The sequence below is a fragment of the Homo sapiens genome, chromosome 19 (assembly GCF_000001405.40).
Source record: "Homo sapiens chromosome 19, GRCh38.p14 Primary Assembly".
NCBI classification, from domain to species: Eukaryota; Metazoa; Chordata; class Mammalia; order Primates; family Hominidae; genus Homo; species Homo sapiens.
This window is the reverse complement of record NC_000019.10, coordinates 50,167,248-50,709,766: the sequence shown is the minus strand read 5'-3', so window position 1 is coordinate 50,709,766 and position 542,519 is coordinate 50,167,248. Positions and strand designations below refer to the sequence as shown.

The window sequence follows — 542,519 nt, the reverse complement described above, 5'->3', positions numbered from 1 at the left end:
CCAGCCTGGGCAACGTGGGAAAACCTGGTCTCTATGAAAAAATACAAAAATTAGCTGGGCACAGTGGCATGCACCTGAAGTCCCAGCTGCTCGGGCAGCTGAGGCAGAAGGATTGCTTGAGCCTGGGAGGTGGAGGCTGCAGTGAGCTATGATCATGCCACTGCACTCCAGCCTGGGTGACAGAGTGAGACCCTGCCTTAAAAAAAAAAATTAGAATTAGACAGCAGGCAGAGTTTTCTTAGTGGGACAGTTGCACAAGTCATTTTCCCCTCCTTGATCTCCTTTCTCAGCTGTGAAATGGGTCAATAATTAATATCTACCATGCAGGCCGGGCGCAGTGGCTCACGCCTGTAATTCCAGCACTTTGGGAGGCCGAGGCGGGCGGATCACTAGGTCAGGAGATTGAGACCATCCTGGCTAACACGCTGAAATCCCGTCTCTACTAAAAATGCAAAAAAAAGTTAGCCAGGCGTGGTGGCGGGCGCCTGTAGTCCCAGCTACTCGGGAGGCTGAGACAGGAGAATGGCGTGAACCCGGGAGGCGGAGTTTGCAGTGAGCCAAGATCATGCCACTGCACTCCAGCCTGGGTGATAGAGCGAGACTCCGTCTCAAAAAAATAAATAAATAAATATCTACCATGCAAAAGGATCAAGTGGGTTAATAGGTTTGCTTGCCTTTGCCATGGGCTTAACAAACCGATGCATAACACATACGAACTTGATTCCTCCATTTCCCCCCTTGTCTTCCTCCCAGGCTTTAAGCTTTCCAAGAGCCAGGGCTGAGTCTGACAGTTTTTCCTCAGCCTCTGCCGCCTTGGCCTCCTGATATGCCCGTCTAGCATTTGGTGGTGAATGTCAGATCCGTGTCTAGGCTGTGAGCACCTCAAGGGTGGGGGTTGAGTCTGATTACTTGCTCTGTTCCAGGACCCCAGCAAACAGCAGGCCTAGTTCCATCTTTGTTGAGTGAGTGAATGAATGAATGAAAATGAGTGAATGAATGATGGGGTCAGCCCTCTTGGATTTCCACCAAGACTGTGCACAGTGCCTGGCTCAGAGCATTCAACAGGTGTTTGCTTGTTTCAACAGACTGAATGACTCAACCAATGAATGAATGACTCGAACAAATGAATTTTGACTGACTCAACCCCACATCCTCCATCCTCATCCTTTCCATGCACGTTCCTTGAGCACCTACTATGTGCACAGCACCAGGCCTTGGGGATGTGAGATGAATCAGACACAGCATCTGGCCTGGGGAGGGCGAGGGCGGGGTTGGGGGGGGTGGGAGTTCACAGTCTGGTGAGGAGGCAGACGTGTAAGCAAATCATGGCTACGACATGAGATAAGTGCTAGGATGCCGTTAAATGCGAGTTTCTCTTGGTGCCCAGGGGAGGGAGCCATCAACTCTGACTTGCACACCTTCTCAGCTTTGTAAGAGTAGGATGAGGAGCAGGTGACCTTAGGGGCTGTGCTCTGGCCCTGTGCCCCCAGTGTGGGTGTTGGGGCTGTGAAAACATGCAAAAAGCCAGGCGCGGTGCCTCACACCTGTAATCCCAGCACTTTGGGAGGCTGAAGCAGGCGGATCACGAGGTCAGGAGTTCAAGACAAGTCTGGCCAAGATGGTGAAACCCTGTCTCTACTAAAAAGACAAAAATTAGCCAGGCATGGTGGCGGGCACCTGTAATCCCAGCTACTTGGGAGGCTGAGGCAGAGAATTGCCTGAACTCAGGAAGCAGAGGTTGTAGTGAGCTGAGATCGCGCCATTGCACTCCAGCCTGGGTAACAGAGTGAGACTCCATCTCAAAAGAAAAGAAAAGAAAAGAAAAGAAAAGAAAAGAAAAGAAAAGAAAAGAAAAGAAAAGAAAAGAAAAGAAAAGAAAAGAAAAGAAAAACACGCAAAAGTACACATGGCAGGAGTTAACAGTCTAGTTGGCCAGCAGCACGGGCATACACAGACTCACATGCACACACACACTCCCAAACACACCCAGAACACACACTGGGCTAACTCTGCTGCCCGATGTGTGACTTTGGCAGTCAGAGTCGTCCATTCATAGGAGATAGGTGAACCATAGGATCAGAAGGCCAGGTGCACAGGAGGATTGCTTGAGCCCAAAAGGTGGAGGCTGCAGTGAGCCGAGATCACGCCACTGCACTCCAGCCTGGCAACAGAGCGAGACTCTGTCTCAAAAAAAAAAAAAAAGGAAGAAGAAGGCCAGGTTGTTGGAATCCTAACTGCTCCACTAACTGGTTGTGTGGCCCTGGGCGTAGCATCTGCCCTCTCTGAACCTGTCCTGTAACATAGGCCCATACAAACCCCTTGGTGGATTTGTCATGTGGAAGGGGTAAGATCAAGGAGGTGCTTGGGAAATGGTGGTTAAATTAGCATCAGAGGGCGCTGGGGTAGAGTTGAGCTGGAGGCCAAGTTGGGTTTGGCCAGGCCAAGATAAAAGGGAGAGGACACTCCTTCTACCGAATAGTCCCTGTGGGTCCAGCATTAATCCAGGTGGTGGGTGCCACAGGCAAAATCATGCCCCTGTACAACTTATGGTGTAGAGGAGAAGAGACACTACTGAGACAAATAACAGGAAATGGAATTTCAGTGAGACGGGGTTACGAAGAAAATGAGTTAACATTGGCTTAGAGTGCCTGGCACATACATCAGTGTGGTACTAAAAAATAAAGCAAAGGGTTGAGCACGGTGGCTCATGCCTGTTATCCCAGCACTTTGGGAAGCCAAGGCAGGCGGATCACCTGAGGTTGGGAGTTCGAGACCAGCCTGGACAACATGGGGAAACCCTGTCTCTACTAAAAATACAAAAATTAGCCAGACATGGTGGTGGGTGCCTGTAATCTCAGCTACTTGGGAGGCTGAGGCAGGAGAATCGCTTGAACCTGGGAGGCAGAGGTTGCAGTGAGCCGAGATCGTGTCACTGCACTCCAGCCTGGGTGACAAGAGCGAAACTCCATCTCAAAAAAATTTTAAAAATAAATAAATAAATAAAAATAAAGCAAGGAAGAGGACAAGGGTTTTTTTTTTAGACAGGATGGCCAGAGAAGACCTCTCTGAAGAGGCGGCATTTGTGCAAAAGCCTGAACGAAGTGAGGAAGCAAGCTATGCTGAGATCTAGCGGGAAAGGATTCCAAGCAGAGGGAGCAGCCGTGCAAAGGTCCTGGGGCATTAGTGTGCTGTCAGAGGAAGGAGGTGGCCAGTGTGGCTGCAGCCTGGGAGCAAGGGCAGGTGGTAGAAGATGAAGTTGGTGAGGGTCAGGGTGGGGAGTGGCAGGGCAGGCAGCTCAGGTTAGCTCAGCTAACCCTAACCCTCCTAGGCCGTGGCATGGACTTTGTGCTTAGCCCAAAAAGTGATGATGGGTGCCATGTGATTGACACCGGTGAGAAATTGATCTGAATGTAGAAGGCATCCCTGTCCCCACTGGCCCAGTCCTGCCCCCACCCTTTCCTCCACAATGTGTGTCCCCTTCCTTCTGGGCCTGGCAGAAAGTGTGATTAAGATAGAAGACTTTGGAGTCAGAGAGATCTGGGTTCGAATCCAAGGCTGATAATCACCAGCTGTGTGACCTTGAGCCCCCCCAACCCCCCCTTTTTTTTGAGACAGGGTCTCACTTTGTCACCCAGACTGGAGTGCAGTGGCATGAACAAGGATCTTTGCAGCCTCGACCTCTTGGGCTCAAGTGATCCTCTCACCTCAGCCCCACAAGTAGTTGGGACTACAGGCGTGTGCCACCAAGCCAGGCTAATTTTTTAAAATTTTCTGTACAGACGGGGTTTCGCCATGTTGCCCAGGCTGGTCTCAAACTCCTGGGCTCAAGCGATCCTCCCTCCTCGGCTTCCCAAAGTGCTGGGATTACAGGAGTGAGCCACCACCCCTGGCCCACCTTGGGCTCTTTTGAAAGCCTTAGTTTCCTCCTCTGTAAAATAGAGACAATTTCCATGTCCTGGAATTGTTGGGCAATTCAATGAGCTTCTGCCTCTAAAGTGCCAAGCGCCTGGCACGTAACATGGTAAGCCTCCGTAAGGTCTAGACCTGTGGTTCTCAACCTGGGAGCTTCTGTCTCCCAGGGGACACTTGGCAATGTCTAGAGACATTTTTGGTTGTCATGACTGGGGAGGGGAGTGCTACTGGCATCTAGTGGTAGAGACCGGGGATGCTACTCAACATCCCACAGGGCTCAGAACACCCTCCACAAACCAATGAATCACCAAAGGATTATCCGGCCCCAACATCCAGTGGAACATAGCATGAGCACATACCCTAAATGCCCTCAAATATCCTAGTGGCCATGTTAAAGAGAAGGGGAAAATAATTAGGTGACATTTATTTTAACAACATATTTTACTTATAACAGTGTATCTAAAACATTATCATTTCAACATAGAATCAATACAGAAATTATTATTTTTTTTTGAGACAGAGTCTCACTCTGTCACCCAGGCTGGAGTGCAGTGGCAGGATCTCGGCTCACTGCAACCTCCACCTCCTGGGTTCAAGTGATTCTCCCACCTCAGCCTCCTGAGTAGCTGGGATTACACACGCCCACCACCACGCCTGGCTAATTTTTGTATTTTCTGATAGAGACGGGGTTTCACCATGTTGGCCAGGCTGGGCTCAAATACCTGGCCTCAAGTGATCCACTCACCTCAGCCTTCCAAAGTGCTGGGATTACAGGTGTGTGTCACCACACCTGACATTTTTTTTTTCTGGGGGGGAGACAGGTCCCTGCTCTGTCACTCAGGCTTGATCTCAGCTCACTGCAGCCTCCAACTCCTGAGCTCAAGCGATCCTCCCACCTCAGCCTCCCAAGTATTCGGGACTCCAGGCACCCACCACCTGCCTGGCTAATTTCTGTTTATTTTTTTGTAGAGACGGGGGGCGTCTCACTATGTCACCCAGGCTGGTCTGGAACTCCTGCCTTGGCCTCCCACAGTCTTAGGATTACAGGCTTGAGCCACCACGCCTGGCTATAGACATTTAAATTCTTTCTTGTTTTCATATGGCATATCCTTGAAATCCAGTGTGTAGTTCGCATGCATGGTGCATCTCCGTTTGGGCCGGCCACGTTTAAACTAAAGTGCTCCTGGTCCGTACCTGGCAGGTGGCTGCTGTCCTCAGTGGTGCGGGTTTAGGGTGGAGTATTTATTCCTGAGGCTCTTAGCACAGAACCTGCATCCACTCATGGTGATCTTAATTTTTTCTCTCTCTCTTTGTCCTGTGCCACTGGCCATTACCCGCAGGAGACCTGTGCCAGGATCCTCCTGTATCGAGGTGCCGACAAGGATGTGAAGAACAACAACGGACAGACCCCCTTCCAGGTCTGGGGCTGCAGGGGATGTGCTGGAGTTTCCAGGGCTAAGGAAAGGGTGACAGTGACACCCAGTGGATAAGGAAGGGGACAATGAGGAAAGCAAGGAGACAGGCCGTGGAGGGGGAGCTGGAAGAAGACAGAGGGCGGCATTGTCGGAGTGGAAGGTTTGGGTCGGGCCAGGGACCTCGCCACGTTCCCTGCCCTCTCTCTGCTGCCTGGGCCCCCCTGGCCGACCTGCCTCTACCCCCTCCCTCCAGGTGGCAGTGATTGCTGGGAATTTTGAGCTGGGGGAGCTGATCCGAAACCACCGAGAACAGGATGTGGGTGAGTGACAGGGAGCTCGGACTGCACAGAGAACCTGGGGCGGTTGAGGTTTCATGGTGGGATGGGGGAGTTGGGGGACCTGACTTGGGGGCCAGGATAGGATGGAGAAAACCCTAGAGGACCAAAAATGTCTGGATGGTGGTGGGGGAGCAATTCCAGGCCCCCCTCCCTTTCTCATCTCTGTCTTTCTCCCTCATGCCTCTCTCCCACCATCTCTTGCCCCCGCATGGCCCCCTGCTTGCCTTTTCTCCCCTAACATCTGCCCCCCGCCGCCACTGTGCCCTCTCAGTGCCCTTCCAGGAGTCCCCCAAGTACGCGGCCCGGCGACGGGGGCCCCCAGGCACAGGGCTGACGGTGCCCCCGGCGCTGCTGCGGGCCAACAGTGACACCAGCATGGCGCTGCCCGACTGGATGGTGTTCTCCGCCCCGGGGGCCGCGTCCTCTGGGGCCCCTGGCCCTACCTCAGGGTCCCAGGGCCAGTCGCAGCCCTCGGCCCCCACCACCAAGCTCAGCAGCGGGACCCTCCGAAGTGCCAGCAGCCCCCGGGGTGCCAGGGCCCGCTCTCCATCCCGAGGGAGGCACCCTGAGGACGCCAAGAGGCAGCCCCGAGGCCGGCCCAGGTAGGGGAGGCAGCCCTGGCTCCACAGTCCCCAGCCCCGTCAAATCCCCTCTCCAGATCGGCGGCTTCCCCCGAGGCCAGCCCAGCTGCCTTCCTCTGTAGGCCCTCATCCAAGTCCCTAGTGTCACCTTGGGGTAAAGCAAGGCCTTGGGAGCTACTGTCCCGACTCCACCCCCGGTGCACCACATGTTAGCTGGATGTCTGCTCCAGGACAGGGGCCCCAGGCAGAGGGTACCCCAAAGAAACATGGGCCCCAGCCCCTGGGGACAGACAGAATGACAGGGTGAGGTGGAGGGAAGCTGAACAGGAAGAGGATGGGGGGGGTGGCAGGGACTTGAGGGGGACAGAGAGGTCACTCTGGAGGGAGGATGAGGAAGGGGCGGGGGACATTCCGGGGTCAGGAAGCCCACCTGGCTAGAGGAGGGTGAGAAGGAGGCGAAGGCCAGCCAGGCGTGTCCCGAGGAAGTGGGGGAGAGGCTGGCAACGGCGGGCAGAGGAGTTGGACCTGACCCAGGAGGAAGCTGGGAGTCGCGGAAGGCTCGTGAGCGGAGGGATGACACAGTCCCAGCTCAGCCTCAGGAAGCTGAATCAGGCGGTGCGCGCAGGACCGTGGGAGGGGGCAGAGCCGGAAGCCAGGAGGCAGGAGAGGGGGCTGGTTGGGGCAGCTGCGGGCAGGCAGAGGGAGCCCCCAAATGCCCTCTTCCTTGGAGGACGCCAGTGCTGGGAAACCCCCCCTCCCCCCTGATGCACCGTCCTCTTCCCCCACCCAAGGACCCCTGTCCTCCCAGAGGTGTCCCCTCCCTCCACCCTCCCCTCCTCTCATGCCCTCTGTGTACGCAGCTCCAGCGGGACACCCCGGGAAGGGCCAGCCGGGGGCACGGGGGGCTCAGGGGGCCCCGGGGGCTCCCTGGGCAGCCGCGGGAGGCGGAGGAAGCTCTACTCAGCGGTACCCGGACGCTCCTTCATGGCTGTGAAGTCCTACCAGGCCCAAGCCGAGGGGGAGATCTCCCTGAGCAAGGGCGAGAAGATCAAAGGTACCCAGGGTGGAAGCAGGGCCTGGGCTGGGCTGGGCTGTGGGGGCGATCAGGGAAAATGTGGAGCAGAGAGCAGACCATTCTCGGGCACCTGGAGTATCTCATGCACTCTGGAGACCTCAGAGAGCCCCAGGACACCCCTTGAGGCTTGGAGGACCATAGAGTGTAGCTCAGATGACCCTGTCAGGAGGCAGTGAAGTGAGCCGTGTCCCACTGCGGGACACTGATGCCGTGTGCAGGGCATGGCTGGAACTTCTCACCAAATCGTCTCATTAGACTCCTGATGGCCCTTTCTGGGGAGGGAGGTCATGGGCCCCATTGCATGGTTGAAGGAACAGAACCTCACACAGGTGAAGCCACTTGCCCAAGGTCCTCAGTCCAAGCCCACAGTCCTTCCTGCCACCTGGTGCAGAGCGTGAGGCCGAGCAGCCTTAACTTTGCCTCCTGCATCTGTCCAGGGGTCCTCAACTGAGAGACAGGCAGGGACCTACTTCTAGGGCCCCGACGAGCTGGCAGATATAAGATGTTTGGCCGTGGCGAGGGTTCCCAAAATGGTGGTGCTGTTATCAGGGTTCACCTCCCTTTGGTTTTTCCACCTTCATCTGGAAAGTGGAGCCAGTCTCCCCTGCTTATAGGCTTTGCAGGGCTGCTGACGTGTTCTTGGATAGAAGGATGCTTTAGAGACCACCACGTGCCGCAGGTGTGGCCGTTAATACGAGGCATTGGAACAATTCTTTGCCAGACTCTAGGCTGCCCAGGAGCTGAGCGGTATAGAGGTTGAGAGCCTGGCAGCCTGGGTTCAAATCCAGACCCCACCACTTCCTAGCAGGGTGACCTCAGCCAAGTGATTTCTCTGGGCCTCAGTTTCTTCATCTGTAAAATGGGACTTTGATGAGGATTGGAGGAGTCAGATCATGTAAAGTACTTAGACCAATGTTTCCTACATAACAAGTGCCATATAAGAGCCATCATTTGGCCGGACAAGGTGGCTCACACCTGTAATCCCAGCACTTTCGGAGGCCGAGGAGGGTGGATCACCTGAGATCAGGAGTTTGAGACCAGCCTGGCCAACATGGTGAATCCCCATCTCTACTAAAAATACAAAAAAAAAAAAAAAATTAGCCAGGTGTGGTGGCACGCACTTGTAATCCCAGCTACTTGAGAGGCCGAGGCAGGAAAATTGCTTGAACCCGGGAGGCGGAGGTTGCAGTGAGCCAAGATCACACCTGGCTGACAAGAGTGAAACTCCATCTCAAAAAAAAAAAAAAAAAAAGCCATCATTTTCCTAAGTGGCCCCTACTTCAGGCACTTAGAGGAGAGAGACCTGGGCCCCTGAATAAGCAGGGAGGATCCTACCATAGAAGGTCAACTTGAGTGAGGCCTTGAAGGGTATTCGGGGGTCAGAACATCAGGTGGGCTGTGTAACTGCATGTGTTTCCTAGTCTCTCTTCCCATAGCCTGAGTTCCTGTAGGTGAGGTCATAAGTCACTGGTCTCTGGGTCTCTAGGGCTCAGTTTAATGACCCAGCACACAGGAGGCTTTAATGCACATATGTTGAGTGAATGAATGATCAAATTCAGGAGCTACTGTGGGGGCCAGGTGCAGCTCCTTCAGGGCCAGCTGCCTGGGATGTAGGCACGTGGGGTTGGGGGAGATGGGAGAAAAGAAAGGTGAGCTGAGGCCAGAGGTAAAGGACCTTCCGGGCAGGCAGAGGACCATGGGCAGTATCTTGCTGAGCTACAAGCTCAATGCTTCTACGCAGGGAGAGAACACACTGCCTTCTGTTTTTATATCCTCGTCTTCCATTAAGAGGGACTTAATTGCCTCAAAGCACACCCACATCCACGATGTCACTGAGCTTCACACAGCCTGATGAGGGAGCTGACTCCTGCTACTCTCAGAATCACAGCCCAGAGTCTTCACCTGGCCTCCAAGCTGCCTCTCTGCCCACCTTGTCAACCTCATCTCATGCGACTCTTCCTTTCACCCACAAGGTTCCAGGGACCTCATCCTACTCTCCAGTCCTCCAATGCCCCAAGCCCTCCAATTCTCCAATGCCCCAAGTCCTCCAATCTCCCAATGCCCTGAGCTCTCCAATCCTCCTATGCCCCGAGCCCTCCAATCCTCCAATGCCCCGAGCCCTTCAATCCTCCAATGCCCCGAGCCCTCCAATCCTCCAATGCCCCGAGTCCTCCACTCTCCCAATGCCCCGAGCCCTCCAATTCTCCAATGCCCCAAACCCTCTAATCCTCCAATGCCCCGAGTCCTCCAATCTCCCAATGCCCCAAGCCCTCCAATCTTCCAGTGCCCGAGCCTTCCAACCCGAGCCTTCCAACCCTCCAATGCCCCGAGCCCTCCAATCCCCCAATGCCCCGATCCCTCCAATCCTCCAATGCCCTGAGCCTTCCAACCCTCCAATGCCCCGAGCCCTCCAATCCTCCAATGCCCCGAGCCTTCCAACCCTCCAATGCCCCGATCCCTCCAATCCTCCAATGCCCCGAGCCCTCCAATCCTCCAATGCCCCGAGCCCTCCAATCCTCCAATGCCCCGAGCCCTCCAATCCTCCAATGCCCCGAGCCCTCCAATCCTCCAATGCCCCGAGCCCTCCAATCCTCCAATGCCCCAAACCCTCTAATCCTCTAATGCCCCAATCCCTCCAATCTCCCAAAGCCCCAAGCCCTCCATTCCCCCAATGGCCCAAGCCATCCAATCCTCCCAGTGCCCAAGCCTTCCAGTTCCCCAGTGCTACCAACCCCTCCATTCCTCCAATGCCCCAAGCCTTCCAATCCCCCAATGCCCTGAGCCCTCCAATTCTCCAGTCCTCCGATATACCAACCCCTCCATTCCTCCAATGTCCCAAGCTTTCTTGTACACCAAACTCTTCAAACATGCTGGTCCTTCTGCCTGGAACTCTTCCATGCTCTCTTTGCCTCCCCAGCTCCTAGGATCCTTCAGGTCTCAACCTATGTGTCACACCTCAGGGACACCTCCCTGGACCCCTTTGCCATTATAAGTTATATACTCCCATCTGGCTTCTCTCCAAACACCCTCTTATTTTCCCTTGAGCTCTGACCCCAACTTCCAATCATACAGTCACTTGTATAGTTATGCCTCTATTGGCCACTGCTCTGGAAGCTCCTCAAAGGAAGGAACAACATTGATTATATTCAACAGTGTCTACCCTGGTACCTGACTCATGACTGGCACTAACTAAATATTTTTACAGTGAACAAATGATTGATTACAAGACCACCAAGCCAGGCATGGCAGTACCAGCCAAGAACCCAGTCCCCTTGACAACCCATCTCCTGCTCTCTTCCATGACTTTCAGCTTCCCCTCATTTGGTCTCCCCAGATGCTCTCAAGGGAGGCAGTTTGTGGAGGGGAATACATCTGATGGCCCCAACTCAACCCCTAGCATAGCTGGAGCCATCTCCAGGCAAGGGTTTTCTCCACATTCGCTTCAGCTTCTTTGTCTATAAAATGGAAAAACAGTTGTTACCTACCTGGGTAGGCACAAGGGTTGAACGAGGAAGGAAACTATGTGAAGGGCTGAATGGGGGCAGAGTCATGAAAAATGCCGGAGAAATGGAAGACCATGTGTTTGCCACTGGTGCCCTTGTCATGCACTGAAGCCGTTGCATGGAGAGGTAGCGCACATGAGTGACTGAAAGTATGCCCTCTGGAAGCAGACTGAGCTGTGTTCAAATCCAGATCTGTCAGTTACTAGCCTTGTAACCTTCAGCAAATGATCTTGGCTCTCCAAGCCTCAGTGTTCCTATCAGTAAAAGGGGGATAATGAAAGTGGCCCCTCTTAGGGTTCTGGCCCAGGTGAGAGTTGGATACGCATTAGCTGTTCTTGTCATATATCTCTGTTTTTCAGCAGCAGGCATGTAACAGGCAGTCTGTGATGTTTGCTAAATGGGGAAGCGGTGGGGCCTGGGAGGGTGGGCAGGGGGAAGCCGCTTCCATTAGGGGAGAGGGAGAGAAGGAAAGAGGTGATGCTAATCTCTTTTCCCTTCTAGAGCCAGGAGAGGCCGAGAGAGACAGAGACAGGGGTCTGGGGACAAAGGACTAAAGATTAAGTGGCAAGGAGACTTTGGGAGGTGGCAGGGACAGTGATGGGAGGGTGAGGTAGAACTTGTCGCCCCATCCGTGATCTAAGTCCACAGAGCCTAGGAGGGTGAAGGGGAATTACACAACTGAGCTGTGACCAGTTACCAGGGGAGACAAGGACCAATTGTGGACCTGCCTCTAACCTAGGAAGACCATGTTATGGAACAGTCGTCTTCCCCAATGCCTGTCATCCTTATTGGATCCAGAAACTAGAATGCAAGAGTGATATGATATGGGTCTCCCCCAAGCTCCTCGCCCCTTCCTCAGATGTTTATTAAGGATGGCCTTGGGCCAGGAGCTGGTAACTGTGGGAATGCTCTAAGTTGAGTGTGTTGGCAGTTGAGGGGCAGCACAGAAACACAGAAATGTCTCTATGTCCCCGTTCCCCATCCAGTACTTAGCATCGGGGAAGGAGGCTTCTGGGAAGGCCAGGTCAAAGGTCGTGTTGGCTGGTTCCCCTCTGACTGCCTGGAAGAAGTGGCGAATCGCTCTCAGGAGAGCAAGCAAGGTAATGCGGAACCCCCAGCAGTGTTCAATGGACCCTAGGATTCCCACGTCCACTCCTTTCCCTTCCTAATGGGGGTGGGGTACTGGGAGGTAGATGGGAAGACTTGGGCCAGGAGCTCTAGGGCTGGGATTGTGGTTTCCAAAACAAGAGTCCAAGGTTGTCTGTTGTCACCCTGCAGAAAGCCGCAGTGACAAGGCAAAGAGACTCTTCCGGCATTATACCGTGGGCTCCTACGACAGCTTTGATGCCCCAAGGTAAATGTCCTTACACCCTCGGGCAACCCCCCTCACCCCAAGTTCCCTTCACAATGTACACCTTTAAATATTTCCATCACCTCTAAGCCCCCTTTCTAATCTGTTCCTTCTCAAGTTTGATCCAGGGGTGGGATAAGCCAGAATTAGCTTCAGACAGTACAGCCCAACCCCAAACCATCTTCGGCAGCCACTAAGACTGCCCAGCTCTGGGGTAGCCAGAGACAACGGGGTGGTCAGGGCAGGGTGGGGATGCCTGGGGGGGCCGGGGCGCTCTTATGTCTGGCTGGCTGGAGGCCCTTGTCTCCTTCATGTGCCCCATCTCTGTGCAGTCATGTGCAGTGGGAATGTGTGTGTCCCATGCACCGGTGTGGGGAGGGTGCAGTCAGGGCTGGGTGGGATTGGGGTGAGGAGATGGGTGCACTGACACCTTTCCCCTCCCTGGCTGCTGGCTGACTTGCTTCGGAAGCTTAATGGATGGGATTGGCCCAGGGAGGTGAGAGGCGAGGGGCAGGGAGGGGATGGGGTCAGGAGGGGAAGGACGGGGTGCCTGGGGGGCGTGTGAACGTGTGTGCACGACCAGAGCTGAGGTTTCTTGGTGTGTGAACGTGTGTCTCTGTAGGTGTGCATGACACGCATCTGTGTGCATGTGTGGCCTGGATGTACCTGTACCTATGCCCGGGGCTGGAGGGTCTGCCCTGCTCTGTATATACTGGTGCCTTTGTGGCTATGATGACTGTGGGGCTGGCTCTGCACATCTGTGCTTCTCTGAATCCGTGGGCAAGCACCACAGGGCATGTCAGTGAGTCTGCTCACACACATGGACAGGTGGGTCTCTGCACACATCCGTCCCTCTCTGTGCATGTCACTGTGCGTGTGTACTCGCACATTAACGTGTGTGCATGCATGTGCGTCTGTCTGATTGATCTGAGATTCAGGACCTGGGATGTTGGGGGAGGGAAGGGCAGAGGAGGGGAGGATTCCAGGGCTTGGGCCTCCAGAAGGACAGGGCTGTGGGGGAGGGAGGGTCATAATTTGGTGTCTAAAATATGACACTCTCCTCCACTGCTCCCCCCAATCCAGGGAAGAGTCCCCTTGTGCGTAGCATCCTTCCATTAAATGTGTCCAAACCTACGTGTCTGTGTTCTGGCCAGTGGGGATGGGTCGGGGATGGGGGGGACAGAGAAATGGCAACATGGGGAGAGAGGGTGGGGCTGGGGTGCCACCCTGCGCCCCGAGTGTCTGAGGCGCTTGACCGTTGTGCGTGTTTGCCTGGCGCGTCTCCTGCTCTGGGCACCGGGTGAGTATTGGGGTACACCCCCCCACACCCCGAGCTTCTATGTCGGCCTCTGCTTCTTGTCTACCAGTGTCTCTCTGGGTCTCTCCTTGGCCTCCGTCTGTGGGGGTCACTTGTCCTACCAGCTGAATGCGGGTGGTCCCCGTCACCCTCAGCTTCCTCCTTCTACTCTGTCTTGTCAATGGGCTTCCTCCCCTACTCCTCCGTGCCTCTCGCTGGCTCCCACGTGCTGCTGTGTGTGTGGTGCGTCTCAGCTTCCCCTCCTCCTGCCTCCCCGCTCTTCCCGGACCCTGTCTGCGCTGGCCTGGCCTGTGCTGTGCCGTGCGCCCGGCAGCCAGGGCCCAACCCCAGCCTCCCTGCCGGAGCTGGGCGGTCCTTCCGTGTGTCTCCCCTCCTGGCGTGTGCCGCCCCCTCCCCGCGCTGGCTCGGGGTCCACGCTCTCTCGGGGAGCTGTGGTGGTGTGTTCGCCCCTCCGCCTGGGCTTCTCTGGTGGGGGAGGGGTGTTGCTCATGGCCTTGGGGCCCAGTCTGAATGTCCTGGCCTTTCTTGCCGACTGTGTCGAGGTGCGTTGCGTGTTGGTCTGTGGTGGTGGGCTGCGTGTCCCCGCCTGGGGCCTCTCTCACCCGCGGTGTCCCTGCCGGGGAAGCGGGGCTCCGTCCGCGCGTCCGTGCACGCGGCTGCGAGGCATCTTGTGTGATGTTGTGCCTCCCTCTCCCCGCGCTCTCTAGCTCTGCACCTGCGCGGGAGGGCTCTGGAGGGGGGAGGGGGATTAAGGGGGGGCCCAGACCGGAAGTGCCTCCCCTTCTCCTCCCCCCTCCAAGCCTCGCCCCTCCCCCTTCTCCCGCCAAGGGGGCCCCCGCGTTCCCCTCCCGGCCCCCTCCCCCCTGCCCGGCCCCCTCCGCCGCCCGGCGCAGGACGCCAAGGGGTTAAGCCTCGCGCCCGCCGCCCGCCTCCGGAGCTGTCCGCGGTGCTGAAGCCGGCGCCGTCCGCGGTCCTCGCGCTACCGCCGCGGCCCGACCCCGCGCCCCGCGCCCCCGCGCCCCCCGGCATGTGAGCCCCCGGCCCTGCCCTCCCTCCCGCGGGAGGGGGTGCGCGCCCCCTCCCCCTCCCCCCTCCCGGCGCGGGTCAGCATGAGGCGGGGCCTGGGGGCCCGGACACGGGGGTTCGGCCGAGCGGGTACGGGGACGCGGCGGCGGCGGCGGCGGCGGGGGCGGCCGGCACCGGGACCCGGGCCGGGGCTGGGGCCGCGGCGGCGATGGCTTTGTCTGCGGTCGGCGGCGGGGGTCTCGGGGGCGGCCCCGGTGGGAGCTCCCTGCCGCAGCCGCCCCCCGCGCTGTCCTCCAGCTGGCCAGCCCTGGGGCCCCGGCGGCGCAGCGTCTGGTACATCTACAGGTAACGGAGCGCGCCGCCTCCTGCTTTGCGGGCCGGCCGGCAGGCCCCGGCCCGCGGTGGCGACCCTCCCCCGCCGCTAAACCCCAGCCCCAGGGCCTTTCCCCTTCCCCCAACCCGCCCCTTCCCCTCCGCTCCTCTTCCCTAACCTTCTCTCAGCCCGAAATCCCTTTCGGGCCCCTGGTCTCAACCCTTCTCCTCTCCATCTTCCTCCCTGGAATCCTCTCCCCGACCCTCCCCCCTAATACGCACTCGTCAGCCCTGGGAATCTTTTCCTCCACCCCCTCACAGGCCCTTCCAGGCCCCCCTCTGCTCTTCCCCCAAGACCTTCCTCCCAGCAGGCCCCCTAAACCGACCCCCCTCCAGGATTTGGAGCCCACTCGCCTTTCTGCCGCCCTTAGCGCCCCCATTCCCCGGAGCCCTCCCTGTGGGGAGCCACCGTGGCTTACCCGCATCCGCCTACATCCCAGGCCCCTGTCCCTCTGATCCCCACATCCCCACACCTCTTCACGGTGTTGGCAAGTCCCCCCATTCATACCCCTCTCTCCCATTCACAGTCATCCCCCCTCCATCACACACGCATCCCGCCCCCGGCTTCCCCTCCCCTCCTCTTTTTCCGCTGCGTGTCACTGTGCGACGGTGCGTGTGTCAGTGTGGCTGTGTCGATGTGCGTGTGTGTGACTGCCTGCAGCCGCGTGCGTGTGTGTGCGTGTGTGTGTGAGAGAGAGAAATGGAGAGATGGTGGGCTCCCAGCCCACCCCCCAACTGTGTCCATCTGTGTGTCCCTGTGTGACAGCGTCTGTCTCTGTATGACTTGGAGCGACAGCGAGGCTGTCTGGGACTGTGTGTGTGTGTGTGTGTGTGTGTGTGTGTGTGTGTGTGTGTGGTGTGTGCTGGAGTGGGTCTGTCCCAGGGACTGCGGCTGTGCTTCCCAACACCCACCCTCCTGGGCCTGGCCTACCCCTCCCCCACAGGCCCCTACTTCAAGGGTCCATCCTGTGTCTCTGTCCCCATGTGCTCCTCTCCCCTGCCCCCTTGCCCCCGGGGGTCTGTGCATGTCAGGAGTACTTGAGTCACTGGCTCTGCCCTCTGCCCATGTGGGGCACGTGTGCTGAGCCCCGGCTGAGCTGCATGGGGAGCCGCATCCGCTTGTGTGTGCCACTTCTCAGCATGGGGAGGGGGGCTGGCGTCCCTCTGTGGTGGCCTCTGGGCAGGCCATGGACACGGGTACGTGGGAAGGGGCTGAGTGCGGGGTTGGGGGTGCGCCCGTGCACAGCAGCAGGCTCTGGGCTGGCGGACCCTGGGTGTGTGAGAGGGACGTTGGGGTGGGGAGGGGAGTGCAGGCCGCTGCAGTGCCCCTGTGTGTGGGATCCAGTGAACAAGAGCTGGCTGCTGAGCTCTGGAGGCCGCTCAGGGTCGCTTAGGGATGGCCTGGGGAAAAGCATTGTGTGGGCTCCTGCAGGGCAGGTAGTCAGCCAGAGGGAGCCTGAATGGGGTGCTGCAGGGGCAGCCAAGATGGGGGGCAAGGGGGAGGGACTAGAGGGGTCTGGGTAGGAGGTGCAGGGTTGAGAATGGAACAGGGGAGAGTGGGGACACTGAAGTGGGGGAGGGGTGGCGGCTGGAGCACCGAGGGTTCGGAGCAGAGAAATGGGGTGGGGAGGGAATTCAGGGAATGTGGGGGGGTATTTGGGGGTGGGGATTTGGGCAGTAGGGGGAGAATACCAAGAGGACACAGGGAATGTAAATGAAACGCAGCTGCCAGTAAATGCAGGCGGGAGGGCATGTGGTGAAGTGAGTCGAGGGGGCAGAAATAGGTGGAGGTTTCCACGGATGCAAAAGAGGGTACCCAGGAAGTATGAAAGGGACCAGAGGTACTTTAGGGGAGCCAGTGAGATTACTTACGGAGGTGCAGGAGGGTGTGGGAAGGGTGAGGCCAAAGGATGAGGGAGAGGTCGCAGGACAAGGGTGAGGAGGTCACAGAGGTCTGAGGAGGATGTTTAGGGGGAAAGGGGGGTAGGGTGTGTCAGGGGACACGGGAAATGGGGGGATGGCTCCATAGGGTGTGAGGAGGGCTTGTGGGAGTCAGGGATGAGGGGGGTGGGTTAGGGCGATGTGGAACCTCAACATGGCATGGAGGAGTAGGGAGTGAGGTGCAGAGAGGAGGGGTACACAGGAGTTGGGGAGAGGGAGTTTAGAGGTACATGGAGCTGTGGGAGCAAGAGAGCAGTTGGGAAGTTCAAGGAGACTGTGGTGGGATGAGGGCAACACCACGTATGTCCTAGCTGGGGATTGGGTGAGGGAGTCATGGAGCAGAGAGGGGAATGGAGCATGTGTAGGATAGGGGGTGGTTGAGAAGCAGAAGCAGGAACAGGGTGGGTCTGGATGTGGTTGGACCCCCCTCCCTGCCTCAGATCACCACTGGTGTGTGTGTGTATATATATATATATATCTGGTGAATTCAAATCTTGGCTTTGACATTTTTCTAGCTGGTGTCATCTTGAGCAAGTTATTTCTCTGTGCCTCGGTTTCCCCATTTATAAAATGGGAAGAATAACAGTCAACCCTTCCCTGGGTTGTTGTGAGGACTAACTGAATACATAAATGGAAATATATAAATGCAAAGTGCTTGGAATCATGGCTGGCATTCAGTAATAATTCGATAAGTGTTCCTCATTGTCATGGTGTTACTGCCACACCCTGGGATAAACTCCAGGTGCTGCAGGGCCGAGCTCAGGGTGGATTCCGAGCAGATGGATATATGTGCTCAAGGTATTTCGGTGCTGTGGAGTGGAGGGTATTACCACTGCAGTTACCCGAGTATTCTCTTGGGTATTGTTGAAGAATGATACTCACTGTGTGACCTTGGACAAGTTACTTAACCTTTCTGTGCCTCTGTTTCCTCACCTATAAAGTGAAACTAGGGCTGGGTGTGGCAACTCATGCCTGTAATCCCAACACTTTGGGAGGCTGAGGTGGGAGGCCTGCTTAAGTCTAGGAGTTCAAGACCAGCGTGGGAAAGATAGTGAGACCCCCATCTCTACCAAAAAAAAAGATTTTTTTAATTAGTTGGCCATGGTGGCAAGCACCTGTAGTCCTAGGTACTTGGGAAGCTGAAGTTGGAAGATCCTTTGAGCTCAGGAGTTTGAGGCTGCAGTGAGCTATAATTGTGCCACTGCACTCCAGCCTGGGCAAGAGAGTGAGATTCTGTCTCAAAAAATATGAATAAATACATAGATAAAGTAGAACTGGTACTTATCCCTGCCCCAGAGGCTGGTTATGAGAAGACAATTTAATGATCTATCTGTGAAGGGCTTCAGATACTGCCCAGCCAATGGCAAGTGCTCCTTCTTGGCATATTGATATGGGAGTTTTATTGACTATATTGGCTGACATTTGGGGAAGGCTTATGTATGGGGTATGAGGCTGATGAGGGGGCAAGAGAGATTCCAGAGGGGAGGGAGAAAGATGGAGGAAGGGAGGGGTTTGTGGCATGAGTGAAAGAAAGTGAGGTTGCCTCCAGTGAGGAAGGGTGCTGCTGGCTGCTGGGGGGCCTTGGAGACCTGGAAGAGATACAGGAGGAGGAGTAAGAAGGTGGGAATGGGGACATTACAGAATGCATGGTTAGAAACAGGCAGCTCTGACCTCTGAGCCAATTTCTGTGTCCAGTTTCCCCGTCCACTTGCTGTTCTGGCCTTCTCGGCCCCTTTCCTCCCTTCCCCTCTCCCTTTTCCTACCCTCATTCACCCCTTTCAGCCCCTTCCCTCCTTCTCTGCCAACACCTCTCTATCCAGGGGAGGAAGACATGGCGGGTATGGTGTGGATGAGTTTACTGGACTGTTACGAACTTTGAGCGAGGACTGTTGCTGGAGTATGTACATGTGAACATGCGTGGTGTTAGGTGCACTGAGGTGCCACAAGGAGGGTGGCAGCAGGAAGGGAGGACACGTGCACATCCAGAACCCTGTCGCCATGGTGCAAATGTATGGATTTTTACAAGGGGAGCCATGGGGGTCCTGGGAGCATACAGGGGTGCTTGTGGGGGTGGTACCTAAATACAGTGGAGCACAGTAAGTATTATTGGCATTTGCTGGGATGTATGTGTTCAGAGGGCGTGTTATGGGAATACACTGAGATCCGAGTGAGGGGGAGTTATTATTGGAACATACTGGGATGTGTGGGGGTTGCCGAAACATACTGGAGTATTCGAGGACGGCTGTTTTGCTGAATTTGTGGGGGCAGGTAATTGGGGAGCATGCTTGGCTATGATTGGAGTGTATTAGGGCCACATGGATGTTACTGGGATCTGGGTATTATTGGAATACACTGGGATTGTGAGGGTGGGAGGTGCTACAAGTGTGCCCTGGGACAGGCTTTAGACAGTGCTGAAGGAAGCTCAGCACAGCAGAGCACGCGTTCCAGTGACTCCTGGGTGTTCTTGGGTATTCTGAAGGCAGTGGGGTTGCAGCCAGGGTGTCTGAGTATTCCTGATGTAGACTGGGGTGTCGGATCCTCTGGGAATGGAATGGATGTATATTCCTGAGGTGTACAGTGGTCATGTCAGGAGTTTGGGGCTGTTTGAGTGAGCCTTGAGATCCATGAACTGTATCTGAGTTTCATTGACATTTCCTGGGTACGTGAGCCTTACCTAAATGTGCTGGTGGCATTTGATGGCTTTACTGGAAACTACCACCCATATTCATGGGTGCTTTGCATTTTACTATAATAGAATATGCTGACTGCATGCAGTAGCTCCATTTGAGATGCACCAGGGAATACAGAAGACAGTGCTGTCCACGGGGAGCTTTGCAGCAATGGAAATGTTCTATATCTGTACTGTCCAATGTGGTGGCCACCAGCCATGTGCAGCTTCTGCACACTTGGAAATATGGCCACTGTGACTGAGGAATTGAATTTTTCCATTTGATTTTGATTAGCTTTCATAAAAACAGCCACGTGCACCTAGTGGCCACCATATTGGGCAGTGCAGAATTAGCAATTTTACCCTGTGTGGGGTTCCTGGGAGGTGACATATGTATAAAGGAATTTTGAGGGGTATCATCAAAGTACATGAGTCCTCTTGACTTAACACTCTGACCTAAGGACATCGAGCAGATCATATTGAGCACCTACTATGTGCCAGGCACTGTGCGAAATACTAAATGTGTATTACCCCCACTGGATTCCCACTGCAACCCCATCAGGTAGGATCTGTGATAGCCCCCCATTATAGATGAGGGAACTGAGGCACAAAAGGTTAAAGTTGTGGGCTCAAGGTCATAGGCAGGAAGTGACTAGCAGGGACCCAAGCCTGGCTGTCTGGTAATCTGGAAGCTCTTCTCCCCATCCTCCCCACCGTGCCTGGTGCTGAATGGATGGGTGGATGGATGCATGGATGGATGAATGAGGAGAGAGGGAGTGAGAGAGAGAGCATGCCGGCTCTGAGGGGGAAGCCCATCAGGGCTAGCATACACACACAGAGTGGGTGACAGAGATCCTAGGAGATGCAATTAATGGCCCTGGAGCAGAGGTTTGGGTCTGGGTTGCCGGGTGGGGGACAGCCTCTGTGTCTCATGATGTCTTCTCCACTCCCCCCACCACCCCCCCATTTCTCCTGCCTCCCTGCCAGCGATTACATCATTAAGGAGAAGACAGTCTTGCTGCAGAAGAAGGACAGTGAGGGGTTTGGGTTCGTGCTCCGGGGGGCCAAGGGTGAGTGCCAGCCGGGGAGGGGATGGGAGAAGGGCTCTGTGACCCCAGAAGCAGGGCTGAAAATGGGGGCTGGAAAGGGGAAGGGACCCCAGCCCGCCCACCACCCCACCCCGGGGTGCTGGTCCCTCAGCTGCGGTGAGGCCTCCGTGACTTGGGTCTGAGCCCCATCCCCTGCTCGGCCTCTCCACCCCCTCCCCTCCGACCCCGCCGGCTCCTCCCTGTCTGCAGCGCAGACCCCCATCGAGGAGTTCACCCCCACCCCGGCCTTCCCGGCGCTGCAGTACCTGGAGTCGGTGGACGAGGGTGGCGTGGCATGGCGAGCTGGACTGCGAATGGGAGACTTCCTCATCGAGGTCAGTCCAGGCCCCCTCTCTTCCCTGGGACCCTGTGACAAGTTCCCAGACCCCCTCATGATTCACACCAGGATCTGGCTGCCCAGTTTTATTCTCCTTTGGCACCAGGATTCCCAGCCCCCTGCCCACCCCCCAGCCAGCCTCTGCTTTCCCCAGCGATTCCATCTAAAGGCCTCTGAGGCATCTCAAAAGAGTGACACAGAGCTGTCCCCAACACATACACAATACCGGGGGATGGCCAGGCACAGCGGCTCACGCCTGTGATCCCAGTGCTTTGGGAGGCTGAAGCAGGTGGATTGCTTGAACTCAAGAGTTTGAGACCAGCCTGGGCAACATAGCAAGATCCTGTCTCTTAAAAAAAAAATTAGCCGGTGCTGTGTGCCTGAGGTCCCAGCTATTCTGGAGGCTGAGGTGGGAGAATTGCTTGAGCCCAGGAAGTCGAGGGTGCAGTGAGCCATGATTGGGCCACTGCACCCCAACCTGGGTGACAGAGAGAGACCCTGTCTTTTAAAAATAAAAGTAAATAAATAAATAAATACTGGGGACAAGGAGGGAGGGGGAAGTGAATAGGGTAGGCTGAGCCTCTCCCCCAACCCTGGGGCCAGGGAGGGTGGGAAAGGGGGCTTGCCCAGGGAGGCGGTGGTATGAAGGGTCGGAGGGAGAGGAACATAGCCCAGAGGGCCATGGACAGGGCAGCGCAGGAGGCATCCTCCTTGGGGTCTCTGAAGCTGCAAGCACCCCTCCCCTCGTCTACTCTGTGTGATCTGGGGGTGTCTGTGCCACAGGTGAACGGGCAGAATGTGGTGAAGGTCGGCCACCGACAGGTGGTGAACATGATCCGCCAAGGGGGCAACACGCTGATGGTGAAGGTGGTGATGGTCACCAGGCACCCGGACATGGATGAGGCAGTGCACAAGAAAGGTGCTCCTGCGGCCACTCTCGCAGCCACCCCACTGCCACCAGGCTCAGCCCTGCGGGAGCCCCAGGGCTGGTTGCTGCTGCCCAAGGCCTTCCCTTCCCTAGCACTGCTTCTCCGTGACCCTTGTGGGGAGAAACTGAGGCAGGGAGGGCTCCGCACGCTGGCAATGGCTATTCTCTGAGCCCTGGGAGCCCTGTGGTGGTAGAGGGTGGTGGGGGCATCTCCCCCATGATACTGATGCCTCCCCTCATCACCTTTTCAGCACCCCAGCAGGCCAAGCGGCTGCCGCCCCCAACCATCTCCCTGCGTTCCAAATCTATGACCTCAGAGCTGGAGGAGATGGGTGAGCCTGCGGGGCTGCTGAGGCCAGGGGGCCGGGGGGAGAGGGGAAGGAGGGCTGGACCATCCCTTGAGTTCGTTAGTGTTGTTAGTGACCAGGGGTCCTTGTCCTCATCCTGTCCCCAGTCCATGGGTCGGACTCTGGCCTGTGTGTGTGTGTCTCTGGGAAGGGGTGTCTGAGAGACGACTTTCCTCTGTGCTCTTGTATCTGTTTCTCCGTTGGGGTCTCTCTCAGGGTCTGTATGTACCCTCTCTGCGGGTCTCTCTGTCTCCTTCCTTTTGTCCCACCTCACCCCCCAGCCCCATTCAACATCTCTCCCTCCACCAGCTCCCCCCAACCCCCAATAACAGAGGAAAGCGAGCCCCTCCCTCCAGACAAGGCCGAGTGGACCTGGGGGTCCCATTTCCCCTGACAGGGGGCTGGTCGGACAGCTGACCGCCCCCACCCCGGGGCCCCGAGGGAGGCGGGCTTCCAGACAGGGGGCCCCTCACCTTCCCCTGACGTCCTAACTCTTGGCTCCTCTACTGCCTCTCCCCCGGGCTAGTCTCCCCCTGGAAGAAGAAGAGTGGTGAGTGGGCACAGGACTGGCGGGAGGGCCCCCGTCTCCCGACCCCGCCGGCGGACTCGCCCCTCCCTGACCCCGGCCCCTCACTGCCCCTCTCGCGCCCGCCACGCCCACTGGCCCGCACCTGCTGGCCACGCCCACAGGCCGAGCCCGCTCCGCCCCGCCCCCGGGGGCTCCCTGGGCGTCATCCGTGTTCTTTGCCCACAGAGTACGAGCAGCAGCCGGCGCCGGTGCCCAGCATGGAGAAAAAGCGGACCGTGTATCAGATGGCTCTCAGTAAGACGGCCCAGCCCTGCTCCTCGGGATGCCGGGCCCCAGCCCCGGCACCCGCTGCATCCCTGTCCCACCATGAACCCCACGGCGCCCCTCACCTTCCTGCCCCAGAGAGGCTGCGATCCCACCTCCCCTCCCTCCGCCCGCCCTCTCCCGACGGCTGCCCCGTTCCCTGCCCGCACCCCTTCCCACCCTGGGTGCTGCCCACTGGGCTGGGAGATTGTGTCTCCAAGCGGGACTGCCCGTCCACCCGGACCCAGGCAGGGCTGCCCTTTCCTGGTTGATCCAGGTGCTGGATGAACTGCGGGCGGCAGCTCTGGTCTTTGCGGCCCGGGTCAAAGCAAACTTCATTTCATTGTCTTCCCACCTCTGTTCATTCATCTACCCCTAGACAAACTGGACGAAATCCTGGCCGCAGCTCAACAGACCATCAGTGCAAGCGAAAGCCCTGGTCCCGGTGGCCTCGCGTCCCTGGGCAAACACCGACCCAAAGGTTTCTTTGCCACTGAGGTAGGCGGCCTGGTGTGGGGAGGAACTGCCAGGGGGGAGGCGGTTCACACACCAACCTGGAGCCTTTCTCTTTCCAAAACCCTCCTGACGCCTCTGTGCTTTAGGCTGGTCCTGGAGGGGCGACACACATCCTAGGGTTTCCTCCTTTCTCCCAACTTTGGAGACCTCCTTTCCTCCTTATCCCCTTTCCCTCAAATCCCATCTCTGTCCTTTTCTCTCTCCACTTTCCACCCCTGCTATTATACTTGAGCTCTTGCCCCGCCTCTTTGTGTCCCTCTGCGTCCCATCTTAAGGGTCTCAAGGAAGGCAAAATGATGTCATGGATGGAGATTCCCCGGCATAATAATAGATACCCAACACGTAGTACTTATTAAAATATGAATGGTCATGTCTGTTGCCACTCTGTCTGCCTCTCCCCACAACCAGAGGCCAACCTGTAGGGGGTGTTGATAATTTGGGGGACACTGCATTTTATTTTATTTTTCAATTTTTATTTATTTATTTATTTATTTTGAGACTGAGTCTCACTCTGTCGCCCAGGCTGGAGTGCAGTGGGGCAAGCTTGGCTCACTGCAACCTCTGCCCCCCGGGTTCAAGCGATTCTCCTGCCTCAGCCTCCTGAGTAGCTGGGATTACAGGTGTGTGCCACCATGCCTGGCTAATTTTTGTATTTTTAATAGAGACAGGGTTTTGCCATCATGGCCAGGCTGGTCTCAAACTCCTGGCCTCAAGTGATCTGCCCGCCTCAGCCCTCCAAAGTGCCGGGATTACAGGCGTGAGCCACCAGCCAGACATCAAATTTTATATGGATTATCTCATTCATTCCTTAGATTCATCCTGGGAGGTACACGAGGTTGTTAGCCCATTTACAGAGGGGGAAACTGAGGCTCAAGGAAGGAGGGGGGATTTTAACCCAGGCAGGCAGCCCTCTGAACCCATGGTCCTGCCACAGCCCTGGCTATCCTGGTAGGGGCCTGCTGCTCCCTTCCTGGATGTTGCCCCTACTCCACTGGGCTGTGTGCCTTCCCTCCAACACATCCCCCACTAGGCTTGCCAGTGCCACCCCTTACCCTCCAACTGTCTCCTCCAGAGGCCACGCTCTGCCTTGCTCCTCCCTTCCCGCTTCCTTCTTCTCTGCCCAGTCCCCATCCTCTGGCCGCATCCACCACGTAGTGGTCAGGGGTCCATTTACTCTAAAACTGGGTCCTTTGGCTTTTAGGGGGTCATGGATCTCTTTGGCAGGCTGCCGTGGTCCTTCTCAGAATAATGCTTATAAATGCATAACATGAAATAACAAAAGAGGCCAGTTACACTAAAATGTAGTTTCTCAAAATATTTTTCAAAAGCAAAATTTGTGATATCATAATATCATCTTTTTTTGTCAACATGTTAGACATTGGCGGTGGATTTTAACAACTCTAATTTCAAAATCACGAGGCGCATAAACACTATTTTGGGAAATCTGCACCACTGTGATGGGATATGGAGATATCTGTGATTCCTACTGGGGATACAGGCATGGGTCTTGCTGAAACTAGCATGGTTTGCTGCTTACATATTTAATTGAGGAAAGGTTGAGTTTTTGTTGGAGGATGATGAAAATGAAGACATAGGATTTTTTTTCCTGTACAAGTGCACAGGCCCCTGAAGTCTATCCACAATCCCTCATGCTCTGGAGGGGCTCGTACTTTTATAAAAATCAAGAGTAGGAGGCTGGGCTTGGTGGCTCACGCCTGTAATCCTAGCACTTTGGGAGGCTGAAGTGGGCTGATCACCTGAGGTCAGGAGTTCGAGACCAGCCTGACCAACGTGGAGAAACCCCATCTCTACTAAAAATACAAAAATTGGCCGGATGTGGTGGCATGTGCCTGTAATCCCAGCTACTCAGGAGGCTGAGGCGAGAGAATCGCTTGAACCCGCGAGGCGGGGGTTGCAGTAAGCCGAGATCGCACCATTGCACTCCAGCCTGGGCGACAAAAGCGAAACTCTGTCTCAAAAAAAAAAAAACCTTCTTCCTTATATGGAGTCCAAATCTACCTCCCCTGGGCTCTTACCTTTTTTGACCCTGTTTCCTCCTCCTGTGATCTTCTTCTATCCTCAACTGCCCTGCAGCAAACTTCTCATAATTCCTCAACAAACTTCTTCACAACCAGCTTTAAGAAGGAAAGGGCGGTACAGAAACAGAAAGAAAGACAGAGCATGCACATTCCCATTTTACAGAAGATGAAACAGTCTTAGAGATTTGCATTCACTTGCCTGAGACCTTTCATCAAGTGTGTCTCTCATCAAGACAGAACCAAAGTCCAAGACCTCTTCCTGTCCGTCATAGTTTCTAACATCTGCGCTGTTGACACAGTTGGCCCTCATGATTCCCAGATTCTGTGTCTGCGAATTTGCCTACTCGCTGAAATTTATTAGAAGCCCAGAATCAATACGCGAAGGGCTTTTGTGGTTATTCTTGGACAGGCGCAAAGCAGAGAAAATCTTGAGTAGCCCTATGTGTGGGTTCCCAGACGAGGCTGAACGAGGGTGCCTTCTCATTTCGGCTCTTATACTGTGAACGAGTGTCTTTTCTCGGTCTGTTTAGTGCCACGTGCTTTGCATCTTTGGGCCTTTTAGTGGTGATATCAGCGTTTAAAAGGTCCCCCAAGCATGGTGCTGAAGAGCTGTCTAGCGTTCCTAAGTGCGAGAAGGCCGTGATGTGCCTTATGGAGAAAATACGTATGTTAGAGAAGCTTCATTCAGGCATGAGTTAGAGCACTGGTGGCCAGGAGTTGGATGTGAATGAATCAACAATGTATATTAAATAAGGCATCCTTCAACAGAAACATGCATAAAACAAGGTTATGTATTGATTGGTTGAGGGAAATGTGTGGCAACCCCATATAACACAACTACTGCATATAGCCACAATTGCCTGTATTTGGAGCTGCGTAATTCTTTGTTGTGGAAGCCTGTCCTGTGCATTGTAGGATTTCAGCAGCACCCCTGGCCTCTACCATCCGGATGCCAGCAGCAAATACTGCCCAACGTCCTCTGGGGGGCAAAACTACCTCTCATTGAGAACCACTGCCCTGTATCATTCTAAGGTTAAAAGATTTTCAGGGCCGGGCGCAGGGGCTCACACCTATAATCCCAGCACTTTGGAAGGCTGAGGCTGGCTGATCCCTGGAGCTTAGTAGTTCGAGACCAGAGTGGGCAACATGGCAAAAATCCCATCTCTACTAAAAATACAAAAAATTAGTTGGGCAGATGTGGTGGCATGCACCTGTAGTCCTAGCTACTCTGGGGGCTGAAGAGGGAGGATCACCTGAGCCTCCGAGGTTGAGGCTGCAGTAAGCCACGATTGTGCCACTGCACTCCCACCTGGGCAACAGAGAGAGACCACCCTGTCTCTAAAAAACAAACAAACGAAAAAGATTAAAAAGATTTTCAGCCCCAGGATTATCCTAAGTGGACTTAGATTCAGGATGCTACCATCCATATTCACTCACTAAATTATTCAGTATTTATTGGAAGTCTGGAATGTACTCCCACTAATCCCATTTCTTCATGCCTCCCCCCAGTCTGTATTTTACACTCTCCTCCCTCTGAATTTCCCTCTCTGGGTCTCTAACCATACCCCAGGTGTTTCTGTTTGTTCCTGATCCCCCAGAAACTCTATATTAACAGACAAATGGGGATGCAAATCCTGACTTCCTCTAACTTAATTTGCCACCTTGGACCATGTTACTTAATTTCTCTGCATCTCAGTTTTCTGTTCTTTAAAATGGGGCTAAAGTGAAACTTGCCCAGTTCTTATGAGGGTTCCATGAGGTTAACTGTAACACAGCAAACTCCCAACAGAAGGTAAACCCCTCAGGATAGAAAACAGGCCAGGCTGGGCCGGGCGCAGTGGCACACACCTATAATCCCAGCACTTTGGGAGGCCAAGGCAGGCAGATCACAAGGGCAACAGATCAAGACCATCCTGGCAAACATAGTGAAACCCCGTCTCTACTAAAAATACAAAAATTAGCTGGGCGTGGTGGTGTGCACCTGTGGTCCCAGCTACTTGGGAGGCTGAGGCAAGAGAATCACTTGAACCCAGGAGATGGAGGTTACAGTGAGCCGAGATCATGCCACTGCACTCCAGCCTGGCAGTAGAGCGAGACTCCGTCTAAAAAAAAAATAGAAAAAAGGAAAAGAAAATAGGCCAGGTACAGTGGTTCACACCTGTAATCCCAACACTTTGGGAGGCCAAGGCAGGAGGATCACTTGAGGCCAGGAGTTCGAGACCAGCCTGGGCAACATAGTGAGACCCTGTCTCTACAAAATATTTAAAAATTAGCCAGTCATGGTGTGTGCCGAGGTGGGAGGATCACTCGAGCAAGGGAGGTCAAAGCTGCAGTGAGCCATGCTTGCGCCACTGAGCTCCAGCCTGGGCAACAGAATGAGACCTGTCTCAATAAATACATAAATTAATTCACTGAAATAAAATAAACTAGAAAGTCCACCATGGCTCACCAGTGATCTCTGTGTATGCCTCCAGAGACCCCGCAACACCAGAGACCCCACAATAGCGTATCAGACTGAGTGTAAATCTCTGATAAACTAATTAGAGCAAGTCCTGTTTTCATTAATTCAACAAATGCGCAGAGCTCCTGTAAAGTGCCAGGCAGCCACAGTTCTAGGTCTACCCTGCACGAACCCAGTTACAGGACAGTCAAGAGCCTAACCCTCAGGGAACTCACCCTCTGAGCTCCAAAGACCTCCACCCCCAGAGGAGCCCAGACACCAGCCAGTAATAAAACCAGCTGCCCACCTGCCCCTGCCTCCTAGAAATGAAACTCACAAGCACTCACCTGAGTTCTGGGAGACCTCCTTTCCCTCTGTGTCCAGAGGACCCATAGTCATTTGCCCTGTACATCCCCCTCGCCTTTTCTTCTCTCACCTCTTGGATCTGTCCCTGGGCCTTCTCCAGGTCCCCCTCTCATGTCGGAGGCTCTCTCTGCCGCCTTCTCTGCTCCTTCCCACCTGCCATCTTTATCTTTCCCGCTCTCTGAGTCAATACAGATGCCCCTTCATGAGGTTTCTGCATCTTGGTGGCCTCTCTCGACGTCTGGTCTTGTTCTCGGTGTCTCGATTTCCCATTCATTTAGGCTCCTCTCCCCTCTTCACCCTGCATCTTCCCTCTGGTCTAGATGCAGTGGGGTGGGGGGTGCAGTACCCCCCGAGGCTTCTTGGATCAGGTCTGCACAAAAGTGAACAAGAGCAAAGCATTGTATAAGACGCCACTATCAGCCAGGCGTGGTGGCTCACGCCTGTAATCCCAGCACTTTGGGAGGCCAAGGCGGGTGGATCACCTGAGGTCAGGAGTTTGAGACCAGCCTGGCCAACAAGGTGAAACCCCGTCGCTACTAAAACTACAAAAATTTGCTGGGTGTGGTGGCGCACGCCTGTTATTCCAGCTACTCGGGAGCATGGGACAGGAGAATCGCTTGAACCTGGGAGGCAGAGGTTGCAGTGAGCCAAGATCGCGCCACTGCACTCCAGCCTGGGTGACAGGGTGCGATTCTGTCTCGGGGAAAAAAAAAAAAAGATGCCACTATCTAAGGACTTGGAAACTGGGAGATTTCAACCCTCTCCAAAGATGCACTTTTGCATATAACCTAGAGGAGGTAGGGACAGCAGGGGCGCGGAGCCCAGCAGATCCACCCTAGGTCAGGGCACCTCTTGGGCTGTCTCCTCCTAGGGCTCTGCTGTCCATCCGCCCCTCGGTATGGCTTTGGCTTTCTCTGGTACTGTCTTTGTCACCCGCCACTGATGCCCGAGGGCTCCCTCGTGCCCCCTCATCTCTCAGTCTGAGACGTCATTGCTCCCTCTCAGTTGCACTCCCCACTTCTGGGGTTCCCTCCTGGGGCTGCGCAGGCCCTCTCTGAGTCAGAGCTGCCCTCCCTCCTTCCTCTCTGGGCTCTTCCTGCTTCCCATGCTTCCCATCGCCCTCTCATTTCCCCTCTCATCTCTCAGTCCTTGTCTCTCCCCCTTCTAGGCCCCATCTCTGTCTGTCGCTCTTCGCCTCTCTCACTCTCCCTATCTTTCTCTTCCCATCCCTCCCTGTTTCCCCACCTCCCTCTCTCCCCCATCTGTCTTTGTCTCTTTGTCTCTGTCTCTCCATCTCTGTCTCTGTGTCTCCTTGTCTCCCTAGCTCTCTCCTTGTCTCTCTATCTCTGTCTCCTCATCTCTGCCATTGTCTCTCTGTCTCTCCATCTCTATCTCCCCATCTCTGCCTTTGTCTCTCTGTCTCTCTATCTCTGTCTCCCTATCTCTGCCTTTGTCTCTGTCTCTGTCTCTCCATCTCTGTCTCTCTCCCCATCTTTGCCTTTGTCTGTCTGTCTCTGTCTCTCTATCTCTGTCTCTCTTTTTCTGTCTCTCTACGTCTGTCTCTGTGTCTCCTTGTCTCCCTCTCTCTGTCTCTGTCTATCTCTGTCCCCCCATCTCTGTCTCTTCAGTTGTCTCCCCGTCCATTCTCTCCCCTATCCCCTCTCAGGGCTGCCTCCTTAGCAGGAGTTCCCCAGCCACTGGTCAGCGGCAGGACATGCGCTGCCACTGAGGCGCCAGACCACGAGGTGACGGAGAACTGGGCCTTTGGGCGGCGGACTGAAGGGGAGTCTGCCCGGCAGCCAGTGACGTCATGCAAGGCTGCGCACTCTGATTGGCTGTCCCTTCTGCGCGGGAGCGAATGCTCCCGTTGGTTGGTGGAGTTCAGGTGCTCCCTGGGGAGTCAGTGCGATGCCCCATCAGATTGTTATGGTTCCTCCGTCAGTCTGACATCTCTCCTGTCACCCTGACCCTTCTTATGTCAAGCTAACCCATTTTTGTCCCTTCTTCTTCCACATGGTGCTGAAGTGTCTTTTGTCAGCTTGCAAATCTGACGAGGCGTCTGTCACTCTGCACCCTCCTCTGTCGGGGACACCCCTCCCCCTCACTCTAACCAGTTCCCTGCCACTCTAAGCCCTCTCCCGTCACCCTGACCCCTTGCCTGTAACCCTGACCCCTCCCCGTCACACTGACACCCCCCCATCACCCTCACCCCTTACCTGTAATGCTTGTAACCCTGACCCCTCCCCATCACCCTGACCCCTCCCCACACCCTGACCCCTCCCCATCACCCTGACCCCTCCCCATCATCTTGACCCCTCCCCATCACCCTGACCCCTCCCCATCACCCTGACCCCTCCCCATCACCCTGACCCCTCCCCACACCCTGACCCCTCCCCACACCCTGACCCCTCCCCATCACCCTGACCCCTCCCCATCATCTTGACCCCTCCCCACACCCTGACCCCTCCCCACACCCTGACCCCTCCCCATCACCCTGACCCCTCCCCACACCCTGACCCCTCCCCATCATCCTGACCCCTCCCCACACCCTGACCCCTCCCCATCATCTTGACCCCTCCCCATCACCCTGACCCCTCCCCATCACCCTGACCTTTCCCCATCACCCTGACCCCTCCGTTTTCCCTTTGACTCCTCCACTGTCTCTCTTTTACCTCTTCTCTCACCCTGACCCCCACCCTGTCACCCTCACCCTTCCCCATCACTCTGACTCCTACTCTGTCACCTGACCCCTTCTCTGTCACATTGACCTCTCCACTGTCCCCCTGACCCTTCCCTGTCATCCTGACCTCTCCCCCATCACCCTGGTCCCTTCCCTGTCACTCTGACCCTTCCACTGTCACATCAACCCCTCCACTGTCACTCGGATCCCTGCCTCATCACCTTCACCCTCACCTGTCACCTGACCCTCGCCTCTCCCTCTGGCCCCCACCACCTGCCCCCGTGCCCCATGCAGGTGTTTCCCTTGCCTTCCTCCCCTCCTCCCAGCTGTCCTCTCCTGCCTGGACTCTGTTCTTGCTGTCCTCTCCAGCCCTGCCCCTCAGCAGTCCCCGTGTGCTTCCTGACTGGTCACACCCCCTTCTCCTGGCTCTTCGTACCCCTCCCATTTTATCTCAGGGTTTTTGAGCCACTCTGACCTCTTTTCTCCGATGCATCTTGAATCTCCTCCTTACTCGCTGGCTGGTCTAGGATAAGGACCTTTTCTCTCTGATCCACGGCCTCTTTCATTATCATCCAAATGGGTATAATCCACCCTAACTCACAGGTGTGAGGATCCAGTGAGGACACATACGAAAAATAGCAGGTAAAATGGCTCACACAAGAGTGTCTCCTTCCACTTGCCACTTCTCTACTGCCTTTATCTTTTGCAAGGTTCTGCTCTCTGATACCACACAGCTGCAGGACGGGACAGAAAGCCAAGCAGAGTATTGGTCTGTGGCTGAAGGAGGTGGGGGAGGGGGTCAGAAAAACATTCAGCAAAGTGGAGAAGGATTGAGCAGGCTGAGAAGCGCTTAGAGAAGAGCAGCATGGCAGGAAATCCGTCAAAGCAGGGATGCCTTCAGGCGACACCTCCTGAAGCCTGCTTGGAGCTGGCCCTGTGCTGTTTGATGGGGATGTTCAGAGGAACAGGCTGGGGTTTTGCCCTGGAGTTGCTCGCCACATCTTGTCAGGGTGTCTTGTATTGCTTCCAATGAGTTCTTCCTTCTACAAATATTTATTGAGCACCTACTATATCCTGGACCTGCTGCTGGGCTCTCAAGGTATAAGAGTGAATCAGTCAAACAAAGTAACTTCCTTTAGAGAATTTACATTTGAAAGAGGAGACTAGCAGAATTGGGTTCTGCTGCACCTGAGGGAGAAAAAGCAAATAATGGTGGCTTGACCAAGAAAAATGCTTTTATCTCTCTCTTGTTAAAGAAGTATGGGGGCCAGGCATGAGTGGCTCACACCTGTAATCCCAGCACTTTGGGAGGCCAAGGTGGGTGGGTCACCTGAGGTCAGGAGTTCAAGACAAGCCTGGGCAACATGGTGAACCCCTGTCTCTACTAAAAATACAAAAATTAGCTGGGTGTGGTGGTGGGAACCTATAGTCTCAGCTACTCAGGAGGCTGAGGCAAGAGAATCACTTGAACCCAGGAGGTGGAGGTTGCAGTGAGCCAAGATAGTGCCATTGCACTTCAGCCTGGGTGACACAGTGAGACTCCCATCTCAAAAAAAAAAAAAAAAAGTATGAGATAGGAAGTCTCAGGCAGGTTAGCAGCCTCCATGGTCTTAAAGACCCAGAATCCTTCTCAATTTCTGCTCCACCATCTTAGCCATGTTTCCAACTGCAGACTGGCCTCATAGTCCAAAATTGCTGCTGGAGCTCTAGCTATTGCACCAGCATTCCAGGTAGCAGGAACAAGGAAGGGCAGAAAGGCAGAAGGGCAAAAGAGGGCACCTTGCTGCCTCTTGAGTTACCTCCAAGACATCCCAGATGTAACACACAACACTCCCACTTGGGCATCCCGGTTGGCCTTCCTTAGTCATATGGCCACACCTAGCTGCAAAGGAAGCTGGGAAGTGTAGTCTCTCAAAAGGTGCCAAATAAGATTGGCATTTTCTTACCAAGGAAATAGAGTAGAAAGAGTATTGGGGTGGGCTGCATGCCTAGGGAGACAGACAGTAAACAAGCAAGCAAATAATGATGATGACTCCAAACTGTCATCAGTTAAAGGAGTTATGACAGAGTAACAGGAGGAAGCCTCTCCAGAGAGGAGACCTTGGAGCCGAAATCTGAAAGAAACCTGAAACTTGCAGGTCCTACCCACTCCCACCCTTCTATCACCTGTCTAACCTCAACTCCTACCCTTCAGCTCCTGGCCTCCTTCCTATTCCTCCTGAGCCTGCCTGGCTCACCTTCACCTCAGGGCCTTTGCACCTGCTGTTCCACCTGCCTGGAACACTGTTCCTCTACACATCATTATGCCCCCTCCTTCACCTCCTCCAGGAGTTTGCTCAAATAATACCTTCTCAGTGAGGCCTTCCTTGACCTCCTTATTTTATTTATTTTGAGACAAGGTCTTGTTCCGTTACCCAAGCAGGAGTGCAGTGGCACGATCATAGCTCACTGCAGCCTCAAACTCATGGGCTCAAGGGATCCTCCCACCTCAGCCTCCCAAGTAGCTGGGATAACAGGCACATGCCACCATGCACCACTAATTAAAAAAAAAAAATTGGGGGTGAGACAGGGTCTTGCTATGTTGCCCAGGCTAGTCTCGAACTCCTGGCATCAAGCAATCCTCCCACCTCCCAGAGTGCTGAGATTACAGACAGGAGCCACTGTGCCTGGCCAGCCCTTATTTTATTCTATTTTATTTTAGATGAAGTCTTGCTCTGTCACCCAGGCTGGAGTGCAGTGGCACGATCTTGACTAACTGCAACCTCTGCCTTCAGGTTCAAGTGATTCTCCTGCCTCAGCCTCCCTGGGACCGTAGGCATGCACCACCACGCCTAGCTAATTTTTTTGTATTTTTAGTAGAGATGGGGTTTCACCATGTTGGTCAGGCTGGTCTCAAACTCCTGACCTCAAATGATCCACCCACCTTGAACTCCCAAAATGTTGGGATTAAAGGTGTGAGCCACCGCGCCTGGCACCAGCCCATATTTTAAATTACATTCTCCCTCTCTCCTCCCTCTTACCTCCATCTGACCAATGTTATATTTTACGAATTTATGCTGTTTATGGCCTGCTTGCCCTTCCTGTGGGCTGGGACATTTGTCTAATTTGTCGTATCTGCAGTATCTGTCACAGTCCCTGGCATAAAGGAAGTCCTCAATAAATATTTCTGGAATGAATGAATCAATGAGACAAACATAGAAACAGACAGTCCCAATTCAGGAAGGGAAGTGTAGTGAGAGGCATGTAATACAGACCCCAGGAAACTCTGGACTAGAACCAATAGAGCTCTCTGTGATGATGAAATGTTCCATATCTATACTGTCCAATTTGGTAGCCACCAGCCACAGGTAACTGTTGAATACTTCAAATGTGGCCAGTGCAACAGAGAAATTGAATTTTACAAATTAATTTTAATTAATTGAAATTTACACTTGTCTTTTTGGTTGGTCTGTTTCTTTAATGACGCAGTCTCACTCTGTCATCCAGGCTGGAGTGCAGTGGCACAATCATAGCTCAATGAAGCCTTGAACTCTTGCACTCAGGTGATCCTCCCACCTCAGCCTCCCAAGTAACTAAGATGACAGGCATGTGCTACTATGCCTGGTTAATTTTTTTTTTTTTTTTTTTTTTTTGAGACCGAGTGTTGCTCTATCACCCAGGCTGGAGTGCAGTGGCACAATCTCGGCTCACTGCAACCTCCGCCTCCCGGGTTCAAGTGATTCTCCTGCCTCAGCCTCCTGTATAGCTGGGATGACAGGTACATGCCGCCACTCCCAGCTAATTTTTGTATTTTTAGTAGAGGTGGAATTTCACCATGTTGGCCAGGCTGGTTTCGAACTCCTGACCTCAGGTGATCTGCCCACCTTGGCCTCCCGAAGTGCTGGGATTACAGGCATGAGCCACCGTGCCCAGCAATTTTTGTAATTTTTATTTTTGTAGAGACAGAGTCTCCCTATGCTGCCCAGGCTGGTCTCAAATTCCTGGGGTCAAGCGATCCTCCCTAATGTTGAGATTTCAGGCATGAGCCACCACGTTGGCCTGAAATGTACAGTTGAATGGCTAGTGGCTGCTCTAGGGGGGCACTGCAGGCCTAAAGGAAGCGGGTAGCCGGGCCAGGGTGGAGGGCTAAGATAACAGAGCTTTCCCAAGCAGAGCCCAGAGCCCAGGGAAAGGATGCTCCATGCAGAGTCTCGGAAGTGAGAAGCGAGGGAACTGGGAATGGTTGTGAATGGCTGGAGGAAAGAGGCAGGAGGGGGTATAGTGGGAAGTGCAGGAAGTAAGGGTTCATCCCAAAGGTGCGAACTTCATTCCGAGAGGGCTCCCTTTCTCTGCACTTCTGGTCTCAAAGATGGAGAAGGGAGACACATGGGGTGACCTGGCAGAAGCTGGGGAGTCAGGGCCCCGAAGTGCCTGACCTTGGCTGATTCTCCCTGTTACTCATCTAACACTTGCTTGTAGAACAGCAGGCCCTATGCGGGGACCGGGGACTCAGTAGGAAAGGAGACTGATAAAGTCACTACCCTACCCTCAGGCAGGTTTCATAATGACTTCCATGAACCTTAGGCACTTTTGCCCTTCTGCATTAAAAAAAAAAAAAATAGGCCAACACGGTGGCTCATGCCTGTAATCTGAGAACTTTTGGGGAGGCCAAAGTGGGAGGATCGCTGGAGCCCAGGAATTTGAGATGAGCCTGGGCAACATAGCAAGAACTCGCCTCTGCAAAAAAATTTAAAAATTAACTGGATGTGATTGTGCCTGCCTATAGTCCCAGCTACTCAGAAGGTTGGGGTTGGGATCGCTTGGGCCCGGGAGGCCAAGGCTGCAGTGAGCCGTGTTAACGCCACTGCACTCCAGCCCTGTCTCAAAAAAAAAAAAAAAAGTTTAAATTTTATGACTTTGTTGCTGCAAAGACCGATATTATCCAGGGTACAATTTTCTCTTTTCTTTTTTTCTTTCACTTCTACTTTGAAAAGAAATGAAAACACTTCCCCTAAAAGCATCATGGGCCCTAGACACTGTAGGTGCGATGCCTGGGATACATCAGCCCCGCCTTCAGGGAGTTTCTAGGCTAGTGGAGGAAACAGACAGCAAGTAAACAAGATGGTTTCTGGGGAAGAGAGATGCTGTGAAGAAAATGGGACAGAGGGAAGTGCAGTCTGGGTAGGGGGCCGGGGAAGGTCTCGCCGAGGAGAACTTCGCGCTGAAAAGGAACTGTGACAATAAGAGGGAAAGCTGTTGCCGAGAGAACCAGGGCTCGCAGGTGTTCTCCAATGAGGGTAGACCTGGGGCTGACAGAGGAGAAGGAAGAGGTGGGGGTGGAGGTGGACCAAGGGAGCAAGTGGGAAATGGGGGCAGGGCTGGGTCCCGCCTGCAGGACCTGTCTTCGTGTGGGCTTCCCTAGAACGGGAGCCGGAGGTGGGGATTCCTGTACCAAGGGTTTGCTACGGGGGAACCTTCAGGGAGTGTGGGAGACTGGCTGGGGTTGTGGAAGGAAGTCAAGCAGACACGGTTCACGCTGGAGTGGGAACCCATGGGGTCAGGCTGGGCACCCCGGCTTTAGTGCTGCCTCGGGCCTCCGTATCCGTCCATCGTGGGCTGTGGGCTGCTCCAGGAAGCAGGGACACATAACGGACTGGGCGAGTCCAGGACTCTGAAGGAGGGTGATTCTTAAGGGCTGCAGGCAGGTGACCCTCCCAGCAGTGGGTGAGGGATGGGATGCTGCATCCAGGGGGAGGGCAGCTGCAGGGGCACCAGCAGTGCCTGCCATAGAGGGTCTTGTAGACCAGAGTTGGGAGTTTGGTCCCCTCTGATCTCCTCCTAACTGACATGGGATTTCAAGCAGGGGCAATAGCATGCTTTTTGAAAGATGCCTCTGACTCTTGTGTGGAAAACAGACTGGAACAGGGTGGGGGATCAAGGATGGCAGCAGGGAGATGAGGGAAGAGGCTGCTCCATCCCGGAGAACACTGGTGGGGACCTGGATGTGGGCAGTGGCTGGAGGAAGGAAGCAGATCAAGAGTCGATGGAAAATCTGCTTTCTTCTCCTTTCTTTCTCCTTCCTGCCCAGACTTGAGGCTTTTCATTCCCGCAGAATTCCCTTTCGCCTTCTTTTCTTTTTTTTTTTTTTTTTTTTTTTTTGAGACAGAGTCTGGCTCTGTCGCCCAGGCTGGAGTGCAGTGGTGTGATCTTGGCTCACTGTAGCCTCCACCTCTCCACCTCATGGGTTCAAGTGATTCTCAAGCCTCAGCCTCCCGAGTAGCTGGGATTACAGGCGCCTGCCACCATGCCTGGCTAATTTTTGTATTTTTAGTAGAGAGACGAGGTTTTGCCATGTTGGCCAGGCTGGTCTTGAACTCCTGACCTCAGGTGATCCTCCTGCCTCAGCCTCCCAAAGTGCTGGGATTACAGGCGTGAGCCACGTTGCCCGGCCTCCTTCCACCGTCTTCACACTGCTCTCCCTTACGGCAGGGGCTTAGGGAAGGAATGGGGGCAGCCGTATAGTGAAGCCACAAGCCTTTCTGCGCTGACTGATCTCTCTCTATCTTTTCTCTCTCTCCCCCTCTGACTGCCGCTCCAAAGTCGAGCTTCGATCCCCACCACCGTGCCCAGCCAAGTTACGAGCGTCCTTCTTTCCTGCCTCCAGGACCTGGGTTGATGCTCCGGCAAAAATCTATCGGTATGCCACCCAGAAGAAGAGATGTGGGGGCTGGGGGAGGCCAGGAACGTGACAGTTCAGGAAAAGCAAGCAGACTTGGAAATGTTCTGTGCTCCCAGAGAGACCATAGTTTCATCAAATTGGGTTAAGAGTTCAGGCTTTGGAAATGGGTGAACTTGGCCATGAATCCTGGCTCCCCTCCTTCCCAGCTGTGTGAACTGGGGCAGGTGGCTTGACTTCTCTGGGCCTCTGGCTCTACATCTGGAGAATGGGGATGCAGTGAGCTAAAGCCCCCGCTACAGCTTTCTGGTTGTTTCTCTTATACCCGATTCCATCCATTCATTCATTTTACAAGTGTTTACCAAGCGCTCCCCACATGCCAGGAATTGTTCTAGAATGGGGATACGTCAGCGAATAAAACAGACTAAAGGTTCCTGCCCTCATGGGCTTGCCTTATAGCAGGGGAAGACAGATAATGGATTATAAGGAAAATAAGCAAGAAAATTATCTAGTATGTTAGCAGTTGTACGTGCTATGGAAAACAAAAAAAAGAGTGGGCCGGGCGCAGCGGCTCACGCCTGTAATCCCAGCACTTTGGGAGGCCGAGGCAGGCAGATCACAAGGTCAGGAGATCGAGACCATCCTGGTTAACATGGTAAAATCCCATCTCTACTAAAAATACAAAAAATTAGCCGGGTGTGGTGGCGGGCACCTGTAGTCCCAGCTACTCAGGAGGCTGAGGCAGGAGAATGGCGTGAACCCGGAAGGCAGAGCTTGCAGTGAGCCGAGAACGTGCCACTGCACTCCAGCCTGGGCGACAGAGCAACCCTCTGTCTCAAAAAAAAAAAAAAAAAAAAAGAGTGAAAAAAAATAATGGAGTAAGGTAAGAGAGATAGGGAGTGCTGGGTAGGGGGCAGGGTGCAGGTTTGAGCTAAAACCTATAGATGGGCCAGGCACAGTGGCTCACACGTGTAATCCCAGCACTTTGGGAGGCCGAGGCAGGCGGATCACAAGGTCAGGAGTTCAAGACCAGCCTGACCAACATGATGAAACCCCATTTCTACTAAAAATACAAAAATTAGCCAAGCGTGGTGGCATGTGCCTGTAATCCCAGCTACTCAGGAGGCTGAGGCAGGAGAATAGCTTGAACCCGAGAGGCAGAGGTTGCAGTGAGCAAAGATCGCACCATTGCACTCCAGCCTGGGCGACAGAGCGAGACTCTGTCTCAAAAAAAAAGAAAAGAAAAAAAAACACCTAGAGATGAAGTGGGGAATCGTGAGGCTCCCTGGGGTTGAGGCATTCCAGGCAGAGCGAACTACCTCTGCAAAGGTCCTGAGGTCGGGCTGAGTCTGGTGCGTTTACAGAACAGGGAGGAGGCCTGTGTAGCAGGGGCCAAGTGAGCACTGGACATGAGGGCAGTGGGGGGACAGGGTCCCGATCCTGCAGGGTCTGGGGAGTCATGGTGAGGACTTGAACCTTTGCCCTGAGTGAGGTGAGTGAATGGCAGGGCTCTAAGCAGAGGAGGGACATGAGCTGACTTCGGTTTTAACAGAAACCCTCTGGCTGCTGTGAAGGGACTAGATTGAAGGGGATGAGCTGGGAAGCCGGGGGACCAAAGAGGAGGTGACAGCTATTGCTATCCAGATAGGAAATGATAGTGGCTGGCCCAGGGTGTTGACTCTGGAGGGGTGAGAAGGGATTGGATTCCGGATATGTTTTGAAACAACAGGATTTGCTGGTGGATTGGATGTGGGTGACTTGAGGAAGAAAGCTAAGAGTGGCTGCAAGGTTTTCAGTCTTAGCACCTGAAAGGACAGAGCTGCTGTTTGCTGCGGTGGTGGGGAGGGACCGTGGGCTGGGAGGAGTCTGTTGGTGAGGAGATCAGGAGCTTGGGTTGGAGCGTTTGGAGTCTGAGATGCCCGTGAGACAGCCAGCTGGGTGTGGGTATTTGAATATAGGGGCCCAGAGCTCAGGGCGGAGGATGGGGCCCCAGGCATAAACGTGGGCGTCGACAGCAGAAAGGCAGTGAATGAAGCTGGTCACTAGTTGAGAGGGAGTAGTCAGAGGTGAGAAGAGGTTCAAAGACCGAGCCTTGGCAGTGAAGTAAGCAAAGACTTAACTCCTGCACGCCTCCTGGAGTTGTTTTTCCCTGATTGGATTCAGCTTTCCCCAACTCCTGGCGTTCAAAGTCCACCAGTGTGAGTCTTACACTCCCACTGAGTGTGGGGTCCACCTGGCTCGCATCGTTTACCTGATTTTTTTTTTTATAGATCCAATCCCTTTTAAACTTTAGCCTCATCATAAGTGGTTCTCTCTGTAGAATCACAGCTTTGATGTGCTGGTTGCATTTCTTTCCCGCATATACGTGAAAAGAAACACGCATCTATGCATAAACACGAGGGGACTATCCCTTCCCAGCTCCAGCCACTTTTGCTGGCCCCAAACCGTTCACTGAGCCTTTGAACGGAATTAGAAAATGGCGCCCCCTCCTGGCGTGGGGAGGAAGTTCTGCTGAATTTCAGTTTCCTCACCTTCCTTGCGGTTTGCAGTTGTGCAGTGCACAACCTGTACCTCTGTATGAAGCAGATTTGGGTTTACCTCAAATAGGGAAGAGCTGGGCGAGTCCACGTGAAGTTCCTGGCATATACGGGGTGCCATTCTTGTCATTAGTATTGTTGCGGTTCTATGGGATAGTGGAGCAGGGAGACCCTCCCCGCCAGGGTCCCCCTCCTTGAGCCTCTGTATCTCCCCAGGTGCGGCAGAAGATGACAGACCTTACCTAGCACCCCCAGCCATGAAATTCAGCCGCAGCCTGTCTGTGCCTGGTTCGGAGGACATTCCCCCGCCACCCACCACGTCCCCACCGGAGCCTCCCTACAGCACACCTCCAGTCCCCTCCTCCTCAGGGCGCCTCACCCCCTCCCCTCGGGGAGGGCCCTTCAACCCTGGCTCTGGTGGCCCCCTCCCCGCCTCCTCCCCTGCATCCTTTGACGGGCCCTCCCCTCCCGACACTCGCGTGGGGAGCCGCGAGAAGAGCCTGTACCACAGTGGGCCCCTGCCCCCGGCCCACCACCACCCGCCCCACCACCACCACCACCACGCCCCGCCCCCTCAGCCCCACCACCACCACGCCCACCCCCCTCATCCTCCCGAGATGGAGACAGGCGGCTCTCCCGACGACCCTCCACCCCGCCTGGCTCTGGGGCCCCAGCCCAGCCTGCGAGGCTGGAGGGGCGGCGGGCCCAGCCCGACCCCGGGGGCCCCGTCCCCATCGCACCACGGCAGCGCGGGCGGGGGCGGCGGCTCCTCCCAGGGCCCGGCTCTACGCTATTTCCAGCTGCCCCCGCGGGCGGCCAGCGCAGCCATGTACGTGCCCGCCCGCTCGGGCCGCGGCCGCAAGGGCCCGCTGGTCAAGCAGACCAAGGTGGAAGGCGAGCCCCAGAAGGGCGGCGGCCTCCCGCCCGCGCCGTCGCCCACGTCCCCGGCCTCCCCGCAGCCGCCGCCCGCCGTGGCCGCGCCCTCGGAGAAGAACTCCATCCCCATCCCCACCATCATCATCAAGGCCCCGTCCACCAGTAGCAGCGGCCGCAGCAGCCAGGGCAGCAGCACCGAGGCGGAGCCCCCCACCCAGCCGGAGCCCACGGGAGGCGGCGGCGGCGGCGGCTCCTCGCCCAGCCCCGCCCCGGCCATGTCACCCGTGCCCCCGTCCCCCTCGCCCGTGCCCACCCCCGCCTCGCCCAGCGGCCCGGCCACGCTGGACTTCACGAGCCAGTTCGGGGCCGCCCTGGTGGGGGCGGCCCGGAGGGAGGGGGGCTGGCAGAATGAGGCGCGCCGGCGCTCCACGCTGTTCCTGTCCACCGACGCGGGGGACGAGGACGGCGGGGACGGCGGGCTGGGCACAGGGGCGGCCCCGGGCCCGCGGCTGCGCCACTCCAAATCCATCGACGAGGGCATGTTCTCCGCCGAGCCCTACCTCCGACTGGAGTCTGCGGGCAGCGGCGCGGGCTACGGCGGCTACGGGGCCGGTAGCCGAGCCTACGGGGGTGGCGGGGGCAGCAGCGCCTTCACCAGCTTCCTGCCCCCGCGACCCCTGGTGCACCCGCTGACCGGCAAGGCCCTGGATCCCGCCTCCCCGCTGGGGCTGGCCCTGGCCGCCCGCGAGCGAGCGCTGAAGGAGTCCTCGGAGGGCGGCGGGGCCCCCCAGCCGCCTCCCAGGCCCCCATCGCCCCGCTACGAGGCCCCGCCGCCCACCCCGCACCACCACTCGCCCCACGCCCACCACGAGCCAGTGCTGCGTCTCTGGGGGGCCTCCCCGCCGGACCCTGCGCGCCGGGAGCTGGGGTACAGGGCCGGGCTGGGCAGCCAGGAGAAGTCCCTTCCCGCCAGCCCGCCCGCCGCCCGGCGTTCCCTGCTACACCGCCTGCCGCCCACCGCTCCCGGGGTGGGGCCCCTCCTGCTGCAGCTGGGGACGGAGCCCCCGGCCCCGCACCCCGGAGTAAGCAAGCCCTGGAGGTCCGCAGCCCCCGAAGAACCCGAGCGGCTGCCGCTGCACGTGCGGTTCCTTGAAAACTGCCAGCCCCGGGCCCCTGTGACGAGCGGAAGGGGTCCCCCCTCGGAGGACGGGCCGGGGGTCCCGCCGCCCAGCCCACGCCGGTCCGTGCCCCCCTCCCCGACCTCCCCGAGGGCCAGCGAAGAGAACGGGCTGCCCCTGCTGGTCCTGCCGCCTCCCGCCCCCTCGGTGGATGTGGAAGATGGCGAATTCCTTTTCGTGGAACCGCTGCCTCCGCCTCTGGAATTCTCCAACAGCTTCGAAAAGCCAGAGTCGCCCCTCACGCCTGGGCCTCCCCACCCGCTGCCCGACACACCTGCCCCTGCCACCCCGTTACCCCCTGTGCCACCCCCGGCTGTGGCCGCAGCCCCTCCCACCCTGGACTCCACCGCATCCAGCCTGACATCCTATGACAGCGAGGTGGCCACCCTGACCCAGGGGGCCTCCGCCGCTCCTGGGGACCCCCATCCACCAGGCCCGCCTGCCCCAGCAGCACCGGCTCCCGCTGCCCCACAGCCTGGCCCGGACCCTCCGCCTGGCACGGATTCTGGCATCGAGGAGGTGGACAGTCGGAGCAGCAGTGACCACCCACTGGAGACCATCAGCAGCGCCTCCACGCTGAGCAGCCTATCTGCCGAAGGTGGTGGCAGCGCAGGGGGTGGGGGCGGGGCTGGGGCCGGTGTGGCCAGTGGGCCGGAGCTTCTGGACACCTATGTGGCCTACCTGGACGGCCAGGCCTTTGGGGGCAGCAGTACTCCCGGCCCGCCATACCCTCCTCAGCTCATGACTCCCTCTAAGCTCCGGGGCCGGGCGCTAGGAGCCAGCGGAGGCCTGCGGCCTGGCCCCAGCGGGGGACTCCGAGACCCTGTTACCCCCACCAGCCCCACCGTCTCGGTGACAGGGGCTGGAACCGATGGGCTGCTGGCCCTGCGTGCTTGTTCAGGACCCCCCACGGCAGGCGTGGCGGGGGGTCCGGTGGCTGTAGAGCCAGAAGTCCCACCGGTGCCCTTGCCGACGGCCTCCTCTCTGCCCCGGAAGCTGCTGCCCTGGGAGGAGGGCCCGGGCCCACCGCCACCACCTCTGCCCGGGCCCTTGGCCCAGCCTCAGGCCTCAGCCTTGGCCACAGTAAAAGCCAGCATCATCAGTGAACTCAGCTCCAAGCTTCAGCAGTTTGGGGGCTCCTCGGCAGCTGGCGGCGCTCTGCCCTGGGCCCGAGGAGGCAGTGGGGGAGGCGGAGACAGCCACCACGGGGGAGCCAGCTATGTCCCCGAGAGGACCTCCTCCCTGCAGCGGCAGAGGTAAGCGGGGGCTGGTGGCCAACAAGGGAGGCCAGAGGTGTTGATGGCATGGCTGTGTCCCTTTAGGGTCTCAGGGTGGCAGAAAGGAAACAGAAACCAGGTTGGCAGGAGTTTGCTGTCACAGAAGCATGCTTTCACAAATATTTTCTTTTTCTTTTTTTTTTTTTCTTTTCTTTTCTTGAGAGGGAGTTTCACTCTTGTTGCCCAGGCTGGAGTGCAATGGCGTGATCTCGGCTCACCACAACCTCTGCCTCCCGGGTTCAAGCGATTCTCCTGCCTCAGCCTCCCATGCCACCACACCCAGCTAATTTTGTATTTTTAGTAGAGATGGGGTTTCTCCATGTTGGTCAGGCTGGTCTCGAACTCCCAACCTCAGGTGATCCATCCGCCTTGGCCTCCCAAAGTGCTGGGATTACAGGCATGAGCCAACATGCCTGGCTTTTTTTTTTTTTTTAGAAACAGGGTCTCACTCTGTCACCCGGCTGGAGTGCAGTGGTGTAATCATAGCTCACTTGCAGCCTCAAACTCCTGGGCTCAAGCAATCCTCTGGGACTATAGGTGCACGCCACTATGCCTGGCCAATTTTTCTTTTCTTCTTCTTTTTTTTTTTTTTTTTTTTTTTTTTGAGACAGAGTCTCACTCTATTGCCCAGGCTGGAGTGCAGTGGTACAATCTCAGCTCACTGCAACTTCTGCCTCCCAGGTTCAAACGATTCTCCAGCCTCAGCCTCCTGAGTAGCTGCGATTACAGGTGCCCGCCACCATGCCCGGCAAATTTTTGTATTTTTAGTAGAGATGAGGGGTTTTGCCACGTGGGCCAGGCTGGTCTTGAACTCCTGACCTAAGGTGATTCATCCCACCTCGGTCTCCCAAAGTGCTGAGATTCCACACATGAGCCAGCATGCCTGGCCCTGGCCATTTTTTCTTTAACTTTTTGTAGAGACAAGCTACGTTGACCAGGCTAGTTTCAAACTCCTGGGCTTAAGTGATCCTCCTGCCTTGACCTCCCAAAGTGTGATTACAGGTGTAAGCCACTGGGTCCAGCCTTTAAATTTCCATTTATTTCAGTAGCTTCTGTTGTCTCTGCCCATCACCATCACAACCTACATCCCATGATGAACAAAAAGTTATTAACAGGCTGGGCGTGGTGGTTCACGCCTGTAATCCCAGCACTTTGGGAGGCTGAGGCGGGTGGATCATGAGGTCAGAAGATCGAGACCATCCTGGCTAACACGGTGAAACCCCATCTCTACTAAAAAAAATACAAAAAATTAGCCGGTCATGGTGGTGGGCACCTGTAGTCCTAGCTCCTCAGTAGGCTGAGGCAGGAGAATAACTTGAACCCGGGAGGCCGAGGTTGCAGTGAGCCAAGATTGCACCACTGTGCTCCAGCCTGGGTGACAGAGTGAGACTCCGTCTCAAAAAAAAAAAGTTATTAACAAAGGAGACTGGAGTGAGACCTGCTTATGTTTGTTTCCTTGGTGAGCTGCCACTTCTTTCTGACAGTCCCTGAAATCTGTGAGTCCCTTGAAGCCAGTGTGGTTCAAGACAGGATGCAGTTATAGGTGTGGTTCTAGAGCCCACCTTCTCAGCTTCCAGTCCCAACCCTGCACTTTCTACCTGGGTGATCTTAGGCAAATGAATCCACCTCTCTGTAGAAGTGGAATGGCCTAGTGCCAGCCCAAAGAGTTTTTGAGAGGATTTAGTGTGTGCCATTGTTGTAACATGGGATGGGGGAAGAGGGGGCCTCGAACAAGAGCCCAGCAACTTCTACGTGGGGAAATACGGGATGATGCAGATGCTTCCCAGAGCAGCCAGTCAGCTGCATCGTCGCAGAATTCGAGCCCATTCAAGACCTTCTAGTCCTAGAGAAAGTAGAGTTACATTTCTGCTTCAGATACACAGAGGGTTGGGAGCAGGTTTTAAATATCCTTGTCCATCTACAGAGTTCACTTGAATTCTGTTTGAAGGTCTGCTATCCAAATGTGTCTGACCTTCAAATGTGGGTTCAGGGAGTGTATATTTGGGGCAACTTAAATCTATGCTCCCAGGTTGAAAAAAAAAAAAAAAGAAAGAAAAGAAAAAGGAGGCTGGGCACAGTGGCCTGCCTCTGTAGTCCCAGCTACTCAGGAGGCTGAGGTGGGTGGATCACTTGAGCCTGGAAGGTTGAGGCTGCAGTGAGCTGATATGACACCAAGGCACTGCAGCCTGGGGAACAAAGTGAGACCCTGTCTTAAAAAAAAAAAAAAAAAGAGAGAGAGAGAGAGAAAGAAAAGAAAAAGGAAGTGTATATTATTAGAGCAACTTGAATCAATGCTCCTACGCTGTAAAAATAAACAAACAAATGTGGGTTTATTAGGCCTTTAAGAACTGAATGCAATTCCTTGACTATTCTTAAGTATTCTGGTTAGAGAAGAGGATTTTTTTTTTCTTTTCTTTTTTTTTTTTTCCACTGCTTGTAGCAGCAACAGGAAGGATGCTTAATTCAGTCAACAATTGCATTAATTATTGACTCATGACCTATGTGTGCAGAGTGCCCTTCTGGGTGATGGGATCCCCTGCTGGACAGGACAGGCAAAGACTGTGCAACTCCACAGGGCTCATAGTCTAGGGACATAGGAGTGGGGGCGGGGCAGTAAACAAAATAATTGCAACCATCCTACAAAAAAAGCTACCACAATGGGATGGGTGGAGAAGGTCTCTCATGTAACAGGCAAGGTGGGCAGAGTAATGAAAGTGGAGAGGGAGCAGCTGCCCAGGGCAAGAGTGAGCCAGGCAGGGGGAGCAGCCAGTTCAAAGGCCCTGAGGTGGGACAGTGCTGGAGGGGAGGGAACGAAAGGGATGAGGGGAACCTTTTTCTCCCCTTGTTTCTTCTCTCTTTCATCTCCCTCTCTTCATCTCTCTCTCTCTGTGTCCCCTGTCCCTTCCATCTCTCTCCCCTGGATGCTCACCCTCTTTTTGTCTCTCTCTCACTGTCTCCCCATCTTTCACTCTGCTACGACTGGCCATAACCTGAAAGGCAGTATAGAATAGTGGTGAAGAGCTCAGACTTTGGTGCCATATAACCGGGCTCTGCCACTTCCTGTGTGTCCTTAGGCAAGTTATTTAACCTCTCTGTGCTGATAATAATAGTAACCTGCATCAGGGCTGTCGTGGGGATTAAACTGAGATGCAATCATGTAAAGCACTTAGAACAATGCCTGGCACACGTGAGCATCAGTAAGCGGTGACGATTATTATTATTATCACTTAATGTCTCTTTTTCTTTCATCTCTCTTAACTGTCGCCCTCTCCCTGTCCTCTCATCTTTCTCTCCCTTCATTTCTTTCCTCGACGGCCGGCCGTCTTACCCCTTGCTCCCTCCATTTCTTCCCGTCTCTCCTCCGTCTCTCCCCCTACCCTTATGTCTCTCCTCCTCTCTCCCTATATCTTGACCTCTGCCTCTTTCTCACCCCTGCCCTTGCCCCCTAAATCCCTGTCCTCCCCCACTGCCCCCTTGTCACATTCCAGACTCTCCGACGACTCCCAGTCCTCACTCCTCTCCAAGCCTGTCAGCAGCCTGTTTCAGAACTGGCCCAAACCACCTCTGCCGCCACTCCCCACCGGAACAGGGGTCTCCCCTACAGCCGCTGCGGCCCCAGGGGCCACCTCACCCTCAGCCTCCTCCTCCTCCACGTCCACCCGCCACCTCCAGGGCGTGGAGTTCGAGATGCGGCCCCCTCTGCTCCGCCGGGCCCCCAGCCCCTCGCTGCTGCCCGCCTCGGAGCACAAGGTCAGCCCTGCGCCCAGGCCCTCGTCCCTGCCCATCCTGCCTTCCGGACCCCTCTACCCAGGCCTCTTTGACATCCGTGGCTCCCCAACTGGAGGGGCAGGAGGCTCGGCTGACCCCTTCGCCCCAGTCTTTGTGCCGCCACACCCGGGGATATCCGGGGGGCTCGGGGGAGCCTTGTCAGGGGCCTCGCGCTCCCTCTCACCGACCCGCCTGCTCTCGCTGCCCCCGGACAAGCCGTTTGGCGCTAAACCTCTGGGGTTCTGGACCAAGTTCGACGTGGCTGATTGGCTGGAGTGGCTGGGTTTGGCGGAGCACCGAGCCCAGTTCCTGGACCACGAGATCGATGGCTCCCACCTGCCCGCCTTGACCAAGGAGGACTACGTCGATCTAGGTGTGACCAGGGTGGGCCACCGCATGAACATCGACCGGGCTCTCAAATTCTTCCTGGAGAGGTGATGGCTGGCCTGGACGGACCAGCCCCGTCCACAGAACTCTTGAGCCTGCTGGCCTCTTGACCTCTGACCCCTGACTGTCATTCTCTCCCCGGGCCAGGGACTCTGTTCAAACTGCGCCCTGCCCTCATCTCCCAAGGCCAGAGGTCACCAGGTGGCCCAATCCAGGCCGGACATTTGCACCTCACTGAAGGGGGGCAGCTGACACAAGAGTGTGTGTGTGTGTGTGAAGCGGGGAGCGGAGGGGGGATAGGAGAAATTACAGAGGGGAATTGAGAAGGAGGGAAGGGCCTATTCTGGGGGGAGGGGATAGACAGAGCCATAGAGGGTCAGCCCTGAGCCCGATTGGATGGGGACTGTCCCCCAGGCCGCAGGGGAAGGGGGTGCCCTCGGATTCCACCACCTGCCACCCCTCTAACAACCCTTCCCACTCTCTCCAGGCCCCTCAGCTCTCCCCCCTTCCCCTCTCCCCAGCACACACAGCTGCCCCCCTCAGCCTCTTGCACGCTCCGTTGCACGCCTGCTCACCTCTCTCCCCTCCCGTCCCCGGGCTGCAATTTTGCACAAATTTGCCCTCTCGCTGTCTTGCACATTCTGCCTTTGCTTCTGGCTGGCGAGGCCCGCTCAAATACACTCTGCTCTCCTCGCACACGCTGCATTTCCTTTCTCACGCTCCATGCCTCCTTCTCTGCTTCTTGCTGCTTACACACTTTTCCCCTACCAGGGCCCTCCTTTACACACTCCATTTCACATCTCCTCCTCCCCGCTCGCTCTGGACCCTTGTTGCAGACACACTTGGGACACATTTTCCCTCCCCCTCACAGACTCCATGCACATCATTCATTCTCTGGAGTGCCCTGCTCTTTGCTCAGCCCTTGCACACTTGCTATCTTATGCACCCCTCCTGACACACTCTTACCTCCATTTTCTTACGTTGAAGCACTTTCCCTTCTTATTCTTAAAAACCCCAGATTCTTCCACTCCCCAACTCTCCCCTCTCACCATGACACTCCTAGCCCCCCACCCCCCGCCTTCCCTCTTGCCCCTTTTGCACCGTCACTTTTGGTCACGCCTTTTGCACACTTGCCTCCCAGAAACTGTTTCTCTCACACATGCTCATTCTCTTCTTCTTTGCCAGGCTCCCACTCCCTTGCCCCTTTCTGTTTGAAATCTTTGCCCTTCTGCATTTTTGATTCTTTTGTGAACCCTCTTGCACACTTGCTTTTGCACACGCGCCCCCCCCCCCAGCATTTTCAGTGCTCTCCGGAAGCCTTGTTTCTCCCCTTTAATAATGTTCTTGCGCACCATGACATGGCTGCACACCGCATCTTGTCTTTTCTACCTGGATGAGAGCTCTACCACTTCTTTCCTTTTGCACACTCATCTCATTCCATGCACTCTTGGGCTGTAACTGTCATTTCTTTTCCTGACACGCTTATTTTTTATTCCTGTTGACAAGCAGCTCTTGCGGCCATTCTCATTCGGATTCTCTTACCTCCTTAAGCTCTTTCTCTTCCTGGTGAGAGAAGACCCTATGCACACTGGCTTCCTGCTCACCATGCTTCCACACTCGAGCCTCTCCCTGCCTCCAGCCCTCACCCTTCCTCACATCCTCCCTCTTCTGTCTTTCCTGGGCCATCTGTCCATCCCTTTTGCACGAAGATTGCCCTCTCCTAACCTGTCCACTCCAAGAAGCTCCCTCTCCCTCCAGCATGGCTGTTCCTTCCCGCACGCTTCCTCTCTCCGCTTATTCCCGGGGCTTGGGAATGTTAAGCCACCCCTCCCCCTGAAAAGCCCCCTCCCCTGCTGTGGGTAAAGGGGGGAGGGCGTTGCCCTCAGGTCCCCCCCCCATGTTCAGCTGCCAAAGAAGGGAGCTCCCCCTCCTTCCCCAAGCCCATTCCCCCTCTGCTGCCCCCTACCCCCGAGAGGGGGGGGCGCTCCGTCCATGAGGGGAGGGGGCTGCAAGCCCCCTCCCCTCACCATGTCAGGGATCTGCGGGGAACCTCGTGGGAGGGTCGTGGGAGGGGGGAGGGGTGGTGAGAGAGGGGCAGAGGCCGCGCTGGACCCCTACCCGCCCCCTCCCCCTTGTCGGATGCCCCCAGTCCGCAGGGGGCCTGCGCGGCGCCCGTCTATCAAGGGCTCGTTCATTCTGGATGGGTGCCGCGGGGTTGGGGAGGGTGTAGGGGGTGGGGGGGGGAGGAGAGGTCGGGGTGGGGAGTGGGGAGGGACCGAATGCGGGGACAGCGCGGGGTGGAGAGGAGAGAAAAAGCAAAAAGAGGAACAATAACAAAAGAAGAAAATATAAAAAACAGAAAAAAAAAACACAAAACCCCTAGAACACACAAAAAAATCCAGAAAAAAAACCTGAAATAAAAGCCCGAGAATTGTCTTCCAAGGGGGGGTGGGAGGGGAAGAGGAGGGGGGCGGATGAGGACGTCTGATTCTCGCTGAGACAGGGCTCGGCACGCGCTGAAAGCCCCGGTGCCCAGGTCTTCCCTTTCGCGGGCTTCAGTTCATCCCTCAAGGGATTGGGACCCAGGCGTCCACGTACAGGGACTGGAGGAAGATTAGGGACGCGGGATTATAACATGGGGGTTCATTCCTACCCCCCATCACCTCCCTTCCCCTGACTCCCCACCAAGATTTTGCAGAGAGAAATGGCTTTTGTACCAGGTCATTCTTTATAATTAAACTCACAGTATCCACCCCCTCGAGCCGGCCCCGCCTCCTTCCTGGGAAGGCAACGCCCCCTGTCCTCCGGGGCTCCGGGTGGGTGGCCCCAGCCCGCGGGGCGGTGCGCAAGCGCTGCCGGGGCCCGCCCGGGCGTCAGGCCTCCTCGTTCGGCTCCGCCCCCAGGGCCTCGAGCATGCGCCGCCGGACCAGGGAGCGGCGCAGGTGCAGGCGGTAGTCGCCCAGCAGGAGGTCGTCGTGGCGCACGATCTGGTGCGCAAGCCCGCGGGGACTGAGCCCGGAGCGCAGCAAGCGCGAGCGCGTCTGGAAGTCCGTGACCGCGATGAGCCACCTGTAAGGGGGGTGGGGACGGAAAAGGAACTCGCAGGTCGTTTCAGCCCTGGCTTTGATCGTCGAAGAGTCCCTGCCTGGTCCCTGGAGTCGTTTACAGGCCCTGGTCCAGCGGACCATCGCTCCGTCCCTAAACTCCCCTCCAGCCCTGCCCTCTCGCCTGGGTCGCTCTAGGCTCCTTACGCTCTCTTAGCCTGGTTCTGCGTCCTAATCACTGTCTGTCGAGGCTCCATCTCAAACCGCCCAAAGGCCCGACCCTCCACTGGCGACTGCAGGCTGCGCTCTACCCTAGGCACTCCAGGCCTGTCCCCACCCTATCACCCCTGGCCCCACACCTACTATGTGCTCAGTCTCTTCCACCCCCTCACAGCTGCCTTTCCAGGCTCAGACCTCTATCCCGGTCACTACTGGGTCACTCAAACTCGGGCCCCTACTCACTCGAGATCCCTCCTTCTCTCTGATCTCACCGGACCTTACCTCCAACCGCGCTCACTCTTGGCCCCGCCCCTCAGTGGCTCTGCACCAATCTCGCTCTTATCTAGTCCCTCCTGGCCCCGCCCCCCCAAGCTGTCACTCCACTGTCGCCCCGCCTCACAACACCCTTACACCAACCACGCTCTTATCTAGTGGCTCCGGGGCCCGCCCCTCAGCACCCTTACACCAACCACGCTCTTATCTAGTCGCCCCGGGCCCCGCCCATTCATGCTTTCACTCTTGGCCACGTCCCTCAGCGCTCTAAAACCAACCACGCTCTTACCCGGTCGCCCCGGGCCCCGCCCCTCCCGCTCGCTCCAGGCCCCGCCCCCGCCGCTTACTCACCGGTTCCGGCGCCCAGCAGTCCCACAGATGACGTTCATGTTCTCAAAGCGGATGCTGCTCACGCGCCCGCTCTCCATGGCCCCTGGTAACTGGGCCTCCAGGGCTTGCAGCACCTCCAGGTGGGTAAAATCCTCCTCGGGCTGCGGGTGTCGGAGAGAGAACCTCAGCCCGTGGCCTCCTGGTTCATTTTGGGTTCAGAAGTCACCACCCTAGACCCCACCTGCAGAACCTGCCACAGAGTTCCAGGTGGCATTTGAGGGGCAAGGATCGCTCTTAATCCCAGGGTACTGTCGCTATGGTCAAAGGAGACGACAGATTATCTCTCAGATGGGAAAGCATCTACTATCACTCTAGGTCATTCTCCAAAAAAATCAATTCTCACCAAGCCAATTTGCCCCAAAGTCAATGAACAGTTGGCTGAATGATTCACCAACTTAGCCAACTTTACGAATCTACCAAAAACTTTCCCAGCAATTTGCAATGGATGCGCCTGAAAGTTCTTGAAAATTTCTGCCAGGATTTAAGTTACACACCTTTCCTTTTATATTCGTATTAGCATTTTAAGAATGTTCAGTAGTCAAAAGATAAGGGTCATAGGGGTTTTGATGTCTTGTCAATCTATTTAACATTCAGAAACGTGGACTGATCACTAAACACAGTTGCATCACGTGATTAGCATGTCAAGGGTGATAACAGTTGTCATAGCACATAAAATTGCTGAGGAACTAAAATGAAATGAAAATTTTCACGATTTCACTGAAAAATGATGTCACTTCCAGAAAGTCATTCCTTGACTGGGGTGAGAGGGGAGGCTGGAGAGTCCCTTGCTCAAAGCCACAAAGAAGTGGAGTGATGGGGTGGAGACTGATCCCTAAAACGAGGACAGCAATCCCTGTATGCAGGGTGGAGAGTTACACGGATTAGCTGAGAGGGTACCTTGGAGGCCTGTGCCTGGCACACAGTAAGCACCTATTGACATCAGCTCTTCTCAGTCAATTGTTGAGTGCCTGGGACTCTCATATATACCTCTTCTGATTGAAGGCAGGGAGGACCAGTTTACTGAATCTGTCAAAAACATGACCTCTTTCTTTCCCTCCCTCCCTTCCTTCCTTTCCTTTCCTTTCCCTCCCTCCCTTCCTTCCTTCCTTCTTTCTTTCTTTCTTCCTTCCTTTTTTTTTTGACAGAGTCTCACTTTGTCACCCAGGCTGGAGTGCAGTGGCACGATCTCGGCTCACTGCAACCTCCACCTCCCAGGTTCAAGCGATTCTCCTGCCTCAGCCTCCCCAGTAGCTGGGATTCCAGCCACCTGCCACCACGCCTGCCTAATGTTTGTATTTTTAATAGAGACGGGGTTTCACCATGTTAGCCAGGCTAGTCTCAAACTCCTGACCTCTAGTGATCCACCCACCTCAGCCTCCCAAAGTGCTGGGATTACAGGCGTGAGCCACCGCACCCGACACACATGGGCTTTTTCTTGAGTTTTTGTTATATTTGTAAACTTTACAGAAGTGGATTAGTAGGACTCCTTTTGTCCTCCCTCCCTGCCCCCCTCAGCCTCCCCTTTCTTTGCCCGTTGGTCTCCCCTCTGACATGAGCAGTAGATTTCATGACTGACCCTTTGACAAATTCACAATCAGTTTTCAGCAAACTGTCCTGGTGGCAAGCCCACAGCTTATAAGCCAAAAGCCTGAATTTAAACTCTGGCCACACTGCTTCTCAGCCTGTGCCCTTCCCATCACCCCACCAAAACTGTGCAGAAAATAAGGGCACAGGTCCACTCACCAAGGTCTCCATGCAGAGGCAGAGGGGCTGGGAAGCTGGTGGTGTGGGGAACTTCCGGATGCACGGGAGTTCTCGGTCCAGTGCCTCGTACTCTGCAATGACCTGCCGCAGGTACTGCTTTCTAGGGAGAGAGCGAACAGGCAGGGACCTCTGAGGTCAGGGTTCACTGCCATCACATTTGGGGAGGCGGAAGATAGAGGTCATGGGGGCCAGGGACAACTCACGAGGATTTGATGGGCCTGCCCAGGCTCCGAGCCTGCATCTCCTCTGGGGTCTCCAGGTCCATAAGGAGGGCTCCTGAGGACAGAGAACCCAGTGTCAGCTGCCCTGAGCCCTCCTCAGCCATGATTCTGCTTAAATGGCCATCACCAATTGCTTGCCCATGCCACACCCAGAATAGCTTGTATGCCAGATGTTGAGTTACTGTCTCTTAGCTCCAAACTCCACCCCATGACACCGGCTCTGTGATGCCTGGGTTGAGACTCTACTAACCACATTTCTCCTTCAACAGCTGGGTTCCTATTAGGCTCTGCCTAACAGGGGCGCCAGTGGGAGCCTGCAAGGCAGGAGGAAGCAGGAGGAACTTGCTCCTTTTTGCTTCCTCTTCTAGTCACCCCAGGCTTACTTCTTCACTGTGGCAGCATCACTTCAGTAACAACACTTGAATCCAGTTTTCAGGTTTTTTGTTTTTTTTTTTTGAGACAGAGTCTTGTTCTGTCGCCCAGGCTGGAGTGCAGTGGCGCAATCTCGGCTCACTGCAAGCTCTGCCTCCCGGGTTCACGCCATTCTCCTGCCTCAGCCTCCCGAGTAGCTGAGACTACAGGCACCCGCTACCACGCCCAGCTAATTTTTGTATTTTTAGTAGAGACGGGGTTTCACTGTGTTAGCCAGGATGATCTCAATCTCATGACCTTGTGATCCTCCTGCCTCGTCCTCCCAAAATGCTGGGATTACAGGCATAAGCCACTATGCCCAGCCCAGTTTTCAGTTTTTCCAACACTCTCAGAATCAGTCTCCTGATTGGAACTTCACAGATAACAGTTCTCAAATATGGACCCTTTTTGACCACCCCACCATCAGCTAACTGGTCTCTCTCTTATGGCCAAGTGCTAGTTGTTCCATGCACTCCATTTTCCCCTTCCCCTACAATCCTAGAGTTTTACCCAGCACATGGCTTCCCAGCTAGAGACAACAGTTCCCAGACTCCCTTGCAGGTAAGTGTGGCCATGTGACCATGCTCTCACCAATGAAGTGTTAGCTGGAGTGAGAGGTGTAACTTTGGAGTCATTTGCTTAAAAGATTACTGCTTTTCTTGGACTCTGCCCTTTCTCTTGGACTGGAATGTGGATTAGCAATAACCCAGCCTCCACCATGTTCAGATATGGCAAGCAACAGTATGGGAGGAACTCTTATCTCTAAATCTTCTCACCAAGCCAAGATGTCCCACAACCCTGCCTTTCATTACACAAGAGAGAAATACAATTCTGGTTCTTGACCAGCTGAGGCAGGTAACATAGCAACACCCTATCTCTACAAAAAAAAATTTTTAATTATCTGGGCATGATGTTGTGTGCCTGTAGTCCCAGCTACTGAGGAGGCTAGGGTGGGAGGATTGCTTGAGGCCAGGAGTTAGAGGTTGCAGTGAGCCATGATTGTACCAATGCACTTCAGCCTGGGTGACAGAGAAAGGGAGAAAGAGAGACAGAAAGAGAGAAGGAAGGAAGGAAGGAAGGGAGGGAGGGAGGGACGGAGCCTGGTGCAGTGGCTCACTCCTGTAATCCCAGCACTTTGGGAGGCTGAAGCGGGCAGATCACGAGGTCAGGAGTTCGAGACCATCCTGGCCAATATGGTGAAACCCCATCTACTAAAAATACAAAAAAGCCGGGTGTGTTGGTGTGTGCCTGTAGTCCCAGCTACTCGGGAGGCTGAGGCAGAAGAATCACTTGAACCCAGGAGGCAGAGGTTGCAGTGAGCCAAGATTGCGCCACTGCACTCCAGCCTGGGCGACAGAGTGAGACTCCATCTCAAAAACAAAAAGAGAGGGAGAGAAAGAAAAGAGAGAGATGGAGGGAGGGAAGAAGGAGAAAGAGAGGAAAGGAGCAAGGGAGAAAAGAAAAGAAATACACTTCTGTCTTCTTTATGATGTTGTGTTTTGGGGTGTCTTTGTTATAGCTGCTGAAAGGGAGGGAAGCAGACACTGACAGCCCGGCCCTGGTGCTCTCCTGCCGAACATAAAACATTTCCCGTAACACCAACATCAAGCAAGGCCACTCTGTGACCGTGATGGACTGAGACAAAAACAAGACCACCCCTGAATCATGTCTCAACACAACAAACATGAACATTGTCCAAACCACAAAAATGACCAAAATCCCCCCCTCCCAGCTCAGAGCCGACGGCTGCTTTTTCATTAACCCCAGCATTAGCTCCATCTACCCCTCCTGGTTCCCAATGAGATGAAGATTCCCAGTCATGGGCTTGCCTGTGCTTTCCATCAGTCTCCCATCCAGAGCAAAGCCCCACCCCCGTGAACCCTCCCCAAAGTCACCTGACACAGCCCGGCTCTAACAATAAGTCCTTGCTAACACCCTTCTACTGAGACAACGTGTGTGTGTGTGTGTGTGTGTGTGTGTGTGTGTGTGTGTGTGTGTGTGTGTGTGTGTGCTGTCTCTCATTACAATAAGTCAACACATTCAACTTGGTTTAACTATAGTCAGTGGTGTGCTGGTATATGTTTCACAACGGGCTCTCCTGCACACTCTCACACACACACGTGCGGTAGACACTTACTCCAGGGCCCACCCCCAGACCTACTGGATTCAAATCTACATTTTCACGGGATCCCCTTCCAGAAATACCTACCCTCATTATTTTCTTCCAGTCATACCGGCCTCCCTCCATCCCTCAAACACAGCCATCCCCTCCTCAAGTCTGTCCACTTAACAATATAACTATGTGCTTACTGTCCCTTTTATATGCCAAACACTTTAAAAAATACTTTCCACTGTGGCCGGGCACAGTAGCTCACGCCTGTAATCCCAGCACTTTGGGATGCCAAAGTGGGCAGATTGACTGAGCTCAGGAGTTCGAGACCAGCCTGGCCAACATGGTGAGATCCCATCTCTACTAAAAATACAAAAAATTAGGCGGGCATGGTAGCGCGCACCTGTAGTCTTAGGTACTCCGGAGGCTGAGGCAGGAGAATTGCTTGAACCCTGGAGGCAGAGATTGCAGTGAGCCGGGATCGTGCCACTGCACTGCATCCTGGGCGACAAAGCAAGACTCTAGTGCCAAAATAAAATAAAATAGAATAGAATAAAATACTTTCCATTGCATCCTCACAACAACCTTCCGAGGTAGTGTTGTTTAACACATGATGAAACAGAAGCACAGAGAGGTTAAGTGACTTGCCCAAAGTCACACAGCACAAAATGATAGAATAAGGATAAAAATGTAAGCATCTGGATCCAGTGTGCGTGTTCTCAATCTCCCCAGGTGCCTTCCTCTCACCTCACTCTCACCTGGTCTCCTAACTCCTCTCGCTCTCCAGTTACCCCAGCAAGGCAGGATTTTGACATGTAGACCTGACCCTATGGCCCCTTCCTCAAAACCCTCCCAGGACTTTTCATTGTCTGTGGGATGAATAAAGTCCAAAGTCCTTCCAGTGACCATAAGACCACACGTGATCAGACCGTGCTAGTGTCTTAAACCTGATCAAGCACAATCGTCCTTTTCACCTGCTGCAGTCCAAAAACGCTGTTTTTCTGCGACTTGGACTCTCTGACCCCTCCTGCTGCAGGATCTTGGCCAATGCTGTAACTCTGCGTGGATCTCTCTTCCCCCTCATTTGGCTAATCAAGTCTCCCTGAGGGTCCACTGATGCCATTCCTCATAGCACAGTATGTTTGTACTCATAGTATTGCAATTTTACCTTTATTTCTATGATTCCCTAATTACACTCTGTCTTCCCTACGTCTTCTGAGCAACGTAAGGGCAGGGACTTGTGTTTTCGTCCCCAGCATCTAGCAAAGTGCCAGGCTTATAGTTGTCCTTAGTATTTATTGAATAAAGCCTGAAATGTGTGCACTTTGTTTGGGCCCTAATTTAAACAAGCCAACTATAAAAAAATACAATTTTGAGATAATTAGGGAAATTTAAATATGTACTAGGTATGAGATGATATTCAAAAATAATTATAGGCCGGGCATGGTGGTTCACACCTATCATCCCGGCACTTTGGGAGGCTGAGGCAGGAGGATCGCTTGAGCCCAGGATTTTGAGGCTGCAGTGAGCTACAATGGTGTCAATTCATGCCAGCCTAGGTTACAAAGTGAGTCCCTGTCTCAACACAATAAATTAATTTTAAAAAATAGCCTTGTACAAGCGTTAAATGAATCAAAAAGTAACTCTAGCAGCATCAAAGATGCATGTGAAAAAATGTGAATACAATAGTTTCTCATGAAATATGACATTAGAAATAAGAACTATTTCTAGTTACAACAGTGATTTTAATATATGTAAATGTATTTAATACATTTAAATGTATATGTGTAATTAAATTAACATAAGCATAAACTTAAAAATAAGTACTTATTGAAAAATTGAGGAAATGCAACCATTTCAAGCTTTTTTTTTTTTCCTTTGGTGACAGAGTCTCACTGTGTTGCCCAGGTTGGAGGGTCATGGTGCAGTCATAGCTCACTGCAGCCAGGAACTCCTGGGCTTAAGGGATCTTCCTGTCTCAGCCTCCCAAGTAGCTGGTTAAATTTTTTTAACAGGCATCTCAGAGGGCCCCTGTGTGCCTTGGAGGATGCTGGGGACCAAGAGATGAATGAGACACACCTCTGCCCTTTCAGAACTCTCAGATAAAGGGCAATGTGTGTTTCAATGAAAGTGTTACAAGGTGGAGGGAAAGCCCAGTCTCCCGGTCTAGGGGCAATCAGGGAAGGCTCTCTAGAGGAGGTGTCCACAGTGAGACCTAAAGAATAAGAAGGTATTTACCAAATAAAGAGGTGACAGAGAGAAGGATGTTTCCCATGAAGGGCCTAGCATGGGCCAAGGTTTTTGAGCAAAAGAGAAGAGAGTCACCTGCAAGAACTTCCCAGAATTCCCTTGAGCCCCAAGACTAAAGAGCGCTTATTGCCATTGGAGGCTATGAATGATCTGTGAGATGGCGTGTTTCACGTCTCCTCTCCCAGCATGAGAACAAGCCAGGCCGTTTCATCCATTAGGCACTACAGGCAAAATGCTTGGGACCCAGGGGCTTTCTAATGGCCTATGCTGAAGTTTGCAACCTGATCAACTAAAAAATGTGATTGGTTCCACAACGCTGCAAAGAAAACAGCAAAATCGAAATGAACAAACGTCGATCAACAAAACTAGCCAACTGGTCGACTCAACTCCACTTGACTTTTCTGGAGCTACATATAAATTACATGTCACGTGGGTGCCTCAGTCTAGGCTAGAGATGGTGCATTGTGGGGTCTCCAAAAGAAAGATGCCTTCAAAAGCACTAAAAGAGACCTAAAGGCAGAGAAACAACGCCTGTTTTGCCATCAGGGCATTTGTTCGGCCTCGAAGGCTGAGGTGGGAGGATCACTTGAGCCAGGAGCTCAAGGCTGCAGTGAGTTTTGGTTTTGGGTGTTTTTGTTTGTTTGTTTGTTTGTTTTGTTTTTTGAGACAGAGTCTCCCTCCATCACCCAGGCTGGAGTGCAGTGGCACAATCTTGGCTCGCTGCAGCCTCTGCCTCCTGGGTTCAAGCGATTCTCCTGCCTCAGCCTCCCTAGTAACTGGGATTACAGGCACCCGGCACCACACCTGGCTAATTTTTGTATTTTTAGAGATGGGGTTTCACCATGTTGGCCAGGCTGGCTGGCCTTGAACTCCTGACCTCAGGTGATCCACTCACCTCGGCCTCCAAAGTGCTGGGATTATAGGCGTGAGCCACCACACCCAGTCCTGAGTTTGGTTTTCTATTACCTGCAGTTACATGCATCCTCACTGAGATACTACTCCATAAATGTTGAATGAGTGTAACTGCATGAGCTGTGCTACAGCACAGAGTGCTAGCAGGAAGTGCTGGGCTAGGAGCCTGAAGTTGTCAGCAGGGGTCAGACCACACAGGGCCTCAAAAGCCAGGCTGGAGCTTTGGGTCTCTGTCCTAGAGGTGACAGGAAGCTAGGAAGTGTTATGAGCAAGGGACAGCCAGGATCACTGCAGGAAGTCAGAGAGACCTCTCTGGAGCCATGGAGGGATAGGTAGGAGGAGAGAAACTGGGGACCAGGGAGGAGGTGAGGAGAGGGTCCACATGGAAGAGGATGAGACCTGGGACAGGGCTGCGGGGACAGAGAGGAAGGAATGGGGAAGGGAGAGTCAGAGGGCAGGAAGATAGGGCCTGATGGGCTGTGGGAGGGAATTGTGGGAGGTGGAAGGATGGCACCAGTGACTGGGTTGGCGGTGGGGCCATTTGAAAATGGAAACCAGGAAGGAGGAGAGCAGCTTTGGGGGAAGATGCTGAGCTCAGGGTGGGAGACAAGACAGTGAGGTTACCTAGGAGAAGAATGGCCTCAGAGGTGTTGCTTAGGCCCCAGAGGCTCATGGGAAATGTAGTTCTGAGTCCAGGGCATTGGCCAAGGAACTGCAGAGGCTCATGGGAAATGTAGTTTGAGGTCCAAGGGGGCCGCTCTCCAGGAATCTGGTGAATCCAGGAATGCTAGGGATGGCTTTCACTTTGGAGTGCCAGTGACTCGCTTAAGGCCACACTGTGAGCCCGGGCTACTACGCACTGCCTGGATGGAGGAAGTCCACCCCTTCCCCCAAAGACACAGCTCAGTACCTGCCTTCCTGTGCATGGTGGGGCTGCCCATGGCAGGGAAGCACACGGGCTCCACCTCTGGCTGCATCCTGGGAAGGTGGGTGAGGGATGTCTCAGGAAGGTGGCAAGAGAGGCTCTGCCTGGGCCACCCACCCCAGCTCCTTCTCCCCACCGCTGCCTCCTCTACCTCCTCTTTGAAGCCCCGGGGTAGAATTACAGAGGAACTGGAAGGCTGAGACCATGTGGAGATCTGGGTTCCCCTGACCTCAGGGACTCCCTGTGTGCCCCAATCCCTTCTTTCCCATTTCCCTGTTTTTCCTCCTATCTCTCTCTGTCTCCTAGAGTCCCTTTCCCCACCCCTCTCTCTCCACCTCCCTTCCTCATTCTCTCCCCATCTCTCTGCCCCCCTGCCTCCTCCCCTCTGTCCCCACGTCTCCACCACTCTTTTGCTTGATTTCTCTGCCCTCCTCCTCCCTCCTTCTCTCCTGGGCTCCATCTCTTCAGTCTCCATCAGTTTCCCCAGCATCTCCCCAGGCCCCCGTCCCTCCTTGTCTTCATCGTTTTCTGCCTCTCCCTAACCCCGTCACCCTCTCTCTGTCTTCCCACCTCTCACCAGTCTCCTTGCCCCATCTCTATCCTCTCCTAGCTGCCTCCACTGCCCCCTTGAGGCCCCCTCCCCTCTGTCATCCCCTTTCTGTTCCCACTTGCCCTCTGCTCATCCCTGCCCCAGCCAGGAACTGGTTAGAAACAGGCGAGATTCCAACGAAAGTGGGTTCTCTAGTGGGGAGGGGATGGTGGGCAGGGGGCCTGGTTGCCATGGTGCCTCCAGAGGGAGGGGGAGGGGTGGGGGCCTGGATTCCTGGGTCTGAGGGAGGAGGGCCTGGGGTCTGGACTCCTGGGTCTGAGGGAGGAGAGGATGGGGGCCTGGACTTCTGGGTCTGGGGTCTCACGGGGCCTCTCGTGCTAGAGAGAAGGGGTCTAGCCGTGTAGGTGCCTGTTCAGCATCCCTTTCTCTGGGTCTGCAGAGCTCTCTGCAGGAATTGTGGGAGAGGAAGCTGGACCTTCGCTTATTTGTTTTGTCTGTCCTTGCAGTCTTTGTCTCTGTTACTTGTATCTCTTTCTCTTCCTCTTTCTCCACATCCAGATGGTCTCTGGACTGTCTGTTGTTCCTGCTTACTAAGTATTCGTTCTAGGTGGTGGCACCTTGATTTCCTCAGTGATTTGTTCAGTGGCGAGCTTAAGAATCAATCTAGGCTACAAAGTCAACCTTTGGACTTTTGCTGGACCTGTTAGAAAACAGGGTTTTTCCCCTGTGGTTTTGGGGCTGGTCAGAGCCAGGGTTGGAGCTCTCGGTGCTACCACATCACCATGCAGGGAGATAACTTGCCTGAGAGCAAAGACAACACGAGGGAAGCATAGCCCAAAGATACAGACAGTTGGATTCCTGGAGATGATTGGAACACCTGGATCCAGCAATGCCTGAAGCCCTCATCCAATCAATAAACTTCCTTTTATGCTTAGGTCAATTTGATTTGCGTTTCCGTTATTAGCAATTAAAACAGTCCAGATTGAAATAGTCTTACTCAGTTCTGGGGGCCCTGACCCCCTCCTGGCATCTTCACATCTGCTTCTCTCCCATCAAGCTGTCTTCCATTTCCAGCTGGCAATTTTATCTCAGCGGGATGGAGGACATGATTGCCTTGACCACAGGCACACCTGACCCTCACAGCCTATCTGTCTCCAAGTTCTATTCCTTCTGCCTCTCCTTCCTCTCCTCTCTACTCCCATAGCTCTAGCAGCCACTCAGACCTCGTCCTCTCCTGCTGGGACCCTTGCCCCAGCCTCCTTTTTTGTTTGTTTGTTTTTGAGACAGGGTCTCACTGTGTCCCCCAGGCTGGAGTGCAGCGGTATAACAGCCTTGACCTCCCAGGCTCAAGCAATCCTCCCACCTCAGTCTCCCGAGTAATGGGGACCACAGGCCCACACCACTACGCCCAGCTATTTATTTTTTTTAAGATGGAGTCTCACCGTGTTGCCCAAGCTGGTCTCAAACTCTGGGGCTCAAGCAATCCTCCCACCTCAGCCTCCCAAAGTGCTGGGATTACAGGTGTGAGCCACCACACCTGGCCCAGCCTCCTGGCCGCCCCATCCTCCATTCTCTCGCCCTCATTCCTCTCCCCACAAGTGAGGCTCCAGAGTGGTCTTTCTGTGCCCGGAACTGACCTGCCCCTGCCCTGCTCACGGCCCTCCCAGGGCTCCCCAGTGCCTTAGACAAACTTTCAGCCCCTCACCTGGACTGAAAGAGCTGCATGATCTAACCTCACCTCCCTCTCCCAACCTCACCCCTCCAAACATTCTCCACCTACCCTTTATTAATTATTTTATATAAATAATCCCTCCCGCAGCCAGGCGCGGTGGCTCACACCTGTAATCCCAGCAGTTTGGGAGGCCGAGACGGGCGGATCACGAGGTCAGGAGATCAAGACCATCCTGGCTAACACGGTGAAACCCCGTCTCTACTGAAAATACAAAAAATTAGCCGGGTGTGGTGGCGGGCACCTGTAGTCCCAGCTACTTGGGAGGCTGAGGCAGGAGAATGGCGTGAGCCCGGGAAGCAGAGCTTGCAGTGAGCCGAGATCGCGCCACTGCACTCCAGCCTGGGCGACAAAGCAAGACTCTGTCTCAAACAAAATAATAAATAAATAAATAAATAAATAAATAATCCCTCCCACACATCCCACCTTATTTCTGTCTCCACTCTTTCCATATGCTGTGTCTTCTGCCTGGAATGCTCTTCCAACCTTTCCCCATGTCCCCAAATGCCCTCATCTTTTAATAAGAAGCTCAAGTGCCCTCTCCTCCAGGAAGCCCTCTCTGACTCATCCTCCTACCAGTTGTGTTTTCTGTCTCCTCCCTCCGACTGTTTTTTTATCTGCTCCTTCTCCAGACCTCTGAACACTGCCCTCCGCCCCATCTGTCTTGCTCAGAAATTTGTTTCCTGACTCATCTCTGGCTCTCTGGCATCACGCCACAAGGGCCAGGCTTCTGGGAAGTTCAGGACACATGAGTTGAATGAATACATGATTATTTCCCTCTATTTCTGTGACCCACACTCAGTAGCCCCCTAACCCCATCTGCCCTGTCCCTCCTGGTCTTCACGAGCCAACATAAGTTGAAGAAGAGAACATGGGCTCTGGCATCAAACAGACCAGCATCAAATGCTGCTCCCAGGCTGTGCAATGTCAGGCAAATGTCTTCCCCTCTCTGAGCCTCGTCTTCCTTATCTCTTGCCTTCCTCAATGCTACCTTCAAGGGCTGTTGGTGCTTAAGTGAAGCAAGGTACAGCAGCACCCCCAAATCGGAGCCAGGCACCAAGGAGGCACCCAAAAGGAGGTAATTTCCTTTCCAGTCCTCTGACTCTGCATCTAGCTTTGGCTGGATGTCACTGTCCCTCCTCCTCTGCATCTCTCTCTGCTCCTCTGTGTCTCTCTTCTTCCCTCTGGGATTTGGGACTCTATGTCTCCATCTATCTGTGCCTCCATTTGCTCTCTGTGTCTTTATCTTTCTTCCCTTCTCTCTACCTGTCTCTGGAACCCTACCTCATCTCTCTCTGTGTGTCTGCATTTGATTTTTGTGGGGGTTTGGGTTTCGTGGGGGGTTTTTTTGAGACAAGGGCCCAGGCTGGAATGCAGTGATACAATCATAGCTCACTGCAGCGTCAACCTTCTAGGCTCAAGCGATCTTCCCGCCTCAGCCTTCCAAGTAGGTGGAACTACAGGCGCACACACCACGCCTGGCTAATTTTTGTATTTTTTTGGTAAAGCTGAAATTTCACCATGTTGTCCAGGTTGGTCTTGAACTCTTGAGCTCAAGCTATCTGCCTGCCTCAGCCTCCCAAAGTGCTGGGACTACAGTGTGTGTCTGAATTTGAATTCCTGTATCACAGGTTTCTGTATTCCTGTATCTCTGTCTCTCACTGTCTGCATCTCTGTAGATTTCTGTATGTCTCTGTATCTCCATCTTTCTCTCCCTGTCTTTCTCTCTGTACATCTGTCTCTGTCTCCATCACTCTATTTCCCCATCTCTGTTTCTGTGTCTCCATCTCTCTTTCCTTCCCTTTCTCTCTATGTCTCTGTCTCTGCCTCCATGACTTTGCCTATTTCCCCATCTCTCTGCTTCTGTGTGTCTCCACCTCTCTGTCGCCTTGCCTGTCTCTCTGCCTTACTCCGACCGACTTCCCTCTGCCACTCAATCCATCTCTCTGGGCCATCCCTGTCCCACTTCCTGGCCTGGTGCCCAGTCTAAAACACACACCCCTGAATCAGCGTTTTCCTCCAATTCCAGAAATACTGTCAGCGCCGCAGTGGTGGCAGGGATGGCCATAGCCCTGGCCAAAAGGTGTGTCTCCCCACCTCCCCATTCTCAGTGTTTGCTCTCTCCAGGAGGAGCACCAGGAGAACAAGTGAATCTGTATTTACACACATGTGTGCATGCCTCTGAGTGTATCTGCATCTACCTCCAGGCACATATGTGTGTGAATCTGTAGGTATTTGTGAAAACTCATTCAATCAGTCACCCATCCATCCATCCCTTCATCTATTTCTCCAACATCCACCCAACCATCCTCTATCTAACTCTTCATCTATCTATCCAATCATCCAATCATCCATCCCTGCACCTAGCCATCCACTCATCCCTCCCTTCATCTATTTCTCCAAAATCCATCCATCCTTTATCTAATTCTCCATCTACCCATCCAATCATCCATCCATCCACCCAACCCTCCACTCATCCATCCCTTTATTTATTTCTGCAGCATCCATCCATCCTATCATCCACTCATCCATCCATTCCTTCATCTTTTTCTCCAACATCCATCCACCCATCCACAAATCCATCCATCTTCTATCCATTCAACCACTGACTCATTCATCCCTTCGTCTATTTCTGCAGCTTCCATCCATCCCATCCAACTATCCACTCATCCACTCATCCACTCATCCATCCCTTCATCTATTCCTCCAACATCCATCCATCTATCCACCAATCTATCCTCTATCCATCCAGCCATTCACTCATCCATCCCTTCATCTATTTCTGCAGTATCCATCTATCCATCCCCACTCTAACTCTTCATCTATCCATCCAATCATCCATGTATGCACCCAACCATCCACTCTTTCATCTATCCATTCCTTCATCTATTCCTCCAACATCCATCTTATCCATCCAGCCATTCACTCATCCACCTATCTGTCCATCCCTTCATCTATCCTTCCAGCATCTATCCAGTCATGCACCCATCCATCAATACATCATAGATTCACACATTCCTCCACTTATCCATTCACATGTTCATTCATTCATTCAACCAACCAATAAGTATTGAGTGCCTACCATGCGCCAGGTACTGTGCCAGGCAGCTGGGACACAGCTATGAACAAAACAAAGTGCTACTCCTACGGGGCTTGTGTGCTTGACAGCCCTCAAGGTGCCAAACTCCCTCCTGCCCCCAGGTCTTACATGAGCTGTTCCTTCTCCCTGGAGCATTTCCCCTCCCCTCCCTCATCTTCACCACCTGGCTTATGCCTACTCATCCTTCTGAGCTCAGCTGAAAAGTCACTTGCTCAGGAACTTCTCTGACCTCTCTCAAACACACAGCACAATGGATGTTCCTTCCTAGCATTGATCCTAGTATGAGGATCCTAGTATGTGTAGTTATTTGATTATTTTCTGTCTCTTCCACTAGACCATGAGCTCTTCCAACCCTGGAATTTTAGTCTATTTTGTTCCCAGATGAATCCCTGCTGTCTAAAAAAAAAAATGCCTGGCACACATTAGGTGCTCAGAAAGTATTTCTCAAATGACTGCATGAATCGAGTTGAATGAATATGGAAGATTCTATCTCTGTCTCCTGGCTCCCTGTCCGGTGTTCTTTATATTGTTCTATACTCCTAGCAGCAGTAGCATGCAAGTCCTCAAATGGGTCCTAGATGCAAACAGCATGGTGGCTAAAGGCAAGGGCTCTGGATTCAGATCCACTCCGTTTTTTGTTTTTTCTTTTTGTGTTTTGAGACAAGGTCTCACTCTGACATCCAGGCTGGAGTGCAGTGGCACGATCATGGCTCACTGCACTCCAGCCTGGATGTAAACGCACATCCATCCGGGGGGATGCAAGAAGGCACAAGGACGGGACTCTGGGCAGCCTCCATTTCCCCACAGCCTCGACTTCTGGGGCTCAAGCAATCCTCCCACCTCAGCCTCCCCCCAAGCAGGTGGGACTACAGGTGTGTGCCACCATGCCCGGCTAAATTTTGTATTTTTTGTAGAAATGAGGTCTCACTATGTTGTCCAGGCAAGTCTCAACTCCTGAGCTCAAAGGATCCTCTCACCTTTGGCCTCCCAAAGTGCTGGGATTACAGGTGTGAGCCACTGCACTTGGTCCAGACCCATACAGTTTTTAATCTCCACTCACACTTTCCAGATGTGTGATCTTGGGCAGAGCGCTTCCCTTGGTGAGCCTCAATTTCCTCACTTGTCAAGTCCAGCTAAAGTTTAAATGAGCAAATGCATTTAATTTTTATTTATGACAACACTAAACACTAGCCATTTTTCCTAAGCACCTTCCATGAATTTAATTTAACCCTCAAAATAACCCAGTGAGATACAATATGATTTTTTCTTTCTTTCTTTTTTTTGAGACAGAGTTTCACTCTTGTTGCCCAGGCTGGAGTGCAATGGCATGATCTTGGCTCACTGCAGCCTCTGCCTCCTGGGTTCAAGTGATTCTCCTGCTTCAGCCTCCCAAGTAGCTGAGATTACAGGCATGTGCCACCACGCCCGGCTAATTTTTGTATTTTTAGTAGAGACGGGGTTTCTCCATGTTGGTCAGGCTGGTCTCAAACTCCCGACCTCAGGTGATCTGCCAGCCTCGGCCTCCCAAAGTGCTGGGATTACAGGCATGTGCCACTGCACCCAGCCAGAGTATGATTTTTTAAAGTATTATTATCTGCACTTACAGAGAGGGAAACTGAGGCATGGAGAATCTAAGTAACCCCTCCAAGGTTGCATAGAGAGGGGAGCAGAGCTGGGATTTGAATCCCAGTGCTCTGCCCCCAAAGTCACACAGAAAACCAGTGCACTACGGCTGCCTCTCAATGCCTGGGCAGCCTCGGAATCCGAGCGTCTCTTTGGAAACGTGTCATGGCAGCGTGGCAAGCCCATCTGTGTGCCCATCTCTGAGTGTGTGCATCACTGCGTGTCTCTCCCTGTGGAACAGGGCTACCTGTGGACCCTGGGCAGGCCCAGCAGGGTTCAAGGGTCGGGCTGTTAGAGTTGGCATGGGGACCTGCACTCGTGGTCTGTAGGTTTACACCCGCACATGCTTCCCTGGATGTAAACACACATCCATCTGGGGGGATGCAAGAAGCCACAAGGAAGAGACTCGGCAAACCTGGGAGGCATTTCTGGGGGTTCTGTGGTAGTATAATGGCTGCAAAATGTACACATAGGCAGCAATAGGGGTAGGGTGTAATCTAATTAGAGGGAGGGCCCAGGATGCGTGCTTAAAGTTGTATTTGCAGAAGCAGCAAGCAATTTTTACTTTTATTTACTTACTTATTTTGACATTTTTATTTCTTGCTCTAAATATTTATTTATTTATTCATATTTATGTTTATTTTTGAGACAGGGTCTCACTCTGTCGCCCAGGCTGGAGCCCAGTGGCACAATCTTGGCTCACTGACTGCAACCTCCACCTTCTGGGTTCAAGTGATCCTTCTGCCTCAGCCCCCCAAGTAGCTAGGACTACAGGCATGCATCACCACACCCAGCTAATTTTTGTATTTTTTGTAGAGACAGGGTTTTGCCATGTTGCCCAGGCTGGTCTTGAACTCCTGAGCTCAAGTGATCCGCCCACTTGGCCTCCCAAAGTGCTAGGATTACAGGCATGAGCCACCGCACCTGGCTATTTATTCTTGAGATGGGGGTCTTGCTTTGTTGCCCAGGCTGGATGGAATGCAGTGGTGCAATCATAGCTCACTGCAGCCTCAAAATCCTGGGCTAGGCCGGGCGCGGTGGCTCACGTCTGTAATCCCAGCACTTTGGGAGGCCGAGGCGGGTGGATCACAAGGTCAGGAGATCGAGACCACGGTGAAACCCCGTCTTTACTAAAAATACAAAAAAAATTAGCCGGGCACGGTGGCAGGCGCCTGTAGTCCCAGCTACTCAGGAGGCTGAGGCAGGAGAATGGAGTGAACCCGGGAGGCGGAGCTTTCAGTGAGCCCAGATCGCGCCACTACACTCCAGCCTGGGCGACAGAGCAAGACTCTGTCTCACAAAAAAAAAAAAAAAAAAAAAAAAAAATTCCTGGGCTCCAGCAATCCTCCCACCTCAGCCTCCTGCGTAGGTGGGACTACAGGTGCACGCCACCACACCCACTAGTTTGGTTTTGTTTTGGTTTTTTGGTTTTTTTGTTTTGTAGAGATGGAGTCTCCTACGTTGTCCAGGATAGTCTCAAACTCCTGGCTTCAAGGGATCCTCCCACTTCAGCCTCCCAAAGTGTTGGGATTTACAGGTGTCAGCCCAGCCTTTGATTTTTACCTAGAGGTTGTATTTATTTGGATGTCACTGATTGAGAGCACTGAGGGGGCCTCCGAGCCACCTCTCCAGGCTATGTAGATCTAGATCAAGCTTGTCCAACCCATGGCCTGAGGCCCGCATGCAGCACAGGACAGCTTTGAATGCGGCACAACACAAATTTGTAAACTTTCTTAAAACATTATGAGATTTTTTTGTGATTTTTTTTTTCTCATCAGCTATTGTTACTGTTAGTGTATTTTATGTGTAGCCCAAGACAACAATGCAGTCCAGGGAAGCCAAAAGATTGGACACCCCTGATCTAGACCTTACCCAAGGGATTTAACCTCCATGGGCCTCAGTTGTCTCCTCTGTGAAATGGGAATGTCATAATTGCACCCAAGTGAAAATTAAATGAGAAAACGCTTTCAAAGCACTTAGCACTTCACCACTTATAGGAAATGACAATTGCCATTAACTGCTATTAATATACCAGAAACTGTTACTCACTACTTTTGAGAAATATTCATTAAGTACCTAGTTGGTACCAATGTTTTGTCTACACTGACCGGTTTTTCAAACTGTGGATCCCTTAGGAAATAAGTTTATGGTGTGTATTTTGCTGATGAGGAAACGGGGCCTCAGAGCAAGAGGCGCACACAGGCAGGAGTTGGCCCAGGTGGGATTCAAACCCAGGTCCCTGCTAGTACCTCTATCCTGGCTGTGGCACTGTACCTTTGAGTCTCAGCTTCCGCTCCTACCACCGGCCTTCAGAGCGGCTCAGGTTGGAGGGCCTGAAGTCCTGGGTTCCTGGGAAGAGGGGCCTGGGGTCCCCGGACTTCTACCTCTGTGAGATAGCGGGGCGGAGAACTGGGCCCCCGGACCCTGGAGAAGCAGCACGTCGTGATCCTAGATCTCTGGGTCCCCAGTGTGGAAACCCACTGGGTCTCTGCTGCCTTAGTCCCGGGCAATCTCCCTGCTTCCTTGCTGAGGCCAAGTGATTTCGGCTTTCTTGCCGCGGGTTCGGAGTGGGGGAAGGAGGGGGTGCAGGGGGAGGAGCCGCGGACCTGCGACAGTGGCGAGGGGAGGAGCCGAGCCGGCACCGCGGCTGGCGCGCGGGGCTGCGGCGGCGGCGGCGGCGGCAGCGGCGGCAGCGGCGGCTCCGGGTGAGTCCGCTCCTCCCCCTCCTCCTGCCACAGCCCCAGCCCCAGTCAAATCCCTGGGGTCGGCCCCGGCGCATGGGGGCGGGGTAGATGCAGAGGCGCGTGGATCTCGGGCCGGGGAGTGGGAGCGCTGCAGCGCTCTCTGGCCACCCCGGGGGAGGGGCACGTGGCCCTGGAAGGGGGTCCCGAAACACCTGGGTGTATCCCACCCCTCGCCCACCGATCCCCAGCGCGGGGGGATCGTTTCCTCATTCCGTGGCCCCTAAGGACTTAGGGCTCCGTGGCTTTTCGAAGTCCCGGACATCGTTCCCCTCCCCTGAAGCGTCTTGGGACCCCAGCATCTTAACCCCCCAAAACCTTAAAAAAAAAAAAAAAATCCCATCCTCTCTGCAGCCCGGAGGCATTAAGGACTTCAACTCCCAGCAGATCCTGCAGCGCCGGGTCTATGAAGCCGCAGCAGCGCGAGCGCGAGACCTGCCGGGAATTGTAGTCTCTAAGCCCTCAACGGGAGCTGGGGGCCCGGAGGTGGGAGGGGGTGGCCGGGCTCCCAGTGGGTCGCCTGGGGTCGGGCAGCTGGCTCGAGTAGGGCAAGATGTGACTGTTAAGCTGAGCTTTTTCTCCCGGCCTCAGCCCCTAGATCAGACATTCTCTCTCATTACCCGGCGCGTGGGAACGGGTCCACAGCCCCTTGTCCGCCCTAGAACCCCCATGGGCTGCCGCCCGCCGCCGCCTCGGCTGCCACCCAGGACACGGCAGAGATAAGCGCAGGTGAGTGTGGCCATGCCTGTCTTGGAGTCCTGGCCTTCTGCAGCACCCCCACGACACCTGTCCATCTGTGAGCCCTGGTCTGTCTGTTCCTAATTCCCCTGCATCCCCTTCAACCCATCTTGATGCCTGGCTCCGAGCCATGTGTCACTAATTCCCCCTCTCCCCACATCCACCTCTCCTTCCTAGCCTCCTCTCATTTATGTGCTCATTGAACCTTCCCTTATGAACCCATGTCTGTCTGCCCAGCCCTCCTGTCTCCTTTTGTCTATCTGCGATCTCTAGCCATCATCTGCTGTCCTTGCCCACCCATCCATCCTCCCGTTCGACCGTTTCTCTTTCAAAGATATTTCTGCCCACACTCCTGCCTGCCCCTCTTCACCGTCTCTCGTCCTCTCGTCTCTCAAGCCCCCGTGAATTAATTACATCTCGGTTCATTCCTTGTCACTGTCCATCCCAAGTCTCAATCCTTGACTTTCCTTCTGCCTGCCTGTTCACCTCTCCATCTCTTCGGAGCCTCAGTCTGCCCTTCACATTATCTCTGTCTCCCCTCCCTGTATCTCTCCCTCCCTCAACTTGGTCCCCATCTCTGCATCTCCACCTCTCCACCCCCAGCTCCCACCATACCTATCCACCTCCAATCTCTCTACCCACATCCATCCTTCTCTCCTGGCCCTCCCCGCGTCTACCCCAGTCTGGCCTCCTTGGTCCCTGGACCCTCCAACTGCTTTCCTACCCTAAGCCCCTGTCATCCTGCTCCTACTGTCTAAAATGCTTTTCTTTAAAATGCTTTTCCCATCCTGGCGCCACTGCCCCCCGCCTGTGGCTGGCTCCATGTCATCCTTCAGGTTTGGGAGAGCCCTCCCTGACCGCCCCCCTCTGAGTTCCTTTGTGACACATTCTCCAGCTGTGTCCTGTGGAGCGCTTCTCACAGACAGTCTGACAGTGACCGGTTTGTGTATGTGTTTTTGTTTGCTTGTTTACTCTATGTCTCCTCTCGTTGGATTGTGACACCGGGAGGTCAGGGAACTCCAGGACCTTGTTCTCTGCTGGATTCGCAGCAACCAGCACAGCACGTAGGGCGTAGTTGGTGCTGGATGGATGTTTGTTGAATGAATGAATGATGAATGGCTGGCACCTTGTCTGCTCATCCCTAACTCCTGTTCCTTCATCTGTGCAGCCCTAATCTTTGTTTCCTCATCTGTCCATCCCTTTATTTGTGCATCCTCATTCTTAGCCCCTTCACTGCCCTTCTCCATCTCTTCCTCCTTGTTCATTTGTCCCTGTTCTCTGTCCTCTACTCCACTCATGCCCATCTCTGTCCCCTTGACTTACCCAGTCCCTGCTACTATCTCCATCCCTAATTTCTGCCCTCTTGTCTGTCTACTCCTAATTCCTTTTCCTTGTCCATCCCTAATACCTGTCACCTTGTCCTTCTTCCTCGAATCTCCATCCCTAATCCATCTGCCCCTAATCTCTGTCCCCTTTGCCCATCCTTCCTTTTCTCGGTGTCTCTTTCCACCCTTATCTCCACACCTGCCCACCCTGCACTCCCATTCTGTTTCCCATCTGCACCCTTGCCCCATCCCTCCCACACACAGGACCAGACGGCCACCATGTCAGGAGACTACGAGGATGACCTCTGCCGGCGGGCACTCATCCTGGTCTCGGACCTCTGTGCGCGGGTCCGAGATGCTGACACCAACGACAGGTGCCAGGAGTTCAATGACCGAATCCGAGGCTATCCCCGGGGTCCAGATGCAGGTCAGCACCCCTGCCTGTCTTGGCCAGCCCCCTGCTTGCACTATGGCCAGGAGACTCGGAGCAGAACTGCTCAGCTTTCCATTGCTTGTGGGGTCAGTCCCTCGTAGCGTCTTGCCCCCATTCTGCCTGCTGCTGCCCTTCTCCCAAATCTCTGATCCAAGGGGAAGGAGCTGTGTGGTCTGCTTTTTGAGTTTTGCCCTGTGGGCCTCCCTCCGACTACCACCACCAAATGCCCCCTTCAGATATCTCTCTGCATCTTGTGCAAATGTCAGGCTCTTGAGTCAGACTGACTTGTTTGGGTTCAAGTCCCATCTCCCTCACTTTATTAATAACTGCATGGCTGTAGGTAAGTGACTCTTCTTCTGGGACTCAGTCTCCTCATCTGGAAAATGGGGATAATAAAAGGGATGCTTCATAGAGCAGATGAAAGACTTAAATGATATAACACCTACGAAGAACTTAGAACAATGCTGGGATTCACTTACTGAGCACCAACTGTGGTCCAGGCAGCATGCGAGGTCCTCTGCACATCTCAATGATTACTCACAGTGACCCTTTGTGGAACATATAATCCCCATTTTCAACAGAGGAAACTGAGGCTGAGAAGGGTGAAGTGACCTGTCCAAGGTCACACAGCTAGAAAGCAGCAGGGTTCTGGGAATGAGGAAACATTATGAGTGCCATTGTCCAGATGAGGAAACGGTGACCAGAGGAAGCATGTGCTGAGTGATTACAACCACAGTCACACTTGCTGAGCACCAGGGCAGGGTCTGGCACCTCATGTGCAGGATGTCCAGGTGACAGTCATGAGGGATAAGGCCGAGAGAGCAGCAGTCACTTGCCCAGAGGCTCAATGGTAGCAGAGGCAGAACTGAATCCTGCATAGTCTAGTACAGCACTGTAGTCTGGAGGTGCCCATGACCACCCTCAGGTTCAATGATTTGCTAGAATCATTGACTCACAGAACTCAGGAAACTGTTTTTGTTTGTCTGTCTGTTTGTTTTTGAGATGGAGTTTCACTCTTGTTGCCCAGGCTGGAGTGTAATTAATGGTGGGATCTCGGCTCACTGCATCCTCCACCTCCCAGGTTCAAGTGATTCTCCTGCCTCAGCCTCCAGAGTAGCTAGGATTACAGGCGTCTGCCACCACGCCCAGTTAATTTTTTGTATTTTCAGTAGAGACAGGGTTTCATCCTGTTCGCCAGGCTGGTCTCGAACTCCTGACCTCAAGTGATCCACCCGCCCCAGCCTCCCAAAGTGCTGGGATTACAGGCATGAGCCACCACGCCTGGCTGGAAACTGTTATACTCATGGTTATGGTTTATGACAGTGAAAGGATACAGACTGAAGTCAGCAAAGGGAAGAGGCACCCAGGGCAGAGTCCAGGACAGACCAGGTGTGAGCTTCCAGTCATCCTCTCCCAGTGGAGTCACATGGACAGTGCTTAATTTTCCCAGCAACGACATGTGACAGCATGCACAGTCTATTACGAACCAGGAAAGCTCACCTGAGCCTTGGTGGGCAGGGTTTTTATTGGGGGTCGGCCTCATATACGTGACTGATTGCTGGTGTGGCTGACTTTAGTCTCCAGCTCCTCCAGAGGCTGAGCTGGAGGCCTCCAGCATATATCACAGTGTTAACATAGACTATGCCACATGATCCAAGGCCCCAGGTAAACAAAGACACTCTAATCAGGCAGGACATTCCATGGGCTTAGAGGTTCCCTCCCGGGAGCTGATCAAGGGCCAAACCTTTCTCTGGGCAAGGTGAATCTTCTACTGCGCAACTACACCACCTCTCCACGCCCAAATAACTCCCCAGTCTGTGCAGACAGGAATGGGGAATCTGTCAGGGTTTGTGGGATTCATGTTTTGAGTTGGACAGGGTCTGAATCAGGCTGGCGGTAGGGGAAAGCATCTGTTTAATTTTTCTCCACAATGACCCTGTTTTCTCAACTCAACCTGTGTTCAGGAGGCTCATAAAGTCCTTGCCTCTGGTTTCTAACAGGCCACCCAGAATGCTCAGTGAGTGTTGGTCACTTAAAAAGGAGCACTCTGGGCCAGGTGTGGTGGCTCACACCTGTAATCCCAGCACTTTGGGAGGCTGAGGTGGGCGGATCACAAGGTCAGGAGATCAAGACCATCCATGGTAAAACCCTATCTCTACTAAAAATACAAAAACAAAAAATTAGCTGGGCATGGTGGCAGGCGCCTGTAGTCCCAGCTACTTGGGAGGCTGAGGCAGGAGAACGGCATCAACCCAGGAGGTGGAGCTTGCAGTGAGCCAAGATCACACCACTGCACTCCGCAGAGATCACATCACTGCACTCCAGCCTGGGTGACACAGCGAGACTCTGTCTCAAAAAAAAAGAGAAGGAGCACTCTGGCCAGGCATGGTGGTGCATGCCTGTAATCCCAGTACTTTGGGAAGCCGAGGTGGATGGATCTGAGGCCAGGAGTTCAAGACCAGCCTGGCCAACATAACAAAACTCCGTCTATTCCAAAAATACAAAAATTAGCCAGGCATGCTGGTGCCCACTTGTTGTTCCAGCTACTCAGGAGGCTCAGGCACAGGAAGTGCTTGAACCTGGGAGGTGGAGGCTTCAGTGAACCGAGATCATGCCACTGCACTCCAGCCTGGATGATAGAGCAAGACTCTGCCTCAAAAAAAAAAAAAAAAAAAAAAAAAAAAAGCACCCCAAGAGGGAGGGGGGAAGGAAACCCAGAGTTCTTCTGCCAGTGCCTGGTATATGTCCCTGCAGGGCCACTTCCTCTCTCTCAGAGCCTGTTTTCTCATCTGTAAAATGGGATAAGTCATTCCAAAGTTATATAATGTCATAAGGATTAATGTCACACACCACTGTAGCTTCACTAAGCAGTACAGGACCAGAAGGCAACCCCTTCCTGCTGTGTGTCCCCTAATATAACTGGACACAGCCATTCCACTCAGCTGTCCTTGCCGGCAATGGCCTAGCTACCTGCTTCCCCACCATAACCCACTGTCTGTCAGGAGTAGGGATTTTCCCTGTCTTTCACTTTGTCAACACCCAGAAGTCCATTTCAAAACAAATTCCCATTCCTTGAAGGTCATTTCTGAAAAACCCCACTCCTGGTACCAATTACTGAAGAAGCCTAAAACCTTTGATTGTAAGAACAATTCTGTACTTGGGTTTCTCTGCAAGGCATATCAGCACATATGTGGCATTCAGAATGTGTTAGCTATCTTGTTGATGGTGTTGGACGCACATAGTGGCAGCAATAGGATTTATTATTCTAATAAAAATTCACATTTGAACTACCATTTATTGGGAAGCGTTGAGGTGTGATAGCATCATAGTAAAGACCATGGGCTCTGAAGCCAGGCTTCCCAGACTTAAATCCTGACTCTACCACCTACCAGCTATGGACTTTGAGCAGGTAACTATGGGTATACAGACCTCAGTTTTCTTTTGTGGAAAACAGGGATAAATATGTTGCCAACCTCATGTAGTGCCTGGCAGGCTTAAATAACCTGATCTCTATAAAGTACTGAGCTATTTGGTATGTAATCACCCCTCAAGATATGTTTGTTATTATCTTCCACATGTGATTTACCTTCTGCATTCCTTCAAACTACTGTAAGAGGGAAGAACTGATTTTTCCTACTTGGAAAATGGGAAATGTAAGGTTCAGAGTGGTCAAGATATGTTCCCAAGGCCACACAGCAAGCGTGATTTAAACCCTGCCCTGCCTAACTGTGTCGTGCAGGGTCCATGCTTCCTTGACCATCTCTGAGCATTTTGGAGGACCTTGGTGCTACCTCACATGTTGTGTTCTATTATAGAGAGGCAGCAAAGTCTAGTGATTAAGAGAATAAAATCTGGAGAGAGACTGCTGGATTCAAATCTCAGAACTGTCATTTATTACTTGTAAAACCTTAAACAAATCACTGAATCTCTCTGTGTCTCAGTTTCCTCATCTTTAAAATGGTCATATAGAACTACTGGGCTGGGCACAGTGGCCACATCTGTAATCACAGCACTTTGGGAGGCCAAGGTGGGAAGATTGCTTGAGGCCAGGAGTTCGAGCCAGCCTGGGCAACATAGCAAGACCTCATCTCTACAGAAAAATTTAAAAGTTAGCCAGGTGTGATAGCACATACCTGTAGTTCCAGCTTCTTGGGAGGCTGAGGTAAGAGGATTGCTTGAGCCCAAGAGTTCGAGGGTGCAGTGAGCTGTGATTATGCCACTGCACTCCAGCCTGAGTAACAGAGATTCCATCTCTTTAAAAAAATACAATACTTAACCTTGTAGAGTTGTAGAACATAAATTAAGTAATACATGTAAAGTGCCTGGCACTTGCAATTGCATGGACAATTGCATGGCAAATATGAAGGGTTAACTCTTTGGGGACAGCAGAGGGAGGATGTACTGTGACCCCATCCTGACCCCTACCTCTGTCCTCGTTCTCTCCAGACATCTCCGTGAGCCTGCTGTCGGTCATCGTGACATTCTGTGGCATTGTCCTTCTGGGTGTCTCTCTCTTCGTGTCCTGGAAGTTGTGCTGGGTGCCCTGGCGGGACAAGGGAGGCTCGGCAGTGGGCGGTGGCCCCCTGCGCAAAGACCTAGGCCCTGGTGTCGGGCTGGCAGGCCTGGTAGGCGGAGGCGGGCACCACCTGGCGGCTGGCCTGGGTGGCCATCCTCTGCTGGGCGGCCCACACCACCATGCCCATGCCGCCCACCATCCACCCTTTGCTGAGCTGCTGGAGCCAGGCAGCCTGGGGGGTTCTGACACCCCTGAGCCCTCCTACTTGGACATGGACTCGTATCCAGAGGCTGCAGCAGCAGCAGTGGCCGCTGGGGTCAAACCGAGCCAAACATCCCCTGAGCTGCCCTCTGAGGGGGGAGCAGGCTCTGGGTTGCTCCTGCTGCCCCCCAGTGGTGGGGGCTTGCCCAGTGCCCAGTCACATCAGCAGGTCACAAGCCTGGCACCCACTACCAGGTGAGAGAGGATACTGGGTTGGGGGTCCACTCTGAACTTCTGCTCCTCCTCTGTGTCTCTTTCCTATCTATAGCTCTTATGAGTTCGGGATTTGGAGGGGAATCGGGGTATTGACTCCTGGATCTTAGGGAAAGAGGAGGCTGGGGCCCTAGACTCCTGGATCTGAGGGAGGTTGGGGCTGTGGGGTCTAGACCCCTTGGACCAGAAGAAGTAGGGGACTGGGGGCCTGAATTCCTGGGTCCAGAGGGAGGAGACTGGGGGCAGGACTTAGGACAGGAAAGTAGAGGAGAATAAGGTTGGATCCCCAAGTCCCCTGTGGCACAAGGCAGTTCACCCCCTTTCACCCTAAGCCAGGATTGGTAGTGGGACCTGGAGTTCCTTCATTCATTATTTCTCAATATACATGTAAATGTATATTGAGCACTGATATAAACTAGGCCTGAGAGGGGTGTTAGGAAAACACCAGACTCTGCCCTCCTGTCACTCACAGCGCAGGGGAGGCGACCCCCAGACTGGCTGTCCTGGTGTAGCCAGGTTGGTGAGACAGGAAAGCGACTCAGGGAACCGCAACTGGGAGAAGGCTGGGAGCTTCCTGGAGGTGGAGATGTCTCAGCTGAGACCTGCAGGCTGAGGGAGAGTTGGGAAGGCAAAGAGGCAGGGCTGTGACCTGGGCATTCCAGGTGAAAGGAGAGGCCCAGGCAAAGACAAGAGGAGAACGAGATCCTAGTGCATTGTGAGGACAGCCCACACCAAGGGGACAGCCAGGGCACCAAGCCTTAGTCACCAAGGCATGAGAATAAGTTTGAAAAACGGAAAACTTCAGGCTGGGCGCAGTGGCTCATGCCTGTAATCCCAGCACTTTGGGAGGCCGAAGTGGGCAGATCACTTGAGGTCAGGAGTTCGAGACCAGCCTGGCCAATATGGTGAAACCCCATCTCTACTAAAAATACAAAAACAAACAAACAAAAATAGCCGGGCATGGTTGTGTGTGTCTGTAATCCCAGCTACTCGGGAGGCTGAGACGGGAGAATCTCTTGAACCTGGGAGCCAAGATTGCACCACTGTACTCCAGCCTGGGCAGCAGAGTGAGACTCCATCTCAAAAAAAAAAAAAAAAAAGAAAGAAAGAAAAAAGAAAAAGAAAACTTCAGAGATGTGACTACAGACACCAGACCACATGGGGCTTTGAGTGCCCGCCTGAGGGTCTGGGACTTTGTCCTGAGGGCACTGAGGAGCCATGGGAGGGCTGTGAGCAGGGGAGGGGCAGGCTCAGCTCTGGGTGTAGAAGGAACCCTCTGGGGCCATATGGGAGTGGGCTGGAGGGAGACACTGGAGGCTGAGAGTCCAGGAGAGGACAAGGCCTGAGCTGTGACCAGGACAGTGGGGATAGAGAGGAGAGACAGCCGGGGAGATTAAGAGAAGGGCAGAAGAGCGTTCAAAGAAGGTCTGCCAGGGGTCCATGGAGAAGCATCCTGGGTCACCAGCTTGAGGTCCAAAAGAGGTTACTGGAAGCTGGTTTATGCACAGGTCTGGGCTGGAGCTAGCTTTGAAATGGGGAGAATGAGGCTGGGTGTGGTGGCTCACACCTGTAATCCCAGCACTTTGGGAGGCCGAGGCGGGCAGATCATCTGAGGTCAGGAGTTTAAGACCAGCCTGACCAACATGGTGAAACCCCATCTCTGCTAAAAATATAAAAATTAGCCGGATATGGTGGTGCATGCCTGTAATCCCAGTTACTCGGGAGGCTGAGGCAGGATAATCACTTGAACCTGGGAGGCAGAGTTTGCAGTGGGCCGAGATCGCGCCTTTGCACTCCAGCCTGGGTGACAAGAGCAAAACTTCGTCTCAAAAGAAAAGGAAAGAAGGAAGGAAGGAAAGAAGGGAGGGAGGGAGGGAGGGAGGGAGAGAAGGAATGCCCCCCAGATACCAATGGGGAATCTGAGGCTCAGAGAGCACAGTGGCTTCCTCAAGCTCACACAGTGAGCAAAGGAGGGGACTTGTGGCCACCTGGCTGGGGGATGGGGGGAAAGGCAGGGAGGAGTCTCCCAGGTCTCTGCATGCAGTCGAAGATCAGAGCCACTGACCTCACCTTGGTCTCCCCCCAACCCCCTACAGGTACCCAGCCCTGCCCCGACCCCTCACCCAGCAGACTCTGACCTCCCAGCCGGACCCCAGCAGTGAGGAGCGGCCACCTGCCCTGCCCTTACCCCTGCCTGGAGGCGAGGAAAAAGCCAAACTCATTGGGCAGATTAAGCCAGAGCTGTACCAGGGGACTGGCCCTGGTGGCCGGCGGAGCGGTGGGGGCCCAGGCTCTGGAGAGGCAGGCACAGGGGCACCCTGTGGCCGTATCAGCTTCGCCCTGCGGTACCTCTATGGCTCGGACCAGCTGGTGGTGAGGATCCTGCAGGCCCTGGACCTCCCTGCCAAGGACTCCAACGGCTTCTCAGACCCCTACGTCAAGATCTACCTGCTGCCTGACCGCAAGAAAAAGTTTCAGACCAAGGTCCGGAGCAGCGGGCTGGACACCGGGTTCCCACAGAGAGGGAGCTAGGGCTCTGGACTCCCGGGTCTGAGGGAGGAGGGGCTGGGGGCCTGGACTCCCGGGTCTGAGGGAGGAGGGGCTGGGGGCCTGGACTCCCGGGTCTGAGGGAGGAGGGGCTGGGGGCCTGGACTCCTGGGTCTGAGGGAGGAGGGGCTGGGGGCTGGACTCCTGGATCCTGTGGAGGAGGGGCTTATGGGCACGGTGTCTGTCTCCTGTCGCCCACCACCACCAGGTGCACAGGAAGACCCTGAACCCCGTCTTCAATGAGACGTTTCAATTCTCGGTGCCCCTGGCCGAGCTGGCCCAACGCAAACTGCACTTCAGCGTCTATGACTTTGACCGCTTCTCGCGGCACGACCTCATCGGCCAGGTGGTGCTGGACAACCTCCTGGAGCTGGCCGAGCAGCCCCCTGACCGCCCGCTCTGGAGGGACATCGTGGAGGGCGGCTCGGTCAGTGGCCCTCTCCCCTGACCTTCCCCTTCCCAGGGCCCTGAGACCCCCCGGGTTGCAAGCCCCCTGCCCTCAGAGTTCATAACTTCCTCACTTCTTGTCCCCACATTTTTCTGTTAAAATGTATCACACTGGGGAAGACTGCAAACTTACAGGCAAGAATAGAGAATGAGCCGGGCGCGGTAGCTCATGCCTATAATCCCAGCACTTTGGGAGGCCAGGTGGGCAGATCACTTGAGGTTGGGAGTTCGAGACCAGCCTGGCCAACATGGAGAAACCCCATCTCTACTAAAAATACAAAAATTAGCCGGGCATGGTGGCACATGCCTGTAATCCCAGCTACTTAGGAGGATGAGGCAGGAGAATCGCTTGCACCAGGAAGTGGAGGTTGTGGTGAGCAGAGATCATGCCATTGCACTCCAGCGTAGGCAACAAGAGCGAAACTCCGTCTCAAAAAAAAAAAAAAAAGAACAGATAATGATACAGTGGACACCATTCCTCTCCTCAACATCGCCAAATGTTAGCATCAGGTCTGGATCCGATTTTCCAACCTCTCACCCGCTTTGCCATAGGATGCCTTCCTGCCTCAACCCCATGACTTCTCCCCTCTCACCCCAGACTTCTTACCTTCCTAACTTCCTGACTTTCCAATGACTGGACTTCTGGAAGCCCCAGTCCCTCTCTAATCTCTGAACTTCTGAAAGCCCCAATCCCTCTCTAATCTCTGAACTTCTGAATTTTCCCAACCCCTGACATTGGAACTCTTTCATATTCTGACCCTCTGTTTTTTCATGGTCCCTGCCCGAATGCTGATAGCTTGATCCCCCAGGCCTCAGCCATCCTGGGATCCCCAATATGCAGACACTCCTCAGTTCTCCCAGCATCCAGATTATAGGGCCCAATGGCTTCTTCCTTATTCCTTGCGACCCCTGCCCTCTGGTATCTCATTCTCCCTGTACCTCCAATCCCTCCCCAGCCCCATTCTTAGGTACTTCTTGTGTGTGTGTCCTGAGCTCTTCTGCCCCACCAAATCTCAGATCCTCAACTCTACAGCGCCCCCGCTCCAACCTAATTTGTGGATTATCCAACATTCCAGTTCTCTGCCAATCTGGGGTAGCTGTGTGTGTGTTGTGGGGAGGGCGGCCTTCATATCAGGAGAGGACTAGACCTCCTCAAGGTTCTTTCCTTTTCTGAGCCTCAGTTTCCCCATCTGTTCAATGACAGATGTCCAGTTGAGCTGGGTGCCAGGTAGGCTTTTTGGGTAGCTCTTTGGGTAGGCTTCTTCATGGGGCCCTCCCCAGCCTGCCTGCTTGGCCCCCAAGCCCAGCCTTTGAGATTGAAGTGCCCAGTTCCAAGGTCCCAGGGCCCCTGTGTATTCCACCAGCTCCTACTCCCAGTCATCACCCATGGCAGCCCCATGCCAGGGCCTTCTCTCTGTATCCATGCTGGCCTAATTCTTGTGCTCACCCTTCTCATTTTCTCTCTCCATCATCATCACTTGAGGTTTTCCTCACTCATTCCATTGATTCATACATTCTCTCTCTCTCATTTTTTTTTTTTTTTTTTTGAGACAGAGTCTCTCTCTGTCACCCAGGCTGGAGTACAGTGGCGCAATCTCAGCTCACTGCAACCTCCACCTCCCGGGTTCAAGTGATTGTGATTCTCATGCTTCAGTCACCCAAGTAGCTGGGATTACAGGCACCTGCCACCATGCCCGGCTAATTTTTGTATTTTTAGTAGAGACAGGGTTTCGCCATGCTGGCCAGGCTGGTCTCGAACTCCTGAGCTCAGGTTAACCGCCCACCTCAGCCTCCCAAAGTGCTGGGATTACAGGCATCAGCCACTGCACCCAGCCTTCATTCATTTCTTCAACCACTGTTTTTTTCAGGAGCAGGGCCTGGGGACCCCAGGCAGCCCTCGGCAGCTCCAGGTCTAGATGGTCGGGCCTTGTGTCAGGGGCCAGGGTTATGGGGAGGCACAGGAGGAGCCTCTGCAGGGCTGTGGGGGATCTGGGAGCTTGTGGAACGAGGGGAGGCTCAAAGGCCAAGGAGAGATAGAGGGAAGAGTGTTCTGGCAGAGGGACAGCCTGGGCAGATGCCCTGAGGGGAATGAGTAGGGAGTCCTGGGCACAGTTGGGAGGCCGCAGGGCTAGGCCAGGTTGGTCAAAGCTCCCAGCTAGCTCCAGCGTGGCTCCAGCCTGTGTGTCAGGGTTGGGGGCAGTCCTGGAAACTTCGGTGGAGGTTGATGAATCTCCTGCCCTCTCTCAGGCTGGTTTATGTGTGTGTGTCTGCTTGGTCTTTGTCCCACTCTGTCTGAGTCAGCCTCTCTCTCTCTCTCTCTCTTTCTCTTGGTGCAGGGAGTAGGGTATCTGAGTCTAGGTTTCTCTCTCGCTCTCTGGTCTCTGCCCCTCCACTCTAATTCTAGGTAACTATCACTCTCTCTGGGTCTTTATGCACCCCCAACCCACTGTCTCTGTCCCTCTCTCTCTCTGGGCCTCTGTCTCTCTCTGAGTCTCTCTCTATATATATCTCTCTCTCTTTCTCTCTCTGGGTCTCTGTACCCCCTGTCTCTGGGCTTCTGTCTCTCTCTGGGTCTCTATCTCTCTGTCTCTGGGTCTCTGTCCCCCTCTCTGTCTGGGTCTCTGCCCCTTTCTCTCTCTGGGTCTGTCCTCCTCTCTCTGGGTCTCTGTCCCCCTCTCTTTCTGGGCCTCTGTCCTCCTCTCTCTCTGGGCTTCTGTCCTCCTCTCTCTCTGGGTCTCTGTCCTCCTCTCTGGGTCTCTGTCCCCCCCCCTCTCTCTCTGGGCCTCTGTCCCCCTCTCTCTCTGGGTCTCTGTCTCCCTCTCTTTCTGGGTCTCTGTCTCCCTCTCTCTGGGTCTCTCTCTGTGTCTGTCTCTGGGCCTCTGTCCCTCTGACTTGAGAACTTTGCCTGTGGGTCTGTCTTTCCAGCTGTATCCCTCCGTGTTTTGGCTTCTGTCTCAGTCTATTTCTCTTTGTGTTTTCTCTCTCTCTCACCTTCTCTGTCTCTCCCCTCCTCTCTCTCTCCCCTCACTCATGCTTCTTCCAATCTTTCCTGCAGAACAAATAAGCTTTGATGGTCATGGGCAGCTGTGGCCAGGGAATTACTGGGCCTTGTCCCAAGAGTCAGATTGCTAAGTGGATGGGAAGCCTGAGCCCTGGATGTCAGGGTGTAAAGCAGGAGGCTCCGACCGGAGAGAAAATCAGGGAGAGTTGAAGAGGGGCTGAGGCAAGATATCGCTGACCTTTTCCCCAACTGCAGGAAAAAGCAGATCTTGGGGAGCTCAACTTCTCACTCTGCTACCTCCCCACGGCCGGGCGCCTCACCGTGACCATCATCAAAGCCTCTAACCTCAAAGCGATGGACCTCACTGGCTTCTCAGGTGAGGGTCCTGGGTCTGAGGGAGGAGGGCTGGGGGCCTGGACTCCTGGGTCTGAGGGAGGAGGGGCCAGGGGCCTGGACTCCTGGGTCTGAGGGAGGAGGAGCTGGGGATCTGGACTCCTGGGTCTGAGGGAGGAGGGGCCAGGGGCCTGGACTCCTGGGTCGGAGAGAGGAGGACCTGGGGTCTGGACTCTTGGGCCTGAGGAAGGAGGGACTGGGGGCCTGGGGCCCCGGACCTCTGGGTCTGAGGGAGGAGGGGCTCGGGGCCTGGGGTCCTGGACCCCTAGGTCTGAGGGAGTGAGTCTCTGTTCCTTACTTCATTGCTGTTCCCAGACCCCTACGTGAAGGCCTCCCTGATCAGCGAGGGGCGGCGTCTGAAGAAGCGGAAAACCTCCATCAAGAAGAACACGCTGAACCCCACCTATAATGAGGCGCTGGTGTTCGACGTGGCCCCCGAGAGCGTGGAGAACGTGGGGCTCAGCATCGCCGTGGTAGACTACGACTGGTGAGGGGCGCGGCCCGGGCGGGGGTCAGGCAGGAGGGCTGGGGTGGGGACAGGCCCTCCCACCACCCTCCACGGTCCTCACTGACCCCAACCCCCAGCATCGGGCACAACGAGGTGATCGGCGTGTGCCGTGTGGGCCCCGACGCTGCCGACCCGCACGGCCGCGAGCACTGGGCAGAGATGCTGGCCAATCCCCGCAAGCCCGTGGAGCACTGGCATCAGCTAGTGGAGGTGAGTAGGGGTCCCACACCGACCCCTGACAAGCACCCGTGCACCCTCGGCCCCTTCATCCATGCAACGAACGCCCTGCATGTTCGTGAGTCGCAGAGCCAGGCGTCCTAGGTTTCAATCCCTGCTGTGCCAACTTTAGCTGTGCGGCTTAGAGCCAGTTACCCAAGCGCTCTGTGCCTCAATTTACCCACTAGGAAATGGGACTGTTGATAGCATCTTCTGTTAGGATAGAGGTGAGATGTGCTGAGTTAAACGTTCTGTAGGTGGTCGCTGCTGTTGTTACCCATGAGGCTAAGTTGAAAATAGAGGGGGCTGGGCGTGGTGGCTCACGCCTGTAATCCCAGCACTTTGGGAGGCCGAGGAGGGTGGATCACCTGAGGTCAGGAGTTTGAGACCAGCCTGACCAACATGGAGAAACCCTGTCTCTACTAAAAATACAAAATTAGCTGGGCGTGGTGGCGCACGCCTGTAATCCCAGCTACTTGGGAGGCTGAGGCAGGAGAATCGCTTGAACCTGGGAGGCAGAGGTTGCGGTGAGCTGAGGTGGCGCCATTGCACTCCAGCCTGGGCGACAGAGCAAGACTCTGTCTCAAAAAAAAAAAAAAAAGTCATTTAAGATTATCGCTTGATCAGGAGAAATAATCAAACATGGCCATTCTCTCAATAGAAAACAAGAGGAGCAAAGAAGTAGCTTTAGAAAGTGTTATTGGCAGATTTGCCTCCATTAAAAGCCAAGAAAGTCAAATTATTCAAATTCTGTCTAGGGTATATATGAAAGATTTAAATGTAAAATAATGTTGTGAATTTCAACACACTTACTTCATTTTTCAGTATTTTTCAACTAGTTTAGCATTCCAGGAAAAATAAATTTAGAAAAAATATATAAAAACTTGGGCAGGGCACAGTGGCTCATGCCTGAAATCCCAGCACAGGCCTTGGGAGGCCAAGGTGGGTGGATCACTTGAGCCTGGGAGTTTAAGACTAGCCTGAGCAACATGGGGAGAGCCTGTCTCTACAAAAATAATTTAGGAATTAGCTAGGCATGGTAGTGTGTGCTTATAGTCCCTGCTACTCAGGAGGCTGAGGCAGGAGGATCTCTTGAGCCCAGGAGTTTGTTACTGCAGTGAGCTATGATCTCACCACCACACTCCAGCCTGGGCAATGGAGCAGGAACCCCTCTCCTTAAAAAAAAAAAAAAAGCAAGTATATGAGGGCACATACATTTCCTTTGAAATAGCAGTCTGATGTGGCATGAGACTGGCCTTTTTTAAAAATTTGATATTTTCTTCATCATTGATTTTTTTGCATTAATTTTGATTTTTTTTAAAATCTTGCATTATTATTATTATTGTTATTATTGAGACAGAGTCTCACTCTGTCACCCAGGCTGGAGTGCAGTGTTGCAGTCTTGGCTCACTGCAACCTCCCCCTCCCTGAGTACAAGTGATTCTCCTGCTTCAGCCTCCCAAGTAGCTGGGACTACAGGCGTGTGCCACCTCACCCTGCTAATTTTTTTTTTTTTTTTTTTTTTTTTTTTTTTTTTTTTTTGTAGAGACAGGGTTTTGCCATGTTGTCCAGGCTGGTCTCAACTTCCCACCTCAAGTGATCCACCCACCTTGGGCTCCCAAAGTGCTGGGATTATAGGCGTGAGCCACCGCGCCTGGCCAATATTGCATGAAATATTCTTTATCTTGATTGCTGCATTTGGGGCACACATTTACATTTAGTACTGGGTGAAACTTTCACCACATCACCAGATTTAGTCTGGCCCTGCTGTGGGCTTTTTTCCAGTGATCATGAGGGACCCGACACCTGGGCACAGAACTCAGATTTGAGATTGGAAAAGACGGGGACTCTACTAAGGTGGATAGGATGGAGGCTACTCCCTCCTCCTGTCATTCACTCATTCATCCGTTCATTAATTCATCCCACCAACCTTCCCAGGAGTTTCTGGTGAGCCACTGCCCATGTTGGGCAACGCTGGTGGCACAGAGTCTAGGCCGAGTCCTGACACTGCCCATGAATTTCAGCCCCTCATGCTCCCTGTGGCCCCAGAAGATCCTTCTACACCCAGAGCTTCCCCTCCCCTTCCTTGCTCACAGCCCTCCCGTGGCTCCCCAGTGGCCCCAGGACAGAGTCTCAGCCCCTCTGATACCATGCAGGACTTGCCCCACTCATCCCTACAGCCTCATCTCTCCTCGCATTTGCAGAGACTCCTCTTTTTTGTGCCTCCATTTCCCCATCTGTAGAATGGAATTGTAATACCATCTGTCCGTCACTTCAGGGCCAAGTGAGAAAGCGCATCCTAAATAATGAAACAGGATTGACGTCTTCTCCTGTTGATGATTAGCATCTGTTTCAACTCTCTGTCTCTCACTCCCGAACCTTCTGCACTTTCTCCTTTAGGAAAAGACTGTGACCAGCTTCACAAAAGGCAGCAAAGGACTATCAGAGAAAGAGAACTCCGAGTGAGGGGTAAGCAGCCTGGCCACAGGGAAGGGGCTGGGGGTGGAGATGCCTGCGTCTGAGGGAGGAGGGGCTGGGGGCCTGGACTCCTGGGTCTGAGGGAGGAGGGGCTGCGCCTGGGACTCCTGGATCTCTGGGTGGTGATGGAGCTACAGGAGGTCGTGGTGCAGTTCTCTGCCATTGCTGACCCCTCCTTTCCTGCTCCATCGTGCAGGTCTGGCCTAGGCCCGGGATCGGACCAGGCTCCCTCAGGACCCCATCCTTTCCTGCCCGGACCGTGAATTCATCTCCTTGAAGCCATAACGTCCGAGCTGCTGGTGCGGGGCAGCCCTGGCCCTAGGCTTCCTAACCCTGGAAGCGAGAGGATGAGAGGAGGCCGGCCCAGCTCCTTCTTTCAGGGTGGGGGTCATTCAGCCTCCACTGTGTCTGTCTTTTCTTCCCTGGGGCTCCCCCTCGAGGCGAGGGGCCATGCATGTCTGGGGGACCCCTGCCCCCCAAAACCCTCTGTCTGTCTCTGTCTCTTTGCTGTTTGTCCAAGACTCAGTGTCCCGACCCTTGTTCTCGCCGTGAATGTCAATGGGCCAATCCTCTCTGTCCTTTCAGACACACACACACCTGTGTCCACCCCTTCTGTTCGCCACACCCCTGCGTCTGGCCGGTCCCCCCACTGCTGCTGCTATCAACGCCAGAATAAACACACTCTGTGGGTCTCACTCCAACTGGGCCTCCTGTCCTCTCTGAGACTGGGAAACCGGATTGGAACATGCTGGCTCTGCAAGCAGACAAATTTGTGTTTCTTTCAATGACTGGGCAACTTAATGATCTCTCTGAGCCTCAGTTTATAAAAATGGTGTTAGTCAGGATCATTGTGAGTACAGAACACAAAATTCAACCCAAAGCCATAAACAGAATTGAAAGACCTCTGTCCATGGAAAGCCTATGAACACATTGAACACAGAGGGACTTCAGGCTGTTCAAGGGACTCTCACTTCTGCTTTCCTCTTTTTTTTTTTGGATGGAGTTTCACTCTTGTTGCCCAGGCTGGAGTGCAGTGGTGTGATCTCGGCTCACTGCAACCTCGCGGTTTCAAGCAATTCTCCTGCCTCGGCCTCCTGAGTAGCTGGGATTACAGCCGCTCGCCACCACGCCTGGCTAATTTTTTGTATTTTTAGTAGAGACGGGGTTTCACCATGTTGGCAGGCCGGTCTCAAACTGCTGACCTCCTGTGATCTGCCCGCCTTGGCCTCCCAAAGTGCTGGGATTACAGGCGTGAGCCACCGCGCCTGGCTATTGGCTTCTCTCTCGGGTAGGTGTTTGCAGTGGCAATGAGATGGTCACTTGGAGCTCCAGGTGTATAATGCTGTATCTGTTATGATACCTTCGGCTGAAAAAAAAAAAAAAAACTTCCCAACTGAAAGAGAAAGATTTTTTTGCATGTTTGCATATCAAATTTTTCAAAGACAGTCCCAGGGTTGGTTCAGCTGCTCAACAACATTAGGCTCTGGTTGGCATCTCTGAGACTGGTGTTCGTTCCCCTCCTGAGTACAAACTGTCTATAGCAGCATCATGTTTTCACACACTGGCATCTAAATCAGGCAGTGTAGACCGGGGCCTCCCCTTCTGTGTTCCCCATTTTTCCTCCTCAGAATAATTCTCCTTATTTCTCTCTTGCCAGAACCCGGCTGTGTGGCTACCCCGAGTTGCAAAGCGGTCTGGGTAGTGAACATCTGTCATTTCCAGTCCCCATGGTGGGGTGCGGGCTTTGCCTAGAGGAAGCACGGGGAGGGGAACTATTGTTGGGTAGGAAATTAACAGGATCTGCTGCCATTGCAAGAAATTAACAGGACTTGTAATTGCCTTCAGAGCAGATAACTTCAGAGGAAACAATGTGAGAATCAGCTGGCTCCCAGCTGCTGTGTCATTCAGGAACAGGATTCTGATTGGTCCAGCGCAGACCTTGGAGACACCCCGGGCCAATCATTGGGTCCAGTTTGGAGCCTACTCTTGGGCCCGCCTCCTGCCTTTGCTGACTCCTCCTCCTCCTCCCCTGCCCATCTTGCCCAGGATTGGTCCAAAGCCCCTCTGCACCTCATCCCTTTTTGCTGGAGGGATGAATTCATCTCCTGGAAGCCATATATGTAGGGGTCCCTTGACTGACAGTTCCAAGTGAATCACACGGCAATGGGCAAGGGACAGTCCCTCAAAGCAGTAGGTGTCCACTACATTCTACCCTCAGCTACTTCACACTAATTCACATCTACATTCCGGGACACAACATTTCAAAAACTCCCACTGCAAAAATTGGTCCAATCACTGTGTCAGTTTGCTAGGACTGATGTAACAAGTTACAATAACCTAGCTGAAAACAACAGAAATTTATTCTCTCACAGCTCTGGAGGCCAGAAGTCTGAAGTCAATGTGGTAGTAACCACCAGGCACAGTGGCTCATGCCTGTAAATCCCAGCACTTTGGGAGGCTGAGGCAGGAGGATCGCTCAAGCCCAGGAGTTTGAGACCAGGTAATATGGTGAGATTCTCTTAAAAAAAAAAAAAAAAATTGGCCGGGCATGGTGATGTTCACTTGTAGTTCCAGCTACTTTGGAGGTCGAGGTGGGAGTATTGCTCGAGCTCAGGAGTTCGAGACCAGCCTGGGCAGCATAGCAAGACCCTGTCTCTACAAATAATAGTAGTAGTAGTAGTAGTAATAATAATAATAATAATAATAATAATAATAATAATAATAATAAAATTATCCAGGTATAATAATAATAATAATAATAATAATAATAATAATAAAATTATCCAGGCATGATGGTGCTCACCTGTAGTCCCAGCTACTCTGGTGGCTGAGGCAGGAGGATCACTTGAGCCCAGGAGTTTGAGGCTGCAGTGAGCTGTGATGGCACTGCTGCCCTGCATCTCAAAAACATGATGCCGTGTGATACAGCCAGATACAAGGGTATATGCTGTAGGATTCCACTTTTGTGAAACTGTAGAAAGAAAACACTAATATGGGCAGGGCATGGTGGCTCACGCCTGTAATCCTAGCACTTTGGGAGGCTGAGGCAGGCGGATTACTTGAGATCAGAAGTTCAAAAGCAGCCTGGCACCTGTAATCCCAGCTACTTGGGAGGCTGAGGTAGGAGAATCGGGAGGCGGAGGTTGCAGTGAGCCGATCATGCCACTGCACTCCAGCCTGGGCAACAGAGTGAGACTCCAACTCAAAAAAGAGAGAAAGAAAGAGAGAGAGAGAAGGAAGGAAGGAAGGAAGGAAGGAAGGAAGGAAGGAAGGAAGGAAGGAAGGAAGGAAGGAGAGAGAGAGAAAGAAAGAAAAAAGAAAAGAAAAGAAAAGAAAGAGAAAGAAAGAAAGACGCCAGAGGCCAGGCACAGTGGCTCACCCTGTAATCCCAGCACTTTGGGAGGCCAAGGCAGGTGGATCACGAGGTCAGGAGTTCAAGACCAGCCTGGCCAACATGGTAAAACCCCATCTCTACTAAAAATACAAAAATTAACCGGGTGTGGTAGCGAGTGCCTGTAATCCCAGCTACTTTGGAGGCTGAGGCAGGAGAATGGCTTGAACCTGGGAGGCGGAGGTTGTAGTGAGCTGAGATCACACCACTGAACTCCAGCCTGGGTGACAGAGTAAAAGAAAAGAAAAGAAGAGAAGAGAAGAAAAGAGAAAAGAAAAGGCTAATACGCAGGGGCAGAAAATGGATTAGTGGTTGACTGGGGGCAGTGGCAGTGGTTATGGAGAGACTGATTACTAGTGGACACAGGGAAACTTTCCGGATGATGGAAGTGATCACACAACCGAATACATTTGTCAAAATTCATTGCGCTTAAAATTGGTTCATTTAAATTCTTGTACATTGTTGCAAAATACACATAACACAAACTTTATCATCTTAGCCAATTTTTTTTTTTTGAGACGGAGTCTCGCTGCAATGCCCAGGCTGGAGTGCAATGGCATGATCTTGGCTCACTGCAACCTCCACTTCCCCGGTTCAAGCGATTCTCCTGCCTCAGCTTCCAGAGTAGCTGAGATTACAGGCATGAGCCACCTCCCCAGGACTTAGCCAATTTTAAGTGTACAGTTGCATTGTTGTGCAATCATCACCCCTACTCATCTCCACTCTTTCCTCTTGTAGAATTGAAACTGTTCCCATCAAGCAACTCCCACTGCCTTCCCTTCCCAGCCCCTGGGAAGCACGTTCTACTCTCTGGGAAATTCCCTATGAATTTGACTACTCTAGGTACCTCATGTAAGTGGAATCATACAGCATCTGTCTTTTTGTGATGGGATTGTTTCACTTAGCATGAATGTCCTCAGGCTTCACCCATGTTGTAGCATGTGTTAGCATTTCCTTCCTTTTTAAGGTTAAATAATTTTCCATTATGGGCCAGGCACAGTGACTCACACCTGTAATCCCAGCACTTTGGGAGGAAGAGGCAGGCGGATCACGAGGTCAGGAGATCGAGACCATCCTGGTCAACATGGTGAAACCCCATCTCTACTAAACTACAAAAAATTAGCCGGGCGTGGTGGCAGGCGCCTATAGTCCCAGCTACTCGGGAGGCTGAGGCAGGGGAATCACTTAAACCTGGGAGGCGGAGGTTGCAGTGAGCCAAGATCGCACCCCTGCACTCTAGCCTGGGCGACAGAGCGAGACTCCATCTCAAAAAAAAAAATCCATTATGTGTATATACCACATTTTGTCGAACCATTTATTTGTTGATGAACAGCTGGGTTGCCTCCTTCACCTTTTGGGTATTGTAAATAATGCTGCTATGAAAGTGTGTTGCAAATATCTTTTTGAAATATTGATACATTTTCTTGTACACAAATTATATTTTGATAAAGTTGGCTAAAACTAATACTCCCACCTAACATAACTATCTCTAGTGCAACTGCAGAAGCTTTCACCCCTTCTGCAAAGGGAGGGATCCCAAAGCCACATCCAATCCTCAGACCAAGATTTCTGGATATTGGCTATTCCTTTCATCAAGGGCACATGGAGTCTCTCTTGATCCTGAAAATTAATGTTAAGGCTGGGCACGGTAGCTCACACCTGTAATCCCAGCACTTTGGGAGGCCAAGGCAAGTGGATCACCTGAGGTCAGGAGTTCAAGACCAGCCTGGCCAGCATGGTGAAACCCTGTCTCTACTAAAAGTACAAAAATTAGCCCGGCATGGTGGCACACACCTATAATCCCAGCTACTCGGGAGGCCGAGGCAGAAGAATCACTTGAACCTGGGAGGCGGAGGTTGCAGTCAGCGGAGATTGTGCCACTGCACTCCAGCCTGGTGACAGAGCAAGACTCCATCTAAAAAAAAAATTAATGTTAAATGAAATTGTAGCCCCCTCAGCAACCCACCCCTGTGTATAACAGTGGAGGAAAAACAAGAAAACAATCACAATTCTCACTTGAAAGGGGAGGGAAGAGAAACAAAATAGTATATGCCATTTGCTGGACTTGCCAAGACTCCTCCACTTTCAAGAGACAAAAAACTGGCCTTTTAAAAAATTATTGCCAAGCTCGGTGGCTCATGCCTGTAATCCCAGCACTTTGAGAGGCTAAGATGGGAGGATCACTAGAGCCCAGGAGTTCGAGACCCAGCCTTGGCAACATAGCAAGACTCCATCTCTTTAAATATATATATATATATAAATAGCCAAGTGCCATGGTGTGCACCTGTAGTCCCAGCTACTCAGGTGGGAGGATCGCTTGAGCCCAGGAGGTCAAGGCTGCAGTGAGCCATGGTTGAGCCACTGCAGTCCAGTCTGGATGACAGAGACCCAGTTTCAAAAAAACAATTATTGAAGTACAACATACTCACAAAGAAACTCACAAATACCCAGTAAGTATGGATCAGATAACAGACTGAGCACACCATGTAACCATGGGTAACCAGCCCTGGGTCAGGAACTAGAACATTACCAGCTCTCCAAACCCCTCATGCTCCTTGTCAGTCACTTTTTTGTGTTTTTTTTTTTTTTGAGACAGAGTCTCGCCTGGAGTGCAGTGGCGCTATCTCGGCTCACTGCAAGCTCCGCCTCCTGGGTTCACGCCATTCTCCTGCCTCGGCCTCCCGAGTAGCCGGGACTACAGGCGCCTGCCACTATGCATGGCTAATTTTTTTGTATTTTTAGTAGAGACGGGGTTTCACCGTGTTAGCCAGGATGGTCTCGATCTCCTGACCTCATGATCTGCCCACCTCGGCCTCCCAAAGTGCTGGGATTACAAGCGTAAGCCACCGCGCCCGGCCCCTTGTCAGTCACTTCTTTACCTCAAAAGTAACTACTACCCTGATTTCTGACACCATAAGTTAGTTTGCCTTGTTTTTTATCTTAATCTGCTTGGAATCCTACAAGCATAGAGACTTGTGTGTTGGAATTCTCTCTTTTTTTTTTTTTTTTTTTTTTGAGACGGAGAGTCGCTCTGTCACCAGGCTGGAGTGCAGTGGCATGATCTCAGCTCACTGCAACCTTCGCCTCCCAGGTTCAAACGATTCTCCTGCCTCAGCCTCCTGAGTAGCTGGGATTACAGGTGCGCACTACCACACCCGGCTAATTTTTTGTATTTTTAGTAGAGACAGGGTTTCACCATGTTGGCCAGGATGGTTTCTATTTCTTGACCTTGTGATCTGCCCATCTCGGCCTCCCAGAGTGTTGGAATTACAGGCGTGAGCCATTGCACCTGGCCTGAATTGTTTTATTCATCATACGTCTATGAGATTTGTCCATGTAGTTGCTGATTGTTGGAGGTTGTTCATTGTCATTGCTGTATAAGAGTGTGTTATGAGCCAGGCATGGTGGCTCATGCCTATAATCCTAGCACTTTAGGAGGGTGAGGCAAGCAGATAGCTTGAGCACAGGAGTTCAAGACCAGCCTGAGCAACATAGCAAGACCCCGTCTCTACAAAAAAAATACAAAAATTAGTGGGGTGTGGTGGTGCGTGCCTGTCATCTCAGCTACTTGGGAAGCTGAGGTGGGAGGATGGCTTGAGCTTGGGAGGCAGAAATTGCAGTGAGCTGAGATCACACCACTGCACTACAGCCTGGGTGACAGAGGACAATCTTGTCTCAAAAAAAAAAAAGTGTGTTATGGGAATACATAATAATCTATGTATCCATTCTACTGTTGATTGACATTTAGGTGCCTTCTGATTTGGCATGATCACTTATAGTACTGCTATATACATTGAATTTTGGTGAACATATGTAGGCATTTCTGTATTTCTGTTGGGTATATACCTAGAAGTGTAATTGCTGGGTCCCAGGGTGTATACATGGTGTGTGCATGTTCATCTTTTTTTTTTTTTTGAGATGGGAGTGGCCAGGCTGGTCTTGACCTCAGGTGATCTGCCGCCTCCCGAAGTGTTGGAATTACAGGCGTGAGTCACCATTCCCAGCTTCATGTTCATCCTTCATAGACACTGCCAACCAGGTTTTCAAACTAATTTTCTCCATTTATACACCCACTAGCAGTCTCTGAGAATTTCAGTTGCTCGCCAACATTTGGTATTGTTAGTCCTTTCAATTTTAGCAATTCTGGTGGGGCTGTAGCCGTGTTTTATTATGGTTTTAATTTACCTTTAGCCCAATGCCTAAAGAAATTTAACACCGTTTCGGGCCAGGCGCAGTGGCTCATGCCTGTAATCCCAGCACTTTGGGAGGCCGAGGCGGGTGGATCACGAGGTCAGGAGATCGAGACCACGGTGAAACCCCGTCTCTACTAAAAATACAAAAAATTAGCTGGGCGCGGTGGCGGGTGCCTGTAGTCCCAGCTACTCAGGAGGCTGAGGCAGGAGAATGGCGTGAACCCGGAAGGCGGAGCTTGCAGTGAGCCAAGATCACGCCACTGCACTCCAGCCTGGGAGACAGAGCGAGACTCAGTCTCAAAAAAAAAAAAAAATAGAAAGAAATTTAACACCATTTCAAATATTAATTGGCCATATGAATATGCTACTTTGTGAAATGTCAATTCACGCCATTTGTCCACTTTTTGACTGGTTTTTCTGCCTTTTTTAAAAAACAGGTTAGTAGTTCTTTCTTTATTTTTCTTATGAGTCTTTTGTTAGAATACATATTCTTCTCCCACTCTCTGGCTTCTCTTTTCATTCTCTTAGTGGTATTTTTTGATAAGGATCAGTTTCTATTTTAATATAGTCCAATTTATCAACATTTTCCTTTATAGTTAAGGCTCCTTTGTTTCTGGTTTAAGAAATATTTTCTGGCCAGGCACACTGGCTCATGCCTGTAATCTCAGCACTTTGGGAGGCTGAGGAGGGAGGATCACATGAGCCTAGGAGTTCGAGACCAGCCTGGGCAACATAGCGAGACCCTATCTCTATTAACACAAACAAGTAAATAAAAGAAATATTTTCTTACCCTGAAGGTTCTGAAGATACTCTATGATATTTTCTTCTAGAAGTTTTATTGTTTAAGCTTTAACATTTAGATCTACAACACATCTGGAATCAATTTTTGTGTATGGTGTGAGGTAGAGGTCATATGGCTATCAACTGGCTCAGCCCTATTGATTCAAAAAGATCATCTTTTGCTTCTCACTGCACTGAAATGTTGCTTTTGTCATAAACCAAGTTACCATATATGTGTGAACTTTTCCTGATTTTTCCGTCTTGTTCTTTTGGCCTATTTGTTTTTCCTCGCAAGAGTATGCTGCTTTAATTATTATTATAATAAGCCTTGCTCTCTGGAAAGTACTCTGGCTTTTTTTTGTTTTTAACAAAGGGAATTTGTTGACTTATAGAACCGAGCTGTATAACTAGCTTCAGGCATAACTGGATCCAGGCACTAAAATGAATCTTTAGCAATACAGCTCATTTCCCATCTGGGCTTTACTTTTCTGTATCTTGACTTTCCTCTCAGGCAGAATCTCTTCCCTCACGGTGACAAACAGGGCCCACAGCAGCTCAAAGTTTCCATACTATCATTTTAACAACCTAGCAGAAAAGAGGTACTGCTTTCCTGAATGGTGATACCAAAGTCTCAAGGTTAGCTCTCATTGGTCCAACTTGGGTCACATGTCCATTTCTATAGTAACCATGTGTCTTAGTCCATGTTGTCTTGCTATAAAGGAAAACCTGACGCTGGGTAATTTTTATTTTTATTTATTTATTTTTTTTTTTTGAGACAGGATCTTGCTCTGTCACCCAGGCTAGAGTGCAGTGGTGCAATCTTGGCTCACTACAATGTCCGCCTCCCAGGTACAAGTGATTCTCCTGCCTCCAGTGTAGCTGGTATGACAGGTGCCCGCCACCACACCTGGCTAATTTTTTGTATTTTTAGTAGAGACAGGGTTTCACCGTGTTAGCCAGGCTGGTCTCGAACGCCTGACCTAAAGTGATCCACGAGGCTGGGTAATTTATAAAGAGAAAAAGGTGTATTTGGCTTATGATTCTTCTGGCTGGAAGATTGGGCATACAGAGAAAGTCTTGAGCTGCTTCTACTCTTGGTGGAAGGAGAAAGAAAGCAGGGATCACGTGACAATAGAGGAAGCAAGAGAGGCAAGTGTCAGCCTCTCTTTAACAACCAACTCTAATGGGAACTAATGGAGGAAGAACTCACTCACCCACACTCCCAGGGAGGGCATTAATCTATTTGTGAGGGGTCCACCCCTGTGACCCAAACACCTCTCATTAGGACCCCATCTCCAACATTGGGGATCAAATTTCAACAACGAAATTTAGAAGGCAGCCTGGCCAACACGGGAAAACCCCGTCTCTCCTAAAAATACAAAAATTAGCCGGGCGTGGCATGTGCCTGTAATCCCAGCTACTCAGGAGGCGGAGGCAGAAGGGTCACTTGAACCCAGGAGGTGGAGGTTGCACTGAGCCAAGATTGTGCAACTGCACTCCAGCCTGGGTGACAAAGCAAAACTCTGTCTCAAAAAAAAAAAAAAAAAAAATTGGATGGGACATACATCCAAACTACTGCACATCATAACCAAGGTCATGAAGCACTCAGATTGGCCAGGTCTGACTCTTGTTCTCACTCTGAAATCCCTGGCAAGATCCAGTTAAAAAATGTATATTTTGCATGGGGAGGAGTGATAGGAAAATCAGATGTTTAAGAGAACAAAAAGAGAAGCTATAGATTGTGAGAAAATCTTTTCAAAACACCTTTCAGACAAAAAGCTGGTATCCAGGCCAGGTGTGGTGGCTCACATCTGTAATCCCAGCATTTTGAGAGGCCGAGGTGGGCGGATCACCTGAGGTCAGGAGTTTGAGACCAGCCTGGCCAACGTGGCAAAATGCTGTCTCTACTAAAAATACAAAAATTAGCCAGTCATGGTGGTGGGCGCCTGTAATCCCAGCTACTCGGGAGTCTGAAGCAAGAGAATCACTTGAACCTGGGAGGCGGAGGTGGCAGTGAGCTGAGATTGCGCCATTGCACTCCAGCCTGGGCAACAGAGCAAGACTTTGTCTGAAAAAAAAAAAAAGAAAGAAAGAAAAAGAAAAAAGAAAGCTGGTATACAAAGAACTAAAACTCAACAATAGGAAAACAAACAACCCAATTTAAAAATAGGGAACAGATCTGAACAGACACTTCAACAAAGAAGATATGCAGATGGCAAATAAGTAAATAAAAAGATAGTTGGCCAGGTGTGGTGGCTCCCGCTTATAATCCCAACACTTTGGGAGGCTGGGGCAGGAGGATCATTTGAGGCCAAGAGTTTCAGACCAACCTAGGCAACACACTGAGACGCCATCTCTACAAAAAATAAAAATAAAAAGGTCAGATGTGGTGGCTCACACCTGCAATCCCAGCACTTTGGGAGGCCACAGCTGGTAATTCCCTTGAGCTCAGGAGGTCAAGACCAGCCAGGCAACGTGGTGAAACCCCATCTCTACGAAAAATACAAAAAACTAGCCAGGTGTGGTGTTGCACACCTGTGGTCTCAGCTACTTGGAAAGGTGAGGTCGGAGGATCACTTGAGTCTAGGAGGCAGAGGTTGCAGTCAGCAGAGATTCCAGTGCCACTGCATTCCAGCCTGGATGACAGAGCGAGACCCTGTTTCTAAATAAATAAATAAATAAAATAATAAAAATAGAAATAAAAAAATAGCCAGGTGTGACAGCACACAACTGTAGTCCCAGCTACTGGGGAGGCTGAGAAGGAGGATCTAAGAGTTGGAGGCGGCAGTGAGCTATGATTGCACTGCTGTACTCCAGCCTGGGCAACAGAGACCCTGTTTCTTAAAATAAATAAATAAACAAACAAACAAATAAATAAAAGGTACTTGGGCCGGGCGTGGTGGCTCACACCTGTAATCCCAGCACTTTGGGAGGCCAAGGTGGGCAGATCACCTGAGGCGAGGCATTCGAGACCAGCCTGATCGACATGGAGAAACCCCATGTCTACTAAAAATACAAAATTAGCCAGGCGTAGTGGCGCATGCCTGTAATCCCAGCTACTTGGGAGGCTGAGACAGGAGAATCACTTGAACCTGGGAGGCAGAAGTTGCAGTGAGCCGAGATCATGCCATTGCACTTCAGCCTCGGCGACAGAGCAAGACTCCGTCTCCAAAAAAAAGCGGGGCTCAACATCAAATGTCATTAGGAAATTGCAAATTACAGCAACGATGACATACGACAACCACCTATTAGAATGGTGAAAATCCAAAACATGAATAACACCAAGTGCTGATGAGGATGAGGAACGTCAGGAACTCTTATTCATCTCTGGCAGTAATGCAAAATGGTGCAGCCACTTTAGAAGACAATTTGGCACTTCCTTACAAAACTAAACACTCTTACCATATATTGCAGCACTCATGTTCCTTGGTATTTACTCAAATGAGCTCAAAACTTACATCCACACAAAAACCTGAAGACAAATATTCATAGCGGCTCTGTACATAATTGTCAAAACTTGGAAGCAAACAAGATGTCCTTCAGTAGATGAACAAACTGCAGTACATCCATACAATGGAATATTAATCAGTTATAATAAGCCATGAAAAGATATGGAGGAACCTAAAATGCATATTGTTAAGTGAAAGAAGCCAATACGAAACGGCTACATATGGTATGATTCCAACTATACCACATTCTGGAAAAGGAAACACTATAGAGACAGTTAAAAAAAAATCATTGGTTTTTAGGGGTTTGGGAGGAGGGAAGGATGAATCAGCAGAGCCCAGAGGAGTTTTAGGACAGTGAAACTACTCTGCATAATACTATAATGGTGGACACATGTCATTATAAATTTGTTCAAACCCATAGACAATAAAACACTAAGAGAGAAACTGAATGTAAACTATGGACTTTCCTCTCAATTTTGCTGTGATTTTAAAACTGAAAAAAAAAAAAGGCCTGGCGCGGTGGGTCACGCCTGTAATCCCAGCACTTTGGGAGGCCAAGGTGGGCAGATCATGAGGTCAGGAGATCGAGACCATCTTGGATAACACGGTGAAACCCCGTCTCTACTAAAAATACAAACAATTAGCCAGGCGTGATTGCAGGCGCCTGTAGTCCCAGCTACTCAGGAGGCTGAGGCGGGAGAATGGTGTGAACCCAGGAGGTGGAGCTTGCAGTGAGCCGAGATCGCGCCACTGCACTCCAGCCTGGGTGACAGAGCAAGACTCCATCTCAAAAAAAAAAAAAAAAACCAAAAAAATACTTTATTAAAAAAAAAATAGACTGTACAAGGTATCACACAAGGAGTGGACCTTAATGTAAACTGCAGATTTCAGCTAATAATAATGTATCAATACTGGCTTATTAATTGTAACAAACGTAGCACAGTAACACAAGATGTTAACAGGGAAGATGAGGGGCAATGAAGGGATGAAGGGGGATGTAGAAACTCTCGGTACTTTTCATTCGATTTTTTCCTGTAAACCTAAGACTGCTCCAAAAAAAATTATTAATGAAGAAGAAAATCAGAGATAACAGATGTCACTCAGGCAAAAATATCAGGTGTCCATTATAAGGATCCAAGTTGCCCCTAGGTATTCACTCTAATAACAGTTTGCAACTTGGGGTATGCAGTATAGAAGGGATAAAGAGGCTGGCGCAGTGGTTCACGCCTGTAAGCCCAGCAGTCTGGAAAGCGGAGGCGGGCGGATCACCTGAGGTCGGGAGTTGAAGACCAGCCTGGCCAAAATGGGGAAACCTCGTCTCTATTAAAAATACACAAAATTGCCAGACATGGTGGCACGCGCCTGTAATCCCAGCTACTGGGTCGCTGAGGCAAAGGAATTGCTTGAACCCGGGAGGCGGGGGTTGCAGTGAGCCAAAATCACGCCACTGCACTCCAGCCTGGGCAACAGAGTAAGACTCCGCCTCAAAATAAAAATAAATAAATAAATAAATAAATTTTTTAAAAGGCCAGGTAGCGGTGGCTCACACCTGTAATCCCACCACTTTGGGAGGCTGAGGCGGGCAGATCACAAGGTCAGGAGATAGAGACCATCCTAACACAGTGAAACCCTTTCTCTACTAAAAATACAAAGAATTAGCTAGGCGTGGTGGCACGTGCCTGTAGTCCCAGCTACTCGGGAGGCTGAGGCAGATGAATCACTTGAACCCGGAAGGCAGAGGTTGCAGTCAGCCAAGATCGCACCACTGCCCTTGAGCCTCAGCGGCGGAGCAAGACTCCATCTCAAAAAGAAGCCAAAATTCAAAAATTAGCCAAGTGTGGTAGTGTGCGCCTGTAACCTCAGGGTGAGAGAGGAGACTCTCTTCAACCCAAGAGGCAGAGGTTACAGTGAGACGAGATCATAAGACTGCACTCCACCCTAGGCAATAGAGCAAGACTCCATCTCAAAAGATATATTGCAGTAATTTAAAAACAATTCTATTGGAAGCGCAATTTCTTCCTGTCGAGACCTCCCTTTATGACGGAACAATGAAAAAACAATTTTTTTTCAATTTTGCCCAGGTTAGCTTCAAACACATAGCATCGCCAGCTTGTGCGCCAGGACAACCTGATGGAGCCACCGAAGCTGGTGGGAAAGTGCTCTCAATTTTTCCATTTCACCTTCTGGGGAGCGATGTAGCCAATCACCCCTGACATCACCCAGTCCCCAGGGACAGAGAGGGCCCTACGTTCCATGGCCCCCCTTGGCGGGACGAAAGGGACCTGTATCTGAGAGACAGCAGCCAATCGGGTCCGCAGACTCGGGCCAGGTTCCCATACCGTGCCCAACACCCATCACTCCCCCACGGAGACTCAAGTTACTTTCAATCTCCACATCCCCAGTGCTTGCGGAAGAAATCCGGCTAAGAGACAGAAATGCGAAACGTAGAAAAGATCCAAATTTCCGGCATCCAATTATATACAAGCCTTGACTCGCCAGGCATCCAATCAGAGTAATGGATCCAACCAACTGGAGCAGGTATCCAATTAGGTAGGGCAGGGTTGCCATGATGACACGAGTCTCTCTATAGGGCTCCCAGGGTCGCGGAGCTCTAGCGCTGAGCGCCCCCTGGCGATTGGCAAGGCGTGGCCGACTACTCCAGCAAACGCGCGCTGGTCGAAGGCAGCCAATAAGGCAGGGACAAGCCTCGGTGACGTCACTAGTCGCCTAGCCGGCCGCCGCAGCTTGTGAGCTCGCGCGTGAGTTCGCGTGAGCTCCCGCGAGCCCGCAGGCCACCGCGCGCACCTGTTTCAGAGTGGTGATTGGGGCTCATGCGCTGCTGCTTCCGACTGTCTTTTTTTTTTTTTTTTTTTTTAATTCTGAAGGGAGAGATAAAGGGCAGGAAACGGCGTCAGGCGAGGCGAGGCGAGAGGTTCGAGGTTCTACAGAGATGATCAGACTGACTGATGGACCTCAAGGTGGCCGCTCTGCCCCAGGACAGGCCTATAAGAGGCTGTGGTCACCTAGAAAACATCCAGAGACTAAATGGAGGAAACAGCTTCCAGCTCCCAGAAATACGTTTCGCATTTCTCTCTCCCAGGGGCAGAGTCCCCAACAGCCGCAAACCCAGAGGAGCAGACGACGATTCGGAGAAGGAAGAAAAGACGCTGGGAAGGAGCCAGGGATGACAGGAAGAGAAGGAGACGGGGAAGGGCCCTGAGGCGAGGGAGGCAGGGGAGGAGCGACAAGAGGGGTTGTGACAGGCACCGAGGGGACAGAAAAAGACCCCACGGTCACAGGTGGAGCGCCCGACGGCACAGGGGACTGAGAAAGAGGATGGGGACGGCGACAGGACTGTGAGAAGGCAGCAGCGAGGACAGTGCAGCAGTGGGATCAACAGCAATAAAGAGGATACATTCGTAGGCAAAGGGGACAGGACCAGAGAGAGAAGACAGTGAATCAGATGGGAGCGAACTAGAGAGGTGACGAAGACAAAGATCCCAGGGGCCAGGACAGAGATGAAGGGGTCTAAGAAATACGGGAGAGACGGCCAGGCAAGGTGCCTCACCCCTATAATCCCAGCTTTTTGGGAGGCCAAGAGGCGAGGATCTCTTGAGGTCAGAAGTTCGAGACCAGCCTCCGCAACATGGTGAAACTCCGTCTCCACTAAAAATACAAAAATTAGCCAGGCGCGGTGGCGTGTGCCTGTAATCCCAACCTCCTGGCAGAATGAGACAGGAGACCCGCTTGAACCCAGGAGGCGGAGATTGCAGTGAGCCAAGATCAAACAACTGCACTCCAGCCTGGGTGACAGAGCAAGACTTCGTCCAAAAAAAATTTTTTTTTGAAGTAATTTAAAAACGGCTAGGAAGACGCAATTTCTTCCTCTGAAGTCTTCCTCCCTTTATATTTTGTTGTTATGATATAGGGAACAATAAAATTTTTTTTTTAAATCATTGTTGACCAGGTTGGCCTATAACGTGTACCCTGAACCACGGCGGATCCAGCTGTCCGGGCTCTCCTTTCTTTCCTTTGGTCTTAGGCACAGCGATATAGCCAATCACGACAGGCTCACCCGTGACATCACCCAGTCCCCAGGGCCAGCGAGGGCCCTGCGTTCCATGGCGCATCTTGGCAGGAGGAAAGTGACCTGTATCTGAGAGAGAGCAGCCAATAGGGACCTCTAACTCGCGCCGGGTACCTGCACCGTGTGCAACACCCCTCACTCCCCCACGGAGACGCCAGTCACTTTCCACGTCCACATCCCCAGTGCTTGCGGAAGAAATCCCGCTAAGAGAGAGATATGCGAAAGGTAGGGAAGATCCATAGTTCCAGGCATCCAATTATATACAAGCCTTGACTCACCAAGCATCCAATCAGAGTAATGGATCCAACGAACTGCAGCAGGCATCCAATCAGGTAGGACAGGGTTGCCAGGATGACACGAGTCTCTCCATAGGGCTCCCAGGGTCAGTGAGCTCTAGCGCTGAGCGCCCCCTGGCGCTGGGAAAGGCGCGGCCGTCTACTCCAGCAAGCGCGCGCTGGTCGAAGGCAGCCAGTAAGGCAGGGACAAGCCCCTGCGACGTCACTAGTCGCCAGCCGGCCGCCGCGGCCTGCGAGCTCGCGCGTGAGTTCGTGTGAGCTCCCGCCAGCCCGCGGGCCCGCCGCGCGCACCTGTTGCAAAGTGGCGATTCGGCCCTAGGCGCTGCTGCTTCCGACTCTTTTTATTTTTTATCCTGAAGGGAAAGATAAAGGGCGGGAAAGGGCGTCAGGCGGGGCGAGGCGAGAGGCTCGAGGTTCGAAGGAGATGGTCAGACTGACTGATGGACCTCAGGGCGACCCCTCTGCCCCAGGACAGGCCTAGAAGAGCATGAGACCCCCTAGGAAACACCCAGAGACTGAGCGGAGGAAACAGCTCCCAGGGGCAGAGCTCCCAGCAGGCACAAACCCAGAGGAGCAGAGGACGATTCGGAGAAGGAAGGAAAGACGCTGTGAAGGAGCCAGGGATGACAGGAAGAGAAGGAGACCGGGAAGGGCCCTGAGGCGAGGGAGGCAGGGCCTCCGACCAGGAGCGACCAGAGGGGATGTGACAGAGACGGAAGTGACAGAAAAAGACTCCACGGTCACAGGTGGAGCGGCCGACGGCACAGGGGACTGAGGCAGGGGATGGGGATGGCGACAGGACTGTGAGAAGACAGCAGCGAGGACAGTGCAGCAGTGGGATCAACAGCGACGAAGAGGATACAGTCCGAGGCAAAGGGGAGAGGACCAGAGAGAGAAGACAGTGAATCTGCTGGGAGCGAACTAGAGAGGGGACGAAGACAAAGATCCCGGGGGCCAGGACAGAGATCAGGGAGTCTAAGAAAGACGCGAGAGACGGCCGAGCGCGAGGGCACACCCCTGTAATCCCAGCACTTTGGGAGGCCAAGGGGCGAGATCTCTTGAGGCCAGCAGTTCGAGACCAGCCTCGCCAACATGGTGAAACTCCGTCTCTACTAAAAATACCAAAATTGGCCAGGCACGGTGGCGTGGGCCTGTAATCCCAGCTACTCGGGAGGCTGAGACAGGAGACTCGCTTGAACCCAGGAGGCGGAGGTTGCAGTGAGCCAAGATCACACCACTGCACTCCAGCCTGGGCTACAGAGCGAGGCTCAGTCTCCCAAAAAAAAAAAAAAAAAAAAAAAGATACATTGAAGTAATTTAAAAACACTTAGGAAGATGTCATTTCTTCCTATCAAGGCGTCCTCCCTTTATGTTTTGTTGTTATATAGGGAACGATAAAAAAAATTTTTTTTTTCCTACCAATGTGGACCAAGTTGGCCTCGAACTCTGTACCCTCACACCCTCGCCTCCCTGAGGGCCCGAGGGCCGGCGCAATCGGCCGGAGCCACAATGGCTCCGGCTGTCGGGGCTCTCCTTTCTTCCCTTTGATCTTACGCAGGGTGATGGAGCCAATCACGAGAGGCTCACCCCTGACGTCACCCAGTCCCCAGAGCCAGTGAGGGCCCTGCGTTCCATGGCGCCCCCTGGAGGGAGGAAGGGGAACTGTATCTGAGAGAGAGCAGCCAATTGGGTCCGCTGACTCCGGCCGGGTTCCCGTGCCACGTCCAACACCCCTCACTCCCCAACGGAGACTCAATTTACTTTCCTTGTCCACATCCCCAGTGCTTGCGGAAGATATCCCGCTAAGAGAGAGACATGCCAAAGGTAGGGTAGATCCACATTTCCAGGCATCCAGTTATGTACAAGCCTTGACCCACCAGGCATCCGATCAGAGTAATGGATCCAACGAACGGCAGCAGGTATCCAATCAGGTAGGACAGGGTTGCCAGGATGACACGAGTCTCTCCATAGGGCTCCCAGGGTCAGTGAGCTCTAGCGCTGAGCGCCCCCTGGCGCTGGGAAAGGCGCGGCCGTCTACTCCAGCAAGCGCGCGCTGGTCGAAGGCAGCCAGTAAGGCAGGGACAAGCCCCTGCGACGTCACTAGTCGCCAGCCGGCCGCCGCGGCCTGCGAGCTCGCGCGTGAGTTCGTGTGAGCTCCCGCCAGCCCGCGGACCCGCCGCGCACACCTGTTCCAGAGTGGCGATTGGGCCCTAGGCGCTGATGCTTCCGACTCTTTTTATTTTTTATCCTGAAGGGAAAGATAAAGGGCGGGAAAGGGCGTCAGGCGAGGCGAGGCGAGAGGCTCGAGGTTCGAAGGAGATGGTCAGACTGACTGATGGACCTCAGGGCGACCCCTCTGCCCCAGGACAGGCCTAGAAGAGCATGTGACCCCCTAGGAAACACCCAGAGACTGAGCGGAGGAAACAGCTCCCAGGGGCAGAGCTCCCAGCAGGCGCAAACCCAGAGGAGCAGAGGACGATTCGGAGAAGGAAGGAAAGACGCTGGGAAGGAGCCAGGGATGACAGGAAGAGAAGGAGCGGGGAAGGGCCCTGAGGCGAGGGAGGCAGGGCCTCCGACCAGGAGCGACCAGAGGGGATGTGACAGAGACGGAAGTGACAGAAAAAGACTCCACGGTCACAGGTGGAGCGGCCGACGGCACAGGGGACTGAGGCAGGGGATGGGGATGGCGACAGGACTGTGAGAAGACAGCAGCGAGGACAGTGCAGCAGTGGGATCAACAGCGACGAAGAGGATACAGTCCGAGGCAAAGGGGAGAGGACCAGAGAGAGAAGACAGTGAATCTGCTGGGAGCGAACTAGAGAGGGGACGAAGACAAAGATCCCGGGGGCCAGGACAGAGATCAGGGAGTCTAAGAAAGACGCGAGAGACGGCCGAGCGCGAGGGCACACCCCTGTAATCCCAGCACTTTGGGAGGCCAAGGCGGGAGGATCACTTGATGCCGGAAGTTCAGGACCATCCTGGCCAACACGGTGAAACCCCGTCTCTACTAAAAATACAAAAATTAGGCGGGTCTGGTGGCGGCGCCTGTAGTGCCTGCTACTGGAGAGTTCCAGCTACTGGAGAGGCTGAGGCAGGAGAATCGCTTGAACTCGGGAGGCAAAGGTTGCAGTTTACCAAGATTGTGTCACTGCACTCCAGCCTGGGCGACAGGGTGAGACTACGTCAAAAAAACACAAAGCAACAACAACAAAAGAAAAAAAAAAAAAGAAAAAGTGAGAGAAAGAGAGAAGAAGGAGAGGGAGAGGAGAGGGAGAAGGGGAAGGAGAAGGAGAAGGAGAGGGGAAGAAGAGGAAGGAGGAAGATGGGAGAGATACCAAGGGGACAGTAATAGAAACAGGGAGGACTGTGACAGAAGGGACAGAGACTAAGGGACAGTGATAGGGGAGAAAGAGATAAGGGGATGTGGCCGACACAGAGAAGGTGACAGCCATAGAGACAGAGAAGACAGAGACCCAAAGGCTATAAAGATATAGTGGACAGTGTTAGACACATGGCAGAGATAACAGAAGTGATACGGGGACAAGTGACAAATATGGAGATGGTGCCAGAGACAAAATCTGAGGCAACAGCGAGTGAGGCAAAGAGAACAAACTCAGATGGATGGGGCAGAGATAATGGTGTCAATATCAGAGATTCAGGAAGCAATAGTAGATTAAGAGTGCACAGAGGGCACAGAGAGCTGGTGGCAAATAGCAAAGACAGGCCGGGCACGGTGGCTCATGAATGTAATCCCAGCACTTTGGGAGGCAGAGGTGGGCAGATCACTTGAGGTCAGGAGTTCAAGACCAGCCCGGCCAACGTGGCAAAAGCCTGTCTCTACAAAAAAACATATAAAAGTTCACTGGGCATGGTGTTGTGCGCCTGTGGTCTCAGCCATTTGGGAGGCTGAGGCAGGAGGATCACTTGGGCCAGGGAGGTCAAGGCTGCAGTGAGCTATGTTGATGCCACTGTCCTCCAACCTGGGCAACAAAAGGAGACCGTGTCCCTACAAAAATGTTTAAAATTAGCCAGGCATGGTGATAGTGACACACATCTGTGGTCCTAGCTACCTGGGAGGCTGAGGTGGGAGGATCACTAGAGCCTGAGAGTTGGAGGCTGCAGTGCGTGGTGTTCGCACCACTGCACTCCAGCCTCGTCTGGGCAACAGAGTGAGACTCTGTCAAAAAGAAAGAAAAGAAAAGAGAATAGCAAAGAGAGAAGTGGAACAGAAGCTGACGGGACAGAGACGGAGATAGAAGGTAGAACTCAGAGAAAGAGGCTCCAACAGAAATAGAGGAGACAGAAGCCAAGCAAGGGACAGAGATGGAGGATTCAGAGTGAGAGGAGACAGAGCCAGGGGGAATGGCAACAGAATGCACAGACTCTGAGTGGAGGGCAGTTGTGGTGACACTACCAGGATGAACATAACAGAGTTCATTCAATGAGAGAGAGTGGTGAAGATATAAAGGCAGAGAGCGTGACGTCAGACAGAAGGGATGGTAACATAAAAAGGGGGTGATAGAGAAAAGTCATGAGGCAAGACGCGGGGGTAGATGGAAGATGGCTTGTCAGACATCCTGCAGCTAGAGATTAGGGGTGCGGGCAAAGTCAGAAACCATTAGAATTGTATCTTATGGGGGAGGAGAGTGACGGGAAGTACATGATCAAGACCCACTAGAGAAAGATAAGGACACAGAGACTGAGTCACAGAGATGAATAGAGAGAAAGGGCAAAGAAAGGAAATGAGAGGGTCAGAGCTGTCTGAGACTTGGTAAAGGGTGACGACAACAGACAAAAGCAAAGATAGGCGAACTGAGCAAAGACCCAGAGAGAGTGACGGGAACCCACAAACCCGTCGGTAGCTGAGACCTGCCACTCAGCTCAGTACCTAAACCTGGGAAGTACTGAAAGCCAAGAACACTTGAGGTTCCTTCTGCCAGTTTGGTTAAGTTGTGACCTTGATTTGGAATTGTGATTTGAAAGATCTTGACACTGAATCCCCCAGTCCTCTTTCTTTGGCCCACAGTAGCCATGGCACAAAGCACTAAGCAAAATCATTCTTTTTTCATTCATTCATTCAACAACTATTGAGTATTCACTATTTTCCAGGCATTATTGTGGGTGCCAGGGAGACGACAGCAGCAAACAAAGTACATGCACCCACGCAGCTTTCAGCCTAGTTGGTGGACAAATAAATATATAATGTCAAGTAGTGTTAAATGCTAAGAAGAGAAATTAAGCAAAGATGAGAGGACAGAGTAATTGAGGTTGCTGATAATGGCAGGCTAGGTTATTCAGACCAACATTCCCACTAAAAGCAACTAAAAATGCTGGATGCGTTTTTTTAAATCTTGAAGGCATTGGCCTGGCACAGTGGCCTGTACTTGTAGTCCCAGCTACCTAGGAGGCTGAGGCAGGAGGACCCCTTGAGGCCAGGAGTTTGAGGCTGTAGTGCACAATGAATATGCTCGTGAATAGCCACTGCATTCCAGCATGGGTAATATAGCAAGACCCTATCTCTAAAAGAATTTCTGTAACTTAAAAAAAAACCACCGAAGGCTCACAGGATTTATCAGGCTGTAACTGATGGAAAATTGGGAACTCAGAGAAGTAATCAGAGTACTTCTACCCTAAGGGAATTTTATAACCCTGGCAAATTTAAACTTTTATTTGGATGGCTTCTTAGATGGAAGGAAAACAAAAAAAAGCTAGGGCCCAAGCAAGGTGGGGAGTCCACATTGAGCTGAGAAAGCAATGGCTATGCCCTCAGGGTAAGGGGGAACTAGAAGTAAATTGGCCCTGGTTTGTTACTTGGCAGCCTATTCCATGGGTGGTCCAAAAGACCTCAAGTTGTGGACTTAAAGTCCCCAAGTGGAAGTATTTTTAAACTCTTGATGACAACACACAGATAATTCTCTCTGGTGAAAATAATCTTCATTAAAGGCCTCAAATTACTCCTGTAAACATATTTTTTTTTTCCCAAGGAACGTGAGCAGCACGCAGGTATAACCAAGAACACAAAGTACCAGGAGCAAGAACTAGCAGAAATAAGAGACACTGTAAACAGACCCACTAATCCTTGTGATTTTAGAACTATCAGAGGGACATAAAACAGTGTGGTTTGTTCATATAAAATATAAGATTGCCATTGTTTTGCAATGGCAAGGGACCGAGAAACTATAAAAAATTATCTAGGTACTTTGAAAATGACAAAAACTCTAAAAGAGGATTAAAAGTAAAAGCAACAGCTGAGTAGAGACATAGTGAATTGGAACATAGATCAACAGAAGTTATCCACAATTCACCATAAGAGACAAAGCAGGAAACATGTAAAAGAGGTTAAGTGGCATGGAGTGTAGATAAGACAGAGAGTCTTATCTATATTCTGAGTCCCAAAAGAGGGGATAAAGAGAATATGGCAGAAAGAATATTTAAGAAAATAATGGCGGATTTTTCAAATTTTCCAAAATTGAGGAGAGAATCTAATTCAAAGATTCAAGAAGCCTAATGAATCATAAGTATAAAGAAATCTACACTTAGAAACATCATTGTATTAATATGCGTGGAGTCCTGACAAAATAAGTAAGCAAAAAGGAAGGGGTCCCAGGTTGGGGAAAACAATTGTTCTGAGAGATGACTAATCACAGACAACAGGCTGGCACAACATCCTGCTCCCAAATACCTCACTCCGCATGTAACCTCAGCAGCATAAACTCATCCCTCTAGCCCCTGCCTCTTTGCAAACAGCCGCTTCTTTGCTGTGCAGCCCATTGCAACCTTGCAATGTATCTTCATACTTTCTCCAATAAATCTGCTTTTCTTTAGCTATGACTGTCTCGGTAAATTCCTTTAATGACCGCGACACCGGCCCCAGCAGTCGCACCCGCGGCAGTATGTTTGCAGAACACTAAAGGCAAAGAGATCTCATCAGCAGCTAGAGAAAAAAGACAGATGTCCTTTAAAAGATCAATAGTTGGAGGGCCAGGTGTGGTGTCTCACATCAGTTATCCCAGCACTCTGGGAAGCCTCTGTGGCAGGAGGATTGCTTAAGGCCAGGAGTTTGAGACCAGCCTAGGCAACATAGCAAGACTGTCTCTACAAAAATTTTTTTAAAAACTTAGCCAGGCATGGTGGCACAGCCTGTAGTCCCAGCTACTCACTTAGGAGGCTGAGGCAGGAGAATCATTTGAGCCCAAGAGGTTGCGGCTGCAGTGAGCCATGACTGCACCACTGCATCCTAGCCTTGGCAATAGAGTGAGACCTTGTCTTAAAAAAGAAATTCACTGCGAGTTGTTATACAACCTCTTACTGCTAAATTGGACTGGCTTTTAAAAAAATAAATAATTTGCATAACAACTGACATTGTTACATCAGTAACAATGGAATCTAGAATAAGATCAACGTGCTGATAGAAAATAACTGTCAATTTAATATCCAGTAAAATATATATATAATATATATATTTAATATCCAGTAAAATACATATAATATATAAAATATATATTATATATTTTATATATTATATATATTATATTATATATAAAATATATAATATAATATATAATATATATAATATTATAATATATAATATAGAGAGAGAGAGAGAGAGAGATGGAGTCTTACTCTGTCACCCAGGCTGAAGTGCAATGGCATGATCCCAGCTCACTGCAACCTCTGCCTCCCGGGTTCAAGCAGTTCTCCTGCCTCAGCCTCCTGAGTAGCTGGGACTACAGGCACGCGCCACCACACCCAGCTAATTTTTGTATTTTTAGTAGAGACAGGTTTTCACCATGTTGGCCAGGCTGGTCTTCAACTCCTGAGCTCAAGCGATGCACCAGCCTCGGCCTCCCAAAATCCTAGAATTACAGGCATGAGTCACCATGCCCAGCCAGTGAAAATATATTTCAAGAATGATGTCGACATGTTCCAATTGTTCTATACAAACATAGATACGTATGCATGCTGTTTGATAGCATTTTACCCACAGTAGAATTTGTTTTAAAATTGGAGTCAGTCCTCTCAAACCATGCCATTGCTTTATCAACTAAGTTTATGTAATATTCTAAATCTTTTGTTTGTCATTTCAACAATGTTCACAGCATCTTTACCGGGAGTAGACTCCATCTCAAGAAACCACTTTCTTGGCCGGCACAGTGGCTCATGTCTGTAACCCCAGCACTTTGGGAGGCCGAGGCAGGCAGATCACGAGGTCAGGAGTTCGACACCTGCCTGACCAACCTGGTGAAACCCCTTCTCTACTAAAAATACAAAAATTAGCAGGGTGGTGTGCTCCTGTAATCCCAGCTAGTCAGGAGGCTGAGGCAAGAGAATCGATTGAACCTGGGAGGCAGAAGTTGTAGTGAGCCAAGATCACACCACTGCACTCCAGCCTGGGTGACAGAGCAAGACTCCATCTTAGAGAAAAAAAAAAAAAGAAACCACTTTCTTTCCTCATCCATAAGGAGCAACTCCTCATGTGTACAAATTTTATTATGAGATTGCCACAATTCAGTCAATTCAGTAGTAGAATCTTCAGGTTCTACTTCAAATTCCAGTTCCCTTGCTATTTCCACCACATCTGCTGTGACTTCTTCCACTGAGGTCTTGAACTTCTCTCAAAGTCATCATGACAGCTGGAATCAACTTCTTCCAAACTCCTGTTAACGTTGATTTTGGACCCCCTCCCATGAATCACAAATGTTCTTAATGGCATCTAGAATGGTGAATCCTTTCCAGAAGGTTTCCAATGGGCTTTGACGAGATCCATCAGAGGAATCACTATCTATGGCAGCCATGCCCTTATGAAGTGTATTGCTGAAATAATAAGACCTGAAAATTAAAATTACTTCTTGATCCATGGGCTATAAAATGGATGTGTTAGCAGGCATGAAAATTACACTAATTTTCTTTTCTTTTCTTTTTTTTTTTTTTTGAGATGGAGTCTCACCCTGTCACCCAGGCTGGAGTGCAGCGGCAGGATCTCAGCTCACTGCAACCTCCACCTCCCAGGCTCAAGCGATTCTCCTGCCTCATCCTCCTGAGTAGCTGGGATTACAGGTGCGTGCCACCATGCCCAGCTAATTTGTTGTATCTTTAGTAGAGATGGTTTCACCATGTTGGCCAGGCTGGTCTTGAACTCCTGACCTCGTGATCCGCCCACCTCCGCCTCCCAAAGTGCTGGGATTGCAGGTGTGAGCCACCACACCCAGCCGACACTAATCTTGTATCTCTCCATCAGGGCTCTTGGCTGACCAGATATATTGTTAATGAGCAGTAATATTTGGAAAGAAACAATATTTTTTTCTGAGCAGATGTCAACAATGGGCTTAAAATATTCAGTAAGCCATGAAGTAAACAGATGTGTTGTATTCAGGTTTTGTTGTTCTATTCCTTGAGCACAGGCCTAGTAGATTCTGCAAAATTCTTAAGGGCCTTAGAATTTTCAGAATGGCAAAGGAGCACTGGCTTCGATTAAAGTCATCAGCTGCATGAACCCCTAAAATGAGAGTCAACCTGTCCTTTGGAACTTTGAAGCCAAATATTGAATTTTCCTCTCTAGCTATAAAAGCCCTAGATGGCATGTTCTTTTCATAGAAGGCTGTAGGCTGTTTCATTTACATTGAAAATCTGTTGTTTAGTATAGCTGCCTTCATCAATTATCTTAGCCAGGCCTTCTGGATAACTTGCTGCAGCTTCTCCATCAGCACTTGGTGCTTCACCTTGCACTTCTTTTTCTTTTTTTCTTTTTTTTTTCCGAGACAGAGTCTCACTCCGTCACCCAGGCTGGAGTGCAGTGGTGTGATCTCAGTTCACTGCAATCTCTGCCTCCTGGGTTCAAGTAATTCTCCTGCCTCAGCCTCCCAAGTAGCTGGGATTACAGGTGCATGCCACCACGCCCAGCTAATTTTTGTATTCTTAGTAGAGACAGTGTTTCACCATGTTGGCCAGGCTGGTCTCAAACTCCTGACCTCGTGATCGACCCACCTTGGCCTCCCAAAGTCCTAGGATTACAGGCATGAGCCACCGCGCCTGGCCTCACCTTGCACTTCTATATCACGGAGATAGCTTCTTTCCTTAAACCTCGTGAACCAACCTTTGCTAGCTTCCAACTTTTCTTCTGTGGCTTCCTTACCTCTCTTAGCCTTCGTAGAATTGAAGAGAGTTAAGGCCTTGCTCTGGATTAGGCTTTGGCTTAGGGGAAAACTGTGGCTGGTTTGATCTTCTATCCAGACCACGAAAACTTTCTTCATATCAGCAATAAGGCTGTTTGGCTTTCTTATGATTAGCCATTCACTGGAATAACACTTTTCATGTCCTTCAAGAACTTTTCCTTTGCATTTCCACCTTGGCTAAAGGCAAGAGGCCTTGCCTTTGGCCTGTCTAAGCTTCTAACGTGCCTTCCTCACTGAACTTAATCATTTTTAGCTTTTGATTTAAAGTGAAAGACATGTGACTCTTCCTTTCACTTAAATGCTTAGAGTCCACTGTAGAGTTATCAATTGGCCTAATTTTAATACTGTTGTGTCTCAGGAAATGAGGAGGCCCAGGGAGAGGGAGAAGGACAAGGGAAAGGCCAGTTGGTATAAAAGCCACAACACGCACAACATTTATGGATGAAGTTCACCATCTGATATGGATGTGGTTCATGGCATCCCAAAACAATTACAATAGCAACATCAAAGATCACCGATCACCCGGGCACAGTGGCTCACGCCTGTAATCCCAGCACTTCCGGAGGCCAAGGCAGGCAGATCACGAGGTCAGGAGGTCGAGACCAGCCTGACCAACATGGTGAAACCCCGTCTCTACTAAAAATACAAAAATTAGCTGAGCATGGTGGTGCACGCCTGTAAACCCAGCTACTCAAGAGGCTGAGGCGGGAGAATCACTTGGACCCGGGAGGCGGAGCAGCAGTGAGCCAAGATCGCACCGCCGTACTCCAGCCTAGGCGACAGAGTGAGACTGCATCTCAAAAAAAAATCATTGATCACAGATCACCATAACAGAATGATAAAGAAAAAGTTTGAAATATTGGGAGAATTACCAAAATGTGACACAGAGACATTAAGGGAGCACACGCTGTTGTTAAAATGGTGCTGATAGACAGACTCAACACAGCAGAACTTCAATTTGTAGAAAGAAAAATCTGCAAAGTGCAATAAAGCAAGGAGCAATAAAATGAGATATACACGCCGTAACACATTTCAAATGTTTGACATGACATCATACAGAATAAATATGGTCATTACCATAGGTAGGTTGTTATAAGTTAATAATAAAAAGATAAGTTGGCCGGGCGCGATGGCTCATGCCTATAATCCCAGCACTTTGGGAGGCCGAGGTGGGTGGATGCTGAGGTGGGTGGATCACGAGGTCAGGAGATCGAGACCATCCTGGCTAATGTGGTGGCGGGCGCCTGTAGTCCCAGCTACTCCGGAGGCTAAGGCAGGAGAATGGCGTGAACCGGGGAGGCAGAGCTTGCAGTGAGCAGAGATCGCACCACTGCACTCTAGCCTGGGCGACAGAGCAAAAGTCTGTCTCTAAAAAAAAAAAAAAAAAAAAGATAACTTTAGGCTGGGCGCGGTGGCTCACATCTGTAATCCCAGCACTTTGTGAGGCCAAGACAGATGGATCATCTGAGGTCAGGAATTTAAGACTAGCCTGACCAACATGGCAAAACCCCATTTCCACTAAAAATACTAAAAATTAGCCGGGCTTAGTGGCAGGCGCCTGTAATCCCAGCTACCCTAGAGGCTGAGGCAGGAGAATTGCTTAAGCTGGGGAGGCGGATGTTGCAGTGAGCTGAGATCACCATTGCACTCCAGCCTGGATGACAGAGCGAGACTCTGCCTCAAAAAAAAAAAAAAAAAGATAACTTTAAAAATTCTCATATCCTGGGTGTGGTGGTTCATGCCTGTAATCCCAGCACTTTGGGAGGCAGAGGCGGGCAGATGACCTGAGGTCAGGAGTTCGAGACTAGCCTGACCAACATGGAGAAACCCCATCTCTACTAAAAATACAAAATTAGCCGGGCGTGGTGGGGCATGCCTGCAATCCCAGATACTCAGGAGGCTGAGGCAGGAGAATTGCTTGAACCCAGGAGGCAGAGGTTGCGGTGAGCCGAGATTGTGCCATTGCACTCCAGCTTGGGCAACAAGAGCCAAACTCCGTCTCAAAAAAAAAAAAAAATTAATAATAATAGTAATAAATAAAAATCTCATGTCCTGGGTGTGGTGGTTCACGCCTGTAATTCCAGCACTTTGGAAGGCTGAGGCGGGAGGGTCACTTGAACTCAGGACCTTTAGATCAACCTGGGCAACATGGGGAGACCCTGTCTCTACAAAAAAAAATTCAGAATTAGCCAGGCCTGGTAGCACATGCCTGTAGTCCCAGCTACTCAGAAGGTTGAGGTGGGAGGATCATTTGAGTCCGGGGAGGCAGAGGTTGCAGTGAACAGAGATCTGGCCACTGTACTCCAGCCTGGGTGATAGAGTGTGACCTCATCAAAAAAAAAAAAAAAATTCTCACAAATTAAAAAATGTTCTTTTAAATAACTCCTGGGTCAATGAAGAAATCCTAATGGAAGCTGTAAAACACTTTTAACTGTATGGTAAAAAAAAAAACTATATATTTTTAAACGTGAATGCATAAAGCAGAACTTCAAGGGAAATTCATGGCACTAAATACATTCATCTCAAGGAGTTAGAAAAAGAATAACTAAAAAAATCCAAAAAAATAAGGAAATGGAAAAAATAATAAAAATGAAAAAAGTCATATAGAAAACAAACATAGAGTTAGGATAATCAACTACACCAAAGTTGGTTACTTGAAAAGCCTAGTAAGATAGTCAAACCTCCAGTGATAGTGATTAAAAAGAGAAAGAAAAAAGCACAAATAGCCAATATCAGGAATTTTTAAGAGGGAACTTTATTAAGAACAACTTTACGCTAACAAATTTTAAAATATAGCTGAAATGGACAAATTCCTGGAAAGCTATAACTTACCAAAAATGACTCAAGATAAAATATAGCATTCAGTTAGTCCAAAACCATGAAACAAATCAAATCAGTAATTTTTAAAAGATTAACCGCAAAGAAAATTCTGGGTCCATACAGTGTCACTGGCACTAAATGTTGCTAAACATTTAAAGAGGAAATAATTCCAGGCCAGGCACAGTGGTTCACACCTGTAATCCAGCACTTTGGGAGGTAGGAAGATCACTTGAGGGCAGGAGTTCAAGACCAGCCTGGCCAACATGGCAAAACCCTGTCTCTACTCAAAATACAAAAATTAGCCAGGCACAGTAGCGCCTGCCTGTGATTCCAGCTATGCTGGATGACGCACAAGAATCGCTTGATTGCGGGAGGCAGAGGTTGCAGCGGGCCGAGATTGCACCACTGCACTCCAGCCTAGGCGACAGAGCGAGACTCTGTCTTGAAGAAAGGAATAAGAAAGGAGGAAGGAAGGAAGGAAGGAAGGGAGGAAGGAAGGGAAGGAGGGAGGGAGGGAGGGAGGGAGGGAGGGAAAGAGAGAGGAAAGAAGGAAGGAAGGAAAGAAGGAAGGGAGGGAGGGAAGAGAGAAGGGAGGAAGGAGGGAAGGAAGGAAGGAAAGAAGGAAGGAAGGGAGGGAAGAGTGAAGGGAGGAAGAAGGGAGGGAAGGAAGGAAGGGAGGGAAGGAAGAAGGGAGGGAGGGAGGGAGGAAGGAAGGAAAGAAGGAAGGCAGGAAGGAAGGGGGAAGGAAAAGAAGAAAGAAGGAGGAGGAGGAGGAGGAGCAACCAGCCGGAAGATCCAGCTGGCCTAACTTTAATACCAAAATCTGACAACGAGAGTATGATAGGCCAAAAAAGGAATCTACATTTTGTTTTTTCCCATGATGACTTCTTTACAATATGAAACTTTTTTCAAGAAAGAATTTGGGCGAGCCCACACTTTGCTGGTTTCTTGAGCATGTTTGTGGTCTGCATCTTAGGTTATCCAGCATCGGCTGTAGGCACAGGGAGGAGCAGGGACAAAGGAGCATGTTTGGCACATTTGAGGGACAGACAGAAAACCAACATGGCTGGAAGGAGCCTAATGAATGACGGTGAGAGGGACTCCAAACGAGGGCAGAGAGACAAGTGACAAATCTTATAAGGCCCGGTGGCCACAGTGAGATCCTGCTTTTGTATTCTAAGAGGGGAGGGAAGCCATTGAAACACTCTCTATAAAAAGCAAGCTAGGAGCTTGCTCAGGTGAATGCAGGCAGCTGTGCCAACAGGAAAAAGCTACCTGGGGACCAGGCATGTTCAACATGGAGGCTCCATCTTTCCTTTTCTTTGTCGACCACGTGTGCAGTAAAGAAGCAGGTAGGTCGGGCGCAGTGGCTCACGCCTGTAACCCCACCACTTTGGGAGGCCGAGGCGGGTGGATCATGAGGTCAGGATATCTAGACCATCCTGGCCAACATGGTGAAACCCCGTCTCTACCAAAATACAAAAAATTAGCCGGGTGTGGTGGTGCATACCTGTAATCCCAGCTACTGGGGAGGCTGAGGCAGGGGAATCGCTTCAACCCGGGAGGTGGAGGTTGCAGTGAGCCGAGGTGGGGCCACTGCACTCCAGCCTGGCGACAAAGCGAGACTCCATCTCAAAAAAAAAAAAAAAAAAAAAAAGAGCAGGCAACATGGTGCTGGCCAGGTAGAGAGCCCATCTGCATAATAAAAGATTCCCTCGGCACGCTATGCAAATGGCATACCTGGTCCCACCAATCTCTCATCCTCTATGTAAATCACACTCCACCTACCCAAGCTCACCTATAAAACCCAGTTCATTTCACCAGGGAACCAGATGACCCACTTGGGAGCCCCTCCCTCTCTGCAGGAGAGAGAGCTTTTCTCTTTAACCTATTAAACCTCCACTGTTAACCTCAAAAAAAAAAAAAAGAAAGAGAGAAAAAAGAAAAGAAAAGAAAGAAAAAGAAAGACCTTCTATGTGTAAAAGAGCTAACGAGGCCAGAATTCAAAACCCGCTTCATATCTTTGCTGTGTATCTTGGGCACGTACTGTGTCACTCTGATCTTGGGTTCTTCCAAGTGTGGAAAGAGGGGAAAGAGAAATATAATCATAATCCAGGAAAGAGATCCAAGAGAGGCTCTTAGATTCCAAAAGTAGATTGGAATCAGTAGATTCCAAAAGTAGGGCTGAGAGATTCTCTCAAAGAGGCTGAGTGCAGTGATCGCAAAGAGCCTTTTTATGCCTCCCGCGGAGAACTCCCACCTTTCATTCCTTGATCCAGTGGTTTATGACCTATATCAAAACTCCTCTTCAGGATTGGAGAGAAGGACTGGGCATCCTGGGCTCCCTGAAGATACTCTGTCTCTTCTCTCCTTTTTGATGCCTTGCTGGCGATACAGCCTGGAACACAGCAGGACTTCATAAGCTGGGGCCTGACTTCAGGGGTCAAAAGTTTCCCTGAAATTGTATATAAAGGTTTGTCCACATGCGTTTTTCTCAAGGAAAAAAAATTTATAGCTGTCATCAGATTCTCAAAGGATTAGTCCACTTGCAAAAGACAGACCCCAATTCAAATTGGCTGAATTTTAAGAAGGAGGTTCATGGCCGGGCATGGTGGCTCACACCTGTAATCCCAGCAATTTGGGAGGCCGAGGTCGGCAGATCGTTGGAGGTCAGGAGTTCGAGACCAGCCTGACCAACATGGTGAGACCCTGTCTCTACTAAAAATGCAAAAAAATAGCCAGGAGTGGTGGTGCGTGCCTGCAGTCCCAGCTACTCTGGAGGCTGAGGCAGGAGAATCGCTTGAACCTCAGAGGCAGAGGTTGCAGTGAGCTCAGATCGTGCCACTGCACTCCAACCTGGGTGATAGAGTGAGATTCTGTCTCAAAAAAAAAAAAAATTGTGGGAGATTTATTGAATGTATTGGCTCATGTAGCTGAAAAGTCATGGCTAGCCTAGAACTTCAGGCAGGACTAGATCCAAGCACTCAAACGATGTCGTGGGGAATGTGCCTCTGCATCTCTGAGTCCTCATTCCCTCTGACTGGCTTCGCTTCACATAAGCTGTTCCCTCATGCTGGAAATATGACCATCAGTATTATCAGGCTCACATCCAACCCCCTTAGCAACTTTGGCTTAATTCTCTGCTTTGGCCCAGTTTTGCTCACATGACCATCCATGAACCAGTCAGTATGGCCAGAGATTGTAAATTCTCTGATTAACCAAGCCTGAGTCCTCTGTCTGAAGCTGAGAGGACCCAGTGTATCCAAAGAGATATGTCCAGGAAGGACACATGGGCTATTTGGAGAGAAAGGTGTTTCTGCCACCAAAAATAGAGATGCCTTTGTAGGAATCAAAGGTTGCATTGGGCTGGGTGTGGTGGTCACACCTGTAATCCCAGCACTTTGGGAGGCTGAGGTGGGTGGATATTTGAGCCCAGGAGTTTCGGACCAGCTTGGGCAACATGGCAAAACCCCATCTCTACAAAAAATGCAAAAATTAGCTGGGCGTATTAGTGTGTATGTCTGTGGTCCTAGTTACTCGGGAGGCTGAGGTGGGAGGATTGCTTGAGCCAGCGAGGCAGAGGTTTCAGTGAGCTGAGATGGCACCACTGCACCCCAGCCTGGGTGACAGAGTTGAGACCCTGTCTCTCTCTCTCTCTCTCTCTCTCACACACACACACACACACACACACACACACACACACACAAAGTTGCATTGTTTTTTGTTGCTACCGTAGCAATGCAATTTTTTTTTTTTTTGAGACAGAGTGTCACTCTTCTCACCCAGGCTGGAGTAAAATGGCCCAATCTCAGCTCATTGCAACCTCTGCCTCCCGGGTTCAAGCAATTCTCCTGCCTCAACCTCCCAAGTAGCTGGGATTACAGGCACCCACCACCATGCCTGGCTAATTTTTCTGTTTTTAATACAGAAGGGGTTTCACCATGTTGGCCAGGCTGGTCTTGAACTCCTGACCTCAGGAGATCCGCCCACCTCAGCCTCCCAAAGTGCTGGGATTACAGGCGTGAGCCAACGAGCCCCGCCATCTAGTGCAAATTCATTATCTTAACAGTTCCGTAGTTCAGAAGTCCAACATGGGTCTCACTGGGCTAAAATCAAGATGGCAGCAGGACTGCATTTCTTCTGGAGGCTCTAGGGGAAAATCTGTTTAATTGTCCTTTCCAGCTTCTAAAGGCTGCCTCGGCTGATAGCACCTTCCATTTTCAAAGTCAGCAGTGTAGCATTTTTCTAACCCTGCTTCCATTGTCCCACATGTTTTTCTGATTCTTTCCTTCTGGCCTCCCTCTTCCACTTGGAAGGATTCTTACTGCATAGAGCATGTCTATGTACTCCAGGATACTTTCCCTAACGTTTTTTTTTTTTTTTTTTTAGATGGAATCTTGCTCTGTCACCCAGGCTGGAGTGCAGCAGCATATCTCGGCTCACTGCAACCTCCGCCTCCCGGGTTCTGGGAGCGATTCTCCTGCCTCAGCCTCCCGAGTAGCTGGGACTACAGGTGTGTGCCACCACGTCCGGCTAATTTTTTGTGTTTTTAGTAGAGACGGGGTTTCACCATGTTAGCCAGGATGGTCTTGATCTCCTGACCTTGTGATCTGCCCGCCTCGGCCTTCCGAAGTGGTGGGATTACAGACGTGAGCCACCGCGCCCGGCCTACTTTCCCTATCTTAACGTCAGCTGATTAGCAACCTTAATTCCGCCAGCTGCCTTACTTCCTCTTTGCTATGTAATCAAACATATTCACGGGTTCTGGGGATGAGGACATCTTTGGGGAGTAATTATTCCGCCTACCCTAGGGAATGTAAGTGCTAAGGAGGCACCTACAAAATAGTCACCACAGCATGACTCATGGCTTAGGAGCAAGGTTAGGGGTAGCAGGGACTGGGAAGTGGAAGGGAAAGAATTCGTATTTAATTGAACATACACTGGTTGTCAGACACTGCTCTTGGAACTTTTTTTTTTTTTTTTTTTTTTTTTTTTTTTTTGTTGAGACAGAGTCTCACTCTGTCACCCAGACTGGAGTACAGTGATGCGATCTCGGCTCACTGCAACCTCCGCCTCCGGGTTTCAAGTGATTCTCCTGCCTCAGCCTCCAGAGTAGCTGGGATTACAGGCGCCTGCCACCATACCCGGCTAATTTTTATATTTTTAGTAGAGACAGGGTTTTGCCATGTTGCCCAGGCTGGTCTCGAACTCCTGACCTCAGGTGATCCACTCACCTCAGCCTCCCAAAGTGCTGGGATTACAGGCGTGAGCCACCATGCCCAGCCTGCTCTTGGAACTTTACAAACATTATAATTTACTTTGATGACAACCCTATTAAATATAAATGAGTATCCCCGTTTTTACATATGAGGAAACAGAGGTTCCAAGTGAAAGAATGGACTTGTCTAGTGACACAGTTAGCTGGTGGCAGTAGCAGGATTTGAATTCAGGCCTGTCTGCCACAAAGGACATTTAAAATAAGGCCCTATGTTTATATTCATAGTATGCATGGATGTATATATTCATATATATTTCTTCCTTTTACAAAATTATTTTTAGGCTGGGCGCAGCGGCTCACACCTGTAATCCCAGCACTTTGGGAGGCCGAGGTGGGAGGATCACTTGAGCCCAGGAGTTCAAGACCGACATGGACAACATGGCAAGACCCCATCTCTACAGAAAAAAAAAAGCAAAAATTAGCTGGGCATGGTGGCGCTCACCTGTAGTCCCAGCTACCGAGGAGTCCGAGATGGGAGGATCACTTGAGCCCAGGAGTTTGAAGCTGCAGTGAGCCATGATCATGCCACAGCACTCCAGTCTGGGTGACAGAGCAAGACCCTATCTCAAAAAAAAAAAAAAAAAGAAAAGGAAAATTACTTTTAAATTGTACAAATAATATACAGATAGACTTTCCTTGCTTCTTAAAAAAAGCTTACAGGCAAAGCTAAAATTCCCTTTGGTCACCTCTCTCTCATCTACATCTCTTCTCTGGAAGTAACCATGATTATTGGTTTATGGTTGATCCTTCTGGATCTTTGTCTAAAAGTGAGTGCATGCTGCATGTGTGTGTGTGCATGCATGTGTGTGCATGTGTGTGCGTGTGTGGTAATAGAGTATATGCATAGTATTGTATAGTAAATGAGTAGTATTGTTTTGAGCAAGCATATGAGTGTCTTTTAACATAAATGGGATCCTACTGTACATATTGTTCTGCAGCTTGCTTTTTTAACTCAACAATATGTCTTGGAAATCTATCCAGATTTATTTAAAGAGCTTGTCCTCTTCCTTTTAAAAGCTGCAGTAGTATTCCATAGAACTCGGCGTTTCTTTGTCCGCTCTCCTCTTGCTGGACATTTGGGTTATTCTTGGTTTCTTTGCTTTTACAAACAATGTTGCTATGAACATCTTTACATGAGTTTCCTTGGAGACATGTCTAATAAGGAGAGTTAGAATTATCAAGTTATATGAATGTATTCATTTTAATTTTAATAAACAATTCCTGGAACTGTCAAGTATTTCTACATAACAAATACCAAAAACTCAGCAACTTCATGTGTTCTTGATCTAGCCAGGCTTTTCTGCTTTTTTGTTTATTTGTTTTTTGTTTTGTTTTGTTTTGAGACAGTCTCTCTCTGTCGCCCACGCTGGAGTGCAATGGCACAACCTCGGCTCACTGCAACCTCCGCCTCCCGGGTTCAAGTGATTCTCCTGCCTCAGCTTCCCAAGTAGCTGGGACTACAGGAATGCACCACCACGCCTGGCTAATTTTTGTATTTTTAGTAGAGACAGGGTTTCACTATATGTTCGCCAGGCTGGTTTTGAACTCCTGACCTCAAGTGATTCACCTGCCTTGGCCTCCCAAAGTGCTGGGATTACAGGCGTGAGCCACTGCACCCGGCCTAGCCAGACTTTTCTAGGGCTGCTCTGCTTGAAGCTGCAGGTCTGGCTGGCTCAGGTCCGCTCCAAGCATCTCATTCTGGGGCCCAGGTTGAGAGAAGGTAGGCTGCCAGGGAGAGCGTCTCGTGGTGACGGCTGGGGCACAAGCGGACTAGAGGCAGATGCAAGGCTTCTGAAAGCCTAGACTCAGACGCTGGTGCATCCACCCACATGCCATTGGCCAAAGCAAGTCAAGTCAAGTCAACTGTGCAGAGTTAAAGGGCAAGGAAGCACCCCACATACACGATGAGGCCGTGGCAAGGGTGTGGAACCATTGGTAGACATACTGATTTTCACTTTTTGTGTGTGTGTTTGTGACAGGGTATCGCTCTGTCACCCAGGCTGGAGTGCAAAGGCGCGATCTTGGCTCACTGCAGCCTCCGCCTCCCGGGTTCAGCTGCTCCTTATGCTTCAGCCTCCCGAGTTGCTGGGATTACAGGTGCCCGCCATCACACCCAGCTAATTTGGTATTTTTAGTAGAGACGGGGTTTCACCATGTTGACCAGGCTGGTCTCCAACTCCTGACCTCAGGTGATCCACCCGCCTCAGCCTCCCAAAGTTCTGGGATTACAGGCATGAGCCACTGAGCCCAGCCTGATTTTCTTTCTGCTGGTAATGGGACAGAGGACCTGTTCCCCCACATCCTCATCAGTGCTTTTTTTTTTAAGCTGAGCCTCTCTCTGTTGCCCAGGCTGGAGTGCAGCTGTGCGATCTCAGCTCGCCACAACCTCCGCCTCCTGGATTCAAGCGGTTGTCCTGCCTCAGCCTCCCAAGTAGCTGGGATTACAGGCGCTTGCCACTATGCCCAGCTAATTATTGTATTTTTAGTAGAGACGGGATTTCACCATGTTGGCCAGGCTGGTCTGGAACTCCTGACCTCAAGTGATCCGCCTGTGTTGGCCTCCCAAAGTGCTGGGATTACAGGAGTGAGCCACTGGCCCAGCCCATCTCATCAATGCTTACTACACCAGTTAACTTTGGTTTTGCCAGTCCTATGGGGGGAATATATATTGATTTCCTCTCCCTTAAGGCTATTGTCAGCCAAAACGCAGCACGAAGTAGAGGGAAAGTACCAGGTGGAAGAGCCTGTCACCGATAAGAGATCCTCCACCTCAGCCTCCTGAGCAGGCACGTATCACCACGCCTGGCTAATTTTTCTGATTCTTTGCAGAGACGGGGGTCTCCCTATGTTTCCCAGGCTGGTCTCAAACTCCTGGGCTCAAGCTATCCTCCCACCCTGGCCTTCCCAAGTGCTAAAATTATAGGTTACTCTGTCTCAAAAAAATAAAAATAATAAAATTATTAGTCAATAAGTCAGGAGTGGCTGGGTGTGGTTGCCCACGCCTGTAATCCCAGCATTTTGGGAGGCTGAGGAGGGCAGATCATTTGAGCCCAGGAGTTCGAGACCAGCCTGGGCAACATGGTGAAACCCCATAAATACAAAAATTAGCTGGGTATGGTGGTGGGCACCTGTAATCCCAGCTACTTGGGAGACGAAGGCAAGAGAATCACTTGAACCAAGGAGGTGGAGGTTGGAGTGAGCTAAGATTGCACCGCTGCACTCCAGCCTGGGTGACAGAGACTCTGTCTCAATAACAATAATAATAATAATAAAATTATTAGTCAATAAGGCAGGAGTGGCCAGAAATGGTGGCTTATGCCTATAATCCCAGCACTTTGGGAGGCCAAGGCGGCTGGATCACTTGAGCCCAGGGGGCTTGAGCCCAAGAGTTTGAGACCAGCCAGGGCAAACATGACAAAACCCCATCTCTACAAAAAAATACAAAAATAAGCTGGGCGTGGTGGCAGGCGCCTGTAGTCCCAGCTACTCAGGAGGCTGAGGTGGGAGGATTTCTTGAACTCAGGAGGTGGAAATTGCAGTGAGCTGAGATTGTGCCACTGCACTCCAGCCTGGGTGACAGAGCAAGACTCTGTCTCAAAATAATAATAATAATAATATGGCAGGGCCGGGCACAGAAGCTCACGCCTGTAATCCCAGCACTTTGGGAGGCTGAGTCAGGCAGATCATCTGAGGTCAGGAGTTTGAGACGAGTCTGGCCAACGTGGTGAAACCCCATCTCTACTAAAAATACACAAATTAGCCGGGCATGGTGGTACCGGCCTGTAGTCCCAGCTACTCTGGAGGCTGAGGCAGGAGAATCGCTTGAACCTGGGAGGCAAAGGTTGCAATGAGCTGAGATTGTGCCACTGCACTCCAGCCTGGGCAACAGAGCGAGGCTCTGTCTCTAAAAATAAAAAATAAAAATAAAAATAAATAAAATAAATAAATAACTTAGGAGTGAAATGAAAACAGGCTACAGGTAAAGCAGCATCCCCAGATCACATGTACTCCATTAACACTTAAGTTTTTTTCAGATTTGGCTATAATAAATGATTCTATGAGATACATCTCTGTGTGTATATTTTTGTCTACCTCTCTGATGACTTCCTGAATATAAGTTCCTATGAGTTGAATTGCTGGGTCATTAACAAAAGTTTTCTGCAGAAGCTAAAGCAATTTTCACATTAACTGTTTCATTTAGTTCCTTTTATAAAGCCCAAAGGCATAGCATTACAACAGCTCAGTGATTCCTTCCTCTGCCCATCAAATGAGCAACAAATGTTTTAAGCTTCTACCAAATGCTAGAGAGAGTGCAGCCAAACAGACATGCATGCTGATACTCAGTTGTCAGAAGGTAAATTGCCACAATTTTGGAAAGCAAATTGGTGAAAGGTGTCAAATACAGGAACAATGTCCATACCCTGAAAATATCCCATGCCTGGGAATTCACCTGAAAGTCAGAAGCTTACAAAGAGGTTCATGGTGATATTTTATAATAGTTTTTTTTTTTTTTTGAGATGGAGTCTTGCTCTTCTCACCCAGGCTGGAGTGCAGTGGCGTGATCTCGGCTCACTGCAACCTCGGCCTCTCAGTTTCAAGCGATTCTCCTGCCTCAGCCTCCTGAGAAGCTGGGACTACAGGCGCGTGCCACCATGCTCAGCTAATTTTTGTATTTTTAGTAGAGACAGGGTTTCGCCATCTTATCCAGGCTGGTCTCGACCTCCTGACCTCAGGTGATCCGCCCATCTTAGCCTCCCAAAGTGCTGGGATTACAGGTGTGAGCCACTGTGCCTGGCCTTTATTTTTATTTTTTATTTTTACTTCTTTTTTGAACAGAGTCTTGCTCTGTCACCCAGGCTGGATGGGTGCAGTGGTACCATCTCGGCTCACTGCAACCTCCACCTCCCGGGTTTAAGCGATTCTCCTACTTCAGCTTCCCAAGTAGCTGGGACTATAGGCACGCACCACCAAACCTGGCTAATTTTTGTATTTTTAGTGGAGACGGGGTTTTACCATGTTAGCCAGGCTGGCCTCAAACTCCTGAGCTCAACAGATCCACCCACCTCAGCCTCCCAGAGTTCTGGGGTTATAGGCATGAGCCACCATGCCAGGCCTAGTTTTTGAAAAATAAAATTACCAGAGTATCCAACTAGAAAGGAATGGTTAAATTAACCATGCTGTATCCACTCAACAGAATATTAAGTCAGGGCCTTACTCCTAAAGCATGGCCTTCCTGAGCTTTCAGCTGAGTGCCCAGGAGCTTAGTGAGGCCCTCCCACTCTGGCTGGGCTGGAGACTCATCTCCTAGCGCTGCATGACGGCTTTTATTTCTGTTCATCTCTCATCTTTGTAGCAGCTACCCCCGACTGGTACTCATGGAGTCTTGTCCTCTGCAGACACCGTCCAGTCCTTAGCCAAGGACCTATGGTGAACTACACACAGGCTTCTGGGGGCCCACCTCATGCGGCTCCCTTTTCCCCACTGCCCTATCCTGCAAATTCCAGCCTTGTCAGCAGCCCCCAGAGCCCTCTCTCTGTCTCCTCGGCTCAGTAAGACTGCTCTGGGCCAGGCACGGTGGCTCACGCCTGTAATCCCAACACTTTCGGAAGCTGAGACGGGCAGATCCCTTGAGGCCAGGAGTTCAAGACCAGTTTTGGCAACACAGCAAAACCCCGTCTCTACTAAAAATACAAAAATTATCCAGGCGTGAAGTGAGGAGCGCCTCTGCCCGGCCACCCCGTCTAGGAAGTGAGGAGCCCCTCTGCCCGGCCGCCACCCTGTCTGGGAAGTGAGGAGTGCCTCTGCCTGGCCGCTGTGCAATCTTCCAAGTGTGAAGTGACAGCCTTTCTGCAGGTGTCCCCAACAGCTCATTGAGAACGGGCCATGATGACGATGGCGGTTTTGTCAAAAAGAAAAGGGGGAAATGTGGGGAAAAGAAAGAGAGATCAGATTGTTACTGTGTCTGTGTAGAAAGAAGTAGACATAGGAGACTCCATTTTGTTCTATACTAAGAAAAATTCTTCTGCCTTGGCATGCTGTTAATCTATAACCTTTCCCCCAACCCCGTGCTCTCTGAAACATGTGCTGTGTCCACTCAGGGTTAAATGGATTAAGGGCGGTGCAAGATGTGCTTTGTTAAACAGATGCTTGAAGGCAGCATGCTCGTTAAGAGTCATCACCACTCCCTAATCTCAAGTACCCAGGGACACAAACACTGCGGAAGGCCGCAGGGTCCTCTGCCTAGGAAAACCAGAGACCTTTGTTCACGTGTTTATCTGCTGACCTTCTCTCCACTATTATCGTATGACCCTGCCACATCCCTCTCTCCGAGAAACACCCAAGAATGATCAATAAATACTAAAAAAATTAAAAAAAAAAATTACCCAGGCATGATGGCACGAGTCTATAATCCCAGCTACTTGACAGGCTGAGGCAGGAGAACCGCTTGAACCCAGGAGGTGGAGGTTGCATTTAGCTGAGATCACACCATTGCACTCCAGCCTGGGTAACAGCGAGACTTGGTCTCAAAAAAAAAAAAAGATAATAGAAAGAAGAGAAGAGAAAACACAAAAAAACAACTGCATTGTTTTAGCCCCGTATCTCTGTGCTGTGGTAGGGACAGGGCTCCCAGTGAGGAACCTGGGCCAACACATGGGCTCACCTTCACCATCGTCTCTTCTCAAGGATCGCAGTCCTCTTTCCACTGTTCAACGCCTGAAAACAGTGGCCCTCCTGTATTTTGTCCAGTTTCATAGCTGTTTTTTGCAGGAGGGCACGTCTGGTGCCAGTGACTCATCCCAGCCGTACGCAGGAGCGATGTGTTACATTTGTAATGGAAGAAAAAAACCCTCATGATTCAATTTTGTCCCAAACATTATGGCAGAGTAGAAAGAACATGTGCTCTGGAGTGCAGTAGAACAGGTCTCGATTCCACACTCCGACGCTTCGTTCCTGTGCGGTGGTCTTGTGTAAGCACCTCAGCTCTTTGCACTTGAGTCTTCTCTGTAAAGTGGAGAGGAGGATATTAATAGCACCTTCCTTGCAGGATTGTTGGTGGGGTCAGAGGTAATCCAAGCACTTATCTCATGCATGGCAGACCAACAAGAACAATTAATGTTTTGTTATGGGGAAGGATGATTCTGTTTCAGGAAAGGTATTTAAAGTGCAGAGAAGCCTGCATGGATTGTATGTAAAATTCCACAAATTCCATGAAAATACTCAGTTCTCCTGGCATTTTCCAGACACTGGGAATGTAGTCATCACTGAAAATAGACCAGGTCCTTGTTCTCATGGAGTTTGCCTTCAAGTGAGGGAAGACAGTGAGTAGAAAGGAAAGAAGCGAAGAAAATTTCAGCCTGGGCGCCGTGGCTCATGCCTGTAATCACAGCATTCTGGGAGGCCAAGGAGGGCAGATCACTTGAGGTCAGGAGTTCGAGACCAGCCTGGCCAACATGACAAAACCCCTTCTCTACTAAAAATACAAAAATTAGCCTGGCGTGGTGGTACACGCCTATAATCCCAGGTACTCAGGAGGCTGAGGCACAAGAATTGCTTGAAGCTGGGAGGCAGAGGTTGCAGGGAGCCGAGATGGCGCCACCACACTTCAGCCTGGGCAAGAGAGGGAGACTGTCTCAAAAAAGAAAGAAAGAAAGAGAGAAAGGAAGAAAGAAAGAAAGAAAGAAAGAGAGAGAGAAAGAAAGAAAAAGAGAAAGAAAAGAAAGAGAAAAAAGAGAGAAAGAGAGAGAGAAAGGAAGGAAGGAAGCAAAAGAAAAGAGGAAAATTTCAGTTATCAATGAGAGCTGTGAAGAAAACAGAACACAATTGTGTTGCAAAGAGTTACCAAGAACAGGTAGGAGAGTGTCTCTAAATCAGCAGGACAAGGAAGGCCCCTCTGAGGTGATATTTGAACTGAAACCTGAAAATCGGAAGCCAGCATGTGACGATGTGGGAGAAGAGCGTTCCGGCAGAGAGGAACAGGTGCCAAGGCCCTGTGGTAGGAATGAGCACACTGTCCTGGAGAAGCTGGAGTGGGGAGAGGTGGGAGGTGAGGGTGGGGCAGCATCAAGGCCCAGACCGCTCAGGACTTTAGCAGTCATGGGAAGGAGGAATGAATCCCAAATGCAGTGAGAAGTCCTCCGAGTATTTTAAGTTGGAGGTTAATGTGATCTGATTTCGTTTTTCTTTTTTTTTTTTTTTTTTGAGATGGAGTCTTGCTCTATTGCCCCGGCTGGAGTGCAGTGGTGCAATCTTGGCTCACTGCAAGCTCCACCTCCCAGGGTCACGCCATTCTCCTGCCTCGGCCTCCTGAGTAGCTGGGACTACAGGTGCCCGCCACCACGCCCAGCTACTTTTTTTTTTGTTTTTTGTTTGTTTTTTTTTTTTGAGACGGAGTCTCGCTCTGTCGCCCAGGCTGGAGTGCAGTGGCACAATTTCGGCTCACTGCAAGCTCCACCTCCCAGGTTCACGCCATTCTCCTGCCTCAGCCTCCCGAGTAGCTGGGACTACAGGCGCCCACCACCACGCCCGGCTAATTTTTTGTATTTTTAGTAGAGATGGGGTTTCACCGTGTTAGCCAGGATGATCTTGATCTCCTGACCTCATGATGCGCCTGCCTCGGCCTTCCAAAGTGCTGGATTACAGACGTGAACCACCGCGCCCGGCCTTTTTTTGTATTTTTAGTAGAGACGGGGTTTCACTGTGTTAGCCAAGATGGTCTCCACCTCCTGACCTCGTGATCCACCCGCCTCGGCCTCCCAAAGTGCTGGGATTACAGGTGTGAGCCACTGCGCCCGGCCCTGATTATGTTTTTCAGCAAGTTTCACCCTGGCTGCTGTGTGGAGAATGGATTGTAGGGAGGCAAGAGCAAAGGCAATAGGGCTAGGCTGGGCATGGTGGCTCACGCCTGTAATCCCAGCACTTTGGGAGGCCGAGATGGGTGGGTCACTTGAGGTCAGGAGTTCAAGACCAGCCTGACCAATATGGTGAAACTCCGCCTCTACTAAAAATACAAAAGTTAGCCGGGCGTGGTGGCAGGTGCCTGTAATCCCAGCTACTTGGGAGGCTGAGGCAGGAGAATAGCTTGAACCCAGGAGATGGAGGTTGCAGTGAGCCGAGATCACGCCACTGCATTCCAGCCTGAGCGACAGAGTGAGACTCCATCTCAAAAAAACAAAAACAACAACAATTAAAAAAAGCAGTAAGGCCAGGGAGGAGGCCTTCAGTCGGCCATGGGAGAGAGGATGGTGGCTTTTGCTACCGTGGTGCCAGAAGGGATGAAAAGAAGGGATACTTGGAAATGTATTTTAAAGGTAGAGTCACTGGATGATGGACTGGACAGAGGGAGTGAGAAAAGAGTGCCATCGAGAACAATTTCTACGTCTTGAAGTCAACAGCTGAGTGGAGGATGGTACAGTTTACTGAGATAAGGAAGACTGGAAGCAAAGCAAGTGTGTGTGGGCAGGGGCCGGGAGTCAGGAGCCCAACTTTGGCCGCTACATTTAAGAAGAGATGTCAAGGAGCCATTTGTATACCTGCAGGAGGAGCTCGGCGCAGAGTTCAGAGTTGGACACCCATACTGGGGAGTCATCAGCTGCCTGGATTTTTTGTTTGTTTGGTTTGTTTCGTTTTCTGAGACAGGGTCTCACTCTGTCACCCAGGCTGGAGTGCAGTGGTGCGATCTTGGCTCACTGCAACCTCCGCCTCCCAGGTTCACGTGATCCTCCCGCCTCAGCCTCCCGAGTAGCTGAGATTACAGGCGCCCACCACCACACCCGGCTAATTTTTGTATTGTTATTAGAGAAAGGGTTTCACCATGTTGGTCAGGCTGGTCTCGAACTCCTGGCCTCAAGTGATCTGCCCGCCTCTGCCTCCCAAAGTGCTGGGATTACAGGCCTGAGCCACTACGCCCGGCCCGGCTGTCTGGGTTTAAAGCCACAGAACTGGGTCACCTAGGGGTAGAGAACAGAGCACAAAGAGGGCTGGGATCCAGTGGCTTTCCTCCCACATTTAGGGAGCAAGCAAAGGAGGGGAACTGGCAGACAAGTCCCAGAAGGCTCAGCCAGGTGAAAGAGGAGGAAAGTGAGGGAGGGTTTGAAGTCACTGAAGCCATGAAAAGACATTGGTTTCCAGGAGGTTCTGTGGCCAGTGCTGCCAAGTGGAAGACTGGGATGCGGGTAGAGAAGTGGCCATTGAGTGTGCAGTACGGAGGCCATTGGTGGCCTTGGACAAGGACAGCTTGGTCGGAAGTGGGATGCAGAAGCCCAGCTGGTGTTTGCAGAGGGACTATGAGATGAAGAAGGAGAGGTAGCTTTTGTGAAGTTTTGCTGAGAAGAACAAGAGAAGTGGGCGGTCACTGCAGGGAGACGTGTCAGAGGAGGGCATGATGGGGTGGTTCCTCTTTAAGATGGGAGATACTGGGGAAATCTTAAATGCTGGTGCAGACAGGGAAAAGCGTTTATGCAGGAGGGGAGTGGTTAATTGCAAGCAACAACCTGCCCTAAATGTGACTTCTCTCAGATGAATCTCCCCCAAATTTTTTATGAGAAATGTCATATATCCAGAAAGTTGAAAAAACATTGAGCATCCATATGCCCACCGCTTTGATTCCATCGTTGTTAATATTTGAGATGCTGAATGATTTGAGAAGAGGTTGCAGACGCAAATGCTTCCATACGAATCTCCTAAGATAAGAACATTCTAGGCCAGACGTGGTGGCTCATGCCTGTAATCCCAGCACTTTGGGAGGCTGAGACAGGCAGATCGCTTGTGGCCAGGAGTTCAAGACCAGCCTGGGCAATGTAGAGAAACATGATGAAACTCTACAAAAAATACAAAAATTAGCCAGCCATGGTGGTGCACACCTGTAGTCCCAGCTACCCAGGAGGCTGAAAAGAGAAGATGGCTTGAACCTGGGAGGCAGAGGTTACACCAAGCCAAGACTGTGCCACTGCCCTCCGGCCTGGGCAACAGAGTGAGACCTTGTCTCAAAAACAAAAATAAAAAAAAAAAAAAGAAAGAAAAGAATAAGAACATTCTCCTACATAACTACAATATTATATCATATCACACCCAAGAAGAGTAAACTTAATTCCCTAGTGCTTCTAAGATCGAGTCCAAATTCACATTATCCCACTTGTCCAGACATTGTATTTTAGGACTTTTAAAACATACTATGGGCTGGGCACAGTGGCCCACATCTATAATCCTAGTGCTTTGAGAGGCCAAGGCAGGAGGATCACGTGAGGCCAGGAGTTGAAGACCAGCCTGGGCAACATAGCAAGACCCCATCTCTAAAAAAAAAAAAAAAGGTTTAAAAATTAGCCAGGTGCAGTAGCTGCCACTTGTAATCACAGCACTTTGGGAGGCTGAGGCGGGCAGATCACTTGAGGTCAGGAGTTTGGGACCAGCCTGACCAACATGGTGAAACCTCATCTCTACTAAAAATACAAAAGAAAAAAAATTACCCAGGCATAGTGGTGTGCGCCTGCAGTTTCAGCTACTTGGGAGGCTGAGGCAGGAGAATGGATTGAGCCTGGAAGGTGGAGGTTGCAGTGAGCTGAGATCATGCCACTGCACTCCAGCCTGGGCAACAGAGCGAGACTCCATCTCAACAACAACAAAAAATTAGCCAGGTGTGGTGGCACCTGCCTGTAATCCCCGCTACTCAGAAGGCTGTGGCAGGAGGCTCACTTAAGCCCAGGAGTTGGAGGCTGCAGTGAGCTATGATTGTGCCACTGCACTCCAGCTTAAGCAAAAAAGTGAGACCCCCACTCCCAAAAAAAAAAAAAAAGAAAAAAGAAATGTTGCAAACCAGGATCCAAGCAAGGCTCAAGCACTGCATGTGGTGGTTGTATCTCCTTAATCTATTTTAACTTAGAGCAACCACTCCAGCCAGTTTCTCTGCCCCATCATGGGGACTTTTTGGAGGGACCAGGCTGGTTGTCTCCTAGAATGCCCCACATTCTAGATTTGCCTGATTGTTCCTTCGCAGTGTCTTCCAGCTTGTTTCTCTCTCCTAATTCCTGTAGATGGACAAGAGAGCTCGTGCAGAGGATCCCCCACATTCTCAGTTCACAGCACCTCAGTCATTTTCTCATGGTGTCCCTGACCCAAAAAGAAATACGTGGTGGCCGTTATTAAGCAGTTATGTTCACACAACTTAAGAAGTATTATGTTCTAGCAACTTAGCACCAGTTGAAAAAGTAATGCACACAAATTGAAAGAAAAAATATTGTATTTCATCCTTTTTTTTTTTTAATTGATACAGAGTCTTGCTTTGTCACCCAGCCTGGAGTGCAGTGGTGCAATCTCGGCTCACTGTAACCTCCGCCTCTGGGGTCCAAGTGATCCTCCTGCTTCAGGCACCAGAGTAGCTGAGGCTGCAGGCGTGCGCCACCACGCCTGGCTACTTTTTGTATTTTTAGTAGAGACGGGGTTTCACCAACGGGTTTTGCCATGTTGGCCAGGCTTGTCTCGAACTCCTGGTCTCAAATGATCTGCCCCCCTTGGCCTCCCAAAGTGCTGGGATTATAGGCATGAGCCACCGTGCCCGGCCTTTATTTCAGTCTTAAAGGGCACTGATTACTTACTAAAAGGGTATACGCACCTGTTGGGCACTGTACAACCTATCACACTTTGGAATCAGATTGGACACTACCACCCTCCTTTCCTGTTCCACAAACAGGTAGTGGTTGCTTTTAATCATGGAACTGCCAAAAACTCAGCTTTACAGAGATAATATCATCCCCCAAATGTAGCATAATCTAATGTTGAAACTGTGGACTGTCCCAAGCCATGAGGTCATGGTGGTGTCTGAGAGATGTCAACTATCACTGTGTTTCACTTGAAAAATTTAAAGATGCTGTAACCAGTTGTGTGCTGGAGCCAGCGAATGGTGGCTTTGCAAACAGAAGCAAAAAAAATACGACTCTTCTCTAGCGAATGTTGAGAACCGGCTGGTAAACGTTTACCTGCATGGCACTGCTGTGGCCTGCTATGAATTTGCTGTAGTCCCCCCAGGGTGTCTTGGCATCTAGTTTGGGAACCATAGGTCTTGGGGCTTAATTAGATTTACTTTAAATGCTCTTGGCAAGAAAACGTCGTAAGTGATGCTCTGTTTTTGTTTTTGTTTTTTCCCAAGACGGAGTCTTGCTCTGTCATCCAGGCTGGAGTGCAGTGGCACGATCTTGGCTCACTGCAACCTCCACCTCCTGGGTTCAAGCAATTCTCCTGCCTCAGCCTCCCGAGTAGCTGGAACTACCGGTGCATGCCACCACGCCTGGCTAATTTTTGTATTTTTAGTAGAGATGGGATTTTGCCATGTTGGCCAGGCTGGTCTCCAGCTCCTGACCTCAGGCGATCCTCCCACCTCCGCCTCCCAAAGTGCTGGGATTACAGGCGTGAACCACTGCACCCAGCCAGGAAGCTTTCAATCATAGAAGAGGGTGAAAGGCGAGGGGAAGCTGGTATGTCACATGGTGAGAGAAGGAGCAAAAAAGACAGTGAGGAGGGAGGCGCCAGGCCCTTTTTAACAACTAGACCTCAGTGAACTAATAGAGCAAGAACTCATTCATTGCTGCAGGAATGGCACCAAGACATTCATGAGGGGGTCTGCCTCTGGGACCCAGACACCTCCCCCCAGGCCCCACCTCCAACACTGGGGATCACATTTCTAAATCAGATTTGGAAGGGACAAGTATCTAAACTTGGCCAGGTGTGGCTCATGCCTGTAATGCCAGCACTTGGAGTGGCCAAGGCAGGAGGACAGCTTGAGCCCAGGAATTTGAGACCGGCCTGGGCAACATAGTGAGACCCCATCTCTACAAAAAGCTTAAAAATTAGGCATGTGTGGTGGCACATACCTATAGTCCCAGCTACTTGGGAGGCTTAGGTGGGAGGATCACTTGAACCCCTTGGGTCAAGGCTGTGGTAAGCCATGATTGCATCACTGCACTCCAGCCTGGGTGACAGAGTGAGACACCGCCTCAAAAAATAAAAAAAAATAAAAAAATACCCAACTATATCAGGTTAGTCTGAGCCGCCTCACGGCGTAACTACCTCGGGGCAGTCAGTCAGCTCATAGAGCTGCCAAAGGCTGGAGTTAATATTTTAGCAAATAAAACAGAAGCTACATCTTTTTGGCGGCCACAGGCCATTGGGTGAAAAAGTCACAAAAGCCCTCCCGGTTTCAAGGGCTTTTATTTATCAAGGTATACCTCACTGCCAATCAGCACTTTGATGGGATGAGACAGGGGAAAGTGTCAGTCTCATCGTAAGAAGAGCCTGAGGGACGGGGCGATGATTACAGCTATCTTCAGGAAATGTAGCCTGTCACACTGACTCAGGACAAATACAGACGTTCTGGAAACCAGACAAGCGGGCAATAGGGATGTTACCATGCTGTGAGGATGGAGCACCCAGCTCTGTGCTTCTATTTCAGTGGCCACTCATCTCTCCTAACAGTGAGGGTTAGGGTTTGGAATAGAGGCACAGTGTCTTCGTCCATTGGGGCTGCTACAGAAAAATACCTTAGATTGGGTAATTTTATTTATTTATTTATTTTGAGACAGAGTTTTGCTCTGTTGCCCAGGCCGGAGTGCAGTGGCACAATCTTGGCTCACTGCAACCTCCACACCTCCTGGGCTCAAGCAGTTCTCCTGCCTCAGCCTCCTGAGTAGCCAGGATTACAGGCACCTGCCACCATGCCCAGCCAATTTTTGTATTTTTAGTAGAGATGGATGGGGTTTCACCATGTTAGCCAGGCCGGTCTTGAACTCCTGACCTCAAGTGATCCGCCCACCTCGGCCTCCCAAAGTGCTGGGATTACAGGTGTGAACAACCACGCCCAGCCTAGATTGGGTAATTTATAAACAATGGGAATTTTCTCTCACAGTTCTGAAGGCTGCGAATTCTAAGATCAAGGCGCCAGCAGATTCAGTGTCTGGAGAAGAGCTGTTCCTCATAGATGGTGCCTTCTTGCTGTGTCTTCACATAGCAAAAGGGAATATAGCTCACTCAAACTTCTGGGTTTTTTTGTTGTTTTGTTGTTGTTGTTGTTTGAGACAGGATCTCACTCTGTCCCCCAGGCTGGAGTGCAGTGGTGAAATCTCAGCTCACTGGAACCAGCAACTCCCAGGTTCAAGCCATCCTCCCATCTCAGCCTCCTGAGTAGCTGGGACTACAGGCACATGCCACTATACTGGCTAATTTTTTGTATTTTTTATGGGTTTTGCCGTATTACCCAGACTGCTCTCAAACTCTTGGGCTCAAGTGATCCTCCCACCTCGGCCTCCCAAATTGCTGCGATTACAGGTCTGAGCCACTGTGCCTGGCCAAACCTCTGTTATAAAGCCACTAATGCAGCTGAGCGTGGTGGCCCATGGTTGTAATCATAGCACTTTGGGAGGCTGATATGGGTGGATTACCTGAGCTCAGGAGTTCAAGACACCCTAGGCAACGTGGTGAAACCCCATCTCTACTAAAATACAAAAAAAAAAGCTGGGCTTGGTAGCAGGGGCAAGTAGTCCCAGCTACTTGGGAGGTTGAGGCACGAGAACTGCTTGAGCCCGGGAGGCAGAGGTTGCAATGAGCAGAGATCTTGCCACTGCACTCCAGCCTGGGTGACAGCGTGAGACTATCTCCAATAAATAAATAAATAAATAAAGTCACTAATGGCATTCATGAGGGCTCTATCCTTGCAACTTAATCACCTCATAAAGGACCCACCTGTTAATACTGTCACATTGGCAATTAAGTTTCAACATAGGAATTTTGGGGGAACATATTCAGATCATAGCAGTTAGTGATGGTCAGAATTGGGGCTAAGGGCCTGGGTACAGCAGCTCATGCCTGTAAACCCAGAACTTTGGGAGGCTGAGGCAGGCGATCACCTGAAGCCAGGAGTTCAAGACCAGTCTGGCCGACATGGTGAAACCCCCATCTCTACTAAAAATACAAAACTTAGCCGGGCATGGTTGTGCACGCCTGTAGTCCCAGCTACTCGGAGGCTGAGGCACGAGAATGGGAGGTGGAGGTTGCGGTGAGCCAACATCGCACCACTGCACTCCAGCCTGGGTGACAGAGCGAGGCCCTGTCTCAAAAAAAATAAAAAAGGAGAATTGGGGTAAGGCATAAGGCCAAGCAGCTTAGCACCCATGGTGGTGCGAGCCACCTTCCCATAGCTTCCTATCATGGGTGGCAGTCTTGTTATATCACAGCCCAGGTGAAAGGTGCCTGGGAGTTGTCCAGTGCAACTGTGTGGAACTAAATAACAGGAACATCTGAGTGGCTGTGATTCCTTTAGCCATTGTCCCCCATGAGTCCCACTTTGAGAGATTTTTCTGAGCAAACCAAACTACATTAAGTGAAAAGTTCATTCATTTTCCCATATTTTATTTATCAAAGGTATACCAAACTGCCGATCATAGCTTCTGATTGGGGTGAGACAGGCAGTGAACACACTGAGTGGATAATTTTTTTTACAGCCTGAAGCAAAGAAATTTGAAATTTAACCTCTGAAATCCCATCCCGAAGGAAATGTACAACTTCCATTTTTTTTTTGTCTGTTTTTGTTTTTTGGTTTTATTTTTTGAAATGGTGAAAATACCTTTGAGCACTCATTACTGTGGAGGGTCACTGTCCCTGTCTCTTACCTAATACCATTTCTGGGACATCAGAGTCCCCAATCCATGTTGACAACATGAATCAAAACTGAGGATCAGTGTTCCAGTTGCTCAGGACAGTCACCTGAGTGGGAGATTAGAGTTAAGCCTTAGGGCAAGGTTTAGGGGACAGTGGGAAGCGTTAAGATTTGGTTTTGTGTTTGAGCCAAACCTGGGGCCGCATCCTCATCTTTTTCCACTCTGCTTCTCTTCTTCCTCCACGCCACACCTATCTGGCTCCCATCTCTCAAACGGGCCCGGCTTGCTGCCATCTGGGGGCCTCTGCCCCAGGTGCTTGCCCCTGTGCACGCAATGAGCTATCTCCTTATTTTGGCCTCGCCACAAAAGACACCTCCTCCAGGAGGCCTCCCCTGATCACCTCAAGTCTGTCCTCCTGACCGCCCACCAACTTCTCTCCTCCCTAATTGTCCTCTTATTTTCTTCATTGCTCACACTGCTCTTGGAAATAGGACCTTGAGGGGTCAGTTCCACGGGGACAGGGGCTGTCTCCTTACTGTTCTCCGGCCGGGCTCTCAAAGCCCTGAACAGTGCCCGGTGCTGAAGACCCTTGATGAGCTCTGGAGGTTGACGGCAAATCATTTCTCCTTCAGTAAAACAGGGGCAGTCATACCCTCCAGGCAGGGCTGAGACTTAGGCTGCATGGACCAAGAGGGTTCGCTGGTTGTTCAAATATTGGAATACTTCCCTGCTTCTCTAACGGCCCCACCTGACACGGCTTGGCCTCTCACCTGAGACCCTCTTGGTTTGTTTTTTGAGACTGAGTTTCGCTCTGTCACCCAGGCTGGAGTGCAATAACGTGATCTCGGCTCACTGCAACCTCTGGAGGCCTCCCGAGTTCAAGTGATTCTCGTGCCTCAGCCTCCCGAGTAGCTGGGATTACAGGCGCGCACCACCATGCCTGGCTAATTTTTGTATTTTTAGTAGAGATGGGGTTTCACCATGTTGGCCAGGCTGGTCTCGAACTCCCGACCTCAAGTGATCCTCCCGCCTCGGCCTCACAAAGTGCTGGGATTACAGGTGCGAGCCACCATGCCCGGCCGAGACCCTCTTGTAATGAAAGGGTTAACTCAGGGCTCATCAGGGGCCTGCTCTCACCTGTGCCCACCAGGTACCACCATCCCTAGGAGTTGGTACCGCATGGTTGCAGGATTGATGCCACGCTTGTGAGGTGCTGGGCACAGCATCTGGCCTGTGGGAGACCAGGAGGAACCGCGGGCTGCCACCATGTGATTCTGTTTTGCTGGTATCACCATCGGTCCTGGCCTACTCTGTGCTGGACCCTGGTGCACACACACATTCACTGGTCCAGTCTCACGAACTAGACTTGAGCGGCGCCAGGGGCGGGTGAAACCCGAAGCACCACAGCCACCTGCCACTCCCTGGCCCTCGCCCAGCCCCTTCTCAGTTTCCCCTCTCGGCAGCTCTCAGGGCTCAGCACCCACCAGCGCCCACCCAAAACCGCCTCTTCCGAACCCATCTGTGACCTGGCTTCTCTCGGGAACCCTGGCTCATTATAGATGTGTCTGGCCCACTTTCCTTCCAGCTTCCAACCCTGACTCTCCCCAGGCTCTGCCTGCAGGGGTACAGCCACACTTTCCCTCCCTGGGGCTCTCCGAGGAGAAGGGGAAGAGGGAGAGTCTGTCCCGGGTCCCCTGGCACTGAAAGAAGGAACCTTCATCTTTCTTCTCTCTCTCCTGAGTCCTCAGTTATTAGTCAGCGTTTTGGGGGATAACAAGGCAGGGGTGAAACTTCTGTGCTAATTTTAACATCTGGAAGGATCTTCAGTGTCCTGGACAGGGGCCACCCCTCCTTCTGGGTTTCTCCGCCCCTGATTCCCGATGTCCCCCTTCCTTGGGGCCCAAGCTTTTGGGGTAGTGGACCGGGGAGGTAGAGGGGAGGGTCACGGTGACCTCCCAGAGGCCTCTGCATCTGCCCTCCCCCTCCCTGCACCCAAGATGCAGCTCAGCTTCACAGCTCTAAATGCGTCCCCAGCACCCGCTGCCAACACCTGGGGGAGGTGAGAGGAGAGTGAGTAGGGAGGCTGCAGGCTGTGCCCTCTGCCCCTCCCAGGTGCCTCCACCTGCCAAGTCTGGACCAGGGACGAAAGCTAGGAACTGACCCATTCTCCATCTCCCTCAGGGTACCCCCAGCCCAAGACTGCATTCAAACCCCATCCTGGCTCCTCCAAGAGCTCAGTGGTCTCTTCTGGAAAATGGGTTTGAAGGTTCTTCTCTTCATGAGGTGGAGGGGCGGACGAAGCGGGCATACAGCGGAGTTCAAGAAAGGCCCTCTGTCCCCTCCCCCACTCTGTCTACTCCCCGGGCTCTTGCCACCCAGTCTTGGGCCCTCAAAGCTCCAGCTCCCCAGCTTCTCTCCTCTCCCCCGAGATCTTTCTCCTCCCCCCTCCCCCCGACGGGTCCTTCCCTCCCTCTTCCATCCTCTCATCTCTGTCCCACTTAGATCCTCCTGCCTCTTCCGGGTCCTGCCAGCTTCCCCTGCTCTTCCTGACAACGCACACCGCACCCCCCATTCTTCTCCCCACAGCCCCCGCCGCCCTCCAGGCCCCTCTGTCCCCTGCAGCCCTCAAAGTTAGGCCTTCCCTACCTCCTCTTTCCCCTCACTTCCCTGCCCCTGGGCCTCTCCTGCCCATCTCTCTACCCATCTCCCCCTCCACTCCTCCTCTCCCTCCTTTCCTCTTCCTCTACCCACTCCCCCTGCCCCCCGCCCTCCCCTCCCCTTCATCCAGGACCTTATTGCAGGAGTTACCCCCTCCTCTCCCCTCCCCTCCCACACCCTCTCCCCTTTCCCTCCTCTCTCCCCTGCTCCTCCCCTTTTTCTCCCCCTCTTCTTTCTTCCACCCCCTTCCCACTTCCTTCCTTCTTTCCTCCCCTTCCCTCTTCTTTCCTCCCCCCCTTCCCCTTCCCTCCCGTCTCCCTCTCCTTTCTTCCCTCCCTCTCCCATCCTCTCCGGTTCTTCCCCCCTCTTTCCTTCCTCCCTCTCCACGCTGCCCTCCCTCCCCTCCCTCTCTCCCCCCTTCCTCTCCTCCCGGGCCTCCCTCCCTGCTCCCTCCCTCCGCCCGCCCGCTCCCACCATCATCAGTATTCCGCTCCCGTCTCCGCCGCTCTCGGCTGCTCTCGGTCGCTGCCGCACCGTCCGAGGCGGGGGCCGGGGCCGGGGCCGGGGCCTGGGGGGGGGTGGGGTGGGGGGAGAGCGGCGCCGGCGGGCCCGAGGAGGGAGGAAGGAAGGAAGGAAGGCTGGAAGGAAGGAAGCCAGGAAAGAAAGAAGGAAAGAAAGGAAGGCAAGAAGGAAGGCGGGCGGCGGGCGAGGGCGCGGGGCCGGACGGCAGGCGGGCGCGAGGCGAGGAGGCAGAGCGGCCCCCCCAGCCCCACCGCCGCCGCTGCGGAAGCCCCCTCCCCACCCAGGAGCCGGGGAGGGGGGAGAGCGCGAGAGGCTCCAGGCCCGGCCGCAGCCCCGCCCCCCGCGCCTCCCCGCAGCGGGCCTTGCACCCCAAATTCCTGAGCCTCATTGGGGGGGTCCTCCCCCCACGGGCCGGGCATGCTGCCCCCCGGAAGGAACCCCTCTCCTCGCTGTGAGTAGCCGCCAAGGGGCACGGGTCGGGGGCGGGGGCCGGAGGCGGAACCGCGGGGGGTGGGTGGGGGGCATTCGCTAATTGGGGGACAGTGGTCTTAGGCCTCCTCCGGGATGGGGGGGGATGGCAGAGGACAGGGGGCGGGGCCTAATGGGAGGCAGAAGCCGGTGGGGGAGGCGACTGGGTGGGGGTTCTCCGGGCAGGGCGAGTTCTGTGCTGTGGGGGGGGTGGTTGTCGCCGCTGCCTGGGGACAGGTTGTGGGGGGTGCGTCCGGCGGTCGCTGCGTATCCAGCTGTGGGGCTGAGGAAGTAGGCTTAGGGTGGGGGGCTCTCCGGGCGTAGGTCCGGGCCCCCCTTTCTGGGGCGGGAGTCCAGGTTCTTCCTCTCCCCATGGCCCCTCCCACCCTCCACACCGCTGCTGCTTGGGGTGGGGGGGGCACGCCAGTGATGGGGAGGGGGGAGAGGCGGGCACGGGGTTTCCTTGGTGACCGCGCCTGGCAAGAGCGGTTGCCGTGGCAACCGGGGAGAACCGGGGAGTTTGGGAAGTGAAAATGGGAAAGACGGAGGGGGTGATTGGGGAGTGAGACAACCCCCTCCCCAGTCTTCAGCCCTTCTCCCTCTGGGGTCACCCCGCCTCTCCTGGTGGGCGGCTCGGACCCCTGCCCCTCCGTCTCTCCAAGACCCCCGTTCCCTGACCCCACTAGGCTTTGGGGCCTTCTATCCTTGGGCACGTGTCTCTCCAGGACCACTGCCTCTCCCACCTCCCTCCGCCCTCCCCTCCTGGAAACCTCTCCTCCTGGAGACCCCCGCCCCCCATTTGCTGCCTCCTCCCCAGGCTTCCGACCCTCACACCTGCTCTTCTAGGACCTTCTAAGACACGGCATCTGCTCCTCAGCCTTCTCTAACCCCCATCTCTGACAATCCCCCAGATATCCCTCTCCAGACCTTCTGTCCAGGAGACCCTCACTTCAGCCGCCCTCTCCTCTAGCTCCCTCCTCCCACTCCCTCCCCGCCCCTCTTTGGGCCTTGCACCCCAGCCTCTCCCCTTTCTCCCCAACACCCCCAGTCGCCTTCTCCTTAGCCCATCACTCTCTGAAACATCCTTCTATGACCTTTCATCACCCAGAGACCCCCTCCATCGTTGTCTCCTCACCCCATAGTACTCCCCAGTCTCAGACCCCCCCAATCCTAGCTCTCTCCTTTTGGGAGCCTCTCCTTCCAACTCACCATCAATCCCGGGCTCTCAGGGTTCCCCCCATCTCTATGCCCCTGCCTCCCTGGGGTCCTGTCCTGCCAGGGGCCCAGCCAGTCTCTCTCCAGGACTCGAGTCTCCAGAGCCCAGGATGGCCTCTTGCCCACCCCTCCACCCCTTCGCCTCCTCTCTGCACCCCCATCTCCTTCCCCAGACCTCCTCACCTCTGCTCTCCTCCTAGGCGCCCTCCCCTCCTCCCTGCCCCCTCCCCGCAGCCTCTGGTGACTTTCTGTCGGGGTGGGGAATTCCCCTGGGGAGAGCCCAGCTGGGAAGGGGGAGGGGGAAGGGAGCCTCGGGGCTGCCCCTCGGCCCCCTCCCCGCCCCCCTCTCCAGCTGGGAGCTGCAGTGGCGCCTCCGCAGCGCCCCATTGCTATGCGCCTCACATCCCAAGTCCCGGCCGCGCAGCCGCCAGACAGGAACTCGGGCTCCAGGCAGCTGGGAGTAGCCGGAGCCGGCTTCCCTCCTGGTCCAGGAGCCTGAAAACTCCCGCCCCCCACCCCCGGACCGCGGCCAGGACCGCACCTCCCTCTTCCTGTAGCATCTTCCGCAGCCTTCGCCTTCTAACCTGCCTTTCCGCAGCCTCCACTTCGCCTTCCCACCTTCCTCCTCCTCCTCCTCCCTGGGGCTCCTCTCCTCCTGGCCACCGGATTGTCCAAACGCACACAGAGAAATGAGGGACAGAGAGTGAAGCCGCCGAAAGGCGGGGAGAGAGACCCAAGGAAGGGAAGAGTGGGAGCCAGGGAGGGAGGCACAGAGGGAGAGAAGGGACCCAGCCTCCGAAACACACATACAGGCAATTAGGGCATCAGCACGGAGTCACGGAGTTACTCACTTAATTTCCGAAAGAAAGAGTCGGGGAGCCGGGGACACACGCCACTCCCACCCAGAGAGCAGACACGCGGGTGAGGCAGAGACGCAGGGAGCCACAGACTCAGGGAGGGTGGGACAGACCCGCGGGGTGCCTGCTGGGGCCAGCAGGGAGCCGGGGGACACTGGCCACCAGAGTTCTGGGGGATTAGAGGCCGCTTCTGACTTGTCAGAGGGACCCCAAGTCAGCAAGTCAGCGACAGAGAGTGGGAGCGTGCGAGGAAGACACGGGGCACGTGGAGGCAAAGATTCCCCTGGCAGGTACACACACACACACACACACACACACACACACACACGAGAGCACACAGTCATTCACTGGCAGCCAGAGACCCCGATATGGAACCAGAGAGGCCCAGTTGCAGACGCAGCCCCCACACTCAGTCAGCCAGTGGTCAGGAGAGACAGGGAGCAGTCCCCAGACCTGTAGTCGTGTGTCACACAGAGACACACACAGTCCTTCGTACACAGACCTGGAGGGAGAGACAAAGGCAGGAGGCCCTTGCCTTGTGGTCCTGTGGCCTCGTGGCCTCACGCCTACGGACAGACACAAGGCAAAAGGCACGGAGGTGGCCCCAGAGCTACAGAGATGCAGCCCCAGGTGCCGCTAAGACAGTCACAGAGCTGTGCACTGTGGCGCACACACCAAACCGAGTGCCAGCGTCGGAGGCACGTGTGTGCACTGCAGGGAGGGCCAGCCCCATCCAGCAGTCACCCTTAATCCCACTCAGAGACAGCCCTGAGAGTGTTCCTCTCGCCACGGGGCTCCTCAGGGACCTCCTCGCCGTCCGAGAGGTCAGCAGAATTAAGACATCAGGTATCAGAGGGCGCTGGCATCTCTCACAAGCAGAGCCTGTGCACACATGTGCCTGCACACACACCCTCAGGGCCCATGCAGAGAGGCCGATCTTCAGGCAGAGGTGCTGTGGGTTGGGGATTGGGGGCGGGGGTGGCCGCTGAATCCTCAGTCCCTTCCGGAACCCTGGCCCTGCTTTCTTGCCAGGGTCCCCACCCCCTCAATCACCTGTCTCACCTGCTAGGACACCTGCTGTGTAGCTCACACTGGTTCTCTCTCTCCATCCTCTCTCCCTGCATTTCATCCCTTCTCACCCCACTCTCTCTGGCCGGGCATCTGTCTCGAGGTGTCACCTGGACCTCCTGTCTCTGTCAAGCCGTCTCGCCTCTCCATCTCCCCTCATCTTCCCTGGGACTGACCCTTTGCCCTCCCAGCCCCCAATGTCTTGCTGACCTGGCCCATCCGTCTAGTCTGTGGACTCATTCATCAGTCTTTCCCTCTCCCACCCCATCTGCTGTGAAACCTGCCTCTATTTCTGTCTCTGCTCGACACCGCTCTCTGTGCCTCCCTTCTTTGTCCCTCTGTGTCACTCGCCCTCACCTCTGCTGCTGTTCCTGCCAGCCTGTCTGCCTCCCCGCCTCCCCTGCTCCTTCCCCGTGGCTCCCTCTCCCCACATCCCTGAGGACTCACTTACCTGGGGTCCTCCGGGCGGCCCAAGAGGGTTATTTTCCCCCAGTGCTTTCAACATGTTTAATTTGTTGCCAACATTTTTTAAATTAGAGATTTTGCATAAAAATCTAGACTGTCAGCTTTTGGAATCGTCTTCCCCCTGGATAACTGTGGGTTGTGCTCAGGTGCAAAGGGCCACCACTCCCCACTCTCCCCTCTAACCAGCATCGGGATCATCTTCCCTGCTGGGCTCCATAGACAGAGGAGTTTGCAACCTCTGCTGTTTGCTCCTCTTCCTCTCTGCTCCATCTCTTTGTGCCCTGTCACCCTCTCCACTCTCCTTCCCTTGGTTTCCCTTGCCGGGTCCTCTCTCTGCCCCTCCTCCTTCATCCCCCCATCAGTTTGCCCTAACTCCAAGCCTCACTTTGACTGGGCCCTGTTTCCACTTAAATGGCCTCCTTCCCTTGCCGAGAGCAGGAAGAGTCTTATCCTTCTCTGGGAGAAGTGGTTCTTAAGACTGCCAGGACGCAGAGCACACGCCCATTCTCCAGGACCAGGATCTGCTGTGAAACTGCCAGCCCCTCACAGTGTTGGAAAGTCAGCGTTGCGTGAAGGCACCATGTTGCAGCCTGTCCTTCTCAGCTGGCTGATGGCTGGGGTGGGCCACAGACCCCACACTCTTGTCCCCAGCATGTGGCATCACAGCCCGTAGGCAGGGGGTGGGCTTCTCTGTACACCAGGCTGCACATTTGGCCCCAGAGCAGGTGGAGAGCAGGGGCTGCCTTAGAGGACCTGGGATGCGGACGCTGTTTCTGGAGGGAGGGCCTCACCTCCAGATAGGGGTGCAAAGGACAGGGCTCCCCTCTGTGCCTGGCAGCGCTCAAGCCCAGCAGCATCCCCTCCACCATCACCCTTGCTGGGTGAAGGGGGCACGTCTTTGTGTCCTCTCTGGTGGGGTACGGGAAACCTCATTAACTCTGAGTTTGGAGACCCTTTGTCCCCACTGGGGAGAACCTCCCTTCCCTTCGAGTCCCAGTTCCTGAGGCTGGGCTGGCTCCGCCAGACAGGGGGTGGCAGGAGAGTAAGGAGAGTGGCAGGATGCCCCTTGTTGCCTGGAAACCCACGCGCAACTGTTGTCATGGCAGGCAGAGGTGGAGGGGCTGCCTTGGAGACCCACGAGAGGGGCTGATGGGGGCTCACTGCGGGAGGCAGGCGGGAGCCCAGGGGACTGCTGTTTCCCCAGGAGGGCTGCTGAGAGTGAGAATGGGGGGTGTCTGGTAGTATCTGGGATCCTGGTGGGAGGTTGAGAGACCTAGACAGAGACAGGCCAGGCATGGTGGCTCACGCCGTCTCAACACTTTGGGAGGCTGAGGCGGGTGGATCACCTGAGGTCGGGAGTTTGAGACCAGCCTGGCCAACATGGTGAAACCCCGTCTCTACCAAAAATACAAAATCAGCCAGGTGTGGTGGTGTGAGTCTGTAATCCCAGCTACTCAGGGGGCCGAGGCAGGAGAATCGCTTGAACCCGGGAGGCAGAGGTTGCAGTGAGCCGAGATCATGCCCATTGTACTCCAGCCTAGACGACAAGAGCAAAACTCCATCGCCAAAAAAAAAAAAACAAAAAAAAAAACCCTGGATGGAGAGGAGGAAGAGAGTGAGGCAGGGCAGGAGGGGGCAGCAGCCCCAGCCACTCCCAGGCTCACTGTGCCCCCCAGATGCTGCCCCAGCCCAGGGAGTTGAGCTTAGGCCCCAGAGTTCTTGTTCAAACACTACAACAAAGGTCAGAAGGCTGTGCAGCCACAGCTCCACTGCAGAGGCCAGCCCCAGGGGGTAAACGCAGAGGAGATTGGCCCTCCCCTTGCCTCAAACCCTCTCTCCAGAGCTGGAGATGACCATGATCGTAGCTAACTGATTGAGAGCATGCCACGAGCCAGGCTCAGTGCTCAGTCTCTTATGTGGATTTTTTCCGTGTATTCCTCAGGCAACCCTGCAAGGAGGCACAGTCATCATCCCTGGTTTGACAGATGGGGAAACTGAGGCCCAGAGAGGTGGGTCCCTTGCCCAAAATAGTACACCTAGAAATGGCAGAGCCGGGACTCCAAACCCTGGTGTGGGCCGCCCTGCAGGTCGCCTCCCTCCATGAGACTCCCAGTTTACAGAGGGGGAAACTGAGGCCAAGAGAGGAGAATGCACTGGTCCATTGGGCCCTAAAAGTGGAAATTCAATTTTTTTTTTTTTTTTTTGAGACAGGGTCTCACTCTGTCACCCAGGCTAGAGTGCAGTGGCGCGATCTCGGCTCACTGCAACCTCTGCCTCCTGGGTTCAAGCAATTCTCCTGCCTCAGGCTCCTGAGTAGCTGAGACTACAGGCACGCATCACTACTACACCTGGCTTATTTATTTATTTATTTATTTATTTGTATTTTATGGTAGAGACACCGTTTCACTGTGTTGGCTAGGCTGGTCTCAAATTCCTGACCTCAAGTGACCCACCTGCCTCAGCCTCCCAAAGTGCTGGGATTACAGGTGTGAGCCACTGCACTCGGCCATAAAATTGTTAATAATCACAATAATTAGGTTGTTAATAACAATACACTCATAGAAGGTTAGACTTTTGGAGTTGGGGGAGAACAGGGTCTTGCTCCGTTACCCATGCTGAAGTGCAGGGGCACAACCACAGCTCACTGCAGCCTTGACCTCCTGGGCTCAAGCGATCCTCCCGCCTCAGCCTCCCAAGTAGCAGGGATTACAGGCGTGCACCACCACACCCAGCTAATTTTTGTATTTTTTGTAGAGAGGGGGTTCTCACTATGTTGCCCAGGCTGGTCTGGAATTCCTGAGCTCATGCGATCCTCTTGCCTTGGCCTCCCAAAGTGCTGGGATTACAGGCATGAGCCACCACGGCCAACAAGTCTAGACTTTTGAAGGCATTGAAGCTGCTATAACTTAGGGGCTGTCAGGTTCTCAATCTTGTTTATGCCTCTCAAGCACCAGAAGGGAAAGGACTCCCCATGCTGATTCTCACAGTAGAGAATCAGCCCTCACCGACGTGGGGGTTGTAGGATCTTGTTGCGGGAAGGGCAAAGACCCCAAATGTGATCCCATGGGCCCCCCACTCCTTGACAGATGAGTGGTTTTGATCCAGCCAGAAATGCTGGATTTACAATGGCAGAGAAGTGGCGGGGTTGGGTGGGGAGGGGGCTGAGTCATGGAATGGGAAAACTGTTTGTTCTTCTGACCCGTAAGAATAAATACCGTTTTTTGTTTTTTTAAGACGGAGTCTCACTCTGTCACCCAGGCTGGAGTGCAGTGGTGCTATCTTCGCTCACTGCAACCTCCACCTCCCAGGTTCAAGCGATTCTCCTGTCTCAACCTCTTGAGTAGCTGGGATTACAGGCACGCACCACAGCGCCTGGCTAATTTTTTGTATTTTTAGTAGAGACGGGGGTTTCACTGTGTTGGCCGGCCTGGTCTTGAACTCCTGACCTCAAGCGATCCGCCCGTCTCGGCCTCCCAAAGTGCTGGGATTACAGGCGTGAGCCACTGCACCCGGCCGAGAATAAATGATAACTTTTAATGTAGCTGTCACTTAAGTGTCAAGCACTGTACATGGTCTCCAGGAACCCCAACAAGCTATTAATAGGTGTCATTATCTTCACAGACTGCAAGGCGGAGCCTGGGGCGGGGGACACAGGGAGAAAGTGGCCAGCCAGAGTTTCAACCCAGTTTTCCTCAACACCAACACTCTTTCCACCTCTCCATCCTTCCTCTTCACAGGACGGTGTGATGAGGTAGACGAGGAGAAGGAGGATCTTCTGGATCCTGGAATAAGTTCACTGAGCATTTTCCTTTTATGCCCCAGGCATTTCCCTAAACTCATCACAGATATCAGACCTTCCCCACCTACAGGTGAGCAGACCGAGGTCCTGAGGGGTGAAGCTCCCTTTGCAAGCCAACATGGCTAGTAACTGTGGCAGCTGAGGTTCAAACCCAGGTCTAGTTGATTCCAAGGCCCACCTTGAGCTACACCCCTATACAGAGCTCCGGAGAGGAGAGGAGGGGGCTTCATTCTTCATCCCGAAATGGAATATAGGAGTGAGATGGGCACTTAGAGACCCTTCAGCCCCTTGCTGTGAGACCTGCATCCCCTGGGAAACAGAATGACAGCCTCACCCTAGATATGGCGATGCAGAATCTGCAGTTTTTTGTTATTGTTATTGTTATTTTGAGACAGAATCTCACTCTGTCACCGAGGCTGGAGTACAGTGGTGCGATCTCGGCTCACTGCAACCTCCGCCTCCCAGGTTCAAGTGATTCTCCTGCCTCAGCCTCCCGAGTAGCTGGAACTACAGGCAGGTGCCTCCACGCCCAGCTAATTTTTGTATTTTTATTAGAGACAGGGTTTCACCATGTTGGTCAGGCTGGTGTCAAAACTCCTGACCTCAAGTGATCTGCCCGCCTCAGCCTCCCAGAGTGCTGGGATTACAGGCGTGAGCCACTGCGCCCGGCCAGAATCTGCCTCTTAACAAGATTCCCAGACAGCTGGACACACATTCATGTCTGAGAAGCATTGCTCCAGTTCACATAGTTTTCAGCTTTTTATGACTTTTAGCAGCACCCTTTTGTTGTAAACAAAATAACTATGCACAACCCTGTGAGAGAAAACAGATCGGATCAGCGTCCTTCCTAGGCAGGACCCCTATGAGTGGAGCTGGCGGGGGCCACGCCCCTCCCAACCTGCAAACTCGCTCTCACGCCCCACTGCCTGAGCCTTGGCAACAAATACTGTTGTAAAAACCACCAATGCCAGGCCAGGGCCCAGTTCTCTTCTGGGGTGAATTCAGTTCAGGGGTGTTAAGCCGCCCCATCCCAGCACAGAATCACAGTCCAGGGACCTGGAAGTTCAGTTTTTTTTCTTTCCTTTTTTTCAGACAGAGTCTCGCTCTGTTGCCCAGGTTGGAGTGCAGTGGCGCCATCTCAGCTCACTGCAACCTCTGCCTCCTCGGTTCAAGTAATTCCCCTTTCTCAGCCTCCCCAGTAGCTGGGATTATGGACGCCCGCCACCAGGCACGGCTAATTTTGTATTTTTAGTAGAGGTGGAATTTCAGCATGTTGGTCAGGCTGGTCTCAAACTCCTGACCTCAGGTAATCCGCCCACCTTGGCCTCCCAAAGTGCTGGGATTACAGGCGTGAGCCACCACCCCCGGCCCTCTTTTCTTTTTCTTTTTCTTTTTCTTTTTTTTTGGAAGTTCAGTTTTTATCTCAAAGCCTACCCAAATCTGGCTATCCATGGGTATGGCAGTGCCTCAGTGTGCCCTTCTGTAAAATGGGCAGCAGCAGCTCTCGCCATGGGCCCCTTGCGGGGACTGAATGAGCTCTTGCAGGCAGCTCCCGCAGCGCAGGCCTGGCACAGGCAACCAAGGCAGCGCTGGTCAGGTGCTCAGGCCTCAGACTCTCCATAACATTCCATTTCTCCAGCTGTGATCTCCCTGGCTTCTCCATGAGTCCCATAAGAGCCCTGTGAGGTAGCTGGGCAGGGCCAAGGAGCAGACGGAGCGGCACTTCAGGGACTCAGGCAGAAGCAGTTCCAAGCAGGATCAGTGGTTAGATCCATGCTGTCCAACACAGTAGCTGCCACAGCCACTGCCATGCATGAGCAGCAACAGTCACATCAAGTCGAATGAAGAATTCAGTCCCTGCTCCTTCTCGACATACGTCACGTGCTCCGTAGCCTCGTGTGGCTGGTGGCCACCAGTGCTGGACAGCACGGAGAGAACATTTGCATCATTGCAGAGAGTCTGTTTGACAGTGATGCATTGATATATTGAAATACAGCCGGGTGCCGTGGCTCACGCTTATAATCCAGCACTTTGGGAGGCTGAGGCAGGAGGATTGTTTGAGGCCGAGAGTTTGAGACCAGCCTGGGCAACATGGCAAAAGCTTATCTCTACAAAAATACAAAAAAATTAGCCGGGTGTAGTGGTCCACGCCTGTAGTCGGCTACTCAGGAGGCTGAGGTGGGAGGATCACCTGGGCCTGGGAGGTGGAGGCTGCAGTGAGCTGAGATCACGCCACTGCACTCCAGCAGAAATTTGTGTGATGTGTGTGTGTGTATGTATGTATGTGTGTGTGTATGTGTGTGTGTGTGTGTGTGTGTGTGTATGTATACAGTTGACCCCTGACCAACTTGGGGGCTAGGGGTGCCAGCCCCCTGTGCAGTTGAAAATCTGCCTGTAACTTTTGACTCCCCTAAAACTTAACTCCTAATAGTGTTCTGTTGATTGGACACCCTACCAATAACATAAACAGTCAGTTAACACATTCATGTTAAATGTATTCTATCCTGAATTCTGACAATAAAGTAAGCTAGAGAAAAGAAAATGTTATTGAGAAAATGCTAAGGAAGAGAAAATACATTTACTAGCCACTAAGTGGAGTGTATCATCGTAACGGGCTCCCCTGATTGTCTTCACGTTGAGTAGGCTGTGAGCAGGAGGAGGGGGCGGTTGTCTTGCTGTCTCAGGAGTGGCAGAGGCAGGAGAAAGTCCACATATAAGTGGACCACACGATTCAAACCCCTGTCCTTCAAGGGTCAAGTGTAGTCCTCCGCTGGCTGGTAAATAGCTCACCTCAGCCCTTCCTGGGTCCCCACCACCCCCCACCCAGCCCTCCCAGCCCTCTTCTGAAACCTGCTGTTAATTCCCATTTCTCTGATGAGGAAACTGAGTGGCCACAGGGTACTGTTCCTAGCGGAAAATTGGCAGCACCGGGGGGTCGGAGCCCAGGTTTCTGCTTTTCCTGGCTTCCAGCCAGGCTCCGAGTCCTATATGTCACTTGCTGGTCACTTGCTGTGTGCCAGGCCCTACTTGGGCCCCCTTGCCACAGCCCCATGCAGCATCATCAGAGAGGCTGCAGCTGGCCCAAAGTGGCACAGCCAGGGACTGGACGGGAGCCGGGTGGGCGGTGTGTCCCCAGCTCCCCTGCTGCCCTGTGGGTGTGACCAGAGCGAGGCACCGCCTGTGAGTGGAGATTGGGGCTGGGGGGCCTGTGGCAGGGACTTTTGCATTCTCTTCTCCCCGTAACTGCTTCCCGCCCCACATCCTCTTCTGGCTTTTGGAATTTGACCCCAGATCTATAAGAAGAGCCTGGCTCCTCCCTCTCCCTCACCTCCTACACCGCCTCCAGGTTCTGCCACTTTTACAAATTTGCTTTATCTGTTCACTCTTTCCCTTCTCTCCATCCCCGTGGCTCCAGCCGCGGCCTCATCCTCTACCCCCGGACCCCTGGCGCAGCTCCTCCCTGGCCTCCAGCCGCGCCGCTCCAGTCCACTCAGAGGGGTCCTTCACCCACCAGAGCTGAGCCTGCCCCTCTGTTGTCACAGCCCGTTGTGAGAGGAAGGAGGGCCCCCCCGCCCCCGGCCCATTGCCACGGCCTCTGTAACAGCTCGACATTCCCTCCTCCCGGCTTCCCTCCTGGACGTTCCGGGGCCCACCCTGTGCCCGCCCTCTCACTTAGCCCTCGGACGGCTCCCCCACCCCCACACTTGCCTCCCTAGAGACCCAGGGCTCCTTGCCTCGGGTGCCAGCAGAGGAACTGCCGGTAGGGGGCGCTGGCTCGCTCGTTCCTGCAGCAAATACTGAGGCTCGGAGGGGCCAGCGCCGTTGGCCGGCCTTGAGGATGCAGCCGTGGACGCCGCGGCAAAGCCCTCAGGGGCTCCCCTCTTAGCAGGAAGGCAGGCAATGAACGCAGGAACAAATCACCGAGCATCAGGTGCTGGGTGGCCGTGACACGAGCTGTGAAGAAAAGGAAGTGCAAGGGATACGGACGGTAGGGGGAGCTCAAAGAAGACCTCCTGGAGGTGTCGTGGGAACGCAGAGCCCCCCCTGACCCCAGGAAGAGCACCCCCGGCTGGCCGAGGGCACAGCAGGGGCAAAGTCCCCTCAGGGGAACGGGTCTGGTGTGGATGGGAAGAGCCTGGGTGGGAGGCGCCTGGTGGGTGGGAGGAGCCTGGGGGAGAGCGGCGTGGCTGCACGGGAAAGGACAGCCCCCCTCCAAGCAAGTCACCACCTCACCCCCACCCACTGCACCTCACCCCCACCCCGACTGCACCCCCACTGCACGGGCCGCCTGTTGGTCCTGCTGCCCAGTGGCCAGTGGCCCGGGAAATTCGTGAGCTGAGCCAAGCCCCTAGTCCTGCTTCCTCATCAGCAGCTCCTAGGGGGCCTGGACTGCCCTTTCCCTAAGGTTCTTCTACCTCCAGACATAGAAGCCTGACAATTCTCGGCGCTGTGGGGCTGCTTTTATTTTGAAAGCATTCAGGACATGGATTGGCTCAGAACGCCAGCGCTGCCTGTCCCCTCCCCCAGAACCCGGGTCTCTCCCATAGGACCGGCTTCCAGGGACAGAAGGGCTCATCCCTCCCCGGCTTCAATCCCTCTCCACCCTCTGGGCTCCAGGCTCCACTTCTGCCCCAGTCCCTCGCAGTGGGGAAGTTCTTCTCTAGCTCTAACCTCCAGGCCTCTTGCTGCAATGGTAGTCAATTTCCTATCTTCCCTCTGGCCGTCTGAATTTAGCCCCCCACCCCACCCCAAAAAATGAGTGCGCCTGACAGGAACGTTCCCTGCCTCCCATTTCTCCTCACCCCGCCTCTCCTGGGTCCCCGAGTTTCCGATCTGCCATCTGCCTGAATCCTCCCAGGCACAGTGCCCGAGATCTCTCAGAGCTGGGGCTGGGGAGGATGGCGAAGCCGGTGAGGACTCAGCTTCACGCCTCGAGTGCCCGGGCCCTCCCAGCCTCTGCCTTCGCCTGGATCTCAGCTCCATCTCGGGGCCTCCTGTCCTCCTGCCCCTTTCATGCCCCTTTGTATGCCTGTGTCTGTCTCCCTGTGACTCTGCCACTCTCTGCCCCTCGTACTTCTCCTCTTTGGGGTCCTTCTGTGTCTGCACCTCTGGCTTGTTCCTTGCACCAGGTGAGGGAGGAGAACAGGTGTACCCTTGTGATGGGTCCTCTCCCGGGGCAGCTGCGGTGGGAGAGGCAACCGTGGTGACCTGGCTAAGTTCTGGGACTGGGGTTCCAATGCCGGCTGTGCTGCTGGAGGGCTGTGTAACCTTTGGCAAGTGCCGCTCACCTCTGAATCTGTAAAATGGGCACAAGAACCATCCCTTCCTCCCAGGGCCGTGGGGAGAAGCCAGCAGCTTGAGGAGTGGATAGCATGGCACCCACATGTAATCAGTATTTCCCATCACTACTAGGGGTGCGTGGGGGCAGAGGGCAGTCCATGGAGCCTCTGCCAGCCGGGCGTGAAGCCGTGGTGGGGTGTCGGGCGTGTGATATCCTGTGCAGTGCGGGTGACTGCAGGGGCTGAGGAAGGGTGGCTGTTCAGCATGCCTGTGGCCTTGCCTGCACCCTGCCCCCCACACACAGGCAGCCTCCATGGGAATTGTTGCTGCTGTCAGGCCACACTTGGGGGTCTTTGGGGCCCCTGGACTCTGGCAAGGCTGACCTAGGAGGGGCCACTTCCTAGCCGTGTGTTTCGCATTAGGCAACTAACAGTACCTCTGTGTGTCTCAGCTTTGCTAGCTGGGAACTGGGTGTAATAGCAGTCTTCTCTCAGAGGGTTGATGTGAACTGCGGTGGCTAATGCAAGTAAAGCTCCCAGAATGGTGCCCAGTCAGTGCCAGATGTGTGTTGGACGTTACCACCTTTGGTGGTGTCATTATTCAGTGAGTTCACGCAAGTCAGATGTGTGTGCGGAAGAGATGAGGTTAGCCAGCATTCCTGTTATCCAGGTCAGAGGGCTCTATCTGGGGACAACTGGGGCCAGGTGCCCTCTCAGTATGCAGCTGTATCCAGGAGTGTAGCTCACGCAGGTGGTATCTGAGGTTTGGGCAGAGTGGTAGCTTTCCTCTGGGTGCACGGAGCTGCGCTGGGGACCTCCTGTTTGGAACCTGAGGTGTAGTATCTGGGACTTAGCCATCCGGGTGGTGCTGGGGCACGGAGGGTGACCCAGGGCATGGAGGGTGACCCGGGACATTGGTGTCCAGCTGACGTGAGATGTGTGCTTCCTCGGCCAGGTACGGTGGCCCACACCTGTCATCCCAGCACTTTGGGAGGCCAAGGCAGGTGGATCACTGGAGGTCAGGAGTTCAAGACCAGCCTGGCCCACATGGTGAAACCCCCGATTCTAACTTAAAATACAAAAATTAGCCGGGGTGGTGGTGAGCGCCTGTAGTCTCAGCTACTCAGGAGGCTGGGGCAGGAGAATTGCTTGAACCCAGGAGGTAGAGGTTGCCATGAGCTGAGATCGCGCCACTGCACTCCAGCCTGGGCAACAGAGTGAGACTCTGTCTCAAAAAAAAAAAAAAAAAAAAGGTGCTGCCTCTGCCAGCAGGCCTCCTGGGATGGAAGGGGACCTGGGGACCGAGGGTGTCCAGGGCTGGGAGCCTGCATTGTGCAGCTATTGCAGTGCGGCCTGGCTCGGTGTGCAGAACGGAGAGTGGGGGTATCTGTGTGTGAGCGTGGGGGGAAATAGACTCACAGTGATGATAACGTACCCATCCGTCCCTGCACCCAGTGTTTGGTGAGCAACTGCCATGTGCCCAGCACTGTTGTGGGTCCTGGGAACCAAATAGTCACAAACTGACTGCCCTCGGGAAACTTGCCTTCAAGCGCACGGACCCATATAAAAGCTCAGATGCTGATAAATGTCATGGAGAAAAAGGAAACAGAGAAGGTTCTGGAGAGGGATAGGGGTGCTGTTTGATGCGGGGCGGTCAGGACGGCCTCACTGAGAAGGTAGCATTGGAGCACGGACCTGATAGAGAGCAGGGCAAGAGCCCTGTGGACAACCGGCAAAGAGCATTCCAGGAAAAGGGAAGAGCAGGTGCAAAGGCCCTGGGGCCGGGGTGTGCACGGCCTGTTCTGGAAACAGCGAGTGAGCAGGGGGAGGAGGGAAGCGATGAGGTCAGAGGAGGAGCTGGGGTGGAGAGTGGAGACCTGAAAACTGAAGTCCTCATCTCTGCTCTGAGTGGGACGGGAGCTGTGGAAGGCTGTGGAGCAGAGGCGGGGCAGGGTCCATGGGGTGTTGACAGGATACCCCTCGCTGCCCGTGGGGAACGCACGGGGAGTGGGGGTGAAGGCAGAAATGGGGAGGCTGGAGGGGAGGACACTGTAATCGTTCAAGAGGGAGATGGGAGCCAGGTCAGGGAAGTAGCCTGGGCGTGGGGAGAAAGATCCTCTGATTCTGGGGTCTGATTCCGCATATGTTGTGAAGACAGAACTCTTTACCAAGGATTTAGCGATTTAATCCCCACAGTGGCCCTAGGAGGCAGATACTCCCATTATCCCTGTTTCACAGTGGAGGGAACTGCAGCTTGGGAGAATAAGCCACCGGCCCGAGGTTACACGGGAAGTGGCAGCAGAGTCAGGACTCAAACCCAGGCCTCTCGGCACTCACCAATGTGCCCCACTCTCGAGAGGTGCCTTTTGTGGCCCATGGGTGTCCTGGGCTAGTGTCTAGCACATAGCAGGGACTGGGTAGACATTTGTTGGACAGATGGATGGAAGGATGGATGGGTGGACGGATGGATGGATGGATGGATGGGTGGATGGATGGGCGGAGGGATGGAAGGACGGATGGATAGACGGATGGACGGATGGGCGGATGGATGGACGGATGGATGGATGGATGGATGGATGGATGGATGGATGGATGGACGGATGGGCGGATGGATGAATGGATGGATGGATGGATGGATGGATGGATGGATGGACAGATGGATGGACGGATGGGTGGACGGATGGATGGACGGATGGATGGGCGGATAAGTTGAATGAATGAACGTGGCTGCCCTGCAGATTTTGCAGAAGTGTGTCAGGAGGTGGATGTCAGGATCTGGCTAAGGTCCAAGGGAGAGGGGTTCCTCTAGGGGTGGGGGCCTTTGTGGCATGGAGAGGGGCTGGCCCTCAGCCACGGGACGGGGTGACGGTGCAGGGCGCAGGTTCCAGTGCCGGTATATCAGGTGTGGTATATCAGGGTTGGAGTAAAGGCTGTGTGGCATGGTGGGGGTTCAAAGGAGTTCCTGGGGTACAGGGGCATCTGCAGGAAAACGCTGGGCAAGATTGTGTGCCTAGACCCAGTGGGGGGTGTGAAGCTGGGGGGTTTTGGCTGGAAGTGGGGGCGAGGGGGTCAGTGGTGGCCCAGCCCGGTCATGCAGCCAACGAGGCTGTCTGTGTGCCATGAGGCTCCGGCTTGGCACGGCCCAACCACCCCCCTTTCTTGGGCAGCCCAGCCGGCAACCTTCCTCCCCCGCTTCCCCCGACCTTCCTCGGCTGCCTCCTCGGCTGCCCAGAACCAATGGGTTAATTAGATAACGGAGCCTTTGATTAGCGGGGGAGGGGGAGGCCTCCCCCAGGCGGCGCAGGGAAGGGAGGCTGAGGAGGAGGGAGGAGAGGCGCCCTCCCCGTTCAGAAGGAGAGAAAGAAGGAGGGAGGGGTGGGGAGGGAGGGAGCTGAGGCACAGCTTGGCTCTGCACTGCCGTGTGACTAGAAATTGTAATCGCGGAGAAAGAGAGAGACAGACAGAGCCGGGGAGAAAGGGACCAAGACAGACGGACAGACAGACAACCTGACTGAGACGGGCTCAGGGCCGATGAGAGGGTGACAGGGATAGAGCAAGAGGGAGGAATAGATGGAGGAGAAGGAGAGAAGGGGCCTGGGGGTCCCGAGGGAGGCAAGATTGTGAGGGGGGAGACTCAGGAGGGGGTTGAGGCCAGAGGAGGTGGACGGGGACCAGAGGCGGAGGGGGAGGACCGAGAGGGGCAGAGAGAGAGTTAAGGGGGCTGGGGTCGGTGGGTGGAGAGAAAGGAGGCTGCGGTCGGGGGAGAGTCGAGGTAGAGGTGGGAGAGGGGGTGGAAGGAGACCGGAGGAGGCGAGCGGGGAGGGGAGCAGAGAACTGCTGCAGTGGCCAAAGGACAGCCCCCCCCAGGGGTGGGAAGGGCGACAGGCCAGTGGGGGGGGCGCGGGGAGACCCAAGAAGCCCCTGCGCCCCCCCCAGCACGATCTCGACAGGAAGCCCTGGAGAACTGGGGAGGCAGAGACCCCGGCTGGCCGGAGGCATGTGGAGGGGGGGGCCTGGGCGCAGGGAGAGGCCCAGCGGAAGCCAAGCCACCAGGGTGAGTGTCCCCCACCGTGGGGTTGTGGGGAGAAAAGGATGGGAGATGGCGGAGGGCGGCGGGGGGAAGGGGAGGGAGGCCGAGTCGCTGCAGAAGCCGTGATGGGGGTGGGGGGATGCGGGCTGGCAGCGGGAGAGCTGGGGACAGATGCGGAGGTAGACATGGCAGCGGCAGGCCTGGAGGCCGGGGTGGGTGCCGTGGGCTCCCACAGGCCCTGCGGGGTCCCCCGGCCTCAAATCCAGGCCCTGCGCTTTGGGCCAGCCCTTTGGCTAAGAGGGTGTGGGCTGGATCATCGCCAGGGTCTTAAGAGGTAGGAGCCCCTGACCCAGGATAAGGACTGGGCATTGACCTCCCTGTTCACATTCAGGAAAATGAAGACCCTCACCGCACTCACATAGTCAGACACAGACACACGGCCCCAGCCCTGCAGGAGAAAAATGAGCCCGGGTGGACACAGAATCAACCTCTCTCTCTTTCTCTCCCCAGCTCCCTCTTTCCCCTGCCCTCTGTCTCTCTGCCTCTGCTTCTGTCTCTGTCTCTCTGTGTCTCTGTCTAGCCCTCGCTCTCACACATGCACTCAGATACACAGACGTATGCACACACATTTTTATCTGGGTTAAAATGGTCTTGGAAACTGCAGGAGGAGGGAGTGACTGTGTGTGTGCATAGCCGTGTGCCTGGGGGTGAGCCTGTGTCGGGGGTCCTGAGAGTCCACCGTGAGAGGGGGGTCCTGAGAGTCCACCGTGAGAGGGTGTGCCCCATCACTGCTGAGTGTGTGAGTGGGTCGGTGTGCGTGTTTGTGTGACCTGCCCTCCTCCTGGTCTCTTGGGAATGGTTTGGGGTTGGCCTGTGTTGGGGCAGGGCCTGCTGGTGTGGGTGTATTTGTGTGTACTCAGAGATGCTGCGTGCAAAGGAGAGCTGGGAGCCAGAGGGTAGACCCAGGGCCGAAGTACCCCCTCTGCGCCCTCCCGGCCTGCTCTGTGCCCTTGGACAGGCCGTTTTCCCTCATAGTGCCTCAGTGTCCCCATCTGTAAATTGGGCATCCTAATAGCTTTCTCCTATGGTCATTATGAGGCTCACATGAGATGACCGGGATACAGTTTGCTGCATTGCAAGGGCTCACCCAGTGTTCCGGAGAGACTATTGTTACTGGTATCGTTGCTGTGACTCACCCATCCCCTTTCCCTCTCTGGTTCCATGGAAATGGCGGGGCAGGACAGATTGGGGAGGTACAGCGTGACTTCTCAGAGGGCCCGAGTCCCCGCTGTCTGCTTTCCTCCCAGAACCCAGGCAGAGTCCCTGGACCCCCTTCCCTTCCCCATCCCCTCCCCGAGAACCAAGCTCGGTCCTGCGGCAGCAGCTGGCATGAGTCCCATCGGGGCTGTCTCTGCCTGGAGCACCCACAGTCTCGGGGCAAAGGAGGGGGTGCAGCTGGTGGCCTCTCGGCCTGTGCCGCCCCCCGTCAGGTCCCCAGCCACCCTCACACACAAGCTCCAGTCTCCTCCCTCTTCACCCTGCTGCCTCCCAGCCCTCCCTTCACCTGCCCACACCTGTCACCTCCACGGTTGCCTTGTCTGCCACCTTACCTCTCTCTCCCTCAGATTCTCCCATGAGTCTGACTCAAGTCTCTGAAGCTGCTGTGAGGCCCCCACAGGGCCTGGACAGGGTGGGCAGTGACAGGAGGGTGTGCAGCGGAGGGTCTTTCGGTTTAGCTGAGGGCACAGGGGGTGGGGGAAATGCATCTCTTCGCTAACATCCCTGGGATGGGGAGAGGGGGAGGGAGTGGAGGGGAGAGGAGGCTGGGACCCACCTCCCAGGTGATCACGCAGGTGGCAAGGGGACCGGGCGGGTGTTGGGATGGGAGCGAGGTCCTCGCCACCTCGCTTGCTCTTCCCCGTTTCTGCCCCCTCGCCTTGTCTGTCTGTCTGTCTGTCTCACTCCTCTGATGTATCTACCTTTTTGAAGTCATGCAAAGAACTGGGTTTTGAATCTGGACAACTTCTGCACTTACTGGATGAGTGACCTTGGGCAGGCACTTCCTCTCCCCCAGCCTCAGTTTTCCCTGCTGCAGAATGGGCGTAGAATCTTGCCAGCATGGAGAGGATGAGCTAGTGCAGGGCCAGGCGGGCCAAGCTTCCCTCTGCCTGCCCCAGCCTGCTGGGTGGGTCCATCGGCAGCTGTCTCCCTCCCTGTCCCTTTGTTCTGGGCATGGGGCAGGGAGGCGGCGATGGGGCTGCCTGGGTGTTGGCAAGCACCCAGGCCACATGGGCTCCTGTCCCTCACCAAGCCTCTCCCCCTTCTCTCCCCCACCCACAGCCCCCCAGCGTCCACGCGGAGCATGAACATTGAGGATGGCGCGTGCCCGCGGCTCCCCGTGCCCCCCGCTGCCGCCCGGTAGGATGTCCTGGCCCCACGGGGCATTGCTCTTCCTCTGGCTCTTCTCCCCACCCCTGGGGGCCGGTGGAGGTGGAGTGGCCGTGACGTCTGCCGCCGGAGGGGGCTCCCCGCCGGCCACCTCCTGCCCCGTGGCCTGCTCCTGCAGCAACCAGGCCAGCCGGGTGATCTGCACACGGAGAGACCTGGCCGAGGTCCCAGCCAGCATCCCGGTCAACACGCGGTACCTGAACCTGCAAGAGAACGGCATCCAGGTATGCGGGGCCAGCGGGCAGAGGGGGACCTTGGAGGGGACACTGGGGAGGCATGCAGATGTAGCCCATCCCTTCTGGGCCTCCCCACACCGGGGCTTCCCCGTCTCCGGCACCTGTGGATGTGGCCTGCGGGTCTGCATCCTATCAGCTGGAGCCGGGCTCCCGAGGTGGAGTGGAGGCCCTCCGGGCTTTGAGAGCACAGTGCTCCCTGTCTCTGAGCCACCGTGTCGGGGCCCAAGTGCAGGCCACCTGCCCAGCCCCCCCGGCACAGGACAGGCGGGTCGGCCTAGGCCGAGCCCTGGAGTCCCTGGGGTGTGGAGAGCAACCCTTTCACAGGGACCCCTGTGGCATCTGCACCACCACACCCTCTCGTGGCCTTGGGAAGGTGACGGCATGATTCTGAGCCTCAGTTTCTTCATCTGAAAAGCGGGGACAATGCAAGCCCCTGCGTTGAGGTGTTGCTGTGAGGGCTGATGGGTCTGGTACTTATTGGGGCGTTAGCTTGTGTGCTGGCACCTGGCGAGTGGTCAGAGGACAGGAGGCGTTTCCATGGTCATTTGCCGGGCAGTGCAGGGTTTGCGTCCCCATTTCCTGGAGCTGGTGTGAGAATTGGAGAGCAGAGAGGCTGAGAACGCTGTGGTGCTTGGCGCCATGGTGGCCTGTGGCTGGTGCTCAGGATGGGGCAGCTGCCACTCAATTAATGATGACTCTGATTAGGATAGGCCGTAAGCGAGGGCTTGGGGGGACAGAGCTGTGCTATTAGAAAGCAGGGCTTCTCAACCTCTGCCCTATTGACATTTGGGGCCTGCCCTATCATCCTTTGGCGGGCAGGGTGGGGGGCTCTGTCCTGTGTGCTGTAGGATGTTTACCAGCATTTCCGGCCACTAGATGCCAGTAGCACCCCACCCCCAGTTCCAAAAATATCTCCAGGCATTGCCAGTGATTCCCAGGGGATCATTACCCCAGGCTGATTTGGTCCAACTCCTGCCTCCAAGCAAGCCTCCTCCTGTTCCAGCCTGTAAAGCTGGGAGAGAAGAGGGTGCCGATGCCAGAGGTCCCAGCCCCTCCAGATCTAATCTTCCAGATGTAACAGCTCCCGTAAGAAATGCGGCTGCTTTTCTGCCTGGTCTGTCCCTGGGAAAGGGTGGGAGGACTTGGCTGCTCCCATCTGACCATCCTGAGAGCCAGATTCAGGGAAGAAAAGGGACCTCTCAGGGGAGCAGTCCCTTCCTGGTGGCTGTGGGGCAAGGGCCAGCGAAGGGGTCCAGAAACGTCAGGGGCGTCGTCACATCACCACCCCCCGCTCCCGCAGGGCCTTGTCCCTCTGTCCACGCCCACCTCCCACAGGCTCCCATGTCTGCCAGTTTGCTTTGAGTCTGCCCTGCATCTCCCTAGTTGCAGTCTCCACCGATCCATCCACATCTCCCTTGAGCAGGTGACATTCCGCACTGTGCGGTCCCCATGCACCTGCCCCCGGCTTCCCTGCACTCCATCCTTCCCCCACTTATACACGTGACGTTCAACAGACACCGGCAGCACCGGCTCTGCACCAAGCCCTGTCCTGGGTGGTGACCGAGCCAGGCAAAGCCCAGCCCTAGCCCCGGCAGCTCACATTCTAGTGGGGAAGAAATGAGGAGGAAAAGGAGCCAGTGGCTGGGACGGCACGCCAGGGAAACGCGCTTTGCAGAAATGGCCAGGGAGAGCGTGGGACAGGGAGGCACCCACGCCACTCACCAGCAGCCCCAGGCCGTGGCAACATCCCCGTCGTAGAACCTGGACCCGTTTCTCTTTGTGGGGGGGCGAGGGGGCTCAGTGAACAATTCAGTCCCACAAACGTGCTGAGCGCCACCAGCGGACGTACATTCATTTATGATAAGTCATGCACAGGCCCGCTCCCTCCGTATATCATGCACCTGGTAAAGCACACACCCAAGGTGGACATTGTCAAAGGGTGAAAAGCATCAATAGGGATCCAGACGCCTCTATTTCTCATCCTCCCCACCCAGGGGTTCTTGCACCGCCCCCTGCCCCACCCAGAGACATGGATGGAGGGTGTGTTCGTCCAGTCCACGAGAGTGGATGCTTGTGAGTGTTTGTCAGTGGGCTTGGCCTCCCTCAGTGGACACATCCCAGACAGCAAGAGGCATGGACCACGTCGAGGGTAATCAGAGGCTCTTTATTTTTGTATTTATTTATTTATTTATTTTGAGACAGAGTCTCGCTCTGTCTCCCAGGCTGGAGTGCAGTGGCGCAACGTTGGCTCATTGTAACCTCCACCTCCCGGGTTCAAGCGAGTCTTCCGCCTCAGTCTCTTGAGTAGCTGGGATTACAGGCGCCTGCTGCCACGCTCAGCAAATTTTTATATTTTTAGTAGAGACGAGGTTTCACCAGGTTGGCCAGGCTGGTCTCGAACTCCTGACCTCAGGTGATCCACCCGCCTCGGCCTCCCAAAGTGCTGGGATTACAGGCGTGAGCCACCACGCCTGGCCCAGAGGCTCTTTAAAAAGTAATAACTTTTAGCCTGGCGCGGTGACTCATGCCTGTAATCCCAGCACTTTGGGAGACTGAGGCAGGTGGATTGCTTGAGCCCAGGAGTTCAAGACCAGCCTGAGCCACACAGCAAATCCCCATCTCCACTAAAAAACCAAAAATTAGCCAGGTATGGTGGCATGAGCCTGTGGTCCCAGCTACTTAAGAGGCTGAGGTGGGAGGCTTGCTTGAGACCAGGAGGCAGAGGTTGCAGTGAGCTGAGATTTCACCACTGCACTCCATCCTGGGCAACAGAGAGACCCTGTCTTAAAAAAAAAAAAAAAAAAAAAAGTAATAACTCTTTAGTTATCCAAATAAAAAATTGAAAAAATCACCCTAGTTCCATCACCAGATATAAATAACTACTGTTTACATTTTGTTCTAATGCCTTCCTGGCTCTTTCCTGTCTCTATGTAAATGGTTTCATTTTTAGAGACAGGGTCTCACTCTGTCATTCAGGCTGGAGTGCAGTGGGACTATCATGGCTCCCTGCAGCCTTAACTTCCCTGGCTCAAGTGATCCTCCTGCCTCAGCCTCCAGAGTAGCTGGGACTACTGGGAGACACCATCACACCCAGCTAATTCTTTTTTTTTTTTTTTTTTTTGAGATGGAGTTTCACTCTTGTTACCCAGGCTGGAGTGCAATGGCGTGATCTCGGCTCACCGCAACCTCCACCTCCTGGGTTCAAGTGATTCTCCTGCCTCAGCCTTCTTGAGTAGCTGGGATTACAGGCATGTGCCACCACGCCCGGCTAATTTTGTATTTTTAGTAGAGACAGGGTTTCTCCATGTTGGTCAGGCTAGACTCGAACTCCCGACCTCAGATGATCTGCCCGCCTCGGACTCCCAAAGTGCCAGGATTACAGGCGTGAGCCACCAAGCCTGACCTTTTTTTTTTTTTGAGATGGAGTCTTCGCTCTGTTGCCCAGGCTGGAGTGCAGTGGTACGATCTTGGCTCACTGCAAGCTCCGCCTCCTGGGTTCACACCATTCTCCCGCCTCAGCCTCCTGAGTAGCTGGGATTACAGGCGCCACCCACCACGTCCGGCTAATTTTTTGTATTTTTAGTAGAGACAGGGTTTCACCGTGTTAGCCAGGATGGTCTCGATTTTTTTTCTTTTTTATGAAGACAGGGTCTCACTATGTTTCCCAGGCTGGTCTTGAACTCCTGGACCCAAGCAATTCACCCACCTTGGCCTCCCAAAGTGCTGGGATTACAGGTATAAACCACCTAACCCAGCCATAAGTGTATTTTTAATTACTTATTACAGAATGAATATAAATTAATTGAGAAAAACTAGAAAATATACCTAAGTAAAAACAGGAAGACAGAAGCCAACCATAATCCCACAGCCATGGGTAGCTCTCCTTCGCTTTGGTGTCTTTGCATTCGGACACCCTCCCCACCCATGCACAGTGTGTTGCACAATTGCTGCTGATTTGTAAATGGAGTTTTAGCTTTTTTATTTTTTTATTTTTATTTATATTTTTATTTATTTTTTTTTTTTGAGACGGAGTCTCGCTCTGTCGCCCAGGCTGGAGTGCAGTGGCGTGATCTCGGCTCACTGCAAGCTCCGCCTCCCGGGTTCACGCCATTCTCCTGCCTCAGCCTCCCAAGTAGCTGGGACTACAGGTGCCCGCCACCACACCCAGCTAATTTTTTTGTATTTTTAGTAGAGATGAGGTTTCACTGTGTTAGCCAGGATGGTCTTGATCTCCTGACTTCGTGATCTGCCCGCCTCGGCCTCCCAAAGTGCTGGGATTACAGGCATGAGCCACTGCGCCCGGCCTATTTTTTATTTTTTTTGAGATGGAGTTTTGCTTTTGTTGCCCAAGCTGGAGTGCAATGGTGCAATCTCAGCTCACTGCAACCTCTGCCTCCCGCGTTCAAGCAATTCTACCGCCTCAGCCTCCCAAGTAGCTGGGATTACAGGCGCACACCACCACGCCCAGCTAATTTTTTGTATTTTTAGTAGAAACGGGGTTTCACCATGTTGGGCAGGCTGGTCTCGAACTCCTGACCTCAGATGATCTGCCCGCCTTGGCCTCCCAAAGTTCTGGGATTACAGGCCCAAGCCACCACACCCAGCCAGCATCCTGTTATTTAACCAGGCCCTTCTTTTTCTTTTTTCTTTTCTTTCTTTTTTTTTTTTTTTTTTTTTGAGATGGAGGCTCACTCTGTCACCCAGGCTGGAGTGCAGTGGTACAGTCTTGGCTCACTGCAACCTCTGCCTCCTGGGTTCAGGAGATTCTCCTGCCTTAGCCTCCCGAGTAGCTGAGACTACAGGTGCCCACCACGACACTCAGCTAATTTTTGTACTTCCTAGTAGAGACGGGGTTTCACCATATTGACCCGGCTGGTCTCGAACTCCTGGCCTCAAGGGATCCGCCCACCTCGGCCTCCCAAAGTGCTGAGATTACAGGTGTGAGCCACCGCGCCCGGCCTCCTTATTTCCAATTTCTGAGTTGATATGAACAACACCGGGGGGACATCCGTTGGCTCATTCTTCCTAATGTTCTGGACTCTGCCCTTGGGATAAATTCCTAGAAGCGGAGTTTCTGGGTCTGAGGGATGATGAGAGAAGCACCGCCCTGTGAGTTCTATGTGGCTTCCTCATTTGAGTGTACTTCTCCCTTACACACAGAGACACACACACACACACACACACACACACACACCAGGGCCTGGCACTGGAGCATTGGTAGCGGCAGGCTGAATTCTGGGGATTCCAGAGCCTCCCGTGTGACCTGCCGCCTTGGTTGTCATCTGTCCCCCGCCGCGCTGCCACCTGCATGAAGGCAGGGACTTTGCAATGTTCCCTGCCGGATCCCCAGCACCTAGGGCCGAGCCTGGCACACAGGAGGTGCCCAGCAGTTGTTTGCCTCTGAATGGGAGGCCAGCTCCCGAACTCCTGCCCGGATCCTTGGCAGAGGCCTGCAGCCATCTGTCGGTGGGAGCCGACGCGAATCCCTGCGACGCCCTCCCGTGAGCTCTGGGGGGTGGCTCAGAGACTCCTGTTCTCGCCTGCCCCTGGCCTGGGTGCGGTGTGGGCAGCAAGAACCTCGCGGGGACTTTGGGGGACTCTAAGTCCACGGGGTGACGGTGCTGGCCTCTCTCTGGGAAGCTAGAACGTTGCCATTCATCTTTGGTGAGAGAGTTAAAATGTTCTTCTGCCACATGACAGAGACAGTAGGTGGTCCCCATAGTAAGACAGAGGATGTGTTTTTTAAAATATCATGGCCAGGCGCGGTGGCTATGCCTGTAATCCCAGTACTTTGGAAGGCTGAGGCAGGCAGATCACCTGAGGTTAGGAGTTCGAGACCAGCCTGGCCAACATGGTGAAACCCCATCTCTACTAAAAATACCAAAATTAGCCAGGCATAGTGGCGTATGCCTGTAGTCCCAGCTACTTGGGAGGCTGAGGAAGGAGAATAGCTTGAACCCAGGAGGTGGAGTCTGCAGTGAGCTGAGATCACACCAATGCACTCCCGCCTGAGTGACAGAGCGAGACTCCGTCTCAAAAAAAAAAAAAAAAAAAAAAAAATCAGCAATTCTCTGAGGCCCTGCCCCGGCCCCACCACTGTTTTTTGAGATTGGTGGGGCCTGCAAGCCTGGAGCCTCAGGAAATGCCTTTTAAGGCAGAGGCCAGGAGACTGCCTCCCCGCAGCTCACATGCCCTGGCCCCCTGGGAGAAGACCGGGTGCAGATCTTCGCCTCCATCTCCTCGGGACCTGGGGGGAAGGTGCACCACCTCGGCTGGGCCCAGCCTGTCCACTCCTCGCTCCTCAGTCAGGTACCTGGTCCTCACCGGACTGGCTCCTTCCTCCTTCCCTCCCTTTTATCCTCATATCCCCGCCTTACCCTCTCCCCACAGAAAGTCCTCCTAATGTGTTTACTGTGGATTTTTTGCTTGTGTGTGTTCTTGCAAAATGGGTATTGTTGCTTTGCGTACACGTATTCTTAATTTATGCAGATGAAGCTGCGTTAAGATCGCTGTCTTTGTCTCACTGTGTTCGCTCGGCCTGTGTTTCTGAGAGTGGTTCATATTGCTGTGTGTGTCCACTCTGCTGCTGTTGCTGCTACAGAATTGATGGGCACCCACCCCCGTCCATCTGCCAAGTCCCCCACTGCTTCCTGATGAGACTGGACGTCCCGGAGGCTTCTAGCTGCCCCACCGCAAATCCTCCCTCAGGACCCCTCTGGGAGCTGCATGATCATTTCTGTGGAATATATACCCAGAGGGAATTGCCGGGCCGTAGGATATTCATGTACTTAATTTAACAAAGTACCACTGAATCCACCCAAGGCTTTTAGCGGGCGGCTCTGGGTCCCTCCTGGGGCCGGCTATGAGGTTGTATGGCAAGCAAGTGTGGTTCCAGCTTAAGGAACAAACCAATCCATCCTAAGGAAATTATTAGAGGGGCTTCAAAGAGTTGTGTTTAAGGATGGCCCGACTACCAACGTTTAGAAGTAGCCTCAACTCCTGCTGACAAGGGACTGGTTACATCAGCGGTCCCCAACCCTTTTGGCACCAGGGACTGGTTTCATGGAAGATAATTTTTCCATGGACTGGGGTGTCGAGGAGATGGTTTTGGCATTACATTTATGGTGCATTGCTTTTTCTTTTTCTTTTTTTTTTTTTTTTGAGATAGAGTCTTGCTTCACTCTGTCACCAGGCTGGAGTGCAGTGGTGCAATCTTGGCTCACTGCAACCTCCGCCTCCCAGGTTCAAGCGATTCTCCTGCCTCAGCCTCCCGAGTAGCTGGGATTACAGGCACACCCCACTGTGAGCGGCTAATTTTTCTTTTCTTTTCTTTTCTTTTTTTTTTTGAGACAGAGCCTCTCATTTTCGCCCAGGCTGGAGTGCAGTAGCGCCATCTCGGCTCACTGCAAGCTCCGCCTCCCGGGTTCACGCCATTCTCCTGCTTCAGCCTCCCGAGTAGCTGGGACTACAGGCACCCACCAGCACGCCCGGCTACTTTTTTTGTATTTTTAGTAGAGATAGGGTTTCACCATGTTAGCCAGGATGGTCTCGATCTCCTGACCTCATGATCCGCCTGCTTTGGCCTCCCAAAGTGCTGGGATTACAGGCGTGAGCCACCACGCCCGGCCGGTGCACTTTATTTCTATTATTATTATTACATCGTAATGTATAATAAAATAATTATACTACTCACTATAATGTAGAATCAGTGGGAGCCCTGAGCTTGTTTTCCTGCAACTAGATGGTCCCATCTGGGGGTGATGGGAGACAGTGATGGATCATCAGGCATTAGATTCTCATAAGGAGCAAGTAAACGAAATCCCTCGCCTGCACAGTTCACAATAGGGTTCACGTTCCTATGAGAATCTAATGCTGGCCGAGCGTGGTGCCTCACGCCTGTAACCCCAGTGCTTTGGGAGGCTGAGGTGGGTGGATCACCTGAGGTCACGAGTTCGAGACCAGCCTGGCCAACACGGCAAAACCTGTCTCTACTAAAAATACAAAAATAACCCAGGCATGGTGGCAGGTGTCTGTAATCCCAGATACTCAGGAGGCAGGAGAATCACTTGAACCCGAGAGGCGGAGGTTGTAGTGTGCTGAGATCGTGCCACTGCACTCCAGCCTAGGCAACAGAGCAAGACTCTGTCTCAAAAAAAAATTTTTTTGTAATTTAAATAAAAGAGAATGTAATGCCGCCAGTGATCTGATAGGAGGCAGAGCTCAGACAGTAATGCTCGCTCGCCTGCTGCTCACCTCCTTCTGTGCAGCCTGGTTCCTAACAGGCCACCCACCAGTACCGGTCTGTGGCCTAGGGGTTGCGGACCCCTGGGTTCAATGAATCACTGTGCCCATTACAATGGAATATTATGCAGCTATTTAAAACAGAGTTTCAAATAATAGTGGATGACATGGGGAAATGCTCAAAACGTAATACTGAGCTTTCAAAGAATGTGAATAGGATCTCCAATTCACTTTTAAAACTTAAGCAATATATTTTAAAAGACCGAGAAACACCCAGGAAGGTCAACAGGGTCTTTTCTCTTTGCATTAGTATTACAGGGATATTTAATTTCTTCTTTATGTTTTCTTTATTCTCTAGATTTTCTTCAGTGAGAGCATTTAATAACTTTTTTTTTTTTTTTTGAGATGGAGTCTCGCACTGTCCCCCAGGCTGGAGTGCAGTGGCGCGATCTCGGTTCACTGCAACTTCCACCTCTCGGGTTCAAGCAATTCTCCTGCCTCAGCCTCCCGAGTAGCTGGGACTACAGGCACCTGCCACCACGCCCTGCTGATTTTTGTATTTTTGGTAGAGACGGGGTTTCACCATGCTGGCCAGGCTGGTCTCGAACTCCTGACCTTGTGATCCACCTGCCTCGGCCTCCCAAAGTGCTGGGATTACATGTGTGAGCCACCACACCCAGCCAATAACTTTTATAATCAGAACAAATTAAGCTTTAAAAATACTAAGTATAAAATCCTATGCAAGCTGGAAAGAAAAAAAAAAGGCTATACTGGAATTTGCTCACCTTTTCCTAAATGAGGAAAAAGAAACAAAAATTTCAAAGCATTTATCTGGAGCAGGGGGTCAGGGAGCGCTCATCTAACCCCATTTATTCCTGTGAGGGCAGGATGACTTCTCCCATCTTATGGACGTGGAAATGGAGGCACAGGCTCTGAGTGACTTATCCAAGGTCGCCCAGCAAGCTGTAGCCCCCATGGGCTTGCCATGTGCCTCAGAAGGTATATATGTCTGTCCCACCCTGAGAGTCAGTGTGGAGAAGCCAGGCCCAGACAGCCAAAGTGGGGCAGCTACAGGATGGTAATTCTGTTGCAAAAACAAAAAACAAAACCTGGCCGGGCACGGTGGCTCACGCCTGTAATCCCAGCACTTTGGGAAGCCAAGGCAGGTGGATCACAAGGTCAGGAGTTCGAGACCATCCTGGCCAACATGGTGAAACCCTGTCTCTACTAAAAATACAAAAATTAGCCGGGTGTGGTGGCGGGCACCTGGCTACTTGGGAGGCTGAGGCAGGAGAATCGCTTGAACCCAGGATGCAGAGGTGGTAGTGAGCCGAGATCGTGCCACTGCACTCCAGCCTGGCGACAAAGCAAGAATCCGTCTTGAAAAAAAAAAGGCGGCGTGCGGTGGCTCGCACCTGTAATCCCAGCACGGTGGCTCACACCTGTAATCCCAGCACTTTGGGAGGCCAAGGCAGGTGGATCGCTTGAGCTCAGGAGTTTGAAACCAGCCTGGGCAACATAGCAAGACCCCATCTCTACTAAAAATACAAAAATTAGCCAGGTGTGGTGGCACGCACCTGTAGTCCCAGATCCCTGGGAGGCTGAGGTGGGAAGATTGCATGAGGCCAGGAGGCAGAGGCTGCAGTGAGCTGTGATTTTGCCACTGGACTCCAGCCTAGGTGGCAGAGCAAGACTCTGTCTCAAAAAAAAAAAAAAAAAAAAAAAAAAACAAGACAAAACCCAAACTAACCAAATAAAAACCCCGGCCATAGTGCATTATCAAGGCAAATACCAAGAATAGCTTTTAAATTACCCACTAGTTCGCATTTTCCAGGCGGCTGATCCCTCCAGGGGCATGAAACATGGAGCTTTTGATTGGACAGACTTTTCCCAGTTAGAGCCCTTTAAGGAAGAAAACGGTGGGAGGGCCGGGCGCGGTGGCTCGCGCCTGTAATCCCACCACTTCGGGAGGCCGAGGCGGTTGGATCACCTGAGGTCAGGAATTGGAAACTAGCCTGGCCAACATGGCGAAACCCCGTCTCTACCAAAAATACAAAAATTATCTGGGAGTGGTAGTGCGTGCCTGTAGTACTAGCTACTCAGGAGGCTGAGGCAGGAGAATCACTTGAACCCGGAGGCAGAGGTAGGTTGCAGTGAGCTGAGATTGTGCCACTGCACTCCAGCCTGGGCAACAGAGAGAGACTCCATCTCAAAAAAGGCAAAAAAGAAAGAAAGAAAGAAAATGGCGGAAGGGAGGATCTGTAGAGGGGAATCTAGGAGCTGACCTCTCTTGAGGTCAACTGGGACATTCCCCAGCCGCGGGCCTGCGACCAGCAGCCAGGAGGTCCTCTGGATAGGAGGGAGCAGTGCGCCCTCTGCCGTCCGTTCCCGGGCTGCTGAGACTTCGTGTCTAACTGCGGCCTCCCTGGCTCTCATTCCAGCTGAGTTATCCTCTTCATTCCCTCAGCAGCGCCATCTCGGGGCCCACATAATCCTTGTCACCACTCCGAGCCTCAGTTTCTACCCTTTTCAAATAGGATTTCCCATACTTTGTCAGTTTCTTCTTAACTTTTTCTCATGATGACTCACAGCACACTTACAGAAAAGAACAGTCGGCCGGGCGCGGTGGCTCACACCTGTTAAAGTTAAATTGACAAAGGCGTAGAATTGCTTGGCGTCCTGCAAAGCCACATGGCCCCTGAGCCTCGGGACAGGCTGCTGGGTGGGAGTATCAGTCCCACATCTCTGTTGAGCAGCCTGCGAGTCCTGAGAGGCACAAGACCCGCGTTCTCCCCTCCACGAATGACGCTAAGGCGTTGAGTCACCTCTCTGAGCCTGCCTTCTCGTCTAGAAAATAGACCAATTATTTCTACAGCTCAGCGAGGGTGGGCGGGAGAATGTCAGTCGGGCCCCCAGCATTGCTCCAAGCCCTTTACAGGGTCAGTGAATTTCAGCCTCACGACAGCCCCCTGAGTAGGTCCTATTCTTCTCATGTTACAGATGAGGAAACTGAGGCATAGGAGAGTTAAGACACTTGCAAACGGTCCTGGTCCCATGGTTAGTAACGGAGCTGGGACTCGGCCCAGGCAGGCTGGCTGCAGAACTTGGTTTTTTCAACGCGATTCGTAATGCTTCCTAATTCGTAGCTATCCCTGGCGCTGCACCCTGGTGACTCAGTCTCAGAACTGCCACTGAGTCCCAGTCTACATCCCCACAGCCCAGCCTGGCTCTGGCCTTGTCCTTGCTCATCTGGAAGCCCCAGCTTCTTCCTAGCCTCCCAGATGTAGCCTGTACCCACACACCCCTGCCACCACACCCAGCTGGAGTCGCCACACCAACTCCTCCTAGGGGACACCTTTCTGCAAGCCACCCTGTCCCCATCTCAGATCAGGATGAGTATGCCTGGCGCTCCCAGCTACACCAAGCTCAGGGGCACCCTCTACTGGGCACCAGAAGCTACCCCAGCCCCTTCCTTCCCACCCTTCCAGAAACTTGCCCTGCCTTTAAATAGTCACAGACAGATGTGCTTGCCCTGTGCCAGGCGCTCTTCTCCATGGCTTACAGATATCGAGACAGTTTAATCCTCACAAGGATGCCGTGGTCTCGTCACCACCCCGTGGCGAGTCTAGGAGCTGAGCTGAGACCCGTGCATCTTTCTCCCTGCATGGGCTGTCCCTCCTGTGTCTGAACAGCCCCGGCTAATCCATCTGCAGCATTCAGTGCAGCCCTGATTTGTTTATTGAGCACCTAGTGTGTGCCAGGCACCACCCGAGGCCCAGAGAGCAGGACATACAGAGATCCCTGCCCTCTCGACACTGCGTGCAGAAAGAGGTCGTTCAGAAAGTCGGCAAGTCTCATCCGGGCACAGTGGCTCACGCCTGTAATCCTAGCACTTCGGGAGGCTGAGGCGGGTGCTCACTTGAGGTCAGGAGCTTGAGACCAGCCTGACCAACGTAGTGAAACCCCATCTCTACTAAAAATACAAAAATTAGCCAGGTGTGGTGATGTGTTACTGTAATCCCAGATACTCGGGAGGGTGAGGCAGGAGAATCGCTTGAACCTGGGAGGCGAAGGTTGCAGTGAGCTGAGATCATGCTATTGCACTCCAGCCTGGGCGACAGAGCGAGACTCCATCATAAAAAAAAAAAAAAGGAAGGTAAACAAGTCCAGTAGCAGCGTGCACGAGCTGGCGGGGGGCTGCTGAGCTGAACATAGTGAGGGGAGGCCAGGGAAGGCTGCCCAGGAAGCGGTGTAGGCCCATGGCCTGTGCCTCAGCTTAACCCCACTCTCCCACCCCACCCGCAGGTGCCTTAGGCAAAGTCCTGCTGCCTTGCTTGGTCTTGCACATGCCTCTGATATAGATCTCATCCCCTTGTTGTTTACACCCAGGTTCAGATGCCTCTCTGGGCTCCTGGTGGTGGGGAAGGGTGGGAGGCGGGTAGCCATCCAGCCAGACTTTCCACCCAGGCCAGGGCCTGGTCCCAGAAGGGCTCAGGAGGCCACTCCCAGGAGGATGAATGGGAGGAGGGAGACAGGGACGTCTAGGCCTGAGCCGGGTCAGTGTGAGAATCAGGGGCCCACAACGGCCCCTGCAGTGCTGCCAGTCATGGCATCAGGGAAGTCCCTGTTGGAGAGGGAGGCACAAGTTCCTTGTCTCAGGGACAAGCAAGAAATATGAGAAGTCATCATAAAGACAGTTGATGTGACAAATAACGGTTTTTAAAATCTGAATGTAAAAAAATTAACACACACACACAAACAACAGTAAGCTTGCTAAACTTTTGTGATTGACTCATTATATTCAAAACATAAAAACAGGCCGAGTGCAGTGGTTCACGTCTGTAATCCCAGCACTCTGGGAGGCAGAGGCAGGCAGATCACCTGAGGTCAGGAGTTGGAGACCAGCCCGGCCAACTTGGTGAAACCTTGTCTCTACTAAAATACAAAAATTAGCCTGGTGTGGTTGTTTGCACCTGCAATCCCAGCTACTCAGGAGGCTAAGGTGGGAGAATCACTTGAACCCAGGAGGCGGAGGCTGCAGTGAGCTGAAATCATGCCACTGCACTCCAGCCTGAGCAATAGAGCAAGATCCTGTCTTAAAAATAAATAAATAAATAAACAGGCCGGGCGTGGTGGGTCACGCCTGTAATCCCAGCACTTTGGGAGGCCAAGGCGGGCAGATCATGAGGTCAGGAGATCGAGACCATCCTGGCTAACACAGTGAAACCCTGTCTCTACTAAAAATACAAACAATTAGCTGGGTGTGGTGGCAGGCGCCTGTAATCCCAGCTACTCGGGAGGCTGAGGCAGGAGAATCACTTGAACCCGGGAGGCAGAGGTTGCAGTGAGCTGAGATCGCTGCACTCCAGCCTGGTGACAGAGCAAGACTCTGTCTCAAATAAATAAATAAATATAAATAAATACAATTTATAATGTTAAGATGAACAGTTCACTTAATTGTTTTCTTACCACAGTTACATTTTTAATAAGGAATTTCTTCACAATTTATTTTCTTAAAAACCCCAACAGATCTCAGTGGGATTTTTTTCAGCTTTAGTAATATTTACCTACCACAACCAAAGTGGAAAGTCCCCCTACACAGGCCAAGTTGCAGGATAAAAGGAAAGTCCCCATCGGGGTTAGAAGGCAGTCATTGATGGGGGCCACGTCCCTTTGCCGGATTCACATCTGCATCATTGAGATCTGTCCCAGAGCCCAGCATAGGTGGAGGTGGGCTCAGCAGATGGGGGCTGAAGATCCAGGGAACTTGGAAGTGTGGGCAGCTATGTGGCTGTCAGAGGTGGCCCCAGGCCTAGGTCCTCTACTGTAGGACAAAATGTCAACATCTTCGTCAGGCTAAAGATGTTAGGGTGAGGGGGCAGGAGGATTTACCTGCGTCAAGAACCAATCCCCACCTTGCCCATCCTACTCTGTGTCAGGGCCATGAGGGTGATGACACTCACAACTTCAGAGGTGATCTGGTCTAGGGTGTTTCAAATCAGGCCTTGGAGGGGCCCCAGGCCTGCCTCCCCCTGCAACCAGGGCAGCCTCCACGATCTGTGTACACCTTTGCTGGTTAAATGATTGTTGGCATAATTGTTTTGTTTAGTGTCTCTCTTCTTCTCTGAGGCCAGGATCTAGGAAGACAGGGCTTTGTCTGTCTTGTCCACAGCTGGATCCCCAGAGCCCAGTATGACACTTGACACATAGCAGCTCTCAAAAAATAACCTGTCAAATGAGCGAAACAATACATGGTAATGTAAGAATGAATGGGCCCCACAGCTCAAAAAGCATTGTGAAGCCCACAGACAGCCCAACTGTTTCAGTTTAGGGTGGGTAGGTGTGGTGGAGACTCCCATGTCTGTGCTCAGGAGAAGGAGACGTTGAGTCTTGGTTCTGCAACTTTGGAGCCTGTGAGACTGGGGACAAGTGACTTTACTTCTCTGAACCTTCATTTTCTCAGCTATGAACCACCAGATATGAAGGGAGCAGGGGTATGTGCTTGATAACCCCCATGTGACAGAATTTCCACAAAGATTAAATGAGATCATACCTCAGAGCATTTAGCACAGCTCTGGCAATAATCGGCAGTTAACAAATTATGATTCCCCCCCTTTTACCTTATTGGGAAGCTGACCAGGATGTCTCTTTGTTTTAGAGTCAGAGATGAGATCAGCTTTGCATTATTTGGGAGGAGAAGAGAAGAATTAACTAGTCTTTGGTCTTTGTATCATTTGGGAGGAGAAGAGAAGAATGAACTGGTCTTTGGTCTTTGTATTATTTGGGAGGAGAAGAGAAGAATGAACTGGTCTTTGGTATTTGTATTATTTGGGAGGAGAAGAGAAGAATTAACTGGTCTTTGGTCTGTGTATTATTTGGGAGGAGAAGAGAAGAATTAACTGGCTTTGGTCTTTAGGTATGCATGTTAAATTTTAAGGGTAACCACTAAATAATGAGAAAATATATAAATTCTAATACAGTAGAGAGAAGAAATGGAATCATAAGAAATTCAGTCAATACAAAGAAGACAGGAAAGGGGAAAGAATAAGCTATAAAAATCAGGACAATTAAAAAGCACAAAATAACATTATAGGAAGAATTTCAAATATATTAGTAATTATAGTAAATGTAAATGAGCTAAACTTCCAGTTAAAAGACAAGGATTTCAGACTGACTTAAAATCGAAAGACATACCTAAAACATGAGGACAGAAATCATGAAAGTAAAAATGATGACAAACACAAGAAAGGTGATGTAGCTTTAATGATCTCAGACGTGCACACGAAGGTAAAAAGCAGAATAGGTTGGAAGCAGAACACCAATGCTTTTCCGTTCCCAAGTTCTGTCATATTGATGTCAACATGATTTTGACATGTTGGCATTATCACCCAGGCCAAAAAGCGTGAGGGAAACAGGGACCAGCACAACCAGGGTGTTCCCCAATAAGAGCCTTAGACACTCTAGTCTGTTTACTCAGCAGACCTTGGCCGAAGTCTGTCACGAATTTGGCCTTGCATAGCGTGCTGGGAATGCAGAAGTCGCCCCAACACAGTCTCTACTCACACCAACTCACAGCCTAGACAAGGAGACAGACGTGTGAAACCAAATTATAGTCACTGCGATAGGGATCTAATAAGAGAGTGTGTGTGTGTGACTGATGAGGGACCAGGGGTCAAAAAGGGCTTTTCCAAGGAAGGCAATTGGAATTTTCCAGAGAACAAGGAGGAGGACAGTATAGAAAAGGGGCAGAGCCTGTGCAAAGGCAGAGAGGCTGGACAGAGTGTGGCAAGCAGAGGGAACCCCATGCATCTCTCTTCTCCCTACTATGGCTAGAGTCAAGGAGAGGGCAGCAGGGCAGGTTCTGAAGGGCCTCTGACACTTTGTCGAGGGTGATAGCCATGGGAGGCTGGGAGTGGGGATGTGGCAAGGTCTGAACTGCATTTCCGGTCATTCTGACAGCCAGTGTAGAGGAAAGATGCTGAGGGAGAAACTGGAAGCCCAGAGACAGGACCAGTGTTTTGTTTTTTTGTTTTTGTTTTTGTTTTTGTTTTTGTTGAGACAGAGTCTCACTGTCACCCAGGCTGGAGTGCAGTGGTGCAATTTCAGCTCACTGCAACCTCCGCCTCCCGGGTTCAAGCGATTCTCCTGCCTCAGCCTCCCAAGTAGCTGGGACTACAGGAGTGTGCCACCACGCCAGGGTAAATTTTGGTGGGTGTTGTTGTTGTTTTAGTAGAGACGAGGTTTCACCATGTTGGACAGGCTGGTCTCGAACTCCTGAGCTCAAGCAATCCTCCCGCCTTGGCCTCCCAAAGTGCTGGGATTACTGGCGTGAGCCACTGTGGCTGGCCAGGACCAGTGTTAATGATCATTATCAACTGAATTAACAATGAAAAAATATCTATTACTGCATGCTCGCCATGTCCCACACATTCATTGTCTCATCCCAAGCGCTCACTGTCTTGTCCAAGCATCACAGTAACCCCATGCTACCTGGGAGGAAAGTGGGCTCAGAGAGGTGAGGACACTTGCCCGAGGCCACCAGGGAGTTCAGGCTGGTCAGCAGCAAAGCCAGGATTCAAACCCAGCCTCAACCATCCCCCACGAGGCTGCTCAGCAGGCATTCTGCAGAGAAGAGGAGACAGAATAGACTGGAATTCTGTTCAAAATAAAGAGACTCCCTATTTAAAGCAGCCCTATGCCACATGTTTCAACAAAACCAGGCTTCCCTTTGCAGCAACACCCCCATTCCACTCAGTTCTCAACTGCATTATTAAAGTGATTGGCGGGGGGACCCCACCCCCTCCCTTTGGGAGTGTCCCTTCATCTCCCTTCACACCCCCTTCCCTCTGCAGCTGGGTCACTGCGTGCTGAGCGCCGAGCAGCCTCAGGCTGTCCGCCTGTGGCCACGCTGTTGTCACGGTCCTCTGTCCAGAGGCACCAAGGAGACTTGGAAAACACTGTGGGCTGGAGCCCCAGGTGCACGCTCCCCGGGACCGGCAGCCCTGCTGAGTCACTTGACTTCACCGAGCCTTGGTCTCCTGTCTCTGAAATGACGTGTGATGCTCACCTCCAGGGCTGCCGGGGGAGTCAGCAGGAGCCTGGGGTGCCGCAGAGGCTCCGGGAGCTGCAGGCAGGAGGTGGGCATGGAGGGGGCTGAGGCCCAGGGCTCAAACCCTGGCTGTGCCACTTCCTGGTCATGTGGCCTCGCTGAGCCATCTTCTTTCTCTGAAAAGTGAGCCTAGGCTGGGCACGGTGGCTCACGCCTGTAATCCCAGCACTTTGAGAGGCCAAGGCAGGTGGATCACCTGAGGTCGGGAGTTCGAGACCAGCCTGACCAACATAGAGAGACCCCCCCCCCCCAGGTTTCTACTAAAAATACAAAAAATTAATCGTGCATGGTGGCACATGCCTGTAGTCCCAGCTACTTGGGAGGCTGAGGCAGGAGAATCACTTGAACCTGGGAGACGGAGGTTGCAGTGAGCCAAGATGGCGCCACTGCCCTCCAGCCTGGGTGAAAACAGCGAAACTCCATCTCAAAAAAAAAAAACAAAAAAGGAGCCTAGCAACACGTGCCCTGCAAGGCATCATCGCCTGTGCCCAGCACACGCCTCCAGGTGCCAAGCCCTGAGCGGAGTGAGTCTCACCTCAAGCCTTCAGAGCAGCTCGCAAGGCTGACGTTGTGAGGTCCTTTCACAGACAACGGCCCCTCTCCACCTCTGCACCTGCAGGCCTGCTGTATCTCCATTCAATCAATAAGCAATGGGGGAATGAGTGGAGACCTTTGGGCTGGGTTCAAGAGGGTGAGCAGGAGCTTTCCCGGTGGATGAAAGGGAAGGGCGTCCTGAGCAGAGGGAACAGCATGTGCAAAGGTGGAGTGCCCGGCGAGAGGGTCCAAGGACTGATCCTGGCTAACGTGTATCCGAGTGAGGGCTGCGAGTGAGGGGCCATGCAGAGGGGAATGGGGAGAAAGGCAGATGCCCAGGCAGGGCTTCCAATACAGGCTGAACTTCCCGAGGGCACTGGGGAGCCCCGGAGGCGTCTAGAGGAGGGCAGAGGCAGGGTCAGCTCTGGCATAGCAGGACCCCAGAGATGGACTGGAGGGGAGAGACTGAAGCCCAGGCAGGAGGCTGCGGCGGGCCCAGGGAGAGAGGATGAGGCGGGGCTGGGCTGTGGGGATGGAGAGGAAATGGGGGAGTGCGCTGCAAGGCATTAAAAGGCATGAAGCCACCTGGCCCTGCTGGCCGACCCACGACCCACGGGCAAGGCCGCAGCCCCGCTTTGGACGGGGAGGATGAGCTAGGGGGGGCCCACTGAGAAAAGGGACCCTGAAGGGAGGGAGGGGAGGGTGGGGCACAGAGTGTTTGCTGGGAATGAAGGGGGCCCCAGGCCATCTCAGTGTAACCCAGAGAGGGGGAAAGTTCCAGGGGGCTCTTGACAGCACATGGACCAGCAATACCTTTGTTCTTTCTGTATTTATTATTATTATTATCGAGACGATTCTCACTCTGTTGCCCAGGCTGGAGCGCAGTGGCAGTCTCAGCTCACTGCAACCTCCTCCTCCCAAGTTCATGCAATTCTGCCTCAGGCTCCTGAGTAGCTGGGATTACAGGCGTGCATCATCACGCCCAGCTAATTTTTGTGTTTTCAGTAGAGACGGGGTTTCACCACATTGGCCAGGCTAGTCTTGAACTCCTGACCTCAAGTGATCCACCCGCCTCGGCCTCCCAAAGTGCTGGGATTACAGGCATGAGCCACCGTGTCCGGCCTCTTGGTCCAGGCTTTCTTTTAAAGTCCACCTCATTCTCTGCCTAGCGATCAGTGATGACCGGGACCTCCTCCTCCTGTTACTATTATTGATGTTATTATTATTAATAGAAATAGCAACCGAGTGCCTGCTTTATCAATCACCAGCATTTCCCAGGGAGGTGATAAGCTGCGTTTGGTGAGAAGGGCCCCATGTGTATTATGTTTGGGAAAACTAGAGTTGAGCAAAACAAAGCCGCTGTCTCCCACTGGGCTTCACGGAGCTTCAACACGCCAGGTGCACTGGAGTCTCGGGGAGGGAGTGTGCAGGCTCCTAACGCATTGATATGAGAGAGTGTTTTTTTGCTGTTGGTGTTTAGCGTCCCGGGAAATGAGCTCTGAGAACCGGCTCTGAGAAGCTCCAGGTTGGGTTCTTCCCCAGATACTCTCTCTGAGGAAGAAATGCAAGCTCTGGGGGGGTCCCCTGGCAGAGGGGGGAGTTTTAGAGCTCTAGCCCAGTCAGGCCAGAGACATTCTCAAGCCCCTGCTTCTCCTGCCCTGGACAGGCGATGCCCACAGCCCCCAGCCTCATGCCCAGGCACAGTCGCATCTCCGGCTGGGTGCAGAGACCCCAGGCCGGCTTGGGACCCAAATGACCCTCAGGACCCGCACCTGCAGAGGCATTCCTGCTGTACTCCGCCATTCTCCCTGCCCCACAAGGCCTGCCCGAGCCCATCCTCAGGCTGTGTCCTGCAGGCTGAGCCCCCACCAGCTCCCTGCAAATACATTCACACCCTCCTGCCTGTGAAATAGCATTCACGGAGGTCTCATTCAGTTCTGAAAGCTAGCCATGTTCACTCTGGGAAGTTAGACAAGGCAGAAGCCTATTAAGAAAAAAATCGGCCGGGCGCAGTGGCTCACGCCCGTCATCGCAGCACTTTGGGAGGGCAAGGCGAGTAGATCACTTGAGGTCAGGAGTTCAAGACCAACCTGGCTAGCATGGCGAAATGCTGTCTCTACTAAAAATACAAAAATTAGCTGGGCGTGGTGGTGCACACCTGTAATCCCAGCTTCTCGGGAGGCTGAGGCAGGAGAATTGCTTAAACCCAGAAGGCAGAGGTTGCAGTGAGCTGAGATCGCACCACTGCAGTCCAGCCTGGGCGACAGAGTGAAATTCCATCTAAAAAAAAGAAAGAAGAAATCAAGCACAGACATAGTGACTCACACCTGTAATCCCGGCACTTTGGGAGGCTGAGGCAAGAGGATTGCTCAAGGCCAGGAGTTTGAGACCAGGCTGGGCAACACAGCAAGACCCCATCTCTACAAAATTTTAAACTTAGCAAGGCATGGTGGTGTGTGCCTTTAGTCCCAGCTACTTGGGAGGCTGAGGTGGGAGAATCACTGGGACCCAGGAGGTTGAGGCTGCAGTGAGTTATGATCACAGCACTGCACTTCAGCCAGAGTGACAGAGGGAGACCCTGTCAGAAAGAAAGAGAGAGAGAGAGGGCCAGGCACGGTGGCTCACGCCTGTAATCCCAGCACTTTGGGAGGCCGAGGCAGGCAGATCACGAGGTCAGGAGATCGAGACCATCCTGGCTAACACGGTGAAACCCCGTCTCTACTAAAAATACAAAAAATTAGCCGGGTGTGGTGGTGCGTGCCTGTAGTCCCAGCTACTCCAGAGGCTGAGGCAGGAAAATCATTTGAACCCAGAAGGCGGAGCTTGCAGTGAGCTGAGATCGTGCCACCGCACTCCAGCCTGGGCAACAGAGCGAGACTCAAAAAAAAAAAAGAAAAAAAGAAAAGAAAGAGAGAAAGAGGGAGGGAGGGAGGGAGGGAAAGAGACAGAGAGAAAGGAGAAAGAAAAGGAAAGATCACCCTGTCAATTACAGATCAATGTCCATACGTAGGTATAGCCGTGGGCCAGTACTCTAGAGGGCCGTTCATATCATGTCTTTGAAGCACTATTCATGATGTAAGAAAATACTCACAATGTTATTAAGGGGAAATGCAGGACCCAGGCAAGTATATTGTATCATCAAAATTTTGTAAAAAAGCAAGCCACAATGAATGGCTCATGCCTGTAATCCCAGCACTTTGGGACACTGAGGCGGGTGGATCATTTGAGGTCAGAAATTCGAGACCACCTGGCCAACATGGTGAAACCCCCTCTCTACTAAAAAAAAAAAAAAAAAAAGAAAAAAGAAAGAAAACAGCCGGGCGTGGTGGCTCATGCCTGTAATCCCAGCACTTTGGGAGGCTGAGGCGGGCAGATCACGAGGTCAGGAGATCGAGACCGTCCTGGCTAACACAGTGAAACCCCATCTCTACTAAAAATGCAGAAAATTAGCTGGGAGTGGTGGCGGGTGCCTGTAGTCCCAGCTACTCGGGAGGCTGAGGCAGGAGAATGGCGTGAACCCAGGAGGCGGAGCTTGCAGTAAGCCGGGATTGTGCCACTGCACTCCAGCCTGGGTGACAGAGCGAGACTCTGTCTCAAAAAAAAAAAAAATACAAAAATACAAAAATTAGCCGGGCGTAGTGGCGTGTGCCTGTAATCCCAGCTACTCATGAGGCTGAGGCAAGAGAATTGCATGAACCCGGGAGCCAGAGGTTGTAGTAAGCCAAGATTGTGCCACTGCACTCCATCCTGGGCAACAGAGTGAGACTCTATCTCAAAAAAAAAAAAAAAGTAAAAGATAATGAAAAAATATATCCCTGCATAATATGCATAGAAAAAATTGGAAGGATGTGCCAAATGATTAACATAAATTAGCTCTGGGTAGATGTATTTTGGCCAATTTTTATTTTCTTCTCATACATTTTTTCCTAAATGAGTATATATTACTTTTTAACAATTTTTTTAATTTTAGAAACACGGTTTCACCTTATTGCCTAGGCTAGTCTGGAACTCCTGACCTCAAGTCATCTGCCTGCCTCGGCCTCCCAAAGTGCTGGGATTACAGGCGTAAGCCACTGCGCCTATCCTTCGTCTATCCTTTTCACTCTGAGGCGGTGGAGTCCTTCATTGCGCAAGACGCCCTGTGGTTGGGACCCAGTCCCTGCCCTCCCTGGAGGCACCTGGACTCTGGGCTCCAGGGAACCCAGCCCCGGGGATCCCTGACCAGACTGGGGTGGGGAGACGGGACCAGGACATCCTCCTGTGTAAGTGACCCTGGAACTAGGTGTTGAAGGACAGATGCAGGGAGGTATCCAGGAAAAAAGCAGGAAAGGTGCAAAGGCCAGAGGCAAGAGTGTGTCTGCTGGGCTCAGGGACTTGCCAGAACAGGAGGTGGGGGAAACAAGTAGAGGAGGAAGGAGAAGGTGGTGCCAGGCGGATGAGCTGCTCCAGGGCAGAGACTGTGTCTTATGGGCTCTCACTGTCATTGTCGCCTTGGTGGCAGCACAGCGGGGCATGGGAGAGTCTTATGCTGGGACTGACGGGCAGTCCTGGGAGGATTGTGAAGGGCCCAGGGGAGGGACAGGGGATCTGTGGGTATAAACAGACTTCTATTTTATTTTATTTTTGAGACTGAGTTTCTCTCTTGTTACCCAGGCTGGAGTACAATGGCGTTATCTCGGCTCACCGCAACCTCGCCTCCTGGGTTCAAACGATTCTGCCGCCTCAGCCTCCCAAATAGCTGGGATTACAGGCATGCGCCCTGCCTAAACAGACCTTTCTAGGGCCTGGTGGGAGAGGCAGAGGGCTGAGGTGCAGCTGGGGCCATTGGCATGGAGAGGAGAGGCTGGAACAGGGAGTCGGAGGACAGGGGGCCAGGATGGGGGCGGCCCTGATTTTCTGCGGGAAAGGATGCAGTCAGACAGTTCTTGCCGGGGAGGGTGGCTCACGTGTGTAATCCCGGCACTTTGGGAGGCCGAGTTGGGCAGATCACCTGAGGTCAGGAGTTCAAGACCAGCCTGGCCAACATGATAAAACCCTCGTCTCTACTAAAAAAAAAAAAAAAAAATACAAAAATTAGCCGGGTGTGGTGGAGGACGCCTGTAATCCTAGCTACTTGGGAGGCTGAGGCAGGAGAATCACTTGAACCCGGGAGGTGGAGGTTGCAGTGAGCCAAGATTACGCCATTGCACTCCAGCCTAGGCAACAAGAGCAAAACTCCCTCTCAAAAAAAAAAAAAAAAGTACGGTTCTTGGCCCTAAGAGCCGCCTTTCAGTGGACGGCTCAGGGCTGTAATCCCAAGGGCATGGTACAAGTTTCTCAACGCCAACGATAACGATAACAATGAGAATGACGACGTGCTGAGCACCCCTGAACACTGGGACCTCATCTCCTCTCCCTCACCCTCTGAAGTGCTTTTCATCATCCTCCTCGTGGTAAGAGTGAGCCCAGAGGTACAGAGAGCTCAAGTGACAGGCCCTACAACCAGGACGGGGGAGGCGGGATTTGAACAGGGCTCTGCTCTTCACACTACACCCGTGACCTCTGTTTCCGTGTCTGTCCACGGGGAACGGCGATGGGTGGGTGTGAGGTGGCCGAGCGAGACGGGGAGGGGCGCAGGCTCCGGCCAGCCCTGCCCAGCTCTGCCATGGAGCAAGCCACTTCTTTAGGCTCCTGTTTCCTCCTTTCTAAAACGGGGCGATCACAGTCCTTGTTCTTAGGGCTGCTGGATGGACAAAAGGTGACTGTGTCCACAGAGCGTCCCTGGGCACCGAGTAAACCCGCAGCATCTCACAGGGCAGCCGCCAGCATCGGGGCTGCTGGCTGGGCTCGGGGACTGCATGCGTTGCTACTGAGAGGTGCCCTGGACGCCCTGGGTGTAAAACACATGTTGGGTTTCCTTGGATTTCGAAGCTCCACCATAAAGAGTGTAAAATGGCTCAATCGCAAGTTTGCATCTGATGACAGGTTCAAATGAGAGTATTTTGGACCTGTTGAGCTAAATAAATATATTAGTAAAGTTGATTTCACCTGTTTGGTTTTTTCTTTATTATTATTTCAATGTGGCTTCTAGGAAATTTAAAATTACACATGTGGGCTGGGTGTGGTGGCTCACACCTATAATCCCAGCACTTTGGGAGGCTGAGACGGGAGGATCGCTTGAGGCCAGGAGTTTGAGACCAGCCTGGGCAACATAGGGAGACCCCATCTCTACAAAAAATTAAAATAAAATAAAATTAGCCAGGTGTGCTGGCACGTGCCTGTAGTCCCAGCTACTCAGGAGGCTGAGGCGAGCAGATCACTTGAGCCCAGACGGTCAAGGCTGCAGTGAGCCGAGACTGCGCCACTGCACTCCAGCCTGGGTGACACAGCAAGACTCTGTCTTAAAACAAAACAACCAAACAAACATTACACACGTGTTCACATTCTATTTCTATTGGACAGCACCGACATACATTATTATTATTTTATGATTCTGCCTATGCCACAGATTCTACCATTTCTTACGCTGTTTGCCTCTCAGGTATATCTGGGTTTGGTTTTGTTTTTATTCCTGCTTACTGTAAAAGTAATTTTTCCTCATTGAGGAAAAAATATCACACAAGAATAAAAATTGTCCATAATTCCCAACAGATAAAGTTCACTACTAAGAAAAGCTTGGAGTATGTCCTTCCAGTTTTTTTTTTTTTTTAGACAGAGTCTCACTCTGTCACCCAGGCTGGAGTGCAACTGGGCGATCTTGGCTCACTGCAACCTCCGCCTCCCGGGTTCAAGAGATTCTCCTGCCTCAGCCTCCCAAGTAGCTGGGATTACAGGCACCTGCCACCATGCCTGACTAATTTTTTGTATTTTTAGTAGAGATGGGGTTTCGCCATGTTGGCCAAGCTGGTCTCGAAATCCTGACCCAGGTGATCCACCTGCCTTGGCCTCTCAGAGTGCTAGGATTACAGGCATGAGCCACCATGCCCGGCCTCTTTTTTGTTTTTAAGATGGAGTCTCACTGTGTTGCCCAGGCCAGAGTGCAGTGGCGCGATCTCGGCTCACTGCAACCTCCGCCTCCCTCTTGCCTCAGTCTCCCGAGTAACTGGGATTACAGGCACCCCCCACCACCCCCGGCTAATTTTTGTATTTTTAGCAGAGACGGAGTTTTATCATGTTGGCCAGGCTGGTCTCAAACTCCCAACCTCAACTGATCTGCCCGCCTCGGCCTACCTAAGTGCTGGGATTACAGGTGTGAGCCACCACGCCCGGCCTCTTTTTCTCTTTTTTCTTTTGGTGCATATACTCTGATACCTAATTCTTCAGCTTCTTTGTGATGACACAGGATGCATCTGAGGTTCTCAGTTTCCTCCGTTAATACTGTAACACCGCATTCCCCCAGTGTCCGTCCCCTTCTCCCTGGCACACACCACTATCTGGGCTTTGCAGATATGATCCAATGGCTGTGTGGCCTTCTGGGCCTCAGTGCACCCGGCGTGGTCATCAGTAGTGAGGACCCTGTGAGCTCCTGCCTCCCGTGCTCTGACCCAGCACTGCCCCTCCCGTGGACCCCAGCTCCAGCCCTGAGAGGCGGCAGCCAGGGTCAGAGGTCAAGAGCCAGGACTCTGGAACCAGAGGGCCTGGATCCAGTCCCAACTCTGCTGTCCACTTCTGTGTGACCTTGGGCAAGTCACTGCACCTCCCTGGGCCTAATTCATCATCCTTCGTGTGAAACTCTTGAGGTCTGATGCGTTTTGACATTCCGATATTAGAAACATAGTAATAGATAGTATAGGTTTTATAATATCTTAGTGGTCTTGAAACATGGGAATTTCTAGAATGAAATGTTTGGATAGTCACGAGTGGGATCAATAAAAGCTTTACTTTCATGTGGCTGGGTGAGGTGGCTCACGCCGGTAATCCCAGCACTTTGGAAGGCCAAGGCGGGTGGATCACCTGAGGCCAGGAGTTCGAGACCAGCCTGGCCAACATGGCAAAACCCTGTCTCTACTAAAAATACAAAAAATTAGCCAAGCGTGTTGATGCGTGCCTGTAATCCCAGCTACTTGTGAGGCTGAGGCAGGAGAATCACTTGAACCCGGCAGGCAGAGGTTGCAGTGAGCCGAGATCACGCCTCTGCACTCCAGGCTGGGCGACAGAGCGAGACTCCATCTCAAAATAAATAAATAAATAAATAAATAAATAAATAATAAATAAAATAGCTTCACATGAGTTCTGATCGGGTTTTGCCACCAAGTGGGATTTGGTGTCAAAGTTTGGAAAAATCTGATTGTTAGGGCCTTAAGAATTTTGGAATTGCAGGTATCGAATAAGGACTGGTAATAGTGCCCATCTCACAGGGCAGTTTGGAGGATTAAAAGAGTTATTACCCACAAAATGTTTAGAACAGTGTCTGGCACCAAAGATGTGTTCAATGTGTCTTAGTTGCTGGTATTACTATTTTCATTTTGTATATTTATTTATTTATTTTGGGGACGGGATCTCCCTCTGTCACGCAGGCTGGAGCTCAGTGGCACGATCACAGTTCACTGCAGCCTTGGCCTCCTGGGCTCAGGCGATCCTCCCATCTTAGCCTTCTGAGTAGCTGGGACCACAGGTGCATGCCATCACACAGGGCTAATTTTCGTATTTGTCTGTAGAGACAGGGGTCTTGCTTTGTTGACCAGGATTGTCTTCAATTCCCGAGCTCAAGTGATCCTCCCACCTCGGCCTCCCAAAGTGCTGGGATTACTGCTGTGAGCCACCATGCCCAGCCTTATTTTTTTCATTTTTAAAACTATGTATAGTGGCCGGGCACGGTGGTTCACGCCTGTAATTTCCCAGCACTTTGGGAGGCCAAGGCAGGCAGATCACTTCAGATTGGGAGTTCAAGAACAGTCTGGCCAACATGGGGAAACCCCGTCTCTACTAAAAATACAAAATTGGCTGGGCACGGTGGCTCACGCCTGTAATCCCAGCACTTTGGGAGGCTGAGGCGGGTGGATCACGAGGTCAGGAGTTCAAGACCAGCCTGGCCAACATGGTGAAACCCCATCTCTACTAAAAATACAAAAATTAGCCAGGCGTGGTGGCACGACCCTGTAATCCCAGCTACTTGGGAGACTGAGGCAGGAGAATCGCTAGAACCTGGAAGGCGGAGGTTACAGTGAGCCGAGATTGTGCAACTGCACTCCAGCCTGGGTGACAGAGCAAGACTCTGTCTCAAAAATAAAATAAAATAAAATAATGTATCACTGGCATGGAATAAAATATCCTCATTTTAAGTGTAGTTTGGGGAGTCCTAACAGTCGCTTTCCGTCATGTAACCACCACGCCAATGTAGCACCTTTCAATCACCCCAGAAAGCTCTCTCATGCCCTTCCCTGTCTGCCCCAGATACCTCACCTGCCCACACACGCAGAGACGCACACTTAGAACACCCAGAGCATGGTGTGGACGGATCCACCGCACCGGCTCCTTTGTGTTCGGCGTCTTTTGCTCAGTGTAACCCCCTAGAGATTCATCCAGAGGGTCATCAGTAGCCAGGTCCCTTTCATGGCTGAGCTGAGAGATTCATCCAGGGGGTCACAGCAGCCAGGTCCCTTTCATGGCTGAGCCGCAGCATCCTTTACACGGCCACACCTCGCAGTGTTTGTCCATTCACCTGCTGAGGAACATTTGGGATGTCTCCAGCTTAGGCAGTCCTGAGAAAAAAATGCTGTGAACACCCACATAGAAGCCGTTGCGTGGACATCTGCCTTCATTTCTCTTGAGGAAATACCCAGGAATGGAACAGCCGGGTCGGATGGCCACTCCAGTTTTAACTTTTTTTTCAAAAGTTTTTTCCTCTTCAATCCCAAAATTCTTGGTTTTATATTTCTTTTTAAATTCTTTTTGTAGAGACAGGGTCTCCCAATGTTGCCCAGACTGGTCTCAAGCTTCTGCGCTCAGGTGATCCTCTCACCTTGGCCTCCCAAAGTGCTGGGATTACAGGCATAAGCCACTGTGCCTGGCCCCCAAAATTCTTTTTTTTTTTTTTCGAGACGGAGTCTCACTCTGTCACCCAGGCTGGAGTGTGGTGACACAATCTCAGTTCACTGCAACCTCTGCCTCCCAGGTTCAAGTGATTCTTCTGCCTCAGCCTCCCAAGTAGCTGGGATTACAGGCATGTGCCACCACGCCTGGCTAATTTTTGTATTTTTAGTAGAGACGGGGTTTCACCATGTTGGCCAGGCTGGTCTCGAACTCCTGACCTCAGGTGATCCACCCACTGCAGCCTCCCAAAGTGCTGGCATTACAGGCATTAGCCACCATGCCTGGCCGTCCCCAAAATTCTTGACTCCAGTTTTAACTTTCTAAGTAACTATCTTTTTTTCTCTTTTTTTCATTTTCTTGTTTGTTCATTTTTCTTTTCTTTTCTTCTTTTTTTTTTTTTTTTTTTTTTTTTTTTTTTTTTTTTTTTTTTTGACAGGGTATTACTTCATTGCCCAGGCTGGAGTGCAGTGGCGTGATCAGGGCTCACTGCAGCCTTCACTTTCCAGGCTCACGCAATCCTCCCACCTCAGCCTCCCTAGTAGCTGGGACAACAGGCACATGCCACCACGCCTGGCTAATTTATTTTATTTTATTTTATTTTTGTAGAGATGGGGTCTATGTTCTGATGCCCAGTCTGATCTTGATCTCCTGGGTTCAAGTGATCTGCCCACCTCAGCCTCCCAAAGTGCTGGGATTACAGGCATGAGCCACCCCTGTGCTTGGTCCCCCAAAATTCTTGAATCCAGTTTTTTTGTTTGTTTCTACATGGAGTCTTGCTCTGTTGCCCAGGCAGGAGTGCAGTGGCACTATCTCGACTCACTGCAGACTCCGCCTCCTGGGTTCAAGTGATTCTCGTGCCTCAGCCTCCCGAGTAGCTGGGATTACACGCACCACCACACCTGGCTAATTTTTGTATTTTTAGTAGAGACAGGGTTTCACCATGTTGTCCAGGCTGGTCTCAAACTCCTGACCTCAAGTGATCCACCTGCCTCGGCCTCCCAAAGTGCTGAGATTACAGGCGTGAGCCACCACACCCAGCCTTGACTCCAGTTTTAACTTTATAAGAAACTCATCAAACCATGTTGCAATATAGGTCGTACCGTCACAGCACAGCACGGGAGATCCAGCCACACGGCCCCACCTGCGCCCGGGACCTTGGTGATCCCCCCACGGTCCCCGTCAGTATCTCCGTGACTGATCCGTGTCTCCCTCTCCCCAGGTGATCCGGACGGACACGTTCAAGCACCTGCGGCACCTGGAGATTCTGCAGCTGAGCAAGAACCTGGTGCGCAAGATCGAGGTGGGCGCCTTCAACGGGCTGCCCAGCCTCAACACGCTGGAGCTTTTTGACAACCGGCTGACCACGGTGCCCACGCAGGCCTTCGAGTACCTGTCCAAGCTGCGGGAGCTCTGGCTGCGGAACAACCCCATCGAGAGCATCCCCTCCTACGCCTTCAACCGCGTGCCCTCGCTGCGGCGCCTGGACCTGGGCGAGCTCAAGCGGCTGGAATACATCTCGGAGGCGGCCTTCGAGGGGCTGGTCAACCTGCGCTACCTCAACCTGGGCATGTGCAACCTCAAGGACATCCCCAACCTGACGGCCCTGGTGCGCCTGGAGGAGCTGGAGCTGTCGGGCAACCGGCTGGACCTGATCCGCCCGGGCTCCTTCCAGGGTCTCACCAGCCTGCGCAAGCTGTGGCTCATGCACGCCCAGGTAGCCACCATCGAGCGCAACGCCTTCGACGACCTCAAGTCGCTGGAGGAGCTCAACCTGTCCCACAACAACCTGATGTCGCTGCCCCACGACCTCTTCACGCCCCTGCACCGCCTCGAGCGCGTGCACCTCAACCACAACCCCTGGCATTGCAACTGCGACGTGCTCTGGCTGAGCTGGTGGCTCAAGGAGACGGTGCCCAGCAACACGACGTGCTGCGCCCGCTGTCATGCGCCCGCCGGCCTCAAGGGGCGCTACATTGGGGAGCTGGACCAGTCGCATTTCACCTGCTATGCGCCCGTCATCGTGGAGCCGCCCACGGACCTCAACGTCACCGAGGGCATGGCTGCCGAGCTCAAATGCCGCACGGGCACCTCCATGACCTCCGTCAACTGGCTGACGCCCAACGGCACCCTCATGACCCACGGCTCCTACCGCGTGCGCATCTCCGTCCTGCATGACGGCACGCTTAACTTCACCAACGTCACCGTGCAGGACACGGGCCAGTACACGTGCATGGTGACGAACTCAGCCGGCAACACCACCGCCTCGGCCACGCTCAACGTCTCGGCCGTGGACCCCGTGGCGGCCGGGGGCACCGGCAGCGGCGGGGGCGGCCCTGGGGGCAGTGGTGGTGTTGGAGGGGGCAGTGGCGGCTACACCTACTTCACCACGGTGACCGTGGAGACCCTGGAGACGCAGCCCGGAGAGGAGGCCCTGCAGCCGCGGGGGACGGAGAAGGAACCGCCAGGGCCCACGACAGACGGTGTCTGGGGTGGGGGCCGGCCTGGGGACGCGGCCGGCCCTGCCTCGTCTTCTACCACGGCACCCGCCCCGCGCTCCTCGCGGCCCACGGAGAAGGCGTTCACGGTGCCCATCACGGATGTGACGGAGAACGCCCTCAAGGACCTGGACGACGTCATGAAGACCACCAAAATCATCATCGGCTGCTTCGTGGCCATCACGTTCATGGCCGCGGTGATGCTCGTGGCCTTCTACAAGCTGCGCAAGCAGCACCAGCTCCACAAGCACCACGGGCCCACGCGCACCGTGGAGATCATCAACGTGGAGGACGAGCTGCCCGCCGCCTCGGCCGTGTCCGTGGCCGCCGCGGCCGCCGTGGCCAGTGGGGGTGGTGTGGGCGGGGACAGCCACCTGGCCCTGCCCGCCCTGGAGCGAGACCACCTCAACCACCACCACTACGTGGCTGCCGCCTTCAAGGCGCACTACAGCAGCAACCCCAGCGGCGGGGGCTGCGGGGGCAAAGGCCCGCCTGGCCTCAACTCCATCCACGAACCTCTGCTCTTCAAGAGCGGCTCCAAGGAGAACGTGCAAGAGACGCAGATCTGAGGCGGCGGGGCCGGGCGGGCGAGGGGCGTGGAGCCCCCCACCCAGGTCCCAGCCCGGGCGCAGCCTGACCGGGACCCCTCCCTCCCACAGCCCAGCCCACCTTCTGGGACCACGCAGGGAATTGGGGAGAGGTGGCTTCCAGCCCCATCTGGGGCTCGGACCCCCAGTAAGGACAGGGTGGGGCTCCAGGAGCGGAGTCTCTGGGATCCTCGCCTCACCCCCGCCAATCCCCGGTGACGGGAGGGGACGTGGGACCCAGGAGAAGTGGCCTGAGTTCTCCGCGTTTCCTCCTCGCTCTCCCACCAAGCGTTCCGGGCCCGCCGCCTTCCAGGGGAGAGAGGAGCTTTCTCCAGGGGTGTCCTTTCCCCTCGGCCCCAAACACCTTCCTTTTACGGTTCAGTTTTTGCAGTTTGACGCCCGTCCCTCCCTCCCACTCCTCCGCCCTCAAAACTGAAGAGATGGACACGTCGCCAGAGCTCCCGTCCCAGCGCCCGGCTCTGCTCCCGGCCGGCGGTCCCTGTCGTCGGCGCGGGGGGGAGCCTCCACCCGCCCCAGCCCCACCTGCCCCACAGACACTTTTGATACTGAAGGGAGGTTTGCGTCAACGACTACCTGCTCTGTAATTACTTTAAAAAAAAAACATGGAAAAAGTAAAAAAATATTTTTTTTGGTCATGAAAGCACGGAGGAGAGAAAACAAAGTGAATGTGGGTGGGGGCGGAAGGAGAGGCTGGAGAGCCAGCCTCGCAGCTCCGTCGGGAGGGTGGGCACGGGGCACCTCCGGGTGGTCTTAGGCCCCTCAGCCTTCACCCTGGAGACCCCAGAGAAGGTCTGATTCCCTTTCTTCCTAAACTCCTCCCCCAGCACCGCCACACCACACCCAAACCCAGGTGGAGACTTATAACAAAGGAAATCTATCGTCCCACAGTTCTGGAGGCTGGAGGGAGGGCCACGCTCTCTCTGAAACCTGGGGATACCTCAGGGGAGCTTCCTGCCTCGCCAGCTTCTGGTGTCCCCAGGCTGTCCTGGCTGGTGGCTGTATCACATCACCCCAGTCTTCCAGTGCCTGCCCCTGTAGCCTCTCATCTCTTCCCTCTGTGTGCGTCCGTCTGTGTCCAACTCCCCCTCTTTTATTTATTTATTTTTTAATTGAGATGGAGTTTTATTCTTGTCGCCCAGGCTGGAGTGCAATGGTGTGATCTCAGCTCACTGCAACCTCTGCTTCCCAGCTTCAAGTGATTCTCCTGCCTCAGCCTCCCAAGTAACTGGGATCACAGGCATGCGCCACCAGGCCTGGCTAATTTTTGTATTTTTAGTAGAGATGGGGTTTCACCACATTGGCCAGGCTGGTTTCGAACTCCTAACCTCAGGTGATCCACTCACCTCAGCCTCTCAAAGTGCTCGGATTACAGGCATGAGCCACCGCGCCTGACCGTTTTCTTTGTTTGTTTCTTTGTTTTTGAGACAGAGTCTTGCTCTGTTGTCCAGGCTGGAGTGCAGTGGCACAATTTCAGCTCACTGAAGCCTCTGCCTCCCAGGTTCAAGCGAATCTCCTCCCTCAGCCCCCTGAGTAGCTAGGATTACACGCGACTACCACCACACCCAGCTAATTTTTGTATTTTTAGTAGAGACGGGGTTTCACCATGTTGGCCAGGCTGGTCTCGAACTTCTGACCTCAAGTGATCCACCTGCCTCAGCCTCCCAAAGTGTCGGGACTATAGGTGTGGGCCACTGCAGCCTGCCTAACCTCCCCTCTTACAAGGACAGAGGTCAGACTGGACCAGGAGCCTCCACCTCCAGTATAACCTCAGCTCCATCCTTGGCAAAAACCCAATTCCCAAATAAGGTCCCATTCTGAGGCCCTGGAGGTCAGGACTTCTGCGCTTCCCTTTCTGGGTGACAATTCAACCCACAACAGGGCCCAATCCAGAGTGTGTCTCTCCACTGCAGACCCCCTCAAGGCTGCTCCAGAGGACGGGGTGCCGAAGGGGAGGGAGGCCAAGCGGGAGGCTGGGCCTGCGGCCTCTGGGGCACAGCAGCTGTATTTCTGGCCGGTTCAGTGGGAGGCTGGAGGGCCGGATCGGGTGGGCCTGGGGCGGCAGGGGCACCACAGTGCCACTCAGAAGGGCAGGAGCAGAGCCCTGGGAGGGCAGGGAGCAAACCCTGAGCGGGCCTGGCTGGGGGGTTGCTGGCACAGTGGGCAGCTGTTGGGTGGGTTGGGGGAGGGGGTGGTGATGTCTCTTGGGGGGTCAAGGTGCCCGAGTTGCAGGCCCTGGAGGGCTGGGGCTGGCCAGGGCTGCCATCTCACGCTGCTGGGGGAGGCAGAGGGAGGGACGGAGCCATGCAGGGCCTTCCAGTGCTTTCCCACGCTGAGGTGGCTTCGGGGACACAGCCCTGAGGACACACAGGCCTGCGCCCAGCCCCCTTCTCCCCTCGTAGTGGCCCAGGCTGTACCCCGTACACGGCAGCTATGGGCACTATGGGGACACTCAGGCCCCAGCAGGAGTCAGAAGGTAGAGATGGCGGGAGGCCCCCCACTTCCGTGAGGTGCCTGGCCCCTGCCCCCTTCCTGGCTCTGTCTACACCCAGGCATCTCATCTCTCCCACACCGGGGGCTCCTGGCTCTGGAAGCCAATTCCTCCCTTATCAGCAGCGGCAGCCTTTGGGTGCCACGTCGGGGTCTTGGCCCCTCTCTGTCTGCCCGCGTCTGTCTCCTCTCTCCTCCCGTCAACTTGGGGCTCTCGCCACCCAGTGCCCGCCCCCCCCACCCCATGCTCCCGTTCACGCTCTCTTTCTCTCCAGCCTCCTTCCAGCGCCAATCCTGGTTGCCATGGAAACACTGCAGCGGGTACCAGGTGGTGGCTGGGGGCAGGGAGCCTGCGCTGCCGCAGCCTGCGCCATTTCCGATGCCAGGCACCCTCAAGGCACAGAGGCTGGGGCTCATGTTGGGGGCACTTGGCCTCTCCAGGCCTCGAAGGCTTCTCCTGGGCTGACGCGAGCTGGGGAACGGGAGGGACGGACGTGGGAGCGAGAACGTCACACTGGAGGCAGCTGGTGGCACGATGGGGGACAGAGTGAAAGGTAGCAAGTCAAGGTGAACTGAAGGATGATCAGAGCGGAGGGAGGCTGTGGACAGGGGCGGAGGCTGTGGGAAGGGGACCCGTGCTGCGCAGCGGGGCTAGGGAGGTTGGACCCGCTGAGGCAAGGGCACATTGAGGAGAAGCCACAACCAGGGCTCCCGCTGCCTCTGGGAGGGCTAGGGCCACGGCCAGGCTGAAGCCTCCCTCAGACCTTAGCCGCCTGAGGACAAGGAGGAGAGGTGAGCACGAGGGGACAGACAGAGCCCAGAGTCCCTGTCACCATCTCTTCTCCCAACCCAAAGCAAGATGCAGTTTCCATGACAACCTGGCCGGCCAGAGAGGGGGCAGGGGACTGCAGAGGAAACTTTCCACATCAGCAGGGAGAAAGAGGGTGTGCTGCAGGGGAAAGGGGGGCACGCAGGGTTCCCAGAACCCCCGGTCACCATGCTCACTGTGCTGGACCCGGGAAAGTGGACAGAGCACAGGGAAGGGTTCTCCCGCCTCCACTCCCGCAGGCCCACGCCCCCACGCTGGGCCTGCGGGGAAGGGGGAAGACTGAGCCCAGAGGCTCAAGGGTCAGATGTCCAAAGAGCAGCGGCTGCCCAGGCCTTGTGCAGCGGGCAGCGAGCAGCCCAGGGAGCCAGGCCCCAGACACCGCACTCAGGGCCATGGCCGACAGGGGCCCGTGGAGGGTGGGCGTGGTGGGCTATGGCCGCCTCGGTGAGTCCCTGACCATCCTTGGCCTCCTTCCCCAAACCCCTTCCTAAAGCTCCCAAGACTCTCTGCCCTCCACAAACACTTTTTTCTCTCTCTATCTGCCCCTGGCTGTGTCTCTGGGTCTGCCCACTGCACCCCCACCCCAGGTCTCTGTCCTCTCCGTCTCTGTCTCCCTTCTCTCTGGGCCTCTGTCCACCCCACTGTGTCTCTGCCCTGCCCCCATCTCTGTCTCCCTACCCCGCAATCTGAGTCTGTCCCCACCTCCTCTCTCTCTGGGTCTCTGTCCCCACCTCCTCTCTCTCTGGGTCTCTGTCCCCCTCTCTCTGGATCTCTAGCCCTCTCCTTTCCCTCTCCCCAGGACAGTCCCTCGTCTCCCGCCTCTTGGCTCAGGGACCAGAACTTGGCCTAGAACTTGTTTTTGTCTGGAATCGTGACCCAGGACGAATGGCAGGGAGCGTGCCCCCTTCCCTGCAGCTCCAGAACCTTGCTGCCCTTGGGGAAAGGTCAGTGACCTTGCCATGGGAGAGTGGAGCTCCCTGAAGCTCCTGTCCTGGCTCTCTTAGCCACTGTGTGATCTCAGGGGTTCCCTGACCCTCTCTGGGCCTTGGTTCAAGCAAATGTGAAACAGGACGAACCCATTCATCTCATTTCGCCTCCCAGGTCAGGGAGAAGAAGGGCAGCCCTCAGTAGACTCGGAGGGAACCTTGGGGAGAAGAGGCCTAATACCTCTCCAAGACCCTCCGCCCTCTTTCCCCTCTCCCAGGCGCCCTGATCTGGTTGTGGAAGTGGCCCATCCCAAAATAATCCATGAATCTGGGGCACAAATCCTGCGCCATGCCAATCTCCTGGTAAGCCCCACCCCAACCATTTACGCAGAGCCCTGCCCCTTCTGTCTTGGTCTCACCCCACCCTGAAGTGGATATCCTTCCCTGACCTCAACCCTCCCCTCCTTCATCCACCCCAGGTGGGGTCCCCCTCAGCTCTAAGTGACCAGACCACAGAGCGGCAGCTCTTGGAGGCCTCACAGCACTGGGACCACGCCGTGTTTGTGGCCCGAGGGGCCCTGTGGGGCGCTGAGGACATCAGGAGATTGGATGCAGCTGGGGGCCTCCGGGTGAGGCCTGCTGGGCTCCCCAGGAACCAGGGGAGGCCTGCAAAGACCCCACTCCCCCTAACCCGGGCTCTTGCTTCCAGAGCCTTCGTGTCACCATGGCCACACACCCCGATGGCTTCCGGCTTGAGGGACCCCTGGCTGCAGCCCACAGCCCTGGGCCTTGCACTGTGCTCTACGAAGGCCCTGTCCGTGGGCTCTGCCCCTTTGCCCCGCGAAATTCCAACACCATGGCGGCGGCTGCCCTGGCTGCCCCCAGCCTGGGCTTCGATGGGGTGATTGGGGTGCTCGTGGCTGATACCAGGTGAGCAGAGCTAAGCAGGGTGTTGGGCTGAGTCCAGGCTCTCCAGACTGACTGCCCCTCTTGTCCCAGCCTCACGGACATGCACGTGGTGGATGTAGAGCTGAGCGGACCCCGGGGCCCCACGGGCCGAAGCTTTGCTGTGCACACCCGCAGAGAGAACCCTGCCGAGCCAGGCGCGGTCACCGGCTCCGCCACCGTCACGGCCTTCTGGCAGAGCCTCCTGGGTGCGGCCAGGCCCCTCTCCCCCGGCCCTGGGCTCCTGTGTTCTGCAGAGCTTGGGGGTCCCGGGCTCTCACTAGTTCTGCAGTTCTGGTTCTGTATTTGTTGACCTTTCTTTCTTTCTGACCTTTATTTCCTTAACCTCTCTCCATGACTTTGAATCCTGGCACTGTAGATGTCTCCATTTGTGCCCGCCTCTGATCGAGACTCTCTCTGTCTCTGTCCACCCCCAGGGCTCTGTCCCGCTCTCTCCGGGTCTTCCTCCACCGCCCCCCTGCCCTGTCCCCTCCTCCCACCACTGCCTCCCCCAGGCGTCTGTCTCCTCATCTCTCCTCTGTCTCATTCGCTCATTCCCCTCTCCCCGCAGCCTGCTGCCAGCTCCCCTCCAGGCCGGGGATCCATCTCTGCTGAGAAGCCTCCTCCCTCCCGAGACAAGATCATCTGCCTGGCCTCTCACCACCACCATCCCACCCCTGCCCTGCCCCACTTCCCCAGGGTCTCCCTTCTGACTCAGTAAAGATCACCGCTGCCTCCCCCCGCACCGCCTGGCGTCTCTGATCCCTTTCCCTTGTGTGACGTCACGCTGCGTCTGCGCACCGCGCATGACGCCATCGCCGGGGGCGAGCACCCATGAGAGCGCGGCGCCAGGAAGCTATCGCGAGAGCCTACCTACTAAGTTTCCTAGAATCTCTGAGCAGTAGTGGGCGCGGCCGTATGCGAAAGAAGGGCCTCTGAGGCGCACTTCCGGGACCTGCCGCGGAGCCCGACGGAAGTTGTAGTGCGGCATTTCCTAGGCCCGACGGCCGACTTCAGGGCCACGCGGCCCGGGCGTTCCGTGTGGAGCAGGAGTCCCGCGGGGCCCCACGGGAGTCGTAGTCCGGCGCGCGGGGATCACCGGGAGCTGTAGTCCGTCCCGCCTGCCCAGTCAGCGCGGTGTTGCCCGCCCCGCACTCGGAGCCCAGAGCCGCCGCCCAGGAAGGGGATGCGGAAACCCCTGGCTCGGTGGAGCGGAGAGGCAGGCGGGGTGAGGGGCGTTGCCAGGCAAAGGGCGAGCGCCGTGGCTGGGGTGCGGGTCGGCGAAGGGCTCCATTCCTTGGTGTCCGGGGAGGGGGCCTGGTTGCTGGGTGATAGGAAGAGGAACTCCTGTTGCTTAGTGACTGGGGAGGGGGCCCCGTTGCCAGGTGACAAGAGCAGAGAGCCTCGCTGCTACATGACCGGGGAAGGGGAGTCTTCTGTTGCTAGGAGACCAGAGGGGACCCTATCACCTAGAGACAGGGGAGGAGGATTCTCTATTGCTAGGTGCTCGGAGGACAGACTTTGTTACCTAGTGCGGTGGGGAGGGGGCTTTGTTGCTAGGTAACCACAGAGCGCCCTGGTTACCTAGGGACGGGGAGGCAGGTTCCTCTGTTGCTAGGTGACCATGATAGGGACCCTTTTACTTAGAGACCTGGTGAGGGTGGTTTTCTGTTGCTAGGGGAGCAGAAGAGACAGCGTTTTTCGTAGGAATAGGAATAAGGGATGGAGGGACGTGTGCTGCCAGGAGACTGCCAGGGAGCGGGGTCAGGGGCCCAGTGTCTTCCTGGGCTGCTCCGAGTCCCAGCTCAATCAATGGCGATGCCCCAAAGGCCTGCTGGGAGGCTGGACCTCTAGATCCCGGGCCCCTGAGGACCTTCTCCCCCTCCCAACCCCCAGCAGGAGCCGAGGACGGCATGTCCCAGGCCCCGGGAGCACAGCCGAGCCCACCCACCGTGTACCACGAACGGCAGCGCCTGGAGCTGTGTGCTGTCCACGCCCTCAACAACGTTCTGCAGCAGCAGCTCTTTAGCCAGGAGGCTGCCGATGAGATCTGCAAGAGGTGACCGTCACCCACCCCAGCCCCTGGAGCAGCAGAGCTCTGGCGGAGTGACCCACCTGGGTCTCGCCGCCAGGCAGGCGCTGAGCCTTGGGGGCTTTCTTCTGCTCCGCGCTCACTTGCCTAAGCTAGACGCTGGGACTCTGGGGAGATGTTGCCTCCTGTGCCTGTCTGTCCCTGTGGCCTCAGCCCCAGCCAGACCTCAATCCAGTGGTTCTTTCTTTTTTTTTTTTTTTTGAGACTGAGTCTCACTCTGTTGCCCAGGCTGGAGTGCAGTTGCGCGATCTCGCTCACTGCGAGCTCGGCCTCCCGGGTTCATGCCATTCTCCTGCCTCAGCCTCCCGAGTAGCTGGGACTACAGGCACCCGCCACCACGCCCGGCTAATTTTTTGTATTTTTAGTAGAGACGGGGTTTCACCATGTTAGCCGGGATGGTCTCAATCTCCTGACCTCGTGATCCACCCGCCTCGGCCTCCCAAAGTGCTAGGATTACAGGCGTGAGCCACTGCACCCGGCCCAGTGGTTCTTTCTTTAGAGACAAGGTCTGGCTGGTCTTGAACTCCTGAGCTTAAGTGATCCTCCCACCTCAGCCTCCCCAGTAGCTGGGATTACAGGCTCACCCAGCTTCAGGCATCTCTTATCTGGGCCCTGTCACAGCTCTCCAGTCCATCCTAAACACGCCCCCGCCCTACTCAGGGCCCTCCTCATAGCGGAGGCCGAGCCTGCCTCCGCATCTTCAGCCCTCACGGCCCCCCTCAAACCAGACTCTCCACTCCCGTGAGCCCTTCTGTGCGGCCTCTGGGCTTCCAGGTACTTCTTTCTGCCCGGCATGGCTTCCTTCTCTGCCAGCATGGAATGTTCCTCTTCACTATTCACAATGTCCAACATCACTCTTTGGCCGGGCGCAGTGGCTCACACCTGTAATCCCAACACTTTGGGAGGCTGAGGCGGGTGGATCACTTGAGGTCAGGAATTCCAGACCAGCCTGGCCAACAGGGCGAAACCCCGTCTCTACTAAAAAATAAAAATAAATAAAAAATAAAATTAGCTGGGCGTGGTGGCACATGTCTGTAGTCCCAGCTACTCTGGAGGCTAAGGTGGGAGAATTGCTTGAAGCTGGGAGACAGAGGTTTCAGTGAGCCGGGCAACAGAGCAAGACTGTCTCAAAAAAAAAAAAAAAAAAAATCACTCCTTTACCATCTCTCACTCCCTCCTCTCTGTCCCCATGTCCCTGGCCCCAGCTCAGGCCTGACCCTCTCCTGCCCAGCCTGCCCATGGCCTCCAGTCTGTCCCTGCCTTCAGTCCCCACTTGATCCTAGAGAGTCTTTCTACACCTGGAGATGGCCCTGCCTCCCCTGCCTCTTGCTCCAAGCCTCCTCCGGCTCTCGGACATCTTAAGAGTCCCAGCCCCTCAGACTGATTATTATGGTATTTAGTCATCTCCTCTATCATTCGCAACAAGGACCCATCAGCTCTTTCATACAAAAGCCATGCTGGAGACCCTGAGATGACTCAGACACAAGTGCCAGCCTAAGGGTGGTGAGGGAAACACACACACACACACACACACACACACACACACACACACACGAGCGTTTTCCTCCCATGTCCTGCCTGCCCAGGGTCCAGATAGGGAACAGAGGTGCAGCTGTTCAGAGGCAGGGCCCAGAGACAAGTGGTGACAGGCGGAAGAGCCTTCCTAGGCAGGGGAAGAGCTGGAGGAAAGGTTGGCGGGGGTGGGGCGGGAGGCGGTGGGCACCGGGGATGTGGCTGGGGACAGGGGACCAGGAAGGAGGGTGCTGAGGCTCTGAGGTGAGGCCACCAGAGCCAGACCACGCAGGGCCTTGTGGGACTCTGTCCTGGGGGAAATGAGGCAGCAGAGTGGGCTGTGAGCAGGGGAGGGGTGAGGGCAACCCCGTGGGAGAAGCAAGCAGTGTTAAATCAGGGTGATGCGGGCAGCTGTCATCGTTGAGGTGGCTCAGTTCACTGGGGGAGCCCAGACAGGGCCCCGATCCAGCCTGGAGGTCAGGAGGCTCCTCTCAGAGGACGTGACATCTGAGGTGGGCCTTGAAGGACAGAGGAAGGGACTGGCGGAGGGACAGGGACTTTGTCCAAGGCATTGGGGAGCCATGGGAGAGCTGAGAGCAGGAGAGGGCCAGGGCCGTGTGGGAATGGACTGGAGGGAGGCTGGAGGCTGCGGGAGAAGACAGAGCCCATCTGGGGCCTTGGGGACAGGGCAGAGTCAGGGCAGGAGAGACAGGACTTGGGGACAGGGCAGAGTCAGGGCAGGAGAGACAGGACTTGGGGACAGGGCAGAGTTGGGGCAGGAGAGGCAGGACTTGGGGACAGGGCAGAGTCGGGGCAGGAGAGGCAGGACTTGGGGACAGGGCAGAGTCAGGGCAGGAGAGACAGGACTTGGGGACAGGGCAGAATTGGGGCAGGAGAGGCAGGACTTGGGGGTGGATGAGTTGTGGGGTCTGAAGCGGGGAGAGTCAAAGGCTGAGGCAACTTGTGGCCCCTGGGACCCCCATTTTGTGGGGAGGCCTTTCCAGGGGTCCCCACCTCAGCTCTGGCCACCCCCACTACCAGGTTGGCCCCAGACTCCCGGCTGAACCCTCATCGCAGCCTCCTGGGCACCGGCAACTATGATGTCAATGTGATCATGGCCGCTCTGCAGGGGCTGGGCCTGGCCGCCGTGTGGTGGGACAGGAGGAGGTAGGCCCCAGAGCAGCACAGCATGTGCTGGGCCGGGCACAGAGGGCACCCTATAGTGTGAGCCTGTTGGGGGGCAGGGAGGGGAATGTGGCTGGGGGAGGTTGGCATGAATGTGGGAAGCCTGGCACTGATGGGTTGAAAGGGGGAGATCAGGTGGTCGATGGGCTGAGATGCTGGGTGGATGATGGTTACTGGGTGAATGCTGAGTAGGCCGTTGGATGTGTTGGGTCAGGGGGAGTGAAGTGATGGGTGTTCCTGGGCAATGGGCAGCAGACAGGAGGCTGGGGAGTTGGGTGGATGAATGGGAAGTTTTGATGGCCGGCTGGCCAGTGGCTGGGCATGTGGCTGGTGGATGAGGGGTAGACCAATGGCAGGGGGGTCAAGAGTGAGTGAGGATTGGGGGCATGGCGAGTCCACTGTTGGGTGAATGGCTGGCTGGGTGGTGGCCGGCTGTGTGGGTGGGTGGGTGGGTGGTGGGTGGTGAACAGTAGATGGCTAGTTGGATGGTGATGGTGGTTGGGTGGTTGACGGGGAGGTGGGGCGGGTGTATATGAGGGATGGAAGTGAATGCATAGATGGGAGGTGAGTGTGTGAATCGTCATTGGGAAGTTGGCTGGTGGCTGGGAGGCTCAGTGGGGTGGGCGGATCATGCATGGATCCTGGGTGGCTGTGTGAGGAGTTGGTAAGTTGGTGGGTGGGTGGCTGGACAGACAGGGTGATGGTGGTTGGTGAAGGGCCGATGTGAGTTGGGTGGACGGTGGGTGGGTGGGTGGACGGTGGGTGGGTGGGTGGGAGGTCTGGTTGGGTGGCCGCATGGGTGGGAGGTTTGAGTGGGCAGGTGAACGGATGAGTGTCGGGAACCAGGGTGGCTGATTAAGGAACACCTCTGGGTGGGCTCAGGAGGCCCTCACCACCACCAGCCTGGGCCCCACATGTTCAGCAACATTTCACCGGCGGGCGGAGCAGGCCCTGATGGCAGTGTCCCCTCCCTGCCCACACAGGCCCCTGTCCCAGCTGGCCCTGCCCCAGGTACTGGGGCTGATCCTGAACCTGCCCTCGCCCGTGTCGCTGGGGCTGCTGTCACTGCCGCTGCGCCGGCGGCACTGGGTGGCCCTGCGCCAGGTGGACGGTGTCTACTACAACCTGGACTCCAAGCTGCGGGCGCCCGAGGCCCTGGGGGATGAGGACGGAGTCAGGTGAGCCCCACAGAGGCGATTCCAAGACCAGGGGCCTGAAACCCCACTCCCCAGACGGAATGCCCAGGCTGGCCGAGCCTCAGTCTCCCCATTTCTCCCACCCAGGGCCTTCCTGGCGGCTGCGCTGGCCCAGGGCCTGTGCGAGGTGCTGCTGGTAGTGACCAAGGAGGTGGAGGAGAAGGGCAGCTGGCTGCGGACAGACTGACCATGGCTGACCATCGGCGCCCACAGCGCAGTCCCTGCGCATCCCCCTCCGGCTGCGCACACTGCATGCCTGGGAAAGGCCAGCACTTCATGGACCCTGGGGAGGCCCCGCCCCCTCCCCACACCCCTGCTCCCCACTGCCGCTGCTGCCTCAATAAATCTGCTGATTTGCTGCCTGCCTGGCCTGTGTCTGACGGCCCCACCCTTCTGGGGCCCCTTCCACTCAGTGACTCCCACTTACCTTACAGGCCAGACACCCTGGTGTGTGGGGCCGAGAGCCCAGGAGGCCTCCTGGTTCTCTGCCACCTCATGCCAGTTTCTCACTGCTGGGCCTCAGTTTCCTCATCAGTGACACAGCAGAAAAAAACACAAGTCCGTGCCCCCTGGGGCTCACGCTCCTCCGGTGCTGGAGAGAGACCAGTGGCAAACAAATGAGTTTGATCTCCTGGGTTCCACGGGGGTCATTGCTAAGGAGAAAGCAGGTGTTTACTTCTTTATTTGATTGATTGATTGAGACAGGGGTCTCACTCTGTCACCCAGGCTGGAGTGCAGTGGGTCAATCACAGCTCACTGTAGCCTTGAACTCCTGGGCTCAAGCGACCCTCCCACCTCAGCCTCCCAAGTAGCTGGGACCACGGGTGCATGCCACCATACCTGACTACTTTCTTTAAATTTTTTTGTAGAGATGGGATCTCGCTTTGTTGCCCAGGCTGGTCTTGAACTCCTGACCTCAAGCAATCTGCCTGCCTCTGCTTCCCAAAGTGCTGGGATTATAGGTGTGAGCCACCATGCCTGAGTTTACTTCTTGACTCTCGATTCTATTCCGTTGATTGGCAGGCGGGCAGAACAGTGGCCCCAAAGATGTCCACACCCTGGCCAGATGTGGTGCCTCATGCCTGTAATCACAGTGCTTTGGGAGGCTGAGGTCCACAAGTATGAGACCAGCCTGGGCAACATAGCAAGACCCTGTCTCTAAAAAAAAAAAAAATTAAAATAAGTGGCATGTGAGGCTGGTGGCTCACGCCTGTAATCTCAGCACTCTGGAAGGCCGAGGCGGGTAGATCACCCGAGGTCAAGAGTTCAAGACTGGCCAGGCGCGGTGGCTCATGGCTGTAATCCCAACACTTTGGGAGGCTGAGGCAGGCAGATCACGAGGTCAGGAGATCGAGACCATCCTGGCTAACACGGTGAAACCCCGTCTCTACTAAAAATACAAAAAAATTAGCCAGGCATGGTGGCGGGCACCTGTAGTCCCAGCTACTTGGGAGGCTGAGGCAGGAGAATGGCATGAATCCGGGAGGCAGAGCTTGCAGTGAGCCAACATTGTGCCACTGCACTCCAGCCTGGGCAACAGAGCGAGACTCTGTCTCAAAAAAAAAAAAAAAAAGAGTTCAAGACCAGCCTGGCCAACATGGTGAAACCCCATCTCCACTAAAAATACAAAAATTAGCTGGTTGTAGTGGCGGGTGCCTGTAATCCCAGCTACTCAGGAGGCTGAGGCAGGAGAATCGCTTGAACCCAGGAGATGGAGGTTTTGGTGAGCCAAGATCGCACCACTGCACTTCAGCCTCGGCAACAGAGGAAGACTCTGTCTCATAAATAAATAAGCGGGACATGGTGGCCAGCACCTATAATCGCAGCTACTTGGGAAGCTGAGGCAGGAGGATTGCTTGAGCCCAGGAGGTTAAGGCTGCAGTTAGCCATGATCGTGAGTAAGAGAGATCTTGTCTCAAAAATATAATAGCCCAGGCATGGTGGCTTACACCTGTAACCCTAGCACTTTGGGAGGCAAAAGCAGGAGTATCACTTGAGCTCAGGAGTTTGAAACCAGCCTGGGCAACATAGTGAGACCCCGTCTCTACAAAAAATTTTAAAATAAGCTAAGCATGGTGGTGCACACCTGTGATCCCAGCTACTTGGGGGGTGGAGGCAGGAGGATCACTTGAGGCCAGGAGGTCGAGGCTGTAGTAAGCCATGATCGAATCACTGCACTCCACCCTGGGTGACAGAGTGAGACCCTGTCTCAAAAAAATAAATAAAAATAAATATAATAGACCAGGCACGGTGGCTCACGCCTGTAATCCCAGCACTTTGGGAGGCCAAGGCGGGCAGATCGCGAGGTCAGGAGATTGAGACCATCCTGGCTAACATGGTGAAACCCCGTCTCTACTAAAAATACAAAAAAATTCGCTGGGCGTGGTGGTGGGCACCTGTAGTTTCAGCTACTGGGGAGGCTGAGGCAGGAGAATGGCGTGAATCCAGAAGGCAGAGCTTGCAGTGAACCAAGATCGTGCCACTGCACTCCAGCCTAGGTGACAGAGTGAAACTCCGTCTCAAAAATAATAATAATAATAATAATAGGCCAGGTGCCGTGGCTCACGCCTATAATCCCAGTACTTTGGGAGGCCGAGGTGGGTGGATCACGAGGTAAAGGGATCGAGACCAGCCTGGCCAACATGGTGAAAACCCCATCTCTACTAAAATTACAAAAATTAGCCAGGTGTGGTGGTGCACGCCTGTAATTCCAGCTGCTCGGGAGGCTGAAGCAGGAGAATCACTTGAACCCAGGAGGTGGAGGTTTTGGTGAGCCGAGATTGCACCACTGCACTCCAGCTTTGGCAACAGAGGAAGACTCTGTCTCATAAATAAATAAATAAGTGGGACGTGGTGGCCTGCGCCTGTAATCACAGCTACTTGGGAAGCTGAGGCAGAAGGACTGCTTGAGCCCAGGAGGTTAAGGCTGCAGTTAGCCATGATCGTGAGTAAGAGAGACTTTGTCTCAAAATATAATAGCCCAGGCATGGTGGCTCACACCTGTAACCCTAGCACTTTGGGAGGCAAAAGCAGGAGGATCACTTGAGCTCAGGAGGTCGAGGCTGTAGTGACCCATGATCGAATCACTGCACTCCACCCTGGGTGACAGAGTGAGACCCTGTCTCAAAAAAATAAATAAAAATAAATATAATAGACCAGGCACGGTGGCTCACGCCTGTAATCTCAGCACTTTGGGAGGCCGAGGCGGGCGGATCATGAGGTCAGAAGACTGAGACCATCCTGGCTAACACGGTGAAACCCCGTCTCTACTAAAAATACAAAAAAATTAGCCAGGCATGGTGGCAGGCGCCTGTAGTCTCAGCTACTGGGGAGGCTGACGCAGAATGGCGTGAATCCAGAAGGCGGAGCTTGCAGTGAGTGGAGATCGTGCCACTGCACTCCAGCCTGGGTGACAGAGTGAGGCTCCATCTCAAACAAACAAACAAAAAATTAGGCCAGGTGCAGTGGCTCACGCTTATAATCCTAGCACTTTGGGAGGCTGAGGTGGGTGGATCACAAGGTAAAGAGATTGAGACCATCCTGGCCAACATGGTGAAAACCCCATCTCTACTAAAATTACAAAAATTAGCCAGGTGTGGTGGCACATGCCTGTAATCCCAGCTACTCAGGAGACTGAGGCAGGAGAATTGCTTGAACCTGCAAGGCGGAGGTTGCAGTGAGCCGAGATCGCACCAACTGCACTCCAGTCTGGGTGACAGAGTGAGACACCGTCTCAAAAAAAAAAAAAATTAGCCAGGCATGGTGGCAGGTACCTGTAATCCCAGCTACCTGGGAGGCTGAGACAGGAGAATCGCTTGAACCCAGGAGGCGGAGGTTGCAGTGAACTGAGATCGCGCCATTGAACTCCAGCCTCAGCAACAAGAGTGAAACTCCATTTCAAAAAAAAAAATTAATTAAAATAAATACAGTTAAAAGATGCCTTGTCCTAATCCCTGGAGCCTGTGAATATGTTGTGTTACTTGGCCAAGGGAGAGTGAGGTTGCGAGTGGGACTGGGACAGGGAGAGTGTCCTGGATCCCCCGGTGGGCCCCGGGTCATCACGAGGGTCCCCACAGCGGAGGAGGGACGCCTGTGCTGACGGGAAGTGTCGGCCCACCCTCCCAGCTCCCACCCTGTGGGGAGACCCAAGGGGACACCAAGAGTTTCTGTCCCAGCAGTGGGGGCTTTTATGGGGTTCCCACAGAGCACTGCAGGGACGAGAGAACAGAGAAGGGACCCCGGGACAAGCAAGTCGCATAAAATGGCCCAGAGACAAGGCTGGCCACGGAAGGCTGAGGAGGGCTCTGCAGAGGCTGGCGGGGCACGGGAGGGCACTCCAGAATTGGAAGTCATCCCGGATGAGACCTGGAACGCCACGGCTGTTTATCGCCAGAGTTATTTGAGGAGGTGATGAAGGAGGAGGGTGGGTCCCGGCCAGGAACCCAACCAGGCGGGACCTCCAAGGGCAGCCTGGGAGCTGCGAGAAGGGAAGGACAGGTCAGCTCTGGGTGCAGAGACCCCTCTGGGGCTGCAGGCACAGAATGGAGGGGGAACCAGAAGCCAGGAGGCCCGGGAGGAGGCTGGGAGGGGCGAGGCAGGGCTTGAGCTAGGCCCCTGAGGGCGACAGAGAGGAGGGTCTGAGGCTGGTGGGCCCTGGGAGGTGAGGAGGCAGGAATGAGTGGAAGGTGTCCAGGGGCCTGGATGAACCTGGGGATCCCCGTTAGGCACCTGCAGAAGTGGGGGACTCAGGCACAGGGAGGCAAGGGGTCCCTGGCTTGGGGTGTGTCCCCTCCTGGAGCCACAGGCCCATGCGCCCAGGCAGGCAGTTCATCCAGGCAGCCCACAAGCTGCCCATGCACCCCTGGCAAGGTGGAGCTGATGCCCCGCAGGACACACTCATGAAAGCCCTGGCTGCGCATGGACCAGGGTGTGGCAGGTTCTGGTTTGCAAGTTTTCCCAAGGTCAAAGGGCAGGTCGTAAAGTTAAAAGCCAGACAGCACCGGAGGGGAAACTGCTGGGGGTTGCAGACTCCCGAACGGCTCTGGCCCCATCCCATCCAGATCCCTGCACCTCCTGCCCGCCCACCGGGCTCCCCACGCCTCTGCTGGTGTGGGTCTCGCTCTCTGCCCCATCTGGGTGTCTGGCCCCGGGCCCCTGGCTAACCCCCTCTGTCTCTGTGTCTCCCTCTCTCGCTTCGCCTGTCTCAGCCTCCCTTCTCTATCTCTCTTGCTGGGCATTTCTCTCCACCCCTCTCTGTCTCTTTGACCCTGTCTCTCTGTCTCTCCCACGGTCTCTCTCAGTCTCTCCTCAGCTCGCTGTCTCTCCCCTCTGTCTGTGTCTCTCCCCTTCTCTCAGTGCCCCTGGGCCCCTCCCTGCCACCCTGTGCCTGTCGCCTGTCCCATCGCAGGTCCCAGACAGACTGGCGGGGGCCTGAGTGTTGCTATTCTTGGGCCTGAGTGGCAGGCGGGGCTGTGGCCCCCAGGTGCGTCCTGGGCTATGGCCAAATAAGGTCCGGAGTGAGGAGCCCCGGGAGGAGGAGCTGGGGGCGCTGGGGGTGGGGGGAGAGGGGCCAGCTGACCTCCTCCTGCTCCCACTCCCTCCTGCCCCAACCCCCATATTCTGGCAGGTGAGAGCGGGCAGGACAGACCAGGTCATTGCATCAACTAAGCACTTACTGTCTGCCCCTCACAGTGCAGAGCGCCTGTGCCCCCACCCGCTGGGACTGCTCTTCCCAGGGGAGCGCCTCAGGACTCAGAGGGCTACCGCTTGCCCCAGGGCACCCGGCCAGGCCTGTCCCAGAGCTGAGGGGGCTGGGGCGCCCCGCACAGATGCCAGTGGCCTCTCCACACCCCCAGGCTGCAGAAAGGGAGAGGGAGGGGCTGTGGTCAAGAGGCAGGCGCAGGGCAGGTGCGGGGGGAGGGGGACAGCTGTCCCACACCCCCTGGTGGTGACAGCTGCTGCCCGATTTAGCTCACAGAGCCGGGTCTGGCCAGATAAGGCAGTTGGGTGGGGGGGCGGTCTCACCCCCAGGGCACCCCTTAAATCGCACAGTCGGGCCCAGGGTTCAGCTGCCACCGACGCCAGGTGAGAGGGGCTGTTCTTTCCTCGACCTCCTGCCGCAAGGCTCCGCGCGTCTTCTCTCGCTGTCTCCCTCCGTCTCTCTCTCCCTCTCTCTCTCCGTCTCCCTCTCTCCCTGTCTCTCTCTCCCTCTGTCTCCCTCTCTCCCTCTGTCTCTCTCTCTCCCTGTCTCTCTCTCCGTCTCTCTCTCTCCCTCTGTCTCTCTCTCCGTCTCCCTCTGTCTCTCTCTCTCCATCTCTCTCTCTCTTTCTCCCTCTCTCCCTCTGTCTCTCTCTCCGTCTCTGTCTCCCTCTCTCTCTCTCTGTCTCTCTCTCCCTCTGTCTCCCTCTCCCTCTGTCACCCTCTCTCCCTCTGTCTCTCTCTCTCCCTGTCTCTCCCTCTGTCTCTCTCTCTCCATCTCTCTCTCTCCGTCTCTCTCTCCGTCTCCCTCTGTCTCTCTCTCTCCGTCTCTCTCTCTCCCTCTCTCCGTCTCTCTCTCTCCGTCTCTCTCTCTCCCTCTCTCCCTCTGTCTCTCTCCGTCTCTCTCTCCCTCTCTCTCTCTCTCCTTCTCTCTCCCTCTCTCTGTCTCTCTCTCCCTCTGTCTCTCTCTCCGTCTCTCTCTCTCCGTCTCTCTCTCTCCCTCTGTCTCTCTCTCCCTGTGTCTCTCTCTCCCTGTCTCCCTCTGTCTCTCTCTCCCTGTCTCTCTCTCCCTGTCTCTCTCTCTCCGTCTCTCTCTCCCTCTCTTTCTCCGTCTCTCCCTCTGTCTCTCTCTCCCTCTCTCTCTCTCTCCCTCTGTCTCTCTCTCTGTCTCCCTCTGTCTCTCTCTCTCCGTCTCTCTCTCCCTCTCTTTCTCCCTCTCTCCCTCTGTCTCTCTCTCCGTCTCTGTCTCCCTCTCTCTCTCTGTCTCTCTCTCCCTGTCTCTCTCTCCCTCTGTCTCTCTCTCTCCCTCTGTCTCTCTCTCTCCCTGTCTCTCCCTCTGTCTCCCTCTCTCCCTCTGTCTCTCTCTTCCTGTCTCTCTCTCTCCCTCTGTCTCTCTCTCTCCCTGTCTCTCCCTCTGTCTCCCTCTCTCCCTCTGTCTCTCTCTCTCCGTCTCTCTCTCTCCCTGTCTCTCTCTCCGTCTCCCTCTGTCTCTCTCTCCGTCTCTCTCTCCCTCTCTCCGTCTCTCTCTCTCCGTCTCCCTCTGTCTCTCTCTCCGTCTCTCTCTCTCCCTCTCTCCGTCTCTCTCTCTCCGTCTCTCTCTCTCCCTCTCTCCCTCTGTCTCTCTCCGTCTCTCTCTCTCCCTCTCTCTCTTTCTCCCTCTCTCCCTCTGTCTCTCTCTGTCTCTGTCTCCCTCTCTCTCTCTCTCTCCTTCTCTCTCCCTCTCTCTGTCTCTCTCTCCCTCTGTCTCTCTCTCCGTCTCTCCCTCTCCGTCTCTCTCTCTCCCTCTCTCTCTCTCTCCCTGTGTCTCTCTCTCCCTGTCTCCCTCTGTCTCTCTCTCCCTGTCTCTCTCTCTCCGTCTCTCTCTCCCTCTCTTTCTCCGTCTCTCCCTCTGTCTCTCTCTCCCTCTCTCTCTCTCTCCCTCTTTCTCTCTCCCTCTCCCTCTCTCCCTCTGTCTCTCTCTCCCACTCTCTCTCTCCCTCTTTCTCTCTCCCTCTGTCTCTCTCTCTCCGTCTCCCTCTCTCCGTCTCTCTCTCTCCCCCTCTTTCCCGCTGTCTCCCTCTCTCCTCTCTCTCTCCGTCTCTCTCTCCTTCTCTTTCTCCCTGTCTCTGTCTCTCTCCCCATCTGTCTTTCTCTGTGTCCCTCTCCCCAGTTCTCTTTATCTCCTCTCCTGCCTCATCTCCCTCTCCTCACTGTCTCTGTCTCTCATTCTCCCTATCGTTCTCTCCATCTCTCTCTCCTCCTTCTCGTCTGTTTCTCTCTGTCTCTCCATCTGTCTCATCTGTCTCTTCCTCCCACCTCTTTTCTGTGTCTCTGTCTCCTCCCCCCAACTTTCTCTCAGTCTCCCTCAGCACCCCCTGTTTCTCTTTCTTACTCTCCCTTTTCTCCCCATCTCTCTGTCTCTCCCTGGCTTTGTATCTCTGTGTCTCTTTCTCTCTGTCTTCTTCTATCTCTGTCTCTCCCCATCTTCTGTCTCTGCCTCTCCTCCACTTCTTTCTCTGCCTCTCCCCCACTTCTCTGTCTCTCCCCCACTTCTATCTCTGACTCTCCCCCACTTCTCTGTCTCTCTCTCCCCCACTTCTCTCTGTCTCTGTTTCTCCCCCACTTCTATCTCTGTCTCTCCCCCATTTCTCTCTCTGTCTCTCCCCACTTCTCTCTGTCTCTCCCCATTTCTATCTGTCTCTCCCCCATTTCTATTTCTGACTCTCCCCCACTTCTCTGCCTCTGTCTGTCCCCCACTTCTCTCTGTCTCTCTCCCCCATTTCTATCTCTGTCTCTCCCCCACTTCTCTCTGTCTCTGTCTCTCCCCATTTCTATCTCTGTCTCTCTCCCACTTCTGTCTCTCCCCCATTTCTATCTCTCTCTCCCCCACTTCTCTGTCTCTGTCTCCCCCACTATCTCTGTCTCTCCCCCACTTCTCTCTGTCTCTCCCCCACTTCTCTGTCTCTGTCTCCCCCACTTCTATCTCTGTCTCTCCATTTCTCTCTGTCTCTGTCTCTCCCCCACTTCTCTCTGTCTCTCCTCCACTTCCTCTATCTCTGTCTCTCCCCCATTTCTCTGTCTCTGTCTCTCCCCCACTTCTCTCTGTCTCTCCCCCACTTCTATCTCTGTCTCTCCTCTACTTCTCTCTGTCTCTGCCTCTCCCCCACTTCTATCTCTGTCTCTTCCCCATTTCTATCTCTGACTGTCCCCCACTTCTCTCTGCCTCTCTCCCACCATTTCTCTCTGTCTCTGTCTCTACCCCCATTTCTGTCTCTGTCTCTCCCCCCATTTCTCTCCATCTCTGTCTGTCTCTCCTGTCTCTGACTCCTCCTCTCTCCCCAGCTCCCTGGACGAAGCCCTCCGGGGCCTCTGCGGTCCCTGCTGAATAAAGCTGTTTCTGTCCTCACCTCTCTCCCTTCTGCGCCTCCTTCTTTCCTTCCTCACTCCTCTGCCTCTCAGCTCGGCCCCCCAGCCCTGATCCTGGGTATAGGGGGTGGGAATTCTGGAGCTGGGGGTGGGGGCTCCTCCCTCCCAGAGACAGAGATGGATGCAGAGAGAGAACCAGAGACAGGCACGGAAAGAGACAGAGAGAGACAGAGCGAGACAGAGACAAGATGGGGGCCGTAAGCTCAGAAATGAGAGAGACAGCAGGTCACAGAGACACAGCACGTGAGAGACAGGGAGACACAGAGAGACTCAGAGACAGACAGACCAGACAGCGCCCCCACTCCAATACACACAAACAGACACAGGGGACAAGAGCCGGTCAGGGCTGGACAGCCTCCCCTCCCCCTCCAGGCCAGGCCAGGCCAGGCGGTGCCAGGCCCAGGACAATGGGCCCTTGTCAGGGCTCCGGAGGAGCCAGCCAGCTGGGGAGGCCTGTGGGCTGGGCCACGGAGGAGGGTCGGCCACAGCGGCTGCTGGGTTGGGGAAGGTGCACCTCCTGCGGGCCTGGCCCACGGCCTCCACCCTCAGACTCTCCTTCTCCCCTGGCCTCCCTTCCTGGGGTCTCCACCTACTCCCAGCCTGCTTTCTCTGCTCTGCCTGGGGAAGGGGACAGGCATTTATGGAGTACCTGCTGTATGCACCCAAAATGCCTCCTCGCCTCTCCTCACACACTCCGTCTCCCGCCACGGGTGTGCCGTCCTCGGGTGTGCCCGCCTCGGGTGTGCCCGCCTCGGGTGTGCCGTCCTCGGCGCCCTCTACTTGTTCCTCCTGTGCCTCTGGCTCCTTCCATGGAAGAAACGGGCAATTATTAAGCACCTGATGCTTGGCAGGCAATTCCCCTAACCGCGTCTGCACTTTCCATCCTTCTTGCTTTCCTGTCCCTTCTGCCCCAGTTCCTTTCTCTTTCTGATTTGCTTGGTCTCTCCTGGGAAGGAAACGGGCATCTACTGAGCATCTGCTATGCGCCGAGGAGTTGAGGAACATGGCTCCTCTCTCGCTACCTTCTTTCCTCCCCCCACCCCCATTCCTTTCTTTCTTTTTTTCTTTCTAGGACAGGGTCTCACTCCGTCGCTCAGGTTGGAGCGCACACAATCGCAGCTCACTGCAGCCTCGACTTCCTGGGCTCAAGCAGTCCTCCCACCCCAGCCTCCCAAGTAGCTGGAACTCCACACACCACCATTCCTGGCTAATTTTTGTATTATTATTATTATTTGAGATGGAGTTTTGCTCTTGCCGCCCAGGCTGGAGTGCAATGGCGTGATCTCAGCTCATTGCAACCTCCACCTCCTGGGTTCAAGCGATTCTCCTGCCTCAGCCTCCCGAGTAGCTGGGATTACAGGCACCCGCCACCACGCCTGGATAATTTTTAAGTATTTTTAGTAGAGACGGGGTTTCACCATGTTGGTCAGGCTGGTCTTCAACTCCTGACCTCAGGTGATCCACCCACCTTGGCTCCCAAAGTGCTGGAATTACAGGAATGAGCCACCGCACCCAGCCTAATTTTTGTATTTTTTGTAGAGACAGGGTCTCTCTACGTTGGCCAGGCTGGTCTCGAACTCTTGGGCTCAAGCGATCCTCCCACCTCTGCCTCTCAAAGTGCTAGGATTACAGACATGAGCCACGGCGCCTGGCCCCTTTCTTTCCTCTCTATTGGTGTCCTCTCCTTTCTGACTTTCTGCTCTCTCCTGGCAGAGGGAGTGGACACATTTTGAGCACTTACTGTGTACTAAACACCTTACATACCTCTCTCCTCACTCTCTTCCTCCCCGGTCCCTCTTCTGTCCTTTCCTTGTGTTTCTGAGCTCTCTGCCCTCTTCCAAGGCAAGGACTACATTTATTGAGCACTTCTGGTATGCAAGCAATTATGTCCTTTCTCTCCTCTCCTCTTGCCCTTCAGTCTCCACTGACTCCACCAGTCTCTGCTTCTTTCTGCTCTGTGCCAGGGAAGAAAATGGGCATTTATTGAGTACCTATTGTGTGCCAGACAGTTTTCTTATTCTCCCCTAACCCTTCACTTCGCCTTCTTCCCTTATCTCTAACTTCTTTCTGTCCCATCGGCTCTTTCTCGGGGACAAAGACAAGCAATTATGGGGCACCTACTGTATGCCAGGCAATTAACATCCCTCCTCATCTCCTACCTCTTTCTCGCTGCCCCTCTTGCTCTGCCAGCTTATCCCCTTGCTGTTCTCTGGGTCCTTTTCTGGGGAAGGGTACAGGTGTTTATTGAGTGCCTCCTGTGTGCCCCATGGTTTACCTGCAATGCCCCCTCCCTGCGTATCCTCTCCTCTGCCACACTCCTCTCACTGATCCCTCCTCCCTCTGCTCCTCCACCCCCACGGAGGCCTCCTGGGCCAACCTTTTCCTCTCATTCCTGTCTGTGCCTTCATTTCTGTCTTGTTCTCTTGCTCCTCCAAGGACGACAATGTGCATTTATTGAGTGCCTCCTGTGTGCCCACCACCTCACCAGTGTACTTGTTCTCATTTCCTCTCTTCTCCCTGCCTCCTTCTCTCCACCAGCTTCTCCCCCTCCTCTCTGCCCTGCCAGCTCTTTCCTGAGGGAGGAAATAGGCATGTATTGAGTGCCTACTGTATGCTGCCGCTTCATCTACACTGTCTGCTTGCCTCACAGGCTCTGTTCTCCCTTCTCTCCTTTTCTCCTTCTCTCCGCTTGCTCCCTTCCTCCTGGCTGCTTTCTCTGTGCTTGCTGCCAGGGAGGAGAATGGGCATTTATTAGGCACCCACTGTGTATTAGTCACTTTACATATATTGTCTCCTTCCCACACAACAGTCTCTTCTATTCTCTCTGCTGGAGTTTCCTCCTCCTCCTCCTCCTCCTCCTCTCTTCCTCCTCTTCTCCTTCCTCCTCCTCTTCCTCCTTCTCTTCCTCCTCTTCCTCCTCTCCTCACTCCTCCTTTACTTTCTCCTGTCTCTTGGGGAAAAGAAATAACACTTAACAAACACCTACTGGTCTGCTTCACACTTTCCACCCGTGCCTCTCTCTCTTTTTTTTTTTTTTTTTTTGAGATGGAGTCTTGCTCTGTCGCCCAGGCTGGAGTGCAGGGGGGCAATCTGAGCTCACTGCAACCTCTGCCTCCCGGGTTCAAGCGATTCTCCTGTCTCAGCCTCCTGAGTAGCTGGGATTACAGGCACCCACCAACATGCTCGGCTAATTTTTTGTATTTTAGTAGAGACGGGGTTTCACCGTGTTGCCCAAGCTGGTCTCGAACTCCTGAGCTCAGGCAATCCACCTGCCTAGGCCTCCCAAAGTGCTGGGATTACAGGCGTGAGCCACCGTGCCTGGCTCTATGTCCCTCTCTTTAGGCTGCCTCTCCTTCTGCTTTTGCTCTGCGGGACTTTCTTCTTCTCCCTTTTCATGTGGTCCTGAAGGGCCTGGGCAGTTATTGAGCACCGACTGTGTGCCAGGCTTTTTATAGATACAGCCTCCCCTTCTCACCCTCGATTCCCCCTTTCTCTTCCTCTCTCTGCCTTCCTACTCTCTGTGCTCTCCCCTAGGAAAGGGGAAGGGCACCAATTGAGCGCCAACTGTGTACCAAGGCGACTCTCTTTAGCCCCTTCCTTTCCCCTCAGCCGCCACAGCCCTAGAAGGGGTGGCCAGCTACACCGTGCGGGGCTGCAGGAAAGAGGAGGAGGAAGGAGGATGTGGGCTGCAGCCTGATTTCTCCCTTGGAAAAATATGTGGACGACAATGGCTACTCCCTCCCAGGTCAGGGTGGGGTGGGGGAGGCTGAAGGAGGCCTGGAGGGACTCTAGGAAGGAACACTCTAGAATCTGAGCCTGAGAGGCAGCCCGTGCCCATGGAGGGGACGCTTCTGCTGCCAGTCACCACACTGGATTCAAGCCTGAGCCTCCTTCCTCCACCTCCCTCTCCCCTCCGCAGGCCTTCCTGCCCTGCAGACACTTGGCGGGTGGTCCCTGGACTCCTCACCACCTGAGGGAGCAGATGAGGAAACTGAGGCTCGGGCGGGAAAGAGGATTTGCCCCTCCCCATTCTCCTTCTACCTCTCCTCTGTGACCCCCTTCCTCTGTCTCTCTCGCCCTCTCCTCTCTCCCATTCTCTGAATCTCTCCCCCAACCCCTGCTCCCACTCTGTTCCTGTCTCTGCATGCCCCCAAATTCCCTTTTTTTTTTTTTTTTTTTTTTTTTGAGATGGGGACTCGCTCTGTCGCCCAGGCTGGAGTGCAATGGAGCGATCTCAGCTCACCGCAACCTCCTCCTCCCTCTTACTCCACCTCCTCCTCTTTCCTCCTTCCTCATCTTTCCTTCTCCTTCTTCCTCCTTCCTCTTACTCCCTCCTCCTTCCTCCTCCTTTCCCTCTTTCCTCTTCCTCCTCCCTCCTCCTCCTCACCCCTCCTCCCCCTTTCCTCCTCCTCTCCCTCTTTCCTCTTCTTCCTCCCTCCTCCTCCTTCCTCTTTCCTCCTCCTCTTTCCTCCTCCTCCTCACCCCTCCTCCCCCTTTCCTCCTCCTCCCCCTTCCTCCTCTTTCCTCTTCCTCCTTCTTCCTTCTCCTCCTCCTCTTTCCTCTCCCCCCTCCTCCTCCCCCTATCCATAACACACACACACACAGGCTGTCCCTGTCCCTGTGTGTCCTCTCTTCGGCTGGATCCTCAGTGTTTCCTCCTCTCTAGGTCTTGCACACACTGCTCCTCCCTTGGGCGATATTCCAGTCCTCCACACGCTTCCACCCAGCCCCACCTTTTCCTGATTGTCCACCTTGTGGCTCTCAGCCTTTCTGGAATCTTCTCCCTTGTCCTCCAGACTGCCACCCCCCACTGTCTTCTGCCCTCTCCTTCCCCTGCGCTAGGTCCTCCTCCTCATCCCCGCCCTGTCATTTCCTCATCGTCTGTACCCAACCCCCAGAGGAGGCGCTGATGGGGCCCCAGTCTCACTGTGCCCGTCCACAGCAACCGACTGTGTCAGAAGGAGACAAGGGGGCCGGGGACAAGGGGCAGCACTGTGGTTAGGGCCTGTGCCCTTGGTCTCCCTCCCTCCTCTGCCTCCTTTGCCTCCAGTTTCTGTCCCTTGGATTTGCCTCTCCTCTTTCCTCTCACTCCTGCCTCCCCTTCCTCTCCCTGCACCTTCAGTGAGTTCCACCTGGCTTCCCCTCCACACGCTCCTGGTGGCTTCTCTTTGGCGCTTCTCTCTCTCTCTCTCTCTCTCTCTCTCTCTCTCTCTCTCTCCCTGTCTCTCCCATCTCTCGCTGTCTCTGTCTCATTTTCTCAGTCCGTCTCTGTCTCTCTCGCTCTGTCTCTCTCACTCTCTTGCCATCATTGTCTCTGTTTCTCTCGCTGTCTCTTTCTTTCTCACTCTCTCGCCATCATTTTGTCTGTTTCTCTCACTGTCTCTCTCTGTCTCTCGCTTTCTGTCTCATTGTCTGTCTCTCTCTGGCTATCTCTCTTTTACTGTCTCTCTCTCGCTGTCTGTCTCTCACTCTCTCTCTCGGTCTCCCTCTTACTGTCTCTCTCACTGTCTCTCTTGCTGTCTCCCTGTCTCTTTCTCTCACTCTTTCTCGCTATCTCTGTTTCTCTCAACGTCTCTGTCTCTCTCGCTGTCTCTTTCTCTCTCCATCTCTCGCCATCTCTCTCTCCCTCTCTGTCTCTGACACACTCTATTTCTCCCATCCTCCCCTCCATGGGGCTTTCCTGTTTCCTTTCCATCCTCACCTTCACTCGCTCTTTCCTCTCCGTTTTCTCCCTCACCCCACAAGCTCTCTCCCCTCGCCTCTAGTCCCCCAAGTCCTTCCCAGCTCCGCCTCTCCATGCCCGCTCCTTCCTTTCCAGTTCCTCTGCCAGTCATTGTCCTTGACCCTTCCCTCTCCTCGTCTCTGCTCCCACCGGCTCGTCTGAGCCTGGCGCTGACAGCCTTCTCCCCACCCCGCCCAACCCCACCCCCGACTCCCGCCATCCCCTCGCCTCCTGGTCCCTGTCCCCCTCCCGCGTCCCCGTCTTCTTGATGACTCCAACAGCTGCAGCTGCAGAGGCCCCGAGGCCCCTCGGAGGAGACTGGGCAGGGAGGGCTCCTCCGCATGCTGGGATATTTTTATCCTGCCTTGGACGATCGGGACGATTGGTCCTGCAATCTGTTTCACCCTTTAAGAAACTCATTTCATGTCCTGCCAGGTCCTGGGACCATAAGCTCGCGTGTCTCCACAGTTGCACATTCCCGTCCGTCTGCAGCTCATTATCTGGGCCACAAGGACGTTACCCCATGACTTGGAAGGACGCGCCATCACGCAGGAGGTCACAAAGTGGACGGCAGGAAAGCCAGCCTTCCCTCTTCTGCCTTCCTCCTCACCTCTCTCTCTCTCTCTCAGTACTTTGTTCTTGTTAATATCAGTGTATCAATGAGCCTGGTTTTTTGCCTTTTATTATTATTATTAACATAGTGAGCACAGGCGTTTCGTACTCTGCGTCTGATTTTCCAGCAGCGAAGCCTCTGCCATCCGCCCCACCGTCCCGCTGGCTCTTGCTCATTGTCTTTCCCTTCCCTGCTTGCCTGCTCCCTCACGCCCCTGCTCTGCGTGTTGGATGTGAAAAGGATGTCAGGGACTAGGCGGAGGGCATGTTCCTCCGAGCCCAGGCTGCACCTTGGCACAGTGGAGGGTCCACCCACCCCAGGTAGCCCAGGTGAGGCCCCTGGGTCCCCCTGTCACTCAGGCTGTCCACATGAAAGTCCAGATGTCTCCGACCAACAGATCCCTGGGAGAAAGGACGTGACGCTGCCGCTTCACCGGGATGGGTTCCCACGTCCCTCCGCGTTGACCCACAGCTTCCTTACGGTCTTGTATGTAGTTTGATGCTTTTAAGGGCCGGCCACGGTGGCTCAACGCCTGTAATCCCAGCACTTTGGGAGGCCAAGGTGGGCGGATCATGAGGTCAGGAATTCGAGACCAGCCTAGCCAAAATGGTGAAACCCCGTCTCTACTAAAAAATACAAAAATTAGCAGGCACGATGGCGGGCCCCTGTAATCCCAGCTACTTGGGAGGCTGAGGCAGGAGAATCGCTTAAACCCGGGAGGCGGAGTTTGCAGTGAGCCGAGATCGCGCCACTGCACTCTAGCTTGGGCAACACAGCAAGACTCCGTCTCAAAAAAAAAATTGTTAAGACTATTTTATCCAGGTTCCTACTTGTTTTCAGTTATGGGGTTGGGGGCGGGGTGGGAGGGCAATGACCTGACACAGTGTTACCGGATGAGGAGTCTGGTCTTGCTTTGCTTTCTCTGCCTTTTCTGTCTTGTCATTGGCTCTCCCGCCCTCCTACACGCACCCCGCCTGTTGCTTCTCTCATTCTCCAGTTCCCTTCCAATCCCCCTTCACTTCTCTTTACTCCCCTCCCCCAGGTCAGTGCTCGGCGTTTCCTCCCTCTTTCTGTTCTCCCATCCTCCCGGGCAGCTGTCTCTGTCCTGTTCTGTCTCCTGTTCTCCCGCCCCTCCAGCTCCTTCCCTTCCTCCTTTCTCCTGGGCCCTTCTCTGCCGCACCTTCCACAGCTGCTCTGTTCCTCCCCATCCTCGTCTAGTCCCATTCGTTGTCCTTTCTCTCCCTGGGTCACAGAGATGGCCCCGGGGTGGCTGCGCCCTGTTGAGGCAGGGAACGTTTCTGCTGCATGGCCGAGTTCCCAACCTGGACCCGCCGGGTCTGGCAGCCTGTCCCCGCAGTAGCCTGGGCTGTGCCCACGACACCCCCGCCGCCCAGCTACCCGGCCCTCTCCGTGCCTCACACTGGCTCCTAACCTGCTTCACGTTCCTGCTTCCTGCCCCGGTCTCTGGGCTGACGCTGTCTTAGGGGCGCCCCCTCCTCAGCTGGAGGGGCATGGTCCTCTGTCGCTACTTCCAATCCTCTCTCCCTTCTTTCTCTCCATATTGCTCTTCCACACTCATGCACCTCTTCTTTCCTTTCTGCTTTTTTTCTCGCTCACTCACCCGCTGGAGTGCAGTAGTGCAGCCTCCACCTCCCAGGCTCCAGTGATCCTCCTGCCTTAGCCTCTCAAAGTGCTGGGACCACAGGTGCGAGGCACCATGCCCGGCCTGTTCTTTTCTCTCTGCCCTTTTTTGTATTTTTTCCTTTCTCCTTTCCTTCTTCCCTAATGTCTGTCTCTCTCCTTCCCTTCTTAACTTCCCTTCTCTCTCCAGCCCTCTCCTACCCTCCTTTTCTCTTTTCCCCTATCTCCAGCCCTCTCCTACCCTCCTTCCCTCCCTCTTTCTCTCTCCCCCTCCGCACCGCTCCATCTCCCTCTCGGTCCAGTCCGCTGTCTGTGCCCCCTCTCTGTTCCGTTTTCTCTCCCACCCTTCTTCCCTCTCCCATTTCTTCTCTTTTCCCCTCTTCCTGTTCTCTTTTTCTCGCTGTCCTCTCTGTGGCCACCCTCCTTTTTCTCACTTCTGCTCTCCCTGTCCGGCTCTTCTCTCTCCTCTCTCCCTTCTAGCAGATTCTCTGGCTGTTTCCTCTCCTCTCCCTCTGTGCTCCTCCCTCCTCCTCTCTCCTCCCAGCCACTATCCTCTCTCTTCACCCTCTTCTCTTTCTGTCTCATGGTCTCCTCCTAGCTCTTTTCCTTCCCAGTTCCTAGCTCTCTCCTTTCTCTTTCCTCTTCTCTGGCTGGAGCTCCCCGCTCCTCCATCCCTCCCTCTCCCGGGGCCCCCTCTCCCCCACCCTCTTCTCCCCCAACACCCTCTCCCCCACCCACTTCTCCCTAGGACGCTCCCTCCTTCACCCGTTTCTCTGCTTCCCTCTTCTCCGAGCTCACCAGCCATGGCACCCACCCTCTCCCTCTCTTCCTTCCTGTCCCTTTTTTCACCCCCTCGTCTTTCTTTCCTCTTCTGTTTTTTCTTCTCTTTCCACTTCTGACCCCCTACACTGTTTCCTTCTTTCTCCCTCTTCCTCTCTCCCCTCCTGCTCTGGCCATCTTTTCTTTTTTTTTTTTTTTTTTTTTTTGAGACGGAGTCTCGCTCTGTCGCCCAGGCTGGAGTGCAGTGGCGCAATCTCGGCTCACTGCAAGCTCCGCCTCCAGGGTTCACGCCATTCTCCTGCCTCAGCCTCCCGAGTAGCTGGGACTACAGGCGCCTGCCACCATGCCCTGCTAATTTTTTTTTTGTATTTTTAGTAGAGACAGGGTTTCACCGTGTTAGCCAGGACGGTCTCGATCTCCTCACCTCGTGATCTGCCTGCCTTGGCCTCCCAAAGTGCTGGGATTACAGGCGTGAGCCACCGTGCCCGGCTCTTTCCTCCTGCTTTTTTCCTACACTCTCTCCTCCCTCCTCTCCTCCCTCTTTCTCCTGTTTGATTTCCACCTCTTTTCTCTCCTCTCTCCTCTGAATCTGCCTCTTCCTCTTCTCACCTCCCTCTTCCTTCCCTGTCTCTCCCCCTTGGGTCTCTCTTCCTTCCCTCTCTCTGGTTTCTCTGTCTCTGCCCTGTCCTTTCCTTTCCCTCCTCTCTGGACCTGTCTCCTCTCCTGGCTCTCTCTCCTTCAAGCTCTCACTCCCACTGGCCTCCCTCCCGGGAGCCCCGTCTCCTCCGTCTCCAGGTGGCCCCTGCATCCCTGCCTGGTGGGCCTTTGCCTCCCTCTCCTGTTCCTGCCTTGCCTGCTCCCAGGTTTCCAGGTCCTGACCAGGAGGCAGGAGTCCATACCGAGGCCCAAACAGGCTAGCCCTGAGCAGGGCCCCCAAGCCTGAGGCCCAGGAGTGGACAGACCTTTGTGACACCCATTCTCTCTTCCTTTTCCATCTGTCCGGAACTCTGGACACTGCCTGGAGGAATCAGGCCTGCCGTAGGCCCAGGAAGGCGGAAACAAAGACGACGCTCAGAGACAGGAAGCAACTTGCCTAAAGATACACAGCACGTAAGGAGCAGGGACAGGACTGGGTGGGGCCCCTGGGGTTGGCCAGGAGTGGGCTCCTGAATCTGCCGATCCCTGGCCTCCTATCTGAGCTCAGTGAGCAGCGGATGACGCCTTTCTGCTCCATTCCGCTCCCTTCCCAACTCTTCCTCTGACAACATGAAGCACCTCAGCACTGAGGGGACCTCACCTGAATTCCATTTCAGAAATGAGAAAATTGGTGCCCAATGTTTCTGAAGACCAGCAACTGCTAAGACAGAGACTTCGAGGGAACCCGACCTTGCCTGAAGGACCAACAGCGCCCCCTGCAGGACACTTCCCTCCATTGAGAGAAGCCACAGGCGCCGGCCTGAGGCATTCTGAGTGCGTGGAATCCTCTATTACCACCTCCTGGCAAAGAACGGAGCTGCAACCCAGCTATATGAGACACCGAGAATGATCTCAACAAAAAGGAACAGTGACCAGAATGCCTGGGGGAGGAACAGGGGATACTGGGTGGAAGGAGGGGAGAGGGAGAAGTTGTAATATTTTGTAAAAATGAACATTTTTACTCCTAATCAATATACAAACATCATGCTCAGCAAACTTCTTGGTATGAAACTTCTGAACTTCACACATTTTCAAGTCATTCTATGGGTGGGTGGATTGGCTCCCATGGAAATGCAACTGGGACTGCACATGGGAAACAAAGGAAAATGGAATTTGGTTCACACAAACCTGTTTGGGAGATTGCATTTCCAGGAAATGGGCCAAATTGAGTTTGTTTCCTTTGTAACAACATTGTTGTGCCTTGCTGACTGGAAGGTGGGTACAAATAAAGGAGGATGGACTGACAGCTGAAGAGGCACCAGTAATTAGCCCCTAATCCTTACCAGGGAGTCTCTCTGATGGGTTAAAGAAGCCTACAGAGGCCAGGGGCGGTGGCTCACACATGTAATCCCAGCACTTTAGGAGACTAAGGTGGATCGCTTGAGGTCAGGAGTTCAAGACCAGCCTGGCCAACATGGTGAAACCCGGTCTCTACTAAAAATACAAAAATTGGCTGGGTGTGGTGGCACACGGTTGTAATCCCAGCTACTCAGGAGGCTGAGGCAAGAGAATTGCTTGAACCTGGGAGGTGGAGGTTGCATTGAGCCAAAATTGAGCCACTGCACTCCAGCCTGGGTGACAAGTGAAACTCCATCCCACAAACACACCTGCCCCCCACCCACCAAAAAAAAAGGAGCCTATAGTTTCCAGTAGACAATTTGGGGTTAGTAAAGAATTTTACAAAATACTAAATGTAGTCTTGTATATTTTAGGATTGTTTGCCATGCAACTATGTACTGGGAGCACCTAAATGCCCACATGAAACCCTAGGCTGGGAAGAGGAAGGCTTTCGCAATGCCACGCAGCCGATAACATTTTCTGGTGGCAGGAAATGGGAGGGAGCAACCCCTCCTGGAGCATTTACCTTGCCAGGTGCTCTCACATCTTAGACCAGAAGTCACGAGGCTAGGATGAGGGTCCAGGAGGCAGAGAATGAGGATTGAGTTAGGGTCAGGACAGTGGACACAGAGAGGAGGAGACACAGAAGGATGGGTTGGGACTCTATCCTGGGGGAGGTGAGAGGCCACGCGGAGGGCTGTGAGCAGGGGAGTAGTGAGGTCAGCTCTAGTGTCAGGAAGCTCTCCATTAGGGGGATGGACTGAGGGGGGGATGTTGGGGGCTGGGAGGCCAAAGAGGAGGCTGGGCCGATGGTCCAGGTGGCAGAGGACGAGGCTTGAGCTGGGACCAAGGCCATGGAGACAGAGGTGACGGGATGAGGCCAGGAAGAACTTTAGGGGTAGGTATGGTGGTGCATAGGAGAACGTGATTGGGACAGGGCAGTGCTCTGGTCCATGAGGTTGGGCAGGTGATGGCACCACTCACTGGAACAAAGATCCCTGGAGGAGCACCCGATCCGGGCAGGTGGGAGGCACTGGCTCCTTTAGTGGCCCCTGAGGCACATCCTGGGGAAGGAGCCCAGGAGGCAGCTGGGGCCATGAGTCTGGAGATCAGGGGTGGGATCTGAGCTGGAGATGAGTTGGGGAATCGCTGGTGAAGAGGGGCTGTCTGGAACCTCCAGGGTGAAGGGATGGGGCAGACACCTGGAGTAGCAAGGGGGAAGCATGCACCACCATCACACACACATCCCTCTCCCCCAGCAAGGTGGGGCCCCACCGGGCCATGTCTTCCACAGACACATATGTGTGCAAAATGATGCAGCAGAACAGGGGGACTCCTGCAGTGCTGCTTAGAACTACTCAAATCCAGCAACACACTCTTACACCAGAGATGGAATAAGATGGCACCTTATACCAGAGATGGAAACTGCCCCAGCTATGTCAAAAGAAGGTGGGGGAAAAGAGCAACACTTGCAAAACTGTTGACATGTGCATCTGCTTGTTTCTGTGGAGAGTATCTGCAGCATACCAGGGGACAGAAAACTCAGGCTGCCTCCAGGGAGGGGAAGTGGGTGCTGGAGCCCAGAGTGAGCATACAGTTTCTGGACGTGGATTCCACTGCATCTTTTGTCTATTCTGGAGACAGGGTCTCACTCTGTCACCCAGGCTGGAGTAAAGTGATTCAATCACAGCTCAGGAAGCATCGAACTCTGGGGCTCAAGCGATCCTCCTGTCTCAGCCTCCCAAACAGCTGGGACTACAAGCATGAATCACTATGCCTGGCCAACCTACTCTATCTTTTGAGTTTCATACTTCATCCCTGGATAACCCGGTCAATAAAATAAAATAGTGAGTGGGTTCCCCAAGGACCGGCCAGACGGGGAAGAAAAGTTTAATAAGAACAGAACGCTAGGGGAGCCTGAAGGAGCTCAGGCATTTCCTGGAATACCCAACAGAGTAACCCTGCCAGCCTGAAAGCAACCGAGACTTAGAGGGAAAGGACATAATCAGGTTTATAAAGATCCCAATGTTTAACCCAGGAAAAATAAGATGTTCCCCCAGTGCCGGGGTAGAAGACATCTGCAGATCAGACACAGGGACCAGGACTCCAAGTTGGGAACACTTCCCAAAAAGCATCAGTAGGCCTGGCGCAGTGGCTCATGCCTGTAATCCCAGCACTTTGGGAAGCTGAGGCAGGTAGATCACCTGAGGTCAGGAGTTCAAGACTAGCCTGGCCAACATGGTGAAACCCTGTCTCTACTAACAATACAAAAATTAGCCAGGTGTGTTGGCGGGCGCCTGCAATCCCCGCTATTTGGGAGGCTGATGCAGGAGAATCGCTTAAACTCAGGAAGCGGAGGTTGCAGTGAGCTGAGATCGTGCCATTGTACTCCAGCCTGGATGACAGAGCGAGACTCTGCCTCAAAAAAAAAAAAAAAAAAAAAAAAAAAGCATTAGTAAATATTTCTGGAATCCTCTAGGAAAAGAATGAAGCAGGATTCACATGGAATGAAGACAGAAAAAGCATAAGCTATCTCCTGCAGGTGGAGAAAGAAACAGAAGTTAGCAATGCTAAGACTATCTTCTTTATTAAAGTTACCAAAAATAGGCCAGGCGCGGTGGCTCACGCCTGTAATCCCAGCACTTTGGGAAGCCGAGGCAGGTGGATCACTCGAGTCCAGCAGTTCACGACCAGCCTGGGCAATATGGTGAAACCCCGTCTCTACAAAAAATACAAAAACTAGCTGCGCGTGGTGGTGCACGCCTACAATTCCAGCTACTCAGGAGGCTGAGGTGGGAGAATCGCTGAGCCTGAGAGGTGGAGGTCGCAGTGAGTCAAGGTACCGCCACTGCACTCCAGCTTGGGTAACAGAGCAAGACCCTGACTCAAAAACAAAAAGAAGTGATGGGAGGGAAGGCAACCTCCCACGGTGCACCACCTCCTGGTCTTGACAGTCGACTCACAAACCATCACTTGTTTATAAACGCGTTTCCGATCTGCCATCGTAATTCCATTTTAGTCATGCATCCCGAGATCATTCAAACCACACCCAAGAGAGACTGGACGACAGCACTCACTAGGGTGCTATTTATAACCATACAATGCAGGAGGCTAGCTGCGTGTCGATCTGGGGGACAGTTTAATAAACTGCCACACAACACAGCTGAGCTCCACACAGCCACATGAGGATGGGGACAGCCATTCCTTGGGTTTCTGAATAACGTATCAAGTGAGCAGTGAATTTCAATCAAGCTTGTACATCAGGACCGTCTTGCCAAAACAACAGTTGCTTTTGGCTGCTGGAAGCTGTAGCTTTTCAAAACGTTCACACATTTCAATGTATCGTCGATGTTTTTAAATAGACTTACAGGGAGGGTGGCACACAGCAAAGGCCCGCAGGCCCTCGTAGCACCGCAGTCCAGGTAGGATGCTGGGCGGCGGGGGGTGGTGGAGGGGGTTCTATTTACAGTGTCTGGGCTTTGACTCCACTAACTGTTGGTTTTGTTTTCTTTCTTAAACCTTTTCCTTCAAGTCTGGAAGCCTGTGGAGGGCCTGTCACCTTAAAGGCAAGGATTCCTTGTTTGCACCAGGCAGACAAATGTCAAACCACGACCCCAGGGGCTGCACTAGGCGTCGGGCCCAGAAGCCCCCGGCCATCCAGCCCCGACTCTTTCATGCCTCTGCCCCTGATGAGGGGACCCAGGGTACCCTCAAGGGGACACAGAAGGGAGGCTGCATCCTAGTCCAGTGTCAAAGTGAGGGGGGCGCTGCAGGAGCCTGGACAGGACCACCTAGCCCAGCCAGGGACAGGAGGGTGAGACCACCTGGAACAAAGGCACAGAGGCTGGAGAGAAGGCGGCATGTTCCCAGACTGCATGGGCTCGGGGTAGGGGGATGCGAGGTCAGAACTGGCATAGTGGCCAGGATCTCGGGCTCTACTCCATGGGCAGGGGGGAAGCCCCTGGGGCTGCATGGGGCCATGGGGGAGGCGGGCGCAGGAGACACCGGCTGCTGTGCCAAAGGCCCCAGTCCAGCTGCTCCTCTGCCAGCAGAAGGCAGAGGACAAGGGGCTGGCCCAGGTGGCCTCGTGGGACGGGGGGAAAGGAGGGACCAGCAAACCCTTCTTGGGATGGCTGAGGACACAGGGGACTCCAGCAGAAAGGGAGGCCCCTGGGTGTGCAAGACGGGACGCTGACCAGCCTGGGCCCTCACCGGCCACTACCCCCACCACCACCCCCACCCCCACCCCCACCCTGGCCCCCGGTGTCTGGCGCTCCTGACATCATGAGGAACAGGACGACGGGAATGATGTACATCCACTGCAGCCGGACGGAAGGATGGACAGACAGACACAGAAAGAGAGAGAGAGGGGAAGGAGGTGAGTGTGGGCATCACCCACCCACGGTGGGGACCGGCATGAGGGGAGGTCGCGTAAGGGGAGGGCGCCCAGGTCCCCTACGTCACTACAGGTCAGGGAGGGCCAGTGGGGCGCAGGGAGGGGCAGGGGTCTCGGTCCTCACTCAGGCCTCCTGTGGCGGTGGCGCGGGCCCTGGCGCAGCAGGACGCAGGGCTGTGAGCAACACGGCCCCCCCCAGGATGATGTGCCACTGGGGAGGGAGGGAGCGCAGGTCAGGGCCAGTGGGCTGCCGTGGGGCCTGAGGGCCAGCAGGGAGTGGGAGGGCGCTCGAGTGGGCAGCAGGGCAGGGCCCAGCAGGCAAGGGCTCAGCCTCTGGGCCTCAGTTCCCTGCAGCACAACTGTTGGACTATCCAGGCGGAGCGGGTGAGGCCCTCAGGCAGGGCACTCAGCACAGCAGGGCTCAGCCATCCCAGCCTCAGCATCCTCCTAGCCTGCCTCGGGCCACACAGACCTCTTCGCTGGCCTTGGCCTGCCTGGGCTCCTGTGCCACAACCTAACACCAGTCTCCACACTCAATGGACCAGAGGCCTGGGTGGAAGCCACCTCCTCCGGCTGTCCCCAGCCTCCCCACCCCACGCCTCAGCCTCTAAGCCCCCGGGACTCAGACCTGCTGCTGGCAGCACAGGCCCCTCCCTCCTCAGCTCCAGGAGGCCTCCCAGGCACCCTGCTGCCCCCAATGCCCCTCCCTGGGCCACATCCCTCCCGGACCCACTCCTCTCTCCTTCCTGTACAACCCCCTGAAGAACCTGCTCGCCCCTCCTTTCCAAGCCTCCCTGGTTCCTTTGAAACCTCCACTGTTCCCTTCCTCTCCAGCCTCATGGCTCCAACCTAGCTCAGGCCGAGACCTCCCCCAGGACCCTGCGCCCTAGAGCTGGCCCGACCTCCCCTGACCACACTTCCATACCCTCTTCCTGCAAACAAGCCTCAGCCCAGGTACCAGGACACACAGGAGGCCCGGAGGACAAGGAGCAGGCCCGAGCACCATAGGGGAGTCTGGGTGGGAGCATGGAGGGCCTGGCCAGGCACCGGGACTGTCAGGAAGGGAATAGGGGAGGCGGGGGAGCCCCACTCACGTATTTGGCGAAGAAGGACTTCTGCTCCTGGGGGTTCTTGGCCTTCTGGGCCTGTTCCATCTCCAGGCGCTCAATGAAGGCCGCCGTCTCAGGGCTGGGGCAAGGGGAGAGGAGGAGAAGGGTGAGGCCCGGAGTCCAGGGACCTGGAGACCCTGAGGCCGCCAGGAAGGGCCGGGGCAGGTGGCAAGAGCGCCGCGAAGGCAGCAGAGGCTCACCCTGGGGCTGTGGTGGGCGGCTGCAGCTGCACCGAGGTGTTGAACAGCTCCAGGTCCACGTCCTCCACCTCATGGCCCCGGCAGCCCCCGGGGTGCGTCACCACCGACACGCCCACCACGTTGCCGGCCACATCCACGTGCAGGGTCAGCTGGTCCGACAGGTGCGACTCCACCAGGGAGCACTGTGGGGGGAGTGGGGTCAGTGGAGGTGGGGAGCCTGCTGCCTGGGCTCCACCCTAACCTCCCCCGGCCCCCACCACAGGACCCCCGGAGCATTTTTCAAAACCTTCCCATGGCTCCCTGTTACCCTCAGGCCCAAGTTCAACCGCCCCCCACCCGGGAGTCCTCACAATGCTATCCCCATGAAAGCACCCGCTACCTGGACCGACCCCTCCAGACCAGGAGGCCTCGGAAGGCAAGGCCAGGTCTGAGTCTCCCAGGCCTCTGCGGGCTCCAGAAACACAGGGGTTCGAATGGTGGAAGCAGGACCAGGGTAGGGGATGAGGAGGACGAGGGAGAAGGGGGCTCATCCCCGACACCAACTCACCGCAGGGACAAAGGAGGAGACATAGCCACCAGCTTCCAGGCCATCCAGGGCCCCGGGTCGCCTTGGGATCCGGACCCGGTACAGGCCATTCAGGGCTGCCACATCCTGGGGATGGGAGAAGAGGGTGCTGGTCAGAAGGATGGTGTCAGCCCTGGACAGGCTGTGATGCCCACCAGGCCTCCGCGAAGGCCCCTCTCCAGCCCCACCCACCTCACGGCCCACACTCCCCAGGCCAGCCAACCTGAGTCGACCCAGGACTCTTCCTGTTGGGGTGGCCCGGCTGGTGGGTGAGGCCAGGAGCAGCTGGGACCGCCCCACCTAGGGGAAAAGCCACCACAAGGAGGGCAAAGCCCAGCCCAGCGATGGAGTGGGTCCTGAGGACGCCTTCCCTGTGCCTGGATCCAGCTGCACCTGGCGTCCACCCTATGCCTGGACGTACCAGTTACATGCATAATAAATTCTGTTTGGGGACAGCTGTGACAAGAGAATCATGTGGGTACCATGCAGGAAGGGTGCTCAGGCAGACCTCACCGCGTGGCCACCAGAATCAAGCCTGCACTCCCCAGCCTCCCTCACAGCTACATCTGGCTGATGGGTGGAAGTGGGTTGTGCCAGCTTTTGCAAGCTTTCTCTAAATGCTGCTGCTCCTTCTGCCCCTCTTTCTCCCTCTCTATCCTGCTGCCTGGAGCCCTGGGGCCTCTCTGCATGACCCCTGCGGAGGATTGAGCTGGGCCCTTGAGGCTGCCACAACACAGGGCGACAGAAGTGAGCTCCTGTCCAACCATAGCTATTTTGAGGCTTTCTCCTCACAAACAAATCTCATCTAAGTGGTCATGAAACAGCTCAGCTGATCTGGAAAAGAAGAGGAGCCGACTGTGTGAACCTGCAGGGGAAGGGGGTCTGCCAGCAGAGGGAGCAGTGCAGGAAGAGGCCGTGATGCAGGACACCATGCCTGGCGGCGCTAAGACGAACTGCAATGCCGTTCCTCCAGGGGCAGTCATTGAGGACAGAGGCTGAGAGTGGCAGGTGGTGCTGGGAGCCCACCTGGGCCTGGAGGGAAGGCTGCTGGGGACCAGCAGGGGGTGGCTGAAGAGACAGCTGGAAACCCTCCATCCCCATCCACACCCAGCCCTGAGGGCCCCACCTCACCCGGAGTCGGCCCCGCTCCTCCTCGCTGAGCTGCCGCTGTGACAGGGACAAGGTACCATCCTGCTGGTTCCAGAGCAGTGAGCCCCGCTTCCGGAAGTTGGCACTGTCATCTGTGAGGAGCTCAGGTTCAGAGACGCCCCCTCCCCCGCCCACCCTTCAACCCAGGCAGGGGCCAGGAGGTCCAGCTTCAAATTTTGGCCTGGCCTCCACCCGAGTGACCAGGTTCCCTCCCCATCTGGGCCCCCATTTTGCTATCTGCAAAGTGGGGACACCTCCACCATGTTCCACCTCACAAGGCAACCCGTAGCAGATGCATGAACCCCACAGCTCCCAAATCCTGCCTCTGCCTCACCAGGTGACCCAGGGATAGCCACACAACCTCTCTGAGCCTCAGCTTCCCCAACTGCAAAATACGGAGGCTGTGGAGTTCAGGAATTCCCAACTACCTGGCCATGTCAGAATCAGGGGAGCTGTTCACTGAGCAGATGCCAGGGTTTGCAGAGGGGCACCAGCTTCAGGGTTTGTGCCCTCAGGTTCGGGGCCTCAGACTCGATTACTACACTCTGGGCAGCACTGACGTCCAGCTCTGGGAACCTGGACACCTGCATCATGGCAATTTAAGTTTGGGTTTGAAGCTGGCCCCTGCTCTGCCACTCACTCACGATGAGACCTTGTGTGGTGCCTACTCTGAGCCCGTTTCCTCTTCTGGAAAAAGGGGCTGACACGAATACCTACCACCTCACATGGCTGCTGTGAGGACATCTGAGTTAATACTTGCAAAGCGTGGAACCGCTAATGCTGGGCACGTGGCGACTGATCAGGAAAGCCGCTCTGAAATTATTACTGCTGTGATGACCTTTTAAAAACTGAGGTTTGTCTCACAGGCAAGGGGGCATTTAAAGAGTGTTTCTCTTCTTTCATGTCCCACTTTCCCCTAACCTGAGGCAAATCTGTTAGTAAATGGTTGTTAGTAAATGTCATACGACGGGAGGCACCCAGACTCCAAGTCTTGACTTCTCAGGGCACCAATGTTAAGTGTCTAGGAGAGGACGTTGCCTGACTCACCGATCTCAAATGAGTGCTCCAGCAGCAGCCCCACCGTGCCACAGGCCTCGCCCTCTCGACCTTCCGCCCCAGCCTGCAGAGGACACAGAAGGCCCCAGGTGAGGACCACCCAAGCCCTCAGCATAGTAGTCACCCACAGAACCCAGGACAGACAGACTGGTGGGCTGAGGGAGGAGCCTTATCTTCAAGTTAATCACTGCTGCTTGCCTTTATTTCACTAGAAACCACCCATTTCATGAATATTCATACTCTGCACTCCCTCACCCCCAGAAAACCAGACCCTACAAACATGCCTAACCTCATTGCCAAAGCAACTATCCCAAGGTCACTTCCAAGCCTTGCGCCACAAATACTCATGAGTTAAATGACACTCTCCCTCTCCCAAGCCTTCTTTTTCATGCTAATATTCAAATGGCCTCCTTATCACCTGACAGCCCAATAGCCAAGATGCAGCCTGAGTTCAGTCCCTATTAAGCACATTCAAGATTCATGCTTTCCTTTTCTCCAACCTCCAAACTTGCATACTCACGCATATTTAGGAGACAAAACTCATCTCCACTTCCTCAAGAGCCCCCTCCCACGCCTTATTTTCTTTTTCTGAGACAGGGTCTCGCTCAGTCGCCCAGGCTGGAGTGCAGTAGCGTGATCTCAGCTCCCTGCAACCTCTGCCTCCTGGGTTCAAGCGATTCTCCTGCCTCAGCCTCCCGAGTAGTTGGAATTACAGGCACCTGCCACCACATCCAGCTAATTTTTGTGTTTTTAGTAGAGACGGGGTTTCACCATTTTGAGCAGGCTGGTCTTGAACTCCTGACTTCAAGTGGTCCGCCCGCCTCGGCTTCCCGAAGTGCTGGGATTACAAGCATGAGCCACCGCGACCGGCCTAATTTTTTTTTTTTTTTTAGTATTTTTTGTAGAGACAGGGCTCGCTATGTTGCCCAGGCTGGTCTTGAACTCCTGGCCTAGAGCAATCCTCCCGCCTCGGCCTCCCTAAGCGTTGGGATGACAGATGAGCCACCGCGCCCGGCTTCACCTTGCCTCTTTCATTTCAACCGCCCGGACGTCGGATTCTCCAAGATTCCACACCCCCAGCCCCGCCCCCTCATACATATTCCCGAGCCAGAGCCTTCCGACAGGTGCGCTTGTCCTCCCACCCAGTCCTTGCAACCCGGTGCACTGGCGAGGCCCCTCCTGCGCGTGCGTGACTGAGGCCTGGCTTTCCAGGGATCTCCCACCTCTTCCCTCTCAGCCCTGCGCAGCCTCCTTCCGTCTGTAACTCACCTAAAGACCCAAGACCTGCGACATCCGTAGACCGCGCCCGCTATGCACAGCTAAAGAGCACTCACCCCTCGCGCACCAGTCCCGGCCCGGCAGCCGCTGCCCCGGGCTCGACTGGGCGCTGCTACCGCCATCAGCAAGAGCAGGAGCAGCCGGGTTGCCCCAGCGCTGGCTGCCGCCATCTCGGCTTCTTCCCACCAGCGAAGGGACGGCTGTGAGCCAAGAGCCGCGGAGCACGCCGGGAGGAACAGGCCGCATCCTGACGCCCGTGCGCCTGCGCTGGGCCCCGGCACCTGCGCACTGGCACCCGTCCGCACCTGGGGCCTGACGTCAGCAGGATGGGGCCGCCCCTTTGGCCTGATCTCCAGGAGCCGCCCCCTCCAGGGACGTCATCACAAATCAGGAGCCCGCTCTTGTGTGACGTCATAAAGCCCGCTCCGCATCATGACGTCACAGTGCGCGTAGTCCCGCCCCCTCGCTTTCTCCCTCTGCTCCTCCGTCCGCTCCCGTCGGACGGGGACATTGCAATGAGGCGGGATCGCGGCCCTAAGCCGGCCCTGGGTGGAGCTGGCGAGGTGGAACCAGGTGGGATGGCAGGTGAGAGAGGGGAGCCAGGCCTAGAGGGGTTGGACCTGGTGAAGGAACCAAGTAGGATGGGGCCGGCAATTCGGGGGCATCTGATACCCCGTCCTCTCCGCGGGGCTGTGCCGGGCCCTCTCAGTTGGGAAGCCAGGCACAGCCTCCCAGGATCGACCCCCAGACTTCGTCCTGGTAAAATGCCTCCTGGTTGCAGCCTCTCCCACGGGCCGTCCCAGACGGCTCCAACGCTACCTCCAGAGCGGCGAATTCGACCAGTTTCGGGACTTCCCCATCTTTGAGAGCAACTTCGTACAGGTAGGGAGCCCCAGAACCCCCTCATCCCCAGCCTCGGCCTGCCCCTCGACCTCCTCCTGACTTGGAAAGCCCCTGCTCCCCCATAACGTCCATCTCGTGGGATTCCCGACTCCCAACTCCTATGTGATCTCTGACACCCCATACTTCTAGTTCTCTAGATTCTTTGTGAACCCTGGCCTGTAACTCCCTTGCCTCAGTTTCCCTGACTTCACACCCATATGATTCTTGAACTTTAATTTCAAGATATCTGGCCCCCAGCCTGATTTTCAACTCACCTGGTTCATGACCTTTTCCCCTACCAAGATTCCTAACCTCTGATCCCTCCTCAGTTCTGCCCCGACATCTATCCTGCCCCGACCTCTGACCTCTGGCCCCAGGTGACTCGGTTGGGAGAAGTTGCCAACGAGGTCACCATGGGGGTGGCAGCCTCCAGTCCAGCCCTGGAGCTCCCGGACCTATTGCTTCTGGCCGGCCCTGCCAAGGAGAACGGACACCTGCAACTCTTCGGGTAACTGCCCCCACCTCAGCCGAGACCCCTTCCTCCCTCAGCTCCAGGCACCTGAGCCCCCAGCAGTACCTCCCCTCGTCCAGACCACCCCCAGGGCCAGGAGCTGGCAGTGCTACCGGCCCTCCCTGAGCTGCCATCTACCCGGGAGAACAAGGACAGAGCAGCCCTCAGGGGCCAGAAATCAGAGATTAGACAGACCTGAAGGGGACAGTCCTCAGCCATGCCCCAGCAGCGGTCAGGAGAATGATCATTTCCGCAGGGCCTGCTCATGCCAGACGCCCCTAGGCCGCGCATACGATCTCACCTCTGACCTCATATCTTCACATGGTGGGGTCCCTTAGCCCCATCCGCCAAAGAGCTAAACTGAGGCTCAGAGAGCCGGGAGCCAGTTGCCCAGGGTCCCACTGTGGCTCCAGAGTGGGCCAGGATTGGAATGCCAAGCTTGTCATGATTGTGGATCTCATGGTTCTTGAGCCCTCCTGTGCCTCACTCCACACTGCCCCTTTACGTCATATTTTTTCATTGAAAAAGTAATGCAGATCGGGTGCGGTGGCCCACACCTGTAATCCCAGCACTTTGGGAGGCCAAGGCAGGCAGATCATTTGAGGCCAGGAATTTGAGACCGGTCTGGCCAACATAGCAAAACCCTGTCTCTACCAGAAATACAAAAAATTAGCCAGGGCCGGGTGCGGTGGCTCACGCTTGTAATCCCAGCACTTTGGGAGGCTGAGGTGGGTGGATCACGAGGTCAAGAGAACGAGACCATCCTGGCTAACACAGTGAAACCCCGTCTCTACTAAAAATACAAAAAATTAGTCGGGCGTGGTGGTGAGCGCCTGTAGTCCCAGCTACTCGGGAGGCTGAGGCAGGAGAATGGCGTGAACCCAGGAGGCGGAGGTTGCAGTGAGCTGAGATTGCGCCACTGCACTCCAGCCTGGGCGACAGAGCGAGACTCCATCTCAAAAAAAAAAAAAAAAATTAGCCAGGTGTGGTGGCGGGCGCCGGTAATCCCAGCTACTCGGGAGGCTGAGGCAGGAGAATTGCTTGAACCCAAGAGGTGGAGGTTGCAGTGAGCCGAGATCATCCCACTGCACTCCAACCTGGGTAACAGAATGAGTGAGACTCTGTCTCAAAAAAAAAAAGAGAGAATAAAAAAGAAAAGAAAAGAGAAAAGAAAAAGTAATGCAAACAAACGAGAAAACAAGCACAAAATAGACAGCAGAAGCTGTTCCTTTTTCTCACCCAAGGCTCCTGCCCCAACTCCAGCTACAAACACTGAAATGTTTACATGCCTACAGTACAGAAACATTCTGCCAGTAGCTTTCACTTTTTTTGTTGTTTGTTTTTTTGAGACAGAGTCTCCAGGCTGGAGTGCAGTGGCACAACCTCGGCTCACTGCAACCTCTGCCTCCTGGGTTCAAGCAATTCTCCTGCCTCAGCCTCCTGAGTAGCTGGGATTACAGGAGCCTGCCACCACGCCCAGCTAATTTTTGTATTTTTAGTAGAGACGGGGTTTCACCATGTTGGCCAGGCTGGTCTCGAACTCCTGACCTCAGGTGATCTGCCTGCCTGGGCCTCCCAAAGTGCTGGGATTACAGGCATGAGCTACCATGCCTGTCTGGCTTTCACTTTTTTGACCACATCTCACAGTTCATGAAAGAGAGATGCCGGGTATGGTGACTCATGCCTGTAATCCCAGCACTTTGGGAGGCTGAGGTGGGAGGATTACTTCAGGCTTGGAGTTCAAGACCAGCCTGGGCAACATAGCAAGACCCCCATCTCTACAAAAATCAAAATTACAAAGCTAGCCAGGTATGGTGACACATACATGTGGTCCTAGCTACTGGGGCTGAGCCAGGAGGATCACTTGAGCCCAGGAGTTCGAGGCTGCAGTGAACTGTGATCACACCACTGCACTCCAGCCTGGGCAATGAAGTGAGACCCGTTCTCTAAAAAAGAAAGAAAGAGAGGGAAGAAAGAAGACAGAGAAAAGAAGAAAGGGAAGAAAGTAAGGAGGGAGAAATAGAGGAAGGAGGGAAGGAAGGAAGGACAAACTCACATTGTCTCACACATGCACACATGAAGGTCCACAGTTCCTTCTCTGCATTTCTGAAATCCAAAAGATTGCTTTTCTAATTTCGTGGCCAAATCAGATTTTGACCTGCATGTACTCGAGATGACTTACAGCCTTTATTAATCCCCCTGCCTAAGTTAAAAACCTTTCACAAAGGAGTATTCTGACACCAGTACAGTACCCTGAGATATTTTCTCTTCTACACTATACCTTTATTTTTGTTTATGTGTTGTAGAGGTGGGATCTCACTATGTTGCCCAGGCTGGTCTTGAACTCCGGGCCTCAAGTGATCCTCCCACCTCAGCCTCCCAAAGCACTAGGATTACAGGCATGAGCCACTGTGCCTGGCCTTTATTTATTCATTCATTCATTTAATTTTGAGACAGGGTCTCACTCTGTCATCCAGGCTGGAGTGATCACAGTTCTCTGCAGGCGCAAGCGATCCTCCCACCTCAGCTGCCTGAGTAGCTGGGACTACAGGTGTGCACCACCCACACCTGGCTAATTTTTGTATTTTTTTGTAGAGACAGGTCTCACCATGCTGCCCAAGCTGGTCTCGAACTCCTGGGCTCAAGCAATCCTCCTCCCTCAACCTCCCAAAGTGCTGGGACTATACGTGTGACCCACCTTGCCCAGCCCCTTTTATTTTAAATGCTAACTGTATTTCACCAATTGATCTCATCACTCACTGAATCATGACCTGCAGTTGGAAGAACACCAATGATGGTGCTGAGAGTGGCTATGACCCTCTCATAAGCTCCTTTGGCACCCTAAAACCCCTTCCCAAATGAACATACCACTGAAGTGAGAACATTGAGCTTGCTCTGCAAATTTGGCCTCAGGACTCACCTCCTAGCCCCTCACTTCTGTCTAACCAACTTCCAGCCCTGAGCTATTCTGGGGCAGTTTCTGACAGAGAGATATATATATACACACATACATGTATATATACATATATACACACATACATGTATATATACATATATACACACATACATGTATATATAATACACACATACATGTATATATACATACACACATGTATATACATGCACACATACATGTATACATACATATACACACGTATACATACATATACACACGTATACATACATATACACACGTATATATACATATACACACGTATATATACATATACATATACACACATGTATATATACACATATACACACACGTATATATACATATACACACACGTACATATACATATACACACGTATATATACATACACGTATATATACATATACACACATACATGTATATATACATACATACATGTATATATACTTACACACATACATGTATATACACATATACACACATACATGTATGCATACATATACACACATGTATGCATACATATACACATGTATGTATGCGTATGCACACAGATATGTATGCGTATACACACAGGTATGTATGCGTATACACATGCATGTATGCGTATACACACAGGTATGTATGCGTATACACATGCATGTATGCGTATACACACACGTGCATGTATGCGTATACACACACGTGCATGTATGCGTATACACACACGTGCATGTATGCGTATACACACACGTGCATGTATGCGTATATACACACATGTATACACACATATATATACACACATATATATGGATCCATCCTTTCTTTAAAAACAGCAGTAGAGGCTGGGTGTGATGGCTCACACCTGTAATCCCAGCACTTTGGGAGGCTGAGGTGGGCAGATCACCTGATTGCCAGGAGTTTGAGACCAGCCTGGCCAACATGGTGAGACCCTATCTCTACAAAAATACAAAAAATTAGCCAGACATGATGATGGGCGCCTGTAGTCCCAGCTACTCAGGAGGCTGAGGCAGGAGAATCATTTGAGCCCAGGAGTCGGAGGTTGCAGTGGCCAAGATCTCACCACTGCACTCCAGCCTGGGTGACAAAGCAAGACACTATCTCAAAACAAACAAACCAGCAGTAGAAGGCTGGGTGCAGTGGCTCACACCTGTAATCCCAGCATTTGGGAGGCCAAGGTGGGAGGACTGCTTAAGCCCAGGAGTTGGAGACCAGCCTGGGCAACATAGTGAGACCCCATCTCTACTAAAAATACAAACATTAGCCAGGGATGGTGGGGTGTGCCTGTAGTCCCAGCTACTTAGGAGGCTGAGGTGGGAGGATTGCTTGAGCCCAGCAGGTCCAGGCTGCAGTGAGCTGTAATCACGCCACTCCATTCCAGCCTGGGCAATGGGAACAGGACCCTTTCTCAAAAAATAAAATAAAAAGCAGTAGCCACAGGCTGGGCGCGGTGGTCACACCTGTAATTCCAGCACTTTGGGAGGCCGAGGCGGGTGGATCACGAGGTCAGGAGTTTGAGACCAACCTGGCCAACATAGTGAAACCCCCTCTCTACTAAAAAATACAAAAATTAGCCGGGCATGGTGGCGGGCGCCTGTAATCCCAGCTACTCGGGAGGCTGAGGCAGGAGAATCACTTGAACCGAGGAGGTGGAGGTTGCAGTGAGCCAAGATCGCGCCATTACACTCCAGCCCGGGAAACAGTGCGAGACTCCATCTCAAAAAAAAAAAAAAACAGCAGTAGCCACAAGCCATACGCCACTTCTCCCTGCGCCCACCCCCTCGTCAGCACGACACCCATATCCGTTTTGTATTGCCATGAGCACAGCCACCACACTCTTTCAGACATATTTGCACAATTGGACTCTTTTTTTTTTTTGAGACGGAGCCTCACTCTTGTTGCCCAGGCTGGAGTGTAGTGGCATGATCTTGGCTCACTGCAACCTCCGCCTCCCAGGTTCAAGAAATTCTCCTGCCTCAGCCTCCCAAGTAGCTGGGATTACTGGCATGTGCCACCACACCCAGCTAATTTTGTATTTTTAGTAGAGACAGGGTTTTGCCATGTTGGTCAGGCTGGTCTCAAACTCCTGACTTCAGGTGATCCGCCTGCCTCGGCCTCCCAAAGTGCTGCGATTACAGGCCTGAGCCACCGTGCACAGCCTGCACAGTTGGATTCTTTTTGACCATTGCACGTGCTCTGCTGTCTTAGACACCAAGCTGTGTCCAGCCTCCTCATGTTAAAGTGGTAGGCAACGTCCTTAAACAAATGCCTGCCCTCAGACGGCTTGGTTTCAAATCCTGGCGTTACTTCATCACTGGCTTTGGCCAAGCTCAACCTACCTGCCTGTGCCTCAGTTTCCTCATCTGGATGACAGGGATAAGAGGAGAGCACACCCCATAAGGTTGTCGGGGGAAAAACTGGGTAAATATAATAGCAACTGGCTCTGAGTAAGTGCTCCACAAATGTCAGCTGTTATTCTTCTATTTGGGGGACAAAAATCAAGTCACCCACTGAGGGACACTGGGGTTTGTTGGCATCTCGGTTACAGGCGGTGTGGCAGGGGACATCCGCGCATATGTGTCTGTGCACAGGTGTGAGGGTGTCTGTGAGATCCATTCCTGGCAGTGATACTGCTGGACCAGAGAGGCCACCTGGCTACTCAGTGTTGTAGGTGAACATGGGACCTGGGCTCCAATCCTGGCTGTGTGACCTGAGCCAAGATCCTCACTCTTTCCTGACTGCTTCCTGCTCTGCCCTGTTGGACCTTAAATCGGGCTGCGGGCCTGAGCAATCAATTTACCAAGATACTCAAAAAGCATCCACTGAAGCATCCACTGAGCACCTGCCACGTGTCAGCTGCGGGTACCAGGGAAACTTTCACCACTGGACAAAGCAGGCCTCCAGGAACTCCCTGCCCTCCAGGAGCTCCCACTCTACCAGGCAGGCAGAGGGAACAGGTGGCCATTTGTTAGATGGGCAAGGCCTGTGGGGCTCCGTCAGACCGGAAAGGACTACGGGGAAGTCTCAACAGGGTGGATGTGGTTGAAATAGGCCAGGGGAGACATCCCTGAGAACATGCCTCCTGAAACACAGGGCGATGAGGGGGCGGGTCTTGCCTGGAGAAAGGGCTTTTCAGGTGGAGGGAACCATCTGTGCAAAGGTGCTAGGGTCGGACTGAGCCTGGTGTGTTCATGGAACAGCAGGGAGGCCAGTGTGGCTGGAGGTGCAGGAGGTGAGGGCAGAGAGGGAGCAAGGGGCTCTGCAGGTCTGTGGGCCACGGTGAGGGCTTTGTGTTTATTCCTGTTGAGCCAGAGCCACAGGAAGGCTCTGAGCAGAGGGACCCAAACTGCCCAAGGTGTTGACCTGCGCCTTCTGGGGGACTTGTGGGGAACAGACTGTAGGGACTGAGGGCTGAGGCAGGTGGCTGGACGCAAGGGTGGCGGAGGAGGGAGTTAAAAGAGTTTGGATTGTGGATACATTTTAAAGGTGGCAGGCAAAGTGAGGTGGCTCATGCCTATAATCCCGGCACTTTGAGAGACGAGAGGATCACTTGAGCCCAGGAGTTGGAGACCAGCCTGGCCAACATGGTGAAACCCCATCTCTACTATATAAAAATAGAAAAATTAGCCAGGCATGGTGGTGCGCGTATAGTCCCAGCTGCTCTGGAGGCCGAGGCAAGAGGATTGCTTGAGCCCAAGATGTTGAGGCTGCAGTGAGCTATGACCGTGCCACTGCACTCCAGCCTGAGCAACAGAGTGAGACCCTCTATCTCAAAAACCAACAAAAAATAGTGGAGCCACCAGGATGTGGTGTCAGGACTCATCAGGGTGTGAGAACATGGAGTCCACAGCGACTCCAAGATTTTGACCAAGCAAGAGGGGGATGTAGCTAAGACAGGGAAGACCAAGAGGAGTAGGCTGCGTGTGAGGGGCTGAGGGAGCTTGAGAAGTGGGCTGTTGAACATGTTATGAGTCGGATGGTAGATCCCACACCCAAGATGGGATTTTTTTTTTTTTTTTTTTTTTTTTGAGACACAGTCCCTCTCTCTGTCGCCCAGGCTGGAGTGCAGTGGCGTGATCTCGGCTCACTGCAACCTCCGCCTCCCAGGTTGAAGCAATTCTCCTGCCTCAGCCTCCAAAGTAGCTGGGATTATAGGTACCCACTACCACGCCCGGCTAATTTTTACTATTTTTAGTAGAGATGGGGTTCCACCATGTTGGCCAGGCTGGTCTCGAACTCCTGACCTCAGGTGATCCTCCTGCCTCAGCCTCCCAAAGGGCTGGGATCACAGGCGTGAGCCACCACGCCTGGCCCCAGATGGAAATTTCAAGTAGGCAGTTGTATATTCGAGTCTGGAGTTTAGGGGAGAGGACTAGTGGGAGACAAAAAGGAGACATGTGGCTGGAAGAAAGTTGGGAATGGACTCAAGTTCAAGAGGCAATGAAAGTGGAAAGGGATTCGTGGGGCAGAGGGAGGGGTGGCAAGGTGGGGACCCCTGACCCCGACGGTGCTGGAGGACCCGACAGGGTCAGAACCTGAGGCCGCCCCTTCCTCCCACCCAGGCTGTTCCCCTTGAAGTTCGTCCAGCTCTTTGTCCACGACAAAAGCCGGTGTCAGCTCGAGGTCAAGTTGAACACCAGCCGCACCTTCTACTTGCAGCTGCGGGCCCCACTCAAGACCCGAGACCGAGAGTTCGGCCAGTGGGTGCGGCTGCTCTACCGCCTGCGCTTCCTCTCTGCTTCTGCTGTGCCCTTCACGCAGGAGTAAGAGGTGCTGGAGGATGTAGATGGGGAGGGTGATGATGATGAGGTGGAGGCCCAGAGGGAGTGGGAGGAGGTGAGGAGAGGGGGGAAGCGCAGTGGGGCAGCAGAGGGCAGAGGGGAGGTGTCTGAGGACTCCCAGGTCTAAGAGAGGAGAGAGCTTGGGTCCTGGACTCCTGGGTCTGAGGGAGATGAGGGCTGGGGTCCTGGACTCCTGGGTCTGAGGGAGGAGGGGCTGGGGCCTGGACTCCTGGTTCTGGAAGTAGAGGTGACCCAGGGATATGGGGGTCTGTGGGTAGAAGCCAGCAGTCTCTCCAGGGCCTTGGCACCCCTAGCCAAGGGGGCTGTCGTATCCTACTTGGGAACACACACAGCCACCCACACCCGTGCCCCAGCCCCTCTCCCCGTGACATACCAGAGTAGGGTCTAGAGAGGGACAACCTGTGCCCTGAAGGAGTGGGGTCAGCCAGGCCCAATGTCCAGTTCTCTGTAGGGCCTTGGGGGTCAAGGTGGAGCAGGGGATGATGCCAGTTTTAGAAGCTGGGGGCACTGGAATCTGTGCCCCCTCTTAGGACACCTGGCTTCCCCTGCCATTCCAGTAAGTGCAAAGTCCCTCCCCGCCCCCTCACTCCCTAACTGCAGGCCAAGGCCTCTGAAACAAACTCTCTCTCCCCAGCCCCAAGGCGTGGAAGCCAGACTTGACCCCAAGACCTCTGAACTCTGGGGACTCTGAGTCTTCCAGCATCCTTCAAGGTCACCGAATGACCAGAGATCAAAGTACCTTGCCTCAGGGCCGGGCAGATGAGATATTAAAGTTAATAAAGGTCAGTCCATTAAGAACCAACAAGCAGGCCACGAGCGGTTTCGCCTTCGTCACCAAGTCCGCGCAGCTGCCTGGCAGGAGTTTGTCCAGTACGGCTGCCTCCCTCTTCGGTTCACCACGTCTAGCTCTTGGGGCCGCTGCCAAGGCCTAGAGGCGGCCACAGCGACACAGCTGCTTCGGTAGAGTGGCCTTCTGGGTGTGGCCTGGGTGTGTCTTTGACTCGCTGCCACTGTCGTTGCCCCTAGCCTGCACCCTCCCTCCCTCCCAGCAGCTTCTCTGGGGCCGGCCTCCCCGTGGGCTTGGGTTCACCTCTGATGCTCTGTGGTTGCTGTGACAACGTGGCTGCCTCGCTAAAGTAGCTATTCCAAGAGGCCACCTCACCGCGGCCTGTGTCGACGCAGCTGCTCCCGTCGCCAACCCCGGGGTGACCAATCCCCTGCAGGAGGAAGACGGAGCTACGGAGTCAAGAAGGACAGACACTCCAGGGTCCAGACAACACTGTTTTGTTCTCAGCGAAAACTCCAGAAAGAACACAGTCCTGGGAGGTTGGGGATTGGGGTCAGGACTCCACCACCAATTGTCTTGGCAGGTAGGGGACAGGTCTCACTGCGGCACTGCAGGAAAACGAGAAAGCGGGTGAGCCAGGCCCGGGCACGCCTCCTCCTGAAGCCCCAGGAGGAGGAGCTGCATCCACATGACCAGCAGGGGGACAGGATGACGGTCACCATCCCGCCCCATCCTAGGCCACTGTGGCTGGACAACCCAGAGTCACAGTGCTCCTGATTACTGGTATTTTGGATCCCAGATGGGGACATTCTGAGCTGCTGGCTGTACGCGGTCACTGGAATCCTGAGGCTGGGATTTTTCTGAGCTGATTTAATAGTTAATCAGGGAGACAGCAGAGTATCAGAAATTGGGTGGGCTTGGAAGGGCAGTGATCTGGGGTGTTTTTGTTTGGTTTTTGAGACAGAGTCTCACTCTGTTGCACCAGGCTGGAGTGCAGTGGTGCCATCTCAGCTCACTGCAGCCTCGGCCTCCCTGGTTCAAGTGATCCTCCTGCCCCAGCCCCCCAGGTAGCTGGGACAACAGGCATGTGCCACCAGGCCCGGCTAAATTTTTTTGTATTTTTAGTAGAGACAGGGTTTCGCCATGTTGCCCAGGCTGGTCTTGAACTCCTGGGCTCAAGCAACTCGCCTGCCTTGGCCTCCCAATGTGCTGGGATTACAGGCGAGAGCCACCGTGCTTGGCTAGAAAGTGTCCTCTCTGAGCCTTTGTTAAGGGTCCCCAGCCACCCTGTCTGCTGGGCTGTCCTCAGAGCCAGGGAAGTCAGAGGTCAGAAGTCACCATCCGGGAGGGACTCTGGAAGTCCACATTGATGTCATCCTGCTCTGAGGGACACGGTTAGTGGCCTCCTCGCTGAGCCTTGACTGGCAGACATCTGATGGGCCGGAGCCCAGGGTAAAGGAGCGGGGGAATTGTGTTCCAGGAAGAGGGAAGAGCATGTGCCAAGTCCCTGTGGCAGGAAAGCCTGGCCAGTGTAACTGCCAACAGCCCGGTGTGGCTGGGACATCATGTGGGAAGAACCGGGGTGGACACACCACCGTGAACACCAGGCGGAGGGGCGCTGGGGCGGTGGGGAGTCCCCAGCGGGCTGGGATCAGGGCTGGGGCAGAGCAGCTCTGGATAGAGAGAGCTCTCTGGGGCCAGAGTCCAAGGGTGAAAGTGGCTGGCAGGAGGGAGAGACTGGAGACGGAGGCGGCTGGAAATGGAATATGGGAGGAAGAGGATGTAGCTTTCGCTGGGGCTGGAGCTGTGGGACCGAGATGAGGGACGGGGCAGGGAGAGGCAGGGGCAGGTGGGTGGGAGCATGGGGACAGGCTATGGAGGGAGGCACTCTTGGGAGCTCCCGCCACCCCTGGTCATCCGTGTTATCCATATTTGCTCTCACTCTGTCAACCCATCTGCCTACGGGGGCCCAGGTACACTGGAGGCCTTGGGGACGTTTCCTAAGCCCTTCTCACTCAGCCTTCCTCTTCCTTGTCCTTCAACTCCTTTGGAAAAATCTGACTCCTTCCCAAGCTGGGTCAGGGGCTCCCCAACCCCAACTCCTAGGATGCCCTGTGCTGCCTTCAGGACAGCAGCTTCCCAGTCCTCCTCCCAGAGGGCTGGTCTCACTCGTCTCCAGATCTCAGCGGTGCTCAGCCCGGGGCCACCGGCCAGGCTGGCACAGGGCCCGAGCAAGGGTCAGCCAGTGTTGGGGATGGCCACGCCCTCACCTCGGACCTCCAGCTTGCACTCAGCCAGCGCCTCGCCCAGCTCGTTGACGGCCCGGCAGGTGTAAGTCCCAGCGTCGAAGGGCGAGGGGCGACGGATGTTCAGCGTCAGGACTCCTTGGTAATTGGTTATCAGGAACTTGGGATCTTCACGGATTTCCATCTTGTTCTTCATCCAGACCACCTTCGGCTGTTGAGAGTCAAGGGAGAGGAGGCCAACTTAGAGAGAGACCCTGGGCAATGATGACAAAATGGGGCTCAGGAAGCCGATCTGGGTTCTAGGCTCTGCCACCCTCTTGCCAGATGTTCTTGGACGAGTCACTTCTCCCTGACCCTCAGTCTCCTCTTATGTAAAAGCAGGTTGATAATCCCACTTCACAGGGTAACGGTGGGGTCTTCCCATTGCTCTCAGGACAAAGAGCTCACTGTTTGTAGTGGCCCACAGGGTCCCACACTCTTTGACCCCCATTACTTCTCTGCTCCAGCCAAACAGGCTACCTCACTGTCCTTCAAACAGACCAGACAGGCACCCACCTCAGGACGCTGGCACTGGCTGTTCCCTCTTCCATAGTGCCCTTCCCTTTTTTTTTTTTTTTTGAGACAGAATCTCGCTTTGTCTCCCAGGCTGGAGTGCAGTGGCGTGATCTTGGCTCACTGTAACCTCCACCTCCCGGGTTTAAGCAATTATCCTGCCTCAGCTTCCCAAGTGGTTGGGATTAGAGGCGCCTGCCACCATGCCTGGCTAGTTTTTGTATTTTTAGTAGAGATGGGGTTTCACCATGTTGGCCAGGCTGGTCTCAAACTCCTGACCTCAGGTGATCTGCCCGCCTCGGCCTCCCAAAGTGCTGGGATTACAGGTGTGAGCCACCGTGTCTGGCCCAGCCCTTCATAATTTTATATTATTTATGTGACTCTGGGCAAATGTCAGTCTCCCCCAACATACAGGAAATTTCTTGTTCGAATCACCCAGGTCATTGAAAGCCTCTGAAAATGTTTGTTGTAAGAATAAATGGAGTGAATAAATGAATGAGAGCACGAAACAGTGCTGTAAATAAGCAAATGGAGTGAAGGAATGAACTGAGTAAATGGATGGATTGGTAGGTGGATAAATGAGTGGAATGAGTGACATGAATGAGTGGAGTTAGTGAATACAGTATACAGAGATGGAGACATGGTATGCCTTAAGGAGGCTGAAGCGAATAACCTACAGCCCAGACCAGAAGCTGGCAAACTGTTCCTATAAAGGACCAGATGGTAAATAATTCAGGCTTTTTGGGCCCTGTAGTCTCTGGGCCTGGAACGCGAGCCACGCACATTTATTTACATTTTGTCTGCAGTAGCTGTAAACAAAACATAAACAAATATGCTTGGCCCGTGTTCCAATAAAACTTTATTGAGAGAAACAGGTGGTGGGTGGATTTGACCCATGGGTGATGGTTTGCCAACCCCTGGTCTAAATGAGCTCTAGGTTGCAAGTGTCCCTGTTCACAAAGAGCAGTTGGAAAATGGCTGGACAGGAAGACCCTGGGGAGCCGTGCTGGTCTAGGCTGCCCCTGCTCCCAACGTTTCTTTTTCCATGGGACTGGCATTTGTCCTTGGACAGAGCAAGAGAGACTTAATGGTCCTCTCCTCAAGCTGCCGAGACAAGCTGTTACCTGGCAGTCAGGGGACAAAGAAAAAGGCAAGAGGCCAGGAGCGGTGGCTCATGCCTGTAATCCCAGCACTTTGGGAGGCTGAGGCAGGCGGATCACCTGAGGTCAGCAAAACGCCGTCTCTACTAAAAATACAAAATTTAGCTGGGCATGGTGGTGCACGCCTGTAATCCTAGCTACTCAGGAGGCTGAGACAGGAGAATCGCTTGAACTTGGGAGGCGGTTGCAGTGAGCCAAGATCGCACCACTGCACTCCAGCCTGGTCTCAGGAAAGAAAGAAAAAAAAAGAAAGAAAGAAGGAAAAAGGCAGGAAGCCAAAGGCAAGATGTGATTGATTGTCTGAGACTTGGGCTCTGGTCAGAGGAGCTAACAGGAAGTGGGTGAAAAGTGAGCAAGTCCAGTCTGGGCGTGGTGGCTCACACCTGTAATCCCAGCACTTTGGGAGGCCGAGGCGGGAGAATCACTTGAGCCTAGGAGTTCAAGACCAGCCTGGACAACATAGCAAGACCCCATCTCTACAAATTATAAAATTAGCTGGCCACAGTGGTTCATGCCTGTGGTCCCAGCTACTCGGGAGGATGAGGTAGGAGGATCACTTGAACCCAGGAGGTCAAAGTTGCAGTGAGCTGTGATCGTGCCACTGCACTCCAGCCTGGGTGATACAGCAAGACCCTGTCTCAAAAAAAAAAAAAATCAAAAATCAATTAAAAAAATTTTTTAAGTGACTAAATCCCTTGAGACAGAGAACTCGGGGAAGAAGAACTGGCGTGATGGGGAGTGGGCTTCATTGTATGGAAGATTCCCCACAAGGCAACACACACGCAGATCTGGGTCCCTGCCCTGGCACCTTCGGGTGGCCTCTGACAGCACAGTTGAGGGCTGCCGAGTACCCAGCCACGACCACGCGGTCTATGAGAGGTGTCAGGAACTTGGGAGCCATCCGGAAGTCATGCTCCTTATACTCGAACGGTTTGAAGGTGATTCCTGGGGAGAGAGGATGCACCCGTAAGGCGACTGATCTAGATTCTCCCCTGACACCAACCAGGGAACAAACCGCAATCACCTCTCTCCCATGACTAGGTGCCGTCAACCCCAGTGGGGAGGGGAGGGCAGGAGTCCAGGTGGGACCTGGGCGAGAGGGTGGACGGGGTGGGCCTGGGCTGTGGGGCAGGATGGCTGTACCTGTCTTGAGGATGCGGGCCGTGTTCTTGGAGACACCAGGTGAGTCACTGAGCCCACAGATGTTCTCGGTGTAAACTCGGAAATAGTATTCATTGCCCACGATAAGGTCGGACACAGTACAGCTAGTGTGCCTGTTACGTTCATAGACGTTGAACCACTCCTAGTGTGGGGACAGGGAGGGACCAGGCGGGTCGGGGCCACAGGATCACACGATTACACACAAGACACAGACGAAAGAAGGGGTGAGAAAAGCACATCCAGTGTTTAAAAAAATGTCACTCATGGCGCACTACTCACAGTGGCCAACAGGTGGAACCAACCCAGCGCCCATCAGCGCAGGGATGGACAAACAAAACAGTCGGCCCAGACAAAGGAACATCATTCAACGCTAAGAAGGGGTCAGGCACCGTGGCTCATGCCTGTAATCCCAGCTCTTTGGGAGGCCGAGGTGGGAGGCTCGCTTGAGCCTGGGAGTTTGAGACCAGAGTGGGCAACCCGGCGAGACCCTTGTCTGTTAAAAAAATCAAAAAATTAGCCAGGTCTGGTGGCCAGCACCTGTAGTCCCAGCTACTTGGGAGGCTGAGGGAGGAGGATTGCCTGAACCTGCGGGTTGGAGGCTGCAGTGAGCCATGATCATGCCACTGCATTCCAGCTTGGGTGACAGAGTAAGACCCTGTCTCAAAAAAAAAAAAAAAATTTAAAAGAAATAAAGGCCAGGTGCAGTGGCTCATGCCTGTAATCCCAACACTTTGGGAGGCCAAGGTGGGAGGATGACTTGGGTCCAGGAGTTCGAGACCAGCCTGGACAACATACTGAGACCCTGTCTCTACAAAAATTAGCGGGATGTGGTGGCACGTGCCTGTATTCCCAGCTACATGGGAGGCTGAGATGGGGGGGAATCACCTGAGCTCAGAGGCAGAGAAGGCAGTGAGCCAAGATTGCACCACTGCACTCCAGCCTGGGTGACAGAGTAAGACCCTGTCTCAAAAAAAAGAATTCTAAAAACAGGATTTCTGCATGGACACACCCGGCACCCTGCAGCATGGATGAACTTCAAAGACGTTGTGCTGAGCTAACAAAGTCAGACACAAGGGTCACATAGCTAGGATTCCATGTGTATGAAATGTCCAGAGTAGGTAAATCCAGGGAGACAGAAAGCAAATCGGTGGCTGCCAGGGGAGACCAGGGGGTAGCGCTATTGGGTACAGGGCTTCCTCTGGGGGATGAAAATGGACTGGGTAGAGGCGGTGGCTGCACAACCCTGCAGATGTCCTAAGTGCTGCTGAATTGTTCGCTTTAAAACGATGAATGACTAATTCCGTTATGTGACGTTTACCTCAGTGAAAAAAGAAAATGAAAACCCATCACGTGCCAAGTCTCAGCTAAAAGGCTTCCCTCCTGGCCCCAGCCCGTCCTCTAGCCTCTGGGCCCCTCCCTGCCCTTCCAGCTGTGAACGGGGGACATCTGCACCTGCTCTGCCCACCTCACCGGCTCTTCCCCATCTCCCCCTCTGCTCTCTCACCATGGTTTTTTTGTCTGCTTTCTGGACGAAATACCCCATGATCTCACTGTTCCCATCATCTTTGGGGGCCTGCCACTCCACCAGCGCGTTCGTGCCCCACACCTCCTTCACCATCACGTTTATGGGGGGCCCAGCCTTTTCTGGAAATGGGGAAGTGTGACAAGTCAGTCCAGGTTTTGGGATGTCCAGCCGCTTCCCTCCCCTCCCCTCTCCACACCCCCTCCCTCCTGATTCTAACCTCTCTTATGCCCCATTCCCATTCCTGCCTATGGCCTCCCCCATCCCAGTCTCTCCACTTCCTCTTATCCTGGGCCACCCTCATCCCTCCTCACCTCCTCTCCTCACCCCCATGTCTCCCCACTTCCTCTCTTCACCCAATCTCCCTCTCAAGGGTTCCCCCATCTTCATCTCTCCTCCACTCCTAGCCCTGGTACTTGCCTTGCTCCTTATCTAGTCTCCCCCACCTCATCTTTTCACCTCCTCTCCCCCTCCCCTCCTCATCTCCTCACCTCCTCTCCCATCCCTCATCTCTCACCTCCTCTCCCACCCCTCGTCTCACCTCCTCTCCTACCCCCCATCTCTCACCTCCTCTCCCACCATCTCTCACCTCCTCTCCCACCATCTCTCACCTCCTCTCCCACCCCCCCATCTCTCACCTCCTCTCCCACCCCCATCTCACCTCCTCTCCCACCCCTCATCTCTCACCTCCTCTCCCACCCCCCATCTCTCACCTCCTCTCCCATCCCTCATCTCACCTCCTCTCCCACCCTTCATCTCCCACCTCCTTCCCCACCCCTCATCTCTTACCTCCTCCCCCATCGCTGCCCATCCCTGCCCCTCCCGGCCTCCAGGGGCCCTCCCCAGCGCGCGCACCCACAACGCGGATGCGGATGGTGGCGGTGTCCTTCATGTTCTCGATCTGCACGCTCAGCTCGTACTCCCCGGAGTCGGAGCGGGCCGCCTGGCGCACGAAGAACACGGTGTCGAAGTCGCTGGTCCGCACGTGCACGCGGGAGGTGTCCAGCGGGGCCCCGCCCTTGGTCCACACCACCTGGGGCCGGGGCTTTCCCTGCGGGGAGAGGGCGGGGCGGGGTGGGGTCAGCGGGGCTCCACCCGCAAAAAGGGGGCTTGCGGCGAGAGCGGACCCCCGGCCCGTGACCCCGCTCCCCTGACCTGGAAGGGGACGACAAGGTTGAGCTGCTCGCCCACTTTGCGGATGTAGGTCTGGCGGAGATGGCGGGGAAGCCGGATCTTGGGTGGCTCTGAGGGCGCAAACACAGGGAGGGGGCTCAGCGGGGGGCCGGGGCGCATTCCAGGGGCCAATGGTGATAAGGCTCTCTGGGGAGGTCCTGTCGACGACACGGAAAGGGCAGGCGGGACGACGCCAGCTTGGTCTTTCGGAGCGCAGGGTCAGGGGCCACGCACCCGCAATCTCCCTGATGGTGACCGGCTGGGCCAGGGTGGCCGGCTCGCTGCGCCCCGCGATGTTGACCCCAACTACTCGGAAGAGGATTCTGGCTCCGGTCGGGAGATTCTTGACGGTGAAGCCACAGCGCTCCACGGGCTCGGTGTTGGCAGGGACCCATTCCTCGGCTGGAGAGAGAGGCCCTGCTGGCGGATCTCGTGCCCTCCTCCCATCCTCCGCTCCCGTTTCTCCCGGGGACTTGGGCCCCACGCAGCGAGCGAGTGAGCACTGAGTAAGTTCCCAGTAGAAGCAGCAGCAGCAGCTGGAGTTAGTTAAGCATTCATCATGGCCAGGTTCTAAGGGTGGCCATTCTGTTCGCTCATTAATTTTTTTTTTTTTTAAACGGAGTCTCGCCCTGTCGCCCAGGCTGGAGTGCAGTGGGACGAATTCTTTTTTTTTTTTTTTTAGGTGGAGTCTCGCCCTGTCGCCCAGGCTGCAGGGCAATGGCAAGATCTTGGCTCACTGCAACCTCCGCCTCCCAGGTTCAAGTAATTCTCCTGCCTCAGCCTCCTGAGTAGCTGGGACTACAGGCTCGCACCACCACGCCCAGCTAATTTTTGTATTTTTAATAGAGATGGGGTTTCACCATGTTGGCCAGGATGCTCTTGAACTCCTGACCTCGTGATCCGCCCACCTCGGCCTCCCAAAGTGCTGGGATTATAGGCGTTGTTCATTAATTCTTACCTCAACCCTGTGCTATCCCCATGTTAAGGATGGGAAACCATCCCTAACATGCTTGTAATCCCGTGGCTCATGCTTGTAATCCCAGCACTTCGGGAGGCTGAGGTGGGCAGATCACTTGAGTCCAGGAGTTCAAGACCAGCCTGGCCAACATGGCGAAACCCTGTCTCTATTAAAAACACAATACTTAGCCGGGCAAGGTGGCAGGCACCTGTAATCCCAGCTACTCAGGAGGCTGAGGCAGGAGAATCGCTTGAACCTGGGAGGCAGAGGTTGCAGTGAGCCGAGATCACCCCACTGCATTCCAGCCTGGGCGACAGACCAAGACTCCATCAAAAAAAAAAAAAAAAAAACTTTCCCCAGGTACCATGGCTCATGCCTGTAATCCCAGCACTTTGGGAAGCCAAGGCAGGAGGATCTCTCAAGCCCAGGAATTCAAGACCATCCTGGACACGCAGCTCAGGCTCTGTGGACTAGGATGTTAAACCCAGGCCTGTCTGACTCCAGCACGCTCTCAAGCTCTGCTCTCCTGCAAGGCTGGCACAGAGGGGCAGGGATCTTGGCTCTGTCTGAGGGCGCAGCCAGGTGGGTGTCTGGGAAGGCGGGCTGAGGGCAGGGTCAGAGCTCTTCAGATTGCCTGCTTTTCGTTACATGCCCTTCTGTCTTGGGTTTATGGCCATGGGCTGGGGAACTCATGGCTGTTGGCTCAGAGCAGCAATCAACAGAGTGAACTCTAACAAGCTGGGTTCTGAAACGTCAGGGTGGGAGCAGCCGGCCAGGGAGGAATGGGGTAAAGAGCACGGAGGAGAGGAGGAGGGAGGAAGCTGATGAGGGTTCAACCATCCCTCCTTTCCATGCATTCTCGAGTACATCGTCACTGTACCCTGTCAAGATGAGAACTGTCTTCGCCATGGTTAGATGAAGAGACTGAGGCTCAGAGACTTGCCCAAGGACACACAGTTAGACAGTGGAGGGGCAAGGTTGGAACCCGCATCTGTCTGACTTTAAGACCTGGGATAGTGTGTCGAGGTGATCACGTCTGTTCTCCCAGAGAGATGGCTGCGTCTGAGACATCTCCATAGCCATGGCACTGGGCCGGGCACAAGTCAGTGCTCAGTGAATGTTTGTTTGGTGGAGGATGGAGAGTGGATGTATGGAGGTACAGATGATGGATGGACAGGCAGAGAGACAATGGCTGGTTAGGTGGACAGATGGTTGGATGGCCATATAGGTAGAAAGAGGGAAGGAAGCAAAGATAGTGGTGAAGAGATAGATATATGGATGAAAAAATGATACTGGGCCGGGTGCGATGGCTCATGCCTGTAATCCCAGCACTTTGGGAGGCCGAGGCAGGTGGATCACGAGGTCAGAAGATCAAGACCATCCTGGCTAACACAGTGAAACCCTGTCTCTACTAAAAATACAAAAAAAAAAAATTAGCTGGGCATGGTTGCAGGCATCTGTAGTCCCAGCTACTTGGGAGGCTGAGGCAGGAGAATGGCGTGAACCTGGAAGGTGGAGCTTGCAGTGAGCCAATCGTGCCACTGCACTCTAGCCTGGGCAACAGAGCAAGACTCTGTCTCAAAAAAAAAAAAAAAGAGAGAGAGAGAAACGAAGGAAATATGGACAGATGGATGGATGGATGGATGGATGGATAGATGGATGGACAGATGGATGGATGGACAGATGGATGGACAGACGGATGGATGGATGGACAGATGGATGGATGGATGGATGGATGATGGACAGGTGGACAGATGGACAAATGGAGGGATGGATGGATGGATGGATGGATGGATGGATGAATAGATGGAAATATGGATGGGTGGATGGATGGATAAATGGATGGATGGATGGATGGATAGATGGAAATATGAGTGGGTGGGTGGGTGGATGGATGGATGGAAATGATGGATGGATGGATGGATGGATGGATGGATGGATGGATGGACGGTAAGATGAATGGATGGATGGATGGATGGAAATATGGATGGATGGATGTACAGATGGGTGGACAGATGGATGGACAGATGGATGGATGGGTGGATGTTAAGATGGATGAAGGAAAGATTGGTTAGATGGATAAATGAGTAGAAGAAAGAAAGAAGGCATAAAGGTAAAAGATAAAAGATAAATGGGGGGATGGAAGGATAGATGGAATGACAGAAAGTCACTGCTGTATGGAGGATGGATGTAGAAAGGAAGAAGGGAGAGAAAACACACTAGTCACAGGGGGGTCCCATCCCAGAGACTTATAACAGTACAGACACAAAACACAAGCAGGCCACTGCACCCATCTCTGTCCCACATGGTCCTATTTTCAGCTCCCTGGACTGGATACCCACCTGTGCTAGCCACCACCCCCACCAGCCCTGCCAGGGTCACTCACAGCCTTCCAGGCAGTACTCCACCAGGTACCCATCGATGCCACCTGCCCCGATCCTGTTCGGAGGCCTCCACTTGAGTGTGGTGGTGGTGTCTGTCACATCCTCCACTATCAGGTGCAGGGGTTCACTCGTGGGTGCTGCAAGCATCCAGAAAAAGAGGATATGGGGGGAATGAGGGGTCAGGGGTCAGCAGGAAGGGGCAGGAGTCAGAGGTAGAATGATTGGTCAGAAGGCCAGGGGGTAGGGTCAGAGATTGATGGCGGGCAAAAGATGGGCCAGAGGTGGACGGGGTTGATGGATCAGAGTGATCCATCATTACCAATAGGCATAAAAGTGAGGGAGGACATTACCAATAGGCATAAAAGGCTTGGTGTTCATGCTGGGCTGGGAGACCCCTATAGCATTGACGGCGAAGACACGCATCTCATAGAGGATGCCCTCGATCATCTTGGTGGACTCATAGGTGGTCTCTGTGAAGACCTCAAAGTTCAGCTTCATCCAGCGCTGAGAGCCCTTCTTCTTCCGCTCTACGAGGTACCCTGGAGGCTCCAAGCAGAGAGGAGAAGAGGGAACGGGAGGGCATGGGGCATGAGTCAGCTGGGGGAGTGAGGGCCACATCCAGAGGATCGCATGGCCAGGGCGGTCCGAGGCCATGAATCTTAGGTGGATCTCAGGGGCCACAGAGCATTCAGAGGCCACCAGTCCTGGAGTCAGGAATCAAGAGGGGGTCACAGCTCATGAACCAGGAGGCCAGGAGCCATAGAAAAACCCAGGCTACTGGTCAAAGTGAGAATTCCCAGGTCACCAGCGAGTAAAGGAAGCGGGAAGACCAAAGGGATTGAGATGGGAAAATGGAAAATCAGGGGTCAGAGGTAGGTCACTGAGGATGCTAAGGGCTCTGGGAGGTCAAGGAGAAGGCAGAGGCTGGTGCCGTGGCTGACACCTGTAATCCCAGCACTTTGGGAGTCTGAAGTGGGCAGATCACTTGGGGTCAGGAGTTCAAAACCAGCCTGGCCAACATGGTAAAACCCCATCTCTACTAAAAATACAAAAATTAGCCGGGCGTGGTGGTGGGCACCTGTAATCCCAGTTACTTGCGAGGCTGAGGCAGGAGAATTGCTTGTACCCAGGAGGCAGAGGTTGCAGTGAGCCGAGATTGAGCCACTGCACTCCAGCCTGGGCGATAGAGTGAGACTCCATCTCAAAAAAAAAAAAAAAAAAAAAAACAGAAGGCAGAAAGAGGGAAGGTCAGAGGTCATGAGGACAGAGGCACTCACCGGTGACTGGCTTCCCCCCATCGTACATTGGTGGCTCCCAGACAAGGATGGCCCAATCCTCTCCAACCGAGGTGATGCGCACAGCCTCCGGGGGGTCTGGGACATCTGCAGGGGGCAGGAGAGTCAGGTGGCCCCTCGAGGCCTCAGGGAGTCACCCCTTGGCCCAGCCACCTCGGCTTTCTCTGCTCACCTACAACTTGCAGGAAGATGGAAGCCACGTCCTCGCCGACGGGGTTGGTGACCTTGATGGTGTAGCGGCCCTCGTCTTCCCGCTGCGCACTCTCAATCACAAAGCTGCTGCAGTCCACCCGCTTCTCGATGCGGGTCCTGCCCTCGGTGGTCGTGAATACCTGAACGCAGCCACCAGATGGCCTTGCACCCCATCGTGTCCCCAAGCAAACCCAGGCCTGCCTCTGCCATTCCCCTGCTCAGAATCCTCCCATGATTCCCCATCAACACACAGAGTCCTCACTCGCTCCACTGCCCTCCTCGCCCTCCAAATGCCGTCCTTCATTAAAAGCACCAGACTGGACGGGGCGCAGTGGCTCACACCTGTAATCCCAGCACTTTGGGAGGCCGAGGCGGGTAGATCAACTGAGGTTGGGAGTTTGCGACCAGCCTGGCCAACATGGTGAAACCCCATCTCTACTAAAAATACAAAATTAGCCGGGCCTGGTGGTGCATGCCTGTAATCCCAGCTACTCAGGAGGCTGAGGCAGAAGAATCGCTTGAACCCAGGAGGCGGAGGTTGTGGTGAGCCAAGATAACACCACTGCACTCCAGCCTGGGCAACAAGAGCAAAACTCCATCTCAAAAAAAAAAGAGAAAAAAAGAAACCAACCAAACAACAACAACAACAAAAAAAAGACTGCCTTGTCCCAGAGATTTTGCAAGGCTGGTCCCTGTGCATGCAACACTAAGCTCTTCCTCATCCTTCAGGAAGCACCCAGAAGACACCTCTTCCAGGAAGCCTTCCTGGATACCCTTAGCTGGAAGTGCTGGCTCCAGCCCCTGGGTTCTCATAGCTTCTAGAACCTCCCTTTATCTCAGCCAGAGCACCCTGGACTGTGGCTTCTTGGGCAGGTGTTTGCGTCTCCGCAAGAGTAAAGGCTACTGAGCAGGGTGAGGTAGCTCATGCCCGTAATCCCAGCACTTTGGGAGGCTGATGCAGGAGTGCCACCCAAGCCCAGGAGTTCAAGACCAGCATGGGCAACATAGTGAAACCCTGTCTCAAATTTAAAAATAAATAAATAAATTTTAAGTAAAATGAAGGCTCTTGGAGGGCAGGAGCCGCATCCAACTCATGGTTGCATCCTCAGTGCCTGGTGCGGAGAAAACTTTAGGGGATGTACGCTGAGTGAGCAAATGGATGGATGTTGAGCAAGTCTGTCCATTTTACAGAAGAGGAAATGGAAGCACAGAGAAGAAATGAAAAATCGAGCTGTCCCAGGGCCTGGGACATGCAAGGTTAAAATATTTGTTGGACGGATGGATAGAGGAATATATAGATATGGCTGGGCATGTTGGCTCATGCCCATAATCCCAACACTTTGGGAGGCCAAGGTGGAAGGATCGTTTGAGTTCAGGAGTTTGAGCCCAGCCCGGGCAACATGGTGAAACCCTGTCCCTACAAAAATACAAAAAATTAGCGAGGCATGGTGGCACACTTTTGTGGTCCCAGCTACTCAAGAGGCTGAGGTGGGAGGATCACTTGAGCCTGGGAGGTGGAGGTTTCCGTGAGCCAAGACTACGCCACTGCACTCCAGCCTGGGTGACAGAGTGAGATTCCACCTTTCAAAAATATAGATACATAGATAGATAGATAGATACATAGATAGATAGATAGATAGATAGATAGATACATACATACATACATACATACATACATACATACATACATACACAGATACATAGATAGATAGACAGATAGATAGATTAGATAGATTATATAGATAGATTGAAGTGGGTAAATGATGTGTTTCTGGATGAATGGATAACTAAATTGGTTGATGGATAAATGGACAAACAGATTAATTACTGGACGAGTGGATGGCTGGGTGAATTAACCAATTAGTTGATGAAAAAATCATCAGCTGGATGGGCGGATGAGTTACTGGCTGGCTGGAAGCCTAAACTGGTCGATCACTTGATTAATTAACTGAAAGGTGAATGGATGAATGGATGGAGCATCCACCATGTGCTAGGCCCATACCTGTGATGGACAAACATAATCTCTAATCTTCAAAACAACCCTGTGAAGAAGGAACCATCACCCTCATTTTATAGAGGATGAAACTCAGGCTCAGGGGGAAAGAGACTTGCCTAAACGGAAAGGGAGTGAGGACAGAGGGGCGGCCCCAACCCACCTCATCTCCCTTCAGCCAGGTAGCGACGGGAGGGGGCTCCCCTGTGATGGACACGTCAAGCCTCAGCTTGTTTCCAGCCACAACCACAATCGCATTCTCTGAGGTCTTCCCCGAGCAATCCAAGTGGATCTTTGGTGGCTCTGGTGGCACAGAAGAGATACAGGGACCCTGGGAGTGGGAGGCTGGGCCTTCCCAGTTCCCACAAGAGAATCTCCAAAAAGTTGGGTTCCAACAGTGACAGAGACACAGGGATCCATGTCCTGAAGCCCTCCTCCCTCAGACCCAGTAGTCCAGGCCCCCAACCCCTCCTCCCTCAGACCCTACAGTCTAGGCCCCCAGCCCCTCCTCCCTCATACCCAGGGATCCAGGTCCCCAACCCCTCCTCCCTCACACCCTACAGTCTAGGCCCCCAGCCCCTCCTCCCTCAGACCCAGGGATCCAGGTCCCCAATCCCTCTTCCCTCAGGACCTCAGTCCCTCCTCTCGGCCGATAGCCCCCACCCCGTCTGTCAGCTCCCCGCCCCTCCTCCCTCCCTTCCTCAGCACCCCAACCCCCTCCTTCCTCTCCCCACTCATCCTCCCGCACCCCGCCCATCCTTCCTCGCCCTGCCTATCCTCCCTCGGCCATTCCCCTCCTCCCTCAGCCCGGTCCCTCCTCCCTCAGACCCGCTCCCAGCGCAGCCCGTGGTGCTCACCTTGCTTGGGAACGTACTCCACCTTGATTTCTGCAAGACAAAGAAGACTGGACAGTTAGGTCTAAACTCAGCAGGCCCCTCACCCCACCTTCACAGCCCAGAGGAAGAGGTGACAGGGTCTGGCAGTCTCCCTGGGAACTGGGGTGCTGGAGACAGGTTCAGGCCCAGGAGCCACCCCTCCTCCCGGGCGGCAGGTGGCAGCGAGTTCAGCGCTCTCCCTCCATCTTCTGACTCCAGCCATGAGCGGGACAGACGCTTGCTGTCGTCCTCATTCGCACTCGGGGAACCTTAATCCTGGAGAGGGACATCCCGGGCCCTGGGTCTGCGAGGGTGGATCCTACAGCCCCCAGGGAAGGAGGAAGGGGCATCCTCACCCAGGAAGTTGAGCTTGGCCGAGAGCGACAGGGCGTAGCCGTCAGGCACAAACGTGTAGTCTCCCTCATCCTCGGGGCGGACGTCATCGATCACCAGCTTGTGGAACCTAAGGGGTGGGGGAGCAGGGTAGGGCTCGAACCAGATTGCAATGGGACCACTATGGGGCTGCACCGCCTCAATCAGCTTCCCTCAGTGCAGTCCACATGCCTGCATTCTTATCCAGGGCTTTGGAACGCTGTGGTCTATTTTCAAATCGGTAGCTATGTGACCTTGGGCAAGTTACTTAACCTCTCTGTGCCTCTGTTTCTTCATCTATAAAATAGGGGTAATGATATCCATCTACATCAAGGTTGTTGTAAAGCATCGAGAAAGGTGCAGTGGCTCACATCTGTAATCCCAGCACTTTGGGAAGCTGAGGATCGAGAATTGTTTGAGCCCAGGAGTTCGAGACCAGCCAGGGCAACACGGCAAGACCCTGTCTCTACAGAAAATAAATAAATAGATACTGTTCTTTGGCCGGGCATGGTGGCTCACGCCTGTAATCTCAGCACTTGGGGAGGCTGAGGTGGGAGAATTGCTCCAGCCCAGGTCAAGGCTGCAGTGAGCTATGATTGCACCACTGCACTCCAGGCTGTGTGACAGGTTGAGACCCTGTCTCAAAAAAAGAAAAGAAAAGAAAAAAACCACACCTAGAAAAGTACCTGGCACATAGTAAGGGCCCTGTAAGTGTCAGGATGTGTTATCATCATTATGTGTTGTTGTTTTTGTTTGTTTGTTTGAGATGGAGTCTCACTCTGTCACCTAGGCTGGAGTGCAATGGCATGATCTTGGCTCACTGCAACCTCCCCCTCCTGGGTTCAAATGATTTTCCCACCCCAGCCTCCCGAGTAGCTGGGACTATGGGCGTGTAACACAACACCCAGCTAATTTTTGTATTTTTTGTAGAGATGGGGGTTTCACCATGTTGGCCAGGCTGGTCTCGAACTCCTGACCTCAAGTGATCCACCCACCTCAGCCTCCCAAAGTGCTAGGATTATAGGTGTGAGCCACCATGCCCGGCCATTATCATCATTACTGAGACCACCAGCCGGCATGGTTCCCTACACAGAACACAGGGAAAACCTACATCCCACCAAGAACTATTGCCAGGAAGCCCTGAACGGCACGATGTTCTCCAGGCATCATGCTGGCTCTCTGCATTCTGCAGATAACCAGGTGTTTGTCTTAGGTGTCCACGTGCCACCTGTTGAATCCCAGCTTCTTGTTTTCTGAGCTGGAGCCCATGTTGACTGTTAGCTGATATGGCCAGAGGCTTTTCCCTGCCGGTGTCCATGCCCTTGAAATGCGACTTTGCAGCATCCCCATCAGTGGTGGAATCTGCTTCCCAGCCCTTGACTCAGAGCTGGCCTGGGACTTTCCTTGCCCAACAGACTATGGCGGAAGTGGCATTGGGCCAGTTTCCAGCCTGGGCCACAGAAGTCTCATTTGCTTCCATGCTCTCTCAGGACCTCTGCCTCTGCCACGTGAGTGTGCTAGGCTGAGCTCACTGGAGGAGGAGGAGGTGCCATAGGGAGCGGCGTGCTGGGCGCCCAGCTGTCCCAGCTGAGGTCCTGACAGTGCCCACGCAAAGTCAGCAGGGTCCAGGTCCTGCCACCACAGAGGTAAGAACGAGGCCATCCTGGATCAGCCAGCCCCCAACCAACCTGCACGCTCAAGATGAAATGAATCCTAATTTATTTATTTATTTATTTAGAGAGAGTGTCTCACTATGTTGCCCAGGCTGGTCTTGAACTCCTGGGCCCAAGAAATCCTCCTGCCTTGGCCTCCCAAAGTGCCAAGATTACAGGTATGAGTCACTGCTCCGAGCCCAATCCTCATCCTTTTAAACCTCTAAGTTTGGGGACAGGACAGGTGCGGTGGTTCACACCTGTAATCCCAGCACTTTGGGAGGCCGAGGTGGGTGGATCAGCTGAGGTCAGGAGTTAGAGACCAGCCTGGCCAACATGGTGAAACTCTGTCTTGACTAAAAATGCAAAAATTAGCATGGTGGCGCATGCCTGTAGTCCCAGCTAGTCAGGAGGCTGAGGCAGGAGAATCGCTTGAACCTCAGAGTTGGAGGTTGCAGTGTGAGGCTCTGACTCAAAAAAAAAAAAAAAAGGAAAAAGAAAAGAAAAAGTCCAGGCGTGGTGGCTCATACCTGTAATCCCAGCACTTTGGGAGGCTGAGGCAGGTGGATCACTTGAGGTCAGGAGTTCAAGACCAGCCTGACTAACATGGCAAAACCCTGTCTTTACTAAATACAAAAAAATTAGTCAGGCGTGGTGGTGCATCCCAGCTACTTGGGAGGCTGAGGCAGGAGAATCGCTTGAATCCGGGAGGCGGAGGTTGCAGTGAGCTGAGATCGCGCCATTGCACTCTAGCCTGGGCAACAAGAGCAAAACTCCATCTCAAAAAAAAAAATAAATGGGGGACAGCTTGTTACACAGCTAAAGCTAACTGCTATGCACACCCTACCCCCAGCCACTTCTGCAGCCCACTCCTCACCTGCCTACATGGGAAATGGTGATCCTCTTGCTGGGCCGCACCTCGACCCCATTCTTATACCACTTGCCCGTCACTTTCTCATCAGACACCTCGCACTTGAACACAGCTTGTTCTGAGGCCTTCACCGTCAGATCCGCGATGTCCTGCAGGACCTCCAGCTGTTTCTCTGGTCAGGGAGAGAAAGACAAGGAGCCGTCACTACTCTAGTCAGTGCACAGACACTTGTGAGCACCCACTGTGTGCCAGGCGCTGGTCTAGGCACTGGGGATACCAGCCACAGACAACCCAGAAACAACCCGTTGGCCTCGGGAAGCTCCCATGCTAGTGGGAGACAGTGAAGAAAGAAACAGAGGAGGGAGCGAGGAGGCCTGAGGGAGGCAGGGAGGAATCTACCAGAAGATGAAAAAAAGCCTCCCAGGTAGAGGGACCAGCGTGTGCAAAGGCCCTGAGGTGGCCGGGCACAGTGGTTCACGCCTGTAATCCCAGCACTTTGGGGATTTTATTTATTTTATTTTATTTATTTATTTTTTTTTGAGATGGAGTTTCACTCTTGTCGCCCAGGCTGGACTGCAATGGCGTGATTTTGGCTCACTGAAAACTCCACCCCCCGGGTACAAGTGATACTCCTGCCTCAGCCTCCCAAGTAGCTGGGATTACTAGCATGCACCACCACGCCTGGCTAATTTTGTATTTTTAGTAGAGATGGGGTTTCACCATGTTGACCAGGCTGGTCTTGAACTCCTGACCTCAGGTGATCCACCCGCTTTGGCCTCCCGAAGTGCTGGGATTACAGGAGTGAGCCACTAAGCCCGGCCTGATGTTTTTATACAGACGGGGTCTTGCCATGTTGCCTAGGCCGGCCTTGAACTTCTGGACTCAATTTACCCTCCCACCTCGGCCTCACAAAGAGTTGGAATGGCAGGGCTGAGCCACCATGCCCAGTCTAAAACATTCTCTTTTTTTATGGCTAGATATGGAAATACCATCATTTGTTTGACCCATAACTGACTTGAGTTCGTTGTTTTTTACTTTTTATATTTACAGAATTATAGACCCCTAGAGCTTGCAAAAATAGCACATAGAGTCCCGTGTGCTCTTCATCCAGCCTCCCCCACTGGTGACATCGTACATAATGGAGTCCAGTATCCAAACCAGGACACTGACATGGACCCAGTACTGTTACTCAGACCACAGACCTGTTTCTTTTCACCATCTCACTTATGTTTTACGAGGCTCACTCTGGCGGGTACTGGGGGGTGGAGGTCAAGGGGCAGGTATAGACACAGAGTGACCAGAGAGGAGACAACTGCACCAGTCCAGGCATGAGGGAAGGAAGGCCTGGGCCAGGCGGGGGCAGCAACAGGGGGGCTGTGGTTGGTTTCAGATTTTTTTTTTTTTTTTTTTAAGACGGAGTCTTGCTCTGTCACCCAGGCTGGAGCACAGTGGCACAATCTCGGCTCACTGCAACCTCTGCCTCCTGGATTCTAGCAATTCGCCTGCCTCAGACTCCTGAGTGGCTGGGATTACAGGTGTGTGCCACCATGCTCGGCTAATTTTTTTTTTTTTTTTTTTGAGACAGAGTCTTACTCTGTTGCCCAGGCTGGAGTGCAGTGTGCAATCTCGGCTCACCACAACCTCCACCTCCTGGGTTCAAGCGATTCTCCTGCCTCAGCCTCCCGAGTAGCTGTGATTACAGGTGCACGCCACCACACCCAGCTAATTTTTGTATTCTTAGTAGAGATGGGTTTTCGCCATGTTGGCCAGGCTGGTCTCGAACTCCCGACCTCAAGTGATCCGCCCACCTTGGTCTCTCAAAGTGCTGGGATTACAGGTGTGAGCCACCGCGCCCAGGTTTGTTTTTGTTTTTGTTTTTGTTTTAAGACAGAGTCTTGCTCTGTTGCCCAGGCTGGAGTGCAGTGGAGCAATCTCAGCTCATTGCAACCTCCGCCTCCTGGGTTCAAGCAATTCTCCTGCCTCAGCCTCCTGAGTAGCTGGGACTACAGGTGCACGCCGCAATGCCCAGCTAATTTTTTTGTATTTTTAGTAGAGATGGGGTTTCACCATGTTGGCCAGGCTGGTCTCGAACTCCTAAGCTCAAGTGATCCACCCGCCTCGGCCTCCCAAAGTGCTGGGATTACAGGCGTGAGCCACCACGCTTGGCTGGATCCAAAATTTACTTTGAAGCTGGAGCCATCAGATCTCCCTGGTGGGCTGAACATAGGGTGTGTGGGAAAGAGAGGAGTCAGGAACAACTTCCAGACTGGGGGGCCTGAGCAACCTCAAGCTGTGTGGAGAAGCATGCGCAGTGCAGCCCGTGCCCTACCTGGAGGCCCCATACCTTCCACAATCAGCTCGGCCTCACACTGGCCGCCATTGGTTATGACCTGATAGCGACCCCTGTCCTCCTGGACCACGTCTGAGAAGATGAGGATGTGGCGCTTCCCGTCCTTCTTGAAGCGGTACCGGGCCTTGAAGGAATCCTCCCGAGTCAGTTCCACACCATCTTTCATCCTAGGTGGGTGAGACACAGAACGGGATGTGAGGAGACAGCACAGCTCTCGGTCTGGGTCTTGGAGAGTCAGTCGGGGGCCCATGCAGAGGGATCAGAAGGCAGGTCCCCGGAGGGAGGAGACATAATGAGTGGCAGAGGCATCTTGAGTGGTGGACGGGTCACAGGTCAGGTGAAGGGGAGAGAGAGGGCCAGGCACGCTGGCTCATGCCTGTAATCCCAGCCCTTTGGGAGGCTGAGGTGTGTGGATCACCTGAGGTCAGGAGTTCGAGACCAACCTGGCCAACATGGTGAAAACCCACCTCTAATAAAAAATAAAAAATTAGGCAGGTGTGGTGGTGGGCACCTATAATCCCAGCTATTCAGGAGGCTAAGGCAGGAGAATTGCTTGAATCCGGGAGGCAGAGGTTGAGGTGAGCCAAGATCACGCAATTGCACTCCAGCCTGGGTGACAGAGTGAGACTCTGTCTCAAAAAAAAAAAAAAAAGGCAGTGAGGAGAGAGAGGAGGAAGTCACAGGCCACACACAGTTAATTGTCTCAAGGTACCAAGGTATTGGCTGGAAGTCAGGGGACACAAAAAGATGTCATGGGGAGAGGTCCGCACAGAGGAAGCCCTGGGGTCTCAGAGAAACATCAAACGTTGTGGCCTCTGTCAGTGGTTTTCCCTGTCCAGGGCACTCTCCCCTTCTCTCTTCACTTATACCTCCATGTCATTCAGATCTCAGCTCAATTGTCATCTCCTCCAGGAAGACTTCCCTGACCTCCTGAGTCCCTTCCTCCTAGGAAGCTATTACAACATCCATTACTGCTCCTTTCAAGCCAGTCTCAAAATGGAACTTTTATATGTATGTATGTGATGACTTGACTAATGCCTATCTCTTTCTCCTACACAAACACACATACACACACACCACCACCACCACTATCACCAAATTAGCAGATTATAAATGCCATGAAGGCAGGTACCATGTTGACATTTTTTTTTTTTTTTTTTTTTTTTTGAGACGGAGTCTCGCTGTGTCTCCCAGGTTGGAGTGCAGTGGCGCGATCTCGGCTCACTGCAAGCTCCGCCTCCCAGGTTCATGCCATTCTCCTGCCTCAGCCTCCCAAGTAGCTGGGACTACAGGCGCCCGCCAACACGCCCGGCTAATTTTTTGTATTTTTAGTAGAAACGGGGTTTCACCGTGTTAGCCAAGATGGTCTCGATCTCCTGACCTCGTGATCCGCCCGTCTCGGCCTCCCAAAGTGCTAGGATTACAGGCGTGAGCCACCGCGCCCGGCCATGTTGACATTTTTTTTCTCCCCATTATATCTCTGATACGTAGAAGAGTACACCACACAACAGGTGCTCGATAAATATTTGTTGGGTTGGTGAATAGGTACATAGATGGATGAATGGATAGGTAGATGGTGGGCAAGTATGCAGGTGAGTGAGTGAGTGGATGGATAGATCTCTGGATTGATAGGTCGATGGATGGCTAGATGGCAACCTAAATGGAAGAGTGGATATATGAATGAGTAGATGGATGAATGGGTCAATGGGATGGATGGATGGATGGATGGATGGATGGATGGATGGATGGATGGATGAATGGATGGACAGATGGTTAAGTAGATGGATGGATGGTTAAGTGGATGGATGGATGGATGGATGGATGAGTGGATGGATGGATGCATGAGTGGATGGATGGTTAAGCAGATGGATGGATGGATGGATGGATGGATGGATGGATGGATGGATGGATGGACTGGGTGGATGAGTGGATACCTGGATAGATGGACCAAGGAATAGATAATTGGTCAGATGAATGAATATTTAATGGAACAGTCGGAGATCAGGAAGACGACCCTGAAGAGGATAGGATAGGTAGAGGTCAGAAATTCTAGAAACAATTTTAGGTGAAGGTAAGGATTTATAGAGAAAAGCTGAGATCTCCTGGGGATGACTACTGAGTAAAGGTCAGAAATCTCCAAGAGAAGTCACAGGAGGTCCCATAAAGATCAAGGCAGAGGCAAAGAAACTATGTGCACCTGTATGGAGATCAGGGATCAAGGGTCACTTACCACATCACCTGGGCACCCTCTTCTGACACCTCCACTGCCATTTCCACCCGGTCACCCACAAACACCTGCTGGTCCTCAAGAGGTGTGACAATTAGGACTGGAGGTTCTGTGGGGCAGGGGGACAGGAGGTCAGTCGTTTCAGGACCCCCTCCAGAGTTCCAGTCCCTCTCCAGGCTCAGTTCTGAATTCCAGCCTCACCTTTGACGAAGAGCTCGGTGAAACACTTCTCATCCTTGACAGCTACTTCATAGGCAGCGTCATCCGCCAGCGTGCACTTGTTGATGGTAAGAATTCGCTTCTTACCAACGTTCTCAAACACGTACCTGATTCAAAAGTCTCACCTCAAACCAGGGCGTGGAGCATCCACCTATCCCTGGGGTAGCTCTGCTTACCTGTTCTCAAGGCAAGTCTCTCTCTCTCTCTCTCAGAGCCAAATTGTGTGGAAAGGGATTGAGGGCCCAGTTTCAATTATTTATTTATTTTTATTTACTTTTGAGACAGGGTCTCACTCTGTCACCCAGGCTAGAGTGCAGTGGTGCGATCACAGCTCACTGCAACCTAGACTTCCTGGGTCCAAGCCATCCTCCCACCTCAGCCCCTGAGTAGCTAGGATCACAGGTGCACACCACCATACCCAGCTAATTTTTTTTTCTCTTTTCTTGGTATCTTCTAATTTTTTAATTTTTTTGTAGAGATGGGATCTCGCTATGTTGTCCAAGCTAGCAATTCCTATTATTTAAATAACCATGGCAGGGCCAGTCACACCTGTAATCCTAGCATTTTTGGAGTCTGAGGCAGGCAGATTGCTTGAAGAGGTCAAGACCAGCCTGGGCAACATGGTAAAACCCCATCTCTACCAAAAATACACCCCAAAAATTAGATGTGTTGGGGCGCTCCTGTCATCCCAGCTACTTGGGAGGCTGAGGCAGGAGAATCTCTTGAACCTGGGAGGCAGAGGTTGCAGTGAACTGAGATCATGCCATTGCACTCCAGCCTGGGCAACAAGAGCGAAACTCTGTCTCAAAACAAAATTAGGTAATTAATTTAAAAAAGGTTGTCTTGTGATGTGTTTGTTGTTGTTGTTGTTAACAGGGTCTCACTCTGTCGCCCAGGCTGGAGTGCAGTGGCGAGATCTCAGCTCACCGCAACCGCAACCTCTTGCCTCCTGGGTTCAAGCGATCCTCCTGCCTCAGCCTCCCAAGTAGCTGGGATTACAGGCACTACAGACATGTGCCACCACACCCGGCTAATTTTTTGTATTTTTAGTAGAAATGGGGTTTCACCATGTTAGCCAGGCTGGTCTCGAACCCCTGACCTTAGGTGATCCACCCGCCTCGGCCTCCCAAAGTGCTAGGATTACAGGCGTGAGCCACTGTGCCCGGCCTGTACTCTTCATATAGGGGTGAATATGCCCTTTCTGGTTAAGAGTGATAGGCCTTGTCTCCGGGCGTTCTCTCTGGACGGGGATCTCCCCGGTGCAGGGACTGCCCACCCCACACATACTTGCTGCTTGGTTTGATCTCCTGGCCGTTCTTGAACCACTTGAGGGTCAGGTCTGGGTCGCTGATCTCTACCATCAACTTGATCTTGTTGCCTCTGTCCACTTGGTAGGCTGGATCCAGCTTCTTTGTGAATGCTGAAGATTGAGGCATGCAAAGGGGATGGAGGCGTGTGGTCCTCATTCCCCTGGTCATCCCCAGAGGCACCACATCTCCCTCCCCAGGCCCTGGGCTCTCCAAGGTCAAAGTGAGGAAGTCAGGGGGCCTCCTATGAACTTAGAGATCCTTGAGAACTTCTCTGGTGGTGATGCAGGGCAGGGGACCCCAAAGTGGGGCTTAGCCTGCAAGGGTTATCGGCTTCACCCAGGAAAGAAGTCAAGGGCAAGCCAGTGTTAGGTAGAAGAAAACAGCTTTATTTTTATTTATTTATTTTATTTTATTTTATTTTATTTTATTTTTTATTTTATTTTATTTTTTTGAGACAGAGTCTCACTCTGTTCCCCAGGCTGGAGTGCCACAGCGTAATCTCAGCTCACCACAACCTCTGCCTCCCTGGCTTAAGCGATTCTCCTGCCTCAGCCTCCCAAGTTGCTGGGATTACAGGTGCACACCACCATGCCCGGCTGACTTTTGTATTTTTAGTAGAGATGGGGTTTCACCATGTTAGCCAGGCTGGTCTCGAACTCCTGACGTCAGGTGATCTGCGCACCTCAGCCTCCCAAAGTGCTGAGATTACAGGCGTGAGCCACTGCACCCAGCCTGAAAACAGCTTTATTGAGGTGGCAGTGTTACAGCCCTCTGACTGCTCCTGCGGAACAGGGCTACCCCAGAGACAGAGAGCAACGGCTCAGGGCAGATCTGCAGTCAGATTGATACCCACTTTTAATTACCTAGAGATTAAGGAGCAGGTTATACAGAAATTGCTAGGAAAAGGGTGGTAACTTTTGGGTGGTCTGGTCATTGCCATGGAAAGGGGCAGTAACTCCTGGCTGTTGCCATGGCCATGGTAAACTGACATGGCACACTGGTGGGCATGTCTTATGGAAAGCTGCTTCCACCCTGTCCCTGTTTTAGCTAGTCCTCAATTTGGTCTGGTGTCCGAGGCCCACCGCTAGAGTTGGGTCTTGCCTCCTACCTCATTGGGACCTCGAAAAGATAGGTCCAGGGTCCAATCATTAGACACCCACAAGGCTAGGGGTCCCTTGTGTGCAGGGCCCAGCTCCCCCCAGACCAGGGCTGACCTGCACTCTTCTTGACCTCGACCTTAGCCTTTTTCAGCCGCTTCAGCATGCCCCGGAGGTCGGTGATGCCATACTGGAAGGCGATTTTCTCGTACTCGCTCTTCTTTGCCCCTTTCAGGAGCTCCCAAATCTCCGGGGGGATGCCTAGGTCATCGTCATCTTTCTTTTTCTTCTTCTTCTCCTCCTCCACCACCTCCCTGGCGGGTGGGGGAACGGACAGGGGCCATCAGGGAGTGAGGAAGGGAGGATGTCCCTCTGCCTTCTTCACTCATTGGCTCTGTGACTCACCCAAGCCACCTTCCCTTTAGGGGTCTTATTGTTTCCCGCCTGGTCCATTGCCCCAGCCTCCTCCTGGGGTCTTCTGACCTCTTCCCAGCACAGTCCCCACTGGGTTTTTTGGTTTTTTTTTTTTTTGAGACAGATTCTCACTCTGTCTCCCAGGCTGGAGTGCAGTGGCGTGATCTCGGCTCACTACAACCTCCACCTCCTGGGTTCAGGCGATTCTTCTGCCTCAGCCTCCCGAGTAGCTGGGACTACAGGCTCACGCCACCACCCCTGGCTAATTTTTGTATTTTAGTAGAAACAGGGTTTTGCCATGTTGGACAGGCTGGTCTCGAATTCCTGACCTTAAGTGATCCACCCGCCTCAGCCTCCCAAAGTGCTGGGATTACAGGTGTGAGCCACCATGCCTGGTCCGCAGAGTATTTCTTTTCATTTATTTATTTATTTATTTATTTATTTATTTATTTATTTTATTTCCACAGGTTATTGGGAAACAGGTGGTGTTTGGTTACATGAGTAAGCTGTTTGGTAGTGATTTGTGAGATTTTGGTACACCCATCACCCAAGCAGCATACATTGCACCCTATTTGTCCTCTTTTATCCTGTGGGGTATTTCTGACACCCACATCAGTGGTTCTCCCTTTCATGTTCAGAACTCTTCTGTGGCTCCCCACTGCCCTCAGGAGGAAGCCCCAGCCCTCCGCCTGGCCATCACACCCCAGCTACTTCCGTCACTCCCCCCAAAGTCACCTGAACCAAGCTGCTTGACTTTTGCTGAACACTTCAGGCTCTCTCCTGCTTCCCAGCCTTTGCACAAAATGTTTCCCTACCTTCATGACCTCTCCCTACCTTCTCTTCCTCCCAGACTCCTCTTCATCCTACAAGACCTAGCACCAAAGTTCCCTTCTCCCTGAGGCATTCCGTGTCCTACAAGACAGTGAGTTGCTCGTGCTCTGGGCTCTCACAGGCCCCGGTGGGACCCTCTCTAAAATCACACCAAATAGTCTCAGTCTGTATCTATGTCTGTTGGACAAGACCCATTTCCCAAGGCAATGAGTGATCTCACATCAGGGACCCAGTCAGACTGTTCTCTCTCCCTGGATCTCAGCCCAGGACCTAGTAGACGGGAGGCCTCAGAAGATGGTTGATGGGTGAGAGAGTGAGTGAATGCATGGATCTCAGCCCAGGACCTAGTAGACGGGAGGCCTCAGAAGATGGTTGATGGGTGAGAGAGTGAGTGAATGCATGGATCTCAGCCCAGGACCTAGTAGACGGGAGGCCTCAGAAGATGGTTGATGGGTGAGAGAGTGAGTGAATGCATGGATGGAGCTTGGGAGGGAAGGAAGGAAGGGAAAGGAACAAAGAGAGGATAGATGTGGAGGTGAATGTGGGGACATGAATATTTGAATTGATGTACAGAATGGTGAGTAAGTGGGCTGATAAGTAGGTGGGTGGGTCAGTGGAAGGGTGGGTGGGAAGAGAGGCAGATGAGTTGGGGGAAGACAGGTGGGTGGGTGGATGGATTGATGGGTTGGGGGAAGACGGGTGAGTGGATGGATTGATGGGTTGGGGGAAGACAGGTGGGTGGGTGGATGGATTGATGGGTTGGGGGAAGACAGGTGGGTGGGTGGATGGATTGATGGGTTGGGGGAAGACAGGTGGGTGGGTGGATGGATTGATGGGTTGGGGGAAGACAGGTGGGTGAGTGGATGGATTGATGGGTTGGTGAGAAATGACTGCGCAGTTGGGTGAATATGTTGATGAGAAGTGGCCAAGGAAGTGGCTGGCTGGCTGCAGACAGAATTGATCAGTAAATGGAATTGTCAGGGATATAGTTATGGGGATTGATGGGCAAGTGAAGATGGATAAGTGGGCCAGCAGATAATGCATATGAGATTGCCGATATTTAATTTTTTGTGGTTGTTGTTTTTGAAACAGTCTCACTCTGTTGCCCAGACTGGAGTGCAGTGGCGCGATCATGGCTCACTGCAGCCTTGATCTCCTGGGCTCAAACGATCCTCCTCCCTCAGCCTCCTAAGTAGTTAGGACCACAGACACATGCCACCATGCCCTGCTAATTTTTCTTTTTTTTGTAGAGTCAGGGTCTCCCTATGTGGCCCAGGCTGGTCTTACACTCCTGGGCTCATGTGATCTTCCCACACTGGTCTCCAAAAGTGCTGGGATTATAGGCGTGAACCACTGCACCCAGACTTCAATCATTTTTTACCTGCAGAACATCAATTTTACATAGTTCAATCTAACAGAGGGCTATCTGTGTGGATGGGCGTGTCAACTGCCCACCTCTTCACTGGTGAACTCAGCCACCTATTCATGAACCCATCCATTCATCGTCCACCCACCCCATCCATCCATCCGCTTCCCCACCTACTGAGGCACCCATCCTCCCACCTCTCCACCATGCATTCATCCGTACCATCCACCCACCTTCCCACCTGTCTATCTGCACCTGCATCTCCCAACCAAATCCAACATCCCATTCACCCGTTATCCATCCACCTACCCATGTAGCTAGGCTGACTGTAATGGCAGATGGGCAGGTAAACAGGTGGGAAAATGGTGGTTAACGGATGGATATGTGGGTAGATAGATTGGCAACTGGGCAGGTAGGTGGATAGATGTATTAGTAGATACATAAATAGGCCACTGGTTGGATGGATGGGTGAGTGAATGGATCAGTGGGTGGAAAGTGGAGGGATGGAGGGATGGATGGATGGGAGGGTGAGTAGGTGGAGGCATAGGTGAACTAGAGCCTGAGTGAACAGCAGAGTGGGTGTGAGAATGGTGGGTTAAGGGGTGAGAAGGTGGGTGAACTCATGGCAGATGTTTGGCTGGGTGGGGTTGTGGGTAGGGGTCTGGGTAAATGGGTAGGTGGGTGGATGAACAGGCAGCCTGATGGGTTGGTGTGTTAGATGCTGGGTGGGCAGGGAGTGAACAGATGGAGGTGGTAGAGGGATAAGCAGTGGGTCCAGGAGGAATCAGTGGGCCATGGAGCTTCACCCACCACCTCCTCCCCTTGAGTCCCATCTCCCCTCTCTGTGCCAAGTCCGGGGCTCACCTCTTCTTCAACAGGCCACTGAAATCCAGCTCACCTGCAGTATCCGACTTCTTTTCACTCCTGTGGCCATTGAGAGGGCATGTGAGTCTTGACCCTTCAGATTCACCCCTTGCCTTCCCCAATCCTCCCTTTTTCCCCTTCCAAGGGAGAGCCTCCCATGGTCCTTGGGACCCTGGTAAGGGCCTGGGGTCACTTACGTACGCTTGAAGCTTTCTAGACTCTGCCCAGAGGCATCCTGACGGGGTGCTGGGGAGAGGTGATGAGAGAAGGGAAGGTGAGTTAGAGGCCAGGGCTGATCTTAGACTGAGAGCCCCTCTCCAGGCCTGCACAACCTCTTCCAGGCCCCCTTTTCTCCATCTCTTGGACCAGCACAACCTTGCTCAGGCCTGGGCATCCTCTAGTTCTAGACCAGCTCATACTCATTTCCCCAGCTGCCAAGCTCCACCCTCTCTCAGCAGCCTATACCCCCCACACCTGGGCCACCATGTCTTTCTCCCCAGGCCTGGACAATCTCATTTCCTGTGCACCCCACATTTAAGCCCTCACACATTCTGGGCTGCAGACCCCCAGAGCCCATACACCCTCAGGGGCCCATATATGTGCCCTCAAATCCGTGTAACCTCCTGTTAATCCTGTACACCCTCACTCTAAACCCCTACATCCTTCTTCTCTAAACCTGGACACCCTCACTTCCCAAGCCGTTTTGCCTACTTTCTTAAACGTGGAATGTGCATAACTCACCTCCTAAGCCTTTGCATGTGCATCCCAAGACCCTGTACACTTTCACCCCCGAAATCCAGACCTCCTCCCATGCTATGTCTCCTTGAGTTTGAATACTCTGACCCCAGAATCTGCACTCCCTCCTCCAAAAACCTGTGCCCACCTCATGCCCATGCCTGTGCACTCTCCCAACACCTGGCTGGTACATCTGTCCACCCCACCCAGACATAGAACCCTTTGCTCCCGCATCCCCCACCAGCATACCCTCCACATCGATGTTGAAGCCACAGCTGTCACAGGTGTCCTTGGCTTTGACCTCGAGGCGGTAATACCCACGGTCCCCCAGTACCACCTTCCCAATGTGCAGCTCCACGGTGTACACCTGGGTCCAGGGCCGGGGGTGTGGGTGCACGGGACCACCCTCTAGAGCCACCCCATATTCCTCAGAGTCCACTCATAGCTCTATCTCCACGTCCTCACCCCCACCCCACAGGGGGGCCAATGGAGACCGAGAGGGGTCTCAGCACCTGGTGGCCAGCTCTGTCTCCTCATATCTGACCCATCAGGACTTCTGGGGCCCAGGTCCCTGGCCCCCTCAGGCCTTGCCAGGAATGTACATGACCAAGCCCTAATGCATCCCCACCCAACCCCAGGCATCCTCCCTCTGCTTCACACAACCTCTCCCCAGCAGCCCCGCACAACCTCCATCCTCAGAGGGCCCACTCTCCATCCCGGCTCCAGGCCCACATTGATGCCTCAGGCAACAGGGCTTCTGAGGAGCATGTCCTGCACAAGCTCCACTCCCCTCCACCAGCCCTCTGGCCCACGGGGTCCTCACATTGCTGGCGGAGTTGTGGGACTCCTTGAAGGAGAAGCGGGCGCCACTCTTGCTGCCCAGCTCCAGCCACTTCCCCTTGAACCACTTGATGGTCGGTTTGTCTGGGAGCTCCTTCCCGTTCACCTTGGCCACGACCACTGCGTCCTTCCCTACATGGGGTGAGTGACAGGGTAGAGTGGGAGGAGGCCCAGGAAGGAACATAAGGCTCTCCAGAGGGAGACAGAACGAGACCCTGGCCCCTCCTCCCTCAGACCCAGGAGTCCGGGCCGCAGCCCCTCCTCCCCCGGGTTCCCCTCACCAGTCTCCACTGAGACGGAGTCCGGCTTCTTCAGGAAAACGCCGGTGGGCTCCTCTGCAGTCGGGGACTGGTCCTCGGGTGGGGCTTCTGTTCAGGGGACAGGATTAGGATGAGGAGGTCTGAGATAGGCTGGGGAGGGGACAGTGGGCCGCTTTGGGGAAAGGACTTAGAGACAGTGAGGGCCCCTCTACTCAGAAACCAAACATCATGGGGGTTAAATGGCTTTTCCTGACCTGGGAAAGGCCACCTGTCACCCTCGTGGCTGTGTGACCTTGGCCAGGCTCCCTCACCCCTTTGGGCCTCGGTTTCCTCATCTGTGGACTGGAGGGCACTGAATGTGCCTTTGGGGCGGGAGAGGTTTAGAGAGACCGGGGCCGGACCTGGTGATCAATCAGCCAGCTGACCGGAGCCGATGCCAGCCGAGGGGCTGGGCTCTGCCTGCGGGTGCCAGGGAGCCCCGGGAGGGCTGGGAGCACGGGAGGCGTGGGTCAGCCCTGGGGCTGTGCGGGGACAGATTCAAGGATAGAGGCTGGGGAAAGGCCTGGAGAGGCGTAGCGAGGAGGATGGAGATGAGAAGCCAGGTCGGTTGAGCCCGAGGGAGCACCTCCTCACCTTTGGGGGCCTCTGCAGGAGCCTCCTTAGGGGGAGCCTCCTTGGGGGCTCCTTTGGGGGCATCTTTGCCTTTGGGGGCCTTTTTGGCCGCTGTAAGGTAGGGGACAGTCATAGTTGAGCATGCGGTCTGCACACCCATGCCCCTCCCTCAGACGCAGGAGTCCAGACCCCCCAGCCCCTCCTCCCTCAGACCCAGGAGTCCAGGCCCCCAGCCCCTCCTCCCTCAGACCCAGGAGTCCAGGCCCCCAGCCCCTCCTCCCTCAGACCCAAGAGTCCAGGCCCCCACCCTAGGTATAAATTTATCTCAGATCTGAGAGTCTGTGGGATCGGGTTTCCCTTACCCCCAGCAGGCCCTGCCCCATCCGCCCAGGCCACCACGCCCTGACCTTTTGGGTCCGAGGGTATAATTAGCTCTCCCTCTGGGCTGGAAACTGGACACCTGGTGCTGACCGCAGCATCCTTCCCCTGCCCTGCCTGCTGTTCCTTGCCGGCTGGGTCTGCAGCTACAGTAGGGGCTGGACCCACCCCACAGCCTGCTTGGCCTGATGCCAGCGGACCAGACATCCCAGGAGGGGGTCCGCCCAGCGGTGCATGATTCCTGCGGTGAGTTCCTCATAGAGAGAAAGCCTCATCTCCACAGAAAGTGTTCCCCATTCAAAGAAGGTCCCCAAACCCCGCAAAAAGGACCCCATTCCCTGCATGAAGAAGCCCCGCTAATTCCTACACGGGGAAGCCTCAGTGCCCACAGAAATGAGGCTCCCCCATCCTTAATACAGAGACTTCCCCTGTGACTCCATGCAGATGGGAACCACTAATCTTTATACCCACAATCACCCCATATCCTACAGAGAAGGTCCCTTGGAATCTATTTTTTGTTTTTGTTTCTGTTTTTTCCCAGCAGGGTCTCGCTCCGTCTCCCAGGCTGGAGTGCAGTGGCAAGATTTGGGCTCACTGCAACCTCCGTCTCCTGGGCTCAAGTGATCCTCTCACCTCAGACTCCTGAGTAGCTGGGACTACAGGCACACCCCCACAAGCCCAGCTAATTTAGTATTTTTTGTAGTGACGGGGTTTTGCCATGTTGGCCAGGCTGGCCTTGAACTGCTGGGCTCAGGTGATCCACCCACCTTGGCCTCCCAAGGTGCTGGGACTACAGGTATGAGCCACCGCACTGGGCCATTTTTGTTGTTGCTGTTGCTTGTTTTTTAGAGACGGGGTCTCACTCTGTCACCCAGGCTGGAGTGCAGTGACGTGATCACAGCTCACTGCAGCCTCAACTGCCTCCTAAGTATCTGGGACTACAGGCATGCACCACCACACCTGGCTGATTTTTAATTTTTTGTAGAGACAAGGTCTCGCCATGTTGCCCAGGCTGGTCTTGAACTCCTGGCCTCAAGCAATCCTCCTGCCTCGGTATCCCAGAGTGCTGGGATGACAGGCGTGAGCCCCTGCACCTGGCTCCCTCTGAGTCTTCACTCAGAGAAGTGGCCCAGACCCTGCCCAGAGGATGCCATCCCCGGATGTGGAGAATCCAGTCACATGCAAAGACCTCCCAGTCTGGCCGGGCTCGGCGGCTCATGCCTGTCATCCCAGCACTTTGGGAGGCTGAGGCGGGTGGATCACCTGAGGTTGGGGGTTTGAGACCAGCCTGGTCAACATGGCGAAACCCGTCTCTATTAAAAATACAAAAATAGCCAGGCATGGTGGCGCAGGCCTGTAATCCCAGCTACCCCAGGCAGGAGAATTGTTTGAACTCAGGAGGCGGATGTTGTAGTGAGCCGAGATCGCACCAATGCAGTCCAGCCCCGGGGGCAGAGCGAGACTCCATCTCAAAAAAAAAACCAAAAACCAAAAAACAAAAACAAACAAAAAAACCCAGTCTACACACACAGACCCCCATCCCCATCAAGCAAAAGGAACCCAATTTACAACCAGAGAATCCCATCTCCACCAGAGATGCCCCCCCAATCACTTATAGAAAAAGAAACACCCTCCCTGCTGAGTGAAGGGGATCCCTCACCCCACACAGATATGAGACCCACCCCATCTCATACAAGGAAGGAAACTCCTGTCACAAAGGGAAGGGACCCTCTTCCCCATGCAGAGTCGAGACCCTCACCCTAAACTGATGCGGGAACCCCCATCCCGCACAGCAAAGGGAGCCTCCTCCTCACACAGCGAAGGTTCCTCCTTCTCCCAACCCTACAAACAGAGGGGTCCCAAATCCCCATCCAGAAAAGAAGAGCCCCATCCCCACACAGGGAGGGGGTCCTGGCGCCACCTGGTTTTGCCTCAGGCATGTCGGGGGACCTCCTCCTGCTCCTCTGACCGCAGCCGCGTCCCGCTAGGCCCTAGGGAGGACAGGTGGGCCCCTAAGGGGAGCCTTTTAATGAGTCCTGAGACTCCCAGAAGGCTCCGGGAGACATCAGACCACAGGGCCGCCCCACATTCCGCCCGCATGTTCTAAAGGGCGAGAAATAACAGCTGGACCTAGGGAGATGGCTGAGAGCCAGGTCCCCAGGGAGGAGGGGCTGGGGCTCGGACACCTGGGTCTGAGGGAGGAGGGGGCTGGGGCTCGGACTCCAGAATCTCAGGGAGGAGGGGACTGGGTGCTTGGACCCCTGAGTCTGGGAGCAGAAGCAACTGGGGTCCCAGATTCTTGGGTTCCCTAGAAAGGACGAGCGCCTGGACGCCTGGGTCCCGGGAGAAGGAAGAGGAAGAGACTGAGGGTCTCAAGGGGGTAAGGGCTGCGGGCCAGAGCTCTGGCATGAAGCAGGGAGGGGAGGGACAGGGTCTAGGAAGCCATTCTTAGCATCTGCAAGTCAGGAGTTTTCGGGAAACCGGAGCCGGGAGGGAGGGTCCGGTTTCCTAGCGTAGGCAGGACGGCGGCGGGGGGAGGAGGTCCCTGCGCCTCCGGGGAGGGCGCCGCGGCTCTGGGACTCCGGAGTTTCGCGCCCCGGGCGTGGGCAAACCCAAAGAGCTGGGGCCCCGGCCATCTGGGACCCCGGACTGGCCGCCGCCCCTCCTGGGACCGCTCCCCGCGACTCTTCCCGGAGCGGGCACGGCAGGCACCGGACGCGGGTAGGGGGTGGGCGTCCCCGGTGGGGGCGGGTGGGAGGCTGGGAAGGCCCTGGAGGGCTGCCCGGACGTTGGCGCCCTTCCCGGCAGGGGGACCTGTGACTTTCTGAATGGGGTGGCTCTGGACGCGGCGGGGAGCCGAGGGGGCGGGGCCTGGGGAGGGGCGGGGCTTGGGGACACCAGGTGTTGTGGGGAGGAAGGAGGGAAAGGGTGTTGGGGACTTAGGGTTAAGGCTGGGGGACTGCCTGGCTAGTAACGCAGCGTGAGGGACCCGGTGTGAGGAAAACAAGTCCCTCCGCTTTTTTTTCCTGTTCATCTTCCCCCTCCTCCTTTTCCAAAACCCCCTACGAGCCGGAAATTTCTCCGCCTCCGGGGAGCGTCCAGCCAATCCGGCGTCAGTTCCATGTGATGTCACGGGTTGCCAGGCAGACTGCCACTGCGCTCCCGCGAGCCCCGCTAAGTTGGGGAGGGGCCCAGGCCTGCAGTGCCGCGGCCACCTGAAGCCTCGCGTCCCTCGCTGCCAGCCCGAGGGCTCAATTCAGAGGGAAGGGGACAGACACCCAGACGGAAGGGGAAGCGGGGAGGAGGTGGAGAACTTCAGTTGGCAGGAATAGAGGAAGACATAAACGGAACCCTCTGTGCCTGCGCGTCAAGCCTCTTATTTCTCGGCATTAAGGTTCAGATAGGTTTTGCTGTATGGTGTCTTTGTGATTTGTTTGTTTGTTTTTGAGACAGGGTCTCGCCGTGTCTGGAGTGCAGGGGCACGATCACGGCTCACTGCAGCCTCAACTTCCTGTGCTCAAGTGACCCTCCCACCTCAGTAGTTCGGAGTAGCTGGAATTACAGGCATACGCCACCACACCCCGCTAATTTTTTATTTTTTTTGTAGACGGGTGGGAAGGGGATCTCACTATCTTGCCCAGGCTGGTTTCAAACTCCTGTACTCAAGCGATCCTCCTGCCTTGGCCCCCCAAAGTGTTGGGATTACAGAGCCACCGCGCCAGCATATAATTCTCTCTTTGAACTCCTCTCATCATCACCCGTGATGTCACGGTGTCTCTGAGAGCCAGCGGCCTCAGTGGAGGGGCAGGATTGCAGTCCCTGACAAAAGGTCCCAGGAGGTTTGTCTACGTCGATGCATCTTATTTTATTCCACATTTAGGGTGACAATGATAGCTTTTGTAAAAAGTACCTTCCCCGTTGCAGGGGGCCCTGGGGAGGACGTTTTACCTGCCCTTCCTCCCTCCCCCTTCCCACTCATTCTCTTAAGGGCAGGTCCCAGCCTGGGCTCTGCCATCAGCTGCTGTGTGCCTCCACATGGACTTCTCGTGTCTCTAGGTCATTGGCATTCCTTCCTCCTCCTCCTCCTGGGAGTGGGGTGGATTTCAGGCGGTGTCAAAGGCTCAACGGGGCTGCAACAGTTTTTTTTTTTTGAGACGGAGTTTCGCTCTTGTCGCCCAGGCTGGTGTGCAGTGGTGTGATCTCAGCTCACTACAACCTCCGCCTCCCAGGTTCAAGCGATTCTCCTGCCTCAGCCTCCCAAGTAGCTGGGAGTACAGGCACATGCCACCACGCCCAGCTAATTTTGTATTTTTAGTAGAGAAGGGGCTTCACTATGTTGGTCAGGCTGGTCTTGAACTCCTACCTCAGGTGATCCACCTGCATCGGCCTCCCAAAGTGCTGGGATTACAGGCGTGAGCCACCGCACTGGGCTGGAAAGTCTTTTTGAGATCTTCCTCCTCCTTCTCTCCCTTTTTCACAGAAGGGACAAACTAAGGTTGGGAAGCAGCAAGTCATGCACCCTAGATCCACCTGCCCACCCAGGCTCAAGGACCTCTGGCCTCTTGGCCCGCAGCCTTTGACTCCCTGGGGGTCCCAACCAGGGCTCCATAGTCCACCCAGGCTTCAGTTCCAGCTGGGTTTATACAGTGGTCTAAAGCCAACAGGCTTGAGAAGCTGCTAGGGTGAGATAGCCAGGGATGGCAGCGACTGGGGCAGATTGGAGAACAAATGCCTCATTAGGAAAGGCTACTGTCCTGTTCCAGCTCCCCACCCCCCACCGAAAACTGGCCGACTCTCTCCAGACCGTCCAAAGTTTTAAGTGAAGGCAGAAATCTGGATTATGCAAAGTCTCCCTATTTTGAATGGTCTGCTGTTTTTGTTGTTTTTATTTTCAGACGGAGTCTCGCTCTGTCCCCCAGGCTGGAGTGCAGTGGCACAATCTAGGCTCACTGCAACCTCTGCCTCCCACGTTCAAGCGATTCTCTTGCCTCAGCCTCCCGAGTAGCTGGGACTACAGGCACGTGCCACCACGCCCAGCTAATTTCTGTATTTTTAGTAGAGACAGGGTTTCACCATGTTGGCCAGGATGGTCTCGATCTCTCGACCTCGTGATCCGCCTGCCTCGGCCTCCCAAAGTGCTGGGACAACAGGCATGAGCCACCGTGCCCGGCCTTGTTTTTGTTTTTAAGACGGTGTCTCACTCTGTCGCCCAGGCTGGAGTGCAGTGGCACGATTACAGCTCACTACAGCCTCCTACTTCCTGGGCTCAAGAGATCCTCCCACCTCAGCCTCCTGAGCAGCTGGGACCACAGGTGTTCACCCCCACGCTCGGCTAATTGTTTTTGTTATGTTTTGTAGAGACGAGGTCTCATTATGTTGCCCAGGCTGGTCTTGAATGCCTGGGTTCAAGCCATTCCCCCTGCCTCGCCTCCCAAAGTGCTGGGATTACAGGTGTGAGCCATTGCCCAGCTGATGGCCTGCTGTTAATGTGGATCCCTCACACCTCCACCACCAAGTGCTACAGTGCACTAAAGAGACCACCACCAGCGACCGGGGCCTCGGTTGGGGGGCAGGGGGGTGACGACCTTGAGACTTCTGGTTAGAAATGACATGGGTGGGGAGCTGCCATGATCACCCAAAATCAGTCGCGTGGCCAGAGTGGTCTTCAGCATGGCCATAGGGAGTGGCACTAGGAAGGGTAGGATCCCCATGAGAACTCAGTCTTTGTGGGGTCCCTGAAAGGGCATATCAGATGGAGAGCCTAGGAGGTCTCAGATGTGATTGGAGGATCCCAGATATAACAAGGGTGTCCCTGACAGGGCCCAGACATGACACATTTCACTGACTCCCCATCCTCCACCCCAGACCTCTCAAGAGTGATTTCAGACATGACAAAAGGATCTTGGAGGAGCCCTAGATGTGATTGGGGAACTCCAGACACATAAAAAGGGGCAGCAGAATAGTTCCAGAGAATTGGGGGATCTCAAAAATGAGGGGACAGATGTGACAACACAGCCATAGATGGGCGAAGAGATCTGAGATGATAACAGCTCCCAGAGGGCCCCAGACATAACTAGGAAATCTCAGATCTGACAAGAGGGAACCTTGGACAGGGCTCAGGGTTGCCAGCAGGGCCCCCACCCCAGATGAGATTCAGGGTTTACAGACACACAGCGATCTTAAAAACGTCCCAGGCCTCACTGGGGAATCAGATATCACAAGAAAATCCCAGAGAAGCTCTTGGGATTCTGGAAGAACTGCTACCCTGCCTCCCCGAGTATAGTGGTCCATAGGTCCTGTCACCCAAAACATGAGGATCCCAGGGAGTCTGTACATGACAAAGAAATCCCAGAGGACCCCAGGCACAAGTGGGGAATCCCAGACAGGCCCGGGCTGGGCTTGGGGATTATGGCAGGGCAGCACTCCCCTTACCCCAAAAGGTGGGGATGCGTAAGTCCTATCACCTAGAGTGTGGGGACGCCCTTTTTCTTCCAGGGGGATCCTGGCTGGGACGTGAGGTCCCCCAGCGGCTCCGCAGGTGGGAGCCTCGGGTGTGCTCAGGCCCGGCGGACTGCAGGCAGCAGCGCGCTGTCGAACTGGTAGGTGAGCTTGCGCTTGACCTTGCGGATCTCGCCGGTCTTGGCGTAGTTTCGGAGGGCGCGCGCCAGCTTCTGGTAGGTCATGCGCTTGCGGTTCCCCTTCTGCTGGCCCCAGCGGCGCGCCAGGAGTTCCTTGTGCTTGGAGGAGAACTGGAAGACGCCGGCGCCTGGCTCCACCCACCACACGCACTCACGCATGTCCCCGCGCGTCAGTAGCCCCAGCAGGAACTGGTACAGGCGCAGCTTCTTGCGAGTCCCTGCGGTGGGGTCGGGGGCACGCGTTAGGTGAGGGGTCCCTAAGGCCCCGCCTTCCCCATCCACCCTCCTCCGAGACTTCCACCCCGGCCTCCATCTCCTGGATCTGAAAAGTGGGGTGAGGGAAGTGGCTGTTACATACACCTGGCTCTGCGCCCCTCACCACGGGGGGGGGGGGGGGCAAGCCACTCCCCCTGCCCGAAGCTGTCAGCCCCAGGCCCCCTCCGCGTTCTGTGCTTTAATTTTCGAGATTTACATCTGTCCTGCCTTCCGCCCTGCGGCCAGCACGTAATATTCCATATTTGTTGAGCTAGTGGATGAAAGAATCTGTGAAATGGGTTGACAGCGCCGCTTAAAGGATTATAACGGAGAGGCGAACAGATCTGGAGGCAGTTGCATTGGCCTGGCTATCTCTCCAGCTCCTGGTCTCCCAGCCTCTCAGCCCAAAGCGGGACAGGGTCCCGGGAGAGGCCAGGGCACCTGACTCCTGGGCTCCTAGGGTTTAGTTTGTTTTTGAGACGGGGTCTTGCTCTGCGGCCCAGGCTGGAGTGCAATGGCGCAATCTCGGCTTACTGCAGCCTCTGCCTCCTGGGTTCGAGCAATTCTGCTGCCTCAGCCTCCCGAGTACCTGGGACTACAGACGTCTGCCACCATGCCCGGCTTATTTTTATATTTTTAGTAGAGACGGGGTTTCGCCATGTTGGCCAGGCTGGTCTCGAACTCCTGGCCTCAGGTGATCCGCCCACCTCGACCTCCCAAAGTGCTGGGATTACAGGCATGAGCCACTGCGCCCGGCCAATAACTGGGAGTTTCAAAGCAGGGCACTGGCTACAAGAATCCCATCTCTGCCATTTTACAGCAGTGTGACCTTGGGGTGGTGACGTAGTGACATCTTAATTTCTTTTTTTTCAAGGCAGGGTCTCGTTCTGTCACCCAGGATGGAGTGCAGAGGAGCAATCACAGCTCACTGCAGCCTCGACCTCCTGGGCCTAAGCAATCCTCCTGCCCCAGCCTCCCCAGTAGCTGGGACTACAAGTATGCACCATCATGCCTAGCTAATTGTTTTATTTTTTGTAGAGATGGTGTCTTACTATGTTGCCCAGGCTGGTCTTGAACTCCTGGCCTCAGGTGATCCTCCCACCTCGGCCTCCCAAAATGCTGGGATTACAGGTGTGAGCCACTGCACCCGGATTGAATTCTTATAATTTTAGGCTGCCTCGGCATTCATCGAAAGTATAAGTTGGAGGCTGGGCGCGGTGGGCCATGCCTGTGATCCCAGCACTTTGGGAGGCCAAGGTGGGCAGATCACTTGAGGTCAGGAGTTCGAGACAAGCCTGGCCAACATGATGAAACCCGGTTTCTACTAAAAATACAAAAATTAGCTGGGTGTGCTTGGCTCATGCCTGTAATCCCAGCTACTTGGGAGGCTGAGGCAGGAGAATCACTTTAGCCCAGGAGGCAGAGGTTGCAGTGAGCTGAAATCATATCATTGCACTCAGCCTGGGCAACAAGAGCGAAACTCCCTCTCAAAATAAAATAAAATAAAACTAAATAAAAGTTGGACATTCTCATGCTGGAAGCAGGGCTGTCCTCCTTGGCAGTTCTACATCTCCCTCCCCGAGTTCCTCAGTGTGGCTGACCCAGATATCTCTCTTATGCAACTGACTCCTGGTGACCACCTCCCTGTGGGAGAGCCATGGACAGCCTACTTGACGGCCCTGCATGGACTGTGCAGATGCCTCAGTGACCCCCTCTCAGGCACAGCGTGACCTCCTGGAACTTGATCCTGCTTGCTTTCAACCCACCAAGTATTTATTTATTTATTTATTTTGAGCTGGAGTCTTGCTCTGTTGCCCAGGCTGGAGTGCAGTGGCATGATCTCAGCTCACTGCAAACTCTGCCTCCTGGATTCAAGCGATTCTCCTGCCTCAGCCTCCCAAGTAGCTGGGATTACAGGCGTGCACCACCAGGCCCAGCTAATTTTTGTATTTTTAGTAGAGACGGGGTTTCACCATGTTGGCTAGGCTGGTCTTGAACTCCTGACGTTAGGTGATCTACCAGCCTCAGCCTCCCAAAGTGCTGGGATTATAGGCATGAGCCACTGTGCCTGGCCTGAACCCACCAATTAAAACCCCCTCAGGAAACCTGTTTGGCCGACGCCTTGGACCCAATAAAGGCGTCAGTCCACTGGTCCCTCTCTCTCTCCCTCCCTGCCTGCGCTCCCTGACCTGGTGTGTGTGGCCTCCAGGCGTGCCATGTATGCCCCAGGACCTATAAGCCATAAAATAATTTATTTCTGGCTGGGTGTGGTGGCTCATGCCTGTAACTTCAGCACTTTGGGAGGCTGAGGTGGGAGGAGCACATAGGCTCAGGAGTTGGGAGTTCAGCCTGGGCAACATAGCGAGACCTCACCTCTACAAAAATTTTAAAAATTAGTCAGGTGTGGTGGTGTACGCCTGTGGTCCTAGCTACTCAGGAGGCTGAGGCAGGAGGATCGATTGAGCCCAGGAGTTTGAGGCAGTAGTGAGCCGAGATTGCGCCACTGCGCTTCAGCCTGGGTGACAGATGGAGACCGTCTCAAATAAATGAATAAAAATAAATAAAATCTTTATTTCCATCTTGTGTCTTTCCTAGTCATTGGAGAGATCCTCTCCATCTTAAATGTCCTAAGTTAAAATAGGTGACTTAATTAACCTCTCTGAGCTGAAGTCTCTCAGCCACAAATGAGGCTGTGTGGCTGGGCACAGTGGCTCACGCCTGTAATCCCAGCACTTTGTGAGGCCGAGACGGGCGGATCACCTGAGGTCAGGAGTTTGAGACCAGCCTGGCCAGATGGTGAAACCCCATCTCTACTAAAAATACAAAAAATAGCTGGGTATGGTGTGGGTGCCTGTGATCCCAGCTACTGCGGAGGCTGAGGCAGGAGGATTGCTTGAACCCAGAAGGTGGAGGTTGCAGTGGGCCGAGATCGTGCCACTGCACTCCAGCCTGGGTAACAGAGCGAGACTCTGTCTCAAAAAATAAATTAATTAATTAATTAAAATTTTTTAAATGAGGCTGTGGTTTTGTTTGTTTGTTTTTGAGACGGAGTCTTGCTCTGTCACCCAGGCTGGAGTCCAGTGGTGCAATCTCAGCTCACTGCAACCTTTGCCTCCTGGGTTCCAGCAACTCTCCTGCCTCAGCCTCCTGAGTAGCTGGGATTACAGGCATGTACCACCATGCCCCATTAATTTTTTTTTCTTTCTTTTTTCTTTTTTTTTAAGACAGAGTCTTACTCTGTCGCCAGGCTGGACTGCAGTGGCAAGATCTCGGCTTACTGCAACCTCTGCCTCCTGGGTTCAAGCGATTCTTCTGCCTCAGCCTCCCGAGTAGCTGGGACTACAGGTGCACACCACCACGCCTAGCTAATTTTTGTATTTTTAGTAAATGTGAGGTTTCACCATGTTGGCCAGGATGGTCTCGATCTCTTGACCTCGTGATCCATCCTCCTCAGCCTCTCAAAGTGCTGGGATTAAAGGCATGAGCCACCATGCCCAGCCTAATTTTTGTGTTTTTAGTAGAGACGGGGTTTTGCCATGTTGGCCAGGCTGGTCTCGAACTCCTGACCTCAGTTGATCTGACCGCCTCAGCCTCCCAAAGTGCTGGGATTACAGGCGTGAGCCACCACACCCAGCCTGTGTGTTGATTTTTACAATGCACCGTGGAGCATGTAGTGCCAGGTGCTTCACAAGGCACTTTACAGTTATGAGCTCATTGAATCTCCATCATAACCCCGTGAGATGGGGAGGATGACAGTGATGCCCACTTTACAGACGAGAAACCGAGGCCCAGACACAGAAAGGAAGGAACGATCTCAGCTTTCTTGGGGTTGAGCATAAAGGATGTTGGGCACACGGGCAGGGGGCAAGGGTTGAACCGTTGGGGGTTGATAGCATTATCATTTCTGTTGCTGTGGTGTCGGGAATGATGGTGAAGAGGTTGACTTATTGAAGTGCTCACTCTGTGCCTGGCACTGCTGTCCCATTTACACTTACTATCCCATTTAGTCCCCCCAACGACCTCAGGAGGGTAGACACTATCACCTCCATCCCCATCGCACAGACAGGAAACCTGGGCACAGAGAGGTAGAGGCACTTACCCAAGGTCACACAGCCAGCAGGTGGTGCGGATCTGGGAGCTGCCCAGAGTGCTGGAGTATATGTAGAGGCCCAGGAAGCCATGGTGCTCTCAGCCCCCCCACCATCTCCAGCTGGCATCTCCCCCACCCCAGCCACTCCCGCATACCTGCCTCGGATCCCTTCCCCTCGGGGCCAGCCACGAGGGCCTCATCCGACTCGCTGTCCGAGACCTCCAGGGCAGGGCTGTCCAACGGTAAGTCTTCCTCCTCTGATAGCACAGGGCTGGGGTACGGGGCATATGCCGGGGGAACCAGGGTCTGCGGAAGGTCAGGGTCACCTGCATGTCCAGGGACCCCTTGTCTCCCTCCACTTCCTCCTCTCAGGCCAAGGCGGTGGCCCTCCTGGCTCTGGTCTCCCTCTTTGTTGACAGCCTAGATTTTGGCCTTTGTTCAGATCACCACGCTGTGGCCAGGGGACACCTGAGGTACCTCCTCAAAGCCGGCCCAACACAGGTAATGCGAGTCTGCCCTGTCCCTGGCTTCCTGTCACTACCTCTCTTGACTCACTTGTTCAGAGGGGCAACAACGGAACGTAACCTGGGAGGCCGCTGCAGGGCTTACTATGTGCAGTCTCAATGCAGTGCCCGGCACCCAGCAAACCTCAACCAAATGACTGAGCTTGAGTTTTCTTTTCTTTTTCTTTTTTTTTTTTTTTTTTGAGACAGGGTCTTGCTCTGTTGCCCAGACTGGAGTGCAGTGGATTGCCTCGACCTTCTGGGCTCAAGCAATCCTCCTCCCACCTCAGCCTCTCAAGCAGCTGGGATTACAGGCGTGCACCACCACACCTGGTTTGGGCTTGATTTTAACTGTCCCCTTACCACTCACCTGGCTAGCGAAGTTCTCCGTGGGGTATGCAGGGAGGCCAGGCCCCGGGGCCTCCAGGCTGGGGGCCAGTTCGAGGTTCCCTGCAGGGCTGTAGGTGGGGGGTTCGTAGCAGAGCTGGGCAGCCTGGGGGTGGCTAAAAGCGGCTGCTGCCGGGTCGAAGGCTTCATAGGGGGTGGCTGGGACAGGTGGGGCCACAGTCCAGTCCCACAGGGAGTCTGGGGGAAGGGCACTGAGTCAGAAGCTGGGATGTCTCACGGAGGCCTCCTCGCAGTCGAAGCCCCCAGCACAGAGAGGCCATTGTAGGCTGTGCAAATCTCTGACCCCAGGATTTGCATGGAGGAGCGGATGGGTAGGAGAGGAAAGGGGAGGAGGGCTATAGGCCCGGGCCACCTTTATCCTGTTGTGCTAGGAAATGACCTCCCCTGGGCCTCAGCTCCCCTATCTGTGAAATGGGCCCCAAGGCAGGAAGGGCACAGGGCTGGGGTCACTCACCAGGAGCCCCCTCTGAATCAGGGTAGCTGGAATGCTTGCAGCTGTCCAGGTCATAGAAGACGCCATCTGGGTACTGATACGGGGTGCAGGAGGGAAGAGGGGTCATCCCAGGCCTTGGGGACTCCCAACCCCCACCCTGGACCCTTGGGGAGACTCCAACACAGACATGGGAGAGAAGAGGGGATGCTGGAGAGATTAGAGCAACAAAGAAACACAGAGACTAGGCATCAGAGACAGGGACAAAGAGACAGAGATACAGAGAGTAGAGACACAACCCAATAGGGGCACACAGCAGCCAGCTCCTGCTAAGACGGTGGGCTCCCAAGAACCCTGGCCCCTCACTGGCACACAGTCAGCGAATCAGGGCGCCTGGAGAAGGGGTGGAAGAACTCCCCCAGCCTTGCCTGCCTGGGGGCTCCGGAGGTGAAGGGCAAGGGGAAATGGAAGTGTTTCACTTAACAGAGGCAGGGGTCAATGCTTTTTAAATACACCTCCAGGCCAGGCGTGGTGGCTCACGCCTGTCATCCCAACACTTTGGGGGGCCGAGGCGGGCAGATCACCTGAGGTCAGGAGTTCAAGACCAGTCTAGCCAACATGGTGAAATCCCGTCTCTACTAAAAATACAAAAATTAGCTAGGCGTGGTGGCGCACGCCTGTAATCCTAGCACTTTGGGAGGCTGAGGCCAGTGAATCACCTGAGGTCAGGAGTTCGAGACCAGCCTGCACAACATGGGGAAACCCCATCTCTACTGAAAATACAAAAATTAGCTGGGCCTGGTGGCAGATGTCTGTAATCCCAGCTACTCTGGAGGCCGAGGCAGGAGAATCGCTTGAACCTGGGAGGTGGAGGTTGCAGTGAGCTGAGATCGCGCCACTGCACTCCAGCCTGGGTGACAGAGTGAGACTCTGTCTCGAAAAATAAATAGGCCGGGCATGGTGGCTCATGCCTGTAATCCCAGCACTTTGGAAGGCCAAGGCAGGCAGATCATGAGGTCAGGAGATCGATACCAGCCTGGCCAACATGGTGAAACCCCGTCTCTACTAAAAATACAAAAATTAGCCAGGCATGGTGGTGCGCACCTGTAGTCCCAGCTACTTGGGAGGCTGAGGCAGGAGAATCGCTTGAACCCAGGAGGCTGAGGTTGCAGTGAGCCGAGATCGCACCACTGTACTCCAGCCCGGCGACAGAGCAAAACTCTGTCTCAATAAATAAATAAATAAATAAATCTCCATATGTTGATTCGCCCCATGAATCATGTGTTGTTGCTTCAAGAACTCGAGTCTAGGAAAAACTAAAGCTAGATCCACACCATGCCTAGGACCTGGCAGTCTCACTCCTTGGCATTTAATCAAGAGAACTGAAAATGGATGTGCACAAAATAGCCTTGTTCCAGAATCATCCCAGCAGCTTTATTATGAGTCTCCAACTGGAAACAGCCCAGGTGTCATCAACAGAAGAAGGGATAAACAGACTGTGGTGTGGGCTGATCATAGATAGAGTACTATACAGCAAGGAAAAAGGACAAACACTGACACACACTTCATGTTGAGTGAGGGAAGCCAGACCCCAAAAGGGACATGCTGTATGACTCACTTTACATAAAGTTCAAAAGCAGGCAGCTGGGTGCGGTGGCTCACGCCTGTAATCCCAGCAATTTGGGAGGCTGAGGTGGGAGGATCACTTGAGCTCAGGAGTTTGAAACCAGCCCGGATAACATGGTGAAACCCTGCCTCTACTAAAAATACAAAAATTAGCTGGGCATGGTGGCACATGCCTGTAATCCCAGCTACTTGGGAGGCTGAGGCAGGAGAATTGCTTGAACCCGGGAGGTGGAGCTTGCAGTGAGCCAAGACGCTGCCACTGCACTCCAGCCTGGGTGACAGAGCGAGACTCCTTCTCAAAAAGCAAAACAAAAAAAAGAGCAGGCAAAACAAATTACAAATTGGTGGCGGAAAATATCAGAGAAAGGTATTGACTGAGAAGGGACAGGAAGGAATATTTCAGAGATTGAAATGTTCGGTATCTTGATCTGGCTTGTGGCTACACGGTGTATAGATAATGCAAAAACACAAGATTTGTCACTTTACTGACTTGTTAGTTACACTTCAATTAAAAAACAAACAAACAAAAACAAACAAAAAAAACATGGCTGGGGTGTGAATGTGGAGGGGCATAAACAGGGGCTTTCTTTCAACCACATCAGTAAGATTTGATTACTCAGACTGGATTGTGGGTTCAAGGGTGTTGGGTATAGTATTCCGTATCTGAACTGTTAGAGAACACAATTTTTAAAAATACGAACAAAAAGAAGGAAAGGAACATGAAAATACATTGTCTGAATATGGGATGGGCAGAGAGAGATACAAAGCCACAAGGAAGTGGATTCAAGCCTGAGAGGGGGAGAGAGACATCAAAAATACGGATGCGGGGTAGCAGGAGATACCAAGGGGGAGCTCAGAAACAAAGTGACAGGAAGAGGTGGGAGGGGAAACTGAGGCAGGAAGCAAATGACTTCTCTGAGGGAGGTCACTGTGGGCCACCCCTCCCTGGCCCCCAGGGGCCCCAACTCACCAGACAGCTGAAGTGTGGCCCGTCGAGCCTGGAGGGGGAGAGACACAGGGGCATGCTGAGGCTGCCTCCAGCCACCTGAATCTCAAAGTGGTTGGGGGCTGATGGGGAGGCGGCAGCAGCTGTGACCACCGCAGCCCTGTGTGAGGGACCAGCCCCACCACATTCACCGGACTCCCCCACTACCCCCTGCTGGGACAGGAAGTGGGGGGTGGGGGGGAGGCAAATGTCCCCCTCCTCCCCAGAATTTGCATAGACACCCTGGTGGGGAGGGGCAGGGAAAGTGAGGGAGAGAAAGTCCCGGAAAGGAGGTGTGGGGATGGAGAGGGGGCCTGGGTCAAGTGCGGCCTTGGTGGCGAGTCAGTTGAGTCCAGCTTGGACCAGAGGAGAAGGATGGAGAGATGTCTGGGTAGAGAGGGGGAAGCCCGGAGAAGACTCAGATGAGGAGGCTCAAGGAGAGGTGGGACACAGAGAAAGGTGTGCAAAGGGACATTCACGCACAGAGGCGGGGAGGATTCCTGGAGCCCCAGATGGAGGCACTGAGAGTGAGGGTGAGGCAGAAGGAGACCAAAAGGCAGGGAGAGCGAGAACTGGAGACAGAGACACAGAGACAGGCAGAGAGACAGAGAGCAACAGGCAGAATGTTGAGAGCTGGGAGATGCCAGATACAGAGCGAACAGATACGGGAACTCGGGGAGACAGGAGGATGGACAGAGTGAGAGCCACGGAGGACGCCCGCAGGAGGGCACGCTAGCAAGTGTTCTGGGGAAATGAGATCTTTGGGGACCAGGAAAGATAGGAACTGGGGGGATGGAGAGTCCGAAGTGAAGAGGGAACAGAACCAGAAGGGGCAAGAGACAGGGTGGACCCCTCCCCTCCACTCCCACCCACCGGCCGTGAGGAGCAGAGAAACCACTGCCCATGGGTGAGGCCCCACAGAGGGGCAGTGCAGGTGGGGACCCCGGGTGCAGGTTTGGGGGCCCTCACTTACTGTGCAGCCTCCAGGGCGAGCATGGTGGTGCCGGGCGGGCTGTTTGCCGCCCGCTGCAGCCGCCAACCCTATTTATATCTTGGCCCAGCCCCTGCCGGGGGGAGGAGGGTGCCCGCTGGCCACAAGCTCGGCCCTCCTCAAAAATCCCCTCAGGGAGGGGGTCAGGGGAGGGGGCTGGATTGCACAACCCCTTTGTCACATGGCAGGGATGGCGGGCCAGGGGCTGTCTGGATTTGGGGATCCCCGTGGGGCTGGGTTTGGGGGGCTGACCTTGAGGGCTGGAGATGGGACAGGAGCTGGATTTGGGGGAACCCTGAAAACATCGAGGAAGGGCTGGGGTTCACTGAAGAGGAGAATCAGGAAACGGAGGATCTGGACCCAGGAGCCGAATTCCAGCAGGGGCGGGCTGGGGGCCGAGGGGCAAGCACAAGACTCTCCCCGGGGGATGTGTGAGGTGACGGGAGGGCCGAGGGCATCTGACGGCAGTTAGAGGCTGCGGGGATAGAGATGGGAGTCGCTGGGGGGAAACCCAGACCCAAAGCCCATTGCCAGGACCCCGACGTGGAAACATCGTGGGTGTGTGGTCCGGCGGGGGATGGGGGGGTCCCCTTGGCCGGGCTGAGGAGTGGAAGCCCCGGTGCGCCTGGGGCTGCCCCAGGGCCTGGAGGAAACAGGTCAGCACCTGGAGGGCGGGGCAGCCACCAGGGTCCCCAGGGTCATCACCAGGGAGGGCTGGGCCGGGGCCAGACACCTGGGGGCCCTAAGCAGGGCAGAGAAGCGCTGGTATAAGGGTTCCTTCAGGGCCAGAGAGGAAACTGAGGCAGGCTTGGCCCACATGAACCAGGCAGCACAGGTGGGAGTCCGGGGGCTTTTGCTGAGGATGAGGGGCGGTGCGGGCCTCAGGAGGGTCCCAGCCAAGGCCAGGGCTTATGAAACCAGACAGTGTCCCCCAGAGACCACAAAGCACCATATAGCAAAAGTCCAGAACTTTATTAATTCTCCCTGGTCCCGCCCCCGCCCCATGGGATGCTTGCAAGGTCACCAGGCCTCAGGTCCAGGGGGTCCGAAGCGCCGCAGGAGCTGCTCCTGGTCTTCCAGGTCCTTCCGCACCTTCTTGCGCATGTAGAAGATGGGGCAGTCCCGGCTGCGGGTGGGGGCAGGGGCAGGGTCAGGACCAGCCAAGGCCCAGTGCCCAGCCTGGGAGAGGGGTGGGGGCTGTTCCCAGGACTTTGGTCCCCGCCTGCTGCCCAGCCCACCCGCCCCCTCCCGCAGCGGGCTGTTTGCTCAGCAGGCACGGGGGGGGTGGGGGGGGGGAGCCGATAACAGCGGGTGCCTGGCGAGGTGCAGGGCCATGGCTGGCCGTATATCACCTGTCACCTGGCGTGGGAACCCACCCCGCCTACCCGTTCCCTGGGGAAAGCCCGGCCCCGCCCTGGGGAGGGGGCCAGGCTGGCTGGGTGTGTCGGGAGGACAGCCGTTTCCCGGGCAACACTGGGTGCCGGGCGCTGCCTCCCTAAGCACCCACCCCCTCTGGGGGGCTGGGATGGGCCCATTTTTCAGACAAGGACACTGAGGCTCAGGACAGCTCACAGCTGGAAGGGGATGGGCGGGGAGGATGCTCAGGAGAGGCCTTGGAGTCAGAGGTTGGGTCCACAACCCACAGGCCTGGGAGCTGGGAAGGGGCGGGGCAGCCCAGGGTCGGGACATGGCACACACCTGGTGCAGATGACGTCCTCGTGCAGGCTGCCCTGGCAGCGCTGGCACTGCGTCCAGAGGCGCGAGAAGCGCTCCTCCAGGGCATTCAGATGGGATACCTGGGGACGGCAGCGGCTGAGCAGGGCGCCCCCGCCTCCCCACCTGGCCCCTCCTCACCTCCCGGCCCTCTCACCTCCTTCTGATACAGCTCAGACTCCCGGGGCTGGCAGAACTCACACACGGCTCCTGTGGGGAGGCGGGTCAGCCCAAGTGCTGGGGCCCAGCCAGGAACTGGGCCACCCCATCCCTGCCCACTGCCAATCCCAGCTTCTGAAAGTCCCCAGAGGCTGGAGAACAACGGAGCAAGTGTGCTGGGAAAACTCCCCTGGGGAACTCCCGGGGTGGGGGCCGAGGACCCTCTGTGGGGGGTGGAGACAGGGGCCACCCACCCAGGGGCCCTGGGCCCACTGGGTGGCAGTGCCAGCCGATGGGGTGGGTGTCTAGGATCTGGGGTGACGGCAGAGCAGGTTGAGGGCCAGTGGGGGCCCAGTGGCCAGGGCCGCTCACCCTGGTGGCTGAGCACTGTGCGGCAGCCAATGCAGCAGTTGCGGCGTTTGGCGAAGGCCAGGAGGCCGCCCACCTTGCCCGTGAGCACCGTCTTGCAGCGCGTGTGGTCCCCCCCTGCAGGAGAGGAGGCAGGTGGTGGGCCGGTGATCTCCTCTGCCCCCCCAGGGTGCCCCCAGTCCCCTGGTGCCCCCGTACGCAGTAGCACAGCCTCGGCACGGCCCTCGCCCAGGATGGGCTCGAAGATGCGCAGGAGGGGCTTGGCCAGCTGCTGCTCCAGGTAGTACTGCGTGTCAATGGGCAGGCTGTGCTCCAGCACGAACAGCGGGTCCTGCGGCCACATGGCAGTCACACCCGGGCAGCCAGGGAAAGGGCACCGGGGTGGACACGGGGTGGTCATGGGGCCTGGGGCTTAGGGCCTAGGCCTGCCTGCGGGCTGTGACATGGGGGGGGCCTGGGTCTGGGATGGGGTCGGAGGTCACGGAGTCTCTGGGCCACAGAGTCTGTAGGGCTCTCAGGTCACCACGGAAGGGTCAGAGTTCACAAGGGGAAGCAAGGATGAGGAAGGGGTCAGGAGGTCAGAGGTCATGGGGCTAAGATGTGGGTCACTGGGGGTGGGGGTAGAGCTGGAGGATTATGAATCCAAGGGAACCCCCGGCTGGGGAGCTGTATGCACAGGGGAGGGACTGGGGCCCCTTCCATAGGGAAGCAAGGGAGGGGTCAGAATAGAGGGGGGACCTCCAGAGGGGGCCGAGGCCACACCCAGGCTGCCATGGGGGGCGGTTCTCAGGGCCCCACAGGGCACGGGAGGCCCCACCCTTCCCGCAGGCCCGCCCATCTCGGAAAGCAGAAGTGAGAGCGAGGGGGCTGGGCGGGAGCAGGCAGCCAGGTGGGCCTGACCTCCGACTTCATGTAGGCGGCCACACCCTTGGCGGCACTGATGATCACGTAGGGGACGCGGTCGCCCAGGCTGGGCGCACTCCCGGGGTCCCGCTTCCTCATCCTGCGTGGAGATGGGGTGGCGGGTGGGTGAGGGCAGGTGGGTGGCGGGGGTGGGGGCGAGGGTGTAGGAAGTGGGCCCAGCTGGCAGGAAGGAGGGGGTTATTTCTGGCCAGGCCACCCGCCCCGCGCAGGACCTCTCGGCCAGCTCCACGTGGGCCTGCTTGCCGGCATAGTCGGAGGCCGCGCGGGTCAGCTCCTTGGTGATGACCAGCTGGGAGATATCGATGCGGTTGCACAGCAGGTCCGAGATGACGTCCTGTGCGTGAGCCACCGCGCCCTCAGGGTCTCTGTAGGAGAGCGGGCCGCACAGCGTCACCAAAAGGCACTGAGGGCCAGGCTGGTGCCTCCACGGGTCTCAGGGCTGGAGACCAGGATGAGCTCTTAGGGCTGAGGCTCAGGGCAGAGAGGGGCCCTTCCTACCATAGGCTGCAGAGTGGCAGAGGCAGGGCCTGAACCCACAGCTGCCCAAGCCGACTCTTTCCACTGCTTCACCACCGAGGAAGAGCTGGGCCTGACACCTGTGTTCCCAGAGGAGGAGGGGCTGGGGGTCTGGACTCTTGTATCTAAGAGAGGAAGGGGCTGGGGGCCCTGACCCCGGGATCTGAGGAGGAGGGGGCTGGGGGCCTGGACCCGTGGGTCTGAGGGAGGAGGGGCTGGGGCCTAGACTCCTGGGTCTGAGGGAGGAGGGGTTTGGGGCCCAGCCCCCTGAGTCTGAGGGAGGAGGCCCCACACACCGGTCGATGAGCAGGCGGCGCAGTGAGGCAGTGACCAGGTTGGCCACGAGGGGGCAGTTGTCCCTGCGCACGGCCTCCAGGCCCTTGCAGTCCATGCGGTCGTGGGCGTCGGGCCGGGAGGAGAAGAGCAGGCCCGCGTAGCGCTTCTTGCTGATAAGCAGGTATGGGAAGTAGACCTGGGAGGGAGCCATGGCCAAGACCCTGAGCCTGAGGAGGCCAAGCCCCAATCTGGAGACGCCCCCCAGAAACTGAAGGTAGACAGGGTCCCAGACGCAGTTTGAGGACATGGGAGCCGTGCCCTGAGCCTGGTGGGATGGACCGAGACACTGTATGGCTGGAAGTGGCTCCTGAGGCCCCTCGGCAATGCCAGAGCCCCCACACCAGAGACCCCAATCTGAAACAGAGACTGGGATAAATCCAGATAGTCCCTAAAACATGAGATCCAGACAGGCGAGTCGATGAAGCATCCCATGAAAGAGAGGAGAAACTACGGCTGGGTGAGCCCTGAGGCAGAGACCTCCCCACTCTGCGAGGCTCCAAGTCCAAGGCCTGGCACGAGAGAGCGTTAAGCCACGGGGAAACAGTACAGTGTGAGAACTGGGCGTGGCGGCTCAGGAGGCCAAGGCGGGAGGATCGCCGGAGCCCAGGAGTTGGAGGCTGCAGTGAGCTGTGAACTCGCCACTGCACTCCAGCCTGGGCGACAGAGCGAGACCCAGACTCTTCAAAAGAAAATATGGTGCAAGGTTTCCTGGGACCAAGTGTGCCGCACTCAGAGGGCCAGGGGCAATGGTGCACAGATCTAAGGTGCACCCCCATCAGGGTCCCTGCGTGGAGGGCAGCTCCACATCTGACAGGTACTGGGAAACCTCAAAACCAGGGACACTGTGACACCTCAAAACCAGGGACAGCGACAGGGTTTTCAAAGAACAGATGCCATCCAGGGTAACAAAGCCCAAGGCCTTGGAGGCTTCCCAAACCAAGGCCCCAGCCTCAGGAGAATCTAAGCAGCAACATCCCTTCACACTGTGGCTTTTGTGAACCCAAAGAACGGGACACCCTGAGTACCCTGATGAGGGCACCTAAATGCAGAGCCCCTGACCCAGCCACGCACCTTCTCAAACTCCAGCCGGATGGGCGACGGGAAGTGACCTGACACCCAGTCCGCGGCCTCCCGCCCCAGGGCCATCGCCTCAGCCACCGAGGACACGCCGAATCGGCACATGACGGAGTCAGTGTCACCATACACCACCTGCGGGCGGTGGGGATGTGTGTATGTGAGAAGCAGGGTCCCTTCTGTCAACTACTGGTGTCGGGGGGTGGCAGGTGGCTAATGCCAACGGGACCCAAGGATGCAACAGGAGAGTGGGCAGGGTGTGACCAGGAGGCACGGGGACATGGGGGTCCGGCCCGGCTTCCATCCCCCCACCTGCCCTGGGCCCATCTCAGGGCAGCGGTGGGCAGCCCCCGACCTTGGCACTGGTGCTGTAGCCATTCTCCACTGTGTACTTAGACTCCACCAGCTGCTTGGTTTTCTCGATCATCTGACGTCCGAACCCCGTGACGCTCTGTCGGGGAGAGAATCATGCGGAGTGAAGCCCTGGGGGCCATGTGCAGTGAACGTGGGCCGGCGGGGGAGGGGTCCCGCCTCTGCCATTTCCCAGTGGCATAGGCTTATGTACAAGCCACTCTGCCCCTCCTGGGCCTCAGTTCCCAAATCTGCAAAATGGGACTATAAGGCGGCTCCTCAATGGTCAGGTGGAAAGAAGTGGGTTCCCTGGCTCAGAGTTCTGGACATGCACAAGGAAGTGACTACATCAAATGCATGCTGGAAAGACTGCGGCCTGAAGAGGCCACTGGCCCAGTGTTTCCCTCACACTGACATTCTGGGCAGCTCTCTATGGTACAGGACCACCGACATAGCCAGCCCCATCCCTGGAAGCCAGCAGTGCCACCCCCATCCCTGTACCACCAGAACTGGCCCTACCTACACATTGACAAATGCCCCCCAGAGCAGGGGGTGGCACCACCCTGACTAAGAAACCATTGAGAAACCCACTGTCTTATTTTAGAGTTAAGAAAACTAGCTGGCGTGGTGGCTTATGCCTGTACACCCAGCACTTTGGGAGGCTGAAGTGGCTGGATCACTTGAGGTCAGGAGTTCGAGATCAGCCTGGACAACATGGTGAAACACCATCTCTACTAAAAATACACACACACACACACACAAAACTAAAAAATACTTAAACAACAACACCACCACCACCACCACCACCACCAAACCTGAGGCTGGGGGTGGGGACACCAAGGAGAGATGGGTGTGATTCTTCTGTTTTTGTTTGTGTGGATCCAGTCAGGAAATCTGTCTAACTAGAGCATTTTGTCCATTTACATTTAGTGTAATTACTGATATAGCTGGGCTTACGTCTACCACTTTACTGTCTAGCTTTTACTTGTTCCACCTGTCCTATGTTCCTTTTTCTTTCCTTTGTAATCTTTTCCTGAAATGATTCAATTTTTTTTTTTTTTTAAGAGACAGGAGGCCAAGCGTGGTGACTCACACCAGTAATCCCAGCACTTTGGGAGGCCGAGGCAGGTGGATCACCTGAGGTCAGGAGTTCAAGACCAGCCTGGCCAACATGGTGAAACCCCGTCTCTACTAAAAATGCAAAAATTAGCCAGGCATGGTGGCGGGTGCCTGTAATCCCAGCTACTCAGGAGGCTGAGGCAGGAGAATCACTTGAACCCGGGAGGGAGAGGTCGCAGTGAGCCAAGATTGTGGCATTGCACTCCAGCCTGGGTGACAGAGCAAGACTCCATCTCAAAACAAACAAACAAAAACTAAAAGAGACAGGGTCTCAACTCTGTCACCCAGAATGGAGTGCAGTGATGCCATCACAGCTTACTGTAACTCAAACTGCTGGGTTCAAGCCATCTTCCCGTCTCAGCCTCCTGAGTAGCTGCAACTACAGGCATGAGCTACCACAATGCCTGGCTAGTTTTGTTTGGTTGTATTTTTTGTAGAGATGGGGTTTCACTATGTTGCCCAGGCTGGTCTTAAACCCCTGGCCTCAAGTGATCCTCCCTCCTCAGTGTCACAAAGTGTTGGGATTACAGGCGTGAACACTGTAATTCATTACTTTTTTTTTTTTTTGAGACGGAGTTTTGCTCTGTTGCCCAGGCTGGAGCGCACTGGCGCAATCTCGGCTCACTGCAACCTCTGCCTCCTGGGTTCAAGCGATTCTCCTGCCTCAGCCTCCCGAGTAGCTGGGATTAGAGGCACCTGCCACCACTCCTGGCTAATGTTTTGTATTTTTAATAGAGACAGGGTTTCACCATGTTGGCCAGGCTGGTCTTGAACTCCTGACCTCGTGATCCGCCCGCCTCGGCCTCCTAAAGTGCTGGGGTTACAGGCGTGAGCCACCGCGCCCAGCCAATTCATTGCATTTTTATTATTCCACCTCTTGCTCCCATAAGCTTGAGAGACAGAAATAAGGAAAGAGGTCAAGAGACAGAAACAGAACAGTGACAGAGGGAAGCGGCTGAGAGAGAAAAGACAGAGACACAGGATTGGTAAGAGGCAGCCCCAGGGGAGGGCCAAGCTGTGCTCTCTTGGCCTGGCCTCTGCTTCAGGGCTAGAGCCTGATGTCCACACAGCCACCCCTTTCCACCAAGGAGGCTGGGGAGGCAGCCGGGGACTGTGAAAGGCAGAGGGGAGTTGGGAGCATGCAGTGAGCGATTCACTTTGTGCAAAGAAAGGTCTGGCTCTTGCCTGGCTCCTGGTAGTCTAAGCCCCTAGAATATCCCGCCTGATAACAGTGTCTCTGTTCCAGCCTGGGCAACATGGCGAGACCCTATCTCTACAAAAAATAACAAAAATAGGTGGCACGTGCCCGCAGTCCCAGCCACTTGGGAGGCTAACGTGGGAGGCTCACCTGAGTCCCGGAGGTTGAGGCTGCAGTGAGCCACGATTGTGCCACTGCGCTCCAGCCTGGGTGAGAGAGTGAGACTCTGTCTCAAAAAAAAAAAAAAAAAAGGTGTTTGTGTACCTGGGACTTTGAACCACACCAGGTAGTTGACACTAACATGGTTTATGGTAGGGCCCTGGGCCATGCAGTATCAGTTTGACCTCTGGGGGTTGCTGAGGGGCCTGGGGATGATGGAGTCACTAAGGCCAGTCACAGGGTGCTCCATGCCTATAGGACTGACACCCAAGAAAAACCCTGGACCCCAAAGCTTGGGTGAGAGCCTCTGGTTGGCAATGCTGCATGTGTGCAGGCACGCATCAAAACTGGGAGGAAGGAGGGCCAGCCTGGCAACTCTACTGGGAGAGCACAACTGGAAGACACGCCTGGTCCCTCCTATACCCTGCCCTGTGCACCTCTTTCTTTTGCTGAGTTTAATCTGTGTCCTTTTGCTGTATTAAATCATAACCATGAGAACCAGCTTTTCTGCTCTCTGAGTACTTCTAGTGAATCACTGAACCTAAGTGGTCTTTGGGACCCCCAGAACTGCGGGTGGGTGGGTGTGTGCAAAGGCCCCACCCACTGAGAATTCATCCAAGCCTTCCACCCAGAGCCCTGTGAAAAGTGGCGCAGTGCCCAGCCAGAGAGGGAGCTCCCCGTGGCTAGAGGTAACCAAGCAGAGCAGCACAACTACTGGCCTGGAATGGGCCAAGACTCAAGTCCCAGGGGAGAAGGCTGGACAGGAAGACCCTTCCGAGGCCCTCATATGCCAGGAGCTGGGGCACTGACCCCAGCTTGGCAATCTCGGAAACTCAGGCCCTCTGTGGTTTCAAAGAATCTGTTTTTCTGTTCAAGCAGCAGAGCTGCCGTGGGTAGGCAGACCGGGACGCTGCCGTGGGGACGGTGAATGGCTTCCCTCCCCACGTCCCTTGGCCTCTGTGTGAGCGTCGCCTATTGAGAGGGGTGAGTCCCGCCCAGCCCCATCACTCCCCGACAGTCCGCACCTCCTGCTTTATCCGGCTGCAAAGCTCGTAGCGCCACTTGTGTCCTAAACACGTTTACACAGACCTGTCAGTGTCCCCACTGGGCTGCAAGATGACAGGGACAGGAGCTCTCATCCATTTTGTTCCCCTCTGTATCCCCAGGGCACAGAGTGAGCCCTGACCACAGTGTGTGCTCAGTAGGCATTTGCTGAGTGAAGGAATGGACCAATTGCTCAAGCCACATTGGCATCCTCTCTCTAGAAGGCCAGTGAGTTGGGGTGCCCAGTCCTCTGGATACAGGTCCCCCACATGGAGCCCTGGTCTCCTACACAGGGGGCCCACCTGCCCCCAGTTGCCTTCCAGGGGCCCGAGTGCCCACCTGTGAGATCTCCAGGCACGGCAACTTGCCCACCTGGGCGCCAGTGAAGCCGTATACGGAGTTGGCGCTCACCTTCAGCGCCAGCTGCCGTCCATCCAGGACCTGGCGCCGGAGGGGGTCTGTCTCCTTGGCCAGCTCGGCCTTGGCCCTGCGAGGGAACACGGGGAAAGCACACTCAGGCGGCACCTGGGCATTGGTCAGGGCTCCTTTCTGGAAGTGAGTGCCATGTACGGTTGGGCGTACTGTGCACTGCACAGAAGCTTCTGGCCAAGGGGGCAAAAGGAAGCTGCCAGGAGGGGATGCCTTGTGCTAATTCACGCACAGCTGAGGGCAGGGTGGCTGGGCAGCCCTGGGGTGTCCCAGTGAGGGACAGGGATTGCCCAGAGGCCCCAACAGGTCTGAGCTCCAAGCAGGCGATCTCCAGGGCTCACCTCTTCCGGGCACTGAGCAGGTTCTCCAGGATCTGGGGCAGCAGCCCCTTCCGCACTGAGGTCTTCACAAACTCGTCCCCGGTGGGGGTCCTGATGAACTGATCCTCAGTCAGGCTGGGTTGGAAGATGTTGGGGTGACTGCCGGCCACCCTCCTGCTCCAGCCCACCTCTGCCCTACGGTCCTGGCCTTGGCCATGAGCACACGCAGGCCCCTCAAGCACCCCTCCACTCCCTACTATCTCTGGGCCTGTGCCTATGCCCCCCACCAGACTGAGCCCCCCAAGGGAAGGCCCAGATGGGCCTCGGGGGACACATGCTGAATTGGGCACTATACCCCAGTTTCTGTGCAGTCCCGGGCCGAAGGAGCGTGGTGTAACACAGGTTGTGGGCCATCATGATGGACGGGTACAGCGAGGAGAAGTCCAGGGTGGCGATGGGGACGTCGTAGTACCTGGGAGGGGAGCAGCCGCGGCCGGGAGTCAGGGCTAGGAGTTCCCATGCCGCCCCCGCCCTGTCTTGTGGCCTCACCCTTTAAAAAAAAAAAATCATTCATTGGCTGGGAGCAGTGCTCGCTCCTGCAATCCCAGCACATTGGGAGGCTGAGGCAGGAGGATCGCTTGAACTCAGGAGTTTCAGATCAGCCTGGGCAACATGGCAAAACCCTATCTCTACAAAAAAATTTTAAAAATTAGCCAGGTGTGGTGGTGCACGCCTGTGGTCCCAGCTACTCAGGGGCCTGAGGCAGGAGGATTGCTTGAGCCTAGGAGGTGGAGTAAGCCAAGATCATGCCACCGCACTCCACCCTGGGTGACAGAGTGAGACCCTGTGTCAAAAAAAGAAAAAGAAAAAGAAAAATAATATATATAATTAATCTACTATTTTATTTTATTTTATTTTTTTTGAGACGGAGTCTCGCTTTGTCACCCAGGCTGGAGTGCAGTGGCGCAATCTCAGCTCACTGCAACCTCCACCTCCCGGGTTCAAGCGATTCTTCTGCCTCAGCCTCCCGAGTAGCTGGCACTGCAGGCGCCCGCCACCATGCCCAGCTAATTTCTGTATTTTTAGTAGAGACGGGGTTTCACCGTGTTAGCCAGGATGGTCCCAATCTCCTGAACTTGTGATCCGCCTGCCTTGACCTCCCAAAGTGCTGGGATTGATTACAGGGGTGAGCCACCGTGCCTGGCCTATTAATTTATTTTAGGGCCGGGGTGTTGCTCTGTCGCCCAGGCTGGAGGGCAGTGGCGCAATCATCGCTCACTGCAGCCTCCACCTCCTGGGCTCATCATCCTCCCAGCTCAGCCTCCCAAGTAGCTGGGATTACAGGCATGCACCACCACGCCTGGCTAATTTTTAAAAATTTTTTCGGCCGGGCACGGTGGCTCACGCCTATAATCCCAGCACTTTGGGAGGCCGAGGCAGGTGGATCACGAGGTCAGATCGAGACCATCCTGGCTAACACGGTGAAACCCCGTCCCTACTAAAAATGCAAAAAAAAAAAAAAAAAAAAAAATTAGCCAGGCGTGGTGGTGGGCGCCTGTAGTCCCAGCTGCTGTGGAGACTGAGGTAGGAGAATGGCGTGAACCCGGGAGGCAAAGCTTGCAGTGAGCTGAGATTGCGCCACTGCACTCCAGCCTGGGTGACAGAGCGAGACTCTGTCTCAAAAAAATAAAAATAAAAATAAATAAAAATAAAAAAATTTTGTGGAGCAGGGGCCTCGCTATGTTGCCCTGGCTGGTCTCAAACTCCTGAGCTCAAGTGATCCTCCCACCTCAGCCTCCCAGAGATTACAGGTAAAAACTGCACCCAGCCTGGGGCCTCACCCTTTGAGGGGCTCGATGACAGTGGCTCCCGTGTAGTCCTCGCCGCCCTCTGACTTCACCACGGGCATCAGCAGCCCCTCGTGCATGGCCTGGGAGGGGAGAAGGTGGGAAATGGAGTGGGTATAGGTGGGGCCGTGCGGATTGGGAGTGGGGAGAAAAAGTGCATCCAGGATGCCATTGCCTGGAGGGGGCCACAGACGTGCCTGGTGGGGGGTGGCGAGGACAAGTCTCGGCTACTGACCTGCCGCAACAGCTGGGATACGACCTTGACCTGCTGGCCACGACTGAGCAGGTAGCTGAGGGGCACGCCAGTGACCCTCGCCATCTCCACGGCGTTCACCAGCACCATGAGCCGCTCCAGCAGCCGCAGTGGCAGGTAGGCATCCTTCAGGCAGTACACAGCCAGGCGGCGGCGGGTCTGGTCGTTCCCATTCTGGGGATGGGCACGGATGGGGTCAGGGACCAGGGGTTGGGGGTGGGAGGTGGAGCAGGAGAAGGAAGTGGGGGTCAGGGTGAGGTAGCCTGGGGAGGGCCTGGGAGGTGAGGCGGGCAGGAGGGCCCTCCAAGTCGTCAGGGTCTGGGTGGGGATGGAGGTAGGGTTGGGGGCCAGGGAGTCCACAGGGCCAGAGGGAGGAGGAGGGAGCAGCCTGAAGGCCACCGTGGACCTGTGGTCAGGCCAGGAAAGCAGAGACAAGGTCATAGTGACAGAGGTCACAGGAGTGGAGAGAAATCTGGGGTCAGAGGTCAGGAAAAAGTGGGCGTCAGGTAAGGTCACAGGTCATAACAGCAGGTCAAAGAGTGAGGTCAGACGTGGGGGCGTGAAGTTGAGGTCAGAGGCCGGGGAAGGGTGAGGTGGAGGTCAGAGGTTGGGGTGAGAGGTCAGGGAGGCAGCAGGCACCTGCAGGTCGGTGATGATGCTGTGCTGCACGTCCTCCTTCTGCTCGCCCAGGAAGTGGAAGCTCACGGCATTGAGCGTGTAGGAGCGGAGCTTGTACTCCCGCAGCAGCACCTAGGTGGGTGGGTGGGCTGGTGGGCTGCGGGCCTGGGCAGTGGCCTTCCAAGGACAGGGACACACCCCACCTCCCGCCCATACCTGCAGCATGTCCATCTGCACGCGGCCCACCATGCTGACAACCTTGGTGTCCCGCCGGCCCGTCTGCTTGGACTGGAATGAAGAGTCCCGGATGTTGGAGCAAAGGCCGGCCACACGGCCCAGGAAAGGGAATGTTTGTACCTGAGGAGGAGAGGCAGGGTGTGCAGCAGGCTGCGGGTCCCCGTCACATAAGCCTGAAGAACGGAGATTGAGACCAACCACAACATCCTTATAACAACCCTAGGGGGTCGAGAGCAACCCTGGGGGCAGAAAGACGGTCTGGGGCTGGGTGTGGGTGGCTGGAGACTGGGGAGGGAGTCCGGAGTAAGGACTAAGCTGCAGCCAAGGCTGGGATAGCGAGAGTCAGGGGCCCTGATGGACTGGGGGCCAAGGATGGAGCCCAGTGTCTGCGGGCTGTACCTAGGCAGGAAACAGGAAGAGATTTGGGGACACTGTGAGCAGGCGGCCAGGTGGGGGCAGAGGCAGGAGGCGGCGTGGAGCTGGGCTGAGATGGATGCTGAGGGCGCTGGAGGGCGCCTGGCTGCAGGAGGCCTTGCAGGGTGCTGGGGCCCAGCCTGGGGGAGACTGAGGCCAGAAGAAGCCTGAGCTGGGGACAGGGCAGAGGGTGAGGGACACCCAGGGAAGGGGAGGAGGAGTACCATGGCCCGGGCATCAGCGCCACGCTGTGGAATATACACTGGGGGTCCTAAGAGTTTGTTCTGTATTTTAGAATGGATTTTTTCTTGTTTTCTCTTTAATAGAGGCAGGGTCTTGCTATGTTGCCCTGGCTGGTCTTGAACTCCTGGGCTCCATCGATCCTCTCGCCTCATCCTCCCAAAGTGCTGGGATTAGAGGCGTGAGCCACCACACCCAGCCTGTTTTGTTTTTCCATTACCAAGCTGGCCAGACATAGAGAAAAGCAGGAAAATAAGGCAATATATCTCATTAAGGGCTGAACCATGTTCTCCCAAAAGATGTTGAAGCCCTAACCCCCGGCACCTCAGAATGTAACCTCATTTGGAAATATGTCTTCGCAGGGGGTCAAGTGAAGATGAGGTCACTGGGGTGGGCCCTCACCTCACGACGGTGTCACTACACAAAGAGGACATGTGGGCTAGGTGCACTGGCTCACACCTGTAATCCCAGCACTTTGAGAGGCTGAGGTGGGCAGATCACCTGAGGTGAGGATGGAGACCAGCCTGGCCAACATGATGAAACCTAGTCTCTGCTAAAAAAAACAAAAACAAAAACAAAAATAGGCCAGGCGCGGTGGCTCACGCCTGTAATCCCAGCACTTTGGGAGGCCGAAGTGGGCAGATCACCTGAGATTGGGAGTTCGAGACCAGCCTGGCCAACATGGAGAAACCCTGTCTACTAAAAATACAAAATTAGTCGGGCATGGAAGCGGGTGCCTATAATCCCAGCTACTTGGGAGGCTGAGGCAGGAGAATCACTTCTACACCCCAGCGCCCCCTGGGAGGCGGAGGTTGTGGTGAGCCAAGATCGTGCCATTGCACTCCAGCCTGGGCAACAAGAGCGAAATTCCATCTCAAGAAACAATAACAAAAAAGCAAAAATTTGCGGGGCGTGGTGGCTCACGCCTGTAATCCCAGCTACTTGGGAGGCTGAGGCAGGAGAATCGCTTGAACCTGGGAGGTGGAGGTTGCAGTGAGCCTCGATCGTGCCATCGCACTCCAGCCTGGGCGACACAGCGAGACTCTGTCTCAAAAAAAAAAAAAAAAAAAAAAGAAAGAGAAAAGGGGTTGGGTGCAGTAGCTCACGCCTATAATCCCAACACTTTGGGAGGCCGAGGCAGACGGATCACAAGGTCAGGAGATCAAGACCATCCTCGCTAACACAGTGAAACCCCGTCTCTACTAAAAACACAAAAAATTAGCCAGGCGTGGTGGCGGGCGCCTGTAGTCCCAGCTACTTGGGAGGCTGAGGCAGGAGAATGGCATGAACCTGGGAGGCGGAGTTTGCAGTGAGCCAAGATTGCGCCACTGCACTCCAGCCTGGGCGACAGAGCGAGACTTTGTCTTGGAAAAAAAAAAAAAAGGGAGGACATGTGGAAACAGACACGCACAGAGAGAAGACGGTGTGAAGAGGCACAGGGGGATGATGGCCGTCTGCAAGCCAAGGAGAGAGGCCGTGAACCAGTCCTCCCTTGCAGCCCCCGAAGGAAGCAGGCCCGCTGACACTTTGGTCATGGACTTTCCAGCCTTCAGGACGGTGAGACAATGACTTTTTGCTGTTTTCAGCCACCTGGTCTGTGGCTCTTTGTTACAGCAACTCGGGCAGAGGAATCCACCCTTACACACATGCAGACTCAAGAAGCATCCGGAATTTGCCCCATCAGTCAACACACTCCCCCCTCCTCCTCCATTATGATTCTTTTCCTTATGCTGATATAACCTAAAGGAAGACTGGGATTCAGTGGCTGCTTCATGGCTTGTTGAACCCCTGCAAGCTTCAGGCCGACCTTGAATGCACAGCCTTCTCTTACTCCACCGTAACGCCCTCCTTGCCTCTGATAAAAGCCACAGTAACTTTTTCGACTTGGAGCAGGGCAGGACCAGGCCTAGGCTGCCCCTGCAGGCAATCGGCTGAGGCACACAGAGCAAGATGCACCAAGCCATGTGGAGAGGGAGTGGGAAGGAGGCCCAGGGCCCGGAGGCCACACCTGGGGCATCTGAGAGAAGCCTCCCACCTGCCCAGCCCTCACCTTGAGGGTCTGGGCCCGAGAGATGAGGTACGGAAGGTCGAAGTTCTGGATGTTGTAACCGGTGATCACGTCGGGGTCCATGATACGGATGAAGGTGGACCAGGCCTGGGGGTGGGAGCACATTGGGTCACCCTGGTGGTTGCCCTGCCTCGGATTCCCCTACTTCCAGAATGTTCTAGAACCCCAGCCACCCCTGAAAATCCTGCAGAACCCAGAGGGGAAGTGCTCAAGCCTAATTGCACAGGGGCCCACCCAGACCCACAGACACCCACCCAGACCCACAGACATGGGCGTCGCAGCACCCAGGAGCTGATGGCTCAGGACGCGGAGGCTGGCGGGGACCCCGGGAAATGGTGTGGGGCGTGGAGCGAGAGCTACCTGCAGCAGGTCCTCCTCCTTCTCGTAGCTCTGCACCTTGGCACCCAGGATGGGGGCACAGGGCCGCAGGGTGAGCGCCAGGCGTAGGAAGGGCTCCGGCTCCCCCCAGCGCAGGCCCAGCGAGCAGATCTGGATGACAGGGTCCCGCTCAGGCTCAGGGAAGATGCCTGCGAGGCAGGAGGATGCAGGGGCCTGACTCCTGCCCCTCACTCCCAACACAGCAGGGAGGCTGCACCTGCCATCTCCCCGGGGCTGTCCCCGCTGCCTGCCGGCCCTACGTGGCTCACCCTGGCTCCTGCTCTGCTCTCACCTCCAGGCCATCTCCACACCCTCTGTGCTCACTCCATCTGGCCACATGGGCTGGGGTGCTCCTGCCCCGGCACCTTCATGCTTGCCATTCCCTCCACCGGACCTGCCTTTCCGACCCCCGACTTGGCACATCAATGAGGCGGGCAGGAGCCCGGGCCCGGGGACAGACCTTTGCGGCCGGCGCACTCGATATCGAAGCTGAGCACGCGCAAGGGCGCAATGCGCTGCCATGGCCCTTCCGGTGGGTGACTGACCACGTCAGACCACAGCACGTCCGCCTCCAGCTGGCACTGCGTAGCCTGTGGGCATGGGTGGGTCAGCGGTGGCAGCAGGGTACCAGCTCCCCACCCAGCCCTGCCCTGGGAAGCCCTGCACCTTCTCCTTCAGCCTCAGGGCGTATTTCCCAGCTGGGAGCTCCAGCCAGTTGCAGCCGACGATGTCCGTGTCCACCATGAACCTGGAGGGGGCTGGGGGTCAGTGGACAGGGGCTGCCCGAGGGTGGGGATAGAGGCCGGAGAAGTGAGGCAGAGGCCGTACCGGATCTCAAAGTCGACGTTGGCCTCGTAGGGCGCGAAGCTGGGCGTGCCCAGGCCTGCCACACGGATGCCCTGTTCCAGGAGACGGCGGGCCGGGGCCACGAGGCGCGGCAGCGCCACGGTGATGCGCAGGAACGGGGAGGGGCCGTGCCCGTGGTACCCAAACATGCCTGTGGATGGAAGAAGCTGGGACCAGCCAATGGCCTCCCGAGGGGACCCTCCAACCCGCTGATCCTGGGGGAGCACTCACTCTCTCGGGAGCACAGTTCCACAGCCAGCACGGCCGGCCCAGTCAGCTCCCTCCCCCCGCGACTGTCCCGGCTGATGGCCAAGTTCAGCTCCCGTTGCAGGTCACCCATGTGCTCGGGCCCGAAACCTGGTGTGGGAGGGATGATCAGAGGTGCAGGGGGCTCCAGTGGCTCAGGGAGGGGCTGGGTAGGGGCCACTCACCAGGGGGCGCTGGGGTGTAGAAGTAGGGAGCGAAGCCGTGGATGTGGCAGCAGACAGAGAACCCCTCATCGGTGACCCCGAAGGCGCGGAGCACAGGCACGGAGCCGCGGGATGGTGGGGGCCCCCCAGGCACAGGCTGCGCTGGGCCTGTGGGGTCACAGGGTAAGACAGCGGCCATGCCTCTCAGGGTCCTCCAAGGTGTGTCTCCACAGCCTCGAAATACCTTGGGGCCTGCAGCCTGGGGCACTCCTGCCCCTGTACCGTTCCCTGTGTCCATTTCAGCCTCCCCCCTGGTTCCCATCTCCAGCCTCATCCCCCAGGATCCATTCTCCACAGCACAACTACAGGGAGGCCCTTCTTTTTTATTACAAGATAAAAACAACTGGCCGTGCACAGTGACTCACACCTGTGATTCCAGTGCTTTGTGAGGCCAAGGCGGGAGGATCGCTAGAGCCCAGGACTTTGAGACCAGCCTGGGCAAAAGAGCGAGACCCAGTCTCAAAAAAAAGAAAAAAAAAAAAAAAAAAAAAAAATATATATATATATATATATATATACACATATACACAAATACACACACATATTATATGTACAAATAAATATATTTGTCTCTACAAAATATATTAATATATAATATATGTTATACATAAATTAATACATAAAGAATATATCATATATATATATCTTATATTTATATTTCAACCACCTCCCAGGTTGAAAGGATTCTTGTGCCTCAGCCACCTGAACAGCTGAGATTACAGGCCCATGCCACCACACCTGGCTAATTTTTTGAATTTTTAGTAGAGACGGGGTTTCACCATGTTGGCCAGGCTGGTCTTGAACTCCTGTCCTCAAGTGATCAGCCTGCCTCAGCCTCCAAAAGTGAGCCACCATGCCGGGCCCAAAAGTATATTTTTAAAAGTTAGCCAGGCCGGGCGCGGTGGCTCAAGCCTGTAATCTCAGCACTTTGGGAGGCTGAGGCGGGCGGATCACGAGGTCAGGAGATCAAGACCATCCTGGCTAAAACGGTGAAACCCCATCTCTACTAAAAATACAAAAAATTAGCCAGGAGTTGGGGCGGGTGCCTGTAGTCCCAGCAACTCGGGAGGCTGAGGCAGGAGAATGGCGTGAACCTGGGAGGCAGAGCTTGCAGTGAGCCGAGATCGCGCCACTGCACTCCAGCCTAGGTGACAGAGCAAGACTCCGTCTCAAAAAAAAAAAAAAAGTTAGCCAGACATTGTGGTGCACACCTGTAGTCCTAGCTACTCCGAGGCTGAGGTGGGAGGATCACTTGAGCCCTGGAGGTTGAGGTTACAGTGAACCATGATTGTGCCACTGCTCTCCAGCCTGGGTGACAGAGGGAGACTCTGTCTCAAAAAAAAAAAAAAAAAAAAAAAAAAAATAGGCGGGGCACAGTTACTCACTCCTGTAATCCCAGCACTTTGGGAGGCCAAGGTCGGCAGATCACCTGAGGTTAGGAGTTTGAAACCAGCCTGGCCAACATGGCGAAACCCTGTCTCTACTAAAAATATAAAAATTAGCCGGGCGTGATGGCGGGCGCCTGTAATCCCAGCTACTTGGGAGGCTGAGGAAGAAGGATCACTTGAACCCAGGAGGCGGAGGTTATAGTGAGCCAAGAGTGTGCCACTGCACTCCAGCCTGGGCGACAGGAGCAAGACTCCATCTTAAAAAAAAAAAAAAAAAAAAAAAAAATTATTGGCCAGGTGCACTCCAGCCTGGGCAACAGAGGAAAATCTTGTCTCAAAAAAAAAAAAAAAAAAAAAAAAAAAATCTTTTAAAAAGTCAAATTGGGCTGGCACAATGGCTCACACCTGTAATCTAAGCACTTTGGGAGGCCAAGGCGGGTGGATCACTTGAGGTCAGGAGTTCAAGACCAGCCTAGCCAACTTGGCAAAAGCCCATCTCTACTAAAAATACAAAAATTAGCCAGGCATGGTGGTGTGCACCTGTAATCCCAGCTACTTGGGAGGCTGAGGCAGGAGAATCACTTGAACCCGGGAGGCAGAGGTTGCAGTGAGCCGAGATCACACCACTGCACTCCAGCCTGGGCAACAGGGCAAGACTCCATCTCAAAAAAAAGAAGTCAAATTGACTTTTGGTTTATGTGTCTGGTGTTATGAATTTTAAGGCACAGAGGTCCTTGCACAGGCTGCAGCTACTACGTATGCAAAACAGATCAACGCTCCAAGCACCTCCCTCAAGCTGACCCTGTGTCACCTTCGCTTCGCACTCCACAACCCCTGGCACCCACTGGTCTGTTCTGTCACTACAGCTCTATGGCAACCAGAGGGGCAGAGCCAGAGGGGCTGACCTGGCCCGGCCTCTGCCCCAGGAGCACAGGGCCAGAGGGGCTGACCTGGCCCGGCCTCTGCCCCAGGAGCGCAGGGCCCCAGCACTCACCCATAACCCCTAAACTCACCCACATAATGGTCAATCTCCAACTGTTGGAAGATGAGGGGCTCTGTCTGGGGGTCCAGCGCTGGTGGTGTGGGCCGAAGCCAGCGAGGATCTATGGCTGATGGTGGGACCTGCCCTGGTGGGGGAAGGGAAGGAAGTGGAGTACATGGAGTCATGGTCTTCCCCGGCCAGGATGGCATGTGGTTCTGAAAGGAGCCAGGCAGAGGTGGTGGTCTGGGTCAGGCAGGAAACTTGGAAGAGAATGAGGGTCAAGGGTCAGGGCCAGAATCACTGTAGGCCACACAGGCTGCACGGGGTGGAAGGGCAGTCCTTTGTAGGATTCAAAATTGGCCAGAGTGGGGTCACAGGTCAGCTTTGCAGCTGACTCTTGGACCAAAGGCAAGACCAGGGGCAATGGGTTGGGCAGCAGGAACCTCCAACTCCAAGCCTTACCGTCTGCAACCCCCTCCAGGACTGACTGCAGCTCCTCCTCCTCCTGCTCCTGCAGCCTGTGTTCTGCCTCCATCTCCTCCATCAGTGCCAGGTCCTCCTCGAATTGGGATGGCCGAGGTGCATCATCATCATCCCAGAGGCCCCCACGGGCCCGCTTTGGGGGCACCCCGGGCCCTGGGCCTGGCCGCCGCTTGCCATCCATCCTGCTGGGCAAGTTGGAGCTTGGTGGAGGTTCTGACCGGAGACACCTCTTACCCTGTCTCCATGGCATCCCATGCACCCACCATGACCACGAGCCTTTTCCTACTCTGGACTGGCTGTACTAACATAGCTCTCTGCACCCTGCAGGCAGTGGGGTGGGAGCACATTCCAGACGCTCAATTGTTAGCTACTGCAGCAGCAGCCCCGTCGACTCCCCGACCCTCTCTCCCATCACACTAGGTCCTTAGCACATCTCTTGCTTTTTTTTTTTTTTTTTTTTTTGAGATGGAATTGTGCTCTTGTCACCCAGGCTGGAGTGCAATGGCATGATCTCGGCTCACTGCAAGCTCTACCTCCCAGGTTCAAGCGATTCTCCCCTCAGCCTCCCGAGTAGCTGGGATTACAGGCGCCCACCACCACACCCAGCTAATTTTTGTGTTTTGAGTAGAGACGGGGTTTTGCCATGTTGGCCAGGCTGGTCTCGAACTCCTGACCTCAGGTGATCCACTCGCCTCAGCCTCCCAAAGTGCTGAGATTACAGGCCTGAGTCTCCGCGCCCGGCCTTGGCACATCTCTTTATTTTCCATAAACCTCTGTCTCCGATACCTCGCCTACCAACCACCCATCTGCCCAGGCCATCTGCCATTGAAATGACAAAAACTGCAATTACTTTTGCACCAACCTAAATACTTTGAAATAATCTCAAATGCCTAGAACTCCTGTATGCCCTTCCCCAGGCTCCCCGGTGGTCAGCGTGTCGTGTGTGTGCTCTCTCACCGCCTCTCTCTGCCCTCCCACATGTGCGGTATGCACATCATATTGTTACTTCTTTTCCTGAGTAATTTGAGAGTTCCTTGCAGATCCCATACCCCTCCACATGTTAGCACGTAGTGCCTAACAATAAGGAATTCCTTTCACCGAGCACAGTACGATACAATCTAGGACATTTAACACTGACTCAAGGTTGATATAAAATAAAGGGCACCTTTCCCAATTTCTCCAACTGTCTCCAAAATGCCGTTTATAGTAACCTGCTTTCTCCCCGAGTCCAGGACCCACAGTAGCAAACAAAACACAACACAAAACACATACAGACTGCTACTTATATATATTTGTGTTTTCTTTTTCTTTCTTTTAAAGACATAATCAGGGCCGGGTGTGATGGCTCACGCCTGTAATCCCAGCACTTTGGGAGGCCAAGGTGGGCGGATCACGAGGTCAGGAGTTCGAGACCAGCCTGACCAACATGGTGAAACCCCATCTCCACTAAAAATACAAAAATTAGCCAGGTGAGGTAGCAGGCGCCTGTAATCCCAGCTACTCAGGAGGCTGAGACAGGAGAATTGCTTGAACCTGGGAGGCGGAGGTTGCAGTGAGCCGAGATCGTGCCATTGTACTCCATCCTGGGCCACAGAGCAAGACTCCGTCTCAGAAAAAAAAAAAAAAAAAGACAGAATCTCACTCTTGTTGCCCAGGCTGGAGTACAGTGGCACAATCTCGATTCACTGCAACTTCCGCTTCCCGGGACCCAGTTCAAGCAATTCTTCTGCCTCAGCCTCCCAAGTAGCTGGGATTACAAGCACGCGCCACCATGCCCAGCTAATTTTTGTATTTTTAGTAGAGACGGGGTTTCACCATGTTGGCCAGGCTGGTCTTGAACTCCTGACCTCAAGTGATCCACCTGCCTTGGCCTCCCAAAGTGCTGAGATTTCAGGCGTGAGCCACCAAGCCTGGCCTGTGTTTTCTTTTTTTTTTTTTTTTTGAGATGGAGTCTCGCTCTGTCACCCAGGCTGGAGTGCAGTGGTGCGATCTTGGCTGCAACCTCCGCCTCCCAGATTCAAGAGATTCTCCTGCCTCAGCCTCCTGAGTAGCTGGGATCACAGGTGCCCACCACCATGCCTGGCTAATTTTTGTATTTTAGTAGAGACAGGGTTTCGCCATGTTGGCCATCCTGGTCTTGAACTCCTGACCTCAGGTGATCCACCTGCCTCGGCCTCCCAAAGTGCTGGGATTACAGGCGTAAGCCACCAAGCCTGGCCTGTGTTTTCTTAATTACAACCTATAAAAGATTATTTTGGAGGCTGGGAGCAGTGGCTCACACCTGTAATCCCAGCACTTTAGGAGGCAGGTGAATCATGAGGTCAGGAGATCGAGACCATCCTGGCTAACATGGTGAAACCCCGTCTCTACTAAAAAAATACAAAAAAATTAGCCGGGCATGGTGGTGGGCGCCTGTAGTCCCAGCTACTCATGAGGCTGAGGCAGGAGAATGGTGTGAACCCAGGAGGCAGAGCATGCAGTGAGCTGAGATTGCACCACTGCACTCCAGCCTGGGCAACAGAGCGAGACTCCATCTCAAAAAATATATATATATATTATTATTTTGGGGGTGTATTTTGACAAGATATACAATATCCTTGACAAGATATACAATGTACAAGATATACAATATAAAAGTTGACTAGAGTTAGGCACGGTGGCCCACGCTGTAATCCCAGCACTTTGGGAAGCTGAGGCGGGTGGATCACTTGAGGTCAGGAGTTCGAGACCAGCCTGGTCAACATGGTGAAACCCTATCTTTAATAAAAATACAAAAAAATTAGCTGGGTGTGGCGGTACACACCTGTAATTATGGCTACTCGGGAGGCCGAGGCAGGAGAATCACTTGAACCCGAGAGGTGGAGGTTGCAGTGAGCCGAGATCGCGCCACTGCACTTTAGCCTGGGCAACACAGCAATATTCTGTCTCAAAAAAAAAAACAAAAAAAAACCACCACCAACAACAACAATTAAAACCCAAACAAACAAACAAAAAAACAACCACAACAAAAAAGTTCACTGGGCATAGTGGCTTATGCCTGTAATCTCAGCACTTTGGGAGGCCAAGGTGGGAGGATCGCTTGAGCCCAGGAGTTTAAGACTGGACTGGACAAGATGGCAATACCCTGTCTCAAAAAAAAAAAAAAAAAAAAAAAAAGTATATATCCTCTGGTTGATTAGACAAGGTTATATGCAGGTTAAACTTAAGTGGGTGACTTTATTGTGGTTCAATAAGAATATTCTAAGGAGATACACACTCAAGTATTTAGGAGTAAACGGCCATAATGTCTGCAAGGTATTGGGAATTCTTTGTAAAAAGTGAGTGTACGTATACAGAGAGAAGGGAGATAAGAAACATCCATGCAAATCATAAATAGGACAGAATGTTGAAACAGGTGATCTGGGCAAAGGGCGTGCAGGTGTTCTTTACACTATTTTTTTTTTTTTTTGGAGACGGAGTCTCGCTCTGTCTCCCAGGCTGGAGTGCGGTGGCGCGATCTCGGCTCACTGCAAGCTCCGCCTCCCGGGTTCACGCCATTCTCCCGCCTCAGCCTCCTGAGTAGCTGGGACTACAGGCGTCCGCCACTGCGCCCGCCTAATTTTTTTGTATTTTTAGTAGAGACGGGGTTTCACTGTGGTCTCAATCTCCTGACCTCGTGATCCGCCCGCCTCGGCCTCCCGAAGTGCTGGGATTATAGGTGTGAGCCACCGCGCCCGGCCTACACTATTTATTCTTTCAACCTTCCTGTTAATTTGAAATTGTCAGAGAAAGAAGTTTTTAAAAAGTACCTGTACCCAGCCACCGCGCCCGGCCTACACTATTTATTCTTTCAACCTTCCTGTTAATTTGAAATTGTCAGAGAAAGAAGTTTTTAAAAAGTACCTGTACCCAGCTGGGCACCGTGGCTCGCACCTATAATCCCAGCACTTTGAGAGGCCGAGGCGGGTGGATCACTTGAGGTCAGTTGTTTGAGACCAGCCTTATCAACATGGTGAAACCCTGTCTCTACTAAAAAAAAAAAAAAAAAAAATTAGCTGGGCATGGTGGCGCACACCTGGAACCCCAGCTACTTGGGAGGCTGAGGCAGGAGAATCCCTTGAACCTGGGAGGTAGAGGTTGCAGTGAGCCAAGACTGCGCCATTGCACTCCAGCCTGGGCAACAAGGGTGAAATTCTGTCTCAAAAAACAAACAAACAAAAACAAAGTACTTGTCCCCCAGGGTCCAGGCTGAGACAGAGGGGATTACTGGAACCTAGGGCAGATCCTAGATGCGGCTGGGAAGAGGCAGGTGAGCAGGTCAGCTGTCTATCCCTGGATCTCATAACGGTTGCCCCATATCCAGTCCTCATTTTGCCTTTTTATTTTACTTATTTTTTTTTTAGACGGAGTCTCACTCGGTCACACAGGCTGGAATGCAGTGGCTGATCTCGGCTCACTGCAACCTTCGCCTCCTGGCTTCAAGCGATTCTCCTGCCTCAGCCTCCCGAGTAGCTGGGATTACAGGCGTCCACCATCATACCCGCTAATTTTTTTTTGTATTTTTAGTAGAGATGGGGTTTCACCATGTTGGCCAGGCTGGTGTGGAACTCCTGACCTCAGATGATCCGCCCGCCTCGGCCTCCCAAAGTGCTGGGATTATGGGTGTGAGCCACCGCGCCCGGCTTTGCTTTGCTTTTTTGCAATAGAACACACCCCTCCAACCCTGCGTGTCCGGAGTGGCCACAGGCTGCCCAGCCAAAGGCTACATTTCCCAGTGTGCGCTGCCAGGAGGGCCACGTGACTAAGTTCTCCCTCCAGGAATGAGAGTGATCATGAGGTGTGCAGCTACTGGGACATCCTCCCACCCTCTTCCCCGTCACAGTGGCTGGAACATGGATGTAGTGGGAGAGCCAACCACAAGGACAGGGACAACACTGGGCTCCCCAACAACCTTCCAGAGCAAAGCTGTCTGCCAACCCTGCACACTTGCCTATCTTCCAAAGCGTTATGTGGAGAAATCAATTTGTATCTTTCTTGGGCCACTGTGTTTTGGGGGCTCCTTGGTACAACAGCTTAGACCTGAAATAAGCATGGAAAAATTCTGAACTGATGGAGTATATGTTAGAAATGTTCAGGGAGGTTCATAACAGACACTCAGCATTAGAGAGGGGCCAGCTCCTGACAGACATGCAACACGGATGAATCTTGAAAGCAGGCTGTGCAGAAGGCAAAGTGCACACTGGGGGAATGAGGAGTGACTGCTTACGGAGTATGGGGTTTTCTGTAGGGGTGATGAAATGTTTTGAAACTAGACAGAGGTAATGGTTGTACAACACTGTGAACGTACCAACTGAATTCTTTGCTTTATTATTACTTTCTCTCTTTATTGAGACAGGATCTCACTCTGTTGCCCAGGCTAGAGTGCAGTGGCATGATCTCAGCTCACTGCAGCCTTGACCTCCCGGGCTCAGGTGATCCTCCCACCTTGGCCTCCTGAGTAGTTATGAAGACAGATGCGTGCCACCATGCCTAGCCAATTGTTTTTTGGTAAAGACGGGTTTTGCCATGTTGCTGAGGCTGGTCTGAAACCCCTGGGCTCAAGTGATCTGCCTGCCTTGGCCTCCCCAAAGTGCTGGGATTACAGGTATGAACCACCACGCCCAGCCATTGTTTGCTTTAAAATGGCTAATTTTACCTCCATAAAAATTGTACAATACCATTTAGACAAAGTTGTAGAATACACTAAAGTGATCTACAGCGCTAGAAATCAGACTAGTGGCTGCTCCTAGGGTAGGAGAGACTGGGAAGGGTATGAGGGGGTTTCTGGGGTGATAAAACACACTATACAGCTGACTGTACACTGGAGACCTGGGCATGGCACGCCATGTAAATGCCACCTCAATTATAAACATAAAAGTTTGGAGGCTCAATTCCACATCTAGGGACGTACACTGTAGATATATTATCACATAAGAAAAACTGCATTTATAAGGTTATTTCCGGAAGCATCGTTTGAAATCCCCAAGGACTGGAAACCACCTAACTGTCCTCCCCCAGGGGGCTATTTAAATATGTTAAGTCCGTTCAATGGAATACTATGCAACTGTGTAAAGGAATGAGGAAGCTCTTTGTGTACTGATAGGGAAGGTTCTCAAAGAGGCATTGTTCAGTAGATAAAGCAAGATGCACAGTGGTGCACTCACAATTTTATCTTTTGTGTTGAAAAACAATGTCTAAGAAAACGTTTACCCTGATTCTAGTCATTAAGAAACAAACAGCCTGGGTGCAGTGGCTCACGCCTGTAATCCCAGCATTTTGGGAGGCCAAGGAGGGTGGATCACTTGAGGTCAAGAGTTCCAGACCAGCCTGACCAACATGGTGAAACCCCATCTCTACTAAAATACAAAAATTAGCCAGGCGTGGTGGTGGGTGCCTGTAATACCAGCTACTTGGGAGGCTGAGGCAGGAGAATCACTTGAACCTGGGAGGCAGAGGTTGCAGTGAGCTGCGATCACGCCACTGCACTCCAGCCTGGGTGACAGAGCAAGACTCTGTCTCAAAACAAAACAAGAAAAAGAAACAAACGAATCCAAGGTGAGGGGTGACAACACTGGTCTGTAATCTTTAAAACTGTCGATGTCATGAAAAAGTAAGTTGCCTGGGCTAGGAGGCTCACGTCTGTAATCCCAACACTTTGGGAGGCTGAGGTGGGATGATCACTTGAGGCCAGGAGTTAGAAACTAGCCTAGGCAACATGGTGAGACTCCATTTCTACAAAAAATTAAAAATTAGTCAATCTCTACAAAAAATTAAAAATTACTTAAGCATGGTGGTGCATACCTACAGTCCCAGCTACTTGGGAGACTGAGGTGGGAGGATCACTTGAACCTGGGAGGTGAAGGCTGCAGTGAGCCATGACTGCACCACTGCAATACAGTCTGGGCAAGAGAGCAAGACATGTCTTAAAAAATGAAAAAGTTGCCATGACAATGTGTGTTATCCTAGGTTAGAACTTGGATTAAAAAAGTAAAATGATGGGCCAGGTGCAGTGGCTCACGCCTGTAATCCTAGCACTTTGGGAGGCTGAGGCAGGCCGATCACCTGAGGTCAGGAGATTAAGACCAGCCTGGCCAACGTGGTGAAAACCCCGTCTATACTAAAAAAAATACAAAAATTAGCTTGTCATGGTGGCGGGCGCCTATAATCCCAGCTACTTGGGAGGCTGAGGCAGGAGAATCGCTTGAACCTGGGAGGCGGAGGTTGCAGTGAGCCAAGATTGCGCCATTGCACTCCAGCCCGGGCAACAAGAGCGGGGGAGTGGGAAAAAAAAAGACCTCTCCCTCTCCCTCCCCCTCCCCCTCCCCCCTCTCAGTCTCCCTCTGATGCCGAGCTGAGGCTGGACTGTGCTGCCGCCATCTCGGCTCACGGCAACCTCCCTGCCTGATTCTCCTGCCTCAGCCTGCTGAGTGCCTGGGATTGCAGGCACGCACCGCCATGCCTGACTGGTTTTTGTATTTTTTGGTGGAGACGGGGTTTCGCCGTGTTGGCCGGGCTGGTCTCCAGCTCCTGACCGCGAGTGATCTGCCCGCCTGGGCCTCCCGAGGTGCCGGGATTGCAGACGGAGTCTCGCTCACTCAGTGCTCAATGGTGCCCAGGCTGGAGTGCAGTGGCGTGATCTCGGCTCGCTACAACCTCCACCTCCCAGCCGCCTGCCTTGGCCTCCCAAAGTGCCGAGATTGCAGCCTCTGCCCGGCCGCCACCCCGTCTGGGAAGTGAGGAGCATCTCTGCCTGGCCGCCCAGTCTGGGAAGTGAGGAGCGCCTCTTCCCAGCCGCCATCCCGTCTAGGAAGTGAGGAGCGTCTCTGCCCGGCTGCTCATCGTCTGAGATGTGGGGAGCGCCTCTGCCCCGACGCCCCGTCTGGGATGTGAGGAGCGCCTCTGCCTGGCCGCCACCCCGTCTGGGAGGTGTACCCAGCAGCTCATTGAGAACGGGCCATGATGACGATGGCGGTTTTGTCGAATAGAAAAGGGGGAAATGGGAAAGGAAAGAGAGATCAGATTGTTGCTGTGTCTGTGTAGAAAGAAGTAGACATAGGAGACTCCATTTTGTTCTGTACTAAGAAAAATTCTGCCTTGGGATGCTGTTAATCTACGGCCTTACCCCCAACCCCGTGCTCTCTGAAACATGTGCTGTGTCCACTCAGGGTTAAATGGATTAAGGGCGGTGCAAGATGTGCTTTGTTAAACAGATGCTTGAAGGCAGCATGCTCCTTAAGAGTCATCACCACTCCCTAATCTCAAGTACCCAGGGACACAAACACTGCGGAAGGCCGCAGGGCCCTCTGCCTAGGAAAACCAGAGACTTTTGTTCACTTGTTTATCTGCTGACCTTCCCTCCACTATTGTCCTATGACCCTGCCAAATCCCCCTCTCCAAGAAACACCCAAGAATGATCAATAAATACTAAAAAAAAAAAAAAAATAGTTCTCAAGAATAACTGTAGAATGTGCTAGGAATGCAATATCCTGAGATAAGGAGGGACTGGCTGAAACAGCCCAGGCTCTGTTCCAGTCCCTCCTAGAAACAGGATGTCCTTCATCATTTTAGCCCAACATGTCATGTTGCCTCCAGAATATAAAACCCAAGATGGTCTGCTTTCCAGGTACAAATGGGGTACACACAAATGAGACTCCATCCTCCCGGGGCAACCTTCCTGAGTCTCGGGAGATTGGCTCACAATGAATCCTATGCTTCGGTTTTCCCTTGTTGCCTAGCTGTAAATAATAAATTTACTTCATGTAACTTGAAAAAAAAAAAAGAAAAGAAAAGAAAAAAAGAAATTATTGGCCAGGCGCAGTGGCTCACACCTGTAATCCCAACACTATGAGAGGCTGAGGTGGGTGGATTACCTGAGGTCAAGAGTTTGAGACCAGCCTGGCCAACATGGTGAAACCCTGTCTCTACTAAAAATATAAAAATTAGCTGGGCGTGGTGCCAGGCGCCTGTAATCCTAGCTACTCGGGAGGCTGAGGCAGGAGAATTGATTGAACCTGGGAGGTGGAGGTTGCAGTGAGCCAAGATCGCACCACTGCACTCCAGCCTGGGTGACAATGAGGCTCTGTTTCAAAAAAGAAAAAAAAAACAAAACAAAAAACAAAAAAAAAAACAGGCTGGACATGGTGGCTCACGCCTGTAATCCTAGCACTTTGGGAGCCCAAGGCGGGCGGATCACCTGAGGTCAGGGGTTCGAGACCAGCCTGGCCAAAATGAAACCCCGTCTCTACAAAAAATACAAAAAAATTAGCCGGGCGTGGTGGTGCATGCCTGTAATTCCAGCTATTCGGGAGGCTGAGGCAAGAGAATGGCTTGAACCCAGGAGGCAGAGGTTGCAGTGAGCCGAGATAGTGCCACTGCACTCCAGCCTGGGCGATAGAGCAAGACTCAGTCTTGGAAAAAAAAAAAAAATAAGAAATTATTTATAGCCTTGAAGAATATTACAGGGACACGTGGCAGATCTAAATAAGAATCGTCTATTCAATAACGTCACTGTCTCATGTTAAACTGCATGATGATGACAATGACACTGTAGTTCTGCAGGCGGACATCCCTGTTCTTAAGAGCTGACTGCTGGAGGCCAGGTACGGTGGCTCACGGCTGTAATCCCAGGACATTTGGAGGCCGAGGCAGGGGGATTGCTTGAACCCAGGAGTTTGAGATCAGCCTAGGCAACATGGTGACACCCTGTCTCTATAAACAATATAAAAATTAGCAGGGTGTGGTGGCACACACCTTTAGTCCCAGCTACTCGAGAGGCTGAGGATCAGCTGAGCCTGGGGAGGTCGAGGCTGCAGTGAGCTGTGACCACCCCACTGCACTACAACCTGCATGACAGAGTAAAATACTGTACCAAAAAAAAAAAAAGAGGCCAGGTGCGGTGGCTCATGCCTGTAATCCCAGCACTCTGGGAGGCAGAGGCACGTAGATCATAAGGTCAGGAGTTCAAGAGCAGCCTGGCAAAGATGGTGAAACCCCATCTTTACTAAAAATACAAAAATTAGCCAGATGTGGTGGTGCGCGCCTATAGTCCCAGCTACTCAGGAAGCTGCAATAGGAGAATCGCTTGAACCTGGGAGGCAGAGGTTGCAGTGAGCCAAGGTCGCACCACTGTACTCCAGCCTGGGTGACAGAGCAAGACTCCGTCTCAAAAAAAAAAAAAAAAAAAAAAAAAGAGTTAACTGCTGGAGTTTTCAGAGGTGAAGTATCATGATGACCACAACTTTCAAATAGTTCAGCCAAAAAAAGGACAAAAGGTACAGGTATATGCATGTGCTTGGATAAAGCATAAAGCAAATGAGGTGTCATGCCAACAGCCAGTGAATCTAGGCAAAGGGCCATGGCTGTTCACTGTACTCAATTTGTACCTTCTCTGCAGGTTTGAAACTTTTCAAAATATTAAGGGGGAAATATATAAAATGAAAATAGTAACAAATTTACAAGGTGGGCAGAAGAGTATGTAGAAATCTTTTTGCTTTTAATGCAGGGAGTATGTAGACGTCTTTTTTATTGTAATGCAGGGAGTATGTAGACGTCTTTTTTATTGTAATGCAGGGCATATGTATAAATCTATTTGCTTTTAATGCATCATTCTATAAGGAGAGCTAAGAAACTGGTTTCCTGGGGGACAGGGTAGAAGACTTCATTTGCTAACTGCTTTATTGAGCTATAATTCACATACTATACAATTCACCCATTTAAAGTATATATAGTTCAATGGTATTTAGTATGTTCAGAGTTAGGCAACCATCACCACAGTCAATTTTAGAACTCTCTCATCACCCCAAAAAGCCTAAATCCTTTAGCTCTCTCCCTGCATTCAGCCCATCTGCCCCCACCCCTGGCAGCCACTCATCTAACTTTCTGTCTCCATGGATCTGCCTATTCTGGGCATTTCCTATAAATGGGATCTTGGAATATGCAGCCTCTTGTGTCTGGCTGCTTTCTCTGAATGTGTTCATCGCTCATGTGTGTGGCGGCCTTTCGTCAGTGCTGTGTCCCTTTTTTGCTGAGTACTTTTCCGCTGTATGGCTAGAACACGTCTGACGTATCCCTTCATCAGTGGATGGACATTAGGGTTGCTTCCACCTTTTGTGAGTGGTGCAGCCGTGAGCGTGTGCAGGGGGTTTTGTGTGAGGAAGACTTTGACTGCGTTTGTGCTCTTTGGGTGACAACCGCGTACATGTGTGACTTACAGGAAGAAGCAAGCGTCGTTAGCGGCTCTGGCTTCGGGTTGTGCAAGTAGCCAGAGAGGGACAGGGAGTGATGATCTGCGAGGAGAGACCCGGGTGGGACAGAGGAAGCGCAGGGGCTTGTGGGAGCCCAGAGTCAGTGCTGAAGCTGGAGGAGGAAGGAAGGAGCTGACTGGCTGCCCTTGGTCAGTTGGCTGTGGCTGCGGGGGTGCGGTGGGAGGGACGGTGTCACCAGGGGCAAAACCTGGGCTCTTGTTAGTGGAGGCACAGCAGCATTAGGAAGGAAAGGCCCCTGTGTGTCCCCTCTCATTGGCCCTGGCACAGGATGAGAGCTTGGCAAACACTGTCCTCTGCCCCTCTCACGACCCTTCGGTAGCAAGCACTTAACAGAGATTCAGCAACAAAATGACACCACGTGCTCGCTGCAGGCCAGACACCAGTTTTCTCGATGAGTGAGACACTCATTTCCTCAATGACCTCATCCAATCTTGCCCAATCTCACAGCTTTATTTTTATTTATATATTTTTTTGGGAAAGGATCTTGCTCACTGCAACCTCCGCCTCCTGGACTCAAGTGATTCTCCTGCCTCAGCCTCGCAGGTAGCTGGGATTACAGGCGCCCACCATGTCCAGCTAGTTGTGTATTTTTAGTAGAGTTTCACCATGTCTGCCAGACTGGTCTCAAACTCCTCACCTCAAGTGATCCGTCCACCTCGGCCTCCCAAAGTGCTGGGATTACAGGCGCCCACCACCACGCCCGGCTAATTTTTTGTATTTTTAGTAGAGACGGGGTTTCACCGTGTTAGCCAGGATGGTCTTGGTCTCCTGACCTCATGATCTGCCCGCCTCGGCCTCCCAAAGTGCTGGGATTACAGGCCTTAGCCACCGCGCCCGGCCTAGCTTTTGTATTTTTTGTAGAGACAGGGTCTTGCTATGTTGCCCAGGCTCACCTGCATGCTTTCGGCCTTGTCCTTCCCCTAGGCCTCTGTGACTGCTGTCTCTGGACTGCCTGGGTGTGTGTCTTCCTCCCTTACCAGCCAGGGACCTCTGGATGGCAGAGCAAGGACTGACTCTCCTCTGGGACCTTAGCATCACCCAGCACAGGGTGGGCCCCCAGGAGGCCTTAGGCAGTGTTCGCTGCATGAAACTCCACTGCATCCAGAGACTCAGCTCAGGCTTAGCTCCTCCAAGCTGACCAGCTGCCCTTCAGGGTTCCCACAACGCCTTGTGCCACTTTCGTTATTGCACAATGCAGAGCTGGGATCCTTTCAGCCTGTGAGCTCCTTGAGAAAAGGAGTCAGCATCTTGCCCAAGTTGGGGTCTCCAGCATCACTCTGCACAGTGTCCGGTTACTTCAAGACATGAGTTTAGGCCGGGTGTGGTGGCTCACACCTGTAATCCCAGCACTTTGGGAGGCCGAGGTGGGAGGATTACTTGAGGTCAGGGATTCGAGACCAGTCTGGGCAACATGACAAAACCCTGTCTCTACTAAAAATACAAAAATTAGCTGGGCGTGGTGGCACACACCTGTAATCCCAGCTACTCGGAAGCCTGAGGCATGAGAATCGCTTGAACCCGGGAGGTGGAGGTTAGTGAGCCGAGATCGCGCCACTGCACTCCAGCCTGGGCGACAGAGCAAGACCCTGTCTCAAAAACCAAAAAAAAAAAGACATGTGAGTTGAAACTCCCTGTGAATATCAACCACTCTGGTGAGTCTTCCCTGAGCGCACAGGTTCTTCTCTTGGCTCCCAAAGACTATCACTGCTCCGCCATAGCTCAGCGCACTCTGGACTGAAATCTCCTGTCCTTCCCCAACCAAACTGAATGATCATTGGCTCCCCAGTGCTCAGCAGAGGGCCTGTCCAAACAGCAGCTGTCAGAAACACATAAGAGAGGGAAGAGCATTTCAGGGGGAGGGAAGGAACCTCTCTAGGGGGAAGAGAGACCTGTGGGGGGGAAGTGCAGGAAGGAGGAGAAGCGGCCGTGCGTGGTGGCTCACGCCTGTAATCCCAGCACTTTGGGAGGCCGAGGCAAGTGGATCACCTGAGGTCAGGAGTTCGAGACCAGCCTGGCCAACACGGCGAAACCCCATCTCTACTAAAAATACAAAAAATGAGCTGGGCATGGCAGTGGGTGCCGTAATCCCAGCTACTCAGGAGGCTGAGGCACGAGACTCGCCTGAACTCGGGAGGCGGAGGTTGCAATGAGCTGAGTTTGCACCACTGCATTCCAGCCTGGGTGACAGAGCAAGACTCTGTCTCAAAAAAAAAAAAAAAAAAAAGAGAAGACAGTGGCAACAAGTTCCTTCAGTGGAAGGGCTGAGGCGAGGCACTGACATCGCCCTGCCCACTCCTGGCTCCGCTCTAAACCCTGCCCACTCACTCCCCCACTAATCTTTGCCTTCAGAGCGGCAACCCCAACCTGCTTCTCCCTTAGCCTTCCCCATCCAGCCTGCTGCTCAAACCACAAACCCAGGAGTCATCCTGGACTCTTCCCCTTGCTCCTACGCCCAGTCCATCAGCCAGTCCCCCTGTCTCCGCCCGCAAAGGTAACCGGAGCCTGATTCTCTGCCTGCAGGACGCTCTCCCTCCTAACAGATCTCCCTCCTTCCATTCTTATTCCTGCTACAATCCAATTTCCACTCAGTGGTGAGTTTTTCAAAACATGGGGCGAATCGTGTTGTTTCCACGCTCAAACCCTCCCACGGCTCCCCGCTGAACCTAGAATAAAGGAGAAATTCCATACCAAGTTTTACAAGGCCCTATAGGATCTAGTTCCCCATCATGACTCCGACCTCATCTGTGTTTCTCTCGTCCCCTCGGCTCCTGCTACAAATACGCCAAGCTCCTTCCACCTCAGGGCTTTGCACTTGAGGGTCCCAGAGCGGTCGATTCTGGACCACTCCAGCTAAAGCAACAGGCTCTTCGCTCATTATCACGTTACCCTGCGTTAGTTTCCTTCTGAGAGCATCTCACAGCCCCAGAGCACTGCTTTACTGATCTATTAAAACTCATCACTTGTCTACCGTCTGTCTTCCCGAGACAGGGACTTCTCTGACTTGTTCCTGCTTCCAGAAAAGTGCCTGGCACAGAGTACTCAAACACCCAGCGAATCCAGGATGACACCAAGCCCGCACGTGCACCACCCAGTCCCCCCAGCTCCTCCCGGGCCACGTCCCGCCCCACGGTGCCCGGCGCATGCGCCCCCTGCCCGCCGAGGAATTCCACCCCCACCCCGGCCTTTTCCTGCTCGTCCCCGCGCCCTCGCCCAGGAAACCCCTGGCCCCTGCCCTCTCCTGCGCGCCCCCGGGCCAAAGGGTGCCCTCGCAACCGTCTCTCAGATCTATGTGCCTGGCTGCTCAAGCCCCGTTCCCTACCAGGCCCACTGCCCCGAACTCCCTTTTTCCCCTCTACTCACCCGCTTCAAACAGCGTTTCCCGCCACAGCCTACGCCGCCGTGACCCCTGACTCCCGCGCGCGCAAGCCCAGAGCCGCGGCGCTCAGAGACGGGCCACGCCCCCGCCTGCCCAAGTGCGGGCAAGGCCACGCCCCGCTTGTTCGACTGCAGGGCAGGCCCCGCCCCCTCTCTCAGCTTCCGAAGTGGCCTCGCCCCCTTGCTGAAAAATTCCCTTAACTCCGCCTCCCCATGACCTGTCTGCCCGAAGCCACGCCCCTCCGCGCGGCTACCTTCACGACCTCGTGCGGTCTGGGCGCGCCGCGGTTCTGTTCTCTCTCCTCCCACCCTCGGGTGTTGCGCGCGCATCCTCCGCGTCCCCCCGCCCGCCTCTCGCCCGGGGCCGTGTAGGGAGCGCTGCCCCGTCGCTGCCCAGCAGCCAGCTGGTGACCTGACGCCCAAGATCCCCGCAGAGGCTGGCCGATAAGCGGTAGAGTCCTGGCTTGATCTGTTCTCCTTCATCCTAGCTTCAGTTTCCCTATACGTAAATTAGACTCAACAACGCATGATAGGGACACTTGTGGGGCGCCCGGTACACTACTCTTAGGATAAGGTGATCATTGGTAACTACTCTCACTTCCGCTGTTCCCCGCCCCAAATAAATACACCTTTAAGTTGCATCCCTCCATCCAACCCCCCTTTCGCCCTCGATTGGAATTGCTCATTCAGCTCCTTCAGGGCTGGCACAGGGGCAGGAAGGATTGGAGGAACTTCGTCGCTTCGCTCCGAACTCCTGGCGTCTCTCCTTTCAAACTTTGCACGTGCTGTTCCCTCAACTTGGAGGCCCAGCCCCCAGGCTCTTGTTTTAGGTCCCAGCGATTGCCTCTGTTGTGATACCTTCCCTGATTTCCTCTAGCCCCACCACAGTGCCACGCTCATTAAAGTCCCTATCCCCCGAGTCTTGGTAGGAGGATGGTTATCTTGTTCACAGATGTTTCCAGTGCCTAGAATTGTGCCTAACTGTAGTTAATGCTCTGGAAACATTTATTGGGTGAATGTCTCCATCTCTAGAATGGCCAACCCAGTGCCTGGCCCACAGGAGGCCTCAGCAAACACTTGTTGTTCGGACAGAAGTCCAGGTCCCCTCATTCACTTAAATCCTGTTTATCCTTCAAGGGTGAGTTCTGATTCACCTTGTCCAGGGAGGTGACCCTGAGGCTGAGGCCTCTGTCCTGAACTTTCACAGCAGGCGACACACCACCCAACACTGGGACCCTATGTGCCACCCTTTTCCCAACAGCCTGGGGACACCCAGTCCCACCTGCTCAATCAGGTTCGGGCACCCAGTGTCACTGAGGTCCCTAGAAGCCCGCGCCCTCTCCATCTTGCACTCCAGCTCCGGGCTGGATTGTATTCATATTTTATTTTCCTGTTTCTGTTTTTAGTTTTTATTAAATAAAAGCAGAGGAAGAGGAAGGCCCTGGTCTCCCGGGCTAGGGGGGAGAGCCATGGGTCCTCCCCTCCCTCTGTTCAAGGTGCACTGCGTGCTGGGCTTGAGGTGTAAGCTGGGGAGGGAGGGCAGCCGGGAAGGGTCAGTGGTCGGGACCTGCAACCCTTTCACCCCTTCTGGAAGACTCGCTGGGCAGGGAGGGAGCCTCCTGGACCTGGACTGGGGCTTATCCCAAGGGATGAGAGCCGATAGGTCTACAGGCTCGGCCCAGGGCCCCTTCCACCCTAGGAAGAGGAAGGGGTGCCGGCGTCTATCTGCTGGAGGGTGGTCAGGCAAGGCTGTGGGGCTGGGTGGCCAGCCCCTCACTCGTGGACGTCCCAGATCTCCGACAGCAGAGGCGGCAGCTTCTTGTCCTGGAGCCGCAAGGCGAAGACCTGCTCCGAGTGCACAGAGCTCAGCGTGCGCAGGCTCACCAGCTTCATGAGCATGCGCGGGAAGCGCAGCTGGTCCTGAGGGAGGAGGCAGGTGGGCGCTGGCTGAGCCCCTGCCCTGCCAGGCTTTGGGAGGCCCACCCCAACAGAAAGGAGGGCCCCTCCCCGACCAGGCGTGGGAGCCAGCGTGGGGCCCGCCTCTGTGCTTGGACTAGACCTGGCTCCCAGTCGAGCAGGGTGGGGCCTGAGGAAAGACTCTGCGGAGGGGAGGGCAGTGTGGCTGGCAGAACCCAGCCTGAACGGACCACGTGGGCCGCGGGACGTAGTTGGCTCTGCGCAGAGGCTCTGCGGGGCCCTACCTGCGGCCTCTTGATGCGCGTGTAGGACAGCAGCGCCTCCACGTAGGGCTGCTGCAACGCCTCCACGCGGCCCGGCTCCTGCACGTTGGGCCGGTCGGCCGAGAAGATGTTGATGGCGATGAGCAGGGCGTACTCAGCGTCGTCCAGGCCCAGCCGCCGCATGGCCCGCGAGAACTCGAAGATGGGGTTGATGAACTCCACCTGCAGGCCTGCGGGGCGGGAGGCAGCCCGTGACTCCCTCAGCCCGAAACCGTGCCCCACATCCTGGACCCTGGCGCTGCCCACAGTCTCTGGGGCTGGGAACACAGCAGTAATTACAGCGTTCTTGTCATTTCTGTCCACCTGTGCCCCGTGCCCATGAGTGCTGGCATGTAGTAGGTGTGCCACACATGCTGCCCAGTGAAGGAATGAATGAGGGTGCATGTTTCTTCAGTATTTTCTACTATCCTATCACCACCCTCCCTTCCCACCTGGGCGGTGGCTGCAGCTTCCCGAGTCCCTATTCTTGTCCCCTTCACAAAGGCAAAGGGAAGCTTTTAAAACCTAGGTCACATCGTGCTGGTCCCAGCGCTGGCTTCCACTGCTCAAGGTAAAGCCCAAACTCATTCCCAAAACTGACTTGTTCATTCAGTCATCAAATGTCACTGAGTACCTGCCACGTGCCAGGCTCCAGCACTTACATTTGAGAGCCTAGGGGACCGGTCATAGACAAACACATTAGGAAGAGGCCCAGCCTGTCAGAGGGCTGTGAGTTCAATGGAACCAGGCAGTGCAGAGAAGTGTGAAGGGCCCTGCTGAGCCATGGTTCTATTTTACACAAGGCGGGCAGGGAAGGCTGCGCTCTGGGTGACGCTGGAGCAGTGACCAATCCGAAGGAGATGAGGGATTGTGAGGGTGACCAACGTCTGCTGTTCCCATGACTTGGGACGGGGGCTACCCAGGCCATGAGACTTTCAGTGTTAAAACTGGGAAGGTCCTGGGCAAACTAGGACCAGTTGGTCCCCCTAGTTCTGGGCAGAGGAAACTCCAAGTACACAGGCCCTTGGCTGCAGCATGCTGGATGGGTGCCAGTAAGAGGCCAGAGTGGCTGGAACAGGGGGAGAGGGTGAGAGCTGAGGGCAGAGAGTGAGCGAGGCCAGGTCCTAAAGGGCTTTGTGGGCCACAGAGAGGACTCTAGCTCTTCTCCCAGTGAGACGGGAGCCGCGGAGGGTTCTGAGCGGAGGAGGGAAGTGGGCAGCCTTAAGTGCTGACAGGACCCTTCTGCCTGTGCTGTGAGCAGCCCCATCAGGCAGGGGTGGAGGCAGGCGGCCCCTCAAGGGGACCCTGGCAGTGTTCCAGGGTGGTGGCAGAGGAGCGGCTGGGAAGGGGTAGGGTGGGATTCCCGACCTCCTCTCCACCCCATCTCCTTGTGCTCCAGCTGCCTGGGCCTCCCTGTAGTTCCTCCAAACCACCAGCTCTCCCCAACCTCAGGGCCTCTGCAATCGCCAATCTCCTCTGCCAGAAACGCTTCCCTGCAGCCCTGCCCTGCTAAGCTCATACTAAAAGGGTTACTGGGACCGTCTCGGGTGGTGAAAGGGCCGGAGTAAGAGGAAGGGGAGAGGGTGGGGTTTGGACAGATGTCGGGAAATACAGAGAGGTCCCCCAGAGATTGTGGGACAATGAGGGAGCGAGGCCCTGGTGCATGCTCTGCAGCACTAGCAATGCTCCTCCCACCCTTTTCCTAGGCAGTGCCTCTCACTGCCCAGGCCTTCTTCCAGAAGCCCACCCACGCAGGTTAGCGCTCTCAGAGGGCAGGAAGCAGTGCTCCCCTAGACAGTAAAGAAGGCTGCCCGCTTCACAATGGACCGAGCTCCAGCCCGCCTCCCTTGGGTGAGACCACGTTTTGGCGGGGGCGGGGAATGCTTTTCCTAATGCCCACCAAGATGCCTGATGTGGTAACAGGGCTCCTCCCATCTCAACTTCCACTGCAACCCAATGTACAGAGTCGGCACTCAATACATGCTTTTTTTAAAAAATAGAGACACGGTCTTCTCTGTCACCAGGCTGGAATGCCGTCGCACAATCACGGCTCACTATAGCCTCAAGCAATCTGCCCTCCTCAGCCTCGAGTGGCTGGGACTATTGGCGTGCACCACCACACGTGGCACATGCACTCTTACCTCACTCTCACCTTGGCTCAACCCTCACCCCAACTTTGGAGATAAAGAAACAGAGACTCCAACAGGGATGAGTTGGCCCCAGGTCTTCCAGCCAGCAGGGGCGCCAAGCCTCCCCGAAGCCTCCCCTGGGCCCTACCTGCACGGTGGAAGTCGTCCTTGCTGTAGGTGAAGTCCTTCAAGAAGGTGATACACTCTGTCTCGTGGTTGTAGCGCCTGGCTGTCTCTAGCAGCATGATCTAAGGGCGGCAGCGGGAGGGGGAGCTTGAGCCCTGTGACCCTTCAGCTGCTAGTCCCTCCCCTCCTGGCCCAAATGGGGGTCTAATCTCACCAGGATTATCCCTTGTCCCCTTCCCCCCTGTTCTCTCAGCCACACCAGCGTGCAGCCATCACGTGAGACAGCCCGAGCTCTTTCTCCACTTCAGGCTTCCGCACATGCTGCATCCCCATCTCCTTAGGATACTCTTTCCCCAGGTGAGCACAAGGTTTGGGGCACGGGGTTTGATCTGCTTTGTTCTTTGCCCCATATGCCAACACTTGGAATAGAGCCTGGCATACAGCACGTGCTCAATACTTATATGTTATCCCTACTTTGATTCAAATGCTAACTCCTCTGAAAAGCCTTTTTGGCAACTTTTCTCTGCAATAGCGCCTCTAGCCTGATCCTCAATTTTCTCAGCCTCAGACCCTTTTTCCTTTCTCTCCTTGGCTCATAGAAGACTCTATTCGCCGTGGAATGTCATCCTACAACGGCAAGCACTGGTCTTCCTTAACTCTGCTCCCAGCATCTGTCCTGGAGCTATCTCTGGGGTTCCTTGTGGGCAGATGGACCATTACCTCGATAGTGGATGCCTTCAGGAGGGCGATCTGGTCCTCCCGGCCCAGCTGCAGGAAACCAGGCACTTGCTTAGCGAAGTCCACGATCTCCTGGACTGAGATGATGGCCAGCTCCGTGAAGTGGGCAAAGCGTTGCTGGCGGGCATCTCGGGACTGGGGGTCTGCGCCCAGGGGCCAGGGCTGGGACACAGGAGACCAGGGTCACTCCCAGGTCTTTGTGAGCCTAAGTCTGGGTGGCCACCTTGAGGCCAAGCCTGCACCCTGGGGGATCCTCTTCCCAAAGCCCCTGCCCTCTGGAGCCTCATTCTCCCACACCCTGGGTGATGGCCCAGCTGGCTCTACCCCATTGGGACCGTCACACTCAAGGTTGTGGAGGGGGCAGTACCGTGACTTTGGGCTGGTCGGAGAAGGAGCGTTTGTTGCACTGCAGTTGGGCCGCCACCAACTGCTGGATCATTAGTTCTTGAGCCGCTGTTAGCTGGACACCCTCGCCTTCCCCGGAGCCCTGGCTGCCTGCCTCAGATCCACCAGGGGAAGCCCCAGGCCCAGAGGCTGAGCTGCTGCTGCCCTGCGGCCCCACAGGTGACTGCGACTGTGACTGTGACTCCTGCTGCTGTTTCCGAATCTTCTTCTTCCGGATCTGTTCTTCAGAAAGGACGCCTGTAGGGGGATGCAGGCCTCAGCAGAACCCCAGGGCTAGGCGGGGGGCCAGGCCGGCACCGCCCCCTCCCGCTGCACTCACACTGCTCCCTCATCCCTGCCTCCTTGCACTTGCGCAGCCGGCACTGCTGGCACTTGCGCCGCATGAAAGCGTCCATCTGGCAGGTTCCGCCACCCCGGCAGGCATAGCGCCTGGCCCCACCACGGACCACACTGCGCCGGAAGAAGCCCTTGCAGCCTTCGCAGCTGAGCACGTTGTAGTGGAAGCCGGAGGCCTTGTCCCCACAGACACGGCAAAGCTCGTGGCCCAGCATCTTCGGGGCTGGGCCCTTCTTTCGCTTGCGCTCTGGTTCCTCTTCGGGATCTGGGATGACTGGGGTGGGTAGGTAGAGGCCATGAGAAAGCCACAAGGAGAAACAGGAACCAGAGAGATGGGCCCACAGGAGATCCCCAGGCAAAGAGCCAGAGGATGGAGGGAGAGAGGAGTTGCTGCTCACATTCAGGGAAATTGCAATTTAGAAAGATGTATATGTTAAGGAGAAAGCAAGAACAAAAAGCAAAGATCAGGGCCTCCCATTCCCATTTCTATTTCTTTCTCCCTTCCTAAACCCCTCCCCAAGCCCCCACATCAACTCCAGGGCCCTGTCTCACCCCAGTCTGTGCTGCAGGCTGAGCTGGCCTCATCAGTGCCTGGGACATCAGGGTCCGGACCCCCGGGCCACGGCTCCGGACCCTCCTCCTTTACAGTGGGTGAAGAAGAAGGGGCGCCAGGCTGAGGGGGGCCATTTCCTGGAAGAGGGTGGAATCCGGGAGAGGTACAGTGAGCTTCTGCTCGTGTGTGATAAGGGCTGGGTGGGGAAGAGAGTCACTCACCAGGCAGGGGGGTATCCAGGGAACTCGTGGTAGGAGAGGACATGGTGGGGTCACGGAGCAGCCTGTAGAATACAGGGGATTGAGAGCCTTGTGGGGCTAAGAAGGGTTAGGTTAGGTCAGTTACAGGTCCTGACAGGGCTTTCCCTTTTTTTTCCATCTCTCCAAAGACCCTACTCTCAGCCACAACCCTGGTTCCTGCCAGCCTACAAACCCTCCCCATCCTTCTAACAAGACCTGCCCCCTTCTGTTCCACGCCAGCCTTCAGCTTGGTCTTAAGCCCCGCCCCTGCTGTAGGCCCCGCCCCCTCAGGTCCAATCCACCTGCTTTTTCTAGGTAGGGCCCATTCTCCTTTAATCATGCTCTGCCTTCACGGCCTCCATGCCATGTAGTTTCCCCCCACCTCCTCTTCTTAAGACTCTACCTCACTTCTGCCCCAAGCATCCCTATTTCTCATTCTGACCCCACCTCCTCCTACTATGCTCCGCCCTCAACCTTCCAGGTTCAGCCCCTAAAGCCCCCATCATGGGCCTCCCAACACCTTGCCCCGCCCCATATGCATCCCTCCCTCCAAGCCTCACCCCCACAACCTCGCTCCAGGTCCCCATCCCCTCCCATCATGCCCCGCCCCCGCCCCGCCTCCTCCCTTCCTACTGCACCCCCACAACCTCGCTCCAGGCCCCGCCACATCTCCTCCCATCATGCCCCGCCCCCAGCCCCGCCTCCTCCCTTCATGCCCCGCCCCCGCACCGCGCTGCAGGTCCCGCCCCATCACCTCCCATCATGCCCCGCCCCGCCTCCTCCATTCATGCTCCGCCCTCGCACCTCTCTCCAGGTCCCGCCCCTCTCCAAGCAACAGCGGGGGGCGGGGCTCATGGCTGCGCGCGGGGGTCTCGTGGACGGCCTCTCGCGGAGTGAACTACTCCTGTTGCCCTGGAAACAGCCGCGGGAGGCGCGAATTACCGAGGGGAGGAAATGGAAGGAGAGAAGGGGGCAGAGCGGAGTACGCGGGGAGCGCCGAGAAGCCCCGGGTTCGGGGCTCCTCCTGCGTCTCCCCACTCTCGGGTGCACCTACCTGGGTTCCCTTGCTCTGCTTTTCTTCGTCCTCCTCTTTAGCCCCTGACACACCGCCGCTACTCAAATACCCTCAAAAGTAACTTCGCCACTTCTTCCGGCAACCCCGCCCTTGCGTCACGTCCGGAAGAGGGGCGGAGCGTGAAACTTGACGAACTTCCGGTCCGCTTAGGACCAGCCGAAGCTGCTGCCCCGCACGGAAGTTGGAAACTCACCGGAAGTTTACCGGGTAGATCTACTGGGACTTGGCAGAAGAGTTCCGAACCCATTTCCTCGCTTCTTGGGAGCCAAACCTCCAGCCCCGCGCTTTGTGGCTTTAGCTCATTCATGCGCTTCTCTGAGCCTGCGGCCAAACCCTAGCTATAGCTGCTTGTCGCACATGACTGATTTAAGGCACGTTTGCACTTTTTTGGTCGTTACAAGTTTTCTGATTTTGGAGTCGTGCTGCTTGTTAGTTTTATTTATTTTTATTTATTTATTTGGAGAGGTCTCACTCTGTCACCCCAGACTGGAGTGCAGTGGTGTGATCTCAGCTCACTCCAGCCTCTGCGTCCTGGGTTCAAGAGATTCTCTTGCCTCACCCTCCCAAGTAACTGGGATTACAGGCATGTGCCACCACGCCCGGCTCATTTTTTTGTATTTTTAGTAGAGACAGGGTTTCGCCATGTTGGCGAGGCTGGTCTCGAACTCCTGACTTCAAATGATCCGCCTGCCTCGGCCTCCCAAAGTGCTGGGATTACAGGCGTGAGCTGCGGCACCGGGCTTATTTTTACTTTTTTTTTTTTGAGATGGAGTCTCACTCTGTTGCCCAGGCTGGAGTGCAGTGCCGCGATCTCAGCTAACTGCAACTTCCGCCTCCTGGGTTCAAGCGATTCTCCTGCCTCAGCCTCCCTTGTAGCTGGGATTACAGGTGCCCACCACCACGGCCGGCTAATTTTTCTATTTTTAGTAGAGATGGGGTTTCACCATGTTTGCCAGGCTGGTATCGAACTCCTGACCTCAGGCAATCCACCTACCTCGGCCTTCCAGAGTGTTGGGATTACAGGCGTGAGCCGCTGTGCCTGGCCAGATTTGAGATGTCAGAATTTTCTCATTGTTAAAATTTTGCAAAAATGGTTTCAATAACTTGGTGATTGGAAGAATTAAAAAAGCTCAGTCTCGGACCGGGCGCGGTGGCTCACGCCTGTAATCCCAGCACTTTGGGAGGCCGAGGTGGGCAGATCACCTGAGGTCGGGAGTTTGAGATCAGCCTGACCAACATGGAGAAACTCCGTCTCTACTAAAAATACAAAATTAGCCAGGCATGGTGGCGGGCGCCTGTAATCCCAGCTACTCGGGAGAGGCTGAGGCAGGAGAATCGCTTGAACCCAGGAGGCGGAGGTTGCGGTGAGCCGAGGTTGCGGTGAGCCGAGATTGCGCCATTGCACTCCAGTCTGGGTAACAAGAGCGAAACTCCGTCTCAAAAATAAAATGCAATAAAAATAAAGGAATAAAAGAATGGCTACTCCAGGTAGAGCAGCGGCTTGGGCTGTTCACTGTGATTATACTTATAGTTATTTCTTGATTATATACTAAACAACGGGTGGATTATTCATGAGTTTTCCAGGAAAAGGGTAGGCAATTCTCAGAATTGAGGGTTCCTCCCCCGTTTAGACCATATAGGGGAACTTCCTGACGTTGCCATGGCATTTGTAAGCTGTCATCGTGCTGGTGGGTGTGACTTTTAGCATGCTAATGCGTTATAATTAGTGTATAATGAGCCATGAGGACGGCTAGAGGTCACTCTCATCGCCATCTTGGTTTTGCTGGGATCTGGCTGACTTCTTTACTGCATATGCTGTTTTATCAGCAAGCTCTTTGTGACCCGTATCTTGTGCCAACCTCCTATCCTATCTCATCCTGTGACTAAGAATGCCTTAACCTCCTGGGAACGCAGCCCAGTAGGTCTCAGCCTTATTTTACCAAGCTCCTATTCAAGACAGAATCGCTGTGGTTGGAATGCCTCTGACATATGTGTATGCCTTTATAAAAAAGAAATGGGACTATGTGATCCATGCTCTTCTGTAACTTATTATGTCTACTCAGGCCCATCGTTTGAGATTGTGGAATTTTCCACCTAGGGATGTTAGAAGCGAAACAAGTGATTAACATGAGCGTTGGAAATGGCAGAACCTGGTGTCTCTGTCACTTCCTTCCTGTGTAACACTGAGCCCAGTTCCTTAACCTCCCCGTGCCTCAGTTTCCTTGCCTGTAAATTGCAAACAGGAGTGAGAAAGCCGGGCATGGTGGCTCATGCCTGTAATCCCAGCACTTTGGGAGGCCAAGGCAGGTGGATCACCTGAGATCAGGAGTTCGAGACTAGCCTGACCAACTTGCTGAAACCTGGTCTCTACTAAAAATATAAAATTAGCCGGGCATGGTGGCGGGCACCTGTAATCCCAGCTACTCAGGAGGCTGAGGCAGGAGAATTGAACCCGGGAGACAGAGGTTGTGGTGAGCCAAGATCTTGCCATTGCATTCCACCCTGGGCAGCAGGAGCAAAACTGCATCTCAAAAATAAAAAAATAAAGGCAGGGCACGGTGGCTCACGCCTGTAATCCCAGCACTTTGGGAGGCCAAGGCAGGTGGATCACAAGGTCAGGAGTTCAAGACCAGCCTGACCAACACCATGAAACCCCATCTCTACTAAAAAAAATACAAAAAAAATAGCCAGGCGTGGTGGTACGTGCCTGTAATCCCAGCTACTTGGGAGGCTGAGACAGAAGAATCACTTGAACCCAGGAGGCGGAGGTTGCAGTGAGCCGAGAACGCGCCACTGCACTCCAGCCTGGCAACAGAGTAAGACTCCGTCTCAAAATAAATAAATAAATAAACAAATAAATAAAAATAAAAAAATTAAAAAGAGTGAGACAGGAGGCTAGGCACAGTGGTTCATGCCAGTAATCCCAGCATTTTGGAAGGCTGAGGCAGGCAGATCACGATGTCAGGAGATGGAGACCATCCTGGCCAACATGGTGAAACCCCATCTCAACTAAAAATACAAAAATTAGCTGGGCGTGGTGGCACGTGCCTGTAATCCCAACTACTTGGGAGGCTGAGGCAGGAGAATCTCTTGAACCAAGGAGTCAGAGGTTGCAGTGAGCCGAGATCGCGCCACTGCACTCCAGCCTACCGACAGACTGAAACTCTATCTCAAAAAAAAAAAAAAAAAAAAAAAGCGAGACAGGAATAACACAGGGTAGTCACAGGAGAATAGAAAATTCCAGGCAGCAGTTTCACATGACTAGCAAAAGGAAACTGTTGAAATAGTTGCAGCAGGTGGGGGCTGATAAGACTCTTGAAAACCCTAGGTGTGGACCAACCTGGCTAAGACACATTGGACCCAACAAGGCCCTACATATGACCTAGGTCTCACCTAGGACCTCGTTATATGCTCATTAACATAAACACACACCCACCAGCACCAGGACGGTTACAGGAACACCCATATTTGGTGTAAAAGTGGGTGGCACCACAGTTCTCAAAAATCTCCTTTTTCTAGGAATCTTCATGAATATTCCACTCCTTGATTAAAGAAATCCATAGTACATACCTGTAGTCCCAGCTACTCAGGAGACTGAGGCAGGAGAATCGCTGGAACCCGTGAGGCGGAGGTTGCAGTGAGCCAAGATCGTGCCACTGCACTCCAGCCTGGGGACAGAGCAAGACTGTCTCAAAACAAAAAGAGAGAAACCCATTAAGGTAGCAGCCCCAAACCCCCCCTGCAGGAGACTCTCTCTGGAGTCCACCTGTACTCCTCTTTGTTGAGTGTGTACTTTTCACTTTGCAATACATCTTTGTACTTTCAGTATTTTCCCACTTGTCCTCAAGTTCCTTCCCGAGATGGTGTCAAGAGCCTGGACATTGGCTGGGGTGGAGGTCCCACACCAGCATATGGGGACTTCCCCTAGCCCACCGGGATCAAGAGTATGACCTTGTTGCCTTACTCTTATGACTAAATGAGGTAAAAGCATAAACAGGGTGGGTTTCAAATGAGGTGCCTGATATGGTGGAACTGTATTTATATTTATTTATTTATTTATTTATTTTTTTAAGATAAGATCTCACTCTGTCGCCCAGGCTGGAGTGCAGTGGTGCCATCTTGGCTTATTGCAGCCCTGACCTCCTGGGCTCAGGTGATCCTCCCACCTCAGCCTCCAGAGTATGTGGGACCGCAGGCATGAGCCACCACACCCAGCTAAGTTTTTACATTTTTGTTAGAGATGGGGTTTCGCCACGTTGCCTAGGCTGTTCTTGAACTCATGGACTCAGGCGATCTGCCCACCTTGGCCTCCCAAGGTGCCGGGATTACAGGCATGAGCCTCTCATCCAGCCTGTATTGATTCTTGTGGCTGTTAAAGTAGTTCTAAGTTTCCACTGTTAGAAAAGTGCAAGAGTCCTGAAATAGGCTGAAGAGGAATTACAACACTTTTGGGACGAGTCACATTGCACTCAGTCTCGGTTGACCTACTGGTAAATAGGATAAATCGTTCTTCCTTTTTTCTTTGAGTTTTGCTCTTGTCACCCAGGCTAGAGTGCAGTGGCCCAATCTTGGTTCACTGCAACTTCTGCCTCCCGGGTTCAAGTTATTCTCCTGCCTCAGCCTCCTGAGTAGCTGGGATCACGGGTGCGCACCACCATGCCCGGCTAATTTTTGTGTTTTTAGTAGAGACGGGGTTTCACCATGTTGGGCAGGCTGGTTTCAAACTCCTGACATCAAGTGATCCACTCATCTCAGCCTCCCAAAGTGCTGGGATTACAGGCATGAGCCACCACGCCCGGCTTTGTTCTTATTTATTTATTTATTTATTTATTTGAGACAGAGTTTACTCTAGTACAGTGGCGTGATCTCGGCTCACTGCAACCTCTGCCTGCCGGGTTCACGCCATTCTCCTGCCTCAGCCTCCTGACTAGCTGGGACTACAGGCACCTGCCACCACGCCCGGCTAATTTTTTGTATTTTTAATAGAGACAGGGTTTCATCATGTTGGCCAGGCTGGTCTCGAACTCCCGACCTCAGGCAATCCACCCACCTCGGCCTCTCAAAGTGCAGGAATTACAGGCGTGTGCTGCCGTGCCCGGCCTCTTGTTCTTATTTCTTATGAAGGGTATGAGGATCCCGGAAGCGCAGTGCCTGGCATACAGAAGCACTCGGTCACTGGCAGTTTTGTTGTCTGAAGGTAGCTGTGGACCAAGGTTCTCATTTGTAAGTAACCCAATATTCTCTAATTTTTTTGGTAATAGCTTTATTGAGATTTGGTTCACACACCAAACAATTCAGCACTTTCAAGTACAATTTAATGGTTTTTAGCAAGTTCACGGGTTGTGCAACCACCACCATAACCAATTTTAGAACATTTTGGTCAGTCCACAAAGAAACCCCATTCCCATAAGCAGATATACCCGTTGGCCACGGTGGCTCACACCTGTAATCCCAGCACTTTGGAAGGCCAAGGAGGGCAGATCACAAGGTCAAGAGATTGAGACCATCCTAGCCAACAAGGCGAAACCCCGTCGCTACAAAAATACAAAAATTAGCCGAGTATGGTGGCAGGCACCTGAAATCCCAGCTACTCAGGAGGCTGAGGCAGGAGAATCGCTTGAACCCAGGAGGCAGAGGTTGCAGTGAGCCTAGATCACGCCACTACCCTCCAGCCTGGCAACAGACCTAGACTCCATCTCAAACAAACAAAAAACAGTTATACCCAATTCTCCCACCCTTTTCTTCCAGCTTGAGGCAGCCATTAATCTATATCTGGCTGAGTGAGGTGGCTCATGCCTGTAACCCCAGCACTTCGGGAGGCCAATGCTGGAGGATTGTTTGAGCCCAGGAGTTTGAGACCAATCTGGGCAACATAGGGAGACACCCCCACCCCCATCTCTACAAAAAATTAAAAACTAAGCCATGCAGGGTAGCGAATGCCTCTTGTCCCAGCTACTCAGGAGGCTGAGATGGGAGGATCACTTGTGCCCAGGAGGTTGAGGTTGCAGTGAGCCATAATGGTACCACTGCTCTCCAGCCTGGGTGACAAAGCAAGGCTCTGTTTCAAAAAAAGAAAAAATTATATGACTTTATGGAATTTTCCTATTCTAGACATTTCCTATAAATGGATCGTTGGAATATGTAGCTCTTTGTGACTGGCATCTCTCACTGGGCATAACGTTTTCTAGGTTCATCTACTTTGTAGAATGTATCAGTACTTCATTTCTGTTTATGGCACAGTAATAGTCCATGGTATGGATATACCACCTTTTACCTACCCATTCGCCAGTTAATGGACAGGTGGGATGTTTCTATTCTTGGCTGCAACGCTGCTATGAACATTCATGTACAAGTTTTTGTGTAGACATATGTTTCATTTCACCTTGGAGTGGGATTGCTGGGTCATGCAGTAACTCTATGTTTAACTTTTTGTTTTGTTTTGTTTTGAGACAGTGTCTCACTCTGCTACCTAGGCTGGAGTGGGGTGGCGTAGTCACAGCTCACTGCAGCCACGACCTCCTGGGCTAAGTGATCCTGCCATCTCAGTCTCCAGAGTAGCTGGGACTACAAGCATGCGCTAGCAAGCCCAGGTAATTCTTTTGTAGAGACAGACTCACTATGTTCCCCAGGCTGGTCTGGAACTCCTGGGCTCAAGCAATCCTCCCACCTCAGCCTGCCAACGTGCTGGGATGACACGTGTAAGCCACCATGCCCGGCCTATGTTTAATATTTTGAGTAGGCCAGGTGCAGTGGCTCATGCCTGTAATCCCAACACTTTGGGAGGCCAAGGCGGGCAGATCACCTGAGGTCAGGAGTTCGAGACCAGCATGGCCAACATGGCAAAACTCCGTCCCTACTAAAATTACAAAAATTGGCAGGAGAATCGCTTGAACCTGGGGGTTCGGAGGTTGCAGTGAGCCGAGATCACAGCCACTGCACTCCAGCCTGAACAGAGCGAGATTCTGCCTCAAAAAAAAAAAAAAAAAAAAAAAAAAAACACTAATGCGAGACCTCGGGAAGGTGCGATATAAGATCATAGAGGGAACGCAGGTCCGAACTTGAGGCCTTGTGGGGTCTGATGTGGCCCACAGTGCCTGAGAGTCACCCAAAGGGTCCCCCACTCTTGGACACACAACTGGACTACATTTCCGGGTCGTCCTTGCAGCCAGGAGCAACCACGTGACAGATTCCCACCAATGGAACAGGGGCAAAAGTAATCCTGGCAAAGACGATGCGAGGCATCTGGGCTGATTACTTGGTGTCTGCAGCTTCAAGAACCAGGTTCAATTCCCCTCCAAGTGCACCTGGGCTGCCTCCTCTTAATCTTGCTGCACCGCAGCAGCCCCTCCCCAACCCGGTAAAATGTGGGCGATAATTCCTTTCTTACAAGGTTAGTAAATAAAATGACGGGTTTAAAAATCTGGCAATCCTTTACCTAATCACTTCCTGAGGGGATTCGGGAAAGATTGTGTTGGGCGATTCTGGAAACTGTGCTCCTCTGATGGTGGAGGCCCACTCGGTCACAACCCCCTGAGAGACAAGACATGGGGAGATCCAGGTCCCATTGGCCGGGCCGTGTTCGGCAGGAGATCTCCCAGTACGCTTGGGCAGGGGAGTCAGGGAGGAAGCCTGTTCTGCTCCTTTTCCCGTGGGGTGCAGAGAGCGAGCAAGTCGGCATTCCAGGCGGTGGGAACTGCTAGGGCGGAAGCAGGAAAGCTGGAGAGAGCCTGGTGTTCCAGGGGTCCAGCTCTAGAAACGGGTGGCGGCTGGGGAATCTTGGCTGGGAAAACAGGCCCACACCTCCACCTTGTGGCCAATTGGGAATTTGCAGGCACGGCCTCTCAAACTACTTAAGGGCGCTTGGGTGCAGTTGGATGGGGTGCTGCAGACGGAAAGCGTGCGGGGCGAGTTGAAGGGGCCCAGATCGAGTGCTCTGACTGAGAAAACAAAGGGGGGTGGTGACAGTTATCAGGGACACGTTCGGCTGCTTCAGGAAAATCCCCCAGAGCAAGGAGTGCACAAAGTGGATCTTTACCATTATTTATGTATTTATTTATTTCTGTTGAGACAGTGTCTCACTCTGTCACCTGGGATGGAGTGCAGTGGCGTGATGACGGCTCACTGCAGCTTCAGCCTCCTAGGCTCAAGTTATCCTCCAGCCTCACCTTCCCCAGTAGCTGGGACTACAGGAGTGTGCCATTACGCCCAGATAATTTTTACATTTTTTTTGTACAGACAGGGTCTCCCTTTGTTGCCCAGGCTGGTCTCCAACTCCCAGGCGCAAGCGATCCTCCTGCCTCAGCCTTCCAAAGGGCTGGGATGACACCCCCAGCCTCCCAAACGCACCCCCACCGCACCTAGCCTTTCTTTTGTTTCTTTTTTTTTTTTTTTTTTTTTTGAGAGGGAGTCTTGCTCTGTCGCCCAGACTGGAGTGTAGCAGCGCGATCTTGGCTCACTGCAACTTCCGCCTCCCAGGTTCAAGTGATTCTCCTGCCTCGGCCTTCCGAGTAGCTGGGATTACAGGCGCTGACCACCACGCCTGGCTAATTTTTGTATTTTTAGTAGAGACAGGGTTTCACCATGTTGGCCAGACTGGCCTCGAACTCCTGACCTCAAGTGATCCGCCTGCCTCAGCCTCCTAAAGTGCTGGGATTACAGGCATGAGTTACCGCATCCAGCCGATTTCTAAGGGTTTTGACTCCAGTCCCTGGCTCACTGACTGTATCTCTGGACCCACCTGGGACCTGAGGTAACTTGATGCCCTGAAGGGAAGGATGCAAGCATGGCTGCCTTTGGAACCTGCTAGTTTTAGAGCCCAAGGGCCTTGAGCAAACATAAGCAGTAGGCAGGTAGGTCGTGGTTACAGGAGGCCATGGGCAGGACCCAGCGCAATCCCAGTGATAGTAGGCATGGGGTGTTTGTGTCACCCCACTCCCAGCTCCAGGTAGCTCAGCAGAGAGAGAGAGACAGAGACAGAGAGAGAGAGAGAGAGAGAGAGAGAGAGAGGGAGAGAGAGAGACTGACTCTGTTTGAGAGAAAGCAAGGGAAGAGAGCAAGAGTCTCTGCCTGGTAATCCAGATAAATCTTCTGGATCTTATCTAAGACCACTAAGATAGTACCTCTATGAGTTTGCAAGAACCACAGCATTAATGGGCTTGGGGAGCCCCCTAATGCAGACATGGCTTAGATCACAACACCCAAGTACTTTTGAATACCTGGAAAGCCTCCCCAAAAAGGACAGGTACAAACAAGCCTTGTCTGCAAAGACTACAATAAATACCTAACATGGCCAGGCATGGTGGCTCATGTCTAATCCCAGCATTTTGGGAGGCTGAAGCAGGAAGATCACCTGAGGTCAGGAGTTTGAGACCAGGCTAGACAACATGGTGAAACCCTGTCTCTTCTAAAAATACAAAAATTAGCTGGGTGTAGGCTGGGTGCGGTGGCTCATGCCTGTAATCCCAGCACTTTGGGAGGCCGAGGCAGGTGGATCACCTGAGGTCAGGAGTTCGAGACCAGCCTGACCAATATGATGAAACCCTGTCTTTACTAAAAATACAAAAACTAGCTGGCATGCGCCTATAATCCCAGCTACTTGGGAGGCTGAGACAGGACAATCGCTTGAACTCAGGAGGCAGAGGTTGCAGTGAGCCAAGATGGCGCCATTACACTCCAGCCTAGGCAATAAGAGTGAAACTCCATCTCAAAAAAAAAAAAAAAATTTAGCCAGGGTGGTATCGGGTGCCTGTAGTCCCAGCTACTCGGGAGGCTGAGGCAGAATTACTTGCACCTGGGAGGCAGAGGTTGCAGTGAGCTGAGATCACACCATTGCACTGCAGCTTGGGCAACAAGAGCAAAACTCCATCTAAATAAATAAATAAATAAATAAATAAATAAATAAATAAATAACTCATCAATGCCCAGCCACCAATGAACATCTATAAGCATCAAGGCCATCCAGAATAAATGACCTTACCAAACAAATCAAATAAGCCACCAAGGACCAATCCTTGAAGAAACAGAGATATGTGACCTTTCCGACAGAGAATTTAAAATAGCTGTTTTGAGGAAACTCAAAGAAATTCAAGCTAACACACAGAAGGAATTCAGATTCCATCACATAAATTTAACAAAGAGATTGAAATAATTGAGAATCAGCTGGGTGCAGTGGCTCACGCCTGTAATCCCAGCACTTTAGGAGGCTGAGGCGGGCGGATCACCTGAGGTCGGGAGTTCTAGACCAGCCTGACCAACATGGAGAAACCCTGTCTCTACTAAAACTACAAAATTAGTGGGGCGTGGTTGCGCATGCCTGTAATCCCAGCCTGGGCAACAAGAGTGAAACTCGGTCTCAAAAAAAAAAAAACCAAAAAACAAAAACAAAAACAAACAAACAAAAAACAATACCCAATGATCTGTTGTCAACAAGAAACATACTTCACCTACAAATAAAACAGTAAGAGACTGGGTCCTGAAATGCGGGCCCACTTCATATGTGAGGGCAGGTGTCTAATCATGTCCTTTCTCCCTTCCCCCAGGCCCTTCACAGATACCTGCTGGTCTCTCCCACTTGGCCAAGGAAACACTTGTGGTTAATAAGTCTCAGAAAAGTTATGTGAAAGTTAAAAGTAAAACTGACAGCAGCTGAAGGATGGGGGGGTGGGAGGTGGTGACGGTGGAGGAGACCCCACCACCACTGCCACCCAAGTAGGGAGTGAGGAGCACCAGGAGCACAGGATGCTACTTCTGCCAACCCTACAAAAATACTCTGCACAAATCTTCAAAAAACATCCTTGTCCCACTGCGTCACCTGCGGACAGATTTCATGTCCTGGTCTCCTTCTAAACCTGGAGGTGGGGCATGAACAGGGTGGAGTCACAGGGGAAAGAAAATGAGGCCCCAGGACACCTGGGTTCACACCCAGGTCCCCAGCGATGTCTCCACCACCGCTGCTGCAACCCCTGCTGCTGCTGCTGCCTCTGCTGAATGTGGAGCCTTCCGGGGCCACACTGATCCGGTATGGTGACCCCATCTACCACCCCAACCTTAGGAGGGATTTTCTGCCTCTTGCCCTTTAAGTCTAGGACTCCCAGTTCAGTGATCCCCAAACTTGGCACCCAGGATCCCTAGAGCTTCTTTCTCAGCTTTCCAGATCTCTAAACCAGGCTGTCACCCCTAAGGGCTCCACTCTGACATCTCTTAAGACCAGATTTCTTTTTTTTGAGATGGAGTCTCACTCTGTTGCCCAGGCTGGAGTGCAATGGCATGATCTCAGCTCACTGAAACCTCTGCCTCCTGGGTTCAAGCGATTCTCCTGCCTCAGCTTCCCAAGTAGCTGGGATTACAGGCTCGCGCCACCATGCTCAGCTAATTTTTGTATTTTTAGTAGAGACGGGGTTTCACCATGTTGGCCAGGCTGGTCTGGAACCCCTGACCTCGTGATCCGCTCACCTCGGCCTCCCAAAGTGCTGGGATTACAGGCGTGAGCCACCGCGCCTGGCTGACCAGAGCCCTTTTATTATTATTATTATTATTATTATTATTTATTATTATTATTATTATTTGAGACAGAGTCTTGCTCTGTTACCCAGGCTGGAGTGCAGTGGGGCGATCTCAGCTCACTGCAACCTCTGCCTCCCGGGTTCAAGTGATTCTCCTGCCTCAGCCTCCCAAGTAGCTGGGACTACAGGCACATGCCACCACGCCCGGCTAATTTTTGTATTTTTAGTAGAGATGGGGTTTCGCCATGTTTGCCAGGCTGTCTTGAACTCCTGACCTCAAGTGATCTTTCCGCCTCAGCCTCCAAAAGTGCTGTGGTTACAGCTGTGAGCCCCCGCGTCCGGTCCCAGAGCCCTTTTAAGTCCCAGATCTTACAACACTGAGACTCTAGATTGAGGACCCCTCCCCCTCCTCTCAGGACTTTTTTTTTTTTTTTTTTTTTGAGACTGAGTCTCACTCTGTTGCCCAGGCTGGAGTGCAGTGGCGCAATCTTGGCTCACTGCAAGCTCTGTCCCCCGGGTTCACATCATTCTCCTGCCTCAGCCTCCCAAGCAGCTGGGACTACAGGCACCCGCCACCACGCCCGGCTAATTTTTTGTATTTTTAGTAGAGATGGGGTTTCACAGTGTTAGCCAGGATGGTCTCGATCTCCTGACCTCGTGATCCACCCACCTCAGCCTCGCAAAGTGCTGGGATTACAGGCGTAAGCCACCGCGCCTGGCCTTTTTTTTTTTTTTTTTTTGAGACGGAGTCTTGCCCTGTCGCCCAGGCTGGAGTGCAATGGCGCGATCTCAGCTCACTGCAACCTCCACCTCCCAGGCTGACACCATTCTCCTGCCTCTGAAAGTGCTGGGATTACAGGCGTGAGTCACCATGCCCGGCTAATTTTTTTTGTATCTTTAGTAGAGATGAGGTTTCACCATGTTGGCCAAGCTGGTCTTGAACTCCTGACTTCGTGATCTGCCTGCCTCAGCCTCCCAAAGTGCTGGGATTACAGGCGTGAGCCACTGCGCCTGGCCAGGACATGTTTTTGAGAGGTCTCTGCAGACCCTACTATGAGCTCTGATGATTAGGTACTGTGGTTTCCAGACCTGTGACACACTCCTCCCATCTTCGAGCCCCAGATATGTGACATTTAAACTGAGACTCCCCCACATCACGCCCATCAAACTGGCCTGAAGAAGTCATGTTTTTGGCCAGAGACATGGCTCACACCTGTAACCCAGCACTTTGGAAGTCCAAGGTGGGAAGCTTGTTTGAGGCCAAGAGTTTTGAGACCAGCCTGGGCAACATGGCCAGACTCCACCTCTACAAAAAATACAAAAATTAGCTCAGTGTGGTGGTGCACACCCATGGTCCCAGCTAGTTCAGGAGGGTGAGGAAGGAGGATTGCTTGAGCCCAGTAGTTCGAGGGGGCAGTGGGCTATGATCCTGCTACTGCACTCCAGGCTGGGCAACAGGGTGACACCTTGTCTAAAAAAAAAATTAATAAATAAAATAAAATAAAATAAAAAGCCAGGTGTGGTGGTGTGCCCATAGTCTCAGCTACTCCAGAGGCTGAGGTGGGAGAATCACTTGAGCCCTGGAGATCAAGGCTGCAGTGAGCCCTGACTGCACTACTGCACTCCAGCCTGGGTGACAGAGGGAGACCCTGTTTCAAATAAAAAGTTTAAAAGAAGAAAAAGAAATCCAATCTTGGGGACCCTATGCAAGAAGTCTTCCCACTACCTTACCTCTGATGTCCCCTCCCCGCCCCCATCTCTCTTTTTCTCCTCTCTTGTCTTCATTCCCTGGAACTCTTGGTAGGGGGAGGGGTGTACACTTCCAGGAAGAGTTTTCCCCACTTCACATTCTCGTGCCTCTCAAAGACTGACTCATGGGGGGTGACGGGAAAGGTGTGAGTGATGTGACAAGTGCTTCAAGGAGTGACTAAAGGCAGGAACGAAGATATTACCGCACATGGTGCTTGTTAACCTGCTTTTTGAACCTAATGTCTCATGGCCATTTTCTAAGTCAATGCAAAGAAAATGAGTCTCCAAATGTTGTATCAACAGCATCGTCATGACCTGGGAACTTGTTAGAAATCCAAATTCTCGGCTCCATCCTAGACCTACTTAATTAGCAACTAAGATACCTGAATTGTAATTGGCCCTCTAAGTCAAGGGTTGCAAACACTCAGCTTAAGGGCCAAATCCTGTTTGCCTCCTGCTTTTGCAAATACAGTTTAAAGGAACCCGGACAGGGCATAGTGGCTCTCCTCTGTAATCCCAGCACTTTAGGAGGCTGAGGCCAGGAGTTTGAGATCAGCACGGGCAACACAGCAAGACAATTAAGATTTGACGCTTACATTTTTCTCCTCAAGGGTGGGGAAAATAGTCCCTAACCTCACGAACTGAAGCATGCAGGGGCCACCACCCAAGGGCTTTTGCAAAGGTTAGGTTTTCTGTTAGGGTCTTGGGAAATCTTTAAGAATGTCAATTCCTTGGGAATAGCTTATTTTAAGGGATTTGGACATGGAAAGGTCTGTTTGGGATGGTTTGCTCTTGTAAAGTCTTTGGGGATATTTGTCATCATGGCATCTTTGATGGGCTTTTCTGGAGGTTGTTATTGCAGGGTTTCTGGTACTGACTACTATTGTAGTGCCTTGGAGATGTTGAATTTGTCATCATATCCTATTTGGGTAAGTCTATTTAGAGGTTCTCCAAGAAGGGCAGCTTCCTGTCAATATCCTCTTTCCCTACAGCATCCCTCTTCATCGAGTCCAACCTGGACGCAGGATCCTGAACCTACTGAGGGGATGGAGAGAACCAGCAGAGCTCCCCAAGTTGGGGGCCCCATCCCCTGGGGACAAGCCCATCTTCGTACCTCTCTCGAACTACAGGGATGTGAGTCACAGCCCCACACAGCCCTCACCCCTGCGCCCTTGAGCCAAACTCTTCGTTTACTCTCCTCTTTTGCTATCAGGTGCAGTATTTTGGGGAAATTGGGCTGGGAACGCCTCCACAAAACTTCACTGTTGCCTTTGACACTGGCTCCTCCAATCTCTGGGTCCCGTCCAGGAGATGCCACTTCTTCAGTGTGCCCTGCTGTGAGCTTCTATGTGGGAGAATAAGGCTGAATGGGGGTGAAGGGAGGAGGCGGGGCTGGACCTCAGCTTCTCAGAGGCTTTTGAGGAACTGTTCTTTTATCATGCCCTCACAGGTCAGAAAGTCAAAGGGGCAGTAGGCACTGGGGAGATTCCCTCCCCCATGACACCTTTCTGACCTCTAACCTAGGGTTACACCACCGATTTGATCCCAAAGCCTCTAGCTCCTTCCAGGCCAATGGGACCAAGTTTGCCATTCAATATGGAACTGGGCGGGTAGATGGAATCCTGAGCGAGGACAAGCTGACTGTGAGTGGCCTTTGACTCTCAGAAGTCTTGAGCCTGGGAGAACCCCATTGTCTAAGATCATCTGGCTTAGGAAGAGGCTCGAGGAGGAGCTTCCCAAGCCAATGGATGGGGCTTTTCAAGTGGGGAGGAGGGCCTGCCTTTCAGAGTGAAGGGATGGTGCGTCACAAGGAGGGGGAGGGGCTTCCTGGGTGAAGAGGTGGGGCTTCTCAAGCAGGGGGGAGGAGCTTCCAAGGTTAAGAGGTGGGGCTTCTCAAGCAGGGAGGAGGAGCTTCCTGGGTGAAGAGGTGGGGCTTCTCAAGCAGGGGAGGAGCTTCCTGGGTGAAGAGGTGGGGCTTCTCAAGGAGAAGAAAGGGGTTCCTGGGTGAAGGGGTGGGGCTTCTCAAGAGGCATAGTTTCCTAGGAAGTTGGGGCTTGCATCCAGAAGTCCCCAGACCTAGGATTCATGCCTTGGTTTGGGAGACCTCAGGACATGTGGTTATTGTCCTCCCAAAAGTAACTGGTCACATCTCAATCTACCCCTAGATTGGTGGAATCAAGGGTGCATCAGTGATTTTCGGGGAGGCTCTCTGGGAGCCCAGCCTGGTCTTCGCTTTTGCCCATTTTGATGGGATATTGGGCCTCGGTTTTCCCATTCTGTCTGTGGAAGGAGTTCGGCCCCCGATGGATGTACTGGTGGAGCAGGGGCTATTGGATAAGCCTGTCTTCTCCTTTTACCTCAACAGGTACTGGGAAGTGTGCACCTATCTATGAGTCCTATCCCCAAGAAGGAAGAGAGTCTTCCTTCAGGAAGTCACTGACCCAATGCAGGAATTCTCATTCTCAGAGTCACCCACTTACACTGTCCATTCAGGAAGTCAGCCATTCAATACAAGAAGTTGCATCCTCCATGCAGGAAGTCACCTGCCCTATAAAGAAACACCTCAACCCTATTCGAAGTCCCAGAGCTTAAATGACAACTTAAGACATACTAAGGAAACCCACCATCAGTTCAGAATGCTCCATGTTTCAAAATCAAACTAGGAAATTCCATGCCCCACCCAACAAAATACTCAGGAGCTTTCTCTTCCTCACAAAGAATGCTCAAATCCCATTTGAGAACACTGACCAGAAGTCAGGAATTGCCCGATTTAATCCAGGAAGTCCCACTCACCTGCTAGGAAGTTCAGTATTATGCTCAGAAGTCCCACCCAACATCCAAGAAGTTTCCAAGAAGTCTCCACTTTCCCTCCCAGAGGCCTGTCACACACAGTCAGAAAATCCTATGCCCACTCAGTTACCCTGACATCCAACCCACTCTAGCAGTTCTACCAACCACCTAGCAGATCCTGCTCTCCTCCACCTTCCAGGAAGTCTCCATCCCTGTTCCCATCGCTCTCAGCCAACTCAGGAAGTCTAACACCTCTCTAGATATCACAACAGGCAATTCAGAAATTCTCTTCTCCTACTCAGGAAGCCACCCCACCCCTGCACAAGTCACACCTTCAAGAGCCAATTCCAAGACACCACTGCTCTACTTGGTTACTATGATATTCAGCTCAGGAAATTCCCCAAAACTCTACCTTCCACAGCCAAATGAAGTCTCGTCTTCACTTCAGGAAGTTCTAGCTTCCACCAAGAAAAGCATCATGCTTTTCTTGCCCGGCTTCCAGTCCCAACATCTAGGCCCTTCCTGCATCCCATTACCCCGTAGGAACTCCAGAAACAACCCAGTTGGTGGGAAGTGCCATTCCTGGCAATACCTAGGGCTGAGGGAGGGCCAGTGACACTGACATCTACACTCTCTACACTCTGCCCCTGCAGGGACCCTGAAGAGCCTGATGGAGGAGAGCTGGTCCTGGGGGGCTCGGACCCGGCACACTACATCCCACCCCTCACCTTCGTGCCAGTCACGGTCCCTGCCTACTGGCAGATCCACATGGAGCGGTGAGGGACTTGGTCTCCTGGCTCTGGAGCTGGAGGCTGGGGGCCTGGACTCCTAGGACCCTGCCTCTGATGACTGCCTCCTTCCCCCTCAGTGTGAAGGTGGGCCCAGGGCTGACTCTCTGTGCCAAGGGCTGTGCTGCCATCCTGGATACGGGCACGTCCCTCATCACAGGACCCACTGAGGAGATCCGGGCCCTGCATGCAGCCATTGGGGGAATCCCCTTGCTGGCTGGGGAGGTGAGGTCCCAGTCTGGTGGGTACGGGCTGGGAAGGCTGATGGCAGTTTGACAGTGAACATCAAAGGGCCTGAGGGTGGGAGGCAAGTATTTAAGGGGCTTTCCAGGGCAGCAGGCACTGGACTTCGTGACAGATAGTCTGGAGGGTGGTGGAGGAATTGAGGACACTTTCCACGTGTCTACACTGCGACTCTGCGGATGGTGGCCGGGTGGAGGGAGACGATCATGCAGGTTTGCTTGGGACTGCGTAAGTCTAGGCGGCAGGGCCTCTGCACACAGGACGCTGAGTACCCAGGTGCTCAATAGGGAAATTACCCTATGGCACTGGGGAGCCACGGAAGGGACTGAACAGAGCAGGAATCTCTCATCTTCACTAGTTCCTCTTCTCCCCCAGTACATCATCCTGTGCTCGGAAATCCCAAAGCTCCCCGCAGTCTCCTTCCTTCTTGGGGGGGTCTGGTTTAACCTCACGGCCCATGATTACGTCATCCAGGTAGGTGGCCATCACCATGACGCCATAGTGACGTCATATGACGGTTTGAGAGGGTAGAGCTGAGAGACGTCACTAGGAAGGGAAGGGGCCACAGAAACATTTCTTTTCCCTGTGATGGCAGTTTGTTGGCGAACATCAAAGAACCCGAGGGTGGGGGGGATGGACGGGCTCCCAGGCAAATGGCCGTCCTTGTGGCCGCGACACCCAGTTGTCGTCTTGTTGCCTTGCAGACTACTCGAAATGGCGTCCGCCTCTGCTTGTCCGGTTTCCAGGCCCTGGATGTCCCTCCGCCTGCAGGGCCCTTCTGGATCCTCGGTGACGTCTTCTTGGGGACGTATGTGGCCGTCTTCGACCGCGGGGACATGAAGAGCAGCGCCCGGGTGGGCCTGGCGCGCGCTCGCACTCGCGGAGCGGACCTCGGATGGGGAGAGACTGCGCAGGCGCAGTTCCCCGGGTGACGCCCAAGTGAAGCGCATGCGCAGCGGGTGGTCGCGGAGGTCCTGCTACCCAGTAAAAATCCACTATTTCCATTGAGCGAACCTGCCTGGGTTGCTTCTTTTCAGAGCGTACTTTTTAACGAGAAAGCTTTGTGACCGGGCGCGGTGTCTCACGCCCGTAATCCCAGAACTTTGGGAGGTCGAGGCGGGTGGATCACCTGAGGTCAGGAGTTCGAGACCAACCTGGCCAACATGGTGAAACCCCGTCTCTACTAAAAATACAAAAAAAATTATCCGGGAGTGGTGGCGCATGCCTGTAATCCCAGCTACTCGGGAGGCTGAGGCAGGCGAATGGCTTGAACTTGGGAGGCCGAGGTTGCAGTGAGCCAAGACCGCACCATTGCACTCCAGCCTGGGCAACAACGAAACTCCATCTCAAAAATAATAATAGAAAACTTTGTGCCTGTACCCATGGAGTTGAGGAAGAGGGAGGCGAAGGGTATCACCCCTTTTCTCCAGGACGCACCCTGGTGAGGGGTTTTGTAATACGAGTCCCATGAAGCCCCTCGCCTACGCTACCTTCCGTCAAAAGCTCCCGGCGCCGTGGAGCATCACGGTCGTTGTAATCCACGCCGTGGTCACGCCCTGACGGGGGCGGGCGCAGCCACAACATGGGTGGGAGGCGACAGGTTGCGACGGCAGCGACAGGTGGCAGTGGGGGTTGGCCGTAATTGGTAAGGGTTTACCAGTTCCTGTTCAAGGGGGCAAGGATACCATTCCCCCGGATCTCATCTCCTGTTTCTCCTCTCTCCCTCCGGATTCCTAGACCCCTGGGGAGCTCGAGGCCCCCGGGTTCGGGGAGCGGTGCTGCCCCACCCGCGGAGGTGACGTCACTCTCCCCTCCTCAGCCTCTTGCTACCCAGAACTAAATGATTCGACAAAACGACCGGTCGAAAAATCTGGCAATCCTTTAATCGCATCCCGAGGCTTCTGGAAGAATTGTGTTGAGCGATTCTGGGGACCCCGAAAAGAGTCAGGCCTGAGCCCCATCTCGAGAGTGTGCTGCTCTGATGGTGGAGGCCGACCTGATCACAAACCGCTAAACTACTAAACACGGGGAGATTCAGGTCCCAGTAAGCTCGGGCAGGAGAGTCAGGGAGGAAGCCTCTGTTCTGCTCCTTTTCCCGTGGGATGCAGAGAGCGAGCAAGTCGGCATTCCAGGCCGGTGGGAACCGCTAGGGCGGAAGCAGGGAAGCTAGAAAGAGCCTGGTGTTCCAGGGGTCCAGCTCTAGAAACGGGTGGCGGCTGGGAAAACAGGCCCACACCTCCACCTTGTGGCCAATTGGGAATTTGCAGGCACGGCCTCTCAGAAACTACTTAAGGGCGCTTTGGGTGAAGTTGGATGGGGTGCTGCAGACGGAAAGCATGAGGGGCGAGTTGAAAGGGCCCAGATCGAGTGCTCTGACTGAGAAAACAAAGCGGGGGTGGTGGTGGTGGTGGTGAGAGTTATCATAGAGACACTGTCCACTGTTTCAGAAAAATTCCCCAGAGCAAGGAGTGCACAAAGTGGATCTTTACTATTATTATTATTATTATTTTATTATTGTTATTATTATTGAGACAGGGACTCACTCTGTCGCCCAAGCTGGAGTGCAGTGGCGCGGTAATGGCTCACTGTAGCCTCGAACTCCCCGGAGAAAGCGATCCTCCTGCCTCAGCCTCACGTGTAGCCGGGACCACAGGCGTGGGCCACCATGCTTGACTAATTTTTAAATATTTTGTGGAGATTTTTTTTTTTTGAGAGGGAGTTTTGCTCTTGTTGCCCAGGCTGGAGTGCAGTGGCACCATCTTGGCTCACTGCAACCTCTGCCTCCTGGGTTCCAGCGATTCTCCTGCCTCAACCTCCCGAGTAGCTGGGATTACAGGCATGTGCCACCACGCCCGGCTAATTTTTGTATTTTTAGTAGGGACGGGGTTTCTCTATGTTGGTCAGGCCAGTCTTGAACTCCAGACCTCAGGTGGTCCGCCCGCCTTGGCCTCCCAAAGTGCTGGGATTACAGGTGTGAGCCACCACGCCCGGTGGAGACGGGGTTTTGCCATGTTGCCTTGGTCATTATTTATTATTCACTATGTGCCAGGCTCTGTCCTAGGTGCTGGGGACACAGTGGAGAATTAAACAGATGAAGATCTTTGCCCTCATAGGAATTAAACTCGAATGGGGAAATAGGCATTAAGATAGGAAGCAAATTACCAACACTGTGGGCTGAAGAGTGGCCCCCAAAATATATTCACACCTCAATCCCTGGGGTTGTGAATACTACCTTATATGAGGAAAGGGATTTAGCAGATGTAATCAAATGAAGGAGTTTGAGAACAGAGATTATCCTGGGTCATCCAGGTGGACCCTAAATGTCATCACAAGGGTCCTTATAAGAGGGAGGCAGAGGGAGATTGATTCAGAAGTTCATGTGAAGACGGAAGCAAGATGCCAGGATGCTGGCTTTGAAGAAGGGAGAAGGGGCTCCTGCAGAGCTCCTCTAGAAGCTGGGGAAGGCAAGGACGTGGATTCTGCTCTAGAGCCTCCAGAGGGGACACAGCACTGCAAACATGGCAGTTTCAGCACTGAAATCATTTCGGGCTTCTGATTTCCATAATTGTAGGACAGTGAATGTGTGATTGAGTGATTGACTTTGTTGCCCAGGCTGGAGTGCAGTGGCACAATCATGGCTCACTACAGCCTCCACCTCCCAGGCTCAAGCGATCCTCCTGCCTCAGCCTCCCAGGTAACTGGGACCACAGGCATGCACCACTACGCCCAGATAATTTAATTGTTTTTTTTTCCTAGAGACAGAGTCTCCCTTTGTTGCCCAGGCTGGTCTCCAACTCCTGGGCTCAAGCAGTCCTCCTGCCTCAGCCTCCTGAAATGCTGGGGTTACAGGCATGAGGCACCCACCTGGCCTTTTCTTTATAAATTACCCAGCCTCAGGTATTCCTTTATTGCAATGCAAAATGGACTAATACAGATGATATGGAACAGATGCACAGAAAATATCTATAAGGACTGTGATGGTTCATACTGTCAACTTGATTGGATTGAAGGATACAAAGTATTGATCCTGGGTGTCATGAGGGTGTTGCCAAAAGAGATTAACATTTGAGGAGGGGAACATCGCACACTGGGGCCTGTTGAGGGCTGGGGGACAAAGGGGGAGGGGAGCATTAGGACAAATACCTAATGCATGTGGGGGTTAAAACCTAGATGACGGGTTGATAGGTGCAGCAAACCACCATGGCACACGTTTACCCATGTAATAAACCTGCATGTTCTGCACATGTATCCCAGAACTTAAAGTAAAATAAAATAAAATAAAACAAACAAACAAACAAAAAAACATTTGAGTCAGTGGGCTGGAAAAGGCAGACCCACCCTTAATCTGGACGGGCACAATCTAATCAGCTGCCATTGTGGCTAGAATATAAGCAGGCAGAAAAATGTGAAAAGAGAGACTGGCCTAGCCTCCCAGCCTCCGTCTTTCTCCCGTGCTGGATGCTTCCTGCCCTCGAACATCGGACTCCAAGTTCTTCAGTTCTGGAACTCGGACTGGCTCTCCTTGCTCCGCAATGTGCAGACGGCCTATTGTGGGACCCTTGTGATTGTGTGAGTTAATACTTAATAAACTCCCATATATATATACGGCCTTGGGAGGCCGAGGTGGGCAGGTCACGAGGTCAGGAGTTCGAGGCCAGCCTGGACAACATGATGAAACCCCATCTCTACTAAAAATACAAAAATTAGCTGGGTGTTGTGGCAGACACCCGTAATCCCAGCTACTCGGGAGACTGAGGCAGGAGAATTGCTTGAACCTGGGAGGCAGAGGTTGCAGTGAGCCAAGATCATGCCATTGCACTCCAGCCTGGGCAACAAGAGCAAAACTCCATCTCAAAAAAAAAAAAAAAAAAAAAAGGACGGGGAGCAATCTATGTAGAGAATCAGTTCTGGAAGTAGCGTTACATTTGTATTCTGAAACACTAAGTAGCTGTTTAAAACCTGTTTAAAAGAATGGGTATGTGAAGTATATGCACTGAAGAATACTGTTGTCTGCAACTTATTTTGAAATCAAGAAAATGAGATGGGCTGAGGAATGAATACAGCAAGGTTTCTCAACCTTGACACTATTGACATTTGGGAACCAGATTATTAGTTTATTTTCTGCTCCATCACCCAGGCTGGAGTGCAGTAGCACAATCACTGCTAACTGCATCTGCAAGCTGCTGGGCTCAAGCAATCCTCCCACCTCAGCCTACAGAGCAGCTGGGACCACAGGTACATGGCACCATGCCTGGCTAAGTTTTACTTTTTTTTTTTTTTGAGACGGAGTTTCACTCTTGTTGCCCAGGCCGGAGTGCAATGGTGCGATCTCGGCTCACTTCAACCTCTGCCTCCTAGGTTCAAGTGATTCTCCTGCCTCAGCCTCCCGAGTAGCTGGGACTACAGGCATGTGTCACCATGCCCGGCTAATTTTGTATTTTTAGTATAGATGGGGTTTCTCCATGTTGGTCAGGCTGGTCTCGAACTCTCGACCTCAGGTGATCTGCCCGCCTCAGCCTCTCAAAGTGCTGGGATTACAGGCATGAGCCACCACGCCTGGCGTTTGTTTTGTTTTTTTTGAGACGGAGTCTCGCTCTGTTGCTCAGGCTGGAGTGCAGTGGCATGATCTCTGCTCACTGCAACCTCTGCCTCTGCAAGCATTTCTCCTGCGTCAGCCTCCCAAGCAGCTGGGATTACAGGCGCACACCATCACGCCCAGCTAATTTTTGTATTTTTGTAGAGATGGGGTTTCACCATGTTGGACAGGCTGGTCTTGAACTCCTGACCTCAAGCGATCTGCCCGCCTCAGCCTCCGAAAGTGCTGGGATTACAGGCCTGAGCCACCACGCCTGGCCTCAGACTCATGTGTTTTACTGTAGATAAGTTATGTCAATTTTTTTCTGAAGTCCAGGGAATATGGTTAAGTTAAAAACAATCACTTGCAGATCAATAATTACAGCAGCTTTTATTTACTAAAACAAACAAGCAAATACCAAAAACAAAAAACAAAAAAAAATGTGCATGCTGATATTGACATGCAAATCTATCCTAGAAAGCCAAAGAGCTTGAATAGGGTTTCTCAGACATCTTTGTGGCTCCATGATCAGTGAAAATTTTTTATTGTATTTTATTGTATTTATTTATTTATTTATTTATTTATTTATTTATTTATTTATTTTGAGACAGAGTCTCACACTGTCGCCCGGACTGGAGTGCAGTCGCGAGATCTCGGCTCACTGCAACTTCCTCCTCCCGGGTTCACGCAATTCTCCTGCCTCATCCTCCTGAGTAGCTGGGATTACAGGTGCCCGCTACCACACCTGGGTAATTTTTTGTATTTTTAGTAGAGATGGGGTTTCACTAAGTTGGCCAGGCTGGTCTTGAACTCCTGATCTCATGATCCGCCTGCCTTGGCCTCCCAAAGTGCTGGGATTACAGGTGTGAGCCACTGCGCCCAGCCGATCAGTGAATTTGTTTAAAAATGCAGATTCTTGGGTCTCATCCTAGGCCTCCCAAACTAGAATAGCTGAGGGTGGTGCCCAGGAATCTGCATTTTAACTAGATTTCTTATGCTTGTTAAAAATTGAGAAGCTTAATCTGGGAGAAGAGGGACTGGCGAACAGAGAGACAGTGCAAATTATTTTTATACATTTTAGAGATGATGGGGCTATGGGTGATTTTTATTTGTGTGTGTGTATGTCTGTTTCAGTATTTTCCAAATAAAACAGTAAGAGAATGTCTAGAGAGGGGCTGGAGCAAGATGGCCAAATATAAGTTTCCACCAATCATTTCATCTTCAGGAATACCGCATTTAACAACAATCTACAGGAAAAAAGCACCTTCATACGAACTAAAAATCAGGTAAGCATTTACAATACCTGGTTTTAACTTCATATTGCTGAAGGACACACTGAAGAGGGTAGGAGGACAGTCTTTAGTTGCCAATTCCCGCCATCCTCCATCCCTGGCAGTAGCTGCATGGCACAGAGAGAAGCTGTGTGTTTGGGAGAGAGAGAGTGCAGTGATTTTGAGACTTTGCATTGAACTCAGTGCTGCCCTGTCACAGTGGAAAGCAAAACTGCCCTGAACTCAGCAGACTGTCTGCTCCTGGAGTGAGCATTTTAGACCAGCCCAAGCCAGAGGAGAATCGCCCATCCCAACAGTCGGAATGTGAGGTTTGGCAAGCCACACCACTGTTGGCTAAAGTGCTCTGGGGTCCTAAATAAAGTTGAAAGGCAGTCTAGGTCATGAGGACTGCAACTCCTAGGCAAGTCCTGGTGCTGAGCTGGACTCAAAGCCATTGGATTTGGGGGGCACATGACCTACTAAGACACCAACCTCAGCAGCTAAGGGGCCACTTGTGCCACTCCTTTCCCAAATCCAGGTAGCATACCTTGTGGCTCCAAAAAGGACCCCTTTTCTTCTGTTTAAGGAGAGGAGAGGAAAGTAAAGGGGACTTTGTCTTGCATCTTGGATACCAGCTCAGACACAGTAGGATGGGACACGAGTCAGAGTCATGAGCCTCCCATTCCAGGACTTAGCTTCCAGATGACATTTCTAGACACACCTTGGGCGAGAAGGGAACCAGCTACCCTGAAGGGAAGGATCCAGTCCTGGCAGGCTCTATCACCTGCTGACTCAAGAGCCGTTGGGCCCTGAATAACAAGCAGTGATGCCAGGTACTACATGCTATTGGCCTTCGGTGAGACTCTGAGACATGCTGTCTTCAGGTGAGACCCACCACATTCCCAGCTATGGTGGCTACAGTGAGGGACTCTTTCTGCTTGAGAAACGCAGAGGGAAAAGTAAAAGGAACTTTGTCTTTCAGCTCAGGTACCAGCTCAGACACAGTGGAGGAGAAGTGGGATCTTGGAATCCCTGATGCCAGATCTTGGCTCTAGGATGGCATTTCTGGAAATTCCCTGGGCCAGAGGGGAGCCCACTGCCCTGAGGGGTGAGTCCTAGGCCTGGCAGCATTCACTAGAAGCTGACTGAAGACTCCTCGGGCCTTGAGTGAACTTTGGCAGAAGCCTGGCAGTACTCCCCTTGAGCCTATGGTTGTGGTAACCATGGGGTGAGGCACCTCTGCCTGTGGCAAAGGGAGGGAAGAGTGGGAAAGACAGTGTCTTGTGATTTTTTTTTTTTTTTTTTGAGACAGAGTTTCGCTCTTCTTGCCCAGGCTGTAGTGCAATGGTGCGATCTTGGCTCACCACAACTTCTGCCTCCCAAGTTCAAGCAGTTCTCCTGAGTAGCTGGGATTACAGGCATGCACCACCATGCCCAGCTAATATTGTATTTTTAGTAGAGACGGAGTTTCACCATGTTGGACAGGCTGGTCTCAAACCCTTGACCTCAGGTGATCCACTCGCCTCAGTCTCCCAAAGTGCTGGGATTACAGGGATGCGCCACCACACCCGGCTGAGCGTCTTGTGATTTGAGAGCCAGTTCAGCCACAGTAGAACAAGACACCAGGTAGATTTCTAAGGTTTTTGACTCCAGTCCCTGGCTTACTGACTGCATTTCTGGACCCACCCAGAGCTTTGGGAAACTTGCTGCCCTGACGAAAAGGATATAAGCCTGGCTGCATTTGGAACCTGCTGGTTTTAGAGCCCTAGGGCCTTAAGCAAATATAGCCAGCAGCCAGGTAGCGGTTATAGTGGGCTTTGGTCGAGACCCAGTGCAGTCCCAGTGCTACTGGCCACAGTGGTGCTTGTGTCACCCTATCCCCACCTCCAGGTGGCTCAGCTCCCTTTGTTTGGGAGAAAGTAAAAGAAGAGAACAAGAGCCTCTGCCTGGTAATCCAGATAATTCTTCTGGATGTTATCCAAGACCACTAAGGCAGTACCTCTATGAGTCTGCAAGAACCGTAGCAGACCGGGTGTGGTGGCTCACGCCTGTAATCCCAACACTCTGGGAGGCTGAGGTGAATGGATCACTTGAGGCCCAGAGTTTGAGACCAGCCTGGCCAACATGATGAAACCTAGTCTCTGCTAAAATCACAAAGATTAGCCAGGCGTGGTGGCACACAGCTGTAATCCCAGCTGCTTGGGAGGCTGAGGCATGAGAATCGCTTGAACCTGAGAGGCAGAGGTTGCCGTGAGCTGAGATCATGACACTGCACTCCAGCCTGGGTGACAGAGTGAGACTCTGTCTCAAAAAAACAAAACAAACAAAAACCACAGCATTAATAGGCTTGGGAGGCCCCCTGATACAGATATGGCTTAGATCACAATCCTCAAGTCCTTTTGAATACCTGGAAAGCCTTCCCAAGAAGGACAGGTACAAACAAGTCTACATGCTGCCTGCCGACCTCAGAGTTCTGGGAAGGTGGAGCGAATGAGTCGGACTATCAAAAATAGTTTAAGGAAAGTATGTCAAGAGACAAGATTAAAATGGATACAGGCCCTTCCTATGGTATTGTTTAAAACAGGTGCACCCCCTCTAAGAAAACAGGACACTCCCCTTATGAAATATTATATCATAGGCCTCCTCCTATGCCGCGAGGGCTTCTGGGTACTCCCCAAGAGTTGGGTGAAATTGAATTGCAGCGACAGCTACAGGCCTTGGGGAAAATTACCGAGACAATCTCAACTTGGGTAAATGAGGTGCCCGGTCAGCTTATTCTCCCCAGTTCACCCTTTTTCTCCAGGTGACCGCGTGTGGATCAAGGACTGGAACGTAGCTCCCTTAGGGCCATAGTGGAAGGGACCCCAGACCGTTATCCTGACCACTCCCACGGCTGTGAAGGTAGAAGGAATTCCGGCCGGGATTCACCACAGCTGCGGAAAGCCTGCAGCCACTGGAACCTGGGAGGCCAAACCAGGCCTAGACAATCCCTGCAAAGTAACCCTGAGGAGGACGACAAGCCCTGCTCCAGTCACACCCGGAAGCTGACTGGCCTATTCGCGGCCGAAGCATGAGGAAAATCGTCGTGGGACTTACTTTCCTTATAACACGGACTTGTGTGGTAAAAGCTTCCACTGCTTCTTCCCACACAGAGGACTGCTTTCAGTGCATACCTCAGGTCACTGAGGTAGGACAACAAGTTAAGACAATCTTTTTGTTCTATAGTTATTATGAAGGCCTAGGAATTCCAAAAGGAACATGTTTGTATAATAACACTCAGTACAAAGTCTGTGATCCAGGAAGTGACCAGCCCGATGTGTGCTATGACCCCTCTGAACCTCCCATTTCCACAGTTTTTGAAATAAGATTAAGGACTGAACACTGGCAGGGACTCATAAATGATACAAGTAAAGTATTAGCCAGAACAGAAGAAAAAGGGGTGCCCAAATGCATAATCTTAAGATTTGACGCTGTGCTGTCATTAATAGCAATAAGTTAGGAGCAGGATGTGGCTCTTTTAATTAGGAAAAAACTACATGACCGAAAATAAGTACATCTGTCATGAATCAGGATTGTGTGGAAAAGAATGTGGGTACTGGTCTTGTGTCATTTAGGCTACTTGGGAAAAAAAAAATGAAAAAGATCCTGTTTTGCTCCAAAAAGGGAAAGGAAGCCTGTCCTGCATGAGTGGAAGCTGCAACCCTTTAAAATTAGTAATCACAAGCCCCTCAGACCCAAAATAGAAAAAAGGAAAATACTTATCTCTAGGCATTGATGGAAAAAGACTAGACCCTAGGGTAAACATTTTAATAAAAGGAGAGGTTCGAACATGCTCTCCAGAGCCAGTATTTCACACTTTCTATGATGAACAAAATGTGCCAGTGCCTGAAATTCCAGGAAAAACTAGACATTTGTTTTTGCAGTTAGCCGAGCATGTAGCCCAGTCTCTAAAAGTCACTTCGTGTTTTGTTTGTGGAGCAACTGTAACAGGAGATCAGTGGCCATGGGAAGCCCGAGAATGAGTTCCTACAGACCCAGTTCCTGATGAATTCTCGGCCCAAAAGAACCACCCTGACAATTTCTGGGTTCTAAAAGCCTCAATTATTGGACAATGTTGCATAGCTAGAGAAGGAAAAGAATTCACTCATCCTGTAGGACAGGTTAGTTGTCTTGGACAAAAACTGTATAATGGTACCACAAAAACAGTTACATGGTGGAGTTCCAATTACACGGAAAAAAATCCATTCCGTAAATTTCCAAAATTGCAGACTGTTTAGGCCCACCCAGAATTCCACTGGGACTGGACTGCCCCTACTGGGTTATACTGGATATGTGGACATAGAGCTTATGCTAAGCTATCTGATCAGTAGACAGGTAGCTGTGTAATTGGCACTATTAAACCATCTTTCTTCCTGCTGCCCATAAAAACAACAAACTCTTAGGATTCCCTGTCTATGCTTCCCGTGAAAAACGAAGCATAGCCATAGGTAACTGGAAAGATGATGATGGCCCCCTGAAAGAATTATACAATACTATGGGCCCGCCACTTGGGCATAAGATGGCTCATAGGGATATTGGACCCCCATCTACATGCTCAACTGAATCATACAGTTGCAAGCTGTTTTAGAAATTATTACTAATTAAACTGGTCAAGCCTTGACTGTTCTTGCCCGGCAAGAGACTCAGATGAGGAATGCTATCTACCAAAATAGACTAGCTCTCGACTACTTGCTAGCAGCTGAAGGAGGAGTTTGTGGAAAATTTAACCTTACTAATTGCTGTCTCCACATAGATGATCAAGGGCAAGTAGTTGAAGACATAGTTAAAGATATAACAAAACTGGCACATGTACAGTGCGAGTGTGGCACGGATTTGATCCTGAGGCCATGTTTGGAAATTGGTTCCCAGCAATAGGAGGGCTTAAAACTCTTATAATAGGAGTTATAATAGTAATAGGAATCCGCTTACTACTCCCTTGTTTGCTACCTATACTTCTTCAAATGATAAAAAGCTTCATCACTACCTTAGTTCACCAGAATGCTTCAGCACGAGTATATTATTTGAATCACTATCAATCTATTGCACAGGAAGACATAAGTAGTAAAAATGAAAGTGAGAACTTCCACTAATACCATGAGTGAGAGTCTCAAAGCGGGGAAATGAGAGAAGAGAGAAAGAGACCCCCCCATATTGTTCTATATTGTTTCATACTCAGTACCTGTTTTAAGAAGAAACAAGGAAGCGAAACCAAAGGCAGGCAGCCCGGCGCCATGCACCAGACCCAAAACCAGACCCAAAACCAGGCCTGGGCCTGCCTGACCTTAGCCTGATAGTTAAAATTCAACCCATGACCTAGCAACCGATTATCCATAAATTCCAGACATTGTATGGAAAGACATTGTGAAACTTCTCGTTCTGTTCTGCTTTGCTCTGATTACTGGTGCATGCAGCCCCTGTCACATACCCCCTAGATTGCTCAATCAATCACGGTCCTTTCATGTAAAATCTTTAGTGTTGTGAACCCTTAAAAGCGACAGAAATTGTGCACTCAACAAGCTTGAATTTTAAGATGCTAGTCTGCTGATGCTTCCAGCTGATTAAAAGCTACTTCCTTCACTATCTCGGTGTCTGTGGGGTTTTCTCCACAGCTTGTCCTGCTACACTAGAATAGCATATCCAGTGAAAATATTCTTCAAGCATGAAGGAGAAATAAAGACTCTCCCAGAACAAACAAAGCTGAGGAATTTCATCAACACCGGATCTGTCCTACAAGAAATGCTAAAGGGAGTACTTCAGTCAGAAAGAAAAGCATGTTAATGAGTGATAAAAAATCATCTGGGCCAGACGCGGTGGCTCACGTGTGTAATCCCAGCACTTTGGAAGGCAGAGACATGTGGATCACGAGGTCAGGAGATCGAGACCATCCTGGCTAACACGGTGAAACCCCGTCTCTACTAAAAATACAAAAAAATTAGCCGGATGTGGTGGTGGGTGCCTGTAGTCCCAGCTACTCGGGAGGCTGAGGCAGGAAAATGGCATGAACCCGGGAGGTGGAGCTTGCAGTGAGCTGAGATCGCACCACTGCACTCCAGCCTGGGTGACAGAGCAAGACTCCGTCTCAAAAAAAAAAAAAAAAATCATCTGAAGGTACAAAACTCACTGCTAATAGTAAGCACACAGAAAAACATGGTGTATTGTAACAGTATAACTATGGTGTGTGAACAACTCTTAAGTAGAAAAACTAAAGGATGAACCAATCAAAAATAATAACTACAACAACGCTTCAAGACATAGACAGTACAATAAGATATAAATACAAACAACAAAAAGTTAAAAAGTTGGGGACAAAGTGAAGGTGTAGAGTTTTTACTAATTTTCTTATTGTTTGTTGGTTTGTTGGTTTGTTTATGCAAACAGTGTTAAGTTTATGTTGTCAGCTTAAAATAATGGGTTATAAGATAGTATTTATGGCAGGGCACAGTGGCTTACGCCTGTAACCCCAGCACTTTGGGAGGCCAAGGCAGGCGGATCATGAGGTCAGGAGATCGAGGCCATCCTGGCTAACACGGTGAAACCTCGTCTCTACTAAATATACAAAAAAAAAAAAAAAAAAATAGCCAGGTGTGGTGGCAGGCACCTGTAGTCCCAGCTACCCTGGAGGCTGAGGCAGGAGAATGGCGTCAACCCAGGAGGCAGAGCTTGCAGTGAGCCGAGATCGAGCCACTGCACTCCAGCTTGGGTAACAGAGCGAGATTCCATCTCAAAAAAAAAAAAAAAAAAAGACAATATTTGCAAGCCTCATGGTAACCTCAAATCAAAAAACATACAACAGATACAAAAAAAAAAGCAAAAAATTAAATCATATGACCAAGGAAAATTATCTTCTCTAAAAGGAAAACAGAGGCCAGGTGTGGTGGCTCACATGTGTAATCCCAGCACTCTGGGAGGCTGAGGCGGGTGGATCACCTGAAGTCAGGAGTTTGAGATCAGTATGGCCAACATCATGAAACCAAATCTCTATTAAAAATACATAAATTAGCCAGGTGCAGTGGCACGCGCCTGTAGTCCCAGCTACTCGGGAGGCTGAGGCGAGAATCGCTTGAATCCAGGAGGCAGAGGTTGCAGTGAGCCGAGATTGCACCACGGCACTCCAGCCTGGGCGACAATGAGATTCTGTCTCAAAAATAAATGAATAAATAAATAAATAAATAACATGAAAGAAGGACAGAAAGAAGAGAATACTACAAAACAACCAGAAAACAAGTAACAAAATGTCAGGAGGACGTCCTTATCAAGAACAACATTGAATGTAAATGGACTAAACTCTCGAATAAAAAGATATAGAACGGATGAATGGATGAAAAAGAAGACCCAATGTTTTGTTGCTTACAAGAAACATACTTCACCTACAAATAAGAGTCTGGGTCCTCAGACGCAGGCAGTCCCACTTCATATGGGAGGGCAGGCTTATAATCAGTTCCTCTCTCCCTTCCCCAGGCCCTTCACAGACACCTGCTGGTCCCTCCCACTTGGCCAAGGAAACACTGTGGTTAATGAGTCTCAGAAAAGTGATGTGAAAGTGAGAAGTAAAAGTGACAGAGGCTAAAGGATGGGGGGTGGGAGGCAGTCCCAGCAGAGGACACCCCACGACCACCACCCCCCAAGTAGGGAATGAGGAGCACTAAGGACACAGGATACAACTTTTGTTGACACTACACAAATACTCTGCACAAATCTTCAAAAACATCCTTGTCCCCCTGTGTCACCTGCTGAGAGACCTCGTGTTCTGGTCACCTCCTAAACCGGGAGGTGGGGCATAAACAGGGTGGAGTCACAGGGGAAAGAAAACTAGGAAGCCTGGGTTCACACCCGGCTCCCCAGCAATGTCTCCACCACTGCTGCTGCTACCCTTGCTGCTGCTGCTGCCTCTGCTGAATGTGGAGCCTGCTGGGGCCACACTGATCCGGTATGGTGACCCCATTTGCCACCCCCAAACCTGGGAGGGATTCTCTGCTTTTTGCCCTTTAAGTCTGGGGCTCCTGGTTCAGTGATTCCCAAACCTGGCACCCAGGATCCTTGACTCTTCTTTCTTGGCTTTCCAGATCTCTAAAGTGGGCTCTCACCCCGAGGGCTCTACTCTGACATCTCCTAAGATCAGAGCTCCCTTTTATTTATTTATTTTTTTTGAGACAGAGTTTCACTCTTGTTGCCCAGGCTGGAGTGCAATGGCACGATCTTGGCTCACCACAACCTCCACCTCCTGGGTTCAAGCGATTCTCCTGCCTCAGCCTCCCAAGTAGCTGGGATTACAGGCATGTGCCACACCACCCCGGCTAATTTTGTATTTTTAGTAGAGATGGGGTTTCTCCATGTTGATCAGGCTGGTCTTGAACTCCCGACCTTAGGTGATCTGCCCACCTCAGCCTCCCAAAGTGCTGGGATTACAGGCGTGAGCCACCACGTCTGGCTCAGAGCTCCTTTTTTAAAATAATTTTTTTCTTTTTATTTATTTATTTGTTGAGATTGGGTCTTGCTGTGTCACCCAGGCTGGAGTGCAGTAGTGCGATCATGGCTCACTGCAGCCTCAAACTCGTGGTCTTAAGCCATTCTTCCACCTCAGCCTCCCAAGTAGCTGGGACTACAGGCATGTGTCACCATGCCCAGCTAATTTTTGAAATTTTTTGTAAAGAAGAGGGTATCCCTATGTTTTGCAGGCTGGTCTCCATGTCCTGGGCTCGAGCAATCCTCTCACCTCAGCTTCCCAAAGTGCTGGAATTACAGACGTGAACTACCATGTCCAGCCCAGAGCCCTTTTAAGTCCCAGATCCTCCAACACTGAGACTCTTTTTTTGTTTTTTTTGTTTTTTTTTTTTTTTGAAACGGAGTCTCACTCTGTTGCCAGGCTGGAGTGCAGTGGCGTGGTCTCGGCTCACTGCAACCTCCGCCTCCTGGGTTCAAGCGATTCTCCTGCCTCAGCTTCCCAAGTAGCTGGGATTACAGGCACGCACCACCATGCCTGGCTAATTTTTGTATTTTTAGTAGAGATGGGGTTTCACCATGTTGGCCAGGCTGGTCTTGAACTCCTGAACTCGCGATCTGTCCGCCTCGGCCTCCCAAAGTGCTGGGATTACAGGCGCGAGCCACCACACCCGGCCTTCACTAAGACTCTTGAGTGAGGAACCCTCCCCTTCTTCTCTGGATATGTTTTTTTGGAGGCCTCTGCAGATCCCACTCCAAGCTCTGATGACCAGTTATGGGGGTCTCCAGACATGTGACACATTCCCGCCATCTTGGAGACCAAGGCATGTGACATTTAAACTAAGACTCCCCCACATTCACACCCTCCAAATTGTTTAGGCCTCAAGAAGTCTATTTTTTTGTCTGAGCACAATGGCTCACCACTGTCAACTCAGCACTTTGGGAGGCCAAGGTAGGAGAACTGCTTGAGGCTAGGAGTTCAAGACTAGCTTGGGCAACATAGTGAGACCCCCAGTCTCTACAGAAAAAAAAAATCAGCCAGGCACGGTGACAGGTGCCTGTAGTCTTAGCTACTTGGGAGGCTGAGGTGGGAGGACCATTTGAACCCAGGGTTTTGAGGCTGCAGTGAGCTATGATTGAGCTACTGTACTCTAGCCTGGGCGACAAGGGAGGTCCTGTCTCAAAAAAAAAAGAAGTCCAGTTTTGGGGACCCCACCCAAGAAGTTCTCCCCTACCTTACCTCTGATGCTTCCCCAATTTCTCCCTTCCCCTCTTCTCTTCTCTTCTCCTTACCCCTTGGGGCTCTTCGCAGGGGGAGGGGTGTATTTTCCGGAAAGTGTTTTCCCCACTTCTCGTTCTTGTGCCTTTCAAAGACTGAGTCATGAGGGGTGAGGGCAAAGGTGTGAGTGAGGGTGTCATGCTCCAAGGAGTGACTAAAATTGGGTACAAAAATATTACTGCAGGCTGGGCGTGGTGCCTTATGCCTGTAATCCCAGCTCTTTGGGAGGCCGAGGCAGGTAGATCACAAGGTCAGGAGATCGAGACCATCCTGGCTAACATGGTGAAACCCCAACTCTACTAAAAATACAAAAAAATTAGTCGGGCGTGGTGGTGGGCGCCTGTAGTCCCAGGTACTCAGGAGGCTGAGGCAGGAGAATGGCGTGAACCTGGGAGGCGGAGCTTGCAGTGAGCCAAGATCATGGCACTGCACTCCAGTCTGGGCAACAGAGCGAGACTCCATCTCAAAAAAAAAAAAAAAAAAAATTACTGCATGAGGCCAGCCATGGTGGCTCACACCTGTAATCCTAGCACTATGGAAGGCAGAGGCCTGGAGGATTGCTTGAGGCCAAGAGTTCAAGACCAACCTGGCCAACATAGTGAGACCCCATCTCTTTCTACAAAAAAATCATTAAATATAAAATTTATTTTAAAAATTACTGCACATTATGTTTGTTAACCAGCTTTTTTTTAAGATTTTCTTTTTTTGTAGAGATGGGGGGTCTCACTATGTTTCCTAGACTGGTCATGAACTCCTGGCCTCAAGTAATCCTCCCACCTCAGTAAGATCTTTGAATAAGTAAGGATTTACAATCTGAAATTCTCCCAGGACTCTGAGAGTATAGATGTTGCTGGTGTAAGGTTCAATGAATTCATCATTCCCTATTCATCTGCTTTGCAAACCTAATATATCACGGACATTTTCCAAGTCAATGCAAAGAACAGTGAGTCTCAGAATGTTGTCTCAAAACCAATAGCATTAGCATGGCCCAGGACCTTGTTAGAAATGCAAATTCTCAAGCCCCATCCCAGATCTACTTAAAAATTAAGAGATCTGAATTTGAACCAGCCCTCTGAGTCTGGGCTTGGCAAACACTGAGCCTGAGGGTCAAACCCTGCGTGCTATTTCCCTTTTACAAATAAGCTAAAGGGAATCTAGGCCAGATGTAGTGGCTCATGCCTGTAACCCCAACACTTTGCAGGGCCGAGGCAGAATTGCTTGGGGCCAAGAATTTGAGACCAGCCTGGGCAACTTAGCAAGAACTTATCTCTACAAAAAATGAAAAAAAAATTAGCTAGGATGTGGTGGCATATGCCTGATTCCAGCTACTTGGCAGGCTGAGACAAGATGACCTTTGAGCCTAGGAGTTTGAGACTGCAGTGAGCCACAATCGTGTCATTGCTCTCCAGCCTGGGCAACAGAGTGAGACCCTGTCTCTAACAAAACTGGAGTCAGCATGCGCATTCATTTCCATAGCATCTGTTGTCTGCAGTTGCTTTCATGCTATCTGGACAGATTTGAATAGTTACCACAGAGACTGTCTGGCCTGCAAAGCCTCTACACAAAGATTTGCCCAACACCACTGCTGTAGGTGATTTTGGGTCATGCTAAATAAAGTTTGAGAATGACTGGTATAGACAGCTACTTCCTCCTTCTTAGAGGTCAAATGGGGTTCCATTCTATGTATGTTCCAAAGCAGAACTAAGCTGTACCCATTGTTGGCCACTGTAACCGCCTAGCTGGTTCTTTCTGCCTGCTGCCCAGATACAGCCAATTTATCAAGATAGGAAAGCGGCAATAGAGAAAGAGTTTAATTTATGCCGAGCCACTGGCTGAGCAGGAGACCAGAGTTTTATTATTACTCAAATCAGAGGTGGGCATGGCAGCTCACGCCTATAATCCCAGCACTTTGGGAGGCCGAGGCGGGTGGATCACCTGAGGTTAGGAGTTCAAGACCAGCCTGGCCAACATGATGAAACCCCGTCTCTACTACAAATAGAAAAACTAGCTGAGTATGGTGGTTGGTGCCTGTAATCCCAGCTACTTAGGAGGCTGAGGGAGGAGAATCACTTGAACCCAGGGGGTGGAGGTTGCAGTGAGCTGAGATCATGCCAATGTACTCCAGCCTGGGTGACAGAGTGAGACTCCATCTCATAAAAAAACAAAATGAAAACAACAAATTAGCCTCCCCTAACATTTGGAGGCCAGGGTTTTTCAAGGATAGTTTGTCAGGCCTGGGAATGGGTGCTGCTGATTGGTCAAGGATGTAATCATTCATAGGGGCCTGGAAAATAGTCTGCTTCTGGGTGGAGCCACAGGACTGGTTGGCAGGTCTGGGTGGCATCACCAGAAATGCAAAAACCCTTAGTCTCAAAAGGCCAATCAGGTTCTACAGTAGTGATGTAATCTGCAGGAGTAATTGGGGAAGCTGCAAATATTTTGACCTCTGGAATAATGACTGGTAATCATTTATGTCTGCACCTTAGCAGAATTCATGCTCCTCTCATCCTCCTATCCTGGTGGTACTTCATTAGCTTTACAAAGGTGGTTTAGTTTTGGGGATGGACTATTACCATTTAAACTATAAACTGTCTCCCAAAGTTAGCTTGGCCTAAGCCCAGGAATGACCAAAGGCAGTTTGGAAGTTAAAGGCAAGGTAGCGGTTGTTTAGATCAGATCTCTTTCACTGTCCTAATTTTCTCACTTATAGTTTTTGCAAAGGCAGTTCATCATTGGACTGTCTCCAGTTTCCAAAATTAGGCACAGCCTCATAAACCCACCTCTGTGCACTCATCCAGTGATCTCCTATAGATGAAATTCTGGGTTGTGTTAAATGGTGGGTACAATTTTCGAGCATTTGATACACATTTGCAAACCTAATCAACAATAAGTATTCTCAGTTCTTTGCCAATCTGTATGGTGAAACAAGGTTTCTCACTGTTGTCATTTGTATTTTTTTGATGACTGTTGATGACATCTTTCCATGTATTTAGAATTTATTTGTACTTCTTTTGCAATTTTATGTCCTTTGTCCATTTTCCTAATGAGCGTCAAGAACTATGAAGTTAGTTTGCCATAGTTTCATGGCTGCTCATAGAAGACCCAAGACTCCCAAGTCAGAGACAAAGGGCAGTTTATTACTCCCAGCAATAGTAGTAGCAAGAGTATTAGTACGTGTGCCAGTTTTTTCTTTCTTTTTTCTTTTTTTGTTTCTTTTTTGAGACAGGGTCTTGTTCTGTTGCTCAGGCTGGAGTGCAGTGGCATGATTATAGCTCACTGTAACCTTGAATTCCTGGGCCTCCCAAGTAGCTAGGACTACAGGCATGTGCTACCAGACCTGGCTTTCTTATTTTTTGTAGAGACAGGGTCTCACTATGTTGTCCAGGCTGGTCTCAAACTCCTGGCCTCAAGCAATCCTCCCACCTCGGCCTCTCATGGTGCTGGGATTACAGGCATGAGCCACCACAGCTGGCCTATTTTTCTGAGCCCGTTTCCACAAGATGAAATGAAGAAGGCCAGATGATACCTGCACATGCACTGTGGTGCATGATATTAATAGAACCTTGAGCATAGGGAGCTTAAATCTTTTATAAGGCATCATAAGCCTGCCTTCCCTTTGCTCCAGAAAGAGATGCTATCTCTCTTCCAAGGCTGTTCACTAAACAAAATCCTTCAAAAGACAAGTCAGTGCTCTGCAGACATGTGAGAGACTCAAGAAAAACTGTCTCCCAAGACTGGGTTATCTTGTTATTTATTTGTAGAAGCTCTTTGCATATTAGGAATATTAACTCTTAATATACAACTTATAATTATTTCCCCCAGATTTTTTGTCCTTGCCTTTATTTACAGCTTTGTGTGTGTATGTAGAGGGGAAGTACAAGGGTTTAAAATTTATTTATTGTATTTATTTATTTATTTTAGATACAGGGTCTTGCTTTGTTGCCCAGGCTGGGAGTGCAGTTGCAAGATCATAGCTCACTGTAGCTGTAGACTTGAACTCCTGGGCTCAACCAATCCTCCCGCTTCAGCCTCCTAAGAAGCTGGGATTATAGGTGTGTGCCACCACACCTGGCTAATTTTTGTATTTTTAGTAGAGACAGCGTTTCAACATGTTGCCCAGGCTGGTCTCGAACTCCTGAGCTCAAGTAATCTGCCTGCTTTTGCCTCCCACAGTGCTGGGATTATAGGCGTGAGCCATGGTGCCTGGCCAACAGGTGTCAATTTTGAGTCACACTTATTAATATTTTCCCCCATGATTTTTGATCCTGCCTTCATGCTTAGAAAAGCTTTCCTCAGGCCAGGCACGGTGGCTCATGCTGTTGTGGCTCAGGCCGAGGCAGGCAGATCATGAAGTAAAGAGATCAAGACCATCCTGGCCAACACAGTGAAACTCTGTCTACAAAAATTAGCTGGTGGCACGTGCCTGTAATCCCATCTACTCAGGAGGCTGAGGCAGGAGAATCACTTGAACCTGGGAGGCAAAAGCGGCAGTGAGCCGAGATCACACCACTGCACTCCATCCTGGTGACAGAGCAAGACTCTGTCTCAGCCGGGCGCGGTGGCTCACACCTGTAATCCCAGCACTTTGGGAGGCTGAGGCAGGTGGATCACCTGAGGTCAGGAGTTCGAGAGCAACCTGGCCAACATTGCGAAACCCCGTCTCAACCAAAAATACAAAAATTAGCTGGGCGTGGTGGTGCGCGCCTGTAGTCCCAGCTACTCGGGAGGCTGAGGCAGGAGAATCACTGGAACCCAGGAGGCAGAGGTTGCAGGAAAAAAAAGTGAAATTAAGATTTGATGCTTACGTTTTTCCGCAAGGGTGGGGAAATAGTCTCCAACATCATGAACTGAAGCATGCAAGGGCCACCATCCGAGGGCTTCTGCAAAGGTCAGATTTCATGTTAGGGTCTTGGGAAAACTTTGAGAATGTCAATTCCCTGGGAATGGCTTATTTTAAGGACTTGGATACCATTGGGAAGTTCTGTTTGGGATGGTTTGTTCCTGTAAAGTCTTTGGGGATATCTGTCATCATGGTTTCTGTGCTAGGGTTTCCCGGAGGTTGTTATTGTAGGGTTTCTGGTAATGACTCCTATTGTAGCGCCTTGGAAATGTTGAATTTGTCATCATATTCCATTTGGGTAAGTCTATTTTAGAGGGTCTCCAGGAAGGGCGGCTTCCTAATTCTCATCATCTTCATACCCTACAGGATCCCTCTTCGTCAAGTCCACCCTGGACGCAGGACCCTGAACCTACTGAGGGGATGGGGAAAACCAGCAGAGCTCCCCAAGTTGGGGGCCCCATCCCCTGGGGACAAGCCTGCCTCGGTACCTCTCTCCAAATTCCTGGATGTGAGTCACAGCCCTACACAGCCCCCACTCCTGTGCCCTTGAGCCAAACTCTTCATTGACTCTGTCTCTTCTTTTGCCTCCTCAGGCCCAGTATTTTGGGGAAATTGGGCTGGGAACGCCTCCACAAAACTTCACTGTTGCCTTTGACACTGGCTCCTCCAATCTCTGGGTCCCGTCCAGGAGATGCCACTTCTTCAGTGTGCCCTGCTGTGAGCTTCTATGTGGGAGAATAAGGCTGAATGGGGGTGAAGGGAGAAGGCGGGGCTGGGCCTCAGCTTCCCAAAGGTTTTTGAGGAACTGTTCTTTTCTGACACCCTCAAAGGTCAGAAGGTTAAAGGGGCAGAAGGCATTCGGAAAGCTCCCCTCCCACAGTGACACCTCTCTGACTTCTGACCTAGGGTTCCACCACCGCTTCAATCCCAATGCCTCCAGCTCCTTCAAGCCCAGTGGGACCAAGTTTGCCATTCAGTATGGAACTGGGCGGGTAGATGGAATCCTGAGTGAGGACAAGCTGACTGTGAGTGGCCTTTGACTCCAGGAAGCCTCGAGCCTGGGAGAACCCTGTTGTCTAAGATCATCTGGCTTAGGGAGGGGCTTGAGGTGCAGGGGCTTCCTGAGCCGATGGATGGGGCTTCTCAAGGAGGGGGAGGGGTTCCTGGGTGAAGGGATAGGAATTCTCTCAAGTCCAGAGGCAAAGTTTGCTAAGCAGTTGGGGGCTTGGGTCCAGATGTCCCCAGACCTGGGATTAATGCTTTGGTTTGGGAGACCTCAGGACATGTGGTTATTGTCCTCCCAAAAGTAACTGGTCACATCTCAATCTACCCCTAGATTGGTGGAATCAAGGGTGCATCCGTGATTTTCGGGGAAGCTCTGTGGGAATCCAGCCTGGTCTTCACTGTTTCCCGCCCCGATGGGATATTGGGCCTCGGTTTTCCCATTCTGTCTGTGGAAGGAGTTCGGCCCCCGCTGGATGTACTGGTGGAGCAGGGGCTATTGGATAAGCCTGTCTTCTCCTTTTACTTCAACAGGTGCTGGGGAGGGTGCACCTATCTATGAGTCCTATTCCTCAGAAGGAAGTGAGGCCCTCCTTCAGGAAGTCTCTTACTCCATAAAGAAAGTCCCAGTTCAGGCACGGTGGCTCATGCCCGTAATCCCAGCAATTTGGGAGGCTGAGGCAGATTGATCACCTGAAGTCAAGAGTTCCAGACCAGCCTGGCTAACATGGTGAAACCCCATCTGTACTAAAACTATAAAAATTAGCTGGGTGCGGTGGCACATGCCTGTAATCCCAGCTACTTGAGAGGCTGAGGCAGGAGAATTGCTTGAATCCGGGAGGTGGAGGTTGCAGTGAGCCGAGATCGCACCACTGCTCTCCAGTCTGGGTGACAGAGAGAGACCGTCTCCAAAAAAAAAAAAAAAAAAAAAAAATCAATCCCACCCTTCATTCAGGAAGTAGCCACCTACCTAACAGAAGAAACACCTCAACCCTATTCATAAGCCCCAGAGCTTAAGTGACAACTTAAGACATATTAAAGAAACTCACCAACAGTTCAATATGCTGAGTTTCAAAATCAAACTAGGAAATTCTATGCCCCACCCAACCAAATACTCAGGAACCTTCTCTTCACCATAAAGCTCAAATCCCATTTGAGAACACTGACCAGAAGTCAGGAAATGCCTGATTGAATTCACGAAGCCCCACCCACCTGGTAGGAAGGTCAATCTTATGCTCAGAAGTCCCACCCACCACCCGAGAAGTCTTCACTTTCCCTCCCAGGGCCCATCACACACAGTCCAATGCCCACTCAGTTACCCTGACATCCAACCCACTCAAGAAGTTCCACCTAGCTCTCGGTAGGTCCCACTCATTTACATCTTCCAGGAAGTTTCCATCCCCGTTCCCATCACTCTCAGCCAGCTCAGGAAGTCTAACACCTTTCTAGATACCACAACAGGCAATTCAGAAAGTCTATGCACCTTCCCAGGAAGCCACCCCACTCCTGTACAAGTCACACCTTCGAGCCAATTCTGAGACTCCACTGGTCTGCTTGGTTACTATGATATTCAGCTCAGGAATTTCCCCCAAAAGCTCTACCTTCCACAGCCAAATGAAGAAGTCTCCTCTCCACTTCAGGAAGTATCCATCATCCTAAAGTCCTAACTTCCATCAAGAAAAGCACCATTTCCCTTCATTTCTTGTTTCCAGTCCCAACATCTCGGCCCTGCCTGCATTCCACTGCCCCAACTAGAACCCCAAAAATGACCCAATTGGCAGGAAGTCCCATCCCTGGCCATTCCTAGGGCTGGCGGGGGAGGGCTGGCGACAATGACCTCTACACTCTGCCCCTGCAGGGACCCTGAAGTGGCTGATGGAGGAGAGCTGGTCCTGGGGGGCTCAGACCCGGCACACTACATCCCACCCCTCACCTTCGTGCCAGTCACAGTCCCCGCCTACTGGCAGATCCACATGGAGCGGTGAGGGACTTGGTCTCCTGGGTCTGGAGCTGGAGGCCTGGACTCCTAGGACCCTGCCTCTAATGACTGCTTCCTTCCCCCTCAGTGTGAAGGTGGGCTCACGGCTGACTCTCTGTGCCCAGGGCTGTGCTGCCATCCTGGATACAGGCACACCTGTCATCGTAGGACCCACTGAGGAGATCCGGGCCCTGCATGCAGCCATTGGGGGAATCCCCTTGCTGGCTGGGGAGGTGAGGTCCCAGTCTCTGGTGGGTGTGTCCTGGGGAAGATGATGGCAATTCCATGGCGAACACTGCGGCCTGAGGATGGGAAGCAGGTAGCTAGAGCGTATCCAGGACAGAGGGGACTGGGCTTCTTAAGTGACATGCCAGAGAGTGGTGGGAGGAAGCAAAGATACTTCCCAAGTGTCTATGCTAAGTGGCTCAGTGGATGGTGAAGTAGGGGTGGGAGTGGGGGGGGGGTTGTTGGGGGAGATGATAATGCAGTTTTGTTTGGGACTAGATGAGAGGAGCCTAGGCAACAGGGCTGTCCACACACGGTGCTGAATACCCAGGTGCTCAATATGAACATTACTCCATGGCACTGGGGAGCCACGGACGGGATTTGAGCAGAGCAGGAATCTCCCATCTTCACTTGTTCCTCTCCTCCACCAGTACATCATCCGGTGCTCAGAAATCCCAAAGCTCCCCGCAGTCTCACTCCTCATTGGGGGGGTCTGGTTTAATCTCACGGCCCAGGATTACGTCATCCAGGTAGGTGTCCGTCATAATGACGCCACAGTGATGTAATATGACTGGAGTTGAGAGGGTGGAGCTGGTAGTTGGACATCACTAGGGCCGGAAGGGGCCACAGAAACATTTCTTGTCCCCGGGGTTGGGGGCGGAGAGAGCACGGACTCCCAGGGAAATGGTGGTTCCTGCGGCCTGGACACCCAGTTGCCGCCTTGTCGCCTTGCAGTTTGCTCAGGGTGACGTCCGCCTCTGCTTGTCCGGCTTCCGGGCCTTGGACATCGCTTCGCCTCCAGTACCTGTGTGGATCCTCGGCGACGTTTTCTTGGGGGCGTATGTGACCGTCTTCGACCGCGGGGACATGAAGAGCGGCGCACGAGTGGGACTGGCGCGCGCTCGCCCTCGCGGAGCGGACCTGGGAAGGCGCGAGACCGCGCAGGCGCAGTACCGCGGGTGCCGCCCAGGTGATGCGCATGCGCACCGGGTAGCAGAGCTAGCGCTACTCAGTAAAAATCCAATATTTCCATTGAACGAACCTGCCTAGGTTGCTTCTTTTCAGAGCGTACTTTTTGAAGAGAAAGCTTTGTGCATGGACCCACGGAGTTGAGGAAGAGAGGGAGGCGAAGGGTATCACCCCTTTTCTCCACGGCGCACCCTTGTGATGGGCCTTGTACTACGAGTCCCATGAAGGCCCTCGCCTACGCTGCCTTTCGTCAAAGGCTCCTGGCTCCGTGGAGCATCACGGTCGTTGTAGTCCACGCCGTGGTCACGCCCTGACGGGGGCGGGCGCAGCCACAACATGCGTGGGAGGCGACAGGTCGCGACGGCAGCCACAGGTGGCAGTCGGGGGTGGCTGTAATTGGTAAGGGTTTACCAGTTCCTGTTCTAAGGGGCGGGGATACCGTTCCCTCGGACCTCGTCTCCTGTTTCTCCTCTCTGCCTTGGCATTCCAGGACCCCGGGGTCCGCCATAAAGGCGGAGCTTGAAGCCCCTGGGTTGGGGGAGCGGTGCTGCCCCTCCTCCGGCGGTGATGTCACTCCCCCCTCTGCAGCCTCTTGCTGCCCAGAGCTGCCGGGGCTGGGTCACCCCTCCCCCCATCTCGAGCCCCGGATTCCCCCATCCCCACCTCGCCTCGACTTGGGGTGAGTACGGGGGAGGGGGCGAAGGCTCAGGGTCCGGGGGCGGTAAGACAGCCCGAATCCTAGTTTTGGAGACGGGGGACTTGGGATCCAGGGACCCAAAGATTATAGCGGGGAGATTCCCCTCGACTCTGAGCTTTCGGGGCCAAGGTACTTGGAGGGTTTTAGGGGACGAAGGATCGTAGGCAGAGAGTCCTCACATTTTCACCTTTGGTGTCCAGAGACCAAGGCTCCGAATGGAACCGGGTGGGAATGGGGGCAGAGGAACAAGGAAGGGGTCGTAGAAGTCAGGGAGGGAAGACCCTTCCCCAATTCCAGGGCCTGGGGTAATGGGGGAGGGAGGGTTATCAGGGGACGCCGAAGATGACGTAGATGGGAGTTGGAGCTTTCAGGAATTTTGTGTCTTGAGGGCCTGGGAACGGATGGATTGGGAGGAGCAGGGGTGGGGAAAGGAACTGAAAACGAGACAGACGTTGGCCTCTCCCCTCCTGGTGTCCCTAGTCAAGAGTCGAGTCTACTTCCTCCTGGTCTGTGAACATAGCTGAGTGTCCAGTATTTGGAGCCCTCATGAAGCTTCCAGAAGCCCCCTCCTCTCTAATGGGTGGGTGGAGACTCCAGGCTCACAAATCCTCCCATAGACCCTGGTGGGGTCTGTGGAGGGCCATGAGGGAGTGCTGGCATCCAAGTTTCCCAGGGCCTGATGGAATGTGGACGGACCAGCCTGCTACTCCCGGCCCGCTGCCTCTTCCCCTCCCATGGCCTCTAATCCTGAGTCGCATCGCACATTCCTCCTTATTCCAGCCCCTTTTCCCCACAGCCCCCACCTTCTCCCACACTTCTGACCTCTGCAAAAAAACGCTGATTTAGCCACTTGATACCGTGCCTGGCTGCTGTGAAAAGCAGAAGGGAAAAGCAGGGTTGAGGGGGGAGTGTGGAGGAGGATGGCGACCGAGGTCCTTACCTAGCCCATAGTGCCTACCCAGCCCTTGCTCCTGCCTCCACCACCCCACCCCCAATTGCCCAGGAGCCTCATCCAGCCCCAGCCCAGTCCCTCACCTCAGGATTCTCTGCTTCTGCCTGGGGGTGCACCAGAATTCGGGGAAGGGGTAGGAAGTACCTATGTCTTTTCTGTGCCCTCTTGGATTCCATCAGAAGCTGAAGGACATGATGGATTGGGTGCAATGGAGAGCCCTGGGTCTGGGGAGTGAGGGCAACGACCTTCCTGGGCTGCAGGACAGGCCCCACTTCTGCAACTCTCTCTGCAGTGACGCAGTCCCAGCTAGGACGGGGGTTAGAGAGGGTGATGGGGGGTCTGAGAAAAAGGAACGGAGACCCAGAGAGAGGGGGACAGGGTCCCCAGGAAGTGGAGACAGAGACCTAGAAAGAGAGAGACCCAGAAGAAGGTGAAACATAGGAGGAATAGAGACTCAGGGAGGGGACATAGAGAAAGTGAAGAGGCAGAAACTTAGAGGGAGAGAGAGAAGAACAGAGAGCCAGCAAGAGAAAGAGCAGAGACAGAGGAGGGAAAGAGACGGAAGAGGGGGAAATACACCAGAGATGGGGAGAAGGGGAAGAAGGAGGGGGAAATACACCAGAGATGGGGAGAAGGGGAAGAAGGAGGGGGAAATACACCAGAGATGGGGAGAAGGGGAAGAAGGAGGGGGAAATACACCAGAGATGGGGAGAAGGGGAAGAAGAAGGGGGAGGGGAAAGAGGTTGTCAGAGAGCAAGGAGGAGACAGACTCAGATGAAAGGGCAGAGACCCAGAGAGGAGGCAGGACAAAGCGGGTTGCGGGGAGGGAGTAGAGGACAGGGACACAAGACCCAGGGAGTGCGGTACAGAGCCCCAGACAGAGAGGCACACCCCTGATAAAATGGTACAGAAACCAAGAGAAAGAGACTCGGGGGAGCTGGGGTGGGGGGGCGGGGACTGAGACACCAGGGAGGAGAGACTGAGGCCTAGAGAGAAGAGGAGCAAAGACTCAGAAGGAGGGGGACAGAATCAGAGACCCAGGAGGGCAGATTTACAAACGAGGGGTCGGAGACTCAGAGGGGTGGGAACAGAGACGGCGGCACAAATACTCAAGAAGGGAGAAAAAGAGACGCCAAGAAACCCAGAAACGGGAGCGGGGGTGGGATGGGGTTGGGAGGCGATACGAATCAGCCGCCGCACCTGCAGCAGGAAGCGGCGGGCCAGAAACTGTGCTGCCCGAGGGCGCCCGCAGCCCCCTGACCCGCCCCCTTCGCTCCCGCAGGCGCCGCCTCCTCCCTCCGCAGCCCCAGCCGCAGCCGCTGGCCCCGCCCCAGCCCCCTGAGCCTGCGCTCTGCCTCTCGGAGCCTACGACCGCCCAGGGGGCGGGGACGGCCCGCTCCGAGGCGGTCCCCTTTTTCTGGCCCCGCCCCTCACTCCATTCTTCCCCAGAACCCGACCTCTGAGACTCCTAGCCCACCCCATTTTTTATCGGTCCTGCCTATATTGCCTCAGTCTTGACGGTGCTTCCTGGCGCTTTGGCCTCTCCCCTCTCCCGTCCTCTCTGCCTCCTTGCGTGCCCCCTCCTCACCAGTCCTCATCTACCCTCGGTCCTCCAATCTGCAGTCCGCCGCGGTGTAGCGTTCGTTAGAAGTTCTCGCCTCGCCCTTTGAGACCCTGTGACCTTTAGGCAGTGCCCTCTCCCAGGTCTTCTGATCCCGAAGACTCCCCGTTCCAGGTCCCTCCCCTCCATCCAGCCCAGTAGCTTTGTACTCTTTGTAGTCTCATTGTTCCCCTGGGATCCACCTCTCCCGTTCCTCTACCCTCCCTTAGCCCTGCCCTGCCCTCGCCTACCCTGGTTGCTTTCAAGACCCTCAAGCCCCGCTCCTTCCTTAGTCTCTCTTTCCTACCGCCCATTCAAGACGTTTTCTTTTTCTTTTATTTATTTATTTTTTGACACAGAGTCTCGCTCTGTCGCCCAGGCTGGAGTGGAGTGGTGCGATCTCGACTCATTGCAACCTCTACTTCCCAGGTTCAAGCGATTCTCCTGCCTCAACCTCCCGACTAGCTGGGACTACAGGCACCCACAACCACGCCCGACTAATTTTTGTATTTTTAGTAGAGGCGGGGCTTCACCATTTTGGCCGGGCTGGTCTCGAACTCCTGACCTCAAATGATCCACCCACCTCAGCCTCGCAAAGTGCTGGCGTTACAGGCGTGAGCCACTGCGCCCTGCCTCAAGACGTTTTCTATTTGTCGACCCCACTCACCTTCCTCAGTACCACTCATCCATCCGGACACTCATTCTCCGGGCCCAGCCCCGACTAACCAGGCCCGCCTTGGAGCCTCAGCCCCGCTCCCTCCCTTAGGCCTATCCAGACCCTCTCGGGTTTCCAGGACTCTCTCAAGTTTCAACACCTTCTCACCGAGTCTAAGTCTTTGTTCTTCCCGTGTCCTCTTTCAGTCCAGCCTGTCCCCCTTGCGCGGGAAAGTCCTCCATCTCTAGTTCCCGCCCCATGCAGTCTCATCTGGACCGTTTCTACTTTCTGCGGCCCTGTCTCTTCCAAGCAATGCTCCTCCCCACCAGGTCCTGCCTAGCGGTGTTTTAGGTGAGGGCGTGCGATCTGTTTTGTTTCTCTCCGCCCCTTTCTCAGCCCAATCAGGACGGCCTCTCTCATGGTGGCCCCGCCCCTCCAGGCCAGTCGGGCGTCTTTAAATAGCTTGGATGTGTCCCCTCCTCCCTCTACCCCGCCCGCACTTTTTTCAGTTCAGTAAGGTCTCTCTCTATCGTATCTAGCCCCGCCTTCCCCTGGCTACCAGTGCTGCCGAACACAATTAGTAGTAACCGGTCCCGCCTCCCTTGACGCCCCGCCCCGCCCCTCCTCCCTGCTCTCTTAGAAAGAGCCAATCGCTCCGTCTCATTGGCGGCCCCGACTCGTCCAGCTGGGTCGCGTTAGAGTGCCCGCCCCACTCCTCCCAGCCACAGCCCCGCCCCACCTCCCCCAGGCCAATCAGTTTGGTTCCTCTCCCCTAAGCCACGCCCCCGCTACCTCGCTCCTCCTCCCACCCAATCCCGTCGGTCTCTCCCCCCGTGTCCCCGCCCCTGCGTCCCCGCCCCTCCCGCCCCGCCCCCCGTCCAATGCTGAGCTCAGTCTGCGTCTCGTCCTTCCGCGGGCGCCAGGGGGCCAGCAAGCAGCAGCCGGCGCCACCGCCGCAGCCGCCCGAGTCCCCGCCGCCGCCACCGCTGCCGCCGCAGCAGCAGCAGCCTGCGCAGCCCGGCCCCGCCGCGTCCCCGGCGGGCCCCCCGGCACCCCGCGGGCCCGGGGACCGGCGCGCCGAGCCATGCCCCGGGCTGCCGGCGGCGGCCATGGGGCGGCACGGCGGCGGCGGTGGCGACAGCGGCAAGATCGTGATCAACGTGGGCGGCGTGCGCCATGAGACGTACCGCTCGACGCTGCGCACCCTGCCGGGGACGCGGCTGGCCGGCCTGACGGAGCCCGAGGCGGCGGCACGCTTCGACTACGACCCGGGCGCCGACGAGTTCTTCTTTGACCGGCACCCGGGAGTCTTCGCGTACGTGCTCAACTACTACCGCACCGGCAAGCTGCACTGCCCAGCCGACGTGTGCGGGCCCCTGTTTGAGGAGGAGCTCGGCTTCTGGGGCATCGACGAGACCGACGTGGAGGCCTGCTGCTGGATGACCTACCGGCAGCATCGCGACGCTGAGGAGGCGCTCGACTCCTTCGAGGCGCCCGACCCCGCGGGCGCCGCCAACGCCGCCAACGCCGCAGGCGCCCACGACGGAGGCCTGGACGACGAGGCGGGCGCGGGCGGCGGCGGCCTGGACGGAGCGGGCGGCGAGCTCAAGCGCCTCTGCTTCCAGGACGCGGGCGGCGGCGCCGGGGGGCCGCCAGGGGGCGCGGGCGGCGCGGGCGGCACATGGTGGCGCCGCTGGCAGCCCCGCGTGTGGGCGCTCTTCGAGGACCCCTACTCGTCGCGGGCTGCCAGGGTGAGCGCGCTCTCGGGGCCCCCATCCACCCCACCCCCGCCTCTCCAGGCGCCCCCAGTCTCCCAGGAGCGCCCCAGCTCCAACCCTCCGGGTCCCTCTAGGCTTCTCAGTCTCCTAGAAGCCTCTTCCCCAATCCTGAGTCTCCTGGGCTCCTCCGAACACACCCCCCTCTCGCAGCCATCCCCCAGATCCTCCAAAGACGGATCTCCAACCTTCGGGCTCTTCCAGACCCCTCCAAAGTTCCCCCTCCCCCGCCAAGGCCACCCTAGACGCTTAGACACTTCCTCCAGACCGTGAATCTCCCGTGCTTCTCTGAACAACCCGGTCCCCACCTTTCCTGGGCTCCTCTGAGACCCTCCCCAACCCTCATGTCTCCTGGGCCCCATCAAATCTCTTCTCACTACTCTTGGTCACCGTCCAGCCCTTGGTTTCTTGGACCTTCCCCAGCCCCTCAGAAGACATCCCTTCTCAGCCCTCAAATTCTCCTAGGCCCTGTGAGCCCTGACCCCCACTTTCCCTGCCTTCTCCAGACTCTCTGGGGCCCCCTATTCAACTCTCAGTCTCTCCCAGCACCTCCCCGATTCACCCCGTGGCCCGTCTCCCAGAAGACCTCTCTCTCCAAGTTTGAATCTTCTGATTATTTTTTCCACTCCCTTCCTGCAGTATCTTCTGCTCTCAGAGTCTCAGAAAACTCCCCCACCCCAACCTCACAGCCTTCTGGACCCCTCTAAACCTCCACTTGTTCTTGCCTGGACATTTTCACCTCCCCCTCACTGCAATACTGAGTCTTGGGGCATCTTCTCCGTTGGAACCTCCAGGCCCCCTCTGTGTTCACTCTGTGTTTAACACTCTTCAACCTCCACGCCAACTCCCATCTCAAGGACTTTCCCCATAAAGCTCCAGACTTCCCCCAAGCCTTTCACACTCCTCCTCAGTGCCTCCAGAAGCATCCCATGCCCCCATCATATGCCTTTCCTCTCCAGAACCCTCACATGTCCTCCAGAATTGTTCTTCCTCCTCCATAGATCCTCGCAGCTTCTCCTCTCCATCATTTTAACTGCACAGTGCACTCTCTATCCCTGGGACTCCCCCCATCCAAAGCCCCCACAGCCCGTTTCCTAGTCTAAGTGACTTTCCCTCCTGCTCTAGAACTTTTTCTAACCTCAAACCCTGGGAGGCCCCTCAAGTCATCAGCCCTAAAACTTTCATCTCAAAATAACTTACAATTCTTTCTACCTTGCCCTGGGATTCCTTCCACCTGCCCTCTTCCTTTCTCGAACCTCCCCCCCCGCCGTGCAAAACCCAGAACCTAGCCCCTCAGTCTGTCCCCCTCCATCAAAGTGAACCAAAGAGCCTTCTCTCTCTCTCCAAATTCTAGATTTTCCCCAAAGCTCTCTCCATCGCTCCCAGAAAACTTTCCTCAAGCATCCATAACTTCCTAGGCTAAATGACTACCCTCCCCCTGGGTTCTCTCCTGAACCATTTCCTCCTACTAACTTCCTCCCTGTCCCGGGGACCCCGGAGGGAGAATGTGGTGGAAAAGGGGGGCAGTGCAAAATGGGGGCAATTGGAAATGGGGGAAATAAGAGCGATCCCAAGACCCCCTCCTGGGCTCCTGGGTACCCAAACACAGAGGAGCAGGTCTTGGCCCCCTCCCCCCACCGTGCCGCGTCCTGAGCCGGGAAGGACGCGGAGCCGCAGTGCCGCATTCGCGCCGGGGGAGGGAGCGGGGGGACGCCTGGAGCCACCGCATAAAGTTTGGTCCCCAGAAAGCGCTGAGTTGGCGAGATTTGGGGTTGGATGGGGGGAGGTGGGGAAGAGGAGGTGCGGAAGGGACATGGCCCTGGATGCCCCCTCAAGACACTGAGCGGCTCCTTCCCCCATGGCCGGGGCGCCCTTCTCTCCTGTGACCCCATTGAAGGGTGCTGAGATGAGGAGCGGGATGAAGTTAGAGTTCTTCTGTGATGGTCAGGCTAGGTGTTCGGGACAGCTACGGGAGATACTCATTTACTCCGCCAATGTGTTTTGGGTGTCCAAGGTGTGCCGAGCCCTTTCCAGCCTCCCAGTGATATGGCTTGAGAGAGTTGGGAGCTGAGGCCAAAGCAAAGTGGAGGGTCCGACCCTACAGCCCCCTGCCCCCGCCCCCTTCCTCGTAATCACTCCTTTCCTTCTTACAGAGACTCCATGCCCTCCTACCCCTTCTGCTTTTGACACACTCTGGAGTAAGGGGTTAAACCAGCCCGACGCCGTCCAGCCTCTGCAGCTGCGCACTGCGGCGGGTGCCCACCTTTCCCTGTGCCCTGGGAGGGAAGGAGTTAATTAGACTCTTGGCCCTTGGCCTCCCGCCGGAAAGCAGCAACACTGCGGCTGCGCGTTGAATAGGCTCCGGCCCGGAAGGGGTTAAGACGGCCCCTAGCCGCTGCGGCTGCGCACTGCGGCGGGGGAGCTGTCCGCGGTACTGGCCGCCGTGCGCCCCGCCCCCCGGCCCGGCTGGCCCGCCCCCACTGCGGTGCCGCAGCTAGCGCCGCGCGCCCGGCTCGGAGGGGGCGGGGAACTAGGCATGCGCTCTGCGAAGGCCTCTGGCCTCTTAAACCACTGCAGAGAAGCGAAGGTGGGGGTGGGGGGGGAGTTCAGAGAGGACCTGCGCCGGCCCCCAGCCCACCCCAACGTCCAGGGTCCTCTCTGTGGCCCCGAAACTCTCCACCCACTACTTCCCAGCTCTGCACCTCAGTGAAGTCAAGCCCAGAGCCCAACCCCTGTGGAGGAAGGGGGGTGCACAGAGGGACAGTGCTGGCCCTTGGCCCACCCCAAAGTCCAAGGTCCTCTCTGTGGTCCAGCAGTGGCCTCCCCGTGCTCTGTGCCCCTGATTAATAGCAAAACTCCCCATGCCCTCCCTCCTCCACTACCCGCAGGATTAAAACCCTCTCTTTACTATAACACCTGTCTTCCTTCCCTCTCCAATGCACTCCTCTCCCCTCCCACCCCTCTGCATATCTGATAAAGCCCATGACATCTCTAGGGGCCTGGCCCATTGCTTTCCTTCTCCAAGACCCTGACCCCACTCCCTCCTCTTCTAGGCCTTCATCAAAACCCACATCACTGTGTGGCAGGACTCTGGTTATCCCCCATCTTGAAATGGCTCAGGACCCTTCACCCCTCATTCTCTGCCCCTTTGGCAAATGCCCTAACTTCTCTTTGGCCCTGGCTCTGCCTTTTCCCACAATGTCCAGGCCAGTGACTCTCCTTCCTCTTCAGGGCCCTAAACCCTGCCTGACTCTCCTCTTTTATCTCCTCTTCCATTTTTGCAGGCTTAACCCTTCAACCCCTCCTCCCTTAAGGGCCCGGACCCCCACCTCCCCTCTGTGGCACCACCACTGCCCTGTCCTCTCTGGGTGAGGCCTTGACCTTGCCCCCCAACTAACTGCTGCCTGCATACCCTAACAACAGCTCAGGTCTTCTTACTGTGTTCCAGGCACTGCTCCAAGCACTGTGTTTGGAGCCAAGTCCTTCGTACGCTCATCTAATTTAATCCTCACAACAATCCCACTACAAACTTCTGGTTCAGAAAGCTCAGTCTCCTTGCCCAGTTTTGACAGGTTAAAAGCCAGATTCATGCCCAGGCTCGCCGACTCTTAACCACCTCACGATTCTGCCTCCCTGCCCGCCTTCTCCCTTCCCGTCTGCCCAGCTCCAAGCTGAGCCCTAAAGCCTCCGAGACACACAGGATGTGTGATCTTAGGCCTGGCGGCTCCCGTCCCACAGCAGAACCCGTGGACCCTGCTGGGGGGCCCTGAAATAGGACACAGGGAACAGGAGGGTGGGGGGAGGTGGTCTAGGAAACAGCAAGGGGCCAGAAATGTTTCCAAGGAAAGAAGCTGCCCATCTGCTGCGTCTGCTGGGGCCAGCTCTTCTCCAACTGCCTCTGTTCCTTTCTCTCCCTTTTTGCTAGCTTTAGAGGGGAGAATGGGATTCTGGAAGTGATGGAGCCACAGGGCTGAGACACCTGGATTTTGCCCAGAGTTTGGGCCCAGGAGGCTGGGGAAGGGGGCACTGGAAGGGTCTTCTGGATGTTATGGCCAACCTGATGCCTAGGTCACCTCTCCCCCTCTCTCTCCCTCCCTGCCCTGCAGTATGTGGCCTTCGCCTCCCTCTTCTTCATCCTCATCTCCATCACCACCTTCTGCCTGGAAACCCATGAGGGCTTCATCCATATTAGCAACAAGACGGTGACCCAGGCCTCCCCGATCCCCGGGGCACCTCCGGAGAACATCACCAACGTGGAGGTGGAGACGGAGCCCTTCCTGACCTACGTGGAGGGGGTGTGCGTGGTCTGGTTCACCTTCGAGTTCCTCATGCGCATCACCTTCTGCCCAGACAAGGTGGAGTTTCTTAAAAGCAGCCTCAACATCATCGACTGTGTGGCCATCCTGCCCTTCTATCTCGAGGTGGGCCTCTCGGGCCTCAGCTCCAAGGCCGCCAAAGACGTGCTGGGCTTCCTGCGGGTGGTCCGCTTCGTCCGCATCCTGCGCATCTTCAAGCTGACCCGGCACTTCGTGGGGCTGCGCGTGCTGGGACACACGCTCCGCGCCAGCACCAACGAGTTCCTGCTGCTCATCATCTTCCTGGCCCTGGGGGTGCTCATCTTCGCCACCATGATTTACTACGCTGAGCGCATTGGCGCCGACCCCGATGACATCCTGGGCTCCAACCACACCTACTTCAAGAACATCCCCATTGGCTTCTGGTGGGCTGTGGTCACCATGACGACCCTGGGCTATGGAGACATGTACCCCAAGACGTGGTCGGGGATGCTGGTCGGGGCGCTGTGTGCCCTGGCGGGGGTGCTGACCATCGCCATGCCTGTGCCCGTCATTGTCAACAACTTTGGCATGTACTATTCGCTGGCCATGGCCAAGCAGAAGCTGCCCAAGAAGAAGAACAAACACATCCCCCGGCCCCCGCAACCGGGCTCGCCCAACTACTGCAAGCCTGACCCACCCCCGCCACCCCCGCCCCACCCGCACCACGGCAGCGGGGGCATCAGCCCGCCGCCACCCATCACCCCACCCTCCATGGGGGTGACTGTGGCCGGGGCCTACCCAGCGGGGCCCCACACGCACCCCGGGCTGCTCAGGGGGGGAGCGGGTGGGCTGGGGATCATGGGGCTGCCTCCTCTGCCAGCCCCCGGCGAGCCTTGCCCGTTGGCTCAGGAGGAGGTGATTGAGATCAACCGGGCAGGTGAGCCTGGGCGTCAGGGATCGGGGGCACAGGTGGAGACCCGGGGAGGACTGGGGAGGTAGCTGCCGGGGTTCAGAGAACCTGGGGTGGTTGGCGTCGAAGAGGTGAGGGAGAAAAAAACCAACAGCAGGAGCTCAGGCGAAGAAGGAGGCACAGATAATCACACAGAGACATAGGTTTCATGGGAAAGAGTTTTGGGGAGAAACAGATTTGCAAGATATTCAGAGGGGCTGGCGAGGCAGAGGCAGTGTCATCAGCTGTGCAGAGAGAGGGACCCGGAGGAGCGTGGGGCTCAGAGAGACACAGAAAGAGGGTCTCACAGGAATCACAGGCAGACCCGAGGCAGAACCCCAGGGAACGTAGCAGCATCTGAGCATCCGGGAGACAGCCCTGAGGGAAGAGAGACTGAAGCCGATAGGGTCTGAGGCGGGGAGTCAGAAACCGAGAGATTGTCATGGAGACCAGAGAGAGATGGGATGTAGATTTTGGGCGGAGGTGGGGGCGGTCAGCGGCAGAGAGTTTGGGTTCTAATGACAGCAAGCCCAAGAGGCAGACAGACTTCAAAACGGAGAGTCAGGCCAGGGCAGATCCCCCAGGGCAGAACGGAAACCAGGGCCTGGTCAGTCGGCTTTGCTGTGGGCAGCCTGGGAGGGTCCCAAAGAGAGATCCAGAGAGGTGCTGCTCAGAGGAAGAGACAAGCGAGAGATGAGGGAGAAGAAAGTTACCTGTGCTTCTGTGTGTGTTCCTCCCCCAGGGGGTGTCTATGCCTCAGAGGCAGTGGCTTGGGAGTCTAGGAGGAAGGAGAGGCTGGTGGCCCCCCCCTGCACTGCCCCGCCTTAAGTAGGTCAAGAAAGGGAGCTGGGCCACTTGGCCCCCATCTTGCTCCCTCAGCCGCTGACCCAGTTTCACACCAGTTAAAAATAGCTGGAGTCAGAGCCTAGGGGACCCCCACGTCCCACCTCCCATCTCTCACCTAACCTAGCCCTTCCCCTTGGTGCCCTTCCCAGAGCCCAGCACTCTTCCCTGAACAGCCACTTCCTAGCTTGCCACATCCTCTCCAGCCATGCCTCCACCCGCTACCCCTACCCCAGCCAAGCCCCCTGAAGTTTGCTCCAGCCAACCACCCCCCAACACTGCCTCATCTTCTCCCCGACACCCAGCTTGCTTCATCCGCAACCATCTCTCTCTTTTTTTTTTCTTATTCCAAGACGGAGTCTCACTCTGTCTCCCAGGCCGGAGTGCAGTGGAAACATCTTGGCTCACTGCAACCTCCGCCTCCCGGGTTCAAGTGATTCACCTACCTCAGCCTCCGGAGTAGCTGGGATTACAGGCGCCCGCCACTGTGCCCAGCTAATTTTTGTATTTTTAGTAGAGACGGGGTTTCACCATGTTGGCCAGGCTGGTCTCGAACTCCTGACCTTAAGTGATCTACCCACCTCGGCCTCCCAAAGTGCTGGGATTACAGGCGTAAGCCACCACGCCTGGCATCTTTTATCTTTTATCTTTTTTGGAGACAGGGTCTCACTCTATCACCCAGGCTGAAGCAGTGAAACTATTATGGCTCACTGCAGGCCGACCTCCCAGTTTCAAGTGATCCTCCTGCCTCAGCCTGCAGAGTAGCTGGGACTATAGGCGTGTACTACTATACCCAGCTAATTTTTCTATTTTTTGTAGAGATGGAGTTTTGCTATGTTGCCAGGGCTGGTCTCAAACTCATGGCCTCAAGCAATTCTCCCACCTCAGCCTCACAAAGTGCTGGGATTATAGGCATGAGCCAATGTGGCCAGCTCCAGACCATATCTTTAAACAGCATCCCACCCCAGTCCTACCCTTCCTGGCACCCCACACCTGGCACCACCACCACATCCCAGCTCTCAACACCTCCCTGCACCACCACAATCTGTCCAACTCCCTGTCCAGACCACCCTTCCCAACTGCAGTCGCCCTTCCCAGCACTCAACCCCCATGATCACCCCCCAGCCGCGCCCCCTTGATACCCTCTCCCAGCTGTGCCCCCTGCCACCCTCCTGGCCACTCCTTCCCATCACCCTGCCCTTGAATCTCCACTTCCAGTGCCAAACATCCGCCGACCATCCCAGCATCTGCTCCTCGCAGACATCTTGCCCCACCGCGTGTTCACCGCACCTCACTCTCTCCTTTGTCTCTCTGTCTGACCCCCTTGGGATGCAGATCCTCGCCCCAATGGGGATCCGGCAGCAGCTGCGCTTGCCCACGAGGACTGCCCAGCCATTGACCAGCCTGCCATGTCCCCGGAAGACAAGAGCCCCATCACGCCTGGAAGCCGTGGCCGCTATAGCCGGGACCGAGCCTGCTTCCTCCTCACCGACTATGCCCCTTCCCCTGATGGCTCCATCCGAAAAGGTGAGGTGCCCCCCCTACTGATCCCCTGGGACCCTCCCTCTCTCTCCCCTGCCCAGGGGAGGGAGGAGAGGGGGATGGGGGAGGAGGCGGTGGACTTCCCTTCCCCCTTCCCTTGGCCCCAAACTGCCTCCCTCCCAGATCTTCCCTGTACCCCCGCCCCAAGTTTCCTCACCACTGACCCTTCACCTGTCTTTATTCCATGTCCATTCCCCCCAACTCTCTGGCCTCTTCCCCCACCCCCAGCCACTGGTGCTCCCCCACTGCCCCCCCAAGACTGGCGTAAGCCAGGCCCCCCAAGCTTCTTGCCCGACCTCAACGCCAACGCCGCGGCCTGGATATCCCCCTAGTGGACGAACCCCCTCCCCCCGGGGTAAGTAGCCCCCACCCTCTGATCCCCCGGACCCCCAGACTCCCCACTCCTGCCTGACTAACCCTTCTGAGAACATGCAGCCCCCACTGACCGAGACTTCGGCCCCCTCACTGCAAGCAGCTGCACCCAGTTAACCCCCAGCTCCTGACACTGACCCCACACCCACCTACCCAGGACTCACCCTGCTCCTCACTAACCCCCGAACTAACTCAACCCTGCCTCCCACACTGCACCTGCCCTCACGACCGACCCCATCCTCACCCCCATCAACATCTCTGCCTCCCTCCTTGGTCCTAGGGTTTTTTTTAAAAATTCAATCAGGAAAACGGAGGGCATACCCAGAACACTTCTGGGTGCAGAATGGGGAGAGAAAGGCTCAGCCATCCGTCCATGCCCCTGTGAATTCAGCCAGCGCTTAGACAGCACCCACGCATCCCAGGTACTGGGCATGGGGAGTTCAACCGTGAACAAAAACCATGCCCCCAGGAGCTTCCGCTTTGGAGCAGGAGGCAGACACGGACCTAGAAAGTCATGGTTTGAGGCGATGTATGCTAAAATGGAGGGAGCACAGACAGTGAGAGGAACACTAGAAACTCCCAGGGGATGGGGCCGGGCATCAGGGAAGACTCGATATCTGCAGTGGGGCCTTAAGGTTGAGCAGGAGTTCTGACCACACGCAGAGGAAGAAATCCCATCGACAGGAACGGTTGAAGGGAACCGCAGGACAGAGCTTAGGAGACTAGACTGTGGAGGGAGGATTCTCAGGTAGATATGAGGCAGGCACCGGGCTGAGAGGCTGCCACCTTGTCTAGGGGCTTGGGGAGGAGGCAGGTGAGCTGGGAGGGGCAGCTCTGGGGTCTTGTGAGGATGGACTGGAGGTGGGAGGCTGGAAGTTAGGAGGCTGAGGTGACAGGTGGAAGCGTGAGCTGGGGCCAGGGCTGTGAGGATGGAGAGGAAGGGACGAGGCCGAGAGAGTCGGGGTCAGGGATCAGAAGGGACAGACTGGGGGCTGCCGGCCATGCAGAAGTGAGGGGGATAAGACAGTGGTGCTATTTAGTAGACGAATCATTCAGCAAATATCACCAAGTACCTACCACATGCTAGGAATTTAACATATATTCTTTAATCCTTGTAACAATCCAAGCCAACTCCTAGCTCCTTTCATTCATGTATTCAATCCATTCATTCACTGTTTCAGCAACTGATTCTTTTTTTTTTTTTTTTTTTTTTTGAGACTGTCTTGCTATGTCACCTGGGCTGGAGTGCAATGGTGCAATCTCGGCTCACTGCAACCTCCGCCTCCTGGATTCAAGTGTTGGGGTCTCGCTATGTTGGCCAGGTTGGTCTTGAACTCCTGGGCTCAAGCAGTCCTCCTGCCTTGGCCTCCCGAAGTGCTAAGATTACAGGCATGAGCCACCACCCATGGCCACAACTGATTCTTGAGAACACAGTTGCAGGCACTACAAATTTGGGATAAAACAAAGCGTGAATCTGCCATCACGGTTTACAGTCTCCAGATTGTAAGGGGTCCGCAAACTAACTCCAGCCTGAGGGCCTGATCTTTCAGCATCTGTTTTTGTAAACAAAGCTTTATTGGAACACAACCATGTTAAGCCACGACAGCAGAGTGGAATAATTGGGACAAAGACTATACAGCCCCTATAGCCAAAGAGATTTACTATCTGGCCTTTTACAGGAAAAGTTTCCAGCCGCTCATAGGAAGAAGCAGAAAATAAGCAATTAAGGCTGGGCGGCGGGGGTGGCTCACATCTGTAATCCCAGCACTTTGGGAGGCCGAGGACAGTGGATCACTTGAGGTCAGGAGTTCGAGACCAGCCTGGCCAACATGGTGAAACCCCATCTCTACTAAAAATACAAAAATTAGCCATGCGTGGTGGTGGGCACCTGTAGTCCCAGCTACTTGGGAGGCTGGGGTAGGAGAATCACTTGAACCCGGGAGGTGGAGGTTGCAGTGAGCCAAGATCACACCACTGCACTCCAGCCTGGGCTACAAATAGAGTGAGACTCCCTCTCAAAAAAAAGAAGAAGAAGAAGAAGAAGAAAAGAAGCAATTAAGATAAAGATAAAAGAACAAGACTATTACTCTGGCCACTTCAGTTAAAGAGGTCTGGCTGGGCACAGTGGCTGCCGCCTATAACCCCAGCACTTTGGGAGGCCAAGGTGGGAGTATCATTTGAGCCTAGAAATTTGAGACCAGCCTGGGCAACAGAGCAAGACCATTTCCTCAAAACCAAAAAACTTAGGTGTGGTGGTGCATGCCTGTAGACCCAGCTACTTGGGAGGCTGAGGTGGGAGGACTGTCTGAGCCCAGGAGTCTGGGAGGCTGCAGTGAGCCATGATTGTGCCATGGTGCTCCAGCCTGGGGGGACAGAGTAAGACCCCATCTCTGGGGGAAGAAAAGGAGTTCTGCAAAGGACTTTTTGAGGAGGTGACACAGAACCTGGAGGGTGAAAAGGGCCAGGCAGGCAGAAGAAACAGCAAGTGCACAGGCCCTGAGCTTCCCTGGGGGAGGGGGTGGAGGATGAGCTTGGCTTGTTCAAGGGACAGCAAGGAGCACAGTGAGGCTGATCCCAGTGGCCAAGGGGAGAGGGCTGCTGGAGTCCAGGGAGAAAGATCAGGACGGATTTTCGGCCATGGTGAGGAGGCGGGACTTTATCTTAAACGTGAAGGGAAGCCACCTGAAGGTATGTGATCCATCATGCATTCATTCAACAGCCGTCTGTGGAATCTTCTTTAGAAATGCAGAGACACATCCTAAAGGATCCCTGTCCACAGCCTAAGGAGATGCCATAGGGGAACCTGGGGGGCTTCCAGGAATGGCCTCACCTAAACCCCTGTGTTTCACAGACATTCAGGGAAGGCCATGACCAACCCACCACCCCAGGCCACAGAGCACAAGGGCCGAGACCCCAGGCTTCCGGGCTCCTAGTCCAGAGGGGGGACTGTCTGGCTCCTCTTGTTCCATCCCCCCCACCTCTCCTTTTTGTAACCTCCCCGTCATTGTCCATTTCCAGCTCATTACCCCCCCACTCCCCTCCCTGCTCCTATCTAACTCCTCCCCCTGCTTGCACCCACTCCCAGTCCTTTACCTTCCTCTGTTCCCCACCCCCAGGTCTAGAGGGGCCCCTATGGGATTGAGGGGGAGAGGGTGTGGGCCTATGGGTGAGGGAGGATTGGGGTGGGGGTGGCTGGGTGGGGGAGGTCCCTGCTTCTCTTGCCTATGATGCCAAAATCCATTCATTGAACTCAAATCATGGCTGGAGCTGATGGGGTTGGCTGAAGCTTCTATCCCTGGTGCCCTGGATCCTTCCCCCTCCAGCCCTCCCCAAGCCTTTTCCTTGCTGTCCTTCAGCCCCACAACCCTCCCTCCCACAAGACCCCTTTGGCCTATTGCCCCCCATGCTCCTTCCCCCAAGAGTCTCTCCTACCACAACCTTCCCTTCCCAACCCTTTCGTTTTTGTTTTTGAAATGGGGTCTCGCTCTGTCGCCCAGGCTGGAGTGCAGTGGCGCAATCTTGGTTCACTGCAGCCTCTGCCTCCCAGGTTCAAGTGACTCTCCTGCGTCAGCCTCCAGAGTAGCTGGAATTACAGGTGCCTGCCACCACACCCGGCTAATTTTTGGATTTTTAGTAGAGATGGGGTTTTGTTGGCCAGGCTGGTCTCGAACTCCTGGACTCAAGTGATCTGCTTGCCTTGGCCTCCCAAAGTGTTGGGATTACAGGTCTGAGCCACTGCGCCAGGCTTCTTCCCTCCCTAATTGTCCCCTATGGTCCTCCCAAGACCCTCCTTTCCTCCAGGCTTGTCCTCCACCCCTGCTCCTCCCTCCTACATCTGCCCTCACCTGATCACTGGCTCCCACTCCTCCCCAGAACTCTCCCTCCTCCCATCCTTCCTCCTCCCCTCCCCCTCCCCAGCCAGCCCGGAAGCTCCTTCCATATTTGATGTCTCAGCCGCCCCCCATTTCACTGCTCCCCTCCCGCGGAAAACACCAGAGAGGAGGAAATGATCCCGGCGGCGTTTCTCCATCCCCCCAACAGTGAGGCTGTGTTGGGGGGTTTCCCCTGACCATCCTCTCCCCACCCCCGTGACTCTGTGTATTTCTGTCCCCAGCTCTTGTCACCGCCTGAGACCTCGCGAGACTTTCGGTCCCCCCCGCCCCTTCCCCCCAGGTTAGCAATTGGGAATGGCTGGGAGGGGGTGTCCCCAAGACACTGGGCTTCAAATCTCCCCCCAAGCCCTCCCTCCTACGATCAAGACACCTTTTGTCCAGACAGCTCCCTTAGCGTTGCCTGGAAAAGCCACAGAGCTCCCTGCGGGGGTGCAGAACCCTGCAGGCAGCCCCAGGCTTTGCAGAAACCACACACACTGTTGCTGGATCTTGAGTCCCATTAGCTGTGAGATGCCTGTGAGAGCCTTCCCGCACCCGTCAGAAGCTCAGAGCCTTCTTGGACCCTTTAAAGATGTCCCTCTCCCCAGCCCTCCGCCTCACCGCCCCCCACCCCCGACCCCGTCCTTAGAATCTTCTGGAGGAGCCTCCCTCCCCCCCCACCCCCCCCCACTGCTCCTGGAGTTCTCATCGGATTCCCCAAGGGCACTGCCAGCTTCGCTCCACTCAGCCCCCTTGCAGACCCCACCCCCTGCCTGCTCTCTTTCCCTACAACTAGGTCAGCCCCCAGCCCCGCTACGGCGGCCGCACCGTTCCCTGCCCTCTCCGCTGGCTGCTCCCACATGCATTCCACCCAGCCCCTCCCCACGCCCCTGCCGCCCACCATCCCGCCTTGCTGCCCCCCACCTTTTGCCTCAGGTGAGGGGACCAGTGGAGGGGGGGAAGGGCGGTGGACTGTGGTGGGAATGGGGCGGGGGAGGCTCGGTGGGCACCAACCTGCCTCCTAATCCGGAGTCTCTCCCCCCTCCCCGATGTCTCCCCCTTTCTCATCGATGTTGACTGACTCCCCGATTTGTTCACTTTCTCTCTCCATCTCCTTGGTCCATCTCTGTCCATCTGTCTCTTGTCATCCGTCCTTTTGTGTCTCTGTCTGCCTGACTCTGTCTGTCTTGCCTTCTCTGTCTCTCTGGGTATCTGTTGTCCTCCCCTTCCATTTCTTTCTCTCTCTGTCTCTTTCTCCCTGCCTTGGGTCTCTCTGTCTGACCCTTCCCTGCACCCCATCTTCGTGCTTCCCCCCTGTGTCTGCACACCTCCCCACCCCCCAGGTTACGAGAAATCCCGCAGCCTCAGCAGCATCGCGGGCCTGAGCGGGGTGTCCCTGCGCCTCGCGCCCCTTGCCACCCCCCCTGGCTCTCCCCGGGCCGCCCGCCGCGCTCCCCCGACCCTGCCCTCCATCCTTTAGCGCTCCCCTCCCCCCTGTGGGGGGACTCGGGGGTGACCGGGAAGAAGGTCAAAGGAGCTGGGGGTGGGGGGTGGGGAAAAGGGTTTTTTTAAAAAAAATCAAAAAGTCATTAATAATATGCAACCGAGATGACGATGCCAGCAGACACCCCCGGGCCCCTCACCCCCAACCTGGGCCCCCAGGATGGAGAGAGGGGCCACAGCCCGTCCCCCCAACTCTTCCCTCCCCAAAAAAAGCCTTCTCAGGTCTCCACGAGCCATAGGACATCCCCCTGCCATCAACTTGTGTAAATAAGTCCAAATTATGCCAGTTACATCTTGGGGCACCTCCCCCCACACACTGCATGCCTTCCCTAACCTGGAGCCCCCACTCCAAGTCCACCTCAGCAATAAGCCGCCAGGGGCCGCATGCGCGGGTTTGAGGGGCAGGCACTCTGGGAAGGGGGTGGCACCTCCCGGGGGTCGGGCTGGCCTTTAAGGTCTCCAGCCTTCCCATCCTTCACCCCAGGAGGACAACCAACCCTGTGCGTTGATTAGGAGAAAACAAACCAGAAACTAGAAACAGTGTAGGGGAAGGAGGAACAGTTACCCAAGCCCCAGATCGGAGTTGAGCTCAGGTGGCGGGAGGGCGGGGCCGAGTTGAGCTCAGGTGGTGGGAGGGCGGGGCGGGCTTTGGACCTGCTCCCTCAGCCTTTAGGAGAATTCCTCTGGTGAATTTCACCCTCTCATCCGCCCCTTCCCCCAGGGACCTGCTCGCCTCTATTCTTGCTGCATGGACTCAGACCTCCTATCCCAGAATTCCTGGGATGATCTGGCCCTAGCACACGAAATTCCCCGACTATCTCCCTCCATTCCCAGGACATGAGACCTGCACCCAGAATTCTGAGACTGACCCTGGCACGCCACATCTCCCAATCCCCACACACTCCTGCGACTTAACCTCTGCACACAGAGGCTCCCTGAACCACCCTCCCTCCCCACTCCTGCCACCCCAAACACCCCCACCAAATTCCCTGAACTGCGTCCCAGCACTTCTCAAACCTCCAAGACTTGACCCAGCTCTTTTCAGCTCAAATTCAGCCTTTGGGATGCTCCAAATCCTTCCCACAACTGACATTTCTTGGACACCCCCAAAGCCTCAGGCCTGTTCCGCACCCATATCCCCAAAGCCCTAACAGACTTGTCCAGCCCAGGTTCCCTTGATGCTAGAACTTCCAAGATAGGCGCAACCTGTCTGCAATTCCAGGGAACCAGACCCTCCCCAAGCACCCTCTTTGTCTTACGCCTAACCCTGAGTCTCTTCCCTGAGATGGTGCCCCAAAGGTACCCTCTTCACAGACACCAGTGTTTCCCAGAGGGTTGTATTTGTACCTTTGGTGGTGTGCTAAGGTTTGAGGCAGTATGAGGACAAACACTTGTTTTAAAAGTTTTGTCTCTAATACGCATTTTGTACAGAAGCCGATAAGTGCAGGCATCGCTGCTTGGCTAGGACACGGTTTATTTAGGTTAAGAGTGTTTCCATTTAAAGTAGTCCACAGATGATCACAGAGGCTGTTCCCGAAGGGAGGAACACTGGAGTATCAGAAGATTGGGAACCGACAACACCCAGCTCGGCTGGGATCCCAGCCCCCCTTCCCCAGCGGTCCTCACCGCGTCACGCTCGCGGGTGGAAAATCATTTCCCACCTCCTATCCTGGCTCAAGGATGCGCTACCTCCCCCAAGCCCAGAGACCACACCGGTCCCAGACTCTTTAGCGGACCCCCCTTTTGGAGCCGGGGTCCCACGGAATTAGCCACCTCCCTCCCTCTGCTCCCACGGCCTCAGGAACCCCCCACCCGAGGGTGGATGGGGGGCGTCACTGAGCACGATTCTCGATGCAACGATTCCTATGCAAGGGGCATTTTGAGTCCCCCCCATCCTTCCCTCGGACCCTAAACCCTGGTGAAGCAGGGGTGAGGGGTGGGGCGGGTTTTGGTGGGGGCGGGGCAAAGGGCTAGGGGCTCCAGACACCAGGGTACGGGGTGGGGACTGATTATATTGCCAAAGGGTTCAACTTCTTTAACAAGCCCCCCCGTTTCCCCTGACCTTCACGAAAGCCGAAGGAGGCGGGGAAAGGGGGTGAGGGTCTTTTCCAAAGGGTACTGACCTCTTCCCAACGTCTCCCCCTGCTCGCCAGTCCGCCACACGTACCCAGCTTTTGAGTTCAGCTTTTCAAAATAACCACAATCATGATAAACTTCTACAAAACGTGATTCTCCTCCCCTCCCACCCCATCCCCCAAGTCAATAGTGTGGGATTCGGGGAGGGAGAGAGCGAGCTAAAGGGACTCTTTCCAAGTCCGGCTCCCCCTTTTCCCCCCGGCCGCCAGGGTGCCTGCACCTACACGCATGCGCTGCATGACGCGCCCCCCACACGCATGTCGCACCCCTCCTGCGCTCCGGGAACGCACGGACACGGGCCAGGGGGCGGGGCGATTGGGGAGGAATGAATGGCGGGGGGTCTTCCTGAGCTCCGCGGCTCACCCTCCCCAACACACACACACACACACACAGAGCAATAAGTTTCTCTCACTCAAATGTGGGCGGGGCGGGCCTAGCCTGTCGCTGGTGGGGGGAGTGGTGAGGGGGCGCTCTCAGGGATGGGGGCGGGGTTCGGAGACAGTGTGGGGAGGGGAGGTCTGCAAATCGTCCAACTCTGGTGCTAATGGCGGGTCTTCTCAGCCCACCCGCAGGGCAGGGAGGGAGGGGTCGGCGTGGCCCCTTCCCCAAGCCTCCCCCACGCCCACCCTGGGTGCATGAACCGCCCAATGCAGAAGCTGCCGCATGTCACCCCCCTCTCCCCAAAGAAAAAGTGTCATGCCCCCTTCCCACCCACCCTCACTCCCCACCAAAATAAACGTTTCCTTTTCATTTAAAAATGGCCTCCTGTGTGCCTGTTCGGAAAGTCTCCTGATTGCGGCTGGGGCGCACAGAGGGATTGGGACTTCTAGAGTGGGGCCCTATTGCTGGGCACAGTGGCTCAGGCCAGTAATCCAAGCACTTTGGGAGGCCAAGGACGCAGGAAGATCGCTTGAGGCCAGGAGTTCAAGACCAGGCTGGGCAACACAAGAGAGACCCTGTCTTTACAAAAAATAAAATAAAATTAGCCAGGTGTGGTGGCATCTGTAGTCCCAGCTACTCTGGAGGCTGAGGCGAGAGGATCGCTTGAGCCTGGGAGGTCGAGGCTGCAGGGAGCTATGATTGTGCCACCGCACTCCAGCCTGGGTGACAGAGTGAGACCCTTTCTCAATTTTTTAAAAAAGGGGAGGATGGGCTTTGGTGATCGTGACATCTGCTCCACGGCTTGCACCTTATTTAGGGCAAGCACCTGCCTCAGTTTCCCTGATAGTAAAAATGGGGATCCACACCTCTAACTGAAAAGTCACTGAGGACTCAGTCTGACGAACGTGAGCCCCCACACGAGGGTGCCTAGTTCCCACGAGAGAGACAGACCTGGGTCCCCAAGGTGGGGTCAGGGGCTGAGGGCTCAGCCTCTATATGTGCTGACTCTGAGGCCAGACTGTCTGGGTTCAAACTGTTTCAACTTCTTAGTAGCTGTGTGTCCTTGGGCAAGTCACTCAGCCTCTCTGAGCCTGTTTCCACCACTCTAAAAGGGTGGGAGGGGCATCACTTAGTTATTCAGCAAATATTGAGTGAATGCCTGCTGTGTGCCAGACACTGTTCTAGGCACTGGAGTGCAATGAAATCTCTACCTGTAGTGCTATGTAAGGGTTAAGATAAACTGTGTGCTTAGCACAGCACGCAGCACAAACGACCACGGCTGTCTTTTTGTTTTGTTTTGCTTTTGGGACAGGATCTCACTCTTCACCCATGCTACAGTGCAGTGATGCAATCATAGCTCACTGCAGCCTCCACCCCCTGGGCTCAAGTGATCCTCCCACCTCAGCCTCCCGAAGCACTGGGATCACAGGTATGAGCCACTGCAGCAGGCCTGTCATTTATTTTGCAAAACTTAAGAGTTGGCCCGAGTGCAACACCCCTTCTAGCACTCACTGGGGGCGTGGAGTGAGGGATGCTGCTGCTCTGAGACTGTTCCCTCATCTGTATAATGCAGGGAATATTTCCATTATACACTGGAGTCAGGAGGAAAGGAGTTATGAAGCGCCTGATCCACAGGATGTCCCTGTATACCCACGCAGGTGTCATTCTAACCAGCAGGCTGCCTGACCTGCTGCCCTAGCAGGCTGAAGCAGCCTGTGCCCATCCTGCCCCATCAGAGACCCCCTGCAGGAACACACACAGCCACAGAGATGGTCCAGTCGGGTTGGAGTTTATTTCTGCCAGAGCCTGGAGGCTGGGAGGGTAAAGGACACTCCTTTAGTCCCAGAGGGAAGCTCCGAACCCTCAGAGCAACCAGAAGGGAGGGCAGAGCATGGGCAGCAGCAGGAGTGAGAGGGGTCCCCTTGTCCTGCCCCTTTGCAAGGGTTCAAGGCTGGTGGAGGCCTGGGGCTTCTGTCGCTCAGGAGTTCAGGGGTGGACGCAGAAATGGGGGAAGGAGAGTGGCTACGTAGAGAGTGAGAGCGAGATTCCTAAAAAGATGCACAGAGAGACCCTCAGAGAGGCCAAGAAAGATGGTGAGAGGGTAGGGAAGGAGAGGGAGGGAGAGAGAGAGAGAGAGAGAGAAGCAGAGGGAATGGGTTGCACTGGCTGAGGATGGTGGAGGAGCCGTCTCACTCCCTTCCTAATGTCTATAGATCAATAACGAGGGAAGAAAGGAGGACAGGGAGCTGATGGAAACACAGCTTGCCAACTGTACCCAGTCCCCCAACAAGCAAGGTAGCTCCAGTCATTGCCTCCCTGCCTGCCCCGCTCCTCTGTGTTTAGGGGTCATCCTTTGATGGGAGGTTGCAGGGGACCCAGGTGGGGGTGATAAATGCCAGAGTGCTGCACCATTTCCAAAGGGCAAGAAGTCAGAGGGCGGGGTTCCTGGGACAGGGGCCCGTGGGGTCCAGGGAGGAAGGGGGCTGGGCCCCATCTGTTAGTGCATCTGGGGACAGGGTAGGGTCACTGGGGGTGGGCTGGTGGGGACCCCTCAGGCTCCGGGGATGGCCCAGACCCAGGCTGTGCTTCCTCTGCCTCCTCGTCGGATGCCACGCCCTCCTCTAGTCGGAAGACCTGGCGCACCGTGCGGGTGGTGAAGGTGAGGGGGCCGCGTCTGTGGGGAGGAGAGACCAGGATACAGAGATGAAATGAGGGGAGGGGAGGGGAGGAGAAAGGGGGAGGAGAGAGAGAGATGAGGGGGAGAGAGAGAGAGATAGGAAGAGAGAGAACAAAATAAGGGGGAAGAGAGGGATGAGATCAAGAGAAATGGAGGGAGACGGGCAGAAGCAATGGGGGGCAGAGAGAGATGAAGGACACACAGAGAGGAGGAAAGGAGAGAAAGGTGGTGGTGCACGGTGGGAAAGGAGGGCACAGAGATGACAGGGAGAAATGGGTGTGGGAAGAAAGAAGTTACCTGGATTTGGCTCTCCCGCAACACAGCCGCTGCTCCCACAGCCCCACACCCCCGTGGATCCCATTTCCCCCTGTTGTTGCCCCTGGCACGGCCTCGCGTCCCTGGGGTTTATGGAGTTAGGGTGCTCCCCACCCGTCAGGCCTGTACGTGGGATGACCATACCGAAGCCGGTTCCTCAGTGTGGTCACTTCACGGTTCATGGACTCGGCCGACTCTGTGACATCTTCCAGCTCACGCTGCAGCCTCCGGCGGCCGGCCTGAGCCCGGGATGCCTCCTCCTCGGCCTCCTCCAGCTGCCGCTTCAGCTGCTTGACTCGAAGGTTTCCCTTCTCCAGCTTGATGGAAGCAGGGGGACTGGGTTATATCTCCAGGTACTGTCATCACTCCCTCCCTCTCCAACAGCCCACTACTGCCCCATCCCTACTGCCCCCTGACTCTCTCTGCCCCATCCTCTGCTCTCTGTTTAGGCCTTGTTCTTTTCTCCTAAATCCCTCATGCCAGCCTCTACCCTGACCTCCAGTCTCTCCCCTCCAGGTTGTCTCCTACATGGCCTCAGAAAGGTCTTCCTATACCCAGAGCTGACCCAGACCCTCCTGCTCACAATCCTTTCATGGCTCCCCAGTACCCCCGGGACAAGGTTCCAGCCCCTCAGCCTGGCATTCCAGGCCCCACAGGGTCTTTTTCTTGTCCAGTTCTCTCTTCCCATAAACCCACTGTCCAGACCAACTTCACTGAGATCCTCCCCAGACCCTACCACCTCTCTCTTCAGGGAGGGAACATACATGATCTGACCTCATTTCTTATCGTTCAGCCTTCCTATCCCACATTTTCTGGAGTCAATGAGCTCCCATCACAAGAAGCAACGTGCAGGTGCTGGACTGGAAGTGAGTGCAGATACCATCCTGGCACTTGGCACATCAGCAGAGGGTTGGAATCAATGACTTCGCAATTTATAAATTCTGGCATCTAGGAAGGGCCCTTGTAGGGAGCTGAGGCAGCCAAAGTGAGGGAAGAAGTTAAACTCTACCAAGAAGCTAGACCAGGACTAAAATAACAACAGATGTTTATCTAGACCATACTAATCTGCTTTTTGTTCTGAACTCACCAAACGTATTTCTATTCTTCAAGGCCTTTATACTTGCTGTTCCCTCTGACTGGCTCTTTTTCACCCTTCAGGTATCAATTTAAATGTCACCTTCTCAAAGAGTTCTTCCTGATCTCCCAACCTGAAGAGGATTCCCCAATCCTCTGTGTCTTCCTCTCTCTTCACTTTTTTTCTTCATAGCCCTTGTCACAATCTGTAATTATCTGCTTGTTTACAGGTTTATTACGTCTCATCCTATGCAGAAAATGTGAGCTCCATGAGGGCAGGGACTTCCTCTGTTTCGTTCACATCCATATCCCTAATGCCTACCACAGTGTCTGGCACATAGCAGGTGCTCAATAATTGTTTGTGGAATGAATGGCGAATAAAGCACAGCTGAGCTTTTAAGGGCAGAGGGACTCTGTCCAGACAGACCTGGGATCTGATCCAGGCTCTATCTCTGTGACTCTGATGCAAAATATATCCTCTTAAAGTTTCAGTTTCTTCATCTGTGAAATGGGACTAGTGAGGAAATGCAAATATGTATTTTTTAAAAAGCAGTTGCTTATGACACAGTAACTGCTCAGTAAGTAATCAAGAACACACACTCTGGGGCTAGAGTGCTGAGGTTTGAATACTGACCCCACCTCTTACCAGCTAAATAATTTTGAGCAAGTTACTTCACCTTTCTGTACCTCAGTTTCCTCACATAAATAAGAGGGTAAATAATAGCACCTTCCTTCTACCATTCTGATAAGAATTAAACACAGTAAATGTTATGTCTTTAGCACAGTGCCTGGTACATAGAAGCTAGTCCTGGTCTAGCTTCTGGGTAGGGTTTAACTTCTTCCCTTGCCCTGGCTTCCTCAGCTCCCTACAGGGCCCTTTCTAGATGCCAGCATTTATGAATTGCAAACTCACTGATTCCAACCCTCTGCTGATGTGCCAAGTGCCAAGATGGTATCTGCATTCAGTTCCAGTCCAGCACCTGCACATTGCTTCTTGTGATGGGAGCTCATTGCCTCTGGAGACAGCCTGTGCAATTTCTCAGCCAGTGGTCACACTCTCCACTGCTCCCTAATGATGCCAGCTGCTTACCTGGTCCCGGAGCTGGTCAGCCACCCTCCGCTCCTCCTCCACCTGGAGCACCACCTCTTTAAGCCGCTTCTCAGCTCTGCGCACCAGCTTTCCAGAGAGGATGCGCTCTCTGAAGAGAGGGATGAGGAGGAGTCTCAGTAGAGGGGCTCAACCTAGGATTTTGTCCCCATAGACTCATGCAGTGGCTGTCACCTTGTTCTTGGATTGGCTTCTTCCCTCTTTCCTAACCCCTAAGTGGTTCCCACAGTTTACTGAGGCCAAACACTGACATGCAGGCTGCCTTCTCCTCGGCATCCATGTCCTTGGCTTCTACTAGGACACCTCACATACCTGTTTCCTATGATGTTGTGAGTTATAATAAGTATATGTTTGGTCCTATTCAGTTTCCAAAGAGGATCATTTACAAACTACAGTTTACTCTTTGGGCCCATTCATTTTCCCCTGAAAATCATTTACTATCTCTCACAATTGAATACATCCTTTTTGTCTCTCTCCCCTATAAAGAGGATACTTAAGCCTCAACCATCTGACCCTGTATAAAAAGTCTTATATTTTGCATGGCTCCTGTGTTCATGCACATTAATATATTTGTAGCCTTTTATTTTGTTAATCTATTTATTGTCAGTTTATTTCAGCAGACTTGAATCTTCAGAGCGGGAGGGAACACTCTTTCTGCCCTTACACCTGTCCTCTCCTGCATGGACCATCACATCTGGGGTGAAGTCCATGTGATGGGACCTCTAGCAATCGGGATTGCTTGACAGCCACCCTGGATACAACAGCCCCAGATGTGCTGAGAGGAAGGCACAGGGCTGGGGGCGAGTGGGAAGGCACTAAGCAGTGGAAAAGGATGAAGGAGAGAGACTTCTTTTTTTTTGAGACAGAGTTTCACTCTTGTTGCCCAGGCTGGAGTGCAAAGGCACGATCTCCAGCTCACCGCAACCTCTGCATCCTGGGTTCAAGCAATTGTTCCTGCCTCAGCCTCCCGAGCAGCTGGGATTACAGGCATGTGCCACCACACCTGGCTAATTTTGTATTTTTAGTAGAGACAGGGTTTCTCCATGTTGGTCAGGCTGGTCTCGAACTCCCAACCTCAGATGATCCGCCCGCCTCGGCCTCCCAAAGTGCTGGGATTACAGGCGTGAGCCACTGCGCCCGGCTGAGACTTCTTCAGCTAAGAATCATCTGGTCATTCTTTGCTCCCAGGGTGACTTTATTATTCTTCTGAGAAAGGGCCTTGCTCTGTTGCCCAGACAGGAGTGCAATGGTGTGATCATGGCTCACTGCAGCCTCAATGTCCTGGGCTCAAGCGATCCTCCCACCTCAGTGTCCCGAGTAGCTAGGACTACAGGTGTGTGCCATCATGCTGGGCTAATTTTTAATTTTTATTTTTGTAGAGATGGGGTCTCGCCATGTTGCCCAGGCTGGTCTTGAACTCCTGGGTTCAAGTGATCCTCCTGCCTCAGCCTCCCAAAGTGTGGGGATTACAGGCATGAGCCACTGCACCTGGTGCAGGGTGACTTTAAGCAACTCATCTACTCCCTCGGAACCTCAGTTTCCTCATTTGTATAATGGAGCAGGGGTCCCCATAGACCTCAAGCTACAGTTCCCATAAGCCCTGGGGCCCCTGGGTGACCCTGTGGACTGAGAACCACTTGTCTCATGCACCTCTGGGGCCGTTTCCTTCTGCCTGTCCCTGAGGCCTTTCACTCTCATCAAGTTCCACAACGAATTTAGCATCTTCCTCCAAAAAGCCAATATTCCCTCAGTCACCAGGCCTTAGCTCCAAACAGTGTCTTCTTCCCCTGCCACCACCCATAGCCTCCGCTTCATTCCTTCTGCCCCCTGCTTTCTCTTCTTCATCCTCTCTTGTTCATCTTCACAGCCCCAGCCCCAGCTCAGGCCTCATCTTGTTCTGCTTGGACCATCATTCCAGACTCCTTCCAAACCTCCCAGCTTCCAGTCTCCCTCCTCTGATCCATTCCCACCTTAGCCCCAGAGAGATCTTTCTATACCTAGAGCTGGCCGTGTCCCTCCCCAGCCCACAGCCTTCCCATGGCTCCCCATTGCCCCCAGGGCTCCCCACTGCCCACAGAACAGAGTTCCGTGGCCCAGTATTCAAGGCTCTGTGTGCTTCAAGCCTCATTTACCTCCCTGTCTCCCTGATCCCTCTCCTGGGTCCCAGACTCTCAGAACCAACCACACTCCTCCTCCAAATGCCCTGATGTCTCCCAGACTTTCCCACAAAGCTGCCAACTGACTTGGGACTCTAAGCCCTGGAAATCCCATTCTTGTCAGCTCCAGCTCAAGTGCCTCCTCCTCTAGATACCCTTCCCAAACCACTACATCTCAGGGTATTCCAGCTTCTTCTTCATCTGTGTCCCTTCAACCCTTCTAGTTCATAGGCCTTCATTGCCATGTCCAGCTCATGAGTCTTTCACCTTGGGGAATCCCACCAGACATGGTATTAGACATACCATGGAGGTAATTAGACATACTTCCATGGTACGTCTAATTTTTTCAGTGACCAGCACATGGGAAGGTAAACAGTACACTCCTCTTTTTTTGGAGTCGGAGTCTTGCTCTGTTGCCCAGGCTAGAGTGCAGTGGTGTGATCTCGGCTCACTGCAACCTCCACTTCCCAGGTTCAAGTGATTCTCCTACCTCAGCCTCCTGAGTAGCTGGGATTACAGGTGTCCATTACTACTCCCGGCTAATTTTTGTATTTTTGGTAGAGACGGGGTTTCATCAGGTTGGCTAGGTTGGTCTTGAATTCCTGATCTCAAGTGATCTGCCCGCCTTGGCCTCCCAAAGTGCTGGGATTACAGGCGTGAGCCACCATGCCTGGCCCCAACAGTACACTCTTAATATTTGTTTGTTGAATGAATGAATACAAAAGGGAACCTTATATAAATTTGATGTATAATATAATAACATTCCTCCCCATGAGATAATGTGCAGATGATGAATAGCAAGTCAAGTATCCTACATTTATAGCCCATCTCAGCCTCAGTTTTTCTACATGCAAAATAGGATAACAATGGTCTTTCTCTCACAGGGATTATGTGGTATCATACAGGTATATACAAGTAGTCCAACACCTGATATATAGTAAATCCTCAATAAATAGGAACTATTAGTATTGTTGTAATTATTGTTGCTGAATAGTACTGAGCAATAGGAAAATCTATTGTATTGGAAGAGTGAAAGGTATTAGGCTTAGTAATAAATATTCTGTTCATTTTATTAGCACAGCAGTTCTCAACTAGGAATGTTATGGGGGCATTCTTGGTCATTCCAGCAACTGGAGATGGAAACTCTTTCAGCCCCATACTACTGCTGCTTCCTGTCTCTGAACATGGATGTCTGTGGGTATGGTTCTTGGTGCAATTGCAGCCATTTTATGACCATGAGGAAAAGACTAAAAAACAACACAGATGTTGATCCAGAGCCCTACCATCTTTTGGCTGCCTAGCTCTAGACTTCTTATCACTTGAAAAAAAGACATTCCTCTTTGTGCTAGACTGATACAACAGATGGTCCCAGTTCTCACCCCTTTCTGTATCCATACCCTTGGCAATATGACTTTGCAGTTGCTCCTATCAAACAGTCATATCTATTTCCCCATTCCTTTGAATCTGAGCGGGCTGAGTGACTTGCTTTGGTTAATAGGATATGGCAGAAGTGACACAGTACCAGTTCCAAGTGCAGGCCTCAAGGAGTCTTTAGCACTTTCCCTTGCTCTTAGAACCTTGACTCTGTCATATGAACAATCCTGGGCTAGCCTCCTGGAGGATGAGAGGCCACATAGAGCAGAGACAAGTTAGCTTAGTTGTCCTAGGCAAAGCCTTAAGAGTTATGCAAGCCCAGCCAATACCACTCATGCTGTTCTTGAAAAGAAAAAAGAAAAAAAAAATGAAAGCCCAGCCAAGATTAGCAAATCCATCTAGCTGACCCTCAACTGAGCGGATGATGAGTGAAGCCCACCAAGCCCAAATGAGCAGAACTTACTAGCCAAAGACTCATAAGCAATAATAAATGGTTGTTGTTTTAAGCCACTAAGTTTCAGAGTAGTTTGTAATTCAGCTATAACTAACTGGCACGTTATTACGTAAATAATACTCGTAGTGAGACTGCAGTTACTTGCAGCCCAAAGCATCCTAAATGATACAGAAAATCAGCAATCATTTAAATATTTACATATATTTACACACTTTGTTTGTTTTTTCTTTTTCTTTTTCTTTTTTTTTCTTTTTGAGGCGGAGTTTCACTCTTGTTGCTAAGCTGGAGTGCAATGGCGTGATCTTGGCTCACCACAACCTCCGCCTCCTGGGTTCAAGCGATTCTCCTGCCTCAGCCTCCCGAGTAGCTGGGATTACAGGCACGTGCCACCACGCCCGGCTAATTTTTTGTATTTTTAGTAGAGACGCAGTTTCTCCATGTTGGTCAGGCTGGTCTCGAACTCCCGACCTCAGGTGATCTGCCCGCCTCAGCCTCCCAAAGTGCTGGGATTACAGGCGTGAGCCACCGTGCCTGGCATCTTTTTCTTTTCTTTTTTTCTTTCTTTTTTTTTTTTAAATGGAGTCTGGCTCTGTCACCCAGGCTGGAGGGCAGTGGCGCAATCTCGGCTCACTGCAACCTCTATCTCCTGAGTTCAAGCAATACTCCTGCCTCAGCCTCCCCAGTAACTGGGACTACAGGCATGAGCCACCACACCCAGCTAATTTTGGTGTTTTTTGGTAGAGATGGGGTTTCACCATGTTGGCTAGGCTGGTCTCAAACTCCTGCCTTCAAATGATCTGCCCGCCTTGGCCTCCCAAAGTGCTGGGATTACAGGTGTGAGCCACTGTGCCTGGCTGTTTTTTTTTTTTTTAGAGACAAGGTCTTCCACTGTTACTCAGGCTGGAGTGCAGTGTTGTGATCACAGCTCACTGCAGCCTCAAACTCCTGGGCTTAAGCTATCTTCTTATCTCAGGCTCTTGAGCAGCTGGGACTACAGGCACACGCTAACACACCTGGCTTTTTTTTTTTTTTTTTTTTTTTTAGAGATGAGGTCTTGCTATGTTGCCCAGACTGGTCTGAAAACTCCTGGCCTCAAGGGATCCTCCCGCTTCTGCCTCCCAAAGTGCTGGGATTACAGGCGTGAGCCACCATGCCAGGCCAGCAGTCATTACTATGATGATGTCTTTTGGATGTTTCTAAACCACGTGTTTGTAACACAGCCTCCTTCCTCTCACCAACCAGAATGTGGAGGTCACCTTTCTCCTGTGGCCTCCGCTCTCACCTACCTGGTCTCTTGCTCTAGCTGCTCCTCAGCCTGGGCCAACTTAGACTCAAGGGCAGCAATGGTCATCTTGTGGCGGGCACGGGCCCCAGCATCCTCCTCACCCAGGCGTCCCCGTAGCTCCTGGATCTGCCGTTCCAGCTGCTGCCGCCCGCTCTCTGCCTTGGCTGAGAAACTGCGCTCAGCTGACAGCTCTGTGGTCAGTGACTCTACCTGTAGCAGGAGGGGAAGGAAGGATGTCATGGTGGAGTCTCAGAGGGAAGGTGGTAGGTAAATCCAGGCACCTCTGAGAATTAAGTGCACTGATGATTGTCACACGCATAGCACAGAGCCTGAAACATACTAAATACTCAACAGATGTTAGCTTGTATTTTTATTAATAGTTTATTGACTTGTCACCCACAGCACTGCCAGCCCTGGGTCTTAACATTTTGGATAGTTTTCTGCTTACTTTAATAAGTCCACGAGACCATCACAAACTTGTTTAAATGTCATAAATTCTACTTCTGACTGTGAATGAGTCCATTCTAAGGGTTATCACACTTTTGTTTGCACCAGGATCATCTGGGGGAGCTTGGGAAAAAAATGCAGACATCTGGGTCTCACCCTTCAGAGATTCTGACTCAGCAATACCAAAGTGGAGTCTGGGAATCTGCACTTATAACGGGCATCTCAGGTGTTATATGCAGGAGCATTTTGAGAAACACGGCCTCAATAAACAGTAGCTGCTACGTGGAAAATGTGTAAACACACCCCTAATAATAGTTCCCGTTTATTTATTCAGCTCGTACTCTGAGCGAGGCCTTCTGCTGGGTACATGGAAGTGAGTCAGACCCAGTCTGATTCATACTTTATTTTACCCTCGCAGGGACACAATGACTGGGTAATTAGCATATTCTCCTTTGTGGGGTTTTTTTTTTTTAACTTAAAAAACTTTTTTTGAGACAGTTTTGTTCTGTTGCCCAGGCTGGAGCACAGCCGTTGCCCAGCTGGTGAAATCCCAGCTCACTGCAGCCTCAAACTCCCAAGCTTAAGTGATCCTCCCACTTCAGCCTCCTGAGTAGATGAGATCACAGGCGTACACCATCACCCCTGCTAATTTTATTTTATTTTATTATTTATTTAGAAACCATGTCTTGCTCTGTCGCCCAGGCTGGAGTGCAGTGGCACGATCTCAGCTCACTGCAACCTCTGCCTCCCAGGTTCAAGCGATTCTCCTGCCTCAGCCTCTTGAGTAGCTGGAATTACAGGTGCCTGCCACCACAACTGGCTAATTTTTGTATTTTTTGTAGAGATGGGGTTTCTCCATGTTGGTCAGGCTGGTCTCGAACTCCTGACCTCAAGTGATCCACCCACCTCAGCCTCCCAAAGTGCTGGGATTACAGGTGTGAGCCACCACGCCCGGCCTCAAACTTTTTATTGTGAAATAAAATGGTGATACAGAGAGCCAAACATTAATCAAATAAAAAAAATCAGTAATAAATATTCTGCTAGTTTTATTAGCACAGTAATTCTCAACCAAGAACATTATGGGAGTGTTCCTGATTATTCCAGCAGCTGGAGATGAGAACCGTTTCAGCCCCATGACCCTGCTGCTTCCTGTCTCTGAACATGGATGTGTGTGGGTGTCATCCCGCACAGGCATCATGAGTTAACAAAAGGCAGACATCACTGTCAGTAGCACCTTGGTCAAGAAAGAGAACTTTGCCCTTCCAGAAGCCCTTTCATGCACTACTCCTAATGAAAACCTCTTCCTTCTCCCCAAAATATCATGTTATCCTGACTTCTCAGGTCCTCATTTCCTTGTATGTCTTTAGTTTTATTACACACAGATGCATCCCTAGATCCTATAGTTGAATCCTACCCATTTAAAAAAGTAGATGTATGTGGGTTTGTTGTTGTTGTTGTTTGTTTGTTTTTGTTTGTTTTGAGACACAGTCTCACTCTGTCACCCAGGCTGGAGTGTAGTGGCACGATCTCGGCTCACTGCAATCTCTGCCTCCCGGGGTCAAGCGATTTTCTTGCCTCAGCCTCCTGAGTAGCTGGGATTACAGGCACGCACCACCACACCTGGCTAATTTTTGTATTTTTAGTAGAGATGGGGTTTTACCATGTTGGCCAGGCTGGTCTCAAACTCCTGACCTCAAGTGATCCACCCACCTCGGTCTCCCAAACTGCTAGGATTATAGGCGTGAGCCATCACGCCCGGCCAGATATATGTCTTTTAAGTCTCTTTTAACCTGCAGTTCCCTCCTCCATCCCTTTTATTCCTTTAAAATTTTTTTTTTTTTTTTTTTTTTTTTGAGATGGAGTCTTGCTCTGTCACCAAGGCTGGAGTGCAGTGGTGCAATCTCAGCTCACTGCAACCTCTGCCTCCCAGGATCAAGTGATTCTCCGGCCTCAGCCTCCCAAGTATGTGGGACTACAGGCACACACCACCACGTCCGGCTCATTTTTGTATTTTTTTGTAGAGATGGGATTTCTCCATGTTGGGCAGGCTGGTCTCAAACTCCTGACCTCAGGTGATCTGCCCGCCTCGGCCTCCCAAAGTGCTGGAATCACAGATGTGAGCCACTGCCCCCAGCCTATTTCTTACAATTTATCTGTTGAAGAATGTAGGTTGTTAGCCTTGTAGAGTTCCTCTCTGTCTGGATTTTTCTGATCACACACTTACGGTCTAATTCAGCATTTATTTGTCTCTCCTCTGTGTTTCCTGGAAATTGGCAGCTGTGTCCAGGGACTTTATTCTTTCTTTCTTTCTTTCTTTTTTGTTTTTTGTTTTCTGGAGACAGGGTCTCACTCTTGTCCAAACTGGAGTGCAGTGGCACAATCATAGCTCACTGCAGCATCAAACTCCTGGGCTCAAGCGATTCTCCGGCCTCAGCCTCCTGACTAGCTGGAACTACAGGTGCACACCATCATGCCCTGATAGTTTTGTTGTTGTTGTTGTTTTTGGTAGGGACAGGGTCTCACTTTGTTGTCCTGGCTGGTCTTGAACTCTTGGTCTCAAGCAATCTACCTGCTTCAGCTTCCCAAAGTGCTGGGATTACAGGCATGAGCCACTGCACCCGATCTTTCTGTCTTATTTGTGAATTTTCTTTTTTCTTTTCTTTTTTTTTTTTTTAGATGGAGTCTCGCTCTGTTGCCTAGGCTGGAGTGCAGTGGCTCGATCTCGGCTCACTGTAACCTCTGCCTCCTGGGTTCAAGCTATTCTTCTGCCTCACCCTGCTGAGTAGCTGGGACTACAGGCACCCGCCACCACGCCTGGCTAATTTTTGTATTTTTAGTAGAGACAGGGGTTCACCATATTGGTCAGGCTGATCTTGAACTCCTGCCAGCCTCGGCCTCCCAGAGTGCTGGGATTACAGGTGTGAGCCACCGCGCTTGGCCTTATTTGTGAATTTTCAAGGGAATTTGTACCTGTGATATTGCTTTGCGTATATACTTCATGTGTGCATGTGTGTGTGTGTGTATGTGTGTGTGTTTGTGTGTGTGTTGGGTTTTGTCCATGGTTCCTTGATCATAATTTGCATAGCCCTTTTAGAGTAAACAGAACCTCTCTCTCTAACCTCCTCCTGCCCCCTCTTTCACCTGCACAAGGCAGAAACTCTAACCTGACTGTGGATCACAGGACCCTCATTTCAGAGGGGGAAGGAATGCTGCATAGAGAAGCCAGGAAGAATCTGAACAGACAGGCCTCGCTGGGTTTAGATCGGACCCTTTTTGTCCAATCACATTTCTACGTGGTTGTTAATCACACCTATCCAGTGACGTCTCCATAAAAGGCCCAAGAGGACAGGGTTTGGGCAGCTTCTGGAAGCTGAACATGTGCAGTACCTGGAGGGTGGCGCTCCCAGGAGGGCACGGAAGCTCCATGCCCCTCCCCCATGCCCTCCCCATGCACCCATGGGGTGAATAGACTCCCACGCAAAATTCATGTCCACTCAGAACCTCGGAATGTGACCTTAGTTGGAAATAGGATCTTTGCAGTTGTAATTGATTAACGCGAGGTCACACTGGATTAGGGTGGGCCTCAAATCTGATACGGCTGGTGTCCTTTTAAGAGGAGATGAGGGCCAGGCAATGGTGGCTCACACCTGTAATCCCAGCAATTTGGGAGGCTGAGGCAGCGGATCACCTGACATCAGGAGTTCGAGACCAGCCTGGCCAACATGGTGAAATGCCATCACTACTAAAAATACAAAAAAAATTAGCCAGATGTGGTGGTGGGCGCCTGTAATCCAGCTACTCGGGAGGTTGAGGCAGGAGAATCGCTTGAACCCGGGAGGTGAAGGTTGCAGTGAGCTAAGATCAGCCCATTGCACTCCAGCCTAGGCGACAAGAGCGAGACTCTGTCTCAAAAAAAAAAAAAAAAAAAAAAAGAGGAGATGAGACAGAGCCACAAAGATGGGAAAATGCCTTGTAAAGTTAAAGGCAGAGATTGCAATGACACATCTACAGATGAAGAAACAGCAGGGACTGCCAGCACCCACGGGAAGCCAGGGGAGAGGCATGAACAAGAGGAACCAACCCTGCCCACACCTTGATTTCAGACCTCTGGCCTCCAGGACCACGAGAGAATACATTCCTGGCCGGGCGCGGTGGCTCACGTCTGTAATCCCAGCACTTTGGGAGGCCGAGGCGGGCGGATCACGAGGTCAGGAGTTTGAGAGCAGCCTGGCCAACATGGTGAAACCCCCTCCCTATTAAAAATACAAATATTAGCCAGGCATGGTGGTGCATGCTTGTAGTCCCAGCTACTTGGGAGGCTGAGGCAGGAGAATCACTTGAATCCGGGAGGCAGAGGTTGCAGTGAGCCAAGATCACACCACGGCACTCCAGTCTGGGTGACAGAGCGAGACTCCATCTCAAACAAACAAACAAACAAAAAAAAACAGAGAGAATACATTCCTGTTGCTTTAAGCTACTGTGTTTGTGGTAATTCATTATGGTGGCCCTAGGGAACTAACACAGCAACTAATTAATATTTTTTTAAAACGTTGCTGTTGAATTTAAACAGATTTCAAGGGATTAAATCAGTTGCAATTATTTTCCTCATTGAAGCTCAACTTGCCCCACTTTGGGCCAGCGCGAGGCTCTTCACGTTGACTTCTACGTGCTCTTGACATAACTATACTATCTTTCCTGCTAATGGGTATCGCAAAATGTTCTGGGTTACTCTTGTTCATTGCCTGCTCCAGATCTGGAATCAGCCACTTCGGAAGAAGCTCCAGTTTCATTTCTCTTCTTTTCTTTTTCTTTTTTTTGAGACAGGGTCTCACTCTGTTGCCCAGGCTGGAGTGGAGTGGCACAATTCTGGCTCACTACAACCTCTGCTTCCCGGATCCAGGCAATCCTCCTACCTCAGCCCTCAGAGTAGCTGGGGCCGCAGGCGTGCCCGCCATCGCACCTGGCTAATTTTTTTTTTTGTAGAGACGGGGTCTTACTGGGTTGCTCAGGCTGGTCTCAAACTCCTGGGCTCAAGCAATCCTCCTGCCTTAGCCTTCCAAGGAGCTAGGATTACAGGTGTGAGCCACTGCGCCCAGCCAGCCCCAGTTTCTTTTAGAGGGAAACAGCATTTCCAGATCACAACGTGGATATAGGGATACTCATTGCTACTGGGTTCCCTGTTTCTAGGCCTTTTGGGTGGTCAGAGAGACTGGATCTGTATAAAATACATCACCAGTTCACGTGAATATGATGAAGTCAAATTGAGAACTACAGGGGTTTGCTTAGTTTTGTTTTTAAACTTTTTTTTTTTTTTTGAGACAAAGTCTCGCTCTGTCACCCAGGCTGGAGTGTAGTGGCACGATCTCAGATCACTGCAACCTCCGCCTCCTGGGTTCAAGCAATTCTCTGCCCCAGCCTCCCGAGTAGCTGGACTACAGGTGCCCGCCATCACGCCTGGCTAGTTTTTGTATTTTTAGTAGAGACGGGGTTTCACCATGTTGGCCAGGCTGGTCTTGAACTCCTGACCTCATGATCTACCCGCCTCAGCCTCCCAAAGTGCTAGGATTATAGGCATGAGCCACTGCGCCTGGCTTAAACTATTTTTTAAACATAATTTATCACTTTTCTTTTTGAGACAGGGTCTCACTATGTTGCCCAGGCTGGAGTGCAGTGGTGCAATCATGGCTCACTGCAGCTTCGACCTCCCTGGGCTCAGGTGATCCTCCCAACTCAGCCTCCTGGGTAGCTGGGACTATAGGTGTGCACCACCACACCCAGCTAATTTTTCAATTTTGTGTAGGGATGGAGTTTTGCCATGTCATCCAAGCTGGTCTGGAGCTCCTACGCTAAAAGCAATCCACCAAAAGTGCTGGGATTCCAGGCGTGACCCACTGCGCCCCACTAAACGTAATTTCTTTTCTCTTTTTATTTCACATATATTTTTTGTAGAGATGGGGTCTCACTGTGTTGCCCAGGCTGGTCTCAAACACCTGGGCTCAAGCGATCCTTCCACCTTGGCCTCCCAAAGTGCTGAGATTACAGGCATGAGCCACCATACCTGGCCTGTTTTTTTTGTTTTGTTTTTTTGTTTTTTGTTTTGAGATGGAGTCTTGCTCTGTCGCCCAGGCTGGAGTGCAGTGGTGCGATCTCGGCTTACTGCAAGCTCTGCCTCCCGGGTTCATGCCATTCTCCTGCCTCAGCCTCCCGAGTAGCTGGGACTACAGGTACATGCCACCATGCCCGGCTAATTTTTTGTATTTTTAGTAGAGACGGGGTTTCACTGTGTTAGCCAGGATGGTCTTGATCTCCTGACCTCGTGATCTGCCCGCCTCGGCCTCCCAAAGTTCTGGGATTACAGGCGTGAGCCACCGCGCCCGGCCACACCTGGCCTGTTTTTAAAAAAAAAAAAAAAAAAAAACTTAATCTCTTCTCTAGGACAACTATATCAAGGTTCTTTGGTGCTGAGTACCCTGATGTCAAGGACGTAGTAGATGACATAGTATCCCATCTTTGATCATTTACTTTATCCCACATTATAAACTCAATGTCTCAGAAAAACAGTGCTAATACTATCACCATCAATTAAAGTAGGTTAAAACATTTTGCATATTTTCCCCATTCTCTCCATTTAAAAAGTAGTCTTACTACACATAACTGTTGAGCATATAATTATTACCTTTTTTTTTTGAGACAGGGTCTCACTCTGTCATCCAGTCACCCAGGCTGGAGTGCAGTGACACAATCATAGCTCACTGCAGCCTCAATCTCCCAGGCTGAAGCGATCCTCCCTCCTCAGCCTCCCAGGTAGTTGGACTACAGGCATGCACCACTGCACCTGGCTAATTTTTAAATATTTTGTAGAGAAAATTGGAGAATCAGGAGAATCGCTTGAACCTGGGAGGCAGAGGTTGCAGTGAGCCGAGATAGCACCACTGCACTCCAGCTTGGGCAACAGAGGGAGACTCCACCTCAAAAAAAAAAAAAAAAAATTAGAAAAAAACTAATGAAGAATGCAGACATTGGTTTGTCCTTGGAAATCCCATCACTCTGTTGTCTTCTTGGCAAACTCTTACACTTCCTTTAAGATCTCTCAAGGCATCACCTCCACCAGGAAGCCTTCTCTGATGGCCTCTATCCTCCAGGCTAGGTTGGTAGTCCCTTCTAGGTTCCCACAGTGCCCGTGTTTCCTCCATTTTCACTTGTATCTCTGTATTGGGATGGTCTATTTCCTCCTTTAGACTAAGACGTGTTTGAGGGCAGAGGCTTAGTATTAACCATCTCCAGGTCCCCAGCATAACCCGGAATAGGATCTGGGCCACCGGAATCCTCAGAAAATATTTATAAATAAATATGCAAAGGAAAACATGCTTTTCTCCCTCTGCTGAACTCCAACTTATGCTTTAAAACCCCCAGCCAAATGTCTCTTTTTCCAAATGTTTTCTTATGACTCCTGCAGAAAGTCTTTTCTCTCTCTCTACTGGGCCCAGGAGACTTCCATGATCACACTTGCTGGCCCATGTCTGTTTCCCCACATAATTCATCTTTGGATTTAGCCCTGAAGAAACCCCTCAGAAATACAAGTGAATCATGCCTTTCAACCCTTTTAAGAACTCCTATTCAACCTTCAAAACCCAACTCAAATATCCCCTTTCTATATTTGTTGAATAAGAGGACTGAAGGTTACGGTCCCAGGTCAATGGGGACTGAGGCTGGTGGGGGCGGTCAATCACGCTCACCTGCAGGAGCAGCTTGCGGTAGCGGTCATTGAGCAGCTCCGAGTTGCTCTGCTCCTCCTCCAGCTCTTCCTCCAACTGCCCCAGGCGCCCCTCCAGCTGACGCTTCTCCTCCAGAATGGCTGCCCTAGGGAGACAGGAAGGCGTGGGGATGAAAGGACAGGATGGTCAGAGGAGGGTGCCTTGCCTCACACTACAGGACCCTGTGGTTAGCCCCACGCATCTCCCCAGCCTCACACCCCAGGGGCCCCGAGGTTAACCCCGCCCACCTCCCAGTTTCCTGTCCCAGAGCCCAGCCACCTCCAGCCTACCCCAGCTTCACCTCCTGCAGACGCAGTACCTCAGCCTTCAGACCCTTGGGGCACTTACTTGCTAAGGTTACCATTGGCCACCTCATCTGCCATCTCATCCCGGTCCTGCTGGGCCTGCCGCCGAGCACGGTCCGAGGCGGCCAGTTCCTGTGATGATGGAGGGGTGGCCGGTGGGTGTGAGGAGAAGCAATCTGGGCACGGGTCTCACCCCTTTCTCTGTCCCTCACACCTCAAGGCTCTTGGCTTTTTTCTCATGCTGTCCCTGGGTAACCCTGGAATGAGCTGCAACCTACAGATGTCTCCTAAATCTGTCTCCTGAGCCCCTGACCTGTGCTCACCTCTTGCAGCCCAACCCCCAGGCCCCTCACCCTCTCCACCTTTTACTGCACACAGGTCCTCCTCTCAAACCTGCCTCTCCTCCAGGGTCCCCCAATCACCGGGCCAGACCCCCAGTGCTCTCCTCCCCTCCTCCGGCCCCCCTCACCATAGCCTTCTCCCTCCTGCCTTCTGACTGCCTTCTCCGTCCTCTGCATCCCCTTGGCCCTGGCTCAGGGTTCTCTCTCTCTTTCTCAATCTCTCTCTCTCTCCCCTCTCCCACTCCCACTCCCACAGCCTTTGTGACTCCAATCTCCCCACTCCAGTTCAACTGCTACAGAGCTGACCCTGCCCATCCTCTGTTCTGGATCTTTCCATGGCTCCCTAGTGCCCTAAGACAAAATCCCTGCTCTTAGGCTGGCATTGCAGGCCACATGGTAAGACACACCCACCTCCCGAGCCTTACACCCTGGGACCCTGTGGTTAGCCCCGCCCACCTCCCCAGCTTCACATCCAGGGACCCTGTGGTTAGCCCCGCCCACCTCCCCAGCTTCACATCCAGGGACCCTGTGGTTAGCCCCGCCCACCTCCCCAGCTTCACATCCAGGGACCTCAAGGTTAGCCTTGCCCACCTCCCAGCTTCCTGTCCCAGGGCCCAGCCTACCCCAGCCTCACCTCCTGCAGCCGCAGCACCTCAGCCTCCAGGCCCTTGAGGCGCTTTTCACTTTCCCGATTCTGGGAGAAGATCTCCTCCCGGGAGGTGCGTGTCTCCTCCACCTCCCGCCATAGCTCCTTCATCTGGGCCTGGGTGGAACGGAATAGGTAGATGGGCTCAGCCTGGCCACACAGCACAGGGAACTCCTCCACCCCCTTGCCAGACCGACGGGGCTCCTCAGCTCCCGTGAACAAGCAGGGAACTCTCCGAACCCTGCAGACCTGGGCTCCTGTGTATAAAGCCACTTGCTGTGTGACCCTGAGCCAGCCTCTCCCACTCTGGTCCTCAAGGGAGGAGGTTGACCTGGCTGAGAACTAGAAGGCAGCTGGAAGCCTGATGGAGCCTGGCTTCAAGTTAGATAGACATGGGTTTGAATTACAACTTGGCCATATCCTTGCTGGGTGACTGTGAGCCAGCCACTGCCCCTCTCTGAGCCTCAGTTTGCCTACTGTTGATTTATTTATTTTATTTCTATCTTTACTTTTTTGAGACAGTCTCGCTCTGTCACCCAGGCTGGAGTGCACTGGTGGGATCTCAACTCACTGCAACCACTGCCTCCCGGATTCAAGCAATTCTCCTGCCTCAGCCTCCTGAGTAGCTGAGACCACAGGTGCGTGCCACCATGCCTGGCTAATTCTTGTATTTTTAGTAGAAACAGGGTTTCACCATATTGGCCAGGCTGGTATTGAACTCCTGACCTCAGGTGATCTGCCCATCTTGGCCTCCCAAAGTGGTGGGATTACAGGTGTGAGCCACTGTGTCTGGCCAAAAAACCATATGGTATTTTCACTTCAAAAACAAAACCATGGGGGCGGGTGGATCACTTGAGGCCAAGAGATCGAGACCAGCCTGGCCAACATGGCAAAACCTTGTCTCTACTAAAAATACAAAAATTATGGCGCACGCCTGTAATCCCAGCTACTCAGGAGGCTGAGGCAGGAGAACTGCTTGAACCTGGGAGGCAGAGTTGCTGTGAGCTGAGATCACGTCGCTGCACTCCAGCCTGGGTGACAGAATGAGACTGTCTCAAAAAAAAAAAAACCAACTGAACAAACAAAGAAACAAACAAAAAAATGAGGAAATTTGACTTAAAAGTGCAGCATTTTAAATGAAAGAAATGTAAAATAGAAGAAGAAGGAAGCCAGCCTCTGGGGCATGGATGTTTATAAAGGTGCTGACCCATGCGGATGCTGCCTGTGGGTTGAGAGCGAGGGGTCCGAGCTAGCCTTAGACCCTGGAGTGATGGTTGGGGCTTGAAGACACCAAAGCCTCCCCTCCCTGCAGCTCACGCCGGCTCTTACCTGCATCTTGCGAAGCTGCTTCACCGCCTCCTCCTTGCCCTGGCCGGCAGAGGCCATCTGAGCCTTCAGCTCCTCCAGCTCTCCCTCCAGCTTCTTGCGGGCAGCCACGGCCAGAGTGCGCTGCTTCCGCTCCTCATCCCGCTCCACCTCTGCATCTCTCAGCTGGAGAGGAGGTCAGGAGGGACCGGGTCAGACACAGGAAGCCCAGCCTCCCTCTGTGTGCTAGGGACATGGATGTCTGCCCTGGAGCTCCTGCCCAGGCTGCAAGCCCCGCTCCTCTCACTCCCTGACTCTCTTTACTTGGTCTCCTCTCTATCCCTACTGCCCCAGCTCAGTCCCCCATCTCACCTAAGCCTCCTTTCTAGCCTCTCATCTCTCCCCTCCAGCCCATTCCAACACGTCTCCAGAGCTGATCCTGCTCATAGCCCTCCCATGGTTCCCCAGTGCCCCCAGGGCCAAGTCTTGGACACTCAGCCATGTCTAAGTCAAAGGGGCTAGCAGAGACAAAACCCTGCAGAGACCCCTGGCCTTAGGTCACCTGTTCACCTCTCTTCCCTGCCTCCCCAGCTTCTAGCACCCTCCACCCCAAGTCTGTTGCCTACATGGCTCCAGCGGGGTCTTTCTGACACCCAGAGCTGCCCCTGCCCCTCACCACCTAGTAGAGGGGAGACATGGGAAGTTCCTGGACTGAACGAGTAATGAATGAACGATGCAGGGAGGGAGAGAGCAATGGAACAAACAAGGAAGCGAGGGAGCGATGACTGACTGGATTGGGGAAGGATGTGGATGGAGGGGAGGGCGGATGAGCAGGTCAGTGAGTCAGTGACTAAGTGGAGTCAGCAGGGGGTGCTGAGGGGCTGGGGTTGGGTAAATAGGGGAGGGGTTGGGTTGGGGAGAGGAGATGGGTTGGAAGGGAGTCACTGGGTGGATGGAGCAGTAGTTGGACACAACGCTGGTTGGGGGAGAGGCTGTATGTGGGTGGTTAGGGTAGTTGAATAGATGGGGTGGCAGATGGATGGGTGAATGGTTTGTGTGGTGGATGGAGGATGTATGATTGGGTACAGCAACAGGTCAACAGGATATGTGTGTGGGTTAATGGGTCATGGCAGGTTAATGGGTTGGGGAATAGGAAGATGGTTTTGTGGGAGGAAGATGGTTTGGCTGGCACGAGAGACTGGCAGAAATACTGAGTGGCAGGCAGGTGGGGAGACACCGAGTGGCAGGTGGGTGGGGAGACACTGAGCAGTGGAAGGGTTGGGGAGATACTGAGTGGTCGGCGGGTGGAGGAGACAGAGTGGTGGGTGGGTCGGGGAGACCCCTTGCTGCCCTTCTTGCTGCCTGTACACACCATGGCATACCCCAGCTGGACTGGCACCCTGTGGCCTTCTGTGTGACAATACCTGCTTGGCCAGCTGCCTCCGCCTCTCTTCACCAGCCTCATCACGGCCCTGCAGGTCACGCTCATGCTGAGTCTTGAGAGCCTGCACAGTCACCTCCAGACGCAGCTTGGCATCCTCGGCCGCTGTCAGCTCATCCTCCAGTTCTGTCACCTGTGCTCGCAGATCATTGGCTGCCTGTTCTGCTACCCGGCAGGCTCGTTCCAGCTCATGCACCTGGTGGGGAGAGTAGCTGCTGGGTACCTGGGTCACTGAGGCAGAGGAGGTTAGGAGCCTAGCTAGAGTAGGGGAAGATTTGATGGAGGATGGGGAGATGGCAAGTCAGTGTGCCCATCCTAGTTTGTTCATTCATCCATTCAAAATCTGCTGAACGGCTCCTTCCTAGGTGTCTCATTCAGCATCACCCCAAAATGTATTTCATGAATAACTGATGCTTCATAATTCTATTATCTGAAGCCCTTCAGAGTCCAATACAAGCGTCTGTTAGGTCAGCTGACTCTCACTCATGGTGGATTATTCCCTCTGAGTTTTGTAATTTTGCACTGTGAGCTCACTCACTGGGAATTCATCTTTGGGAATTCTGTGCGAATGGGTTGAAGGCACGTAGCTCCAGGGTCATCAGTGCTGGTGTTTGCCAGACTCCCCAGGGTGTCACCGACCCACTATCTACTTCTATTGGGTTTTCTGTTTGGGAGGGTCCCTGATCTTTCAGGGAGGTATGAATTAAACCCCCAAATGCTGTGAAAATAGAGCTGGGCTTATGAATTTTCAGAGACTCCCCCTTCACCCCTCTCCTTACTTAACTGTCACCTCCTCAAGGAAGCCTCTCTTAACCCATCAGGGCCTCTCTGCTACCCATGCTCCTGGCACTGGGGCCCCTCTCCTACCTAGCCCTAGTCACAGTGGTCATTTGACATTTGCTTAGGTGGCTTTTTGTGCAACACCCGCCTCCCGCACTGAACTGTGAGTTCCACAGAGCAAGGCCTATGTCTGTGGATCGCCACTGCCCACATGATGTTCATTACAATTCTGGTCACTGACAGTATCTACTTTCGGTCCGTGGAATGGGCCCTCTAGCCTCCCTTCCTATTTGGTACTTGCCAATTTATTTTGTTTACTTGAAGGGATCAAACTTTCTCCCATCAACATCCTGTTTCCCACAAGGGCCTTTGGAGTCACTACAAATAACCTGACATTTTTCCCAAGGGACGGACCTTAACGGCTCAAGTATGAGCTGGGTTTTAGCTCAATTATCCCTAGGGCTGCAGGCCAGGTCTGTGTCAGGGAGAGAGGGGTTCTCTCCAGGCCTGGCTAAAAGCAAAATCGGATCAACGTCTAAGTGCGTGGAGAAGATAAAGCCCTCACCCATTGGACTCCTAGAAGCACGTTGTTGGGAAAATAAAGAAATAAGGATGTCAAGACAGCATCTATTCAGGAGCTCAACAAATTCTGCCAGTGCCTCCCATCATTAGTGAGGGTGGCCTGTGTCCCTGGGTGTGATCCATAAATGTATTCAGAGGATGAATGAAGGAAGGATGGAGTGGAGGATGTGGCGGGTCATTTTGACCATTCGGAAGGCTGGGACACTGGCTGGGTGAGGGGAGCCTGCGAGAAGCCTTGGGGCACCACCCTACAGGCCCTGGAGGGATACACGAGTTAAGGGAAGACAGAGGCTTGGTGGGAGAGTCTGTGTGTGCTCAGTGGAATTGGTGGCAGGCAAAGTGGGAGTCCTCACACTGTGTGTGTGTGTGTGTGTATGTGTGTTATGTATGTATGCATGCACCTAGTCATGTCGGGGGAGTGGTTCTCAGGCTGTGTGTTGTAGTAAATTCTCTTCGTGTTCTCTCTCTGAGCATCCATACATATGTGTGGTGAGTAGTTTTCTCATGCTGTATGTGTACATATGCACATGAATATGTGTATTTAATGGAAAATTCTCAGCAAGGTGCAGTGGCTCATGCCTGTAATCCCAATGCTTAGGGAGGCTGAAGTGGGAGGATTGTTTGAGCCTAGGAGTTCAGGACCAGCCTGGGCAACACAGCAAGACCCCATCTCCACAAAAAATTTAAAAAACAGCCAGGTATGGTGGAATGCACCTGTAGTCTCTGCTACTCGGGAGACTGAGGCAGGAGGACTGCTTGAGCCTAGGAGACTGAGGTTGCAATGTGCCATGATTGCACCACTGCCCTCCAGCCTGGGCAACAGAGCAAGACCCTATCTCAAAAATAAAACAAAACAAAAAACAAACAAAAACAAGTAATAGAAGATTCTCCTTACATCCCGTGTACACAAATGTGAGCATGTGTGCTTTGTGAGCAGCTCTTGTATTCTGTGTGTGAACACATGTGCTGGATGGAAGATTCTCCTCACGTTCTGTGAATGTCTACATGAAGACCTGCCTCTGGTGAATGGCTCTCCTTACTTTCTATGCGTGTGCATTAGCACAGTGTTTGGTGGAGATTCTCTTCACGCTGTGTGTGTCTATATGGATGCAAATGTTTGCTGAACAGTCCCCCTCTTGTTCTCTTTTTTTTTTGAGACAGTCTCGCTCTGTCACCCAGGCTGGAGTGCAGTGGAATGATCTCGGCTCACTGAAACCTCTCCCTCCTGAATTCAAGCGATTCTCCTGCTTCAGCCTCCCAAGTAGCTGGGGTTACAGGCATGTGCCACCATGCCTGGCTAATTTTTGTATTTTTAGTAGAGACAGGGTTTCACCACATTGGCCAGGCTGGTCTTGAGCTCCTGACCTCAGGTGATCCGCCCACCTTGGCCTCCCAAAGTGCTGGAGTGCTGGGATTATAGGAGTGAGCCACCATGCCCAGCCCTCTTGTTCTCTTTGTGCATGAACATATGACTTTGATGGCTGGTTGTTTTTCATGTTCTATGTGTGAAAGCATACATGCATGTACGTGTCTCCCCTCACCCAGTGTGTCCCGGGGAGCGGGGGCCCTGCTCACGCTCTTGCCGACGTCATCCTTGCTGCTCAGCAGTGCCTCCAGCTCAGCCCGCAGGGCCCGGTTCTGCCGCTCCAGCTCCTCACGTGCCTCCTGCTCCTCCTCCAGTGCCCGTGTCAGTGACAGGGCCCGAGCCTCACGCTCCCGGCCCTCTGCCTCGGCCCGCTCACGTTCCTCCACTGCCCGAAGTACAGCTGCCTTCTCCTCTGCCAGAAGCTTCCAGTTTGAGGGAGATGGGGTAGGGGGAAATAGATTAGCTGAAAGGAGTGTACAAGGGAACGGGAAGAGGGAGCAGCCAGGAACAGAGAAAGAGAGAGAAAGAGACAGACAAAGGCAGAGACACAAGAGGGAGGTAGAGGGATTAAAGTTGCAACCGTGTCCCAAACCAGCTTAACTCTTGAATGGATCAAACTGATCAGTCCCTAACTCTATATGTTCAACAGAAGAAAGGGCATTCCTTCCTCTTAAGAGTGGCAGTAGAAAAAATACACATATATATATTTTTAAATGTACTTCAACCTTTACTGTTTTTTTTTAAGACACAGTAATTGGCAAATAAACTTATAAAACATGCAAAAAAGAAAAGAGAACAGAACTCATAGTTAAGAGAAAAATCAGTCCATACAAATAGACCCACAGATGACCTACATATTAGAACGTGCACACAAGGACTTCATGATAAGTTTCAGAACGAGACAGATACAATGGGTGAAGAGGCAGTTATTTGAGGAGGGATTTGAAACTGTAAAATAGAACCACATAGAAATGCCAGAACTGAAAAATGAAATATCTGAAATAAAAAAGTCACTGGATGAAATTAGTAGCAGACTGGACACATCAGGAGAATCAGTAAACTTGAAAGCAGGTCAATATAAATTATCCAAACAGAGCAAAGAAAGAAAAAGAAAGAAGATTGTAACAGAAATTAATGGAACTTTAACAACCTGAAAAAAGTACCAAGCAGTCATACATACAAGCATTTGGAGTCCTAGAAGGGTAAAGAAAAGGTAAAGAAAGAAGTAAAACTGCCTTTGTTCACAGAAAACATGATCATCTATGTAGAAAATCCAATGAAATATATAAAAACTATATTAGCACTAGTAAGTGAGTTTAGCCAAGATTGTAGGATACAAGATCAATATACAAAAATCTATTGTTTCTATATACTAGCAATCAAAAATGGAAATGAAAGCAACATCACTTAAAATAGCCATAAAACCATGAAATACTTAGAAATACATCTGGCAGCAGATGTGAAAGATGTACATTGAAAACTAAAAAACATTTCTAAGGTATTTCAATGGACGTATATACCCTCTTCCTCGGTGAGAAAACTCAATATTGTTATGATGTCAGTTCTTCCAAAACCGTTGTATAGATTCAACACAGTTCCAAATTGGAAGGCTTTTTGTTTTGGGGTAGAAATTGACAAACTGATTCTAAAATACATACGGAAATGCAAAGGAACTAGAAGAGGCAAAATAACTTCAAATAAGAAGAAAAGGCTGGTGCAGTGGCTTATGCTTGTAATTCCAGCATATTGGGAGGCTGAGGCAGGCAGATCGCCTGAAGTCAGGAGTTCAAGACCACCTGGCCAACATGGTGAAACCCCATCTCTACTAAAAATACAAAAATTAGCCAGGTGTGGTGGCGCACACCTGTAATCCAAGCCACTCGGGAGGCTGAGGTGGGAGAATTGCTTGAACCCGGGAAGCAGAAGTTGCAGCAAGCCAAGATCACGCCACTGCACTCCAGCCTGGGCAAAAAAAAAAAAAAAAAGAAGAAGAAGAAGAAAAAGAAGGAGGAGAAGAAGAAGAAGAAAAATGACTTTCAATAGATATGCAAAAACAAGTCAGTGGAGAGCAGTGTTGGAATACTTGGATATTTATATTCACAAAAATTAACATGGAGCCATGATAGCATCATATGTAAAAATTAACTCAGAATAAATCACAGACCTAAATGTAAACTTGAAACTGGAAGACTTCCAGAAAAAAAAAACAGGATAGGCCGGGTGCAGTGGCTCATGCCTGTAATCCCAGTGCTTTGGGAGGCCGAGGCAGGTGGATCACAAGGTCAGGAGTTTGAGACTAGCCTGGCCAACATAGTGAAACCCTGTCTTTACTAAAAATAAAAAATAAAAAAAAAATAAAAATAAAAAAATTAGCCGGGTGTGGCGGCATGTGCCTGTAATCCCAGCTACTTGGTAGGCTGAGACAGGAGGAATCGCTTGACCCCAGGAGGCAGAGGTTGCAGTAAGCCAAGATCATGCCACTGCACTCCAGCCCGGGCAACAGTGCAAGACTCCGTCTCAAAAAACAAAACAAACAAACAAACAAAAAGAAAACAAGAAAAAAACCAGGATAAAACCTTTGTGACCTTGAGTTAGGCAAAAATTTCTTATATACAATACTAAAAGCACAATCTATAAAACAACAAATTGATAAATTGGACAAAATTAAAAACTTCTGTTCTTTGAAAGACTCTAACAGAATGGAAAGAAAAGCCACAGACTGGACAAAAATATTTGCAAAGCATATATCTGATAAAGAACTTGCATTTAGAATACATAAATAACTTCTTTCTTTTTTTTTGTTTTTTTTTTGTTTTTTGTTTTGTTTTTTTGAGACAGAGTTTCACTCTTGTTGCCCAGGCTGGAGTGCAATGGCATGATCTCGGCTCACCACAACCTCCGCCTCCCAGATTCAAGCGATTCTCCTGCCTCAGCCTCCCAAGTAGCTGGGATTACAGGCATGCACCACCATGCCTACCTAATTTTGTATTTTTAGTAGAGACGGGGTTTCTCCATGTTGGTCAGGCTGGTCTCAAACTCCCAACCTCAGGTGATCTGCCTGCCTTGGCCTCCCAAAGTGCTGGGATTACCAGGCATGAGCCACCGTGCCCGGCCCATAAAGAATTTTCAAAATTCAATAATAGTAAAACAAACAACATTAATTAACAAATAGGCAAAAGATCTGAACAGAAGCTTCAGCAAATAAGATATATGGATGGCAAATAAGCATATGAAAAGATGCTCAACGTCACTGGTCATTAGGGAAATGTTAATTAAAACCACCTTTGAGAAAGACTAAGGTTTTATCCATAACTAGAAAAAAACTGGAAAAAAACCCAAATGTTCATCAAAAGGTTAATGAATATCAAAATGTGGCTGATCTATACCACAGGAATAATATTCAGCAGCAAAAATACATTATTGATACATGGAATACATTATTGATATGCAAAAATATGGATGGATCTCAGACTAATTATTTTGAGGCTGGGTGCGGTAGCTTACTCCTATAATCCCAGCACTTCGGGAGGCCGAGGTGGGTGGATCACTTGAAGCCAGGAGTTCGAGACCAGCCTTGCCAAAATGGTGAAACCTCGTCTCTATTAAAAACACAAAAATTAGCCAGGCATGGTGGTGCACACCTGTAATCCCAGCTACTTGGGAGGCTGAGGCACGAGAATCGCTTGAACCTGAGAGGTGGAGGTTGCAGTGAGCTGAGATCGTGCCACTGCACTCTAGCCTTGGTGACACAGCGAGACTCTGTCTCAAAAAAAAAAAATTATTTTGAGTAAAATAAGCCCATCCCAAAAGAGATTTATGTGAAAATAATTTATATAAAATTCCAGAAGATGCCAAAAATAATAAAGCTTCAATGACCTGTGGAAGAGTATTACAATCAAATCATATGTATTTGGAGTCCAAGAAGAAGGGGAAGGAGAGAGAGTGGGAGATAAAAATATTTGAAGAAATAATGGCTGAAATGTTCCACATTTGATCAAAAACATCAACCCACAGCTACAGGAAGCACAGTGAATCTAAAGCAGGATAAATACAAAAAACCCACAGCTGGGCATATCACAGTCAAACCACTAAGAACCAAACATAAAGAGAGAAATCGTAAGTCAGCTAGAAAAACATACTGCACCACCTACAGGGAAATGACAATTTAAAAAAATTTTTTTTAATTTTTTATTTTTTTTTTGAGATGGAGTCTTGCTCTATCACCCAGGCCGGAGTGCAGTGGCACGATCTTGGCTCACTGCAACCTCCGCCTTTCCAGTTCAAGTGATTCTCCTGCCTCAGCCTCCCGAGTAGCTAGGATTACAGGCGCACACCGCCATGCCCAGCTAATTTTTTTGTATTTTAGTAGAGACGGGGTTTCACCGTGTTGCCCATGCTGGTTGTGAACTCCTGAGCTCAGGCAATCCGCCCGCCTTGGCCTCCCAAAGTGCTGGGATTACAGGCATGAGCCACAGTGCCCAGCTTCACACTGCATTTTCTAAATGAATAAAATAAAGCACAGAGAGGTTGAGCAATTTGCCCAAGCCACACAGCCATCAAGAGGCCGAATTGGGATCTGAACCTCAGGATTGCCTGATCTGAACTCTCTAAGGTTCTGTGATTTTTATTTCATCCTCAGGCTGCCAGATGCTTGGTATTATTGCCATTTTCCAGATGGGCGAACTGAAGCTGAGATGGAAAAAGCAACTTGCCTGAGGTACCCCGTGAATCAGCAGAAGTGAGATGAGTTATTTGATTTAATTCTCATAAGCAATCTCTGGGGTACTGAAGGTATTCGTATATTTTGTCATCCAAAAACCAGGGCAGCTCTGAAAGTAAAAGTGGGTGCTACGAGGAATTATGCTGTGGCAAGAGGCATGAATCAGGACAGAGGGATGTCCTATTTTACAGAGGCCCAGAGCAAAGAAGGGTCTTGCTTCCTGGTCCACTACAACTGCCTAGTTGAGCCGTGACAGCACGGATTACTGGTTCCTCACAACGACCATGGGAAGCGTAGATGGACTTGCTGATTCCCCGGCTGGGTGAACTGAGGTGCCCCACCTGGTCAAACTTGCGCTGCTTCTTCTCCAGGGTGCTCACAAGCTGCCGCTGCTGCTCCAGGTCCATGGTGGCGTCGTCCAGCTCCTGCTGCAGCCGGCGGCGGCCCCGCTCCAGCCGATCCACGGTCTCTGTCTTTTCTGCCAGGCGCTGGGTCAGGGCCTCGGCCTCCCGGGCTGCCCGGCGCCGTGCCTCCTCCCCTGCCTCCAGTGCCCCTGCCTCCTCCTCCTGGCGCCGCCGCCACTCGGAAAGCTGAGGGGAGGAGAGAGAGGGTGGTTGGTGGTCACGGCCATGAGTGACCAAGGTGTAAGCTGGTGGTGCTCCATTTCCAGGATGAAGAGACTGAGGCCTGAAGAGGGAAAGGGGTCATTCTGCTGGGCTCTTCTGCCTCTGAGTGGTGTGAAGTTGTGAATACTATGAGCCCTAGTTCTTCCAGGGAATTAAAATTACTCCCTCCAAGATGCAGAGGTGAATCAGACCTGGAGTCTTTCCTGGGGAGCCCCTCGGCTGCTGGGGGAGACACAGAGTCACAGCCAGGGTGATAGGGGTTAAGGTAGCAGTATGGGAGCTATGGAGGTCCACAGGAAGTGCCCAGAATCTGTTTAGAACATTCAGGAGAAACTTCCTGAAGGAGGAGCATTTGAGATGGGTCTTGAAGTATGCATAGAAGTCTGCCAGTTGAAGGATATCTGCAGGCACGTACCATCACTCATTCATTCAATAGGCATTTCTCAACGCCTACCATACATCAGGCCCTATATCAGGCTGTGCTACAGACCTGGATCTAACTCTGATGGGATTCTAGTTTGAAGGGGCTCTCAGTCTGGTGGGGAGACTCATGGGCAGAGACAGTCCCAGCCCAAGGTGACTGGAGTTGGGACAGAGGAGAAAGAGAAGACGGGTCAGGAAACTTCCCACAGGGGAGCCTAATGCTAAGTCTGGAAAAATAAAAGGTTTTTTTCAAATAAAATAGGAAAGTAGAGATAGAGATGAATACAGCTAAAGGCAGAGGAAGGACCAGAGATTGCAGGGCCTCAATGCCTGACTGAGAGGCATGGACTTTGTCTAGGAGTACTGGGGAGGCGTGGGAGAGCTGTGAGCAGAGGAGGGACAGGGTCAGCTCCAGGTAAAGAAAGAAGCTTCTGGGGCTGTGCAGGGGATGAGCTGTTAGGGGAGAGGCTGGAGGCCCAGAGGCCAAGAGGAGGATCTAGATGGGAGAGGACGGCACTGGAGCTGGGGCTGAGCTGGAGCTGGGACAAGGGATGAGGCTGAGAGTCAGGGGTCAGGACAGCCAGGGCTGGGCATGGGCTGTGGGGGGTAAGGGGGAGTCAGAGATGAGAAAGGCACCCATGGGTCTGGCCTATGAGAAGGTGGGCAGCATGGCCATCCCTGAGCTGGGGAACCCAGGAGGAGCAGTGAGGGGGGCTGTGCCTCCCTGAAGGTCTTACGTAGGGCTGCTCACCTGGGCCTGGGCAGTCTGCAGTTCACGGCCCGCCCGTTCCCTGGCAGCTGCCTCCTCCTCCAGCTGCTCACGCAGCCCGGCTGCCTCAGCCTCCATGGCTCGCACCCGGGACCCCAAGGCCAATTTCGCCCTGGTCTCCTCCTGCAGCAGCTCCTGTAGATGGAGGAGACGGCAATGTCAGGTGTGGCTGGGAGGACAAGGAGGGGAGGGTGACGGTGGAGCCGAAGGGCAGGCAGGGTCACCTGGGCATCGTGCAGCTGGGCTTCTGTGCTGCTCAGCTCCTTGCTAAGACGGATGGTTTTGGACTCAGCCTCGTTCAGCGCCCCAGACACATTCTCCAGTTCAGCCTGCAGGGAAGGGACGGGAATGAAGCCCTCCAATCGTGGCTTCCACCCAGTGACCCCATCTGCCTCAACTCTCTACCACACTGGCAGGAATGTGAAATGTTACAGCTGCCGTGGAAAACAGTCTGGCAGATCCACAGATGCTTAAACATAGGGTTCCCACATGACCCAACAATCCCGCTCCTAGGTGCATACCCAAAAGAAATGAACGCATAGGTCTATGCAGAAACTCGTACCGGAATGTTCTCAGTGGCATTACTCACCATCGCCAAGAGGCGGGAACAGCCCCAATGTCCATCAATAAACGAATGGATAAACAAATGTGGAATATCCATACAACGGGCATTATTCGGCAATAGAAAGGTATATGGATCTATTGCGTGCTGTTGTTTTTTGGGGTTTTTTTGAGACAGAGTTTCACTCTTGTTGCCCAGGCTAGAGCGCAATGGTGCAATCTCGGCTCACTGCAACCTCCGCCTCCCAGGTGCAAGTGATTCTCCTGCCTTAGCCTCCCAAGTAGCTAGGATTACAGGCATGCGCCACCACACCCGGCTAATTTTGTATTTTTAGTAGAGACGAAGTTTCACCATGTTGGTCAGGCAGCTGGTCTTGAACTCCTGACCTCAGGTGACCCACCCGCCTCCGCTGCCAAAGTGCTGGGATTACAGGCATGAGCCACTGCACCCAGCTGGTGTTTTAAAAATTAAAAAATAAAAAAGGAATTATGCTACGAGCTGCAACACAGATGAATCTTGAAACCGTTATGTTAAGTAAAAGAAGGCAGCCACAAAGGCCACCCATATATAGTAGGATTCCATTTATATAAGATCTCCAGAATGGGAGATCAGTAAAGACAGAAAGGAGATTAGTGGTTCCCTGGGTGGGGTGGGGGAGAAGTGGGGGATGATAGCTAAAGGGTATAGGATTTTCTTTTTGGGATAATGAAAATGGTCCAAAATTAGATTATGGTGATGGCCATACCACTCTGTGAATATACCAAAATCCATTGAATTGCACATCTTAAATGAGTGAATTATTATTATTATTATTGGAGATGGAGTTTCACTCTCGCTGCCCAGGCTGGAACGCAATGGCGCGGTCTCAGCTCATCACAACCTCTGCCTCCCGGGTTCAAGTGATTCTCCTGCCTCAGCCTCTCGAGTAGCTGGGATTACAGGCATGCGCCATCACGCCCGGCTAATTTTGTGTTTTTTTTTTTTTTTTTTTAGTAGAGACAGGGTTTCTCCATGTTGGTGAGGCCGGTCTCGAACTTCTGACTTCAGGTGATCTGCCCGCCTCGGCCTCCCAAAGTACTGGGTATTATTATTATTATTTTGAGACAGGATCTCACTTTGTTGCCCAGGCTAGAGTGCAGTGGCACAATCACAGCTCATTGCAGCCTCGACCTCCCAGGCTCAAGGGATCCTCCTTCCTCAGTCCCCTGAGTAGCTGGGACTACAGGCACATGCCAGCATACCTGGCTAATTAAAATTTTTTTTTTTCTGAAGATGGGGTCTCACTATGTTGCCCAGGCTGGTCTCGAACTCCTGGGCTCAAGCAATCCTCCTGCCTTGGCCTCCCAAGTGCTAGAATTACAGACATGAGCCACTGTGCCCAGACTTGTACATGATTATGTTGGAAGAGCCAAACGAGACAATTGGTTTGATATGGACCAAATAGAAGCCCAGAGAGGGCAGGCATGTCACCAAGGTCACACAGCAGAAACCTCTGCCCTGCCCACCCCACTTACCTGGGCTCGCTGCAGCTTCTCAGCAGCCTCCGCTCGTGCCCTCTCCCCATCACCAGCCCGGCCCTGCACCTCCTGCAGCTGTAACTCCAGGCGGCGCCTCCGCTGCTCACCCTCCTGACGTGCAGTCTGCAGGCTGCTCAGTTCTGCCCGCAGCTCGGACACCTCGGCCTCCAGGGCCAGCCGGGTCTTCTCCCATGCACCTTTGCCCTGGTGTGGGAAGGAGATGAGCAAAGATCTATGAGGCCTTTCCTGGACCAGGCCAGGCACACTCCCATCTCAGGGCCTTTGCACTGGCTGTTCCCTCTGCCTGGAACACACTTCTCCCAGTGAACAAATAGCTCACCCCTCACTCCCAATTTTTTTTTTTTTTTTGAGACAGTGCTTCAGTCTTGTTGCCCAAGCTGGAGTGCAAAGGCACGATCTCTGCTCACTGCAACCTCCGCCTCCCAGGTTCAAGTGATTCTCCTGTCTCAGCCTCCCAAGTAGCTAGGATTACAGGCGCCCACCACCACGCCCGGCTAATTTTTTGTGTTTTTAGTAGAGATGGGATTTTGCCATGTTGGCCAGGCTGGTCTTGAACTCCTGACCTCAGGTGATCCACCCACCTCAGCCTCCCACAGTGCTGGGATTACAGCCATGAGCCACCACGTCTGGCCCATTTTTGTTTGTTTGTTTGTTTTTTGAGACAGAGTCTTGCTCTGTCACCCAGGCTGGAGTGGAATGGTACAATCTTGACTCACTTCAACCTCTGCTTCTTGGGTTCAAGTGATTCTCCTGCCTCAGCCTCTCAAGTAGCTGGGACTATAGGCGTGTGTGCCACCACGCCCAGCTAGTTTTTGTATTTTTAGTAGAGATGGGGTTTCACCATGTTGCCCAGGCTGGTCTCGAACTCCTGGCCTCAAGTGATCTGCCTGCCTCAGCCTCCCAAAGTTACAGGCAAGAGCCACCATGCCCGGCCACTCCCTCAGTTTTTTACCCTGATGTCACCTTCTCGCAGAATACCTCCACAGCCTCTCTACTTAAAAACTCACCCGCCTTAGAATTCTGATCCCTTTTTCCTGTTCATTATGGCCCCATAGCACTTATCACCCCAATATAAACTGAAAGTGTTTATATTGTTTACCCTCTGCCTCTCTCACTAAAAGGAAAGCTCCACAAGGGAAGGCAGTGCTGGTTGTTGGGTTCATGGCTGGTTCCCCAGCAATGCTCCTGGAACATAGTCCACACCCCATTAATGCTTGCTGAATGAAAGATGCACATGAATGCGTGAGGAAAGGGGCCCAGGGAGATGAGCTAGCCTAGAACCAGCCAGCGGTACCTCCTCCAACCCCGCGTCCTGCCCTGCCCTCCCCGTGGCCCCCCTGCCCTGTCCCCCTGCCCCAACCCACCCTCCGGGCCTGCTCCAGCTGCTCCGCCAGCTCCCCCAGGGCCTGGCCGTGGCGCTGCCTCAGCTCCTGCACTGCCGCCTCGTGGATGCGAGTCTCCTCCTCCAGAGTCTTCTTCAGCTCCGTCACCTCCTGTTCCCTCTTGGACCTTTATTGGGGGAAAGGAGAGAGGATGGGAATTTCAGAGCAGAGGAAGGCAGGGGCTTTGGGGGAGCTGGTTGTTTCTCCTTTTCATGTTTCCTTAAAATATGAGGGCCTCATGTTATGCTCCTCAGGAGATCTGGGTGGTGATGCTGTGGAAGGAGTGTGGCTTTAAGGGTGAACTCCTATTCACCTTTCAAAACCCTTTTCCAAAAGGCCCTTCCTCAGGAAAGTCTTCCTGGATCTCCCATAGACTTGGTTTAGGGGTCTTCACTTATCACCCACAGTGCCCCGTGTTACTCCGCTAAAGCACCCCTTGTTCTGGGTTGAGATTGTCTTTGCCTGAATCTGCCTCCCCTGAGACTGGAAGTTCCCAAGGGTAACACCTGGGTCTGACCCATCTCTGTCCCCAGCTTGACCCAGGCCGGACCTAGAGCCGGTGGTTCATGAACAACTGTACAATAAGTAAGCCTCTGTATAGACAGAGACTTTGTACCTAAGTCCTTCCCCCAGCCCTGTATGTGCACAGGCTGTGACAGCGGCCTGCCACCGGGCCTCACCGGAGCTCCTGCTGTGCGTTGGTGGAGTCCAGCGTGTCCTCCAGCTCGCCCCGCAGCGCCTCCAGCTCCTCGCCCAGGTCCCGGCGCTGCTTCTCCGCCTTGGTCCTGGCCACACGCTCAGACTCCAGGTCCTCCTGGGCCTCGGCCAGGGCTGCTTGAGCCTCCCGCAGGGATTTCAGCAGCTGGGCCCGGGCCCCACCCTCGTCTTCTGCCCTGGGGGTGACAAGAACCGTGGAGTTGATACAGGGGCAGGCCAGAGTGAGGCAATGATTTCTGGGGACTGAGAGGCTGGATGTGGGCTTTGGGAGTGGCCAGTCCCAGGTTAGAATCCTCTCTCTGCCACTGGGCACTTGGCTGCAGTACTAATTTAAGTTTTCTGAGACAGGGTCTCGCTCTGCTGCCCATGCTGGAGTGCAGTGGTGCAGTCACGGCTCACTGCAGCCTCAAATTCCTGGGCTCAAGTGATCCTCCTACCACAGCATCCCGTGTAGCTGAGACCACAGGTGCGGTCCACTATGCCTGGCTAATCTTTTTTCCCCAAAGAGACAAGGTCTGCCTATGTTGCCTAGGGCTGGTCTCGAACTCCTGGCCTCAAGTCATCCTCCCACCTCGGCCTTACAAAGTGCTGGGATTGCAGGAGTGAGCCACTTCGCCCAGCCTGACTCATTTCGAACCTCAGTTTTCTTAGCTGTAAAGTGGGAATGACAGCAACAGTAATCGTAGGAGACACTTAGTAAGTTCCTGCCTCATGCCAGTGCTTTACTTGTATCACCTCATTTAATGTTCCTGCCAAATGAGGAAACTGAGGTCTAGCGTGGAGAAAGCACTTGCCGAGGTTACCGGGTCCGTGAGTGGCTGGGTTGGCCCGGAGTCCCTCCTTACAGCTCTCACAGGGATGTGGCTTCCTGTCCCTTCACACAGCGTCATTGCAAAGAGAAGCTGGATCTGGGGGCAGCACCAACTGGGACCTGGGGGTTAATGGTTCAGGAGCCACACAGGCCTGGCTTAGTATCCTCTCCTGGCCCCCTGCTCCAACAAGTGACTTAAGAAGGGCAGGGTCCTGATTTGTGGGAGGACATGACGATGAACACTCCCCTTTACCAGGGTTGCTGGGGAGATGGCGATAAAAATAACTAAAGCACAAAAGGCCACATGTTGTATGAAATATCTAGAATAGGCAAATTCTATTTAGACAGAAAGTGGATCAGAGGCTGCCAGGCTGGGGAGAAGGAGGGATGGGGAGTGGCTGCTTTCTTTTTTTTTTTTTTTTTGAGAGAGAGGGTCTCGTTCTGTCACCTAGACCAGAGTGCAGTGGCACAATCATAGCTCACTGCAGCCTCGACTTCCCAGGTTCAAAGGATCCTCCCACCTCAGTCCTCTAAGTAGCTGAGACTACAGGCACATGCCACCATGCTTGGCTAATTTTTAAAAGTTTTTTGTAGAGACAGGGTCTCATTATATTGCCCAGGCTGGTCTTGAATTCCTGGGCTCAGGCGACCCTCCTGCCTCCTACTCTCAGAGTGCTGGATTATGGCGTGAGTCACTGTGCCTGGCTGTGATTGGTTAATACATACAGGGTTTCCTTTTGGGGGTGATAAAAAAGTTCTGGAGGCCAGCACAGTGGCTCATGCCTGTAATCCCAGCACTTTGGGAGGCCAAGGCAGGTGGATCACCTGAGGTCAGGAGTTTGAGACCAGCCTGGCCAACATAGTGAAACCCCGTCTCTGCTAAAAATACAAAAATTAGCTGGGTGTGGTGGTGGGCACCTGTAGTCCCAGCCACTCGGGAGGCTGAGGCAGGAGAATTGCTTGAACCCAAGAGGCGGAGGATGTAGTGAGGCAAGATCATGCCACTGCACTCCAGCCTGGGCGACAGGGCAAGACTCCAGCTCAATAAAAGAGAAAATGTTCTAGAACTAGATAGAGGTGATGGTTACACAGCATTGTGAATGGGCAAAATCTACTGAATTGTACATTTAAAAAATGGTTACTTTTATGTGAATTTCACCTCAGTAAAAAAGAAAAAAATTAACAAGAGTAATAAAGTAGTAACAGAAACATCCGGCATTTATTGAGGGCTCAGGGTATGCGAAGTGTCTGAGGAGCACTTTCTTCTTTAACCCTCACACTAACCTTAGGAGTACTGTCTACAATTACCCCATTTTATAGATGAAAAAACTGAGGCTAGAGAGGTGATGTGATTTGCATGAGGTCACATGACTAGAAAGGGGAGAAGCCAGGATTCCAACCCAGAAGTCAGACTCAAAGATGTGTGTTCACGGCCGGGTGCAGTGCCTCACGCCTATAATCCTAACCTCAGCGAATGGATCACCTGAGGTTGGGAGTTCCAGACCAGCCTGGGCAACATGGTGAAAGCCCGTCTCTACTAAAAATACGAAAATTAGCTTGTTGGCGGGCACCTGTAATCCCAGCTACTTGGGAGGCTGAAGTACAAGAATTGCTTGAACCTGGGAGGCAGAGGTTGCAGTGAGCCGAAATCACACCATTGCACTCCAGCCTGGGAAACAGGGCAAGACTCCGTTTCAAAACAAAACAAAGACGTGTTCTTAACCACACACACACACACACACACACACACACACCCCCCATGTTCCATCAACTCTAAGATGCACAGTTTTTCACATTTTAACATCTCCGAAATGGAGCTGTACTTGTAATCAAGTGGGTCTTAGATTGCATGAAGCACAGTGCATAAAAAGCATTTGAAACACTAAGCACCACATTTGGCATACAGTAGGAGCTCAATTACTGTGAACGAGTGTAAATATAATTATTATGATTCCTAACATAGGCCACTTGGCAAATCTCAGCTGATTCTGGGCTGTTTGGTGTGGGGAGGCCAAGCAGGGAAGAGGAAGAAATAGCTCTTTTTTTTTTTTTTTTTTTTTTTTTTGAGACATAGTCTTGCTCTGTTGCCCAGGCTAGAGTGCAGTGGTGTGATCTCGGCTCACTGCAACCTCTGCCTCCTGGGTTCAAGCAATTCTCGTGCTTAAGTCTCCTGAGTAGCTGGGATTACAGGCGCCCGCCACCACACCCAGCTAACTTTTGTATTTTTAGTAGAGACAGGGTTTTGCCATGTTAGCCAGGCTGGTTTCAAACTCCTGACCTCAAGTGATCCACCTGCCTTGGCCTCCCAAAGTACTGGGATTACAGGTGTGAGCCATCGTACTTGGCCTAGAAATAGCATTTTCTTGTTCCCATTGTGCACTGTTATGCAAGTTACCAGACACATAGAGTCTTGTTTCACTTTTCCCTTAACCTAGTGGGCCTGGAACTCTTGCTATCTTCATTTGACAGAAGGGGACACTGAGGCTCGGAGGGGATGTGGCCTGTCTGTGGCTGGTGAGTGGCTCCACTGGGGTTTGTACCCAGGAGCTTCTGACTTGGGCACCCCACGCTGGCTGGCCGTGCACCCATGCTGCTTACCCCACCAAGCCCACCCCACCCTGCACCTGGCCAGGGCAGCCTGCAGCTCCTCCTCCTTCCGGCCCAGCTGGGCCCGCAGCTCCTCTGCCCGCTGTTGCTGCTCCACCATCTGCTCCTGCAGCTCTGAGCTCTCCCCATCCAGCCTCCGCTTCAGCTTCTCCAGCTCCTGGCGACCCTTCTCCTCCTTCCGTAGGCGGTCTGGAGGCAGGGGTGGGGGCCGTGCATGAGGACTCCAGGCCTGCACACTCAGCCGCTCTCACAGAGACCACAGGTCCCCAGTCACATATAAGGCTAAGCTCAGCACCTCCCTTAACGCCTTCTCCTCCTCCCACCTTCCCCATCTATCTCAGGGACTCTTCCCACAATGTTGTCCTAGACGCACTGTCCTCTCCTCCTCATCCCCACCAACAGCCCATGCCTCCACCCTCTGACTCTCTCTGCCCTGTGTCTACAGCCCTGCCTCCTCCCTGTGCCCCTTCCCTTCTGTTTCTGATTCTAAGTCAACAGGAAGGGACAGGGAGACAAAAACATGTCTGAAACAGACAGACAGTGGGACAGTCAGATGGGAAGAAAGGAGGACAACCCAAGACACCAAGGAGAGAAAGAGAGTTGGATTTAGAGATGCATTAAGAACTCAAGAGCTGGGAGGACACTCAATCTGCCCTGAGCCTTCCTTCCTATCCCATTTAGCAGACACAGCCACTGAGGCCCTGTAGCACATGGGGCTTGCCTGAGGTCCCCCATTAGAGCACACACAGACCCCTACTGGCTGGGCGGGAGCTCACCCTCCATGTCTGCGATTGTGGCCTCATATTTGAGCCGTAGCTTATTGAGGCTCTTGACCTTCTCCTCCTCCTCAGCTGCCTGGGATGAGAACTCGGCCAGACGATCTTCCAGCAGCTTCCGCTCCTGAGGGGTGGAGTGGGATGGGGGGCAGTCAGGAGGAGTTGGGCCAGGAGCAGCCCTTACCTGATCTGCAGCTTCTGGTGTTGTTCTCATCTATGTTTCTGCTCCTTTTCACCCTTCTCTGACCTTCCTCCCCCTACACCTCCCTCTCCTTCCCATTCCCTTGGGGCTATAGACCCATCCCACCCCCACCGGTGCACACCTGAGAACCGCAGTGTGGTAACCCCCATGGCGTGAAGTTCACCATTCATTAACCCACCAATGCACCCCATCCCCACTTTCCCAGCTGCCCTCAGGCCCCCAACCTTGCTCAGCTTGGAATTCTGGTCTTCCAGGAGCAGCAGGTCCTCTTCAAATTTCTTCATTTTTGCCTCTGTCGTCACCTTCTCCAGCTGCAGCTTCTGCCGCGCACCCTCCTCAGCCTCAAGGTGGGCCTCTAGCTCCTGGGGTGGGAAGGCAGGAGGAGTGAGGATACTGGGCCAATAGATGGAGTGTGATGGGGAAGGATGGGAGCGGGGATGGCTGGCCCACGGATCCCCGCGGCTTGTGGTTCAGAGATGTCCATGCCCTGGGTGAGGCCGGGAAGGATCAAACTCTTATTGGCTTTCCCATTTCATTCATTAGCGCAACAAGCATTTATTGAGTGCCTAGTGTATGCCAGGCACGGTTCTAGGCACTGAGGATGGGTAAAAGTGACTGTCCTTCTGCAGTGAGAGATGACCGCACCACTGCACTGAAGTCTGGGTAACAGAGCGAGATCTTGCCTCTGAAAAAAAAAAGGAACACCTATCCTTGTGGAAATCACATTCTTGTGTGGGGGTTAGGGGTACAGATTATAAACTATAAACATAGTAAATAGGTCAGGCGCAGTGGCTCACGCCTGTAATCCCAGGACTTTGGGAGGCCAAGGCAGGCGGATCACGAGGTCAGCAGATCGAGACCATCCTGGCTAACACGGTGAAACCCCATCTCTACTAAAAATACAAAAAATTAGCCGGGCGTGGTGGCGGGTGCCTGTAGTCCCAGCTACTCTGGAGGCTGAGGCAGGAGAATGGCGTGAACCCAGGAGGCAGAGCTTGCAGTGAGCTGAAATCGCGCCACTGCACTCCAGCCTGGGCAACAGAGTGAGACTCTGTCTCAAAAAAAAAATAAATAAATAATAAATAATTTTAAAAATAAAATAAACATAGTAAATACACAAATTATAGAAATGGGTACTGCCAACATGACAGTCATTGGGCACACTGGAAATCAAGACTCAATTTTATTTTTTGAATTTATTTTATTTTATTCTGTTTAAATTTTTTTCTTTTCTTTTTTTTTTTTTTTTGAGACGGAGTTTTGCTCTTGTTGCCCAGGCTGGAGTGCAATGGTGCAGTCTTGGCTCACTGCAATCTCCACCTCCCGGGGTTCAAGTGACTTTCCTGCCTCAGCCTCTCGAGTAGCTGGGATTACAGGCACCCGCTACCACACCTGGCTAATTTTTTGTATTTTTAGTAGAGATGGGGTTTCACCATGTTGGCCAGACTGGCCTTGAACTCCTAACTTCAGGTGATCCACCAACCTCGGCCTCCCAAAGTATTGGGATTACAGGAGTGAGCCATTGCGCCCAGCCTATTTTATTCTGTTTGAGAAAGGTCTCACTCTGTCATCCAGGCTGGAGTGCAGTGGTGCCATCACAGCTCACTGCAGCCTTGACCTCCTGGGCTCAGGTGATCCTCCCACCTCAGGCCTCGTGGGTAGTGTGACAACACCACAGGTGTGTGACACCATGCCTGGCTAATTTTTGTGTTTTTGTTTTTGTAGAGAAAGGGTTTCACTTCATTGCCTAGGCTGGTCTTGAACCTCTGGGCTTAAGAGATCCTCCCAAAGTGCCGGGATTACACATTGAGCCACTGCACCTAGCCAAGACTCAATTTTATGTGCTGCCTTGACATTTGCTAAAAGTAGCAGGGGCCTCAAATGGCCTAAACAGAAGTCCTCCTACTCCCTCTGCTCCCATAGATAAGGTCCCCCAGCCTTATCTGGGGACCCTCCTTATCCTGGGGACCAGGCACAGTGCCTGCTTATCCCTGAGAAGCACATTCCAGCTCCCTGCCAGCCCATGGAATTACTGAAACAAACCAAACACATTTTCCCACGGCACCCAGGGGTCACCTCCACCTGTTGTTGTGACAAAGCCTGTTTCCCACAGCCCCTGCTTGTTCACTCTGCTCTTGAGGGCAACATCCATGTGGCCGTCTGTGGTGTGATGTCGGCCCCCCTCACCTGTCTGGTGCCCAGTGCTGTGTGCTCAGCCATCCCCATAAACCTAGGGTAGGGTCCCTCCCTCACCAAAGGGATCAAGAGAAGTTGATTAAAACACTACTGGGCCGGGCATGGTGGCTCACGCCTGTAATCCCAGCACCTTGGAAGGCTGAGGTGGGCGGATCACCTGAGGTCAGGAGTTCGAGACCAGCCTGGCCAACATACTGAAACCCTGTCTCTACTAAAAATAAAAAAACATTAGCTGGGCATGGTGGCACACACCTGTAATCCCAGATACTGCTGTAGAGGCTGAGGCAGGAGAATTGCTTGAGCCCGGGAGACGGAGGTTGCAGTGAGCTGAGATGGTGCCACTGCACTCCAGCCTGGGCGACAGAGCAAGACTCTGACTCAAAAAAACAAAAAACAAAAAAACATTACTGAGCTTTTGAAATGTGGCTGATGTGGACTGATGAACTAAATTTTCTGTCTTATTTAATTTTATTTATTTTAAATTTAAAACCAGACACCCAATCACTGAAAAGCTTTTAAGCATGTTTGGAACAACTTGGCCATGTGAATCTAGTTTTTATAAACTGCAGAAATTATGAAATAGAAATACAGATCAAGTATTTCCAATGAAAATTTAGCATCTGAATTGAGATGTGCTGTAGTGTAAAATACACACTAGATTTTGAAGGGGAACCATGAGGGCAGCCTGCCCGTGAATGCAGCCAGGAGACGGAGAGAGGGGGAGTACTGAGAACATTGCCTGAATGCCTGGATCCAGCCATGCCTGAAGCTAAGGACATCACTTGGGCACCTGGATCCAGCCATGCCTGAAGCTGAGGATATCACTTGGATGCCTGGATCCAGCCATGCCTGAAGCTGAGGACATCACTTAGGCGCCTGGATCCAGCCATGCCTGAAGCTGAGGATATCACTTGGATTCCTGCATCCAGCCATGCCTGAAGCTGAGGAAATCACTCAGACACCTGGATCCAGCCAGGCCTGAAGCTGAACATATCACTTGGATGCCTGGATCCATCCATAGGTGAAGCTCACACATTTTAAGGTCTCCCGCGATCTGAATCAAAAATGTATTCTTTTTGCAAATTCACTTAGAACTGAGTTTTCTACAAATTCATGGCCCAAAGACACACGGTTTGTAGAAGCAAAGGTGGATGGTGTAGACAGAGGGGTCTGGAGGGTGGCCTGGTGGGCATGCAAGGGGCCAGACCTGTATGTGCTGCTGCAGCCTCTTCTTCTCGGTTTGCATTTGACGGCTGCACTCCTCCTCCTCGCCCACGCGAGCCTCCAGCTCTGACACCACCAGCTCCAGCTCCTGCTTGCGGGCTGCCAGCCTCCCCCGCGTCTCCTCGGCCTCTGCACACAGTTCTGCCTCTGCTCGCAATTGCTCTGCCAGGCGGGCGCGCTCCTCTTCCAGCTGGGGAGTGTGTGGGAGGTTAGTGGTCAGCAGGCAGTGCTCCCAGGGCAACCTGCACTGGGTGCCTACTGCCTTGTAACTTGCTTTGGCCTTTAAGTTCTCCAGGGCAGGACTGAGGGGCAGGAGGACACGGTGTCCCCACCTCCTCCCCCTCAGGTCCCCATCTCAGGATGAGCCCACATCCCCCTAATCACTAAGTCAGAATCCTGGGGATGCCCTCCCTCACCTCTCACAGCCATCAGTCTGCACCCCTGCTCTCTCTGGCCCCTCCTCTCTGTCCCTACAGCCCCAACAGGCTCAGGTCTTTCCTTCTCTCACCTGTCTCTCTCCAGCCTCCTCCCCAGCCTCCCAGACTCTAGCCTTTCCCCTTCCAGTCCATCCTTCAAATAACCCCCGAGGGGTCTTTCTACTACCTCACATTTCATTTAATACATTTCATACCTAAAATGTAACCACAGGAAATAATGCAGAAAAGGCAAACAGAAAAATGCTCAAGAAGGGGTTTGTTCTAGCATTATTATTATTATTATTATTATTTTTGAGACAGAGTCTCACTCTGCCGACCAGGCTGGAGTGCGGTGGCGCCATCTCGGCTCACTGCAACCTCCACCTCCCAGAGTAGCTGGGATTACAGGCGTGCGCCATCACACCCGGCTAATTTTTGCATTTTTAGTAGAGACGGGGTTTCACCATGTTGGCCAGAGTGGTCTTGAACTCCTGACCTCAGGTGATCTGCCCGCGTCAGCCTCCCAAATGTTCTAGCATTATTTTAAGATAGCTGAAATACTGGAAACAGTTATAAGTTCGCCACCTGCATACCATAGCCCGGCCACAGCTGAGGCCCCTGCCCCCAGATCCTACAGCCCAGCTCCATTCTGGCTCTGCAGGACTCTCCCACCCCACCCCTACCCGGCCCATACCCTGGCTACACCCCCAGGGCCCTGCTCCCTGTACGTCACGACTCAACCAAACTAAACAGCCCCAATCCCCGCCCGGCCTCAGTACACCTTAGCTTTGCTCCCATCCTCCCGACAGCCCTGCCTGGGCACAGGCTGGCTCAGCCGGAAGCCCCGCCCCTCACACCTGGCTCCACCCATGCGACACAGCCCCACCCCGAAGACACGCCCCCACGCCCTGCCCCCGCCCCCTCACCTGTGCCACTCGGCCCTGGAGCTCCCCAACTTCGCGGGCGCTCTGCTGCTGTAGCTCCTGCACTTTCTGCAGCTCCTGGGCCCGTGCCTGCAGCACCTCATCCTGCCGCGTCACCTGCAGCAGTGGCTTCACCTAGGTGGAGGTGAAAGGGGTGGAATGGCTGACTTCAGGCGCCAAGACCTCACACTCTTAGTGGGGTTTGAGTTTCTGGGTTCAAATCCCTTCTCCTCCACCTATTAGCTGTGTGTCCCCGCCTTGGCAACAGTCCCTGGTCACAGGCCTAGAACACTGACAGGTACAGGCAAGCACCACTAAATACACTATTGATCTATCTAATCTCTCTGGCTAAAGGATCCTTCCACATCCAAGAGACACTGTGTACTGTGGCTGCTGCTATTCTGTGGAACAGTCCTTCCTTCCTTCCTTTTTTCCTCCCTTCCTTCCTTCCTTTCGACAGAGTCTTGCTCTCTCGCCCAGGCTGGAGTGCAGTGGTGGGATCTCGGCTCACTGCAACCTCTGCCTCCCAGGTTCAAGCGATTCTCCTGCCTCAGCCTCCCGAGTAGCTGGGATTACAGGCGTATGCCACCACGTCCGGCTAATTTTTGTGCTTTCAGTAGAGAGGGTTTCGCTATGTTGGCCAGGCTGGTCTCCAACTCCCGGCCTCAAGTAATCCACCCACCTCAGCCTCCCAAAGTGTTGGGATATAGGCATGAGCCACCATGCCTGGCCAAAGGCCAGTGTTTCTTAAGCCTGTTAGTCCAAGGTCCTTAGTGAGAGATGAGCTTTACATGGCATGATTCAGGCTGCAGTGACAGAGGTACACACAGAACTGAAACAAAAATTTCACAAAACCTCGTCGCCCTTGCTAAGTGAGATCTGCTCTGATAATTTCTGTTCAATCATATTCTACTCCGTTCTACACAAGTCTACTTGATTCTTTTCCTCTCCACCCAATTCTGTATCCCTTCTATTCTCTCCTTTTCTGCCCCGACTCCTTGCATCTTTCGCAGGTATCATTCACATTTCTCAAATGATGCCAATCAAATCCTACTTGACCCCAACCCCCAACACCTAAGGTAGGCAAACTTTTTCTTCAAGGGCCAGGCAGGAAATATTTGAGATTTTACAGGCCACCCTGGCTGTTTTTTATTTATTATTAATTTTTATTTTTATTTATTTATTTATTTTGAGACAGAGTCTCACTCTGTCACCCAGGCTGGAGTGCAGTGGTGCGATCTTGGCTCACTGCAACCTTCACCTTCCAAGTTCAAGCGATTCACCTGCCTCAGCCTCCTGAGTAGCTGGGATTACAGGTGCCTGACACCACATCCAGCTAATTTTTGTATTTTTAGTAGTGACAGGGTTCCATCATATTGGCCAGGCTGGGCTCAAACCCCTGACCTGAAGTGATCCACCTGCCTCAGCCTCCCAAACTGCTGGGATTACAGGCATACGCCTCCGTGCCTGGCCAGTTTTTAATTTTGATTTATTTTTTCAAGACAGGGTCTCACTCTTGTCACCCAAGCTGTAGTGCAGTGATGCGATCATGGCTTACTGTAGCCTCATACTCCTGGGCTTAAGCAATCCTTCGTCCCAAGTAGCTGGGACTACAGGTGTGCACCACTACACCCAGTTTTTGTTTTTGTTTTTTTTTTTTTTGTAGAGATGAGGGTCTCACTTTGTTGCCCAGGCTGGTCTTGAACTCTTGGGCTCAAGTGATGCTCCTGCCTTGGCCTCCCGAAGTGCTGGGATTACAGGTGTGAGCCCCTAACCTCAGCTTCTGGCTGTTTACCTACTCCACTCAGCTGCTGTAGCTCAGATGCAGCTGCAGACACCATGCTAACGAAAGGGCTTTTGCAAAAACAGCCATCTGGCCCACAGGCCGCAGTGCAGCAACTCTTGTCCCAGACTGTGAGCTCCATGGTGGCAGGACCTTGTCTCTTTTTAATCACCATTTACCCCAGCCTCTATAAAAGTTCTGGGCACATAGTAGGTGCTCAGTTAACACTGACCAAGGGAATGCAGGCTGATCTCTCAGACATCGTATTCAGAATTACATTACTGCCCCCAAAACCTCCATCCTTCTCATTCCTTTCCAATTTCCCCCTGGGGGAACACCTAGTCCCTGAGCTCCATGGTGCATGGCGACCTGGCTTGGCACCCTCTGCTTTGGGTAGGCATGTGATGCCAGCCTGGCTCATCTGATCCCTACTAACTGGCTCTGGGATGGTCACATGACTCCAGCTGGGCCAATGAGCATGAAACCTGGGAATCTGGCTGGAGCTCTATGATAAGAGAGACCAGGCTGGCCAAGGTTGTTAGGGGCAAGACTCCATCTGCTGGTGGCCCCTGTGTGGAAAGCCTCTGTTGGTGATCATCACGGAGGAAAGCCAAGCGGGAGACGCAGAACACTGCATACTGACGTCACTGTTTGGACCCTTGTGCAGTAAAGGGTTAACTCAGCAGACCTGGGTTGTCCAAACCCCACACATTCCTAAGAAAAGTCTGGCCCTTGATGGGCTCCTGGGAGGTTACCTCTAAGTCCTTAGAATGTCCCATCTGATAAGAGTGTCTTGGTTTACCTGGGGCCTTGGGCCACCCTGGATAGTCTATGCTAACGATGGGATCTGTGGTGGGGGCCCTGGGCCACATGGCATCAGTTTGACTCTGGAGGGGCTGGAGACTGAGTAACTGAGGTCACCATGTGTGTGACCTTGTCCATGCCTGTGTGACCAGCCCCAGGAAAAACGCTGGACATCAAGGCTCAGGTGAGCTTCCCTGGTTGGCAATACTCCGTGCATATTATCATACTTCATTGCTGGGAACAGCTAAGTGTTGTCCACAGAACTTCACTGGGAGAGAGCAGCTGTAGGCTCATGCTTGGTCTCTCCGAGACACTTATGTACTTTTTTTTTTTTTTTAACCTTTGCTCTTTTTTTTTTTTTTTTTTTTTGAGACAGAGTTTTGCTGTATTGCCCAGGCTACATGTAGTGACACTATCTTGGCTCACTGCAACCTCCACCTCCTAGGTTTGAGTGATTCTCCTGCCTCAGCCTCCCAAGTAGCTGGGACTACAGGCACCTGCCACCATGCCCAGCTAATTTTTGTATCTTTAGTAGAGACAGGATTTCCCCATATTGGCCAGGCTGGTCTCGAACTCCTGATCTCAAGTGATCCGCCCGCCTCGGCCTCTCACACTGCTGGGATTACAGGTGTGAGCCACAGCACCCAGCACCTTTGCTGTTTTCAATCTGTATCTTTGTATTGTGATAAACTGTAGCTGTGAGTACAGCAGCTTTTCTAAGTTCTGTGAGTCCTTCCAGCAAATCCTTGAACAGAAGTCTTGGGGACCCCTGGATCCAGGTGCAGCCCACATTGTCTTGAATCTTTGATCCATGTTGGTTCGAGTCAGATTTTTCTTGTTGCTTGCTAACTAAAGAATCCCAGCTAGCAAAGCCTGGGCCGACTGGCCCCATTTTAGTGATGCAGAAAACTGAGGCCCACATGGAGGAAGTCACTTGTCAAGCAGACCAAGCCCCAAGGCCCTATCCTCTCCCTACTGGGGCCACCTCCCCAGGCTGCCCTCACCTTGGTAAACAGCCGCCACCACTGCCAGTGTCTCAGCTTGAGGTAGGCCGCGCAGTTCCGCTGCATCACCCTCAGGGCGCTCTGCTGCTGCTGGCGCTTCTGGAAGGCCCTGGGTGGGGAAATGGGTGAGGGGCAGAGTGGGAGCCTCCAGGCGCCATCCCCTTAGCAAGAGAGCCAAGCTCCTTTCTTATTTATTTTCTTTGTTTGTTTGTTTGTTTTTCTGAGACAGAGTCTTGCTCTGTTGCCTAGGCTGGAGTGCAATGGCATGATCTGGGCTCACTGCAACCTCCACCTCCCAGGTTCAAGCAATTCTCCTGCCTCACCTCCCAAGTAGCTAGGATTACAGGTGCGTGCCACAACACTCGGCTAATTTTTGTATTTTTAGTAGAGATGGGGTTTTGCCATGTTGGCCGGGCTGCTCTCCAACTCCCCACCTCAAGTGATCTACTCACCTCGGCCTCCCAAAGTGCTGAGATTACAGGGGTGGGCCACCATGCCTGACCAAGCCAAGCTCCTTTCACTTAGTCAGCCATCATAAAATGCCTACTGTGTGCAGGCACTCTTATTACTTTGAGATCTCACTGTGTTCTGGCCGTTCGTCCCCCTGCTCCCGACTCTCTCTGCCCAGTCCCAAAGCCCCAGCCGCAGTTCAGGCCCCACCCTCCCTTGCCTGGATCCTCTGCCTGGCCTCCTTCTCCAGCCTCTCCTATCAGCCCATCCCAACACGCCTCCAGAGAGTCTTTCTACACCCAGAGCTGACCCACCCCTCCCCTGCTCACAGCCCTCCATGGCTCCCTAGCTCCTCTGGACAAGGCCCCACTCAGCCTGGTGTTTGGGCCATCCTTTCCTGCCACTCTATTCTTTCAGCTTTTTTTTTTTTTTTGATACAGAGTCTCACTCTGCCACCCAGGCTGGAGTGCAGTGACATGATCTTGGCTCACTGCAGTCTCTGCTTCCCGAGTTCAAGCCATTCTCCTGCCTTGGCCTCCTGAGTAGCTGGGATTACGGCTAATTTTTGTATTTTTAGTAGAGATGGGGTTTCACCATGTTGGCCAGGCTTGTCTCGAACTCCTGACCTCAAGTGATCCGCCCGCCTTGGCCTCCCAATGTGCTGGGATTACAGGTGTGAGCCACCGTGCCCGGCCTCTCTGAGCCACTTCTAAGGAGGAAGGAGACTCTCCCGCAAACTCCCTGTATTCCTGAAGCGTGCCAGGATCTTGCATCGTTGGGTCTTTGCACAAGCTTGCTCCTGCCCTGATCACCTTTCCCATTTTCCTTCATCCACCTGCTTGTCCGGTGTGGCCTGGGGGAGTCATGGCCTGCAGCAGGGCCTCCTTGCTGCACCTCTATGGCCCCCATCAAAGCAGGTCTCACCCGGGACTGGGACTCTATGCCCATGGAAGTCTCACCTCCAGACTGGAGCCCCTCGAGGGACTGGCCAGGGAGAGCGGACAGCTTGACCTGGGTTGCCCCGGGCTTTCTCTGTTTTAGCACTGGAAGTCCTGCACCCTGGGAAACCCAGACCCAGGCCCACTAGGACAGCTGGTCACCCTGCGGCTAAGTCCAGCCTCTGTGTTGCCAGTCTTACTCTGAACAGGGCCTGCCCTGCCCACAGGGCCCCTCAGGGACTGCAGAACCAAGAAGCCTGGACACCCGGCACCTCCATCCACCTGCTCCTCAGCCCTGCACCCATCCTGGAGGCCCTGACACCTAGAGCCATCTGGTCAACCCCTCCCTGACCCAGTCTCGGCCAACAGGACCCCGGGAGACAGCGTGGCTGCCCACCTGCGAGCCAGGTATCCCCGGGCAGCTGCCTGGAAGGAGACGATGATGTCGGTGACCTTCAGGTCTCGCTCCTCTTCCAGCTGGGCCAGGACCCCAGCCCGGAAGAAGATCTTGCTCTGTCCCACGCGGTAGAGGTTGGGGTCCAGTTCCAGCGCCTGGATCTGTGAGGGGTGGGAGAGGGGTGATGACGGAGAGGGGGTGATGGGGGAGTGGGGGTGGTGAGGAGGGGGAGTAATGGGGGAGGGGGTGGCGAGGAGGGGGAGTGATAGGGAAGGGGTGGTGATTGGGGAGAGGGGGTAATGGGGGAGGGGGTGATGGGGGAGGGAGGTGATGGGGGAGAAGTGATGGGGAGGGGGTGATGAGGAGAGTGATAGGGGAGGGGGTGATGTGAAGAGTGATAGGGGAGGGGAGTTATAGGAAGGGGGTGATGGGGCAGGGGATGATGGGGGGGTGGTGAGGAGGGGCAGTGATTGGGAGGGGGTGGTGATTGGGGAGAGGGGGTGATGGGGGAGGGGGTGATGTGGAGGAGGGTGATAGGGGAGAAGAGTTATAGGGAGGGGGCGATGGGGGAGTGGTGATGGGGAGGGGGTGATGGGGTGACGGGGAGGGGGGTGATAGGGGATGATGAGGAAGCGGGGGTGGGGGCGGTGATAGGGAGAGGTAATGAGGAAGGTCAATGAAGGGGAGATCCCAGCCCCACTCCCCGACCACCTGGGCCCCTGCACACAAACGCATGCACACACACACATGCACACACACGCATGCACACATATGCATGCACACACACACGCACACACGTGCATGCACACACACTTGCACACACACGCATGCACACATATGCATGCACACACACATGCACGCACACTCATGCACGCACACACACACACGCACACACGCATTCCAGGCTCTGCCCCACTCACCATCTTTTCACAGGCCTGCTTCCCATCCATGAAGCCCTTGGGGATGGCATTGGGTGTCAGGATCTCGTATCTGCAATGAGCAGGGAGGGGTGGGGAGGAGAGAGTTACAGCAAACGCTCACCTAGTGCCTGCTGCGGGCCAGGCACTGGGCTCAGAGTGACACACAGCAGGAACAACAGTGACAATAACAAGGACAGTCACAAAACTCACATCTGAGCATTCACGCCACCACCAAGGACAGCAACATCGACAATGATCGACTGTTTCAGTTTTTTGTTTTGTTTGTTTTTTGAGACAGAGTCTCGCTCTGTCGCCCAGGCTGGAGTGCAGTGGTCAGATCTTGCCTCACTGCGACCTCCGCCTCCCAGGTTCAAGCGATTCTCTTGCCTCAGCCTACCAGGTAGCTGGGATTCAGGCATGTGCCACCATGCCCAGCTAATTTTTGTATTTTTAGTAGAGATGGGGTTTCTCCATGATGGCCAGGCTGTCTTGAACTCCTGACCTGAAGTGATCCACCCGCCTCGGCCTCCCAAAGTGCTGGGGTTACAGGCATGAGCCACAGTGCCCAGCCAGTATTGGCCAGTATTTTGGATGTATTGGCTTTAGTAAAATATCTTGTTAAAATTAATTTCATTTTTTTCACTTGTAAAAGTGTAGCTATTAGAAAATGTTCAATTGTGTACAAGGCTTCCCATTCTACTTCTAAGGGACGGTGCTGCTCTACACAGCTTGTGTGAAGCATCATTTTTGTTACATTTGCTGTATTACTTGCTCATTAGGCCTTGGTATTTTCTATTCTGTCCTATTCTACTTCTTTATTTACTTATTTATTTTTTTGAGACAGAGTTTTGCTCTTGTTGCCCAGGCTGGAGTGCAATGGCGCAATCTCGGCTCACTGCAACCTCCCCCTTCCCGGTTCAAGTGATTCTCCTGCCTCAGCCTCCCGAGTAGCTGGGATTACAGGCATGTGCTACCACACCCGGCTAATTTTGTATTTTTAGTAGAGATGGGGTTTCTCCACGTTGGTCAGGCTGGTCTCGAACTTCCGACCTCAGGTGATCTGTCTGCCTCGGCCTCCCAAAGTGCTGGGATTACAGGCGTGAGCCACCGCGCCCCGCCTTCTACTTCATTTTTAAAGACATGCAGATTTGTAACACCATGCAGTGATTTCACGTTCATAGTTTGGGGCCTACTGCCCTAAACAGCAGCAGCAATGTACCCCAGATCCCCATAGACTCTGTGTGCTTTCTCTCAGGAGTGCATCAAGTGGGCTATTGTTCTCCCATACACAGACGAGTAAACTGAGGCTCAGCAAAGTGAGTAATCTGCCTCAACTTCCCCAGCGCAGAAGGAACAAGAGTGGGTGGAGACCTGAATGCAGGTGTGTCGGCTTCCAGACCCGGGTCCCACCCAGCCCCTCCGCCGGGCCTGGGCCCTCGCTCTAGCTCACCGCTGCCGGAACTCCTGGAAGAGGATGCGGTTGGGGAAGCCCTGGCGACAGATGCGGATGCCCTCCAGGACCCCGTTGCAGCGAAGCTGGTCCAGCACCAGCCGTGGCTCCAGCTTCCCGGCCTGGGGAGAGCGGACGGACACGCGGGGGTCAGCGGCGGCCACACGGGGGCGCCAAACGGTCAAGCTTGGCAATTTCCTGTTTCCACATGTAATTTACTGAGCACCTACTAGGTGCCTAGGAACGGTTCTAGGCCCTGGGAAGACAGCAATGCTCAAACCAGGGGGAAATCCTGCCCTGGGGAACTGAGAGTTCAGTAGGAGAAACTAGAAATACCCTAGGTGAAGCAGTCACTAATAAAGAAGAAATACTAAGTGCTAAGGAGAAAAGATCCGCAGGGAGGGATGTGGGTGGGGCTGAATTTGCACGCAAGAGAGTCGCCAAAAGGCCTCCTGGGAAGCTGATGTCTGTCCAAAGCTGGTAAATCATGTTTTTTTGGTTTTTGTTTGTTTGTTTGTTCGTTTTTTTTTTTTTTTTTTTTTTTGAGACAGAGTCTTGCTCTGTTGCCCAGGCTGGAGTGCAATGGCATGATCTCAGCTCACTGCAACCTCCGCCTCCCAGGTTCAAGAGCTTCTCCTGCCTCAGCCTCCTGAGTAGCTGGGATTATAGGTGCACACCACTATGCCCAGCTAATTTTTGTATTTTGAGTAGAGACGGCGTTTCGCCATTGCCCAGGCTGGTCTTGAACTCCTGGGCTCAAGCAGTCCTCCCACCTCAGCCTCCCAAAGTGCTGGGATTACAGGCATGAGCCACCGTGCCAGGCCGCCTTTTCTCTTTTCAACAGTAATGCACAAATGGCAAAAATCTAAACAGTACAAAAATTCCAGTGGCACACGCTGTCGTTAAATATGCCACCAAGAAAGGAAAAAGACTGGTAATTAAACCCTGACAGGCCGTTGACTAAGCTACATCTCGACTTCAGAGACGCTAGTGGGGAGGAATACATGGCTTAGATTTGATAAAATATGGGATCTCAGGCTGGGCGTGGTGGCTCACGCCTGTAATCCCAGCACTTTGGGAGGCCAAGGCGGGTGGATCGCTTGAGCTCAGGAGTTCGAGAGCAGCCTGGGCAACATGGCAAACATGTTGTTTTCCATTCCCATTGACCCTTCTCTGTAGGGCCCATTCTCTGATTTTCTCAACATGAAAATCAGTGGCCAGTGAGGCTGGCCATGGTCTTGTCACACCCATGCAACAAGCCCAGCCCTGATGGCCTTCCTCTATCCCTTGTACCTCGCGTGCTCCAACCTACCATTGGGCCTTTGTACAAACTCTTCTCTGCCTGGAATATCACGTATCCTTCAGGGCTCAGTCATCACGTCCCCCAGGGAACCTTCCCTAACTTCACTGACCAGATCAAGCCCTGTGTGATACTCACCACCCCTACAGATTTAACTGGACGTTCATTTTGGATGGTTAGATGAATGTCTATGCTCCCCATCAGACTGTGAGCTCCCTGAGAACAGGAGTTGGCTGTGCCTTTCTCTCCAATGCCTCCCCAGTACCTGTTCCCAGCACAGTAGATGCTTAATACATTAAGTCATATGAATGCATGAATTTTCCCAACCGGACCCTGAGCCTAGGAATAGAAGCAATTTGCTCAAAGCCACACAGCTAATTTGAGGGTCCTCGAATCAGATGTGGCTCCAGCCAAGTCCAGAGGCCAAACCTTAACCCACAGCCACAGCCACCCCTTCCTCCCCAGGCTGAGTCACTCACCCTCTTCTCGTGGTTGGGGACAATGCAGCGGACAAAACTGGGGTTGGTGTTGCTGAGTGTGGCCATGAGGCGGCTCAGGGACTCCTTGTAGAGCTGTCCCACTGTCCGGAACATACCCCGACGGGGGCGGCCACCTGGTGGGCCGTCGCCCAGGCTGCTCACCTGTTCCAGCCCCACGATGCCCTCCACTGTCAGATGGAGATGCAGAGAGAGAGAGAAGGAGGTCAGGGTCAGTTTTAGGGACCTGGGCCAAAGGTCAAGGGTCTTATCATTTATCACAACTGGCACTTTACATATGAAGGACCTCACACAGCCTGTAAGGTAGATATCAGCTTCATTGGACAGATGGACATACTGAGGCTCTGAAGAGTGGGAGAATGTGCTTAAGGTCACACAGCTTAGAAACTGAAGATCCGAGATTAGAACTCAGACAGTAGGAGTCCTCTCAAACTCTGGTCTTTGACCCTTCTTCTCTTCAAGGACATGATCTCTGTTTTCCTTATCAATAAATGATGACAATAACAGCAAATGCTTACCTAGCATAGATACTCTGGCAGGCATTGCTCAAAGCAATTTACATCAATGGCTTTATAAGCCTGTAAGAATCATTCCCATTTTACAGATTTGGAAACTGAGGCATAGAGAGAGAAAACAGTGATAACATAACCACTGCAGTTGCATTTTAGGAATCTGAAACATATTAAAAGATGTAATAAATTCTTGCATTATATGCAATATTTGAAATAGGGCAAACTGTCTCTATTTTAACCATTTTTCCAGAAGAGCCTAATTTCATAGAGGTTCTATTTTCTTGGCAGGGTGCGGTGGCTCATGCCTGTAATCTCAGCACTTTGGGAGGCCAAGGCGGGTGGATCACCTAAGGTCAGGAGTTCGAGGCCAGCCTGGCCAACATGGTGAAACCCCATCTCTACTAAAAATACAAAAAATTAAGCCAGGTGTGGTGGCACATGCCTGTAATCCCAGCTACTTGGAAGGCTGAGGCAGGAGAATTACTTGAACCTGGGAGGCAGAGGTTGCCGTGAGCCAAGATTGTGTCACTGCACTCCAGCCTGAGCAACAGAGCTAGACTCTGTCTCAACAAAAAGATTCTATTTTCTCTAGTGCCGCTTGGCGGTGCTGCTTTGGGTAGTGAAAAATATCCATTCCTTCTATTGGCACTGTCTCGAATTCTGTTGTTTGTTTGTTTTCTGAGACACAGTCTCACTGTCACCCAGGCTGGAGTACAGTGGAGTGATCACAGCTCACTGCAGCCTCAACCTCCTAGGCTCAAGTGATCTTCCTACCTCAGCCTCCCAAGTAGTTTGGACTACAGGCGCACACCACCATGCCCACCAATTTTTAAATTTATTTTGTAGAGACGGGGTCTTCCTGTGTTGCTCAGGCTAATCTCAAACTCTTGTCCTCAAGTGATCCTCTCACCTCGGCCTCCCAAAGCGCTGGGATTATAGGGGTGAGCCAATGCACCTGGTCCCAAATTCTATGTGTTGAATCATGCCAGGTTCCTCAGGAACCCACAGCTAGGGCAGAATCTGATGTCCTGCAAAACTCATCCCATTCAAGCGCCATCAACCGTCAACTAGATAATCTGTGCTTAGGGCAGGGCCAGGTCATGGCAGGGGCTCAAATATGTTATTTTCTTCCCCAGGTTCAACCGTCTCCCCTACCCCGTACTCCCTGTCATTTTCAAAATGATAATTATCATTTATTAAGTCCTCATAGCACAGATAAGAACTAAAGTTCTGGAATCTGATGTCCTGGGTTCAAATCCCAGCTCTGCCACTTACTGGCTGTGTGACCTCAGCAAGTTACTTAACTTCTCTGTGCTTTAGTTTCCTCATTTGTGTAATGGGGTGTTGATAATTCTAAAGGGGTTTCACATGGTGAACGGCACATAGTAAGTGCTCAAGAAACGCGAGCTGGTACTATCACGCTTGTTTGTACTTTTACATGCAGTTTAGTTAGAAGAAGGGGTTCTGCTGCTACAGAGTCTGGAAACTTCCAAGGGAGCCAACAAGGAGGGAAAGGAAGAGTGAGAGACCTCCACAGTAAGAGGAGAGGGGACAGATGTTCAAAACCAGGTCCCCAGCCCAACAGGTCCACCCTCCTCCTCCAGCAAGCCTCACCCATCGATGCACAGAGACACCCACCCCCTGGCGGAGAAATAGCAGAGCTGCACCTCTCTGCAGATCCTGGGGGCGACGGTGGGAAGGAGCCAAGGAAAGAGAACTGCTGGAAGCCCCCATGTTCTGGGGAGTGAGGACAGATGTGTGGGTGGGTGGAGGGGAGATGGCAGAGAGATGGCGGAGAGAGATGCATGAAAAGAGGGGAAGGAGAGGAGGTGGCAGGAAGAAAAAGAGGAGAGGGTTATTAGTCAACAGTACAGAGCAAAGCAAGATGGAAAACCAGAATGTTGGCCATAAACTTCTGAACTCCTGTTCATCTTTGTATCCACACACTGTTGGCCAAAAGGACGAATGTCCTCTGTAAGAATTCAGTGCAAAGAATAAAAAATCTCTCCCTCTAGAGGTTGTGTCTGTTTTAGTAGGTTGCCCTTTTTGCTCTGGCTGCCAGGAAGCTCAAGAATGAACTTGATGCTCCCAGGCCACTTGTTGTTTTTGCCTCTCAGAGGAGAGCTAATCTCATTTCCGTTTTTCCCTGGGCTGTCAGGATGCTGGGCATCCAATTCTGGGCTCAAAGCAGCTCTAGCAGAGATTGGGCAAAAATGGCCCCGATTCCCCACTTTCCCCTGTATTGACACCCTTTGCCTGTGTCTTGCAGCTCCTTGAATCTGGGAAGACCTTGTGACTAGCTTTGTTTAGGAGGATTATGGAGGAAGTGACATTATGGCAGCTCCCCAGCTACTCGGGAGGCTGAGCCAGGAGGTTTTGCAGCTTCCACTTTTTCTTTTGGAACCCTCTGAGAGTCAGGCACACACAGAGTGTGACAAATGAGGGCTCACTGTGGAGAATCATGTGTTTATGAAGACAGCACAAATATTTTAAAAGGGCAGCAGATTTTCAGCCGGGAGATGATTCTCGTAGCATAATCTGGTTCTGTTCCTGAACATCAAACTCTGCTTTCCAATCTCCTTGTGTAAATACTATATGAGACATAAAAATAAAATCTATCTTTCTAGCATGAGCTCACAAGATCAAGACCCTCCATGCTGTTTTGCTCTGTGAGTGTGTTTTGGGAACCACTCACCTTGCTCATTTTGTTTTCTTTTTTTTTCCTTTTTTTTTTTTTTTGAGACAGAGTTTCACTCTTGTTGCCCAGGCTGGAGTGCAATGGCACGATCTCGGCTCACCACAACCTCCACCTCCCGGGTTCAAGCGATTCCCCTGCCTCAGCCCCCCGAGTAGCTGGGATTACAGGCATGTGCCACCACGCCCAGCTAATTTTGTATTTTTAGTAGAGATGAGGTTTCTCCATGTTGGTCAGGCTGGTCTCAAACTCCCGACCTCAGGTGACCCGTCCACCTTGGCCTCCCAAAGTGCTGGGATTACAGGCGTGAGCCACCGCGCCTGGCCGCTCATTTTGTTTTCTTGCCAAATTGCATGGACTGGTATTTCTACAGCTACCTTTTCATGTCAATAAAAGATTAAGGCAAACTGACAAATGCCAGAAACTTGGAACCTGGAAAAAACAGGATGCCAGTTCTGCCAGCTTTCTAAAACCATTTCTCAAACCTCCTCTAAGGATGGGGGGGCAGGGGCAGTGGCAGAAAAGGCTTGGAAAAGGTCAGAGTCCTACCACAGGGCATTTGGCATCTCTGCCTATGACCCCTAGAAGTGTCAATCCAAAAAGACAGTCACACTCATGGGGGCCTTTTGGGGGCAGGAAAGCCCTCCAAAACTGTATCTCAGTCTGTTTTTTCTTTCTTCTTCCCTGGGGGCGTGAAGGGAACTTTGTAAGAAAACAAAGAAAGCAAAGCCTAAAAGTTGACTGACCTGCAAAAGATCATCATTCTGTGTTCTCTTATTGTTATAAATTATTTCTCAGTAGAATTTTTTTTTTTTTTTTGGGACAGAGTCTCACACTGTCACCCAGGCTGGATTGCAGTGACACAATCTTGGCTCACTGAAACCTCTACCTCCCAGATTCAAGCGATTCTCCTGCCTCAGCCTCCCTAGTAGCTGAGACTACAGGCATGCACCAGGACATCTGGCTAATTGTTGTACTTTTAGTAGAGACAGGGTTTCACCATGTTGGCCAGGCTGGTCTTGAACTCCTGACCTCAAGTGATCCGCCCACCTTGGCCTCCCAAAAGTGCTGGGATTACAGGTGTGAGCCACCATGCCCAGCCAAATCTCCTAATTGTTTAGGGAACACAGGCCATCTAAAAATAATAAGTTTACTTCTTCCTGTTCGATATTCATACTTTTTCTGGTCTGATTGCATAGGCTAGTATTGCTAAAAAAACGATGTTTAACAGTAGTGTTAGTGGGTATCTTTGCCACGTTTCTGATTAAGGCGGAGTGCTTTATCCTTGAGAAGGATGCTGGCTTATCAATCAAATCAATAGTCAATCAATTAATCTATGGATCCATCCATCACTGATTTGAAATACTATTTGTGACACTGGCTATTCTGGGTCTGAGCAGAAAACTCAGGTTCAGACCTCCGCCTCTGAAACAAAGGTGCTCACGCTGTGGATTTGGAGAATGGCCGCACAGACCCCTAGAGCCGGGGTGGGGGAAGTGGGTCCTCACCGTCTTTCCAGATCTCTGCCGTCAGCCGGTCTGTGCTCTGGTGGAGCAAGGCTGCGACGTTGTCATTCAGAGGGTCCATGTTTTTCATCAGCCACTCGTTGGCCTTGTAGTCGACCTGAATGAAGTCAGGTAGAGGAGGGCGATGACTTGCAGGCTCAGACATTCTCTGGATTTCCTAAGGAGCCTTCCAGAAGCTCTGAGACTCCCAGGTCTGGAGCTCACCATGGACAAGCGAGCACTGGTGCCACCTTGTGTCCATATTCTGAACTGCACCCCACCAGCATGGTCCCCTCTCTCTCCTTCCCCTCTATGCCCCCTGCCACCTCTGTGACCTCCACCACCACCACTTTCTTCCTATTCATTCCGCTCCAGCCACCCTGGCCTCCGCACTGTTCCTCAAACATGCGAGCTTACTCCCACCTCGGGGTTTTACCCCTGCGGTTCCTGCCACCTGGGGTTCTGTCTCTGTGGGTTTCACACCACTGGCTCCTTCTGGGTACTCAGGGCTTTGCTGTGGGGCTCCATAGAGTCACGATCTTGGCCGCTACAATTCTCTGCATATGTGCCCCCCACCAGACAGCGGTCCCCCGAGGGCAGGGCCCAGGTCTGACTCACGGCCTAGCAGAGGGCTGGGTACAGGGGGAGTTCTGGAGTATGTCTGGGGAAGAAACTGAGGGCTAGACACAGAACACATGGAATCTCCTGCCTCCCAGCCATTGTCTATGCTGTTCCCTCTGCCTGGAGAGCCCTTCCCACCCTTCACCCATCCTCTGGGGCTGCCTGGTCCACATCATCAAAACCAGGGGTCAGCAAACTATGGCTCACAGGCAAAATCCAGCCTGCCACCTCTTTTTGCAAATACTTTCACTGGAATAGGGCTGGGCGCGGTGGCTCACACCTGTAATCCCAGCACTTTGGGAGGCCTATGCGGGTGGATCAACTGAGGTCAGGAGTTCGAGAGCAGCCTGGCCAACATGGTGAAACCCTGTCTCTACTAAAAATACAAAAATTAGCCAGGCATGGTGGCAGGTGCCTGTAATCCCAGCTACTGGGGAGGCTGAGGCAGAAGAATTGCTTGAACCTAGGAGGCGGAGATTGCAGTGAGCCGAGATCGTGCCACTGCACTCCAGCCTGGGTAACAGAGGGAGACTCTGTCTCAAATAAAAAAAAATACATATATATATGTGTGTGTGTGTGTGTGTGTGTGTGTGTGTGTGTGTGTGTGTGTGTGTAGTGTGTATATATATATGTGTGTATATATATATGTGTGTATATATATATGTGTATATATATATAGGAATAGAACCTTCATTTATGTCTTCATAGTCAAACTCATGGGGGCCCTTCTGGGGGCAAGAGAGCCCTCGAAACTGTTTCTCAGTCTGTTTTTCCTTTCTTTTTCCCTGGGGGCTTGAAGATACTTATGTATTATCTGTGGCTCTTTTTGTGTGACCACAGCAGAATTGTGTAGCTGTGACAGAGATCGTCTGGCCCACAAAGCTGAAACTATTTACTATCGGACCCTTTACAGAAAATGTTTGCCGGCCCTTGACTGAGATTTGAGATTGAGCATATTCTCTTCTGTGAAGCTTTCCCAGGTACTTCTCTTCTGGGCTCTGACACTACCCTCAGCTGCCTCCACTGAAAGACCTATTAACCTTATATCCTGATCGTCTGTATTTGCCTCCCTCCCAGATAGGGATCTTTGTGAGGACAGAAACCATGTTTGATCTGTGTATCCAGCTTTGCTCGGCCCCGAGCTGGGCACACAAATGGCACCCCGCACATATCTGCTGAATAAGTGGATAAAATGCACATAGATCGCCTCCTGATGAACTCCTACCCATCCCTCAAAACCCACTGCAAATATCACCTCTTTGAGGAAGTTTTTGGTGATCCCATCAGACAGAATCCTTGCTCCTCCCTGGGCTCTCCTAGCCCCTGCTCTGTTTGTCTGGACCTCAGGAGGACCCTGTTTTCCCTCTGCACCCTCCCCCCATCTGTAGCCAGTGGAGATCCCTTGATCCCCACTCCCACATGCCCCAAGGCCGGCCCCAGCCCCTACCTTGCCCGCGTAGTGGAGAACACTGAAGTCGGCCTGATCCCGCAGGTGCCTCGGCCGCTGGAACTTGGGGTGGCCGCCCTGCTCCTGGGCTACCTTCTCCACAAACGACTTGTCTGTGGCCTTCGGGAACCAGCACTCCTCATCCAGCAGGGCCAGGAGTCCAGGGGGGTTGGCCTGGCCATTGACAGCAGGGGGAGAGTAAGTCAGATCCCCACATATTGGACACTCAGGTGGCTGCTGATTTTTAGCTCTTATAAGTCACACTTGGACATAAAAACAAACGTGAGATGCCAGGCACGGTGGCTCACGCCTGTAATCCCAGCACTTTGGGAGGCCGAGGCGGGTAGATCACGAGGTCAGGAGATCGAGACCATCCTGGCTAACACAGTGAAACCCCCGACTCTACTAAAAATACAAAAAATTAGCCGGGCGTGGTGGCGGGCACCTGTAGTCCCAGCTACTCGGGAGGCTGAGGCAGGAGAATGGCGTGAACCCAGGGGGCGAAGCTTGCAGTAAGCAGAGATCGCGCCGCTGCACTCCAGCCTGGGCGATAGAGCGAGACTCCGTCTCAAGAAAAAAACAAAACAAAACAAAACAAACAAACAAAAAACAAACGTGAGAACAACAGTTACGGTGAGAGCTCTGATTAACCGATTGATTTGAGCCGGGCCCTGTGGCAGGCACATTCTGGGCCCTAATCACCTATGGTCACAAAAGATCGAGGAAGCAGGTGCTGTCACCTTCCCCACAGAACCCATGGGGCATCCTGAGGCCCAGCAGAGGAGGAGCTAGACCCTGGTCTCGCAGATGCTGGGAGAGACGGATCTGAACCGTGAGTGTGGGCTGGGAGGGGCCTGGGGCTCACCGGCCGCTCGATGAGGTCGATGCAGGGCTGCAGGTCGAGGCCAAAGTCGAGGAAGGTCCAGGGGATGCCCTCACGCTGGTACTCCTCCTGCTCCAGCACGAACATGGTGTGGTTGAAGAGCTGCTGCAGCTTCTCGTTGGTGTAGTTGATGCAGAGCTGCTCGAAGGAGTTCAGCTGCAGGGACGCAGGACACGTGAGCTGGGAGGATGGAGAGGGACAGAGACCCAGAGACAGGGGACAGAGACCCAGAGACAGGGGACAGAGATGCATCGAGAGGGGACAGAGACCCAGAGAGAGGGGGACAGAGACCCAGAGAGAGGGGGACAGAGACCCAGAGACAGGGGACAGAGCCAGAGACAGGGGACAGAGACCCAGAGACAGAGAGGCAGAGACCCAGAGACAGGGGACAGAGATGCAGAGAGAGAGGACAGAGACCCAGAGAGAGAGGGGGACAGAGACCCAGAGACAGGGGACAGAGACCCAGAGAGAGAAGGGGACAGAGACCCAGAGACAGGGGACAGAGACCCAGAGAGAGGGGGACAGAGACCAGAGAGAGGGGGGAACAGAGACTCAGAGAGAGAGAGGGGGACAGAGACCAGGGAGAAGGGGAGAGACCCAGGGCTTCAGAAAGGACCAGGACCGGAGTGAGGAAGTTGGCATCCCCCTCCCAGCACAAGGGTGGACCTGGAAGATCTCAAAGCCCGCGATGTCCAGGATGCCCAGGAAGGAGGCGCCTTGGCGGGGGCTGCGGTCCAAGGCCCGGTTGAGGCGCAGAACCAGCCAGCGGAAGAGGCGCTCGTAGGTGGCCTTGGCCAGGGCCTCCAGCGCGAAGTCAGCCTGTGGGACAGGGCTCATGGTAAGGGCGCAGCCTGCACATCAGCAGACTGAAAGACGTCGGGGGTGAACCGGGGAAGGGCCCCCAGCTCGTCCCCCTTAAGGTCGCCTCCCAGCTCCTTGAGTGTAAGTACCATCAAGAACAATGCCATGAACAACAGGCAGACATTCCTGAAGTCCTACTGCGCACCAGGTACTACATGACGGGCTCGGATGTGTTAGCCCTTGAATCCTTCCCTCACCCCCTCAAAGCAGTTTCTACCGCACAGCGGTTAAGAGCGTGGACTCTGGAGCCGGACAACTTGGGTTTGAATCCCAGCTCTGCCACTTAGGGGCTGTGTGATTTCAGGCATGTGAATAAACCTCTCTGTGCCTCAGTTTTCTCCTCTGTAAAATGGGAACTAACAACAGTACCCCAGCTGAGATTGAACCCGGGTCAGTGTGGCTCCCAGACTCCTCATCTCCCCCACGGGGTCTTCATCCAGGTACCTCACTGCCCAGCCTGGGGCCAGCAGAGGCCTCTGCCCAAAAGCTGGATTCTGAAACCCTCCCTGGCCTGTGGTCGCTCCACTCCACCCTCCCTGCTCATGGTGTGAGCTCCCACGATTGCCAAGACTCTGGATGCAGCCTCCTTAGGTCTCCCCGCCTCTACCTGCATCCCTGAACCCAATTCTCCATGCAGCAGCCAAGGGGATCTTTCTATGAAAGACAAACTGAATCAAGTCACTCCCTGGCTTAAAACCTCAATGGCCTCCTATGTAGTTTGAATAAAACTCACCTCCTTACTGTGGCCCCTAAGACCCTGCATGATCTGCCCCTTGCTGACATTTCTGACTGTGGATTCACCCACCCTCTCTCCCTTGCTCTTCAGCCTCACTGACCTGACCTCCTTCAATTTTCTTTTTTTCTTTTCTTTTTTTTTTTTTTTTTGAGACAGAGTCTCGCTCTGTCACCCAGGCTGAAGTGCAGTGGCGTGCTCTCAGCTCACTGCAACCTCTGCCTCCTAGGTTCAAGTGATCCTCGTGTCTCAGCCTCCCAAGTAGCTGGGACTACAGGCGTGTGCCACATACCCAGCTAATTTTTGTATTTTAGTAGAGACGGAGATTCACCATGTTGCCCAGGCTGATCTTGAACTCCTGAGCTCAATCTGTCCGCCTCAGCCTCCCAAAGAGCTGGGATTACAGGCATGAGCCCCCACACCCGGCCTCACTGACCTGCTTAATGTTCCCAACTCCCCAAGCCTGCTCCACCCCCAGGGCCTTTACACTTGCGGTTCCGTCTGCCTCGAACCATCTAGGTCTCATCTCGAATGTTTCATCCTTAGAGCTTCCTTAGAGAGGACTTTCCTGACCAACAAAACCTCCCCTTCACAGGTGCTCTCACCATCTAAAAGCATCCTGGGTTTTTGTTTTTTGTTTTTCTAGGATACCATGTTGCATTTACATCCTGTTTTTTTAAATTATTATTAAATTTTTTAATTTTTTTAGAGACAGAGTCTCAGTCTGTCACCCAGGCTGGAGTGCAGTGGCGCAATTACAGCTCGCTGCAGCCTCAAACTCCCGGGCTCAAGCAATCCTCCCACCTTGGCCTCCCAAAGTGCTGGGATTACAGGTGTGAGCCACCACTCCCAGACACATCCTGTTGAACTTTTATTATCCATTTCCTTACTATAACTTGAGGTCCCTGAGGGCCTGGTTATTTGTTTCGATGACTGCTTTTACGCCTGGCACCTAGACCAGGATCGGTAACGGAGCGGGCACTCAGCAAAAGTCTGTTGAGTGGTGGGAAAAACAGCATACACTGTTTAAAGACCCAGGGCCGGGGTGCGCGGCTCTTTCTGTGCCTGCCCACCGCCAGCCCCGCCTACCTGTTCCTTAGTCTGGGCTTTCTGCACATAGTCTCGGCCAACTTTGATGCGAGGGGTGAGCAAGGCTCGGGAGAAATCCGTCACCCCCAGTCCCAAGAGGCGGCAGAGCTTCTGTGCAGCTGAGGGCGAGAGGCACCAAGATTCCATCAGCACTGGGAAGAGGTGCTTGCTGCCCAGCAAGGGAGAGGGTACCGTTTCCCACACTGTTGGGGGAGCAGAAGACGGGCCCCGCCTTTCCCAGGAGAGGCATTACGAGTCCCAAAAGTGTGTACATTCTCTGCCCAACTATTTTTTTTCCAGGAACCAGCACTGGCAAAATAACCCTGCATGTGAGCAAAGACCGTGCCACAAGGATGTTCAGCGCAGTGTTGTTTATAATCGGAGAAAGCTAGGAAACAACCTCAGTGCCCAAGAAGCGGGAATTGGTTAGATGGGTCGGGCTTCATTCATTTGAAAGAATGTTCTGATGGTTTTTTTGTTTGTTTTGTTTTGTTTTGTTTGAGACAGAGTTTGGCTCTTATCACCCAGACTGGAGTGCAGTGATGCAATCTCAGCTCACTACAACCTCCGCCTCCCTGGTTCAAGTGATTCTCCTGCCTCAGCTCCTGAGTAGCTGGGATTACAGGTGCCTGGCCCATTTGAAAGAATGTTCTGCAGTCACTAAAAGCTACACTGGAGGCGGGGCACGGTGGCTCACGCCCGTAATCCCAGGGAGGCCCTTCGGGAGGCCAAGGTGGGCGGATCACCTGAGGTCAGGAGTTTGAGACCAACCTGGCCAACATGGTGAAACCCCGTCTGTACTAAAAATACAAAAATTAGCCCGACATGGTGGTGCGTGCCTGTAATCCCAGATACTTGGGAGGCTGAGGCAGGGAGAATCGCTTGAACCCAGGAGGTAGAGGTTGCAGTGAGCTGAGATGGTGCCACTGCACTCCAGTCTGGGCGAGACTTCATTTAAAAGAGGAAAGATGGAAGGAAGGAAGGAAGGAGGGAAGGAAGGAAGGAAGGAAGAAAGGAAGGGAGGGAGGGAGGGAGGGGGGGAATCCCAGTAGAGTTCTATCTAAAAGAAGGAAGGAGGGAGGGCAGGAGGAAGGGAGGGAGGGAGCGAGGGAATCCCAGTACAGTTCTATCTAAAAGAAGGAAGGAAGGAGGGAGGGAAGGAGGGAGGGAGGGAGGGAGGGAGGGAGGGAAGGGATCCCAGTAGAGTTTCTTGTGAATAACCTGAAAAGTTATCCCGAAAGCATTCAGGGGAAAAAAAAGCAGGTTTCAAAACAGTTTGCAGGGTCTGACTCCAGTTTTGTAAAACAAATGAGTAAATGTGTGTGCACGGCACACCTGCTGGGTGCCTATGTACAGAGCCCCCAGGTGCCTCAGGTAATGCTGTTACCAGCAGCATAGTGGGGTAATACATCCTGTCCTCCTATTTTCTGTGCTGTGCAGCTTTCAGAAATGAGCCCATCGGATTTCATAATCAGGACAGAAAGCTCTTGCTGTCTCCAGGGGAAGAGGGGGTGAAGCACGATTCCATTTCTGTGACACTCTATATCCACAGTGATACAGACACAGAACAAAGCCCAGAGAGACACATCCCAAAATGTGAGCAGCAATTATCTCTGGGAATATGATTATGGGTAATTGTCTTTCTTTTTCTTTTTCTTTCTTTCTTCTTCTTTTTCTTTCTTTCTTCTTCTTTTTTTTTTTTGGAGACAGATTCTTGCTCCGTTGCCCAGGCTGGAGTGCAGCGGCACAATCTCGGCTCAACTGCAACCTCCGCCTCCTGGGTTCAAGCAATTCTCCTGCCTCAGCCTCCTGAGCAGCTGGGACTACAGGCACCCATCACCATTCCCAGTTAATTTTTGTATTTTTAGTAGAGAAGAAGTTTTGTCATGTTGGCCAGGCTGGTCTCGAACTCATGGCCTCAAGTGATCTGCCTGCCTTGGCCTCCCAAAGTGCTGGGATTACAGGTGATTATGGGTAATTTTCTCTCTTCCTTTCTACTTTTCTGTCATGCCAGATTTTTCCCCCTTCCAGCTTGTATTATTTTATAATAATAAAGAGACATAGCTATTTCTATTTTGGTTTAAAGTAAGGGATATTGACTATAATTCTGTTCTTGAAAGGCAAAAAGAAGTGTGTCTCTGCAGAGTGCAGAGGCTGGAGAAGCTACGCCAAATGCTAATGGTGGCTCCCTGTGGGGAGAGGGGGTCTGGGAGGATGGGCTCCTGCTGTTCCCCACTGTCGTGCTGGTGCGGTTCACTTTCAGCAGAGCTCACGCTTTTAGAATCAGGAAAAGAGTGGTTGATGTTATTTTGGCAAAGACTCAGCAAAAAGCAGGAAATCGGCCAGGCACGGTGGCTCAGGCCTGTAATCCCAGCACTTTGGGAGGCCGAGGTGGGCAGATCACGAGGTCATGAGATCGAGACCATCCTGGTTAACACGGTGACACTCCGTCTCTACTAAAAATACAAACAATTAGCCGGGCGTGGTGGCGGGCGCCTGTAGTCCCAGCTACTCAGGAGGCTGAGGCAGGAGAATGGTGTGAACCCGGGAGGCGGAGCTTGCAGTGAGCTGAGATCACGCCACTGCACTCCAGCCTGGGTGACAGAGCGAGACTCCATCTCAAAAAAAAAAAAAAAAAAAAAATGCAGGAAATCAGAGTGATCCTGGGTTGGAGACAGGTGTGGCTGGAAGGGGGATGCTCTCTACGTGGGACAGGGGTGCAGGAGGGCTGGGCACCACCTGGGCGGGGGCTGGAGGTCGTGGGCAGGCAGGCCGGGGGCAGTACCTGTGTTGTCAGGCATGGTGGCTTGATCGGTGTTCCGTTCTCTCTTCAAGGCAATGTTGCCAAACTGGAGAACTGCTGAGACCATCCGCAGCATGGCTGGGGACGCAAGGACAGAGGTCACGTGTGGCTCTGGACCCCGATGTGTGGTCTTAACTGGCCCCTTAAACATGTAACTTAAAAAGCTTAAGGCAAATTATATCACCACCCCTCAGCTTAAAATCTACTTGTGGGATGGGCGTGATAGCTCACACCTGTAATCCCAGCACTCTGGGAGGCCGAGGCGGGAGGATCACTTGAGCCCAGGAGTTTGAGACCAGCCTGAGCAACACAGCAAGACTCCATCTCAAAAAAAAAAAAAAGAATCCATCTTTGACACTGGGCAGGCCTTGAAATATGTGAACAGATCGGTGAATTCCGGTTGAGTTTATTATATCTGAGGCTTGCCCTATCGCTATGATACTTAAACAGTGTCTGCTTACGTTGTGTATTTTGTAAAACAATGCAAGTAGAATTTAAAAGGACTTAGGGAAATGAATGAAGAAGGTCTACAGTGATATGGAAAGACTTCTACCACAATGAGTGAAAAACAGGAGGCAAACAAACAATGCTGTGTGTGGCTTACTGCTATCTATGTGCAAAAGGGAGGAAATATAAAGTATAGTCGATTCTTGTGACTTGCACTGGTCATGTTCTTTCTTAAAAAATTATTTTGAATGGGGTCTTGCTCTGTTGCCCAGGCAGGTATGCAGTGGCACGATCATAGCTCACTGCAGCCTTGACCTCTTGGGCTCAAGTGATCCTCCTGCCTCAGCCCCCAGAGTGGCTGAGACCACGGGTGTGTACCACCACCTCTGGTCACATTTTCACCAACCGATCAATAAGTCACCTTGTTTTTTTTTTTGAGACGGAGTCTCATTCTTGTCACCCAGGCTGGAGTGCAGTGGTGCCATATCGGCTCACTGCAACCTCCACCTCCCAACTTCAAGCGATTCTCCTGCCTCACCCTCCCAAGTAGCTGGGATTACTGGTGCACACCACCACACCCGGCTAATTTTTGTATTTTTAGTAGAGATGGGGTTTCGCCATGTTGGCCAGGCTGGTCTTGAATTCCTGACCTCAGATGATCCACCCGCCTCGGCCTCCCAAAGTGCTGAGATTACAGGTGTGAGCCACTGCACCCAGCCTCGTCACCTTGTTTTATGTGCATTTTGTTTTAGAGACACCTTATTTAATATACTACTGACTCATTCGCACAGAACTCGAGGCCAACAGCACCGTAACTCGCACCTGGAGGAAGCTGATCTCACACACGTATTTTATCATTTCTCCAAAGCCACATGGCAGCCTTCTTGTGTTTGGGGATGCCAGACAGCACATCAGCACTGTGCTCAGGGGACATTTGAGACAGTGCAATCACCAGCAAAAAGTGCAAATTTGTGACTAACATGGCACTATTTAGGAAAGGACACTGTACAGTATGAGAACTGAAACCAGAAGGCAGAACACCACCCCTGTCTGATGTGAGCTGAGTGTGCACTCGGTGACTCAAATTTTCCTCCATTCTACGCAGGACCGTAAATGACCACGAACACACCAGGAGTACTGATTTCATGGTGATGCTATGCACCAATGCAATCCCTCAGCCACATCATCAGCTGTTCATTGTAGAACAGTTTTCACGATTTGTGGATCGAAATTGATATGGTTTGGCTGTGTCCCCAGCCAAATCTCATCTTGAAATTGTAGCTCCCATAATTCCCATGTGTTGTGCGAGGGACCCAGTGGGAGGTAACTGAATCTTGGGGGCTGTTTCCCCCATACTGTTCTCGTGGTAGTGAATAAGTCTCACGAGATCTGAGGTTTTATAAGTGGAAACCCCTTTTGCTTGGCTCTCATTCTGTCTTGCCTGCCACCATGTAAGATGTGCCTTTTGCCTTCTGCCATGATTGTGGAGGCCACCCCAGCCACGTGGAACTGTGAGTCTGTTAAACCTCTTTTACTTTATAAATTACCCAGTCTTGGGTATGTCTTTATCAGCAGCATGACTAATACAGAAATGGACCTTGAATTGGGGGTTACAAATAGATTTGGCGAGTAGGCTGTGCAGAGTTCTAGAAAGTGCATTGGAAGTGGGTAGTGCTGCCCCCTAGAATATGTCTCAGGAACTTGTGGAGGGGTCGGGTGTTTCTGGACGTCACCAGGACTAGGCAGTCCACTTGGATGCGGACGGTTTCTACAGCCCACATGGCTTCTGAAAAATGGCCCCCTGGACATTTGCGTCCATGAAGTCATGGTTTGTAATTATCTGCAACAAATTCCCAACAGTTTTACGTATAAATACAGCAGTGTTTTGTGCTTGGTTTTAATACACAGTGAGGCTTGGTGCGGTGTGGTGGTGGTGGTACGGGCTCACGCCCGTAATCCCAGCACTTTGGGAGGGCAAAGGCGGGAAGATCATTTGAGTCCAGGAGTTTGAGATCAGCTTGGGCAACATAGTGAAAACCTGTCTCTACTAAAAATACAAAAAATTAGGTGGCCATGGTGGTGGATGCCTGTGGTCCCAGCTACTCGGGAGGCTGAGGTAGGAGGATCACCTGAGCCTGGAAAGTCGAGGCTGCAGTGAGCCATGATTGCACCACTGCACTCAAGCCTGGGCAATGAGAGAGAGACCCTGCCTCAAAAAAAAAAAAAATTAATATACAGTGAATTTTCCAGGAGGACAGCCACTGTGTAAATCCCAGAGAAGGCTGTTCTTTGCTTTGCTCAGGACTCAATCAAAATTGATCACCTTTTCAGAACACTCTCCCCTGACAGCAGAGCTGTGTGTGGTGTTTGAGTCAAGGGGACAGCAGGTGAGGCTGTGTTTGTGTTTGCATCTGATGCTTTTTCTTTTTTTTTTCTTTTGAGATAGAGTCTTGCTGTGTCATCAGGCTGGAGTGCAGTGGCACAATCTTGGCTCACTTCAACCTCTGCCTCCTGGGTTCAAGTGATTCTCCCGCCTCAGCCTCCCAAGTAGCTGGGACTACAGGCACATGCCAACACGCCCAGCTAATTTTTGTATTTTTAGTAGAGACGGGGTTTCATCGTGTTGGCCAGGATGGTCTCAATCTCTTGACCTCGTGATCCGCCCGCCTGGGCCTCCTAAAGTGCTGGGATTACAGGCATGAGTCACCAAGCCTGGCTGCATCTGATGCTTTCATGGTGGGGCCATAGGTCAGTGCAACCCCTCAGCCGCCTGGTCAACCATTCATTCTAGAACAGTTTGTACCATTTGTGCACTGAAATGGACCTTGATTTATTTTTCACTTCCTCCATACCACAACCTGTTCCAAACACTTACAAATGACTTCAGGTACCCTTCATAACCACTGAACAAGGCAGGTCCTTCTATGCTTCCCATGTTACAGATAGGGTAACTGAGGCACTCAATCAACTCACCCAAGATCACCCAGCTCACATAGGCTGGCAGAGCTGGGATTCAAACCAGGGCAGTCTGTGGTTGTTTTTTTGGGTTTTTTTGTTTGTTTTTCTGTTTTTATTTTTTTATTTTATTTTATTTTTTTAATAGAGATGAGATCTCATTCTGTTGCCCAGGCTGGTCTCCAACTCCTGGCCTCAAGAAGTCCTCCTCACTTGGCCTCCCAAAGTGTTGGGATTACAGGCATGAGCCACTGTGCCTGGCCTGGGAGGCAGTGCTTTTAATTTCTGTGCTTCCATTTTCCTTTTTCATTTTAGCATAGATTTTTTTTTAAAGAGACAGAGTCTTGCTCTGTTGCCCAGGCTGGAGTGCAGTGGTGTGGTGTGATCATAGCTTACTGCAGCCTCAACTTCCTGGGCTCAAGCGATCCTCTCACCACAGCCTTCTGAGTAGCTGGACTACAGATGCTCACCACCATGCCCAGCTAATTTAAAAAAATGTTTTGTCCAGATGGGATCTTGGCATGTTGCCCAAGTTGGTCTCAAATTCCCCGGCTCAAGCGATTCTCCTAACTCAGCCTCCCAAAGTGCTGGGATTACAGGCATAAGCCACCGTGCCGGCGTAGCATAGGTTTATGAATGTAAATACATATGCGCAGCACACATACAGAAAAGGACACATACTATAGACATCCAGCTCCAGGAACGTTTACAAAGTGAATGTGTCTGTGGAACTGGCCTCTCCAAAGCCCCCTTCCCTCACTGGACATGGATGAATGTCACAAACACACGGCTGAGTGACAGAAGCCAGGTGAGAAACTGCACACCGTGTGATTCTATTTGTACCAAATCCAAGAAGAGGCAACACAACTCCATGCTCTTAGAAGTCGGAATAATGGTTACCTTGAGGGGGTGCTGGTGGTGGGAAGGGACATGGGGGGCTCCTGGGTGCTGGATATACAGGGTGTTCCCTCCCAAAACTCCCCCAGGCTGGATGCCAAGGGCCTGTGCTCCTTTTATTGGTGTGTATACTGTACTTCTACACAAAGGTGGCTTAGAAAAAGGTGTGTGTGGCCGGGCGCGGTGGCTCACGCCTGTAATCCCAGCACTTTGGGAGGCTGAGGCGGGCAGATCACGAGGTCAAGAGATCGAGACCATCCTGGCTAACACAGTGAAACCTTGTCTCTACTAAAAATACAAAAAATTAGCTAGGCGTGGTGGCAGGCACCTGTAGTCCCAGCTACTCTGGAGGCTGAGGCAGGAGAATGGCATGAACCGGGGAGGCGGAGCTTGCAGTGAGCGGAGATCGGGCCACTGCACTCCAACCTGGGTGACAGAGTGAGACACTGTCTCAAAAAAAGAAGAAAAAGAAAAAGGTGTGTGTGAGTGGGGGTGGGAGGTCAGCATTTCTTCTGGAATACTCCCGCCAAAAACGTGTAACTAGAATGTAATTGCAGGGAAACAGACCCAGATACAGATGAAACAACCAGTCTGTAATCTTCCCAAGTGTCAAAACCATGAATGATAAAGAAAGACTCAGGAAGAGTTTCAGACTGAAGGAGAGTAAAGAGATGGATGACCAGGAAAAAAAGAGAGCAAGAGGGCTGGGCACGGTGGCTCACGCCTGTAATCGCAGCACTTCGGGAGGCCGAGGCAGGCGGTTCACCTGAGGTCAGGAGTTCGAGACCAGCCTGACCAACATGGAGAAACCCCGTCTCTGCTAAAAATACAAAATCAGCTGGGTGTGGCGGCGCATGCCTGTAATTCCAGCTACTCAGGAGGCTGAGGCAGGAGAATTGCTTGAATCTGGGGGGCGGAGGTTGCAGTGAGCTGAGATCGCGCCACTGTACTCCAGCCTGGGGGACAGAGTGAGACTCCATCATGCGCAAGAGAGAATTTTTTTTGTTTTTTTTTGGAGGTTGGGGGACAACTGGCCTAAGGTCTGTGGACTGGATAACAGTGCTGTGCTGAACTCGATTTCCTGGTGACACTGCTGGTCTGTGGTTGTATAAAGGAATGTTCGTAGGAAATACATGCTGATGTTTTCAGAGGAGGTGGGAGGATGAATAACAGACCCCAAAGATACCCATAACCTAATCCCTGGGACCTGTGAATGTGACCTTCCATGGCAAAAGGGACTTTGCAGATGTGATTAAATGAAGGATCCTAGGCCAGTCGTGGTGGCTCACACCTGTAATCCCAGCACTTTGGGAGGCCAAGGCAAGGGGATCACTTGAGGTCAGGAGTTCGAGACCAGCCTGGCCAACATGGTGAACCCCGACTCTACCAAAAATGCAAAATATAAGCTGGGTGTGGTGGCGAGCGCCTATAATCTCAGCTGCTCGGGAGGCTGAAATGGGAGAATTGCTTGAACCAGGGAGGTGGAGGTTGGAGTAAGCTGAGATCACACCACCGCACTCTGCTCCAGCCTGGGCAACAGAGCGCTAGACTCCATCTCAAAAAAAATAAAAAATAAAAAAGATAAATAAAGAAGGACACATCCTTACAGACCCACAGTGCATCTGGCCCAGCAAACTTAATGATCATTCCTTAACATCAGCTTAGACCCCGTCCAGACCTGGCTTCCATCAATGGCCTTTAAAATGGCCTCTTGCAGTTGGCTTAGGAAGCTGTGTTTGTGCCAGGCCCCAGGGCGCATCTGATGCCCTGAGGACCTGGCAGTCAGCTCTTGTTGCTGACATCAGACTCGCCCATCACTAGCAAGCCCAGCCTGCGGATGCCTCATGTGAGAGGCTGGCATGCCTCCCTGTGTCCCAGGCTACCTGCTCAACCTCTCAGCATGGCATTTATGGTGCCAAGGGGTGGCAGGCAGAGATGTAAAATGGGGAAGGAGATGGACAGACACCCTGCCTTGATTGGCCCCAAATGCTTTCTGCCTTGGGCTCCCTGTGGGTGACACTGAGGTGTCCACCTCTCTCTCTGGATCATGGGCTGGCTTTGGGGTCAGACGTTTCCACCATGGCTTTGCCTCCTCCTCTTGAATTGGGGTGAGTCCTAGGACAGGACACCCCACCTCCCTGACCCTCTGTCTCTTGTCAAAAAAAGTCTGTGAAAAGGTGACTAACTCCACTCCTTGTAAGCAAAACACAGAATGAAACTGTAATGAGAGCTCATTCATCTGCCACATCAGCAAAGACAAAAAAGCTCCAGCCATCGTTGCTGGGTGCAGGTGGGGACACAGGTGCTCCAGGTATATGCTGGAGGAACTGGAAACTAGCGCCACCCTGTGGACAGCGACGAGGTAGATTCTCTGCAATTTAAAAAATGCTCATGGCCGGGTGCGGTGGCTCACGCCTGTAATCCCAGCATTTTGGGAGGCGGAGGCGGGTGGATCACTTGAGGTCAGGAGTTCGAGACCAGCCTGGCCAACACGGTGAAACCCTGCCTCTACTAAAAATACAAAAAAAGTTAGCGGGTGTGGTGGCACATGCCTGTAATCCCAGCTACTCAGGAGGCTGAGGTAGGAGAATTGTTTGAACCCGGGAGGTGGAAGTTGCAGTGAGTCGAGATCGTGCCACTGCACTCCAACCCCAGGTGACAGAACGAGACTCTGTCTCAAAAAAAAAAAAAAATGTTCACACCTGAGTTGGGGTAGGGAGGTTGGGGAGAGATGAAACACAAGAGGTCACCGGTTCATCATTGATGGAGCTGGTGACAGCTGCCAGCTGGTGGTGGTGGGGCATTCATTACATTCTGCACTCTGTTTGCATACATGTTTGAAATTTTCCATGATAAGAAGATAACAATAAAAATTATTCAGCAATAAAAAGGAAGGAAACCTACTGCATGCTACAATGTGGATGAAACTTGAAAATGATGCCAAGAGAAAGCAGCCAGTCACAAAGGATCATATACGGCATGATTTCACTGCTATGAAATGTCCAGAATACGCAAGTCCATAGAGACCGAAAGCAGAAGAGTGGTTGCCAGAGGCTGTGGACAGGGCCTGGGGGGACAGCTAAAGGGTATGCGTTATCTTCTTGGGCTACTGAAAATGTTCTAAAAGTGACTGTATGATAGGTGCACAACTCTATGAATACACAAAATGCTATGGAATTGCACAGTTTAAATAGGTGAATGGTGTGACGTGAATTATATCTTAAAGCTGTTCGATTTTTTTAATGCTGAACGCAAACAAGAATCACAAGTCTCCTTGGAAATGGCATTTCATTTCTTTTTTTTCTTTTTTTTTGAGATGGAGTCTTGCTCTGACACCCAGGCTGGAGTGCAGTGGCTTAATCTTGGCTCACTGCAACCTCCGCCTCCCGGGTTCAAGCGATTCTCCTGCCTCAACCTCCCGAGTAGCTGGGATTACAGGCATGTGCCACCACGCCCAGCTAATTTTTGTATTTTTAGTAGAGACAGGGTTTCACCATGTTGGTCAGACTGGTCTCAAACTTCTGACCTCATGATCCGCCTGCCTCGGCCTCCCAAAGTGCTGGGATTACAGGTGTGAGCCACCGCGCCCAGCTGGCATTTCGTTTCTAAGAATTGAACCTACAGGTCTGTTTCCACAAGAGCACAAGAACCTGTTTACAAGGATATTCACGGTAGCTTGTTTCTTTTTGACCCAGAGTCTCACTTTGTCGCCCAGGCTGGAGTGCAGTGGCATGATCTCGGTTCACTGCAGCCTCCACCTCCCGGGCTCAAGAGATCCTCCCACCTCAGCCCCCCAAATAGCTGGGAGTAAAGGCGCACACCACCACGCCCAGGTAATTTTTTGTGTTTTTTGTAAAGACGAGGTTGCATCATGTTGCCCAGGCTGGTCTCAAACTCCTGAGCTCAAGCAAGCTGCCTGCTTTGGCCTCTGAAAGTGCTGGGATTACAGGCGTGAGCCACTGCGCTGGCTTAGCATTTTTTTTTTTAATTGTTCCAATAGTAATGGAATGGAAACAACCTAAGGCTCTATCTGCAAGGGATTGGCTGAAAGAATCATAGTTTATTTAAACAATAAAACCTTACGCAGCTGCAAAAAGGAATGAGGTCCATCTATTTTGAACCACAACTATGGCCAAAATATACCAGTCTGTAGGAAAGGGCAGTGGAGAGGGGGTCCAGAGCATCCTTCCATGGGAATGATGAGCTGAGTAATTTGTTTCTTTGTTTTGGGGTGTTTTGAGATGGGGTCTCATTCTATCACCAGCCTGGAGTACAGTGGTGCAATCATAGCTCACTGTAGTCTCCTACTCCTGGACTTAATCCTCCCACCTCAGCCTCCCAAGTAGCTGGGACTACAGATTTGCACCACCACACCTGGTTAATTTTTTTTTTTTTTAATTTTTAGTAGAGACAGGGTCTCACCATATTGCCCAGGCTGGTCTCAAACTCCTGGCCTCAAGTGATTCTCCCACCTCGGCCTCCCAAAGTGTTAGGATTACAGGAGTGAGCCAATGACAAGCTGAGTATTTAACTCTAGCACTGCCTGGCCCAGACTAACCTAGGCCAGAGTGCTGGGCCAGGGTCCAGGGGGGTCTCTAGTGGAAGGGTAGGGAGCTGGGGGGCCAGCTGGAGCAACCAACATCCAGGAACTTTTTTTTTTTTTTTTGGATGGAGTCTCGCTCTGCTCCAAGCTGGAGTGCAGTGGTGAGATCTTGGCTCACTGCAACCTCTGCCTCCCAGGTTCAAGCAATTCTCTAGCCTCAGCCTCCTGAGTAGCTGGGACTACAGGCGCCCACCACCATGTCTGGCTAATTTTTGTATTTTTAGTAGAGACGGGGTTTCACCATGTTGGCCAGGCTGGTCTCGAACTCCTGACCTCAGTCGGCCTCCCAAACTGTTGGGATTACAGGCGTGAGCCACTGCACTTGGCCGGAACTTTTGAACCAATAGAGAAATTGCTTCACATTTTTTTTATCACCACAGTGATGTTGACAGCTGAACATCAGCTGTGGGGTTAGAGAATGCCTCCTCCTATAGACAAATAATATGTGTCTTTTCTTATATTCTTAAAATATTTCTGGAAGGAGATACAAGAAGCTCAACAGTGGGAAACTAGGGCCAGGGAAGAGTGGGAAGGCTTGGTTTTGTCAGTACAACCTTTAGCCACATTCAGTTTATGTTACTACATGCATAGGTTGCTGCAAAGTTTTTATTTCTGAATTCCAAAAATCAGAGCTGCTGCCTGCGCCTGCCACACAGCAGGGCAGCTGCCAGGAGGGTCACATGAGCTCATGGTGACAAGAGGCCAGGCAGGACCTAAGAGGACAGGCTGGGAGGCCCAGGTCCCCATTGCAGCCACAGTCTGAATTTGTGTGCCAGCTGCCCAGCTGCGGAGTCATGCAGGCTGGGGAATTATGCAACCCTGGTTGGGAAATGCGGCGGGGTGGGGGTGGGAGAGGCCCAAGACCCTGTGTCAATAGGCCACAAGAGGCCCGGCTGTTTGCAGCCTGGGTAGACAGCCAAGCTACGCTCCATTTCCAGCACTTCCAATCCGGCCCTGGAGCCAACAATAGCTCCTGGGGCCTCCCACAGCGCCAGAGACCAGAAGACAATCAGACCCAGAGGCGGCCCTGGCTCAGCCCAGAAACACCTAAAGGTCTTTCTTTGGAGGGCTTGGTTAAAAGAATCATAGTTCACGCAAACAATGAAACATTACGCAGCCTCTGAAAAGGCGGAGGTCCACCTACGTACTTGTTACGGGTTGAATCATGTCTACACCACCCCCTCCTAAAAAGCATGTTGGGGATCTAAACCCCAGGACCTCAGAATGTGACAGTATTGGAAACAGGGTCATTACGGATGTAACGAGTTAAGATAAAATCATACCAGTGTAGGGTAGGAGGCCAGGTGCGGTGGCTCATGCCTGTAATCCCAGCACTTTGGGAGGCGGAGGCGGGAGGATCACTTGAAGTCAGCAGTTCGAGACCAGCCTGGCCAACTTAGTGAAACCCTGTCTCTACTAAAAGTACAAAAAAATTAGCCGGGTGTGGTGGCACACACGCCTGTGATCCCAACTACTTGGGAGGCTGAGGCAGGAGAATCGCTTGAACCCGGGAGGTGGAGGTTGCAGTGAGCCGAGATTGCACCACTTGCACTCCAGCAAGACTCCGTCTCAAAAAAACAAAAAGGTTGGGGCGGGGGGGTCGGGGGGAGGGGGGAGGGGGAATTTTGGACACAGATGCACACACAGGGAGCCGCCATGTGAACACAAAAGCAGAGATCGGGTGATGCGACTATGAGCCAGGGAACGCCGAAGATTGCCAGAAAACCACCAGGAGCCTAGGGAGAGACCTGCAGCCGATTCTCCCGGGATGAACCACCCTCACTAACACCACGATCCCGGGCGTCTGGCCTCCAGAACCACAAGACAATCAATTTCTGTTGTTTTAGGCACTAGGTTTGTGGTACTTTGTTAGCCTAAGCAAACTAATGCAGCACTGAGACAGAGCTGCTGTCAAAACATGCTGTTTGGTGAAAAAAGTGGGGGCACAGGCTGGGCGCAGCGGCTCACGCCTGGAATCCCAGCACTTTGAGAGGCCGAGGAGGGTGGATCACCTGATGTCAGGGGTTCGAGACCAGCCTGGCCAACATGGTGAAACCCCATGTCTACTAAAAATACAAAAATTATCCAGGCGAGGTGGCGGGCGCCTGTAATCCCAGTTACTCGGGAGGCTGAGGCAGGAGAATTACTTGAACACAGGAGGCAGAGGTTGCAGTGGGCTGAGATCACACCACTGCATTCCAGCCTGGGTAACAGAGTGAGACTCCCTCTCAAAAGAAAAAAAAAAGTGGGGGTGGGCACAGCACCCTGACACGGGGGTGATGAGCTGAGCATTTAACACCAAATAACCAGTGCCGCGCAGCCTGGGCCAACCTGAGCAGCCCTGGGACAGCGTCCTGAGCCTTCCCTAGAGCCTCAGCAGCCTCCTTCTGGTCTCAGCACCACCCACTCCAGTGTGTCTCTCACACGGCCCCCAAGGGGTCTTCTTGCTCCCAGAGCTGAATTTGTCCAACCCCTGCTCCCAGCCCTCCCACAGCTCCCCAGCACCCCAGGACAAAGTCCCAACCTCCTAGGCTGGCGTTTGAGACTCCCCACCCCTCTGCAGCTCCACCACCAGAAGTGTCAATCCCTCAAATATGCCACCCCTTTCCTGCCTCAGGGCCTTTGCACAGGCTGTTCCCTCTGCCAGGAATGCTCTTCCCCCACATCTCCAGTGCTCATTCCCTCACTTCCTCAGGACTTCGTTCAAACATCCCCATCTCAGTCCACCCTCCCCTGAGCCCCTGCTTAAAGCTGTGCCCCTCCCTCCCCCATCTTTCTCCATGGCACTCATGGTCTTTTTGTTTTTTTTTTTTTTTTTTTTTTTGAGACAGAGTCTCGCTCTGTTGACCAGGCTGCAGTGCAGTGGTGCGATCTCAGCTCACTGCAACCTCCGCCTCCTGGGTTCAAACTATTCTCCTGCCTAAGCCTCCTGAGTAGCTGGGATTACAGGTGCCCACCACCACGCCTGGCTAACTTTTTTGTATTTTCAGTAGAAACGGTGTTTCACCATATTGGCCAGGCTGGTCTTGAACTCCTGACCTCAAATGATCCACCTGCCTGGGACTCCCAAAGTGCTGGGATTACAGGCATGAGCCACTGCGCCCAGCTGCACTCATAGTCTACTAACAGGCCATGTGATTCCTTATTGACTTGGTTGGGGGCTCTCATTTTGTCAGCTTCCTCAAGGCAGAGATGTCTGTGAGCCTCATTCCCTGCTCTGGCCCCGGTGCCTGCACCCAGTAGGTGCTCAATAAACACTTGCTCAAAGAGATCGGGGCATGAATGGCCAGGTCCCCAGCTCTCCGTGGGGTTCCCCCCTACCCCTGGCCTCCACGGGGCTCACTCACAGATGATTTCCTCGTGGCTGAATCCCAGGACCCGCAGCGACTCCAGCGTCTCCTGGAAGAGTTCCCGCTCCTGGCCGGGAGAGGATGACGGCCCGTTGGTCAGGAACCGGTAGTGGGAGCAGGGCTCGAGGAGGAGGTCGGCTGCAGGGACAATGAGTGGGGTCAAGGTCAAAGGTGGGCTGTGCAGTCAGACTCATCCTGGATTCATCGGTGGCAATCCCAGGACATGCCATATCCTCACTGTCAAGTGGGTGGGGGCCTTTACTCACAAGTGTGGTGGGAAGGGTCGGGGGTGGAGTGGGCGTTTAGCACCTATGAGACCACCACTCTGTCTCTATTTTTTTTTTTTAATTTTTTAGAGACAGGGTCTTGCTCTGTTGCCCAGGCTGCAGTGCAGTGATGCAATCATGGCTCACCACAGCCTCAAACTCCTGGGCTCAAGCAATCCTCCCACCTCAGCCTCCCACATAGCTGGGACTACAGCTGTGTGCCACCATGCCCAGCTTATTATTATTGTTATTATTTACAGAGATGGGGGTCTCACTATGCTGCCCAGGCTGGACTCAAATTCCTGGGCTCAAGCAATCCTCCTGCCTCACCCTCCCAAAGTACTGGGATTGCAGGCATGAGTCCCCACGCAGTGTATACCACTCCTCTTTGCTCCCTCCGCAGGGACTTTTGAGTCTCTAGAAGTGCCCAGAGCAGGCAGGGGCCACTGGTTGGCAGAAGCAGTGGGGCTGCAGGCCCAAGTCAGCACAGGCCATGGGATGGCAGGGGCCGGCGCCCAAGGACATGCGGTCTCAAAGGCCACAGTGAGTGGGAACCTGGATGAGGAGGGGCTATGTGGCCGCAGGAGCCAGGAAGCGGCCTGAGCCACCAGGAGGAAGGAGCCAGGAGCAGAGGGAGCTACAGGGCAGTGCCAGCCACTGCAAACAGGAGCCAAGGGCGCTTGGGCAGCCAGAGGGCAGGAGGAACAGGGAGCAGGGACAGGAGGACTCCGGCAAGAGCCGTGGCCTAGGAGCCAGAGCAGAGGGGAGCACGAGGCAGCACGAGCCGAGAAGCAACACAAACCAGCGTCGTCAGGAACCAGGAGGAGCCTCAGCAAAGCCGGAGTCACCCGCCGGAGTGAGGAGAAGCCGCGCGAGAGAGAAGCCACGGAGCTTCGGAAGCGAGCGTGAGCAGGAGCCACCAGGCGGCGGGGGCTGCGTGGCCGTGACAGCGGGCGCGAGCCAGACCCGGGACAGAGCTGGAACCAGAGCGCAGCAGAACCCACCGTGCGACAGACGCCACTACGCAGCGAGAGCAGGGGCTGCGGGAGCCTCATGCGAAGTCGGTGTTTGACGGATATTAGAGCCCCCCACTCTTGCTTCCTCCCCAGAAGGGGCCCCCGAGAGACATGGTGCCCACCCTCTCCCGGGTGAGCAGGGTAGGACGGGGCGGCACTGACCTTTGAGCTGCTCTCCAGCGCCCCCCAGCAGCTGGTAGAAGATGTGGAAGCTGCACTCGTCCTTGGCCTGGCGGATGGCCCGCGACTTCTCCAGCAGGTCTGGACACAGCGAGTCAAGGTGCTAGAGGGGAAGGGACGGCCCCGACGCTGCCAGGCCACTACAGGAGCCTGCCCTGCCCACGCTGCCCCCTTCTCTCCTGTGGTGTAGTGGAGTCGCTCACAGCCCAGGCTGGTGACTTTGCCACTAACTGGAAGAGCAGCCGTGCTCATGTCACTTAAGCACTTGTGCCTCAGTTTCCTCATCTACCTGTTCAAGGGGCTTGAAAATAACACCTTTAGGAGACCTTCCTCTCTCTCTCTCTCTCTTTTTAGAGACAGGGTCTTGCTCTGTCTCTAAAAAACTCATCAACCCTGTGGGCGCAGTGGCTCACGCCTGTAATCCCAACACTTTGGAAAGCCAAGGCAGGCGGATCACCTGAGGTCAGGAGTTCAAGACCAGCCTGGCCAACATGGCAAAATCCCATCTCTACTAAAAATACAAAAATTATAGGTGTGATCGCGGGTGCCTGTAATCTCAGCTGCTTGGGAGGCTGAGGCAGGAGAATCGCTTGAACCCGGGAGGAGGAGGTTGCAGTGAGCCGAGATTGCGCCACTGCACTCCAGCCTGGGCGACAGAGTGAGACTCTGTCACAAAAACAAAACAAAGAAACCTCATCGACCCTGGATGAGTTGCTGTGAAGATAAATGACTTATTGTGCATGAAGCACCCTGAACAATGCCTGGTTCAAAGTTACCCGCAGGTGAGAATGTCTCCTGCCATTAGTACTCTCCCAGCCTCAGCTTCCCCATGCAGATAATCAGCTCCCACCTTCAACTAGACTGTCACTCTGCATGCTCTCCCTCCCAAGAAAGTCACGTGTCAAACTTACATATTAAAAGGTGGCAAGACTTTTGTTTGTTTTGTTTTGTTTTGTTTTGTTTTTTTAGACAGGGTCTGGCTCTGTTGCCTCAGCTGGAGCACAGCAGCACAATCACAGCTCACTGTAACCTCCGCCTCCCCAGCTCAAGCAATACTCCCACCTCAGCCTCAAGTAGCTGGGACTACAGGTGTGCACAACCACACCTGGCTAATTTTTAAATTTTCTTTATTTTAGTAGAGAGGAGGTCTGACTGGCCTCGAATTCCTGAGCTCAAGTGATCCTCCAGCCTTAGCCTCCCAAAGTGCTGGGATTACAGGCATGAGCCACTGCGCCCAGCCAAAACATCTTAGAGTAAAACAAAACACCAAAACACCATACACTTTGCTTAACCCCTCTGTGTCCCTCATGCACCACCACACTCATGCACCACCAAATACATATTTGGACCAAGATCAGCTGCAAACCTGAGGTCCATTTCCCAGAAGCCCTGGGGTGTAACCTGCTTGGTTAGATGGGGAGAAACAGGTGGAGGGGCTCCCACAAGGAAAGCTGGAAGGCAGGGAGCACACGCAGGCTGTCGAACCCTGGGGGACAACAGCCCTGAGCTTCGGTTTCCTCCTCTGTGAAGCGGGGGTGATAGCAGCAGCCACCTCGCAGGGTTGCAGAGAGGAGGAACTGAGATATCATGGGGACTCTCGAGGTGGCGGTGGGCACACAGTCAGCACTCCAGAAAAGCTGGTCACGATGGCACTGATGCTAGTGCCGAGGGGTCAGCCACACAGGGTGGTGCTCCTTACCCGGCAGGCCATCCCAAGACTCATACGATTGGCCTGGGGGCGGGACCTGATTCATGAGCATCAATCCACTGGTGCCTGAGACAGCCGGGACCACAGCTGTGCCCAGGAGGGGCAGCCACACTGCATGGGGAGCGTGGACAGGAGAAAGTGAGCAGGTGGAAGCGGACAGAGAAGGCAAATATGAATATAAGCAGAGACACACAAGTGCCAGGACAGTTTGGCAGGAAGAGCCATGAGCTCCAAGAACCTGGATATGCAGGTACCATGGAGAGGTGGGAGCCAAGGGCAAGAGGACCTGGAGGAAGGAGCAGCCATGAGCAGAAAACGGCAGGAGCAGGGGCTGCGGTGCTGCTGGGGACTTGGGGTGGTGACAGCCCAGGAAGCATCTCCCACAAGGCAGCAGAACCAACGGGCCGGCTGGCTGCTTCATGCCCTGAGCAGACTTAGGAGAAACCCCTCCCCACTGATTATGGAAGAGCGTGAGCTTATCAGATGCCTCTGGGATGGGGATGTGGCTTATTAGCAGTTGTTAATGTTATTGATTAGTAATTATCAATCAATATTAGTCAATAATATTAGCATTGATACAGATATTGCTAATTTAACCTTTTTTTTTTTTTTGACACAGAGTCTCGCTCTGTCACCCAGGTTGGAGTGCAGTGGCGTGATCTCGGCTCACTGCAACCTCTGCCTCCCAGGTTCAAGCAATTCTCCTGCCTCAGCCTCCATAGTAGCTGGGACTACAAGCATGCGCCACCACGCCCGGCTAATTTTTTTGTATTTTTATTAGAGACAGGGTTTCACCATGTTGGCCTGGCTGGTCTCAAACTCCTGGCTTCAAATGATCCACCGGCCTTGGCCTCCCAAAGTGCTGGGATTACAAGCATGAGCCACCGTGCCTGGCCACTAATTTAATCATTAATTGCTAATAATAGCTTGTTCTTGAGTGCCTGCTATGTAGCAGGTGCTGTGGCCAAGCATTTAACTCCAAAATCCTCCAAACCCCTCTTGGGTAGGTTCTATGTTCCTTCTCCTTCTACAGAGGGAGAAACTGAGGCAGGGAAAGGCCAAGTCACGTACCCAAGTCCCCAGAGTCTCAAAGTGGCAGAACTGGGATTTGAACCCAGGTTGGTACGATTTCTTGGCCCATTCTCTTAATTTCTGCACTCCCAGAGTGCCTGTGTTTTATTGTTTAATTTCCTTTAAACGCCCATATGCCATCTGAGCAGAAAACAGCCGTCCTGAGATGCTCCCCTGGAAAGGCCTGCTGGCCAGGTGGGCCCCTGGCTAGCGTCTGGGCACCTGGATTTCGGGAGGGTTCCAGCATCCTCTAACAGGATGAGGGGTTCGCTAGACCTAAAGGGTTTGTGCAAACACTGTGGTTTACACTGATCACCTGCTTTCCTCCCGGGAGTGTGGAATTTTGGTTCATACTAAGGGCGGGGGACGGGGGGTGCAGGCGGGGATGTGGCCAGCCACCAGTGAAAACCCTGGTAGTGAGTCTCTCTGTGCTTCCCCGGGACAGCATTTCATAAGTGTTGTCGCACCTGGTGTCCTGTGTGCCTCTGCTGGAGAGGGTTCTAGGAGCTTGTGCCTGGTCCCTGGGGACTTGGCCCCACGTGCCTTTTCCCTTTGCTTATACTGCTCTATGTCATTTCACTGTCATGGGTCACCATGAGTGCCACTGCAGGCTAAGTGCTGGGACTCCCCTTATGGCTGAACTGGGTGGACCCCAACCCACCACCCCATAGCGAGGCTGTGCTGGCCTCATACACACCAGAAGTCCCACCCTCCCCTCCCCATGCAGATGCCGCCTGAGCATCAGGTCCCATCTGAGTAGCAGGTAAGGGGTCCCTGCAGTGGGAGGTGCTTTCCATACTCAGTGCTGTCTGAAAGGCTGCCCCCCTTGGCTGCCACCCCCATGGGCTGTGAGAGGATACAGGTCTCAATGTTGGCGCCCACGATGTACCCGGCAACATCAAAGTTGATGCGGATGAATTTGCCCTGGGAGAGACCAAAGTGGGTGGGCTTCAGCAGAGGGTCCCCTTCCCCACTCACACGTGAACAACAGCCCAAACCCCACACCCACTGCTCCCAGAGCTGCGGCTGCCCCCCCACTTCCTTGCTCCCTCTACCTGAACCCCATCCTGTGGTGAGTCCCCATCGGGGGGCTCCTTGGGAATTCAAGGTCCGGGCCCCTTGGACTTCTTTCCCCAGCCCCCTGGTCCCCAGCTGCTCCTCCCTTGGAACTAGGCACGCAGCCTCCAGCCCCTCCTCCCTCAGACCCAGGGATCCGGGCCTGCACTCCCTCATCCCTCAGACTCAAGAGTCCAGGGCCCCAGCCCCTCCTCCTTCAGACCCAGGGATCTGGGCCCCCAGCCCCTCCTCCTTCAGACCCAGGGGTCCAGGCCACCAGCCCCTCCTCCCTCAGACTCAAAAGTCCAGGCCCCCAGCCCCTCCTCCCTCAGACCCAGGGGTCCAGGCCCCCAGCCCCTCCTCCCTCAGACTCAAAAGTCCAGGCCCCCAGCCCCTCCTCCCTCAGACCCAGGGGTCTGGGGCTCCCAGCCCCTCCTCCCTCAGACCCAGGGGTCCAGGCCCCCAGCCCCTCCTCCCCCAGACTCAAGAGTCCAGGTCCCCAGCCCCTCCTCCCTCAGACTCAAGAATCCAGGGCCCCAGCCCCTCCTCCCTCAGACCCAGAGGTTCAGGCCCCCAGCCCCTCCTCCCTCAGACTCAAAAGTCCAGGCCCCCAGCCCCTCCTCCCTCAGACCCAGGGGTCCAGGTCCCCAGCCCCTCCTCCCTCAGACTCAAAAGTCCAGGCCCCCAGCCCCTCCTCCCTCAGACCCAGGGGTCTGGGGCTCCCAGCCCCTCCTCCCTCAGACCCAGGGGTCCAGGCCCCCAGCCCCTCCTCCCCCAGACTCAAGAGTCCAGGTCCCCAGCCCCTCCTCCCTCAGACTCAAGAATCCAGGGCCCCAGCCCCTCCTCCCTCAGACCCAGAGGTTCAGGCCCCCAGCCCCTCCTCCCTCAGACTCAAGAGTCCAGGCCCCCAGCCCCTCCTCCCTCAGACCCAGGGGTCCAGGCCCCCAGCCCCTCCTCCCTCAGACTCAAGAGTCCAGACCCCCAGCCCCTCCTCCCTCAACAGATCCACGTGTCTTTCCCCCTGAAGCCCACCCTGAGGTTCCCAGCTCCTGTATCCCTGACACAGCCAGCACTGCCCACCCCTGGCACTCACGAATCGGGAGGAGTTGTCATTCTTCACTGTCTTGGCATTGCCAAAGGCCTCTAGGATGGGGTTGGCCTGAAGCAGCTGCCGCTCCAGCTCACCCTGCCGGGCACAGGAGATGATGCATGAGGTCAGTGAGAATGGGGCAGGAGGCCAGGCCAGCCCAGCTCGGGCTGTGTCTCCAGCTGACTGAGTATCTGTGTGTGAGGGGCCTTTGTGTGTCTGGGCGTGTACCCACTTCCCATATCCGGGTCTTGCCCATCTGTCTATTGTGAGGGGAAGAGGGAAGCATCTCCAAGACATGTTGTTAAGTGGAAACCAAACCAAACCAAGCCAAACAAAAAAACAAGTTGCAGAACAATGTCTACAATGTTATCCCATTAATAAGAAATGAATTAAGGAAGAAACGCCACAAAACAGGACTCTTAAATCTACAGATATATACATGTTTGTAAACATATGGAGAAAGGTCTGCAAGGATGCACACCAAACTGTCAACAGTGTAAGGCACTCCAAGGAAGGGGACTGAGGGGAGGAAACAGGAATTTCATTTCATCTGATTTGTTGTTGTTACAATGAATATGTACTCATGTGTTGCTTGTAGAAATTCTGGAGTGCAGTGGCATGGTCATAACTCATAGCAGCCTCAAATTCCTGGGCTCAAGGAATCCTCTCACCTCAGCCTCCTGAGTAGCTGGGACTACAGGCAAGCACCACCATGCCCAGCTACTTTTTAAAATTTTTAGTAGAGATGGGGTCTCACTCTTTTGCCTAGCCTGGTCTTGAACTCCTGGCCTCAAGCAATCCTCCCACTTCAGCCTTCCAAAGTGCTGGGATTATAGACCTGAGCCACCAAACCCAGCCTAGAATTTTTAAGTAAGGCAAAAATCTGTACCACCTATGTAAAGTGCTTCAAGCAGTCTGGCATATAATAGGCCTTCAAAAAATAGTGGGTTCCTAGCCCCACCAGGCTACTCCTTGGCAGGAACTCTACTCCAAACTTCCCTCCAGCCCCCTTGGTGTCAGAGCCTGGCACACAGTAGGTGCTTCATAAATGGCAGCCTGTTTATGTCTTCTCTCAGTCCATGTCTTGCTTGTGTTAAGATGAAATGATCTAGCTAGGTGGATGCTTTGTCAAATGAAAAGATACACAAAGTGAAGGGCACATGACTTGGCACACAGAAGAACATGGGACATGCGTGTATTTCCCTTGCTACACTGTTCACTCTGGTTGTGTGCACGCAGCATCTGTGGGCCCTGGCTGGACACATTTAGTAGATCAGCAGTAAGTGGCAGTTTTGTTCTCTGGATTGTTTCATGTTGGTGTCTGTGGCCCATCTGCACACACTCACACAGCAGGGCCGCCATGAATAGCAGTGGTGGGGCAGAGGGGTCCCTGGCAGGTGGGACCACTGCTGCCTTGGGCCCTGTCTACCAAGAAGATCATGCATTGGGTGGCCGGGAAGGCATTAGGGGCAGCAAGACTCGAGGTGATCCCCTGCTACTCACATAAGACACGGTGCTGACGGAGGCCTGAGGAAGTCACGGGACACGAGACACGGACCAGGACACAGCACATGGAACGTGGACAGACACACAGGTGAACCAGTGATCTCAGGTGGTGGCATGGGGGGTGGGGGAAGGGGGACTGGGGAAACCGGGCATGTGGAGTAGGGTGGCCTGGAGGACCACACTCCTGGGTTTGAATCCCACTCTACCTCCTTTATTCAAAAATGTTTTTTGTAGCGATGGGGTCCCACTATATTACCCAGGCTGGTCTTGAATTCCTGGGCTCAAGCGATCCTCCTGCCTCGGCCTCCCAAACTGCTGGGATTACAGGCATGAGCCACTGTGCCCGGCCTCACTGTACCTCTTCCTCGGTGCATGACCAACAACTGACTCACCCCTCCCATGCCTGGGCTCTCCGTCTTCAGTGCAGGAAAACAGCACCCACCCCACCCGAGGGGTAAGTAAGGCAGTGTGAGAACAGGGCTTGGAACAGTGGAGGGCACCATATAACATTCACTTAGACGACAAACCCAGGCATCATGATCACCTAAAATCAGGCTTGACACAGTAGGTGCTCAGAAAAGAAAGCACCTACTAAGTACTAGGAGCCATTCCGAGAGCCAGTGAGACCAAGACTGACCCTCACACCTCTGTGTCCCCCTGACTCTGCTTCCAGCCCCACCCCAGGCACACAGTAGGTGCTCAGGTGGCATAGGCGTCTAGGAGAAGGACCTCCATGAGGGGAAGAGACAATTGTGGGGAAAGCCCAAGATGGAAGGGGCAGTGCTGTGGCAGGGCCCGGGGGTGACCCAAGGCGGGGTTGCTTACGGGGACACCCGGCTCCTTCCTGCCCTTTGGAGACGACGCCACGTGGGCGAGGTACTGGATGACCTTCTTGGTGTTTTCCGTCTTCCCAGCTCCAGACTCTCCACTGTGGGGATGACAAGGGGAAGCAAAGGGGTTGGCAATGACCTCAGGCAAGCTCCCCACCTGCCCTGCCCATTCCAAACACAGCCACGCCCCACCCAGACCTCTCCTCCTCCAGGAAGTCCTTCCAGATTACTCACGTGCAGAGAATGGACTGGTCCTCACGATCTGTAGGGGACAGAGTGGGGGAATATGTCATCTGAGAGAGTCTCTAGCAGGGCCCTCTGGTCCCTTACACTGGCCGCTGCATTTTAAAAATTATTCCCAGGGAGTAAGGAAAAGCTTGGGTCTTGATGTGTAACAATCCTGGATTCTAATTCCCCACCCAGCTCAGCCCCCTGCTCGCTGTGTGACCCTGGGAAAGCAGCTGTCCCTCTCTGAGCCTTGGTTTCCTCACCCGTAAAATGGAGACAGCCTCCCTCAACTGAAGAGAATATGATTCATTCAACGACCTCAACGTGAGACCCTACTGTGTGCTGCCTCATGCTGGGCATGTGAGATTCAAAGACAGAAGCGAGGTCCTGTAATATAAGATGTCTACCCCAGCGCCTGCCCTGGGCCTAACACAGCCATTCCACAATCACATGCTGACCACCTACTGAGCGCCAGGCATGGAGGGGAGTGGGGAACTGGCAGGGTGTGTGCCCCTACAGAGCTTCCACTTAAGATGTAGGGGACAGAAACCTACAATCAAATACCGATCAGCACTGGGAAGAAAATTGAATCAGTACTAGAATAAAGCAGTGGTTCTTTTTTTTTTTTTTTTTTTTTGAGACGGAGTCTTGCTCTGTCGCCCAGGCTGGAGTACAGTGGCGCAATCTCGGCTCACTGCAAGCTCTGCCTCTCGGGTTCACGCCATTCTCCTGCCTCAACCTCCCAAGTACCTGGGACTAGAGGCGCCCACCACCACGCCCAGCTAATTTTTTGTATTTTAAGTAGAGACAGGGTTTCACTGTGTTAGCCAGGATGGTCTCGATCTCCTGACCTCGTGATCCACCGGCCTCGGCCTCCCAAAGTGCTGGGATTACAGGTATGAGCCACTGCACCCGGCCGAAGCAGTGGTTCTTAAACGGGGGTAATTATGTCCTCCATTCCCGCCAGGAGACACCTGGCAATGTCTGGGAGACATTTTTGGTTATTACCCTGAGAGAGGAGAGCTCCATGGGCACTGAGTGGGTAGAGGCCGGGGTGCTACTAAACATCCTACAATGACCAGGACAGCCTCCCACGACAAAGAATCATCCAGCCCCAAATGTCAGTAGAGCCAGGATTCCAAAACCCTGGTGTTAGGTAATAAGAATTGACTTGGGGGAAGGAGCAGGGAAGGCTTCTCAGTGGAGGTGGCATTTCAGGCAGAGGGCACAGCCAGGGGAAAGGCTCTGAGTTAGAAATGTTTGAGAGACAGAAAGGCCAGTGAGGTTGGGGGATAGGGCAGAGATGGCGAGTGGTGGGATGGGTTTTAAAGCAGCGATTAGGCTGGACACAGTGGCTCATACCTGTAATCCCAGCACTTTGGGAGGCCGAGGCCAGCAGATCACCCGAAGTCAGGAGTTCAAGACCAGCCTGGGCAACATGGTGAAACCCCATCTCTACTAAAAATACAAAAATTAGCCAGGCATGGTGGCGCCACCTATAATCCCCAGCTACTCAGGAGGCTGAGGCAGAAGAATCACTTGAACCCGGGAGGCGGAGGTTGCAGTGAGCCAAGATCGTGCCATTGCACTCCAGCCTGGGTGACAAGAGTGAGGCTCCGTCTCTAAATAAATAAATTTAAATAAATAAAGCCATGATCAAAGGGTCTGAATGTTTTTTTAAGCAGGACAGGCATCCTCTGGGTGTCTTCAAGCCAGGGAGTAAGCTGCGTCCAGTAGGACCTCAGACTTGGCAGCCTGGTATGGGGGACTATATGCACACAGGTTCACCGCCCGGCTGCCTCTCTGACTTGCTGCGTGACCTTGGGCCAGTCTCTGAGTTGCTTTGTGCCTCTGTTTTCCCATCTGAAAAATGGGGCTCAAAACAGCTGCCATCTCCCAGGGCTGTAGTCAGAACTCAGAATGCTCAAAATGCACTCAGCACAGTGCACGGCACAGGAGGAAATATAACACACAGTGTGACATACAGGGAGGCGGTGGTCAGGGGCCCTGGGTTCGAATCCCACCTCAGCATACACCCACCAGTGTGACCATGACTGTTTTGCTCTGTGCCTCAGTTTCCCCACCCAGAAATCAGGGACAAGGAGATAACCTATTTCATAGATTTGCTACGAGGTTAAATGAATTAATCCAGCAGAAACTGATAGACCTGCCAGGAGAAATAGATGAATCCACTATTCTACCTGGAGACTTCAGTATTCCCATTTGATACTCCCATTTAATATGCATATTAAATAAGCATATTAGGCCGGGCATGGTGGCTCATGCCTGTAATCCCAGCACTTTGGGAGGCTGAGGTAGGCGGATCACCTGAGGTCAGGAGTTCGAGACCAGCCCGGCCAACATGGTGAAACCTGGTCTCTACTAAAAATACAAAAATTAGCTGTGCATGGTGGCATGTGCCTGTAGTCCCAGCCACTCGGGAGGCTGAGGCAGGACAATGGCTTGAACCCGGGAGGAGGTTGCAGCGAGCTAAGGTCATGCCACTGCACTCCAGCTTGGGTGACAGAGTGAGACTCTGTCTCAAAAAAAAAAATAAGCATAATATGTTTACAATATTATGCTATTTAATATACCATTTAATTTAATATGTTATACTATTTAATTTAACACATTATACTTATTGAATATGCATATTAATAGGTATAATTTATTAAATCAACATTACATTTATATAATAATAAAATAAATATAAAGTATAATAAAATAAAAATGAAGTATAATAAAAATAAAGTATAATAAAATAAAATACTTATTGAATATGCATATTAAATAAGCATAATATATTCACAATATTATACTATTTAATCAAATATATAAATTTAATAATTTGCTCATATTTAATATGCATATTCAATAAGTATAATATATTCATATTCAGGCCCTGAGGTAGGACTGACTTAGGGATGTTTGACAGACAGGAAGGTGGGTGAGGCTGGGGTGCGGGACGGAAATGGCGAGCGGCACCGATGGGTTTCGAAGCCATGATCGAAGGGTCTGAATGTTGTGTACTATTACATGGGGTTTTTCCTTTTTTAACAAAAACTTGTTAAATTTTTTTGTAGAGACAGGGTCTTGTTATGTTGCCCAGGCTGGTCTTGAGCTCCTGAACTCAAGCAATTCTCCTGCCTTGGCCTCCCAAAGTGCTGGGATTACAGGTGTGAGCCACCGCCCCTGGCCTATTATATGTTATATGATGTAAATAGATATAATTTTTAAATGTTTAATAGATATAAACAAAAAATACTAAATATCTATGAAAATAGATGATATATAGCAAATATATAATAAGGGCATTATATCTATAATAGATGTTAATCATGTAATTCTGCCAGGACTGATCTATGTTGTCATGGTATGAATGGCAGCCCCTTGGATGGATACCCTTGTTCAGTGTACAACCTGCTCAGCTGTACACAACTGCCTTGACCTGCCATCTGTCTAAGGGGCTACATTTACCCCGTGACAATGGAGATCAGATCTACAATTCAACGATAAATGTTGAATAAATGAATGAACACTCTGGGAATTACTGTCTCAAGGGAAATGTTCGTAAAAGCCCCACACCCAACCAATATTGTTCGGAGAAAGAGGGAACAAAGATCTTTAAAGAATCTCCATACTGTTTTCAATAGTGGTTGTACTAGTTTACATTCCACCAGCAGTGTAAAAGTGTTCCCATTTCACCGTATCCACACCAACATGTTATTTTTTGATTTTTTAATTATGGAAAACAGTATGGAGATTACTTAAAGAACCAAAAGTAGATATATCATTTGATCCAGCAACCCTACTCTGGGGTATCCACCCAGAGGAAAAGAAGCTATTATATGAAAAAGACACTTGCACACACATGTTTATAGCAGCACAATTCACAATTGCAAAAATATGGAACCAGACTAAATGCCCATCAACCAACGAGTAGATAAACTGTGATACATATATATATGTATTCCATGGTGTGTATACACACACACACATATATATCCCATGGTGTGTGTGTGAGTGTATACACACCATGGAATACTCATATATATATATATAGAGAGAGAGAGTATATATCCCATGGTGTGTATATATAAAAAATATATATATACACACCATGGGATATATAGACACACATACACCATGGAATACTACTCAGCCATAAAAGGGAATGAAATAATGGCATTCACAGCAACCTGGATGAAATTGGAGACCATTATTGTAAGTGAGGTAACTCGGGAATGGAAAATCAAACATCGTATGTTCTCACTTGTAAGTGGGAGCTAAGTTCTGAGGATGCAAAAACATAAGAATGACACAACTGACTTTGGGGACTCAGGGTGAAGGGTAGTGGGGGGTGGTGAGGGATAGATTACACATTGGGTGCAGTGTACACTGCTCCGATGGCAAGTGCACCAAAATCTCAGAAATCGCCACCAAAGAACTTTTCCATGCAACCAAACCCCGCCTGTTTCCCAAAAACTATTGAAATAAAAAATAAATTAATTTTTTTTTTGAGACAGAGTCTCCCTGTGTCTCCCAGGCTGGAGTGCAGTGGCGCGATCTCGGCTCACTGCAAGCTCCGCCTCCCGGGTTCACGCCATTCTCCTGCCTCAGCCTCCCGAGTAGCTGGGACTACAGGTGCCCGCCACCAGGCCCGGCTAATTCTTTTTGTATTTTTAGTAGAGACGGGGTTTCACCGTGTTAGCCAGAATGGTCTCGATCTCCTGACCTCGTGATCCGCCTGCCTCAGCCTCCCAAAGTGCTGGGATTACAGGCGTGAGCCACCGCGCCTGGCCAAAAATAAATTAATTTATTTAAAAATTTAAAAAGAGGCCAGGCATGGTGGCTTATGCCTGTAATCCCAGAACTTTGGAAGGCCGAGGTGGGCAGATCACTTGAGGTCAGGAGTTTGAGACCAGCCTGGCCAACATGGTGAAACCCCATCTCTTAGCCAGGCGCAGTGGTGCACGCCTGTAGTCCCAGCCACTTGGGAGGCTGAGGCACGAGAATCGCTTGAGCCCAGGAGGCAGAGGTTGCAGTGAGCCAAGATCATGCCACTGCACTCCAGCCTGGGTGACGGAGCAAGACTCCGTCTCAAACTAATAATAATAATAACAATAATAAAAGAGACAATGAACATGGAGACAGGTAAAAAGACTCTAGGACCTAGCACCTCACCCACTCAGGCCTCTACTTGTGCTCCCTCCAGCCCCCTAAGAAGCCCTACAGAGTCAAGTCTACAAGCTGTCATTTGACCTGGACTCTGGCTTCCGGCAGCCCCAGGTCAGGCCCCCGTTGAAGAGCCGCCTCGCTGGCCTACAGCCCCACCCAGCACTCACCCTGCAGCATGCTCCGATAGGCCCCCTCGGTCACTGCGTACACGTGGGGTGGCACCTCGTGGCGCTTCTTGCCCCGGTACATCTCCACAATGGCTTCTGTGTAGATGGGAAGCTGCTTGTACGGGTTGATGACCACACAGAAAAGGCCGGAGTACGTCTGCAGTGGGTGAGAGGGGAGAGGGTCTCAGATGGCTGCCCACGGCCTGAAAGGCGTCATGGGGCTGCTGAGCAGGCCGTGCACTGCACAAGGGCATCTATCTGCACATGGTATGTCTACACCATAACAATGTAGATTTGAATGTTTGTTATGAGCATTTTCAGGCTGATGGTAGCAAAGAATCTTTCCAAATTGCACAAAGGCACTGTCTGGGTGAGGATTTGTCCTGAGAGAGAACAAGGCCTTTGCAGCCAGCCAGACTTGGGTCACAGCCTGTGGCTGCCTGGACTCACACAGGAAATGACCATGTGCGAGGTGACCGGTTGAGGCACTCTTTGTAGCAGCAAAAGACTAGAAACGACCTGAATGCATCTTCATACGATGCATTCCTACAAAGCTCTTATGTATAGACATGGGACTGTCTTCAAATCAATATCAAGTAAAAGGAGGTGAGTTGAGGACTGCGTGAGGAGCTACCATTTGCATTAGAAAGGATGGAAGAGGAGGGCCGGGCACGGTGGCTCACGCCTGCAATCCCAGCACTTTGGGAAGCCGAGACGGGTGGATCACGAGGTCAGGAGTTCGAGCCCAGCCTGGCCAGCATGGTGAAACCCCATCTCTACTAAAAGTACAAAAAAAATTAGCCAGGTGTGGTGACACATGCCTGTAGTCCCAGCTACTTGGGAGGCTGAGGCAGAAGAATTGTTTGAACCTGGCAGGCGGAGGTTGCAGTAAGCCAAGATTGCGCCACTGCACTCCAGCCTGGGCAACAGAGCGAGACTCTGTCTCAAAAAAAAAAAAAAAAAAAAAAAAGAAAGGATGGAAGAGGAATCTTTTTATATATTTTTATATATTCATTTGAATATGCATGGACTATCTCTGGAAGGGTGCCTGTGGTATCTGCAATAACCGAAATGCAACAGGAACATACCTGCGGTTTCTACTGATAATAGACACATAACAGTCCTGCTGACATGACCATGCCTAGTCTTTTTTTTTTTTCCCCTCTTTGAGACAGGGTCTTACTCTGTCACCCAGGCTGGAGTGCAGTGGTACAATCATGGCTCACTGCAGCCTCCACCTCCTAGACTAAAGCAATCCTCTCACCTCAGCCTCGAGAGTAGCTGGGATCACAAGTGTGTGTCAATCCACTAGGCTAATTTTTCTTATTTTTAGTAGAGACGGGGTCTCACTACGTTGCCCAGGCTGCTCTTGAATTCCTGGGCTCAACTAATTCTCCCACTACAGCCTCCCAAAGTGCCGGGATTACAGGCTTGAGTCACCGCACCTGGTGTATTTTTTTGTAGACACAGGGTCTCTCTATGTTGCCCAGGCTGGTCTTGAACTCCTGACCTCAAGTGATCTGCCCACCTCGGCCTCCCAAAGTGCTGGGATTAGAGATGTGAACCTTCACACCCGGCCTCAGGACTCTGTAACAGTTTAAGAACAAATCCAGCTCACAAGGGTATCATGTAGGCAAGAGGGGCTCAACACTCACAGAAGCAGTTAAACATAGCTAGAGAGCTAGTTAGCCACTTAGCTAAACCAGCCAGAGAGCTAACTAGCCAAGCTATCTAAAGTTAGCTAGCTAAACTAGCCAGAGAATTACCTGCTTAGTGGCTTAGCTAGTTAGCTACTCTGGGCTTGTCGCTTGACTTTGAAGCCACCCGGGATTCAAATTCAGATGTGTTTTCTAGCTGTGTGTGATAAAGTAGGGTAACCTACTCTGCTAGTCACCCAGCTAGCTGGTTTCTAAGCTGGTTAGCAGCAGGACTATCTTTTTCTTTTGTTTTTTAGAAACAGGATCTCACTTTGTCACCCAGGCTGGAGTGCAGTGGCATGAACACAGCTCACTGCAGCCTCTACCTCCTGGGCTCAAACAATCCTCCCACCTCAGCCTCCCAAGCAGATGGGACCACAGGTATGCACCACCATGCTTGGCCAATTTTTAAAATTTTTACTTTTTGTAGAGATCAGGTCTCACTATGTTGCCCAGGCTGGTCTTGAACCCCTGGCTCAAGTGATCTTCCCACCCCGGCATGCCTGGGATTACAGGCATGAGCCACTGTGCCCGGCCAGCAGAACTGTTTTAAGCTCCCAGGGAGCTTGAGCTTCTCAAGCACAGTAGGGTGTGGCCACCACAGGCTGCCTGGTCCCAGGTGCCAACCTTCTAACGGTGGGAGGGTGGGTGGCCTGGGTGGCCAGCCAGGAGCAGAACAACCGGTTTGCTGGGTGTCTGCCCTCCCTGCCTGAAAGGGCTGCTCCGGGAGCTCCCCCCAGCTCTCAGAGGGTGGGGCGGCCGGACCACATTCCCTGGGAGGGTATCTCATGGCTGCCGGCGCCCCGGCCCCCACTCCTGGCTGGCGGAGGAACCCACTCCCCACGCCACCCTCCCACCCTGGCCCCTCCTGCCAGCCACACCTTGTTTCCAGGGCGACACCCTGGGAACGGAAACCTGAGCTGGTCAACAAGGCTGGGGGGAAGAACAAAGGCTGGTGCACCCCCACAGGGTGGGAGACAGCTGGGGAAGCCCTCCTGGAAGGGTCAGGAATGGCTGCTCCAGCCCTCGGGGCTCTGAAGACAGACCTGCCCCCCCGCTCCCCTCAGCCTGGTGACTTTCCCCATAGTCTCAGTTTCCTCCTTGGGAAACCGAGGGCGACACTCCCCACCTCATTACAAAGGCTGTGGGGATTAGGGGAGATCATGGATAAAAACCAGCCAGGCCGAGGCGGGGCCCATGCAACACACGCCAGATATGGGTCTGGAGACTCTTACATCACTCATCCTACCTGGGAGCCCTAGGCTAACTCGGAATTTTTTGGACGGGGGCGGGTGGGACAGAGTCTGGCTCTGTCGCCCAGGCTGGAGTGTAGTGGCACGATCCTGGCTCACTGCAGCCTCAAACTCTCAGGCTCATCACTCAGACTTTGAAGCCATCCAGTGTTCAAATTCAGATGCAGCATTTTTGAGCTGTGTGTGAATTTGAATGAAGGATGTGTCCTCTCTAAACCTCAGTTTCCAGCCCTGGAAAATGCGGCTTTTAACCCATCACCTAGAAGTGTTCTGAGTGTGAAATCACATAATGCATCTTCCGTGTTTCTCAGAGCGGGGTGTTCTACGAAGGGGTTCCCTCCCTGCCCCAAGGGTCCCAGGAAAGGGACTGAGACTCTTAGCAACTCAAAGCCAAACAGCCTATTAGTGGCAGAAACTGGGTTTCTGGAGCCCTGGATGTCCCACTTTTCACTGGACAACACCACCATCCCCATCATCAGTTGGTCAGTCAACAAACATGTATTAAGCACAGGTCTTAAATAGGGCAGAGTTTGAATCACACCTGTAACATTTTCAGGCCAGGTGGCTCCAGCAAGCAACCTTTCAGGGTCTCAGTGTCTTTAGCTAACGGGGACAGAAATAGTGCTTCCTACATAAGGTGCCTGGGAGTCATCCACAAGTTCATGTGGCATGCAGAGGGTTTAATGTGAACCCCAGCTGGGCACAGCAGTGGCTCAAGCCTGTAAATCCAGCAGTTTGAGAGGCCCAGGCAAGAGGATCACTTGAGTCCAGGAGTTTGAGACTAGCCTGGGTAACATTGTGAAACACTGTCTCTACAACAAATTAAAAAATCAGCCAGGCTTGGTGGTATGTGCCTGTAGTCCCAGCTACTTAGGAGGCTGAGGCAGGAGGATCACTTGAGCCCAGGAGGTTGAGCTGCAGTGAGCTGTAAGCATGCCATTGCACTCCAGCCTGTGTGACAGAGCAAGGCTATGTCTAAAACAAACAAACAAACAAAAAACAGAACATGGACCTTGAAACACTGCATGCTCAATATTTTAGCCACTATCAGCTTCTGTTGGGCAAATGGCTTCCCCTCTCCAAGCTGTGGGAAAAAGAGGGTGATAATCCCTACCTCACAACCTTATGTGGATGGGGAGGGGGTCAATAAGATCATATTGGAAAGAAATTTAGAACAGCACCCAGCAGAGAAAGCAGGTACTCACTAAGTGCTAATGATCTTTATTAAGGCCCAATGTGCTTCCTGTCTGGAATTCTAGAATCTTCTCTCTCACATTCATTTCTTAGGCCCCAAAAGTCTGGCTCCCTGGCCACCACCTTAGCTCAGGCCCTACCACTTTTTCTCCTGAACTTTCTGAATAATCTTCCTAGTGCAATGGCTAGGACCTGGGGTCTGCAGTCACAGTGACCTGGTTTCAAGTTCTAGCTTAGCTGGTTCCTAGTTGTGGGGCTTATGTTCAAATCCTGCCCCCTAGTCTGAGGCTCAGCTTCCCCACCTGCAGAGCGGGGATGACAGCAGATACCTTACAAGGTTGCTGGGAGCGCTCAGAGTATTTATTAAAAGGCAAAGAGTGGCCGGATGCAGTGGCTCACCCCTGTAATCCCAGCACTTTGAGAGGCTGAGTTGGGCAGATCACTTGAGCTCAGAGGTTCGAGCTCTGACAAACATGGTGAAACCCCAACTCTACTAAAAATACAAAAATTAGCTGGGCCTGGTGGCAGGCGCCTGTAGTCCCAGCTACTCAGGAGGCTGAGGCAAGAGAGTTGCTTGATCCCAGGAGGTGAAGGCTGCAGTAAGCCAAGATCATGCTGCTGCACTGCAGCCTGGGCAACAGAGTGAGACCCTGTCTCAAAAAATATATATAAATGAATAAAAGGCAACTAGTGGATCCATGTTTTGGATGTCATCCTGATGTCTGTGGCCTTGGGTGAGATGTGGGGGAGTGGATCATGTAGAGGCCTCTTTTCCAGGGCTAGTAAAGGTGTTTGAGGATTTGGAAAGGGCCAGTGCAGACTGGAGAAGACACCAACCCCATGCAGGGTCCGACAGCCCTCGATTCAAATTCCACACCTGCCACCACAAGCTGAGGGACCCTGAGCCAGCCACTGCTTATCTCAGAGCCTCGATCTCCAAGTAGGAGTGGGACTTCACAAAAATATTCTAATCTTCCGCTTTGTGAACCTCAGAGGGGTGGATGTTGGAGCAAAGCTGTGAGACCCCACCAGTCTAAGCTAGAGTTTGGAGCATGACTCTGGAACCAGCTGCCTGGGTTCAAATCCTGGCGTGATTCCTTCATGGCTGTGGGTCACTTAACATCCTGAACATCAGGTGATATCAGCAGTCCCTGGCCCAGAGGGAAGCTGATAACTCACACGCCACACTTAGAACAGTGCTTGGCACATCACGAGTGCTCGATTAAATATTTGCTAGCCTCCTCTTATTATTATTTTTCATTATGATTGTCCATATTCCTTGTCAATCTCTCTAATCCTGTTTGCTCTTTTGTTCAATGAAATTAATAACCCCTTGGCTGCCCATTAGAACCTCCTTGGAAGCTTATTAAAAATACCAATGTTCATGTCACAGCCCCAGAGAGCTCGACTGAAAGTTCTGGGGTGGGGCTCCGTCACTGGTATTTTCTAAGAATTCCCCAAATGATTCTACCATAGAGGTGGGGTTAAGAACCACTGCTCTACCCCATCCGTTTGCTGTAAAGAGTTTTAAAAATGCAACGAACCTCCAATGCTTAGCACAGACGTGGGAAGACTACCATAGTCAACCTAAGTATCATCAATCTCTTCTCAATGGGTTTTTGTATTGTTTCGTTTTGTTTGAGACAGGGTCTTGATTTGTTACCCAGGCTGGAGTACAGTAGCGCCATCACAGCTCACTGCAGCCTCCACCTTCAGGGCTCAGGTGATTCTCCCACCTCAGCCTCCCAAGTAACTGGGACTACAAGAGTGTGCCACCATGCCCAGCTAATTTATTGTATTTTTTTTTTTTTTGCAGGGATGGGGTTTTGCCATGCCCAGGATGGTCCCGAACTCCTGGGCTCAAGCAATCCACCCACCTCAGCCTCTCAAAGTACTGAGATTACAGGCATGAACCACCATTCCCAGCCCCATCTCAATCTTAAGAGGCACCACAGCAAAGTGAGAAGACAGACTACCTGGCTCTGTCAGGTCTAATTGTGTGACCTTGAACTCTCTGTGCCTCAGTTTTCTTACCTGTAAAATGAGGATCAGATGCTTTATAATTCTGAAAATGTACAGAGGCAATGTATTTTAGAAAGCTTGGAAGAATGGTTGGTAAATGTTTAATAAATGTTCATTTTTATTGTTATTAACTCTCTCTGGGCCTCATTTGCCTCTTAGGTAAAATGGTAATAATAATAGACTCTATCTTTCCTATGGTGAGATTGAATGAATTAATAGATAGGCATTTAGCACAGAGCCTAGCATAAGGTTTTTGCTTTTTGTCTTTTTTTGAGACAGGGTCTTGTGCTGTCACCCAGGCTGGAGTGCAGTGGTATCATCATAGCTCACTGCAGCCTTGACCTCCCGGGCTCAAGTGATCCTCCTGCCTCAGTCTTCCTAGAAGGTGAGACTAAAGGCACGGGCCACCACCACACCTGGCTAATTTATCTTTTTTTAAGAGATAGGGTCTCGTTTTGTTGCCCAGGCTGGTCTTGAACCTCAAGCAACACATTTCTATACTCAGTGATTCACATTAATGATTGTCACACATCTGTTTCCGTTCCTTAAAACTCGGGATGAGCTATATCTGAGAAATTGGAACGTTTTATACTTTAGGAAAATAATACAGTTTATCTACCATATGTATCATGCAATGTCCCCAGTAGGTTCCGAGGCTGTCCTAGTAATCCAACAATTCATAATTTGGCAACCATGTAAGTGTAGGAACAGTCACGGGACATGGGATACAGATGATAAACAGCCTCAAGTTAATGCAGGGGAGCCGGGTGGTGGACCTGGTTCCCCAACCGGCAGCAACTCCGCCGCACGCGCCCCCCAGCAGGAGCCCACTCACGTAGATGAGGCCGGAGTAGTACCGCTCCCGGAGGTTGTGCAGGACCGAGGCCTCGTTGAGGCAGGTCAGCTCGGCCATGTCCTCGGCCTTGCTGAACTTGGGCGGGTTCATGCGCTGGATCTGGTCCCGCGGCAGTCGCAGCCGCCTCCCGCTCTCCGCCAGCTCCACCTCCGCCTCCTCCTCGCCTTCGTCCCGCAGCGCCGCCGCCTCGAACCCGTGAAGCTCCGAAGGCACCCACACGAGACGCCGGGCCGTCCACTCCACCTGCGGGGAGGTGCCCGAGCCAGGCCCGCCACCCGCGCTGGGCCCGCGGGGCGTGAACAGGAACGGCTGGGCCGCCTCGGGCACTGGGCCCGGCCTGGGGGGCGCCTTCCGCCCGGGCACCGACATGGTCACGGCTGCCATGGTCTGCAGGGGCAAAGAAAGAGGGTGGGGGTCAGATGGGGCTCCGTCCCCCGGGCCTCCCTTCCCTACCCCAAATTCCCCAGGCAGCCACCTCTGCCTTCCTTTACCAGACCTCTTGCCATACTTCTGCAAAGTGGGTTAACAGACCCAGCTTACTCATTTCATTCATTCACCTCTCTAGGCACTCATTCATTCTTTAATAAGCTAGGCTGTGAACCAGGCTCAGAGGGTCAGTTCTTTTTTTTTTTTTTTTTTTTTTTTTTTTTTTTGAGACGGAGTCTCGCTTGTTGCCCAGGCTGGAGTGCAATGGCGTGATCTCAGCTCACTGCAACCTCGGCATCCAGGGTTCAAGTGATTCTCCTGCCTCAGCCTCCCAAGTAGCTGGGATTACAGGCGTCTGCCACCACGCCCAGCTAATTTTTGTATTTTTAGTAGAGACAGGGTTTCACCATGTTGGCCAGGCTGGTCTCGAACTCCTGACCTCAGGTGATCTGCCTGCCTCGGCCTCCCAAAGTGCTGGGATTATAGGCATGAGCTACCACACCCGGCCCCGGCTAATTATTTTCTTTTTTTTTTTTTTTTGAGATGGAGTCTCACTGTGTCGCCCAGGCTGGAGTGCAGTGGCACGATCTCGGCTCACTGCAAGCTCCGCCTCCTGGGTTCACGCCATTCTCCTGCCTCAGCCTCCTGAGTAGCTGGGACTACAGGCGCCTGCCACCATACCCGGCTATTGTTTTCTATTTTTAGTAGAGACAGCGTTTCACTGTGTTATCCAGGTTGGTCTCGATCCCCTGACCTGGTGATCTGCCCGCCTCGGCCTCCCAAAGTGCTGGGATTACAGGTGTGAGCCACCGCGCCTGGCCAATTATTTTCAATTTTTGTAGAAATTAGGGTCTCACTATGTTGTCCAGGCAGGTCTTGAACTCCTGACCTCAGGTGATCCACCCTCTTCAGCCTCCCAAAGTGCTGGGATTGCAGGCGTGAGCCACCACTCCTGGCCAGGCTCAGTTCTGGGCACTGACAATGGAGCAACAGACAAGCTGGAAGAAGACGCCTGCCTCCAAAAGTTTACTTTCTAGCCCCGGGCTGTCCACTGCAGAAGCCACCACCACCTGTGCACTACCGGGTACTTGCAATGTGGCATGTGTCACTGAGGAAACACATTTTCAATTTCATTCATTTAAATTCAATCTATTTTATTTTATTTTGAGATGAGGTTTCACTCCGTTGCTCAGGCTGGAGTGCAGTGGTACAACCACGGCTCACCACATCCTTGACTTCCCAGCCTCAGGTGATTCATGTCTGAAATTTATTAATTAAAAAATAAATGTATTAACAGGCATGCCACCATGCCTACTAATTTTTAAATTTGTTTTGTAGAGACAGGGTCTTCTATGTTGCCCAGACTGGTCTCAAACTCCTGGGCTCAAGCGATCCTCCTGCCTTGGCTCCCCAAAGTACTGGGATTACAGGTGTGAGCCACCGAGCCCCATCTTAAAATTTAAATATAAATATCCCCATCTGGAGTTCTAAGTGTAAGATACACACCAGATTTCCAAGACTTAGTACAACAAAAAGATAGTTTGCTGAGATTTTAAATATTTGATGACATGCTGAAATGATAATATTTTCAATCTACTGGGTTAAATAAAATATATCATTAAATTAATGTTACCCGTTCCTTTTTTACTTTTATCATTAAATGTGGCTACTAGAAAATGTTACATTACACATCTGGCCTGTATTATATTGCTATTTGACAGAGCTGCTGTAATCCCAGGAGACAGATAAAAAGATTAAAAATGTAAATTAGATAGTATGGTTTTTGTTTTTTAAAAATTCTCTCTCTCTTTTTTATTTTTTTACAGAAACCAAATATGGTATGTTTGGTGGGTTTGTTGGGTTTTTTTGTTTGTTTGTTTGTTTGTTTGTTTGTTTGTTTTTGTTTTTTGAGACAGAGTCTTGCTCTGTCACCCAGGCTGGAGTGCAGTGGCTTGATCTTGGCTCACTGCAACCTCTGCCTCCCGGTTTCAAGAGATTCTCCTGCCTCAGCCTCCCAAGTAGCTGGGATTACAGGCGCATGCCTCTATGCCTGGCTAATTTTTGTATTTTTAGTAGAGATGGGGTTTCACCATGTTGGCCAGGCTGGTCTCAAACTCCTAACCTCAGGTGATCCGCCCGCCTGGGCCTCCCAAAGTGCTGGGATTACAGGCACGAGCCACCATGCCCGGCCAGATAGTACATTAAATGGTGATAAATACCAAGGGGAGGAATAAACCAGGGGACAGGAAATGTTAGGGTTGAGGATGTTGAAGTTTTCATTAGGGTGGCCAGGGAGGGCCTCTCTGGTGTGGCATTTAAATGAAGACCCAAGGGAGATGACAGGAGCGAGGAAGGGGGTTGTTGGGAGAAAAATCATTCCAGACAGCAGTGCAAAGGTCCTGGGGCCACAATGCATCTGTGTGGCTGTGTCACTGTGAGGTAGGCAGCATGGCTAGAGCCAAATGATCGAGGGGCAGAGGGTGGGAGGGGATGTAAGAGAGGGGACAAAAGGTACAACCTTGCTTTTACTCTAAGATATGAGCCCAGGGTGGGAATTGACCTGATTTTTGTCATTCAGGTTCCCTGACCACCTCTGGTCACGCCTATCTCATGCCTGCAGAATAGACTCGAATCTCACTGCTTCAGTGAACAATTCCTTCCTTCTCTGGAACCTGACTCCTTCTCCATAAAATGGGGAGACTGGACCCATTCATTCAACTCTCTGAGGACTTTCAAGTACGAGACTCCGCCCCGAGTGGGCCTGAGGACCCAGAGAAGAGTAGGCTGGGAGCCCTGCCTGGAGGAGCTCCTGGCCTAGGGGTGGATCCAGCTCCAGCTATCTCGGAGGCAACCAGGTGCTGGGGGAACTAGAATGTGTTAGGCCCCTCCCACCATCCAGCGGGCCATGGGCAGTAGTGGCAATTCCAACGCGGTCCAAGCACCAGGCAGGAAAAATATTCTCCCTATCCTGCTGCGTGGCCCCCTCCTGCTAAAGAAGTCTGCCCCTAGTCTCTCTCTCTCTCTCTCTCTCTCTCTCTCTCTCTCTCTCTCTGTCTCTCTCTCTCTTTCTCTCTCTCTCTCTCTCTTTTTTCTTAGAGATAGGTCTCGCTCTATTGCCCAGGCTGGAGTTGGAGTGCAGTGGCACAATCACAGCTCACTGCAGCCTCAACTCCTGTGTTCAAGTGATCCTCTCACTTCAGCCTCCTCAGTAGCTGGGACCACAGGTGCGCACCATCAGGCCCAGCCTTTTTTTTTTTTTTTTTTTTTTTTTCTGGTAGAAACAGGGTCTCCCTATGTTACCCAGGCTGATCTCAAACTCCTGGGCTCAAGTGATCCTCCTGCTTTGGCCTCCACAGTGCTGGGATTACAGACATGAGCCACTACGCCCGGCCCCTACTCTCATCCACTGCCTCAAATGTCCCCATCACTGCCCCACCACATCAGTCACAGAAACAGTGGGAGATTTCTGTCTCCCCAACAGCAGGACTTCACCTCTGCCCGATAGACCTATATGCAACTGCCGTCCCCACCTCGCTCCCACATACCCCTGGAGAAGTCCTTCTAAACGCCCAGCTGCCCTGGAGGCCCCCCTGGATCTGGTCCCAACAGACTCCTGCCTTTCCCTCAAGCCTCTCCCACGGGAATCCCAGCTCCGCTGAGAGGACCCACTTCCTCCCAGACCCTCTCCTCCCATCCCCAAGCCCAGCAGCTCCAGCTTCCAGTGACTCTTGGCCCTGAGGCTCTCAGGCCTCAAACGCTGGACCCTTGCACTCTGAAGGCAGCAGGGAGTTTCTCCACCCCGTGGCCCCCAAATCGTCAAGGCTCACCCCATATCTCCAGTGTGACCTGGATACACCGGACCCAAACTCCATCCCTGGGACTTTACCCTCACCCCCACCCACCCCACCCCACCCCATCCACTTCCTCACCAGCCCTGTGGCCTTTGACCAGGAAGGGTTTCGGAGTTTTTGCAATCACCCTATGCCCTATGCCTCTCCTCCCTGGAGCCAAGAGTCCAAGCCCCCAGCCCTTTCCTTCCCCAGGCTGAGGAGTCCGAGCTCCCAGCCTCCTCCTCTCCCAGGACCCAGGAGTCTGAGCCCCCAGCCCCCTCCTCCTATGGATTGGGAAGTGCAGGCCCCCTCACCTCACTGCAGCCGGGCTAGAGGTGAGGATGCTGAGTTCTGAAGATGGATCACAGCCCTGATGGGGCGGGCAGGGCCTGCAGGCCTTGGCTCCAAGTGGCCGAGCCTCTCTGACTGCCCTACCCTTCCTCAACCAGCAGGAACACTCTGCCAGGGCTAATTACTGTCACCTGGGCAGGTGAAAGCACCTGCCCTGGGAGGGGCCGAGACTGCTGGGCTTGAAAAAGAAAAGCAGCCAGGGATCCGCCCTGGGGCAGAGGTTGGGGCCCTTGGCATCCAGCCGTCTGACCCTGGCTTCTAGCGCTGGGTTTCCGGAGTCCCAGTACTCAATGCCCTCCTGTCTCAGACCCAGGAGTTCAGGCCCCCAGCCCCTGCTCCTACAGACCCCAGAATCCGGGCTTGCAGCCCCCTCCTCCCCTAAGACCCCAGCTCTGCAGTCCTGGCCCCAGTCCTTTCCTCCCCCAGGACCCAGAAGTTCGGGCTCGCGGCGCAGTCCTTCCTCAGACCTGGGACAGCCGGCCCCCAAGGCCCCTTCTCAGATCCAGGAGTCTGAGAGCCCCGTACCCATTCCCCTGGACCCAAGCGCCTGTGTCGCCGCCCCCTCAACTCGCAGATCCTCGGGGCTACCTGGGGGCGCCGACCGGAGCGGGGAGATGGGGTGAGGGCGCGGGAATCCCCGTTCTCTTCAGGTGCAGCGACCTCCGCGGTCCAGCGCAGGGCGGGGCCCCGTCGCGTCACAGGGCGGGAGCCCGGCTCTGATGTCACCCAGCACCTGCCCGGCTGGGAACGGGGCGGGCCTGGAGCTTCAGGGCCTCTGACGGGGGCCGGGGGAAGGCGGGGGTTGAGCCTGTTGCCAGGTGGGCGGCGGCGGCGGCGGCGCCAGGGGCTCCTCCCCCTTATGGAGGGCAAAGGTCGAGGGCCCGCCGCGGAGAAGGCTGAGGATTCCCGGGATTCAAACCCCGCTGGAGCTTCCTGGGCCTCAGCTTTCCCTGCTGTGCATTGCGGCCAGTGAAATTAATAAAACGACGTTCAGAAAGTTCCCCAGCCCAGTGCTTCATCATTAATCTCCCTGAGCCTCAGTTTCCCAACTGCGGGAAGGGAACAACAAAATCTATAGACAGTAAGAGTACCAAAGAAGAGGACAATGGTATTCTGTCCTGAGCTTCAGTCTCGGGAGTGAAATAAAGACTACATGGTGATAAGAGTACCTACTATGTGTCGGGTATTTTCTCCTCTTAGAACAGCTCTTTGAGATCATAAAATGATTTAAAAAAAAAAAAAGAGGGAGAGACAGGGTCTCTCTCTGTTGCCCAGCTTGGAGTGCAATGCCACGATCATGGCTCACTGCAGCCTTGACCTCCTGGGCTCAACCGATCCTCCCTGCTCAGCCTCCCGAGTAGCTGGGACAGCAGGGTCACGCCACCACGCCCGGCTAACTCTTTTACTTTTTGTAGAGACGAAGTCTCGCTGTGTTGCCCAAGCTGGTCTCGAACTCCTGGGCTCAAGCGATTCTTTCGCTTCCACCTCCCAAAGTGCTGGGATTACAGGCCTGAGCCACTGCGCCCGGCCTAGAATAACCTCAACAACCAATGACATAGGGGTGATCAGCATGTCCATTTCTCTGATGTGGAAACTGAGGCAGGAAGGGTCAAAGTAAGGCACTCAAGATCACACAGCGTAAGAGGGAGGTCTGGAATTCAAGCCTATACCGTTTTCTGCCATTCTAAAGGAGGGGGTCTGGAAAGAACTTGTAGCAGGTCCCTAAAGACATGAATTTCTGCGTCCCAGTTGGTGATTACTACCAACCTGCTTCCCCATCTATGCCACAGGGACCACCGCTTTCCTTAGGGGACTCCTGTGGGACTGAAAAGGTTAAAGGACCCAGCACACAGTTGGTCTCTGGAGTGTTCTTCTCCACCAGGTCCCCCTGCAGTCACCAATTCGGCCCAGTCTCAGCCTTCCCCTCTCTGTATAATGGGTACAATATAACTCACCTCGAGTCAACACGATAAGGAAAGGAAATTATTTAGTTATAAAAAATAAAAGCGTCCAAGTACATCATAGGTTCTCAAATATGTCCTTCCCTACCCCTCCGCCTCTTCCAGTCACGACCCCTCTCTCTGGCCTCCGATTCTGACACGTGAGAACAGAGACATGTCATGCTGGGGGCGGGGGACTGGAGGCGATGACTCAGGTATTAAAGCGGCCGAGGTTCCAAAGACAGCCTCAGTTTCCCCTTCTGCGGAACAGGCCCGGGGCTGACAACGAGGACCCCGACCGGGCCTCGCACACGGCGGCAACTGGAGTTGGGGGAGTGTAGACGTCCCGCCCCCCCACCTCCCTCGCCGCCGTCCCGCTGCGCGCCCAAGGTGAGTGTCCGCGTCACCTCCCCGCCGTCCCCGGCCGCCTGCCCGGGCTCCCGGGCCCCGATCGCAGCCCCCAGGCTCCAGCTTCCCCTGGCTCAGTCCCGTTCCGCCGCCCCCGGAGGGCTGCCGGCCCCGGGCACTCACCGGCTTCCAGGGCCGTCCCGAGGCTTCGGCCTGGGGAGAAAGAGGGGCGTGTCCGCCAGGACAGCCCCGCCCCCAAGAGAGCAGCAGAGGCCAATCGGCGCCCGCTGCGGCAAGCTACGGCCCCGCCCCTGGGGGACGGGAGCCGCCAATCAAAAAGAGCGGCTGGCGGGCTGGGCCAATCAGAAGTTGTCGAAGGGTGCCAGCCGTGGGAAAAGAACGCGGCCCGGGCGCGGAGCTAGGCGGCGCGGTCGGGGGTGGAAGCCGAGGCCTGATGGGCACGGGGCGCCACCAATAGCGAGGCGCGGGGGGCGGCCGGGGGCGGGAGGCCCAAGGGGCCAGGGTGAATGGGCCGCTTTGTGCGCAAGGCATGAATGGGGGCCTTTGTAAGGGCCGGCGTGGGGGGGCCGACCGAAGGCCGGAATGCCTGGGTCCCCCGGGACCCGGCGGGCAGGAGAGACAGGAGACAGAATTCACTTTTGTCGAACGTAGACCATGTACCAGGCACCCTCCCAGGCTCTCACCCACCGGGGAGGTGTGGGCCGTGATACTATCGGAATAACAATGATCGTTTATCAAGCACTTCGATGTAGACCGGGAGCTGTGCTAAGCGCCTTACCTGCATGATCTCATTTAATCCTTACAACGAAGCCCTTGAAATTGGTGCTATTAAGATCTTCATCTTCTAGATGAGGTAACCCCAAGCTTAGAAAGAGGGTGTTAATTGCAGAAAGTCACAGAGCTGGCCGATGGCAGAGCAAGGACTCAGATCCAACCAGAAGTTGTGCTTTTAACCGCCATGCTATGCCCAAACGTGGTAATGATTCCCCATTTACAATTTACAGATGGGAAAACTGAGGCTCAGGAGAGCCAAAAGACTTCCCAAGGTTGGAAGGGTGCCGTGGCTCACACCTGTAATCCCAACACTTTGGGAGGCCAGGGTGGGAGGATCACTTGAGCCCAGGAGGTCAAGACCAGCCTGGGCAACATAGGCCCCATCTCTATTTAAAAGGAAAATAAAAAGAGCCAAGGGCACAAAGGAATGGCTCCACTGAACCCAAGGAGGCCTGCCAGCTTGGCTCGGCTGCTCAGCAGCTGTGTGGGCTCAGGCCAGTTGCTGGACTTTTTTGAGATTCCATTTATTTCTGCACTCGTAAAATGGGAGTGATGGACTGTCTGCCTTCACCCTTGCTCTCCCTACAGTCTACTCTATTCAGATGGGGCCTTTCCTCTGTTCAGAGCCTTCCATGGCTCCCATTTCACTCAGTAAAAGTCTAAGAACTCACCATGGCCAATGAGGTCCTGCGGGATGTGGCTGGCCCTTTTGCTCTCTCTGATCTCACCCCCAGGCCCTCCCCTTCATACTGCTCCAGCTACACTGGCTCAATTTCTCAAACCAGGAGGCCTGGTGCTGCCCCAAGGCCTTTGCATTCTCTGTTGGGTCCACCAGGAATGCTCTTCCCCAGGTTTTGCATGACAACCTCTCTCCCACATCATCCGTTCTGCTCCAATATCACCTCTTCCAAGAGGCCTTTCCTGGCCATCCTATATAAGACAGTTCCTCTCATCACTCTCTCTCGTTTAACCCCGCTTTGCTTTTTCTCATAGCACTGGGAGTGTTTGCTAATTTATCTGTTTATCATCTGTCTCCTCACTAGAATTTAAGTCCCACGAGGACAAAGATCTTTATTTTGTTCAGTGCCGAATCCTCAGTGCCTGGCACACAGTAGGTGTTTAATAAGTGTTTGTTGAGTAAATGGTAATGAGTGCTTGTATTGAGTGGATTAAGTGAATTAGTGCCTACAAAGCTCTTAGTACAGTCCTGGCACCAGGGAAAAGGCTGAATAAGAAAGTACTGGCCAGGAGCGGTGGCTCACGCCTCTAATTCCAGCACTTTGGGAAGCTGAGGCAGGCAGATCACTTGAAGTCAGGAGTTCGAGAGCAGCCTGGCCAACATGGTGAAACCCCGTCTCTACTAAAAATACAAAAATTATCCAGGCATAGTGGCCCACGCCTGTAATCCCAGCTTTTCGGGAGGCTGAGGCAGGAGAATCACTGGAACCCAGGAGGCGGAGGTTGCAGTGAGCGGAGATAGCACCACTGCACTCCAGCCTGGGTGGCAGAGTGATTCCATCTCAAAAAAAAAAGAAAGAAAAGAAAAAGAAAATACTGATTATCATGACTATTGCCATTTATTGTCCTACAAACAGCATGCAGGAGAGAAACTATATACATACGAAGTCTAGCGTACGAGCAAGAAGCCAAAGAAATATGAAAGGAAATGTTGGGAGATAAGAGATGGGCAGAAAAGAGACAAGAGAAGCTGGAGTTGGGTGCTGAGGGCAGACACAGATTCAAGCATCCAACTCCCAATGCACTTGCTCAGCAACAGCAAAGGTGAATCACAGGACCATCCCTGTGGTCATAGTGTCAAGATTGCCATGGCTTTGAGATTGCCACAGCCACCTTCCACTTCTTTGCAGATGGGGAAACAACATCCTGGGGAGAAAAGGACCTTTCTGAGAGTACTCGCAGTGATAACACAGCTCACAGTTGTGAGGTCTGATTGTGTGCTGGAAACATGACTGTCATTATGTCAGTGCATCCTCATGCCAGCCCCGTGAGGCTGGCATGGTCATTACCCCACTTTATAGGCTAGCAACATGTCCAGGGTCTCCTGACTACTGCTAATGGCGGATCTGGGCTCCAACTCCTAGGAAACAGGCCCCTGCAGGCATCTGTCTTAACCAAGACAGAGCTGAGGGCTCCTGTCACTCTGGCTGGAGCGTGCTCCATGGAAACATCCTACAGTAAAGATAATGAGTGCTGCTGTGTATGGAGTGCTGACTGTGTGCTGGACATTTTGCCCTTTTATGTATTAACTCATTGGATTCTCTCCACAACCCTACGAGGCTGGTGCTTTTATTATCCCCATTTGATGGATAGAAAACTGAGGTCCACGCCAGGCACAGTGGCTCACCCCTGTAATCCCAGCAATTTTTGGGGCTGAGGTGGGAGGATCACCTGAGGCCAGGAGTTTGAGACCAGCCTACCCAACATGGTGAAACCCTATCTCTACTAAAAATACAAAAATAAGCCAGGCATGACAGTGGGCGCCTGTAGTCCCAGCTACTTGGGAGGCTGAGGCAGGAGAATTGCTTGAGCTCGGGAGGTGGAGTTTGCAGTGAGCCAAGATTGTGCCATTGCACTCCAGCCTGGGTGACAGACTGAGACTCTATCACAAAAAACTCAAAAAAAAAAAAAAAAAAAAGAGAGAGAAGAAAGAAAGAAAGAAAGAGAAAGAAAGAAAAATTGAGGTCCAGAGACATGAAAGTCCTGTTCCCAACGGTGCTAGGAAAGAGTATGGACTGGGACACAACAGAATTTCAAACAGGAAAGAAGGCACTGGGCACCCACATTTTAACTATAATCTGCCTGGTAACTGGTGATGTCATCAACACTACCCAGGGCTAGATTTAGCCTGGGATTACCCAGGTAGATTTACCTGGCAACTTGTGATATCATCATGCCCACCAGGTTCTAAATTGACCTCATAATTGGAGATGTCATCAATTCTGCTCAGTCTATGAGGTAATTGATGACATCACTGAGTGATAGTAATGAGCTTTCTTTTGCGGAGGGCATTCTATGTGGTGGACGGCTGTATCAGCATTTTGAAAGTTGCTGGTATTTATTGAGTGCTTACTGTGTTCCAGGCACAGTTCTAAGCCCCTTCTGTGTGCTAAATCCTATAATCCTCCTGATAACGCTAAGTGGTAAGTTCTAATGTCAAACCCATTTTACAGATGAGGACACTGAGGCACAGCTGACCAAGGTTGCACAGTTTAAAGGTGGCAGAGCCTGCATTCAAATCAATGTAGTCTGCACAGTTTAAAGGTGGCAGAGCCTGAATTCGAATCAATGTAGTCTGGCTGTAGAGCTTGGGCTGCACAAAGCCAGCAGAGGGAGGCTGAGACCCAGAAAATCAAGTCCAAAGGAGGCACTCCACTGCCTCTAAGTTCTCCATCTGTCCTCCATCCAGGCCTGCCAGAGAAGGTCCTCAGGATAAAGCCCCAAACTCATTATCTCAGGGATCAAGGCCACCCCGTCAGCCATCCCTCTCTGAACTCCAGGCACTGGGATCATTCACATTAAATTGTGAGTCCTTGGCTGTCCAGGGCTGACCCCTCTGTGGGTCCTGTGGGTATCAGCTGCAGCAGAGAGGGAACCCAGACAGTGAAGGGGGATGGAATACCACGACGGGTGTGTGCCGGGGAAAAGGAAAGGGGAATATGGGGGCATTCTGAGCCTCCAGGGAAGCTGGATTCCCACCAGCTGGCACAGCCCCCAGACGTGACCTCGTTATGCAGAATCTGAGTAAGGAGCAGCACAGGTGTGGGGAAAGCCAGCAAGGAACTAAGCTGATGAAAACAAAAAGCTGTCAGCACCAAAAGACAGGGTGAGAAAAAAAGAAAAAGAAGATAAAAAGTTGGAGCTGAAAGGGGAAGAGACGGGAGAACCAAGGACAGGGCAGCTTTGTGGAAGAGAGTTTGGGGGGAAATTTTGAGCAAAAAAAATTAGGGAGCAGTTTCCATGCCTGATGGAGGGAAAGGGGCCTGAGTCTTACTAGAGCAAAAGGAGGAAGAGGGTGCTAAGTTTTGCCATGGGTCCTGACTGCAATCCTGCCTGGGCATTTTCTCTGCAGCAAAGACTGGAATGGTTCCAGTATTTTATTTTTGGTCGCTGGGCTGTTGTTTTCCTGCATGTGACTCGGAGCTGGAACTGGCTCTGAGACAAGAGCAAGCTAGCAACCCCGTGTGGGTCACAGATGAGTGACAGGTTCAGTTCTGCAACAATTATTTTTTGAGTGCCTACTGTGTGCCAAGAATTGTTCTAGACCAGGGGTCAGCAAACTTCTTCATGTAAAAGGCCAGACAGTAGATAGTTTCAGCTTTGCGGGACAGAAGCCTTGGCTCCAATTGTGCCACACTGTCCTTGCAGTATAAAAGCAGCCAGAGACAATATGCAAATGAATAGGTGAGGTAGTGTTCCAATAAAACTTTATTTATGCAGACAGGAGGAATTTGGCCAGTGGGCTATAGTCTGTAGTTTGCAGACTCCTGTTTATTGTTATTTCGTTTGTTTTTGTTGTTGTTGTTGTTTTTGTTTGTTTGTTTTGAGATGGGGTCTCACTCTGTCACCCAGGCCAGAGTGCAGTGGCACAATCATGGCTCACTGCGGCCTCAACCTCCTGGGCTCGAGCGATCCTTCCAACTAAGCCTCCTGAGTAGCTGGGACTACAGGCACTTGCCACCATGCCCAGCTAATTTTTTTTTTTTTTTTTTTTTGAGACAGAGTGTTGCTCTGTCCCCCAGGCTGGAGTGCAGTGGTGTGATCTTGGCTCACTGCAACCTCTGCCTCCCGGTACAAGCGATTCTCCTGCCTCAGCCCTCCGAGTAGCTGGGATTACAGATGCGCTCCACCACGCCCAGCTTTTTTTTTTTTTTTTTGTATTTTTAGTAGAGAAGGGGTTTCACCATGTTGGCCAGGCTGGTCTTGAACTCCTGACCCCGTGATCCACCCAACCCGGCCTCCCAAAGTGCTGGGATTACAGGCGTGAGTCACCGTGCCTGGCCCTGGCTAATTTTTTTTTTTAAGATTTTGTAGAGACAGGGTCTCGCTGTGTTGTCCAGGCTGGTCTGGAACTTCTGGGCCTAAGCGACCCTCCCACTTTGGCCTCCAAAACCGTTGGGATTACAGATGTGAGCCACTGTGCCCCACCCAGACTTCACCCAGACACAGAGGAGGCGACAGGTGCAAAGACATGATCCTGGCTCTCACAAAACTCAGGTATTAATCTACTCCCTATATGGCAGGCAGAGGGAACCACATCCTGCAGGCAGTTGGATCCTGTTTCTTCCTGGCTCAGAATCCTCCTCTGGCTCTGGTCATACTCAGAGTGAAAACAGAGTCTTCCCCCACATGGCCCTGCTCCATCTGGTCCCCTCTGTCCCCTCTCTGCCCTCTCTGCCCCCACCTCTTGCTCTCTCCTCCTTCCTCATTCCATTCCAGCCACAATGGCTTTCTTAATGTCCCCAAAACACACCAGGCTCAGTCCTGCCTCAGGGCCTTTGCATGTGCCATTCTCTAACTGCAATGCTCTTCCCCTGGATAACCGCTTGGGCTCCTTCTCTCCCCCACAGCGTTTGTTCAGCTATCACCTCCTTGGTGAGGTCTTCCTTGAGCACCCATCCCCCTGGACCCCTGACACCCTCATTTGGCTCTATGCTTTCTTTTGCCGCAGCACCCTCCTTCCAACATGCCTTATAATTTATTTACTACCTTTATGTTTATTTATGTTTATGTTTATTGTCTGACATCACCACTAGAATGTCAGCTTCATGCAGAAGGGGATTTTGTCTCTGTTATCCCCAGTGTCTACAACAGAGCCTGGCACACAGTGATGCTCAAGAAATATTTGTCTGGGCTACCATGCTTATTACTGGGGTGATGAAATAATCCATACACCAAACCCCTGTGACACACAATTTACCTAATAACAAACCTGCACAGGTACCCCTAAAAGTTAAATTTTAAAAAGAGAGAAACACTCATTGAATAAATGATCATGTTCTCATGGTAGCCACAGACACCGAACAAGTAAACATACAATTACAGGGCAAAATGGCAAGTCTCGTTCAGGGCTGTGATGAAAATAAAAAGGAGGGTAATAGAGGCAAGGTGGCTGGGTATTATTTTAGAAAGGGTTCGGAAAGGCTCTCTGAGGAGGTGTTGCTGGGGAAGGATCATATGACAGCTGATGCTGATAACTATATGAACGGATGCATGTGTGACCAATGAGTGGATAAATAAATGGATGAATGAGGGGGCAGATGATCATTTGAATAGATGGATACATGAATGAATGAATGAATGATATACACAATGAATAAATAAATAAGATGGATGGAAGAATCGATTAATGCATAAGTACATGAACAGATAAACATACAGATGGACAGAGGGACAGACAGATGGGCAGATGGATGGATGGATAAATGGATGGGTGGATGGATGGATGGATGGATGGATGGATGGATGGATGGATGGATGGATAAATGGATGGATGGATAGATGGGTGGATAAATGGATGGGTGGATGGATGGATAAATGGACGGTTGAATGGATAAATGGACAGATGGATGGATAAATGGATAGATGGATGGATAAATGGATGGATGGATGGATGGATGGATGGATGGATGGATGGATGGATGATGGATAATGGATAAATGGATGGATGGATGAAGGAATAAATAGTGTTTCATGCTTTTGTGGCTTCACATATGCTGTGCTTTCTGCCTGTTACTCCCTCTTTCCATCTCCCCATGCCAGGAAACTCCAGGTGAACTTCCCAAGGTTCAAAGCGTGTTAAGGGTTCCCTCATCTCATCTCACCCTCCTCCCATCCCATGCCCTGCCACGGCTTCCACACACTCTTCACACTGGGTTGGGATGCTCTGTCTCCTGGTACCTTTCCACACTAGCAGCCCTTCCAGGGCTCAACCTGCATCTGAGTCACGTCTGTGTCCAGCCTGACCCAGCACAGGGCACATAGGATGATAAGGGCTTGCAGGGATGTGTGCTGTGCATGTGGGTGAGGGATGAAGTGGGTCTCTGAGCCTGAGGGCTGGGGAGGCAGATATCTCTGACAGCATCATTGTCTGCGGGGCCAGGGGTTAGTCTGCAGATTTGAGTGGGGATTTGGGGTGTGTTGGGCATCTGGGTGAAGGGTCTGCGAGGGGGCAGGTCTGCATCTCTGGCATCTCGTTTGGTCCTTGAAATCCCCAGACTCCAAGATCAGGATATTTATTCATTCTGTGTAATCTTGAGCAAACCCTGTCCCTCTCCAGGCTTTAGTAAATGGGAGAGGGGGGTCAGACTAGCCATTTCAAAGCTTTTGCTCAGTGCTGACCTGCTCGGAGTCCATGACTCACTCTGTTCCTCTCTCTGCTTGCCCTGGTCACCCTGAATTGTATCCCTCTCTGCCTCTCCTACCAGCTTGGAGGCACTAGAGGACAGGGCTTAGGTCTGATCCATCCCTGGGACTAGTAGCTCCGCGTAGGTCAGAGTCAGACTCATGTTAGGTCCCTGGGATCTCCCAGCACAAGATCTGGAACACAGCATGCCTCAAGGGAGTGTCTTGACTAAGATAATGAAAGGAAGTATGACTTTTTGTCACCCGGTGAGCTCCTACTCATACTTCAAAACCCAACTAAAAGTTCCCCCTTTGAGAAAACGTCTGACTCCTCATGTTTGGCCAAATAATAATAGATAATACTTTTATGATGCTTGGGCTTACTTATATATACATATTGAATCATCTAACCTCCCGAGTATCTGGAACCACAGGCATGTGCTACCATGCCCAGCTAATTTTTTTTGAGATTTTTTTGTAGAGATGGGGGTATCCCTATGTTGCTCAGGCTGGTCTTGAACTCCTGAGCTCAAGTGATCTTCCTGCCTTTGCCAACCAAAGTGCTCATTACAGGTGTGAGCCACCAAGACTGGCCCACTACAGCTATTTTTAAAACATTATTTTATTTTTGAATTAAAACAATTTTAATTAATTACACAAGATGGAAAAAATCAAGGGATAGAGAAATGTTTCCCTTGACCAATATCCTCTGTTTCACTTAACCAACAAAATGTACCTCTGACACCTGATAATATTTTGGTGTGGATTTTATTATTAGAATTCATCATCTTTTAGCCAGGCATGGTAGCAGGCTCCTGTAATCCCAGCTACTTGAGAGGCTGAGGCAGGAGAATTGCTTGAACCTGGGAGGCAGAAGTTGCAGTGAGTTGAGATTGCGCCACTGCACTCCAACCTCAACAGAGCAAGACTGTCCAAAAAAAAAAAAAAAAAGAAGAATTCATCATCTTTGGAACTGGATGCTAATTCTAGCTGCCCTTATTGGGAAGTTGTATGTGGTGGCACCATTTTATATATTTTATACACATGAACTCATTCAGGCCCTAAGTCAGCCCTGTGAGGCAGGCACCATCGATAGTCTTGTTACAGATGAAGAAACTGTGGCTGGGAGAATTTAAGGTATCATTCCAGCTCACATAGGTGGAATGGCAGGGCCAGGATTTGAACCTGGGGAGTCTTGCAACCACTCTAATGTTCTACCCTGAGACGACCACCCCCCCCCACCCCAAGAGGATCATGGTTGCCTCTGGGTTTCTAGTCTTTTCCTGGGCAGCTTACTCAGAAAGCAGTTTCCTGGGTCCCACCCAGAGTTGCCAGCTGAGTAGATCCAGGCGGGGACAGGGACTTGCATTTTTACGAGTCCCCAGGTGATCTGTGGCAGATGGCTCTTGATCGTACTTGAGCCAAAACACTTAGCGCCATCCTTGATTCCTCTTTCCTTCTTACCTCTACATCCAGTTTATCAGCAAATGTCAATGTGACCTTCAAAATATATCCAGAATCTGATCGGATGTGGCGGCTCATGCCATGTAATCCCAGCATTTTGGGAGGCTGAGGCAGGCAGATCCCTTGAACCCAGGAGTTCAAGACCAGCCTGGCCAACTTGGTGAAACCCCATCTCTACTGAAAATACAAAAATTAGCTGGGCGTGGTGGCAGACGCCTGTAATCCCAGCTACTCAGAGACTGAGGCAGGAGCATCGTTTGAACCCAGGAGGTGGAAGTTGCAGTGAGCTGAGATCATGCCGTTGCACTCCAGCCTGGGCGACAAGAGCGAAAACTCCAACTCAAAAAAAAAAAAAAAAGGTCGGGAATGGTGGCTCACGCCTGTAATCCCAGCACTTTGGGAGGCTGAGGCGGGTGGATCACAAGGTCAGGAGATTGAGACCATCCTGGCCAACACGGTGAAACCCTGTCTCTACTAAAAACACGAAAATTAGCTAGGCGTGGTAGTGGATGCCTGTAATCCCAGCTACTCAGGAGGCTGAGGCAGGAGAATCGCTTGAACCTGGGAAACAGAGGTTGCAGTGAGCTGAGATTGTGCCATTACACTCCAGCCTGCGTGACAAGAGCAAAACTCCATCTCAAAAAAAAAAAAAAAAAAAGCTAGCTGGGTATGGTAGCGCATGCCTGTATGCCTGTAGTTTCAGCTACTTGGGAGGCTGAGGCGAGAGGATCACTTGAATCTAGGAGGCAGAGGTTGCAGTGAGCTGAGATCGCGCCACTGCACTCCAGCCTGGGTGACAGAGTGAGACCTCATCTCAAAAAAAAATCTATATCTATATAATCTCTAGCTCTAGCTCCAGAATCCGACCCCTTCTTGCCACCCCCACTGCCTCACTCTGGTCAAATCCACCATCATCTCCTTTCTGGACCACTGCAGGTGCCTCCTCTCTGGTCTCCCCACTTCCCACTGCGTCTGCTCCCACAGGGCAGTCAGAGGACCCTCTTAGACCTCAAGTTAGCTCCTGTCCCTCCTCTGCTCAGACACCGCCCCCACCTCACCGTGGCCCAGAGTAAAACCAAAGTCCTCACCATGGACCACGGGGCTGTGCAGGCTGTGACCTGCTTTGTCCTTCATTTCTCTTCACCTCTCACCCTCTCCCCCTGGCTCATGCCACTACAGCCAACTTGCTCCCTTGCTGTTCCTCAAATGCAACCGACACGTTCCCACCTCAGGGCCTTTGCACGGCTGCTGCCTCTGCCTGGAACACTCTTCCTCCCAGACATCCCCCTAGCTCTCGCCTCATTCATTCAGGCCATTGTTTAAATGTCACCTTCGCAATGAAGCCTTCTCTGGTCACTCTGTTTAATGCCTCACCTGGCACCAGGCACCTCCATCCCCTTTACTTGCCCCTTGTTTCTGCCTTTCCATAGCACTTCTGACCTTCTCACCTGCTATACCATTTATTTATTTGTTGTGTTTGTTATTTGTTGCCTGTCTCTCTGACTGCAGAATATCCACCCTATAGAGGGGAGGGACTCGGTTTCATTTACTGTTCTATCCCTAGCACCTAGGACAGTTCCTTGCACATGGTAAGTGCCGGGTAAATACCTGCTAAGTGAATAAAAGAAACTCTCTGAGAAATTCTCCTCTAGCTGGTAGGGTGCTAGAGAACTTTGCTTCCTCATTGCTTTCATGTACTGCCGGCATTGTCTTTCTTTCTTTCTTTCAAATAGAGATGGGGCCCAAGCGCTGCGGCTCACACCTGTAATCCCAGCACTTTGGGAGGCCAAGGCTGGCAGATCACCTGAAGTCAGGAGTTCAAGACCAGCCTGGTCAACATGGTGAAACCCCTGTCTCTAATAAAAATACAAAAATTAGCTGGGTGTGTTGGCAGGCGCCTGTAATCCCAGCTACTTGGGAGGCTGAGGCAGGAGAATCGCTTGAACCTGGGAGGTGGAGGTTGCAATGAATCAAGATCGTGCCACTGCACTCCAGCCTGGGTGACAGAGCAAGACTCTGTCTCAAAAAATAAAAAATAGTAATAATAAAATAAATAGAGACAGGGTCTCGTTACGTTGCCCGGGCTGGTCTCAAACTCCTGGCCTCCACTGATCCTCCCTTCTTGGCCTCCCAAAGTGCTGAGATTATAGGTGTGACCCACTAGGCCCTGCTGCTGCTGGCATTTCTAAGATGCTGATCAGAAAGAAGAAGGTCACCAAAGCTATTTTTAAAACACTTTTTTCTTTTTAATTTAAAGCAATTTTAATTACACAAAGTAGAAAAAATGTAAACACGAGGGTAATATTTCCCTTGACCAGGCCCTTCCTTTTCACTCTGCCTTCCAGATGTACCCCTGGTATTTTGTTGTAATTTCTTCCACAAATATTTTTTTTTGAGACAGGGTCTCACTGTGTCGCTCAGCCTGGAGTGCAGTGGTGCAATCACAGTTCACTGCAGCCTAAACTTGCCACCCCAGGCTTAAGCTGTCTGCCCATCTCAGCCTCTAGAGTAGCTGAGACCACAGGCACTCACCACCACGTCTGGCTAATTTTTTTATTGTTTTGTAGAGATGAGGTGTCACTATGTTGCCCAGGCTGGTCTTGAACTCCTGGGTTCAAGTGATCGTCCTGCCTTGGCTCCCCAAAGTGCTCAGTGGCATGAGCCACTGAGCCGGATCTAACATTTACTATTTATTTACATTGGGGTCAGCAAATGACAGCCCACAGGCCACACTGGCCTACTGCCTGGGTTTATAAATAAACTTTTATTGGAACACAGCCATGCTTGTTGGTTTAGTATTGTCTGTGGCTGTGGCTGCTTTCATGCTATAAGGACGCAGTTAAGCAATTGTGACAGAGACCATATGTTCAAAGCTGAAAATATTTACAATCTGAGCCCTTACAGAAAAAGCTTGCCAACTCCTGGTTTACATATATAGATTCAGAACTGAGAAATATTATGATCTCTTGAGTTCAGGGATATAGGATGATACTTGATATAGGGAAATCTGGCTCGCCTTTTTTTTTTTTTTCCTTTTTGAGACGGAGCTGCACTCTGTTGCCCAGGCTGGAGTGCAGTGGCGCGATCTCAGCTCACTGCAACCTCCACCTCCTCGGTTCACGCGATTCTCCTGCCTCAGCCTCCCCAGTAGCTAGGATTATAGGCGCCCACCACCACACCCGGCTAATTTTTGTATTTTTAGTAGAGACAGGGTTTCACCATATTGGCCAGGATGGTATCGATCTCTTGACCTCATGATCCACCCGCCTCAGCCTCCCAAAGTGTTGGGATTACAGACGTGAGCCACCGCGCGCAGCCTGTGCTCCTATGTTTTAATTCACCTTTATCTTGTCTACACCACACAGTATCCAATAGCCGCAGCCTATCTATGGTTCCTTTGACTCCTCGCCGATTGGTGGGGCTGCTGGTGGTTTTCCTTGTTCCACCTTTACAGACCGCAACACACTGAGCCTCCTTCTTCCTACTTCCTCATGCATGAGTAGTGATATTGCTAGGTCAAAGAGTATATGCAGTTAAGATTTTCATAGACGTTGCCAAGCTGCCACCCACAACAAGACTATTTTCCTTTTTAGGAAAAAAAAAAAATGAAAAAGAAACCAGTGCAGTCAAGTGTTTATTACACGGCTGTTCCCTGAAAGGTTCCACCCCTCGGGTGGGTCACCTATAATTCACTGAACCCTGGACATGCTGTGGACTCTCAGTCCTTTGAACTGGTTGGTCCCTTCTCCGCCCTTCTCTGCCTGGTGACATGCTGCTAGAGCTTCAAGACCCACCTTAGATAATGGGGCAGAATTTTGTGACATTCACTGTGCATTTCTCCCGGGATCCAGCGATCCCACTTCCAAGTAGGTACCATAGAGAAGCATGCACAGGTAACATACAAGGACATACCCCAGGATGACCAGGGCAGCATTACGGGTGGGAATAGGGAGGTAGAGAACACCATGAGGTCTGTTTCGTGGGGAGCTGGTAAGCAAAAGGGAGTGGATTCCTCCATGTTGTCCTGGAAGCAATAAATCAGTTTCACTTGGTAACGTGGAGAGATCATAAAAACATAATACTGGGCCGGGCATGGTGGCTCAGGCCTGTAATCCCAGCACTTTGGGAAGCTGAGGTGGGCAGATCGCTTGAGGCCGAGAGTTTGAGACCACCCTGGGCAACATGGCGAAACCCCGTCTCCACTAAAAATATAAGAATTAACTGGGCGTGGTGGTGCGCACCTGTGATCCCAGCTACTTGGGAGGCTAAGGCACCAGCTCTGTTTTAAAAAACAAAAAACAACGTAACAAAAAAAAATTAATGTTGAATTGAAACAGTAGGAAATAAAACAGTCTATAGCACAATTTAAAAGATAGCATTTATCCTTTGTGTCAATTTAGAAGATATAATTACACGAAGCAATGCTGTCTGGTCTGTAAGCATTTCTACATACCCAAGATTGCGTGAATGTTAAAGGTGTTAGGGTTTGTTTATGGGGCACCAGAGGAGGTAACAGGAGTGAGGCTGGAGCATTAAAGAGAAAAATAAGAAAGAAAGCAAAATCGGGATATGGACAAATGATAGAGAAACAGGAACGGAAAATATGACGGAATTCTATGCACCAAAGTCCACGCCCTATAAAAGGATCTGTCCTGGAGGGCAATCGCTTCTCAGAAGCCTTCTGCAAGCGGCATCCCCAACCCTCCGTTCCTTCCCCAGCCAGAATCAGTCCCTCTCTCCTCTCACTTCCTTTCAATGCCTTCTGCTGCTACCGTCAAAGCACAGCTTCACCAGACTGACACTGTGTCCATGACCATCTCCCTAGCCACAGCAGGAACATTTTGAGGGAAGGAAACAAGTGTGTGCCTCAATGTTCCTGGATCTGTAAGAAGGGGGATAGTGATAAAAGTATCTGCTGGCCAGGTGCAGTGGCTCACGCCTGTAACCCCAGCACTTTGGGAGGTTGAAGTGGGCAGATCACTTGAGCCCAGGAGGTTGAGGCTGCAGTGAGCCGTGATTGCACGACTGCACATTCCAGTCTGGGCAACGGAGCAAGATCCTGTCTCGAAGGAGGGAAGGAAGAAAGGAAGGAAGGAAGGAAGGAAGGAAGGGAGGGAGGGAGGGAGGGAGGGAGGGAGGGAGGGAGGGCAAGGCAGGAAGGCAGGATGGGAAAAGATTTACAGCTGTTGAAGGGTTAAATTAATTAGTTCACGTCCTGTGCTTAGCGTAGTGATTTTGGCCCATTGCAAGCCCTCGATAAATGCTGGTGGCTACTATTATTATTATTATTATTTACTTTTTGTTTTTGAGACAGTCTCGCTCTGCCAACCAGGCTGGAGTGCAGTGGTGTGCTCTCTCCTCACTGCATCCTCTGCCTCCCCAGTTCAGGTGATTCTCCTGCCTCAGTCTCCCGAGTAGCTGTGACTACAAGCACGCGCCACCGCGCCCAGCTAATTTTTGTATTGTTGGCAGAGATGTGGTTCCGCCATGTTGGCCAGTCTGGTCTTGAACTCCCTTCCTCAGGCAATCCTCCCGCCTCAGCCTCCCAAAGAGCTGGCAGGTGCCTGTAATCCCAGCTACTCGGGAGGCTGAGGCAGGAGAATCACATGAACCCGGGGTTGCAGTGAGCCGAGATCGTGCCACTGCCCTCCAGCCTGGGCGATAGAGCAAGACTCAGTCTCAAAACAAACAAATGACAAAACCAAAGAGCTGGGATTACAGGTGTGAGCCGCTGCACCCGGCCAGTGGCCATTATTATTAATATCATTATTATTATTGGGCTTGGCCTCATTACATGGGGGAAAGGCCTCACCCCAATGCCCCCTTCTTCAGGATGTCTTCCCTGATTGTTCCATAGGGAGCCCTGCCAGTGCCTGCGGTGTCTGCCTTACAGCCTCTTCCCCAGGCTTGGACACTGCCTGCTTACCTGTCGGTCTCCCTCACTGGGCCGGGGAGTCCTCAAAGACCGGGACCAGCGTTGGTTTGCCTCGGGTTCTTTGGAGCCTGGCATAGCGGCTGGTGTCCCTCGGGCCTTCAGGGACATCTGTCCGCCCGAATGGAATGCAGGCTGGGAGGGCAGATAAAGCAGGTGTATGATTAACGAATATATGGAGAGGTGTAGATGATAATAGCCCGGTGACAAAGGTAGAAACCGAGTCCCCATCTGGTTTCAACCCACCCCCTTCCTCCTCCCTACCACTCCTCTGCAAGCTCCCTGCACTCCGGGCTCCTGGCCCAGGGGCCACCCCTGTCCTGAATCTGAGCCTGGGAAGGGTCCTTTCCTTGGAATGTCCTTCCTTCCTCTCCCTTCATTCCCATCGTGGCAGGTGACACAGGTATGCACAGTCAACCCCCGCAGGAGTCTTAGTCTTTGTGCACGTGCGGTGGGTCCCTTGGCATCCGATAAAACTTACAGACCCTTCCTCCAGAATTGTCTTTTTAAAGTCAGGCTTATTAAATATATGTACAAATTTATAATTTTTGTGTATATTTGCACAATTTTTTTTTTTGAGATGGAGTCTCAGTCTGTCGCCCAGGCTGGAGTGCAGTGCTGCAATCTCGGCTCACCATAACCTCCACCTCCTGGGTTCAAGAGATTCTTCTGCCTCAGCCTCCCGAGTAGCTGGGACTACAAGTGCGCACCACCACCCCCGGCTAATTTTTGTATTTTTAGTAGAGACAGGATTTCACCATATTAGCCAGGCTGGTCTCGAACTCCTGACCCCGTGATCTGCCCGCCTCGGCCTCCCAAAGTGCTGGGATTATAGGCATGAGCCACCATACCCAGCCATATTTGCACACAGTTTTACATAATATAGATACATATATAATTTATATGTGTATACCTATGAGGTAAAATTCACCCTTTTTAGTGTACAACTTTTTTTTTTTTTGAGATGGAGTCTCACTCTGTCACCTAGGCTGGAGTACAATGGTGCAATCACAGTTCACTGCAGCCTCAATCTCCTGGGCTCAAAGAATCCTCCTGCCTCAGCCTCCCAAGTAACTACCACCACAGCCTTGCACCACCACACCCAGATAATTTTTTTTTTAATTTTTATAGAGATGGGGGTGGTTCTCACTATATTGCTCAGGCTGGTCTCGAACTCCTGGACTCAAAAGATCCTCCCACCTTGGCCTCCCAAAGTGGTGGTATTACAGGCTTGAGTCACTGTGCCCAGCCTCAGTTCTATGCTTTTTGACAAATGCTTACACCTGTGTAACCACCAACAAAATTAAGACGCAACAAATCTGTCACCCTTGAAAATTCCCTTGTGCCTCTTTGCAGTCAACTCCTTTCTTTTTTTTTTTTTGAGATGGAGCCTGGCTCTGTCCCCCAGGCCGGACTTGCAGTGACGCTATCTGGGCTCACTGCAAGCTCCGCCTCCCAGGTTTACTCCATTCTCCTGCCTCAGCCTCCCGAGTAGCTGGGACTACAGGTGCCCGCCACCACGCCTGGCTAATTTTTTTGTATTTTTAGTAGAGACGGGGTTTCACCATGTTGGCCAGGATGGTCTCAAACTCCTGACCTCGTGATCCACCCGCCTCGGCCTCCGAAAGTGCTAGGATTACAGGCTTGAGCCACCACACCCGGCCCAGTCAACTCCTTTCTTGCTCCTGACAATCACTGCTCTGTTTTTGGTCCCTGTGGTGTGTCTTTTGCAGGATGTTATATAAATAGAATCACAGAGTGTATAGCCTCTGAGTCTGGCATCTTCCATTTAGCATGATGCATGTGAGATTCACCCATGTTGTGGCATGTATCAGTAGTGTATGCTTTTTCATTGCTGAGTAGTACTCTATTGTACAAATATACCACAGTTTGTCTATACATTCACTAGTCAGAGGATATTTAGCCTGTATAATTCTTCGGTGTGGCAATAATGAATATAGAATAATGTTTTTATTTTTGTTGTTATTTAAACATAGAGATGGTGTCTTGCTGTGTTGCCCAGGCTGGTCTCAAACTCCTGAGCTCAAGTGATCCTTCCACCTTGGCCTCCCAAAGTGCTGGAATTACAGACGTGAGCCACTGCACCCAGCCCAATGTTTTTAAATGTGTAAAATTAATGTATATTATTTATCATAATGAAATGTACCAGAATGGCTAAAATAAACAAGATTGACAACACCAACTGTTGGTGAGGATGTGGAGCAACTGGAATTCTTTTATACTGATAGTGGGAATGTAAAATAGTACAATCACTGTTATAGGATGAATAATGGCTTCCCAAAGATGTCTGCATCCTAATCCTTGAAGCCTGTGAATATGCTACTTTACATGGCAAAAGGAACTTTGCAGATGTAATTAAGGATCTTTTTTCTTTTCTTTTCTTTTCTTTCTTTTTTTTGTGTGTGTATGTGTGTGACAGAATCTCACTCTGTCACTCAAGCTGGAGGGCAATGGTGCAATCAGGGCTCACTGCAACCTTGAACTGCTGGGCTCAAGCGATCCTTCTGCTTCAGCCTCCTGAGTAGCTGGGACTACAGGCATGCACCACCACACCCAGCTAATTTTTTAAATTTTTTTTGTAGAGATGGAGTCTCTCTGTTTGCACAGGCTGGTCTCAAGCTCCTGGCCTCAAGCAATCCTCTTGCCTCCACCTCCCAAACTGCTGGGATTATAGGCATTGGCCACCATGCCTGGCCCATAGTTCATTTTAAACATTCCACAGTTGGGCCAGGTGCAGTGGCTCACGCCTGTAATCCCAGCACTTTTGGAGGCCTAGGCGGGCAGATCACGAGGTCAGGAGATCAAGACCATCCTGGCTAACATGGTGAAACCCCGTCTCTACTAAAAATATAAAAAATTAACTGGGTGTGGTGGCAGGCACCTGTAGTCCCAGCTACTCAGGAGGCTGAGGCAGGAGAATGGCGTGAACTTGGGAGGCAGAGCTTGCAGTGAGCCGAGATCACGCCACTGCACTCCAGCCTGGGCAACAGAGCAAGACTCCGTCTCAAAAAAAAAAAATTCCACAGTTGATGAGTTGATACGCATTTACATTGTTTCAGTGTTTTGCTATTTTAGACAAGGGAATTTTTTTTAAAGGATCTTTTTATACATGCCTCTTTGTGAATGCAGGCCAATTATTTTTCCCTAGGGCAGTCACTAGTAAGTGGTACTGCTGGATCTTAGGGTGTATGCATTTTTCCCCTAATACTTACGGAACATTTCAAAGATACAGAAAATTTGGGGGGAAAAAGTGTACAATGAACCTCCAAGTAGCCACTGGCTAGATTCTACAGCTGTTAATATTCTGCTGCATTAGGCTGGGCACAATGGCTCACGCCTGTAATCTCAGCACTTTGGGAGGCCGAAGCAGGAGAATCGCTTGAGGCCAGGAGTTCAAGACCAGCCTGGCCAACAGAATGAGATCTCCTCTCTATAAAAAATCAAAAAATGAGGCGGGAGGATCGCTTGAGTCCAGCAGGTTGAGGATGCAACAAGCTGTGATCGTGTCACTGCACTCCTGCCTGGGTAACAGAGTGAGACTCCATCTCAAAAAAAAAAAAAAATATATATATATATATATATATATATATATACACACTCATATATATATATATATACTCATATATATATACTTGTATATATATACGAGTATATATATATGAATATATATATGAGTATATGTATATGAGTATATATATATATATATATGCTGTATTAGCTGCATTGGATAAATATGTATCCATTCATCCTTCTCTCTATTTAAGCAATTCTAAACCAAGGACAAATTTGTCCCCCCAGGGACATTGGCAATGTCTGGAAACATTTATTACTGTCAACCTGTGTGTGTGGGAGTGCTGCTGGCATTTAGTGGGTAGAGGCCAGGATGTCAACCACATCCTACAATGCACAGGACAGCCTCCCACAACAAATAATTCTCTGGCCTCAAATGTCAATAGTGCTGGAGTTGAGAAACTGCAGCTTATCCATTCATTAGAATAATCTGCAGACGTCAGTAGGCTTCAGCCATAAACACTTCATTGCACACATCATTAATTCAATTTCAATATTTGTTTAGGGTTCCTTTTATTTAGGTAAAATTTACAGACAGTTAAATGTACAATTGCTAAGTATACCATTCAATGAGTTTTGACAAACGTATACACCCAACTAGAAAAAAATAGAACATTTCCATGTCCTAGAAAGTTACCTGACACTCTCCCCAGCCAACTCGCACCTCCACCCACCCCCAGGCAACTAATGTTCTGCTTTTTATCACCACAGATTAGTTTTGTCTGTTCTAGAGCTTTTTATAAATAGAATCCTATAGTAGATGATCTTTTGTGTTTCTTTCACTCCACGTAAAGCTTTTGATATTCATCCATGTTGTTATATGAATCAGTCATTTCTCTCTTTATTTTTATTTATTATTATTATTTTTTTTTTGAGACGAGGTTTTGCTCTTGTTGCCCAAGCTGGAGTGCAGTGGCACAGTCTCGGCTCACCGCAACCTCCACCTCCCGGGTTCAAGCGATTCTCCTGCCTCAGCCTCCCAAGTAGCTGGGATTACAGGCGCCCACCACCACGCCCGGCTAATTTTTGTATTTTTGAGACGGAGTCTTTTTCTGTCGCCCAGGCTGGAGTGCAGTGGCATGATCTTGGCTCACAGCAAACTCCGCTTCCTGGGTTCAAGCGATTCTCCTGCCTCAGCCTCCGGAGTAGCAGGGATTACAGGCACGTGCCACCACGCCCGGCTAATTTTTGTATTTTTAGTAGAGACAGGGTTTCACCATGTTGGCAAGGCTGGTCTCGAACTCCTGACCTCAGGTGATCTGCCTGCCTCGGCTTCCCAAAGTGCTGGGATTACAGGCACGAGCCACCACGCCCAGCCGAGAGACCCCTATCTCTACAAAATTAAAAAAAAAAAATTGCCAGACATGGTGGCACACGCCTGTAACAAAAAGAAATCAGTAGGTGACCCAGGTCTTGGCTCAAGGATTGCTTGAGCCTGGGAGGTCAAGCCTGCAGTGGCTGTGACTGTGCCACCACACTCCAGCCTGGGCAACACAGTGAGACTCTGTCGGAAGGAAGGAAGGAAGGAAGGATGGAAGGAAGGAAAGAAGGAAGGAAGGAAGGAAGGGAAGGGAGGGGAGGGGAGGGGAAGGGAGGGGAGGGAAAGAAAGAGAAAGAGAGAGAGAAAGAAGGGAAGGAGGGAGGGAAGGAGGGGAAGGAGGAGGAAGGAAGGAAGGAAGGAAGGAAAGAAGGAAGGGAGGGAGGGAGGGAGGGAGGGAGGGAAAGGGTTCGTAGATTAGTCCACAGAAATGTTACCATGTTTATTTCATAATATTTTACTGTGGTTATGAAAAGTTTCAACCTTTGGAGAAGCTTGGGTGAAGAGTGAGAATTCTTTGCATTATTTTGTATGAGAATTCTTTGCATTATTTTTGCAACTTTTTTGTTAAGTCTGAAATTATTTCAAAATAAAAAGGTTTTCAAAAGCCATATATGGCAAAACCTTCACATGCATCATATTTCTTTAACCCTTTCAGCACCATTATCTCAATTTCACCAACACAGAAACAGACTTAGAGACAGATAAGTAAGGGGCAGAGCTGGGATTTGAACTCATGTGAGTCTGATTCCAGTGCTCACATTTTTAAAAATTCAACACAATTTTTTAAGCACCTACCGTATGCTGGGCACTGTGCTGTGAACTGAGAATACCCCCATAGACAAGCCAGAGTGTCTGTCCTCCTGGATCTCAACTTCTCATGGAAGAGACAATGAACAAGTAAACAATAAAATGTTTGACATAATGTCAGGCGGTGAAGCTTTTATTTATTTATTTATTTATTTTATTTTTATTTATTTTTATTTTTTAGATGGTGTCTCGCTCTGTCACCAGGCTAGAGTGCAGTGGCACGATCTCAGCTCACTGCAACCTCTGCCCCCCCACCCCGGGTTCAAGCGATTCTCCTGCCTCAGCTTCCCAAGTAGCTGGGACTACAGGTGCCTGCCACCACACTTGGCTGGTTTTTGTATTTTTAGTAGAGACGGGGTTTCACCATGTTGGTCAGGCTGGTCTCAAATCGCTGACCTCATGATCTGCCCCACTCGGCCTCCCAAAGTGCTGGGATTACAGGTGTGAGCCATCACGCTGGGCAGGCAGTGAAGCTTTTAAAAATGCTGAACAAGGCTGAGCGTAATGGCTCATGCCTGTAATCCCAGCACTTTGGGTGGCTAAGGCGGGCGGATCATTTGAGGTCAGGAGTTCGAGGCCAGCCTCTACTCCTGTCTCTACCGAGAATCAAAAAGTTAGCCGGGCATGGTAGCACATGCCTGTAGTCCCAACTACTCTGGAGGCTGAGGCAGGAGGATCGCATGAGCCCAGGAGTTCAAGGCTGCAGTGAGCTATGATTGCACCACTGCACTGCAGCGTGGGCAACAGAGAAAGACCCTGGAGGGTGGATCACCTGAGGTCAGGAGTTCGAGACCAGCCTGGCCAACATAGTGAAACCCCATCTCTACTACAAAACTACAAAAATTAGCCAGGTGTGGTGGCACATGCCCGTAATCCCAACTATTTGGGAGGCTGAGACAGGAGAATCACTTGAACCCAGGAGGCAGAGGTTGCAGTGAGCCAAGATCGCGCCACTGCACTGCAGCCTGGGTGACAGAGAGAGACCCTGTTTCAAAAAAAATACAACAAAACAAGGCAACAGGGGGATAGAGAGAACATAGTAAGGAGCTGAATACTGAGAATAGGAAACAAAAGTACAGTGAAGGTAGAAGTTTTAAACCTCTGCGCTTTGGCTACCTGCGTCCCTAATTTGGTGCCTCCAAGTCTGAACTCTTACCCATTAAGCTAAATTACCTCCCACAGATGCCGTAATTAATCAGCTCTTTCCTTGACTCAGGGCTGTTATTACAAACATGGGTCATTACACCTATGGTTATTGAGCAATACTCTCTAGATCAGGGATTCTCACAGTTTCATATGCTCTAAAAATGTGCGTTGGTAAAAGCCATCAAATGAGCTCTGTGTGAGAAAGAGTAACTTTACAGAGGAGAAACTGGGTAGACAGCATCTTAAGCATGGGATCAAAGTTAGTATCACCCGTTGTGGGACCTGCTGACATCAGAGACCTCTTGATGTCATGCATCAAGGACACAGCATCCCTCCCGCAGTTAATGTTGTGAGGGATCTTAAAATTCTGATTCAGCAGGTCCAGGGTGGGGTGGAGGTTCTGTATTTTTAATATAAACTCCAGGTGATGCTGATGCTGCTACTTCATGGACCACATTTTAAGCAGCAAAGCTGGAGCTGCTTAAACTTGAGCAAAGCTGAAACCACCTCTAGGACTTGGTAAAATCCAGATTGTATAGATTGCACGGTGGCTCGTGCCTGTAATCCCAGCACTTTGGGAGGCCAACGCAGGAGAATTGCTTGAGGCCAGGAGTTCAAGACCGGCCTGGGCAACATAGCAAGACCCTCATCTCTATTTTAAAAAAATTAAAATTAACCAGGTGTAGTGACATGCACCTGTAGTCCAGCTACTCAGGAGGCTGAAGTGGGAGAATCACTTGGGCCCAGGAGTTTGAGGCTGCAGTGAACTGTGATTGAGCCACTGCACTCCAGCCTGGGTGACAGAGTGAGACCTTGTCTCTGAAAAGGTAGATAGATAGATAGACAGACAGACCGACGGATAGATAGATAGGCTGGCACAGTGGCTTACGCCTGTAATCCCACCACTTTGGGAGGCCAAGGCGGGGAGATCACCTAAGGTCAGGAGTTCAAGGCCAGCCTGGCCAACATGTCAAAACCCTGTCTCTACTAAAAACACAAAAATTAGCCAGGCATGGTGGTGGGCACCTGTAATCCCAGCTACTCAGGAGGCTGAAGCAGGAGAATCGCTTGAACCCGGGAGGCGGAGGTTGCAGTGAGCTGAGACAGTGCCACTGCACTCCAGCCTGGGCGACAAGAGTGAAACTCTGTCTCAAAAATAAAAATTTAAAAAGATAGATAGACAGATAGCCGTACTCTACGTACAGACTCTCTAGAATGCCTCCCTGTGCAGCATATAACTCTTTAGTCCTTTCATGCTCTGTGTGATCAATCCCCTCTATTAAATTACCTCCTGTTGAAAGACCTAAGGTGATTTTCGATTGCCTGGCCAGACCCTGTCAGAGACACACGTCTGGAACTGAGAAGGGGACAGTGAGCATGGGTCAAGTGTCCCTGAGATGCAGCATCCTATAGTAATGCACACCACAACCCCATGACACTAAACTTCGCATCCTTCTCTGTGGAAGCCTAGTGGTGTCCTGGTTCCTAACCTTTGCCCAGGCTGTTCCCTTCACCTTGAATGCCCATCCTCCCCTTCCCCCATATCTGAATTTTATCCATCTGTATTAGCCGTAACCAAGCACCAGAAACTGTGTGGCTTAAATGGTAGAAATTTATTGTCTCACAATTCCAGAGGCCAGAAATTTGCAGTGTTGCCTGAGCTGGTTCCTGCTGAAGTCCACGAGGGAGAATCTGTCCCAGTCCTCTGTCCTAGCCTCAGCCTCCCGAGTAGATGGGACTACAGGTGTGTGCCACCACACCTGGCTAATTTTTGTATTTTTAGTAGAGACGGGCTTTCACCGTGTTGTCCAGGCTGGTGTCGAACTCCTGACCTCAGGTGATCTGCCCACCTTGGCCTCCTAAAGTGTGGGATTACATGCATGAGGCACCGCACCCAGCCCACATGGCATTATTTTTATAAGGACACCAGTCAAATTGGTTTAGAGGTTCACTCTGCTCCAGGATGACCTCATCTTGACTAATTACATCAGCAATGACCCTGTTTCTAAATATGGTCACATTCTGAGGTATTGGGGGTTAGGATGTCAACAATTCTTTTTTAGGAGGAGACAAAATTCAGTTTCTTACACTCATGAAGGCAAAACAGAAAGCAGAGAAGACTGCCAGGAAACGCTGGGGTGAGGGGCTGCTCCCTTAGATCAGGTGGTCTGGGGAGGCCTCTCTTCACCAGAGATGCGTGAGTCACAGCATGAAGGAGATGAATTAGCAACGCTTTCCCAGGAGTAAAGAACATGGACTTCATTACCTGGCGTTTAGGACATTTCCCTTGGTGTCTCAGAGGTATTTAAATGGGTTTATTGTTGGTTTTTGTTTTTTTTTTCTCTCTGCTCATTTCCTGGTTTGAAAGTGGTGAGATTAAGAAAGAGGAGAGTCACTGAGGCGTGGTTCTTGTAAGAACCTGAGAATTTTTCCGCCGTGTCAAATTCACTAAATCAGTGGATCTGAGAAGCTCCAACAGCTGTGAGGCTGAGAAGCTGTCAGATCCCAATTCCGGTGAGAAGCTGGGGGTTTCCGCTGTGCAGCTGCTGTGCCAGGTATCAGACTGTCACAGGCAGCACCCTTGCCCAGCTTTATTTAGAATAAATGCACACAAAAATGGTGCAAACATTGTGAATGTACAGCTCAACAAATTATCACAAAGTGAACAAGCCCAGGAAGCCAGCACCCAGATTTTAAAATCAGAACATCCCCAAGCCCTCTTGTCCCTCTTCTTCTCCCAAGGGTCACCACTATTCTGACTTCTAACACCATAGATTACTTCTTCCTGTTCTTGAACTTTATAGAAATGGAACAGTACAGTCTGTACTCCTTTGAGTCTGTCTTCCTCCATTTAACATAGGTTGTATGTTGATTGTTGACTCTCATTGCTGAATGGCACAGGCTGGAAACCTACAACCTGGAGTCAGCTCTAGACTGTTGCCTGTTTGTGTAAATAAAGTTTTATTGGAACAAAGCCACGCCCATTCATTCACTGTGGTCTATAGCTGTGTAAGCCTGGCAATGGCTGCAGCAGAGACCACATGGCCCAGAAAACTGAAAATATTTACTATCTGGTCCTTAACAGAAAAAGTTTGTCAACCCCTACTAGATGGCATTCCATTGTACAAATATAACACAATCTATTTATCCATTCAATGGTGGACGGATGGATGTTTGTGTAGTTTCCAGTTTGGGGTTATTACAATAGGGTTTCTAAGGGCAGTCTTTTATGGAGTTGTGAAACTTTCTCTACAAAGAGCCAGAGAGGAAATATTTTATTTTATTTTATTTTTTATTTTATTTTGAGGCGGGGTCTCTCTCTGTCACTCAGTCTGGAGTGCAGTCGCGCGATCTCGGCTCACTGCACCCTCCACCTCCCGGATTCAAGCAATTCTCCCACATCAGCCTCCTGAGTAGCTGGGATTACAGGGGTGCGCCACCACACTGGGCTAATTTTTGCATTTTTGGTAGAGACGAGGTATCACCATGTTGGCCAGGCTGGTCTCGAACTCCTGACCTCAGGTGATCCACCCACCTCGGCCTCCCAAAGTGCTGAGATTACAGGTGTGAGCCACCATGCCCGGCCCAGAGAGGAAATATTTTAAACTTAGGGAATCATATAAGATCTTTGTCACAGGCCGGGCACGGTGGCTCAAGCCTGTAATCCCAGCACTTTGGGAGGCCGAGGCAGGCGGATCACAAGGTCAGGAGATTGCTAACACGGTGAAACCCCGTCTCTACTAAAAATACAAAATATTAGCCGGGCATGGTGGTGGGCGCCTGTAGTCCCAGCTGCTGGGGAGGCTGAGGCGGGAGAATGGCGTGAACCCAGGAGGTGGAGATTGCAGTGAGCCGAGATCATGCCACTGCACTCCAGCCTGGGCGACAGAGCAAGACTCCGTCTCAAAAACAAAAAAACTTTGTCACATATTCTTTTTTTTTTTTTTTAAACAACCCTTTTTTTTTTTTTTTTTTTTTTTTTTTGAGACGGAGTTTCGCTCTTTTGCCCAGGCTGGAGTGCAGTGGCGCGATCTCGGCTCACTGCAACCTCTGCCTTCTGGTTTCAAGCAATTCTGCCTCAGCCTCCCGAGTAGCTGGGATTACAGGTGCCCGCCACCATGCCCTGCTAATTTTCCTATTTTTAGTAGAGACGGGGTTTCATCATGTTGGCCGCACTGGTCTCGAACTCCTGACCTCGTGATCCGCCTGCCTCGGCCTCCCAAAGTGCTGGGATTAGAGGCGTGAGCCACCGTGCCCAGCCTACAACCCTTTAAAAACAAAAACCATTCTTAGCTCTGGCTCATAAAAGAACGGGCTGTAGACTGAATTTAGCCCCTGTAGTTAGCCAATCCGTGTTTTAGTACGTGGATTTTGGTGAACATACATGTGCATCATGGTTGGGTATGCCAAGGTCCCCCTTTTATTACAAATGTCCTGTTTTTCCTCTGTACTCTGCTGGAATAAAGTCCATGGGTAATCTAAACTATTTACACACATAACTTTAAAAAATCAAATAACTTTAAGATAAAGGAGAAATAGGCTGGGCGCAGTGGCTCAAGCCTGTAATTCCAGCAATTTGGGAGGCCGAGGCGGGCAGATCGTGAGGTCAGAGATCGAGACCATCCTGGCTAACACGTGAAACCCCATCTCTACTGAAAAAAAAGAAAAAAAAATTAGCTGGGCGTGGTGGCAGGCGCCTGTAGTCCCAGCTACTCGGGAGGCTGAGGCAGGAGAATTGCTTGAACCCGGGAGCCGGAGGTTGCAGTGAGCCGAGATCATGCCACTACACTCCAACCTGGGTGACACAGCAAGATTCCGTCTCAAAAAGAAAAAAAAATCAAATAACCGTAAGATAAAGGAGAAATAAGGTAAAATAACTTTAATAAGATAATATGAATTCTTTTTTTTTTTTTTCTTTGAGACAGAGTTTCACTCTTGTCGCCCAGGCTGGACTGCAATGGCACGATCTCGGCTCACTGCAACCTCCGTCTCCCAAGTTCAAGCGATTCTCCTGCCTCAGCCTCCCGAGTAGCTGGGGTTACGGGCGTCTGCACCACACCCGGCTAAGTTTTTTTTTCTATTTTTAGAAGAGATGGAGTTTCACCATGTTGGCCAAGCTGGTTTCAAACTCCTGGCCTCAAATGGTCCACCTGCCTCGTCCTCCCAAAGTGTTGGGATTATAGGCGTGAGCCAACGCGTCCGGCAGATAGTGTGAATACTTATATGCAAATGTTGGTACATTGCAATAGACCGTTCACAGATATTTTGTTGTTTGCTCCTCTGAGCATATAAGATTGTACTTCCTGTCATGTGACTTGCTTGAGCCAATGAAATGAGACCAGGAATACGTGTCATTTCATTGGCACTGGAGGATTTAGGCACGTTGGCTTCTCAGCCTTAGTAACTGGAAGCAATGTCCCACGAGTGGCTGATTTGTTAGCCTGGGTTCGATAGTCAGAACTCTGAAGCTGTGGAGGTAGAGTCCTCAGCTGGCTGTGATGGGCATTAGCATGAGTAAGAAGCATATCTCTGCTGTTTCATGTCTCTGAGATTTGGGGTTGGTTTATTCCTGCAACACAACACAACACATTTCATTCTGACTGCTATAGGTATGATCATATCAGATCAGTGATTCTCAAACAGGAGAAATAGTGTCCCTCAGGGGACGTTGCAATGTCTGGAGACAGTTTTGATTGATTTTCCTGGCTGGTGGGGAGGTCCCCTGACATCTAAAATGGCCAAGACTGGATGCGTTGGTTAACACCTGTAATCCCAGCACTCTGGGAGGCCGAGGTGGGCGGATTACCTGAGGTCAGGAGATGGAGATCAGCCTGGGTAACATGGTGAAACCCCGTCTCTACTAAAAATACAAAAAAAATTAGCCGGGTTTGGTGGTGCATGCCTGTAATCCTAGCTACTGGGGAGGCTGAAGCATGAGAATCTCTTGAACCCAGGAGATGGAGGTTACAGTAAGCTGAGATCAGGCCACTGCACTCCAGCCTGGGCGACAGAGCAAGACTCTTGTCTCAAAAACAACAACAACAACAAAAAAAAACAAAAGTGGAGTCCAAAGATGCTGCTCAACATCCTTCAACACACAGCACAGCCCCCAGCAACAAAGAATTGTATGGCCCCAAATGTCAACAGCGCCGGCTGAGAAACCCAGCCCTGGAGCCTTACTCCTGAGATGTGATCCGTGGACCAGAAGCATTAAGGAAACAGGAGCCCAGGAGAGCCAGAATAACCCCATTTTCAGTTCTGCTCCATCTTGGGACTGACAAGGCACATTTCTTGCCAGTCATGCACATTCCTTGCACACAGGCACAGCTTAGTTTAGTCTTTTTTTTTTTTCTTTGAGATGGAGTCTTGCTCTGTCACCCCGGCTGGAGTGCAATGGCGCCATCTCGGCTCACTGCAAGCTCCGCCTCCCGGGTTCACGCCATTCTCCTGCCTCAGCCTCCCAAGTAGCTGGGACTACATGCGCCCGCCACAACGCTTGGCTAATTTTTTGTGTTTTTGGTAGAGACAGGGTTTCACCATGTTAGTCAGGATGGTCTCGATCTCCTGACCTCGTGATCCACCGCCTTGGCCTCCCAAAGTGCTGAGATTACAGGCGTAAGCCACCACAGCCGGCCCCAGCCAGGTCATTATTATTCTCTCTCCAAATCCATCTCTCACCCATTCTTCCTTTGCAACGTGGCTTGTATTTATCCCTTCCTGTCTGAGCTCATTAGTTGTTAGCCTGCATTCTTGTTATTTTTCTCATTCATACATTCACTCATTCATCTGACAAATATTTATTGAGCCCCTACTGTGTACCAGGTATTGTTCGAGGGGCTGGGGACACAGCAGGGAGCAAGTTCATGTCCACGTGGAGCTTACGTTCAGGTGGGGAAGACCATCATTAATCAGGCAGTCACACCCAAAAATGTAAACTCCCCTCCCTGCTGAGGGCTACCATGGAAAAATGCATAGTGTTCTGAGAACATCTAACAGAGGAATTTGACCTTGTCAGGACCATCCCAAGGTGTTCCCTTAGAAGGTGTCCTCATTGAGCTTTAAGTTGAAAGATGAGTAGGGGTTATTAGGTAGAATGGGAGAGTAAGGTGGTCCAGGCAGAAGAGTCAGCATGTGCAAAGGTCCTGTGGCAGAAGGACACAAAGTGTATGCACAGAACAGGTGCTACACTCGAACTTTCAGCCTCAAGCAATCCTCCCACTTCAGCCTCCCAAGTAAGTGGGACTATAGGCATGCACCACCCCTGGCTAATTTTTGTATTTTTTGTGAAGATGGGATCTCTCTATGTGGCCCAGGCTGGTCTTGAACTCCTGGGCTTAAGCGATCCTTCCACCTGTAATCCCAGCACTTTGGGAGGCCAAGGTGGGTGGATCACCTGAGGTCAGCAGTTCGAGACCAGCCTAGCCAACATGGCAAAACCCCGTCTCTACTAAAAATACAAAAATTAGTCGGGTATGGTGGCCATGCCTGTAATTCCAGCTACTTGGGAGGCTGAGGCAGGAGAATCGCCTGAATCCAGGAGGCGCAGGTTGCAGTAAGCCAAGATTGCACCATTGCCCTCTAGCCTGGGCGACAGAGTGAGACTCTGTCTCAGAAAAAAAAAAAAAAAAAAAAAAAGGCCAGGCACGTTCTCACCCCAGGGCCTTTGCATTTGCTGTTTCCTCTGCCCAGAAGGCTCTTCCCTGGGATGACCTTGTGATTTGCTCCTCATTTCCTTCCGGACTTTACCTGAATATCACCTTCTTGGTGAGGTCTCCTCTCCTCTGCAGAACCCTGGAAATTAACAGCACCTCCTGCCACCTCCTCCCACCCTCCCTATCTGCTTTATTTATTTCCCCTTAGTGCCGAAGACCATGAAATATACTATATATTTCATGTGCTTATTTTATTAGAACATAGCTCCAGGGGTTTGAGTCTGAGCTGGTCACTGGTGTAGCCCCCGTGTCTAGAACTGTGCCTGGCATAGAGGTGGTGCATGTGCTGTGTCTATGAATGAGTGTGCGCATGAAACAGGCATGTCTACCGTGTGGCTAGAAACGGGTGGGTTCTGGAGGCCTAGGGAGCTCAGATAAGGTTCCGGCCTAGAGCGGTCGCTGTCTGAGGTGGGGAGGGCTGAGTCCTCAAGGGAAAGAGAAACCGATACCATCCTGCAGTCTGATAAGATCTGTGAGGGAGGGACAATTGCCTCAGCCATGGGTGGAGCAGTGTCCTGTGACCAGGACAGCATTTTCCTTGGAAATGCCCCTGAGGCTGGATTATTTCCCCTCCCTCCCTCCCTCTCCCTCCCTCCCTCCCTCCCTCCCTCACTTCCTTCCTTCTTTCCTTCTTTCCTTCCTTCCTCCCTTTTTTCCTTTTCTCTTTTCTTGCTTTTTGAGATAGGATCTCACCCAGTCACCCAGGCTGGAGTGCAGTGGTGTGATCATGGCTCACTGCAGCCTTGACCTCCCAGGCCCAAGGGATTCTCCCACCTCAGCATCCCAAGTAGCTGGGAACACAGCTGTGAGCCACCACATCCAGCTTTTTTTTTTTCTTTTTCTTTTTTTTTGGTAGAAACAGGGTCTCCCTGTGTTGCCCAGGCTTGTCTCAAACTCCTAGATTCAAGGTCTGCCCACCTCAGCCTCCCAAAGGGCTGGGATTACAGGCAGGAGCCACCAGGCTGAATGTACTTTTAATAGCCAAATAGCTCTACAACTCAAAAGCACATCTAGGCACTCATTATGTCAAATATTTAATGCATGTTCCATGACTGGGGTTTTTTTAGGTTGAGATTAAAACCTTTGGTCTTGGAGGTACAGAAAATAATTAGCTTTTCATGATTGCATGATGCCTTACAATCTTTAAGATTTTTCTTTCCTATGCAGTGTTGTGGCATAAAATAAGCCCTGGCCAGGCACAGTGGCTCGAACCTGTAATCCTAGCACTTTGGGAGGCCGAGGTGGGAGGATCGCCTGAGGCCATGAGTTCAAGACCAGCCTGGGCAACATAGTGAGACCCCATCTCTAAAAATAAAAATTAAAGCTCTAGAGGCCGGCCTCAGTGGCTCACACCTGTAATCCCAGCACTTTAGAAGGCCAAGGCGGGTGGATCACCTGAGGTCAGGAGTTCGAGACCAGCCTGGTCAATGTGGTAAAACCCCATTTCTACTAAAAATACAGAAAATTAGCCGGGCATGGTGCCACATGCCTATAGTCCCAGCTACTTGGGAGGCTGAGGCAGGAGAATCGCTTGAACCTGGGAGACAGAGATTCCAGTGAGCCGAGATCATGCCACTGCACTCCAGCCTGGGCGACAGAGCCAGACTGTCTCCAAAGAAAAAGAAAGAAAGAAAAGAAAAAAAAAAAGAAAGAAAGGCCCTAGATTTTGGTCCAAAGTAGTGCATGCATACAGTATAAAACTTTCCTGGCTGGGAGGTGGACTGGAGGCAGGTTGGGGCCAGGGGCTAGTGGGAGAGAGGATGTGAGCTGAGTTCTCACCAAACAGAATTTTCAGGTGACTCACAGGCCATACCTCTGTGCTCCCAGCTCACATTTACAGAACGATGTCTGTGTACAAGGATTTTAAATTCATCATCCCATTTGCCCCTCACAGCGAAACTATTGTAGAGATGCTAATGTTGTCTTCATTTTACAGACAAGGACGCTGAGGTACGGGGGGATATGCACAGGTCACACAGTTCATAAGGGGCAAAGCTGGGATCCTGACACTACAGCCCACACTCTTTAAAAAAAAAAACTACCTTTTAAACTTTTTTAAAAATATAATTCACATGCCATAAAATTCACCATTTTAACGTGCAATTCGGTGGGTTTTAGTATATTCATGTTTGCACAACTATCACCACTATCTAATTCCAGAGCATTTTCTTTTTTTTTTTTAATTTTTCTTTTTTTTGAGACAGAGTCTTGCTTTCTCGCCCAGGCTGGAGTGCAATGGTGCAATCTCAGCTCACTGCAACCTCCGCCTCCTGGGTTCAAGCAATTCTCCTGCCTCAGCCTCCCAAGTAGCCGAGATGACAGGCACGCACCACCACACCCAGCTAATTTTTGTATTTTTAGTAGAGACAGGGTTTTGCCATGTTGGCCAGGCTGTTCCTGAACTCCTGACCTCAAATGATCCACCCACCTCGGCCTCCTAAAGTGCTGGGATTACAGGCATGAGCACCCGGTTGTAAATATATTTTTATATTATATTGCTGTCCATTCACTTTCTGGATGGTGTTTTCTGAAGCCCAAAGGACTTCAGATTTTTTTATTTTGGTTGAGTCCTCGCTGGCCTATGTATTTTTTGTTTGTTTGTTTTTTGTTGTTTTTTTTTGAGATGGAGTCTTGCTCTGTCCCCCTGGCTGGAGTACTGTGGCGCGATCCCGGGTTTACACCATTCTCCTGCCTCAGCCTCCCGAGTAGCTGGGACTACACGCGCCCGCCACCACACACGGCTATTTTTTTTTTTTTTTTTTTGTATTTTTAGTAGAGACGGAGTTTCACCTTGTTAGCCAGGATGGTCTCGATCTCCTGACCTCGTGATCCGCCCGCCTCAGCCTCCCAAAGTGCTGGGATTACAGGCGTGAGCCACGCGCCCGGCCAGTACCGTGTATTCTTGATCCTGCACACTGTGTTGAATACAGTGATTCACAGGTGGGGGACTTTTGGCATTATCTACGGACATCTATGGTTGTCACAGCTGGGAGTGCGGGTGCTGCTGGCATTTAGTGAGTAAAGGCCAGAGATGCTGCCCACATCCTATACCGTGCACAGGTCGGGGCCTACAAGGACGGATCATCCAGCCCCAAACGTCAGTAGCGCTGACGTTGGGAAATCCCGATTACCGATACACGTAACAGCCAATATGAAACCCTCACAGCGTAGGGTTAGAGCACAGGCTCTGAGGCCGGGCAGCCCGAGTTCAAGTTCTCGCCCTGCCTCCTACTCACTGTCCGATTTGGGGCAAGTTGTACAACCTCATCATCCTCATCTGTAGATGGGGACAATGCCATTGCTTCCCTTACAGCACACCGTGAGGATGAAAGGAGGCGCTAGGCCTTGGCATGTGGCCTGGCACAGAGTCCACACTCTCAACCCATGTGGGCCGTGGGTTTGGTTCAGCGTCCACTAATACCAGGTGTCCAGGACACACAGTGATTCCCTTCAGTTTCAGGTCAGCCCAGTGAGTGCCATGGTGCAGTGAGGAAACTGAGGGACAAAGAGAGGAAGCCTCCTGCCCAATGTCACACAGAACATGGGGTTCTCAAACAGAGTCTGAAAGGCAGGCAGGCAAGAGGAAAGGAAGGAAGGGAGGAGAGAAGGGAGGGAGGGAGGGAAAGAAGGGAGGGAGAGAGGGAGGGAGGGAAGGAAGGAAGAAATGAAGGGAGGGAGGGAGGGACAGACAGAGGGAGGGAGGGAGGGAGGAGCAAGACAGGAAAAAGGAGACAAAGCACTGAGACACAGGGAGAGGGGCAGAGATAGGAGACAGGGGATAGAGACCCAGAGAGAGGGGGACAGAGAACCAGAGAGAGGGGGACAGAGACTCAGAGAGAGAGGGATAGAGACCCAGAGAGAGAGAGGGGGACAGAGAACCAGAGAGAGGGGGACAGAGACTCAGAGAGAGAGGGATAGAGACCCAGAGAGAGAGGGGGGGACAGAGACCCAGACAGAGAGGGACAGAGACCCAGAGGGTTGGGGGGACAGAGACCCAGAGAAAGGGGATAGAGACTCAGAGAGGAAGGGGACAAACACCCAGAGAGATAGGGACAGAGACCCAGAGAAAGAGGGACAGAGAGAGAGAGAGAGGAAAAAAAAGAGACCCAGAGAGACTGTGAGGGCAGAGACCCAGAGAGAGGTGGTACAGAGACCCAGAGAGAGTTGGTACAGAGACCCAAAGAGAGGGGGACAGAGACTCAGAGAGAGAGAGAGGAACAGAGACCCAGAAGGGGGAGGGGACAGAGACCCAGAGACAGGGGAGTACAGAGACCCAGAGAGAGAGAGAGAGAGAGAGAGAGACAGAGACCCAGGGAGGAGACAGAGACCTAGAGAGAGAGAGAAAGAGGCAGAAAGGGAGGCATAAGAGAAAAAGGAGCGAGTGATAGAGTTTGAGGAACAAGAGGGACAGTTAGGATTGGCTGGGGGCAGACAGCCTGTGGTCACCTCACACCCCAGTTTCCTGTCCAGAGAGCAGGCAGTGGAGACAGGCAGTGTACAGAGAACCCCTGGGCCTCGGGAGGGTGTGGGGACTCTGGCCTGAGGGGCAGCCTCCAGGCCCAGTGTGTGAGCAGAGCCCATGTCACCCCTCAGTGCTGGTGATGGAATGAGAGGAACTGTGGGTGTGACCGTGCCCCACCCGTGGGTGTGAGAGTCACTGAACTAGGTGAGAAGTGCCCCACGGGGCAGGTCACGGGCCCCGCCTCTGCCTTGGGGTGCCTGCCATTCAATCCCAGGCCATGCAAATAACAAAGCATGTTATTTTAAAGTTTTTGTGTGTGTGAAATATAACACACATCCAGAAAAGAATGCAGAACACAATGTGCAAGCAACTGACGTATCTATCGACTGATGAATGAATGCACGCAATGTGGCCCATCCATACAATGGAATATTATTCAGCCTTAAAAAAGGAGGCTGTAGGCCAGGCGTGGTGACTCACGCCTGTAATCCCAACACTTTGGGAGGCCGAGGCAGGCGTATCATCAGATCAAGAGATCGAGACCATGCTGGCCAACATGGTAAAACCTCGTCTCTACTAAAAATACAAAAATTAGCCAGGTGTGGTGGCACATGCCTGTAGTCCCAGCTACTCAGGAGGCTGAGGCAGGAGAATCACTTGAACCTGGGAGGCAGAGGTTGCAGTGAGGCCCCTCAGAAGGTGGCCCAGTTGGAGCCCCCTTGTCCCTGCAGAGAAAACCTCTCTCCTCACTTTCCCATCATCACTGTCCTTACAGGGACCGCAGGTCAGATGAGCGTGCAGCTGTGGCTCCATCCCGTGCCTTTGCCTGTTCTGAACTTTCCATCAACGGAATTGCAGATTGGCCGGGCACGGTGGCTCACGCCTGTAATCCCAGCACTTTGGGAGGCCGAGGCAAGCAGATCACGAGGTCAGGAGATCGAGACCATCCTGGCTAACACAGTGAAACTCCGTCTCTACTAAAAATGCAAAAAATTAGCCGGGCGTGGTGGCGGGCGCCTGTAGTCCCAGCTACTGGGGAGGCTGAGGCGGAAGAATCGCTTGAACCCGGGAGGCGGATCACTTGCAGTGAGCGGAGATCGCACCACTACACTCCAGCCTGGGGGACAGCGCGAGACTCTGTCAAAAAATAAAAATAAAAAAGGAATTGCAGATCACGTCGTCCTTTGTTTCTGCTTTTGCTCAACATCATGTTTGAACGATGGCCCAGAGAGGTTTGCGGGCAGCTAGATCATCATCCCACTGCCGTGCGGGATTCCATCCGAGGAACACGCCACAGTGGGTTTATCTAGCGAGTCTTCCCGTTGACGGATATTTGGGCCGTCTCCACCTTGAGTTCCTTACAAAGGACGCTGCCAAGGGGATTCGTGTCTGCGTGCCCCTGGCGGGTGTGTGCACCCATTTCCCGTGTGTGCATGTGGAGGAAGGGATGCGCACGTGGCCAGCCTGCATAGAGCCTGACGGTTTTCCAACGTGGCTGTCCCTGTCTGCCCTCCCACAGCTGTGCATGAGAACAGGTCACCGTTTTTGTAGCCACACAATGTGTACTAGGGAGGGGGCTGGACATGGGAAGTGGATGATGAGAAAACGCCCCTCACCCCACCCCGCTACGCTGGAACCACCTCCTCTAATTCCCCGCCTCCGCTAGGCTTGAAGCCAAATCCCTGTAACCATTTCCCAGACATTCTTTTCCGCCTGCTGCACACCATCGCCACATCAGGCCATTAGTGTCACTCAGCAGGGCTTTGCAGCCTGGGGACCTCTGGCTGCCTGCCTGGCCCCACATCTGTCTCTGTCTCTACCTGCGTGACCTCACACGAGTAGACTGTCCCTGCTCTGCCTCCGCATCCACATCAGCCAAATTTCGTGTGGACGAAATGAGATAAGGCATGCCTTCATTCTGGCAATACACACATGGGTATGTACATTACTTCATGAGATTCACAAAGCCCCCCAAACCCTCTGGAAATATGAGAGCAGCAGGCACAGCTTTGAAC

At 52.9% G+C, this 542,519-nt stretch overlaps 15 protein-coding genes, 4 long non-coding RNA genes, 1 other non-coding gene and 1 pseudogene across 72 annotated transcripts in view, besides 81 other annotated features; 11 read left to right on the top strand and 10 right to left on the bottom strand.

Annotated features, from left to right (window-relative positions):
• Window positions 1-50,512, top strand: part of SHANK1 (SH3 and multiple ankyrin repeat domains 1) — a 60,548-nt gene extending 10,036 nt beyond the window's left edge. Inside the window, exons 9-25 of one of the 4 annotated variants that reach the window (XM_011527013.3) lie at window positions 5,253-5,330; window positions 5,581-5,647; window positions 5,937-6,267; window positions 7,107-7,300; window positions 11,811-11,924; window positions 12,103-12,178; window positions 12,645-12,671; window positions 20,488-20,570; window positions 20,799-20,923; window positions 21,709-21,844; window positions 22,105-22,185; window positions 22,727-22,750; window positions 22,955-23,023; window positions 23,412-23,530; window positions 37,653-37,749; window positions 40,482-43,575; window positions 47,085-50,512. In XM_011527013.3, the coding sequence (XP_011525315.1) occupies window positions 5,253-5,330; window positions 5,581-5,647; window positions 5,937-6,267; window positions 7,107-7,300; window positions 11,811-11,924; window positions 12,103-12,178; window positions 12,645-12,671; window positions 20,488-20,570; window positions 20,799-20,923; window positions 21,709-21,844; window positions 22,105-22,185; window positions 22,727-22,750; window positions 22,955-23,023; window positions 23,412-23,530; window positions 37,653-37,749; window positions 40,482-43,575; window positions 47,085-47,802 (5,433 nt within the window). In that variant the 3' untranslated portion in view covers window positions 47,803-50,512. Of the gene's footprint in view, window positions 1-5,252; window positions 5,331-5,580; window positions 5,648-5,936; window positions 6,268-7,106; window positions 7,301-11,810; window positions 11,925-12,102; window positions 12,179-12,644; window positions 12,672-14,420; window positions 14,865-20,487; window positions 20,571-20,798; window positions 20,924-21,708; window positions 21,845-22,104; window positions 22,186-22,726; window positions 22,751-22,954; window positions 23,024-23,411; window positions 23,531-37,652; window positions 37,750-40,481; window positions 43,576-47,084 lie in introns of those variants that run through there. The other 3 variants (NM_016148.5, XM_011527014.3, XM_047438894.1) reach the window with 3 other exon arrangements.
• Window positions 46,685-47,342: an enhancer, noted in NCBI's record as "H3K4me1 hESC enhancer chr19:51165682-51166339 (GRCh37/hg19 assembly coordinates)". NCBI's record gives its function as "activates a minimal SCP1, AML or CMV promoter by ChIP-STARR-seq in naive H9 embryonic stem cells {active_cell/tissue: H9 hESC(naive)}" and the evidence as "EXISTENCE:reporter gene assay evidence [ECO:0000049][PMID:30033119]".
• Window positions 47,343-48,001: an enhancer, noted in NCBI's record as "H3K4me1 hESC enhancer chr19:51165023-51165681 (GRCh37/hg19 assembly coordinates)". NCBI's record gives its function as "activates a minimal SCP1, AML or CMV promoter by ChIP-STARR-seq in naive H9 embryonic stem cells {active_cell/tissue: H9 hESC(naive)}" and the evidence as "EXISTENCE:reporter gene assay evidence [ECO:0000049][PMID:30033119]".
• On the bottom strand, window positions 50,461-60,322 carry C19orf81 (chromosome 19 open reading frame 81). 2 transcript variants are annotated; one of them, NM_001195076.2, is made up of 5 exons: window positions 60,256-60,322; window positions 53,645-53,717; window positions 53,421-53,541; window positions 51,639-51,778; window positions 50,461-50,820 (listed from the first exon to the last, which is right to left on the bottom strand). In NM_001195076.2, exons 1-5 carry the CDS (start codon window positions 60,320-60,322, stop codon window positions 50,625-50,627), a joined length of 597 nt encoding a protein of 198 aa, NP_001182005.1. In that variant the 3' UTR covers window positions 50,461-50,624. The 2 variants fall into 2 exon arrangements, with proteins under 2 accessions (NP_001182005.1, XP_047294715.1); XM_047438759.1 differs by lacking the exon at window positions 60,256-60,322 and adding an exon at window positions 59,970-60,226.
• Window positions 51,517-51,606: a silencer, noted in NCBI's record as "silent region_10974". NCBI's record gives its function as "represses an Ori minimal core promoter by ATAC-STARR-seq in GM12878 lymphoblastoid cells {active_cell/tissue: GM12878}" and the evidence as "EXISTENCE:reporter gene assay evidence [ECO:0000049][PMID:35858748]".
• On the top strand, window positions 51,662-87,790 carry SYT3 (synaptotagmin 3). 6 transcript variants are annotated; one of them, NM_001424344.1, is made up of 12 exons: window positions 69,886-69,977; window positions 70,368-70,499; window positions 70,605-70,742; window positions 72,341-72,503; window positions 76,956-77,481; window positions 79,596-79,983; window positions 80,255-80,473; window positions 83,750-83,870; window positions 84,203-84,374; window positions 84,473-84,605; window positions 87,012-87,080; window positions 87,286-87,790. In NM_001424344.1, the coding sequence occupies exons 4-11, from the start codon at window positions 72,356-72,358 to the stop codon at window positions 87,075-87,077; spliced, it is 1,773 nt and encodes a 590-aa protein (NP_001411273.1). In that variant the 5' UTR covers window positions 69,886-69,977; window positions 70,368-70,499; window positions 70,605-70,742; window positions 72,341-72,355; the 3' UTR covers window positions 87,078-87,080; window positions 87,286-87,790. The 6 variants fall into 6 exon arrangements, with proteins under 6 accessions (NP_001411275.1, NP_001411273.1, NP_001153801.1 ...); NM_001424346.1 differs by lacking the exons at window positions 69,886-69,977; window positions 70,368-70,499 and adding an exon at window positions 51,662-51,757; NM_001160329.2 differs by lacking the exon at window positions 70,368-70,499.
• Window positions 51,827-51,896: an enhancer, noted in NCBI's record as "active region_14995". NCBI's record gives its function as "activates an Ori minimal core promoter by ATAC-STARR-seq in GM12878 lymphoblastoid cells {active_cell/tissue: GM12878}" and the evidence as "EXISTENCE:reporter gene assay evidence [ECO:0000049][PMID:35858748]".
• Window positions 61,389-61,438: an enhancer, noted in NCBI's record as "active region_14994". NCBI's record gives its function as "activates an Ori minimal core promoter by ATAC-STARR-seq in GM12878 lymphoblastoid cells {active_cell/tissue: GM12878}" and the evidence as "EXISTENCE:reporter gene assay evidence [ECO:0000049][PMID:35858748]".
• Window positions 63,061-63,355: an enhancer, noted in NCBI's record as "tiled region #12891; K562 Activating DNase matched - State 8:EnhW". NCBI's record gives its function as "activates a minimal TATA promoter and a strong SV40 promoter by Sharpr-MPRA in K562 cells {active_cell/tissue: K562}" and the evidence as "EXISTENCE:reporter gene assay evidence [ECO:0000049][PMID:27701403]".
• Window positions 70,281-70,575: an enhancer, noted in NCBI's record as "tiled region #12037; HepG2 Activating non-DNase unmatched - State 20:ReprD, and K562 Activating DNase matched - State 4:PromP". NCBI's record gives its function as "activates a minimal TATA promoter and a strong SV40 promoter by Sharpr-MPRA in HepG2 and K562 cells {active_cell/tissue: HepG2 | K562}" and the evidence as "EXISTENCE:reporter gene assay evidence [ECO:0000049][PMID:27701403]".
• Window positions 87,791-104,681: 16,891 nt separating the features above from the next.
• On the bottom strand, window positions 104,682-104,804 carry SNAR-F (small NF90 (ILF3) associated RNA F). Its single transcript, NR_004384.1, has one exon. It is a non-coding gene; the product is annotated as a small NF90 (ILF3) associated RNA F (small nuclear RNA).
• Window positions 106,621-106,788: a transcriptional cis regulatory region, noted in NCBI's record as "candidate enhancer chr19.5650 targeted for multiplex CRISPR interference". NCBI's record gives its function as "positively regulates ATF5 gene expression with high confidence in K562 cells {active_cell/tissue: K562}" and the evidence as "EXISTENCE:mutant phenotype evidence [ECO:0000015][PMID:30612741]".
• LRRC4B (leucine rich repeat containing 4B) lies at window positions 141,332-192,875 on the top strand. 7 transcript variants are annotated; one of them, XM_006723506.4, is made up of 4 exons: window positions 141,332-141,823; window positions 158,460-158,577; window positions 160,894-161,225; window positions 190,352-192,875. In XM_006723506.4, exons 3-4 carry the CDS (start codon window positions 160,929-160,931, stop codon window positions 192,194-192,196), a joined length of 2,142 nt encoding a protein of 713 aa, XP_006723569.1. In that variant the 5' UTR covers window positions 141,332-141,823; window positions 158,460-158,577; window positions 160,894-160,928; the 3' UTR covers window positions 192,197-192,875. The 7 variants fall into 7 exon arrangements, with proteins under 7 accessions (XP_006723569.1, NP_001073926.1, XP_011525822.1 ...); NM_001080457.2 differs by lacking the exon at window positions 158,460-158,577; XM_011527520.4 differs by lacking the exons at window positions 141,332-141,823; window positions 158,460-158,577 and adding an exon at window positions 151,533-153,232.
• Window positions 153,236-153,295: a silencer, noted in NCBI's record as "silent region_10973". NCBI's record gives its function as "represses an Ori minimal core promoter by ATAC-STARR-seq in GM12878 lymphoblastoid cells {active_cell/tissue: GM12878}" and the evidence as "EXISTENCE:reporter gene assay evidence [ECO:0000049][PMID:35858748]".
• Window positions 153,396-153,505: a silencer, noted in NCBI's record as "silent region_10972". NCBI's record gives its function as "represses an Ori minimal core promoter by ATAC-STARR-seq in GM12878 lymphoblastoid cells {active_cell/tissue: GM12878}" and the evidence as "EXISTENCE:reporter gene assay evidence [ECO:0000049][PMID:35858748]".
• Window positions 157,094-158,005: an enhancer, noted in NCBI's record as "H3K4me1 hESC enhancer chr19:51055019-51055930 (GRCh37/hg19 assembly coordinates)". NCBI's record gives its function as "activates a minimal SCP1, AML or CMV promoter by ChIP-STARR-seq in primed H9 embryonic stem cells {active_cell/tissue: H9 hESC(primed)}" and the evidence as "EXISTENCE:reporter gene assay evidence [ECO:0000049][PMID:30033119]".
• Window positions 174,936-198,349, bottom strand: LOC124904747 (uncharacterized). The gene is made up of 3 exons (XR_007067300.1): window positions 198,296-198,349; window positions 177,969-178,100; window positions 174,936-175,706 (listed from the first exon to the last, which is right to left on the bottom strand). It is a non-coding gene; the product is annotated as an uncharacterized LOC124904747 (long non-coding RNA).
• Window positions 175,026-175,115: an enhancer, noted in NCBI's record as "active region_14993". NCBI's record gives its function as "activates an Ori minimal core promoter by ATAC-STARR-seq in GM12878 lymphoblastoid cells {active_cell/tissue: GM12878}" and the evidence as "EXISTENCE:reporter gene assay evidence [ECO:0000049][PMID:35858748]".
• On the top strand, window positions 194,666-198,164 carry ASPDH (aspartate dehydrogenase domain containing). 6 transcript variants are annotated; one of them, NM_001114598.2, is made up of 7 exons: window positions 195,854-195,995; window positions 196,351-196,495; window positions 196,756-196,840; window positions 196,957-197,106; window positions 197,187-197,407; window positions 197,477-197,631; window positions 197,994-198,164. In NM_001114598.2, exons 1-7 carry the CDS (start codon window positions 195,944-195,946, stop codon window positions 198,035-198,037), a joined length of 852 nt encoding a protein of 283 aa, NP_001108070.1. In that variant the 5' UTR covers window positions 195,854-195,943; the 3' UTR covers window positions 198,038-198,164. The 6 variants fall into 6 exon arrangements, with proteins under 6 accessions (XP_047295017.1, XP_047295018.1, XP_047295019.1 ...); XM_047439061.1 differs by lacking the exons at window positions 195,854-195,995; window positions 196,351-196,495 and adding an exon at window positions 194,666-195,276; XM_047439063.1 differs by lacking the exons at window positions 195,854-195,995; window positions 196,351-196,495 and adding an exon at window positions 195,083-195,289.
• Window positions 197,382-197,971: an enhancer, noted in NCBI's record as "H3K27ac-H3K4me1 hESC enhancer chr19:51015053-51015642 (GRCh37/hg19 assembly coordinates)". NCBI's record gives its function as "activates a minimal SCP1, AML or CMV promoter by ChIP-STARR-seq in primed H9 embryonic stem cells {active_cell/tissue: H9 hESC(primed)}" and the evidence as "EXISTENCE:reporter gene assay evidence [ECO:0000049][PMID:30033119]".
• Window positions 198,275-198,394: an enhancer, noted in NCBI's record as "active region_14992". NCBI's record gives its function as "activates an Ori minimal core promoter by ATAC-STARR-seq in GM12878 lymphoblastoid cells {active_cell/tissue: GM12878}" and the evidence as "EXISTENCE:reporter gene assay evidence [ECO:0000049][PMID:35858748]".
• On the top strand, window positions 198,576-203,769 carry JOSD2 (Josephin domain containing 2). 5 transcript variants are annotated; one of them, NM_001270640.2, is made up of 5 exons: window positions 198,576-198,650; window positions 199,322-199,481; window positions 202,068-202,193; window positions 203,195-203,389; window positions 203,495-203,769. In NM_001270640.2, exons 2-5 carry the CDS (start codon window positions 199,336-199,338, stop codon window positions 203,592-203,594), a joined length of 567 nt encoding a protein of 188 aa, NP_001257569.1. In that variant the 5' UTR covers window positions 198,576-198,650; window positions 199,322-199,335; the 3' UTR covers window positions 203,595-203,769. The 5 variants fall into 5 exon arrangements, with proteins under 5 accessions (NP_001257569.1, NP_001257568.1, NP_001257615.1 ...); NM_001270639.2 differs by having other exon boundaries at window positions 199,319-199,481; NM_001270686.2 differs by having other exon boundaries at window positions 198,576-198,692.
• Window positions 198,595-198,724: a silencer, noted in NCBI's record as "silent region_10971". NCBI's record gives its function as "represses an Ori minimal core promoter by ATAC-STARR-seq in GM12878 lymphoblastoid cells {active_cell/tissue: GM12878}" and the evidence as "EXISTENCE:reporter gene assay evidence [ECO:0000049][PMID:35858748]".
• Window positions 198,889-199,395: an enhancer, noted in NCBI's record as "H3K4me1 hESC enhancer chr19:51013629-51014135 (GRCh37/hg19 assembly coordinates)". NCBI's record gives its function as "activates a minimal SCP1, AML or CMV promoter by ChIP-STARR-seq in naive H9 embryonic stem cells {active_cell/tissue: H9 hESC(naive)}" and the evidence as "EXISTENCE:reporter gene assay evidence [ECO:0000049][PMID:30033119]".
• Window positions 199,396-199,903: an enhancer, noted in NCBI's record as "H3K4me1 hESC enhancer chr19:51013121-51013628 (GRCh37/hg19 assembly coordinates)". NCBI's record gives its function as "activates a minimal SCP1, AML or CMV promoter by ChIP-STARR-seq in naive H9 embryonic stem cells {active_cell/tissue: H9 hESC(naive)}" and the evidence as "EXISTENCE:reporter gene assay evidence [ECO:0000049][PMID:30033119]".
• Window positions 207,773-208,436: an enhancer, noted in NCBI's record as "H3K4me1 hESC enhancer chr19:51004588-51005251 (GRCh37/hg19 assembly coordinates)". NCBI's record gives its function as "activates a minimal SCP1, AML or CMV promoter by ChIP-STARR-seq in naive H9 embryonic stem cells {active_cell/tissue: H9 hESC(naive)}" and the evidence as "EXISTENCE:reporter gene assay evidence [ECO:0000049][PMID:30033119]".
• Window positions 209,247-209,296: a silencer, noted in NCBI's record as "silent region_10970". NCBI's record gives its function as "represses an Ori minimal core promoter by ATAC-STARR-seq in GM12878 lymphoblastoid cells {active_cell/tissue: GM12878}" and the evidence as "EXISTENCE:reporter gene assay evidence [ECO:0000049][PMID:35858748]".
• Window positions 209,397-209,446: a silencer, noted in NCBI's record as "silent region_10969". NCBI's record gives its function as "represses an Ori minimal core promoter by ATAC-STARR-seq in GM12878 lymphoblastoid cells {active_cell/tissue: GM12878}" and the evidence as "EXISTENCE:reporter gene assay evidence [ECO:0000049][PMID:35858748]".
• Window positions 217,482-217,561: an enhancer, noted in NCBI's record as "active region_14991". NCBI's record gives its function as "activates an Ori minimal core promoter by ATAC-STARR-seq in GM12878 lymphoblastoid cells {active_cell/tissue: GM12878}" and the evidence as "EXISTENCE:reporter gene assay evidence [ECO:0000049][PMID:35858748]".
• Window positions 217,602-217,661: an enhancer, noted in NCBI's record as "active region_14990". NCBI's record gives its function as "activates an Ori minimal core promoter by ATAC-STARR-seq in GM12878 lymphoblastoid cells {active_cell/tissue: GM12878}" and the evidence as "EXISTENCE:reporter gene assay evidence [ECO:0000049][PMID:35858748]".
• EMC10 (ER membrane protein complex subunit 10) lies at window positions 218,896-233,260 on the bottom strand. Of its 2 annotated transcripts, NM_175063.6 has the most exons (8): window positions 233,109-233,260; window positions 231,766-231,838; window positions 230,701-230,810; window positions 229,552-229,656; window positions 229,005-229,186; window positions 228,790-228,883; window positions 227,820-227,906; window positions 218,896-227,618 (listed from the first exon to the last, which is right to left on the bottom strand). In NM_175063.6, the coding sequence occupies exons 1-7, from the start codon at window positions 233,220-233,222 to the stop codon at window positions 227,820-227,822; spliced, it is 765 nt and encodes a 254-aa protein (NP_778233.4). In that variant the 5' UTR covers window positions 233,223-233,260; the 3' UTR covers window positions 218,896-227,618. The 2 variants fall into 2 exon arrangements, with proteins under 2 accessions (NP_778233.4, NP_996261.1); NM_206538.4 differs by lacking the exon at window positions 227,820-227,906.
• On the top strand, window positions 220,874-222,957 carry MYREM (MYBPC2 cis regulating lncRNA enhancer of myogenesis). Its single transcript, NR_186349.1, has 2 exons — window positions 220,874-222,375; window positions 222,579-222,957. It is a non-coding gene; the product is annotated as an MYBPC2 cis regulating lncRNA enhancer of myogenesis (long non-coding RNA).
• GARIN5A (golgi associated RAB2 interactor 5A) lies at window positions 232,919-242,979 on the top strand. 2 transcript variants are annotated; one of them, NM_138411.3, is made up of 5 exons: window positions 232,919-233,637; window positions 233,834-233,934; window positions 234,312-234,442; window positions 241,938-242,145; window positions 242,812-242,979. In NM_138411.3, the coding sequence occupies exons 1-4, from the start codon at window positions 233,379-233,381 to the stop codon at window positions 242,140-242,142; spliced, it is 696 nt and encodes a 231-aa protein (NP_612420.1). In that variant the 5' UTR covers window positions 232,919-233,378; the 3' UTR covers window positions 242,143-242,145; window positions 242,812-242,979. The 2 variants fall into 2 exon arrangements, with proteins under 2 accessions (NP_612420.1, NP_001295358.1); NM_001308429.2 differs by having other exon boundaries at window positions 234,264-234,442.
• Window positions 233,056-233,255: an enhancer, noted in NCBI's record as "active region_14989". NCBI's record gives its function as "activates an Ori minimal core promoter by ATAC-STARR-seq in GM12878 lymphoblastoid cells {active_cell/tissue: GM12878}" and the evidence as "EXISTENCE:reporter gene assay evidence [ECO:0000049][PMID:35858748]".
• Window positions 233,056-233,622: a biological region, named in NCBI's record as "H3K27ac hESC enhancer GRCh37_chr19:50979402-50979902".
• Window positions 233,122-233,622: an enhancer, noted in NCBI's record as "H3K27ac hESC enhancer chr19:50979402-50979902 (GRCh37/hg19 assembly coordinates)". NCBI's record gives its function as "activates a minimal SCP1, AML or CMV promoter by ChIP-STARR-seq in primed H9 embryonic stem cells {active_cell/tissue: H9 hESC(primed)}" and the evidence as "EXISTENCE:reporter gene assay evidence [ECO:0000049][PMID:30033119]".
• Window positions 242,369-242,555: a silencer, noted in NCBI's record as "fragment chr19:50970469-50970655 (GRCh37/hg19 assembly coordinates)". NCBI's record gives its function as "represses an EF-1alpha promoter that drives an FKBP-Casp9 reporter gene in an ReSE screen in HepG2 liver carcinoma cells {active_cell/tissue: HepG2}" and the evidence as "EXISTENCE:reporter gene assay evidence [ECO:0000049][PMID:32094911]".
• MYBPC2 (myosin binding protein C2) lies at window positions 243,446-276,875 on the bottom strand. The gene is made up of 28 exons (NM_004533.4): window positions 276,795-276,875; window positions 274,517-274,606; window positions 273,905-273,991; window positions 273,607-273,755; window positions 273,033-273,150; window positions 272,246-272,294; window positions 272,049-272,108; window positions 268,691-268,887; window positions 267,454-267,586; window positions 266,149-266,273; window positions 265,951-266,056; window positions 263,715-263,887; window positions 261,377-261,542; window positions 258,832-258,938; window positions 258,458-258,487; window positions 257,764-257,903; window positions 255,588-255,747; window positions 255,398-255,502; window positions 254,471-254,659; window positions 254,123-254,257; window positions 251,013-251,180; window positions 250,761-250,849; window positions 250,461-250,656; window positions 249,588-249,727; window positions 248,066-248,225; window positions 247,731-247,867; window positions 245,235-245,421; window positions 243,446-243,572 (listed from the first exon to the last, which is right to left on the bottom strand). Exons 1-28 carry the CDS (start codon window positions 276,811-276,813, stop codon window positions 243,562-243,564), a joined length of 3,426 nt encoding a protein of 1,141 aa, NP_004524.3. The 5' UTR covers window positions 276,814-276,875; the 3' UTR covers window positions 243,446-243,561.
• Window positions 258,073-258,641: an enhancer, noted in NCBI's record as "H3K4me1 hESC enhancer chr19:50954383-50954951 (GRCh37/hg19 assembly coordinates)". NCBI's record gives its function as "activates a minimal SCP1, AML or CMV promoter by ChIP-STARR-seq in primed H9 embryonic stem cells {active_cell/tissue: H9 hESC(primed)}" and the evidence as "EXISTENCE:reporter gene assay evidence [ECO:0000049][PMID:30033119]".
• Window positions 274,996-275,496: an enhancer, noted in NCBI's record as "H3K4me1 hESC enhancer chr19:50937528-50938028 (GRCh37/hg19 assembly coordinates)". NCBI's record gives its function as "activates a minimal SCP1, AML or CMV promoter by ChIP-STARR-seq in primed H9 embryonic stem cells {active_cell/tissue: H9 hESC(primed)}" and the evidence as "EXISTENCE:reporter gene assay evidence [ECO:0000049][PMID:30033119]".
• Window positions 276,311-277,069: an enhancer, noted in NCBI's record as "H3K27ac-H3K4me1 hESC enhancer chr19:50935955-50936713 (GRCh37/hg19 assembly coordinates)". NCBI's record gives its function as "activates a minimal SCP1, AML or CMV promoter by ChIP-STARR-seq in naive H9 embryonic stem cells {active_cell/tissue: H9 hESC(naive)}" and the evidence as "EXISTENCE:reporter gene assay evidence [ECO:0000049][PMID:30033119]".
• Window positions 277,419-277,638: a silencer, noted in NCBI's record as "silent region_10968". NCBI's record gives its function as "represses an Ori minimal core promoter by ATAC-STARR-seq in GM12878 lymphoblastoid cells {active_cell/tissue: GM12878}" and the evidence as "EXISTENCE:reporter gene assay evidence [ECO:0000049][PMID:35858748]".
• Window positions 277,669-277,758: a silencer, noted in NCBI's record as "silent region_10967". NCBI's record gives its function as "represses an Ori minimal core promoter by ATAC-STARR-seq in GM12878 lymphoblastoid cells {active_cell/tissue: GM12878}" and the evidence as "EXISTENCE:reporter gene assay evidence [ECO:0000049][PMID:35858748]".
• Window positions 278,453-290,829, bottom strand: SPIB (Spi-B transcription factor). 4 transcript variants are annotated; one of them, NM_003121.5, is made up of 6 exons: window positions 290,782-290,829; window positions 289,794-289,821; window positions 287,222-287,294; window positions 286,730-286,944; window positions 286,012-286,162; window positions 278,453-281,729 (listed from the first exon to the last, which is right to left on the bottom strand). In NM_003121.5, exons 1-6 carry the CDS (start codon window positions 290,802-290,804, stop codon window positions 281,431-281,433), a joined length of 789 nt encoding a protein of 262 aa, NP_003112.2. In that variant the 5' UTR covers window positions 290,805-290,829; the 3' UTR covers window positions 278,453-281,430. The 4 variants fall into 4 exon arrangements, with proteins under 4 accessions (NP_003112.2, NP_001230928.1, NP_001230929.2 ...); NM_001243999.2 differs by having other exon boundaries at window positions 286,016-286,162; NM_001244000.2 differs by having other exon boundaries at window positions 286,012-286,127.
• Window positions 280,964-281,536: an enhancer, noted in NCBI's record as "H3K27ac-H3K4me1 hESC enhancer chr19:50931488-50932060 (GRCh37/hg19 assembly coordinates)". NCBI's record gives its function as "activates a minimal SCP1, AML or CMV promoter by ChIP-STARR-seq in primed H9 embryonic stem cells {active_cell/tissue: H9 hESC(primed)}" and the evidence as "EXISTENCE:reporter gene assay evidence [ECO:0000049][PMID:30033119]".
• Window positions 281,119-281,408: an enhancer, noted in NCBI's record as "active region_14988". NCBI's record gives its function as "activates an Ori minimal core promoter by ATAC-STARR-seq in GM12878 lymphoblastoid cells {active_cell/tissue: GM12878}" and the evidence as "EXISTENCE:reporter gene assay evidence [ECO:0000049][PMID:35858748]".
• Window positions 281,537-282,110: an enhancer, noted in NCBI's record as "H3K27ac-H3K4me1 hESC enhancer chr19:50930914-50931487 (GRCh37/hg19 assembly coordinates)". NCBI's record gives its function as "activates a minimal SCP1, AML or CMV promoter by ChIP-STARR-seq in naive H9 embryonic stem cells {active_cell/tissue: H9 hESC(naive)}" and the evidence as "EXISTENCE:reporter gene assay evidence [ECO:0000049][PMID:30033119]".
• Window positions 289,933-289,982: an enhancer, noted in NCBI's record as "active region_14987". NCBI's record gives its function as "activates an Ori minimal core promoter by ATAC-STARR-seq in GM12878 lymphoblastoid cells {active_cell/tissue: GM12878}" and the evidence as "EXISTENCE:reporter gene assay evidence [ECO:0000049][PMID:35858748]".
• Window positions 291,522-291,690: a silencer, noted in NCBI's record as "fragment chr19:50921334-50921502 (GRCh37/hg19 assembly coordinates)". NCBI's record gives its function as "represses an EF-1alpha promoter that drives an FKBP-Casp9 reporter gene in an ReSE screen in HepG2 liver carcinoma cells, and both phorbol 12-myristate 13-acetate-treated (for megakaryocytic differentiation) and untreated K562 erythroleukemia cells {active_cell/tissue: HepG2 | K562 | K562(+PMA)}" and the evidence as "EXISTENCE:reporter gene assay evidence [ECO:0000049][PMID:32094911]".
• On the bottom strand, window positions 291,749-325,444 carry POLD1 (DNA polymerase delta 1, catalytic subunit). 14 transcript variants are annotated; one of them, XM_047438947.1, is made up of 28 exons: window positions 325,377-325,444; window positions 322,910-323,832; window positions 310,714-310,916; window positions 310,283-310,396; window positions 307,843-307,989; window positions 307,643-307,768; window positions 307,394-307,562; window positions 307,232-307,313; window positions 307,026-307,155; window positions 306,548-306,714; window positions 306,170-306,274; window positions 303,445-303,585; window positions 303,250-303,360; window positions 302,593-302,784; window positions 302,352-302,440; window positions 300,866-300,982; window positions 300,532-300,645; window positions 300,101-300,248; window positions 296,246-296,341; window positions 295,888-296,025; window positions 294,777-294,952; window positions 294,177-294,329; window positions 293,941-294,043; window positions 293,239-293,371; window positions 293,044-293,157; window positions 292,670-292,722; window positions 292,498-292,595; window positions 291,749-291,925 (listed from the first exon to the last, which is right to left on the bottom strand). In XM_047438947.1, the coding sequence occupies exons 3-28, from the start codon at window positions 310,913-310,915 to the stop codon at window positions 291,820-291,822; spliced, it is 3,324 nt and encodes a 1,107-aa protein (XP_047294903.1). In that variant the 5' UTR covers window position 310,916; window positions 322,910-323,832; window positions 325,377-325,444; the 3' UTR covers window positions 291,749-291,819. The 14 variants fall into 14 exon arrangements, 12 of the variants coding, with proteins under 12 accessions (XP_047294903.1, XP_047294905.1, XP_047294904.1 ...); XM_047438949.1 differs by having other exon boundaries at window positions 300,173-300,248; XM_047438948.1 differs by lacking the exon at window positions 322,910-323,832 and adding an exon at window positions 321,963-322,107 and having other exon boundaries at window positions 300,173-300,248.
• Window positions 291,973-292,032: a silencer, noted in NCBI's record as "silent region_10966". NCBI's record gives its function as "represses an Ori minimal core promoter by ATAC-STARR-seq in GM12878 lymphoblastoid cells {active_cell/tissue: GM12878}" and the evidence as "EXISTENCE:reporter gene assay evidence [ECO:0000049][PMID:35858748]".
• Window positions 292,063-292,202: a silencer, noted in NCBI's record as "silent region_10965". NCBI's record gives its function as "represses an Ori minimal core promoter by ATAC-STARR-seq in GM12878 lymphoblastoid cells {active_cell/tissue: GM12878}" and the evidence as "EXISTENCE:reporter gene assay evidence [ECO:0000049][PMID:35858748]".
• Window positions 293,354-294,138: an enhancer, noted in NCBI's record as "H3K27ac-H3K4me1 hESC enhancer chr19:50918886-50919670 (GRCh37/hg19 assembly coordinates)". NCBI's record gives its function as "activates a minimal SCP1, AML or CMV promoter by ChIP-STARR-seq in naive H9 embryonic stem cells {active_cell/tissue: H9 hESC(naive)}" and the evidence as "EXISTENCE:reporter gene assay evidence [ECO:0000049][PMID:30033119]".
• Window positions 293,354-294,162: a biological region, named in NCBI's record as "H3K27ac-H3K4me1 hESC enhancer GRCh37_chr19:50918886-50919670".
• Window positions 293,403-293,462: an enhancer, noted in NCBI's record as "active region_14986". NCBI's record gives its function as "activates an Ori minimal core promoter by ATAC-STARR-seq in GM12878 lymphoblastoid cells {active_cell/tissue: GM12878}" and the evidence as "EXISTENCE:reporter gene assay evidence [ECO:0000049][PMID:35858748]".
• Window positions 293,733-293,892: a silencer, noted in NCBI's record as "silent region_10964". NCBI's record gives its function as "represses an Ori minimal core promoter by ATAC-STARR-seq in GM12878 lymphoblastoid cells {active_cell/tissue: GM12878}" and the evidence as "EXISTENCE:reporter gene assay evidence [ECO:0000049][PMID:35858748]".
• Window positions 294,073-294,162: a silencer, noted in NCBI's record as "silent region_10963". NCBI's record gives its function as "represses an Ori minimal core promoter by ATAC-STARR-seq in GM12878 lymphoblastoid cells {active_cell/tissue: GM12878}" and the evidence as "EXISTENCE:reporter gene assay evidence [ECO:0000049][PMID:35858748]".
• Window positions 294,139-294,923: an enhancer, noted in NCBI's record as "H3K27ac-H3K4me1 hESC enhancer chr19:50918101-50918885 (GRCh37/hg19 assembly coordinates)". NCBI's record gives its function as "activates a minimal SCP1, AML or CMV promoter by ChIP-STARR-seq in naive H9 embryonic stem cells {active_cell/tissue: H9 hESC(naive)}" and the evidence as "EXISTENCE:reporter gene assay evidence [ECO:0000049][PMID:30033119]".
• Window positions 294,139-294,992: a biological region, named in NCBI's record as "H3K27ac-H3K4me1 hESC enhancer GRCh37_chr19:50918101-50918885".
• Window positions 294,563-294,742: a silencer, noted in NCBI's record as "silent region_10962". NCBI's record gives its function as "represses an Ori minimal core promoter by ATAC-STARR-seq in GM12878 lymphoblastoid cells {active_cell/tissue: GM12878}" and the evidence as "EXISTENCE:reporter gene assay evidence [ECO:0000049][PMID:35858748]".
• Window positions 294,873-294,992: an enhancer, noted in NCBI's record as "active region_14985". NCBI's record gives its function as "activates an Ori minimal core promoter by ATAC-STARR-seq in GM12878 lymphoblastoid cells {active_cell/tissue: GM12878}" and the evidence as "EXISTENCE:reporter gene assay evidence [ECO:0000049][PMID:35858748]".
• Window positions 324,186-324,687: an enhancer, noted in NCBI's record as "H3K4me1 hESC enhancer chr19:50888337-50888838 (GRCh37/hg19 assembly coordinates)". NCBI's record gives its function as "activates a minimal SCP1, AML or CMV promoter by ChIP-STARR-seq in primed H9 embryonic stem cells {active_cell/tissue: H9 hESC(primed)}" and the evidence as "EXISTENCE:reporter gene assay evidence [ECO:0000049][PMID:30033119]".
• Window positions 325,407-325,496: a silencer, noted in NCBI's record as "silent region_10961". NCBI's record gives its function as "represses an Ori minimal core promoter by ATAC-STARR-seq in GM12878 lymphoblastoid cells {active_cell/tissue: GM12878}" and the evidence as "EXISTENCE:reporter gene assay evidence [ECO:0000049][PMID:35858748]".
• Window positions 325,527-325,646: a silencer, noted in NCBI's record as "silent region_10960". NCBI's record gives its function as "represses an Ori minimal core promoter by ATAC-STARR-seq in GM12878 lymphoblastoid cells {active_cell/tissue: GM12878}" and the evidence as "EXISTENCE:reporter gene assay evidence [ECO:0000049][PMID:35858748]".
• Window positions 325,657-325,756: a silencer, noted in NCBI's record as "silent region_10959". NCBI's record gives its function as "represses an Ori minimal core promoter by ATAC-STARR-seq in GM12878 lymphoblastoid cells {active_cell/tissue: GM12878}" and the evidence as "EXISTENCE:reporter gene assay evidence [ECO:0000049][PMID:35858748]".
• Window positions 326,379-333,310, bottom strand: NR1H2 (nuclear receptor subfamily 1 group H member 2). Of its 2 annotated transcripts, NM_007121.7 has the most exons (10): window positions 333,191-333,310; window positions 332,941-333,048; window positions 332,119-332,180; window positions 331,897-332,034; window positions 331,328-331,618; window positions 330,971-331,245; window positions 330,586-330,765; window positions 329,888-329,987; window positions 327,593-327,801; window positions 326,379-327,311 (listed from the first exon to the last, which is right to left on the bottom strand). In NM_007121.7, the coding sequence occupies exons 3-10, from the start codon at window positions 332,159-332,161 to the stop codon at window positions 327,165-327,167; spliced, it is 1,383 nt and encodes a 460-aa protein (NP_009052.4). In that variant the 5' UTR covers window positions 332,162-332,180; window positions 332,941-333,048; window positions 333,191-333,310; the 3' UTR covers window positions 326,379-327,164. The 2 variants fall into 2 exon arrangements, with proteins under 2 accessions (NP_009052.4, NP_001243576.2); NM_001256647.3 differs by lacking the exon at window positions 331,328-331,618.
• Window positions 332,590-333,401: an enhancer, noted in NCBI's record as "NANOG-H3K27ac-H3K4me1 hESC enhancer chr19:50879623-50880434 (GRCh37/hg19 assembly coordinates)". NCBI's record gives its function as "activates a minimal SCP1, AML or CMV promoter by ChIP-STARR-seq in primed H9 embryonic stem cells {active_cell/tissue: H9 hESC(primed)}" and the evidence as "EXISTENCE:reporter gene assay evidence [ECO:0000049][PMID:30033119]".
• Window positions 332,680-332,769: a silencer, noted in NCBI's record as "silent region_10958". NCBI's record gives its function as "represses an Ori minimal core promoter by ATAC-STARR-seq in GM12878 lymphoblastoid cells {active_cell/tissue: GM12878}" and the evidence as "EXISTENCE:reporter gene assay evidence [ECO:0000049][PMID:35858748]".
• On the bottom strand, window positions 336,391-380,147 carry LOC105372437 (uncharacterized). 2 transcript variants are annotated; one of them, XR_007067299.1, is made up of 4 exons: window positions 379,972-380,147; window positions 371,691-371,765; window positions 357,161-357,276; window positions 336,391-336,896 (listed from the first exon to the last, which is right to left on the bottom strand). It is a non-coding gene; the product is annotated as an uncharacterized LOC105372437 (long non-coding RNA). The 2 variants fall into 2 exon arrangements; XR_936023.2 differs by lacking the exon at window positions 336,391-336,896 and having other exon boundaries at window positions 356,222-357,276.
• Window positions 340,465-351,290, top strand: NAPSA (napsin A aspartic peptidase). Of its 4 annotated transcripts, NM_001436336.1 has the most exons (10): window positions 340,465-340,601; window positions 343,750-344,228; window positions 347,454-347,595; window positions 347,675-347,798; window positions 347,986-348,104; window positions 348,627-348,826; window positions 349,905-350,027; window positions 350,120-350,264; window positions 350,658-350,756; window positions 350,987-351,290. In NM_001436336.1, exons 2-10 carry the CDS (start codon window positions 344,146-344,148, stop codon window positions 351,212-351,214), a joined length of 1,263 nt encoding a protein of 420 aa, NP_001423265.1. In that variant the 5' UTR covers window positions 340,465-340,601; window positions 343,750-344,145; the 3' UTR covers window positions 351,215-351,290. The 4 variants fall into 4 exon arrangements, with proteins under 4 accessions (NP_001423265.1, NP_001423266.1, XP_016883001.1 ...); XM_017027512.2 differs by lacking the exon at window positions 340,465-340,601 and having other exon boundaries at window positions 344,128-344,228; window positions 348,013-348,104; NM_004851.3 differs by lacking the exon at window positions 340,465-340,601 and having other exon boundaries at window positions 344,128-344,228.
• Window positions 340,925-340,984: an enhancer, noted in NCBI's record as "active region_14984". NCBI's record gives its function as "activates an Ori minimal core promoter by ATAC-STARR-seq in GM12878 lymphoblastoid cells {active_cell/tissue: GM12878}" and the evidence as "EXISTENCE:reporter gene assay evidence [ECO:0000049][PMID:35858748]".
• Window positions 343,778-343,927: an enhancer, noted in NCBI's record as "active region_14983". NCBI's record gives its function as "activates an Ori minimal core promoter by ATAC-STARR-seq in GM12878 lymphoblastoid cells {active_cell/tissue: GM12878}" and the evidence as "EXISTENCE:reporter gene assay evidence [ECO:0000049][PMID:35858748]".
• Window positions 362,297-362,446: an enhancer, noted in NCBI's record as "active region_14982". NCBI's record gives its function as "activates an Ori minimal core promoter by ATAC-STARR-seq in GM12878 lymphoblastoid cells {active_cell/tissue: GM12878}" and the evidence as "EXISTENCE:reporter gene assay evidence [ECO:0000049][PMID:35858748]".
• NAPSB (napsin B aspartic peptidase (pseudogene)) lies at window positions 365,000-375,967 on the top strand (annotated as a pseudogene). Its single transcript, NR_002798.2, has 9 exons — window positions 365,000-365,094; window positions 372,092-372,233; window positions 372,319-372,442; window positions 372,632-372,750; window positions 373,062-373,261; window positions 374,586-374,708; window positions 374,794-374,938; window positions 375,362-375,460; window positions 375,666-375,967. The product of NR_002798.2 is annotated as a napsin B aspartic peptidase (pseudogene) (transcript).
• Window positions 365,079-365,128: an enhancer, noted in NCBI's record as "active region_14981". NCBI's record gives its function as "activates an Ori minimal core promoter by ATAC-STARR-seq in GM12878 lymphoblastoid cells {active_cell/tissue: GM12878}" and the evidence as "EXISTENCE:reporter gene assay evidence [ECO:0000049][PMID:35858748]".
• Window positions 366,959-367,198: an enhancer, noted in NCBI's record as "active region_14980". NCBI's record gives its function as "activates an Ori minimal core promoter by ATAC-STARR-seq in GM12878 lymphoblastoid cells {active_cell/tissue: GM12878}" and the evidence as "EXISTENCE:reporter gene assay evidence [ECO:0000049][PMID:35858748]".
• Window positions 375,197-376,149: an enhancer, noted in NCBI's record as "H3K27ac-H3K4me1 hESC enhancer chr19:50836875-50837827 (GRCh37/hg19 assembly coordinates)". NCBI's record gives its function as "activates a minimal SCP1, AML or CMV promoter by ChIP-STARR-seq in naive H9 embryonic stem cells {active_cell/tissue: H9 hESC(naive)}" and the evidence as "EXISTENCE:reporter gene assay evidence [ECO:0000049][PMID:30033119]".
• Window positions 376,231-397,830, top strand: KCNC3 (potassium voltage-gated channel subfamily C member 3). 3 transcript variants are annotated; one of them, NM_004977.3, is made up of 5 exons: window positions 380,390-381,554; window positions 385,685-386,792; window positions 388,983-389,174; window positions 389,418-389,544; window positions 393,676-397,830. In NM_004977.3, the coding sequence occupies exons 1-4, from the start codon at window positions 380,685-380,687 to the stop codon at window positions 389,519-389,521; spliced, it is 2,274 nt and encodes a 757-aa protein (NP_004968.2). In that variant the 5' UTR covers window positions 380,390-380,684; the 3' UTR covers window positions 389,522-389,544; window positions 393,676-397,830. The 3 variants fall into 3 exon arrangements, 2 of the variants coding, with proteins under 2 accessions (NP_004968.2, NP_001359234.1); NM_001372305.1 differs by having other exon boundaries at window positions 380,696-381,554; NR_110912.2 differs by lacking the exons at window positions 380,390-381,554; window positions 385,685-386,792; window positions 389,418-389,544 and adding an exon at window positions 376,231-376,298 and having other exon boundaries at window positions 393,676-393,734; window positions 394,777-397,830.
• Window positions 377,660-377,759: an enhancer, noted in NCBI's record as "active region_14979". NCBI's record gives its function as "activates an Ori minimal core promoter by ATAC-STARR-seq in GM12878 lymphoblastoid cells {active_cell/tissue: GM12878}" and the evidence as "EXISTENCE:reporter gene assay evidence [ECO:0000049][PMID:35858748]".
• Window positions 378,070-378,119: an enhancer, noted in NCBI's record as "active region_14978". NCBI's record gives its function as "activates an Ori minimal core promoter by ATAC-STARR-seq in GM12878 lymphoblastoid cells {active_cell/tissue: GM12878}" and the evidence as "EXISTENCE:reporter gene assay evidence [ECO:0000049][PMID:35858748]".
• Window positions 378,700-379,069: a silencer, noted in NCBI's record as "silent region_10957". NCBI's record gives its function as "represses an Ori minimal core promoter by ATAC-STARR-seq in GM12878 lymphoblastoid cells {active_cell/tissue: GM12878}" and the evidence as "EXISTENCE:reporter gene assay evidence [ECO:0000049][PMID:35858748]".
• Window positions 379,083-379,262: a silencer, noted in NCBI's record as "fragment chr19:50833762-50833941 (GRCh37/hg19 assembly coordinates)". NCBI's record gives its function as "represses an EF-1alpha promoter that drives an FKBP-Casp9 reporter gene in an ReSE screen in K562 erythroleukemia cells {active_cell/tissue: K562}" and the evidence as "EXISTENCE:reporter gene assay evidence [ECO:0000049][PMID:32094911]".
• Window positions 380,140-380,199: a silencer, noted in NCBI's record as "silent region_10956". NCBI's record gives its function as "represses an Ori minimal core promoter by ATAC-STARR-seq in GM12878 lymphoblastoid cells {active_cell/tissue: GM12878}" and the evidence as "EXISTENCE:reporter gene assay evidence [ECO:0000049][PMID:35858748]".
• Window positions 380,280-380,829: a silencer, noted in NCBI's record as "silent region_10955". NCBI's record gives its function as "represses an Ori minimal core promoter by ATAC-STARR-seq in GM12878 lymphoblastoid cells {active_cell/tissue: GM12878}" and the evidence as "EXISTENCE:reporter gene assay evidence [ECO:0000049][PMID:35858748]".
• Window positions 380,381-380,675: an enhancer, noted in NCBI's record as "tiled regions #11330 and #13384 (exact overlaps); K562 Activating DNase matched - State 12:CtcfO, and HepG2 Activating DNase matched - State 12:CtcfO". NCBI's record gives its function as "activates a minimal TATA promoter and a strong SV40 promoter by Sharpr-MPRA in K562 cells, with weaker activation in HepG2 cells {active_cell/tissue: HepG2 | K562}" and the evidence as "EXISTENCE:reporter gene assay evidence [ECO:0000049][PMID:27701403]".
• Window positions 381,438-381,527: a silencer, noted in NCBI's record as "silent region_10954". NCBI's record gives its function as "represses an Ori minimal core promoter by ATAC-STARR-seq in GM12878 lymphoblastoid cells {active_cell/tissue: GM12878}" and the evidence as "EXISTENCE:reporter gene assay evidence [ECO:0000049][PMID:35858748]".
• Window positions 383,252-383,773: an enhancer, noted in NCBI's record as "H3K4me1 hESC enhancer chr19:50829251-50829772 (GRCh37/hg19 assembly coordinates)". NCBI's record gives its function as "activates a minimal SCP1, AML or CMV promoter by ChIP-STARR-seq in naive H9 embryonic stem cells {active_cell/tissue: H9 hESC(naive)}" and the evidence as "EXISTENCE:reporter gene assay evidence [ECO:0000049][PMID:30033119]".
• Window positions 383,905-384,034: a silencer, noted in NCBI's record as "silent region_10953". NCBI's record gives its function as "represses an Ori minimal core promoter by ATAC-STARR-seq in GM12878 lymphoblastoid cells {active_cell/tissue: GM12878}" and the evidence as "EXISTENCE:reporter gene assay evidence [ECO:0000049][PMID:35858748]".
• Window positions 384,045-384,144: a silencer, noted in NCBI's record as "silent region_10952". NCBI's record gives its function as "represses an Ori minimal core promoter by ATAC-STARR-seq in GM12878 lymphoblastoid cells {active_cell/tissue: GM12878}" and the evidence as "EXISTENCE:reporter gene assay evidence [ECO:0000049][PMID:35858748]".
• Window positions 393,308-393,488: a silencer, noted in NCBI's record as "fragment chr19:50819536-50819716 (GRCh37/hg19 assembly coordinates)". NCBI's record gives its function as "represses an EF-1alpha promoter that drives an FKBP-Casp9 reporter gene in an ReSE screen in phorbol 12-myristate 13-acetate-treated (for megakaryocytic differentiation) K562 erythroleukemia cells {active_cell/tissue: K562(+PMA)}" and the evidence as "EXISTENCE:reporter gene assay evidence [ECO:0000049][PMID:32094911]".
• Window positions 396,134-396,662: an enhancer, noted in NCBI's record as "H3K4me1 hESC enhancer chr19:50816362-50816890 (GRCh37/hg19 assembly coordinates)". NCBI's record gives its function as "activates a minimal SCP1, AML or CMV promoter by ChIP-STARR-seq in primed H9 embryonic stem cells {active_cell/tissue: H9 hESC(primed)}" and the evidence as "EXISTENCE:reporter gene assay evidence [ECO:0000049][PMID:30033119]".
• Window positions 399,227-506,145, bottom strand: MYH14 (myosin heavy chain 14). 3 transcript variants are annotated; one of them, NM_001145809.2, is made up of 43 exons: window positions 506,096-506,145; window positions 498,997-499,404; window positions 491,996-492,152; window positions 486,657-486,684; window positions 486,418-486,520; window positions 485,590-485,613; window positions 484,090-484,182; window positions 482,801-482,864; window positions 479,144-479,242; window positions 477,697-477,837; window positions 465,430-465,525; window positions 462,645-462,763; window positions 460,628-460,780; window positions 459,944-460,117; window positions 459,079-459,252; window positions 457,014-457,128; window positions 454,449-454,547; window positions 452,281-452,468; window positions 450,502-450,623; window positions 449,052-449,121; window positions 448,132-448,292; window positions 446,347-446,455; window positions 442,759-442,890; window positions 441,400-441,606; window positions 438,221-438,358; window positions 437,795-437,918; window positions 437,036-437,207; window positions 433,564-433,776; window positions 432,866-433,010; window positions 431,478-431,684; window positions 429,626-429,730; window positions 429,384-429,536; window positions 427,925-428,173; window positions 423,073-423,285; window positions 420,119-420,331; window positions 418,719-418,880; window positions 417,378-417,506; window positions 416,446-416,534; window positions 416,080-416,203; window positions 407,898-408,106; window positions 402,610-402,718; window positions 400,590-400,762; window positions 399,227-400,127 (listed from the first exon to the last, which is right to left on the bottom strand). In NM_001145809.2, exons 2-43 carry the CDS (start codon window positions 499,399-499,401, stop codon window positions 399,977-399,979), a joined length of 6,111 nt encoding a protein of 2,036 aa, NP_001139281.1. In that variant the 5' UTR covers window positions 499,402-499,404; window positions 506,096-506,145; the 3' UTR covers window positions 399,227-399,976. The 3 variants fall into 3 exon arrangements, with proteins under 3 accessions (NP_001139281.1, NP_001070654.1, NP_079005.3); NM_001077186.2 differs by lacking the exon at window positions 454,449-454,547; NM_024729.4 differs by lacking the exons at window positions 454,449-454,547; window positions 485,590-485,613.
• Window positions 416,907-417,434: an enhancer, noted in NCBI's record as "H3K4me1 hESC enhancer chr19:50795590-50796117 (GRCh37/hg19 assembly coordinates)". NCBI's record gives its function as "activates a minimal SCP1, AML or CMV promoter by ChIP-STARR-seq in primed H9 embryonic stem cells {active_cell/tissue: H9 hESC(primed)}" and the evidence as "EXISTENCE:reporter gene assay evidence [ECO:0000049][PMID:30033119]".
• Window positions 417,435-417,963: an enhancer, noted in NCBI's record as "H3K4me1 hESC enhancer chr19:50795061-50795589 (GRCh37/hg19 assembly coordinates)". NCBI's record gives its function as "activates a minimal SCP1, AML or CMV promoter by ChIP-STARR-seq in primed H9 embryonic stem cells {active_cell/tissue: H9 hESC(primed)}" and the evidence as "EXISTENCE:reporter gene assay evidence [ECO:0000049][PMID:30033119]".
• Window positions 464,761-465,055: a silencer, noted in NCBI's record as "tiled region #8620; K562 Repressive non-DNase unmatched - State 20:ReprD". NCBI's record gives its function as "represses a minimal TATA promoter and a strong SV40 promoter by Sharpr-MPRA in K562 cells {active_cell/tissue: K562}" and the evidence as "EXISTENCE:reporter gene assay evidence [ECO:0000049][PMID:27701403]".
• Window positions 467,036-467,125: an enhancer, noted in NCBI's record as "active region_14977". NCBI's record gives its function as "activates an Ori minimal core promoter by ATAC-STARR-seq in GM12878 lymphoblastoid cells {active_cell/tissue: GM12878}" and the evidence as "EXISTENCE:reporter gene assay evidence [ECO:0000049][PMID:35858748]".
• Window positions 479,081-479,375: an enhancer, noted in NCBI's record as "tiled region #11309; K562 Activating non-DNase unmatched - State 20:ReprD". NCBI's record gives its function as "activates a minimal TATA promoter and a strong SV40 promoter by Sharpr-MPRA in K562 cells {active_cell/tissue: K562}" and the evidence as "EXISTENCE:reporter gene assay evidence [ECO:0000049][PMID:27701403]".
• Window positions 493,951-494,526: an enhancer, noted in NCBI's record as "H3K4me1 hESC enhancer chr19:50718498-50719073 (GRCh37/hg19 assembly coordinates)". NCBI's record gives its function as "activates a minimal SCP1, AML or CMV promoter by ChIP-STARR-seq in naive H9 embryonic stem cells {active_cell/tissue: H9 hESC(naive)}" and the evidence as "EXISTENCE:reporter gene assay evidence [ECO:0000049][PMID:30033119]".
• Window positions 504,324-504,423: a silencer, noted in NCBI's record as "silent region_10951". NCBI's record gives its function as "represses an Ori minimal core promoter by ATAC-STARR-seq in GM12878 lymphoblastoid cells {active_cell/tissue: GM12878}" and the evidence as "EXISTENCE:reporter gene assay evidence [ECO:0000049][PMID:35858748]".
• On the top strand, window positions 505,791-541,679 carry LOC124904746 (uncharacterized). The gene is made up of 3 exons (XR_007067298.1): window positions 505,791-505,954; window positions 530,394-530,631; window positions 541,280-541,679. It is a non-coding gene; the product is annotated as an uncharacterized LOC124904746 (long non-coding RNA).
• Window positions 530,838-530,917: an enhancer, noted in NCBI's record as "active region_14976". NCBI's record gives its function as "activates an Ori minimal core promoter by ATAC-STARR-seq in GM12878 lymphoblastoid cells {active_cell/tissue: GM12878}" and the evidence as "EXISTENCE:reporter gene assay evidence [ECO:0000049][PMID:35858748]".
• Window positions 531,157-531,236: an enhancer, noted in NCBI's record as "active region_14975". NCBI's record gives its function as "activates an Ori minimal core promoter by ATAC-STARR-seq in GM12878 lymphoblastoid cells {active_cell/tissue: GM12878}" and the evidence as "EXISTENCE:reporter gene assay evidence [ECO:0000049][PMID:35858748]".
• Window positions 541,680-542,519: the final 840 nt, after the last annotated feature.

What these genes read in the sequence shown, in the direction of transcription:
- C19orf81 (NM_001195076.2), bottom strand. Translation starts at nt 60,322, where the DNA reads ATGCAGCCAGAGGTGGAGCCCGTGTGCTTCCCTGCCATGGGCAGCCCC. An exon ending in GGCAGGCCCATCAAATCCTC is followed by an intron (nt 53,542 to 53,644) that starts GTGAGTTGTCCC and finishes CTCTCTCCCTAG; the next exon opens with AAAGCAGTACCTGCGGCAGG. An exon ending in GCCTCTGCATGGAGACCTTG is followed by an intron (nt 51,779 to 53,420) that starts GTGAGTGGACCT and finishes CGACACCCGCAG; the next exon opens with CCCGAGGAGGATTTTACCCA.
- SYT3 (NM_001424346.1), top strand. Translation starts at nt 72,356, where the DNA reads ATGTCAGGAGACTACGAGGATGACCTCTGCCGGCGGGCACTCATCCTG. An exon ending in TCCCCGGGGTCCAGATGCAG is followed by an intron (nt 72,504 to 76,955) that starts GTCAGCACCCCT and finishes CGTTCTCTCCAG; the next exon opens with ACATCTCCGTGAGCCTGCTG. An exon ending in ACATCGTGGAGGGCGGCTCG is followed by an intron (nt 80,474 to 83,749) that starts GTCAGTGGCCCT and finishes CCCCAACTGCAG; the next exon opens with GAAAAAGCAGATCTTGGGGA.
- LRRC4B (NM_001080457.2), top strand. Translation starts at nt 160,929, where the DNA reads ATGGCGCGTGCCCGCGGCTCCCCGTGCCCCCCGCTGCCGCCCGGTAGG. An exon ending in TGCAAGAGAACGGCATCCAG is followed by an intron (nt 161,226 to 190,351) that starts GTATGCGGGGCC and finishes CCCTCTCCCCAG; the next exon opens with GTGATCCGGACGGACACGTT.
- ASPDH (XM_047439061.1), top strand. Translation starts at nt 194,666, where the DNA reads ATGGGCACTATGGGGACACTCAGGCCCCAGCAGGAGTCAGAAGGTAGA. An exon ending in GATGGGGGACAGAGTGAAAG is followed by an intron (nt 195,277 to 196,755) that starts GTAGCAAGTCAA and finishes CCCCTCTCCCAG; the next exon opens with GCGCCCTGATCTGGTTGTGG. An exon ending in TGCGCCATGCCAATCTCCTG is followed by an intron (nt 196,841 to 196,956) that starts GTAAGCCCCACC and finishes CATCCACCCCAG; the next exon opens with GTGGGGTCCCCCTCAGCTCT.
- JOSD2 (NM_001270640.2), top strand. Translation starts at nt 199,336, where the DNA reads ATGTCCCAGGCCCCGGGAGCACAGCCGAGCCCACCCACCGTGTACCAC. An exon ending in GCCGATGAGATCTGCAAGAG is followed by an intron (nt 199,482 to 202,067) that starts GTGACCGTCACC and finishes CCCCACTACCAG; the next exon opens with GTTGGCCCCAGACTCCCGGC. An exon ending in GTGTGGTGGGACAGGAGGAG is followed by an intron (nt 202,194 to 203,194) that starts GTAGGCCCCAGA and finishes CTGCCCACACAG; the next exon opens with GCCCCTGTCCCAGCTGGCCC.
- EMC10 (NM_206538.4), bottom strand. Translation starts at nt 233,222, where the DNA reads ATGGCGGCAGCCAGCGCTGGGGCAACCCGGCTGCTCCTGCTCTTGCTG. An exon ending in AGGAGCGGGGCCGACTCCGG is followed by an intron (nt 229,657 to 230,700) that starts GTGAGGTGGGGC and finishes TCCCATCCCCAG; the next exon opens with GATGTGGCAGCCCTGAATGG. An exon ending in AGTCCTTCTTCGCCAAATAC is followed by an intron (nt 227,619 to 228,789) that starts GTGAGTGGGGCT and finishes GTCCGGCTGCAG; the next exon opens with TGGATGTACATCATTCCCGT.
- GARIN5A (NM_001308429.2), top strand. Translation starts at nt 233,379, where the DNA reads ATGGGGCCGCCCCTTTGGCCTGATCTCCAGGAGCCGCCCCCTCCAGGG. An exon ending in TTGAGAGCAACTTCGTACAG is followed by an intron (nt 233,935 to 234,263) that starts GTAGGGAGCCCC and finishes ATCCCTCCTCAG; the next exon opens with TTCTGCCCCGACATCTATCC. An exon ending in GGACACCTGCAACTCTTCGG is followed by an intron (nt 234,443 to 241,937) that starts GTAACTGCCCCC and finishes CCTCCCACCCAG; the next exon opens with GCTGTTCCCCTTGAAGTTCG.
- MYBPC2 (NM_004533.4), bottom strand. An exon ending in CCCACAACTCCGCCAGCAAT is followed by an intron (nt 273,151 to 273,606) that starts GTGAGGACCCCG and finishes CCCTGGACCCAG; the next exon opens with GTGTACACCGTGGAGCTGCA. An exon ending in GGCCCGCATCCTCAAGACAG is followed by an intron (nt 247,868 to 248,065) that starts GTACAGCCATCC and finishes CTCTCTCCCCAG; the next exon opens with GAATCACCTTCAAACCGTTC.
- SPIB (NM_003121.5), bottom strand. Translation starts at nt 290,804, where the DNA reads ATGCTCGCCCTGGAGGCTGCACA. An exon ending in TGATTCAGAGGGGGCTCCTG is followed by an intron (nt 286,945 to 287,221) that starts GTGAGTGACCCC and finishes CCCTTCCCCCAG; the next exon opens with ACTCCCTGTGGGACTGGACT. An exon ending in GGGGAAGGGATCCGAGGCAG is followed by an intron (nt 281,730 to 286,011) that starts GTATGCGGGAGT and finishes ACCCCACCGCAG; the next exon opens with GGACTCGCAAGAAGCTGCGC.
- POLD1 (NM_001308632.1), bottom strand. Translation starts at nt 310,915, where the DNA reads ATGGATGGCAAGCGGCGGCCAGGCCCAGGGCCCGGGGTGCCCCCAAAG. An exon ending in TGCAGATGGACATGCTGCAG is followed by an intron (nt 303,361 to 303,444) that starts GTATGGGCGGGA and finishes CCACCCACCTAG; the next exon opens with GTGCTGCTGCGGGAGTACAA. An exon ending in TCCGGCTGGAGTTTGAGAAG is followed by an intron (nt 294,953 to 295,887) that starts GTGCGTGGCTGG and finishes GCTCCCTCCCAG; the next exon opens with GTCTACTTCCCATACCTGCT.
- NR1H2 (NM_007121.7), bottom strand. Translation starts at nt 332,161, where the DNA reads ATGTCCTCTCCTACCACGAGTTCCCTGGATACCCCCCTGCCTG. An exon ending in CCGACCAGCCCAAAGTCACG is followed by an intron (nt 330,766 to 330,970) that starts GTACTGCCCCCT and finishes CCTGTGTCCCAG; the next exon opens with CCCTGGCCCCTGGGCGCAGA. An exon ending in CGCGCATCAAGAGGCCGCAG is followed by an intron (nt 327,312 to 327,592) that starts GTAGGGCCCCGC and finishes CTCCTCCCTCAG; the next exon opens with GACCAGCTGCGCTTCCCGCG.
- NAPSA (NM_001436336.1), top strand. Translation starts at nt 344,146, where the DNA reads ATGTCTCCACCACCGCTGCTGCAACCCCTGCTGCTGCTGCTGCCTCTG. An exon ending in TCCGGGGCCACACTGATCCG is followed by an intron (nt 344,229 to 347,453) that starts GTATGGTGACCC and finishes CTTTCCCTACAG; the next exon opens with CATCCCTCTTCATCGAGTCC. An exon ending in TGGCAGATCCACATGGAGCG is followed by an intron (nt 350,028 to 350,119) that starts GTGAGGGACTTG and finishes CTTCCCCCTCAG; the next exon opens with TGTGAAGGTGGGCCCAGGGC.
- KCNC3 (NM_004977.3), top strand. Translation starts at nt 380,685, where the DNA reads ATGCTGAGCTCAGTCTGCGTCTCGTCCTTCCGCGGGCGCCAGGGGGCC. An exon ending in ACTCGTCGCGGGCTGCCAGG is followed by an intron (nt 381,555 to 385,684) that starts GTGAGCGCGCTC and finishes CCTGCCCTGCAG; the next exon opens with TATGTGGCCTTCGCCTCCCT. An exon ending in GATTGAGATCAACCGGGCAG is followed by an intron (nt 386,793 to 388,982) that starts GTGAGCCTGGGC and finishes CTTGGGATGCAG; the next exon opens with ATCCTCGCCCCAATGGGGAT.
- MYH14 (NM_001145809.2), bottom strand. Translation starts at nt 499,401, where the DNA reads ATGGCAGCCGTGACCATGTCGGTGCCCGGGCGGAAGGCGCCCCCCAGG. An exon ending in GGCAGAGATCTGGAAAGACG is followed by an intron (nt 454,548 to 457,013) that starts GTGAGGACCCAC and finishes CTCACTCCCCAG; the next exon opens with AACATGGGGGCTTCCAGCAG. An exon ending in AGGATGACGTCGGCAAGAGC is followed by an intron (nt 420,332 to 423,072) that starts GTGAGCAGGGCC and finishes TCTCCCCACCAG; the next exon opens with GTGCATGAGCTGGAACGAGC.